The sequence below is a fragment of the Syngnathoides biaculeatus genome, chromosome 8 (genome assembly GCF_019802595.1).
Source record: "Syngnathoides biaculeatus isolate LvHL_M chromosome 8, ASM1980259v1, whole genome shotgun sequence".
Classification (NCBI taxonomy): domain Eukaryota; kingdom Metazoa; phylum Chordata; class Actinopteri; order Syngnathiformes; family Syngnathidae; genus Syngnathoides; species Syngnathoides biaculeatus.
The window spans coordinates 1,631,970-2,208,685 of NC_084647.1; the positions used below are offsets into that span (position 1 = coordinate 1,631,970).

The 576,716-nt window shown below is 41.3% G+C and overlaps 6 protein-coding genes and 3 long non-coding RNA genes across 15 annotated transcripts; 3 read left to right on the plus strand and 6 right to left on the minus strand.

The window, feature by feature from the left end:
* Window positions 1-22,209: 22,209 nt before the first annotated feature.
* On the plus strand, window positions 22,210-34,078 carry mrps22 (mitochondrial ribosomal protein S22). The gene is made up of 8 exons (XM_061828209.1): window positions 22,210-22,369; window positions 22,719-22,873; window positions 22,949-23,113; window positions 29,567-29,710; window positions 29,909-29,992; window positions 30,067-30,212; window positions 32,340-32,448; window positions 33,818-34,078. The coding sequence occupies exons 1-8, from the start codon at window positions 22,243-22,245 to the stop codon at window positions 33,908-33,910; spliced, it is 1,023 nt and encodes a 340-aa protein (XP_061684193.1). The 5' UTR covers window positions 22,210-22,242; the 3' UTR covers window positions 33,911-34,078.
* Window positions 34,079-37,156: 3,078 nt separating this feature from the next.
* rbp2a (retinol binding protein 2a, cellular) lies at window positions 37,157-39,994 on the minus strand. Its single transcript, XM_061827294.1, has 4 exons — window positions 39,878-39,994; window positions 37,841-38,019; window positions 37,610-37,711; window positions 37,157-37,291 (listed from the first exon to the last, which is right to left on the minus strand). The coding sequence occupies exons 1-4, from the start codon at window positions 39,948-39,950 to the stop codon at window positions 37,238-37,240; spliced, it is 408 nt and encodes a 135-aa protein (XP_061683278.1). The 5' UTR covers window positions 39,951-39,994; the 3' UTR covers window positions 37,157-37,237.
* A 150,765-nt stretch (window positions 39,995-190,759) lies between these two features.
* On the minus strand, window positions 190,760-201,407 carry LOC133504917 (uncharacterized). The gene is made up of 3 exons (XR_009796106.1): window positions 201,279-201,407; window positions 193,464-193,565; window positions 190,760-191,182 (listed from the first exon to the last, which is right to left on the minus strand). It is a non-coding gene; the product is annotated as an uncharacterized LOC133504917 (long non-coding RNA).
* Window positions 201,408-202,248: 841 nt separating this feature from the next.
* On the plus strand, window positions 202,249-378,610 carry LOC133504916 (calsyntenin-2-like). Of its 2 annotated transcripts, none has more exons than XM_061827657.1 (17): window positions 202,249-202,563; window positions 207,400-207,522; window positions 258,463-258,658; window positions 261,642-261,850; window positions 271,120-271,269; window positions 288,827-289,012; window positions 293,631-293,888; window positions 295,140-295,261; window positions 330,558-330,720; window positions 344,897-345,063; window positions 348,766-348,914; window positions 352,782-352,993; window positions 359,157-359,327; window positions 359,777-359,922; window positions 360,522-360,645; window positions 376,112-376,296; window positions 376,473-378,609. In XM_061827657.1, exons 1-17 carry the CDS (start codon window positions 202,401-202,403, stop codon window positions 376,662-376,664), a joined length of 2,916 nt encoding a protein of 971 aa, XP_061683641.1. In that variant the 5' UTR covers window positions 202,249-202,400; the 3' UTR covers window positions 376,665-378,609. The 2 variants fall into 2 exon arrangements, with proteins under 2 accessions (XP_061683641.1, XP_061683642.1); XM_061827658.1 differs by lacking the exon at window positions 202,249-202,563 and adding an exon at window positions 202,598-202,706 and having other exon boundaries at window positions 376,473-378,610.
* A 4,103-nt stretch (window positions 378,611-382,713) lies between these two features.
* On the minus strand, window positions 382,714-407,691 carry LOC133505132 (SPRY domain-containing SOCS box protein 4-like). Of its 2 annotated transcripts, XM_061828093.1 has the most exons (4): window positions 407,328-407,686; window positions 394,863-394,928; window positions 385,909-386,765; window positions 382,714-383,650 (listed from the first exon to the last, which is right to left on the minus strand). In XM_061828093.1, exons 3-4 carry the CDS (start codon window positions 386,615-386,617, stop codon window positions 383,523-383,525), a joined length of 837 nt encoding a protein of 278 aa, XP_061684077.1. In that variant the 5' UTR covers window positions 386,618-386,765; window positions 394,863-394,928; window positions 407,328-407,686; the 3' UTR covers window positions 382,714-383,522. The 2 variants fall into 2 exon arrangements, with proteins under 2 accessions (XP_061684077.1, XP_061684079.1); XM_061828095.1 differs by lacking the exon at window positions 394,863-394,928 and having other exon boundaries at window positions 407,328-407,691.
* Window positions 407,692-412,632: 4,941 nt separating this feature from the next.
* LOC133504795 (solute carrier family 25 member 36-A) lies at window positions 412,633-440,201 on the minus strand. Of its 3 annotated transcripts, XM_061827401.1 has the most exons (9): window positions 439,997-440,201; window positions 439,390-439,632; window positions 428,353-428,517; window positions 426,812-426,889; window positions 420,248-420,348; window positions 420,124-420,174; window positions 416,156-416,222; window positions 415,022-415,311; window positions 412,633-414,936 (listed from the first exon to the last, which is right to left on the minus strand). In XM_061827401.1, exons 3-9 carry the CDS (start codon window positions 428,382-428,384, stop codon window positions 414,743-414,745), a joined length of 813 nt encoding a protein of 270 aa, XP_061683385.1. In that variant the 5' UTR covers window positions 428,385-428,517; window positions 439,390-439,632; window positions 439,997-440,201; the 3' UTR covers window positions 412,633-414,742. The 3 variants fall into 3 exon arrangements, with proteins under 3 accessions (XP_061683385.1, XP_061683383.1, XP_061683384.1); XM_061827399.1 differs by lacking the exons at window positions 439,390-439,632; window positions 439,997-440,201 and adding an exon at window positions 438,112-438,618; XM_061827400.1 differs by lacking the exons at window positions 420,124-420,174; window positions 439,390-439,632; window positions 439,997-440,201 and adding an exon at window positions 438,112-438,615.
* A 23,642-nt stretch (window positions 440,202-463,843) lies between these two features.
* On the plus strand, window positions 463,844-493,741 carry pxylp1 (2-phosphoxylose phosphatase 1). Of its 3 annotated transcripts, none has more exons than XM_061827936.1 (6): window positions 463,844-464,115; window positions 477,803-477,949; window positions 482,761-482,949; window positions 483,480-483,606; window positions 490,416-490,555; window positions 492,161-493,741. In XM_061827936.1, exons 2-6 carry the CDS (start codon window positions 477,868-477,870, stop codon window positions 493,186-493,188), a joined length of 1,566 nt encoding a protein of 521 aa, XP_061683920.1. In that variant the 5' UTR covers window positions 463,844-464,115; window positions 477,803-477,867; the 3' UTR covers window positions 493,189-493,741. The 3 variants fall into 3 exon arrangements, with proteins under 3 accessions (XP_061683920.1, XP_061683919.1, XP_061683921.1); XM_061827935.1 differs by having other exon boundaries at window positions 463,845-464,107; XM_061827937.1 differs by lacking the exons at window positions 463,844-464,115; window positions 477,803-477,949 and adding an exon at window positions 477,995-481,688.
* A 44,573-nt stretch (window positions 493,742-538,314) lies between these two features.
* Window positions 538,315-541,039, minus strand: LOC133505100 (uncharacterized). The gene is made up of 2 exons (XR_009796148.1): window positions 540,647-541,039; window positions 538,315-538,994 (listed from the first exon to the last, which is right to left on the minus strand). It is a non-coding gene; the product is annotated as an uncharacterized LOC133505100 (long non-coding RNA).
* A 27,697-nt stretch (window positions 541,040-568,736) lies between these two features.
* Window positions 568,737-576,603, minus strand: LOC133505213 (uncharacterized). Its single transcript, XR_009796175.1, has 3 exons — window positions 576,409-576,603; window positions 569,722-570,033; window positions 568,737-569,423 (listed from the first exon to the last, which is right to left on the minus strand). It is a non-coding gene; the product is annotated as an uncharacterized LOC133505213 (long non-coding RNA).
* Between the last annotated feature and the right edge of the window lie 113 nt (window positions 576,604-576,716).

Sequence of the window (576,716 nt, forward strand, 5' to 3'; positions counted from 1 at the left end):
TCAATATCTATGACCTTTGGGGTGAAAACAGATTCAGAACCACATGGAGAATTCTTCCGAATGCAAAGAAGTCAAAGGACGGCACTTGGTGTCATATAAACTGATTACAGATGCAAAAACAAACAAGAAATGTTATACTAGAAATCCCAGAAAATGAAACTAACTTCATAAGGAATAACAATAATGAAATTAATGTTGAAAGAAAAAACAATGGCTACAAGTCACATTTTAAATTGTTAATTACTTCCATTTATTGCTTTACGGATATGACAATCAAATATTTGAAAGTGTAATGAATTTAAAGTAAATTGTGAGAAAGTGTGGAGCGGGGTATGTTTGAAAGCTTAATTAATAACAATATACACCTCAGCACTTGCTAGCAACACGTATTAAATTAAGTAGAGATGACATGTTTGTTTTGCTTGGGCATTCCTGACTACTGGAATCTACTTTGAGTCTTCAGCTTGCTGAATTTCCTGGCAGCTTGGCCTCACTGTTTTGCTCACTTATTTAAAAGGTACGTAAAGAAAAATTGTTTGATATTTCAGATCCACACACCCAGTGCTTTCTTATCAATGTGAGCTTCCATGGCATGTAGGTTGATAGAAACGTTTTGATGATGATAGTGATTCAAATTAAAAGTGCACAATTAGGATCCGTTGTACTTCAGCTGATGTTTGAGTGGTGCCCATTATATGTTGTGGTGATGCTGTTGCTGGGACTGTGCACAAAAACTCACCTTATAAAATGCAATTAAAGCAAAGCCTCATGGATCCCGCCGCGCCATTACCAGGGATACTAATCAGATTTCCACCTAGTAGAGTGCACAAAGGATTTCTGATCAAACACTGCAACTTGACCAAAGCGGCTGGCCATGTCCATTATCTAACATGTTTTCTATGCATGCAGGGTCAAGCACAGTGTAAAGCTCAGGGAGAAACACTATACCTGTCTTTAGGGAGCAAGCTGAGGGTAAATCCGCCAGTTGGATAAAAAGGCAAGAAATTGATCTCAAGAGGGTCAAAGTCAGGACTCAGCCCAGATTTACTCACATCAGGGGACAATTGCAACGTTACCCTGAAACATATTAAGATCTGCTTCAGACAGGAAGTTTGGAGGCTCTCAAGCGAACTGTTTCTGTGCCTGATGAAAGTTAAATAGCTTCAATCCTTCATCTAATTGTTGTCTGCAATATTTTTTAACATTTGCCTTCATTACTTTCTCCAATACACCGGTAGCTATACTTATATTTTAGTAGATATATTCAGTGTTGGTAGAGTGACTTTAAAACCGTCAATGAGGGGCAACAGTAATGCTTTCAGGCAGAGTGAAGCCAATCTCTCGCTCCTCTGTTTATTGACACATAACTGATCTTTGAGCCCAGCTTGTGCATGCCAAGATGTACGGTATTAGTCATGGTAAAGCTACGTGTGTGTGTCTACGTACGCGTGTGTGTGTGCTAGTGAATATAGAGGACATTTGTGTGTACGGTAAGTTAGCTGAAATATACTGTGTGAAGCCAAAACCACACAAATTCCCCATATGATAGTTTTAAGAGGTGTAAACAAACATGAACTTAACTGTTACCAAAGTTTAGCTTCATAAGAAAACATTTATTTTTCAACCCACACAACATCTGAAACATTTATCAGAATTCTACTGGGTACCTACTCTTGATGTGTGCTGTAGTCAAGGTAGTTGTAACAAATGGGTATTAGTCATGTTAATGAACAAAATAGCTTATAAGGCAAATTTCAAATATATATATTTACAATATGAGACCCATCTCCCTATACTGTATGTATGTTAATATTTCGGTGGTGCAAACATACAGGGAAAATAAAAAATGTACTGTATAAAACCTCCAAGGTTGAACGCAATCTGTTCTGGGATGCTGGCCAAGCTTTTAATTAATTTTCCCAAGTCCCTTTAGGGGCTCCGTACCGTAGTGAGCAAGTGGAGAAAGATATGATTTCTTTTTGCCATCATTATGACAGATATCACAAAAAAACACAAATGGATGCATGTATGTACATACACACATGCACACATTCAAGCAAATGTGCATCTACTTCATGTTTGGTCAAATCTATCCCAGAATTGTCTTTTTTTTTTAACAAAGATATTACTATTTTTTTTGTTACCAGACCATTTTTTGTAAATAAATAAAATAAATAAAATAAAATAAATAAAAATAAAATTTTGTAAATAACAATATTTGGACAAACTACTTTCCTTGACCAAAGCTTTCTGAATTAGTTCCATCAAATTGTTGTGTAATTATATGATGAGGCAAGTATGCATTCATATAGTATCAATCATAACAGGCTTCTGTGGGAAATCGCAGCTATAGTTTGGTTAGGGACGAAAATGAGTTTGACACAGTTTTGACAGGTATTTTTTTTTTTCATATTTATTGAGATGTCTCACGATGTTATCCCATTACCTCTGGATTTTTTTGCAACATTCAAGTGTATCCCCCCAAATTTATTGAATTCTGAATTTGAGAACTTCAGGGGCTTTCAACTTCCACTTCCACTGCAAGTACCTAGCTCGTCATCAGAATGTTTTCCTCAGGACTTCTTTTTCACTCTTGACTCTTGGCAACATATATGTAACTTTTAGCATTGAACAAAGTACAAACAGTCAAAGAAAGATAAAAGTGCACGGTAAATTATACTTTGAAGTACAGAAGTGGAATCGTAGTGTGCCTTTCTATTTGTTTGTTTAACTGATCTTTCTTTTTGTGTGTGAAAATGCTTGTTTAATTGAAGACTATAAATTGTCTTTAGTTGTGAATGCAAGAGCTAATAATGTTAATTTGTCTACATGTGATTGGCCGGCAACCAGTCCAGGCTATATCAAACCTCTGACCCAAAGTCAGCGGCGAATGGTTCCAGCTCACTCATGACCCTAATGAGGATAAGCAATATCGAGAATAGATTGATGGATCTGACAAGGTTTTTAACATTTCTAATGGCTTGTAATGCTGGACAAATGTGATCATCATCTACCAAAAAGTGCAGGGAGGTAATTGAAAATGTGTTAAAGTCACTTGGACACCACAGAGATTTTGCAACAACTCCATCCATGGAAAGAGAATTGAGAGAAAGAGGCAGGCAAATTATTGGGACGGAATAAAAGACAGAGACATAAAGTGTTGAGTGGTGAGAGTTCGGCTGATTCTATTTCACTTAATGTAACCATGGAGTGCTGGGAGCCCCAGTGCTGCCCGCTCTGGGCTCTTTAATGTAAATAGCCGTCACTGGCCCAATGCTCAGACACATGTGAATGCAACGTAGCCATGTTATATGACTCTGTCTAACCAAACAGTACTCACAGACACAAAAATGCTTGCTCCTGCTCATTTCCCATCACTGACTCAGAGGACGAATGAAGGGAGACAGACGGAGACAGAATAAGACAGAGATCGTGGCAGTGAAGGAGGAAGCATTTCTTTGGCATGAGGCAAAATACAATTACTTGTGAGTAATACTTTTCCAAGACAGAAAAAAAAATCAATTTATGGAAACAGACAAGGAAAGAGAGCTTTCCTGGAGTGAAAGGTTCATGATTATGGTTCTGCAAGGAGTTTAGTGGTCCCACAGGGGCCTCAAGCGTCACGACCTAATTGGCTGTTGGCCTGAGATTGAAGCGTTTAATTGGCAGTGGCACATTCCATCGTATGACCCACTCCAAATTACGTTCCCATTGATATGCCCCATCAAAGTATGAGTATAGATATGCTAAATTTGCCTGCACATTTAGTCACTGGACATCTATTCTCATGTACCTATTTAGGGATTTTCACTTTCGTAAATGTTCAACTAATCTTTGCCTGACTACACTACTGCTCAATCTCTTACAAACACCAATTAAAAGTATACATTTAACATTACGTTCCACTTCCACCACGTCAGTTCTTACCATACCATCTGTCATCGGCCTCATCAGAAGTGTCAAAGCATGACGTTTGCTTCTGGTAGCTTTTGCACTCTCAGCCTACGAGCAATAACAATAGCACACATCCTTCCATTGTGCTCCGATGCCATAGCATCAGAGGAACAGGGCCCCACACAACGTGGGCATACTGTATATGTGGGTGCCCATCCTGTCTGCAGGCATCATGCCTGGCCACGCGCGTCTACCTCCACTGCACCGGCGATTAGGGGAAGTGGACATTCACACATGCAAGCATAAGTAGGAATCCATTCAGTTCCATTATAAACAAACGCAAAGTGTGCCGTTTCCTTTTCATTTAATGGAGAATTTGTATCCGCTTTGACCTGAAGGCTAACAGCGAGAGGCCAGGAGCGAGTGTACAGAGTTGAAAGACAGGGCAGGTCCTGCGGGTACAGTGTGGCGGTAGGAGGTCAAAGACAGTACAAATTATCACGCTTGTTATATAGTGATTGATGTGGCTGAGAGGGGATTTTTTTTGTGCTCAGTGGAATTCATTAAAATTGTGGTTACGTGAAAAGATTTTCTTTTTGTAGGTTTTCTGTCCAGCCATTAAATGAAATGGACTACTTTCTGTACTAATCCAATTATTTAGTTGCCTTGCTTGCTACACAAAGACCTTTCCAACCCACCTCCCCCCCAAAAAATAAAAATAAATAAAAAAACAAATACCTCTACTGTCATTTGTGCCAAAGAACTGGCGGAACACCACCAGGAACTTTTGGAATGGAGGAAAGCCAACTGCAGAGGTGAGTTCATGTTCTCGAAAATATTGAAAGATGCGCATCTGGGGTCACTTTCTGTCAGCCTTGGCTTAACAAAAGGTTATTCTTTATTTGACATCGTGATAAGAAGCGGAAGAGGTTTAGTCAAACACTCGCCTGCAAATGGAAACAAATGGAACCCTATGGAAAATAAAGCCTTTCCACCGCACACTCCACTGACTACTTCAACCCACCAATGCAAACATCCCCATCACACAATGAAGTGCACATTACCACAACTGGATATTATTCATAACAATAACAGCAGTCCCTGTCTCTGCAGTGAAGTCAACTGAGCAAGAAATTTCCCAAACTTTGATGGGTCTTATCTGTAAAACATTTTGGATCTTTAAACTTGGACTTCTACAGCACTTTTCATTTTATATGCACACATCTGAAATGTTCAAATGCATCGTATAAAGATTCCATGTCACTCGATCAGCCACATTAACACGCCATTTAAAACAGATTTCTTCTTCCAGTTCACACACGCACCCGCACACAAACACGCACACACACAGAGTGTGGTTCTAGTGCTGTCTCCATCGTAATTTGAGACTGGAGAGGACTTTTCAAAGGAAAGCAGCTCAAAGCTAAGTGAGAGCAGCTGATGTTGCATCATACTTCAAACATTCTTCAATTTAACAATATGTCAAAGGCTATGGCGCGTTCCTTGGGGTGCAAGGACACATGCACAGGCACACACATACATACAGTCAAACACACATGAACACGCACACGTATACAATCTTAAAGATCTCGTTTAAGATTAGGAATAACCCTGCCACCTCTACAAATAAGTCCACTCTGTGAGTCACGCAGAGTGATTTCATTGAAGGATGGGCACAAAGCACAGTGAGATATTTAAATGAAAGCAGTGACTAAAAGGTGCACTTTCTGTATTGTTAACCAATTCTGTTATTACAGGGATATGTTTTTAAGCAGCAGGGGGTGAGATTCTCACCAGTGGTGGACATTGCAGATGTTTCTGGGACCTTCTGAAGCCATCTGTTGCAGTGTTTTCCCACCACATGAAGAGGCAAGGCCAATATCAGTCTCGACTGCCCCACTGTGTCACGTGATCCACTTCATGTGACCATGGAAGGCCTGTACAATGACCGTCATTTCAGCGGTCATCTCAACCGGGTCGGCCCACGCGGGCCCGGGCCACTGATCTGAAGCGGGATGGAGAGAGGAGGCAACTGTCAGCAACTTCAAACACACAAAACCTCCCACTCGCAAAGCACTGTGCGGGCCCACGGATAGAGAGCATCGCTCAACAGACTGGGGTCAGCCACACAACTGGACACCCATACAACCAGCACATTCTTCAACACATACACACTTGGATCAACCTGCGAAATGATTAAGTCTATGGTATTTCTGAGATTATCAGTTGCTGACCCATTTACAATAATGACTGTGGCCCTATATTGCTAAGTGGTTTTAGAAGCTCAGTTAGCCTTAGTTTTTTACCATTTATAAGTGGCCAGGGGGTTAAAGCCTATTTGTCAAGCTTAACTTTATTTAAGAAAGTAGTTTTAAACGGGCGATGCCAATTTTGTCTGAAGTTTATAAGCACAAATATCCCATTAATTTTAGGATTTTTCCAGGGCGGACTAAATATACGATCTAAAATCGAAATTTGTTTTAAAAACAAGAACTAATGCATTGTGCTCTAATGAAAACTTAAATTAAAAAAGAGAGAATATTACATGGAGGTCCTGGGTTTGATCCCGGACGCGCCTGTGTGGAGTTTGCATGTTCTCCCTGTACCTGTGTGGGTTTTGTCCCAAAAACATGCAACATTAATTGGCCACTCGAAATTGCACCGAGGTGTGATTGTGAGTGCAGCTGTTTGTCTCGATGTGCCCTGCGATTGGCTGGCAACGTTCCTTTGCAAGTTTTGCAGCCAATGAAAACCTCTTGACATTATTGTGGATCCATTTTTTACCACTTTTTTTTTGCAAAAGAGAGTTAATTTAAATTGGTTTCCTTCTGCTGAAAAGTTTTTTAAGTATAGTCCGCAAATGCAAATGGTCATGACCTTTACAGAAATTCATGCTAGCCTGCTTCACGCATTCCAAATACAGTTTTATTGATTTAAGATGTATTTGAAGATTTTGGAAGATAGTTATACTTAATTATTCCAGGCACTTTATACCATGCACAAGGACCACTGACAAAAACTTGTTAAATTAAAAAAGCATCAGAAAAACACCTCCAGACATGTTTTCTGTCATTATGGCTAAATATCATAACAGCTGAACAGTGACACTGGCGTTCCATTATTTTCCAGTTCATCGCAGGTTTGAGTCCTGATAGTTTTCATGTTGTTTCTGAACATCCTCGCCAATTTCCTTTCAGCCGATGTTGACAGCTTCCAGGCCTTTCTGTGGTCAAAATATTTGAGCCAGTATGGACAATTTTGAACATGTGTGGATTAGACAAAATTCAAGCAAAAGTTCCAATTTGTGCACTCACGGTTCTTGTTTGTGAAAACACCGAAGAGGTAACCTACTTTGTAGGTTTATTGCACACCTCAAGAAGAACATTTGGAATTGAAACTCCAAAACTGTAATGACATTCATACGCATAATAGGTATTTTGTAAACTTCTATATACAACTGTGGCTGTAAGAGAATTGACTCAATTTCATTTAAAAAATTATGGTTGAGTACATGGTAGTCTATGTTCTCTGGATCATATTATATTATATATAATTTAGCATAAAAGTAGCTGCATTTGATTAGTTTTGTTTTCAGCACATTGTCATGTATAAAAGGTAAAATGAGGCGAGGTGAGGGTGAGGGGGACAGGGGTGGTGATATTTCTTAATTTTGTGCACTTTTTCCTCCACAATTTCCAACAGTTTCCAGGTTTCTTAATATCATGTCTGTCACATGCTCTTTTTTCCAAATTATATCAAAAATCAATAGTGATCTGACACTTTTGTTTATTTGGTGTATAAATCTAGGTGAAGTTAAAATCTTTTAGAGCCCAAATCCATGTCCTATAAGTGTTAGTTATCAGTACCGGTAATCATCAGCAGTGTAAAGTGAATTAATAAATTGGTTATGAATGAGATCATCATGGAGAAATACAGGGTGTCTACATTTCTATTATGTTGAATTTTAATTAAGATTAAATGCTCAAATTGTATTTTGCTGCGAAGAGTTATGTTTGAAGCAGGGAACAAAATGACATCATTACGGTACTTACAACCCGAGTGAGGAAAATGGATGGATGGATGGATGGATGGACGGATGGATGGATGAATATAACTTGACAAGCTCTTCACCTGTCATAATTTTAATACAATGTATACATTTATACTGAAAATTGTATGACTTTATTCTTGTAAAATGTCCTTTTAATGATAATCAAAGAAGTGGAAATGGAATTGTAACATGGGAACGCTTCTGGCAACTTAGTACCCCATGAACATCACAATGAATATATAAATTTAGTGCATTAACTTTAGAATAACATAAATATAAAATTGATATTATTTACAAGTAGGTATACATTTGAACAACTTGGAAGTCAACCAGCGCTACTGAGCAGTTTGTGTTGGACTGAAGTTTCCATTTCAGATAAATACGATAATATTATTAAAAGAACGTTCCCTTTTTACAATGAAAAATCATAATTTTATATTTTATGTACAATTAATATTTTTAGATTGTTTAATTCAGATGTGCCCTACAATTGGCTTGCAACCAGTTCAGGGTGTAGCCTTCCTCCTGCCCGATGACAGCCAGAATAGGCTCCAGCACTCCCGCGACCCTTGTGGGGATAAGCGGCTAAGAAAATTGATTGATGGATGTTTAATTCAGCATGTAAGTATATGTTATTTTGTACTTTGAATATGCTTTCATTTTAGAAGACAATCTTAAAAAAACAACATCATCTTCTATAAAATATAAATGGCAAAATGTTGATATCTACAAAAAGTGCAAGCATGCAAATGCCAGGAATACATTGGTCATGTTAGCATCTCCCGTGTATTCTCAGAGTTTCCCTTTCAGCATCAGCACCGGTGCAACCTCCCTCTTGTGGGTAATTCTGTCGTGACTGCCATGACAGTTATAAATCACCTTTTTTCCCGCCTGTTCCCTTTTGCTATGAAGAGCCGTCGGTTGGAAGCCAGGGTCCTGTGGCTAAACTTAGAGGCCGACTCACTCACCAAACTAATTAAGAGCCACAATCTGTGTGTTTGTATGTGTGTGTGTGTGTTTGTGTGGGCATGCCTGAGCACATCTGATATCTGATCCCACTGCATTTCCTCTAGTGGGACAAGGTTTCTGTTCTAAAACGCACTCCCCACTTTTTTTTCTTTTTTTTTTTTTACCTTGCGGGGGTTTGTGCAGATATTAAATATGCGATATAAAGAAGGCTTCCTTATCCCACCATATAATTATGCATGATCTATCAAAACAACGCTAGCATCCCCCAGTGGAGCACGGGTGACCTTTAACCTTAGAGAAAGCAAAGCATTAGCTTCCTTATCAGTGCCACGCTCCTCCTGTCACTTCATCCCTTGGTCAACGCAATCTTAAATTATAAAAATAACAAAGTGAGAGTTCGGGAGGGTTGGGGGGGGGCAAAGGCAAGATGACAGCTTCTCACGTTGCATCCAAACCTGTGAACACAGCCAGCCGCAAGTTATTTGTAAACAAATAAATAAATAATAAACTATAATTTGCGAGTTCTGATTTTGAAACTAGTTTATCCATCAAATAGTTGTATGTATATTTCCTAATAATATGATGAGGGAATCCAACATTTATATGGTTTTAAAGTCATAGTGGTCCTCTGAAGGAAATCATAACTACAATGTGGCCCATGGGAAAATATAAGTTTGACACCACTAATAATACAGGGTTTATCTATTTGAAATTTATCTTATTTGACTGCATTTGAGCCCTTTTTTGTGATTCTGTCCTTTTTGAATGAATGTGTCTAAATTTGCACTGTGGTAATTAAGATTGACAGCAAAGCCTGTGTATCAATTATGCATTATTTGTCTTTCAATTCCGAAATTCATGTTTTACATGGTTCCTACATATTTCACATGAGCCTGCCCTCTTTCTGGCCGGGAACCTGAATTTGCCATTCAATATTATGATGAAAATGTCTCTGTGTTGCTCAGACTCACTCCAATTATGAATTGGTTTCGGAGGGATCTTTTTGAGGCCAGATGTAAAGTAATGTCACTGTGCCCCCTGGTCCACCCAAACTATCGTCCCCTCTCTCCCCCTCACTGCTCCTATCATTGTGCCTCCTTTAGCCTTCAGTCTGCTCTCTCCTCATCCTCATTCTTTCTCCTCCTTTATGGGGGAGGTGGGAGAAGCAGGAGTATAAGACTGGCCTTGAGTGCTCACTCCCAAGCCACAACTTCTGATTCGCAGGTGCGCCAGCACACACACACACACACACACACACACATTCAACTTACAACCCGCGGTAAAATGCAAAACAATGTGTGACAAAAGGAAGACCATCTTGCTACATTACATTTCATCGAATGAGATAAACTCAAAGTTGCGTACCACACTTCCTCAATGTGATCACGTCTCCACCGATGAGCAACTTTTACTGAGTGCTCTCCAACATGTTAGTGAACTAAATGATCTCTGAACTAAATGATCTCTGACATCTGACATCTTCTTTACTGTGAGCTGAGCCTACACCAAGTGACTTGGAGCGAGAAGCCTGCAGTGCTGACCAAACCATCGCAGGGCACGTCTTGACAAATAAACTAAAACTAATTGGCCGATCCAGTCAATGAAGTCATTGATCTGCTCTGCAAAAGAAATTTTGCGTCACGTACAGTATATTCAAATCCAAAAGCTGGTTTATTTTTAACCCTAGTCGCATGTTTTTTAACATCCATCCATCAATTTTCTGAGCCGCTTATCCTCGTGAGTGCTGGAGCCAACCCAGCTGTCATCGGGCAGGAGGCAGGGTACACTCCAAAATGGTTATCATAGGGCACATGGAAACAGACAACCATTCATTATCACATTCATACCCAAAGACAATTTTGAATTTTTAATTAACATGACATGAGAGAACTTGAAATGGGGGAGGAAGCAGAAGAAAAAAATATAAAGATGCTTGCAACCAGTTCAACCTGAGTACCCAACTTTGGAAGGTAGGAGTCAAGATTCAAACCTCAGAACTGTGAGGCAATTGTTCTAAAAATGGATGCACTGTTCTACTTAAATTGAGTTAAAGACCCTGTGAAACAAAAATGAGTTTTTAAAAAAAAATCATTTCTGACAATAAATACTGAAAAATAAGCAAAAACTGAGAACAATATTCATGAATTGATGAGATAGTGTTAAACTGTTTTTGAATAAATCAAAAAAAAAAAATAATGCACTTTTGACATTACTCACACTTTACAATTGCACACAATATTTGCTCACTCCCTAGTGGTAGAAAGGGCGGCACGGTGAAGCAGCTGGAAAACGTTGGCGTCACATTTCTGAGGTCCCGGGTTCCATCGCAGACCTGCCTGTGTGGAGTTTGCATGTTCTCCCCGTGCCTGTATGGGTTTTCTCCGTGCACTCCGGTCCCAAAAACATGCAGCATTAATTGGACAATCTAAATTGTCCCTAGGTGTGATTGTGAGTGCAGCTGTTTGTCTCCATGTGCCCTGCGATTGGCTGGCAACCAGTTCACGGTGTACCCTGCCTCCTGCCCGATGACAGCTGGGTACAAGTACTGGGTACTTGTGAAGATAAGCGGCTCAGAAAATGGTTGGATGGAGAGTGGTAGTAAGCAAATTGTGTAGCTGTTTGGCAGTCTTATAGAAGTCTGGCTGCCATTCTGCTCTCATGGTTCAAACACATCCAGACGCAGGACGTACACTCACCTTCTACACTACGACGCCCTAATAACGCAATTCAGCATCTGGCATGAGTATCCCCCTCCCCCACTTCATCTTGTAAAACTTTGTGAATTACTTGAGTTAATTATAATTAGTTGATTCAATTCTAACACTAAAGTGCCCAGTTAGCTAGCTCGCGTCAACCACACGCCAGACATGTATCTTCCCTGGATGCTGCAATTTACACAAGAGATTGATGCCCTTATTGGAATTTCTCTGGTTTACTCTTTGTATTTTGTGTTATTAAAATGCAAAAGCATTGGGGGGGGACATGTACATATTTGAATGTCTGTCATGTAGTGAGAGCTGCAAGCTGAGTGTTGTATGCTGCTGTGTTTAATAAACAGTTGACTTTCCCTGTCACAGTTAGGTGTCTCTGTTATGCGGGGCTACACATCAACAAAACACATAGTATCCAACAGTGTCACCGTGAGAGGCCTGTTAGCTCACGAGCTAGCTAGTGCCTGGCACCTCATGAACACACTACATTCCAGTGGGGAGACAATAGCTTGATTTTTTATGACATTGAGGCAGTGTTTTTAAAAATTATTATTATTATTACAAGAGATTTTTATTTCACTTCAGAGTGACTGGAATTTTCCAGAACTGTACTTTGAGGATTTGCTCAGACTTTTTATTTATTTAGCAGTAGGCCTGTATTTGTTGGTTGGAGTATGCAATGGCTGGGTTGCATGTGACGTCACGCTTGTTTATCTGGGTACTTGACCGCCATTATTGCAGACAAGCAGTCAGCTGTCCATCGTCATCATCCCAGAGTTTTGTTGCGTCTATGGATGTGGAAATTGCGGAAAAAGACATTGGGAAGCGATTTTGCCATGTTCCAAAGATTAGATTGCATGAAGGAGAAGACACAATGGAGTTATCGAAAAAACGGCAACAAAAGTGGCTTGCAAATATACAATGTGCAGATAAGAAAGAAGCTCGAGTACACAGAGCAAATGGTTATTTGAAAGTCTGTTCTGATCAGTTTGTAAGCAGTAAGCATGTGTATTTCTCGTGTCCGGATATTCTATTTAAGGGAAGTCTTTCAGATCCTTCGAAAGTACGTCATTGTGGAGAGTATACGGATCGATATCTTCACAGAGTTTGATCTTCTGTACATATCTAGATTTGGTAACATCATCGAGTGAATTACAGTAGGCAGAAAACACTGCTCGCCGCTTACACGTGGGTCTGTGGATGTTGCCATGGTAATGTCGTCTGCAACACCTAGCTTGTCTGTAGAAATGGCAGTGATTATCACGTGATTGCAACCCAAGCATAGTATCGACGCTACTGCAATGTAATCAACGGTGTTTATGTTTGGGTTACATGATTTGGGCTGAGTGGCTAAAGGAGTGTAAAATTTGAACACTTCAGAGATTATGAATTGGGATTCATCTCTTTTTGGCAGGCATTAATAAAGAAAAGTTTAAAATGAGTTCCACTTCAATTTGGCAATGCCTAAAATGTGTCCATCCAATTTGTTCCCCCCAACCCCCACCACACACACAAGACACCTTTCCGTTTCACCCTGCTCTGAACCTGTTCTCTGTCTAACATGAAGAAAGCTAAATAAACAAAGAAGGTGAGTCAGTGCCCCGCTACCACCACTGCCGTTCACTCGGCTGCCTGCCCACCTAGCAACCCTCTTCAGACCCCCATCCAGTCCCTCCTCAACACTCAGGTTTCACCTCTCCACTTCCTGCTGCTTCCAGTAACACGGACACACGCCTTACTTCTGGGTTGCTTGCAGCGTGTGACTGTTTGCAGAAAGAAAGCGAGCAAACGTAAAAAAAGAGAGCAAATCATAGACCAAAATATTCACTTTGGATACAAAAATGTAGTTTTTGAATAGTTCATATATATCCACTCATACTAGCGGTGAAAAGCTTTAGTTCAAATGAATGCAGGTGATTGCAGCACCTGCATATATTCACTTTCTTTAACAGTGTACTAGCTCATGGGCGTGGCTTATTCTGGATAAGTGTAATCATGAACAAAACCATTTTTTTTATTTGCACACTCGTAATATTTTCACCTCATTAATTTATTAAAAAATAACTACTAAGAATTGTTTTTGTCATACACAGAACAATGCATTGACTGTACTGTATATAGCCAACTTTGAAAACATTGCTCTAAAATCTCTCCATTAATGATTTTTCATCAAGACAAATGATGGCAAAGCGTTACTGCAGGAGCAAGCTGGAGCTTTGTTGAATGTTATTTATTTACAGCAATTTACAAAGTGTTTCAAATTTAGAAACGCGTTGCAAGGATTCGAATATTGTGATATGCTACCACTATATCTTAAATATGAAGATAGTGTAATCTAGAGCTAGTTTATTTTGTTTGTTGCTGATTAATGTTTATGTGTGTTAACTATCAGACTCAGAATCAGAATCAGCTTTCTTGGCTGACTGTGTAAAAACACACAAGGAAATTTTCTCGGACAGTCAGCGCTGCCCTGGTACGACATACAGAATAAAGAACAACAAAGCAACAAGAGCAAGAGACAAATGACTGTTTATAGGAACTATTCCTTATGCAGGAAGACGTGCAAGATGTAAAATAAATACATAGAAGTGTGTTTACAATGTCAATTGTGCAAAGGGAGCAGTTTCAAGTGACGAATCGTACGGTCTACAAAATATAAATAATAAATATATACATTTATTACTAATACTGATTGGACCAGCAGGATGTGAGTCAGGGTCCTAACATGGCACGAGGCAGAAAAATAGTAGGTTCGCTGATCAAGAATTTAGTAACTTAATTGCCAGAGGGGAAAAAAAACTGTTGGAATGCCTGCTACTTTTGACTTTCATTTATCTGTAGCGTTTTCCCGACGGGAGGAGCTGGAAGAGCTGATGGCCAGGATGTGGAGGGTCTGAAAGGATTCTGCTTGCTCTGGACCTAGTTCGTGTTGCGTGCAAGTCCTTAATAGTGGGTAGCGTGGTGCCGACAACCCATTCAGTTGAAGAGTGAAAATATCTCAATTAATAATAAACGTGTTGAATCTAAATTACATACTTGGAGAGGATTATGGTTCATCTTATTTGTATTCACTTCATGAAAATTACAAGTGCAAATACCGCAGTTATAACCGGTATAACTGCTCATTCGGACTACGTATGAAAAATACTGTTTCTTTCTGCTCAATATGGTGCAAAGATCTCTTCATATATTTGATCATGATTAATGTATGTGCACATCGTCCATAAACTCAATCATAATTGTACTACTACTACAAAAATAATAAATAAATAACTTTTTGTCACATTATCCTCAGGCTACATTGTTATAGACTACATCAGCTTTGCCTTGTAATGAGGGAGAATAATTTTTTTTCCCCCTTCCAGAAATTGTTTCTCAATTAAAAGGTACTACAGGATATTTCTCGTTTTTGTACCTCTCAAGTGAATCTGAGAAATATTTTTAAACCTGCAGTACAGTGTATATTAAAGTTGTTTACATTTACATACCTGTGTTGCAAATACAGACACATCTAAATAGATTTGAATACATTTGAATACATTTATCCACATTTCTGTAGATGTAAATAACAGGTTTATTTGTGTAATTTAGGTATGTCACGGTATGGTCTGTCAGGTATGTTATTTATTGGTCCAATGCCTCAAAATGTCCCACTATAAATCTGAAGACAATACATCACATACGTAGTCATCTGCATGCTTGTAATACACATATATATATATATATATATATATATATATATATATATATATATAGGTTTGTCATCTCAATAAATTAGAATTAATATATTGTAATACAGTGAGCTGCAGCTGTATTTAAGTAATTGAACGTTAGCTAGTATATTATTTTTAAAATTTCAGATCCACCCCTATCTTGACCACTGTAGCACTGAAATTGTTAAATCACACAAAGAAACCACATTATGTACCTTAAATTAAAAGTAAAAGCCAAACAATGATGATGACAGTTTTGTTGCGATTGCATTGCATCAAAGCATCATTTGCACATTCACTTATGTCCCTGTCATGAACGGGGCTCGAGGGTGGACCCAAATGCACGACTCCAGAGACAAGCAGACAGTACAGAGGAAACCTTTATTCGTCCCAAGGTCAGGGATCAGGCAGACAGTCCAAACAAGCAGAAGTAATAGTACGGCAGGCTTACGAGGGTGGTCAGTGGACAGGCGTGGGTCGGTATACGGAGAGCAGAAGTCAGGCAAACGGGAGTGCGGGAACGAGGCATCAAGGATGACGATATGGTGAAGGACAAGTCGTCCCTTGGGTCCTATATATACTGGGAGGCATCAGCTGGGACAAGGTGCAGGTGTGCGCTGACTAATTGACTGGCCACGCCCAGCCTGTGCAGGAAGCCAGGAGCATGACAGTACCCCCCCCCCCCCCCAATGGCCGTCCGGGGACGGCCGAGGAGCATCAGGATGGGCTGCGTGAAAGTCCCTGATGAGGGAGTGGTCGACGACGAAATGGGAGGGGATTCAGGAGCGCTCCTCCAGTCCATATCCCTCCCGGTCCACCAGGTACTGGACCCCCCTTCCCCTGCGGCGGGAAGACAGCAGCCGGCGCACAGTATACACCGGCCCACCATCCACCATGTGGTGGGGGGGCTTGGCCGGAGGAGCCAGCGGCGAAGGGCGATTCCGGAGAAGTCTGCTGACGTGGAACGTAGGGTGCACCCTCATCGACCTGGGCAGTTTCAGTGAGAAGGCGATCGGGTTAATGATCTTGGTAATTGGGAACGGGCCAACGAACCTTTGTTCGACCACTGAACGCGTTTTTGCCATACCTGGGTGGCAGACCGTTTTGTTGGTATGGGCCCAGTTGACGACGTCTCCCCGTAGAGATGGAACGACGAAAAGGCGGCCTGACGGACAATCTGCGTCAACCTCCACCATAAACTGGCGATCTGGGTCCGGAACAATGAGGACAGGCGCGGCGGTGAAACTTGCCATAAGCCTGTTGAAGGCCTCCTGGCAGGTCCTGGACCACACAAAGACGTTGTGTGGTGAGGTGAGCGCGTGCAGAGGAGCGGCCACAGAGGTGAAGTTCCTTATGAACTTCCTGTAGAAATTAGCGAATCCTAGGAACCTCTGTATGTCCTTCCTGCTGGCGGGGATAGGCCAACGCAGCACTGCGTCGACCTTCCCAGGATCCATACGTATCTCCCCCTCTGCCAGGACGAAACCCAGGAAGGACACGGACGCTCGGTGGAACTCACATTTGTCCATATTTACGAACAGCTGGTGCTGCAACAGACGCCGGAGCACCTCCCTGACCTGTTGGATGTGAGAATTCAGGTCTGATAAAAAGATTAGAATATCATCGAGATACACAAATACGTTCTTGTTCAGAAATTCCCTAAGAGTGTCATTAATGAAGTTTTGAAAGACGGCCGGGGTATTTGTCAGTCCAAAAGGCATCACAAGATACTCATAGTGCCCTGTGGGGGTGTTGAACGCCGTCTTCCACTCGTCTCCTTCCTGAATCCGCACTAGATGGTAAGCGCTGCGCAAGTCCAGCTTAGTGAAGATCCGGGCGCCCTGAAGGGGTTCGAATGCTGTCGCGATCAGCGGCAAGGGGTACCGGTTCTTGACTGTGATGTCGTTCAGTCCTCGGTAGTTGACGCAGGGTCGCAGCGTGGAGTCCTTCTTCTTGACAAAAAAAAAAATCTGCACCGGCTGGTGAGGATGAGGGGCGAATGAGTCCGGCTGCCAGCGAGTCCTCGATGTAGTCCCTCATGGCTTGATGCTCTGGTCCTGTTAACGAGAACAGTTTCCCTCTGGGAGGAGAGGTGCCTGGCAGGAGTTCAATCGCGGCATATGACCGATGTGGCGGCAGAGACTTTGCCTTAGATTCAGAGTAGACCTCCCGGAGGTAATGGTAGCAGGAGGGCACCGCGGTCAGCTCCGGGGCGGTACTAGGTTCTGTTAGTCGAACCGGCGCGACTTGAATTCCCTTGTTTTCCTGGACAGCGAAACAGCAACTGCGACAGTCCTCTCCCCAAGTCTTGATCTGACCCGTGGCCCAATCTATGTGCGGGTTACGTTCTTTGAGCCACGGGCTGCCCAGGATGATGTCGCTACTACATGTGTTGAAGACATGAAAGCTAATACGCTCTGAGTGAGCGTCCGGAAAGCTTATACGTAGCGTCTGAGTGCGATGTGTAACCCAACAAAGGAACTTGCCGTTGGCGGCATAGGTGTTACGAAGCCGCTGCGTGGGGAAAGTTGCTGCCCCCAGCTCCTCGTCCACACGGGGATTTATCAGGTTTGCGTCCGACCCGGAATCTATGAAAGCAGTCACAGTGCATGAGCGGGCGTCCGTTCCCAAGGTGAGGTGAAGAAGTGACCTCCCTGACTCCGCCGCGGTATACCGCACACTCACCGGAGTAGAGATCCTGATGTCAGGGTGCTTTGGTCGAATCGAGCAGCGGGCGATCAAGTGTCCCAGACGCCCGCAATAAAAACAGCGACCCTCCCGTCGCCGGCGCAGACGCTCCTCCGCTGGCCCGTCGAGACCCTCCACCTGAATGGGTTCAGCCATGTAGGGCGGTGTGGATGACTGGGCGGCGGCTGGACTGGACCCCTCCCTCTCTCCCTCAGTCATCGCAGCTAGTTGACCCTGCATTACAAGTCGCTGGTCAACCTTGAGGGCCAATGCGATGAGTGCGTCCAGCGAAGGAGGGAGATCCACAGCGATGAGGAGACCCCGGATTTGGGAGGCAAGCCCCTGGAAAAAGGCGTCGTGCAGGGCATCCTCATTCCATCGACTCTCGGCGGCGCAGATCCGGAACTCGATCACGTAGTCCAAGACGCGACGACGGCCCTGGCGAAGCGTCAAGAGGGAGGCCGCCGCTTTACGCTCCGGCGCCGCATACTGGAACACCTGGGTGAGTGCGCAGATGAATGACGTCCAAGAACGACAAGTTACTGAGTTACGACTCCATTCAACCGTGGCCCATGCCTCCGCCCTTCCTGTCATGTGGGAAATGACAAACTCGATCCTGGAGCGGTCTGTGGGAAAGGCGGACACCTACAGTTCAAAATGGAGATCGTACTGAGCGAGGAAAGGCTTGACGTTCCCCGGGTTGCCTGAGAATCGTTCCGGTCGGGAGAGCAGGGTAACACTGCTCCAGGGGAGCTCTGTGGCGACCGGTGCGGGCGGAACCGGTGGTACCGGTGGAGTGGCCACCGTTGGCGTGGCAACCACGCTACCCTGGGAGGCTAGCCACGGCTCCAGACGGGTGCAGATCTCTTGGAGCCTCTTGTTGGTTACCTGGAGAGCAGCCTCCTGCTCCACCAGGCGTCTGCCCTGGACTTGCAGGGAGCGACGGATAGCCTCTGAGTCGGCTGGGTCCATGTTTTGGCCAGATCGTTCTGTCATGAACGGGGCTCGAGGGTGGACCCAAATGCACGACTCCAGAGACAAGCAGACAGTACAGAGGAAACCTTTATTCGTCCCAAGGTCAGGGATCATAAAACGCAAACTTAGACAAATCCCCCTGCATTGGTTTGACAAATAGTACACTTTTTAATCAAATGTACATTTGTTGATTGTACCTTTCTTAATACACATGTATGTATAGTACCATTTAAACATTTTTTTTTATGCGCTGTATATACTGACACACTGAAAATGACAAACAATACATACCGTGAAAACAATTCTTTAAGTAGTATTTGATTCAATAAAAATAATTTATAGTGTACCCTGGAAGTTTAACTTGAAAAATTTTATGTCATGTCGTGTCTTTGAATGTTTGAACAAATGTTACTAGTGTTAGCCAAGACGTTAGCTGTCGCTAACCTAGCTTAGAAAAAAGCACAACTGTGACGTTCAGTGCACATACATATTTGCATACATCTATAAAAGTTTCACTCAAGGTACAACTTTTTACTGTTCTTATCTAACAAAGTCTTATGGTGTCTTTTTGGTTTATCATCTGGAATCATCTGTAAGTACTGTTAAGTTAGCTATACATTTTAGATTACAGTAAAGTTAATGAACAAAACAAAATGTAAATCACAAAGTCATCAAATCACAAATTTTCAAACGTTGAATACTTAAATGAAAATGACTTTTTAAAAATCACTTTTTCAGTGCATGTACTGTATACACTGAAGCCACATACATACGGCACCTATAAGACTGAAAAAGTTAGATACTAAGTCTGTTGCCCTCCCAGATTCTGTTTTCTTTATATATTATTCTATAAATTAAAATGTTAATTGGATAGATAGATAGATAGATAGATAGATAGATAGATAGATAGATAGATAGATAGAAGATAGATAGATAGATAGATAGATAGATAGATAGATAGATAGATAGATAGATAGATAGATAGATAGATAGATAGATAGATAGATAGATAGATAGATAGATAGATAGATAGATAGATAGATAGACACAGTTAGTTACTTGTCTTCTTTCGTTAGCAGTGTGACAGCTGCATAGATCTGGCAGCGTAGTACGTAACTCAATCAGCACATCATTCCACTGGTGTCTGTGCTTCTGGACTTAACTGCCACCAACTATTCACCTCATTTCACACTTACTTAAATCACACCGCCATTTTTGCCGCTAGAAAAGTGTCATGATAAATAAAAAAAAAAACAGTATTTGATTTCTGATTGAGTCATGAGGAGTCTCTCCTTCCATGCCGATAGAATGTTAATCATTTATTTTATATAGAATGTAAATAATTTCGTTTATAATTTCTCCACGGCACAATCGTATGCTGCTGTAAGAGTGGGGTGATACTCATACTTAATTTGTGTGTAAAACATTATTTATTCATAGCCATTGTATATTTAATTTTTTCAGCTATCTATCCAGCCAGTGACTTGTGGTGCCTGGCAGATGTTTCAATAAACTTGTGTGTCCACCTGGAGCCGTTCATGCAATAGAATAAGTAAGGGAACATCATCATGGACGGATAAAAATTGAGTATTTCATCTTCAAATATGCAGGCCAAGATTTGACACTAGTCAATTTGTGAGGAAATTGAGAGGAAACCATAAAAATTCCAGTGATATTAGGATTGTTTTTCAAAAGGGATACCGTGGCTTCATAAATGTTGACAAACACTGTAAGACATGACATTGAAAATTCCAATAAATTATCTTTATGCTATTCCGTGTTATCATACTGCCATCTTGTGGACAGAGCAAACTCTTTTGAGGGCAATAACTTGATCTGTTCTTCGGTATACTGTATCTGGCACCGTGGTTCGAGGACTTTAAGGCAATGGGTACTCTTGGATTCAATGAGTTACATGTATTAATAATTTATGTATACACTACTGTTCAAAAGTTTTGATGATACCAATTTTTACATTTGTAAGAAATGGAAGTTGGGGGGGGGGGCGGCACAGTGGAGCAGCTTGGAAAGTGTGGCCTCACAGTTCTCAGGTCCAGGGTACGATCCTGGCCCTGCCTGTGTGGAGTTTGCATGTTCTCCCCATGACTGCGTGGGTTTTCTCAGCAACTCTGGTTTCCTCCCACATCCCAAAAACGAGCAACATGAATTGGACACTCTAAATTGCCCCTAGGTGTGATTGTGAGTGTGGCTGTTCGTCTCGATGTGCCCTGCGATTGGCTGACAACCAGTTCAGGGTGTACCCAGCCTCCTGCCCTTTGACAGCTGGGATCGGCTACAGCACTCCCGCGACCCCCGTGGGGATAAGCCGCTAAGAAAATGGATGGATGGATGGATGGATGGATGAAATTCAAGCAGCGCACTGTAATTGTACTGTGAAATAAAAATGCACCGTATGATAAACAATTTGATTTACAAAAATGTGTTTGACTCAGCAAAGTAGCTACCTAAGGCAGATACAGTATACCACTAATCTTAGTTTAGACAATTTCTTTAGTTATTCATTGTTATTCGTTGGACTTAACTGCTTGAGTTTCAGTTTTGCATGTTAAAATGGATATGTGTATTCTACAACTTTCAAATGTCAATGAATTAAGAAAAAAAGAAAATATTGGGATAGCCCTATTCCAAAAACCTGGACCAGTCTACATGATGAAAGTGATTTCACTTGTGCACTTTAATGTACGTTTTGCCAAAAAAATATTTTTGCACATTACTGCATCTGTTTTTCTCCAACCAACAAAGAAAAAGTAAAACTGACTCTTTTCATTTGGATTTTCAGTATTTTATTTTATGCCTGGATGCTATTGTGTATCCCACTGTGGTTATCACTTGTGTTGTGGGTGTACCCCAGTACACACTCGTATTGTAATTTTTATTATTTTATCTCGTTACAATCTATTAAGGGGGACTTCAACAACAAATGATTTAGAATCATGATCACAAATTACGGTTCTCCTTTGCCGGTAACACTGCAGTGTTGTTATTGTAATGTTATTAGACGGAGGCTCTCAAAATAGCATTTTTCTTTGGTAGATGCAGCTGTGTGACAACTTTGATGTACACGTCATTTAATTCCTATATTTCCATACTTTACATGTTTTCATTTTCCCACCATGACCTTCCTATGCCAAAAGGTGGCAGTAATGTAACAACAATCCTTTGTTTGAGTGAAAGAAGAAGAAGAAGAAGAAGAAAGTACTATTAAACGAAGAAGAAAAAAATGGCGGTCCTCGGTACAACACGGTGTTTGTTTCGAGGCTGTTCTTGGCAGCGAAATGTTAAGAGAAATAGAAACTTGCTTGAGAAATGTACCTCCAGGATTTTTTGCAGTGATACACAAGACAGTGGTACGTATACTGCAATACGAACCATAAAATATAATAGCGGTAATAATGCAATTATCAAGCTGACCTTGTAGCTCGTTCCAAATGCAAAATAGGACTCTTTCAACAAATTATCGTTTACCATCAACAGCTTTCGCATTATTTTCTCCTGTTAAGGAATACGCTGACATATTTTACAGCCTTAGTTTTGCTTTTCCTTTGTAGCAAATAAAATTAAGGGAACAGTCCTGCTTTCATTGTTGTCCAGACGGATATACAATATTCAATCATATCAATGTATCTCAGCAATGTGGAATTAGTTAGCTTGAATAGTAAGCCGGTGTCATAATAACTAGTGCATATTTTCTCTCAGTGCAAAACCATGCAAAGCCCCAGTTCACAGATCGACTTGTGCAAAACATCCTCACCAGTATAACGGGCCTGGACCTGGAGAAGGTGTTTCAACCCCTCAAACAGGAACTCAAGCCACCAACGTATAAACTCATGACCGATGAGCAGTTGGAGCAGGTGCGGTTGGTTGGTTAGTTTTCTGCAGTCTCACATGTGATTTGTTTCTACTTAGTTGTGGTTGTGTGCTTCCAGGCAGTGCAACTAGCCACAGAGAAAGCTAAGCAGCTGCTGCAAATGCCACCTGTTTTACCTGAGAGGAAGCCCATTAGTGACATACTGTCTGTGGACAAGATTCTGGATGGAATGGAAACGGCAAAATACGTCTTTACAGACATCACTTATGAAATTCCACACAGAGTATGTACACTGTCCTTCATTAGTGAAACAAAAAGCTGAGGAATATTTAAAATGAACCTTACCAGAGCCAATAGTGGTTTAGAATTGCACTGAAAGCCGCTCAGTATTAGAAACAGTCCTCAGAATAATGTAAAACACAAATGTACTTACTTAATATGCAGCTACTATTTGAATCAGTCACCCATGACCCTAGAGACCCTACAGAAATGTTTATGCTTCATATTATCTGTATAAAAGATAAGCTTTACACCAGGGTTCACAAACCTTTTTGCCCCAAGATCTACTTTTCAAGCAGCCAACCTCCCATGTATTTTTTTGGGGGGGCTGTTGGGTTCATGACCATGTTTCTGGTTTGGAAGCGCAGAGAAATACCAGCAAGCTAAAATTCTTGGCCCCTGGGACAGCTCAGCACCAATGTATGTTGCATTATCTTGCATCCCCGCATGAGCCATACTTGCACAACACAGTAAGTTTCTTTCGGCTTGTCCCGTTAGGGGTCGCCACAGCGTGACATCTCAGATGAATGCTCATATTTGTTTGGCACAGTTTTTAATCAATGTCACTTTTTTTGTCATTGCTTGAGTTTACTCAAATGACTTTCACTAAAGTGAATCAGGCAAGGGTTCATAGTCCGGATGGTAGCGGCTGATAGCCAGCCTCAAGCACACTTCCGAATGATCACAGTGGAATGGTACTTGGACTTCATGAGTTCCATGTGGCAAAAGGCTGACTCACATAAATAAGTGGAGCCAAGTAATGAAGTCAAGGATGTTGCACATTTCCTCATGTTGAGGTACTTTTCCTCTGTGAGTCTTCTTCTTCTTTTCCTTTCGGCTTGTCCCGTTAGGGGTCGCCACAGCGTGTCATCTTTTGCCATCTTAGCCTATCTCCTGCATCTTCCTCTCTAACCCCAACTGCCCTCATGTCTTCCCTCACCACATCCATAAACCTTCTCTTTGGTCTTCCTCTCGCTCTTTTGCCTGGGAGCGCCATCCTCAGCATCCTTCTACCAATATACTCACTCTCTCGCCTCTGAACATGTCCAAACCATTGAAGTCTGCTCTCTCGAATCTCGTCTCCAAAACATCCAGTTTTGGCCGTCCCTCGAATGAGCTCATTTCTAATCCTATCCAACCTGGTCACTCCGAGCGAGAACCTCAACATCTTCATTTCTGCCACCTCCAGTTCAGATTCCTGTTGTTTCTTCAGTGCCACTGTCTCTAATCCGTACATCATGGCCGGCCTCACCACTGTTTTGTAAACTTTGCCCTTCATCCTAGCAGACACTCTTCTGTCACATAACACACCAGACACCTTTCGCCAGCTGTTCCAACCTGCTTGGACCCGTTTCTTCACTTCCTGACCACACTCTCCATTGCTCTGTATTGTTGACCCCAAGTATTTGAAGTCGTCCACCCTCGCTATCTCTTCTCCCTGTAGCCTCACTCTTCCCCCTCTACTTTTCTCATTCACGCACATATATTCTGTTTTACTTCGGCTAATCTTCATTCCTCTCCTTTCCAGTGCATGTCTCCATCTTTCCAATTGTTCCTCTGCATGCTCCCTGCTTTCACTGCATATGACAATATCATCTGCGAACATCATGGTCCAAGGGGATTCCAGTCTAACCTCATCTGTCAGCCTATCCATTACCACTGCAAACAGGAAGGGGCTCAGAGCTGATCCCTGATGCAGTCCCACCTCCACCTTAAATTCCTCTGTCACACCTAAGGCACACCTCACCATTGTTCTGCTGCCATCATACATGTCCTGTACTATTTTAACATACTTCTCTGCCACACCAGACTTACGCATGCAGTACCACAGTTCCTCTCTTGGTACTCTGTCATAGGCTTTCTCTAGATCCACAAAGACACAATGTAGCTCCTTCTGACCTTCTCTGTACTTTTCCACGAGCATCCTCAAGGCAAATAATGCATCTGTGGTACTCTTTCTAGGCATGAAACCATACTGTTGCTCGCAGATACTTACTTCTGACCTGAGTCTAGCCTCCACTACTCTTTCCCATAACTTCATTGTGTGGCTCATCAACTTTATTCCTCTATAGTTCCCACAGCTCTGAACATCCCCTTTGTTTTTAAAAATGGGAACTAGAACACTTTTCCTCCATTCTTCAGGCATCTTTTCGCCCGCTAGTATTCTGTTGAATAAGTTGGTCAAAAACTCCACAGCCATCTCTCCAAATTGCTTCCATACCTCTACCGGTATGTCATCAGGACCAACTGCCTTCCCATTTTTCATCCTTTGTAATGCCTTTCTGACTTCCCCCTTAGTAATCATTTCCACTTCCTGGTCCTTCACTCTTGCCTCTTCAACTCTTCCTTCTCTCTCATTTTCTTCATTCATCAACTTCTCAAAGTATTCTTTCCATCTATTTAGCACACTACCGGCACCAGTCAACACATTTCCATCTCTATCCTTAATCAGCCTAACCTGCTGCACATCCTTCCCATCTCTATCCCTCTTTCTGGCCAACCTGTAGAGATCCTTTTCTCCTTCTTTCGCGTCCAACCTGGTGTACATGTCTTCATATGCCTCTTGTTTAGCCTTTGCCACCTCTACCTTTGCCCTACGTCGCATCTCGATGTACTCCTTTCGCCTCTCCTCAGTCCTCTCAGTATCCCACTTCTTCTTCGCTAATCTCTTTCCTTGTATGACTCCCTGTATTATGGGGTTCCACCACCAAGTCTCCTTCTCCCCTTTCCTACCAGATGACACACCAAGTACTCTCCTGCCTGTCTCTCTGATCATCTTGGCTGTCGTCGTCCAGTCTTCCAGGAGCTTCGGTTGTCCATCGAGAGCCTGTCTCACCTCTTTCCGGAAGGCCGCACAACATTCTTCCTTTCTCAGCTTCCACCACATGGTTCTCTGGTCTACCTTTGTCTTCTTAATCTTCCTACCCACCACCAGAATCATCCTACATACTACCATACTATGCTGTCGAGCTACACTCTCCCCTACCACTACTTTACAGTCAGTAACCTCCTTCAGATTACATCGTCTGCACAAAATATAATCTACCTGCGTGGTTCTACCGCCGCTCTTGTAGGTCACTATATGTTCCTCCCTCTTTTGGAAATAAGTGTTCACTACAGCCATCTCCATCCTTTTTGCAAAGTCCACCACCATCTGCCCTTCAAAGTTCCTTTCCTGGATGCCGTACTTACCCATCACTTCTTCATCGCCCCTGTTTCCTTTACCAATATGTCCATTACAATCTGCACCAATCACAACTCTCTCGCTGTCTGGGATGCTCAGAACTACTTCATCTAGTTCCTTCCAGAATTTCTATTTCAACTCTTGGTCACATCCTACCTGTGGTGCATAGCCGCTAACCACATTATACATAACACCCTCAATTTCAAATTTTAGTCTCATCACTCAATCTGATACTCTTTTCACCTCCAAGACATTCTTAGCCAGCTCTTCCTTTAAAATAACCCCTACTCCATTTCTCTTCCCATCTACTCCGTGGTAGAATAATTTAAACCCTGCTCCCAAACTTCTAGCCTTACTACCTTTCCACCTGCTCTCTTGGATGCACAGAATATCAACCTTTCTCCTAATCATCATGTCAACCAACTCCTGAGCTTTTCCTGTCATAGTCCCAACATTCAAAGTCCCTACACTCAGCTGTAGGCTCTGTGCATTCCTTTTTTTCTTCTGACACTGGATCCGGTTTCCTCCTCTTGTTTGTCTTCGACCCACAGTAGCTGAATTTCCACCGACGCCCTGCAGGTTAGCAGTGCCGGGGGCGGGCGTTGTTAACCCGGGCCACGACCGATCCGGTATGGGATTCTTTAGATGAACGCTCATATTTGTTTGGCACAGTTTTTACGCCGGATGCCCTTCCTGACGCAACCCTCTGCATTTATCCGGGCTTGGGACCGGCCTACAGATTGCACTGGTTTGTGCCCCCATAGGGCTGCATTTACTTTTGCTCTGTGAGTGAGCTCTTCTACTTACTTTTCCTCTGTGAGTGAGCTCTTCTACTTACTTTTCCTCTGTGAGTGAGCTCTTCTAAATCTTTTTTCGAATTTGCCTTGACTAGTTCATCTAACATCAGTGTGCAGCAATAACTCAAAAGAGTACTCACTGTCAGCATTACCCAGATGTGATTTTTGCCCATAATGCTTGTTCTTGCAGTGGTATTTAAGGGAAGATTTTGTATAAATAATAACTAATTGGAATGGGAGCACACATTAAAATGTAGTAGATGAGGGTTCAGTGTTTCTTTTAATGCCAAAATTATACACAGATTTCACTTAGAAACATCTCTTAATTGGAAAAGTATTATCGAAATTCTTCTCTCATGCAGACATTCCAGTGAGCCTGGCTGGGCAACTGACAGCCAATCAGTGTTTGCCATGCCTGCAGTGCTTCCTATTCTGACCCCCACCTTTGCTCGTGGATACGTTTCACTGGACAGAGATCGTCCACTATCTGGAATTTTGTGGCCAATTTTTGTGAAAAATAATTCCAAACAAACAAAACAAAAATAAAATAGGGGGCGTGACACTGACGAAGCAGCACAACAATCACAAAATATGGACCTCGGAGATTTGTACTTCAAATTGGAGAGTTTATTGTACATGGAAATTTTGGACAGAAGGGCCTCCTCTATGGAAGTCATGGCAATAAACCCATTCAAGCGGTCAACCATTGCAGGTGCGCCATCCAAGATGATGGACATCAATTTGCACCCACAGGGAACAGAGGTTTTTTTTTTTCCCAATAGTTTTTGAAAGACTGAAATGCTGTATGTCCTCTCCTCGTGTTTGTTCTTTCATGGGCAGGACTGTTAACAGTTCCTCTTTTGCGATCAATAAGCACCATCCGAATAAAAAATGGATCACTGTGCTGTGGCTCTCACATCTGTAGACTCACCCAGCTGTAGTGAGAAGCACTCAGTCTGCCATGTCCTTCCAAAGTTGCTTGGTTGAATTTTCTGCCATGGTTTCAATGTACCATGTAACGGTAGTTTTTGATAGCTGGAGAGCTCTGATGGAAGACGACACATCTGCTTTGTTTTTAAAGTGTTGGAAGAACCACTCAGCTTCTTCAATTAATGCCTCTTTCACCATCTCTGTCTTGGAAAGATTTCTTGTTCTCAATGATTGTCTCACCCAAAACGAAGCTCCAGTGGCTGACTCTGCTTCTGAAGTTACCTGTTGGAAAAATAACTGCTATCCTGACAACTGGGATTTTAGTTCATTCAGTCAGTGTTGACATTTTTATGAACAGTTTGAAAATGCTGCTCCACATTTCCCTTTTTCAGTATAGCGATTGCAGACTGGCAGATGGGGCAATTGCACTTTGAAAATGACAGACGGGGAAAAAAATCCTCCTCCCTTTCCTATGCAAGTGATACGTTTCAGTCTTTTTGCTTGGTCCAGCTCCCCCAATCATTTTTGTACCCTTAAATTGAAGTTTTTGGGGCCGATCACAGAGTTTAAAAAAAAACAGAATAACCCATCACCAATCCAATCACTTGGAGCATTGAGTCTATTTAAATGATCTGTTCATTTACTGTAATACTTGTGTACTAAACTCACTAAAATATATATATTTACAATAAATAATGTATATTAGTTCATCTATGTCAGTAAGGCATAGTGACACACAGAACAAATTAGTGGTCTTCTATTAGGTGGGAGTAAGTACATTCAGCAATTAATGTATCTACTTTTTGTGACATTTTTGTTTGTTGGTTAGTTGTGAGATTTTTCAATTGTAAAGTATCTGGCTTTGCTCCAAAAAGGGTGGAATTTGCTGCTCTGGTCAGATCATGTGTTCAACTGAATGGCTACATGTTTACACAGAACTACTAGCACTAGCTTGCTGGGCTACGTAATGTTTTGTTGCCTGCTTACAAGCCGTAATGTATTATAAGCATGTGAACATACTTAACGCAAGCCTTACATGAATCTCCTCCCCTGTCCTGAGCATTGGTGAGTACTGAAAAGTTTTTACCCTCCCATTTTCTTCTTATAATACAGTCTGCGCGATGCACTCGTGTTATCATCCCCATGATAAGGATCTGGTCGCATTTGAGTTGCCAAAAAATGAGATGTGGTGGTATCGGAAGACAAAATTTTATTGCAGTCGTGTGACATCGTGCAATCATGAAAGATTAAATTTGTCTAAACGTCTTGTCTCTCCCATGCCGCTGACCTGTTTTTTTTTAACTTTAATAACGTTATTGGTTGTCTGATATTTACAGTTGTACAACAAAAGACACGCAAGAAGGCTAAAAATAAACTAGCTTTTGCATTGAAATATGCATGGCACGACAGTAAATGTCTTTTGCAGAGCCAATCAATAACTTCATTGATGATCGGCAAATTATGACAAAGCTGATCAGCTGATTATTTTCTTGATCACCTCGTTTTAATTTAGTAGGTTCATTCTGCATCTTTGTTTTTCCCTCAGGAAAGGTTCATTGTTGTCAGGGAGACCAATGGTACTCTCAGAAAAGCCACCTGGGAGGAAAGAGACCGGCTCATTCAAGTGTACTTCCCAAAGGAGGGGCGCAAACTCACTCCACCTCTTATCTTCAATGAGGAGAACCTAAAAGTAAGTAATTACTTGTAATATCATACCATAACTGTGATTGCTTTAAATCCTCCTTAGACTCTTGATTACTGCAACAACAACAAGTAACGAACTATGAATTTATGAAGCTGAATGTGTTTTATTCACCTGGGGTTCATGACAATTTAAAACTCTAACCCAGTCCTTTGATTTTGTCTTCTGCTTGCTCCTCTCTATTAGATGGTATTCTCTGAGGACCGACACAAAGATGTCTTGGACCTGTGTCTGGTCCAATTTGAACCTGATTCATCACAGTACATCAATGTGAGCTCCGCAATTTTAAGTCTGTTTTAATATAAAATCTTGCTGTGGTTTAAGTCCTTATACATTTGTGTAAGGTGCATGCTGCCACATATGAGGATCTGGAGAAACATGGTAAATATGACCTTCTTCGTTCTACCCGGCACTTTGGAGGCATGGTCTGGTACCTGGTTAACGTTCGCAGGATTGATGGCCTCATTGTGGACATGCTGAAAAAGGACTTGTGAGTTTGAGCACCCCTCCATCATATATCTCTCTGTCTGTCTGTCTGTCTCTCTCTCTGTCTCTCTCTCTGTCTCTCTCTCTCTCTCTGTCTCTGTCTCTCTCTCTGTCTCTCTCTCTGTCTCTCTCTCTGTCTCTCTCTTCTCTCTCTCTCTCTCTCTCTCTCTCTCTCTCTCTCTCTCTCACTCTCACTCTCACTCTCACACACACACACACACACACACACAGGAGAGGACCTTGTATTTTCTTTTTAAAATATATTTAATTATAACAAGAATAATAGAGCCCTTTGGTAACTAGGCCGATTCCAGCCATGGATAAATGTGTGTTGCACCACTGCGACCCTGGTGAGGATAAGCGGAATGTCTGAATGTGAAGGAATGAAAAAAGATAAAGATGCTTGTGTCAACAAGTTGTGTACAAAACTACTAGTAAAATGCTACATGGTAACACTGCTATAATTTTCACTCAAAAATATTTCTCAGCTTGCTGGCTGACAGATGAGTTTAGACTGGAATCCCCTTGAACTATTTTGTTTGCAGATGACAGCGATTGTAATAAAAGGAGTGTGCAGGTGGAGGAATAATTAGAAAGATGGAGGCATGCACTGGAAAGGAACAAAGATTAACTGAAGTAAGACAGTCTATATGTTTATTAATGAGAGCAGTGAGTAGGAAGAGCGAGACTACATGGGCAAGAGATAACAAGAGTGGACTTTAACATGTACACAATTTAAATATTTGAGGTCAACAGTCCAGAGCAATGATGAATGTGGTAAGGAAGTGTAGAAATAAGTGAAGGCAGTTTGGAAAGGGTGGAGGAAGATGTCGGGTGTGTTATGTGACAGAAGTGTCTGCTAGGACAAAGGGCAAAATTTATCAAACAGTGGTGAGGCCGGCCATGATGTACGGATAAGAGACGGTGGCACTGAAGAGACAACAGGAAGCAGAGCTGGAGGTGGCAGAAATAAAGTAGATAAAATAAATTAAGTTTTTTCTAGGCGTGACCAGTTTGGAAAAAAAATAGGAATGAGCTTCTCAGATGGACAGCCAAGGTTAGAGGCTTTGGAGACAAAGTTAGAGAGAGCAGACTTTGATGGTTTGGATGCATCCAGAAGGGGATGTATATTGGTAAAAGGGTGATGAGGATGGGGCTGCCTGACAAGAGAGCAAATGGTAGGTGGATGGATGTAGTGAGCGAAGACATGAGGGGAGTTGGTGTTAGAAAGAAGGATGCAGGAGATAGGCTCACATGGAAACCCCTAACAAAACAAGCCGGAAGGAAAAAAAGAATTATAATGAGTGCGTAAATATAAAAAAATGTGATGATAATAAATTAAATATAATGCAAAAAAACAAATCTTTTTATTGTCAAAGTCTTTAGCCTCTTGCTAAGGTAATAGGTTATTTGGTTCAAGTATTTTTTGTGAGTGTGTGTCTTGGCATAAAGCTAATGTGAGAAATTATAAATGCAAACAGCTATCACCTCTATTTTTTTTCCTCTAAAACAAATTCTATCACATTCTTACCTTTTGTACGATCTCACTTTGAACCCAAAAACAAGTATCTAAGTAGCATTTTAGGAAAAGAGCAAAGAAGACATAGGAGTGGTCACCAACCACCCATGTGGGCCACGGGTTGTGGTGCTCGGTTGCAAAGTTTGGTTAGAATTTTTATTTTTTGCGATGTGGAAGTCTCTTGAAATGCATGGTTTTCATTGTGTAAATGTTTCCATTGGATGTTTGCCAGCTAGTGTATCTCTGTAGGCTTGACGCAGTGAGCAGTGACTCTCGTGAGTTTTCTCTGCATTCATCATTGTTTGCAACAACATGGTGAATGTAAATTATTGATATATTCATTCCTCAGACTGGTTCAAGGATCTATGTAAATCTAGTTCGCACACAAGTAACCATCCATTGACAGGGTGGCGTGAAGGTTTGCAGATGGACACAAGTAACTTTTACTTTAAAATATTCCCATTCCAAACTGCTTTTCTACATTCCATTAGCTAGACACAGTTATTAAAATTTTGCTGCCACTAGGTTGTCATTTCTGTTGTTGACAGGGAATGAATCAAAGCCCATGTACAGTCATCTATAATGTAACAGAAATGCATCTTTGTGATTCAGAGTGCAGGATGCAGTAAGCCTTGTGTCCCTCTTCCACATGGTCCACCCTCACAGTGAGTCAGCCCAGGAAGCTTTCAGCCTGAAGGCTACAGACACTGACCTTCTCAAGGTGAAACCATCGCCACCATCAGTATTCATAATGGTCATATGTTGTGCCCCTTTCCATGGGGAGATTTTATTTATATATATATATATATATATATATATATATATATTTGTTTATTCTACTCTTTTTTTTTTTTTTTTTTTTTTTTTTTTTTTTTTTTCCCTCCTTTCCCCTGGGAAAATAATTTAAGAAACCTTGTGGCCTTGTTTGCCTTTTTTTTTTTTTTTTTTTGTATGAATTTAAATTTTTCCATATCATCCAATTTGGATTATCTCATTTTTTTTAAACAACTTAAACATTTTGAAATGTCCTGTTTTAAAGCATTTGCACTACAAACCAAAGTTAATTTAGCCTATTGGCTCAATACATCCTGATTTGAGGTCAGCAGCATCCCAATTTCCTGAAAGCAGACCATAAGTTGTTATCCTTGGTCTCACCGAACTCCTCCCACACCCGAGTTTATCTCTCGTTGACTGCCAAAGATGTATTCTGCTTGGCCCGCCACATGAGCTGCCTCCAGAGTCCCACCGGGCAAAAACGTTCGATAGGTCTCCGTCTTTAGTATGAAGATGTCGCCACAGCGGGATGTCTATACAACAGGCACCGACACCGCCTTATGGCTACAGCTCGGTCGGACCGCTCGACATTAGAGATGCGGACTCAATGTCCCCCACATCCTTTGGGACATGGTTGAAGTTCTCCCGAAGGAGAGAGTTGAAACTCCTGACAAGGGACTCTCCCAGATGTTCCCAGCAGACCCTCACTATACATTTGCCTCTTCTGGGTCAGATCATCATCTTACTTCATAATTGGAGCCAAGATTCCACTAGGTTTCCAGCAGTGTTTCCAAGACAGACAGCCACAAGTCTGATGGCATGACCTCAAAGTTGATCTTGGTACTGCGGCCGAGGGTGTCCTGGTGCCACAGGCACATATAGACACCCTGATACCTGTATATGGTGTTTATTATGGACAGTTCGTGAAGTCCAATAACAAAATACTGCTCAGGTTGTAGGTTCTGAGGTGGTGAGCTTTCAAATTGGTAAAGGTTGAAACGTTTTGCTAATGAAAAGCAAGCCAAAATACCTGTCCAGAAATGCTGAAAGTCTCAGTGAGAGTTAAAGAAATCGATGAAATAAATGTTGTGCCATAAAATATATTATTGTACCATTTTTTTTTTAAAAATTCCATTAGACCATAAAAATAAAACAAAGCCTGATTTTTGTTGGTTGATTTTGATTTTTTTTTTTTTTAATTTTATTCAACATTCGGTTTGAAGTTATTTTAGTAATTGTGTTTTTCTTTCATTAACAAATGGCTGCAAATGTTTGCATGTTTCTGAGTAAGTAAATAAACACTCCTGTCTCAACAGATCTATGCCCTGAAGGAATCCCAGAGGTCAGGCTACATTGAGTTGGCCTTGCAGGCATATGAACAGAGCATGCCAAACAGTGCTGCTGTCTGATCGACAGAGAGATAACTTCAAGCTCATGGGGATGCTACATAGCATGTCATTTGAAGGCTTTGCAGTCGCCATAGAGTAATATAAGAAAGATTGCATGCCAATTATGTTTGAAGTTTGTCTCCTACCTACCTGAGTTTCTACATACTGTAATAAAAATGTCTGTGTATCGCTGGGTATGAGGAATATCTCTTGGCCTTCCACCTCTTAACATGTATTAATTTGCTTTTGTTACACAAATGTTTGTTCAATACATTACTTTTTACTGTATTTGACATCTCTGTGTGTCTGTGAGGATGGAATAAGGATGTGCATGGAAATCCAATATTGCAGTACATCATTTTCCCTACTTAATATCTAGTGGCACTGGAACGGACTAATGCAATAAAAGTCCTGAACCTACAATAAAACAACCTTTAGCCAGAAACGTGATACCTTTATTGGGCTGGTTTGAGAAAAGAAGAAAATCTTTGCAAGTATAATAACTGAGCATATATACATATACTAATGCCACTAACTTTCTATTTTTGGCTCTAATTGTGAAAATCCATACTTCATCTCTCTTTCTTTTTTTTAATTTTTCATTTTATTTTGTTAAACTTCATGATGGTGGCACGGTTGTCAGCTGGTAAAGTGTTGGCCTTACAGTTCTGAAGAGCCGGGTTTGATCCCGGCCCCGCCTGTGTGGAGTTTGCATGTTCTCCCTGTGCCTCCATGGGTTTTCTCACACATCCCAAAAACATGCAACAATAATTGGACACTCTAAATTGCCCCTAGATGAGATTGTGAGTGTGGCTGTTTGTCTCAATGTGCCCTGCGATTGGCTGGCAACCAGTTCAGGGTGTACTCAGCCTCCTGCCCTTTGACAGCTGGTGTAGGCGCCAGCAGTCCCTGTGACACCCTATGAGGATAAGCAGCAAAGAAAATGGATGGATGGATAAACGTCATGGTTACAATTACAATGTTCACCCCTGGTGTCTCTTCCTTACACCATTTAAATTCAAACATCTGCGATTAACAAAGACAGTTAATCAGACAGACGATACTTGGAATATTTTTTGCCAATGATGCATTTTTCAAATAAAACACGTTATTCATGAAAAATATAATTATTCAAGCTTTGTGACAATTGTTCAGGGGGCAATTAAATGGATCAGTCCTCTTTCAGAATATCTTTGTAGCGTAGATACATGCTGTTCTTAATTTTTAACTTTAAAACCATGAACTGTAAAACCATGTAATGTTCGCTACAAAATAACTACAAAGACACATAGTTATGTCAAAAAAAAGTTAAATCTAGTGATCTGTGCAGTGTTAAGCTTGCATTTTTCTTTTTCTTTTGCTAGGTAAATGTAATAATCAACCATTCATGCAATAAGTCACAAGGTTATTGCCCAACAGTTATTAAGAACCTATTACCCCCCCCCCCCCCAAAAAAAGTGGCAAGTTTATTATGTTGCGAGCATCTACAATGTAACACTGAAGGGTGAAGAAGTAACATGAGGGCAGCTAGTCATGAATTATATAAATGAGAACGTGAAGGAGTGCATAACAATGGAAGGCGATGACCTTGTTGAGGGCGATGCATCTGCGGTTTGAAGGAAAAACACTCAGAGGAAGACCAAAGAAGAGATTTTTAAGATCAGTACTTCAGGATTTGCTTCATTTCCAAGAGGAGGCAAAGGATGCTCAAACAAGAGTTTGACCTTGAGAACAAAGACGAGGACGGCAGACCCTGCAGTTTTGTGGTGAAAGGAGTAGAAAACTGTCATTTGAGTGAAATATCAATTATTTCCCTTAGGTGGCCGAAATGTTAGAGACTGTATGATGCTGTGCCGTTCTCCACAGTAAATAATAATATTAAAAAAGCAAAACAGCTGGGTGTTTTTTGAGTGACCAAGCCACAGTCGACTTTAATCAAACATGTCTGAAAAAAACTAAAAATGGCTATCCACAGACACTGTCCATCCAATGGACTAACCTTAAGAGGATCTGTGAGAAGGAAGGAAGAAAATGCCCCAAAACAGGAGTACCGAGCGCTTGGAGACGGAACCAAAAAGACCCGAGGCTGCGATTGATGCCAAAGGTGCTTCCACAAAATATGAAGGCAAGGGTGTGAGTGCTTATGGAACCTGTTTTGTTTACATTTGCAATACATTTACACAGCTGTTTGAAAATGATTTTACTTTGTTGTTATGGGATATTTTATGTTGCTTTAATATATATATATATAAATCTGAACGTGTGTATGCCATATATCTAATTGGCTACACTTTACCATTGTGAGGTTCTGACCGTTAATATTTTTGTCATGATGCTGGTGGTCCAGCCCTGGCTGCGCGGGTGCCCGATTGGGAAGCACACACCTGCGCCTCATGCTGGCTGATTGGCCCCGGTGTATATAGGACCAAGGGGACGACTGGTGCGGCGCCAGATCATTGCGGTTCCAGCACTCCTGTATCTCTGATCGTATTCCCGTGTGTACCGCCCTCCACCTGTCCTCTGTCCAACCCTGTAAGCCTGACTCCTTTGATACTCCTGCCTGCTTTGATCGATCTCCGGTGTACCGACTCCTGCCTGTACGCTGACCTGCTCTCTACGCCCGATGTCCTGACTACCGCTGCTGCACCTGACTGCCTGCCCGATCCCCGACCGTGGAACAATAAACGTTTTTCCCGAATTACCTCTGCGTCTCCTGTGTACTCCTGCATTTGGGTCCTATTCCGTCCCGATGGGTCGTGACAATTTTCTGTATTTTTCTAATACATTCACCAAGATATACTTTTTAGATTGCGTTGCTTTGGATCCATTGCACTTATTTTGTAATTTGGAGCGAACAGGGAAGCTTATTTAGTTATACACGTCCATAAATAGCCGAGTTGTAGCCCGTTTTATAGGCTCTTTGCAATCTGAACTCAAGTAAACATTCAGACCTTAAACGTCTAATGAATTGTCTTCCTTCCTGAATTGATGATGTAAAAACTGAGCCCAGTTGTTTCTTTATTTGCTCCTATCTGTTAAACCAAAATATGAATTTCCCACGGCCTCCCAAAGTACCCATATTATCCCCTTCCTGAAACAAGGTAAATAATACAATATGTTTGTAAATCTGAGCCTAGGAATACTTCTAAGTAATGTTTATCATTTGAGTGTTGGCTTTTTATGCTTTGATAAACTCTACATAAAGGAAATGGAATATCCCAATGATGATTATGTTTTGATAACAAAGGCTTTTGAGGAACACTTCACTGTAAAATCAATTTATTCCTTTCATGCATTATAAATACACTGCATCGTACAACATATGACAACTTGAGGTTTGAGCTCATCTTACTGGGCCTTCTTAAATACTTGGTGGCAGACTTTGTTCAGCACATGAATCTCCTGAAAGAAAGGACACAACCTTTAGACCAACAATATAATGTGTTGAAACACATCTTTTCTCTTATGCAACCAGTCAGCTCTCTTATCGCAAAATTTTGATAATGTACTGTAACAACTTTTTATTGTTATTGCGTCAGACACAGACCAGTGCAATCTAAATTAGTGTTAGGAACGATTCCATATCGTGTTCTGAAAGCAAAATATGTTTTGTCTTTTTCTTGTTTTTTTTTTTTTTTAATGATAATGGCTTTGGCTGTGATAACATTTTTATTTTGGTTTTCTCTACATTGCTAATTTATGACTTTTCTCCTCACATACCAGATGGAGCAGATCTCCCTCGATCCAATGTTTCCAACCCCGGTTTTCCTTTTCTCCCTTCTGAACACACACTAGTTTGTCCCCGTCCCAGGTGACCAGCGTCTGAGGGGTTGAACAAAGAACAAATATAAGCGTCCGTTTATGTCAACTGGTTTTACTTAGGTCATACTCACAAGCTTGTATGATGTTCAAAATTTTTTAAAATGTTTAAAAATCAGACAGCTGTCCTACCATGACTTTTCGGTTGTCAAGTCCCTTTGTCTGCTCCTCAAACTCCACCCCTACAGTAAAGTTGACCTCGTAGTTCCTGAAGGTGCTCAAGGTCTTTGTTTCAAACTTGTCTCCGTTCTGCACAAAGACTTTAGTCTGGTGCAGATGGGAAGCAACCTTTCTTGTGGCAAAGTCGATGTCTGGATGCACCAGTGAAGAAATAGCGAATGTCAGTTTGTTTTCTTCTTTTCGGGCTACGAGTAGATGGATGGATGGATGGTAAAATGTAATCTTTTTCTTTGAAAGCTTAACTGAAATGCCAAATCTCCCCTAAAGTGCTAAACTATTTACCCATACAAATATGTTTGGCCTCATTTTCCTAGGGATGATCTTTATCAGATTTGGAAAAGGGTGGACATTTTTCCATTTAATTACTAGAAACATTCCATTGGAAATTTGGCTATTTAAAGTGGACACTTTCTATGGGAATTTGTGATTATTAATGGAAAAATAACTGTGGGGGAAATATAATAAATCATCTTTTCTTATTTGATTAAGCAGGCATGCAAGCAAACTACATACCCGAATTATACTGAAGTTGGGATGTTGCGTAAAATGTAGATAAAAACAGAATACAATAATTTGCAAATCATTTCCCACCTCTATTCAATTGAATATACACACAAAAACAATATGCAAATGAAAAACAAATATTTTAGTCTTTATTGTTTTTGCAAATAGTCACTAGTTGGGAATTTGATGCCTGCAACACATGCAAAAAAAAAAATAGCTGGGGCAGGGGCATGTTTACCACTGTGTTCCCCCCATACCACCACAGATGCTGGTTTATGAACTTTGTGCTGACAACAAACTGGGTGGTCCTTTTGCTCTTTTGCGGAGGACATGATATCTGTGATAATAATAATAATTTTTTTAAAAAAAACTTGCAAGTGTGGTCTTGTGAGCCCACATTACCCTCTTCCACTTTACGTGTGTCAATCTCAGATGAGCCCGGGCCCAGAGAACCCCCCCTGCAGCACTTCTAGATCTTGTTGACATACGGCTTTCGCTTTACATGGTAGAGTTTTTACTTGCTGTTTGAGATGAAGGGAAGAAATATGTGAACTGAAGTTGGTTTTCTGATGTGTTTGCGTGTCCATTTGGACACATTCACACAATGATCCCATTTTTATTGCAGTGCCATCTGAGTGATCAAATGTCTCGGGCATCCAATATCTTGCTGTTTACGTGCAGATTTCTCTGTGAATCCTTTGGTGATATTATGAACCATAGATGATGAAATCCCTAAATGCATTGCACTTGTGTGTTGAGGTACACTGTTCTTAAAGTGTCAGATTATTTATTCTCGAAGTTGTTCACAAAGGGGTAAACCTCACCCCATCCTTGTTTGTGAACAATTGAGCCTTTCTGCAATGCTCCTTTTATACTCAATAATGACATTTGGCTATTTCTAATGAACCAGTTCCCCTGTAGACTGTTCCAAGCAGGTATTTTTTGATCATACCTCAGCTTTACCAGTCTTTTGTTGGCCCTGTCCCAGCTTTTTTTCTTTTTTAATTGTGTAGGCATTGAATTCAAAGTGAGAGAATATTTGCAAAAAAACGTGCAGTTTGAACATCCAATGACTTGTCTTTGTAGTGTATTCAATTGAATGTGGGTGTAAAAATTATTTGCAAATCATTTCATTATGTTTTTTTCTAAAGAAATTTTACTCCACATTCCAACTTCATTCAGGTTTGTAATCCTGTACTTGGTGCTTGTATAAGTGAGTATTGTGTGTTTGTGACAGTTCATAAAGAGTTATGCCTTGGAGAAGGCATCACACTAAAATGTGAATAGACTTTTTGAGGCGATATCCCACCAATGGAGTTAAGAATTTGCAATCATAACATTTTTCTTAGCCTGATTCTATAAATGTTGACCCAGAATAGATTTCCAAGGAATGAGAAGTCAGCAGATCAAAAATACGTTATCTGGTCTGAACCTCCTGATCTTGATTATTCAGAAAAAGGAAAAGGCACTTTAAGATAAACTTACCGAGGGCTTTCATGACCTCCTCAAAGTTTTCATTGCTCACCATCTCCCAGCGTCCATTATAGTCTGCAGGCATGTCGAGTGTGTGTGTGTGTGTGTGTGTGTGGACGTAATGGTGAGTTGATTGTCACACAAAGAAAGAATCATCAGGCCCAAACCTTTTTATAGACACAGTTTGTCTGTACATCTGTGTGTGTGTGCGTGTAGACCAAAGGACAGATTCTGCCTGATAATTACCTTGACTCATTATCATTGCGATATAAAGGTCAGAAACTCAGCGAAAGCTGTAACGCCAGTTAAGAGCGATGATTGCATGTACTTCATACTCCATTTAAATAAATTTGTGTGTGCGTGTACTTAGTGGTGAACTGCCCCTCCAAGTGACCTTGCAGGAGAACCTATTTATTCATATTAAAGTTCCTGATAAAATGAAATATGATTTCCCTGGTGTGGTGCAGACTAAGTGCATTTGTGGAGAAGTTCTTTTTTTTTTTTTAATTAGCACTACATATATATTTACCGACAAAAAAAAAGGTACAGCCTGTAATTATTTTTCAGTGATAGCGACTTGATTTTCTGCTGAGACAGGTAGTGTTCTGTATCTGTTGTCAGATACAATGGGATAACTGATCTGCGGTTGGTTACACTTTCACACAGTGATAATGACAGAATAAAAATATAAAAATGACCTCATTTCCTCTAGGAAATGACAAAGGTCATCTGGATACAATCTGCGGAGAATGACCACCAAAATTGTAGCGCAGATCAGTATTGTTTGACTTTTACGACACAATACTTTATCTTCTTGACCTCAATGACTCTCCGATTGGTTTCGGGAGCAGGAGGCAGTTACTGGTGAGGCGTTCTAATTAATTAGCTGAAAATATAGACTTGATGGGCAGTAGGCAAAACTAAGCGGTATTCTATATCCTATTCTCTGTGACCTAAACACATTTGAAAAAAATACATATTTACACAATAAATATGTAGAGAAAATGGATGGATTGGTGACTCACTATAGCATCAAGATGTCATCTGGTCTTCATCCTCACGAATGAGTAAATGCAAATTGACCCACGCAACGAAATTGCTGCTTTAGTATAATTTTGGCATTGGATAAAGAAAGTGATCAACTATATAATATTTAATTCAGAAAAAGACCCAAATACAATACCAATTGTAATAGTGGGCAGGGTCAGTTCTAGTAATACACACTTGAAGAGCAGGCAGAAATATTAAGGGAGCATCACGAAACTGTGTGGTTTTTTTTGTGTTCCATTTTATTTATTATTTATTATTCATGAGGCTACTAACTTGCCCATTGCTACACAGCAACTTTTTCTACTTTATGTGTAAAACAATAGCAACACAAAGGTAGTAGTTATCTCTAACAAGGAACTTAAAATGTGTGTACTTGTGTGTCACTGCTCAACTCTTATTGCAGTAGATATAGTGAAGAAAACATGTATTAGAAGAACCTGCTATATTGCACGTTCTCCCACTTAAAAATCATGCAGGGGTCTGAAGTTTTCATCATAGGTGCATGTCTACTGTGAGAGAGATAATCTAAAAAGAAAAATCCAGAAATCACAATGTATGATTTTTTTAACAATTGGCAAATAAGTATTTGAACACCTGTCCATCAGCTACAATTCTGACCCTCAAAGACCTGTTAGTCTGCCTTTAAAAGTCCACCTCCACTCCATGTATTATCCTAAATCAGATGCACCTGTGTGAGGTCGTCAGCTGCGTAAAGACACCTGTCCACCCCATACAATCAGTAAAACTCAAACTTGTAACATGGCCAAGACCAAAGAGCTGTCCAAAGACACCAGAGACAAAATCGCACAACTCCACATGACCGGAAAGGGCTACGGAGAAATTGCCAAGCAACTTGGTGAAAAAAGATCCATTGTTGGAGCAATCATTAGAAATTGGAAGAAGTCAAACATGACAGTCAATCTCAATCGGAGTGGAGCCCCATGCAAGATATCACCTCGTGGGGTCTTAAGTGATCCTTAGAAAGGTGAGGAATCAGCCCAGGACTACAAGACTTGGTCAATGACCTGAAAAGAGCTGGGACCACCATTTCCAAGGTGACTCTTGGTAATACACTAAGACGTCATGGTTTGAAATCATGCATGGCACAGAAGGTTCCCCTGCTTATACCAGCACATGTCAAGGCCCGTCTTAAGTTTGCTAATGACCATTTGGACGATACAGAAAAGTCATGGGAGAAAGTTTTGTGGTCAGATGATACCAAAATGGAACTTTTTGGTCAGAATTCCACTAACCATGTTTGGAGGAAGACAAATGATGACTTCCATCCCAAGAACACCATCCCTACTGTGAAACATGGGGTGGTAGCATTACGCTTTGGGGGTGTTTTTCTGCACATGGGACAGGACAACTTCACTGTATTAAGGAGAGGATGACCGCGGCCATATATTGTGAGATTTTGGGGAACAACCTCTTTCCCTCAGTCAGAGCATTGAAGATGGGTCGTGGCTGGGTGATTCAACATTGACAATGACCCAAAGCTCACAGCCAGGGACACCAAGGAGTGGCTCTGCGTGGGTTTTCTCAGGGCACGTCCCAAAAAACATGCAACATCAATTCGACATTCTAAATTGCCCCTAAGTGTGATTGTGACTGCGACTGTTTGTCTCTATGTGCCCTCCGATAGATACTTTTCATTGATGTCACGCCCACCACCTGTTTTTTGTTTACAACGCCATTTTGGACAGCAAGATCGTGTCTACATATCATGGCTACAATCGATAAGTGTATCCTGTGAAGTTTTGGCTACGGTTATTGTTTGATCTTTTATCTTGAAAGTCCTTTGACAAATGTGCACTGTAACCAGAGACGGTTGAGGCACTTGTGCTGGAGTGAGGAATAAAGAAAGAACCCACATGTGAAACTCTATAGCAAGTATCATCTCGATATTATTCTCGTATATAGCAACTGTGATTGTAATTGTGTCGACGTCAGCGGGGAGCGACGAGACAGGACGATAAGGAAGTGAGCTAGAGAGGTTGGCGGGGTACGGGGGGGACGCGAAATAAATATATATATTATATATAAATAAATATCACCCACGTTAAAAAGTACAGTTGGACTCTCGTTTACGTTGTTCAATTACACGACAACAAGATCATAACATGATGTCAGAGTGACGGTAGTATAACTACAGATCCAATGAGGGCGCATGGGGAGTCCAGGGGGGGCGAACAAAGACGACGACGAATTGACCACGATGAAGGCATACGTTCGGTGTTCCAAGCCTGAGGATGGACTGGGACTCATCCAATTTACCAGATGTGTGGCGAAGATTCAAGCAATACGCTGAACTCATGTTCACAGGACCGCTTAACAACAGAGCTGAAGAGGAAAATGCAGTTCCTCTTCATGTGGATTGGAAATAAAGGATGGGATGTCGGCAATACATGGACACTGACCGGAGACAAAGATAAGTTCCTAAAAACTTATTCTGAAAAATTCTCTGATTACCTCACTCCGAAAGCAAACCCCATATTTGCTAGGTATAAGTTTCACAAGAAGATGCAAGGTAACTGTGAGTCATTTGAGCACTTTTTGACAGAACTCAAGTTGTTGGTTAAAAACTATAACAGCGATGAGATGGTCAGAGACCGCATACGTTTCGCTACCAACTCACCGAGTGTGCGTGAAAAGTTCCTCAGCCAGGGGCTGGAGCACACGCTCGAAAAAAGCTCCCGCGAGTTAGCAAAAGTGCAGCTAAAGGCTATGGCTAGCGACAGCCACAAGGTTCATGTTATCCACCACAACCCTCGAAAGCAAAGTTTCACTGCGGGTGCTAGTAGGCATACTGACAGACCAAAGACGTCCATAAAGATATGTAATAAGTGTGGAGGATACTACAGTAAATTAGCTGAATGACCAGCAAAAGGTAAACAATGCCTGAAGTGTCAGACCCCTTTTTCTGTCCGTTCTTGCAACCATAAGCCACACAATGAAATACCACGATCAAAAGGCCGTAAGACGCTTATAAGCAAGCCAATATTCACAAAAAGATCACTAAAAAACGCGATGTGTATTGTAGTTTTGCTGTCCAGTGTTTGTCGTAAACAAAAGTCATGTGACTCATGACATCACATGAAACGTATCTATTGGCTGGCAACCAGTTCAGGGGGTACCCCGCCTCCTCCCTGTTGACAGCTGGGATTGGCTCCGGCACTCCCCGAGACCCTTGTGAGGATACGCGGCTAAGAAAATGGATGGATGGATAATAAATAAATGAACATGAAACAAACAAACAATACATAAGGTGTCCAAAGTTAACAGATTCTATTTATCGGGCACTTGTGAAAATTCTTTCAAATTAAAAATCTGAGTGGATTTTTACTCCTTGATTTCATTTTTTTTAAAATGCATGTTTAGTTCTGTGGGTGTGTTTTTCTAAGAGAGGTCAAAGTATACAAAAAGGCAATAATATAAATAAATCCACTTTACAGAGGAAATTTTTGTGAAAAGCATTCAATCAAAGCGATGTTAACCAAGCAATATTCAAATGCAGCAAACGCAGCACTTCCTGTTTACGCAGTTGTTTTGAAAAGGAATGCGTGTTGAGTGAAAATGAAATGGATGAAAACATAAACAGAACATAGTTTTTTTTTGTTTTTTGTTTTTTTCCACACCAAATTGGTGTGCAAAAATACAGTTAGAGGTGTTTATTCGCCTCGGCTCACGTCAACAAACTCATGAGATTGTTTCACATTTGACCACACGGGGGCAATGCTGCCCCGTACGACACACTCCATGATTTTTTTTTTTTTATCATGGGAGGCCATTGACGCATGTTGCCCAGTGAACAATGTTCAAGTGACACAGATCAATCTGCCAACTCCGAGCCAACATGGTGGAAATCTGTTCAGTGGGGTGTCTTGTGTTGTGTCAGGTTGAGTGGCGTCACCTTCTAATAGTAACTTCTCCTGTCAGGCCAAAACAAAGCTGAAGAAAATATATCCTGGGTTTCATCAAATCTAAAATTATCTAATGTTGAATATTTTCGATTATAGACACCTCTAGATATTGACAGAATGGTACAAGCTTGCACATGCATGCACGGACGCTTGCATATTTAGGACAGGACATAGAAAACTCCAAAATGTCTTCAATTGCAATTAGGGTATTTTTAATAATGCATGTAAGCAGTTTCATATTTAACTGTGCCAAACGGGCTCCGAGTGGTACATTTTGAACCTCATAATCTCTGCTGGGAGCGCAAGCACACACTCAAGCACACACATGCATGCATGTGTATTCATGTGTTCAAAATCAATTTAATCATCCAACAGAGATGAAATACACCTTTGATATCCTACACGATAGGATTGAATTGACTTCATTAGCACATTGTGGATTACTACATTGTTTGCACTCCCTTTCCTGCGATTGGCAGGCGACCAGTTCCGGGCGTACCCCCTGCCTCTCGCCCCAATGTAGCTGGGATAGGCCTCAGCACGGAAAATGGATGGATGGATGGATTTCTTTTCTACTCCACCAGTGGTGTTTTCGTCGCCTCTGTCTCCTTGTTTCCAAGCATCAAAAGGTTTTCCCAAGTCACCGCTCTCCAATCTGACAAATGAATGAGAGCTCTGCTCGAAGGCATACTCGCGGACTCTCAGCAGTGCCTCAATAGAAATTTGTCATTTGCTTCCATCCCACTCATGGACGCTACTGGTGCACTACTTGATTTTGCGGTGTACTTTGATGTTCCAGCGAGAATACAAAGAGCTCCAGTGTTCCCACACAATTTAATGGCCTTGCCTTCTATCTTCCTTATGGAAGCTGTTTTTGGGGAAGGAAAATGCACAGCTGTAATATAATATGCATCTTTGCTTTGATGGAAAGTAGAGCTAGCACAAAAGGACAGATTATTACTGCCACTTTTGAGCAAGCTTTATTTCAGGCCGAAAATCACAGTTGAACTAAAGCTTTGCAACAACTTCTGTGCTGCTTTTTGTTCGTGTTACGATGTAATCCAAGCAGTGGAAATAGATGAAATTGGGTAAAGTTTGCAATTACTTTTTTCATGAAAATTTTGTTCAGGTTACATTTGTTAATGGTTACTGACAAGCGATACTGAAGTCAATATCGGCATTAAGGAGGATCAAGAATTGGGAACCAAAGAGCTATGATCAAGGTTGTAAAAATCATCAGTGTCGGGTGGAAACCAGAGTTTTCAAAATTTGCTCAATTTGATGTATTTTCACAAATTGATACCACTGATCAGTCCCCACATGGATCTCTTATTATTATTATTTTCACTAATTATTGACCAATGAAAATTATTGAAATCTGCTTGCCTTCTCGCCAATGTTAATGACTCAACTAATGTATATGTATTTTTTGGTTTTCCTGAAAAGTGATGGTTTTGGAGATGCCAAGATTCTGCCTGACAGCAGTGAAATATTTCTTTTACGCATTTTCCCACTTGTCTGTATCAAAAAAAAAAATAAAAATGAGAGCAGCACTATTTCATCATCATGGTGGTGGTGGTGGCCTTTAACATGTAGTTTGTTTTTGTTAACTTACACTGCTTTGTGTTTCCTACATGCCAGTAAATGTACTTAAAATGAACTACTCAATATAAAATAAAACTAATGGATAATAGACAGAGGACATATAGTGCTATAACTCAGCTGATACTCTTTTGTGATGACAGGTTGACAGGTTTGGAAGTCAAATATCCATGGCTGGCAGTGAATGAGTGATGAATAAAAGTGACTTTACTTTTGAGTTGGATTTGCTTCAGAGGGGTGACATTGCATACATCACGGTCCATTGTTCAGCACACTTACACCAGGGTACCATCACAATAGCGCGGTACCATTTGCTTGTCAAAGGTACAGCTAAATTTGGTCCTGTTTGATGATTGGTTGAGGGGGAATTGCCCACCTTTGTGGCATAAATGTCAGAATGTAGTGTAAATGGTTTTTGTCATCCCTGCAGTTGAAATGCAAGTTTTCATCACGCTACCCTGACCAGAACCATTTTGAGTCCCACTATGGATAAAATGTTACAATTTGTGACAAGTTGTCAGAGAATTACTAGTTTGTTTGCTAAGTACTGTTGAGGTGCTTTTGAGCAAGGGATCGTCTCCACCGCCTCAACAGTGCAGACACATTCTATGTGTGACCCTTTTACTCTGAACCTCTCCTTGTGTGCCTGTATGTGTGTGATTTGGTTCAATGTGAGGTGTGTACACAAAGTATGCATAAGCGTGGGGGTTGACTTTTCCCTTGAGGAACACCAATGAGTATAACAAATACAAAATAGAACAATTAAGAAAGAAACACTCCCAAGCGGGATAGGCTGATTTACAAATTACGGTTGTCTTCGGGGTACTTCTACTATTACCTAGGTTAAGGCGTTCCATTTATATGTAGTTATCTTCCAAATTAATTAGCTAGTGCCTCAGTGATAATGTTACCTATATGTCTGAATTTCTACCACATCCATTTTGGTTATTTACTTGTTGAAATGTAATTACGCCCCACTGGCATTTGGTCTTCCTTCAACGCATTTTTCCCCATGTAGCATCTTCTTTTTGACCAGCATTAGACACATTCAAACTACAGTGTTTGTAAAAAGGAGACATCCTGTACTGCCCTGCAAAAAGAAACTCATTCAATCAAACCACATTTTCTAAATTGCTCTACCATGGTCAAATGACAGGGTTTGTTTAATAGACGGAAAACGCTTTGGCTCCTGACCCCTGGTTGTGCTAACGTTACTGTTGTAACAGCATGATGTACATTGTTTGGGTTATAGCTTAGAATATTCTGTATGTTCCATCTATCTTGTCGTGAATTTCCATGTGCTCTTGCTTGTGGTTGTTTGTCAGTTCCGCATGTTGAATGCCTCGGCTTGCCTGACCATCATTTCTCTCCTTTGATCAAACATTTGCCAGCCTTCGTCTGAGCCCGCTCTTTCCTCACCACTTAGAAGCACCACAAATCAATCCCATGTTCCACCCCTGGAAGTGCCGTCTTGTTCCCTAAGGATAAATATTGGATAAATATCTCAACCTACACCATTGCATGTAATCTGTCCACACCTGCTCCATCCCTAGAAAGCAAAAGCATGCTCATAATCATGTTGAGAAGGCGCGGCACAAGCACTGTGAAATCTCGTGTGTCCCCCTTGCCTCTTCCATGCGTAACTTTTTGGGGAAGTTTAAGATGGCATGTTCAGTGAGAGGCAATGCTAAATATTTCATGTTTTCTTCTCGGTTTTTCTATTCGGTCGCAACGAGGCCTCGTTTTCCGCACAAACCGCGGGACTGATTGCAAGAACCCGGGAAGAGTTTCTCTATTTTTTCCTTCTCGGCTCTGAAATTGGCCTGGATAGTGATGCATTATGCATGGGGTTTCCTATGTGGAGCAGGAAAGGGCTGTGGGTCCTAAGGGATCAGCCGAGGAAAGGGTTCCCAGATTCACATTCTGCCATGTGCACGGGCCCATGCATGTCAAACAATAAAAGGTGGAAAAGAAAGATTGCTTGACTGTACTGCTTTTACTGTCATGTTTCGGTGTTAGTGGGCTACTGAATGGATGCTATTTTGGGGGGTAACCTAAAAGGTGAAATGCGGAAAATGTGCTGACGTTTTTTTTTCTCTGTCTTCAGATTCATTGCTTGATAAATACACTGTGTACACTGACCGCCTCCTGTTTTATGTTGTACATTTCAATTAAATTGAATGCAAGAGGTGGAACAACATTTCTGATAAAGAACAGTTGGACTTCATAAAAATAGAAGTATGGGGCCAACTGTCTGCATAATCTCTCGAGCAATGTGATCCCCCCCAGCCCTGAAATTGTTATATGACTGTTGTTTACTATTGACCGAAGTGCAATTTTAGCTTCAACAATAAATGAACAGAAGCTTCAGATTTCCTCTTCAAATCACATTTTTGCCTGGCTCATGGACTCACTCCATGGACAGATGGGAGTTGGACACACTCTCACACACACACACACACCACACACACACACACACACACACCACACACACACACCACACACACACACACACACACACACACGCACGCACACACACACACACACACACACACACACAGTTTTGTTTGGTTGAAATAAACTCTGGACTGGTAGCGGTTTGTTTGAACAATATCATCCTAAACCTGGCCCAAATCAGCTCTCATTGGTTGGTATGGACCATTGGTATGGAGATTCAAATAGCAGTGGTTTAAGTGGCACTTAAACTTTACAGACAATTTCCGCAAAGTAGGGACTGAAGGTGGGACAGCTGCCGGTGTTTTGTTGCGTTTTATGCCACTGTTGTTGTTCTTCATCAGCTGTGTTTTTTTGTGCTAAAAGTTGCAACTCTGGACTTTTGCTTCATTCTTCATGATGCCTGACCTTTGTGCGTGTTCCACGTCGAGATCTCATATCTGTTTTTTGAGAGACCAATGCGCCCAGATTGAAAGCACATCCATATCAAAATAATAATACAATTTAAAACCAGCTCAATTTGTGGTCCAGATCTTTTTTAGAACAACATAAAATCAGAAACCAAAAAATAAATCAAAATTTGGATATACCACTGTGAACAAAAACTCGTTTTGGTTTGATGTCAAGTAACAGGTTAGTGGGGAATACCATTGACTAACCATGTATTTCATTTAGCATGGGTTGTAGATCGTCACTCGTATTTTGTTCAGACATTCGACAGCAGCACATTTTCCTTTCATACAACAGGATCTTTAGATTTGCTCAACAAGTCCCTTAAACTGGACTTGGCTATTTGCCGGGTTCTAGGTCTTCTTTCTCTTTGTTGCACTTAAGATCAGAAAATTAGATTTGTGTCACTTGAACATTGCAATGTAAAGCCTTTGTCGACACAAAAACCTCTCGTTTAATTATTATTATTATTATTATTATTATTGCGCTATTTAACTCGAAAGACCCCATACTGCTGCGAAATCTAGGACAACTGGGATATGTTGGATCAAAAGTAACTTTTATTTTTGTGACTGTTGGGAAGATTCCCATGCGTAAACAAAATAAATAAGATGATAGAAGATGATGGAAGTCAACACAAAATAAGATGGATATGATGTAGGAAGAGAAGACAGAAGCATTGGGAGGGACAGCCGAAGAAAAAGCTAGACTGTTCTTGCGTAGCCCTCATAAGGCATGCGAACATCAGCACCACTGATGTCAGGCGTGGGAGTTGAATGAGAAAACTCCGGTCCTGGTTCACATCTAATTTTTCTTACTTATTTGGCCTTTCCGCTTGTGAAGTTTTCAATCTCAGAGGCCTTTAGGGGGTCCAGATGATCTCTTTCGTTTGGAAGAAAATGAGCTGAGCAGAAAGCTACATTACCTCAGCCTTATGTGAGCTCATTTTTCCCACACCACCATTAGCTCGCTAAAGCCATTTGGAGATGCACAGTGAAGTGTCTCCATGTTCATCAGAGAGCGCCTGGCATTCCCTCACTCAATTACCATCCAAATGGTCTCTGGGTGGTTACTCGCTCCCCGGGATTGTTTCTCTGCACCACCATGGCTATACACCAAATATTTTGATTATAGTTTTGTGTTTGGCAGTGCCCACATGCCCTTTTCGATGCCTTTACATCAATATATTTAGTTCAGCACAAAGAAATGAAAAAAAAAAACATATTGTCTTCCAACAATACATTGTCGTTGTGCTAACATCTTTTAACACTGTGACACATAAATACTATTCAATTCTGCATCTGCTGCTATTTGACCAACTCAAGCGCTGATTTAATTAGTTATTTGGGTACTATTTTATGGTTAAACACATGATCAAGGTAATTAAACGGTTTGGATAAATTGGTGACTGTTAAAAATAATCAATCATTTTCATAGCAAAAAACAAACAAAACACGTTTTGACCTGATGACTACCTTTTTTTCATGTCCTGAAATTGTGATTATGCTCTTCAAAATCAGAAAACAACTAAAATGATGGTTTTTGGATAAGTTGTATATAGTGAAGTCTGTAGTCAGCTAAATTCTCATTCCTATGTGATTCCTTTGTCTGGCTGCCCATGTTAGGCAATTGTAAAAAACAATCCTGCTAACATTAAGGCAAGCAGAAAATACCGTGCACATGGCTTTGTCTTGCTTTGACTAGTTTCATATTGATTTCCATTAAACTTAGCCAATATCTACAGTATCTACTCTCCTTCTTGTTGTTCTTTTAAAGAGAGTCCAAACACTATTCAGTCGATTGCCCAGTATTTTAGTCTTTTAAGGCTGCTTCTAACCTTTCTCTTCTGGCTGTCCCTGGTCCAGGCAGCACTGTCTCGGCTAACATTTATTGCCAGTTATGGACTCTATGAATAATTGATCCTGAATCTATTTAAGAACCTGACTAGGACAAATGGTACAGGGCAGCACGAGCCAATATCTCTCCCTCCACTGCACAAATGAAGGTCTTCTATACCAGCACAACTGGAGTCACTTTTCTTACCCTTTATACTCTCTAGTATGCCAATCTTTCCATTCCTTTCCAATCCTCTGATCATACCCAAAGTCATTCCATTTGCCTAATATTAGTTAAGAAGTTCAACCATGACAGAGTGCATCTCAAGTATTTTAGAGGTGTTGCCACTGCATGTCAACATATTTGCTACTTTATATCACTTGCAGAACAAACAAGCTGCTTCTATGTGGGCCCATTATGGACTGGTACGATAGTGCCAAAAGCAGGAGTGATGATTTGGATATAACACTACACTTCCAACAGCGCTGTGTATTTTTAGTATGTTGCGCAAAGCCAGCAGTACGATAGGTAGTGTTACCTGCCACCAACTCTATGTCTGTGGTGGTGAGCCAATTTATTTGGTGCGTGTTTGTGGAACAGATTGCAAACATGCACGCCAAGGTTCTGATGATTGTCTTCACACTCATTCAAATGAACCGCACTACTTCAGAGTGGGAACAAACGTCAAAGTCTCGGATGTCATATTGAATAGAAAAAAGGGAACCAAACATTACCATGAGGAATAAAACCGTATGATTTCTCCCTTATTAGGAACTAATACTAATAATATGTTTATCAAAATATTATTGTACACAGTGGTGCTTTAGGATACACGTGACCCGAGTGCAGTATGATGGCAGTCGTCTCAACTCAACTCAATTAACAAGCAACAACTTAACAGATTCTTTCTCATTGCTACTCCCATTTGAAGTTTACTGCCAAATTTGAATTGTATTTAAAACAACCACATAGCTTTCCCTGAGGGAAGCTAGCAAGCAAAGCAAAATTATATGAATTGTCTTACGAACAGCATCAGTGTCACAATGTTATAACACTTTAAGCAACACATGTCGACGATAATACAATAACACTTGCAGGTAAATATTGTATATTCTGCATGATGAACAATAACAGCAAGGTCTTGTGAGGTCTCCTCCATCTCCATGTATACGTATGTCTGTGTTACACTGGCCTATGTTGGCCATGGGGCACACACCAGAAGGAGCAGCTCAGTGTATAAATTGTCATTAATATTATTTTTTTACATTATTAAAGGTTGTTTGTAAAAAACAATCTATTGTAAACTATTATGGTAATTAAAACACATAACCTTTTGTATTGTTTTTGGAAGGCAAGAATGGATAGTGGCATTTGGATTCATTTCATTGGGAAAAGATTATTTGTGTTATGATGATGATGTTATGAGTGTGGTTATGGAATAAATTCAACTTGTATCTCAGGTCACCACTCTAAAGCTTTGAAGTTGGAAAGCAGTCAATCGTGTACCAATAGTTAACTGAGATATAATCCAGCCTGTGTACGGGGAGGATAAGCAATAAAATTAATGGCTGAATGGCTCATGACATCGTTGAAAAAAAAAAATCATCAGAATTTCTACTCTATAATAATCTTTCAGTTTTGTATCGTAGATTTGGTAAGGGGTGGCACAGTGGTTAAACTGGTAAAGCATTGGCCTAACAGTTCTGAGGACCCTGATCCTGGCCCCGCCTGTGTGGAGTTTGCATGTTCTCCCCCGTGCCTGTGTGGATTTTCTCTAGGCACTCAGGTTTCATCCCATATCCCAAAAAGATGCATTAATTGGACACTCTAAATTGCCCCTAGTAGTGATTGTGAGTGTGGCTGTTTGTCTTGATGTTCCCTGCGATTGGCTGGCAACCAGTTTAGGGTGTCGCCCGCCTCCTGCCCGTTGACAGCTGTGATAGGCTCAAACGCTCCCCTCGACCCTCGTGATGATAAGGGGCTAGAAAATGGATGGATGGATAAATTTGTTATTTCAAGCCAAAAATATTGCACTTTTTTCATTAGATGATGAAAAACATTATTTCAAGCCTGTCATCAGAGTGCATGTAAAATACTGTTTGCATACTTAAAAGAATACACCACTATGATGTGAAGCGTCCACTTCATAATCAAGGCCTGTGATTAGATATAATACGGTAGCCTTGTCTGTCGATACCGCATGTGTGTAAAATGCAAATGAATTCCCTCAGATCTTCTGTTACTCTGGGCCAAACTCAAAGGTGATTGCAGTACGTTGTTATCCTGAATATATAAGATGACAAAATATCAGAAACACATCTTTGCACTTCCTCATGTTTAGTGCCCCAACACAAACTTTGGACCGACACCGCAATCATTTGTTTTGTGTTTGCTGAGGCTCTGCAGTAAAATTACCCTGATGAAGGAGTCAGCGGGGAGAGTTATAACAATGTCGCAATCATTTCATTTACATAATCAAGTTGTATTCAGTCACACATATAGCACATAACAGGGACAACATATGAAAAAGCTGGCCTCAATGTAATGAGTAATAAGTCTCTTCATGGGGGGATTCTAGGATAAGAGCTAGGCAAGATTAATTTCACTGTTTTGTGTTTTTTAACATTCTCACATATATGAAAGCGAAAGAGACAGTTTTTGTGAGTATGTCACTAAACCATCCAAAATCAGATAAGATTCATTTAAATATCAACCCACATCAAAAGAGAAATTAATTGGATTTATAAAACAAATGAATGTATCCATCTATCAATTTTCTGAGCTGCTTATCCTCACGAGGGTTGCGGGACTGCTGTAGCCAACCCCAACTGTCGTTGGGCAGGAGGCGGGGTACACCTTGAGCTGGTTGCCAACCAATCGCAGGACACACAAAGACAACCATTCGCACTCACAATTGCACCTAGGGGCAATTTAGAGTCTCCAATTAATGCATGTTTTTGGGAAATGGGAGAATAGCAGTGTGTCTGGAACACGCAGGGACGGGGAGAACATGCAGACTGTAACCAGGCGGCGCTGAGATTTCACCCTGGTCCTCAGAACTGTGACGCCAATGCTTTAACCAGTTGCTGCACCATGCCGCCCACACCAATGCATCGTAATCCTATTGATTTCTGGGGGGAAACAACTAATTTTGATTCAGCAACATCTCGACATATGGTACACATTAACAGTAGGCATTTTTTTTCCTGTAGTAAACTGTAGTAAAAATACCCAAAATGGACCTTGGACCTCTTTATTGGACTTTTTTATGAAGTAGAATGCACAACATGCAAAGCACATGACCATAAACTGACATTTGCGAATAATTTGGAGGCTAATATATGAAGTCCCGTCTTTGCTCCTCCCTCTTTCTCTGTCCAAATAGACTTTTGAATGTTGATGGCCTTCTAGTCAGTTGACATGTCAATAACACCTTGACTTAGATTTGAGCACATATGCACAGGAAACAGGTATTACCTTCTTGCAATTCAAAAAAAGGAGAGTGCTGCTTGCGCTGACCGCCTGAAAGGTTTCCTGGCTAACAAACACAAAAAACTAAAAATATTTTAGCTATCTCCTTACCTTACAACATAAGCACTGAGAGCTGATTAAATGAAGCAAAACGAGGAATGGTATTGATCGTTGTATTATGAGGGTCTGCTTGGAATGGCTAGCAGAATCCCCTGTCAGAAGGAATTTCGACTTGCGGCTCTGACAGAACTTTGCTCATGACCCCGGGGAGGTGGGGGACATTGAGTCAGAGTGGACAATGGTCCACGCCACCAGTGTTGAGGCACCCAACCAGCGCTGAGGCCATAAGGTGGCTGGTGTCTGTTGGTGGTGGCAATCCCCGAGCACGTTGGTGGACACCAATGGTGAGGAATGCTGTCAGGGTGAAGAAGTCCTATTGGGCCTATCTGGACTGTGATACAAATGAAGCAGTCGATGGGTACCGGTGGGCCAAATGGAATGCAGCTGTGATGGTCACTAAAGAAAAAAACTTGGGCATGAGAGGAGTTCAGTGAGGCTATGTAGAAAGACTTCCAGAGGGCTTTGAGGAAATTATGATCTAGTGTCTAAGGAGCAAAGCAATGCACCATCAACACTGTGTATAGTGAGGATGGGGTACTGATGACCTCAACTCGGGACGTTGTGAGTCGGTGGGAATACTTCAAAGATCTCAATTCCACAGACATGCCTTCTCATGGGGAAGCAGTGTCGGGGTTCTTTGAGGCGGGCTCTTTTATCTCTGGGGTTGAGGTCACTGAGGTGGTTAAAAAGCTCCCCGATGGCAGAGCCCCGGAGGTGGATGAGATTTGCCCGGAATTCCCAAAGGCTCTGGATGTTATGGGGCTGTCGTGGTTGACGCACCCCAAACCAGATTGTGATGGAGGTACACAGTACTGATTAGATAACCGCTGTGTAGAACTGTCTCAGCAGCTCTTGCGACTGGCCGTGGTTCCTCAGAAGCTGCAAGAAGTCCATCCTTTGCTGGGCTTTTTTGAGGATTGAGTTGATGTTTACCTCCCACTTCAGGTCCTCTGAGACTGTAATTCCCAAGAATTTGAAGGTCTCGACGGTTGGACAGCGTCAGGGGCAGCTGTGGTCGGCACCACACGACCCACTATTGAGGACTTGCACAAAACGCGAACAGAGCAGGCAGGATCCTTTTGGATCCTCCACATCCTTATATATATATATATATATATATATATATACAATGAAGAAAATTAGTATTTGAACACCCCGCTATATTACAAGTTCTCCCACTTAGAAATCATGGAGAGGTCTGAAATTTTCATTGAAGGTGCATGTCCACTGTGAGAGAGATCATCTAAAAAGAAAAATCAAGAAATCACAATGTATGATTTCTTTAAACGATTTAATTGTGTGATACAGCTGCAAATAAATATCTGAACACCTGTCTATCACCTAGAATTCGGACTCTCAAAGATACAGAGCAATGGAGAGTGTGATAAAGAAGTGAAGAAATGGGTCCAAGTGGGATGGAACAGTTAGCGGAAGGTGTCTGGTGTCCTATGCGACAGAAGAGTCTCCGCTAGGATGAAGGACAAAGTTTATAAAACTGTGATGAGGCCGACCAAAATGTACGGATTAGAGACAGTGGCACTGAAGAAACAACAAGAAGCAGAAATGGAGGTAGGAGAAATGAAGATGCTGAGGTTCTTCCTTGGTGTGAACGGGTTGGATAGGATTAAAAATGAGCTCATTACAGGGACAGCCAAAGTTGGAAATTTGGGAGACAAGGTTAGAGAGAGCAGACTTAGATGGTTTGGACATGTTCAGAGGCAAGAAAGTGAGTATATTTGTAGAAGGGTGCTGAGGATGGAGCCGCCAGGCAAAAGAGCGAGAGGAAAACCAAAGAAAAGGTGGATGGATGTTGTGAGGGAGGATATGAGGACAGTGGGTGTAAGAGATGAAGATGCATGAGATAGGCTTAGATGGAAAAAGATGACACGCTGTGGCGACCTCTCACGGGACAAGCCGAAAGGAAAAGAAGAAGAAGAAAAATGACCTGTTAGTCCGACTTTAAAAGTCCACCTCCACTCCATGGATTATCCTGAATCAGAGGCACCTGTGTGAGGTCATCAGCTGCATAAAGTCACCTGTCCACCCCCATACAATCAGTACTCAAACTTGTAACATGGCCAAGATCAAAGAGCTGTCCAAAGACACGCTACACTCTTGGCAGGGTCCTCGAGGGTGCATGAGAGTTTGCCCAACCAGTCTACATGTGTTTGGTGGAAGTGGACAAAGGGTTTACCCGTGTCCCTCAGAAAGCCCTGTGGGGTGCTTTTTGAGAGCGTAGGGTGCCAAACCCCAAGACATGAGCTCTTCAGTCCCCATATGACCAGTGTCAGAGTTTGGTCTGCATTGCCAGCAGTAAGTCGGACACGTTTCCAGGGTGGGTTGGACTCCACCAAGGCTACCCTTTGTCACCGATTCTGTTCATAAGTTTTTTGGACAGAATTTCTAGGCACAGTTGAGGTATAGAGGGGGTTCGGTATGATGAACTGAGTATTGCATGTCTGCTTTTTTGCAGATGATGTGGTTCTGTTGGCTTCATCAAACTGTGATCTCCAATGCTCACTGGAGTGGTTCACAGCCCAGTGTGAAGCAGCTGGGATAGAGTCAGCACATCCAAATCTGAGACCATGGGCCTCAGTTGGAAAAGTGTAGTGTTCCCTCTCCATGTCTGCAATGATATCCTGCCCCAAGTGAAGGTGTTCAAGAATCTTGGGGTCTTGTTCATGAATGATTGAAGAATGGAACAAGAGATCGACCAGTGGATCGGTAGAGTGTCAGCAGTTATGCAGACTTTATATTGGTTCATTGTGGTTAAGAAGGAGCAAAGCCGAAAGGCTAAGCTGTGAATTTATCAGTTGATCTACGGTCCTACCTTCACATATGGTCATAAGCTGTGGGTCATAACCGGAAAACAAGATCCTGGCTTGAAATGGCCGAAATGAGTTGCCTACGCAGGGTCTCTGGGCTCTTCCTTAGAGTTAGGGTGAGACACTCGGTCATCCAGTAGGAGCTTAGAGTAGACCTGCCGCTCCTCCATATTGAGAGGAGCCAAATGAGGTGGCTGGGGCATCTGATTCAGATGTCTCCTTAGTGAGGTGTTCCAGGCATGTCACACCAGGAAGAGACCCCAGGGACAGCCTAGAACATATTGAAGATATATCTCTTGGTGTGCCAGGGAAGAAGAGCTGGACAAAATGGCTGGGAAGAGGGAAGTCTGGGCATACTTGCTAAAGGAACTGCCACCACAACCTGACCTCGGATAAGCAGTGGAAAATGAATTGATGAATGTATAGTAATGATAATAGTGTGTTGGTATTGAGTGGTAAAAGTCAAGAAATGTTGCATATACCCTGATCTAAGACAGGTACCGTCATCCGTCTATTTCTGGAATGCTTCTACTCACTAGGGTCATTGGGGTGCTGTAGCCTGTCCCAGCTGTCTTCCAGAGAGAGACGGGGTACACCCTGAACTGGTCACCACCCAATCACTGGGCACAAATCAACAGACAACCATTCACACTCACATTCACACTAACGGTCAATTTTAGGTTCTTCAATCAACCTAACACATTTAGGGGATGTGGGAGTAAAACGGAGTACCCAGAGAAAACCAACATAGGCAGAGGGAAAACATGCAAACCCCCTCACAGATGGGGCGAGAATTTGAAGGGACAACTATGCATGAGAATTGGATATCACTAGATGGAAGAGAATAACTCTTTGCAGTTTGCACACTTTTGCCCCAGTCGAGGAGAGATGGAAGCGACTGGGTTGAATATAAGGCATTTTTGAGGCAAAGGGGGGTTGTAATTTTGTTGGTGAATTTATAGTAAAAAAAAGAGAGAGAGAGAGAGAGAGAGAGAGAGAAGAAAGTGAAACTCACAAATATGGTACACAAATGATGAGAATTTCTTTGATGTGTAAGTTCTATCTCTGCTCTGCACTGAACATTTTGGAGGATAAATATGGCCTCTGTGTAGTCTAACCACACAACTGAGCAGATGCAGCAAATGTTTATTAAACTAATAACCCACAGAACTCCTGTTTGTTTGTACCATACAACCTATACTCTGTTCTTCTCTCAGCACAGTCTGTTTGCGCATGCATGGGCAGTAGTATTTAACGTTGGACCAAATCAACCAGTCCAAGACCATTTTAATTCCAAACTCTGCCCAGATTCAATTTGTTGAGAACATCATCCAATCAAAGTGATAAATGAATTTGGTTGTGCGTATTTCTTTGTTTCATCCAACCAAGGAATGCTGTGTCAGTAAAGGCATAGAAAGGTGTGAAAACCATGCCACACAAACATTGAGCTTGCACTGCACAAAATAATCAAATTAGCAGTTTTCCACATAAAGCACTTTTACACCACTTAAAGAACATTATCTGAAGGCTTTTTTTCTTATGTTTTATTATCATTCCCTTGTGATTGTTGTCATAACATGCTCATAACTGTTATGTTACAACATACATGTATGTACATTCATAGAGCATCAAACATTTGAAGGCTGCCTTGTAAGATGTGGTCATTTATGACCATACATAGGGTTAGGACTTGTGATTAGGAAAAACAGGGTCCTGATCCAAAAACATGGTGGTATTGCATACTAGTCTGTTTTATACTCGTATACTGGTATGGTGTTATTGATGATTGTGTAAACAGATGTACATGTGTAAATGCAATCAAAGAACTATACAAGGATAGCAAAGAGAGGAGAGTGGGACTGCCCGAGCCAACCTACTTGGAGTGTGGTGAGCGAGGCTATAGCAAGTAACATGAAAAGATGTACTTAAAAATCTATCCCTCCTCTTTATAAAGTTTAACTTAGAGCATTGGCGTACCAATTCTGAGAACTGGGGTTCGAATCCCAGCCCCGCCCGTATTGGAGTTAGCAGGTGTTCTCGCTATGCCTCCGTGGGTTTTCTCCAGGCACTCTGGTATCCTCCCACATCCCAAAAACATGCATTAATTGCCCCCAAGTGTAATTATGAGTGTAACTGTTTGTTTGTTTCTGCGTGCCCTGTGATTGGTTAACAAGTAATACAGGCTGTAGCCCGGCTGCCTCCTTGCCAAAGATAGCTGGAATAGGCTCCAGCACTCCCCACGACCCACATGAAGTCAGATAATGAATGGATGGCTTAGGCCAGGGACATACACAATGATTTTTCATTTCTCTAAAGATTATTTATCTGTGAAAGACCCCATTTAAAAGTTTTGGTCATTTTCTGTGTGGTGTGCTCTAACAATACTAACAGAGAACATGTAAAGAGTATGTTGAAATTGTGGGAGAGCTCATAAAACCAAAGAAGAAAAAACACTTTCTGCTTTGGCACAATTTTTTTCCTGAAGTTTTACGGAGTTGAGAGCCTTGTAAAATGGCTTTTTTTTTTCCCAAAAAACACAAACAAAAAAAAACAAAAACACTAGCTTTGGAAAATCCTTCTTGCCTTCTGAGAACTCATTTTTCCACACAAAAATGACATCGAGTGTGACGTGCTTGATTTTGTTGACTGTCTTTTCCTCCTGTTGAGTCAGGGTGCTTGTTGATCGGCTATATTCTGCTTTATGTCAGAATTTGATGCGTCATGACTCGGGAGAAGTCGGCTTTGCGCACACAGAGTTTTGGTTGTAAATATTTGACTGCGTTCATTATTCAACCTTGTCGCCCCCGACCTGCAACAAATCCACTCTTAATACACATAAGACCTAAGGTCAATTTTATGGGATTATCTTTAAAACCTGTACAATCCAACAGGAATGTTTTGATGTGGTTGTTTTATCATGTGTTTTATCTCGTTGTCCATCTCTTATATTCAACCTCATCAGATATGATTGTGATTCCATAAGCTGTAGCTGGTAAGCATATATGCACCATTATCATTTAATGTCAGCTTTTCTGACCTTAATATATATACATTTTTGTGTCATACATTTCTTTACATCTTCATCACTCATGACTACACTTCCTCTCACTCCTGATTTCTTGTTTCCTCTATCACATGCTGACAGGCTCAGCTCCTGAAATGTCAGCATTTCTACTCTTTCTTCAGTCTAACCCATCATGCTAAAAAAAAAAAAAAAAAAAACATTTTTGGCCTTTCCATGCATGACTGTTTGTACAATTCTTTTCTTCAGTGGATAAACAATTTCTACACTTCCCTGTTGAAATGTCAGCTTTCAAAAAATTTCAAAACCTTTTTCTCCATTAGCGTGACCTACAATCTGTACAACTCAATTGATTTGTTTTCATCTATTTGAGAGGGTTGGTAAAAATAAACAGCTGAAATAATGTAGTTGCGCAACTGTGCACACCCTATTGCTGCGTACATTCAAATTCATGTTAGATGGGAGTCACAATATAATGTCTATCATTGATTTGAATTGGTTTATTTTTTTTCTTTTAGGCTTTTCCTGACATCTATTTTGCTTGTTTCTGCCATAAGCCTAAAAGTTTGTACAAACATTCCACCTTTTCTAAGCTCCCAATTTCATCTGAAGAAAAACCTTTCTAAAGCCTGATGCTGCAATCGTAATTCTTCTTTCTGCATTCTTGTGCCCTTTCATTGATCAGCGGTGTTGTGTTTGAAATCATGGCCCAAACATTTAACATTAGTTTAATGGGACCAAATAATGCTTTCCCATTTGCTTATGGGAGATTTTGTTATGAACCGACACTTGCAGCACCATCCTCAACTGTAGACTGCCACACTTGTCTTTTACATTTGACCTGGTCTTCTAGCTCACACTGTTGACAGCATCTGAACCAAATAGGTTTATCTTACTGTCATCAGACCACAGGACAAATAGTAGTCAATCTCCTGAAAAAAAAAACACAAAAGTAAAAGAGTGTTGTTTCATTGAGCAATGAAAGAGTACTAATTATGTGGGAATGCAAAGAAAATTGCACAACTTATATAGTTAACTGATTTCATGCTTCCCTGCCCCCCTTAGTTATTGCCATGACCCACAAATCCATACGGTGCCACTTGGAAGAAAATGGATGGATGGATGGATGGATGGATTGTAAATTCAGGCCAATTTGTGGAAATATGCATCCTGCAGTACAGAACCAAGTCATGTTTGAGTTAAGACTGTCAACTGTAAAACAAATCTAATGTAATAAACCTGCTGTGCAAAAGTTCTTGCTCAGTAAATTTCCAAATTTGGGCCGACTTCCACCACAAATGACGCATGTATAGATGGCGGTCCCTTTGTCCAGTTCCAGCACTAGCTGCCTCTGGAATGTTCTTTATCTTTGTCTGACTAATCAGGATTTAGTCATACTGGAACACTCACCATTGTTGAAACAATTTACCTCTGTTGACAGCTTTATTACGGCTTTTCGCTCATTTGCATAAGGAAATCAGCTCACTGGTTCAGAACTTGTTCACTTTTAAGATGGCAGCAACTAATTGGAAAGGGGGATGCAATAAACAATGCTGTTTGAGCTTGAATTCTCAACTTTTTTTCCCACTTTGTGGGACTAATAAAGTGAACTTGGGAGAGATGAACTAGTTTTGCTTGATTGGAAGCTTATAAAACATATGAAGGAGGTTAATTGCCTTGGCCTAGCTGGTAACAGCAAAAATGTTGTCTGAATGAAGTATATTAAGGCTGCTCCAGAAAGAGAATGACAGACAGCTGCTGCGTTCGTTCTTTCTACACTGATCTGGACCAGAATGAATAGGCAGATCAAGTGAAAAGAATGTATTTGTCCATATTCATGACAGTTTGTGCTCATCATTACTTCCCACTGCATGCTCATTGATAAACACTGTTCTGCAGGTCACTCACTGTTATTTCATTTTAAATAGATGGACAGACAGACAGACACGCTTGCACAGACGCAGGCATATTCATACACATTGTGGCTATGCTCGCCCTGTGAGACACCTGCTGGATAACAAATGGAAATTTTAATGAAGTGTGCAGAGTGGAAGATGTACCGTTACCCTTCCTGGAGGGACAGAATGCCACTTTAGTCACATTGCTCCAAAATGGTGCAGTGATTTCTTTAGAAATGGAAACGAATATTCCCGTAAACTTCCCTGGTATTAACCTCTGCTCTCCTTGTGTCTACAGATATCATGCCGAGAAAATGGTTGAATAAAACCACATTTGACCTCATTTCCTCCGGCTCAGCTTCAGTTTTCCCTTTTTTTCCCCTTGTTTACTTTGCATTTTCTACCGCAGTTTATCTATGCTCTTTAATAAAAGGACAATCTTTAGGGTTTTCCATGCAAACTGTTGCAATATTTGTTCAAGATTTTAACAGCAGGCTAAAATTATAGTGAAAAGTACCACAATATGTGCATTGTGCAATTTCACAGCTCTGAATCTAAACCAGGAATACATTGTAGAGTAATCTTATTTTTAGTTGTAGTTTTTCTCCCCCAACCATTGTTTGAAAAAGAAAAGAAAATAAAAGAAAATAAAAGAAAAAACTAGCAATTAATGGTGGTTTTCAGGACTTCAGGACATTTTGTCACCCAAGACTGCTGAAGATAAGATACGATATCTTTCTTGTCGTTGTACAGGAACAATGAATAGATGCAGAAATATTTTGAAAGAATAAATGCACAGCATCCTGAAAAACAGGTTGGCGGCTAAAGATAATTTTTCACTGCGCTGTACCTACATGGTTGAACACAACTTTTTCTTGCCCATACATGGCAATGGTTTATTTCCCACTTCAGAGGACTGGGTCATCCGTCGCTGCAAACTGTTCAAAAGCGTGAATATGCATGAAATACGTCTTTTTTTGTTGCTTGCTCCTGTTTATCTAACAAGCAACAACAAATTATCCCAAGAAATTTATCTTGACTGTAAGCTCTAAATTGGTGCTCTAAAAATAGATCAAAATTGCATTCGATTGAAGAAAAGCGACCTCGCATGACTACTAGCCTCAGAAGGCAGCAGACAGGATACTGGAGAAAAAGTGTAAAGATTAAAACATCAATTTAACCTTTGGTTTGGTGTGTTGTTGGAAACAAATGTGAACATGATATTTTCAGAATTTCTGATCCATATTCAAACTAATATTCCTGGCTATAGAGCTGCATAGTGGTTTTTTTTTTTCATTTTGAAATGTTAATGTCTAGAAAGTCACAATTAGTGTGGTTAAATTAAAATGGTGGCCACAATAAGGATAATCATTATATTTCAAGAGAACATTGATGGCAGTAACTCGACACAAACTGTACTGTAAAATAAACAAGAAAGCAGCACTCACAGAACTGGAGAGGGCAAGGCGGGTTAAGGTGAGCATTTGTGTTTGTTTTATTTTTTTTTTAATCAATATCTATGTTCAAATGTTAATAGAGTATTGTACTTGTAAGAATTCAAGACTTTTGCCTTTTTGCCAGCTTCCACCAGTGAATTTTCCATCTTTCATGGAAGTATCAGTGGTGTAACATTTTCAGTAAATAGAAGATACGGATCATTTTAAGTTTACCTTAATGTTACTAATTAGCTTAGTGCTCAATGAAAAATCCAAGATGAGTTAGTTAATATTACCATTGGGATTTGCCTTCAAATAACAAATATTCACACAAACTCTGTAGTAATGCATACAGGCAGGTAATACAGTGGTATTGATTCTTCCTAATTATTGAAAAAAGTCTAATACAGATCCATAATGACATTTTTCTACTCCTTTACTGATGTGACGTCAGCCCAAAGTTTTAAATTCAGATTTAAGATAAAACTTTATCCCTCATGGTTTTTTAGGATTTCCACTTCAAAATTCTCTTTTTTGCACTTTACAGTGTTTATATTTAAAATTTTTGTCTTCATTTTAAATTGAATAAAAAATATGTTTTTTTTGTTTGTTTTCCTCTGTTGTTAAATGCTTTTAATCAAGTGAAGGACATTGCGCATGAAATGCACTTATAAAATGAAATATGATTTGCTTTACTCACTCCCTTTAAGTCTACAGAAGCACATGTAGCTGTCTGCATGAGTTGGACCAGTGACGTGCGGTGAGGTTCATGACTGGTGAGGCACACGATGAATCTATGAAGCTCAACTCAACCCTGCCGCATGCAGACTCCACTGTGCACTTTTTGCGGCTTTTCTGGTGTAATGAGGACGAAAAGAGGAAACACTAGTGTCCCTTGTGTAAAGCCACAGACCAATCAGACCCTGCCTGAATAGATACATGCGTGGTCTCTTGAAGTATCATGGTAGCCATGACTCAGCGTGACTCCCATAGTTGCACTCCATATGCATTTGAACAGTCTCTGGTTTCCTCCCACATCCCAAAAGCATGCAGCAATAATTGGACACTCTAAATTTCCCCTAGTGTGATTGTGAGTAAGAAAATGGATGGATGGATGGATGGATGGATGGATGGATGGATGGATGGATGGATGGATGGATGGATGGATGGATGGATGGATGGATGGATGGATGGATGGATGGATGGAATTGTGAGTGCAACTGTTGTCTGTCTCCATATGCCCTGTGATTACCTGGCAACCAGTTTCAATGTGTAGCCTGTCTCCTGCCCAATTACAGCTGGGATAGGCTCCAGCACTCCCATGACCCTTGTGAGGATAAGCGGCTCAGAAAATTGATGGATGGATGTTTATCACTGCTCTTAGTGGGAATTTGACACTTTTAATTAAATATTTTATTTTATGTAGCATAATATTAATATTGCTTGAAGACAGCATTAAAGTCAATATCAGGTGCTACATGCAACACAAGTACACATGCAATGCCAGTAACTAAGGACAACCATTAGTGCATTCATTCGAAATATCTGCCAACAACTGCTGTTGTTCTTGTTAGAAGTGGTTACCACCAATTGTTGATGCCCATCCTTACATTCAAGCATTCATTTTTTCTTCATGTGCAGGCCTCTCACAATAAAATCCCTCCATTAGAGCATGCAAGAAATGTCAGGAGTGAGAAATGAAGCGCTTAATTCAACATTTTTTACGTTTCCTGTTCAAATATCTTGGTGTCGAGAATGATTTAACTAGCTCATGATATATTCTTTCTTGCTCTGAACGATATATTGTTCCAGATGTGTCGGAGGTCCTCAAAATGAATCTTTTTTTTATTCATCCAGCTGGAATGAATCCAGCTGATTCGCTTTCAGCATCGGCCCTTCTGCTACACGGTAGTTATAATGACACGCTATCACCTTCTTCTCTGGTAATGTAAATGACAATTTATTTTAATGTACTTCTTATTGAACCTTTTAACTCCTTTTTTATTTAACATAATTGACTTTGTACTTCTCAAAGACACTATATATCTCGTTAAACCAGTAATTTGTTCTACTGCTGGATAGAAGGAGGGCTAGCCCAAAAGCACAGGCTTGAACCGATAGGCCAAAAGTTCTCAAAAAACCCCAAATTTTTGCTCACATTACGTTTCTTAGAATATTGCCAATGTTTGAGAATATTACCGGGCCCAGTAATTTTACACTCTTCTTACAGATTGTTATTTTACATTAAAGGAAAACTTTCATGAGGTCTCATATCCAACTGCTAATTTCTGGACACAAGTCTCATTTATCTATTTATACTCTACTTTGTTAGATGATGAAAAAATGAGTTGGCTGCCACCTCAGCCATCATTCTGTCAGAGGTTGTTGCTACCCAAATCATGTACTAGTTAAGATGCACCCTTCAAGACACATTTCTGTTATTTTCCCTAAACTTCTACAAATCACCAGTTGTTGTTGCTACAATGATGTGTCCCAGATCTTGGTTCTTTTTTAAAGAGGTAATGTTTTCTTTCTATTGTACAGTGAGCCTCCCTCCGAGAACATAAACTGTATTCCTCATTTTGCCTCACACTTTGAAAACTGCTGATCAATAGTTTTCCATTCTGACACTCTGTTCTTCATGGTTATGATCTGGGCATTTTTTTTGTTGGCCAAATCACGGTTCAGCAATACGGTCCCAAATCTACGGTGGCTGTAAAGTGCAAAACACAACAACCACCGTACAAATCAGATCAGCTTGCTACCAAGAGTCAAATTTTCTATACATGTTTTTCTTCCCTGAAGCCACAGTCACATCCCAGGATTGCATTATTGAGTTCATCAGTTTGGTTTAGAGAGGATGAGGCATTGTTTATTTACACTTACTAGCCACCTAAAATCAGAACCACACCATCTCACCATAAATACCATATCTTGTACAAAAAAATTCCTCAATGCAACTATGCACAGAAATAAATATGGTAATACATGTGTCACAAAATATGCAATAATCAGTGTTAAAAATATTGGTGTGTGACAATGATTACTGATGGATGGTCTTCGCACAACCATTCAAGCTGTCTCTTTGGCCCTAATAACAAAATCTTTATTAGTCTGATCCAGGATATCGACATTTAAATGAAGAGTAATCACAAGAAAGTGTAACCTTACTGCCATTTTCTCATTTTTTTAACAGAAGAAAGGAAAGAGGTAAAAACCTCAAAGAAACAATAAACAAGTTGTTATCAAGTCATGTACAATTGTGCCCAAATAGGGAGAGAGAACGGAGGAAAGACAATGCAGATAATGTTCCACATGAAGAGAGCACGAAATGTCAGCTTCTCATGCTACTTGAGCAAAGTCTTTCAAAAACAAGGCAAGTCTTGAAGCTCGTAATTGAGAAATGCAGGTAACACATTTCAGTATGTTTCTGTGGATGAAAGGACTTATGTGAGTGCAAATTAAATATTCTCTTGGATAGTCATATTTTCATGCACAGAGATCTCTAATCATAGTATTTTGTTTTCCCCTTGAGCAAGACATTAATGAACGGTCACAACATTTAGTCTGATTTCCAAGTCAAATGGAATTCAATTTTGAGATATTTGTGTTGCACAGTTCCGTGGTGCTCTATACATTTGTAGAAAGAGACGATTTTGAACAGAGTAGATGTTCTGTTTCTGTATTATGTATACTGTGTGGTATTCGCCTCTCTTGCGAGTTAGCACTAAGTGGGGGTGTCTTCACGTTAATGTGTTGGTCAAACACCACTTGAGGCCAAACTCAGAGGAGCTACTGTGTGAATTTTCCTCCTTTACTTCAATTGTTACTTTCTTCTTCTTCTCTGTTCTTTTCCATGTATGTGTGTCTGGGCGTACGCATGTACAGGTCCTGTACTTTTGGTAGGAGGCTCTAAACAGAATTCATTAATTGACTTGATTTCTACTCACTTTTCTCTGAAGACCATGATTTCTGATGTGTGCACTGAACAAACAAGCGTCCCATAACGGCTGTCGTCTAATTTTGACTTAATATCCTCCTGCGTGTGTCTGCAGCATTGGATATAAGGGAGTGAAGTAATTTCCCATTCTGGTCAAAGCCGGATGGATAGCTGATTCTCTTGGATGAGCTGCAGAAACTCATTGCCATAGCATCAATCTGTATCATGAAGAAACGCAACCCAGTGTTGCATCCGACTTTGTGAGGAAGAGTCATACGTTGAGTTGAGGAAGTCATCCTCGCCCTACCATCCTGGTGATGAGCATCTGCAGTCATGTTGTGCTCGAAACCACAATATCCATGACTAAGACTTAGGAACACTTTAATTGAAGGTATTTGTCGTTTCACCAATTCCTTCTGCTTATTATCACACTATTGACTCACACATATAGACAAAACCAAGAACTTCAAAATGTGGTGTCGAGACTGGTTTCTAGTGTTACAGTGTGGTCACTGGGCCCTCTCTGTATCTCTGACTGCCACGGTCAAGGTGATCCACCTCATAATACAAGTAACATATTGGAGGACCAATATGTCATCTCGGCCATGCATCATAAACATTATACTCGGGAGTATTGATCCATCGCTGACAAAAATACAGTTACCTTATTCTTCTGGAAGTACCTACAATATAAAGGAGGTATTCTCACTGGTTCAGAATAAGTGGGGTTGTCTGCACATCCAAATTATAGCCAAACACTACTTGACATCAGAATCATATAACAGGACCAATAAACTCAACAAGGCATATATGTGAGTTTTCCTCTTTTAGTTCAGTTGTGAGCATACAATTCCCCCAACCTCTTGTACATTTGTTGTGTAGGTGTTTTTTTTGTAAATGAGACACACAGGCTAATGGGTTTTTTTTCTGCAAACATGGTATGGTCCAGTGACTGATTCAGAAACTGGAGCTCCAGCCACCACAGTGACTGTCGCTCCCCCTGTACATATGAAGTGAGCCACAACTGGTATGCAGGACGCTTGTTTCACTAACCAAGCACAACAACACCCGATTGTTGACCACACCCACCAAGCCATTAACAGGGAGATTCCACACCTTAAATTTAAAACTGAGGAAGTCTTTTGGATAAAAAGTGATCCCTCTTCATTAAACAAGAATTCTCCAGTTGCCTTGATTCAACCTTTGTACATTACCATGACTCGTATGAGTGAATACGGACCTGTATAACATTTACACAGAGGTACACTCAAACAAGGATAATTAATAAATGATCGCAAAAATGAATGAAAAACACCAAGATTATAAAAATTAACACAGTTTAAAATTAAGACTTTTGGCACTCGTCTAGTATCCGTACGAGTTTGTCATTGTGGTAAAAAGGTGAAATAATCAGAAATATTAGTCTTTGTGATTAATAGGCTATGGTTTTAATGTATAAATGTATGAATATAGAAAGTTTGAACTTTGCTTATGCTTGCAGTTGTAAAATCGTGGTTGATTTGAGCACACAGAGCACGACCATCTGGCACTTCGGCCACAAACTAGTTTTGTACTCCAGGCTTCTCTATCACTTCCCTGTAGTGTATTGGATTCAGAGGACAATGGGTTTTTCTTTGGTTTCAGTTCATGTGCCTCCATACATGGAATTTGATCACAGAAGTAAATCCTTTACATCATCACACAAGACCCTGCAATCAAGTAAAAAAAAAAATTTCCATCAGGATATCCAGCCCACTGCTGCATCACTGTGGATTCTGTTATTTGCTACAACTTTACATCTCTCAGTGAACTCTATATTGCCAACCATCTGATGTTAGACCTACTGCTGGTCATTTCTGCAATCCCGCCATCACGGCGTCCTTTTCCACCCTCCCCTTGAGAAGCATGGCATCTGGATTTCAATACACTTTCATTCAGCTCCACCTTCGCAGGCTCAAACGGCTGTGACTGGCTGCCAATGGCTTTGAATCTGTCAACAGATGCTGCGCTCATTTGACCGCGTGTGTGTGTGTGGTGAACATCCCAGAGAGTGTGGCCTTTTCAAGATATCGTAGCAGCTTCAATCAAAAAACCTGCTTTGAATTTCATGGACTGGAGCTGCATCAATCATGAGTGGTTTATTCTGAGCATGTGTTAGTGTTGACTCGGCTGGCAGTGAATGCGGCGTCCATTTCCTCAGGTTCATGGACTTGATGAAACGATTTGAGGGACACTTGAAGGAGTGACCAAAAGGGGAATATTCTGGTGATTGCTGGTTTTAATTTGCAGATGCCCACTATTCTTTTCTTTTGACAGATATTGGCTATTTTGTCGAAAATATGAAACTTTAAACCTCTAATCTGCCTTAAATCTTCCAATGGTTGTCAAGAGTTGTTGTTGTTCTACATGTGGTGGATGTACGTGCAGTCAGAGAGGTAGGCTAAAAAGAGCCTCACTTGGACCACAAAGATTTAACTTAGAAGTGGCTTTAATACAGAGGACAAAATTCATCAAATAAACCTGTCTATGAGCATGGAAAAGCAATTATTTGTTTCAATAGTAGATATTTATATGCACCATGCACATATAAAAAAAATGGTTTCATTTTTTTTAAATATAATTAAACAGATTAGTTAAGGTAGGGTGGAATGGTGGAACAGCGTTGGCCTCACAGTTCTGAGGACCTGGGTTCGATCCCGGCCCTGCCTGTGTGGAGTTTGCATCTTCTCCCCGTGCCTGCAAGGGTTTTCTCCGGGAACTCTGGTTTCCTCCCACATACCAAAAACATGCAACATTAACTGGACACTCTAAATTGCCCCTAGGTGTGATTGTGAGTCCGGCTCTCTGTCTCTATGTGCCCTGCGATTGTCTGGCAACCAGTTCAGGGTGTACCCTGCCTCCTGCCCGATGACAGCTGGGATAGGCTCCAGCACTCCCCACGATCCTTGTGAGGATAAGCGATGAAGAAAATGGATAGATGGATGGATGGATGGATGGATGGATGGATGGATGGATGGATGGATGGATGGATGGATGGATGGATGGATGGATGGATGGATGGATGGTTAAGGTAGCTGGCTTACGGCCATGCCCACCACTTGGGAATACCAGGAGTTTTAAGCTTTCCCCAGCTAGAATGCAGAGGGTTTTCCTCAGGAAGGGCATCCGGAGTAAAACTGTGCCAAACAAATGTGTGTTCATCTGAGATGCGGCAACCACTAACCGGACAAGTCGTAATGAAAAGAAGAAGAAGTTAATGTAGTTGCTATCTACTACTAGTAGTAACAATAGTAATAAGTAATAAGATAATAAGAGGCCGATAATTGGAGACTCTAAATTGAGCTGAGATGTGATGTGAGGTTAGTGTTAGGTGATGGTGATGTGTGATGTAAGTCCAAATGGTTGTTTGTCTCTATGTGGCCTGCGATTGCCGGGCAACCTGTTCCGGGTGCCACAGCTGTAGAGCGTTGAACTCACAGTTCAGAGGACCGGGGTTCAAATCTCGCCCCTGCCTGTGTGGATTTTCTCCGGGCACTCTGGTTTCCTCCCACATCCCAAAATCGAGCATTATTTGGAGACTCTAAATTGCCCCTATGGTGTGATTGTGAGTGTGACTGTTGTTTGTCACTATCTGTCCTGCGATTGGCTGGATTGGTGTACCCTGCCTCCTGCCCGTTGACAGCTGGGATAGGGTTCACCATTCCCGCAACGCTCGTGTGGATAAGTGGCTCAGAAAATGGATGTATATATATATATATATATATATATATATATATATAACCACAGACAGGTAAGCTTAACGTAATTTGGGTGGTTGACGCATTCTAACTGCTTTAACTGCTAGAAGACTGCATCCTTATGACGCTTATAAGGAATAGTTCCCTCTTTGTTCTTGTTAGTGTGTTTGTTCTTCTTCTCTGTGCTCAACATGGATGTCGTACCATAGCGACCTCAAAATTATTGTATATTAAAACCAAGATGACAACAAACAAATAAAACTTGGTACATTCAGAAACTTACATTTTAAATCTTTATTTTGTTGTAATTGTTTGTGCTGGGTCAGAAAAAGTTGTCAAGTTTCAGACTGTGATTTGTATTGTTGAATAGAGTAAAAGAGAACAAACAGATCCACATAAATATTCACTAATTTAACAATATTTAATTTTTTTTACATCGAATGTCTATAATTGTTTTCCCCTGTACAGCATGGATTCAAGGTTTCACATTTTGAATAGTTCAAACTTTTTTTCAGTATCCAATTAATTTTACAACAAATAGAGAAATCAATAAATGTTAATAAACTTAACAATGTACCTAATGTTCATCATTTCTCATTTAAACTGCCTAAAAGTAGTGAAACCCAGGTGCCCTTGTCATTCTAGATAAGAAAAACTACTTGAGATCCCCAAATTTCTGTGTTTTGGGACATCAAATGAACAGTAAAGTATATAAAAAATTAAATCGGTATGTGGCATCTGAAGGGCTTAAGATGCAATTTGAAGATAAGACTCACTCATCCTTTGTGCTTTTTTTTCTTAACTATCCTTAAGTGTTCAATTTCATGTGTGCGTTTTATGGTCTCATGTGCTCCTTTACGCTGTTTCAACTGAGCATCTAACAACTCTCATGTCAGCTATGTTAAAATAAACAGCAACATCACCCACTAATACACACACAAATAAAAGATGAGGTGGATGACAAACATTTAATGCAGGTGGCTGGAATTTGACTTTAGTTATTTGCTGTAGACCATCGGGACATTGTAAGAAAATATATTTGCTGAAAATAGAGGATAGACTCATCAAATATAAACAGAGGGAGATGCATTACCTGCCAAATCTGCTAAGAATCCTAATCAAAGAAATATACATGAAAAATGTTATCAAGTATGCTCCATCTAAATGGAATCATCATGCACTCATAAAATGTATACACCAAAATATTAGATGATGAAAATGTTGCATGTTTGAACTTAGCAAGTAATATATACTGTAGTTATACAGTTAGTTTGTTTTAATTATCCGTTGACATGGTTAAGTGGTTTTATATTGCTTTTACACATTATTATTAAAATTTGGAGCTAAAGACACGTTTTAAAGACATTAAAAAGACTAGATGTTAGATACCGAAACAATACAAGGTGCTAGCTTTGCTTTGTCTGTTGTATCCATGCTTATATAGTGAGTGTACATTAATAATAACATCCAAAATATTACCTTCTAATATTTACGTTTATAATATTTATTGCACATTAAACAATGCCCAAAGTTGTGTAATTTTCCAAAACTTGAGCTTCATTGCACACACCATGAGTAACCCCTCAGAGTTACAGATCACGCAGAAACATTTGAATCCTGTCACAACACAGGCAGTCTGTGAACACCACAACCTGTGTACACTGCTCCTTTATTTCGTTATTTACTCATATATGAAGAAAATGAGAGAGAAGGAAGAGTAGAAGAGGCAAGTGTGAAGGACCAGGAAGTGGCAATGATCAGTAAGGGGGAAGTCAGAAAGGCACTACAAAGGATGAAAAATGGAAGGGCAGTTGGTCCTGATAATATACCTGTGGAGGTATGGAAGCAATTTAGAGAGGTGGCTGTGGAGTTTTTGACCGACTTATTCAATAGAATACTAGCGGGTGAGAAGATGCCTGAAGAATGGAGAAAAAGTGTGCTAGTGCCAATTTTTAAGCACAAAAGCTGTGGGAACTATAGAGAAATAAAGTTGATGAGCCACACAATGAAGTTATGGGAAAGAGTAGTGGAGATGTACCGTTGGTGTGACAGAATAATTTAAGGTGGAGGTGGGACTGCATCAGGGATCAGCTCTGAGCCCCTCCCTCTTTGCTGTGGTAATGGATAGGGTGACAGATGAGGTTAGACTGGAATCGCCTTGGACCATGACGTTCGCAGATGATATTGTGATATGCAGTGAAAGCAGGGAGCAGGTGGAGGAACAATTAGAAAGATGTAGACATGCACTGGAAAGGAGAGCAATGAAGATTAGCCGTAGTCAAACAGAAAATATGTGCATGAATGAGAGGCGTGGAGGGGAAACAGGGAGGCTCCAGGGAGAAGAGATTGCGAGGATGGACAACTTCAAATATTTAGGGTCAACAGTCCAGAGCAATTAGTATGGTAAGGAAGTGAAGAAACGGGTCCAAGTAGGTTGCAACAGCTGGTGGAAGGTGTCTGGTGTTCTATGTGACAGAAGAGCATCTGCTAGCATGAAGGGCAAAATTTATAAAACAGTGGTGAGGCCCGCTATGATGTACGGATTAGAGACGGTGGCACTGAAGAAACAGCAGGAAGCAGAACTGGAGGTAGCAGAAATGAAGATGTTGAAGTTTTCGCTTGGAGTGAGCAGGTTGGATAGGATTAGAAATGAGCTCATTAGAGGGACAGCCAAAGTTGGATGTTTTGGAGACAAGGTTTGAGAGAGCAGACTTTGATGGTTTGGACATGTCCAGAGGCGAGAGAGTGACTATATTGGTAGAAGGGTGCTGGGGATGGAGCTGCCGGGAAGAAGAGTGAGAAGAAGACCTAAGAGAAGGTTTATGGATGTTGTGTGGGATGACATGAGGGAACTTGGGGTGAGAGAGGAGGATTCAGGAGATAGGCTAAGATGGAAAAAGATGACACGCTGTGGTGACCCATAAACTTACATAACTAACACAAAACAACATATGCAGACATTACAGATCAGAGTAAGGGGGGTGTCGAAGATTTTTGTACCCCCCGTTATTCTACAGTAGTTAGACAAGAAGTGACTTTTACTGTGTGTGTGCGTGTGCATGTTATGGTGTTGTTATGGTCAATGAAACCCATGTTTGCTTCAAATCTCGAGGGCGTAGGAAGTATAAGGGACTGTTTGAATGCATCTGCTGAGGCCACTGTAACAGTCAGCTCACCTCAAAATCATGAGGTCACATTGTGAGACATCTCACATTTTTTTTCATTTCCACATGTACAAACAGACAAAATTCCCCAGCACCCTGCGGAATGATTAGCCCATGGGACAACTAAGCAATATAGGTGTGTCAACTTATTCATTTGATGGAATGATGAGTTGATAAATGGATACTGGGTCAGATATAAGGAACACACTGTTCAGAATTCACCAGATATAATCTTTCCGAGGTGGATTCTCAGAAAATGCTGCATTGTTAGTGCATGCCAATATTATCAATCCTTCTATCCTTTCTTAGCCGCTTATCCTCATGAGGGTCATGGGAGTGCTGGAGGCTATCCCAGCTGTCAACGGGCAGGAGGCGGAGTACACCCTGAACTGGTTGCCAGCCAATCGCAAAGCACATGGAGACAGACAACAGCCACACTCACAATCACACCTAAGGGCAATTTAGAGTTTCCAATTAATGCTGCATGTTTTTGTGATGTAGGAGGAAACCGGAGTGCCCAGAGAAAAACCACACAGGAACAGGGAGAAAATTCAGACTCCAGACAGGCAGGTCAGGGATTGAACCTGGATTCTTAGAACTGTGAGGCCAACGCTGTCCACCTGAGACACCGTGCCGCCTGCCAATATTATGCGTATCTTAAATCAAACCACTAATCAAATATACAGTAAATTAATGTATACAGCTGCTTATCTTCACAAAGATCACAGGAGTCCTGGAGCCTAATCCAGCTAACTTTGAGCAAAACCCAGACAACACCCTGAACTGGTTGCCACTCGGTCGCAGACCACATATCGACACCATTATTGAGCAGGATTTGATCCCATGCTGCCCATGCCAAAGTTAGGCGTGTCTCCCCATACACCATCACGGACCTTATATACATCATCTATTTTTTCATCCTTTGCTGTTTAGATAAACAAAACCTGGTTTAAACTGATTGGGACTGTGAGTCCTTTTGTGCCACATTGCATGTCTTTTACTCTTCCAGGAATCTGGATATACCAAAACCAGCATCCATCCATCCTTGATACCTTTCCATCTCACGAGAATGGAAAGTGAGCTGGAACCTATTCCAGCTGACTGGGTGAGAGGTAGCACACACCCATGGAGGCATACAAACATTCACACTTACAGTCACGCAACCAAGTTCATTTTAAAACAACTTGAAACAATTCTGCTCTTGAAACAAATAGATAAAGTACACAAGCTCTTATACTCATTTAATCAAAAAGCGAATTCGTCCACATGAAATATCTTTTAAAAACTTACACAATAACTCTTGAAAATATTTTGAATATTTTCTATGTCCCCCGCCCACTCCCACCCTCTTGTTCATTGAGTGAGGAAGTCCATAAACCCGTTTTTAAGCTATATTGCTGTCTTGAAAAGACAAAGTTTGTATGCTTCTGACTGCGTGGGAACCCTTTTATGAAGTGTCTTTTGCATCCAGCATCACTGTGTCCCTGTGCAAAAACAAATAATTTGACTTGACTGCTGACCTCAAGCCAATCAAAGACCTTTAGAGATAGTCAATCTGACATCACAAATATTCTCTCAAATGAATGGAGAAAATTAAAATCATCCATCCATCCATCCATCCATTTCCTGAGCTGCTTATCCTCACACCGGTCACAGGAGCACTGGACCCGACTGAGAAATTAAATTGTACATTCCAAATGTTGATGCAGATGATTAGATATGAATCCCCGGAATAGACCATCTTGTACAGTCTTACTGGTATTGTGAGAGTAAAATTGACATTGCATAACTACATGGAAAATATATATTTATCTATATAATGTATGATGTATGTTCATGGCTTCAGATAATTGGGTTTTAGACGTCTGAATGATTTAAACAGCACCAAAGTGGCACCAGGCACACTTTCTCTGGAAGAGCTTGGGGGCAAACACCAGGTGGATAATGTCTCTGGCTCTCTCTCCTTTTTTGCATCCGACCTCTCACTCCAGCCTGGGCCAGCTGTCAGTGGGAGTATCCTGAGTCACTGCACTTTGTCACACACACTAACTCGGCTGCAGTGTTGGAGAGGAGCTGATAGAGAGATGTGGATGCAGTAACAATGGAGTGATTAGTACATGTGTCGACTGCCGGAAAAGGCTGAGGCATTGGAGTGGCTGCAAAAAGCGATATGGGAGGAAAGATGGAACAAATAGAAATGGTGACTGGTGATCTCTGGAAAACAAAGAGCTCTCCAATGAGGGTTAAATGAGGGGAAGAGGAAGGTGCTACTGATGGAAGATGAGGTTTAATAGGTCTCTAGATTTCAGAAGAACATGCTGACAGCAGGCCAGGCATGCTGTGATTCAAAATTTGCATCACCAGTGAAACGTGTCAACATTGCAAATATCCATCCATCCACCCATCCATCCATCCATCTTCTACTGCTTATCAGAGATCGACTCACGGGCAGTAGCTTTGGCACGGATGCTCAGACTTGACTCGCCTCAGCCACTTCATCCAGCTATTCCAGGGGAATCCCAAGGTGTTCCCAAGCCAACTAAGAGACGTATTCTCTCCAGCATGTCATGGGTCATTCCCTGGTTTTCCTTTCAGTAAGAGGTGCCCGGAAGACCTCACCAGGGAGGCATACGTTAGGCATTCGAATCAGATGCCCCAGCCACCTCATCTGGTTCCTCTTAATGTGGAGGAGCAGCAGCTGTACTCTGAGCTCTTCCCGGTTGACCGAGCTTCACATCCTCCTAGGGAGGGCCCTGGCACCATGCGGAGGAAACTCATTTCTGCCTCTTGTATGTATTTTATTACTTCGGTCATGACCCACAGCCCATGACCATAGGTCAGGGTAGGAACATAAAATGACTCTGCTTCATCATGGGAAGGTGTGTTGGTGAAATTGAGGAGGTCTTTGAAGTATTCTCCCCACTGATTCACAACATGCTGAGTCAAATTCAGCAGCACCCCATTCTCACCACACAGTGTTGATGGTGCACTGCATCCCCCTCCTTGAGACACCAGATGGTGGACCAGAATTTCTTTGAAGCTGTCTGGAAGTCTTTCTCTATGGCCTCACTGAACTCTTCGCATGTCTGAAACATAGCTTCAGTGACCTCCAAAGCTGCATTCTGCTTAGCCAACTGGTAGCCATCAGCTGCCTTGTGAGTCCCACAGGCCAAAAAGCGGTGATAGGACTGCTTCTTCACCTTGACAACATCTCTCACTGTTGGTGTCCACCAACGTAATTAGGGATTTCCGCCATGACAGGCACTGACTACCTTATGGCCACAGGTTCGGTCAGCCGCCTCAGCAATGGCAGCGTGGAACATCGTCTACTCAGACCCAATGCCCCCTGCCTTCTGTGGAACATGAGAAAACTTCAGTCAGAGATAGGAGTTGAAACTCCTTCTGACAGGTAATTCTCAGCAGAGCCTCACAATAGGTTTGGCCCTGCCAGGTCAGACCGGTATCTTCCCCCACACTCGGAACCAACTCATTCCCAAATGATGATCAGTTGACCAACTCTCTCCGCCCATCTCTTCCCCTGAATGTCCAAAACATGCGGCTGCAAGTCTGATGACACGACCACAGAGCCACTCATCGAACTGTGACTGAGGGTGTTCTGATGCCAAGTGCACATGTGGACACACTTAGGCTTGAACATGGTGTTCGTTTTAAACAGTCCGTGGTGCGCATGGAAGTCCAATAAAAGAACACCGCTCGGGTTCTGATCGGAGAGCTGTTCCTCTCTATCATTTCCTTCCAGGCCTTACTGTCCTTGCCCATATGTTGTTGTCTGTGAATAGAGACTAACGTCCCCTTTGTTCAAACGAGCAAAATGCGACAAGGCAGTTGTATTGCGTTTAAGACAATTTAATCTCACACACATCAACACAACATGAACATGACAAAATAGCTAACACAAAAGAGAAGTTCAAGAACAGAGTAGTTGAGCCAAAAGGGCAAATAGTCACCAACATTGAGCAAATGTTCCCAAACAACTAAATGTTTGTCCCAGCGGGTATTCCAAGTTAGAGAAAATTCCAGGTGGTCCAAAAATGAAAGGTAGCAGGCGTCCGTGCAGTTAGTGTTCTAAGCAGCATACTTTCCCAGAGCAGCGATGAGGTCGTAAGAATAAGCCTCATTGTCCGTCTTTCTCGTCCTTATATAGGCACTCCTTGAAACATTTCAGACTTCCGCGTCACAAAGAATTTGCAAGGACCCAAGAGCATTAGAGGAAACCGTGCAACAAAGATATGCATCATAAGGACTTAAAAGCATAAAATGAGAATAAAGAGAGCAAAGAATAAAAATACACATACACATAATAATGTGCATTGTAGTCCCCGAGCAGTATGATGGATTTTCCATGTGGAACTGCTCTCTAGCACCCCCTCGAAGGACTCCCAAAAAGTTGGATACTCTAAACTGCTGTTTGGTGCATAGGGACAAACAACAATAGATACCTGTCCCCCCACCCAAAGGCAGAGGGAGGCTACCCTCTCATCCACTGGAGTGAACCCCAACTTACAGGTGCTGAGGCAAGGGGCAATAAGTATACACACAACTGCTTGCCGCCTCTCACCGTCTGCAACTCCAGATTGAAACAGAGTCCAAACCCTTTCAAGAGGACTTGTACCAGAGCCCAAGCCGTGTTTGGAGGCGTGTCCTACTGTCAGAAAGCCGCAATTTTAAACACACATCCATACACACAGGCATGCACACCCACTCACACTCACACAAATGCAGACACACTCACACATTCTTTGGTTGATTGTATTCAAAAGCCTGACCATGCATGGACTAAGACTGCAAATTAGCTCAAGATAGACATCTTCTATGCATCACATTTTCATATTTTTAGAGGCAACAAGAAGCAGTGGAGATAAATACAGAACATTAAAACAAAAAGGTATGTCTTTATGAATAAGGCTACCAGGGTCTGCTTGGTTTTATGTTGTGGTAAGACCCCCATTTCCCTGGCAGAGATGTCGCTGAGACTACCAGAAGACCAAAAAATTGCTTGCGTTCCCATCAGAAAGATGTAAATACATCTATAATAAATATTATGTGTGATGGCAACACAGTGGTGACTGGTTAGTATCTGCCTCACAGTTCTGAGGACCTTGATTCAAATGCCTGTGTGGAGTTTACATGTTCTGCCGTGCTTGTGTAGGTTTTCTCCAGGAACTCCGTCTTCCTCCCACATCTCATAAACATGCATGGGAGGTTGATTGAAGTCTCTAAATTGCCAAGTATGTGTGAATGTGAATGTGAACGGCTGCTTGTTTATTGGTGACCAGTTAAGGATCTACCCCGCCTCTTGCCCCGAGTCATCTAGGACAGGCTCCAGCATGGCCTCAACCCTAGTGATAATAAGCAGTACAGAAAATAGACAGATGGGTTTTCTTATGCGTGGCCATCACGTTCTTGGGGGATTTTTTTTTTTTCCAATCCCTCAACTTTGCAGCACCACCTTTTCATTTTGGAGGTAGTTGGTCTAGCTGATTATCTAACTAGAGATTCTGGTACTGTTAGCGCAAGAGATAATGGTAGGTGATAGATAGCCACAACAGGCTGGGAAAATACACGTGGTGGCAATTTGATTGGTTCAGCATAGACAGTAGTAGGCGAAAACAGGCTGACAAAGTACAATATGCCCATGAGTCACAACACTACACCCTCCACCCCCGGTTCCATTGGACAACACAGCTGTTGGCCAACGGCTCTAGACCTAGACCCCCCCACCCCCACCCCCATTTCTGTTTCATTTGAGTTTTCATCTTGTGGCAGGGCTGGCCCACTTGCCCACTGGCACACTGGCTCACTGATTCACCAAGGATGTCCCTGGTCTCCCTGTACTCCATTACACTCTTGCTTTGTGCTAAATACACACTTTCGGTGGAGAAACACGACAATGCAGGCATTCTGTATCAAATCTGATTGTCCTGCTTTTTCCTGTAGTAAATCCAGCACCCCAGTCCCTTCATAATGCTACCAATATTTTACAAAATAAGCTATCACACATGGTAAAAAGCTTCCCGAAAGCATTCAGATGTATGCAAAAAAAGTGAGTGAAAAAATATTTTGATGAGGAAAGAAGCTGTTACCGTGTGTGTTGTGATATTTATTGGGGAAAAATGTTGATGCCAGCAGGAATTTTTTTTACACATCGACATCTGATTCTACAAATATGATGCGCTGCAGCGGGCATTAAAAAATAAGCCTTTAGAGCTTTTATTATTATTATTATTATTATTATTATCATTATTATTAGGGCCAAGATCCTGCTATTATAACGTCACTCATAGTAATAGTGCAATGGTGAGTTAGATATTCAGTTACTTTCAATTTCCATCTATGACAGTCATCAAAGTATGTCTTTAAGATAAAGTAATTGGTGTGTGCTGCCAGTATGGTTGAGCACCACTAAATGGTAGGTACACTGTTGTTTTTTTCTGATGGAGGTACTCATAAGCACATTATCCTCATTAAATTACTTTTATTTCTACTGGATAAAAACAATAATGTAAATAAAAACACGCTCTCCTTCAAAGTGTTACTGTTAGCTGGAAATGTGTACGTGCCCTACGTGCTACCTAAGTTACTGTATTTTCCACATTTAAAGTATGCTACATTTTCCGGGAAAATTTTAATTACAGTCAAATCTCAGGAAAACTCCTTGTGCGTCATTTACAGCCAGCTCCATTATTCAATAGATCACACCTCTTTTGGGTTTGCGCACTTATTCTTTCGTTACACACGGTGGGTGTGTCAGAAGTCTGTGGATGGCAGAATGTGTGTGGATGAAAAGTCAAGGTGTGTAAAAAACCAAATGCAAACAAGAGAATATAACACAGAATGAACATTTCTTAAGAATGTGGGAGGAAACTACAGATGTTTAAAACTCCACACTTGGAGGACCAACTTCTCTGTGTTATTTCTAACAGCATACAGTACAGTATATAATAGTTTGATTTAGGAATCAAATTCGCATGGACCTACTTTTTCCATTTATCTCATTTGTTAACAGATATTCTGGAGTGCATAAAAATGTATGTCACTGCACAAATTTACGTATGTACAGTGAAAAAAATACGTATTTCAACGCCCTGCTATATTGCAAGTTTTCCCACTTAGAATTCATGGAGGGGTCTGAAATTTTCATCATAGGTGCATGTCCACTATGAGAGAGATAATCTAAAAATAAAAATCCAGAAATCACAATGTATGATTTTATGATTGATATTTTATGATTTTTATGTATGATGTACGATTTATTTGTGTGATACAGCTGCAAATAAGTATTTAAACATCTGAGAAAACCAATGTAAATATTTTGTACAGTAGCCTTTCTTTGAACATTACAGAGGTCAAACGTTTCCTCTAGTTGTTCACCAGGTTTGCACACACCGCAGGAGGGATTTTGGCCCACTCCAAAAAGATCTGCTCTAGATCAGACAGGTTTCTTGGCTGTCGCTAAGAAACATGGAGTTTCAGCTCCCTCCAAAGATTTTCTATTGGGTTTAGGTGTGGAGACTGGCTAGGCCATGCCAGAACCTTGATGTGCTTCTTACGGAGTCACTCCTTGGTTATCCTGGCTGTGTGCTTCGGGTCATTGTCATGCTGAAAGACACAACCACGACCCATCTTCAGTGCTCTGACTGAGGAAAAGAGGTTGTTCCCCAAAATCTCACAATACATGGCCACAGTCATCCTCTCCTTAATGGAGTGGAGTCGTCCTGTCCCATGTGCAGAAAAACAGCCCCAAAGCATGATGCTACCACCCCCACTGGAACAGTGAGGTAAAACCAATTTCCAATTTGAGTTTGCCATAAAACAAAAGCAGTATCAGGCACGAAATTAACATCTAGCTCCAATAGATAACATAACATGTGGAAAATTGGGAAGAAAAAAATTAAGATACACTGATGTGACAGAATATTTTGTTGAAAATTCTGTTCTTGCAATTGTAATCTGGTGATTTTTCTCCAGGTTCTCACTGCAGTCTCTTTTCAGTTGTTGTTTTTTCAGGTTTCTCCTTTCTGTATCCTTTTCATGCTCGATAGGGTTTAAAGGAGGACTTTGTTCAAATTTCACATGTACAAAAAAACCCTCCAATGTGAAGTAATATTATTATTACATATATTTTGGACCTTAATTGAAAAATAATTGAAAATAAAGAACATTTTTGAAATCCAGGCAAAATCTGGACATGTGCCAGCTTCCACAGCCAAACCCAGAAGAAACATCCTTGACCCCGCCCCTGACGTCATCGGTGCTTAGCATTACAGACCATTTGTTCTAAGGGGAGAAAAAAATGCTCCTCCCTGTGCTAAGCCAAGCAAAGATGCTGACTTGTTGTGCAGCAAAACTGAGAAAGCGCACCCAAATTTCTTCTTCCTTAACCTCCCGTGCCGTCAACCTGACAGGATAAAGCTATGGCTGTCACAGTTGTGGCTCGTTCATCAGCTGGGAAATTTGCATGCATCTAATCATTACTGGTCATTAGCTGCTTAGTTATAGCCTCTGGTGCTGGTACTGTGTAAGCAACAACATACTCCATGAAGAGGCACATTGGGGCAGCTGTACAATCCTGGACCTCTCTGTTTGGAGTTTGCATGTCCTCCACGTGTCAAAATGCCAGATAGTGCACATTCTCTGTTCGGTGAAATCTATCCCCGAGCAATGGGGGGGTCAGAACAGTAAGCACTGCAGGTGTGGCAAACGCTGATTGGCTGTCAGTTTTGGCATTGCACTAAAAGAAATAGAGGCTACTTTTGTCACATATAAGAGGAAATAGTGCAAATGCATTTCAAAGCACAATTTAATGCAATCTTAGGTTGTTTGGAACACATCAATACAAAGACTTTTCACACATTCAACTGCTTTTGGTTGTATTGTAAACATGCTCCTATATTTGTGGTTATGTGTGGTATGGATAAAGAAATACTGATTTACATACAAATCTAACCAGTTATCATTCCTTTTCCCTTCAGATAAGATTATAAAACATCTTCCCTCTACCAGAACAATTCTTAACCCACAGAGATATTCTGGGAGAAAAGTAGTTTTGAGATAGACTACTCAGGAAAGTTGAAAAATGTAATTTATTATTAATCCTTCTGGGTGGGGGAGGGAATTGCTGACATTCTCACACGCATGCCAATACAAGCCCACGCACACATTTAATGTTGATGCCGTTATTTATTAATTGGATTGCATACTTCAGAAAGCAATGACATGGTCGAAACATAGAGAACGTTTTAAAGGCTCACTCTATGATATAACTTGATGCTAGATATACAATATACTATTTTATGTAAATTATAATGTCAAGCCGAAAGAAAAAAAAGAATGACAGCTGTATTTAATTAATGTATAAGTACTCCTGTCCCTCACCTCCGTGAACCGTCACCTTATCTTGGTGGAGGGGTTTGTGTGTCCCCATGATCCTAGGAGCTAAGTTGTCTGGGGCTTCATGCCCTTGGTAGGGTCACCCACGGCAAATAGGTCCTAGATGAGGGACCAGACAAAGTACGACTCCATAACCCCAATGACTAATACCAATTTTGGATCTCAGTTTCCCTTGCCTGGATGCGGGTCACTAAGGCCCCCCTCTGGAGCCAGGCCTGGAGGTGGGGCTCAAAAGCGAGTGCCTGGTGGCCGGGCCTGAACCCTTGGGGCTCGGCCACTCACAGCCCGAAAGGGTAACAGGGGTCCCGCTTCCAATGGGCTCACCACCTGTGAGAAGGGCTTTCGGGGTTGGATGCAATGTGAGCTGGGCAGTGGGTGAAGGTGGGGACCTTGGCGATCCAATCCCCGGCTACCGAAACTAGCTCTAGGGACATGGAATGTCACCTCTCTGGTAGGGATGGAGCCCGAACTGGTGTGTGAGGTCAAGAAATTCTGACTAGGTATAGTCGGACTCGTCTTTATACGATGCTGGACTCTGGTACCAGTCCTCTTGAGAGGGGTTGGACTCTTTCCATTCTGGAGTTTCCCATGGTGAGAGACACAGAGCAGGTGTGGGTATACTTATTCCCCCCCAGCTTGGCGCCTGTACGTTGGGGTTTACTAAAGTGGATGAGAGGGTCGCTTCCCTGTGCCTTCGGATAGGGGATGGGTCTTGACTGTTGTTTGTTCCTATGCACCAAACAGCACCTAACAGTAGCCACACTTTTTGGGAGAGCATTCCCTCTGGGGACTCCATCATTCCGCTGGGGGACTACAGTGAACACATGAGCAATGACAGTGAGACCTGAAAGGGCATGATTGGGAAGAACAACCCTCTGGATCAGAACCTGAGTCGTGTTTTGCTACTGGACTCCTGTGCTGATCACGGATTGTCCATCACGAACACCATGGTCAGGCATAAGGGTGTCCGCGTGTGCAATTGGCACCAGGACAACCTAGGTCACAGTTCCATGATCGAATTTGTAGTCCTATCATCGGACTTGCGACCACATGTCTTGGACACTCAGGTGAAGAGAGGGGCAAAGCTGTCAACACCCGGTGTTGAGTTAGCTCAGATGGTGGAGGAAGATACCGGCCCGGCGTGGCAGACGCAAGTGTATTGTGAAGGTCTGTTGGGAAAAGTGGGCAGATTCCCGTGTCAGAAGAAATTTCAACTCCCACGTCCGAAAGAACTTTGCATGCGGGGGACAATTGAGTCCAAGTGGACGATGTTTCATGCCTGCATTGCTCAGGCGGCTGACCGGCCTGTCGTGGCGGCAACCCTCGAACACGCCGGGGGACACCAACAGTGAGGGATCCCATTCATCTGAAGAAGGAGTCCTATCGGACATATTTGGCCTGTCGGACTCCCGCTGTATGTATCAGCTGGCCAAGTGAAATGCAGCTTTGGTGGTCGCCGAGAGAAAAACTCGGGGATGGTAGGAGTTAAGTGAGGTCATGGAGAACGACTTCAAGACGGCTTTGAGGAAATTCTGGTCCACCGTCCAGCATCTCAGGAGGGAGAAGCGGTCCACTGTCAACACTGTGTATAGTGAGGATGGGGCGTTGGTGACCTCAACTCGGGACGTTGTGAGTCGTTGGGAAGAATATTTCTAAGACCACCTCAATTCCACCAACACGCCTTCCCATGAGGAGGCAGAGTCTGGGTTCTCTGAGGCGGGCTCTTCTATCACTGGGGTTGAGGTGACATGCCTCTGCCACACATTGGGGCCACTCCCTTTGGAAGGGGAGACTGGGTAGTAGTCCCCTTTTTAAGAAAGGGGGACTGGAGGGTGTGTTCCAACTATAGGGGGATCAAACTCCCCAGCCTCGCTGGTAAGGTCTATTCAGGGGTGCTGGAGAAGAGGGTCCATCATAAAGTCAAAACTCAGATTCAGGAGGAGCAACGTGGCCGTCCTGACTGTGGAACAGTGGACCAGCTTTACTCCCTTGCCCGAGTCCTAGTGGATGCATGGGAGTTCACCCAATCAGTCTACATGTGTTTTGTGGACTTGGAGAAGACATTTGACCTTGTCCGTTGGGGAGTCCTGTGGGGGCTTCTTCAGGAATATGGGGTACTGAATCCCCTGATAATGGCTGTTCGGTCACTGTACGACCGCTGTCAGAGTTTTGTCCGCATTGCCTGTAAAAAGTTGAACACGCTTCCGATGAGAGTTGAACTCTGCCAAGGCTGCCCTTTGTCGCAGATTTAGTTCATAATGTTTATGGAGAGAATTTCTAGGCACAGCCAAGGCATAGAGGGGGTTCGGTTTGGTAGCCTCAGCATCACATCTCTGCTCCTTGCACATGATGTGGTTCTTTTGGCTTCATCAATCTGTGATCTCCGATGCTCAATGTTCACAGCAAAGTGTGAAGTGGCTGCAATGAAACGCAGACCTCCAAATCTGAGATCTTATACTGAACACCACTGAAGTTGAAGGAAATCATCCTGGACTTCCGGAAGTGCGGCATTGACCCGCTCCCACTGTTCATCAATAGGGAGTGTGTGGAAAGGGTCTACTCTTTCAAATTTCTGTGAGTCCACATCACGGACATACTCACTTGGACTGTAAATACCACTGCGGTGGTGAAAAAGCCCCAGCAGCGACTCCACTTCCTGAGAGTGCTCAGGAAGAACAACTTGGAAGCTAAGCTGCTGCAGGCCTTCTACAGAACCACTGTGGGGAGCACTGTGATGCAGTATGGGATGCTGGATGCAGCGCAAACGACAGGAAAGCTCTGCAAAGAGTGGTCAAGAGTTCCCAGAAGATCACTGGCTGCTCTCTACCCTCCCCAGAGGACATTGCCAACTCCCGCTATCACAGCAGAGCCACTAATATTGTAAAGGACTCACATCCTGGTCATTACCTGTTTAACCCGTTGCCCTCTGGCAGGTGGTACAGGTGCAACAAAACACGGACAACCAGATTCAAGGACAACATTTTCCCCAGAGACATCAACTCCTTGAACTCAAACCATTGAAATAACAGTACTTTAATGGAATACTATGCAACGGCACTTTTGTGCATTTATGTATTTATTTATTTTACCAGTAAGTGTGCCTTGATGTTTTATCTATTGTTTTTTACCTAAGATGTTCTTTGATTTTTATTCTATTTTATTGCACCTTGCGCCTTGTGGAAAAGCACTCATCATTTTGTTGCATGGACAGCATAATGACATTAAATGCTTTGGATTTGATGGTCCTCGAGTGAGGGAAGAATGAACAGGAGATTGACATTACACCGATTTTATCGGCCTGATAATTGGCATTTTTTTGCGGATCGTCCAGTTGGTTTTAAAGTCATAATTTGCCGATCCATTAATTGTGTCATTGATCAGCTCCGAGAAAGACATTTACTCTGTGTTGCCGTCCGGCACAGTATATCTGAATCAAAATGGTAGCTTATGTTTATATAGTTTTTCTTCATGTCTTTTGAAGTACTACTGAATATATTTGACAGCCAATAAAGTTATTAAAAAAATTAAACGGCCGCACAATCGGAGAGACAATGCAGCTCAGACGAAATGACAATGTGCTCATTCACGATAGCACTAAATTATATTACTGCAATAAAATCTTGTACTCCTACACCACCGCATCCTGTTTTTTTATGTTTAGTGAACTTTATCTTGTCAACTCAAATGTGACTGACTAAAATCATTACCATGGGGAAGAAAACATGAATGGATCATGTCGAATGTATTATAAGATGAAAACGGGGAAAAAATATTGGTCTATTTGTGGTCACCGGTGGTCAAGACAGGAGTGGGCTTCGTGAAGGCTTGCTTCACGTACTTTATATACGATAAGGCTCGCAAGGAAGCAAGAAAACATCACGTAGTCTAGCAGGCTAGTGTTAGTGCTTGTAATTGTGTTTAAGCATGCTGCCGTTCTGTTGAACATGTGTTCTGACCAGAGTAGTGATGTCCAACCTTTTTGGAGCCCAGGCACATACTTTAGAATTGAAAAATCTGACGGCACACCAACAAACAAAAATGTCAAAAAAACTACATACATTACTTGCTATACATACTGACATCTAAAAAAAAATACCATTCATTTGTTTTGTCTGTCACTATGCCAAACAAAGATACATGCATCAATTTTCTGAACCGCATATCCTCATGAGGGTCGCAGGAGTGCTGGAGCCTATCCCAGCTGCCAATGGGCAGGAGGCAGGGTACACCGTGAACTGGTTGCCAGGCAATCGCGGGGCACATGGAGACAGACAACAGTCGCACTCACAACCACACCTAGGGGTAGAGTATCCAATTAATACATGTTTTGGAGATGTGGGAGGAAACCGGATTGCCTGGAGCAAACCCACGCAGACACGGGGAGAACATGCAAACAAACTCCACACAGACGGGTGCGGGATTGAACCAGGGTCCTCATAACTTTGAGGCCAATGCTCGACAGTTTATATATATATTTAAATAGACTCCAGCTTATGGTCAGATCTGTGATCTTTAGCTTTTTTTTTTTAACTCACTGCTTCCCAGCATGCATTGTAACCTTCATGGCTCTACAATGTTTAAGGATTCCGGTGTAAATAATTAAACACATGCATGATAATATTATTTTACAAGGAAGAGAACGATTCCCCCCACCCCCAAAATATAATCTTTTACAACAATACAGCACCACTGCAGAAAAGCCCAATTGTTATATTACATACATGTGAAGGTCACACTATGTTTTCATGGAAGAATACTCAGGGTAGAGGATAAGAAAAAGAGCCGGTTGCTGCTTTTGCACAGTGTCACCTGATTCAAGCAAGCTATCCAACAGCAAAGAGGCGACTGCTCAGTACTTGGAATGATTTCCGACTGGCCAATGGGCATGATATATGACGTGGTGCAAGCCTCCAGAACAGTTGCCAGTAAGTGCTGCAGAGGGTTAATGCCTACCCCAAACTGTTTGGATGCTGCCCCTGTGTTGGCTGCATGGAGCCAACTACATCCCCAGATTGCTCACCACTGACAGAAAAAAACAAGTCCAAAGAACTTATTTTATCAGAAAATATATATTGGTTGAATATGAGTAATACGTGATAAACTGATGTGGCTCTCAAGGAGAAGAATAATTGCTGTAAAACAGTTCAATACACTTTCATCACATGGATTCAATATGGGGCGGAACGGTGAATGACTGATTCGCAGTTCTGAGGACTGGGTTCAAATCCCGGCCCCACCTGTGTGGAGTTTGCATGTTCTCCCCGTGTCTGTGTGGGTTTTCTCTGGGCACTCCAGTTTCCTCCCAAATCCCAGAAACGTGCTTTCATTGGAGATTCTAAATTCCCTGAGGCGTGATTGTGAGTGTGACTGGTTGTTTGTTTTTGTGTGCCCTGCAATTGGCTGGCAACCAGTTCAGGGTGTACCCTGCCGCCTGCCTGAAGATAGATGGGATTAGCTCCAGCACTTCTGTGACACTTGTGAGGGTAAGCAGCTCAAATAATGGATAGATGGAGGACATTCAATATGCAACACAGACTAACTACATTTGAAGGACTTTTTTTCCGAGCTAAACAATGATGCGTTCTCAAGAATGAAGCATGACATTTTCAGAGTTACTCCAAACTTTTGAAAGGTATAAAGTAGTCAAAAAAAGTTGTGGAGTAAATCATTATTAATAGTTACAGTAAAAACGCAATAGTAAGTATCGCCAGTACAGCCGTGCTACTACGTATGGATGATGGATGTGTTTGTCCTGAGGAAGATGCAATAAACAATAAAGTGCACGACAATGGCAGCACCGAGTTCTTGTTGTTGCCTGTAAATTCACGTGTGATCGTGTGGGATTGTGAATATGCGCGAGCGGATGGGAGGAGGGTGATAGATAAGGAGGGAGGGCTTAGCAAAGAGAGGGGGAGCAAAAAATGCACCTTTCTCCTCCCTGTGACGTGTGCACCAGCCCAGTCCCGGGCAACTGCCGGCTTCTTGTCCCGTTTCAGCAGAACCTCTCCACTTGCTCCATTTCCACCGACTGCGCTCAGTTCACCCCGGATCCGTCATTTACAACGCGCTGCCGGTCAGCCTTTCTTCCCGCCTTGCGCTCCTCCTCCGAGGGAGTGAAAAGAGTACGGAAAGAGGAAGAAGGACCGAACGAGCCCGATATTCATCAGAGGAACCGAGAAGATGCTGACGGCAGCTGCTGTGTTGGCTGTGGTCGCTCTCGGTTTGAGCGCGGCTCACTCCAAAGGTAGGAAATATTATTTAGTACTAGTACCGCATGTGAAGGACATCCTCCTGTACTGCGTGGTGGGCTGCTAACTCGGTGGAGCCACTTTTGACACAGTGATCTCCTTCTGATGCAGATATCTAACGTAATTGCTGATGCCTTGTGTTTGCTCATCACTGTTTTAGTTCACTTCACTGCTCCTCTCAATTTCTTGATAATATAGAAGGTGTACTCAATTTGTAGTTCACCTTCTCTGTGGAATACATACGATTCAATGCACACCTTTTATTTCATTGTTATTGTTATTATTGTTACATCAAACAAGTTGTTTGATAAAACAAGATCAAATATATAGTTCAGTTGAACACCACTGCAAAACTACAACCTCAAATTCTACGGTTAAATTCAACACAATCACATTCAAAGTCAAGCATTGTTATACTCGTGACTTTTTTTTCTTATTTTGCTAAAATTCTTGAATTAAACTTCATTACAATGTGCAAGTGTAGCAAACAAAGTGTCTGTTGATACTACATTAAGCTTTATAGCAATTAAGTGTATCATTTTTATTTAATAGTATCAGAACAGGAGTGACATCATCATTTCTCAATCATAGCTATTTCTTGGACTGATCTCGAATGTTATATTATTTTTGTGGGCTTGCATTTGATGTGTGGCGGAGCATGAATCTGTCAGTCAAATTTGTAGAGAGATAATTTTAGGTATTGTGGTATTTTTAGTGTTTGAAATAACATTTAAAATATATGCTATTACAATGTACATGAGAGGCCATTTTTTCTTAGCAACAAGTGAAGGCTGAAAAAAAAAGTTTTAAAGGATTTATGATCATTTCTGAATTTTTTGTTGAATCACAAGTGTTACAGCAAGAAAGCACAACTAAAAACACAAAAGCTCTGATTGTGTTAAATATTTGTAGTCACAGAAAACCCATTGCCCCCACTATAAAGATTTAGCCATTTCAGCTTTTTCCCCCCTGTATCAATACAGAATGCCTTTAGTTGAGATCTTATAAAGTTAGTATACGTTTTATGTACATTATAAATAAAGGATTGATGAGATTTATCATTTTACTTTCAATTCACAGCAGTAATAAACCATTAGAAATTCAAAACATGTAACGAGTACTCAAAGCCACAGATATCTGATAATGACACCCAGATGTCATAAATATGTGCCATACTGTTGGCACTCTCGCTTCATCGCTGAGCTAATTTTAGGTCTACCAGTGTCCCCGATGCCGGATGTCTGCTCAATTCTCTCATGAGCTTGGCACGGTGCTGTGGGTAAATGTGGCAACAGGTTCTTGCTAATCAACTCCCTGCAGACTGAGCTTGGCTTTGGCACATAAGAATAACAAGGTGACACCTGTCAGTTTAGTCTGGCTGTCCTGAGAAACTACGAGTGTGTAAAGATGTCAACCTTGGCGCCATGTGACATAGGTAAGAACCTCCCTGTTGGTGCTGGGGGAGCTGCAATGAAAACACATGCAGGCCTTGATCTGGCCTCCAGGTCAAGCTTTGGCCCACATCGATCCTACAAGCAACTTTAGAGAAAAATGCGTGCACCATATTCTGAATTCCTATATGCTTTCATATATCAGGACTGCAGGACATTGCCTGTGAGAAGGAAACTTCCCTATAACTAAAGGGCATATCTTACATTGTGACATTAATATTAGAAGAGAGAACATCATAAACAATGAGGAAAAATGTGTTCATATTTCCTGTGTAAAGCTGAAATTATTTTACCACAATTATTGTTTTTTCTTCCATTTTATTAACAAAGTACTTTGACATGACTCTCGCTTTGAGGTGAGAAGTAATAAAACTACAAAGTTCACTTTTATAATTCCATCCATCCATTTTCTGAGCTGCTTGTCCTCACAAGGGTCACTGGAGTGCTGGAGCCAATCCCAGCTATCTTCGGGCAGGAAGCGTGGTACACCGATCTGGTTGCCAGCCACAGCACACAAAGACAAACAGCCATCTGCGCTCACAGTCACACCTACGGGCAATTTAGAGTCTTCAGTTCAACCAACGAGGCATGTTTTGGGGATGTGTGAGGAAACCTGAGTAACTGGAGAAGAAAACACCCAGGCACAGGGAGAACATGCAAACTCCCCTTAAGCGGGACAGGGATTTGAACTTCAGTCCTCAGAACTGTGAGGCAGATGTTCTAACCAGTCACCACCATGCAGCCCACTTTGATAATTGTAAAAAAAAAAAAAAAAAAATCAAGCACAGCATAGTTTTAAAATATTCTCCTGCCCTGTGGAGTTGACATTGAGTATTATTAGTCCCAGTACTTGTAACAAGAGATGGATTCAACATTTTGTGAAGACTGACTCATGTTGCTTTCTCCGTTTGAGGTTGCAGAAAAAGCCAGTAGCAGGCTGCAAAAGGCTACAAACCTCCAACCTCTTACAGTTTGTTAAATTAAAGCCCAAATAGCTCTTTCATGTTAAATGTGGTGAAGGATCTGTCTTTGTGGCGCTAGTATGCAATGGTGTTTTCCAGATAACTGAAGAGTCGCTGCTCCTGTCATTTTCGTTTGGTTCCAGCAAAGCGTGGACATGCAGCCTCCTTAAACCGCTGTCACCCTCGAGTCATCCTTTTATAGCAGGTCCATGTGTCTAAATGTGTGTCCCTCCACTTAGTACGTGCTTCGACGTTGTCAGCAATCAGGGCTTAAAGAGCGAACATCCTGTGGTGTGCATGCGAGTGTGTTTAGGTGTGTTTGGCCACGCACATGCAGGAGAGTGACAGATTGCAGCCAGCATGTTGACAGCCACCAAGTATGCAGGGAGGATGTTGGTATAAACTAAAATATTGGCCTGCAGATACATTCTGTGGCTCAAACGCTTTCACCAGAACCGACCGTGTCCCCGCTCAACAGGCAGAATCATCAGGCAGCCAAGCAGAAAAAGCTGACGAATTTCTGTCAGGGCTGCCTGGAGCCACGCTTCTGTGTAATTCCCAGCAATATAAACTCTGAATTTAGATAGCTCATTTATCGACAGTATATTTTAATTCAGCTTCCCACTGCTTCTCTTTGTTGATGGAACATTTTTGCTGCTTCATTATGGCTAGATAGAAATAAGGCACTTTTCTACTGTCAGTCTACACATAAGAAAAAACAAGCAGGTTTTAACAAGCTTCACATAGCAACTACAGAGTGGTTTACAGTGATATTACATTTAATTGACATGGGTCCCATAATTCAGAATGTGAATATCAGGTGTGCATTGTGTGCATTTGAGTTTGTTTAAAGAATCATTTATGAAAAAGAGGGTAGCCAAAGCACATTCATCTTTGCTTATTGGTGAGAGAACGTGCATTGCAGGGTAATGCTATAAATCCTCCCAGAAGACTTTGACACAAGATGTGGGCCAAATCCGAGCTGCAGTCAGGCAGGCACCACTCAGTAATATCAAGCAAGCAGACCGGCATCTTTCGCCACCATGTGATCCTAGTCACAACCAGGTGGTGATCAGGTGATATCTGAGGGTGTCCTGGTGCCATGTTCAAGTGTGGACATCCTTATGCTTGAACATGGTGTTCATTATTGACAATCCCTGATGAGTACAGAAATCCAATAACAACACCACTCAGGTTCTAATCAGGGGGGAGCTGTTACACCCATGTACGCCCTCACTCACTGGCTAAATCTCATCATAGAATATATGGTGTGAGAAAAAACATAAGTGCAACAAAATAATCAATTATGTAGATACATACATAGCTGGTCCCCCTTCCTCAAAACACCAAATCTTGATTCTTGATTCCTTTGCCCTGGGAGTGCGGCAGCTAACAAACGTAAACCAGTTTTGTAAGTGTAAAAGTAAACTTTTGACTTCTCTAGTATTTGTTGTTGAGGTTGCCGTTGTTGTTTTAATATTATTATTGTAGTTTTCATTTGGGCGGCGGGGTGGCAAGACTACCTAGAACGTTGGCCTCCCACTTTTAGTCCTGAGGACTGGGGCTCAAATCCCGACGCTGTCTGTGTGGAGTTTGCATGTTCTCGCTGTGCCTGCATGGGTTTTCTCGGGGCATTCTGGTTTTCTTCCACATACCCAAAAACATGCATTAATTGGACACTCTAAATTACCCCTAGGTGTTATTGTGAGTGCGGCTGTTTGTCTGTTCATGGGCTGCGATTGGCTGGCAACCAGTTCAGGTTGGACCCTGACTCCTGCCTATAGGTAGCTGGATAGGCTCCAGCAGGCTTGCGACCCTTGTCAGGAGGGTTAGTCAAAGTCAAAGAAAATGGATGGATTGATAGTTTTCATTTGCTTTTATTTTTTTGTTATTCGTTAATGTACTTGTTATTTTATCTATTTTGTTCAAAGTTTAGACTGATTTTCATCGTGAAAGGACCCATGTGTGGAGTGAGGATCTTTAATTGTTGGCCCTGTGTTTGTGGTTCTGCCGTCTTTGGTTGTGGGACTTTCTTTACTCCTTCCTGATCTCATGGGGAATGTCAGTGGGTGTTGATAGTGTGATGCTGGATTTTCCCATGTTCTGTGGATGCTGGGGCAGTAATTTTGTTGCGGCTTTTTTAGATAATTTTTCTGACTTTATTTTGTCAGCGGTTCTGATGAAGTTATTTCTTGATTGAACAGCCCTGGAGGTAATGAGGCTCTGGTGTTATTTGCGCATATTAACTAAAAGTTGTGGTTTGCCACAATTAATTAATGATATAATGAGGTCTGGGGGTGGGGGAAATTCCTTTTTCACACATGGTCATGTAACTGAATAGTTTTTTCTTCTTAATAAATTAAATCACCATTTCACAATAGAGAAATACATTCACTGGATTTATTGTTTGATATTTACATTTGTTTGATGATCTAAAACATCAAAATGGGGAAATAATTTGAAAAGGGGACCAGTACTTTTTAACAACACTACAAATACTATAAATATTGTACCGCAAGAAGAAAAAAATGCAACGATGTGCACAAATACAGGCATGTTACCAGAGATTTGGGGGCCCATGGGGGGGGGGGGGGATGGGCACCACCACTTCAGTGCCACAAATTGAAAATGCTGTACTACTTTATTTCATTCTTAAAGGCATAATCATTTCACTACAAAAACCTCACTTAAGAACATTATAAGTAATAACATAATTTAGAAAGACGGCAGTTAAGGCAAATGAGTTTTCTGAATGTTATCTCACTGTTTATAGCAATTATTGCCTGCAGATAAAAGGTGTTTATGAATCTTGTGGCCAGTGTCTTAATGGATCCAAATGAAGTGGGGGACTTTTGATTGAGGACCATAAACTTTTCAAATGTAATTAAGAAAACATTGAAACAAGTTTGTTGAACATCTCTGAATTGAGGCAGAATGAAAATAGGCAATTAAACAAATGATGAACCTCCCTCCAGAATCTGATATTTGCGTGTTTGGAAACCTTTCACTGTTAAAGCAAAATACCATTAAAAAATCTTGAGTCTTCCAAAACCGTGCTCTTCTCATCTACACCCACGACGAGTCTTTGCCCATTTTTTTCTTGGTGACACACCTTTCATCCCAAACCCTATTTTTCTCTTCCACCACATACACGGATTGAAGGCAATCTACTGAAATCATACATCTATTCATTTTCTGAGTCACTGATCCTCACAAGGTATCACATGTGTTCTGGATCCTAATCCAAGCTATTTTGGGCAAGATGCAGAGTAAACCCAGAAGTGGTCACCACTCTATCGCAGGGCACATAGAAACAAAAAAACATTATTTCACATTCACGTTAATGAGCAATTTAGAGTCTTCAATAAATCTGCCAGGCATGATTTTGGGTTGGGGGAGGAAATCAAAGTACCTGTGGAAAACCCACACAGGGATGGGGAGAACACGCTGACTCCACACCAGCGCAGCTGGGATTTGAACCTCGGTCCTCAGAGCTGTGAGGTGAACGCTCTACAGCTCCTCCACTGTGCCCTGTAAAATACCTTGAAATTACATTTTATAACCAATTCAATCAATTTTGAATTGAGTAGGTCGATGAAGTTGTGGTCACCACGTGTCTCACAGTCAAAAAATGCTGGCTTTACGTCTCAGCTCAGAGCCTCCTAAAGGGAATTTGCATGCATTAATTTGGTTTTATGGTTAGCTGGGCTTCCTCCCTTATTCTAAAACCACTCATTTTCAGTTAATTGAATAGCATCATTACTTTGTCACTGGAAAGGAATTAGAATTCCTAAAAGGTCATAGAAAAACAACAAGAGAAAGTACATACTCTAGTTTTCCGAGCCTGCTTGATGTTAGTTCATGGTACACCACAGACATTTACGTTTTTCTTCTCACCACTGCATTTTTTTTTTTTTTTTTTGCCATCTTCACCTTCCTTTGTCATTTTAAATGTCAAAGCAATGTGCTTTATACCAATGTAACAATGTGTGCAAGCACATTGTTCAGTACCTAAGAATCCACGGTCCACCGCAATGTAAGTGCGTGTCTCCTCATCATATTTTCCTTTTGTCCGTTCTTAGCAGCAGATATTCAGATATATTCAGTTTGCCTCACGAATTGTAAATGAGGTAGGAAGCAAGACGGCATTTAATGCTATTGGACCTTTGTGGATTTTAAAAAGTAAAAAAAAAAAAGGTTGAAATGCATCACAATCAACAAATTGATTGCATGTGTTTAATTAAGCAAATCCTTCTGTCACTTCACTAAAAAATGTAATGCATTTGTGCCAACATTTTACAAATATTTGAGGATCAGTATTTCCATCACGGAGGCCATCATGACATGCATTTTGATTTACAACATATTTTATTTACAAATGTCATTGATACAAACACAAAAAACCCACAAACACCTTGTGCACAGATAACGTCTAGAAACCTGAAGAGAAGACGCTTTGTAACTGGACATATTTTCAAATCAGAAAGGTAATATCATACATGATATCCTTGCTTTGAAGAGGGGCATGGAAAATAATTGGGAAAGGTTTCCCGTACAAGAGGCCACACTGGGATTTGTAGCTCAATTCCAGAGGGACGAGATAGGCAGAATTCTCTGTCTTCATTTAATTGCTGCCATTTAAAGTCCATGTGTCATCCCTGTAAACATTGTAAAATAGATATTGTAATGAAAAATACATATAACATTATTCACTTCAATGTCTATACAAAAAAATAAATGTGAGCGGAGAACACGTCATCCATGCGCAAAGTTGCAGAAGTGTCATTCTACGATATCCAAGTGGTCGCCATATTGGCTGCTTCCTCCGTCCGTGACGTCACCCAGACATTCGCAAATGAAAACACGCGGTGCCCCCAACTATGGGAGACAAATGTGCCCCTTCTGACACAGAAGCTCTTTTCGAAAAGGGGAACACCACACAACCGAGTGAAGTTACTGGGGCAATATTACACTATTGTTTCGAGCCCTCGGGCCAATATTTCACTACTGTTTCGAGCCATATTCAGATGATATGCGATCACGGCCAAATCGCATCCCCGTCTGAGCCACTTCCGCGACGGAGATGTGAGCCATGAGCCGGCCGGTGTGGCTTATGACGGAGGCGAGCCGTCCTGCTTTAGGGGTGTGTTCACAGACGCCGCAGTACTGAGCAACGCAGTCGAGGCGGGGCGCTTTATGCGTTGTTGGTATAAACTAAAATATTGGCCTGCAGATACATTCTGTGGCTCAATTTATCTCGGCTGGGTTCTTCAGAGCCCTCCCCGTCCCCAAAGCCCGACGCGCAGCCTTTGCAGAAGCAGTGACCGCCTCAGCTGGTGTTGCTAATTTTCTGCACTGTGGTTGCATATAATGGAGCCGCCGTGCTGCTTATAGGGGTATGTTCAGAGCCGCCGCAGTACTTGTTGAACACCATCGAGCCAGGGCGCATTACTGCCTACCTGTTATTTGGAACCCACGAGGCTCTCGTCCTCTGCACTCTTGCAATCCATTTTTCACAACGAACCGGGTCTCTTGCCAATTTATGAAGGCTAAATCCATTCTCCCGAGTGTTCAAGCAATGTCCAGCAATGCAATGAGCCGGCATTTTGGCTAACACGAAGGAACAACGAGTTACCTTCATGGAAGTAAAACTAATGGAAACAAACGAGTTCACTAGGGGGCGCCTCTGTCCTGTACGTCACTTCCTGCTTCTTCTTGAAAACAAATCCCTGAGAGGATTTTCATGGCGGCAGTTACAAAAAGCTGTATATATCAAAATCATGTTTTGTGGTGGAAAAAAATGCTTGGCCCATATTAGCTGACGTTTTTTCATTAACATACTAAAAATCATCCATTTCATAACAGGAGCCCTTTAAACTGAGTACTCAGGTTACTTACGCTGCTGTATTTTGTCAATACAAATTTTAGCATAATTTTTGTCCATCATACAATATATCTGCTTTTCCCACTTTTTGTATCTACAAACCCAATTCGAATGAAGTTGTCAAATATAGATAAATATAATTATTTGTAAATTATGTCTAACCTCCTGTAAATTTAATTGAAAGAGTCTTCAAAGACAAGATATTGAATGTTTAATTTTATTGTTTTTAGCAAATATTCCTTACCTTAGAATTTTATGACTGCAACACATAAAGATGGGCCAGTGTCATGTTTACCACAGCGTTGCATCACCTTTTCTTTAAGCACCATTCACTAAATATTAGGGAATTGAAGAAACTAATTTTGGGATTTTTGTGGAATTCGCTCCCATTTTTTCTTTATGTAGAGGTTTGGCTATTCAACTGTCCGGGTTCTCCGTTGTCATATTTTAAAATGTGTCACACATTTTCTATGGAAGACAGGTCTGGACTGCAGTTACTCTTTTACTATGAAGCCATGCTGTTTAAACACATGAAGAATGTGGTTTAGCATTGTCTTGCTGAAAATGCAGAGGTGTCCATAAAAAATGTTGCTTGGATGGTAGCATTTTTCTCCAAAGCTTGAATGTACCCTTCAGCATTAGTGATGCCTTTACACATGTATAAGTTAGCCATGCCATTGGCACTAACACACCCATTGCATCACAGATGCTGGCTTTTGAACTTTGCATCCATAACAATCCAGATAGTTGTCTTCCTCTTTGGCCCAGAGGACACAATGTCCATAATTTCCCAAAACAATTTGAAATGTGGACTTGTCGGACCACAGATCATTTTTCTATTGTGCACCAGTTCATCTTAGGTGAGCTCAAGCCCAGAGAACCCAACAGCATTTCCAGCTGTTTTTGCTAATTGGCTTTTGCTTTTCATAGTAGATTTTTAAAACCAAGTGACATCCCTATAAATATTCTAAAATAGATATTTTCATGAAAAATACAGATAACATTATTCACTTCAATGTCTATACGAAAAAATAAATATGAGCGGAGAGTGCGTCATTCATGTGCAAAGTTGCGGAAGTCTCATTCGACATCGAAATGGGAGCCATATTGCATATACGTAGTGGCACCTGCTATGGGAGAGGAACAACAGAGATTTTCAGATTTTTCCGACACCCCTTCTGACATGGAAGCTTTTTTTCGAAGAAGAGAACATCTCACAATCGAGTGAAGTGAGCGGGGAAATATTACCCTACTCTTTTGAGCCATATATGGATGATATGCGGATTACTTCTAACAACAGACTACCCACCAATATGACAGTATGTAGCTTACTCAGCCCCGAGTGATGACAACGGCGTGGCCTGGGCACGACGAACCACTGCAGCCCAGCTCCGACCGATCATGGCTTCAGCTGGGGTGGGTCACCGTGACGACGAGCCGGGCCGGTTTATGACGTTGTCGCTGCTCGTGGCTGAGTGTGGCATCATGAGCGGTCTTGTTTATTGTTGGTGGCGTTTTTCATTCATCGGTGTTGTTCACGATGGCGCGCTCAGCCCCGAGCGACGACATCGCCGTAAAATGGACCGGCTCGCCGCCTCGATGAGCCACCCCAGCCGAAGCGGTGATCAGCTTGTTGGGGCTGGATTGTGGTGGCTCTTTGCGCCCGATGAACAACACCGACAGATGAACAAAGCTGCCAACGGTGGCAGCAACGACAATGGCACACTCAGCCGCACTCAGCCGCACTCAGCCGCGAGCGACGACAATGGCGTAAAGCAGCCTGGCTCGGCGCTTAGTCCGCCGGACACGGCTTTGGCGCCGCCGCGCACATCAACACATTTAGCACCCCTTACTTACATACGCAGATCTTTTGTTACACTCTGACAAGATTACCCCCCCCCCCACTATTATTTTAGCTCTTACAGTGTACCAGTCATTTGGAACCCACGAAGCTCTCGTCCTTTGCACCTGTGCAATCCATTTTTACGTACTTTCCAGCAGGTAAAACTAGTATATCTACACGAGGCCATCTGAACGCGCTCCTCCTGATAACATCCCTTCCTGCTTCTTCTCCAAAACAAATCCCTCGAGAGGATTGTCGTGACGGGAGTTACAAAAAGCCACATACGTCAAAATCATGTTTTGTGGTGAAAAAACGGATAGATCTAGTCCAGCTGCCTTTATTGTTTTTTACTTGAAAACATACTAAAAAACAAGTATTTCATTTCAGTGGAGCTTTCAGTTGCCCTTACAGATGTAGCGCCGAGCTGCAGTTACTAATATTGGTTTTCTGAAGTGTTCCTAAACCCATGTGGTGATAACCTTTACACATTGATTTTGGTTTTCAATACCGTGGCACCTGAGGGATCCAGGGTCGCAGCCATTCAATGTTGGTTTTCAGCCTTGCGACAGACATGGTGTGATTTCTCTAGATTCCCTGAACCTATTGATGATATTATGGACAGTGAATGATGAAATCCCTAAATTCCTTGACATTGTGCATTGAGGAACATTTTCCTTAAACTGTTGGACTATTTTCTCACGCACTTCTTCACCAAGAGATAAACCTCACCCCATCTTTGCTTGTGAATGACAGCAATTCAGGAAACCTCCTTTTATAGGCCATCATAGCACCCACCTGTTCCAAATTAGCCTGTTCACCTGTGGGATGTTCTCATTAGGTATTTAATGACCATTCCTCAGCTTTCTCACTCTTTTTTGCCACCTGTCCCAGTTTTTTAAAAATGTGACGCAGCCATAACATTCAAAATAATTATCATTATTTGATAAAAACAATAACATTTATCAGTTTGAACATGAAATATTTTATCTTTTTGGTTCAATTGTTTTTTGCCAACAGTTCCAGCTTTTTTGGAAGGTGTTGCAGCCATAAAATTCAAAATGAATATTAATTTGTGAAAAACCGTAATGTTTAACAGTTTGAACATGAAATAACTTATCTTTTTGTGTATTCAATTCAATGTAGGTTGAACAGGATTTGCAAATCATCGTATTGGGTTCCCTCAGTATTCATGGGGCTATGTTCCTCACCCCCCCCATAAATCCCCCAAAATCTGCAAATAATGGACACAGTATTAAAATGCATATGTATGATATGTACCGTTTTTTCATGACCAAAAGATGCACTTAAAAGTCTTAAATTTTCTCCAGAATGGACAATGCGCCATATGTGTGCACCAAGTTCCAAAATCTGTAAGTATTTTTATTAACTACTTCATTAATGCACGCCCAACATGCTGGTTACATAGATAGCTTGCATGGAAAAATAGTGTATGTGCTAGCGTGAATGGATTCTCCCACAGGGTGGGTCTCATGAGACAGTGAGGAACAATTGGAATTACAGATGAAGTTCACGCCCCCCTCCACACACACACACAGACACACTGACAGTGTAGGCAAGTCATTAGTCAACATGTTGTTCACACTCACACTGTCACATCAAAACTAAAATTACCACACCACAGCAAACAGAATAACATAACTAGAAAATTAAAAAATAAATAAATAAAACATTAACTGGAGAAAGAATTGGCAAAAACCATACATTTTAAATGCTATTTATATTATTGATAGCGCTGCAAACTGTGCTGGGAATACTCCCAGGGTTCGAATCTTCAAAGCATCATATGGAAGGTTTCATGCATGCTGAAACACATGCTAGCATGCATGCTAACAATATGATGTACACATGTTAGGTTGTGCTTCATCGGGGTTGTCACACATCAACATTTTGGAACTTGGTGTGCACACAAGGTGCACATTTTAAGATGTCCCATCTATTTAGGAGAAAATTGAAGACTTTTAAGTACAACATATCGTCGTGAAAATATGGTACATTATGGGAGAGGGGGAAACTTTGAGAGCAAAATCCAATAATATGTGGGGCTGTGAACGGTGAACAGCGAATGGGCAAGGGCATAGTGTATTCTGTTTTATTTTTTTTCACACAATGTCCCGACTTCATTGGAATTGGGTTCGCACATCTTTATTATTACTAGCACTTTATGTTGTGGTACATCTGAGAGATCAGGTGTCTTTTCAAGGGATTAGTTATTTGATATGTGTGGTATGCAATCACTTCCCTACTGTATGTATTCAAATATCGTTCTGAAGCATTCACCGTCAGGTTTCTACTAATTTGAGACTTTTCTTTACACAATAGCGAAACCTGGTTGCAAGAATTTCACATGAGCTGCTAATAGTGAGTGATATATATTGGCATTTGATTGAAAGAAGATTCATGGTTTAAAATTGGCATTATTAGTGAAATAAGAATAATTAGCAAGTCTGCCCAACGGTTAGGAGATGGAATTCTGTGGTTGCTCCTGCTTCCTCCCACACTCTAAAAACATGCATGTTAGGTTAATTTAAGACTAGAATTCCCATCGGTGTTAACATGAATGAAAAGGGTTTATGTTTGCAGGGATTCACTGGTAACCACTCCAGTGTCCACCCCACGTCTTTTCAGAAAATTGTAGACAATTAATTATGACCCTATAGAAAACAGCAACAACTACGGATGCACTGAGTATTTTTATTGCTGTATAGATGGTGGATTAATGTGGCCTTGATCACAATAGTGAACATCAGCCACATGCAAAAACACTTCAGTTGTGCCATACATTTTCATGGCCCAAAAATATTTTTCTGAAGCATACATATACAGAAAACTAACATATTTGTGGGTTTGGTGAAAATGAACTTTGCCTTTATCCACTTTGAAATCATGGTCAAATATTAAATGAATCCACTCAGCAGTATCTCTAATGCATCATTATAGGATCTATGCATTAATTATGCATTATTCTGATGGCACGGTGATGTGAATTACTGGAACCCTTTACAACTTTATAAGGGCTGGAATATTGTCCCATGTATTTTTAAAATTTATTAGTTTTATTTTTTTTAGTTTTAATTTTTGCAAAAAAAAAAAAAAATATATATATATATATATATATATATACAACTGCATGCAGCTGACGAACAGCATTAAATGTTATTATAAAGATTGTGCATATTGTCTTTTCAGTCTTAAGGCCAACATCATACACATTTCCCCTGTGCAACTCCATGGTTTTTATTTGCAATCAAAACACACAAAATAAACAAACACATTATGGTTGTGTATTTACTAATGTCTTGCAAGGATGGTGATTATCCAGAGGAACAAGCGGCCAGCACAAACATATTATTAATGCGTTCATTGTTTCCTTCTTATTGCACATTGTCATATAGCGTGAGTGTACATACACATGCAAGCACTCATACACAAACACATGCACACACATGCATACAAACACACACACAATGCAAACGCGTCACCCTATTGTGATTATACCTTGGTGCTAAATGCTCACATTTTGTACATCTGTTTCATTATGTGTACTCAGTTTCAACTAATTCATCAATGTTCACGTGATAGATAAATGTTGTCGGCACATATGTCAGCCACTGACAAGCTCAAGTAGGCCTGGCAGAGCTAGTGTACTTAAACAGGTCATCAAAAGCATTTCTACAATGACACATCCTCACACATGTTTTCCATACACCATCAAAGAACATAAATCATCCATACAAGGTTGCTCAGCAGTTAAACTCACTCCCGCATGACTCCACTTATACATAAAATAATAATGTTATTTAGTCAAAATGGTTTTGTATCTTATCAGTATCTGTGACACTGTGGCATCCTGCCAGTAAACAGATACTTTATTAGCTGGTGAAAGCTAATTTAAATATTTAAATAATAAATAATACTTGTGGCTATGACACAGAACATAAAAAAAACAATAAAAACAATAACCACGCTACAGTGGGATCGTACGCATGTGAATAATGGCGAAACGGAAATATGGGGCGCTGTCCTTGGTGCTGAAATGAGCCAGAAAACAGCAATTGAGCAATTTATTGTCCAATTCTAAAATGACTTTTAAGCTTTAGTGCCATTGCTTGTGCCATAGTGTGTGTGATCATGTCCGTGTTATAGCGTGCAAAATGATTGGAGGGGTGGAGATGAGTGAGGAAACACTTGGGAATTGACAGGCTGTCACAGATACTGTATGATCAGCGCCAGCAGTGATTGATGAATGACAGATGGGTGTGCATAAATGGTCTGGGCCTTGCAGGGATTCAATGATATAATGTATTCATCTCCAACAAAATGAAAACTGATGGCTTTTTTTTTTCAAGATGATGGGGTGCGCTCCCTACATTAATGCAGAAAGGGATCAGAAGGTTGGTGAGTTAATATGACAATGACAAGATCTTTTTTTTTAACCACTATCAATTCATCTTTAATGCAGCTTTTTTTGTTCAGGGTCACTGGGAAGGTAAGAGGGGAAAAATGTCAGACTACACTGTAGACTTGTCGTCAGTCAATCACGGGGAACATGTCTACACATACAGATAAAAGTAGTATAGTGTGTGTGTTGGCTTTGGACTGGCTGACAAAATAATTTTATTACAATTCCTCTTTACATAAGAAGACGAGGGAAACTGTGTGAAAAGGCTTTTGTCGAAATGCATGTGAAGATTTATATATTGTCACTGAGCCTCTATAACATCTACCTAAATAATCTTTGGACATGTATTCAAGCGAGATTAGAAACTGTGTATGCATGCGTGTGCTTCCTGATGGATATGAACTTTGTATGAAGTCTAGGTTCTTTCAGTTTAAAAAGTATACGTTAAAGTTATTTGGTGTGTGCAGGGTGAAGAGACCAAGAGAAAGGTACGTTTACTGTACATGTGTAAATCCTCAAATTATAGCTAGCTTTTGTTTAAGAACACATGGCCCCGCTCATTTGAAAGAGTGATTTGGTGTAGCTGTTGGTCTTTTAAACTCTCTTATCCTGGTGATGTTTGTTGCTCATCCTGTGTTGTATGTCTTGTCTTCACCCTGTCTTCCCACTGTAACGTGTGCTGCCTCCCCCCATGTTAACGTGCAAGAAGATCTGGGTCACTGTGTACCTGCTCCTCCCGCTACTTTGCACCCATTCACTCCACTCATTCACTCTTTGTTCTATCATACCCTCATTGATGTGTTTTCCTTTTCTGTCATGTCAATGATAAGATCACTAATGTAATCTCGTCTGTCATCTTTGGTGATCACCCCCATGCACTCTCCCGCTTGGTTTCTTGGTAAAGCATTAGCAAGGAGCCAATTACAGACAGGAAGACTTACCCAGGTCTTACCAGCATTCCTCACTTCCCTTAGGATGTCTCTATCTTCATCTTTCACTCTCACTTTCAGACTTTCCCAGAGAATTCACTGATATTCTCCATTTTGAAATGCTTGGACTGAGAATACTTAAGAGCTTTTAATATTCTTAAACTGACTTTTGTCTTCTTCCTTCCTTCAAAGGATACTCTTTGGATTTGATTTGAATGGAGGTTTTGATCAAGGCTAAATATATGTGACCGAGCAACATGGATATTCTCATGTCAGACAATGCTCCACAATCACACATTCTAACAAATGCTTACAGTTTACATAATTAATCATAACAAAATGGAAACTCATGCATTTGGCAGGAACAGCTGAGAACATTTTCATGTAAATGTATGGTTTTATGATTCCCTCAACCATCAACAATTCTGTATTAACGTTGGCTTGAAGCAAATAATGTGATAATTAACGTATGAGAGAAACACTCAAAAATGGATAGTCACAAAGACACACGCGCAAACTAGAAATTAATAGACTTTGCTCGCCTTTGCATCATAAACAATACACAACACCATGGTTGAACCAGTGATGTGATTAGCTTGAAAATGTATGTTTGAACGAGTTTGTGGTCCTTTGGGCTTATCCATGCCTGCGTGTGACCGTTTGGGCTAGCTATCCCTGTCATGCTCCTGACTTCCAGCCCGGGCTGAGCGTGGCCAACCAACCAGTAGACACACACCTGCGCCTCATGAACGTTAATGACAGTACATTTAGGACATGGGGGACGACTACTCCTCTGCTAGATCGTTGCCTTTGATGCCTTGTTCCCGCACTCCCATTTGCCTGACGTCTACCTTCCGTGTACCGACCCACGCCTGTCCCCTGATGACCCTCGTAAGCCTGCCGTTACTATTACCTCTGCTTGTTTGGACTGTCTGCCTGATCTCGGACGTTGGACTGAATAAAGGCTTCCTCTGTACTGCCTACTTGTCTCTGGAGTCGCGCATTTGGGCCCGCCCTCGAGCCCCATTTGTGACAGAACGATCTGGTCACAACATGGACCCAGCCTACTCAGAAGCTATCCGCCGCTCACTGCAAGTCCAGGGCAGACGCCTGGTTGAGCAGGAGGCTGCTCTCCAGGTAAGCAATCAGAGGCTCCATGAGATCTGCGCCCGGCTGGAGCCGTGGCTAGCCTCCCAGGCTAGCGCGGCTGTCACGCTGGCGGTGGCCACTCCGCCTGTACTATCGGTTGCACCAGCACCGCCCGCCACAGAGCTCCCCCGTGCCTCTATAACCCCGCTCTCCCGACCGGAACGATTCTCAGGCGACTCAGGGAACGTCAAGCCTTTCCTCGCCACATTGGCCATATGTCTGTGCCATTGAGCTCCTCCCAGGCACCTCAACACCTGGAGAATTGTTTTTCTTAACAGGACCGGAGCACCAGGCCATGAGGAGATACTTGGTAGAGTCGCTGGCCGCTGGCCGCATCCGTCCGTCGTCCTCACTAGTCAGTGCAGGGTTATTCTTCGTCAAGAAGAAGGATACTATGCTGCTACCCTGCATCGACTACCGAGGACTTAATGAGGTCACAGTCAAGAACAGGTATCCTCTGCCTCTGATCGCCACGGCATTCGAACTTCTTCAAGGAGCCCGGATCTTCACCAAGTTGGAGCTGCGCAGTGCCTACAATCTGCTGCGGATCTGGGAGGGGGATGGAACATGGCATTCAACACTCCCACAGGACACTATGAATATCTGGTGATGCCGTTCAGGAGAAAGAATGCCCCGGCCGTACTTTGGGTGTTTCTGAACAAGAATGTTTTTGTGTATTTGGATGACATTCTGATTTTCTCGTCGGATCTGACCTCCCACATCCGACAGGTCAGAGCGGTGCTCCAGCGTCTGTTACAGCTGTTTGACAGACTCAAGGCCAGTTTCACTGCTGTAGCTGTCCTCATCTTGCCGGATCCGGAGCACCAATTCGTGGTTGAGGTCGACGCATCGGACTCAGGGATCGGACCCATCCTGTTACAAAGGAGTCCCAAGGATGGAAGGATCCACCCGTGCGCCTTCTTGTCAAAGAAGCTGTCCCCGGCTGAATGAAACTACGACATCGGGGACCACGAGCTGTTGGCAGTCAAGACGGTGACGGAGGAGTGGCGGCACTGGCTGGAGGGTTCGCAGGTCCTGTTCGTGGTCCTCATCGACCACAAGAACCTCGAGTACCTGAGGACCGCGAAGTGGCTGAACGCTGGTCAAGCCAGGTGGGCCTTATTCTTCACCCGCTTCCGTTTTACCTTGTCTTTCCGCCCAGGCTCTAAGAATGTCAAGCCGGACGCCCTCTCACGGATCTACGAGGGGGAGCGCGTGGAACTGCCAGCTGCCTCTGTCCTACCAGAGGCATGCTTCGTCTCCGGCTTCACCTGGGTGGTCAAGACGCGGGTGAAGGAGGCTCTGAGGGAGATGCCGCCTCCCGCTGGTTGTCCGTCTGATCGCCTCTTCATCGCACCGTCGCTGTGGGGAGACGTCATCAACTGGGCCCACACCAACAGGACGGTCTGCCACCCGAGCATGGGAAAAATTCGGTTATCGAACAACGATTCTGGTGGCCCAACCTTAGCAAGTGCTGTCAGCCCTGGCGGTGCTACAATGATGCAAACGAACCTGGGAGATAGCTCAGAGGATGCTGCTGCGCATGGGCAGCCCCTACAAGTCCGCAGCGGACCGCAAGAGGAGAGTTGCACCAGAGCTCAAGGTAGGACAGCGAGTGTGGCTCTCCACCAAGGATCTGCCGCTGCGGAGGGAATCTCGCAAACTCGCTCCCAGGTTTGTTGTCATATCACTCAAGTTACCCAGGTCGATGAGGGTTCACCCGACATTCCACATCAGCTGACTGCGCTCGACTTGTCCTTCTCCACTGGTTCCTCCGGCCAAGCTCACCCCCTCGCATGGTGAATGGCGGCCCGGTGTATACTGTGTGCCGGCTGCTGTCCTCCTGCCGCAGATGAAGGGGGCCCACTACCTAGTGGACTGGGAGGGATATGGACCGGAGGAGCGTTCCTGGATCCCCTCCCGTTTTATCGTGGACCCCTCCTTCATCAGTGACTTTCACGCGGCCCATCCTGATGCTCCTGGGAGCCGGCCGTTGGGGGGGGCGGATGGATGGGTGGGGTGGGGTAGTGGGGGACTTTCATGCTCCTGGCTTCCAGCCTCGGCTGGGCGTGGCCAGCCAATCAGTAGACACACCTGCGCCTCATGAACGTTAATTACACTCAGTACATTTAGGACCCGGGGGAAGACTAGTCCTCTGCTAGATCGTTGCCTTTGATGCCTCGTTCCCGCACTCCCATCTACCTTCCATGTACCGACCCACGACTGTCCCCTGACGACCCTCGTAAGCCTGCCGTTACTATTACCTTTGCTTGTTTGGCGTTTCTGCCTGATCTCCGACCTTGGACTGAAAAAAGGTTTTCTCTGTACTGCCTGCATGTCTCTGGAGTCGTGCATTTGGGTCCACCCTTGAGCCCTGTTCGTGACAACCCCGAGGAAATCCCCCACCCCCACCCCCGAGTTCTCATTACAGTGAGTGTGCCGAGCCCAACATCTGTCTCAGAGAGTGTTGGGGCCCCACACCCACACCCTGAGAGGAAAAGTTTATTTTTGCTGCATAATAAGTCACATAGCTGCAGCCTTCCCTTCCACGCAATTAAATCCAATTCAAAATGTACTTTTCTTTTCACCTGCATCTATCTATATAAAGACCATCGCTGACAATTTTGATGTAATGTGTTTACCCATACTCCTTGGACTGCTAACAATCGTACTCAAACAGATGCATACACTGCTAGACATCCATCCATCCATTTTCTTAGCCACGAGGGTCGTGGGAAGTGCTGGTGCCTATCCTAGCTGTCAACGGGCAGTAGGCGGGGTACACCCTGAACTGGTTGTCAGCCAATCGCAGGGCACATTGAGACAAACAGCTGCACTCACAATCACAGCTCGGGGCAATTTAGAGTGTCCAATTAATGTTCCATGTTTTTGGGATGTGGGAGGAAACCGGAGTGCCCGGAGGAAACCCACGCAGGCACAGGGAGAACATGCAAGCTCCACACAGGTAGGATCCGTCATCATAGACCTTACAGTCAAATATTTTAAAGTGATTTTACAATAATTAAAAACAATGTCCACTGCATCATGGGATCTTGTATGATGTCCCACAGAAAGTGTGTATAATATTATATTATATTAAATATTTTACATGCAGCAGAATTGTGAAGCCATGTGCTCCCACCATGCACTGCGTCATAAAACATTGAGCTGTTCCTGTAATAAAGACGTATATCCTGAATGTTCTTGAATGATAATGATTAAGATAACATTAATCACATTTGTCTATGTTACCAGTAGTCTGTTGAATGTGTGTCTCTTTTAACACTCATGTATGTCATGATTTTTTTTTTTTATGATACCTTGACTGTCGGTTGTGTGTAACGAGTGACATCCAGGCCAGTTCTACTGTACGTTGCCGTACTTCTTCTTCAAGCCAAAAGAACTCCTCTTTACTTGTGAAACGCATCAGCCCCTCAATGAATATAAACCCTGCCAACAATATTTCCGGTGATTGTGTCGGGGATGTGTCCCTTTGAGTGACACATATCTGAACACAAACGTCGCTGCAACACCTCGACAGACAATGTCACACTACTCGCAGGCATATAGTCTTTATTCTCTCCAAAGAGCTAATAATAATCCTACCAAAGTGAGAAGTTGAGAGAGGATCTGAACCTGCAGTACAGTTTATCCATATGTCTGTCACCCTAGTGAGGATAAACAGTGTGGAAAACAGGGGATGTATGGATGTCTTAGAATGCCCCCAGGTGGACAAGGTCCACACACGAGCATGAGCAGCACAATGTGCCGTGGACGAGAATGCGTTATACAAAAGTATTTTCATTCTTTTTATTCTATTGTGCCATTACAGTATTTTTGACATCATATAATATTATACAGTGATATTTATCGTTGATATTAAAAACACACAAATGGCATTTCTATTCATTTCAATAGGGAAAGATGATTTAATATACACGTTTTTTGAGTAACGTGTGGTCACAGAACAAATTAAACTCGTATATCATGGCACTACTGTCGAATAAAAGAGAACAGCCAAAGATGATTGAAAGAAATTAAAGGGAGAGCAGCACAAATTGCATGGATGTGTTAATTTAATGTGTATATACATTTTGATAACAAGAAGGCAGTGCATGTGGGAAATGGAAAACTTTCTTTTTCCTTTTCCCAAAAAGATCTTTTTATGTTTCTTATTTTATCAAGCAAGCGGAGACACCTACAACATCATTATAGTTCATAAATTTCTTTATATTTATGGAAGCTTTCAAAAAGCAACATAGTGAGAAGATTCACTGTGTCATACTTTATGGTTGTGGGTAAGATACTTTGATGGTGCTATAGAACCTTTTATTGCTTAATGAAATGATTACCGTGTTTGTTGCACTGATGTGTCTCATGGCCTGGCTGTTGAAAGTACGTAGTACTACATAGAGACGGAGACGGCTCTGTAGTTGGTACATGGAGGCGTGTAGCTTTTTCTTGTGTACCCTCTGAATGGATACAAATAACACTTAAATGCAAAATGTATTTTTTTTTATTCCATGTTTCATGGAAGTTGCTGTTTTAATTTTTATTGCAATCCTATTTACTGTACCATGTGAATGGAATATTTTGATCGGAATAACTGCTGTGTCAAGAGAAATGCCAAAACGTGTGGTTTTCAGTAATTTTGTGCAAAAAAATATTGCATTACCATTACCACTGCAATCACAATAAAAACATTCTGTATGTGCTCAAACCTTTGCACAGCCTGAAAATGAGGAGGTCTTTAATGTAATCATTGCACAGCCATTTAAATGAGTAATTGTGGACTTATGTTTGTTTTCTCTTCTCACATTTGACTCTTCATTTGTTTAAAAGACTAATGAGATGGCATTAATGGGAAAATAACCGCAATGCTAATGATGATCAATGAAGCATATTCTTCTTTTCTCAATGTAATTAGGAGTCAACGTGCAGTTCTGTTTTGAATGAACGAAGTGAACTATTTCAAAAGTCAACTCCCTAATCCTTTTTCAACATCACACAGTTTGCTTGAAGACACAAAGCTGCCACTTCATCGGCCTCCCACTGCACATCAAGTCTGCACCATTTAAATATCAATGACCTCTCTCTCTCTTTTTTTTTGTGGCATCCTGTAGTTCCCAAACTCATAGATTTGATCTTGCTGTTATTTGACATTTTCCCACTGCGATTTTGAAGTACTCTAAACAGTTGGAATGGTTATTATTATGGTTATTATTCAATTTTATTTATTGTTCAGTGTCCAAAGTGGGCTTTTGTGTAAGAAAGTGGTCTTTAGTTGTGTTGTGTGTCACCCTATCTAAATAAGGAAAATCTCTCTCTCTTGTCGTTGTCTGATGTTGTCACACGTCTAAGCACAGAGACAGAAATATCTCACTTCAATTAGTTCTGTGTGAAAAGCACAGGATGATAAATTCGGGCTTGATTAATTGTTCTCTGATGAAGCAGTGTTGTAGAAACTGTGTGAAAGGGGCTATTGATGCTCTTCATGGCACTGCTATTTTTCACTTGATACACTTTTTGCACCCCCAATGTCAGATGCCTTAGCTTTATGTGTGGACACCGTAGCGTAGTATTTGTTAAGATGCTCAACAGTGTGGCAAAACTCTTCTCCCCGGATGAGGTTGGGATTTTACTGTGGCATTGGTTCTTTTCTCCATGCAACCTATTTTGGTATTTGTATTTACGAATTGACATCCTAATCATACATTTCTCTATGCTTCCAGCACATTGGGTATCGGCTTTTACACAGATGGTGGAGAACGAAAAAAACATGGGAATCTGAGATTATTTCAAGAGGGCATAAGAGGCGATGGTTGAGAATTGTTGAGGCGATGACTGACAGGTTGAAATTGAAGGAAAGAGAAAAAAAGCAAAGTGTGAGAGAAAGCCTCTGCAAATTGAAGAGCGATTTGGCTGAATTACATTTAAAGATGCTATCTGTTGAATTTTCATATAAATAACCACTTTGAATTATGTGCCCCCAGTGTGAATAAACAGGAGATTCTTTCTCTGCGTCTCCTGTCAACTAACATTTGCTCGTTGATGGAATTTTATGGTGTGCACAAAAGTAAAGTAACCTCATTATTACAAGTACCCACTCCAAAGTTTTGAAAATGTTTGGACAAAAATTTTTGTACAAACAAGTAAGTGCTCATTAGCTCATTTTATCATAATTTGTCCTTCTGAGTCTGTAAGTCACAAAATTGTATATCAACAGACACTAAAACATCCAAGTGGAAAAATCCCGAGGCAATATTTCAATCAAAAGTCACACAAAACTGCAAAAAGTAACTCCACCACTGTGCTTGACATCATGTGAGATCTCCCGAGACTTCATCTCAGTGAGCTTGCATGCATTATGATTATTCCTGAGAAATTAAACTCAATCCACCCTTACTTTATGATACTTACAAGGAGAGAAGAATCTCAAGAAACCAATACTACTCATACAAAAATGTGGTATTAAAAAAAAAAATACTTGTGAAAACTGCTTTGGTTTTGCAAGGTTGGCATTCCCAATGGGAGTCCCTACTCTTTTTTTTTCCCCCAAGTACCACTCCCTACTACTGTTGTAAATGAAACTTCGGTAGCAACTGCAGTGTGTCTTGTATTCCCCCGAGTCTCTGAGGCTGCATGATGTAACATAGAGGTAACGTTGTGTCAAGTAAAAAAATAAAAAATGCAAAGTTCAGTGATGTTAACAAGAAACCATAAAAATTAATTCTAAAGCAAAAGTTTAACACTAGACTTAGAGATCAAATGTTCATACTTCTCACAACTGACTTTTTTGTCTTGTTCAGTTGTTGTGGGTCTAAGTCTTTCCATACAAGCGACGTAAAATTAAATTCTTTATTAGGGCAATACAATTAATACGACCACATCCACAAAGGCATTTAGTTACAGTTGTGTGCTTTCTTTTTTAGTTCACTGGAGAACTGCAGACAATTCAGATACAGGTCATGAAACGTCAAGATTAGGAGAAAAAAAGACAATTTGAACTGGGGTCATTTGTTATTTTACAGGATCAGCTAACAAAGTGCCATTTTCCATTCTTTTTCATTCTGGGTGTATGGACAGGAAAATGATCGTAAAATCACATGGATGACTGAATTTGGCTTGGTGGAACTTATGTGAGACATTTTGCGTTGTAAGTGTCTATCCCAACTGCCCCAGAGTTCAACATCGATAGGTTGTGTATAGTAGTAACAGTTACTCTTCTTCTTTTTTTAAACTTCTAATTCAATATTATTGAAAAGCAATGTATTTCATACTAATGACTTTTTTGCATGCTCTAATTCAGTAATTTTTGTACTTTCCAAGTGCCACAATGATGCTGATGTGCTTTCCCTCTAAAATAGCAATATGGAAAAGTTGCACAAAAATATAAAATACTTTAGGAATGTACAGCAATGAGAAAGTCAAAAAGTTGACTTTATTATAATTTCAATTCAACCACGCCTATATTAATCTATATAAATACAAGCAGTGATAGAGAATTCGTAAATAATTGACACACCCTCTAAAAAGGTTTCCTCAACACTTATAGATCCCACAAAATGGTGGCAAAGGACTTTAAACCGAAAGGATCATAAAAATATGCACACTGGTATTCAATTGGTTTGCATTGATTTACACTATTTGCTGTTTTTATGTCAGGCCAAGTCAAAGCAATTTTTTTTGTATAGCGCATTTCATACACAAGGTAACTCAGACAGAATCGTCAGCAAAGCATCAATACCATTCATCTAGAATTTAATTGTAAAAATGAGCCAGTCTTAAATAAATGACTCCATTCAAGTATTGACTTAGAAACAAACCACCTTCATATGAGCCTCATCTATTGTATTACTTCACATCCAACTCAAAATAACATGCTAGTAATAATATGCACACTCAGGTGTGAACAAGGGGGTGGACTCAGGTGGGCATAGTCCCCATTCAGTTTTATGTGGCTGTCCTCAGTTTTCAAGGGTCAATAAGTTGGATCAGGATAGTAGATAGAAGACTACACTGGCAGAGCACAGTAGTTGTACTGGAAGTGAAGCTAAAACGTGCAGTACTTTGAGTTTCACTTTGGACATTCAATGGCTGCCAACAAATAGAGCAAACAGATGAAAGAAACAACAATAAATTAAACCTATCAGCAACAGAAAGATGTCGCCAAAGTAATGCTTTAATTGCTTTGGCCTGAGCACAAAAATAACAAATAGGATAGATGTTCACAGGATAACAAAGGATACATTAAAAAAAAAATCTATGATAGGTAAATTTGAAAAATATCGAACTGCAATTATGTCTTCACTGCATGGGCTGTTTTGTTTATCTCATTTTGTCCTAAATACAAATGAACATCAGTTACGATTTGTCTTTTTTCAGCGACAAGTCAAATAGTAAGAAAAAAAAATAAACATATGAGTGCCAGAGAATCTTTTTTTTCCTGTGTACCCTACATTTTACATTATTTTTACATTTTAAAAATGTTATTCATTGGAATGTAATTGTTCCCCTGTTATTGTCTGACAAGGCCAGGATATTAGCTGCCTCTCACCCAAAGTCTGCTGGGATAGATTCCATTTCACCAGTGACTCCGAACACAGTAGATGGTTGCAAATGGATGGAAAATTAATGTGCCACTAAGTTATGTTTTGCGGTTACATATTCCTATCAAACCAAAACACACCATAGTCACGCTCTTACTTCCGTTTCTGTGCATGGGTTATCACTTGGCAACAACTTTTGAGCCTGGGCAGTGCCACTTCAGGCAATGACTGCCAGAGACAACGGGTAAGCGTGGAATTGGAATGCAGCCCTTCATGTGTTTGTGGGTGGCTGGATAGCCTGAAATTAGTCAATTGTTTACACTTTACATTTCACATTCTGGGACCTCTAAATGCTTCCCCATGACAATATCGCTCCTAATTGGATTATATTCAGTTTAACATCAGCCCATCTTCCCGTCGTGGTTGGTGTGCATCACACAAATCTTAATACACCACACATATATCCAAATTTTGTTTGTGTGCATGAGGGCAATTGATGTCTATAACATGTTAAACTTTGAATCCCTGTATGAGTGAAATAGGTATTGACCTGCTAAATGGAAGGCATGATGCACCCATCGGTGTGGTGATGTCACAGAATAATCACAGATATGTTTAACCGCATCTGCCTGAAGAAGAGGCCGATATAATCAATTCACAACTTTCTTCTTGTCACTTGTTCTGGCATCGATCTAGCAAGCTAAAGTGAGGACGCTGGCCTGAAAAAGATGTGAAACTGAATAGGACCTTCGGGAGGCACTTTTAAGACAGCCTGCTAAATATTGTTTCTCCTTAACTAGCACATTCACAAGTCACACAGGGGCCAGGCCTGTTGACATGAAACACTTTGCTTACTGAATACTATCTTGCCAAATGACAGTGATGACTACAACCAAAGAATCAATACTGTTCCCTTTGGGCTGAGTATCTCTAAAAGCATTTTATATCCTGGTCTACTGGTGCATCTATTCATCTTTCAATAGCCGACTGCCCCCATGTATCCCGCTGCATCTAGGATGAGTCTTAAGTGATTTTACACTTCCTCTAGCCGCCTTTCAAGAAAATAAAAAAACAAAAATTCAAACCACCTTTTGTTTCCAGCCGTATGTTTTTCCATTCTTTTCCTTTAATTGGACAGTTCCTTTTAGATATAGTGTAGGTGAGAACTGGCAAGAGAGCAAGTGGGACTGTATTCATTTAAGCAAAAGTAAAGGTAAAAGTTTTTATTAAATCGCAGAGTTATTCATAAAGTATCTATCTGTCTATCTATCTATCTATCTATCTATCTATCTATCTATCTATCTATCTATCTATCTATCTATCTATCTATCCCTTCCTCCCTCAATCCACACTTCAGACACGGGAATGTCCTACTTCAGTTCTTTCTGAAAGGAACAGGTCAATAAAAGGCTGCTAAACTGCAATGCCTCTGATGTAGTATTTTGCTGGGAACAGTGTAAATGGGGCTGAAAAGGAAGACGTTTCTATATCTAGGTTGGAAATAACCCAAACAGTTAGTTTGTGCAGTTTTCCCAAGGTCTTTCTCAGTTTCTTGTGAATGGCTAGTTTTGGAGCCAAATACTCAGAGTACTAGAGAAGGTTATTTGTCTTTTTCCTTGACACTTTGACTTTCAAAATTTATATAGGTGTATGTATGAATATACATTTTAGTAAAAGTACTGCACGGTGTTTGAAATGCCAAGGTGGCTGAGAATCTGTCTGGAATAACAAGGCCATTACTCTTTTTTTAAAAAAATAATTACGTATTTTAATAATTTAAAAAATGTATCTCTGTCCATATTTCACACACAAAATGTAAAAAAATATTGAAGAGTAATATGACAATGATAGCCACAACTCGGACCTGAAAAATGTTGTACATTATTCATCAGCTTTTCAGTTGTGAACAAAAAAGGCAAGAGGAGAGTCTTTCTCTGCGCTCTGGTGGACTTTGGTATTTGTCCAACTTGTCAGAATTTGGCGTTGATGAAGGGGTTATTAGTAGTGGCAGAAAGGATGAGAAGCAGCAGATTAAGGGGGACATGAAGGATTTTCTCAGCAGCTGATACAAGGCTTCCAGTGAGCGACAAAATAATCCCGCAACAAGTGAAAAATTCATGAAATCCTTGATGGAGAAAATCCCATGTTTACTTAGACATACAGTACAATTTGACCACCATTTTGAGGGATATTGTTCATGGTCATACCCTATTTCTAATTTATGTTCCTGTAGCTCAGTGGGTTTTAGCTCACTGAGAAATTCCTTTGCTGGCCAACAAAACATATTTATAAATTATGATCAGGTCTTATGGCTATATGCAAAGAAATATAATGAAAATACATCAAAAGAACAATAACAGAATAATGAAATGGTGTATCATCCATCCATTTTCCAAAGTGTCAATCCAAGCTACAACTCGGACTGATCACCTGTCCATTGCAATGCCATCGTGACGGCACATTGCCTAGCAAATGTCTTATCAAAGAATAGATGATGGGCTGGGTCTGTCTTATAATCTGGTTTATTTTGCGTTCATAAACCTGTTTACCTTTTGAAATGTAATGTATGTGAAGGCACTGTAGAAATAGTGATGCCAAAGTCTCATGAGGGAGAAGAACAAACAATGTGTCACGTCCCATCGGGAACGAGAGTAGGACCCAAATGCAGGAACTCGGAAGACGCAAGGTAGTTCAAGAAGAGAAACGTTTATTGTATGCAGGGGTCGGGGATCGAGCAGGCAGTCCGGTGCAGCAGCGGTAGTTGTGACGTCGGGCGAAGACAACAGATGAGCGGACAGGCAGGAGTCGGTACACGGGGAAACAATCAACGCAGGCAGAAGTACAAGGAGTCAGGCTTACGGGGTTGGTCGGAGAACGGACGAAGGTCGGCACACACAGGATCAATCAGGAGTACGAGAGTGCTGGTACGGGACATAAAGCTCAACGAACTGGCGGAGGACCAGTCGTCACCGGGTCCTATATATACGGGGGATGATCAGCCCGCATGAGGCACAGGTGTGTGCCTCCCAATTAGCGCAGCCGCACGGGCACCCGCACAGCTCGTGCTGAAGCGGCAGGATCATGACACAATGTTCTGCTAAATCAGAATCCAAGTGCTTCAGCTTTCTTGACCAATGTTGCAGGATAGGGAAAGGGATATTTAAATTCGGCCTGCAAATGTAGCAGGTTGTATCAAGAGGCATAACAGAGGGAGAAGTATGAATAAAGTTTAACACCACTGCCCTTGGTCCTGTGTGTTGAAAGTATTTGTGGCATGCAGCATTAAGAGTTTTCAAGGCGACTGCATTTGGCGTGTTAAAATCCTGCAAATTCATACCTTCTTGTAAAATAAACGCTGGCATCATGAAAAAAAAAATATCAAAAGACAACAGACTAAAAAAGTTTGTGTGTTGGGGGGAGAAATGCTAAGTGGGTGGTGGTGTGTTGGCGTTCAAAAAACAGGCTCTTTGGAGAACTACAAATAAAACCCCTGACGTTAGCTTGCTGTTGCTGATGGTGGGAAGCGTAAGGGGGAAGGGAAGCATAGGAATTTCATTTGAATATTTGAGAAACAGTAAAGGATTTGAAGTCAGAGGTCAAAGTGGATATTGAATGTGTAATCTCATATTTTAACATTCAAATATTACCAGTGCTGCATTATTGTCACAAATCCATGCACTTGTCACTATGTAGAGCTGAAGACTTATATGGGAAATGCTTGAAAATTTTTGACTGGTACGGTCTGAGGTACGGCATGGAAAAAAATATAATATACAAAGTGAAAAGCCCAAGTAGTAAATAACAACACTCACTTCAACTTCTTTTGAAGTTCATCGAGTGTATACTGTATTCTCTTCCTTCCCTGTACAGCCCAGTTGTAGCTATTCTTTAGAGGTCCAACAGAACTGGGTTACGCTGACTTGGGGGAGCATATAATGAGCTCATCCGTTTCCTGTCATGTGTGGTGTGAAAAGGTTTGTAGTTAACACATTCTGTGTAGATGTTGGTTAAAGTTTTATGGCTTGTCGTTTAGCTGAGAAGAAATAAATTGAGACATCGTGCATCCTCTAGTTTTGTTTGTATAGCGACAGCTGACGCGCATGTTTTTGCATGGGAAAACATAAGCACGGATGTCATAAATCATACCAACAAGCATACTGTCATTATAAATACATTGCTGCTGTGTTAGATAAATGAATGTAAAACATTGTGGGTGTGGATGACGTCGTCAGAAATAGCAGCGGCATCACGCTTGGATGTCAGCTGCTTGGTCTTGCCTTCTTTTACAAATCCATGAAAAGTTAGAACTAATATTCTTTTTTAAAGATTAAACACTTGCCTGAACACAGAAACACAGAAACACAGAGAGAGTGTGCAATGGCAAAAGGGGATTTATCCTCATTGATTGCAGGCTAAAAAGAGACTTTTTTCCTTGTGAGGCAGCTACGTCAGATTAAAGATGAGCTCAAGCAATTTGACAGGATTACACATTTGTTATGATGATATTAGGACACAACCTGAAACAAGTTCATTACTTGTGCTTATATCTCTGAGGATGAACAGCGCAGACATGCTAAATCAAATCCATGAAACACGTGGTGAACCTCCTCCTTTTTTTCTTCTCACAGTCGCATAAAGATTTTCAAATGAAAATTGGGAACACAAAGATCAAGGTCGATGTGTGGTCTACATTATAAATGGGGCTTGCCAAGTGAAAGCAGGTGACTCCCACATGAACCATCTTGAAATTACACTTCCTGCATCTTCTCACTCTTGGATTAAATGTTTTATTGTTTGAGTACTTTAAAAATAATAATCAGGTGACAAAAAAGGGGCTCTCTGAACTGCATCGCTGCTAGAAAGAAAATCTTTATTTCATCACAGTGTGGCATTCTAAGCAGCCCAAAATTCTTCCGTCGTCCTTGCTTCTTCCTCCCATTTGTAAGATGCGTTGGGCCACATCAGAGAACTCACAGGAGGCTGTATAAGGATTTTATTTGTTGTTGTCAGTGAATACAATGCACCATGAATGCCAGTTCTGCTCAGAACAAGACAATGTTGTTGAGCTGAGCTGTTAAGAAATATGCATGCATGAGTGGCTCTATATCATTGTGATTATTGGCAGGCAGCCTGATGTCTCCTATGTCCGCCGTTTCTGCTACAGAGACTAATCCAGTCTATTCTGTGCCCTGCTGCCTGAAAGGGCTAAAGTCAGGAAGAACTTTTCCATTGCCCTGACAATGCTATCTATATTTAAGGCTCTTCTTGCCCACACACAGCTGTAAACAACAGCTCAATAGCTACAAATGATACAACCCATAAGCCTCTTGGTGAGTACAGGGACTTTCCAGGCAGCATTCAACCAAAGCTTCCCAGCAGACTAAAGCCATCAGCATCTGGACTGGTGCAATGTTTACAGAGTCTATTACATTGATAAGCATCATTACACAGAATTCATAATGGCATCTCTCATCTCCAACTGCAACTATTTGGGGCCATTATGACTTCTGCCTCCGCTGACTCCTTATTCTCTTGTGCTTTTATGCATTTCACACATATATCCCCAATGACATTGCCCAAAAGTGCTATGTTGATCCGATGTGTTGTACAAAGCATATTTTTCAGAGTTAAACAAAGCTCTCCCAAAACTATATAAAAACAATGTTTATGTTACAGTTGATTTGAGGAATGTCAAGCACATTGCCGAGTTTTGCTTTGGTTGCTATTGAATGAGACCATTGACATTTTTTTTTGTGTGCATGAAGTTTACAGTATACGTTCTCCCTCTACTTGTGGGTACTCTAAATTCCTCTCATGGTTCAAACACATGGACACAAAAGTATGAATGCCTTTTTGTCTCTTTGTGTTAACCTTCCAATGTCAACTGACCGGTGATTAATCCAGGGTATGGCCTGCCTCCTTTTTGCGGATAAATCTCCATGATGTCTCATGGAGACTAGCCAGGCCGTGAGTTCATTGGAGACTTCTGAGCAACTCCTCTGTATGTTCACTATAGAGAAACAAACTTAAAGTAGTGTGTACTGTATAGTATGGTAGTAAGTAGTATGTTGCTTAACTGCGAGGAATCGTCCAATCATCAAACATTTCTGTGAATATCTAAAGGTGGGCAATATGTTGTATATCACCTTTGAAAAGGAGTGAATGTTGCTTTAACAAGGTTCATTTATGAAGTATTCATACTTTCTCAAAACACCTGATCGGGTGCATGGACGGCATATGGGAAAGGAGGAAGTGCATAAAAGTCCTCATTCACCAAATCAGCGCACTTGATTCAGTCATGTCACTCAGGGGTAAGGAAAATAAACTCACTCTGAAACTAGTGGAGCCGAGTAACCTTTTCAGGAGTTGAGCAACTTAGCTAGTGGGTGAATTGATACTATGGACCTAAATGGAATGCATACACATTTTTTTTTTTTGTTGACCAACACGAAAATGACACAGTCCTCCAATGTACACGCTTGCTTCCAAAGCGATGCCAGTTTAAAAGTGAAATGAAGAGAATGGACAGTGCTGTTACAAGCAAAAACGGTATTTACTGTTAACTAATTATGGATAACATTTAAAAAGAAAACTGTGCACTCTCAAAGTCTTCCAGACTGTTGGTGAGGAGAATTGAGTGGTGAAAATATTGTTTTTCACTCTCCCGTAAATTATCACCCATTGCTTTACTTATTTGAACTGTGTACTTTATTAGCAATAAAAGCAGCTAAACTTGTCACCAGAAATAATAAATTAATGAAAAATTATGTGGTCATGACATCACATCTGATCGTTTTAAAAAAACATACATGTGAGTGTTCTCACGATTGTAAAGCGTGTGCTCCCCCCCCCCACACACACACATTTTACTCTTCATAGGAATCACCGAACCATGTTGCAAGAACTACAGCTCTTTCTGCAGTATTTTCACTGAATTTCTATGCCAATATATGCTACAATGATGAACTTGTCTATTTGGTTTAAAATATTTAATCAGGGTTATATTTCATTGTCTAAATTTGTGGGCAGTTGCTTTCATTGTTTTCATCAAAGGTTTAACTAAATTATTACTGTGCAAACATAATTGGGCATATTCTCCTCAAAATAGCCTGGACATAACTAAAATAAAAAATAGAATAACCAAGTTAATAAATGTTAAGTCTCAAAATATCATTATTGTTAGATAAAATTAAAAGAAATCAAGATATTATTAACTACTTTGATCACCCACCATTATCTGGGTCCCAGCGTCGCGGTGGCTGATTAGTGTTGGTAGTCTCAGTGACATCTCCGCCAGTGAGATTGGGTCTTAGGTCACCTCCACCCCTGGCTCCCAGTCTGGATTAATGGATGATGATGATTATCAATAAAACAAAACATGGCCAAAATGCAAGGAGTAAGAAGCCTCTACAGAGATTGAGTCTATCGTATTCTCTTTTGTGAGCAGACCTATTGAATATTTTGTACTGACAAAATTACATTTTATGGCTCTTTTAATTAAATGCGACAGTATGCAATTGCCATGTGATTAGCAGTCCAGCAAAAATCCACTGTGATCGACAGTGTGAAAAAGGCTGTTGACTCATACCAGATGCTACATCAGAACAATCAAGTGCACCAATTTCAATTTTAATGTCTGTCTGCCTTTTGAGTAATAACTGAACATTACATTATTGACAGCATGGTAATGAAAAAGCAGAAATTCTTAATTGTTCTTTTAAGATTTTTTTGTGGGTGTGAGCAAGAGTCAGAGTGCCATTTGCTTCAAGCTATAGCACTTGCACATCCAGCGTTTTTCATGAATATTGCTCCCCTTAGAGCAACTTTACACTTGCTAATGTGACTGTTTGAGGAAAGCGTATATTTTTGCATGGAGAAAATGCTGACTCATAACACTTATATAAATATATATTCATCCATTTTCTTTGCCACTTATCCTCACGAGAGTCAACTGCTGGAGCCTATCCCAGCTGTCAACGGGCAGGAGGCAGGGTACACCCTGAACTGGTTGCCAGCCAATCGCAGGGCACATAGAGACAAAGAGCCACACTCACAATCATACCTCGGGGCAATTTAGACTGTCCAATTAATGTTTAATGTTTTTGGGATGTGGGGGGGGAACTGGAACGCCCAGAGAAAACCTACAGAGGCATGGGGAAAACATGCAAACTCCACACAGGCAGGGCCGAGATGGAACCCAGGTCCTCAGAACTGTGAGGCCAACACTTTACCAGCTGAGCCACCGTGCCGCCTATTTATATATACACACACAATATATATACACAATATATATGTACTGTATATATTTATTGTGTAGGTGCAATATTTAATATAGTGGCCTATATAAATACTTTACACTGATGTTACTCTAACTAATAACGGTTTAAATATCTTGAGTTCCATGGTTTTACTTTTGCTATGTGCATCCCTTGAGATACATATATTATTGGTTTAAAGTTGAATTTTTTATGACGTTGAGAACATTCTAAAAATATGGTGAGCGTGTGCAATCAAAGTAGAAAAAAATAAAACAACAGAGGTTGGGTACACACTGAATATTGCATCAGTCAGTTATCATTTTGAGTAATTCCAAAGCCAGCCCTGTGAACCACTACATTATAAATTAACCCAGACAATTAATCAATTAACCCAAGCAGGAGGAAACAAACGGTCTCCAAGAATCCATCAAGAAGATGGCCCTCAGGCATGAGGTACAAAATGAATGCCTCAGGAAACAAGCCAAGTCAGGAGAAGGTGCCGGATGGGCTGTCATGGAAAGACAAGCCCCTGTATGGCATGTCCCATCAACAATTTGGTCGCTGGCAGTGAGAAAACATACCAGTCACTGGAAAAAGCTGGTCTAAAAGACAGTATGGAGGCACTCATCTTGGTAGCACAATAAAATGCCCTAAGCACAAGCTAAATAGAGACCAGTGCGTAGCACATAAGACCAAACCCTAGATGCGAGTTGTGCAAAGAAGCCTCATAGAAAGTCCAGCACATCTCAGCAGAGTGGATGATGCTGGCAGGCAAGGCATACATTGAGCGGGATAACCAGATAGCAGGAATAGTGTACCGGAAAGTCCGTACAAAATATGGACAGGAAATTACAGAATCACAATGGCAGACATCACTAAAGGAGGTTGGGAAGAATCAGACCAATATCCTGAGAACTTAAGAAAATGTAGATGTAGAAGGCAATCGTGGTGCCAGTAGTGATGGGGGTACTGGCAGGCAATCACCCCGAAGCTGGGAGGATAGCTTCACCAGATACCAGGAACAACATCTGTCCAGAAGTGTGGAATATTCGAAACAGTTGAGCTTTTATCTATATATATATATATGTTGTTCCATTATAGTGAAATGAAGGTAAAGGGCATCAAAATATTCACACAAAATCCAAGCCAAACAATACCCTTCTCAAGCTCGTCCTGGTTTCTGGCATGAGCAGTACGTGGGGCGGCACAGGGTGGCATTGCATTAAATATATGACCTGTTAATCATTACCCTTTACATAGATAATTTGTGCCCATATATAGAGCTAGACTCTGTGAGAGATATATGGTGTTCGAGAATGAATACAAATCTAAAGGCTCTTGCTGAATCATGTCACAATTATTTTGAATGATTCCTAATAAAAAAAACTGGGGGTCTTGCACCGGTCACCTTTGAAGCTATTCCTGTCACTGACTCCGGCCTGCTCGAGAGGTGTAGCACTGTTCACGCATCCCTTTTACTCTCCTTCCATTGCTGCATGTGTTTTTTTGTGTGGTGTGCCATAGAGATCCTCAGCAGAATGTGAGTGGCGTTTCCCCTTGGGTGATTGTAATGAGTATAATAAAAATGGATCACAAAATGGATGCCATCAACCACATACAGCAGGCTATTCAGGTTTTTGGTGGAAATGGAGGTGTGAGTTCATCCTTAATTTTGATATCAGAGGAATATTATAATATGTGTAATATTGTGAGTTTGTGTGGCCTAGCTTTACACTACATCATAACCTGGGGTGTTATTTTGTGATGTTGATGATATTTTTGAATGCTGGAGATAAAAAACATCTATGACTTATTTTGCCGTTCAACACGAACGCTTTTCTTTTATTACATAAACATGTTAAAGTAACAAGTCTGAAATTCTACATAACCTGATGGATTTTTTTCAGTGCAAAAAAATCTCAAGGTGCGATATTATGTTTGAAATGTGCAGGTGTACATAAGGAAGTGTGTGGCATTTTCGGCAGGGCTTTCATAATTGCAGTGTGTCATCAACGTTTTATTGTGTCCTGCCTTGTTTACTTGCAGCATTGCTGACTACTAACATCCAGAGTTCCAATGTTATTCCACTTGGGGTGTTGATAATGGGCTATTACTTCAACAAAGCTACTGACAATGGACAAGTAGGCACACCAAGATTTTCCTCGAAGCACTTGCACACACCTGAGATGCTATCAAAGTCCTCACAGGATGGGCTGTGATTAGCATGGTTACTATGATTGCTATCATCTCGGCCCATCACAGTCGTTATCAGCAGAGCATTTCCCAGTGCGCTCCTTTCAGCTAAGTGATGTTTCCCCTAATGTGAGCTGGGGGGAACATTGCAGGGAGGCATCTTCCATAAATACCTTGTTATCGCTGAGTCCTTCTCTGATTTTCTCACCATTCAATCACACTCATTCATTTATCCATCCCTCAATAAGCTGCATCAGGTTCTACATCTCATCCGGTGAACCAATAAGAGCACAGGTTGTATACATTTTTACCTCATGAGGTGTTTTTTTGTTTTTATTTTGGAACTTTTATCCTGATGCAGCATCTCTCTCTGCCTCACAGTAAATGATTCTGGGTTTGAAATGTTTGCCTTTATATGTGACGTATGCTCGTCCCATGCTCAAGTGATTCAGGTTTCCCTCCTAAATTCTGAAATGGGGCATACTAGGGCAATCTAAGACTCTTAAATTGATCATCAGTGTGAGTTAGTGTTTGTCGACCTGTCAATATCATGATTCACTGGTGTTCAGTGCAGTCCCTAACTCTTGCCCAAATACAGCTCAAATAGGTTGCATCTCATCTGTGACGTGATAAAATGGACAGATGGGTGAACTTATTCAGGCCTGAGTTTGACTTTTGATCATTTGATGCTGTGTCCCATCTTTCACCCAAAATAAGATGGAATAGGTTAAATTTTTCCTACCACCCATATGCCAATTGATACATTAATCGGGTAGATTTGTGACTTTTTCAAAAATGTTATTACTGTGTTAAAATTTAATTGGAAATATTAATTTTCAAGTAAAGGTTGCATGGTTGAGCAGCTCTTGAGTGATGGGCTCACAGCTCTCAAGACTGGGGTTAAAATCCTTGCCCCGCCAGTGTGTGTTGTTTACATGTTATTCCCGTGCCTGTGTGGGTTTTTGCTGGGCACTACAGTTTCCTCCCACATCCCAAAAAACATAAATTGGACACTCTAAATTGTCCATAAGTGTGATTGTGAGTGTGACTGTTGTCTTTCTCCATGTGCCCTGCAATTGGCTGGCAACCATTTCAGTGTGCCTGCCTCCTGCCCGATGACAGCTGGGACAGGCTCCACCACTCCCGTGACCCTTGTGTTATAAGCGGCCCAGAAAATAGATAGATGAATTTTCAAATAATGTATTCATTCAATTTCTTTTTAGGTAGTTGAGCTACAGCCTATTGTGGCTGACTTAGATCAAGAAGTGAAGTAACTCCTGGACTGGTCAGCAATCTGTCACATGCAGTAATAGTCACATTTGCACCTAAGGGCAATTTAGAAAAATCCATTAACCTGCATTAACATGCATGTTTTTAAAATAAGGAAGGAAATTGAAATACCACTACTAACCTGTGTGAACATAGCGACATGCAAATGCCAAACGGGAAGGTCTGAGCTGCCTCAAAACTTAGACCTGTGATGTAAAGTTGCTAACCACTTAGCTGTCATACTGCCCCTAGTTCTAAGTATTTGCAATGTTTTTTTTAATTTTTTTTTTTTTTTGAGAGTTATTGCATTGGAGAAATCGTGTCAGCCATAATTTTCAATCTGACATTTCTGTCATGACACTTAAAGCTTTGTTGATGATGCACTCGGTGGATTATGGAACATTGCATCACTTTAGCCCAAAAACTCATCTTCTACACCTGACCGTCTCAACTCTGGTCACCAGGTCTGGATCCTGGCTTTGAAATGACCTGTTGTAGTTGATATTAGACGGCATGGTAGCGCAGCTATTGAGCATTTGCCTCGCAGTTCTGAGGACCGGGGTTTAAATCCCGGCCCTGCCTGTATGGAGTTTGCATATTCTCCCCATGCCTGCATGGATTTTCTCCGGGCACTCCGGTTTCCTCCCACATCCCAAACACATGCATTTATTGGAGACTTTAAATTGCCCCTAGGTGTGATTGTGACTGTGACTGTTTTCTGGCTCCATGTGCCCTGTGATTGGCTGGCAGCCAGTTCAAGGTGTACCTAATCTCCTGCTCGATGACAGCTGGGATTGGCTCCAGCACCCCTGCAACACTTGTGAGGATACAGTAAGTGGTTCAGGAAATGGATAGATGGATGCATCATTGATCTTAAAGTAATTATTATAATGCTTTCCAACTTTTCTTTTCGTTCAATGTTTTGTATTTGGGTTCTTCATGACACTGACCTTGTGTCAGCCAAAAACAGCAATGCATCCTGTAGTATGACTATAATTAATTCAACAACGCTGGGTCAACTTCAATTTGTTCGTTCTTCTCAAAAACATTTCTCAGTGAAATCAATTATACTTGCAAAAGTTGGTACACTGAATTTAACTCGAACTCCAAACTGCACTACTATTGGGGAGCCCAAACTGGTGTCACTACATTTGGTCTATTTTTCAACACAAGAATAAATATATCCTTGTTTGTCACTGACTATGGGCAGTATGCATCCAACAGCTCATACACAAAAAACTCTCCTACAAGCACTCACACAACACATGGTACACATACATACAGTATGCATTTAATTTTTGTTTTTTACAAAATTGTAAAATTGAAATAATTATTTCCCAGTGTCTATAGTGTAATGAAGGGTACACTCTCGATTGAGCTATGACTGTAGAGCTCTACACATGCACATATGCACGGCTTCACACAACATCACCCATAGAATAATATTGCCATGGATATCATGTCAAGACGCCGGGTCATCTGTGTGTAGGGAAAGGAGGCAAGGGAAGCACCTTCAGGTCTCTCTATTGCAATATCCTGGGTTTCCAGAGTCATGTCATGCTGCTCAGGAACTCCTGTGGGGTATCTTTTGGGAGTATGGGGTGCCGAACCCCTTGATAGGGGCTGTTCGATCCCTTTATGGCCAATATCAGAGTTTGGTCTCCATTACATTCGACTCGTTTTTGTATTTTTTTATAATTTCTTTGTAAATATTGTCACTGCAACTTAGGAGACCAGCTATAAAAAAAAGAACAATACAATCCACTGATCATGCCTGTATATTTAGGTAAGCATTAAACAGATTGTCAGAAAAGCGTGTTACAATCTAGTTTTAGTCTTGGAGGGTGAATGCTCAATGATACGTTTGCATTTTTCTGAATTGGTATTCAGTGTCTTAGAGCTTTCATTCACACTCAGTGTTAACCAAAGTCCGTTGTCAATTTCCACATAGAGTTGATGAGGCTTTGAAAGGGAAACATTTAAATAAAGTGTACTTGTCATGGGAATGTAAATTCCACTTTTAAGTAAGTATTACTTAAAAAATTGTGATCCAAAACAAATATTAAGATTTGGTGTCGACGTCCTATAATTATTCATTCATTCATTCATTCATTCATTCATTCATTCATTCATTCCCCTTACAGCTTATCCATACCAAGGTTGTGGCCATACTAGTCTATTCTAGCTATTTTCAGGTGAGAGGCAAGGTATACCTAGAACTGGTCACCAGCCAATCGTAGGGCACATATAAACAAACTAGCATTCACACTCACATTCACACTTATGTCAATTTAGGGTCTTCATTTAACCTACCACCCGTGTTTTTGAGATGTGGGAGGAAACTGGAGTGCAAGGAGAAAGCCTACACAGACACAGGGAGAACATGCAAACTCCACACCTGGTCCTCAGAACTGTGAGGCTTATGTACTAAGATGGCCACCATGCGGTCCTCCTTTGATTATTGGTGGGTAAATTAAAAGCAACTGTAACCTAGATTAAACAAAATACTTTGTTGGCATATCTTGATTTCATTCGCAACTAACCCTCAATGCACAACCTACCAATACCTACAGGAGATTCTTCCATGAGTGGAATAAAAAATGACCAGTAAAATCAATGTGTTTTTAGTATTAACTGTTTGTTTTTTATTTTCATTTTTGACACATCTATTTTATATTTCATTTACATTTTCGGACTTAATCATTCAGGTCAATTAGATGTAAAAACATGTCTGTGTGGCACATGCCCCCAAAACCTCCACCTGCCTGGGAGTATTAGAAACTATACATTGTGATTGTGTTTAGATAATTTTATCTAATTAAGTATATTTTGAACTACTTTCTAGCATTCAGATTACAGCATTCTCAGTTATTTTGAAAGAGCAATGAAACAGTTTAGTTTCTGTAATAATTTTGTCAAAAATACTTCCACTTGCAGTATGTGAACGTGTGTTTCCATTGCAACCTGTAGTGACATTTCATCACGTTTCTATCATTGTCACTCATTGATGATGTGATACAAACGCTAGAAGGAAACGTGTGAAAGAACGTGTGAATGTTTCATTTCAACATGTGAGAATTTGAGATGTCGCAGATGAAATCTGGTTCTTGTCATCATGTCACTTTATGCGATTTTAGCACTGAACTCTACGTCTCTCTCTCACATACATACAGTTACAAGGCTGTCCTAGCCCCTGTCCAACCTTTCTTGCCCCGAGTTCTTATCAGGAAATCATTTCTCAGTATCTCAGCAATAAATCATACCCATTTGTACTCCAATTCTGCTCCAAAAGATGAAGCAAGGATGAGATGTATATACCCCATACGGAGAAACAGGCAGATGGCCAAAGAGAAAATGGTCTTTTAATTAAGATTACAATCGACAGGCAGTCTTTCGAGATGAAACTTTGCTTGTCTCATTTGGGGATTCATTTGATCCCAATTTTTCTCATTCAGCCTGGGGTCCTGTTTGTCTTTGCAACCCTCAATCACTGATTTTCAGCTTTCTTAGGAAAATGTATGTAAAAATGAAGGAACGAAAGAAACAAGTATAAATTATGTTTAAAGGTCAAGTGTCATGACATGGATGATTTTTAGTATATTAATAAAAAAGTTTTTTTTACCACAAAACATGATTTTGACGTATATGGCTTTTTGAAACCCCCGCCATGAAAATCCTCTCAAGGGATTTTTTTTCCAGAAGAAGCAGGAGCGCCCTCCAGTGGACTAGTTTGTTTCTATTATTTTTACTTACGGGGAGCTAGCTCATTGTTCCCTCATTTTAGCCAAAATGCCGGCTTGTTGCATTGCTGGATATTGCTCGAACACTGGAGAGGGTGGATTTACCCTCAATAACCTTCGTCTGAAAAATGGATTGTACGGGTACAAAGGACGAGAGCTTTGTGGGTTCCAAATGACAGGTAGGTGTGTACACAGCTACTAAAAAAAATTACTAGTTTGGGGCGGACCACGTAATCGGTCTCTCATAACGTAACAAAAGATCTGCGTACGTATGACAGGCATACTATATGTGTCGATGTGCGCTTCAGACGACTTCTGCGTCGAGCTCACCGGCGATGGCTGCTAGGTCGAGGCGTCAGCGAAGGTTCGGTTCGCAGACGGCAGCGGCTATGAGCAATGCTCCCGACAATGGTGCATTCAGCCACGCGCGACGACAACGCCGTAAAGCAGCCTGGCTCGGCTCCGTGATAAGCCACCTTGGCCGAGGCGCAGCGTCTGCCAGTTACGGCGTCGGCAAAGGCTGCCACGTGGGGCTTGCGGTAGCTCTGAACAACGCTGCCGACAATGGCGCACTCAACCGCGTGCGACGACAATGTAAAACAGCCCAGCTCGGCTCTGTGATAAGCCGCCTTTGCGCCGAAAAAGTGCCACCCCGGCCAGGGCGCAGCATCCACTGGTCACGGCTTCAGAGAAGGCTGCCACATAGGGGTCGCGGACGGCAGCGGTTCTGAACAACATTGCCGACAATGGCGCACACAGCCGCGTGCGACGTCAACGCTGAAAAGCGCCCCAGTTGTCTTGTGTTGTTTATCGTAGACGGCGGCGGCTATAAACAATGCCATAAAGCAGCCTGGAACAGCGCCATAATAAGCCATCTTGGCCTTCCCGGTCTTGTCGGCCGGGCTGGCTCGTCGCGGCGCCGGGTCGCGATGGCTCATCTCCGCCGTGGAAGTGGATCGGACGGGGAGGCAGTTTGGCCGTGATTGCATACCATCAAAATATGGTTCAAAACAATAGGGTAATATTGCCCCGGTAACTTTACTCAGTTGTGAGATGTTTTCTCTCTTCGAAAAGAGCTTCCATGTCAGAAGGGACATGTTTGTCTATCACAGTAGGGGCCACAACATGTTTTCAATGGCGAATGTCCGGGGAGATGTCACAGACAGGAGATGCAGCCAATATGGCGACCACTTGGATGACAACTTTGTGCATGGATGATCCGCTCTCCGTTCATATTTATTTTTTCGTATAGACATTGAAGTGAATAATTTTATGTATTTTTCATTACAATATCTATTTTAGAATGTTCATAGCGATGACACTTGACCTTTAGATTAGGGTAAACAAAAATATAAATTCAACACTTGCTTTTGTTCCCATTTGTGGTGAGCTCGACTCCAAGATGTAAAAGTTTAAATTAAATCCGTGGTGGTGATCCATCCCATCTCCCCGGTGTGGCATATTGAGATGCTTGATTATAGTGCAGGTGTGCCATCAGCTAGCCAAAATTAAAGGTCACTCTCAATTGAGTAAGTAAGGCATCAATTGCTTGAAAGTTAACCATCATCTCTCCTATTGGCTAGCGACTATTCCAGGGTGTACTCCCCCTCTTGCTTGAAGTCAGTTGCAGATATTCTCGGCGCCTCCCACATCCTCAAAATATCCATGGTAGGTTACCTGAAAACTCTCACTGTCCAATGGTGTGAATATGAGTGAGAAATGTTGGTTGTTTCTATGTGCCCTTTGATTGGCTGATGACTAGTTCAGGGTGCATCCTGCCTCCTGCCTGGAGATTGCTTTGATAGGATTCAGCATGCCAGCGACCAGCGTGTGGATAAGTAGTCAAGAAAATGGATGGATGGATGACATACCATCCAATATATGGCATAGTATTGACAACTTGCAGAAGCCCCATTGCTCCAGTTGGATCAAATGTTAATCAATTAATTCAGGAAGCTTGGAACCTCAATTATACTTTACTGTACTTTCAGTTGTTAGCTGGACTGCATAATTCAGAGAGGTCTACAGAATACTTTGTTTACCTGATATCGTCATACGTCACGGGAAACATAATTGAAACAACTCCAAGTATTATTTCTACACCACAGCAAACTGCACCTGTGACAATAAACACTGACAAATAAAATTATAAAGATAACTAGAGAGATGTGTTTTAAAAAAATAGAACCTTATAGACTTGAAAGAGCAGTATTATCACTGTAGAGAAAGAAAGAGTATCAATTTCAATACATAAGTGTCATGCTCCTGGCATCCTCCCCAGGCTGGGTGTGGTCAGCCAATTAGTCGGCACACACCTGCACCCTGGTTTGGCTGAGTACACCCGGTACTTATAGGACAACTAATCCGCCGCCAGATCGTTGAGCTTCATATCCCGTTCCAGCACTCTCGTATCCCTGATCGACAACCTGTGTGTACCGACCTTTGCCTGTTCTCCGACTCACCCCGTAAGCCTGACTCCCTTGACACTTCTGCCTGCTTTGAACGTTCTCCTGTATACCTGACCTGCCGTGTACCGACCCTCGCCTATTCTCGAACCATCCACGTAAGCCGGCCTCTTCTGCTACTGCTGCTCTTACGGACTGACTTGCTGATCATAGACCTCGGACCGAATAAAGGCTTTTGTACTCTACCTGCTTGCCTCTGGAGTCGTGCATTTGGGTCCGCCCTCGAGCCTCGTCGTGACAGAACGATCTGGCCAAAACATTGACCCAGCCGACTCTGAGGCCATCCGCCGCTCGCTGCAAGTCCAGGGCAGACGCCTGGTCAAGCAGGGGGCTGCTCTCCAGGTAACTAATCAACGTATCCATGAGATCTGTGCCCAGCTGGAACCGTGGCTAGCATCCAAAGCTCGCGCGGCTGCTACGCCGACGATGGTCATTCTGCCTGTCGCTCCGAGTCCACCCGTTCCGCCTGTTACGGAGCCCTCCGTGCCGGCATAACTCCGCTCTCCCAACAAGAACGTTTCTTCGGCAACTCAGGCAACATCAAGCCCTTCCTGGCGCAGTGCAATCTCCATTTTGAACTGCAGGCTTCCGCTTTCCCCATGGACCGGTCCCGAATCGCCTTTGTCATTTCGCACATGACGGGGAGGGCGGAGGCGTGGGCCACGGCAGAGTGGAGTCGCAACTCGGAGATCTGCTGTTGATGGACGACGTTCGTTTGCACGCTGACCCAAGTATTCCAGTACACGGCTCCGGAGCACAAGGCGGCGGCCTCTCTCATGACAATTCGCCAAGGCCGTCGCCGCATGTCAGACTACGCCATTGGCTTCTGGATCCGGGCCGCCGAGAGCCGGTAGAACGAGGAGGCCCTCCATGACGCCTTCTACCAGGGACTTTCCCCACAGATCCGTGGCCACCTCGTTGCCGCCTTCACTGGACGCCCTCATCGCACTGGGCCTCAAGGTGGATCAGCGCATGACCGTGCAGGGGCAGATGGACAGCATGATTGAGGAGGAGACGGAGAGGGGCAGCCCGGTCGCTTCCTGGCCGCCCACGTTGCCTTCTACGTCGGAACCCATGCAAGTGGAGGGGCTCTGCAGCCCAGCGGAGGAACGCTTACGTAGGTGACGAGAAGGCCACTGTTTCTATTGTGGTCATCTTGGACACTTATTCGCTGAAGCGCACCGACCTAGGGATCTCGACGCCAGTGAGTGTGCAGTATGCTGTCGCTAAGGCTTTTGCCCCTTACCGTAGGGACAGACTCTCTCCCGCGCTTAGTGACCGCGTTCATTGACTCCGGTTCAGATGCTAACCTTATAAATCCTTGGGTGGTCGAAACGTTGCGTGCTGCGACCTTCCCCACACAGCGTCCTCGTATTGCTAACGCCGCCAACGGCAAGTTCCTCTGCCGGGTTACACACCGCACACAAACCTTACGTATGGACTTTCCGGACACGGAGCACATTAGTTTTCACGTTTTTAACTCTAGCAGCAGTGATATAATCCTACGGAGCCCGTGGCTCAAGAGACACAACCCCCACATTGACTGGGTCACAGGTCGGATAATGGCATGGAGTGAGGACTGTCACAAGCAGTGTCTCGCCGCTGAACTTCGTACCGCCTCCGAATTAGCCACGGTACCCTCTTGCTACCATGATTTAAAGGAGGTTTTTTCTGAGTCCAAGGCAAAATTTCTGCCGCCGCATCAGCCTTATGACTGTTATCGAACTCCTCCCGGGTACCTCAGCCCCCCAGAGGGAAACTGTTCTCTTTGACAGGACCGGAGCACCAGGCAATGAGGGAGTACGTCGAGAAGTCCCTGGCAACCGGACTCATTCGCTCGTTGTCCTCGCCGGACGGTGCAGGGTTTTTTTTTTTTCATTAAGAAGAATGATTCACCTTTGCGACCCTGCATCGACTACCAAGGATTGAATGACATCACGGTCAAGAACAGGTACCCCTTGCCCCTGATCGCTACGGCTTTTGAACTCCTCCAAGGAGCCTGGATCTTCACCAAACTGGACTTGCGCAGCGCGTATCATCTGATGTGGATTCGGGAGGGCGACGAATGGAAGACGGCTTTCAACACTACCTTCGGACTGACCAATGCCCCGGCCGTCTTTCCAAACTTCATTAATGACGTGCTTCGGGAGTTCCTGAATAAAACTGTATTCGTATACCTTGATGACATTCTTATCTTTTCAGCAGACCTGACCTCTCACATCCAACAGGTCAGAGAGGTGCTCCGGCGTGTGTTGCAGCACCAGCTGTTCGTAAATATGGACAAGTATGAGTTCCACAGAGCATCCGTGTCCTTCCTGGGCTTTGTCCTGGCAGAAGGAGAGATACGTATGGACCCCGGGAAGGTTGACGCGGTGCTGCGGTGGCCTACCCCCGCCAGCAGGAAGGACGTACAGAGGTTCTTAGGATTCGCTAATTTCTACAGGAAGTTCATAAGGAACTTCAGCTCTGTGGCCGCTCCTCTGCATGCGCTCACCTCGCCAAACACAGTCTTCGCGTGGTCCAGGACCTTCCAGGAGGCCTTCAGCAGGCTTAAGGCAAGTTTTACCGCCGCGCCCATTGTCATTGTTCCGGACCCAGATAACCAGTTTATGGTGGAGGTTGACGCATCTAATTCGGGAATCAGAGCCATCTTGTCTCAGAGGAGTCCCAAGGACGGAAGGATCCACCCATGCGCGTTCCTGTCTAGGAAGCTGACCCCGGCAGAGAGGAACTACGACATGGGAGATCGGGAACTGCTAGCGGTCAAGACTGCGTTGGAGGAGTGGCGGCACTGGCTGGAGGGCTCGCAAGTGCCGTTCGTGGTCTTCACTGACCACAAGAACCTAGAGTACCTGAAGTCCGCGAAGCGGTTGAACGCCCGCCAGGCCAGGTGGGCCCTGTTCTTCACCCGCTTCCGCTTTAGTCTGTCCTTCTGCCCAGGCTCCAAGAACGGCAAGCCGAGGGCACTCTCACGAGGGAGGGAACACGGAATCAGAGGCCGCTCCTATCCTGCCAGTGGCGTGCTTCGTGTCCGGCTTCACCTGGGCGGTCGAGTCGCGGGTGAAGGAGGCCTTGGGAGAGACTCCGCCACCCACGGATTGTCCGTTGGACTGCCTTTTCATCGTTCAGTCTCTGCTTGGAGACGTTGTCAACTGGGCCCACACTAACAAGACGGTCTGCCACCCGGGTATGGCAAAAACGCGTTCGGTGGTTGAACAGAGGTTCTGGTGGCCCAACCTCAGCAAGGACGTGAAAGACTTCGTCAATGCCTGTCCGGTATGTGCGGCCAATAAGTCGTCCCGTTTACGACCGGTAGGAGAGTTGCGGCCTCTGTCCATCCCTTTCCGCCCGTGGTCACACATCGCGTTGAACTTCGTCACCGGCCTGCCGCTCTCTCAGGGTAACACTGTTGTGCTGTCTGTGGTGGACCGATTCTCCAAGATGGTTCAGTTCGTGCCACTTACGAAGATCCCGTCAGCCAAGCAGACAGCCCAGCTGGTATTGGACGAGGTCGTCCGCCATCACGGGTTCCCCCGGGACATCATCTCGGACAGAGGCCCGCAATTCAGCGCCCGCTTCCGGAAGGAATTCTGCACCCTCATCGGGGATTCGGCCAGTCTAACTTTGGGCCATCATCCCGAGTCTAACGGCCAAACAGAGAGGGTAAATCAGGAATTAGAGACCGGGATTCGATGCTTGGGGTCCAGGGACCAGAGCACGTGGAGCCAGCACCTCAAATGGGTAGAGTACGCCCACAACTCTCTGCCCTCAGCTTCAACAGGTATGGCTCCCATCCACGTTGTGCACGGCTATCCCCCCTTTCTGTTTCCCCCCTTGGCCACAGACTCCGCGGTGCCGTCGGCCCTGGCAGTGGTGCGGCGCTGCAAACGGACCTGGGAGGCGGCCCTGAGGACGCTGCTGCGCATGGGCAACATCTACAAGTCATCAGCAGACCGCAAGAGGAGAGCTGTACCAGAACTCAGGGTGGGGCAGCGGATGTGGCTCTCCACTAACGATCTTCCGCTGCGGATGGAATCCTGCAAACTTGCTCCCAGGTTCGTTGGTCCGTTCCCGATCACCACAATCATTAACCCGGTCGCTGTATCACTTAGACGACCCAGGTCGATGAGGGTGCACCCTACATTCCACGTTGGCAGACTACGCCCGGATCGTCCTTCGCCGCGTTCACATTTTGAAAGTATTGCCTTGTGTCTCTTGTCTGATGTTACACTGCTTAGTGCACAGATATGTTTGTGTATATTAGGTGCTGAAGCTGAATCTCAAAATTTTAATATTTTGCAAAAATGAAAATCAAAAAGTGTCTTCCGGCTGCGCGTATGGAAGTCACATTTAAAATAATAGAATAGAAAAACACCCTGTTGTTTACACTCTACCTTTCAATCGTTGTCCTTCAGCAGGTGATAGAGGCAGCCTGCTAAATGACAAATGAAAGATTACTTTTACTCCACTGGATTTCCACATTCTTTCTGTTATTATTGAGGTGACCTATTGTTTTCTCATTCATTCTTTCTGTTTTCCTTTGTCTTTAATGACTTGGGTAGAGGCTGCAGACAGTAGTGGCAGCCTCACCGACAATATGGGGGTAAAAAATATTGTGTCTTGAGATATGTGTTTTCTGGCCTCATTCGTAATTCAAAACACGTAAAAATATAAAAATATCTTGATCCAGTTGAAATGAATGATGTGTTCATTTAATTAAAAAAAATATAGTAATTTTTAAAACAGAGATTAATGACAATTGAATAGAATGTAAATAATTACTTTGTAAAATGTTCTCTTTTTGTGGACACTGTGCTCTTCCGTTTGTTTTCCACACCTTGCCCACCTGTGGTGCTGGATGATACAGACTGAGAGACACATTCAAACCAGAGTTTCATAACTGCTTCGGTAAACGGCAGTGAAATGAATCATTTTTTACAAAGGATAAGGAATATATAATTCTGTTCAAATATCACGGCCCCGCCTGTGTGGAGTTTGGATATCCTCCTCGTGATATCTTGCATGGGGCTCCACTCCGATTGAGATGCACCGTCATGTTTAGCTCCTTCTATTTTCTAATGATGCTCCAACAGTGGACCTTTTTTCACCAAGCTGCTTGGCAATTTCTCCCTAGCTCTTTTTAGCCATGTGGAGTTGTACAATTTTGTCTCTGGTGTCTTTGGACATGTTACAAGTTTGAGTCTTACTGATTGTACGGGGTCGACCGGTGTCTTTATGTAGCTAACGACCTCACATAGGTGCATCTGATTCAGGATAATACATGGAGTCGAGGTGGACTTTTAAAGGCGGACTAACAAGTCAGAGTTCTCGCTGCTAGACAGGTGTTGAAATACCTATTTGCAGCTGTATCACACAAATAAATCACTAAAAAGTCATACATCGAGATTTCTGGAATTTTCTTCTTAGATTATCTCTCTCAGTGGACATGCACCTGCGATGAAAATTTCAGACCCCTCCATGATTTCTAAGTGGGAGAACTATATAGCAGGGTGTTCAAATACTTATTTTCTTCACTGTATATGCCAAAGTGCTGCTTGATCCAAAGTTGAGTTCACTGCTCGTATGCAACACTGCACTGTTCTCTTAAAGTGGTGCTCTTCAGTCAATGCAAAAGAAAATCTACTAAACCCAGGCTCATATCTTGCAAAATCTGAAGTCAGACCACGAGGCAAAGAATACTATGAAACTATTTACAACAACATCATTCTTTCCTTGCCAAAATGTAATATTGGAAGTCTGCAGATCCATAAATGCTGGGATTAATTTGATTTTGTTTAGGAAAAATACACAATTGTATATCACAACAGTGTTTGAGAGCAGCTTTGTAGGTGCTCGTGATGGCAGCATTATCTTTATTTTTGTGCACTTTATAAACCAAGGTGACCTGAACATATATATATATATATATATATATATATATATATATATATATATATATATATATATATATATATATATATTTCCAGTAAAGGGTGTATAACTGTAGCAGTCAGCACCTGCACTTATTTCATCCTTGCGATTAACAAGGCTTGTTAACATCAAAGGAATCTCCATTTCAATCTGAAATTGTCCAGAACTCACACAAAAGAGGATGAGCACTACCTCCAATCTTTATCGGAGACAAGGAGTAATGATTAGTGGCTCCAGAGAAATATCTATAAATCCATAGCTGTATATAGAGCTCGTGCACCTACGTCATAAAATCCCGTGACATTACCATATTGCCATTTTAAAAAGTATTGTTGAAAGTTAATTCCATTGAGACGAAACGAAATACGTATTATAGCAAAAAATCCAGAGTTTTGTCTGATTCCGTTAAAGTTTTAGAAGGTGATAGTCAACAAAGGTACATGGAAAAATTAGAGACACTTGGCATAGAGGACCCATATTTAATGACGAAGTTGATGTTTTTGGCGATAAGAAATTGGACTGTTAATTCGCTTCTGCTTCTCTTGGACAACTGGATATACACATGTATCTGGTGAACAAGTCGTTGAGATTTACACAGAAGAGTTTGAAAGCGTATAAAAGTCTGGAACAGACAAATACTTTGTTGCTAGATCTGTTCTCAATCAGGAATAAATCCCACATAGTGAGATTATTTTAAATCCGATTCTGAGATTTTTTCAATCCAAATACCAAGATTTAAATAAATGACCCCTGGTTTTACACAAACTCGCATTCAATAACTGATTGCAAAAAAAAAGAGGACTTGGAGTCGGCTCCTCCTCGTATCCATGCCACACCTTAACTTCTGTCAAACTCTCTGCGACAGACGGTTTATTTTCTTTTTTTGAATACGCATTGCTCTCAAATGAGTCAATTTGGGATTATAAATACTTCTTGATGATTTGAGATTGAGAAGAAAAATTCCTACCTGAAATGAAATGATCGCTACACAGGTGTGTGTATTTGGTTGAGCACCATCCATCACGTTTAATTGCCAAAATCCATCGATCTTTTTTGGTCTTTTCAGATTATATTCAATACAAATACCAATATTTAAATATTTGACCCCTGGTTTTACACAAACTCACATTCATTAACTATAATTGGAAAAAAAAGAGGACAGGGAGACGGCTCCTCCGTACACGGAAGCGTATCACTGCAACACTTAATCCTCTCTGCGATAGACGGTTTATTTTCTTTTTTTAAAAACGCATTGTTCTCAAATTAGTCAATATGGCATTATGAATACTTCTTAGTAATTTTAAATTAAGAATAATTCCTACCTGAAATGAAGTGATCCCTACACAGGTGTGTCTATGTGGTTGGGCACCATCAATCACGTTTAATTGCCGAAATCCACTGATCTTTTCTGGTCTTTTCAGCTGTTGTGCAACCAACAGCTCAACAGGTCTCGGGTATTGTGAATATTCTGCTCCCGTTCAATGTATCCCACAATGTCAGGATTAGGATTAGGGTGACGACAATGCCGTAAAGCAGGCCGGCTCAACTCCGTGATCAGCCACCTCGGCGCCGAAAATGAGCCACCCCGGCCGAGGTGTCGCGTCCGCCGGTCATGGCTTCGGCGAAGGCTGCGCTTCGGGCTCGCGGACGGCGGCGGCTCTGAGCAATGCTGCCGACAATGCTGCACTCAGCCGCATGCGACGACAACGCCGTAAAGCACCCCGGCTCGGCTCTTTGATAAGTCACCTCGGTGCTGAAAATGAGCCACCTCGGCCGAGGGGCCACGTCCGCCGGTCACGGCTTCGGCGAAGGCTGTGCGTCGGGCTTGCGGACGGTGGCGGCTCTGAACAACCGACAATTGCCGACAATGCCGCACTCAGCCGCGTGTTACGATAACACCGTAAAGCCCCCCGTCTCGGCAGTGTTGTTCATCGCGGACAGCGAAGGTTATGAACAACACTGTAAAGCAGCCCGGCTCGGTGCCACGATAAGCACCTCGGCGTCAAAAATGTACCAACTCGGACGGCTGCAACGAGCTGCCCCGGCCGCCAGCCTTGTCAGTCGGGTTGGCTTGTCGCCGCCGGCCTTGTCTGCCGGGGTGGCTCGTCATGGCGCCGGGCCGCGATGGCTCATCTCCGCAGCGGCGGTGGATCAGATGGGGAGGTGGTTCGGCCGTGATCGCATATCACCTGAATATGGCTCGAAACAATAGGGTGTGATGTTCTCTTCTTCGAAAAGAGCTTCCGTGTTTCCCATAGTAGGGTCCACCGTGTGTTTTCAATGGCGAATGTCCGGGGTGACGTCACAGACAGGGGATGCAGCCAATATGGCGACCACTTGGATGTCGTCGAATGACACTCCAGCAACTTTGTGCATGGACGACGCGCTCACTGCTCATATTTATTTTTTCTTGTAGACATTGAAGTGAATAATGTTATATGTATTTTTCTTTATAATATCTATTTTAGAATGTTTATAGGGATGACACTTGACCTTTAAGTAAGTGATACCTATAGGTTCTTATTTCAAATTTTCTGATAATTGTTTTATCATGTCAGCCATATTCATAGAGTAATAACTTAATTAATGAATCACTTAAAACTAATGAATTAATAACTTAAAATTCGGTCATCATTTTTGGTTTAAATGGTTAAATAGTTCTATGACAGATACAGTTTTAGGTGTTTCTTCTTCACTGTAGCATCTGTGAATGGCAAAATGATAATGGCACCGGGCATCTGCTCATCATCCTCCATGAACTAAGAAGTTGCCTCTTAACTAACAGAACGACAAACAAACACAGATGTGACACACTACCCTTTGTCAACATTTTGTCCTTGGTAGGTGTCCGAAAATAAGTTCTGCACTACATTTAGTATTCATCCTTCGCTTTGTAGTATTCTGACTCATTCTCTTTGTGATTTCCCAATTGTACTTACAGAAAACAGACAAACCTCAGAAGACAGGTACAAATGGACAGACTGATACTTTAGATGAGTCGTGTTTCATCCACTGCGATGCTTTCTAAAGAATAATTCTCCAAATGAAACCCAATTTTGTATCTAATTGTTGTCAATTAAATAGTCACTGCATTTGTCTTGTGTGCATGCGCTAATGAAAACGTTTTTACTGAATCTGTGGCATCACATTTAATATTAAGATGAGCTTCAAAGTGTGTTATCCATGTGTGAATCTGGCTCTTCAGCAATGACTTTGACAGGGACACAGAAAAGCCTCTTTTCCTGGAGCCTCAGTCACTCATGGATTCGTCAAAAACTTTTTGTGTGAAGACACAAGTTCATACAGCTTCTCTATTTACAGGGCAGGAAATGGGTAAATGTGATCCCTTTTTTTGATAAGAGAATAAGTAAATCAGCTTATTTTCCCCATTGTGAATCGACTCTGTGATGGAAAAGAGGCAGGTGATAAAAGGAAACTGCAGAAATTCATTTGACTTTACCTACTTCACCATTTCCCGCTCTCCTTCTCTTGCGATACTTACTATAGCTGTTGAAGGATTATCCTGACGTCTCCCTCTCCCCATCTCACCGCATTCAGTTTCTCTCTGCTTTAGGTGGGGTCGAAAATGATCCCCGACAACTAAAACTCCTGGAAAGGAGAAAAAGGCCGTGCCAAATCTTCTGCCAGCCTGCCAAGCTGTGGGGGGTAGATAGAGGTGTTGTGTTTGTACACATGACCTGATGTTTTCCGTTTGCTGATACAATTGGCTATGTCAAGAATTAACATACAGGGAAAATTCAACGTTTCACCTTAGAGCAAATATAATGGGTCTTTTGACATTGACATACTACAAGCCAGAATAGAATACAAATACCTGAACTTTCGTTGTTGCGTAACAATGACATAGGTTAACAGTTCTGGGTTTAGCAGCACATCCAGAGAAATATGGAGTTGAAGCAAACGAGAAATACTGCATATTCCATAAACCAGGAAAAAATTCATACAACAAAAGTACAGAGATTACAGAATGATAATGATGACTGAAGAATGAAGATTTTTTTTTGCTGTTGACAGTATTTGCCAATGTTTCTTTCCGAATAAATAAAGAATGTCAAATTATAATTTTTTATGGACTTTGGTCCTTAGCAGTAGGGTTGCCCATCGAGAATTGAGAATCAATTGGAACCCAGACTACCGTTCCCGTTCTCCCGGAATTGTTCAAAATTTTTGCACTTTTCGATGCCTCTTTTGCCAGCTCTGAAGAAGAAGCATCAAAAAACAAAATTAAATTAAAATTACGCGCAAAAATGTGCTTCTGCCGTGGGCAGCACGGTAACGCAGCTGTAAAGCGTTGGCCTCACAGCTCTGAGGTCCAGGGGTCAATCCCGACCATCCCAGTGTGGAGTTTGCATGTTCTCCCTGTTCCTGCGTGAATTTCCTCCCGCATTCCAAAAACATGCAACATTAATTGGACACCCTAAATTGCCCCTAGGTGTGAGTGCAGATGTTGTCTGTCTCTATGTCCCATGGGATTGGCTGGGAACCAGTTCAGAGTGTACCCGGCCTCCTGACCGTTGATAGCTGGATGGATGGATGGATGGATGGATGGATGGATGGATGGATGGATGGATGGATGGATGGATGGATGATGGATGGATGGATGGATGGATAGATGTGCTTCTGTGGTGGACAACAGTGTGTCTTAACTTTGTTCAAATGAATGACCAGTCTCCTCACTGCAACACTTGGAATCAGATTATATTGTGCAAAAGAGGCTTTCATGATTTGTTGTGTCTGACGCGTTCCGAGCCTCAGCCCATATCACATAATGGTTCAGTGAGGTCAACTCTCAGTTAGGTGGGTGAGTGAAACAATAAAACACATCTATGCCAACATTGAGACAGATAACAATCCCCTCAATAATTATTCTTGAATTAGTGATGAACCTACGTAAGTCCCGACCGAGTACGACAATCACTACTTTATAGTGTCCTCAAACATCCTTCGTTCAGTCTTGGTGTCTCGGTGCACGTCGAAGGCTTTTAGGACTTGCTAGTCCGATTTAGCTTAGTTCGGGAGCCGCTGAACAGAGACACGTTTGTGCAGTCAGATCATCGCACAATATCGCTTAACACAGATCAAGTGTATCAATCATTCACACGTAGCTATGTTATGCAAGCGAAGAACTGCTAATTCATTTATATGAGACATGTATTGAAAATCAAATATAGGGCATACCTTCGCGCAAACATATCTGTTCCGGTTGATGGATTCAGTTATTTCATGCAGTCTTCCACAAAGTTTGATCCATCGAAGACATTTTTCGGACTCGGTCTTCTGTTCCGGTTGATTTTAGAGGGATTCAGTTGATGATGCGGTCTTCCACAAAGTTTGATCCATCTAAGAGATTTTTCGTACTGGGTCTTCGGTTTTGGAAAGGCTACGAATTGAACTCCACCAACTATAGCCTTTCAGGATACCCGTCATCACTATTACAAAGTCTGTGACTACACCTCTTAACCATATCTATTGTTAAAGAACCAAATACGCTATAAAACGCTAACAAAAGTTATACTGGACCATGCAACGTTGTCTGAGGGAACGGCGGGTGCAAAAGGGGGGCGTGGTTTATGCAGATCTCTGGCCTCTGATTGGTCAGTGACGCGGATGACGCAATTTCTACGGAGGGGTCAATTCACCAGGGAGGCCCCCAGGAGGCAGCCAAACCAGATGTTCCTGCCACCTCATTTGGATAATAATGAACCCTAAATCAAATGCTCATTTCAGTGTATGTAGTGGGTTGTTAAGAAAATAGATGTTCATAATTTAGACACTATTTATTTAAACCATGCAAACGTTTTTGACCCCATCATCCTAAAAAAAAATCTGAATCAAGAATTGTTTGGAACAGGAATCAAAATAAGGATCCAGAATTAGGACCGGACTCGCTCAAAGATGCCCAAGCCTGTTGAGCGGACAAATTTACTGATATTTTTTTGGACTGGATTAGCCCTAGAAAGGACAGACAGCAATATTGGATGTATTATGCAGCCCCAATTTTTTTATTATATGTATGTGCACAGTAATTATATTCTTTCATCTTTTTAATGAATAACTATAAACACATAGCTTTCTATACCAGAGAGTGCTCACCATGATAAATAAACTTTGAACAAGTTTTCATATACAACCAACCTTTTGATAAAATGGTGAAATGACCTCAAATCCATCTTTCTGATGTGAACTCCAGACATTGTTATTCTGTCACTGTGCTGACAAAATTGTAGCAATTTGGGAAAGTGCTTTTTCGAATGTATGCCATCATATACAAGATTTGCCGCTTTCGGTATTTTGTGGCACAGAATGATCCCATTGAGGAACGCTTTTTCTCTACCAAATATTTGTCATACTGTTGCAGACAAGTATTAATCCATAGCGCTGTTTCAGGTCATTGCTAAAAGTGCCTTTGTCTGTTTGAATAAACGCATTCCACCTCATATGCAAATGACTACCAATGTCAATAAATCTAACCAACTTCATAAAACAAAACAAGCAGAACAGCATCGTGATTGAATTTATATATATAAACATCGTATTATCTATACAGTATTCAATGGCGAAACACCGTACACAGTACTTAACACTGAAACGGTCATCCACAAAGCAAAACGCAAACTGGCAAATTATTTCATCATTTATGTGTGTGTGTTTCTTTCGGCTTGTCCCTTTCGGGGTCGCCACAGCGTATCATCTCAGATGAACGCATATATATGTTTGGCATTTATAAAAAGCAAAATAAAATTTACACACACCTCTTTTGAATTATTGCAATTTATGATGATGACAATGATGATTATTATTATAATCATTTTAATAGTATTTATTTGTATTCTGTATTAATGAGAATGCTAAAATACTACTAAATTATGAATAAAGTTTTTGGACAGCTGTTGGACAATTAAACATATGAAATATGGCAACGTGATGGTGGCAGAGTGAACGAGTGTTTAGCACATCCGCATCCAGCCTCGTCAATGGGGAGTTTGCATGCTCTTCCCCTGCCGATACAAGACAGCTGGGATAGGCTCTAGCACAGAAGGCTGGCAGTGTGATTTCTCCAAGTGGATCACCAATGAAATTATCCGCCAATGCACTTTGTAAAAAAAAAACTTTTCACACTGCTCTTAGCGCAGGACATCGTTGACAGACGCACCCATTGTGTATGGACTGCCACAGTGCAGTGCTGTGCTGCAGAGGCTGGGGGGACACGAGCTGCCAAGTCAGACCACTGTTACTGCACCTCAATGCGTCCAACAGGAAAGATGGTGGTGGAGCAATTTCGGAGTGACAACAGCGAGAGATTATGGTGGAGTTCCACAGTCAAGACATCAAAGAAATGAAAAAAATTGAAAAAAATTGACCAATCAATTATTCATCCAGTGTCACTCGCTCTAGAGCTCTGGCACACAAGATGTATCATCATGTTATAAAAAAGACAGCAATGGAGGGAGACCTGCACTATTTTTGATGTACCAGGTTGTTTGCATTATAAGCAAATCTTGGGAATTCTGTTGTAATAGTGACAAATTCATATTGGTAATCTGCAACCTACTTTACGTTCAAAGTAGCAGCAAAGGCACTCTGGCACGAGCAGCCAGCACCAAAAATGGGCAAGCTGACACAATAACACAGTCGTGTCTGGGCCATCCTGCAGCCTGCCCTGCTATGGGTTCCATGATCAGCAAGTGCGCTATGGAAGCTCCTTGACCCATGCACCATCAGTGTGGCAAACAAGTGGAGCCTCACCCAGCTGGCAAGAGGTCGGGTGCACTGGACTGGTCACCTGCAGGGATTTCGACAGAATATCAACATTCACGGTCACATGCACACCTGCAGGCAATTTCAAGTCTTCCATTTATTGATACTTATATTTTAGAATGTGAGAAAAAGGAGTAAGTGGAGAAAACCCAAAATCAATAGCAAGACATGCAAAAGCCACCTAAAATGGCAAGGCAAGATTCCAAACTTGAACCAATAGAACTGTGAGACAGATATGTTACAACCAGTTAATCAATGTGCCACCCCCTGCCCCCCTCCAAAAAAAGAGATTTGCTGCGGCATTCCTGTGTGGCATGTATGTTTTCATTGGGCATTCTGTCTTTATGCCATATTTCAAAAACATAAATCTTAGCTAAATTGAAGACTACAAATTTCCCATACATGGAAATTCTTCTTTTTCTTTTCCTTTCGGCTTGTCCCGTTAGGGGTCACCGCAGCGTGTAATTTTTTGCCATCTTAGCCTATCTTCTCCATCTTCCTCTCTAACCCCAACTGCCCTCATGTCTTCCCTCACTACATCCATGAACCTTCTCTTTGGTCTTCCTCTCGGTCTTTTGCCTGGCAGCTCCATCCTCAGCACCCGTCCACCAATATACTCACTTTCTCGCCTCTGAACATGTCCAAACCATCTAAGTCTGCTCTCTCGAATCTTGTCTCCAAAACATCCAACTTTGGCTGTCCCTCTAATGAGCTCATTTCTAATCCTATCCAACCTGCTCACTCCAAGCGAGAACCTCAACATCTTCATTTCTGCCACCTCCAGTTCTGCTTTGTGTTGTTTCTTCAGTGCCACCGTCTCTAATCCGTACATCATGGCCGGCCTCACCACTGTTTTGTAAACTTTGCCCTTCATCCTAGCAGAGACTCTTCTGTCACATAACAAACCAGACGCCTTTCGCCAGCTGTTCCAACCCGCTTGGACCCGTTTCTTCACTTCCTTACCACACTCACCATTGTTCTGGGTTGTTGACCCTAAATATTTGAAGTCCTCCACCCTCGCTATCTCTTCTTCCTGGAGCTTCACTCTTCCTGCTCCACCCCTCTCATTCACGCACTTATATTCTGTTTTACTACAGTTAATCTTCATTCCTGTCCTTTCCAGTGCATGTCTCCATCTTTCTAATTGTTCCTCTGCATGCTCCCTGCTTTCACTGCATATCACAATGTCATCTGCGAACATCATGGTCCAAGGAGATTCCAGTCTAACCTCATCTGTCAGCCTATCCATTACCACTGCAAACAGGAAGGGGCTCAGAGCTGATCCCTGATGCAGTCCTACCTCCACCTTAAATTCTTCTGTCACACCCAAGGCACACCTCACCATTGTTCTACTGCCATCATACATGTCCTGTACTATTTTAACATACTTCTCTGCCATACCAGACCTACGCATGGAGTACCACAGTTCCTCTCTTGATACTCTGTCATAGGCTTTCTCTAGATCCACAAAGACACAATGTAGCTCCTTCTGACCTTCTCTGTATTTTTCCACTAGCATCCTCAAGCCAAATAATGCATCTGTGGTACTCTTTCTAGGCATGAAACCATACTGATGCTCGCAGATACTTACTTCTGTCCTGAGTCCAGCGTCCTCTACTCTTTCCCATAACTTCATTGTGTGGCTCATCAACTTTATTTCTCTATAATTCCCACCGCTCTGACCATCTCTTTTGTTCTTAAAAATGGGAACTAGAACACTTTTCCTCCATTCTTCAGGCATCTTTTCACCCACTAGTATTCTGTTGAATCAGTTGGTCAAAAACTCCACAGCCATCTCTCCAAATTGGTTCCATACCTCTTAATGGTAGAGGTATGGAACCAATTTGGAGAGATGGCTGTGGTACTTCCTGGTCCTTCACTTTTGCCTCTTCAACTCTTCCTTCTCTCTCATTTTCTTCATTCATCAACTTCTCAAAGTGATCTTTCCATCTATTTAGCACATTAATGGCACCAGTCAACACATTTCCATCTCTATCCTTAATCACCCTTACCTGCTGCACATCCTTCCCATCTCTATCCTTCTGTCTGGCCAACCTGTAGAGATAATTTTCTCCTTCTTCTTGTTGTTTAGCCTTTGCCACCTCTACCTTTGCCCTACGTCGCATCTCGATGTACTCCTTTCGCCTCTCCTCAGTCCTCTCAGTGTCCCAGTTCTTCTTCGCTAATCTCTTTCCTTGTATGACTCCCTGTATTTTATTTATTTATTTATTTCCAAAACCATGTCTACTTCTCTCCTTTCCTAACAAAAGACACACCAAGTACTCTCCTGCCTGTCTCTCTGATCACCTTGGCTGTCGTCGTCCAGTCTTCCGGGAGTTTCTGCTGTCCATTGAGAGCCTGTCTGACCTCTTTCCGAAAAGGCCGCACAACATTCCTCCTTTCTCAGCTTCCACCATATGGTTCTCTGCTCTACCTTTGTCTTCTTAATCTTCCTACCATCCTACACACCACCATCCGATGCTGTCGAGCTACACTCTCCTCTACCACTACTTTACAGTCAGTAATCTCCTTCAGATTACATTGTCTGCACAAAATATAATCCACCTGCGTGCTTCTACCTCCGCTCTTGTAGGTCACTATATGTTCCTCCCTCTTCTGGAAATAAGTATTCACTACAGCCATCTCCATCCTTTTTGCAAAGTCCACCACCATCTGTCCCTCAAAGTTCCTTTTCTGGATGCCGTACTTACCCATCACTTCTTCATCACCGCTGTTTCCTCCGACAGCATGTCCATTGAATTCTGCACCAATCACAACTCTCTCGCTGTCTGGGATGCTCAGAACTACTTCATCTTCCTTCCACAATTTCTCTTTCAACTCTAGGTCACATCCTACCTGCATTGCCGCTAACCACATTATACATAACACCCTCAATTTAAAATTTTAGTCTCATCACTTGATCTGATACTCTTTTCACCTCCAAGACATTCTTAACTAGCTCTTCCTTTAAAATAACCCTTACTCCATTTCTCTTCCCATCTCCTCCGTGGTAGAATAATTTTAAACCCTGCTCCTAAACTTCTAGCCTTACTACCTTTCCACCTGCTCTCTTGGATGCACAGAATATCAACCTTTCTCCTAATCATCATGTCAACCAACTCCTGAGCTTTTCCTGTCATAGTCCCAACATTCAAAGTCCCTACACTCAGTTGTAGGCTCTGTGCATTCCTCTTTTTCTTCTGACGATGGATCCGTTTTCCTCCTCTTCTTTGCCTTCGACCTACAGTAGCTGAATTTCGGCGGGCGTTGTTAACCAGGGCCACAACCGATCCGGTATGGGATTCTTTCGATTAACGCTCATATTTGTTTGGCACAGTTTTCACGCCGGATGCCCTTCCTGATGCAACCCTCTGCATTTATCCGGGCTTGGGACCGGCCTACAGATTGCACTGGTTTGTGCCCCCAACGGGCTGAATTTTCCCATACATGGAAATGTTAATGATAATTGATTGTGAATGTTTTTTTTTTTTTTTGCCCCATGATTGGCTGGAGTCCAGTCTAGGGTGTCTGCCGCTTCTTGCCCAAATTTAACTGAGATAAGTTCCAGTTCAATCTTGAGTCTACTACAAGAGGTATGGATGAATATATGAATAGAATATAAAATAGACGGGAATCCTGTAAAGGTAATTTTTTAAAATCACATTTCACGAAGCTGGTACTTTGAACCCAATCTATAACATACTGTAGTCATTCTTTAAATCATTTTACTCACTGCTGGAATTGAGTATGTCATGTGATGTTAGTTCTCATCATTTATTTTTCTGGTTCTTACAATTACTTAGCGATTGTCTGTCATCTATTGATACCTATTCTAGTTTTTTTTTTTTTTTTTTTTTTTTTTTAGAGCGAGCTTTTCTGTTTCATAAACAATCCTGGCCACAATACGAACCACTTTCATGTCAGACTGTGAATGGCTTTTACCTCCATTATGGAAGTATTTCATCCATCCATGTTCTATGCTGCTTATTTAAGTTGCAGAAGTGCTAGTATCTAATCCATCTGATTTTGGGCAGGTACAACCTGGACTGGGCAATTACAGAGCACATGTTCACAAACTATTCACACTCATATTCCCACCTATGGGCTAGTTAGTCTTTATCATGAATATTTGTGGAATGTGGAAAGAAAGAAGAAGTCGACAGACAAAACACTGACCTCTGATTCTAAACCTTATCCTCATTACTCTGAGACAGACATGCTAACCACAAGTAAACAAACACAAATAAAGTCTTTTTCCTGGTTAATCTAACAAGCTCTTTTAAAAAACTAAGTCGTGAATGGGAAAACACTGCTAATGAGAGATATCTTTAAATGTTCTCGTGTTGTAAAAGATTACATGGTTAAATGTAAAAACATTTTAGTTTGTTTATGAGGTCAATCCTTATGAGCAGCTTTGGGCTACAGGACTCAGCCTGACAATATTCTTTTCAAGTGGAGAGCTCACATCAGGAGGAGAAGTGACACTGTGTGACACATGAAGACAACCTTTAAATAAGGATTGACTGCTTATCTTCTTAAATACGGATAGTGTCCGATCTACAACACGTCTAGATGATGCCAACAAGCTAAAAATTCCACAAGCTGTAAAGAGAAGACAGGCATTTTTTTTATATACTACTCTCTCAATTTTGGGCATTATCATGTTGTCTGGCATCCTACCAACACTCCAAATAGTCACACATCCTATTTGCATCAGCCACAGAATGTGTAACACTTGTGCATATGCATCAGAGCTCTCCACAGTATTGAGGTTGCAGAGAAAGTGAATCTGTGAGTACAGCCTGTTGGGAAAATAACGTGAATACATTTGCTGGATGTCCTCAAGGTCAAAGTGAGCACATACTGTACATATGCCATGGAAAAACGTTATCATGAAAACGTGAGGGTCTTTTTTGTATTAATGCTTGGCGTTACCTTTCCTTGCCTACGATGGATGGAATTTTGTCACTCTCCTGGGTTAAGTAGTTCAAATACTGCAGCCCTGAAAGACCTGAGAACAGATTTTACAACGTGCTTATATCTCCTGGCCTCTTAAATTCTTATTTCCAGCCCACTTTAAACCTTTACCCAAGTTAGAGGCTCTCCCCTCATGCATTGCAACATTATCAAAGGAAACGACCTATGGTTTGTTCAGCATGATAAAACTTTTTAATTGGTCGCACCAAGTGTTGGTTTGGTAAAGACGGTTACAGTGGTTACAATCACTAGTTTCAAGCACGAGTGACAAATGAAATGTAACCTTTGACTGGCCTTGAGCAAGGCATCACTTTAAAAAAAACAACTCTAAACGCCAGAATAAATCAAGGGAGAATATTATAGGTATATATTTTTTTAAATCTGGTATTTAACAAGTATTTACAATACTTTTGGCAATCCTAGTTTAAACAGGAAGTGTATGTATGTACTGTATGTATATATGTATGTATCTATATATGTATTGTATATACATGTCGATGACAGTATACACAATCCTATGGAGAATATTTTAGTATTTTAAACATTTAAACACTGTTACAGTTATTAGAACCTTTACAGATTAAGTGCTCCTTTTGGTTCAGTCTCTCAACTAAGCCTGCTCCTGACCCAAAAGGTTAGAAACTCCAGTTTGAAGTGAATTTTAATTTGAGGTGATGATCACATCATCGTGTAATCCCCTCTTTGAGGTTACTTCTGTTTTCACCTCTGGTTGGCAAACTGCCATTGGGATTTTATTAGGTGGTGTGAGATGAGTTTCACAGATGAACCATAGAAACAACCTCTTTATTCATGCTGCATGTATCATTTATGCTGTACATATTTCCTAGTGTATTTTGTGTGTGCATATGTTTTTTGAGTTTCGATTGAGAAAAAAAATTGAACATTTGGAAATGTTACTTTTGGTGGTAGCATTTTGATAAATGTGACTATTAGATGTATTGAGTTTTCCATTTTGAAGATGTGAAATTTCACAGTGAGGTGTACTCAAATACTTGTTTGACAAAAACTCAGCATGCCTCAAATCAGCATGCACATTTTTAAATTTGTTGGTATTGTTTTTTTATTTCTTGTCACAGCGGCTGTAGTGTCACAGCATCTCCGTGTTGCACTATCAAGTCTCTGCTGCGGTTGCTCAGAGAAGCCTGAATTCATGGGGGGAAAAATGGGAATCATCAATTATGCAAATATCGTTAAAGGATGCTGTATATATTTCCTAGTGTATTTTGTGTGTGCATATGTTTTTGAGTTTCTATTGAGAAAGAAAATTGAACATTTGGAAATGTTATATTTGCTGGTAGCATTTTGATAAATGTGACTATGAGATGTATTGAGTTTTCGATTTTGAAGATGTGAAATTTCACAGTGAGGTGTACTCAAATACTTGTTTGACAAAAACTCAGCATGCCTCAAATCAGCATGCGCATTTTTAAAATTGTTGGTATCGTTTTTTTTTTCTTGTCACAGCGGCTGTAGTGTCACAGCATGTCCGTGTTCGAGTCTCTGCTGCGGTTGCTAAGAGAAGCCTGAATTCATGGGGGGGAAATGGAAATCATCAATTATGCAAACATCGTTAAAGTATAAAAATGTAACCTGTAAAACTATCCATACTACACATGATGCACGGGACAAGCAGTAGAATCTTGACAGATTGATCGTCATCCAAATAGTTGTGCAATTATGTGTGTTATACATTATATTCCACAAAATTACTGCTGCCAATCGATGAATCATGTAGATGCAAACCCCTCTTTTTATATTATTCCTCTTTATTTATTTTCTTGACAGGCTAATTTCAAGGGTTAATATTGAAATATTGTATTTTGTGGGTTTTTTTTCTAAAGAGCGGCTTGATTGATACTGTGCTTATCCAACACGAAATTAATAGTGCAATTGGTTGTTACCTAAAGTAAGTTGAACAATGGTAGAAATGGGACCTGAATAGTGGCAGGTATAGTGACATGAAAATGCGGGAATATTTACAGATATAAACTTCAGGATACAGTGAATCAGCATGTTTACTGGTGATTAAGTGGCAAGTTATGAGAAACTGATAAGCGGGATTTGTCCTTAGTAAGACCAAATTTCGGGCAAGAAAACACAGGTAAATGTCAAAAGCATTCCCACTGCAAATTAGAATGAGCTGGTGTGTGCTTCCATGGTTGAAAATTGTATTAATGATTCCAGCGTAGCCCTTTACTCGAGAACTTTATGAACTGACAAAAATATACATGTAAAAACTGAACGGTTACTTTCTCTGTCATCACCTCAGGCCATGTAGAAACCAGCATGGAGGAGAGGGATGCAGTTTCTAAATATGTGGCTATGTGGCAAGGATTCATTGCTTAAAAAAGTCAAATTGCAGATCCATTACCGTGCATAAGTTCAATTTTAGTAACAGCTATCCCATTTAGTGTGGTGCAATGACTTTTCTAGTGAATAAGCACTTAAACATTTTTATGACCCACATCATAAATTGATGGGTATCAGCTAACATTAGCTGATATTAATGTACTTCCTTACCTTCATAGATAATTGTCCAAACAAGTAGTAGAAGTGGTCAACATGTGCTGATTGTGGCACATATTCAGTCAGCACAACTGATAGATTAGTTCATAAAGTATATATCTCACTTCTGAATGTAAAAAAAAAAAAGAAAAAAAAAGTTTCTGCAATCTTTGTTCACCTCCTCTTGAGATATCACATCACATCTGCAAATGTTTACATTTGGCAGTAAAACACACCTTTCGTGCAATATGTTCCAATACCTTGAAATCAGATGAACAATGGGTGGATTCAAACACAAGGTGCTAATTTTTAAATTGCGTGTCAGATCCAGATGTAAGTATCTGGAAAATAAGGCTGAAATGTTGTTTTTATATTCATTTTGTTTTGAAATGCATGTTTAGATCATGGATATCAAACTCACTCGGACGGTGTCAAAACTCAAAGTGCACATTTTTAACATGAATAGAAATCAAAACAGATGAAATACAATAATAATCCCAAATAAATGTAAACATTGATGTTGCTGTGTAGTGGACGACTGGTCTACCTCACATATGAGGACTGAGGTTCAAATCCCAGCCCCGCCTGAGAGGAGCTTGCATGCCTTCTCTGTTCCTGCGTTTGATTTTTCTTAGTGCTCCGGTTTCCTTCCACATCCCAAAGCAATGTGTAGTAGGTTGATTGAAGACTATATTTGTTTATATGTCCCCTGCGATTGGCTGGCGACCAGTTCAAGGTTTACCCCGCCTGTTGCCTGAAGGTAGCTGGGATAGGCTCCCAAATCCCTGAGACCGTAGTTAGGATAAACGGTAAAAATATGGAGGGATGGATGGATGTTGCACAGCAAAAATTCTGTTAAAATGCTAAAAACACCAAGTCTGTGCTCAGACGTGCTTGAAGCAATTTTCATATGAGTCCGATAAGATGACATCATCAACAAGCGTTATTGTGATTGTCTGCTTGAATCCCATGATATACAGTTGGCTAAAAATGTACAGTATATCATTACTGTATACACCAAAAATAGCCTACTGTATGCTGGAATCCCATGTAGCCCTACCCCACCACGCATTTATGAAAATGTTCTCTGGGGCAGATAAAAGTGGACACCGAGCTTGATCTTGCCCGGTGGATGGGAGTTTGACACAAATACAATTTGGTCAAGAAAAAACAAAAGAATTGGCCTCAGGATTTCTTTTAGATAGGCCAGTGTACATTGCCTACCCAAAGCTATACCCTCCGCTTTACAGATATTTAGACTGTGAGCTTTCCCAACATGGCTATGATACTGTTATCTCACTGAATTGTAACATCGCCTGGACAGGAAAACCATGACTGCGACAATACAAGCAAAGAATAGGGAAACCATAGCTGGAATAATATAGCTGATAAGGAAAGTAAATGTATCCTGAGTCATAAGAGACCTACTCATCCAACCCTCACATAAATTGCACATAAATATTCATGTTTCTTTCATAGGAGGGGAAAATTAATGAAGGATATACCAGAATTGTTGTTTCATCCTAGTTATTGTATTCATTTTTGTCATTGGTTTTGTGGTGCTACTTGTTTACAGTCATGTAAATATGAGGGGATATTTCCTTGCCGAAGTGATAAAGATGGATTGCTCTGTGAATGGCCTGCCTCATGTTCACTTTGGAACTGTAGACTCAATTAATGGATGAATAGGGTGCATTTATAAATCTTTATGTGTTTTTGACATGTTTACTATGTCACATGTTCCCAGAAACTATTAATTCAAATATATAAACTGGAGACAAACAGATAAAACTCATAAAAGAAGAAGCTGTTTAGATATGGCTTGAGTCAGCTTTAAAAAAAAATGACAGAGGAACCCAATGCCGCCAGGAAGATGGCGATCACGCAACCTGTGCAGCCATACATGAATGCAGCTTTTGCAAGTTGAGCACAGAGAAGGCGTTGTTCACGGTGTAGTGCACAAATAAAATGTCAGCCGTTAGTATAAGTGCAGCTAGAAAAATACCTACTTTTCTTTAGTGATCAATGAAGAATTAAGGGGCCAAAACAGATCATACACTTAAAAAAGTCCCATTACCCACTGGTGTTATGATGCTTGTGGTAAAATTAGAACATCTTTTTCTGTATCAAACTCCATGGGACTGAAATTACAGCAAGTAGATAAGCAACACAATTAGTTTGAACCCCAGGGGTAAAACATATGGTTTTATGGCACTAATCAGTCCGTGACCCTTTTCATGTGTCTTTCCCTTGTAGAAGTCACTTTTTATTACACTGCACTGCATCAACATTACTGGATTTGCCTCGAAGGATTTTGTCCCCAGGGATAAACAGAACAACTCCAGACCTAAGACTCCCATATTTTGTCAAACCAACTTTTACAAATATTGTAGATGTACTATGGTCTCTACGGTGTCGCAGTAAACGTGAAATGTGAATTAAAGTCATCCACATATTCCAGTGCCCAAATGTCTTTCGGCCAAGAGGCCTGAAATTAGGTCATTTAAATTTCTCAGGTTCATCTACGTCACCAGCAAAGATCTCCCCCTTCCCTTTATGCTTCCAAGCCAGCACTGTAAACATAGCAAACACATTTGCTCCCATAAGTGGGTCGTCTACTTAGAGGTAACCAATCTTGGGGAAAGAGGGTGGTCTTAGACAAATATGGACAAATCAGACACAAAACTGAATCCGACTTTTTTTTAGGAAATTGATCCTTTGATCCATGTTAGAGACTCACTCAATTGAGGTCTAAATCGCCAAAATATGGGACCTTTAAGACGCCTTTTCCATTAAAGGTCAAACTTATCCAGTGGCAGCTGTTGTACTTCATAGAAGCTAGGACAGCAATTGACTTGTCAAAAAAATAAATGAAAACTCGGTGAATCAATAAAAAAAAATAATGATTAGAGATTAATTGTTCAAAACAAGAAAGACAGCAAAAGCATACAACACATCATATTTCTATTACTCATATAAAATGAATAATTACAGAACAATTACAGTGTATGATTTGCTTAAATTTGGACATATTTTTGTTATTTGTAAAAGTATGCTGATATTTATGGTTGAATGGTTAAAACTGTTGTATCACGGAAAGTTGTGTAAGCTTCTCATCAACAACAAAAGGTTTTTGTTCTTGGTCTTTGTATTTTGTTATTTCAACCAGAAAACAATGAGTGAACAAAAACAATTACACTTCACAAGTGGACTTTCCTCAGCGCATATGTTGGATGGGAGTAACACAGCTTCAATTGTCAGACAGAAATGCTCACAGGCTCAGATTTATTATGCATCTCTTGCCCTCTTAGTTTTATCCTCATTCTGTCCAAAGTGCTCATCAAGTCTCCACAATTCCTAATCATTTTCTAAATTCAAATAGTGTTTGCATGAGGCGGACTGTGAAAAAATGCCTCTGAATTGCAGCTATACGCGTTCATTGCTGCTGTTCTTTGTTCCACGTGAGAGCTATTGATCATAGGGTCTTCGAGGGTAGTGGAGGGCAAGACAAGACCTGAATAGATCAGTGTTTTCCTGGAATAGATTTTAAAGTATACTTTATGTGATTAGTAGTGGGACAGGAGGGTTGAAATCCATGGAGAGGAAACAAACCCTTCCCGGATTTACAAGCAACTTCATAGAAGGTGCAGAAAAAACACAGGTGAATATTGGAGCAAGCTGAATGGCTCAACGTAGGGTTTACTGCCTGGGGCTAAATATTTTGAGCAAAAGCGATGAAGCCAGGCTAGGCCACTGGACATTATGGAGGCTATCATAGCCTTGAATTCTCATGAAAACGATGAGAATTATAAGCAGACAAGAGCAAGTCAGTGAATGCACCCATTCTGATTTGAGATTACAAAACACTTACAGTGATCAACTTCACTTCACACGGACACCGGCCCATAATCAAAATTTTCATCACATGGATGTTACCGAGAGCGGTTTTCCTCATTGGCTATTGCCGTAACATCGGCATTTGTCAAAAATTACCACCACACATCTAAACAATTAAAGCTGAAAAAGCAGCTAGCATTGTTCTGTACCATTCACGAGTGCTGCATTCATTTGCTCAAGGTGCGTTGAATGGTACTGCTCAATCACCCCAGTTTCAGTGTTTTTAAAATCCAATTTAAAAAACAATGCTGTTTTTTTTTTTTTTTTATAACTATCAACCTATTTGTGATGAAGACACACAATTCGGGTCAAAATACTGTTTATACAGATCTCCAGCAAAAACAAGGCAAAAATACAATGAAGAACATAGAATGAGCATAATCACCAGCCAAGTCCTACTCTGACAGACTGACAAGAATAAAAAACTAGGGAGAACATCAGTTCAATAGCTCATGACATCCAGTAAGAAAAAGTTAAAGTTATGTTAAAACAGAGCATATGTGAAAAAACAAGAGAACCGAAAAGTGATCCATTTATATAATTAATCACAAAACACTGCTGGCTAATAAATAAAATGCACAGACTGTAGAACTAGTTTATGTGAAAAAACAAGAGAACCGAAAAATGATCCATTTATATAATTAATCACAAAACACTGCTGGCTAATAAATAAAATGCACAGACTGTAGAACTAGTTTATGTGAAAAAACAAGAGAACCGAAAAATGATCCATTTATATAATTAATCACAAAACACTGCTGGCTAATAAATAAAATGCACAGACTGTAGAACTAGTTTGTAAAAATCTCAACCCGCTGGTCATTTTACCTTTAATACGTGTAACACCGGCACTCTGGACTATGTGGATTTCTCTTGGTACACTTGGTTTGTTCTTTTAGTAAAACACTACATCATTACTTGTGGCAAGTGGCAACATTGTCATTTTGTGCCAACTTCATTAAGACAATACTGTCCCTGAAAAATGCTGGTGAAAAGTCTATTGGTGCTTTAATTAATACAAGTGTGAACAATTAGTGCAGCTGCTGCTGGAGGAATGTTAAGATCCCACCCACACATCACAGGATAGGCCATCTGAGCGGGTACACCGCAGATGTGTACTGTATATGTAGATTCAACATGCTCATTTCGAGCTCCGTGCCCACAGGGACGCCAAGCTTGCGAGGTCAAAGTCAGCACCGCATTCCATGTGTGTGAACACCAAGAAAACCAAAGGACCAAGTGTGCTCGCACTTTGTGCTTCATATGGTTGCATAAAACACCGTGCAATTTTTATTCCTAACAATGACAATGAAAAAAAGGACATGAAAAGACAAGGTAATTTTATCAGACTCCCATCTGCCGAAATTTAGCTGAAAGTCGTACTACAGTTTTCTTGGTAGGCATGTCATAGACAGAGCTAGGGGCTCTTCCGGGGTGACCACAGGCAAGGTGGCAATGCCAATGGCCACCATGATGAAATCAAGCCCTTGAGGTTGTACAAATCAGAATTTTAGATATGAAAAAGCAAGCAACAAAACATCTGCGCTTGAACCATCATCGTTCAATGTGCCATCATAATGTGCAAAATGTGAAATCCAGCAAGCATAAAATGATATATTCATGGTGGGTGATGTGCTTTTTCTTTAGCTTTTACGGCACTGATACCAAAAGAAACAACTTGGACACAAGGTATTACAAAGAAGAAGAACATGAGAAAACTCAGAAGAGTAAAAGAGAAAATACAGAACAACTTGTGAAGAATATAATCACTTGTTTACCTGGAGATACAGTACCATATGTTAAAGTGGAATGTAGAGTGAGGAAAATAAGTATTTGATCACCCTGCTATATTGCAAGTTCTCCCACTTGGAAATCATGGAGGGTTCTGAAATTGTCATCGTACGTGGATGGCCACTGTGAGAGAGATAATCTAAAAAGAAAAATCCAGAAATCACAATGTATGATTTTTTTTTAACGATTTATGTGTGTGATACCGCTGGAAATAAGTATTTGAACACTTGTGAAAACCAATCTTAATATTCGGTACAGTAGACTTTGTTTGCAATTAGAGAGGTCAAACGTTTCCTGTAGTTATTCACCAGGTTTGAACACACTGCAGGAGGGATTTTGGCCCACTCCTCCACACAGATCTTCTCTAGATCAGACAGGTTTCTGGCCTGTCGCTGAGAAACACAGAGTTTCAGATCCCTCCAAAGATTTTCTATTGGGTTTAGGCCTGGAGACTGGCTAGGCCACGCCAGAACCTTGATATGCTTCTTACGGAACCACTCCTTGGTTTTCCTGGCTGTGTGCTTCAGCTCATTGTCATGTTGAAAGACCCAGCCCTAACCCATTTTCAATGCTCTGACTGATGGAAAGAGTTTGTTCCCCCAAATCTCCCAATACATGGCCGCGGTCATCCTCACCTTAATACAGTGCAATCGTAAGTGCCATGTGCAACAAAACACCCCCAAGGCATGATGCTACCACCCCCATGCTTCACAGTAGGGATGGTGTTCTATGGAAGGAACTCATCATTCGTCTTCCTCCAAACACGGTTAGTGGAGTTATAACCAAAAAGTTCCATTTTGGTCTCATCTGACCGCAAAACCTTCTCCCATGACTCCTCTGTATCATCCAAATAGTCATTGGCTAACTTAAGACAGGCCTTGACATGCGCTGGTTTAACCAGGGTAACCTTCCGTGCCATGGATGACTTCAAACCATGACGTCTTAGTGTATTACCATCTTGGAGCCTACTATCACTATCACCACCTTTCTCAGGATCATTGAAACCCCACAAGGTGATATCTTGCATGGGGCTCCACTCCGATTGAGATTCACCATCATGTTTGGCTTCTTCCATTTTCTAATGATTGCTCCGGCAGTGGAGATTTTTTCACCAAGCTGCTTGGCAATTTCTCCATAGCCCTTTCCAGCCATTTGGAGTTGTACAATTTTGTCTCTGCTGTCCTTGGACAGCTCTTTGGTCTTGGCCATGTGACCCCTCCGTGATTTCTAAGTGGGAGAACTTACAATAAAGCAGGGTATTCAAATACTTATTTTCTTCACTGTAGCTTTACTGTGACTTACATGAATACAATACATTTTAATGAACAGTGATAACATATTTTTCCACTTTAACAATGTTAAAATATTGTTCTGAAGATTCCTGTGATAAATATTGTATTTCCGTGACCGTTTGAACCTGGAACAGCTTATCCTGACATCTATTTTCTAAACTGTTATTTCCTCATTACAGTCACAGGTGAGCTGGCGTTTATCCCAACTGACTTTGGGTGAGCGTCGTGGTACACCCTGGGCTGGTCACTACCCAATCACAGACAGATTCTTCATTCATACGTTTATCCTAAAAGGGAATGTTGTAGTCTATGGACCACATTTTCTAAATGAACCAATATTGTCCTTGAATCAATTTTGTCAAACTGAAAATCGCTTTATGAATAGAATTGTTTCTAAAATGAATCATGAACCCCCACAATATATCTTAATCTTTAATCTTTTCCATCCTTGTTCTTGAGTGGAGTTTTAAACTTTGAAAACATGAAGTTCCTCATATTCTCTGTTCTCATTTTCTTTTCTCTGTGAACTATGTTTTAGCCTTTGTGTCAATTGTGTCATGAATTCACTACTCTTTTTTGCTATTCCTACATCCCAACATTCCATCTAGTGTTACCAATGCAGAGAGGAGTCTTGTTGAATTATTTAGCACCTTTGGAAATGGTGCTGGAAAAAAACCAAGTCAAAATCAGGCCGGCACATGCACATTTACTCGCACAGAAAAAATTAATAGATTGACACATACTGGCTCCAGATGTATGAATGACACAGGATGCGAATTTTTGCCAGAAAAAAATATTCTTGAACTATAACCCAGGAAGAGGAGAGATAGATCTGTCAGGCGGGCTGAACCCTCTACCCCCCATTCTATAATGACCATCCACAGTCCTGTCCTCGTGCTGATGGATGACCACTCTCTCAACCCACTCACTCTTACTCAGCTCTATGTACTCAACACACATGTGGTTTCCACACACATACACAACTACTTCCCTATAAATCAGGACAGCACATATAGGGCCCTTGGTTACCTCCTTGAGTGTATATTTTCATGCGTGTGATATTTAGGTTGAGGAATCAGAATACATTATTATTAATAGCTTCTTTCTCTGAGTTTTTACCAGGAGTTTCTATGTGTATTATGGTTGCACCCATTAGTGCGATAAGAATCATTTTGCATCGCCAAGAGTCATTTATACCTTGTATAGCTTTAATATTTATGGGCACAGGTTGTACAAGTCAGAAGAGCCTGTATGAAGTATGCAGGGAAAAAATAAAAAATATGGATGTCTTGGGGTGGCACACTGGCACAAGAAGTGAGCACATCTGTCCCACCTTTCTGAGGGTCTGGGTCTTTTTGCCTTTGCCTCATCTGTGTGGAGATTGCATGCTAACCTCATGCCTGCGTGGGTTTACTCTGGACACTCCGATTTCCTTCCACATCTCAAAAAACATGCATGGGAGGTTAAGTAGGAAGTCTAAACTGTCGTCAAGTGTGAATGTGAGTGCATGTTGGTTATTTTTTATTTGCCCTGCATTTGGCTGGTGACCATTTGTGGGTATATCCCGGCTCTTGTCCAGAGTCAGCTGTTATATGCTCCAGCACAACCACACCCTCAGTGAGGAGAAGCTGTATGGGAAATTAATGGATGGATGGATGGATTTCACCAATTCTCAGCAGCAGCAAATCTTTGCAACCACCTTTGGTAAAGCCAAAGTAGTTGCAGCAATACTCAGGAATAACAAAGTTGTGGATAGATAACACCAGTAATGAGAGAAAACTAGGCATGCTAAAGAATAAAGAAAGCCGAAAACTGAGTGTTCTATTATTTATTGTACTCCAGAGCTCACTGGATTGAAAGACAATCTATTTAAAATGATTTGAATCCACATAGACCTCTACAAAAACATCACAAGTGTAAAACCAAGTTTGTTTTTGAAAGCTCAACTCAAAGAAAATGGTCAGAATCCATTTATACAACTCTAATTTGTCTTTACCTTTAATCAGTGTCCAGACATTCCTCAAAGAACATGACATAGAAAAGACACGCTGACACCCTATCGTAGCATCATCATACTTTTTTTCTTCTTTGCCTGTTAGAGCCACCATCACCAAGAGACAGATCTCCTTTGTGCTCAAATTTTAAGCACATATGAGATGTACAGTAGTGTTCAAAATAATAGCTATCCAAAGTAACTACACAGTAATCCACATTTTCTGTTTTTTTTTTTTTTTTATTGATACATGTCAAACAAGTTACCAATTGGTGTTGTAGATTCTCAGAAACACAAACAACAAGATCCAGCATTCATGATATACACACTCTAAAGGCTGTGCAATAGGGATATGGACATGTCCAGAGGCAAGAGAGTGAGTATATTGGTAGAAGGGTACTGAGGATGGAGCTGCTTGGCAAAAGAGCGAGAGGAAGAACAAAGAAAAGGTTGATGGATGTTGTGAGGGAAGATATGAGGACAGTGGTTGTTAGAGAGGAAGATGCACAAGATAGGCTCGGATGGAAAAAGGTGACATGCTGTGGCGACCCCTAACGGGACAAGCCAAAAGGAAAAGAAGAATAGGGCAATTTGTTGAAAGGAGTGTGTTAAAAAAAATAGTCTGCCGTTGACTTTACAAACTCAAAAGTGTTTTGTACAAACGTTTTTGATTCTAGGGTTTAACCAATCTTTTGAATCATTAAACTAATTTTTACTTGAATGACCACCATTTTTATAACTGCTTGACATCTGTGTGGCATGGCACCTACCAACTTGTGGCTCCTTTCAGCTGTTACTCCACTCCAAGATTCCTTAGCGACATCCCATAATTGATTTACGTACATTTCTTGGTTTTACTTCAGAAACAGCATTTTCTTATGTCAGCCCACAAGTTCTCGATTGGATTAAGGTCTGAGGACTGCGTTGGCCACTCCATGACATTTATTTTGTTGGTTTGGAACCAAGACGCCATGTTTACTAAAGTGTTTGTGTCATTGTCTTATTTAAACATCCATTTACTGGGCCTGTCCTCTTGAGCATAAGGCAACATGACCTCTTCAAGTATTTTGACATATTGAAACTAGTCCATGATCCCTGGTATGGAATAAAAAAGGGCCAACACGAAAATGGAAAATTATTATAGGAAATTTAACAAGTCTTATGTTAGTACCCAAATACGAGCTGCATCACTCGCGTTGAAGCTGCTTGGCCCAAGTTAGCCAAGACGAGCGCGCTAACAACCTTACCTAATCCCTTACATCCACCAATCCTATGAATCGTCATATCCATTATATTTTCACACAGCTAGTATGTGATTTGTGTACCTTATGTGCTGACTGTGTTTACTTGATAGCTTTTATCTGACTTTAACTTTAACATAGATTAGGTAGTATGTGAATTGTGTATCTGATGTGGTGAGTTTGTTCATTTTATTGCTTGTTTTCCCTATCTGCAGCCCAAAGGAGGGCACAATTCCTGTGCGTCCTGTAGGCCGGTCCCAAGCCTGGATAAATGCAGAGGGTTGCGGCAGGAAGGGCATCCGATGTAAACCTGTGCCAAACAAATATGAGTGTTCATCAAACAACTTCCATAGCAGAAAGGTTTGGCCCGGGGTAACTATGCCCGCCCCCAGCACTGTTAATCTGCATGGCGTAGGTAGAAATTCAGATAATGTAGGTCAAAGACAAAAAAAGAGGAGGAAAGCGACTTCGTCGGCCGAAGAATAAGAGGCATGCACAGTCCCTATAACTGTGTGTAGAGACTTTGAATGTTGGGACTATGACAGGAAAAGCTCAGGAGTTAGTTGACATGATGATTAGGAGAAAGGTTGATGTATTGTGCATCCAAGAGAGCAAGTGGAAATGGAGTAAGGCTAGAAGCTTAGGAGCAGGGTTTAAATTATTTTTACCATGGAATAGATGGGAAGAGAAATGGAGTAGGGGCTATTTTAAAGGAAGAGCTGGCTAAGAATGTCCTAGAGATGAAAAGAGTATCAGATCGAGTGATGAGGCTGACATTTGAAATTGAGGGTATTGTGTATAATGTGATTACCGGCTATGCCCCACATGTAGGATGTGACCTTAAGTTGAAAGAGACATTTTGGAAGGAACTAAACAAAGTAGACCCGAGCATCCCAGAGAGAGAGCGAGAGAGAGAGAGAGAGAGAGAGAGAGAGAGTTGTGATTGGTGCAGATTTCAATGGACATGTTGGCGAACGAAACAGGGTGATGAAGAAGTGATGAGTAAGTACAGCATACAAAGGAACTTCTATGGTCAGATGGTGGTGGACTTTGCAAAATAAATGGAATTGGCAGTGGTGAACACTTATTTCCAGAAGAGAAAGGAACATAGAGTGACCTACAAGAGTGGAGGTAGGAGCACGCAGGTGGCTCAACAGCATAGGATGGTGGTGTCTACGATGATTCTGGTAGCAGGTAGGAAGATTAAGAAGACAAAGGTAGAGCAGAGAATCAGGTGGTAGAAGTTGAGGAAGGAAGAATGTTGAGTGGCCTTTTGGAAAGAGGTGAGACACAGGCTCGAGATGAACAGGAAGAGCTTCCGGAAGACTGGAATACTACTGCCAAGGTACTCAGAGAAGCAGGCAGGAGAGTACTTGGGGTGCCATCTGGTAGGAAAGGGGAGAAGGAGACTTGGTGGTGGAACCCCAAAACACAGGAAATCATCTGAGGAAAGAGATTAGTGAAGAAGAAGTGAAACATGGAAAGGACTGAGGAGAGCCGGAAGGAATATATTGAGGTGTGACATTGGGAAAAGGTAAGGCTAAACAAGAGGAATATGACAACATGTACACCTGGTTGGATACGAAAGAGGGAGAAAAGGATCTCTACAGGTTGGCCAGACAGAGGGATAGAGATGGGAAGGATGTGCAGCAAGTAAAGGTGATTAAGGATAGCGATGGAAATATGTTGACTGGTGCCAGTAGTGTGCTAAGTAGATACAAAGAGCACTTTGAGAAGTTAATGAATGAAGAGAATGGGAGAGAAGGTAGAGTAGAAGAGGCATGAATGACCAGGAAGTGGCAAAGGGCGAAGTTAGAAAGACATTGAACAGAATGAATAATGGAAAGACAGCGGAGGTATGGAAGCAATTTGTAGAGGTGGCTGTGGAGTTTTTGACCAACTTATTCAATAGAATATTAGCAGGAAAGAAGATGCCAGAAGAATGGTGGAAAAATGTGCTAGTCCCCATTTTTAAGAACAAAGACAATGTTCAGAGCTGTGGACATTATAGAGGAATAAAGATGATGAGCCACACAATGAAGTTATGGGAAAGACTATGGAGGCTAGACTCAGGACAGAAGTAAGTATCAGCAAGCAACAGTATGGTTTCATGCCTAGAAGGAGTACAACAGATGTATTATTTGCCTTAAGGATGCTCGTAGAAAAGTACAGAGAAGGTCAGAAGGAGCTACATTGTGTCTTTGTAGACCTAGAGAAAGCTTATGACAGAGTACCAAGAGCAGACTTGGATGGTTTAGACATGTTCAGAGGCGAGAGTGAGTATATTGGTAGAAGGGTGCTGAGGATGGAGCTACCAGACAAAAGACCAAGAAGAAGTCTAAAGATTAGGTTAATGGATGTTGTGAGGGAGGACATGAGGACAGTGGGTGTTAGAGAAGAAGATGCACGAGATGGTCTTAGATGGAAAAAAGATGACACGTTGTGGCGACCCCTAACGGGACACTGGTTTAACTTAAACTTTGTTTGCATAAAATGTTTGTGCATAGTGCAGTTTATCCCCTACATTACATGTCCTTGGCTAAGCCTTCAAAAGAAGCATTTGACTCATCTCCAATATGAAAAAAAAACATAGTAGCTATCTTTGGTACATCGCTGTGGAACTCATCAATGATGACTGGGTCCAGTTCCGATGCCTCCTGCATTGCATCATGAACATCCCATCTTGCTCCCACAGGATATCATCCTCTGTGCCATCCATGGCATTTGTGAGTTTGGGTTGCGCAATCTCTCGCCCTCCTTTCGGCTCCAGTCTGTAGCAGTTTTCACTATGGCATCATGTGGCTATCAAAACAACGTTAGCTCAAACTATGCAGAAACGAGTATAATTGGCACGTTTTAAAAAAGCAAGCATTTCAATTGTATGTACTTTTGCATTTTTTTTTTTTAATGTGCCCATGACGGTTGTACTATGTAGTTTGAGCTCACGTTGTTTTGATATTCACCTGAAGTCATTGCCCTATCCTTGTTTCAGACTGCGGTGCTACTTCCGGGTTGGCAGCGTCATTGGCACAAGTGATGACACATTTCTTTTTCATTCTTTTCTATTAACTTTATGAAAATATTTTTGGAAAAAATTGTGCAATATTTTTGAGTAATTACGGTACTACTTATAGTAAAGCAGCATGGTGGCGCAGTTGCAGAATATTGGCCTCACGGTTCTGAGGACCAGGGTGTCTGCCTCCATGTGCCCTGCAATTGGCTGGCAACCAGTTCAGTGTGTACCCTGCCTCCTGCCCGATGATAGCTGGGATAGGCTCCAGCACTCCCTCAACTCTCATGAGGATAAGCGGCTAAGATAATGGATGGTTGGATATTTAAAGTATCAGTCGTTTTAATTAATTCTTTATGGAATTGATTCACATTTTTCAATTAAGTGGATTATACTGGAGGAGAGTTTCAAGAGTGCAGCTTTACAAACTTTTTGATGCAGGTTTTATATCTTCATAATTGTCAGGTTATGTGTTGACCAGAGGCTTCCCTAATATAAATGCACAACATGGCCATACTCCATTTGCAAACTGACGAATGCCTCACTATTGACTCCTGACAGATTGAAGCAAAATGTGTGTGTGTGTGCATGCATTTGGTGAGCCTTTCCTACGTCATCTGATTAACTCTCTGGAGCTCAGTGATGCAAACCACAATCAATAATTGGCCTCCAAAACCATCCTTCATGTACTCGGCTATGTCTGAGACATAGCCTTTCTTTCTTATATCCCCCAATTTTTATTTTGCAATCTAATTTCACAAGGCAGGCGGGCATTGTTAGAAGCTACATTGTCAGTCAGCTGAAAGGGAGTTCATTGGAAAACGTTCATTTATTTATTTTATTATTTGATCATATGGTGTGTTGTATTAATATACATTTCAGTGTCTCCTCTTCACACTCTTTTTTTTTTTCTCTCTCTGTACCCAGCTATTACTGATAAGTCGATTTCACGAGCCACTGGTGGAGGGAGAGTACAGTGGAATGTGTTGTGTGCAAGTCTGAATAGCAATAGGTATATTCCTTTGGAGAAACAATAATTACATATATTGGCACAAAAAGTGTTTGTATTATTGTAATTTGATCTGAAAAAAAGTCTTCTGGTCTTACTGTGAATTAATCCAATAAAAAAAAAAAAAAATGAGCAAATGGTTGTTTCGTGAATTGTTGTGTCACCCAAATCTTCTGTGGGTGCTTTGTATTAACATTAACTAATATAAATGAGCTATTTTTTGCCATGGTTTACAGTAGTATTTTAAAAAATAGCCATCCAATGTGACTAAACAGTGATCCACATTTTCAGTATATTTTTTTATTGATGCATGTCAAACAAGTTTCCAGTAGGTACAGTAGATTCTCAGAAAACCAACAAGACCCAGGATTCATACATACACAATTAAGGCTGTGCAATTTGGCTATTTGTTACAAGGGATGTGTTCAAATAAATAGTAGTGTGTTACTCAATCAGTGAGGTAATCAATTTTGTGAAATACAGGTGGGAATCAGGTTGCCCCACTTTAAGGATGAAGCCGGAACCTGTTGAACATGCATTTCTCTTTGAAAGCCTGAGGAAAATGTGTCGCTCAACACATTGTTCGGAAGAACAGCATACTTTGATTAAAAGTTTGATTGGAGAGGGGAAACCTTACATAGTTCAGCCAAAATGATCTCTAATGCCTAAAAATGGAGAGCAAAACCAGAGACACGTGCCAGAAAATGTAAGATAACCATCACATTGGGTTGCAGAATAATCAAAATGGCAAAGGCTCATCCAATAATAAGCTCCAGGAGGATCAAAGACAATCTGGAGTTACCTATAAGTACCGTGACAGGGAGAAGACACTTGTGTGAAACTAATCTATTTACAAGAATCGCCCACACACAAAGTCCCTGTTAAAAAAAAAAGGAATGTGCAGAAGAGGGTAAAATTTGCCAAGAACACTTCGCCCGGCCTCAGGAGAAATGTAAGAAAGAACATTTTGCAGACTGATGAGAGTAAAATTGTTCTTTTTGGGTCCAGGGGCCACAGAAGCCACTTCAAGTGGTCATGTTGCCATATGGTCAAGAGGACAGGCCCGGTAAATGGATGTTTCAATAAGATAATCACCCAAACACCCTTGTAAACATGCAAAGTCTTGGTTCCAAACCAACAAATTAAATACAGTGGCCAACCAAATCCTCAGACCTTAATCCAATCGAGAACTTGTGGGGTGACATAAAAAAAATGCTGTTGCTGAAGCAAAACCAAGAAATGTAAATTAATTGTGGAATGTCATTGAGGAATCTTGGAGTGGACTAACAGCTGAAAGGTGCCACAAGATGGTTGATTCCATGCCACACAGATGTGAAGCACTTGTAAAAAATTGTGGTCATGCAACTAAATATTAGTTTGGTGAATCAAAGGATTGGTAAATACTACAAACAAAAAGTTTGTATAAAATAGTTTTGAGTTTGTAAAGCCAAAGGCAGACTGATGTTTTTTGTTTTTTTTTAACACACCGCTTTCAACAATTGTACAGCTTTAAGAGTGTTAATATCAGGAATGCTGCATGGGTGTTGTTGCTTCCTGAGAATTTACTACACCTACTGGTAACTTGTTTAACATGTAGCAATAAAAAATATACTGAAATCGTGGATTAATCTAGTTATTTAAATTGGACTGCTACTATTTTGAACACTAGTGTGTTGTGTTGATCTGTGTAAACACAGGAAGGACTCCCATGATTAAATCTGGAAAAAACAACAACAATTTTCTTACGTACTTTTGAAAACTGAGTAAGAACAGCACCCTGCAATTGCATGGAGACCAGATCATGGTCATAAGGTAACATAATGTGACATAACGTAAGGTGACATAATGTAACGTGGCGTAACTTGACATGACGTGATGTAATGTGACAAAACGCAATATAGCGTAATATAACATAACGTAACGTGACATGACATGACATAACTTAATATGATGTGACATAATGTGACATATGGTGACGTAATCTGATGTGACATAATGCGACTTGACATAAGGTAACGGAAAGTAAGAACACACCAATATACCTGCCGTTAGATATATGGTACTTACGCATCTTTCGTAATAAAAGTACAAAATATTTTAATCAGACTGCAAGTTATTCATTGATTGTCTCTCAGGTTTTATGTACATCGACGGCAGCATGAGTTAATGCAGCCATATGATGGACACTAGACAGTGCAAACTGTAGTTCGGTCCCAAAGATGGGGAAATACACTGGATTGTATCGAATATGAGCATTCATCTAAAGAATTCCATACCATTGTGGCCCAGGGTAATAACATCCGCTCATAGTACTGTTAACAGGGTGCTGTTGGAAATTCGGTACTGTGGGTCAAAGACAAAGGAGATGTGGAAAGTGGATTCTTCAGGAGAAAGAGAAGAGGAAAGCACAGAGCCTAGAATTCAATGTGAGTACTTTGAATGTTGACAAGAAAATCTCAGGAGTTTGTTGACATGATGATTAGGAGAAAAATTGATAAATTGTGTATCCTAAAGACCTGGTGGAAAGCCAGTCAAGCTAGAAGTTTAAGGGGCAAGGTTTACATTATTTTTCCATGGTGTACAGTAGATGGGAAGAGAAAAGGAGGGGGGGAATTTGTTCAGAATGTCTTGGAGGTGAAAAGAGTATCAAATCGAGTAATGAGAATAAAACTTGAAATTGATGCTGTTACGTATAATGTAATTAGCGGCTATTCCCCCAGAGATAGGGTGTGGCCTAGAGGTGAAAGAAAAATTCTGGACATACCTATACGAAGTAGTTCACAGCATACTTGATAGAGAGAGACCTTGTGGAGATTTTCATGGACATGTTGGTGAAGGAAACAGGGTTGATGAAGAAGCAAAGGGTAAGGACGGCATCCAATAAAGGAACTTGGTGGGACAGATGGTGGTACATTTTGCAAAAAGGATGGGAATGGCTGAAGTGAACTTTAAGAAAAGATATGAACATAGGGTGACCTAAAGGAGCACAGAGAGAAGCATGCAGGTGGATTACATTTTGTAGAGATGATGTAATCTGAAGGTCACTGACTGCAAGGAAGTGGTAGGGGAGAGTTGTGCTAGATAGCATAGAATGGTCATATGTAGGATGACTTTATTGGTGGGGAAGAAGATTAAGAAGACAATGGTAGACTAGAGAACCATGTGGTGGAAGCTGAGAAAGGAAGCATGTAGTGCAGCTTTACGGGAAGAGGTGAGACAGGCTCTTTGTGGAGAGGAGGATCCTTCAGACTATTTGACCACTATGGCCAAAGCGATAAGGGAGAGAGGCAGGAGAGAATCTCCTGGCAGGAAAGGAGAGAATGAGACTTGGTGGTGGAACCAGAAAGTACAGAAAATCACACAAGGAAAGAGCTAAGACATAATGGTAGATAAGTAGTAAGTAGCTAAGATGTAGTAGGACACTGAGAGGACTGAGGAGAGGAAAAAGAAATACATTGAGATGTGACGTAGGGCAAATGTAGAGATGGCAAAAACCAAATAAGAGATGTATACAGGTCGGTCAGACAGAAGGATAGAGATGGGAAGGATGTGCAGCAGATAAGGATGATTAAGGATAGAGATGGAAATGTTTTGACTGGTGCCAGTAGTATGCTGAATAGATGGAAAGAATACTTTGAACAGGTGATAAATGAAGAAAATGACTGAAAATTAAGAGTGAAGGAGTCAAGTGTGCTGGACCAAAAGTGGCAATGATAAGTAAGGGGGAAGTTAGAATGGCATTAAAGAGTGTGAAAAATAGCAAGGCAGATGATCTTGATGTCATTGCTGTGGAGGTATGGAAACATCACTGAAAGGTGCTTGTGGATTTTGTGACCACTTTTTTCAAAAGGAATACTACTGGGTGAGATGATGTCTGAGGAATGGAAAAAAAGTGTGCTGGTACCAAAATTTAAGAACAAGGGTGATCCACTATTGAGGAAGCTATGGGAAAGTATAGTGGAGGCTGGACTCTGGGCAGAAGTGAGTATTGGCAAGCAATAGTAAGGTTTCATGCCTAAGAAGAGTACCACTGAGGATGTTGTTGGAAAAGTACAGAGGTCAGAAGGCGCGACCATGTATCTTTGTGTAACCAGAGAAAGTGTATGATCAGAGACTAAATGTGGAACTGCATGCAAGTATGTCATACAGTCGTTTGGTGTACTGTGGGTGTGACAAGAGTTTAAGATGGAGGTGAGACTGCATCAGGGATCAGCCCTGAGCTCTTTTCTGTTTGCAGTGGTAATGGCTAGTCTGACAGATGAATTCGACTGGAGTCCATATGGACCATGATGTTTGTAGATGACATTGTGAATAGCAGTGAAAGACGGAAGCAGGTGGAGGAACAATTCGAAAGATGGTGACATGCACTGGAAAGGAATAGATTAGCCAAAGTCAAACGGAATATACGTACATGAATAAGGTGAGTGGAGGCAGAGGAGTGAGAGTCTCCAGGGAGAATAGATAACGAGGGTAGATGACTTTAAATACTAGGGGTCATCTGTCCAAAGCAATGGTGAGTGTGGTCAGGAAATGAAGAAATGGGACCAAGCAGGTTGGAACAGCTGGTGGTAGGTGTCAGGTGTATTTTGTGACGAAAGAGTCTCTGCTAGGGTGAAGGGCAAAGTTTACAAAACAGTGATGATGCCAGCCATGATGTACAGATTACAAAAAGGGGCACTAAAAAGATAATATGAAGCAGGGCTGAAGTTGTGGAAATGAAGATGTTGAGGTTTGCTTTAGGCATGATCAGGTTAGAAAAAAATGAAATTAGCTCATAAAAAAAATAGATATTTTGAAGACAAAGTTAGAAAGAGGAGACTAAAAGAGTTTGGACACGTTCTGAAAAGAGTGAATTAATTGGTAGAAGGATAATGAGGATGGACCTGCTAGGAAAGAGAGCAAGAGGAAGGTGGATGGATGTAGTGAGGGAAGATATGAGGGCAGTTGGTGTTTGAGACGAGGATACAGGAGATTGGCTCACATGGAAAAGGACACGCTGTGGCATCTCCTAAAGGGACAAGCCAAAAGAAAAATAAGAAGACATTACAGCATGAGGGAAAACCTGAAGAACACAAAGAATAGATTTGAATTCTGTGATGTAGATGAATGAGAATATTCACAGGCAATGTAAATCAATTAAATTTTTTTTACCTTTTGTCAGTGCTCTGTGGTTTGAATTGATGTAAAGAAAAAAAGGTCTATTTAAAAAAACACTTTGGAAGTTGGGGGTTTGAATCCTGGCTCTGGCCTTCTTATGGGGAGTTAGCTTGTTCTCGCCATGCTTGGACACATTTTCTCTTGGTACGACGCCTTGCTTCCAAATTACAAATGCATCCATGTTAGGATTGTTGAAAACTAATTTGTTCGAAGGTGTGAAGCTGTGTTAAAGGTTTTTGTTTATAGGCTGTGGGATGGGCTCCAACTCACACTTGAACCTAATGAGGATAAGCCATTGGTAAAGAAAATGGATGGATGGCAGAGAGGATTTTGTCCAGTTTGTGTCTTTGTTTCTAGATAATGTCACAACACAGCAAAATGTCATGTCGTGTTCACGTTATCTTTAATGAATTACCAAGTGTCAGATTCCACTTATCCGCAGGACTAATCAGGAGAAATGTCCTAACTGACTCTTCAGTTAAAGGGTTAAGCTACCCATTTACCCCAGCTGACTCTAACGCCGTGCGTGCAGGAGGACGGGAGCTTCTTAAGTCGGTGTCGAGATAAATTCGCCTAGGTGTACTAACTGCCTTTAGTTTTGCAGAGCCAATCCGGTCTGCCCCCACTTATCAGACTTGTCGAGTAACCTTTCAGAGTAACAAGGTGACAAAGTATTCGCTCCGCTTTTACAGCAGCTTCATCTCTTATGAATCGATTGCACTTGTTATTGACCTAGTAAATTTAACAATCCTTGTTAGGATCGTACGGATTTGTTTTATCTTAAGACGGAGATTATCAATAAGTGACTGATTAAAATAGAATTTTACGACTAAATAATGTTAATGTCGTTGACGCTTGATCTTTAATGAAGTAGAATTGAAATAATGAGATAACTCAATATGAGAATGACAAAGATAGATGAAGATGTAAATTTTAAGAATTTAATAAAATGATAAAAATTGTTTAGATAACCTTCATTACTCGACAGTCATTACCGCCAGACGCGGGGTATGGTTGCGATGTTAAGGCAAAAGTCGATGTTAATTGAACATAAATCAATAAAAGTAAAAATTGTTAAAATGATAAAACTGATGGTAAGCAGGATGAGATAAATGATAAAAATAGTAAAAAGCAATACAAATGGAGTGAGATTCAAAGCGTCTCAGAGCATCAGAAATTAGGGAAAATAGACATTTTTGAGTGAGCCTGTTAGGGATGATCAAGTCCTATATAGCTCGAAGCCTAATTTAGTAATAACGGTTTTCGGGATTAAGGATAAATTGTCAAGCCAACTTGTCCATCATAGGTAACCATGTAATATCGCTGGTATTATCCTGCCATTACCTTATTATAGTAGTTTTACTTGCGCCCAATCTTAAAAGGAGTCGTCAAAAATTAAGCATTCCAAGTTGCCAGATACTTTCTCCCCGCCAGCTTGCCACACGACTATTACACCTATAGAAAGACCTTGTCTCTTTGTCAGCGAAAACCGAACAAAAAGCCCGAACTTCCGTATCCAAGGTTTTTATAGCTTTTTGGTGGAACATTCTGGAAAATGTTGGCTGAATCCACGCCTAGTGGGAAGGGCCCACTTGGTTCATCCTATCAGGCCACTTTCGCCATTCCTGGCTTGACTTGTCACGCCCTCCTTAGCTTCACTCAATTTTGTCATTTTCCCTTTAGTCAATAAATGCATCTTTAAAAATGTAACCACAAACTCGCGTTCGGTTTCACCCTAGTTTTGAGCAGAAGCATAAATGTATCAACATTCTTGTGAATACAATTCTCTCATGCATTCTCAGGCTTATTTTAGTTGCCTTGTCTGGGAGAGACAGCCGTACACATGTTATATTCTTTTCACAAAGCCATTTCAAAGCATCATATTTTCTCCTAAAAGTTTAATGGAAAAATAGTTGAAATCAATTTCTGCTTGCAGACATCCTGTGTGGTGATTCGAGTGTGACGGGCTTCCTGTTCAGTAACTCGACGCTGCAAACGTCTTGAAAAAGTGTTGGGTGTGACCCAGCAGCTGCATCCTGTTGCTGTCTTTATGTCAAAAATAGGATGTGAATACAAAGACATGACAATAATTGGGTTCTTAAGGTCGCTAACCCCGATATATGTATATAATACAAAGATGTGAAAAATAATCAGGTTTATATAAGGTTATTTGGTATACATATGCAATGCAATGAGATGCTTAGTGGGTAGGCTCCATTTATCAGAGAGATCTTTGCCGTGCTGGTGACGCAATCAAGTATAATTTTGTTTCGCGACATCTGGTGTTCAATTTGAGAGTTGGTGCTAGGGCTCAGCTCAACAAAATCAACCCAAGCCATACAAGCCAATTGTTATCAATTCGCTCCATTGCTATTCGTGGTATGGCCACCTACTTGACACAAGCTAAACACAACCATAGCGGAAGCAGCTTATCCCATCATGCCTGCACACCCTGCAGTAGAAATACTAGCCTGATAATTGTTTGTCAATCAGAGGACTAATGTGACAAACCAAAATGGATGGGGGGATGGAAGCATGGCTTCACCTGTGAGGCCAAAGTACAAATGTCTGCATGTTGTTGAGACACACAGAATCAAGTATATACTGAGAGGTAGCCATGAAACAATTTGAGGAGGCAACTCTTAATTCAACTCTGTAAAGTGTTCTCTAAATTTCACATTTGTTCATACACTTTCAGTCAATATGTGATTAACAGGTGTCAATGTTTAACTCCCCAATAATCTTCATTGGTTGCTGGCTTTAATAGGCTGTCAGGAAAACAATAATTGTGTAGACAGGGACTAATCTCACTCTAAATTCAATCTCCTTGCCACCCAAATCGAACTGAGACACACTAATGACAATTTATAGCACTTAATGGGAGATAATGGTAGTCTCTGTTTATTTTTTTTTTTATCTGTGGTTGTATATACCCTCGTGAGAGTTTATAGCATCTCTGAAGTATGTATTTGTTTTTGACTGGCAGTAAATCTGTTTGCGTAACACTATTCTTTGTAGCTGTATTGTCAAAATTACCTTTTCTCACATTAATACTTTAACTGCTGTTTGACATAGGAGGAATATGATACACAGTAATTACAGTAATTGAAGGTGTAATTTTGCCTATGGGGAGGGAATGTACGCCATGGAAGGTTTGATGAATTTTGGGGAAAACAAATCTTGCCTTTCGCACAACGGGAAATTGTTTTGGTGATCGAGGTTCACATGAAAAGTGTTTAGGACACCCACCCACTGAACAGAGATGTTGGCGTTTGCATGTTCTCCTCGTGCATTTTTTTTTTCTTTTCTGGGTGTTCTGCGTTTTTCCCATATCTCAAAAACACTCGTGACTGAATATTCTTAATTTGATGTCAAAATTAAGTGTGAATGTTTTTTTTTTTTTTTGTCTCTGTGTGGCCTGTGATTGGCTGATGACTAGGTTCCAGACAGCTATCCGGCTGGAATAAACTTGAGCTCACCACCATTCTAATAGGGATAAGCAGTCTGGTAAATACATGCCTGTGTAAGTATGGATGTACAGTAGAGATGGCTGGCTGGCTGGCTGGCTGGCTGGATGGCTGGCTGGATGGATGGATGGATGGATGGAAGTTCACATCAAAACTAATGAGAGGAGTGTGAGGTTTTTGGACTGTCTGTATGCATGTGTACCCACATCAAATAGGTTACATTTACAGAGCATGTTTCTAGTTTCCAATTTACACAATGATAATGGTGTATGCTACCACTGATTGAAGCAAACAGTCAAAAATCGATGAAACAGTATAAAAGGTGACTGGGGTCAATATTAAGCAGCAGCCAGATTGGCCATTGGTAACACTAAGAGTCAATGGGGACATTGGGCATTGTGATTCTTTAAGCAGTCAAAATTGAGTTGAGCAGGTCAGTTGGAGTGAACCCCCCCCCCCTCCCTCCCACTCACACACATCACACCAAACATCACATGCAATTTATATGCATGTTTTAGATTTCACAGCATACACTGTAGGTAATGCTCATCCGATTATTTTGCTGAGTCAACAGCTTCATCATCATTAGGCTGCCGCAGTAATAAGACAAAGTGATAGAGGCAGAAAGGGATTTGGGGGTTGGCGTGGGTGGAGAGAGAAACGTGACGAGTTTCTGCAGATGAGACATCAAAGGGGATTATCTCCACTATTCCCACCTACCTAATGGACTCTTTCACCAGGTCTAATGAAAGACATTGCTATTTTTTAATTAACACTTGACAATATGAGGCAGGTAAAATATATAGGAGTGTAAAATTAAGTAACTGTCGGGATTGAATTTGCCTTCATTTCTACTCAACAATTTTTGCCGTTGTCTCTAAAAATGTAAACACTGGGAGAGAGGATTATTCACCCTATCGGAGAAGAGTGAGAGTGAAAGAGAAATGTAGGCGCGGGGGTGTTGAGCATACCTCGAATACCATATCTATCAATGTTGCTTTTACCACTGATTCTTATCTTGTGTCATTTGGAAGCTCCATTTTGTAGTCTTTGGCAACAACCTCTCTGTCTCCGCTTCTCCTTAACACCATTCCAACTTTTTTCATGCAAGAAGGAACAGGCAGCATCATGATAATATTTAGACAGGCCACCAGAAAGCTGATTGGCTGTGTGCTTGACAATAATTGGATTTCAATTGATTAGTTTCATCTTAATTGGCTTATGGGCTGCAACTCGATGAAAGTATGAAGGCTCAGAGTACCAGCAATGCATTGAATTCCCTTGTGGGCAACTTTATGATTAAGTAGTTGTAGACTTCAGAAGAGCTATTTAACTGTGTTTAATTTGTATGAGACTGATTAGAAACATAGTGATGTTGGTTTGTTAGTTTTGAGGTGGAGGCCTAAGACCAAGTTGTGAAGAAGGGATGTGTATTTACTTCACTGAAATAACTTAACTTCCATTGGGGTGGAAATAATTGACTCATATCTTATGTGGCCGTGACCAACCAATACTGTATTAAATTTTCAATTTGCCACTAATTATTATCCAGTAACTGCATTTCCAGGAAAATGATGGACTAGGCACTACTCATTTAAAGAAATGTTAAGGTTGCACTTTTTTGCAATTCTCTGAGTGTCTTTTTTTTGCGATCTGAAGGTGTTTATATCATTCAGAACAGTCTAACTGGACTATAACAATGTGCAGCTTTGAAAATATTTTATAGGTACAATTGAAGGCAGTAATTTGCAATTGGATGAGATAATCAAATCATATAATCATTGAAAAACAATTACACTGAACAACATTATAAATGCAACACTTGTTTTTGTGCCCATTTTTTGTGAGCTTCAATCAAAGCTCTAAAACCTTTTCTACAGACACAAAAAGGCCATTTCCGTCAAATATCATTCACATATCTGTCTAGATCTGTTTTAGTGAGCTTTTTTTTTTTTTTTTTTTTTTTTTTTTCTTCGAATGAATCCATCCCATCTCACAGGTGTGGCACATCAAGATGTAAATTCGACAGCTTGATTATTGCACAGGCAGCACGGTAGCGTGAAAGGTTAGAATTACTCACAGGTCTAGCACCGGAGTTCAAATCCCATTCTCCCCATGCCTGCAAGGGTTTTTTTCCAGGCACTCTTCCCACATCCCAAAAACATGCATTAATTGGAGACTCTAAATTGCCCTTAGGTATGATGCGTTTGTTTGTCTCTGTGTACCCTGTGATTGGCTGGCAACCAGTCCAGGGTGCACAACGCCTCCTTGCCGAAAATCGGTGGGATAGGCTCCAGTCCTCCTGCGACCCTTATGATGATAAACGGCTTAGATAATGGATGGATGGATGATTACATATGGGTGTATTACGCTGGCCAAAATAAAAGGATACTCTGAAATGTGCAGTTTTGCTCTATTATGGGGGTCTGCAGACCCAGAAAACCAGTCAGTATCTAGTGTGACCACCATTTGCCTCATACTGTGGAACACGTCTTCTTTGCATGGAGTTGATCAGATTGTTGATTGTGGACTGTGGAGGATACTCTTTCTTAAAAACCATATCATGCAGCCAAACTTTGAGAATGAATGTTCTGTCTTGTTCTGTCTTTTGTCCACCTGCCCTCCACAGCAGGATATGCACAACAACTTTGTATTACCACAATGACGACAGAGTGTAAATACTGAGATGAATATGGACTCATTTTCTTCTTGAGATGGGCAGCTCAAAAGAAGTATGCAGTTATATGATTTCAGACTAGATGGATGCATCTATACAATCAAAACATTAGTTTTATCTTAATGTGTCCCCTTTAAAAATGTCACTTATATACACTTACATACCCCAGTTCAGTGTGTCATTCATGCTTGTTATTTAGAAAAGCATGTATTGTATTCTTTTTTCCACTGAGTTGTTGGCATTGTGATGTAGGGAGTCAACCTCAAAAAGTCAAGTAAAGATGGATGGTGCTGCTTGTTCTGCAGGTGGTCTGATAGATATACAGTAGATCTAATCGCTTGACGGTCATTTCAGGCATCACACTGAGACCAATGAGAGATATATAGAGGGAAAAGAACCATGGTTACTGTGTAGCAGGACGTATGCTGCAAAAAGGTAGAAACTACTACTATGACACAAGCTGGTCTGTTTCATTGAGAATGTGTTTTTGTGACTTGTCTGTTGGTTTTTCAGTCTATGAGCTTGGTTCAACTGGAGATTTTGTTCAAACCCTGTGACAAAGGCTTTTGGCAGTGAACAAATACAGATAAGAGTAAGGAGAGCAATTCAAACACAAAATCCAAATATACTTGTTAGTGGCCTGCTTGGTGAGCAGTACCCTAATTGATGCTCAGCAATGCAGCTTATATTATCATTCCTCAAACTTGTTCTTCATTGACTATACTCATTTTATAATGATTTATATTGTGTGGGGTCCAATGCATGCTTCTTTGAACGTGAAAAAAGTCACCCTTGCCTTACAGTTCATCCTTAGCGCCTAGCTTGGAAATGGGCTGGTCAAATCTAGACGTTTGGAACCTATCTCAAATGAAGCCACTTTTTGTGTCACATCCAAAGTAGGATGTATTTCTTATCTATACGTCCATCCATTTTCTACACTCCTTATTAGATTTAGATTTTTTTTTTTATTTCTAAAACTACAATGTGCTCATTCTACCATTTACTCTTATGTTAAGAAAGTGAAACATTTGAGGAAAAAAATCAATCAACACTTTCTTACATAATTCTATAGCCGCTTAAGTCTATCACTGGTCACAAGCATTTTCAAGGTCATTGATTAATCCGTAAAAACTTATCAAGTTTCCACTATAATCATTTCTCAATATGCCAAAGGTCAAAATTAAAGGCGAAACCATACATTGTTCTTGTTATTCCCACATTCTTGGATCACTAAAATATGTTGTATCATGCTTCCTATCTACTCATACCCATCTTCCATCTCCCTTTCTCTCCTCCAATAGATTAGTGTCTCCTTTATGAAGTACAGCTTGACCTTAACCCTCACTCATTTTCTTCCTCACACCTTTACAACTCCCCTCATCACCATTTGATGTAAATGCAAATGATTCATTATCCTCCCAGAATACTGTATCAGCAGTCTGTGGCTGAGAAGGGAAAAAAGTGACACTTTATGATGTGGTTCTCCTTTATGACTAGTCAAGTATTTCACAGCGAGCCTTATAAACATCACTCGAACATCATATACTGTACTTTACATACATGCAGCAAGCTTTTGCTCTACATCAATCTTTTATGTGCATGCTTTTTTCTGTCCGGCTGTAGGTCAAGTAGATAGGAGGATCTCTGTCTCTTTCACGCCAGAACCGTTTTATTGTGTTGCAGTGAACTTTTTAAGGTGCTGCTGCAGTTTCTTAGTATTTTGATGGATATTTATTGAGAATCAAACTTCGTCAGTTGAACAGAACAAGGTTTATAGAAGAGTGTAACAAAAAAAGGAGAGTGTGAAAAGATAACTACATATCAGAAAAGAAGACAAAGCACTAGCTGTAAAAAAGATGAGTAAGGTAAATTATTATATACATATAACAATAAATCATTAGATATGAGTGTTGTATGGGAGAGTAGTGCTACACCATGTGAGGGAAAAAAAATCAAACATACGAGACTTTCATTTTACAGTTGTCTGGGTATCATAGATCCAAATCGTTGATTGTGGATTATCTCAAACTACAAGAGTTTTTGTCATTACCAACAAAATGTGTTTAGCCCAACCTGCTAAATAGGCCAACTGAACCAATGTCGTGGCTAAACTCCCATTGTCTGATCAAGGCATTAGTAAAGCTTTACGTCAGCAGTTACTGATTTTTTACAAATAATAACAAAACCATGATTCTCATCACTCTTATGTATCTCAGTATGTGTCTTTTCTATGCCAATTTTAATTTCCTCTACCTTTGTGGACACCAAACATTCAGTTCAGTGTGTTATCAGTCAAATCTGCTAAGTGCTGCCACTTCTGGGCCACACTTGGACAGAAATTGGCTGGATGTGTGGAATCGCCACTGATGAAAAGAGATAAATTACCAATCAAGAAAACACGTTTCTTTTTTTCTGTCCTTTAAAATGACCTGCAGATAACATAATATTTACTGTATATGCCAGTCAAAATGTCAGGATCTCTCTATCTTTTTTACATCATCTCATCAACATCATCAAACCATCATGTTTATATTTTATATAGGTTTTCAGCACTTGATTGTCTTGTCAAAACTGGCGTAAATGTATTCAAATCGAAAACTGTGTGTATATAAAGGCTAATGGATAACATCTTTTTCGAGTCTGGAGGTACATTCACATAGCCATTGATCAGCCCCGATGCTTATCTTCTTATTTACCTCCTTCATCACCTCTAAGGTAAATATTAGGTGTCCTATTTGACTACGTAGTTTGCCAGCTGGTGCTAAGGAGTACAAACACACCTTTCAGAATATCAAATACTTATACAGCAGAGCAGCAAATGGGGAATAGATAACATGCAAAATAACCTGCATTTCTCATCATGTAATATAATTGAAACTCAATTTTAAGTTTCAGAGGGTTTATTGTAAAATGAAAAAAAATGTAGATGAGATGTGAAGATATCGTATTTAATGGAAGACTGATTTGAAAACAACATGACTGTTGATGAACTGCTCTCAGTGGTTTGGAACTTAAGTAGTTAGAGCCTAGTCAGGCTCCAACAGTTCCTTTCCAGCAAATAGATAATTATTCTAGATCATTGTGATAATCTTACAGAAAGTGATGCTAAATATGTCTCTTCACCTCACTGGCTGTATGTTTCATGGTGACTTGGGAATTAACTGAGAAATGATTAAACCACCCACCGTTAACACTCATTGTTTGATTTGACTCGTGATCAAAATTTCCCTGCACCACGGGGGTTTGTATAATGCAAGGAAGATACACAGTTCACACTGCCTGCAGAATATGAAGTGGAGGGCAAATACAATTCAGGCGGCAAATGAACGTAAAAGTGTGAGGATGAAATATAGGCCGGAAGATGTGGTGGAGGGGTGGAACTCTCTAGTTTAATGCATCTCATTAATAAGGAACAAGAGGCTTTGTAAGATTAAACTGGGAATGGGTGAAAGAAACGAGATGGAAAGGAGAAAGAGAAATGTGTGGAAAGTGTTAGCAAGTAATCAGGCTTCAATTACACAATTTCTTTTATTTATTCACACTGAGGGGTATCAACATACACAATAATGAAATGTCTGCCATTGTTTAACATTGGCACAGAACTTGAGAATTCTATCATTAAAGCATGGAAATAAAGTTAATATATGTAAACATACAATGAATGCCCTATAAATCTTTTCTGCAGCTTTGTGGGAAATGCATATAAGTAAAGTCAGTTTAGATTGTTTATAGATTTCATGACTTTGAACCCCCATCCCCATTTGTTTTTCTATGCCATCAAACACACCTGGCATCAAAAATAGGTACGTTGCAATGTATAGGGGAAAATGTAAACTAAATTGTTCTTTGTTTCAGACAAGTCACTATCCTTTTATTATTATTATTATTATTATTATTTGTGACTAATCATATACAAAGCGCCAAACTGAAAAGAAAGAGTATGTTTGGATTTCCAAAAAGAGGCAGTTTGGACAGGCCAGCATAGATCTATCAATCCCAAATAGAGACATAGAGGTAGCTTACAATGCCAGAATTGGCCAATTACGTCGATTTCTGTCAATTTTGGCTCAAATGCTATGTGGCAGCACGGTGACGCAGCTGTAGAGCATTGGTCTCACAGTTCTGAGGACTGTGGTTCAAATCCTGGCCCCACTTGTGTGGAGTTTGCATGTTCTACCCGTGCCTGCGTGGGTTTTCTCCAGGTATTTCAGTTTCCTCCCACATCCCAAAAATATGCATTAATTGGAGATTCTAAATTGCCCCAAAGTGTGATTGCAAGTGCGACTATTGTCTGTCTCCATGTGCCCAGTGATTGGCTGGAAACCAGTTCAGGGTATACCCTGACTCCTGCCTGGTGACAGCTGATACTGGTTGTAGAACTCCCGTGACCCTCATGAGGATAAGCGGCTCAGAAAATGGATGGATGGATGCCATGTTTTTCTTATCTCTGATTCTACCTGAATGGGTACAAATTCTTGTAAATACAACCCAACTAGAGTAGAACAAATAAAATCAGAAATTAAGTTTTATCTAAAAATGTGAAAGGACACATGAAGAAAGTGAACACCTAAAATCTTTCAATAATCAAACAGCAATTCAGCCCATTTTTTGTGCAAATGAATATCAGTGAACACGCCTAAGTAAAAGTGAAGTGATGACCTACTAAAAGGTCTCATTGCCAAGGTGTGAGTCAGCCACATGATGGGTAAGAGCAGAGCACTGTCTCAAACCCAACCAACCAACTATTTTTTTGCAAAACATAATAATGGCATTAGTTACAGGTGCATATATAAGCTTCTGAACATTCCAGTGAGCATGGTTGGTGCCATAATGCAAAAATTCTGGTGTAGGAGCGAAAATGATAATCAGAAGAGCTGTCCAAGAACCAACAAGAATGTGTGGAGAGCTTCAAAAAGACCTGGAATTAGCAAGTACAGTTGTCGCCAAGGACATCTGTGAATAATGTACTTTGTCTCAATGGGCTCTATGCACGCTCACCATGCAAGACGTTGCTGAAAAGAAAGGAAAAAAAAAACATCTCAAACTTTGTTTGAAGTTGGCTGAACAACATTTGGAGAATGTAGTCTAGTCGGTTGAGAGCAAAATTGAACTACGTATTTGACATTGATACAAACCTCCTTTCCGGGGAAAATGTCCCTGCACATCACTCTAAAAACACCATACCAACACTGGAGTTTGGAGGTGGAAGTATGACGGTGTTGGGGTTTTTTTCAGCAAATGATAAACTTAACATTTTTGAAGGAAGAATGAGTGGGCAAATGTATTGGGACATTCTTGACAAAAATCTGCTGCCATCTATGAATAAGATGCTAGAATGACAGTCAGTTACCTGACTGGAATCCAACTGAAACTCTATGGAAAGAACTGAAACACTAAGTCCATCAAAAAAGACCTCGGAATCTTCAAGATTTGAACACTGCTTGTGTGGAGGAATGGGCAAAATCAAACCATCGCAATGCATGCAATTAGTTTCACCATACAGATGGTGTCTTAAATCTCATTGCAAAGGAAGGCGTTGCAATTAGAGTATTAAATAAATATCTGTTGGCATGTTCTTGACTTGATACTCATCATTTCAGATTGTTATACACAAGAAAATTTGTGAATTTATTTCTTCTACTTTTTTGTATGTCTGAATTACTTGGGTTGTTCTTAACAGCTGGTAAATTCTTCATGTGAATAGCACCTTTGGAAATATTTTAATGAGAAAAATGGTGGGTGTCAGGGGCGTGGCTGGGCCACTGCCCTGTGCGTGCCTCCTCACCTGCGCCTCATTGGCTCTAATTGTGCCATGTATTTAAACCTTGTGTGTTTTGTTACTAGTTGCCAGTTTGATGTATGTGTGAGTATACGAGCTGATTGTAGTGTGTTTGCCTCGTTTCAACAGCCCAGTGTTCCTTTGCCACCACAGCCAAGTCTAGTTAGGTCTTGTTTTTCCCTAGTAGTTATCTGACTTTGTTTTCCTGTTTTTGGACTTTGCCTTTTGCCACATGCTTTTGTGCGTTTGCCTTTTTGTTGGACTGCCTTTCTGTGTATGACCTTTGCCTGGAATAAAACCACCCTCGAAATCATGTCACCGCCTTGGAATCCTGCATTTGGGTCAAACCCCTTGTCCCATGTTAGTGGCAGTGGTGTGTTAAATATTTTTTTCAGAAGCTGTAGCCTGCATTCAGTGAATTGCATTAAAAGGTGTATGCATAAAATGCCCTTAAGTGTGATGGTGAGTGGAAATCCTTGTTTGTCTCAATGTGCTGTGCGATTGGCTTGTAACCAGTTCAGGGTGTACCCCACCTCCTGCCTGATGATAGCTAAGATAACCATATATGTGGAAAATGGATGGGTGGATGGATGGAAAGCTGGTCCCACAACCAAAATGATCCTTTGTGTTACTTCCTATGTCACTGGGCACAAGAATGCCAAAACTCTACGTTACAAAACGCTGCCTCCTAGCTTCGCTGAAATAAGGTATGGTAAATGCCATTATGAACATTGAACGCTGCCTCTATTGCAATTTCACAAAAAGTGTGGCAAATTCTTTAATCAATCTTTAAGCACTGTTGGGGAATCACACAGGGTGCCACTTGCTCCAAGACTGCTTCTCCCTTTACTTGCTGCAATGTGATTTGTTGGAACAATTCAGAATTAATTAAAAAAAGGGTTTAATATCTCAGACGGCTGAAGGATATGACCTCCAAAATGTGCTATTATGCTCTGTGACAGAGCATGACTGACATCATCCTGTCATAACATGGCCAACAGACTGGATAATCTATGACGCATATATTCTGACATTGGTGGGTTTAGTATATACATTAATGCACATGTCAGAACGTATCCTTTTAGTGACACTGGAGCATGGCCAACAGTCTGGCATCTATTCTTTTGGTTTTCTCCTGTGCCACAATAGAATCACAATAGGAGCTCTGAAGTCATTGGACAATTCATTTCATTTAAAAATCCTGAAACAACAGCAATTAAATTTGCATTACCAGTACTGTCAGGATTTAAAACTATATGATATAACTTTTTGTGCCGCCTGTGCTCTAATTCTGCATTGCAACAAAAGAACAGCTGGCTTCAATATGACATGGGCAATGCATGTCATCCTCCTTTTATGTGATTTATACAACATTTTTACAATGTTTTAAAAGGTCATGTGTCATTTTCATCCTGTTATTTTCATGTGCAGGATATGAATAGGGCATTGATGAAATTTAAAAGATAAGATGCTGGTAAATACAGTAAGTTGTTTGAATGACTCAGCATTGTCATTGCTACTTGGATCATTGATTCAAACATAGACAGATAAGTACAGGAAAAACATCTCACTCAATTTAGGTGCAATATCATCCATAAGAAGTCAAAATCTCCAATACATTCTAGCTTCAGCTTCTTAAATGTTTTCCCTACAAACCCGGCAAAATCTTAATGAGGTTTATACGGCAGAGCTGAAGAACTGAGTAGAGTAGCAGACAGATGGAAATTTGACCTTTATTTCATCAAGTGTGTGTGTGTGTGTGGTTGAATTTGATATGAGCATTTGCCTGAATACATTTCTAAAAAAAAGCCAAGCTGCTAGCTTCTAACCAGGGACCTACAAGACGATATCAGTTTTTACAGATGACGAGTACTTTGCTGCAAGTGCCTGACTTTGATCATCGGTTTTAATAACCACTTCACATGGATATTTGAGTTGGAAAGCCGTCAATGGCAGTGAATATGTTGTAAAGGTGATTGATCACTACAGTGCAATCCCAGAATTGTCTTTGGGGACTCTTGCTACATCCTTCGAAACAGCCACTAAATTATATTATAAAATTAAATTATATTCTTTTTAGTCATGTCATGTCATTATCCAGCTACTTATCCTCACAAGGGCTTGTGGGAAAGCTGGAGCCTATCCCAACTAGACTCAGGCAAAAGGCAGACTACACCCTGAACTGGTCGCCAGTCAGTCACAGGGCACATAACATTATCACGAGGCGGGAATCGATCCCATGCTCCCTGCACCAAAGGGAGGCATGTGTACCACTACACCTCTTCAGTTATTTACATCAATTAAAGATTTTTTTTTGTTTCAGTTTTCTTCAAGTCAGCTAGAAATAATATGAGAGCCGAGAAGTCTGTATCTTAAGTGGACTTTTCCTGCGTCTATCCGCTCCTCAACCTGCTGTTGCACCAGCATGGTTATTTCTTTTGATGCTTAAGGGGCCTTTGAGCTGCAGCCAGCATCGATTATAGGTCTTGCGCTGTGTTGGTTGGTAATGATGTCAACTATTCATAGGGATATACCTCACCTGAGGTACTGATGGAGTAATGCAGAAGTCTGATCCAAAGCCACAGTCATGCTACTTGCTCCATGTGAACTCAGTCAGCGTGCTGCCAGGGACAAATTGCTAACAGTGCTGCGAGTAGAATGCGTCATGACATTTCATTACTCGCCATAATTGATAATGTTGCCCAAGGATTTCCCTTTGTATGTCCAAAGGTCATCAGTTTCACTCATCGTGCTCTTGTTGATTATACAGGAGACAAGTAAAAACTGGTGTGACTATTTTGATAGTTCCGCAGTTCTTGCCGTTTCCTATTTGTCAAAGTGCCAAAGTTGAAGTTGCAATTCCATCAGAAACTGAAGGATTAATGAAAGACACTTTAACAGAGCTAACAAGCTATTGTGTGTTAATACATCACTCCATATCGTACTGATTTAAAAATACCATACAGATACGGACCGTTATTTTCACTTTTGCCAAATCTTTTACAAAACCACCAAAAAAGAAAAGGTATTGTTTATTGAGCACGCAAGAATATTCAAAATAAATATAGTTCTAGATTTTCTACTCTACCTTTACTACTGTTGCTTACCTTATCCAATAAGACTGCAGTTTTTCCTTTTCGCACAATGTCTTTAATGGACAAACAATAGCTTGACTCGGTATGAAGATCTTTCACTGGTCATATAGCAATGTCCATCCATCCATTATCTGATGCCGCTTTTCCTCACACGGGTCACCGGAGTGCTGCAGCCTATCTCAGCTATGTTCGGGCTGGAGGTGGCATACATCCTAGACCGGTTACTAGCCAGTCAACCATTTCCAGTCACAACCACACCTAAGGGTAGTTTAGAGTCTCCAATGAATGCATATTTTTGGGATGTGAGAGAAAACCAGAGTGCCCGGAGAAAACCCACGCAGGCCCCGGGAGAACATCCAAACTCCACACAGCCAGAAGCAGGATTTAAACCCAGGTCCTCAGAATTGTAAGGCAGACACTCCAACCAGTGGCTCACAGTGCTCCCACACAGCATTGTTTGTCACAAATTTTCCTCACTATCCAAGCTAATGTCATGTGGTAGCCTGTTCTGTGCAAAGTTCTTCTAGCTGCATTACTTCAAGATTAAAGTCATTTGCCATAGTCAATATAATTTGTGATGATTGTCATAATAGCTTCTTTCCATTTCAGTTTGCTTTGGTCTTGACAACACATTTGAAGGGGATAAGATGAAAAAAAAACATTTTAAATTTTAAGTAATACGTATACTCTCTGCGTCCTGTCACTGGTGTCCCGGAGCCAGTCTAACATTCACAACCTCACAATTATAATTTTTTAAAAAGAGGTAGAACTTTTACACGAGTTTACAACATGCTAAAAGTGTGATTAAAACATATTCATCCTGCTAAATTTATTACGTAAAATGGCTTTATTCTGTGTTCTAATATGGGTGAATAATATCAAAATTGGTCTGGAGGCAAATGAATAGTGATATTTAAACTGAACAATAGTTCAGATTGACTGCACAAATAATGGAGGCTATTTGAATGAAATTGCTCTTCTTTGTGGTGCAAAATGGCACCGTAAATTGCCTATTGCCGTAATTGCCTTTGTTGACCTTCCATTACTTATGCAAAATAAATGGAGTCAAGCTAAGATGCATGCAACCCAAAGTGAAGCCATTTTTTTTCTTCACTGGTTTGGAGTTTAGAGGAGTTCAATAACGTTATGCAGCTGATTCCTAATTGTACCAATCCTCCTTGGCTAATTACCACGAGCAGTAAAAGCACATTTAACAAGACAAAAACATGGTGGGAAACCAAAGTAGTGGAGCCAAATAAATGACTGTACACTGTAAACACAAACAGCATTGAATGTACAGTATGTTCTACAGTTAATACAATGTGTAAACACTACGTAGCTTTAAACACTATCATTAGCTGAATAAAGTATTGTTTTTAAAAGACTGTGATTAGCCAATTAGAAGATTGTGCAAGGATTAAGTATTCTCTAATCGCTTTAAATGAATGAAATTGTTTTTTTTTCCCAAGCCAGTTATCAACTGCACAGTGCTGAAATAATGTCAAAGCACTGCAGAGATTGAGATGTCTATCCTTTGTTTCTTTTCCGTTTGTTTTGTTTATTAACGTCACTGATAAAAATGTCTACCTTAAAGCTTAACAAGACAAGAAGGTCAGAGGTATATTTTGCCTGCATTTGAATGACTGTTGATCCGGTTTTCCCAGAGCTTTTAAATGACAATGTTTTTCATTATATTTTAGGTGTTTTTTTCACTGTGGGCAAAACAAAAAGCAATGAATTAGGTGCCAGGGTGAATCTATTAAATTCTATGCATTTTCCCCCCCTGAATGCATCTTCATGGAAACAAACTTTTATTAGGATGAGTGCACACAGCCTGCTGTGATGCAGATATTTTTTTACGATGGTGGCTAAGGCTGTAGTTGAAGCAAAAATGTTTTTTTGGTCAAGGAGTTTCAAAAGACTGCAGGTGCAGGGTCCAGACAGAAAGGGAACAACTTCTTAAACAGGACTGTGAAGGGTGAACTCGAAGAGTAAGGCTGGGAACAGAAGATATAAAGGTCAGAACAGACAGTAAAAAGAATTTTCATTGTCACATTGGACACATCTAGTGAAATAGCGCACTGTTTCACTGGTGACATGGTGAGGTCGAAGACCGGTTTAACAGCAGATTGCTGCTTATAAATTGGTTAAAATACAGCTGTTGGTAATTTCCAACAAATGTTAGCCCAACCCAGAAATCACATATGTACACAGACTAAGGTAGCACAGCTTACAGTGCAGAGACAATAGACCTGAGTGTATGTAATATTCTCAGAGAAAATATCAAATGAAATGCCATTCAGACGGAAAACTTTCTGAACCAATGGGTCATCAGGCTTTGTGACAGACAGGACCTTTGTAAGTGCTAGAAAATAAATGGCATTTGAAAATGTCTTTACCACAGTAAGGATGACAGTGTCACTTATTGATGTGGGTAGGCGAGTGGTGCAGTCCATAATTATCTGTGCACATGGGTATAATATGTGGGTGAAGCAGCCTTGAGCTGGCTTAAGTGGATCATTTATTCTAAGCACATGCATTGCACGCTATGACATATGTGCCAGTTGGTTGCTCCATATTGGTCCACAATCCAAAAGGACATCATCTCTAGTGTTGAAGGTGCCCCAAAGCAGGTGGACGGCAAATCAGGACAAGGGTCCATTTCAGTGCCCTTTGCGGTTTGACATTTTGGGACCTAGGATGGCCAATCATTTTGCCTATACATGTATAGCCGAACATATTTTGCCAAGCTGATATCCATCCATCCATTTTAAGAGCTGTTTATCCTCACAAGCATCACAGGATTGCTGGAGCCTATCCCAGCTTTTATCGGGTAGGAGGCAGCGTACACCCTGAACTAGTTGGCAGCCAATCGCAGGGCACATACAAACAAACAACCATTCATTCTCAGAATCACATCTACGGGCAATTTCGAGTGCGAACAGGAGGTGCCACTTTTCGTGAGCCAGTTTGACAGCTCCATGTTCCTACTGCTGTAAATGTGCTCAGATCAGGGCAGGCTGTGTGAGAAGAAGGCCCATGGGTACATCTTGGCATCCTCCGTCAGAGTTTGGGACAAAAGGGATCCAACTCTTACTTTGGAAGCGTTCACCTGTTTGTAAGGGTCAGGTGAACGAGGATGGGGAAAATTAGAGGGTAGCAGAAAACTGAAAATGAACAAAGCATCTTCCAGATGTATAGCTCATCAGTCACCTGTGAGCCAATGGTTTTTACTGGCCATTTGGGGTAGTTGGCAATGCAGTGCTGTCTTCACAAACTATAAATATACATATTTCAATTATGCCTGCTCTTCATCTGATGACAGTTTAGCATTTCCAAGCTTTATTTGCTTGCACCTGGCCTTGAGAGGCGGAGTCTGTGCCTTGGATAAAAACTGCATTTTAATGTTGTGGAAAAGGTGGAAGAAAAGGCGGCGTCAGTCATCTTCAAAAGACACACAACAAACTCAACAAAGAGCACTGTTGATCTGGCACTGTGGTCGAGTCAGTTTAAGAGGCGGCAGCTGTTAATCAGTTGGATTAGGGTAGACTCCAACACGCCTGCATCCAACCCTGTAATCTCACAAGCACACAGGGGAATGGGTGGAGAACTGGGTCCAGAGGCAGCAGACCTGACAGGTTTCATGCCAATCGTTTCTCTGTAAATAAGATCACCTCAGAACTCCTCATGTTAAATCTGGCTCCTTCTTTAAACCACACAAAACTAATCAGCAAGAAGTGAGAGCAGAATAGGTCAGAACTGTATTTTACATTGAGTCAGTCCATTTGATCGTGTCTAAATATTTGTTTTTAAAAACAGACCTATTTTTTTTTTTTTACATTTGTAAGTCTAGCATTGTCTGTCAAAGTTTATATCTGTATAAATACTGGATGTGAGTAAAACCCAGAATCAATTCATGATTTTAAATGAATCTATCGTGACTGTCAAAATGTGTACCACTCATCTTGAATTCTCATTACTCCCAACACCTTGTCCTTATAAATGTACTGTAAGTGTATAGTGGGTGAAAAAAGCAGTAACTGAAAATGCCATATCAGAAATTGCACATACAATAATTACATATGACACACAGAGGGAACAATTGTGACTGTGAAATAATTTTGACAAAGAGGGGCCATTGCAGCTGGTGTGAATGGTCACAAAAAAATGTATTTATGACTTACACCTACACTTCTTTTGATTTGGGTGGATTTTTGTATGCTTTGTTTGTTTCAATGATGTTTTTGCATCCATCCTACACAACACCACTATATTTACCTCTCTTTGCTTCTCCCGTACATCTCGGGGGACTAGGAGCAGCAGGTCAACACAGTAATTGTGCAGTCAGCCTTTTCTCTCCCAAGGTTCAAAAGTCGTCATCTGAAAGTAACATCACCACATAAATTTGAATTTCATGTATTTTTTTTTTTCCTGTTTGAAGGGTTGCACTCTACCCAAGAAGGATAGAAAATAAGATAATAGAAAACACCCGACTTTTGTCAAGGCCAGGGGTCTGGAACGTATGGCTTGCGGGCCATACCTGGCTCTTTTGGTGGTTGCATATGGCTCATGGAGCCCTCATAACGACATGCTGTACGTGTGATTTCTGTCGTCCAGAGATGGTTTGTCCTAGTGGGGTTGCCGTAGTTTTTTTGTGGGAGACAACGCAAATGACGCAGTCTGTCCCAGTGGGGTTGCCGTAGTTTTTGCGTGGTAGTCGATGTCCACAGATGCAGAAGGGTCTAACGGCGATCGTGTTGGAACAACTAATTATGGAAACGTTTTGACAAAGGTCGCTCAAAGAAAAAAAATATGAGGAGTACTGAAGTTTTCAAGAAGAATAGACAGCGTTTGTGGAGAGGAATGGTTCGGATGTGTGTGAGAGTATACCAAAGCATTCACACTCGACGTTGCTAATAAACATTTTGCCAACTTCGCATAAAGACAACATAATCAAACAAATAAAAGACGTCTTTGTCAGGAAGAACTGTGCACCATTGTACTGGGATGATGGCAAATCAAATTTATTTACGTTCATGATGAACGGATGGAAGTCTCAACAACTGCGTGAAGCTTAATCTGACGATGTATGAACTCCATAGCCATCGCATTAATGGAAAGAAGTAATTTTGTCATCATTGGTGAGCAACAGCGTGACAATGTTATTTAAAATAATTCAGAGACTTATTGTCCTCTAAAAGTGTTGGTCTTACATAATTATGCAAATACACCCGTATCTAGATTTTAAAATACTGCCTGGCTCTTTTGAATTACATTTTAAAATATTTGGCCTTTATGGCTCTCTCAATCGAAAAGGCTTCCAACTCCTACACTATCATCTTGCTGGAGTGACAATGCTGCAAGGTTGTAGGGAGAAAAATCCCAAAACAAAGATGCCATTGTTCACTGAAGTACAAAAAATGCCAGGTTTTGACACATTAGGCAGGTCTTCCTTCCTCTCAGTGGTTTTTGATTGCCCGTGTACTCCACAACTATCATTCTACAGGCAAGCAAGGTCATGCTGTAGTTTCAAAGGTCTGCAATGACATCTTAAAAAAGAGTGTCTAAACCTGCTCTGCTGACCAGCTTCTCATTTAACCACCACCGTATTCTAATACTGACAAACACAGATACACATAAACAATGTTGAGTACCTGCAGGGCTACTCATCAGTTGTCAAGAAAAAGTAAATCCAAACAAGCAGTCACAGTTCCTTTATTTAAGATGCTCAGCTCTGCTGTTACCGTAAATTGGTAAAGTTAATGGTAAAGCCACTTCATGTCTCACATGTTCAAGTATAGTAACATTTTGTCCTTGCATTATTCACCTAATCCTCAGAGAACAGTGGGAAGCCACCAGTTTGCACCCACAGACTGAATCCTGATCTTGTGACCTTTGTCAATAAAGCAAACATGAAATTTAGATAAAAAATCAAGACAACTACATTAGACAGCGAGCATATAATGAAGAGTTGTATGCAATCATTTGTACGGCTTTCCATTGACAAGCAGCCCGAAGTTATCAACCTAGCTTACTCCAAATGCAGAAGTAATGCACACACGAAATCCATTTAGTGTTTTTGTGCCACTGTTCCTTCTACAATTAAGAAATAGCATGAATCTTTTCCAGCCCCAGAACCAAGTCGTCTTTTCTCACGACCAGTGCAGATGCCTTGTGGGAGCCCCCGGCCGACATTATGCCGAGCCGACAGTATCCCGCAAAGCTGGTGGACCCCTGCCATACAGCCCACCCACACCGCAGCCGGAACAATGAGACTTTCCAGTGTTTCCTAAAAGCACAATCAGTTGCACCTTGTATTTTCTTTTAAAAGAAGACTCTCCCCAAATTTCATATGTACAATAAACCCTCCAATGTGAAGTAATATTATTATTACATATATTTTGGACATTAATTGAAAAAAAAAAATAAATAAAGAACATTTTTGAAATCCAAGCAAAATCTGGATATGTGCCAGCTTTCAGAGCCAAACACGGAAGAAACATCCATTATTCCGCCCCTGACGTCGCCGGTGCTTAGCATTACAGACCATTCATTCTAGCTAAGCCAAGATGCTAACGTATTGTGCAACAAAACTGAGAAAACGCACCCAAATTTCTCCTTCTTTAACCTCCCATGGGGTTAACCTGACTGGATAAAGCTGTGGCTGTCACAGTTGAGGCTCATTCACCAGCAGGGGAAATATGCACGCATCAAATCATTACTGGTTATTAGCTGCTGAGTTATAGCCTCTTGTGCTAATACTGTATAAGCAACAACATAGTTTATGAGGCGGCACGATGGCGCAGCTGTTCAATCCCGGACTTCCGTGTGTGGAGTTTGCATGTTCTCCCAGTGTTTGCGTGTGTGTGTAAACTTGCCTCCTCCCCGTTGACAGCTGGGATAAGCTCCAGCATTCCTGCGACTATGGTGCAGCTAAGAACATGGATATATGGATATATAAGCACACAACCCTTCCCGGTTCCTATTTACTCCCGACACATCAACTTCCACCTGTGTGCATTCAGGCTCAAACGATTGAACATTGTACATTGTTATTTTTGTTTTGTTTGCTCAATGGCGGGAGTAGTAATAGCACGGAGCATCGACTCGCTGTTACACTCGCTTTGTTGGCTCCGAGCACACAACACTTCCTGGTTACTATTTACGGCAATCCGCGCGTGCACGACCCCCCTTTACCCCCGCCGCCGGTCGTTCGCGAGATGCTGACTGCTTGAAAAGTACAATTTGGGTGAAAAAAATGTCTGGCCACGCTTGCTGTTTAATCTCTACATCAAAATCAACTCCTCAGAAAAGCATCAAATCTCTTAAGTCTTCCTTTAAGCCATACCGAGAGATAGTTTAGAACAAAAAAAAAAATTAGGAATCTGTATGGGTAACACGTGACATGGCACAGTACAAATGACATTCACGCCATGTGACCAGAGATGCCAAGGAATGTGCTACATTTACTCAATTGCATTTACTCCATTAGCATTTTGAATAAATTGTACTTGTCAGAGTAGTTTTAATGAAGCATATTTTTTCATTTTTACTCAAGTATGTTAAGATCATACTTACAGTACAGTAATGCCACTCTCCATTTTTATTTATTACATTACATTATTACATAAGTGATCAATTTATATCCGCCCTGTGACTGATTGGCAACCACTTCGCTCGAAGCTTGCTGGGATAGGCTCCGGCTCTCCCATGATCCTTGTGAGGATAAGCGGTTTAGGTAACGGATGGATGGATGGAACAATTTCTAGATTTTCCTTTTCCAGTTCTGCATCCCATGCCATTGCTCCAATCCAACATAATAACCATGGTGATGTTTGACCCAAGTTGACCAATCAAATGAGTTACTTATTGGGCTTCACAGGGCATACAAAATGAGTTGTAACAGCCTCACTGACTCGTGTTTACATTACAGACTTTGAAAACCAAAAGCTTTACCAGCATAGTTTTGTAACTACCCAAATTTGGATATTGAATCCATTTCTAACTTGAGAAAACACCTTGCATTAAGTTGCAGATTTGCTCTTGTTTTAGCGATGCATATAGCAATAATACCACTATTCTATGGTCACAACTGTAAAACAAACATCTTCTCTGATACTTTCTTTTCTCTCTCTCTCTTTCTCTCTCTCTCTCTCTCTTTATAGTATAAGATAATTTGTTGGGAGCTGAATTTCCCTCCATTTGTTATTTTACAACAACTTAATTTTTTAAAGATTTTATTTTTTTTGTTGTTTTAGATTATTTGAGAATTATCTGGAATACTGTATATTAATTTACACATTATTTTTAATATTTATATTGTTATTTTCATGTTACTGTATTTGAGATTCATGTACTGATTTAAAAAATAAATCAGGAATAGTAAAACAGAATATACGTGCGTGAATGAGAGGGGCGGAGGAGGAAGAGTGAAGCTCCAAGGAGAAGAGATAGCGAAGGTGTACGACTTCAAATACTTGGAGTCAACAATACAGAGCAATGGAGAGTGTGGTAAGGAAGTGAAGAAACGGGTCCAAGCGGGGTGGAACAGTTGGCGGAAGGTGTCTGGTGTTCTATGTGACAGAGGAGTAGTAGTAAAACAGTGGTGATCATGGCCATCCCATGATGTATGGATTAGAGATGGTGGCCCTGAAGAAACAACAGGAAGCAGAATTTGAGGTAGCAGAAATGAAGATGTTGAGGTTCTCGCTTGGTGTGAACAGGTTGGATAGGATTAGAAATGAGCTCATTAGAGGGACAGCCAAAATTGGAGGTTTTGGAGACAAGGTGACCCAGAGCAGACTTTGATGGAGGATGGAGATGCCAGGCAAAAGAGCGAGAGGAAGATCAAAGAAAAGGCTAATGGATGTTGTGAGGGAGGACATGAAGACAGTGGGTGTTAGAGAGGAGGATGCATGAGATAGGCTTAGATGGAAAAAGATGATACGCTGTGGCAACCCCTAACAGGACAAGCCGAAAGAAAAAGAAGAAGGAATTACTTACTAGTTACTCACTACTTGAGTATTCCTTTTCACTGAGTATGTTCTGACTCTTAATCAAGTAATTATTTGGGGTGCTACTTTTTACTTTTGCTGGAGACATATTATTCTAAAGTAACCATACTCTTAATTGAGTACAGTGTTTGGCTCCTCTATCCACCTTTGTGTGTGACCTAAAACAACCGAGCTCTCTATGCAAATTCTGTGACTTTTCATGAACTGAAAAATACTTTGTGAACTGAAGTAATATTTGTTTTGAAATGTGTTAAAGAATAGGGACATTCGTGTGGTGAGGTTGCCCAATTTTCAATGGTGTCAGTTCAGACTATAGTGTATTTGATAAATGCAAAAGAAATCACACATCAGTGTGGTAGAATGTACGAACATTTTAGCACATTGGTTCAGAATGATTCAACTATTATTTTGGAGATCAATACAACAGCATCTCATTGATCAGTCTATCATCTATCAATTCACAGTCAAATGTCAATTCACAGACAGAAGTTCACGCATAATTGAAAATGTAACAAACTATGACCTGGACCTTGTGGAACTAAAAGTCGGCTAAGACCTTGAATGCAAGTATTGCTGGAGAAAGTGAAGGCAAAACTATGAATCTTTTAGAATTGTCAGTTGTCAGTAATGTTGTGTTGCCTCCTATATTTAAAATACTGAATTAGGTTTTTGTGCACTGTATTGTCTGTGCTTTTATGCTGGATCAGGCAGTGCCAAGGTGGGATTTTAGAAATTACACTCCATCTCATCCTGCACTTTCTACTTTGGCTTCAGACCTTTCCCACTCGGAAAAGAGAAACTCTCGTTCAGTTTAACCACTTTTTCTTTGATTATTCCCATACTCCGACAGTCAGGGCATCTTAAAACAACAGCATTTCTTCTTTAACTTTCTTCATTAATATCGAAAGTAAACATAAAGGAGCATGTTGAGCTCATCTTTGGTCTACATTGCCCAAACTGTGTTGCTGACTAAAGCAGTGGTGGTGGACGCTGTCATTATAAAACACATTGATGGCCTGCGTAAGTACTGTAACATTTGTAATTATGAGTGTATGTCTTTAAGAGCAGGGTAGGGGGCGTTTGTAAGGTAAACTAGGAAAAAGAGAGTGTGGCGGAGCAGCTGTCATTGTTAGAGAAAGTTCCGTGTGCTGCCTAAAGAAACCAGTGGTTTCTTCTTACATATGTGAATTGTGCCATTGGATGTAGCAACCAGTCATCCCTCACTCATTCAATCACATTGCAAAATGCTACAAACTGCATAGCTATATGGTAGACTTTCAATTTGCATTGGATTCAAATTTTTTTTTGCATGCAATGCAGAATATCTGCATAGAGACTGCATCAGCGGTGTACTATTGCACACGCGGACAGTTTAGAGGGAACATCTTTATTTTTTTCGGCACGCCATTCCGCGATCGGTGGAATTGTGTGCTAAAAGGCAGAAAAGTGTCCTAGTCCCCATTTTTAAGAAGAAAGGTAATGTTCAGAGCTGTGGAAGCAATAGAGGAATAAAGATGATGGGCCACACAATGAAGCTAAGGGAAAGAGTAGTGGAGGCTAGACTCAGGACAGAAGTAAGTATCTGCGAGCAACAGTATGGTTTCATGCCTAGAAAGAGTACCACAGATGCATTATTTGCTTTGAGGATCCTCGTGGAAAAGTACAGAGAAGGTCAGAAGGAGCTACATTGTGTCTTTGTAGACCTAGAGAAAGCCTATGACAGAGTGCCAAGAGAGGAACTGTGGTATTGCATGTGCAAGTCTGGTGTGGGGGAGAAATATGTTAGAATTGTACAGGACATGTATGAGGGCAGCAGAACAGCGGTGAGGTGTGCCGTTGGCGTGACAGAAAAAGAATTTAAGGTGGAGGTGGGACTGCATCAGGGATCCGCGCTGAGCCCCTTCCTGTTTGCGGTAGTAATGGATAGCCTGACGGATGAGGTTAGACTGGAATCCCCTTGGACTATGATGTTCACATATGATATTGTGATACGCAGTGAAAGCAGGGAGCAGGCAGAGGAACAATTAAAAAGATGGAGGCACGCACTGGAAAGGAGAGGAAAGAAGATTAGCTGAAGTAAAACAGAATATATGTGCATGAATGTGAGGGGCGGAGGACACACACCTCTGAGAAGATGGTACCCAATGGCACATTTATTGAGGCACATTGTGGGCTGGGTCAGAGATTAATCAACCGTCGTAGCACCTATGCCATACACAGAGCCTCCAGTCACATCCACAACTCACAATTGACCCCTCCGTACAGGACACTTAACCACGCCTCCTGAAGTTACGTCACGCCACGTGCGCTGACGTCAGACAAACAATTAGCAAAAATATCGGCGCAGCAAGAAAAGAATAGAGCGAAACTGTCTGATTTACCGTCTGATTTCTCACTCGCATTCTTAGCTAACAGTGAAATATCGTTGAAAAGCAGACAGCAGGGCTTCAAGTATTTCAGCGAGGGGTATTTCAATGGTATTTACATGCATATCGACGGAGAAACCATTGATATTAGCGTGGGATCTTTCCAGAGTCAGAGGAAGACCGAGAAGCCACATAATATAATATATTATAACCCAAAGATGAATTCGTCATTGACAGTTTCCTATTTTCGTGTTACATATCACACTTGTGTGCAGAATCTGTATATGTATCTGTATAGCCATTTGTGAACCGCCGTATGAAGGAAAAGAAGGCGAGGCTTGATTTACGAGTTGTTTCTCTCGTTTTCTTTATGTAACGTCACGCGCTCCCCTCAATAAGTATTCTTGAATTAGTGCCGAACCTACGTAAGTCACGAGCGAGTACGACATTCACTACTTTATAGTGTCCTCAAACATCCTTCCTTCAGTCTTGGTGTCTCGGTGCACGTCGAAGGCTATTAGGACTGCTAGTCCGGTTTAGCTTAGCTAATTAGCCGCGAACAAAGGGACACGTTTGTGCAGTCAGATCATCGCAAAATATCGCTCAATACAGATCAAGTGTGTCAATCATTCACACTTAGCTATGTTATGCAAGCGAAGAACTGCTAATTCATTTATATGAGACATGTATTGAAAATCAAATTTAGGGCTTACCTTTGTGCAAACATATCTGTTCCGGTTGATGGATTCTGTTGATCGTACGGTCTTCCACAAAGTTTGATCCATCAAAGACATTTTTCGTACTGGGTCTTCGGTTTTGCAAAGGGTACGAATTGAACTCCACCAACTTGCGTTTCAGGATGCCTGTCGTAACTATTTTAAAGTCCGTGACTACACCTCTTAACCATATCTATTGTTAAAGAACCCAAATACAAGAAAAAACGCCAACAGAAGCTATACTGGACCATGCAGCGTTGTCTGAGAAAACTGCGAGTCCCGAAAAGGGGCGTGGTTTATGCAGATCTCTGGCCTCTGATTGGTCAGTGACGCGGATTGCGCAATTTCTACGGAGGGGTCAATTGAATTGGTAACAAAATATTCATCCATCCATTTCCAAGGCTGCTTATGCTCACAAAGGTCACGTGAGTGCTGGAGCCCATCCAAGTCAAGTCTGGCGAAAGGCGGAGTACACACTGAACAGGATGTCAGTTTGTCGCATGGAACATATCGACACCATTACTTTAGCGGGAATCAATCCAATACTGCCCACAACTAAATCAAACGTGTGTATCACTACACCATCATTTACTCATGGTACATGAAACTATGGTAAACTCATTTACAACAACATTTACCTTTTTTCTGTCACTCAACCTGATTATTCGAGCAGATCCTTATTTAATAACTGTTTGGGCCAACCTATTTGGCTAAATTCAATTGAAAAACAAAAATGGTTCAGCGGCGTTTAACTCCACTCATTTGTGAGAAGGGAAACTTAAAGGAGAAGTCTGGTCATTTGAATTAACAATGTATCCAATAGGTCACGTCATATGAAAATTTGAGGTTAATCATTTAACATTGGTGTTTTGAGAAGATTTTTATCAGCAATTACGAATTTTCATGGGGACTGCCATTTTGGCGACGGTAACTCGTTAGTGTGGGGGAGGGCTGGAGGGGATGTTATCATTAGGCAAACACAGGTAACTGCTCAGGGCTTAAAATCTCCGGGGGCCCTCAAAATCTCAAACTAGTTAATACAATTTTCCGTTATTTAAAACAATATTGTTTTAAACGTAATTCTTGTTCCTAAAAACACATTCAAATCCTGAATCCATCATGATCGTTTCAAGTGCTCCCCTGTCTTTTCTCATGCAATGGGCTATTCCATCACCTTACTCTGCATGTACAGACTCGATTCTGGAAAAGTGTAGTGAAACAAACTTGTTGGTGGATTGTGTGAAAAATGATGCAGAGACTTCTTGTGGAGTAAAAGGAGCAGGTGAGAGGAAAACATTTTTTTTTTTAAAGAATCAAAACTACCTCACAGTGGTAGTGAATGTGCAGAACCAAAAACAGCAAGAGCCAGGTAGCGGAAACACTGCTGTCATTGTCAGCTAGGGAGGATGCCGGAGAGAGCAATTGGTGAGAGACACAAGTCACACTTTACATCACCACTGAAGCATGGATTGGTTTGTATAAAAAAAAAAATCTAATTAATTTGGAAAAAATCTGAAGGAACGTTGACATGGACGTTCACTTCAGGGTTAATCCAATTTACGCTTTGTTAAAATCAAACTAAGTTGTCTTGTAAAGAGGGATCACGTCGCTCTTTATATATATAAAAATTAGAAGAAAGAGATGACAAACCTTTTATGAGACACATAACAAAAGGTTGCTACATTTTACAAAAGACTGAGGCTTAAATTTGAAACACATATAAGGCACAACCAAGAATGGAATTTTACAGAATATTTATTGAAATCTATGATGGCTCTGTAGGGAAACAGCGAGGAAGAAAATAACATTAATACTGGTGAAAAAAGAAAAACATTGTGTGCTGTTGGAGTAAAAATGTGAATGTCAGCATTTAATGGGTTGAGTAAGAGCAAGAGAGAGAAAAGTTGGGATCATTTGTGAAACTATCATTTCTCCCAAATTTTTAGGCACTAATCACACACCATGCCGACAACTGCAGTGTCTACTCATAGACGTAAACCAGCTTGTCGGTGAGGTGGTTTGTTACAGTCGTCTCAGGAGGCGACGAGGTAGGTTTGTTGACAAAAAGGCGCTCAATTTTGACCCATAAAAATGTTCAAAATCCTATATTAATATAAAATACTCCCAACTTTGTACTTTACTCATAGGTTAAATGAACAAATAAATAAAATGACTGTTTAAACTTGAGACTTGGCAAATCAACTGCTTTTGGTTCAGTAGGATTTCAGGTTGCTTGCATTTTCAAATCAGAACTAAGCGTTCTCAAAGTCTTGCAACTGTACCAGACATCAAAGCATACATTTGGAATATTTATGCAGACTTTGTGAAATATCAAAACAGATATTTATCATTGGTTAGCAAACGATTGACAATTGTTCTCTATGTGCTCTCTGTTTGGCTGGAAACCAGCTCAGGGTATATCCCACCTCCTGCCCGATGATAGCACTCCTGTGAGTCTTGTGAGGATGAGCATCTCAGAAAATGGATGCACGGATAGCTTGTTTCTGTATTTGCATTGCATCATCACTCTGTCCCTTTTGGGTGCTGACACTTCAAAAAGAAAGGGACACTTTGATAACGGTAAACGAAGATTTTGAGGGGACCTGCTAATTTCTTTAGGGTCCAGTAGGCATCTTCTTGTGGTAGTCTCACAATAAAGACGCTTGGACGAAAGCCGTTTAGCAAGTCGAAGGCCAGTCACTGTGAGCATGTCTGCTACAGCACAATGTGAGTAATAAAGTGGTCAAAATTGGAAACTAGATTAGAAATTTCCTAATTTTCTTAGCAATTCCAGTAAAATCATCAAGACGCTTAACTTTTTATTTAATAATGCTCAAAAGGACTTTAAGCTCTTAATCAAGCTCAGAAAATAGGACAATTTCTCACATATGCAATTTTTAGTAGATGATAATCATTAATATTCAAAAACTTTGCAGTACAGAGATGTGTGTGTGTGTGTGTGTGTGTATGTGCGTATGTTTGTGTGTGTATAGGGGGGCATCACTAGTATTCACTTAGTGTCTTTAGAACGCATGTGTGCAAGTTTTTGTGTGAGAGTCAAAGAGAGTAAAAAGATAATTGATTATTCTTACAGTGTAACAGTTTCCCTTTTGTTTTGTTTTTTTTTTGTCTCTCTGTCTGGAAGGTCATGGTATACACTGTAAATCTCTGCTTCAGTTTTCAAGTCAATATGAAATGTTGTTTGACCGGAGTCCTTCCCTTATCAACAGATACAAACCAAAATGGCATCTTTAATTCCTGTGACTGGTGAATCGTTTTCACCAAAAGCCTGAAGAAATTTCGCTTGCTTCCATTTACAATATGTTATTTAATCTACTGGGGTTGCTTTAAGGCACCAATGAATGTTGTTTTTTTTTTCAAAAATTGGGTTAGGGTTGAGGTATGTTTTTTTCTTGGCCAAATCTATAAGCACATATCCTATTAGAGACTTCTGGAGCCTCAAGGCTGCAGCACTGCCAGGTTCAATCAAAATGTCAAAAAGACAAACATTCTTATTGAGGCGAGCCATTTACAAAGTGTTTGACTTTTAGCAAGGACAACAATTATTTTCTTTTACTTTCCTGTTGGATGTTTTAAATTGCCCTATTCCCTTATATTTCACCAATATCAACTATGCTTTGTTATTTTTTTTATTCTTGTATTTCTTTTGCTTTAATAAATGATAACATGTTTAGGTGCATAGCCTACACAATGTCATTTTAGGATTGCTGGTTACCCACTTTTGCTAGAACCAAGTTTAAGCATTGGGACATTGACGCTGCCTTCCGTGATTCATCAAAGAAACATCAATGCTGTCTTTGAAATCAATAATTGTCCGGGTGATTTGAAGACATGTCAATGGGTATTTAGTAAAAATTCAGTTTGGATCAGTCCTTGATGCATGGTTGTTATGTTAGGCATTCAAACGAGACAGCGATCTGTGAACCCATCCGAAGTGTCAAGTTGCAGCTGGAACTCAAGCAAGGCAAGAGACTGCAATACTTCCCCTTGGGAAAATTGAGGTTGAAGGATTGGCATTTTCATTTGGTAAACCCCATTCTCATCTTCCACAACCCGCGGTGGACTGAATTATTTGCAACAACAGAAGACCATGTTGGTGCACTCCAGGGGTACGTCCCATAGTGTCAATCCAATGATCCTGTTCTGCTCAAATACCTTAGATATTGTAGTTGTTGTCTGTGATGGAATGAGGGCAGTACCCAACTGAGACACTGCAGAGATTACTGGATGTGAACGAATCAGTACTGTTGAGGGAAAATATCGGCACACTGATGTCGATATACTGTAGATCTGAGCAAAAGCCATCATTAAACTGTGACAACTGCACTGTCGGCTGCTCCTGGCAAGGAACAATGTTGATACCGTGATGCTACTGGATTGATGTTATTGCAAATGTAAATTGGCTTTTTCACTTTCCTGCAAGCTTTGATATGTTTGTAATTTATGACTGGATGGGCTCTCAAAAAGCAGAACGTCAGTGCTGAGTAACTGGAAGTGCATTCCCACTCACAGAAATGTTGTTGACAAAATGTTCAGGTCAGCCTTAGGCAGCCATAAAATAATCATGGATAGTAGCACAAACGGTGGGGTCAAGAATAATTTAAAGATCAGCAGGGCCTCTGAGTCCGTCCTATGATGGAACATGAAGTCCCCAAAAGCCCCAGACGCCACATTAGGTGTCACGCATTGTGTTCAAAACCACATTGCTTTTGGTTATTATCAAGTACCACAAAATACTCCTTGAGGCTGCCTCCTGAACTGTTCTGTCTTAACGGCAGTTTTGGCAGGAAATAATAATTCCCCTAAAAATGACCAAAAGGACCAAATTAATTGATCCCTAAATGACAAGGCTTGGCTTTTGTAATAAAAAAAACAAAAAGTAGATTTTCACCACTTATCATTTGTAGCAAATCTATGCATATTCATCCTACGTGAACGCTGCGTACTAATGCGTTACCATCAATCAATGCTAGTAGCGCCTCGATCAGGGCAGTGTAATTAGCAATGCTTTTCAGGCGGAAATTTATAATATTTTTGCGGTAAAGTTAATGTTTTCCCCGGTTTGCTGGTTTCAGGAGTCTGAAGAAACATTAATACAAAATCCATGCAGAATTAATACAGGATGTAAGACAGACCTCACAGTACACTATAAATTATGATACACTTTTTAAAATGTTAACATCTTAATATCTTCATTTTTGAAATAATCTGAACAAAAATGTTGGGACGTGTGGGGAAAAATGATAGAAAATTGTCACACATATGCACATTGTATGATTTTCAACTCTTAACATCTTTAGTGCTTTTTTTTTTGTCCTGGCAGTATGAAAACTTGGGATTAGTGCTGGGCTAAGCCAAACCTGACCTTGAAATGATCCATTATTATTATTATTTTTTTTTAGAGGATTCTAGTAAACTAAAACACAATCTGTGTACTATCCATTTTGGGGTGGTGGAATGACAATTTAATGAACCTCCAGAACTTGTAGTTTAATTGTTATCATTTCCACAACAACATTAGAAAAAAGTAGGCTAGTAAAACATATAATACATCATACAATACAATTGTTTTTTTTTTTTTTGTTATTTCATTTTATCATCCTCTCCGTGTGGTCACTTTTTACACTGAAACACGTTTGTGTGGTTCAGCATGTCACTCAGTGCAAGGACAGTTTTTTTCAATTAGAGGTCTTAATTATACCCGAAGCATAGGATCCTTGTTTTCACATGGCCTTCGATATGGAGCTCTCCCGGCAGTGGAGTACTGTAGTAGTCATTGATCAAGCAAGACCTGTTGCTTTGAAACCTGCAGGGGATGTCTGAAAAGAGGAAAGAACATGCAAGAGGAAAAAAGAATGTGGGTGACTAAAACGCAAAGTCTTGAAAAAAAAAAAAAAAAGTAATTCTGGGAGAGTAAAAAAAAATAAATGAAAATTAATGAATGCTTGCTGAGCTGTTCAGTGTTTGTGCAAGCAAATGTTGCTCTTTGACATTCAAATTGAAGATATCTACACATTTATCAGCCAATGAAGCCTTGGCATTTATGTCAGTTCCTCCAGCAGTGCACCCCTCACGCTTCATACTTTTTCTCCCATAGTGAATAAACACAAGCCGTGGATTGAAACATCATACCATGGGGTAATCACCGAAAACACTGACGTCGTTCTGCTTGATCCACCTCTGTTAGCGCTGGACAAAGATGCCCCCACCCCATATGCAGGTAAGAACACATGAATGCACCAATGAGTCCAGTTGTAAATACTCAGCTGTTAATTAATAGCAATGTTACATTTGAAGCAGCCATACCAAATTCATGTGATATCTACTGTACGTGAGTCTTACATTCAAGTTATACAGTGGCTCACTGTTCAGACTGAATGCATCACAGTTTGTGTTTTGTATCATCTTAGCTCCTCCTATTGCAGCAATCATTAAATCCACTAAATCCTTATGAAGATTTTTCATATTTATTCTCTTTCCCAAATCATCCCTGGTGGGTGATGAGAAAAGCTAAAAAAAAAAAAAGATGACTGTGACTGGATTAGAGTATACCCACTTTGTGACACTTCCAGTTTGTCCAAAGGGTGCCAGCTCTTGAGGGAAAGTGTTAGTTCCTGCCAGACTGCTAATGTGGCCCTTGCATATGTTTGGAACAGGTTCAAGGCTTTCCAGCTGGGCACGATTGATGTGTGTGCTCAAGTGTGTATCCGTGTGTGCGCGTGCGCATGCGTGTGTGTGTGTATGTGGTTAGTACACAGGTTTATGATTCCTGAGGAGAAATCAACAGCTCTGTGTGAAGTTTTTTTTTTTGTGCAAAAATGCTGAATTCCAGTGTGTACCTTTCAAAATAAAAGGCTACAAGCTCAAAACAGGAAGTCAAATTAAAACGTGCAAATATACTGTACACAATTTGACAGTCCCAACGATTTTAACAATGCTATATTTCACTTTTAGCTGCTGTCATTGACTAAATATTAAGTCACTTGGGTTGGTTCCATGCACATCACCTTTTTCTTCATAGGCTTGATATTGTTATCGTATGCTGCTAAGATTATGGAAACACTGTCGGAACCATGTCCCGCCTATGTTCTTGTCTTCATGTTTTACTGACTCACAATTAGCTCTTCTCTTGAAGAAATAGCTGCCAGTGAATGCTAACCCCACAAAGGCATCAGGACGAGCGGTTAAAATCATTCTTGAGTACGTTCACTGCATAGTACATCGTTCCTTGCAAGAATGAATCACTCATCGAACTAGTTGACAATGAACTTCCGCACTTTATATTGTATGAGTACATCCCTCATTCGTGGCAAACAGTACATTCAGTTCACTTCCACTTCTTCATTTCATTCAGCCGACTTTCATTTCTTTACTACATTTGTAACGATTTCAGTTCTTTATTGCATTAGGTACCTTAGTACATTCAGTTCAAAGGTACATTCAGTTCAATTCAGTCCTTCATCTGCCAGCACAGTGCTGCTTCACACGCGCTGCTCATTGGTGATTCAAAATGTGTGACAACACTGGTGGATCACAAATTACATGATAGTGTAGTGCCGTAGAAAAGGAGTCGGAGGCGGAGTGTCGGCCACAGGAACAAAACTTGTTTTATTGTTCGACATCAAAACACTACTCGCATAACGGCAGGAAATCAGTGAACCTTGACTCCGGAAGAGCAACAACAAAAACTCGCACCCCAACTCGAGGTCCCGCGGGTGAATTATGTAAACACCACAATAGGATGGGTAGTGATGTGCCGCCCCCGCTTGGAAGCGACTGCTCATTTGTTATTCACTGAAGTTTCAGAAGTGAGTGACATAATTTACAGGACCAATCAGGCAAGATGGCGACCAAGATAGAAAATATTTTCTTGGCAGGGCAATGTCTTAAATTTCTATCCCTTATAATCCCTTTTTGACTCTAAATATTGTAGCGCCTCTCTAGTATAAAATACTTTGATGAGGTAGCCACCTGACTTCTTTCCTCACTCCAAAGTAGAAAATTAACTCAATGGTAATTACTCCAAATGTCTATTACAACTTTACTCTTTACTTGTGCATTTAATTCTCAATCAAAAAGTCTCTGAAATAATGTTTCCCTTATGAGTAAATGTTAACTAATGAAGATAACCCAGCTATCATATAAACTCTCAACTTCTGTCTTGCACATAGTCAAATAATACACCTGGTTATGTGACAAAAAGTGTAAACATTTAATAACAAAATAAAGGTTACAAAAGTAAATCTCTTTACTCAACAAACAGTCATTCAGTATATAAATTGAACAAAACAGGTACACACTACACACATGAGCTAGGCTAACCTAAGCTCAGGGCCCAAACAAAAATGAATCTAGCCGGCAAAGCAAACGAAATTCAGACCCCAATGTCACTGTGGTGCGTCCCCAAGCAGGAATGAAGAAAGGTGAAGGTGTTTTTTCCTCTGTCCAGCGTCCTCACAGTCCTCGTCCTTTTTTTTCTTCCTTGAAGTCCAAACACAGGCCTCCCTAGCCGCTTTAGCTCAACGCTAGCGCCCTTGTCTTCTCCCTTGTGGTTCAACACAGAGGCCTTGCTAGCTAGCGTTAGCTAGTTGCTAGCGCCCAAGCCAAGTCCCATGCATGCACATAGCCCCTGTGGTAGCGGCTAACTCCAACACGTTACGGTGTGATTTGAGTAGTCCACTCAAACAACACAATGTGGTGTTTACTTAATTCACCCGCGGGACCTCGAGTTGGGGTGCGGGGTTCCACACGGACTGTTTTTGTTGTTGCTGTTCGGGAGTGGGCGGTTCACAGAGTTCCTGCCGTTATGCGAGTAGTGTTTTGATGTCTGCCAATAAAAAAAAGTTTTGTTCCTATATCCGACAGTCCGGCTCCGACTCCTTTTCTCTGGCGCTACAACACTATCCCAGTTGAACTTTCAGTCCTTTTCAGTCCTTGTGGAACACGTTGATCAACTTTTGATAAATGTCCACCGTTCACATTATTTGTCCTTGGTTCTTTTTCTCAACCACTTCTCCCAGTCACACCGTCCAGCCTTTTCTCTCTCTCTCTCTCTAGAGAGAGAGAGAGAGTCTCTCTCTAGAGAGAGAGAGAGAGAGAGAGTCTCTCTCTAGAGAGAGAGAGAGAGAGAGAGAGTCTATCTCTCTCTCTCTCTCCTCTCTCTCTCTCTCAAAACCCACGTTACCACAATAAATCAACAAACAAAAGTATTTCCTTTTCACAAATGAATCAAACACATTTAAATACAAATCCCTCCAAAAGAAAATAAAGTCAGCACATACAGTTTAACAGATATTCCAGCACATTGTATAAAGAAAAACTATAACCCAATTGCTACTCTATTATACTGAACTTTTACCTGTACCAACTTTTAACCGGGTTACAATATGATACTATAAATTTGTGTTGGGTAACAATCTCAATGTAACTTTAGACTACAGTATTATAGCTGAAATTTATTTGGATCTTGATGATTTTTGGAGCACCCTTAGATGCTGAAATGACACAAGAGACCTGCTCAGCTAATATTTCAATGGCTGTAACAATTACAGCTGAAATGCTACCCATATGACAAAGTCTGCCCCTGACCCACCAGTGAAACCAAAAGAAATAAACCAAGCTGAGATGTCCTTACCAGATTTATAGAGTAACCTCATCGGTGCAATTAATGACCAAACCGATAACTTGGAGGGCATGATCACCAGAAATGCAATGAGAATTGAGGCCCTGAAGAAGTTTATTGATTTTGCCCATGCAAGGTTCAGTTAATAAAGAGTGACATGAACATATTTACCAATGAAAAGATTGACAAACAAAACACAGATTCAAAGGTGAAGCTGAATGAAGCTGAAAAGTACAGACCAAGGTGGACCCTCAGACTACATGATCTTCCTGAAGGAAATCTAGAAGATATCAAATTGAAGGTTGGCAAGATCTGTTGTGGTGTGGTACATACTATCAGCAAAAATTTACAAATGACATTGATATAGTTCACCACCTAGGAAGATACCAAGAGGCTTCAAAAAGGCCCAGGATGACTATCGATCCCTTTCAAACAGATCTACAAGAGACCTTCTATGGCAGATGGCCCCAGAAAAGTAAATATCTTCAAAGTAAGATTTGACTTCCGATGACAAAGAAACGCAAAATAACTCGGGGCCCCTAAATGAAGCTGCAAATGAAGATGAAAAGAAGGGACACTTTGCTGGCATGCGGGTCATCATCAAGAGAAAAGAGGTCCGTCCGGTACAACAAAATTTTGTAATTTTGTACTTTGTTGCTTGTTCTGTTACTTTTGGTCTCCAAAATCTTTGAACTGTTTGATCTGGACAAATTAATCAAACTTTTTGCATTCCACTGAACATTTCCATGTCTTTCAATGGGAGGATAACTAAGGTTAGATAAAGACAGTACAGAGTTCAGGACATACTGTGGCTTGCAATGATATGATGGGGGAAAAGAGTGCATATTTAAATTGGTCTTCCTTTTTGTAGTCCTTTGAAATCTTTACCTTTTTCCCGATTCTTTATTTTTATTTTCCACTTTAATAGCTAGTTCTATGAAACTAGATTTTGCTTTTGCCTACCATGAAAGGAGGTTGTTTAATGCTCATTCATGCACATTTTCTGTTTTGTAAGAGATTGGAATGGTGCCTAGTATTTCTACCATTAACCCACCAAGCATGTTTTGGGGATGAGGGAGGAAACCGGTGTACTGTACCCAGACAAAAGTCACACAGGCACAGTGAAAACATGCAAACTCCACACAGGCAAGACGAGATTTGAACCTAGGTCCGCAGAGCCCTTGGGAAGCTGTGCTAACCAGTCGTCCATCATGCTGCCATTCACACTATTTAACCCGTATATTTTTTGTCTGCAGTTCATGAAAGACCAAATAGTAATTGCTGTGTTCAATTATGGAAAATTATTTATAATTTGCCATTTATCTGTACAGAACTAAATCATCCTATTTTCTTTGAGCATCCAGTACAGGATATTGTTTGGCTTCATTAACTATGCACCTGCGTGCAAAAACAAAACAAAAATCTGATTTTATTAATCCCATTATACTATTGCCTAAAAGCAATATTCATACGTGTCGATATACAAATGAAAAAAAACTGTTTTGCATTTTTGAAGATAAAGTCAAACAGTATATCAGGTCCATTAGACAATCAATGGATATGAAAGCCCATGAAACTTTGGCGTTATGAGCTGTATATCATTTATTTCTGACGTGAGACTGATGGTTTGGCTGGATTTGAATTTCACCCCATGCCAATTGAACTAGATGCTTTGTATTCATAAAAAATGCTTAAAAATAATAAGAATAATGGAAAAACATGGAAAGACAGCATGGTGCCGCAGCTGTAAAGCGTTGGCCTCATAGTTCTGAGGACCCAGGTTCAATACTAGCCGCCTGTGTGGAGTTTGCATATTCTCCCCTTGCCTGCGTGGCTTTCCTCCGGGCACTCTGGTTTCCTCTCACATCCCAAAAAAATGCAACATTAATTGGACACTCTAAATTGCAACAAGGTGTGCCCTGTGATTAGCCAGCAACCAGTTCAGGGTGTACCCAGCCTCCTGCTCGTTGACAGCTGGGATAGACTCCAGGCAAGCTGGATCCTTATGAGGAGAAGCAGTTACAAAAATGGATGGATAATAATAATAATAATAATAATAATAATAATAAGAAGAAGAAGAAGAAGAAGAATACAGTCATAGTAAAAAGTACACGTTAATTCAATTCCGTAATATATGCTGTTTTCATGGAGTAAGACATGCTTCAGAGTTTCACTCAACGATAAACAGCAAAATTATCACAAAGTGTTCAACAGAAGAGTAATCAGCCATTTCAGTTTCTAATTTTTAATAATGCAGTGTTTTGTTTAAAACCTCCCCACTTCCACCGGAATGAAGCGATAATGGCAAACCTAAAACATTATTTTCTCTTGCTGTTGATCCAACACAAAGATTGCCTTCCTCCATTGGTTTTGTTACCCATTATAAGACAAAAAAATTAAAGGCCCTAAAAAAAAATCTGATTACAATGTCTATTGCTTCATCTGTGTGGCTCAGTGAGAAATTAGATTGTATTTTAGTACTTCATTAATAACTGAGTATGTGAACAATGGCAAAGGGAAGGGTTCTTCATCTTGAACTCATACTACTTGGGCCATTTGAATCAAGGCAGTCATTGACTTATCACTTATCTGAACGTTTTGATCATATAAGTTGCATCGCATTTCGTTGTACAGCTTTATGTCAGAACAAAACTGAACAGTAGATGCCTTAACACCGACAATAGAAGGTTTGAGAGTGTCAAAAGTGTTGCTTTCAAAATAATATATCTTTTCCAAGAACGTAAGGTAATGAATCAGTTTGTGAAATGATGTGTTCTAAAACACGAGGAGATGTCTTGTACTAGTGGCACGGCGGCGAACCCAAATACAGGACTACAAGACGAGGGCATGGTATTGAGCGTGGTTTTATTCCAAGTCAGGGTCAAGTGCAACAGTCTGATAAGGCAGAGGCACAAAAACGCTAGACAGATTTCTTTTTAAATACTGGTGGGAAGACTAAAGGCAAGGTCCAAACAACGTGAAATAAGGTCCGATGACTATAGAACAAACTAAGAAACTTGACAAGACATGGACAAACTAAAGGGGCCACAGACACGCTGTGAAATTGATAGCTCTACACTAGACTTACGCACAATAGTGGACAATCCAACATGCAGTAACTGCAACGCAACGAACTGGCCCATGCCAGTGACAAATTCCAAACCTAAAGGCCTAGTCCAATTACCTTCAAATGAACAGCAGCTGTGCGTCAGCTGTCAGAGGTGGTACCGCCCAAAGCAGTGGCCCGGCCACGCCCCTCACAGCAGTGGCAGTGGCCATGCCCAAGACAGGAGAACATGCAAACTCCACTCAGGCGGGTACGGGATCGAACCCTGGACCTCAGAACTTGGAGTCCAACGCTTTCCAGCTGATCCACCGTGCTGCCTATTATTATTATTATTATTATTATTATTATTATTATCCAGCCATCCATTTTCTTCGCCGTTTATCCTCACGAAGGTCGTGGGGAGTGCTGGAGCCTATCCCAACTGTCAATGGGCAGGAGGCAGGGTACACCCTGAACTGGTTGCCAGCCAATCATTGGGCACATAGAGACAAACAGCTGCACTCACAATCACACCTTGGGGCAATTTAGAGTGTCCAATTAATGTTTCATGTTTTTGGAATGTTTGAGGAAACCAGAGTACCCGTAGGAAACCCACGCAGGCACAGGGAGAACATGCAAACTCCACATAGGAGGGTCCGGGATTGAACCCGGGTCCTCAGAACTGTGAAGCCAACGCTTTACCAGCTGATCCACCGTGCCGCCTATTATTATTATTAGTAGTAGTAGTATTGCCACATCCCCAAAACATGAAGGAGTTCACGAGGAGTCCAAATTGCCCTGAGGTGTGATTGTGACTGACTTTTGTCTGTCTCCATGTGCCCTGCAATTTGCTGGCAACCAGTTTGGGGTGTACCCCACCGCAAAGATAATTGTGATAGGCTCAAGCACCCCTGCGACCCTTGTGATGATAAGTGGGTCGGAAAATGGATGGATGGATGGATGGTTGTTTGGATGTTTTGATTTCCATTCACTGTTCAAACTGTTGAGGAAAAGGCTCAGACTGCATGCATATGCTCTTGAAAGATTATTTGAGACACCCACATTTGCAGGAAATGCAAGGACATAAATTAGTTTTTGTTTACAATGTTGGATTGAACATTTTGTCAGTTCGACTTTTAAAAACAAAGGACATTAGAGCATCAGCATTTATTGCCCTTCAAGTTTTGTGGTCTGTTGTACATTTAACTTGTGAATGATTGTTGATCTGTTAGTTATTAGTGAGTTAATGGGCTTTATAAAATAGTGTCTTTTGAGTTTTAAATACAAAGGTGTGACTATTTTTAATCTCGCACCTGAAAAATATGGAATAATACAACACCAGAAAAACTAAACTATAACTAAGCATTTTCAAAAAAGAAGTACAAAAATGGTGAAGCCGTTCTAAAAAGTAATAACTGATTTTGAAACACAAAATTCTAAATAAAATTAAAACAACAACAAATTAAATACCAAACTATTATGATAGTTGTCCCGAGTATTTGTTTTGGGGACTTTTAATTGGTTTCTTTTGTTTGCCCTGTTAACCTAAATTCCACACTCTTACCTCGTTTTGGCTGCATTTGGTCTCTTCCCCCCCCCCCCCCCCCCCTGAATTCCAGGCAAACACACACACGTTGACCAAAGAATTCAATACAGGGATGCAAGTCTCAAAACAAATCTGATGACTTGAAAAGAAAATGGCGATTGCCAGTGAGGTCACAATTGAATCTTTCGAATCTTGTACCTAGAAGAGTCACGTTTGTTGATTGTTCCACCTCCTCGGAGCCCAGTGAAGACAAAATGGGCTTTAGGATAAAAGGCAAGAAGCTTGACCCAGTGGAAAGCGTTTCATCCTTTAGAGCGCTGATTGATCACGTTACAGTTAATTGCATTGTGGCAAATTGCTCCCTTTTGAGGTAAGGCCGTAAAAGTTTATTCTCTTTCCACATATATCACTGTCTATATTTCTCAGATCCCTATTCCTTGTCACTTTTATTCAATGCACTAGCAGATGATGACGAACACTCTTTATTCCTCTCACCAGTTTGTTTTTACCTCTTTATCCTTCTTTCGGCCGAGCTTCCTGTGCTCCCTCCTTGGCTTTTCATATCAATGAAGTATGACAGCTTCAATGAAGAAGAGCACAGCACTAAGTGTTAACCATATTTCTCACTTCGCTTGACTGTGTGCAACCATCAGTATCTAAAAAGAAATCAGGCAAGGGGGAAATGGCAGAGAAGTGCTCGCGGCATGAAATGGCACTGCTGGGCAACAGTAGATGTTTAACACGATTGTTCATCTGTAAAATAAGGTTCCATCCTGATAAAATTAACATAATGCTGACGAGCAAGGTTACGCTCCAAGTCTGACATACATATGGTATTAGTCCTCACTGCCAATAATGACAGTCCAATAATACAGCTTGTATATTAGTATATATTAATCCTTGTTAGTTAGGTAAAGAGGGAAAATATATTTATCATTAGAGTTAAAGAGATTGATTTGTGACTCATGCATTCAATTTTAGGCCTGAGAGACAAATGACTTTGGATGGATTCAAATATGCATTTAATTATCCATCCACCCATTATCAAAGCCAATTATCCTCACATAGGTGGCTGCAGCCTATCCCAGCTATCTTCAGGCACGAGGCAGCGTACAACTGGTTGCCACCCAAATGCAACATTTAATTTTTTTTCCTGCAATTACAGGCAGAGCAAGATGCCACCCTGGATCTTCAGATTATAATGGTTACATTCAGTTTTGTTTTTCAAGTCAATCTGATTTTAGTTTTTCATTTACATTTACGAAAGCAAATTTAATGTGTTTTCACATATGTTCTGGTGGGACTTCGTCAGGGTTCATACTCAGTCTGACCAAAAAAATTTAAGGGCTTTTTAGGGGCATTCTTAGGGGATGACACGAAAAATTTAGGGCTGACACGGAAAAAATTTAGGGCCGACACGAAAAATTTAAGCCATCGTGGGAAATCAAAAGTAAGGAAAAAAGACTCACCCAATGGTGCCATCAACCGTTCTTGGTTCATCAAATGTTCCAGTGCCTCTTTACCTGTGACAGTGATCACCTGTCGCCCCTTGTGGTAGTTCTCATTGATATGACCATTGTCAACGTCTTTACATAACAGTATACAGAAAAACAGATTCTAACTACAATTGCAACAATATACACAAATGTCTTCGACTGATGTCTGTCTCAGCACCCCTACTCTAGCTCCTTGAGCCTACCCAGTGCCTCCTCTATTTGTTTCTGCAGAGGTGCCAAAGTGGCTCTCTTGTCCTTTGCTCTGCCTCTGAGTGCATTGGCCTCAGTGATAAACCTCACATTCCTCTTTTCTTCTGCCTCTTCACACAGCCTGTCAGCCTTCTCAATAAGCGTTGATATGTCAGTCTCTATTCTGGCTTTTTTGGCTTTGAGGCAGTAGAGATGAAAAGTGGGCAGCGATGCCAAATGTAGCCAGGTACGAAGTCTTCCTTTCCCCACAGTGGTAGTTTTTAGCAATGTCACTGTCTGGGAACATGACGGCAAACACTTTTGAATTATTTTCACAAGATTTGTAACTGTAATGGCTGCAGATCACTTTTAAAGTCCACACGATCTCTGCCTTTAACGAGTCCGTCTTCGTGTATTGAACTACGTTCATAAAGCCTGACTTCTGGCTGGACAACTGTAGGTGTGCATTAGGGATCGCAACCGGCCACAAATAACCGATTATAACCGGGTTTCGTTTTTTTTTTAAACGAAGACAAAAATGTCAACTACAAGGGCAAGTTTTCGGACTTTCGAAATCGGTTAAAATTTCCAATTATTTCTTCCGGTTCCGTTGTTGAAGAACATTCAGTTAAATCAAAGAAACTTCAATCATGGCATCGAGGAAATGCTCCAAAGTATGGGAGTAAACTTGTTTTATTGGCAGACATCAAAACACTACTCGCATAACGGGGGGAACTGTGTGAACTCGTCACTCCGGAAGAGCAACAACAAAAACAGTCCGTGCGGAACCCCGCACCCCAACTCGAGGTCCCACGGGTGAATTATGTAAACACCACTATGGTACCAGTTTTTTGCTACAGCTGTTCGGTTAAAACCGGTTATGAAAGTAAGCGTTTTTTGCGACCCCTAGTGCGCATGCACTGCTAGTACCACTGCCTGAAGTTGATGCTTCACTATCTTGATATTTTAGAAACATACCAACGGAAAATGCGAGAGTCTTCGCCAAATCAGCGTGTCTCCTGTTTTTCCGGTGCGACTCCAGCGCTTTGACGCCCATATTTTCAAGCTGGTAACTCTGCTTGCACAGATGGCAATAAAACATGTGCCGATCTTTTGGATGTCGACGAACCCAGCTCCCAAACTCCTTACTTTCAACCCAAGCTTCTTGAAAAATGCACTTCCCCGTGATACAAGTTGGATCGATGAAAGAACTACGCTACGTCATAATGAAGACGAAGTGAAATGCCTACTCACGGAAACAAACAATGGAATATCGACAAGATGGCGACTAGTTGTCAACATGGTGACTTCCGTTGACAATTTCCAGCTGATTTGGATGCCAGACGGATCGCTATTTTTTTTTAAATAAAAGATTAATTTATTTTTTAGGGAGAATTTTGGCGGTAGAGGTCCTCCCTTTGATTTTTTTTTTTTTTTTTTTAAATTTAAGGCCTTTTTAGGGGCTTTACAGGTTTTCGCGGATTTTAATGACTTTTAGGAGCCCCTTAATGCACCTTCGAAAATTTAGGGGTTTTTTCGGGACTTTTAGGGCCGCGTGCGAACCCTGTTCGTTAAATACACATGAAACATTTTTTCGCATCAAATAGATAACTATTAGAACATAATGTGATAATATATATAACACTAATGCTAAATTCAATTACCACACTTGGGGGGTATCTTTAGTATTTCAAAACGTAACGTTAAGGCAACCAAAATATAAGAAAAAACCTTAGCAAACCTACGACCATAATTATTAAATACTGTAATTTCTTGAGTATAATGCGTCCTGAAGTATAATGCGCACCCCCAAATTTGACCTAAAAATCAGGAAAACCCTTCTAGCAATATGTACAACACGCACCACTAATTTGCTGCTATCCGTATGCTCAAAATATTTAGAATTAGCCATTTCTATTTTGCTAGGTTTGTATTTTTAATGTTTGTACTTGTATTGTTTATCAAAAGTCATCATTAATAAAAATCTTTGTGCATGTACTGATGCAGCGGTAATACAGTATAAATCTCGGGACAGGGCACAGAATAGGCTAGTCCTGGTCCCTGCAATTGTCAGAACAGAACTCCTAAACCAACTAAAATAAATGCGATGGCATGACATTTTATTAATAATGTTGATAACACATATTACAGTCATAAATTAATAAACTAAAGTATTTAACACAAACATTTTTTGCATTAAATATTTGTGGATAAAATGTTTGTGCATCGTGCTGTTGATCCAATATATTACACTTCCTTGGCTTAGACTTCAAAAGAAGCATCCAACTCATCTCCAATCTAAAAAATTTCCATTGTAACTATCTTTTGGTGCATCACTGTCAAACTCATCATTGATGACTTGGTCCAGTTCTGGTGCCTCCTGCATTCATGAACAGTAATCCCATCTTGCTCCCACAGCATGTCATCCTCTGTGCCATCCATGGCGTTTTTAAGGAAACGTTTTTGAATCGTAAGAGTCTTGGTTCCCTTTATGTCTCATTATTGTCAGCACCTTGAGGGGAAGGTCCACTGTGCTACCAACGCAGCCTCTTGCCCCCGTTCAGCTACAATCTGTCGCAGCTCTTTATTGCGTCAGGTCGGCATCAAAACGAGAGCTCAAACTACGTAGAAATGAGGGTAATGGGTACTTAAAAAAAAGTGAGCATTTCAATTGTGTGCGGTATCCCATTTTCTTTTTAAATGTGCCCATTACGATCATTCTACGTAGTTTTGTTAATTATCTATTAGCAGTTAGGTCATGTTGTTTTGCTTCCGGTTTGGCTGCGTCATCGGCCAGAGTGAGGTCACATTTCTTTGCACAACTTGCCCTTGTAGTTGACATTTTTTGTCTTCTTTTAAGTTAAAACAAACTCACGGGCTGTCGTCTCTGATCTTTGGTGCAGTAGTAACAAATATGTTACACTAATGATCATAAAATGCAACCCCCCCCCCCCGAGGAGGTCAGAGTTCAGGTTGGTGGCGCACATTACTGTAATTTATATAAATGTGTAACACAAGACATCAAATATGATATTGAAATGTATATGTATACTTTTTTCTCCCCACTCTATGTACCTGTATACGACTCTACAATGTGATTGTATTTTTTTTTTCATCCATACCTAAATGTAATGCACTTTCTTGACTTCTTGAAAATATTTTTTCAAAACAATGCGCATTATTTTTGAGAAATTACAGTACCTCTCTGAGAGTATCAGTGAGCTCAAGCTTTACTACAATGTATCCAGGTTTACTTTAGTGTACAATTTCAATACTTCTTTTGTAGATGTAAAATGGATATGTCTAAGATATTTTTACAATTTTGTTTCATACATGAAATGTGTTACTCTACTCTTTCATTGGTTACTTGAAACACTATAACATCCCCACATCTTTGTGGGATTCTATTTCATATGTTAATGACTGCTGCACTTGCATTATGTGGACTTTTGCCTGTTGTTTATTGGCAAGGAGTAACAACAAGTTGAGGGACTGTCTCTCTGAACAAAGAGGCATGGTTATCTTATAGTCTGACTTCGAGTTGGGTGGAATGTACCAGAAAGTTCCGCTCCTTACAAGATGAACCACAGATGTTGTATCTTGCAGAAACGTTGTGGGGATAAGTGGCTTAGCAAATGGATGGGCGGATGGGGGCATTCTATCTTTATAAAACTCTATCAATACATTTAGACCTCTTTCCATATTTCTCAAGTGGCTCTGTGTTCTCAAAGAGCTTGATGAACCTCTCCGGGTCCTTTCAGCTGATGTTTGTGTTTAATCACTAAGGACCTGATCCAGCTGTTATAACGTCAGTGATACATTGGGTGTATAGTATGTCGATTCCTCAAAAGAAATAATGTCAACTGTCATGTGTCTTTATATTCATTGTGAAATTGGATGCCAGCCAAAGAGACTTTACAGGATTCATGTAGGTGGATGTTTAAGAGCATCTGAACATGAGTGATAATGGGTAATTACAAAGGAATGACATCAATGTTGTGCGTCAAGGTAAAGGAGAGCTGAGGTACAGCTGTTACAATCCACTGTGTTGTCCACCGAGAAGCACTGTGTCCCCAGACTGTCCATCTGGACGATGTGATGAACATTGTTGTATAAACTTTCAACATAATTCGGGGTGTAGGACTGTAACACAAAGAATGTCGAGCATTCCTCTATTATGTGGATGCTGAATATGTGGATGTACTCTAACACTGATGTGTGTTGGCTCAGCCACGGCTCTGCAGGAGTTTTATTCACTGTGTTCAGAAATTGACCAGTTTTTGAAAGAGAAGGGCTGGCCTCTTCATGAACTGAGCGACCCTCTTTGGTTGGCTGACCTGGCTTTTTAGTTAATCTTACTCATCATCTGAATACACTGAACAACAACCTACAATGGAAAGAACAGCTAGTGCCACACCTGAATGTGCACATGAAAAAGCCTTCTGAGTGAAGCAATCTGCCTGGTTGAGACACAACTACGAAGCTTCAATGCTCCACACTTCCACATGCTGTCTGAAATCAAGTTGACTTTTCCCAAGACCGCCCATTCTGCTAAAAAGGAGAAATAGCTGAAGATAATTATCTCTTGTCTCTCCTCTCTTGTAACAAATTTCAGCCAGGCTTTCCAAGATTTTTCTGTCATTTAAATACAATTAAAAATGTTCTCAACCCTCTTCCTGGTGGATGCTGAAATGGAAGAGAGTTACATCAAGACTATACATACATGAGTATGATGTCAACTATAAAAATGTCACACAGAGACATTCAGAGAAGTTACTGAGTACAAGTGACATTTCTAAGGAGTAAGAGAGGTCAGAAGTGGTATCATAGTAGTGTCACTTGTGAGACCTTACTGCTGGTTCTTTATCACATGGGGGCAAAAACATACATTTTTGGCAAAGCTGGGGTCAGATAGTGATTTATATATACAGTGAAAAAATAAATATTTGAACACCCTGCTATATTGCAAGTTCTCCCTCTTAGAAATCATGGAGGGTTCTGAAATTTTAGGTACATGTCCACTGTGAGAGAAATAATCTGAAAAGAAAAATCTAGAAATCACAATGTGAGATTTAAGATGATTTATTTTTGCGATACAGCTGTAAATAAGTATTTGAACACCTGTCCATCAACAAGAATTCTGACCCTTCAAGACCTGTAGTCCACTTCCACTCCATGTATTATTCTGAATCAGATGCAACTGTGAGGTCGTGAACTGCATGAAGACACCTGTCCACCCCATACAATCAGTAACATGACCAAGACCAAAGAGCTGTCCAAAGACACCAGAGACAACTCCTCACGGCTGGAAAGGGCTCCGGAGAAATTGCCAACCAGCTTGGTGAAAAAAGGTCCACTGTTGGAGCAGTCGTTAGAAAATGGAAGAAGCTAAACATGACAGTCAATCTCAAGTGGAGTGGAGCCCCATGCAAGATATCACCTCGTGGGGTCTCAATGATCCTTAGAAAGGTGAGGAATCAGCCCAGGACTACACGACAGGACTTGGTCAATGAACTGAAAAGAGCTGGGCCCACCGTTTCTAAGGTGACTGTTGGTAATACAGTAAGACGTCATGGTTTTAAATCCTGCATGGCATGGAAGGTTCCCCTGCATAAAGCACCACATGTCAAGGCCCGTCTTAAGTGTGCCATTGACCATTTGGACCATACAGAGGAGTCATGGGAGAAGGTTTTGTGGTCAGATGAGACCAAAATTCAACTTTTTGGTTTGCTTTGGGGTGTTTATTTGCACATGGGACAGGACGCCTGCACTGTATTAAGGAGACGATGACCGTGACCATGTATTGTGAAATTTTGGAGAACACCTTCTTTCCCTGAGTCAGAGCATTGAAGGTGGGTAGTGGGTGGGTCTTTCAAAATGACAATAACCCAAAGCACACAGCCAGGAAAACCAAGGAGTGGCTCCGTAAGAAGCATATCAAGGTTCTGACGTGGCCTAGCCAGTCTCCAGACCTAAACACAATAGAAAATCTTTGGAGGGAGCTGAAACTCCATGTTTCTCAATGACAGCTCAGAAACCTCTCTGATCCTCCTGCAGTGTCTGCAAACCCTGCAAACCCTACAGGAAACGTTTGACTTCTGTAATTGCAAACAAAGCCTAATGTACCAAATATTAACATTGGTTTTCACAGGTGTTCAAATACTTATTTGCAGCTATATCACATAAATAAATCGTTAAAAAAAAGCATACTTTGTGATTTCTGGATTTTTCTTTTTAGATTATCTCTCTCACAGTGGACATACACCTATGAGGAAAATTTCAGACCCCTCCGTGATTTCTAAGTGGGAGAACTTGCAATATAGCAGGGTGTACAAATACTTATTTTCTTTACTGTATATACAGTATATATATAAACACACACACAAACACACACATATACTTTATATTCATCCGCTTATCCTCATTAGATCATTGGTATGCTGAAACCTATCCTATCTACTTGCAGACAGGAGTCGGGGTAGAAAATGAAACAAATATTTTACAATTCGCAAATAAGTGAATTTTTGAATTCCACACCACAAGTATGCAGTGGTTAACTAATAATACTGAATGTTGGTCACTGAAAGATCATTTTATTCAGTCCTGGCTCCTACACGGAATTCTCAGTCATCTGTGGCAATCGTGTGAGTACTCTGCTTCCTTCTCCCAAGTTGCTCCTCAATTTTATGCTCCAATGGATGACAATAATTTGAGCTTCCTGATATGGAGTTGTACTTCATTGGACTGTCACATGTTCCCTACCATCGGCAAGCTAATAAAATGACTGCGCCCATGGGAGCAAATTGGATTTAGGTGACCGATCTTGTCTAGTAATGTTCCAAGTGTATTACAAGATTTTGCAACATGACACCAACAAACTACACCAACAACATTAAAATAGAAGGCAGCTCTATTTCCTTTTCATTTTATCTCCTCAAATTTTGTCCTCATGTTGCACAATTTCACCCAACCAAATGTCTAATGTTTTATCATTTACAATTGCTATAACTATTGGACTAGAACTGTTTGCCCTCACTCAAAGCTCAGTTTCAAATGAGCAATTTATAATTCAGGATCGTTAAAGTGAGTCATTAAAGTGTCGTCTTGAGTCTCCCAAAACATTTGTATATGTCGCGCCTTTGTGTATGTAAAGGAATTTTTTTTTTTCTTTTCAGCATGCTCCGTGTCAGCACATCTTCACATCAATAGCAGCGAGTGTTATTCCCTTTAGTTGCAGATCAGACCTTCATTTTGTTCAGGAAGCATATTATTGCAATCCTCTTTTTTCCTCCATTTTACCTCAGCAATATTCTTCAGATGTCTGGTAGGAAACATTCTCTGGATGTTCTGCCATAGCATTTCATTTTAGTCAAGCTCAGGACTCTGAATGGGAAGGCAGTTTTCTTTGTTGAAGCCATTCAGTTGTTAATTTATTTTTGTTTTCGCTATTGTCTTGCCTCACTCATCTTTTATTAAGCTTCAGGTTTTACCTGGTCTTAAAGGGAGGCTCTCCCCAAAATTCATATGTACAATATACCCTCCAATGTGAAATAATATTATTCGCCATATTATTCATATTTATAATGTGGTATCTAGTATCTATGTTATGCTGACAAATTGATCATGATCCAAGTTCATTCTCGTACGCTCCATTTTGTGTTCGAACTTTTCAAACTCAAGACAACACTGGCGGTGGCATTCGGTCACAAAGAGAACACGAACACAAGTCTTTCGAAACAACCCTGTCTGGAACATCTTCAAAGTCCATGTTATGCCCCTCCGTCAGTGTTACGCCCCCTCTTCAACATGTCAAGTTCTGCCTGTGTGTATTCTGGCTCAAACGCTTGAGCGTTGTACATTATTTTTGTTTTGTTTGCTCAATGGCGGGAGTAGTAATAACACAGAGAATCGACTCACTGTTACACTCACTTTATTTGCTCTTAGCACACAACCCTTCCTGGCTCCTTGAAAAGACTGGCTGCTTGAAAAGTAGATGTTGGGGTAAAAAAGTCTGGCCACCCCTGCCGAATATTGTGTACATCTAAATCAACTCCTCAGAAAAGCATCAAACAAATTTTCGCAATCCATATAATGTGATTATTGTTCGTCGTCAGTGCCACGCCCCCTCTCCAATATGTCAAATTCCTCCCGTGTGTATTCTGGGTCAAACGCACAGGCTTGAACATTGTACATTATGCTATTTTTGTTTTGTTTGTTTGTAATTATCTTTCACCAAAATCGGGCACAAATTACTGTTCGGTAAAATGTATCCATGAGCAATGGGGGGGGGGGGGGGGTCGGAACAGGAAGCACTGCAGGTGTGGCAAACGCTGATTGGCTGTCAGTTTTCCAGCCGGGCTCATTGTTATGTCTGAGCGAGAGACATGCAAACTCCACACAGGGAGGACTGCGACTGAACCCAGGTCCTAAGAACTGTGAGCCCAACACTTTCCAGCTGCGACACCATGGCGCTAGTTTAAGACCAATCTTCACTATATAGCTATACTATAGCTATATAATATACTGCACATTCACAGATGAAGTAATACACCCACTGCACACGTCCGTTTCAACATTTATGAAAAGGGGTAGGAAGAAGTACAATTCATTTAATCCTACCTCATTTGTTGATATTCATTCATTATTGTGTTTAATGATCCTAATTTCTCTTAGTCTTTCAAAGTGATTGATGTTTGTTTGCTGACCCCGAGAAGTGATGAGGGCCTGAATAACTTAGATAGACCATGACGGCATGGTGGACCAACTTGTTAGAATTTTGGACTCACAGTTCTGGAGACTAGGATTCAAATTTCGGCCCCGCCTGTGTGGAGTTCTCCCCTGTGCCTGTGTGCTTTTCTCCGGGCACTCCGGTTTTCTCCCACATTCGAAAAACATGGGGACTCTAAATTGCCCTTAGGTGTGATTGTGAATGTGACTGTTGTCTGTCTTTATGTGCCCTGTGATTGGCTGGCAACCACTTCCAGATGTACCCCACCTCCTGCCCGTCGATAGATGGGATAGCCACCAGCACTCCCGTGACCCTCGTGAGGATAACCGGCTAGAAAAATACATGAATGAATGAATGAATGTACCATTACTAAAACACGAGCGCACCTACACGGGCAAAAACACGCACACACAGACACACGATTAAACGCACATGCACAGGGAATGTGATCAGAGAGCATTTTCGAAATTTCTTGGACTGAAACTCAAGGAAAATGGGAGATACGTGTGGAATACTGTACTTTTTAAGGTAATTTTTATTTTATATTCTTTCGGTTTGAAATGTTTTATTTCTTTGCATTTAAATAATTGAAATCATGAAATCACTGTCTTTGTGTCAGCTAGTCCTGACCCTAACCTCTGCAGTCTCCTCCCTGATAGGATCAGACTGAAGAGGCTAGGTGATAGATGCGATTGGAAGGGAAGGGTAGTTCTGATGAGCTTCTAAGCTGCCCTCAGTATGCAGTGGAGGGTCATTGCATATTCCTAAACAAACAAAGCAAATAAAAGTATCGGTACACTATCAGAAAACTATCACTAACCAAGTACAAAAAATGGGTACAAAATGAATCAATAAAAATGGATGAAAGACTTGCCAACACAGGCAATTTGACATGCGACTTTTGAAAATGGTCGGAGTTCGAATGAGAAATAATGAATTTAAAGGGCTGATAAGACAAGGCACACCCGGACAAGACACAAGTGAGTGGGGAGAGCTACGGTAATTTGTTGACACAAGGGGAGTGTAGCTGATGAGAACAGGTAAATACACTACAATAACAGGCAAACAGGGAAAACAGGAAAACAAACAAAAACTAAACTGCAGCATGGGAAACTGAAATTTTATGCATGTCAAACCAAATATCTAAATATTAACAAAGCAAATCATGAGTGTGTTTCATGTTCAATTAAAAATTAAATAAGATGTCTGTGGGAGAACAGGTGTTTTAAATTTTTTGAGCAGTCTGTTAAAATCAAGCAACAGCTATTTAAAAATAATCTTTGTTTGTAATAGTAATTGATAGTTAATAATTGATAGTCTAAAATAAACACAAGGAGATTTCATAAAAGAATAAGAATCGGCAACTGTCTGTGAATTAACTTGAATGTGATCAAATCAAAAGTCCGTCATACAATACGATCACAGACATAAATTTGACACAGTAAATTTATGTAATATAGAAATTAACTAATTAAAATTAAGCATGTTTTTTTTTCTCAGTATCTGTGTAGGCTCTTGGATTTCAAGCATCTGTATCATTACGTTCAATTAGACCCCAATAATTTCCACTGTGATGTCTGTAGCAAATATATCCATCATTAAATAGCTCCTGTAATTATCCATGAAGATAGAGAGCAGTCAGGATATATTAAAATGAAGACCAAATTAATCACATATATTATCTCAGCTTCATTCTTCTACTTGACCTTTATTACTCATTCCCAAGAACAGAAACTCCACTGCTTTATTCTCAGGTACCAATCTGATGTGTAGGGAAACAGTTAATTTGCAGTCCATTAAAAAAATGGAAAGTGTTTTATTCAAAGGTGATTAAGGTTATCTAACCTGTGAATGTGACAATAACTTACTGTATATGAGTATTATTTAATGGAACTGTTAACTTGCATTTTACATCCATCCATCCATCCATCATTTTCTTCCGCTTATCTGAAGGGGGCAGTAGCTTTAGCAGGGACGCCCAGATTCCCCTCTCCCCAGCCACTTCATCCAGCACTTGCAGAGGAATTCCAAGGTAACCAGTAAATTGAGAGCGCCACCATTTAGCATAGCTCCTTCTTTACCAGAATGGACCAATAAAGTGTCTGCATCATGAACAAGACTCAAAGATGCTTCAACTCCTCTATTTAGGGCAGCATCTCTTCCCCAACCTGCAGAGCGCACTCCACCCTTTTCTGACTGAGGAGCATTGTCTCAGATTCGGAGGTCCGGACAAAACAGACAATTATTTGACAGAAAATACTTTTGAGACATAAAAACGTAAAATGTTGACAAAGACAGATGAAAAGTGCAAAAACGTAGACAATCCCAGAGAGCAAATAATCAAGGCAACCACACAGTTAGGTGCCATCTTGGAAATTTAAAATGCAAATTAAAATGCTACCATGCAAAGCAAAACCCATATACTGTATCAACAACGCAGAGAAATGCCGTTGGCTATCCTTGGTCCAAGCTTATCTGAGATGCATTGATGCAAAGTGGAAATGTCTGCTGTGCTCTGACAAGTACACATTTCAATTTTGGGGGGTGGATATCATGGATAATGTATCCTCCAGGGCAAAGAAGGAAAGGACCGTTCGGATTGTTACCAGTGCAAAGTTCAAAAGCCATCATATGTGATGGTATGGGGGGGTGGGGGGGGGGCGTTATGGCCAGTCCCATGGGTAACCTGCATATCTTGGAAGGCACCATTGATGCTGAAAGGTAAATACAGTTTTTGGAACAAAATATGCTGCAATAGAAGCAACATCTTTTTCAGGGTTGTCCTTATTTTAGCAAGACAATTCCAAGCCACATTCTTCACATGTAATGGAGTGCAAGTACTAGACTGGCCTGCTAGCAGTCCAGACCTGTCTACCATTGAAAAACATGTATGTGACGCATTATGAAGTGCAAAATACGACAGCAGGGACTCAGGACTGTTGAGCAACTGAAATTATACATCAAGCAACAATGCTAAAGAATTCAACTTGCAAAATTTGAACAATTCATGTCAGTTTCCAAATGGGGCAAGGTTATTTAAAATGTGCTAAACATCCCCCTGTCCCAGCATTAATTTCAAAATGAGTGAATATTTGCAAAAAAAAAAGGTTCTCAGTTTTCATATTAAGTATTTGTCTTTGTCGTGTATTCAATTGAATACACTACATGGAAATTGAAAACGATTTGAAAATCCTCTTTTATGTTTGTACTTAGGTTTTACAGAATATCCTGTCATCACTGGAATTGTGGTTTGTATTTATCAGAATCAGAATCTTTATTTTTCCAAGTGCAGTTGTATCTCTACTTACCAAAGTCTCTTCTCTCGGAAGATTCAGGTTACGAAAAGCCCCCCGGATATTTTTTGTCTCTAGTTACGAAAGAAATTCAGTATAGAAAAAAAAAATGTTGCTGGATTCAATCGAACGTAAACATCGTGTACTCTATCTTGGTTTGAAAGTGGCGCGATAAAGCTGGTCTCCCATTGGCCAATCACTGGATTGGCTAGGAGGGATGTCAATCTTTAGCCATGACGTACATCCTGTCTCTTGGTATGTGTGGCACGATAGAGCAGCTCTCCCTATTGGCTAGCATGTAGCATCTTCCTGGCATCACATCCCTCCATTGGCTAGAAGTGAAAGTCAATATTTTATTTTGTTTGAGATTTCAATCTTTACCTGTGATGCATTTCCTGTATATTCGTTCCTGAATCCATCGTCATACGCTTGCGCACACCTGTGTCACGTCCCATCGGAAACAAGAGTCGGACCCAAATGCAGGAACTCGGAAGACGCAAGGTAGTTCAAGAAGAGACACGTTTATTGTATGCAGAGGTCGGGGATCGAGCAGGCAGTCCGGTGCAGCAGCGGTAGTTGTGACGTCGGGCGAAGAGAGCAGATGAGCGGACAGGCAGGAGTCTGTACACGGGAGAACAATCAACGCAGGCAGAAGTATCGAGGGAGTCAGGCTTACGGGGTTGGTCGGAGAACGGACGAAGGTCGGTACACACAGGTTCAATCAGGGATACGAGAGTGCTGGAACGGGACATAAAACTCAACGATCTGGCGGAGGACCAGTCGTCACCGGGTCCTATATATACAGGGGATGATCAGCCCGCATGAGGCGCAGGTGTGTGCCTCCAATTATCGCAGCCGCGCGGGCACCCGCACAGCTCGTGCTGAAGCGGCAGATCATGACAGTACCCCCCCCCAAAGGCACGGCTCCCAGACGTGCTAAACGAAAAACAGACAATAATAACACAGGCAGGGGTGGGCGGAAGGGGGTCCGGAGGAGGGCACGCCCCCCCCCTGAACCCCAGACTGGTGGCCATCCAGGCGAGGCGTCTGGGTGGACAGGTCAGGAGGACGACCCGGACGCCAAGCACCAGGGTCCCCACGGGGCGATTCGGGCGGACGACCTCTGTGAGGAACCCAACGGCGAAGCAAGAACCAGAACACGGCAGGCCACTGCTCCGAACAAGAACCTCCCACACCGTCGTTGCAAGACGACCAGGGATTGGTCGCCAACGAGGCCAGGTCATGAAGCGGCTGGGAGCCATCTGGAGCGACTAGGATGATGGAGAGAAGGACCAGAGCAATGACCACCACCATCCCGTAGTCTCTCCAGCTCCAGGGTGGCTCCACCGAACTCCCCAGCTCCTCCTGGACAGGAACGTGAGAAGGCGGCGGCGCCAGTACCGCCCCCTCTTGGACAGCAACGTGAGAAGGCGGCGACGCCATCACCGCCCCCTCCTGGACAGCAACGTGAGAAGGCGGCGACGCCATCGCCCCCTCCTGGACAGGAACGTGAGAAGGCGGAGCCAGTACCGCCCCCTCCTGGACAGCAACGTAAGAAGGCGGCGCCAGTACCGCCCCCTCCTGGACAGCAACGTGAGAAGGCGGCGCATGTACCACCCCCTCCTGGACAGCAATGTGAGAAGGCGGCGACCCCATCGTCATCGCCACCTCCTGGACAGCAACGGTAGAAGGCGGCGACCCCATCGTCATCGCCACCTCCTGGACAGCAACGAGAGAAGGCGGCAGCAGCATCACCAACTCCACCTCCTCCTGGACGGGAGCGTGAGGCGGCTGGGGAACTGTCGCCACCTCCTGGACAGGAACGTGAGAAGGCGGAGGCAGCATCACCAACTCCACCTCCACCTCCTCCTGGACGGGAGTGTGAGGGGGCTGGGGAACTGTCGCCACCTCCTGGACAGGAACATATGGGCGTGGCCGTCGCCGACAGAGCAGGAACGGGGAGCGACTGCGGGCCGGTCGCCGACAGAGCAGGAACGGGGAGCGACCGCGGGCCGGTCGCCGACAGAGCAGGAACGGGGAGCGACCGCGGGCCGGTCGCCGACAGAGCAGGAGTGTGGAGCGACCGCGGGCCGGTCGCCGACAGAGCAGGAGTGTGGAGCGACCGCGGGCCGGTCGCCGACAGAGCAGGAGTGTGGAGCGTCCGCGGGCCGGTCGCCGACAGAGCAGGAGTGTGGAGCGTCCGCGGGCCAGTCGCCACTGCCACTCCAGAGCACGGACGAGAAGCGGCTCTGGAGACGTCGCCACCTCCTGGACAGCAACGTGAGGCGGCATCGGGTCGGTCCCCACTGCCACGTGAGCTTGCAGTGCATCCATTGAAACAGCAACGTGGGCGTGGCGCGGTGGCAAATCCATTTCCAGGGCAACGTGAACCTGAGTAGGCGGGGAGTCAGTCGAAACTGACACGTGGGCGTGTCTCGGGAGCGGGTCAGTTCCAACTGCCGCGTGAGCTCTGCTCGGAACCGCCAAAACCTCGACGTGGGAATGGCGAGGAGGCGGGTCAGTCTCCACAGCTACGTGCACTTGGCGAGGTGGCGGGTCGGTTTCCACGGCAACGTGAACCTGAGTCAGCAGCGAGTCCGTCGCCGTTGCGACGTCAGCGTAGCTCGGCTGGTTCGCCAATCCTTCCCGGACCTGGGCCGTGACAGCCGCCAATTCGGCGCTCTGCCGCTCTATCTCCGCCCGCATCTCGCGGCGGAACGCCTCGTGATTTGGCGACTCCTCCTCCCTCTGGGCTGGAAGCTTCGCCACCAGCTGCGTTGCCGTTGCCGGCGAGGAGTGGGAGGACTGTGTCTTAGTTGCCGCGCAGCGGGAGGCACAAGGGAGCGCCCGGCCGGGGCGTCTCCTCTGACCGCCACGCGGAGGTCCCGGGTAGATGGCCAAGCGGGTTCCCTCATACGGATTGGTGTACTTGGACCTACAGGGCGAAGTCGCTCGGGTGCTGGAAACGCGGGGAGGTGAAACAAACTGACTGGGATGAAAAGCCGGGCAAAGAGATTCAAAATCAAAGTCATCGGAGTCGTACTCAGGCAGCCGGTCATACAAATCACGGTCCTCCTCATATTCCGAAAAGTCAGAGTCCAGAAGAATATGAGGAGCCGGACGGGTCGTGTTCGGGACGTATTCATACCTCGCTGGCGGAGCGTTAGACACGGAAGTGGAGGACGTCAAGGAGCCTACCCGGATTGGACAGGCTTGGTCCTCCGGCAGACGGTCTACCTTGCGTCGGTCCCGGCGACGCCGGGTCTTTCCTGCTGGGTCCTGTATTGGCCAGTTCGTTCTGTCACGTCCCATCGGAAACGAGAGTCGGACCCAAATGCAGGAACTCGGAAGACACGTTTATTGTATGCAGAGGTCGGGGATCGAGCAGGCAGTCCGGTGCAGCAGCGGTAGTTGTGACGTCGGGCGAAGAGAGCAGATGAGCGGACAGGCAGGAGTCGGTACACGGGAGAACAATCAACGGAGGCAGAAGTATCGAGGGAGTCAGGCTTACGGGGTTGGTCGGAGAACGGACGAAGGTCGGTACACACAGGTTCAATCAGGGATACGAGAGTGCTGGAACGGGACATAAAGCTCAACGATCTGGCAGAGGACCAGTCGTCACCTGGTCCTATATATACATGGGATGATCAGCCCGCATGAGGCGCAGGTGTGTGCCTCCCAATTAGCGCAGCCGCGCGGGCACCCGCACAGCTCGTGCTGAAGCGGAAGGATCATGACAACCTGTAGTGTATAAGGTCTTCACAAATTTGTTCATCTTTTTTCACCATGGGCCTCAGGAAATTGATGGCCAGTGCCAGTGAGTAGAAGGTGAGAGTTATGTTGTCATCAAAACAAAACAAGACATTGTCTAGAAATATGGAAAAGGCATGCGTGCATGTGTCCTCATGCTTCTGCTGCTCCACGGGATTTTGAGAGGATCAAAGTGGAGATTGAACCTGAAGTTGAGGAAATTGTTTCGCTGGGAAAGGCTGAGGAGGACATCGACGAGTTGGTTCACCATGAGGATCTTTCGACGGAGAAGCTAAAGGGTCCGGCTAGGTTTGCAGCTGAGAGGAGTAGGGAGCCACTATTCCGTCAGCAAGAATAAAAGACGTGTTGATGAAATTCCATGACATTTGGGAATTTATTCAAAAGAATCATCCGGAAAATGTGTTAACTATTTGGGCTGTCGCTCAATTCGATGACGCTTGCCTTTCACATTTCCGCATGATTATTAACAACCATCAAAAGCGAACATCCTTGAATTGGTACTTCACGAAACATAAGTTCATGTTAATATTTGTTTTGAAATTATAGTTTGTGGAATTTATTAATTATAGTGTAATTAAATTGTGTGGGTGCCTCCACCTCTGAAGACGCCACGATGCCTTTTTGCTCATCACACACTCAACGGAAAGGGAAATTAACATAATTTTTTATTATTCTTTATATTATGTACACTTCAAATGCTTATTTTTAAGGTAAATGAATATAATTTTATGTTATTCTTTACATTATGTACTCTTTGAATGATTATCTTTGGCAGGGGCAGGGGCCTTGAAATGGATGAGGCTATTTATGTGTAAACTGCGTTTCTCGTTACGAAAGTTTCAGGTGAAGAAACAACTTCCGGAACGGATTAATTCCGTAAGTAGAGGTACCGCCAAAGACACAAAAGGAATTTGTCTACAGTAGTTGGAGCCGCTTTAGTACGACAACAGTCAATTGAGAGTGAATATTTTTGAGACATAATACATTATCTTGTATTGTGAAAACAGTCTCAGAGCAATAAAAGGTTTTAAATAATTTGGGAATGATAGTATATGTTTTTTGGGCAATTGTGCAAAAAGATGCAGAGTCCTCTTACATTTAGGTCTTACGTTCTTATTTCTCATGTTGAAGGTACAGCAAAGGACTGTGATCAGTTTTAATTCAGTTAGGCTGATGATCGTGATAAACAGCTCAATATCCTTCACACATACACCTAACCCCATACAGCACTCCCCTTCCCACACACAAACACACCACAGTATTACCCAAACCAACACAAAAACACAATACGAAGTGACTCATCAGCACTCATTCATTCCTTGAGTTAATCACAGGAACTTGATCGATAAAACTTCCACTAATGATGACTCAGAGTCTGTGCATGTGTGTGCAGTATCTGTGCAAAGCTGCTCAAGGATAAGTGCAATCTATGCACCTGCATGATGGATGTTGTGAGTGTTCTTGCCATCAGCACTGCTTTAGAGGCAGTGAACTGTGGTCACTCTGAGCCTACCCTGTGACAGGCAGCCTGGGGCTCAGCCAGCTGCTGGCGGTGCGAGAAGCATCTCGATTAACAATGACACCAAAAGCACCAATACTGATGAAATGATGTCTTTCATAATGCTCAAGCAGTATTTATTCTTACTTTACTCGATGTGAGAACATTTAACTTGCAAGTACTGTTGTGTGTACAGCGAAATCTCAATATAACATAATTTAATACAGTGTAGGTCAAACTGGCAGCCCCCGGGCCATTTGCAGCCCCCAAGAGGAAATTTTGTGGCCCCCATGTTATTATGAAAGTTGAAATGTTAGTGTGGCCCCTTAAGTTTTATATGAATTGCCCTTTTACAGTGTTCTGTGCAGACCTGATGAACCTACTAATCACTGCGTTGGTGCATGGCTCTCGGGGCGTGACATCAACCAGGCTTGATGCAAGCAGAGAAACATTTTTCATTGAGTGAAAGTTACAGTAGGTTTGCCATTGTCATTTTTTATTAGTAGTTTTGCACATAACTTGTTTACAATAGCTTCCTTGTTTATCTTATTTTGTGTTAAAAAATAAATTAAAAAGACATTTTAAAAGGTTGGATATTTTTTACATTTCAACTTAAAATTGTGCGCACGTGCATGAGAGCCCAGCCTCAGCCAGACTCTGCCTCCAGCGGCCCCAAGGTAAATTGAGGTTGAAACTCCTGATGTAAGTGTTTGTTCATTACATTGCCCTTATTTATTTATTTAGAGCCGAACCGAACCAAAACAAAATAGTTAATGTGAAATGATCCAGTGTGTTTTATATTCCTCTAAGTTAACACCACAGCTATACTGTTCTCTTGCAGCAAAGGGCTGTATACACAATAGACAAAAGATAGAACCATCATCACATGTCTATCACATTGATGCCCCACATTAAACATGGCCGCCATGGGATGGCACACTAGGCTTTTGGAATTGGATATTATAGTATAGTATAGTATAGTATAGTATAGTCATATTGTTGTCTGTGACCTGGAATGTTATCAGTCCCATTCTCTGTTTGCATTGCGGCACAACGCTGGTAAACAGCAACCAATTGTGGAACTAACATATGATGTTAACAGCAGTTTAAAGATTGATCCTCATCTGATAACAAAATAGCAGTATCGTTAATCGGGAAGGCTGTAAATAATGTTGAATATTTGGATGGTTCTCCGGGCAGAATGACATGGAGTCATTAATAAATCCTAGAAAACAGCGCTCGGCATAGTGGTGTCCCATGTAATCAAGCATTTGGAATGGCACGTAACACGTCACATCCGCGCACGTAGATCATGTGCCTCTCAAAAATGGCGGCGCACCTGAAAATTCGTAATTATCGATAAAAATCTTCTCAAAACACTATTAAATGAGAGAGGATTTAACATCACATGATCAAGATAGAGTACATATTACATAACTTATTGGATACATTGTTACTCCAAACCACCGGAATTTTGCTTTATGTGACATAAAAATTATATTTGGACATATTGTTCAGTCCTGACAGTCCGTTTTAGCCAATATCCATTATATCCAGTTCCATTTTATAGATGTTCCATTGTTGCATGTATTTTCTTGTGTATAATGTCAATTTTCCCCCAAGAAATATTTAAAAAATAGTGAATATTATGGGCAGCACGGTGGCTCAGCTGGTAAAGCGTTGGCTTCACAGTTCTGAGGTCCTGGGTTCAATCCTGGACCCACCTGTGTCGAGTTTGCATGTTCTCCCCGTGCCTGTGTGGGTTTCCTCCGGGCACTCCGGTTTCCTCCCACATCCCAAAAACATGCAACATTAACTGGACACTCTAAATTGCCCCGAGGTGTGATTGTGAGTTTGGCTGTTTGTCTGAATGTGCCCTGCGATTGGATGGGAACTAGTTCAGGGTGTACCCCGCCTCCTGCCTGTTGACAGCCGGGATAGGCTCTAGCACTCCCCGCGACCCTTGTGAGGATAAGCTGTGAAGAAAATGGATGGATGGATATTATGCATAAAGTATAGGGGAAATGAAAAAAAAAAAACTTCATATTATATATATGTATGCCACTATCTAGTGGTTGTGAAAAACCTGCACATTTTCATCCCAATATGCCATCGCCACTTAGAGGTTATTAGAAAGGTGTAGTCTATACTTTCATTCCAATATCATTGGGCGCATATGCCCCGATGTGGTTCCATTGTACTCAAAAGTTTACATACCCAGGCAGAATGTGAAATGTTTTTTTTTTTAATTTTTCATTTTTTTTTAAGTATAACTAATAGCTAGACAACAGCCATCAATAATTTCTCTATGGTCATGTTTTGATAAGTGATCATGCTTTTCTCAAATGTCTGACAGTTTAATATGAATCCCATTAAAATGAATATAAATGTGTTTCATCTGGTCCTTCAGATTTTCTTTAATGAATTGTATCCAGTCCTGGGTTCGATCCCAGCGTGGATGGAGTTTGCATGTTCTCCCCGTGCCTGGATGGGTTTTCTCCAGGCACTCCGGTGTACCCTGCCTCCTGCCCGTTCACAGCTGGGATAGGCTCCAGGATTCCCCTGACCTTCGTGAGGATAAGGAGCAAAGAAAATTGATGGATGGAATTGTATAGATCTTAGAAATTCTGCCTGGGTGATCAAACATATGAGCACAACTGTGTGATTTTCCAATTAATAAATAAAAGTACGGGTGTGAAATTAAAAATAAGACAAAGTAAATATGAAGAAACTATTATGATGTGTTCAAATAAAGTGCTTAACTTTAGAATAATTCTTTTTAAAAAAAACTAACATAATACATACATTTTATGTTTTGATTTTATACGTAGAATCAAAATACAGTACTGTATTGTAAAAATGTATTATACATACATTATAAGACTTTTCCATAATTTTTACATTAACTTTGGGAGTACATATTATAAAATGGTATGCCTTATAGATGAGAAATTAAGGTACATATTGTATATATACATCATATCTCATTTGGGAAAGACCATACACGACTTTTTTTCCCCAAAAAAGAACAAAACACGTCTGCGGTGAGGTCACTTGTGGTAAACGAATTAACAAATTTTTAACTGAAACATACAGAAAAATATAAATTACACTGTGCACTGTGTGCCATTGTGGAAAGTACAGGTGGGTATCTTATTTCTGCTAAACATAACAATAGCTGATTCAACGACTGCTCGTTTGCACCGAGCTCTCAAATAAAACACAATTGCAACCAATGCAGCCCGATGGGGGCACAAACCAGTGCAATCTGTAGGTCGGTCCTAAGCCTGGATAAATGCAGAGGGTTGCATCAGGAAGGGCATCCGGCATAAAAACTGTGCCAAACAAATATAAGCGTGCATCTAAAGAATCCCATATCGGATCGGTTGTGGCCCGGGTTAACAACGCCCGCCCCCCGCACTACTAACCTGCAGGGCGCCGGTGGAAATTCAGCTACTGTGGGTCGAAGACAAAGAAGAGGAGGGAACTGGATCCGTCATCAGAAGAAAAAGAGGAATGCACAGAGCCTACAACTGAGTGTAGGAACTTTGAATGTTGGGACTATGACAGGAAAAGCTCTTCAGTTGGTTGACATGATGATTAGGAGAAAGGTTGATATACTGTGCATCCAAGAGAGCAGATGGAAAGGTAGTAAGGCTATAAGTTTAGAAGCAGTGTTTCAATTATTATACCTCGGAGTAGATGGGAAGAGAAATGGAGTGGGGGTTATTTTAAAGGAAGAGCTGGCAAAGAATGTCTTGGAGGTGAAAAGCGTATCAGATTGAGTGATGAGACTAAAATTTGAAATTGAGGGTGTTATATATATTGTGGTTAGCGGCTATGCCCCACAGGTAGGATGTGACCTAGAGTTGAAAGAGAAATTCTGGAACTTGATGAAGTAGTTCTGAGCATCCCAGACAGCGAGAGAGTTGTGATTGGTGCAGAATTCAATGGACATGCTGGCGAAGGAAACAGCGGCAATGAAGAAGTGATGGGTAAGTACGGCATCCAGGAAAGGAACTTTGAGGGACAGATGGTGGTGGACTTTGCAAAAAGGATGGAGATGGCTGTAGTGAACACTTATTTCCAGAAGAGGGAGAAACATATAGTGACCTACAAGAGCGGATGTAGAAGCACGCAGGTGGATTATATTTTGTGCAGACGATGTAATCTGAAGGAGATTACTGGCTGTAATGTAGTGGTAGAGGAGAGTGTAGCTCGACAGCATAGGATGGTGGTGTGTAGGATGACTCTGGTGGTGGGTAGGAAGATTAAGAAGACAAAGGTAGAGCAGAGAACCGTATGGTGGAAGTTTAGAAAGGAAGAATGTTGTGCGGCCTTTCGGAAAGAGGTGAGACAGGCTGGATTGACAGCAGAAGCTTCTGGAAGACTGGACTACGACAGCCAAGGTAATCAGAGAGACAGGCAAAAGAGTACTTGGTGTGTCTTCTGGTAGGAAAGAGGAGAAGGTGACTTGGTGGTGGAACCCCAAAATACAGGGAGTCATACAAGGAAAGAGATTAGCGAAGAAGTGGGACACTGAGAGAACTGAGGAGAGGGGAAAGGAGTACATCAAGATGTGACATAGGGCAAAGGTAAACATGCCAAAGGTTAAACAAGAGGCATATGAAGACATGTACACCAGGTTTGACATGAAAGAAGGAGAAAAGGATCTCTAAAGGTTGGCCAGACAGAGGGATAGAGATGGGAAGGATGTGCAGCAGGTAAGGGTGATTAAGGATAGAGATGGAAATGTGTTGACTGGTGCCAGTAGTGTGCTAAATAGATGGAAAGAATACTTTTGAGAAATTGATGAATGAAGAAAATGAGAGAGAAGGAAGAGTTGTTGAGGCAAGTGTGAAGGACCAGGAAGTGGCAATGATTAGTAAAGGGGAAGTCAGAAAGGCACTACGAAGCATGAAAAATGGAAAGGCAGTTGGTCCTGATGACATACCGGAAGAGGTATGGAAGCAATTTGGAGAGATGGCTGTGGAGTTTTTGACCAACTTATTCAACAGAATACTAGCGGGTGAAAAGATGCCTGAAGAATGGAGGAAAAGTGTTCTAGTTCCCATTTTTAAAAACAAAGGCGATGTTCAGAGCTGTGGGAATTATAGAGGAATAAAGTTGATCAGCCACTCAATGACGTTATGGGAAAGAGTAGTAGAGGCCTAGACTCAGGACAGAAGTAAGTATCTGCGAGCAACAGTATGGTTTCATGCCTAGAAAGAGTACCACAGATGCATTATTTGCCTTGAGGATGCTAGTGGAAAAGTACAGAAAAGGTCAGAAGGAGCTCCATTGTGTCTTTGTGGATCTAGAGAAAGCCTATGACAGGGTACCAAGAGAAGAACTGTGGTACTGCATGCGTAAGTCTGGTGTGGCAGAGAAGTATGTTAAAATAGTACAGGACATGTATGATGGCAGCAGAACAATGGTGAGGTGTGCCTTGGGTGTGACAGAAGAATTTAAGGTGGAGGTGGGACTGCATCAGGGATCACCTCTGAGCCCCTTCCTGTTTGCAGTGGTAATGGATAGGCTGACAGATGAGGTTAGACTGGAATCTCCTTGGACCATGATGTTCGCAGATGTTATTGTGATATGCAGTGAAAGCAGGGAGTATGCAGAGGAACAATTACAAACATGCACTGGAAAGGAGAGGAATGAAGATTAGCCGAAGTAAAGCAGAATATATGTGTGTGAATGAGAAAGGTGGAGAGGGAAGAGTTAGGCGACAGGGAGAAGAGAGAGCAAGGGTGGAGGGCTTCAAATATTTAGGGTCAACAATCCAGAGCAATGGTGATGGTGGTCAGGAAGTGAAGAAACGGGTCCAAGCAGGTTGGAAACATATCCCACAAAGACTTAATGCCCCTGGAGATTCAATCGCCTTATAAATTGCAGAGGCACCATTTCATCACCAAGCCACAATATATCTTGTAAACTAGTGTAGCAGAGAAGGGCAATATATCAAAGTGGTATAAAATAGATGGCTCAGACAGAAAGAATCAATCCCCTAATTGACTATCAATTTTTACAAGATGATTATGAGAAAAGTCATCTGTTGCATTTTAAGTGCTAGTTCATTACATTTGAAGAGAATCTACACACAGCATCACCTAACATTATCACACTATTGTCTCTGTCTAAATTGTTTTTCATTGGTTTGTTAGATTACTGTAAAATGACCTAGTATTTCTAGAATAATCATAACACTTACCGAACCTCCAAGATTTAAAAAAAAAATATCTTTCAAGTTTTCTGTTGTTAGGGTGATTGTAGGCCTTATTGGACTGTTCATCCCAAAGTCCTCAGATCGCTTGAAGCAGACATTTAGCAACTCAATTTGTCACCCCTCTGACTTCAATTCCAAGCATGCACTACCTTTTGTAATAGATTTATACCCTGTAGTCTGGCCTGACTACTTACTGGACTTTCATCTTAAATTGACAATATTTCAGTATTTTCAGATGAATATAAAATCTGAGAAAATCTGTTTATATGACTTGAAAACTTAATATTAATTCAAGCTTAAATAAAAATAAAAATTCTGCGGTTTTAGAGCTCACATTGCTGTTGAAAAACTGGGTCAAGGATTATTTGCTGGTTCTCTTGGTGGGAAATGTGTGTGCAGTGTAATACAATACTTTAATACCGTCATACTTTAAGGACTTTCCCCAAAACTCATATGTACAATAAACCCTCCAATGTGAAGTAATATTATTATTACATATATTTTGGATATTAATTAAAAAAATATTGAAAATAAAGAAAATTTTTGAAATCCTAGCAAAATCTGGATTTCACAGCCAGACGAAACGTCATTGACCCCGCTCCTGACGTCGGAGGTTCTTAGCATTACAGACCATTCGTGCTAGCTAAGCCAAGATGCCGACGTGTTGTGCATCAAACTGCAACAAAACTGAGAAAACGCACCCAAATTTGTCCTTCTTTAACGTCGCGTGAGGCCTGGATAAAGCTGTGGATGTCACAGTGGAGGCTCGTTCATCAGCCAGGGAAATTTGCACACATCTAACCATTACTGGTTATTACCCACTAAGCCACTGCCTCTGGTGTCGATACTGTATAAGCAACAAGATACTTTATGAGGCGGCACGGTGGCGCAGCTGTAAAGCGTTGGCTTCACAGATATGAGGACCCGAGTTCAATCCCGGTCCTTCGTGTGTGAAGTTTGCATGTTCTCCCCATGTCTGCGTGTGTGTAATTTGCCTCCTGCCTATTGACAACTGGGATAGGTTGCAGGACTCCCACGACCCGCATGCGTCTAAGCAGCTAAAAAAATGGATGGGTGGATATATATACACGTGTAATCACTTTAGAGAAGTCCCAAATTTTATTTTTTTTTGCATTTCAGATTCCAGATATAAATAAACGATGATATAGTCCTACGCCGTAATCAGAAAATAAACTCAAATTTTTGATAAACTTTGGACATAGCCCATAGGATTCATATAGCTCAGATAGCATTCAAATGTGTACTCACCGATTTTCCACTGGATGTACAAGTGGTCCTTTCATCAAACTGTCATGTATCATAAGTAAGTTACAACAATTGGAATGGGCTACGGAGAAATTTCTAAGCAGCTTGGTGAAAAAAGGTTCACTGTTGGAGCAATCATTAGAAAATGGAAGAAGCTACACATGATGATCAATCTCACTCCGAGTGGGTCCCCATGCAAGATATCACCTTGTGGGGTCTCAATGATCAGCTGGTAAAGCGTTGGCCTCACATTTCTGAGATCCCGGGTTCAATCCCGGACCCGCCTGTGTGGAGTTTGCATGTTCTCCCCGTGCCTGCGCGGATTTCCTCCGGGCACTCCAGTTTCCTCCCACATTCCAAAAACATGCAACATTAATTGGACACTCTAAGGTGCCCTTAGGTGTGATTGTGAGTGCGGCTGTTTGTCTCAATGTGCCCTGCTATTGGTTGGCAACCAGTTCAGGGTGTACCGCGCCTCCATCCCAAAGCTGGGATAAGCTCCAGATCTCCCCGCGACCGTTGTGAGGATAAGCGGCGACGAAAATGAATGGATGGATAATATAATATAATATGATATAATATAATATAATATAAAAATAGCTGCTGTGGGGATCCACATCTATAAATGGCACTGGCATTCCATATAATCAAGGTAGTTATGATGACTGCCATAAATCCAGTCTGAGTCCAGCAGTGGTGGTAATTTTGCAGACTAGTGGAGCCTTGTGGATTCAAGTGCGGATGGGGTGAACAACTCTTGATGTCTTTACAGTCCACTTAATTTGCCACCAATCAAAGTGGCTGTTCTCATTACCTTTAAATTTGCATTTCTGTGTGAAAGAGGATGATACGTAATAACAGCAAAAAATGTATGACTGGAAGCCTTGTCACAGCTCTTCACCTGTTTGGCAGCAGACAACGTGACTGGGTAACCTTATTAAACACAGAATGAGATGGTGATAACTTATAAACCCAAATTTCTATGAAATTGGGGCATTGTGTAAAACGTAAATTAAAACAGAAGACAATAAAAAAGAAGACAAGACAAAAATAATTGTAAACCTATTTTCAATTGAATACAAAAAGACAATATAATGTTTACATTTTATTACTCTTTTGCAACGCTTCACTCATTTTGAACGACTTTTATTTTTGAATTTGATGATGCGACATATTCCAAAAAAAATTTGGACGGGGGCATATTTACCACTGTGTTACATACCTTTACTTTTCTTGACAACATTGAAGCATTTGGGAACTGAAGACAGTAATTGTAGATGGAATTCTTTCCCACGCTTGCTTAATGTTAAAAATACTTACATTTTGGGTCTGGTGCCCCTCATTTCCCCCTCATTGATAATACACCACAGATTATCAGTGGGCCTTTGATCCAATGACCTTCATAACTTTGAACTTTGTTGCATATTCAATGAAAAATGGACTGAAAAGGCTTATAACTCATTCTATTCTTTTTTTCTTACTCAATGTCTGAACTTCAATGAAATTCGGGTTCATAAATATATCCACATCCGTCTGCCTATGCCCTAATATAATTTCCCAAGATCATATGAGACCAGCAGTCGAGTCTGTGCCGACAGTAACACAACGACTGAGGAGATGTAAGTTTAGAGTCCATGGGTGGCCAACAAGTCAGAGATCAAGAGCCATATTTTTTTTTTACTGTGTTACGGCAAAGAACCACATCATACTATTGAAAGAGCCAAAGAGCCACATCATACACATGAACATTATTCAATCCTCACACATACCTTTGCTTGGCCAGATTTATTGTAAATTTCACACACCACGATAAAAAAAAAAAAATCGACTCCTTCAGAGTACTAAGACCACAGGCCAGTAATTAAAAAAATAATAAAATTGTGTGCTCTTTCTCACACAGACATGCTGTCAGTTCAACCAAGTCGTGTCTTGTATGTCACAGCTCTCATCTCATCCAACACTAAAATACTCACATGATTGGAGGTCTGAGTGCAACTGTGAATTAGTAGCCAGTAACTAAGTTTCTTTAAGCTTGTCCCGTTAGGGGTCAACCATAGCGTGACATCTCAGATGAACGCTCATATTTGTTTGGCACAGTTTTTCTGTTGATGCCCTTCCTGACACAACCCCTCTTGGGGAGTAGAGGCCCCCGTGAGAGACGAGCTCACAGCCCCTGGTTTACCAAACCAATGCTCTAACCACTGAGCTAGGGGGCTATGCTAATGTTCGATATTCTCTCATCAGTGTGACGGACAATTGAAGGTCTGATACCATTTGTTAAGATTTTTGTTTTCAGGACATAAGATTTCAGGGACGTCACTGAGGCATTTTTTAAAACGAATTCCCCTTCATTGTATGCGTTAGCGGCCCCTGCAATGTTCGAAGTCAGCACAAGCTTAATTATTTATTTTTAAAAATGCATCTACTTTTCCGTCTTATTTTTCAAAGTGTTTAACTTGTGACTGCCAAGTTCAGTCACTTCTGGAAATTCCAGGTTGATGTTACTATGAAGTGAGCTGAAGATTTGAAGCTGTGAAATGCGCAGTAAACATCTGATACAAAAGGAAGAGTGGCTGACTGTTGTGCTAAACAAAAAAAAAAAAGTGAGATCTCTCGCTCTGGTAAAAATGTCCCGTGTTGATCCTCATATTTTCATTTAACTGTGCATTTTTGCCTACCATTTTGAGAGCAAAATTGACAAATTATTTTCTGAAAAGATCCTGATCCAACTGGGAAACCTTGAACTCTTTTCATTCAATATGCATGCCAGTTTTGCAAAAATACAATACTTTCCTGCTACGGCCATCTGACCATGGTCGGGAAAAGCAGGAGAGATGTCTTCTCCGGGGCTAAAGTCGTCTTCCTTAGGGTTAACTCTCTTCTCTTGTTGCACACCTGAGCTGGGCGGTGGAACAATAAAGCTACTCTCCCCGGGTCGCCGTCACGCTCTTTTTTCCTTCTAACGCTCCCGCTGCACACACTTGCGGAATCCCGTCTCACTGAGCCATCGACGGACATGACCACTCACACTGAGGTTGTTGAACACAATACCTTTAACAACCGTAATAAACTCAAGCAAAGCATGCCCACATTAAAAAAACAGAATTTCGATATGCTTTCATGCCTTCATGAGAGTCGCACAGGATAGCCACCCTTGGTTTAAGCGACCACCGAATTGTCACCCATCGGGCACATGTCTGCGCCAGAGTGCCCAGTTTTGCGCAGGCAGTCCGCCAAATTTGGCAAACACATCCAGTGAACTTTGCACGTCCGAGATAATCAGAATCTTTCTCTATGAAATGAAATACAACCTGTACTGTTGGATTTGCACTATTTTATTTAGTTTCTTACTTTGTGATAAATAACTGATCCTGGAGAACAAGTCAATGGAAATTAGGAGTTTGTGTGCTCCTCGCAGGCTTTTAATACTTCTCTCGATTTTTTTTTTTTTTTTTTTTTTTGAGACAGTCACATTCAACCTTGAGAGCTGATTATGGTTTGGATGCAAATTAATTTATTCCTGTACAAATGAACTCATGATACAAATTATATGCTAAGTGGCCCCTGTTTAACTTTATATTGATGAAAGAATGCCTTGGCTAGAGCACAGAATAATATTTTCTAATGAGCCTGATACTAATTGCCAAACCATTGATTATGTGTTTCAACAATCTTGCGAGGATTGTATTGGAACATTTAAAGATAAGAGATTTCTCCTCTTGGGCAGGTAAAATACCTGCTTTTACAGGGTTTAAGTTTGGAGATTGAATTGGTCAGTCTAAAAACCTTGCACCGCTTTCCTCTGATGCTTTTAGTTGTGTGTTTTGCATCTTTATCTTGATACAAACTTCTGAGTTCATTTTCCAGCTCCCATTATCTGTTGCATTCATTAATGTTAATGAGTTCACCTCAGAAGAAAAAATACAGTAAAAGCACCAGCAATGACACAACCTTCACTGAGTCTCACAGTAAAACTTGTATCTATGCAGATGCTTTCTTTCTCAAATCTTTAGCCCTGCCATCACTTTGGCCAAGGTCATTTTTATTTATTTATTTTTTCTCATTCAATAAAACATTCGCCCACAATTTTTGAAGTTCATCTCTGTACTTTTGGGGGAAATTCCAACCTAGCCTTTCTTTTTTTTTCTTTGTAATGAATATTTTTAAATTTCTGTTCTAATCTTGGTACATTTTTTAATGAAATTCTATGACAGTCCAAACTGTATATTGCACCACTCTGCCCTCTAAAAATCGATGCTAATGTAACTAATAGTTGGTTTGGGTGTTCTTTACAACTGTCAATACTTTTACATTCAGTATCTAAACTAAGTTGTGTTCAGATCCACATGTAAATACTAGGGATCACAAACGGTTACAATTAATCGGTTGTTTAAAACCGAAACCGTAATCGAACTTTCGAAATCGGTTAAAATTTCCAATAATTTCTTCTTGTTCCATTATTTTTTTCAATATCATTTCCACCATTTTCAAGAATGTTAACATTAAAACATTTTTACAAAAAAAAAAAGAACAAAAATTTAACTTACACGAGTGCGTTGTTGAAACCCACATTCAACAAGCTTATTTGTCAATATTGTATACAAACTACCCCATTACCGCGGAGTAAATTAACAATCGTTGGTGTAGCGCCGGAGAAAAGGAGTCGGAGGCGAAGTGTCGGACACAGGAACAAAACTTGACATCAAAACACTACTCGCATAACGGCGGGAACTCTGTGACATCAAAACACTACTCGCATAACGGCGGGAACTCTGTGAACTCGTCAGTTCGGAAGAGCAACAACAAAAACAATCCGTGCGGAACCCCGCACCCCAACTCGACGTCCCGCGGGTGAATTATGTAAACACCACAATGGTACCGATTTTAAAACCGGTTAATCGTTTTTTTGCAACAGATGTTCAGTTAAAACCGATTATGAAAGTAAGCGTTTTTTTGCGATCCCTAGTAAATACCAATACTAGGAAATGGAACTATTTACTTCTTGTTTGGTTTTTCACCAAAACCAACTTTTCAACTATTCAAATTCTGACAGATACTAAATCATTAAAATATCCCAAATTTTGAACCCCTTGCTGTAATATGAAGTTGCTAGACTGTTGTAATTTGAGGCATTCAATGCTTCAAGCTTATTTTGCACAGTTTGAAAAAAAATCTGTTTCATCCACACACATGAATGATAAAAGTATTCTTTCAGTCTCATGCCAAACTTCCCCAGGGACCATCAATGACAACATCTTGCTCTGAAGTTCCTCTGCGCTAAATCCCTTCTCTTTCCTCATGGTTAGAGAGGTCTATTGGGGATTAAAGAAGACTCTCGCTTTCTCTACTTTCATTCACTCGTCCTTCTCTGCTAACCCTGCTCTGATCTTCCATCATTAGCAATATCAAGACTGAATGCACACAATCGGAAGGCAGATTTTGCTTTTTCAAAGTTCTCAAAAGAGCCTGGGAGAATTGTGACTGCATTGAACAGCTGCAAACCTGGTGCTAAGGAGGAATCATTAGACTGATGAACACTGATCTTTGAAATACAATGTCTTTAAGAGGAAATTTCTTTCTAAAATCCATCCTTTTTCTGAGCCGGTTATCCTCATGAGGGTCACGAGAATGCTGGAGCCTATTCTAGCTGTCAACGGGCAGGAGGCAGGGTACACCCTGAACTGGTTTCCAGCCAATCCAAGGGCACATAGAGACAAATAGCCGCACTCACAATCACACCTAGGGGCAACTTAGAGTGTCCAATAAAATGTTGCATGTTATTAGGATGTGGGAGGAAAATGGAGTGCCCGGAGAAAACCCACGCAGGCACTTGGAGAACATGCAAACTCCACACAGGCAGGTCTGGAATTGAACAAATGACCTCAGAAGTGCGAGGCCACCGCTTTACCAGCTGACCCGCCGTGCTGCCATTTCTTACTAAAGTATGCAAATAAATTTGTTCCCACAGAGCAATGATTTTTTGAAATTTTATCAAGAATTTGGTGGTAGAAAGACTAAAGAGACTCGCCAATATTCCTGACCTCAACCTAATTGAACACAGGTGGTAAAATGTGGTGCAACACTACGACTCTAAATTTGGTGTCCTGTAAAAACCTACCATAAAAGCAATTGCTTAAAAATCCGTTGTACAGTGAGGTCACAAACAGTGAACCACAATATAGCAAATATTTTCAGTATGTCATGTTTCTTTCAAGTTCCATTTAGGACAACCACACATTCCACCAAAGAATACTAAACAAAAATGAAAACACAGTAAAGTACTTTGATTCATCATCCAAAAGCAGTCCCTTCTAAATCTATAACATTTCATATATAAGGGGGAAAACAGGATTACTAACACAATAATGTACTGGCGACAAGCATTGTTTCGGTGTTGTGGGGAACACTGGACAGGACAACGTATTTTGTTGGTACATTAGACCACTTTATTTAATTAAACCCTAATACGATTTTTCTTTACTTTTCATTTAATGCAGACAGCCACTGCAGCAGGAATTATTTGTGTTATTGTAACTCGCTTATGAAAATCAGTGAAGTTACCAAGAAAGAATTATGAATAGTTACTCGGTAGAACAAAAACATTCATTCAGCCATCCATTTTCTGACCCGCTTACCATCACAAGGGTCGCGGTAGTGCTGGAGCCTACTGCAGCTATCTTCGGTTAGTATCGGTTAGTAGGCGGGATACACGCTGAACTGGTTGCCAGCCAATCACAGGGCACATAAAAACAAACAAGCATTTGCATCACACTCATCCCTTCAGACAAATTAAAGTTTGTTTCTTGTAGCTGCTTGCCACAAACTGCAAAAAACAAGTAATTTCTCTGCCTATCTGTCCATCCATCCTTTTTCAACACAACGTCCTGCTTAGGGTTGTGGGCGCTGCAGCCTTTCCAATCTGACTTCGGGCAAAAGCCAGTCAGTTGCAGCGCACAAATAGACAAGGACAACCATTTGCACTTACATTCACACCATCACTGAGTGGGAACAGACCCCACTCTGCCCGCCATTCAGGCAAATGCACTAAACTCCATTATGCTCTGTCTCTACCCATTATATTTGTTGCCCTTGATGGCAACTAGCCAACTAAAGTTAGCGCACCCTTCACATTTTTAACATTTTCGCACTGTTATTTAATACACTACAGTGTTAATGATCATGTCAGTGCATCACCAAGTATACATCTGGAATAATCCTTGTACCGTCTCCATTCTAAATTATGCACACACAGTTCAGTGAATCTGGCCTTGTGTACATGAGACTTTTATCATATGTATTGTTCCATGTTAACTTTTATCCCATCCCTGCCTTCTTATGATATGTTCTTCACCATGACAATGGAGCTAAAGAACAACTGATATTTCAAAAGAGTTTGTTTATGCTCACGTAGCTCACAGTGAATACAATTACTACAAGGTTTATAGTTACAGAATATGCCTGTGTAGAGCTCTGGGGTTTATTCTGGAATGCTCAGGCAGCTTGTGAAGACAGACAAGCACACACATTTTCTCTGCACGAGTAGATACTGAAGGGCAAGATATTCTAATTGCCTGGCGTGATAATGTCCTCAGAGGAAAATGATTGAAAATGACAAAGAGTGACATTTGCTCAGCCTTTCCCGTATTAAACATCCCCATGATTATATTATCATTGGAAGATGGTTTTCCACCCTCTTAATAAAACAATAGCTTATAAGGCGATATGTAGCTGAGTATGAAATATTTCTAATTGTCTATTTATGTACTATAGTGTGGAATAATATCAATTATATCCAACAAGCATGCAGATTCCATACATTTTATTCAGTCTAGTCTCGAGCTTCTGGAGGCTGTTGCTTTATTAAAATCATAGAACAGGCAAACCACTCAAATGTCCCAATCTACAAACGTTACATAATCTTTGATTATAAATTATAATTGTAACATATTCATTCATCCATCATCTTTATTGCTTGTCATCATTGATGCCGTGGGTTAGGTGGAGCCTATCCCATCTCCACACGGTGGACATGGAAAAATCATTCACATGGACTTCTATTCTATTCACTTCTATGGAAGCCTTTAATTTTATTTTGTGTCTTTTTTCATATTAGGAGGGATGTACTGTACATTTTACCAAATTTTCTGGTTAAATTCCATTTGTCAGTAAGTCAGTAAGGGACAAAAGTCTGTCTCATAGCATTATGGGCTCCCATACCAATGCCAGGAATACGGAGCACATTAATTCTGCCTGAAGGAGTTGTAGCATTGCAATTCTCCTTGGCCAGCCTTGTTGGAATGGACCACTATTCAGGATTCCCCCGTGAAATGGTCAGTCACTTGTGTCGATAATTTTGGGCAAAATAAATGAAGGTTGGCCTTTCGTTTATTTTGCATGCAGCCTCTCAGTCACACAGTCCTGACCAAATGGGAGTTCGGTATTAATATGAGCATGTGCTTAGAGACAATGAGATTTAAGATGAAAAACATCCAGTTTGCGGTGTAGTGTTCTATTAAAAGGATGTATTTTACATGAATACATGTTCAAAATCACCTTTAATTTTCATGGAAACTCCAAATCAATAATATGTTTGTAGTAATTTAGCAGCATACTTATTTTCTTGAGATGAAATTAGGTCCATCTTTATATCACCGTGAGTGGACATGATATACAGAGTACAGTGATCATGTTGTGATTATGGCCATAATTGAGATGAGAGCACATAACAATATCACAGAGAATGATGTATCGTTTGATATAATCTTCATCTATTGGATTGAGTGGCTTGGGTCTTATGGCTCATGTTACACGGCTGCTGTTTCCAGAATAGCTGACTTTATCTTTTCTGCAGTTAATGTGCCATTCAAACAGAGCTTCAGTAAAGATAATGTAATTGCCTGTAAAAGTGCTCAAGGCAATTACTGTAGTTCACTGGCTGACATGCAACAGGTGAATGGTCCAGCATCAGGGTTGGATCAGTAAAATGAAGCAATAAACCTTGACCAAACCATAAAACTCAATCACTTGCAATCAATATTATTATTACATGTATTGTTACTCAGCAATCTAAATTATGTATAAGAATTTAAAATATAGAACCATATTTACATGCTACTTATTTACGATTGTGATAACAAATGTTGTGTCCTATTTGTTGTCTTCCCTGTACTGTTGTATCAGACGTAAATGACATTTTGATTTCCCTCTAGTGTAAGTGGATGTCCAACTGTGTTTCAGGAATTCCGAAGAACTATTCAATTTAATGAAAATTAATGAGACAGCACGATGTTCAAGTATTGAGAACATCTGCCCCAGAGTCAAAGTGCCTATCTGTCCATTGGTCATATGCCACACATACCCTGGAAAGTAATGTTTCTCTTAATAGTTGGACATTAGTTTTGCTGATTGGTTGGGGGACATTCTGTGGTTCTTTTACCTCTTATTGAGGCATGGAGTGTCCATTTTTAGACTCGCTTATGTTATTGTATAACACTTGATTTGCTCTCCTTTTATTATTTTGTAATGATAAGCCATTGTGAGAAAGGAACCAGATCACATCATCCACTGATATCAGTTTCCCTTTATAGATGCCTCGCTATAAATATGACATTATTATATTTGTCTTTGTGGGAAACATTTCCTAGACACAGAAATGACATTTTCTCTTTGGCTATTCGCTATCATACACATGCTTGACTTGCTGCAATCTCTGCACCTACTACACCATCTTTTTTCTTTTCCTCTTGACTTCTTCCCTGAAGATACAGTCTGCCAGCAGCAGTAGTAGAAATGTCACCTGAAGACATTGTTTTTCCACTGCCTGCGGCATCTGCTATGCACATATAGTGAGCTCATCCTTCCTTCTGGCTCACTGAGCCACCAGACGTGACAATGCCTTTGAGCCTTTCAAAAAGATCATAAATCTGGTTGTAATTTCTACAGAATAGACAACAGTAGGTAATGTTAAGGAGGTATTTAACCCCAGAAGTCCTTTCTGTAAAGTGCAAACATGCTTAGCATTTGCATTTCAGCACCAGTTGGATCATGGTGCCACACTTGGTTTAGGAATGTTCCCAGAAATATGCCTATGCAAGGGTTTCTCCCAAGATTGTAATTCATGTCCATGACAAATACCGTATTTTCCACACTATAAACTGCACTGCATTATAAGGTGTACCTTAAATGAATGGCCTATTTTAAAACTTCGTTTTTATATATGAAGCGCACTGCATTATAAGGCACATTACAAGGCATGTTATGCATCCATTAGATGGAGCTGCACTAAAGACTCAATATTGATCCACATATAGGGCAAACCGGATCATAAGGCGCACCGTCGACTTTTGAGAAAATTAAAGGCTTTTAGGTGTGCCTTATAGTGCGGAAAATAGAGTATTTTATTGTGATTCAGAATGTCAAATAATAGGCTTAATGATTCTGTGATGATTTCTTTACCTATTTTATATAAGCATTGCATTAACTACATAATCTTCTCAAAACAATACCTATTTGAAGACTTTCAATTGTCCAGAGGTGTTACTAGACTATGAGTGGAAATGGTTGTTTGCTTATATATGCCCACCTATATGTGCCCTGGGATTGGCTTCTGGGGAGAACAAGGGGTCTTGGGTTTGGGTCTCTCCCCAGATTTCTGGGTGTGTGGGTGGCCTTTGACCATGAGAAAGTGGTGTACAGTTTTCGGAGGCAATGTGGGACAGGGCTATCTTGCTGTGAGCGTCCCTTTTAAGTACATGAAAATGGTTTTGGTTATATTTCTTTCTTTGCTTGACTTACTGTTATCCATTTTGTTGTTCCTCTTGTACAATTGCTTATTCTAGGGTTTTTTTGTTGTTGTTTTTTTGGCCATAGATCTAATTAAGACCATCCAGGGTCAAAGACAGTGTTAGTGAGGTAAAAATCTGTTTCTTTGTGAAGCTTAACTGAGCAGAGAACATTTCGAGACATTAATGGGGGTCATAAACTCTGATAGGGATATTTGAAAACGTTGAATGAACTCTTGGTGGCCTTGCTCACACAAGGACACAAGCCTTCCTCTATGGTAATTTCCATTAACACAATTGAAAATTTTAACTATTCATGTTTGTCTGTGATTATTTGTGACTCATTTTGGAACGTTTCTTTCTTTTACTATTCAAACACCCCATAAACAAGTCAAGTCAAATGTATTAATATAGCCCTTAGTTGCAAAGCAGTCTCAAAGGGCTTCACAGATGCGCAGTTGACAAACATCAGCGACATCCTCGGGTCTAAAAACCCAAGTAGGCAAGAAAAAAAACAAAGGCAAAAAGCCTTTTGGGGAAAATAAGAGGAAACCTTTCCATGGCACAACAGTTGAAGGAATTCTCCTTCCTGGAAGGCCACGCTGCAATGGATGCCGAGTGGGCAACTTTATCACATACAGTGGTACAGTACAATGTTAGGCGGAAGAAGATCTGCAGAATGGCAGGAGCCCTTTTGTCGTTATGATTGTCCAATGATTCCCGTGGAAAACTCGTGTGCTGACAGAGATGATCAGAAATGCTAAGTAAAAGTATTCTAGTTCACTAAATTTGTCCGAGCATTATTTAGTATTTACAAAAACATACTGTCAATCTCTGTTCATATACTGTATGTATCCCATAAATGTAGAAACATTGATTGCTCTTTCATTTGACCTGAGTGGGCAAAATAAAAGTTATGTATCCACCCGCTGCCATTCATATAACAGGATTGGTCAAAGCTTCCTGGATTTATTAGCTTTATGTTCAAATAAACAGGCTTATATTTAACACTAAATATGCAGATTTGCAAGATAATCAAGATTGTTATATCGGGAGTTAAACTTTTGGCCCAGTTAAGGTTGGGAAACTGCATTAGACTACAAACACAAAGAATGAGAAACTGAAATTTGCTTACATTGCTTACAAACCTTCAATTTTCTTTGGTTATTGTTACTTACTTTGCATGCCTCTGAAAAAAACAGAATCTAGCTAACGTATCTTTCAAAAGATTAAAGGTGCCCCCAAAAAAATATATTCCTGTTTTTCATGTGAACGTTTTATTTAATCAAGAAGTTATGAAACTGTGAAACTAATAGTTTTAATAGTTAATTTGAGACTGAGTCCATTTTTGCTGCCTCAACCATGACTTTATTGACAAGCACAGTCCTTCCCCATAATTCATGATGCTGTATACACGCACAGGCCATTAAAGCGGTAAAGTGGTAAGATGCTCATGAAATTTGTGAGAAGAGTCTTTAATGTAATTAAGTGATGAGATGAGGAAAGGAAGGTGACAGTAGGGTCGGCAAGCATGGGTAAATTATTACACACACACATACCCACACGCATTGTAAACCTTGAAGAAAAACAGTGCATCTTTAATTAAAGATACATCTTTTAACACATTTACATGCAGGCTGTACATAAACAAACACCATGTGTGTCTTACTCAGTCAGAGCATACCAGTTTAATCAGTTATCTCCAGGACGGACTGCTACTCTGCGGTTTTCTGCTCTTTTTTTTAGCAGGCTAATTTCATGAAGAGCATAATCAAAGCATTTAGAATTTTCTCACATGCAGAGTTTACAAGGGTTGACAGTCTGTCTTTGTGCCGTAGCAGAGAGGGTTGACATCTCTGTCGAGTGATTGGATAACCGTGAATTCAGGTATGTTTGTGACTAAAATGAGACAGGAATATGGGGACTTTTGTGGATGACTAATAGCTGAGTTAATAACGGCTTGCGCTATCCAAATTAGAAAAAGTGAAGTCGTGACAACTGTGGAAGGCACTGACAGTAATGCCTCTGCAAATTGGACTGATTTGCTAAAAATGGCATTAAGATAGGGATAGTCAAGTATTGCTTGATGCATAATACATTTACTGACAGTAATCAAATTTTCTCCTCTGTCTCGCTGGTCTAACTTATTCCAGTGGTAGGAGGATGAAAGGAATAACAACCCTCATTCGGCCTGCCAAACTGGCACATTTTGAGTGTGTATCCGTGTCTCTGCTTTGGTCACTCTCCAGAATACAGAGATCAGATCTGGCTTGAGGCAGCGCCCATCTTGTACCTTCTCCCATATCCTAATTTCCTTTCCCCCACTTTCCTTTCCTCTCAATTTAAGGCCCAGTAAATAGCTGCAATTGCTGTGTAATCTATGCACTTATTTTCAAGAGTGACATTTCAGAAAAGAAAAGCATCTTATGCATGGGTGCGTATAGCGATGCTGGCAGCTCATCATTGATGGTCTGTCAGGTTTGATAATAACTTGGGGGCTCGAGGTGCAGTGGCCCCCAAGACTTTGTCACAGTCTTTACAATCCTGCAACAACCACTGCCAGTAAAGCACGGCTGCCGTCGGTGATAATGAGCTCAGTGTCCTCACAGACACTAGTGTGGACGGCTGTCAGATTCCCATGAGGTGTTGAGAACCACATGGCATCAACAGAACTTGAGCTTACTTCCTGAGCACACATTGCCAATAACTAATATCGAGGCATTTATTTCAATGTGATTAAGTGAAAATAATGATGCCTAAAGGGTAGACTTAACGTCACACAGACAGAGAATTAGCATATCAAAGAATGAAACAGATAGAGGACATTCCAACTGAAAAGTCAACTGAGTTATTAGCTAAGTTTTCATGTGCATTGGTGATAACCCAAATAACTGATTTGCTGCCAAACTACTGAATAAATAGCAGAGCACAATCCATAGCCATTAATATGCATCCATTAGTTTTGCACGGCCAGGCTTCAAAAAGACACATTTCCCCCCAAAAGTTTACTATTTTAAAGCCTCGTGTGACAGGGAGACATATGTAGATAATAGTTTCAACAAATCCATTAGCATTTGCAAGCTTTCTTTCTTTGCCAAGTGCCAACATCTGTTCTTCAGCTCAAGCTTTTTAGGCCATCACTTTAAAAAGCTCTCCATCTCTCCTGCCTCTAGCTCGGTGGCACTGCACTCATCAGGTGTGGAGTCAACTGATACGTGAGTCAGAGTAAACTAACTAGGCTTTTGCCCTTGAGATGTTTGTGTGTCCATGTACCTCATAAAGGAGGATAGTACTCTTGTTATCAGTGCAGCTCACCATGACCCCTTCTTCTCTGCGCTTCTTCTTAATTCAAATGAACTTTATATATAAAGCACTTCAAATACACTCACATCTCTCCACAGATAAGAATCATACTTGCAGAAATAGAAACAATTTTAGATAAAAAATTAAACAAAAAACCAGAAAAATAATAAAAACACAAGAACACTTGCTGATTCTGAAGCCAGGTTGAAAGCCAAAAAATAAAAATGGTTTTAAAGACATGTTTTAAAAATTGATAGTGAGGGTGCTTCTCTGATGTACAGAGGAAGGTCATTCCATAACATGGGCACAGTGACAGAAAAGGGACTATCCCCTCGGAGCTTCAACATCTAGATACCCCAAGAAGCAGCTGATCATCTGAGCTGGGGCACCAGGCAGGGACGTCGAGATGGAGTAGCTCAGTGACCTAAGGTGGGACAAGATCATTTCAAGCATAAAAGAATGTTAAAATGTATTCTAAACTGCACAAACAGATAGTGGAAGGGAACCAGGACCAGAGTTACATATTTCCTCTTGCTTACTTTAATTAGGAGATGAGCAGCAGCATTTCAAGCCAACTAGAGAAATTTAAGGGAGGACTGGCTAACTCAGAAATAAAGTATATTACAGTAATCCATCTGCCATGTAATAAAGGCATGGATTACTCTTTCAAAGTGCTCTTATACAAGAAAAGGTTTTAGCTTTGTCAGGTAGCTAATGTAAAAGAAGGCCCACGTTAACAAGTAAGGACTTTTACATGTCACTTGGACCAAACACTTTCACTTCAGTTTTCTTTTCATTAAAATTTGAAAAATTCCTTAGAGATATAGTATTAGTAGTTTTACTGAAAAAGCACCTTTCTTTTTCAGAGGGATATAAATATGGCTGTCATCAACATACTGTAAGAGTGAAAGGGAAACCCATGTTTTCTCAGGCAACAACCTAAAGTCAGAAAATGTAAAGATTATTGGCCCCAAAATTTAGCCCCGTGTCGGGCAGTTAAACAGAACGGGACTCGGAATTGCCGAGGCTCAGGGGCATATTTCTGTTTGTCAGATTGGAAATAAACCACTCCAGTGCACTACCGCTAATGGCCTCTGAGTACTGTAACCAGGTCACAAGGATACTATGATCCACTGTATCAGATGCTGCAGTTGGGTCCAGCAGGACAAGATAGATGGATAGTCCGTAGAGTTGTTTCTCATTTACATGTTTTAGCAATGCTGACTCTGTACTATCCAGCGAGGTCCTCGAGGACATCATGTTCATTCACTGATTTTACACAATATTTTCCAAGGTTTTATAAATAAAAGGAGGTTTGGAGATACAGCTATAATTTGCTAGCATATTGTAATCAAGGCCAGGTTCCTTAAGCAGTGGCTGCACAACGGCATGTTTCAAACTTGGCAGGACTACACCAGAGGACAGATTGCCTTTTATATTAGCCAACCCCGCCGGCACCTCCACACTTTAAAAAAGTGAGGAGGGACACAAAGACACAACCTGATATCTTAATCTGATTAACCACATCTAAAAACATCAAAGAAATTGGTTCAAATTAACTAAAAACAGATGAACATGGAACAGGGTCAGAGGCATTGGTGAAAATCATAGTAGTGGAAGCAGTAGCAACTTTATCAATAAAGCAATGTAGGAAACTATTGTAAATTTCAGTGAATGGCTCTGTACAAGCAGGCTGAGAGGGATTAAGGAGAAAGTCAATTGCTTTAAACATCAAACGTGGGTTGTGGTGATTTCACTGGATAGTGTTCAACAAACTTTCTCTTTACCTACATTACAGTGTTTAGACAGCATTGTCAGCATTTCTTTTTTTAGATTTTGTAGGAACTTGTCTTTCTTCCTCCTGTGTTCTTCAATGACAATCACATCACCCACTGTCTCAGTAGTGGGTGGACTAAATATTGGACCATGTTGGGGCTCACAGAAAAAGATTATCCTATTTAAAAAAAAAAAAAAAAAAAACTTCAAATGATCATCACTGCTGATATACAAGCAGTTCAGAGGTTTCCATTAGATATTTCGCATTAGCAATTCTATGCTAACCCAATATAAAAGTAGAGTGCTGACCCCTGATGTAGCTAAACTCTTACAAACTCTTATAATAATAATAAACAATAATATATATATATATATATATATATATATATATATATATATATATATATATATACTGAAAGCTGCATTTCTGTGTGTTATTCCATCTTTTGGGACACAGTGGAGCATCTGGTTAGAGCATCTGCTTCACAGTTCTAAGGACCTGGGTTCAAATACCTGACACCCCCCATTATATTACAATACATTATTCAAACATGAAAACATAATTTTCACAGTATTTTGCACCTGACAGTAATTTACTATTTCTTGTCTCTAGGGGAGATCTGTGCATTCAACATCCATGGGTTGGAGGCTCCTTTCGAGGCAGTAGTACTGAACGGTACATCTGGGGAGGGCCAACTGAGGGCTCGTGATCTGGTGGACTGCGAACTGCAGAAGGAATATACATTTATCATTCAGGCTCATGACTGCGGTTCAGGCCCAAGGGGCACAGCGGGAAAAAAGTCCCACAAGTGAGTAAAATCGTATTGGGTTATAATATGAAGTACAGTATTTATCTAGTACAAGACATCCAAAATGTTTTCTGTATTCTATTTTCCATGAGTTTTTAGACCACCACACAGTTATAGAGTTATAATAACAAAGTCAAAAATAAATATTGAAGCGATACTGTACCTCTCTCACTATATATTTTGATTAAGTTGAATTTATGTTTCTCTCGGTAACTAATTTAGGCAGTGAGTTCAGATGCTGCTCAGTGAAGATGTGAATGTGAGTGTTATTTGGCCATGTGAATAAATGGCAACAAGCCCACGATGTCATGACCCAGCGACGCGGGGGCGGACCCGAATGCAGGAGTTCCAGGCAACGCCATGATATCCAAAGTGGCTTTATTCCAGAAACAGCTCAAAACCAGGTGTAGCAGTTTGACAAGGCTGAGGCACAAAAACGCTAGACTAAAAGCAGGATCCAAAAACATGAAACGAAGTCCGATGACTATAGAACAAACTAAGAACTTGGCAAGACGTGGATAAACAAAAGAGCACAGAGTCGCTGTGACAAGGATAGCTCTACACGAGACTTACTCTCAATAGTAGAGAATCCAACTTGCAGGAAATGCAATACAACGAACTGGCAAATACCAGTGACAAAACTCCATCTTAAATGCCTAGTCAATTAGGGTGCCAAATGCGAAACAGCTGTGACAAGTGTCAGTAGTGGCACTGTCCAGAGCAGTGGCCTGGGCATGCCCCCCATGGCAGTGGCCAGGCCTTGCTCATGACACACGGCACAGAGATAACTGTGATAGGCTCAAGGTACACTAAACAGGGTACCCTGGTAAATGTTGGTCTTGACAAGATGGAATGATAATGATAAATGTATTTCTATTTATTTTTATATTTTCAATAGGATGGAAGGATGGAATGGCTGGTTACAGCGTTAGCCTCACAGTTCTGAGGACCGGGGTTCAAAACCCGGCCCCATCTGTGTGGAGTTTGCATGTTCTCTTTGTGCCTGCGTGGGTTTTCTCTGGGGACTCCCACATCCCAAAGACATGCATGAATTAGAGACTGTAAATTGCCCTTAGGTGTGATTGTGTGTGTGAATGCTTGTTTGTCCCTTTGAGCTGGAAACCAGTCCAGGTTAGAGCCCACCTCCTGTGGGAAGATAGATGGGATAGGCTCCACCACTGTAGCGATCCTTGTGGGGATTGGTGGTTCAGATAATGGACGGATTATTTTACAATATTATTGTAGGTCTGATATTGAAACAAAGGACAGGTTGTGTGAAAATATTTATATTGTATATAGGCCTACGTCAAATGCCAAAAGTTCATTAACATGAGAGAGGTGTGACGAAACCATATTGACATAAGGCATTGACAAAATACACTCTGAAACTTTACTTTCATAACTAAGAATCATGGAGGAAGACGAATGATGAGTTCCATCCCAAGAACACCATCCCGACTGTAAAGCCCAGGCGTGGTAGCTTCATGCTTTGGGGGTCTTTTTCTGCACATGGGACAACACGACTGCACTGTATTTAGGAGAGGATGACTGGGGCCATGTATTTTGAGATTTTGGGAACAGCCTCTTTCCCTCAGTCAGAGCATTGAAGATGGGTCGTGGCTGGGTCTTTCAACATGACAATGACCCGAAGCACACAGCCAGGAAAAACAAGGAGTGGCTCTGTAAGAAGCGTATCAAGTTTCTGGCATGACCTAGAAAATCTTTGGAGGGAGCTGAAACTCCTTGTTTCTCAGCGACAGCCCAGAAACCTGTTTGATCTAGAGAAGATCTGTGTGGAGGAGTGGGCATAAATCCCTCCTGCAGTGTGTGCAAACCTGGTGAACAACTACAGGAAACGTTTGACCTCTGTAATTGAAAACAAAGGCTACTGTACCAAATATTAACATTGGTTTTCTTAAGTGTTCAAATACTTTTTTGCAGCTGTATCAGACAAATAAATCGTTAAAAAGTCATACATTGTGATTTCTGGGTTTTTCTTTTTAGATTATCTGTCTCAAAAGTGGACATGCACCTTCGATGAAAGTTTCTGACCCCACCATGAATTCTAATCGGGGGAATTTGGAATATAGTAGGGTGTTCAAATACTTATTTTCTTCACTGTATACAGTTTATTATCCATCTCATATATTTCCTCATCCATTCAAGTTATGCACTTCCATTGTTGATGATCTATTTCAATTATTTTGGTATTTCCCTTGGGCAATAATACGATAATAATAAACAGCAGATGTGATTCATAAAGTGTTTAATAGGGACATCAAAAAGTGATTCATTGTAGTTTTGTTGCCCAGTGGAGTGACATTGCTACCCTCTTTTATAATCTCAATTATTATTCATTGGTATCTATACACTAAAACAGAATGGAAATGGCACTCAGCCATTCCAGTCACTGTAAATTTCTGAGTTGACCTGCATTATTGTCCCACATATTTTGTCGCTAGACTGTATTTAGGACTTGTTATAAGAGTTAATTTACTTTCATTGCTTCCATGATAATCCCACAAGGCACATAGTCAATGGATCTTTGTGTTACGTGAATCATCTTTCTTAAACTCCAAAGTAGATTATTCTTGGCTTCCACGCATCTGTTGCTCTTTTAAGAAGTTCAACAATGGATTTTCTAATTTGCTATTTTCTGCTGGCTCTGACTCCAAAAGGAAATGTTCTATTGAAGGATCTCTCTTGTTATTGGTTTTATTGTCATACTGTTATACATTGTAACCATGAAAGTAGCCATCAGAGCCCAACGCTTCCATTATTTGGCACAATTTTTTAGCACAATGCTAAAGTAAGGCCAAATACTACTTTGCACCACCAAAGATGAGACATTACAAAACCACCCGCCTTTTTGGCATGTGGTATTTTGCACAAAGGAAAACATACCGTATTGTATTTCTAAGGAGACAACTCATCTATGTACTGTATATGAGTCATTTCCATTTTCTACACCTGTTATGTGCAGGGCAGTGGTCCATATTCAAGTCAACGACGTTAATGAGTTTGCTCCAGTGTTCCGGGAGCCCAAGTACCAAGCTGCAGTGACAGAGGGCAAGATTTATGATAGCATCCTTCAAGTGGAAGCCACTGATCAGGACTGCTCACCTCAATACAGCCAGATCTGTAACTACCAGATCATCACAACTAACACCCCCTTTGCAATAGACCGCAATGGTAAGTAGTTGACAGAAATCTTTTGTTTTATTACATTGATATTCATTCGATGATGACAGAATGCATCTTATGTGTGTAAGACAATATTTTACAAGCACCTGACAATTGGAACTTCCCAATAGAGGGGAAATGCATGCTCCACCATAACATACAAACAATAGTTTTTTTTGACACCTCTGAAGGAACCTTCAGAAAGCAAGCGTCATAAGTGCTTGTTCAGACGAGTAACTTACTGTAACTACATTTTTAAGAGTTAGATGCCCCATAAATACTGTTCTCAATGAAACTGCAAAATATAAAGTACACACACACACACACACACACACACACACACACACACACACACACACACACACACACATATATATATATATATATACATACGTACGAGAGAGACCTGAGAACTCATACTCTACAAACAAACAAATCTAACACTAATTTATACATATTATTTATAATATATATATATATATATATATATATAATATATCATACTTATAATATGATAATATAATACTTCATATTCTAAAAATAGGACAGTGAACCAGGTAACCCAGAAGGACCACATAATCTCATAAGGGCAATTTATTGAACGGCCAATAAATCCTCATACAATCCTGTAGTTCATACCGTTAAAAAGAAAGCTTGGTGTATTTTATGAGGGCTTTCTATTTTCCAGTGGAATGGAGAAGAAACATTACAGTGCATCTCTGAGATGATTTATGAAATATGTGGTGAATTGCTAAACAGTAAGCACAACCTATTCTTTGAATGTATCATCCTTATTGTAGTATTTTTTTATTTGTTGATTATTTGTTGCATACTACTACTATGTGTTGCTATCTTGTGGTGTGTGATGGTGAAAATAAAATGCCCGAATGTTTGATTCAGGGGCCAAACTGAGCTTTTAGTGATGCTCTCCATTTCAAGAGGTCTTGCTCAGCCACTGACTGCTGAGGATAGACTCTAAGAGCTCTTGAACTCAAAAGCTTGAGAGAAAAAAAAGGGGAAAAAGGGTGGAGGCAGGGTGATAGCAGTAAGTGCCAAAGAAATCAGGACTGACCTTTAGTAGAGGATGAATATGAATAGGTCTGAAAAATGTCATGTGGTTCTTTTCTTTCTGTGTGTAGGTTCCAAAACAAAGCAAAGAATTGATTATTATGGTGCGTGGCGAAACATGGCTGATCCTTTGTTGGTCAATTCCTTATGGAAAAGAGCGGATAGGAACACAAAAGGCCAGAAGTTTAAAATGTCGAAAGGTGATTGGACAGATGTTCTCTGTCCCATCCCTTTGTGGCTTATCAGATCAATGAATGAATGTCAGATTTCACTGTGTGAATACTGCAATCAGCTCTGTAACTTGTCTTCTGGCTCTTAATCGCGTTCTCTTCCTTTCGGCTTGTCCCGTTAGGGGTCCCCACAGTGTGTCTTTTTCCATCTAAGCCTATTTCGTGTATCTTCCTCTTTAACACCCCCTGTCTTCATGTCCTCCCTCACAACATCCATCAACCCTTTCTTTGGTCCTCCTCTCGCTCCTTTGCCTGGCAGATCCATCCTCAGCACCCTTCTACCAATATACTCATTCTCTAGCTTCTGAACATGTCCAAACCATCTAAATCAGCTCTCTCTCACCTTGTCTCCAAAACATCCAACTTTGGCTGTCCCTCTAATGAGCTCATTTCTAATCCTACCCAACCTGTTCACTCCAAGCAAGAACCTCCGCATCTTCATTTCTGGATCCTCCAGTTCTGCTTCCTGTTGTTTCTTCAGTGCTCTAATCTGTACATTATGGGCAGCCTCACCATTCTTTTATAAATGTTTCCCTTCATCGTAGCGGAAACTCTTTTGTCACATAGGACACCAGACACCTTCTGTTCCACCCCGCTTGGACCGCCATACGCCTCTTGTTTAGCCTCCACCCCCTCTGCCTTTGCCCTACATTGCCTCTCCTTAGTCCTCTCCATGTCCCACTTCTTCTTCGCTAATCTCTTTCCTCGGGTGATTTCCTGTATTTTGGGGTTCCACCACCAAGTCTCCTTCTCCCCTTTCCTACCAGAAGGCACCCCAAGTACTCTCCTGCCTGCCTCTCTGAGTACCTTGGCAGTAGTATTCCTGTTTTCCGGGTGCTCTTCCTGTCTCCCTTCCATCTAGAGCCTGTATCACCTTTTTCCGAAAGACCACACAAGATTCTGCCTTTCTCAACTTTCACCACCTGATTCTCTGCTCTACATTTGTCTTCTTAATCTTCCTACCCACTACCAGAGTCATCCTACACACCACCATCCTATGCTGTTGAGCTAAACTCTCCCCCACCACTACCTTATCAGTAACCTTCAGATTACATCATCTGCACAAAATATAATCCACCTGGGTGCTTCTACCTCTGCTCTTGTAGGTCACTCTATGTTCCTGCCTCTTCTGGAAATAAGTGTTCACCTCTGCCAATTCCATCCTTTTTGCGAAGTCCACCACCATCTGACCCTCAAAGTTCCTTACCCATCACTTCTTCATCACCCCTGTTTCCTTCACCAGCATGTCCATTGAAATCTGCACCAATCATAACTCTCTCTCTTCGGGATGCTCAGGACTACTTCATCTAGTTCCTTCTAGAAGTCACATACTACCTGTAGGGCATAGCCACTAATCACATTATACACTATACACTCAATTTCAAATTTCAGCCTCATCACTTGAGCTGACACTCTTCACCTCTAAGACATTCTTAGCCAGGCTTCTGGCTCTCAATCCTCAAACACTAATTGATCCGTAACGTGAAGGCTCACACTATCCTCTTTCTGACATAATAATGTTGCCACTGCTTTCTTAGCACCCCTGAATGTTTTCGGTTTTAATCCCTGCCTGGTAGTACATCATATGGATGGATCTCCATTGGATGGGTTCTTGGATTTTACCATTATATTTGCATCTTTTTCTGTTCGAAGTTAAAAAAAAATTGAAAATGAGAGGTTGAAAACCTTCTTTGCTTATCCATGTAGATGATTAAAAAAGTGTGGCCTTGCCACAAAGGCATTTGCACCAAATAGAAGATAACTACTTGTATGACATGGATTATAATCTCTGTCAATAAAAAATCAGAATTGGTGCAAATTCATGTTAAGCAATGCCAAAGATGTTTGACGCAAGTCAGGTGATCAAGCATAATTGTGCTTTTTCGGCAATGCATTTGATTTTGAAAATTTTCAATTTAAGCCACAAATTCATATGCCACTGCATGATAATTGTTGACCTGAACAACGGAGAATGAAATTATCAGGGCTGTTTGTAGGCACCCAGAACGTTTTGACAACAACACCCCAATGCCAGACAATTAAAAAAAAAATACAATGCGGTTACCTGGAGAATGGTGAGTGACAAAGTTGGCATATCTGGTTATTGTATACAGCTGTCAGTTGTTTTACTATGAAGCAGTTGCCAAAATTTTAGCACAACCACCTCCCACCGGTGATACCAACACACAGCCTGTCTGACTTGATTCTGATTGACTCGTGATGTTCATCTATCAGGGAGGGCCATAGTTTTCTCCAGTTCCGTGTGGTACAAATGAAGTGAATTCATGCTCTGGGTGTACACAACTCCTATGATCAATCTCATGCTAGTAATCCAAGAGGAAAATTCACTTTGCGTGTTGTGTGAAAGGGGTCTGTCCAGGATGTGAAAGCACAAGCGGGGTGACACAAATGCAGGGAATATGGCAAGGAATGCGGGAATTCAATGGATTTTCAAAAAGGAAAACAAAATGTAGAGATGTAGGAACAAAAGTATATAATAACAAAGTCTGATAAACCAAATGTTACACAGACGAAGTGGCACGCAACCGAGGAGACAAGACATACTGTATGATAATGGTCAGAGACTGAAAGAAAGAAGAAAAAGTGAACTAAATACTAATGCACTGGCAAGACAATGAGTAACCCTTGGATTAAACACAAGCAGATGGAGAGAACAGATTGGTTGATACAAGAGGAGAAGGCATGACAAGAGCAGGTGGAGACAAACATAATGGACACACTGGAACACAAAACTGCAGATAATTCTAAAGACAAAAAGGAAAAGAAAAAAGACACAAACCAAACCAGAGTAAATCCAGAAGAATGAATAAAACAGATCATGACTCAAATACTGTATTACTGCTTTTTGCAATAGGCAATCAGTTTACAGTTACAGTTTTCTAAATTATCACGTGTTACCACATTGAATATAAAGCGCACTTCGGTTTACTTAAGTGAAATTTTACTTTTATTCCCAAATATAAGGAACATAATAAATTACATTAGAGATTAGTAAAGAAAGGCATAAAAAAAACTACAACACTTCTCGTTGCCTCATTGTACACTGTACTGTTGACAAAAGCTTCAAATACGCTTTGGAAATTTTGAAGAAACATTTTAAAATGCATTCAAGTTTACAAAGTAACTCCCACTCTTTAATATGAATAGGTAGATATGACATGTCCCTTTGTAACGTGTGCTTATGACAACGCAAAGCTAGCGGGGATAGAAAGTGTTTTTGGTAAACAAAAAACAAAATAAAAAGGACTCCTGCACATGGCATATTTCACACTTATCACAACGAGAAACTAGGAGCAACCTTCAACATTCAGACAATTGCTTTGTCTCATTTTTCAAATGTTCTGAATTGATAGCACATACTGGTGTTGACCCCCCCAAAAAAGCTGGTTCATTTATATGATACTTGTAATTTGTGTTACTTTTAGTGAAGTTACATCAGGGTTCATGGTAACTGCAGCAACACCCTTTATGATAACCCGTTTGATGCAAATGATTTTTTTTAGGTAGAGAGCAAATACACATTGAGAGAAGATGCTTTGTGTCACGATGAGATTGTGTCCCAAGACTTGCAGAAAAACTGACATCACAAAAATACCTCCTAAATATCACGATGAGGAGGAGTCCAAAAGGAGAGTATGATGTTTACCAAGTGTCAAGCTTGATGTACTTGCAGCCTGTTAGATATGATCTGTAGGAGTACACTAACTCTGTTAGGCTGACATAACCCAAAGGACAGAGATAACGTGGCAAGAATGTTAAAGTGACAAAACTATCTTTTGGACAATACCTGCATGACTCACGACACAAGCCTGTGCAATATCACACCGTGCCTTCGCATGTCTGTGCCTTGTACTAGAAATTACATCTACAGCAGGAGAATAAGAACATTTAATTTTTCATTACTGTTATCGCTGGCAATCTCAATACAATTTATCACCCCAGACGAGACTGGTACATTTGAAGAGCTAACACGCTACTAGTATAAATGATAGACAGAAATAAACATCTCTAAGTTTGTGTTGCCGTCTTTTAGCACAGAAGCCAAAATAATAATCATCAAATGTAATACTACAATATACAGTGTTTTAATGGTTGGATTTTGCTGGGTATAGAAAATAAAGTCATAGAATTGTACAGTAATAACTGTTGTAATTTATTTACAAATTACAGTTGAATCATTGATTTTTAATGTACATGGTTAAAATCATTTAGCCATGCGGTATTGACAGTATGGGCCTATCTCCAGTGAGCTAATAAAGTAGACTTGGGTGTGTGTGTGTTTGGTTTTGGTCATTGTAGCAGTGTTCTACAAGTGTTTAGCATGTGAACTTAGAAGAAGACTCTCCCCAAATTTCATATGTACAATAAAACCTCCAATGTGAAGTAGTATTATTATTACATATATTTTGGACATTAACTGAACATAGTATATTTTAAATCCAAGCAAAATCTGGATGTGTGCCAGCTTTCACAGCCAAACGCAGAAGAAACATCCTTGACTCAGCCCCTGACATCGCCGGTGCTTAGCATTACAGACCATCCGTTCTATCTTAGCCAAGATGCTGACGTGTTGTGGAACAAAACTTAGAAAACGCACCCAAATTTCTTCTTCTTTAACCTCCCATGGAGTGAACCTGACAGGATAAAGCTGTAGCTGTCACAGTTGAGGCTCGTTCACCAGCAGGGGAAATTTGCACACATCTAATCATTGCTGGTTATTAGGTGCTTAGTTATAGCCTCTCGTGCTGGTACTCTATAAGCAACAACTTATGAGGGTGCCCAGTGGCACAGCTGTTAAATCCCGGACTTCTGTGTGTGGAATTTGCATGTTCTCGCCATGTCTGCGTGTGTGTAAATTTGCCTCCTGCCCGTTGACAGATGGGATAGGCTCCAGCATTCCTGTGACTATCGTGCAGCTAAGAAAATGGATGGATGCATATATATGTGTAAATACACAACACTTCCCGGTTATTATTTACGGTGATGTGTGCATGCAAACCCACTCTGCCACTCCCTCACTAACCTGCTGTATATTCTCTACATCGAAACCAACTTTTCAGAAAAGCATCAAATTTCCGCATTCCATGTAATGGGACTGGTATTGTTCGTCGTCAACACCACGGTTCTCCCAACACGTCGACTTCCGCCTGTGAGCATTCTGGGTCAAACACTTGAACATTATACACTGTTAATTTTGTTTTGCTTGCTCAATGGCGGGAGTAGTATTAGTACGGAGCATCGACTCGCTGTTATACTCGCTTTGTTGGCTCTGAGCACACAACACTTCCTGGTTACTATTTACGGCGATCTGCACGTGCAAACCTGCCACCGGTCGTTCGCGAGACGCTGACTGCTTGAAAAGTACAATTTGGGGGGAAAAAAACTCTGGCCAATAATCTCTACACCAAAACCAACTCCTCAGTAATGCATCAAATCTCCGCGGTCCATATAATGGGACTGTTATTGTTCCTCATTAGTGCCATGCCCCCTCTATAACACTCAAGTGCTGGATGTGTGTATTCTGGCTCAAGCGCGCAGGCTTGGACATTGTACATCATGCTATTTTTGTTTTGTTTGTTTGTAATTATTTTTCACAAAAATCGGCCACAAAATGCCAGATAGTGGATGTTCTCTGTTCGGTGAAACAAATCCACAAGCAATGGGGTCAGAACAGGAAGCACTGCAGGCGTGGCAAACGCTGATTGGCTGTCAGTTTTCCAGCCGGTGTCATTGGAATGTCTGAACGAGAGAAGAATTTCAATAATACCTTTTCAATTTAGAGATGTTTTTTGGTGAAATCTCTGGATAACTCTGGCATTAAAACAAACACTGAACCCTCATCTATTAACTTTTAATGTGTGCTCCCATTCCCATTAGTTTGGACAATATCTTCCTTTAAGGGCTATTAAAAAAGGGAAGAGCAGGAAACAAACAGATGGATATGACCCTTGTTTAAAAGACAAACAGTTGGAATCATACCTTTTTGGGGGGGCATATTTCTGCTGTTTATGGATCCCTGCTGTATATTTTGCCACACATTGTAAGTATTGTTATATATTATTTTTTAAATGTTCACCCTGGTGGCACAGTGGACCAACTGGTTGGAGGAACTGGTTCGAGCATTGGCCTGACAGTTCTGAGGACCAGGGTTAAAATCCAGGCCCTGCCTGTATGGAGTTTGCATATTCTCCCTGTGCGTGTGGGTTTTCTCCGCCCATCCCGATTTTTTTCCACATCCCAAAAAGATTACATTGATTGCCCATAGGTGTAAATGTGGAATGGAACTGTTGTCTGTCTCCATGTGCCCTGGGATTGGTTGGCAACCAGTTCAGGGTGTACCCTGCCTCGTGTCCATTGACAGCTGGAATAGGCTCCAGCACTCCCGTGACCACTGCGAGGATAAGCAGTTCAGAAAATGGATGGATGGATGGAAACCCTAACAGTTTGTAATAAATAAATAAATAAATAGAATAATAAATTAATAAATAAATTAATGTTCCCTTTATTTTCTTTCTTCACAACTGTATAGGAATTTGACTAACCGGTCATTATTGTCGAAAACAAAAACATTCATACAGAAGACTGTTCCCTGGATGGTTTCGAAATTTAAATCTTATTTAATTTAAATAAGCACTGTCATCATTTCACTGTGCAAGAATTATGATACAGTCAATGTAGACACATTAGAACTGCAACATTAATACAGATCCTGGTCCTAAAACAATGTGGGAGTACTTTAGTCTAAACAGCCCAATATACTGATGGGGAACCAGGGTCGATGTGGGAGACGACAAGAATTGTTTTTACAATGTATCCAAACAAGCCAATTATTTTAAGACAAATAACTACACATAGGCGGCATAGTGGATCAGCTGGTAAAGCACAGTTCACAGTTCTGAGGTCAAGGGTTCAGTCCCCGACTCAGCTGGAAAGCGTTGGCCTCACAGTTCTGAGGGTTCAACCCCAGGCCTCCCTGTGTGGAGTCTCCATGTTCTCCCCGTGCCTGCGTGGGTTTTCTCCGGGCACTCCGGTTTCCTCCCATATCCCAAAAACATGCAACATTAATTGGACACTCAAAATTTCCCCTAGGTGTGATTGTGAGTGCAGATGTTTGTCCCAATGTGCCCTGCAATTGGCTGGCCACCAGTTCAAGGTGTACCCCGCCTCCTGCCCGTTGACAGCTGGGATAGACTCAGCACTCCCCGCGAGCCTTGTGAGGATAAGCGGCTAAGAAAATGGATTGATGGATGGATTGATAACTACTCGTTGTTGCTATGAATTATGATAAAAATTAGACTCCACAAAAAACTGATTTCCTCAATTAATAAATAGACAAATCATTACTTTCTTCTTAATTATTGCTGAGCTACCAAACCACCTTTAGCATCAGTGCTAAAAACTTTTTGTAGGGTAGACAGCTCAGTTGTATATAAGATTTAGATCATTTGCAAATTCTATTCGTATTGGAAAAATATGTAAATGAATCATTTTTTATCACTGTTTGCGTGTTTCCTCCTGACAATAAACTACTCTGGGGTGAGAAAACAAAAGCCATTGCCTAAATAGATTTATTCACACGTGCAGTGGACTTAAAATGTATTTTTAATTGACAAGTAATTATTTAGCTTAATACGTTCCAACATTTCAGCTACAATGGGTTTTGGGATTGCGGAAAAGTAACCATGCCCTTACCACCCCATTTTTGTTTTTACCTCAAAAGCTATGCACAACAAGCGTCTTCCATCTGGAAAATATCCTGTATGTCTGTCTCGCCCACCATTCACGTCTATTTCCAAAAGAGATCATGTTTGCTTTCCTCTTCACTTTGACATATTGTATGCCCTCATTCAAATGCTGTTTAAATATAGCACTGTGAATTCTAAATCAAATGTAGCCTGGAAATCTCTAGACTACCATGGTGTATTTCTTAATTAATTTGCCCAACCTTCTTGTGTCCAGGTAACATCCGAAATACAGAGAAACTGAGCTATGACCAAGAGCACCAGTATGAGATCCAGGTGACGGCCTGGGACTGCGGCCAGAAGAGAGCCTTGCACAGCATTCCTGTCCGAATTGACGTCAAGCCTGTCTGTAAACCCGGTTGGCAAGGTAAGCTGTTTTTACCGCTCGTTTGCATGTTTGTATACAATAAGCGTGGGCGTTTGTGCGTTCAGAATTGCAGATGTCTTTGTTTGTTTGACTGCAAGAGTGCTTTGCGTGGAAGAGGTTGTTTGTCTGTTTTCGAAGTATGGGAAGAAGGGTGGCACAAAAAGTAAGAGCTGCTTTGTGCAGTTTCTATCCTTTCAGAAACACAGATGTGATTATTTACATTATTGTGTGTGTCTGCATTGAGCTTGGTGAAGTAATCTTGGTTCATTTTTCTCAGCTTCTAATCCCTTTGCTGTCTTCTAACATCCTATTTTTCCCTGCCAGCCCCACAGAGCTTTTCTCTATATTTCTCTGCCTTCTTCCCTAAAGAATCGTCCTGTCAGGTTTCTCTTCTGTGATCAACAGCACTTTAGAAAGAGCAGCCTGGCACAGTCAAGATGGCGCTCAGCACATGACAAAGCTGTCATGACAGCTCCAACAAGAGTAATGAAAGGTGTCTGTTTTGAGTGCCACATCACTAAAAAGTACACAAAATAAGTGGAGGGGCAATGGAACAGAAGACTGTGCAATTGCAGCCATGTGCAATCTGTGTTCCTGTATCACTGAGTGACGGATGTCTTTGATTTCTTGGTGTTGAGGCATTTATGGTCGCACTGGATCTGATGTTTACCAGTGGAAAATGAGAGCCCTGGTACACACCAAGTGGCTCTGTAATTCACTTCTACAATCTGTCTTATCCAAACAAGTGGCAGCACATGATTTGACATCTGGAGTGATTCAACAAAACGATCAAGGGCTTCAAACGTGATAAAGATTCATTCATTTTGCATTTAAAAAAAATCTAGGAACATCTTTCTGGCACATTGTGACTCCTAATTATGTTAACACAAGTGAATTTCGCTTTGCATGAAAAGGAGCACAAGTCTATGCTGTTATTCCCATCCCCCCCCCCAAAAAAAAAAAAATCAGTTCACAGAATCAAATATTGATTTGCAACAAGAAGGAAATAATGAAGAAAATTGTAAAAGTCTCAGCGGCAACATCAAATTGGTCCATATTACAGTGAGAAGATTGGGCACTATGCTTTGATGAATGTATACACATTACAAAGACAAAAACAACTTGAAACAAATTTGGATCACAATATATACACAGCAAACATTTATTTGCCACAAACCTTCTCAATTCACATGTGAATGTGAGGGGCTCAATGTCAACACAAAATGTAATGTCTTCAAAAATGGATGCTAAAAAAACATAGCAGGGTGTCACATTCATAATGACCTCTCGGTGCTGTCAATATCTTTACTGGTACTTTTTTTTCCATTTTGGGATTTTCACATTCATGCAAACATAGATACAGTTTCTCTTGATGAAAGGGCATTTGTCCCTTTAAGCAACGGTTGGCAGGAGGGATAAATGGAGAGGGAGAAGTAAATGTCACCGCCACAGATCAGGGGATTTTTAATAGGCCTTGGGGCTGTTGTATTAGAGAAGTACCGCTAGCAGGATTCTGTCACAATGTCTGAGGCCCTCCTTTTCATTTTCATTTAATAACATGGAGAATGACGTTTCAATGTTAAATGTGAAATCACAATTGCAGACTGAGCCAAGCTGAGCTTTTTTAACATGGCGTGTAATGCTTTTGACCCTTCTTAACTTGAGTTAACCTTATCTCAAACTGTCATCATCTGTGTTTACATGATATTTAGCATTGTTTTAGGTTTTCCTGGATCCCATATTGTTATGCCTTGCTCGTTAGGTTTTCATTTACACCAGCTCTCGTCAGCCCAGTTCCGTGTGTCCACCCATCATCTTCCAACCACTCATGTCTTTTCAAGGTGTTCCTCATTGTCTCTGTTTAGTTTGATTGTATTTAGTTTACCTGCTCTCTTTCAGCTCTTGTTGCTTCATTGTGAATGTCAGTTAGCTTTCTGAAGTAATGTATTACTTTGAAACAATTGGCCCAAAATGATTCATTGCTTCGAAGCTTTTGACATACTAAAAAAGAGTTTCATCTCTTGGCTAAACATTCGTATTGCCTTTCAAAGGAATTGTTGCCGAAGCTTCTCTCATAGTTGTCATTTGTCTCTCCTTTACATGTGATCAATGACGAATTATTTGTCTATCATTGTCATTGTGTTCTTCTGTAATACTCCAAAGTGACTAATACTATAATGTGTACCTCATAACACAGTAGGTGCCTACAGATTAGGAGGTAAATGTGCATTTTTTAAATTGTTTTTAATTTAGCCAAATGTAGTTGTATAGCGCTTTACATACAGTCATCCACGGCATTAACCCACTTTTAAATTGGCTGACCTAATAGTTTTTTGAAAAGTACCTGGCTACGCAGTTCGACACTACTATGACGTTGGATGCCTTGTTCACAGTGATAAACATGATTTCTGGCATATTCTAACCAGGAGCCAAAATACTGCACTGCCACTTCTGCGCTTCATTTGATCGAATCAGTTTCGAGCAGACAAACTTAAGCGTAACATTTTTTTGTGTATATATATATATGACTTTTCTCCAGGTATTCTCTCTTTCTCCTGCTGTAGAAAAACAATGATGCAGCTCTGTTTGTGCTATTCAGGATATTGAATTTCAAAACATATCTCAAGCCAGCTGTGTCATGATCCTGGATTCCAGCCAGGGCTGGGCGTGGCCGTCTAATCGGAAGGGTCACACCTGCGCCTCATGACCTCCGATTAGACCCAGTACATATAGGACCCGGGGGACGACAGAGACTCTGCTAGATCGTTGCCTCTCATGCCTCGTTCCCGCACTACCGTACTCCTGACGTCTACCTCCCGTGTACCGACCAACGCCTGTCTCCCGACCTACCCCGTAAGCCTGCCGTTACTGATCTTGCTGCTTGTTTGGACTGACTCCCTGGTAACCGACATTGGAACGAATAAAGGCTTATTCCGCACTGCTTACCTCTCACCTGAGTCGTGCATTTGGGTCCACCCCCGAGTCTCGTCCGTGACAGAACGATCTAGCCAAGAACATGGACCCAGCTGCAACCGTGGCTAGCCTCCCAAGCTAGCGCGGCCGCTCCTGTGCCTCCCCGTGCCACCATCACTCTGCTCTCTCGACCAGAGCGGTTCTCAGGCGACTCCGGTAACGTCAAGCCCTTCCTGGCGCAGTGCGATCTCCACTTTGAGCTGCAAGCTTCCGCTTTTCCCACGGACCGCTCCCGGATCGCCTTCGTCATTTCCCACATGACAGGGAGGGCGGAGGCATGGGCCACCGCCGAGTGGAGCCGTAACTCGGAGACCTGCCGCTCATGGGCGAGCTTCGTCTGCGCGCTCACCCAGGTGTTCCAGTATGCGGCTCCGGAACGCCAGGCGGCGTCGTCACTCATGACAATTAGCCAGGGGCGTCGCCGCGTGTCCAACTACGCCATCGAGTTCCGGATTTGGGCTGCCGAGAGCTGTTGGAATGAGGAAGCTCTCCATGACGCGTTTTACGAGGGACTGTCCCCACAGATCCGTGGTCACCTCGTGGCCATGGATCTTCCGCCTTCGCTTAACTCCCTCATCGCATTGGCCCTCAAGGTGGACCAGCGCCTCACCGTACAGAGACAGATGGAGGGCCTGAGGGAGGAGGAGAGGGAGAGTCGCAGTCCGGTTGTTTCCGCTTCCCGGACACCCGCGTTGTCAGCTTCACCGGAAGCCATGCAAGTGGAGGGGCTTGGCAGCTCAGCGGAGGAGCGCTTACGTCGGCGACGAGAGGGACGCTGTTTTTACTGCGGGCGTTTGGGACACTTGATCGCCCGTTGCCCGACTCGACCAGGGCATTCTGACATCAGGATCGCTACTCCGGTGAGTGTGCGGTACACCGCGACGGGGTCAGGGAGGTCCCTTCTTCACCTCACCTTGGGAACGGACTCCCGTTCATGCTCTGTGACGGCTTTCATAGATTCTGGGTCGGAAGCAAACCTGATAAATCCCCGCGTGGTCGAGGAGCTGGTGGCGGCAACCTTCCCCACGCAACGGTTTCGTCACGCCTATGCCGCCAACGGCAAGTTCCTTTGTCGGGTTACACATCGTACTCAGACGCTACGTATGAGCTTTCCGGACGCTCACTCGGAGCGAATTAGCTTTCATGTCTTCGACGCACGTAGTAGCGACATCATCTTGGGCAGTCCGTGGCTCAAAGAACATAATCCGCACATAGATTGGACCACGGGTCAGATCAAGACTTGGGGTGAGGACTGTCTCAGTCGTTGTTTCGCTGTCCGGAGAGACAGGGGTATTCAAGTCGCGCCGGTTCGGCTAACAGAACCTGGTACCGCCCTGGACCTGACCGCAGTGCCCTCCTGCTATCATGACCTACGGGAGGTCTTCTCTGAATCTAAGGCAAAGTCTCTACCGCCACATCGGTCATACGACTGCGCAATTGATCTCCTGCCAGGCACCTTTCCTACCAGAGGGAAACTGTTCTCTTTAACAGGACCAGAGCATCAAGCCATGAGGGACTACATCGAGGACTCGCTGGCAGCCGGACTCATTCGCCCCTCATCTTCACCAGCCGGTGCGGGGTTTTTTTTTTGTCAAGAAGAAGGACTCCACGCTGCGACCCTGCATCGACTACCGAGGACTGAACGACATCACAGTCAAGAACAGGTACCCTTTGCCACTTATCTCTACAGCATTCGAACTCCTCCAGGGAGCCCGGATCTTCACCAAGCTCGACTTGCGCAGCGCTTACCATCTGGTGCGGATTCGGGAAGGGGATGAGTGGAAGACGGCGTTCAACACCCCCACAGGGCACTATGAGTATCTTGTGATGCCCTTTGGACTGACAAATGCTCCGGCCGTTTTTCAGAACTTCATTAACGACGTGCTCCGGGAGTTCCTGAACACATCTGTCTTTGTTTACCTGGATGACATTCTCATCTTTTCAGCAGACCTAGCCTCTCACATTCAACAAGTCCGAGAGGTGCTCCGGCGTCTGCAGCAGCACCAATTATACGTGAATATGGATAAGTGTGAGTTCCATCAGGCATCCGTGTCCTTCCTGGGCTTCGTCCTGGCTGAGGGAGAGATACGGATGGATCCCGGGAAGGTCGACGCGGTGCTGCAGTGGCCTACCCCCACCAACAGGAGGGACGTGCAGAGGTTCTTGGGATTTGCCAATTTCTATAGGAAATTCATAAGGAACTTCAGTTCCGTGGCCGCTCCTCTGCATTCGCTCACTTCGCCAAATACCACCTTCGACTGGTCCGGGACCTGCCAGGAGGCCTTCGGCAGGCTCAAGGCAAGTTTCACTACTGCGCCCGTTCTCATTATTCCGGATCCCGATAACCAGTTTGTGGTGGAGGTGGATGCATCGAATTCAGGAATCGGAGCAGTCTTGTCGCAGAGGAGTCCCAGGGATGGAAGGATTCACCCGTGTGCATTCCTGTCTAGAAAGTTGACCCCGGCAGAGAGGAACTACGACGTGGGAGATAAGGAACTGCTGGCGGTCAAGAGCGCGTTGGAGGAGTGGCGGCACTGGCTGGAGGGCTCGCAAGTACCGTTCGTTGTCTTCACGGACCATAAGAACCTTGAATACCTGAAGTCCGCGAAGAGGTTGAACGCCCGTCAGGCCAAGTGGGCTCTATTTTTCACCCGCTTCCACTTTAAGGTATTTTACCACCCAGGCTCCAAAAACGGCAAGCCGGATGCACTCTCGCGGATCCACGAGGGAGGGCGCACTGATTCAGACGCCGCTACTATCCTGCCAGCGGGGTGCTTCGTGTCCGGGTTCACCTGGTCGATCGAGTCGCGGGTGAAGGAGGCCCTGGAAGAGACACCGCCACCCGCGGATTGTCCGTCGGGCCGTCTTTTCGTCATCCCATCTCTGCGGGGAGACGTCATCAACTGGGCCCATACCAACAAGACGGTCTGCCACCCGGGTATGGCGAAGACACGGTCAGTGGTCGAACAAAGGTTCTGGTGGCCTAACCTCAGCAAGGATGTAAGGGAGTTCGTCAACGCCTGCCCGGTGTGTGCTGCCAATAAAACTTCCCGCCTACGGCCCGTTGGTGAGTTGCAACCCCTGTCCATCCCCTTTCGTCCGTGGTCACACATCGCGATGGACTTCGTTACCGGCCTGACGCCTTCACAAGGGAACACAGTGGTGCTGTCCATAGTGGACCGTTTCTCCAAGATGGTCCACTTCGTGCCACTCCCAAAGATCCCGTCGGCCAAGCAGACAGCCCAGTTGGTATTAGACGAGGTCGTCCGTTACCACGGTCTACCCCAGGACATCGTTTCGGACAGGGGTCCGCAATTCAGCGCCCGTTTCTGGAAGGACTTCTGCAACCTCATCGGCGCTTCAGCAAGTCGGACATCGGGTCATCACCCAGAGTCTAATGGTCAGACTGAGAGGATTAACCAGGAATTAGAGACCGGTCTTCGATGTCTGGTATCCAGGGACCAGAGCACGTGGAGCCAGCACATCAAGTGGGTGGAGTATGCCCACAATTCCCTACCCTCCGCTTCAACAGGTATGGCTCCACTCCATGTCGTGCATGGGTATCCTCCGTCCCTGTTTCCTCCACTGGTCACAGAATCCACAGTTCCGTCGGCCCTGGCCGTGGTGCGACGCTGCAAACGGACCTGGGAAGCAGCTCGGAGGACACTGCTGCGCATGAGCAGCGCCTACAAGGCCGCAGCAGACCGCAAGAGGAGGGCCGCACCAGAGCTCAGAGTGGGACAGCGAGTGTGGCTCTCCACCAAAGATCTCCCGCTGCGGACGGAATCCCGCAAATTGGCTCCCAGGTTCGTTGGCCCGTTCCCTGTTTCCAAGGTCGTTAACCCGGTCGCCGTCTCGTTGAAACTGCCCAGGTCGATGAGGGTGCACCCTACGTTCCACGTCAGCAGACTTCGCCCGAATCGCACGTCGTCGCTGGCTCCTCCGCTCGAGTCCCCCCCGCCCCCACACATGGTCGACGGTGGGTTGGTGTACACCGTGCGCCGGTTGCTGTCTTCCCGCCGCAGAGGGAGGGGGGTCCAGTACCTGGTGGACTGGGAGGGATATGGCCCGGAGGAGCGCTCTTGGATCCCCTCCCGCTTCGTCGTGGACCGCTCCCTCATCAGGGACTTTCACGCGGCTCACCCTGATGCGCCTGGGCCGTCCAGAGCCGGCCGTTGAGGGGGGGGTACTGTCATGATCCTGGATTCCAGCCAGGGCTGGGCGTGGCCGTCTAATCGGAAGGGTCACACCTGCGCCTCATGACCTCCGATTAGACCCAGTACATATAGGACCCGGGGGACGACAGAGACTCTGCTAGATCGTTGCCTCTCATGCCTCGTTCCCGCACTACCGTACTCCTGACGTCTACCTCCCGTGTACCGACCAACGCCTGTCTCCCGACCTACCCCGTAAGCCTGCCATTACTGAGCTTGCTGCTTGTTTGGACTGACTCCCTGGTAACCGACATTGGAACGAATAAAGGCTTATTCTGCACTGCTTACCTCTCACCTGAGTCGTGCATTTGGGTCCACCCCCGAGTCTCGTCCGTGACAAGCTGTACACTTATGCAGTGTAGTTTAGATGCAATACAAATATAGGTCAAATTTTAGCCCCACATACACTCCCCTCTGAAATTATAGAAACCGTATGTAAGTATGTTTATCTTTCTGTAGAGGGAAAACACCTAAAAATTAATTATTTTGTCGTCAATAATATTGTGAAATACAATGTGTGTCAAATCCAGATGTAAATCGCTATGGATAAAAGATGATCTGTTGATCTTTCCTCGACTCTAATACTTTTGGAGGGGAGTGTATGTGACATGGTGTAAAGTGCAGGAAAATAAGCTGTCAAAGAAGGCATACAGTATGTTTACGGACTTTGTAGTATTAGTGTTGTTATTATTCTTAGTATTATTGAAAAAATTCAGTTAATTTAAAATTTTATTAGTTTTTCTTTAACCAAATGTAATGTTTTCAGCACTGTTTTTTTGTCCACATCCGCTATGTTGACAGAGTCAGTCACGACAGAGTTCCATTCTGGCCCTTGCTATTGTCATTGAGCTTTTAGGAAAACGTTCATGAGGACCTCCCAGTGGAGAACAAACGCCCTGCGGCAGACATGCTAGGGGCGGATTTCTGAGTGTATCCCAACAAGCTCTGGATTCTCCTCTGGGTATCCCCAGAGGAGAAAACGTGCCAAGAAGTCAATTTAGTGTTTTACCATCATGAGCAGAATAGGGAAAAAGAAACAGAATTCCCAATATGAAACTCCTCAGTTTGCACCGAGTCAAGTGCCTCGTATACTTACACAGCCACGATTAAATATGTTTTTTTTTACACAGTCCTCTCAGAGAGCTGCAGGAAGTAACATGATTGCTTCATTTAACTGCTTTCTCATCCAACAGAGAAGGCATATTTAAGACTTTACGCTGATCTGATCAGTCTGATCAGCATTGGCCAATATTTAGCATTTAATGCCGGTTAATTGATCAGCTTTTTAATCATAATTTGCGGATCGGATCAAAAACATTTGCTCTGCATCGCCATCGTGTAAACGTTTTTCTAATCCAAAGCCAGTTTAATTTTAGCCTTGTTGCAAGTCTTCTGACCATAGTACTGTAAAAAATATAACACATCAATACATTTATTTAAAAAAAAACTGAATAAAAACAAACAAAACAAAACAAAAAACGTAGGCACTCCAAGACAGAGAATAGGTCTGAGACAGACAACGTGTAATGCCTGGATCAGATGATGACAAATTTGCTCTTTCGGGATCGGATCAAAGACATTTTCTCTGCATCGCCATCGTGTACAGTATATTCTAATCCAAAGCAGGTTTAATTTTAGCCTTGTTGCAAGTCTTCTGACCATAGTACTGTAAAAATCTAACACATCAATACCTTTATTTAAAAAAAAAAAAAACAGAATAAAAACAAACAAAAAAAAAAAAAACGGAGGCACTCCGAGACAGAGAATAGGTCTGAGACAGACAACGTGCAATGCCTGGATCAGATGATGACAAATTTGCTCTTTCATGATTGCACTGTCACACTACTGCAGTAATATCTTATATTCCGATACCACTGCATGATGTTTTTTCCAATCATCAGGCTTTATCTTGACAACATAAATGTGACTTGGTACACTCGTTACCATGGCAATTACAACAAGCGTGGCTCACGGCAACTGTATTATAAGAACAAAATGTGGAAAAACATGTTGTGGTCATGGGTGCTCAGGAGACGATGTTCTTTTAAGGATTTCTTCTTTGACCATTCATTTAGCCCTCATCTGAATCACTTTTCCTCACAAGGGTCATGAGAGTGCTAGAGCCTTTCCCAGCTATCTTCATTTTTGACTATCATCAGCCAATCGGAGGGCACGTAGAAACTACTGGATATTCACAATCACACCTAAGGGTCTCCAAGTAATGCAACCGGAGTTCCCGGAGATAACCTGCGCAAGCACAGGAACTACATCCAAACTCCGTACAGATGGGCTGGGGCCAAGATTTGAACTGTGGTCCTCAGAACTACAAGGCAGATTCTCGAACCAGTCATCTGACTGCACTGAAGTGTGTTCACTTACTTTTAATACACAGTAAATGCAGCTAATATGGTGACCACTTGGATGTCAATGTTGAGGATGGATGACGCACTCGCCGCTCATATTTATTTTTTTGTATAGACATTGAAGTGCGTACTGTTATATGTATTTTTCATTACATGATCAATAGGTAGGAATGTGAGTGCAAATGGTTGTTTGTTTATATGTACCCTGTGATTGGCTGGCAAACATTTCAGGGTGTACCTCTCATCCTGCCTGAAGATAGGCCCCAGTACTCCCGCGACTCTTGTGAGGATAATGCATGGATATTTTTCTGTATTCAGCTTTTTACAATAACGCCCATTAACTGGGGTCTTTTTTTAATTAATCCATCCATTTTCTGAGTTGCTTATCCTCACAAGGATCACAGGGGTGCTGAAGTCTGTCTCACGTGTCATCAGTAGGAGGCGGGGTACACAACTGGTTGCCAGCCAATTCCAGGGCACATAGTGACAAACAACGGTCGCACTCACAATCACAACTAGTGGAAATTTAAAGTCTCTAATTAATGAAGGTTTTTGGGATGTGGGAGGAAACGGGAGTACCCAGCAAAAAACCACACAGGCATGGGGAAAACATGCAAACTCCACACAGACAGAGCCGAGATTTGAACCCTGGTCTCCGGGACTGTGAGGCCAACTCTCTAACCAGTTGCTCCACTGCTTTTTTTAAAATCATCAAATATAATCATTGTGAAGAAAACAAAATGAAGAAATAGACAAGGCCAAATAAAATTGACATTATATATAACAATAAAAACTGAACAATGTGATTAATACAGAGAAGACATTTAAAACATTAGGGTTAGTGGTTCCTTCCCCTTAATTAGTAAATTTTTAGTTTTGTTTTTTATTTCTTGACAAAGGCTGTGGCAAATATGTTGAGAGCAACCAAAGACTTTTAAAATAAAAAAAATGATGTCTGTACAAAGAGTTTAGACTCGGGTTTCACTTTGGTATGGTAATCTATATCATTTTGCAAAAAAAAAAATTCTTCTACAGAAACCCTCCAACAGCAATAAATAATTCCCTGACTAAAATGTAACATCAAGCACATAAAACTATGACATGAATTCTCTCTCTCTCTGTCTCTCTGTCACGCATCCACAAAAGATTCGATCAAGTCCTCCACATTGAAAAGTAGTACATGCATTTGCCATCAGCACTGCATTACTGTTTTCATGTCTGCCTTGCTTCCTCGCACTCTCATCTTTGTTTCATATAAACAAAAACAATTTTTGGCCTTGCTTTGTGAATTTTCTGAAGTCCACTGTAGGCAAGCACCCAACTCGGTAGAAAGCAAAATATATTATATTCAACCCATGGTGAGGTTCACTGCACATAATGGATGTCATTGTATGGCAGCATGAAGAAGACTACACTGGCCTCTCATTCAAATATACTGGATATCATCTGATCAGTGCTTTTTATCTTTAAGAAATAATACAGATCAAGCTCAAGACTCAAATCAATAATAATTTTTAATTAAATATTGAACAGGTAACATTACTGTTACTGACTTTCTTTTGCCTTGCCCACAATATCAATGCTGACATGTTTTCTGTGGGATTTGTCATCTTGGCTTTGTCAAATGCTGGTGTGTTATGGCATCAAGAAGTCACCTGTGCTCAGTAGATAAGCCACTCCATGATCACAATAGCTCTAAACCTTCGGTCAGGAAGAATTATCACAAAAGGGACAATGTGGTATCGAAGTCAAGTAATTAATAGCTAGAAGGACATAATCATACATGTATTTCAGGGAAAAAATATCCTCTATAAGACACATCTAGCGACACAATGCCGCAGCACTAAGTCCTCACAGTTCTGAGGACACGGTTTCAAACCTGGCTTCGCCTGTGCGTAGTTTGCATGTTCTCCCCGTGCCTGCACGGGTTTCCTCCGGGCACTCCGGTTTCCCAAAAACATGAACATTAATTGGACACTCTAAATTGTCCCAAGGTGTGATTGTGAGTGTGGATGTTTGTCTCGATATGCCCTGTGATTGGCTGGCAACCATTTCACAATGTACCCCACTTCCTGCCTGTTGACAGCTGGGATAGGTTCCAGCACTCCCTGCAACGCTTGTGAGGATACGCGGCTAAGTAAATGGATGGATGGATAACTACACATTGTTGCTATGAATTATGATCAAAATTATACTCCACAATAAACAGTTTTCATAAATTAACAAAACCACAAATCATTACTTTCTTCTTTATTATTGCTAAGTATCAAGCCAACTTTAATATCAGTGCTAATAACCTTTCAGTACGTTTTTATAGAGCAGACAGCTCAGTTGTATCTAAGATTTACATCATTTGAAAATTCTCTGGGGTGAGGAAAACAAAAGCCATTGCCTAGATACATTTATTTAAACGCGGAGTGGACTTATGTTTACATTTAATTGACAAGTAATTATTTAGCTGCAATGGGTGTTGGGAACATGCAACATTAATTGGACACTCTATATCGCCCCTAGGTGTGATTGTAAGTGCGGCTGTTTGTCTACATGTGCCCTGCGATTGGCTGGCAACCAGTTCAGGGTGTACCCGGCCATCTGCCCATTGACACCTGGGATAGGCTCCATCACTCCCCGCAACCTTTGTGAGGATAAACGGCAAAGAAAATGGATGGATGGATATAAAAATAATAAAATACAATTTAAAACATGGAAATTAAAGGACAATCAAAAACAGCATACACTGCAAGAAATATCAGTACAAAGTGGAAATACTCTAAAAAGCATGAGAAAAAAGAGGTTTTTGAACTGGATTTAAAAACATTCACACTTGGGGTTGACGTCACCTCTATTGGTGACCTATTCCATTTGTGTGCAGCATAATAGCTAAATACTGCTTTACCATGTTTGCCTTGGACTCTGTGCTCCACTATTTGACCTGATTCAGTTGATCTCAGAGCTCTAATGGTTTTTTTTATTCCATTTCTTTCATGCATTCAGGACCTAAATCATTTAATGATTTGTAGACCAGTAGCAGAAGTTAAAAATCTATTCTAAAGCTGCCTGGAAGCCAGTGTAAAGACTTTGGAATTAGAGTTATATGTTCTGATCTCTTTGTTCTGGTCAGAATCTGAGCTGCAGCCCTTGAATGTTTTATTGGAGGGAAGTCCAGTCAGAAGACAATTACAATAATTAAGTCTACTTGAGATAAAAGCATGGATGTGCCTTTCCTAGTCTGCTTGACACTTGCAAGCCTTCATTCTAGATATGTTCAGCAGATGGTAAAAGATAGTTTTTGTGTTTAATTTGATAGAATTGTTGAAACTTAGGTCAGGACACCTTTGGAATTGGTCTTTATTTTTTAAAGATACTGAGTCCAAGTGTTTACTACCAGCAATGCTCTTCTTTATTGGCATAAACAATTATCTCAGTTTTACTGTGGTTTAGTTGAAGAAAATTTTGGCTCATCCAGTTATTTATCTGCTTTAAACAGTGACACATCACCTCAACTGAGCTAAAGTTAACTAAATTAACAAAAAATCACAGTGACTAGTGATGTGCTAGTCAATCATATCTTATACTAATTGGCCCAGCACGATGTGACAACAAAATTGAGCCAGAAAATTGGCAGCATGTTGCAGTGGAATTGTAAGTTAGCTGCTCAAAAATGGCAAGAGGGATAAAGCTGTTGGAATATCTGCTAATATCGGTTTGCATTGTTTGGTAGCACATAACTAATGGCCCCGTCACACCATGACGTTCTGGCCAGCGTCCTATAGCGTTTGAGGAAACGTTGGTAGTCGCCCATGGTCGCCGTGATAGCACTGTTGTTTCCACGCCAGTGAATGTCAATGATCCCTGGGAATCGGCGGAGAACGCCGGTCCGGAAAAAAAGTTTTGAACATGCACAAAAGTTCTCACCGAGACCAGCATTCATCAACGTTTAATTTTAAACGCTGCAGAACTTTCAAGAACATCCATGGAACGTTTTACTAAGGTTCGCCAAGCGTTGCACGCGTTTGCCTATCGTTAGTCAGTCGTAACTCGAGCTTTACTTGGTTGTTACTTAATCGTTTGCTTTGCAGTGAACGACTCACTGGCGACCTGTCAACACCCACTGAACAATCCCCTAGCCCACACAGCGTGTAACCAAAGTGAAACGAACATCGTTTGGTGTCCATTGAGCGTCATTCGAGCGTTTCCTGAACTTCATGCATGTGGATATATAAACCGATGCTTTGTAAAAGCAAGGTTCATTTAGTATTAAGCTACAGTAGAGAGCACCTGCTATGGAAGATCCAGAAAGCAACAGTTCATTTTCGCGGAAAAACTCCATCAGACTATCCTCAACAGCCCGGTCCAGGATCCTGCAATCCTTTCTCTGCTTCTTTTGTCTCTTTGTCGGACCGTCCTCACTGGGGTTTGCAAGGTGTTTAGGGTCCCCAGGTGGTGTCACATGGTGCGTGACTTCGCGGACGTGCTCTTCCTCCTGCTGTTGTTTTTCCTCCAAACACATTGCTCGTGATGAAAGAGGCTTAGCTTTCTTAGTAGCATCGCTAGTTGCTGAAGTCCGTGCCCTAACTTTTTTTTCTTCTCGGCAGCTGAAGTGACTATGAACTTTCCAACGTTTTAGTTCCGGTTCCACTGTAAAAATTTCACACCAGCAAAACGCTTTTCTGTCGTTATTCACCCATTGGTCACACGCTCAACACACTCGTCATACGTTGACAAATCGCTTGTCGCGCCCGTTTGCACATGCTAATGGTTTTTAGGGGTATCTTATTTGGTCGCTGTTACATGCTTTTCGTGCGTTAGACACACGTTAATCACACGCCACATTTGTCATCCGCGTTTGAGAACACTGAAAAATAGAATGATTGAAATGTTCGGAGGACGTTGACCAGAACGTCATGGTGTGACGGGGCCATAAGGGAAGGATCTGGAAGATCTGGTAGCCAGGATGTGGAGAGTCTGATAGGACGCTGCCTGCTCTTGTCCTAGTATGGGTGCCGTGCAAGTCCTTAAGGGTGGTGCTGACAATCCATTCAGCAATTTTGATTGTGCGTTGCAGTGGGGGTTTATACTTTTTTGTGGCAACCCTAAACCGGACTGTGATGGAAGTACATAGTACTGATTCAATAACCGCTGCACAGAATTGTCTCAGCAGCTCTTGTGTTACGCCGTGCTAGCTTAGAAGCCGAAAGAAGAACATCCTTAGCTGGTGTTTTTTTGAGGATGGAGCTTTTTTCCCACTTTGGGTCCTGTGACACTGTAATTCCTAGGAATCAGGTTGACACAAGACAGACAGCGTGAGAGGCAGCTGTGGTGAAGGATGGCTTCTGAAGTCCAAAAATCATCTCTACAGTCTTTAGTGTGTCCAGCTCAAGGTTGTGTTGGCCACACCATGGGTCAAGCTTCTCTACCTCCTGTTCCAACACAAACTCGTCACTGTTTTTTATGAGGCTGATGATTGCGTTGTCATCTGTGAACTTCAGGAGTTTGACAGATGGGTGCCATGAGGTAAAATTGTTTGTGAAGAGCAAGAATAGCTTGAAGAGGGAGAGGACACAACCGTGGGGTGCCCCAATGCTGATGCTACATGTGGATGAGGTGGTGTCTACCAGCCTCACCTGCTGTGTCCTCCCCGTCAAGAACTCGTAGATCCACTGGCGGATTGCAGGCAAGACACTGAACTAGAGAAGCTTGGAGAAAAGGAGTTCGGGGTTGATGGTGTTGAGTGCAGAGGTGAAGTCCATGAACAGGATCCTTTCATAGGTTCTCACACTGTTGAGGTGTTCAATGATGAAGTGCAGACCAATGTTGACTTCATCATCTGCAGACCTGTTAGGTAGAGGACCACAGATGTCAAGTAACAGCCCTGTAGTCATTTAGACCTATGATTTTTTGGGGACCGGTATGATCGTGGAACATTTGAAGCTGGTTGGTACTTCACAGAGTTCTAGAGACTTGCTGAAGATCTTTGTGAAGACTTGAGCAAGTGGCCCAGTGCTTTGTTAATCTTTAGTTTTTTGAAGATGCGTCTCACATCCTGTTCGTGGATGGTCAACGGAGGAGTCGGAGTTGCTAAAGTGGTCAGTGGTGCAGTTTGGTGGGTGTCTGGAGTGGAGTTTTCAAATCTGCAGGAAAAGCTGTTCAGGTGGTTGGCTAACCCACTATTGTCGTCTACTGGGGAGCATTGTGGCTTGTAAATAGTTAGTGATTGTACTGCGTGCCAGACTGATTTGAAGTCATTGGCACCAAACTGTTTTTCCAGCTTTTCTGCATAATCCCTCTTTGCAATGTTAATTTCTTTCGTCAGATGGTTTCTATTGCGGTTGTACAGGGTCCTATGCCCGGTACGATATGCGACTTCTTTGACTGGGCATAGTTGACTAGGTTTAGCTGTAAACCCCAGCTTGTTATTATTGAACATGCAAGAAATTGTTTTGGGTGCACACACCTCCTCACAAAAACTGACATACGACATAATAGCATCCATATATTTGTCTAAGATGCTTGCTCGATTTTCAGACACTTCAGTCTGTGGAGTCAAAACAGCTTTGAAGTTTTAATTTTTCCTCGTTTGTCCACTTTTCACTGATTTGTTGTTGAACATCGCCAGTGAGTTTAGCGTAATGATCAGAATGCATGCACTTTAAAGTGTTTGTAATGTCTAATTTCAAACAAATTATCTTACCTAGATGAAAATATATGTTGAACTGTACCATAAAAAGCATAACCTTTTGAAGTTTTTACCCCAAAATATAAGTGTTTATGAATTAAAGTCCACAAACTTTAACCTAGTTTCCCGTGTCTGAATAAAGAATCATTTCGGGGGTGGAGCCTCGTACGTCACTAAAAGTGGACCTGCTATTATGCGATTGGTACTGTCTGGTTATGGCATAAGTTTACCATGTGAATTTATATTTATGGTGAAGCAATACCAGCTACTGTTCTCAAATTAACATGGCAACATTTTAAATGGATTTCACTCATTAAAATTCTTATTTGTGAAATTATAACAACTTGGACTGTGGACTACATTAACATCTTCTCTTTGTTTTGGTGCGATAATAAACAAGCCTTGTACACGCAAATTTGTGACCCACATCATACTGCAGATAGTTCTTCATACAAGCACAGGCAGATCCATCGAGCTGTACAATGAACGGCCGGGTGGTCCCATACCTATTTACTAGATACATGGTGTTTGCATAATTTTAAAACAAGACTGGAAATTTCGTAAATACATTCAGGATATCGAAGCCTTCACTATTTATCAGTTTATGACTAACTAAACCAAACAAGAACTTCACAAATGCTTACCAGTCTTTGTTTCAAACACCAAGCACATCCTGCTCAATTCGTCTGACTGCTTGCTCAGCACTTTCTTCTGCATTTGAACGTGTACGCTGTCTAACTGGCTCAAATTGATAACCTTTAACGCCTTAATAAAGCTCGTATTCTTCACCGTCTTCGTGGGACTCTTGATAATAGTGTTCATCTCTCAAAATATCGGAAAATTCATCGTCGTTCTTATAATGTATTCCAATGCTCGCCATTGTTGAGACCAGCGATGACCTCACGTTCCTACTCGGCTGTTTCCACTTTGTTTTCGTCTTTTTTTTTGGCGAATACAGCAATGTGCGATAATTTTTTCGCGATAATTGAAAAATAAAAATGTTTCCTTCATAACGGAATTCAGATTCGAATTCTGCATTAAAAAAACTGTACAATGGTAACAAAAAGGATCACTGAGGACATTCCATACACTTTAAGTAACATACTTGTCCTTATTGTCTCTTGCTCTTGCTTGGTCTTTCCTCTGAAATTCATTTTTTAATTTTTCACCAGTGCTGTGTGATTAATTGGGAAAACATTCTCATCCAAAAGATGAAAATGAAGACGTAACAGAAGCAATAAATACTTAATACCTCACTTTCCACCAAGAAAAATGTACTCTATACTTTGCATCATGTTGTAACGCCATTTGTTTTTTTTTTTTTTTTCTAGGTTGGACGAAACGAGTTGACTATGAACCCGGAACAGGAACCAAACAATTGTTTCCGAAAATGCATCTGGAGACCTGTGGTGGGCCGCTATCATCTGCTAGGACCACAGTAGAGCTGCTGAACAGTCACATCGGAAAGGGATGTGACCGTGAGACCTACTCTGAGAAGTCCCTGCAGAAACTATGTGGTTAGTTCTATTGTCTGTTATTTTGCATAAACTAAAGTGTAGAATGGGGCTTCCATAGTGTGGCTTTGTTATGACCATTTTCCTCTTCAAACAGGGAAATTTCGTCAATTTTCCAGGCATTCTGTGCTAGTCTGAAAGTTGAATTATGTAACCTCATAGGTGGTTAACTTGAAAGGTCCCTATGTTCCTTAATTATGTAATTTGAATGCAGAGTGGAAAAGGGGTAAATGTAATTAACTTTCTTTCTCTGAAATGGAACTGATGCCAGCAACGACTCAAAGCACACTGTAGTTAATTGGGTCAACATGAACTGCTAAATGTGAGAAGAGAGGTGAAATTTTGATCAGCATTTTTGATTGAGGATTTAAGTGATTGGCTGGCAGGGCTACACAAAAAAAAACCTAACCAGTTTTAATGAAAAATTGCAGTGGTGCGGCATGTGGTCCAAGGAAGTACAGTGTCCTTGGAGAGAAAAAAAAAACTGACACAGGTAATTGGCACCCACTTTGTACCAGTTTAACAGAATTAGCTATGTCAAACTACTACAGTTAACAAAATAAGAATTTGAACACCCTGCCATATTGCAAGTTCTCCCACTTAGAAATCATGGAAGGGTCTGAATTTTTTTATCGTAGGTGAGATAATGTAAAAACAAAAATCCAGAAATCACAATGTATGATTTTTTAACGGTTTGTTTGTGTGATAGAGCTTTAAATAGGTATTTGAACACCTGAGAAAACCAATGTTAATATTTTACAGTAGCCTTTGTTTGCAATTGACCCCTCTGTACAGGGCACTTAACCACGCCTCCTGAAGTGACGTCACGCCACGTGCGCTGACGTCAGACAAACAATTGGGAAAATATCGGCGCACCAAGAAAGGAATAGAGCGAAACTGTCCGATATACCGGGTGATTTCTCACTCCCATTCTTAGCTAACAGTGAAATATCGTTGAAAAGCAGACAGCAGGGTTCAAGTATTTCAGCGAGGGGTATTTCAATGGTATTTACATGGATACTGACGGAGAAAGCATTGATATTAGCGCGAGATCTTTCCGGAGTCAGAGGAAGACCGAGAAGCCACATAATATAATATATTATAACCCAAAGACGAATTCGTCATTGACAGTTTCCTATTTTCGTGTTACATATCACACTTGTGTGCAGAATCTGTATATGTATCTGTATAGCCGTTTGTGAACCACCGTATGAAGGAAAAGAAGGCGAGGATTGATTTACGAGTTGTTTCTCTCGTTTTCTTGTGTAACGTCACACGCTCCCCTCAATAATTATTCTTGAATTAGTGCCGAACCTACGCAAGTCCCCACCGAGTACGACAATCACTACTTTAGTGTCCTCAAACATCCTTCCTTCAGTCTTGGTGTCTCGGTGCACGTCGAAGGCTTTTAGGACTGCTAGTCCGGTTTAGCTTAGATCGGGAGCCGCGAACAATGGGACACGTTTGTGCAGTCAGATCATCGCAAAATATCGCTCAACACAGATCAAGTGTGACAATCATTCACACGTAGCTATATTATGCAAGCGAATAACTGCTAATTCATTTATATGAGACATGTATTGAAAATGAAATATAGGGCTTACCTTCGTGCTAACAAACAAAGTCCGGTTTAGCTTCGCTTGGGAGCGCCGAACAGACACACGTTTGTGCAGTCAGATCATCGCAAAATATCGCTCAACACAGATCAAGTGTGTCAATCATTCCCACTTAGCTATGTTATGCAAGCGAAGAACTGCTAATTCATTTATATGAGACATGTATTGAAAATCAAATATAGGGCTTACCTTCGTGCAAACATATCTGCTCCGGTTGATGGATTCAGTTGATCATGCGGTCTTCCTCAAAGTTTTATCCATCAAAGACATTTTTCGTACTCTGTCTTCTGTTCCAGTTGATTTTAGATGGATTCAGTTGATGATGCGGTCTTACACAAAGTTTGATCCATCTAAGACATTTTTCGTACTGGGTCTTCGGTTTTGGAAAGGGTACGAATTGAACTCCACCAACAAGCCTTTCAGGATACCTGTCGTCACTATTATAAAGTCCGTGACTACACCTCTTAACCATATCTATTGTTAAAGAACCCAAATACGCGATAAAACGCCAACAGAAGCTATACTGGACCATCCAGCCAGCGTTGTCTGAGATTTGAGTCCGAGATTATGCAGATCTCTGGCCTCTGATTGGTCAGTGACGCGAGTTGCACAACATCCACGGAGGGGTCAATTACAGAGGTCAAACGTTTCCTGTAGTTGTTCACCAGGTTTGCACACACTGCAGGAGGGATTTTGGCCCACTCCTCCACACAGATCTTCTCTAGATCAGACAGGTTTCTGAGCTGTCGCTGAGAAACGCGGAATTTCAGCTCCCTCCAAAGATTTTCTGTTAGGTCTAGGACACGCCAGAACCTTGATATGCTTCTGACGGAGCCACTCGTTGGTTTTCCTGGCTTTGTGCTTCGGCTCATTGTTATGTTGAAAGACCCAGCCAAGACCTCTCTTCAATGCTCTGACTGAGGGAAAGAGGTTGTTCCCCCAAATCTCACAATACAGAACCGCAGTCATCCTCTCCTTAATACAGTGTATTCGTCCTGTCCCATGTGCAGAAAAACACCCCCAAAGCATTATGCTACCACACCCATGCTTCACAGTTTGGATGGTGTTCTTGGATTGGAACTTATCATTCGTTTTTCTCCAAACACAGTTAGTGGAATTATGATAAAAAAAAAGTTCTATTTTGGGCTCATCTGACCACAAATCTTTCTCCCATGACTCCTCTGTATGGCAAACTTAAGACGGACCTTGACATCTGCTGGTTTAAGCAGGGAACCTTCCGTGCCATGCATGATTTCAAACCATGACGTCTTCCTGTATTACCAACAGTTACCTTGGAAACGGTGTTCCCAGCTCTTTTCAGGTCATTGACCAAGTCCTCTCGCGTAGTCCTGGGCTGATTCCTCACTTTTCAAATGATCATTGAGACCCCATGAGGTGATATTTTGCATGGGGCTCCACTCTGATTGAGATAGATGTTTAGCTTCTTCCATTTTCTAATTATTGCTCCAACAGTGGACCTTTTTTCACCAAGCTGGTTGGCAATTTTTCCGTAGCCCTTTCCAGCAGTGTGGAGTTGTAGAATTTTGCCTCTGGTGTCTTTGGACAGCTCTTTGGTCTTGGCCATGTTACAAGTTTGAGTTTTACTGATTGTATAGGGTGGGGAAGGGGTCTTTATGCAGCTCACGACCTCACACAGGTGAATCTGATTCAGGATAATACATGGAGTTGTGGTGGACTTTAAAAGGCAGGTCTTTGAGGGTCAAAATTCTAGCTGATTGACAGGTGTTTAAATACTTATTTGCAGCTGTATCACACAAATAAATCGTTAAAAAATCATACATTGTGATTTCTGGATTTTTCTTTTCAGATTATCTCTCTCACAGTGGGCATGCACCTACGATGAAAATTTCAGGCCCCTCCATGATTTCTAAGAGGGAGAACTTATAGCAGCATGTTCAAATACTTATTTTCTTCACTGTACATGGACACGTGTATCAAGAATGTAGGATCAGAAGTCAACCCAAAAGTTGTCACTAAGCGGTAGGCACACATTATCATTATATTTGACGAACAGGTTTAAAAACTCTTGTTCTACTGCATACATAACCTTTTGTTTCACTTCCCTGGATGCCCAGAGCATACTTGGTTTACAAACATCACTGTTTAAATGATAAGATAGCAAGAAGCAAAAATTGTAATTGTCTTTTTAAAGCCTAATCAATTTTAAATTATGGCCACATCAGGGAAAAAGGCTGCAGCTGCGTCCTAGGAAAGTCAGTAATTTTTTATTTAATTGTGGGAGTCTAATTAATAGAGAATGTTGAAACTGTCTCATGTATAGCGTGAAGGAACATGTTGCAGGCAAGAGCAAACATCAAATACTGTGTCTTGTAAATGTTTTCTTATTAGCTGGAATTATCAGATCCCCATGGTAATTGTTTGGTCTGCATTTAGCAGACATGATGTAATCATACGCTTTTATCTGAACAGGAGCGGTGATCACATTGCCCAGAGAACTTGGCACAAATAATGTTTGTCAAGGTGACAGAAAACAGCTTTAAAGGATTCAACATATTGAGGTTATTGTGTCATGTGTGTCAGGGATGATAGAGTTGCTTTTAAAGGGAAGACGAGACTGGGTTATGATTCAAAAGAATGAAGTGATGATGAGTATTTACAAGGATTTATAAAGGTGAAGTCACAAAAGTAAACAATTTATGTGAGTGGTTGCTTCATCTCGTCCTTGCTCTGTGTCTTTTGTGTAACTTTACAGCGTGTCAACAGACTGTTCCTATCTCACATTGCAGTGGTTGACTCTCATATCTCTCCTTTTGAAAGTCAGTTTCATTCGCCATGAATCAATAGTCACATCCTCTATCAATCCCGGACCATTGATTATGTATTAAGATGTGCCATCTGCTTGACTCAGAAAAGTAATTATAACCAAGGTTGGACCAATAAACGACACATCTACTGTGATTGTGTATGACGCTCCTCTTCCATTCTTCTGTTAAATCTCTCTGTTCCAATGGCATTGACTCCAGGGGCCTCATCGGGCAGCACTGACCTTCTGCCCGCCCCCTCCGCAGCCACTAATTGGACAACTTCTCTGATGACAGACAACGGAAAGGACAGTGACTTGATTTTCAGGTTTGATGGTCACCAGGCAGCTAAAATCCCAGACTGGGTGGTCCCCCAGAGCTTGATGGACCAGTTCACGATAGCAACCTGGATGAAACACGGGCCCAGTCCCGGTCTCAGGGCTGAAAAGGAGACTCTTCTTTGTAATTCTGACAAGACAGGTGAGTGTAAACACTGTGACTCAGCATCATTTCTTGCCCACATTCACAAAAAGGCATTTCTAATGTTTGTTGTATTCATCACATTTTCATCATGAGCAAAACAATAATGGAGGCTCTTGCTATAAGATAAAAAAAAAGTTTTCAAATTTGATTGTCACATATGTTTTTTATAACATTTTTTTAATTTCATGACATATGCTTTAACTTATAGAAAATACAAATCTTATACGATGGGTAAAATCTTCCACTGTGATTTATCCAAATCACATTTAAATATCAGAACAGAAAATTGTTTTTCAGGCTGACAAAAATATAATAGCAGAGTATTTGTTTAACGCTCTGTGTATCAATTCCTTTTATTTGTGTGTGTGGAGGGGTGGGGGGGCATTAACAGCATCTGTAGGATTAATGAATAGTCTAAGCTTTCCTTTCTTGATACACGACAATTCCTAATCAAATTATAGAGGTTAACTATTCCTAAACAAATCAGTATTGCAATACTGTATACTATTATCAAAGCTTATGAGGTGGGGTAATTCTCCAGTAGCTTCTCTATATCTTCTAGTATCTGTGGTCTTTGCTTTGTAATTCTAGTCACTCCTTTGGTAACATCATGTCATCACATGAACACATCAACAGTCTTTTATGGCATTTTTATGATATTTATTATATCGTCAAAATAGTCAACTTAGCCAATACTAGACAGTTAGCAAGAATCATAACAAACATGCACCCCATTTTCGTACTAAGCAATGATATCTGTGGTTTGTTCAGCTTTCCTTTTCTTTTGCTGCTCATAGCACCGCTGTCTTTCTTTGGGCCCATGGCAAAAAGAATTCTGGACATTTATTTTTTTTAAATCTTGAGAAGCATTTGCAAATGTGCTTGCTTGACTTGAATTGGGCAATGACTTGTCTCGACACCACCACATGTGCATTTGGCATCGCTCAACTTGACTCGGCTTCCCGGTCAACATGGGTTCAGCTTTGCTTGGGCGCTTGGACTACAAGAATTCTGTTGAACACCAAGGCATTTTTTACGCTGATTTTTTTTTTTTTTTTTTTTTTTTTTTTTTTTTTTTTTTTTTTTGGTTGAAGTCAAATTTGTATGACCCACTGACACTGTATTTACAATGAAGTCACTAATCAAGCTGTTGACTGATTTTCTCTATGCAAGCATTTTCTGTCAAATATTTCAGTTTAGGTCTGTCCCACCAGTTTTGTCCAATCCTCTCGTTCTTCCCCCTTGCAGAGATGAATCGTCATCACTACTCCCTGTATGTCCACAATTGCCGCCTTGTGTTTCTGCTAAGGAGGGACTTTACTCAGGTGGATACTTTCCGACCTGCCGAGTTCCACTGGAAACTGGACCAGGTAGGAAGCATGCAGTGAAGTGGACTGAAGATAATTTGCAATCACACAAGTCTTCTACATATACCATTATGCCTATAAATTGTGTACATAACGTAGTCGTGACTCTCTACTGCTTGGATTGTTACTGGGAAATGTTCATTTGGTTTCTAAATGGCTTGAGCTTTGTCAATGTATCTTTCAATTACAGTGAACTGTGGGTTCATTTGTTTAGCTTTATTCAGACTGAATAGATGAAGAATGTTGGCGTACATGTGGGTTTGTTTTTTTGGGCAAAGGTGTGTAACATGAATAATCCTTTTTATTGCTTGGCTAGAATAGAAATTCTCTTCAAATTAAAAAAACATAACCTTCAATTATTTAAATAATTATCCTCAGAATTATGCAGTTTTATGGAATATTCAGTAATATTTCATGGAATACTTGAAGATTGAATTTTGACATTCTGACACAGCATTGCAAACACAACCTTGCAGGAAAATCCTTGCTCCAGGATTTTGTGTGTGTCTTTTGAGCGGACAGCAGCTGTCTGATGATCAAGGATGCTGTCTGAAAGTCAAAAAGGTCACCTCCACACCCCAAATAAGGATATCTGATTCGAGAGAGAGATGCACAGCTGATCTTATACATCCAGGTGCAGCACCCAGGGCTAATTTGATCTGACAGATCACTTCAAACATGTGCCTTTTGGCTGCACAGTGTGAGAAAAGTTAGCATTTCCATAATTTCATCCAAGGTTGTAATCAAGTAGTCATTTCAACAAAAAGAAAAATATTCTGTCAGGTGTCATTTAGTGAGAGAATAAAATCAATGCTGCTTTATAGATCTTATAATAATTCTAGTTTAATTTCAAGTTCTTTAGTTAAAGTTTAACTTAAGCAGTCTTTGGCACATGGTTCGAATCCGCTGTGCTTGCATGGGTTTTTCTCCAGGTAATCCAGTTTGCTCCTGTATTCCAAAGACATGCAACTTGGATTGATTGAAGACTAAGCTATCAGTTCAGGGTATAATGTGCCTTGAGCCAAAGATAGCAGGGATATGCTTCAGCACTCTCTTGACCCCTATGCGGATAATTGGCTTGGAAAATGGATGGATGGATAAAGACTAAACTGTCCCTCACCCAAAGTCAGTTGGAACAAATTCCAGCTGACCTGCTCCCTGACAAGGATGAAGTGTTCAAAATAGATGTGTGAACTTATATTGAGCAAAAAAGATTCATACCAAAGTGCAGGGGTCACCAACCTCTTAAAGACTGAGGGCTATTTCGTGAAGGGCTACATGACCTGTTTGCGGCAAACTTCAGTCAGAGTTCATTATACATAAAACATTTATGGTTTAATTTTTGATATTACATGACGTTGTTTTAAAAAAAATTAAAGTAATTTAAGCAAGTCAGATTCAAAATTTTACACAGAAATAATAATAATAATAACAAATTGTGATCTGTGCTATTTTTAGAACATGCCTCATGGTCCTCACAGGCAACCATGTGCCTGGGGGCACCGTGTTGGTGACCCCTGCCATAGTCTGCACGTCTGCTTCGGTACAATGAAAAACTGTTTTAATGTTTTTGGCCAGGCAGTGTTTGTTTACATCCATCCTTCTGTTTTTTAAATCTTTATACTGGTCTGGGTCACAAAAAAAAAAAAATGTCTATCCGAGCTGACTTTGGGTAAAAGAGAGGGTACAGGTACTTACTTCCATCCATCCATTTTCTGAGCCGCTTATCCTCACAAAGATCACAGGTGTGCTGCAGCCTATGCCAGCTATCTTCAGGTAGGAGGTAGGGTGCACCGTGAACTGGTTGCCAGCTAATCACAGTTACCATTTACCTGTACTCATTTGCTAAAACCAACACATTAAAACATAGACAACCAACAGCTCACACTAACGTGCAATGTGATCTTCAAGTAGTCTGACCTTGTGATTTTGGAAGAAAGCTGGAAAACCCAACTCACACAAGTACAGGGACAACAGGCAAAAACCACACCGCAAGGTCCAATCTTTGAATATCACTCTTGGTGATGCATTCACTTGGTCTTATACAGATAGGGATGAAAAGGGATATGAATTTGCACCAGAATTACTGTTATTATTGGTTTTATAATAAATATACACAAAAAGGTAATGAGTGGACACAGACTATTCTTCATTGTTTGCCCACAGGATGAGAATCCAAGTCAGCTTTATTGGCCAAGTATGTTACAGCACACAAGAAAATTGCTTGGCAAAAAGTTATGAAAGACTCGTCTTGACTTAGATTTGAACTCCACGACTTCACAAGTTGTAATGTTTACATTTGGATATTGAACTGTTTATTAAAGTGTGCTTTTTTTTTTTTTATTAACATCCATGCATGTCAGTTGTCTTTCGGCAAAATTTGCCATTTTGAACCCAAAGTAGACCATTTATCATTCACATATAGATCTGAGTTCTTCTGGGGTGATTGGAGTGGGGTGCTGTTGCCCTGGCTATTGTCACAGGCTCTTTTGTACTCATTGAACGCTGCCAGGTAGATCCATTCCACACATCCACAGTCTCAATGACTTCTCGTGATTGACATTTTACCCAAATATGACCGTATTTTAATCTTGGTATACTGTACATGGACATTAACATGTGTTTTTCGGAAGAACCAGTGGCGCAGGACTTAGACTGTAAATCACATTGAGCCTTTTAATTTTGATGAGTGTGTATCTTACCCTATACACAATTATGGACACACTCTCGATTTTACACGATATTGTCAAAAGTACCCGTGCAAACAAGTCCAGTCGTAAAATTTCCTACCTCATAAATATTCCAGTCAACTCTTCATTGTATTATGAGAACCAAGAAATGGAGTGACAGCAACTCATTTGTGAAGCGGTAGGTCACTTAAACTAATGGATCTGATTCAGCATATGCTGAGGTGCATAGTGTGAAGAAGTCACCAACTACCTGCAGAGGGAAACGCTGCAGAACTCCTAGCTTCATATAGTCTTCAGATTAGCTCAAGAGCAGTAGGCAGAGAGCTTGATGGAATCTGTTTCTGTGGCCAAGCAGCTGCATTCAGGTACAACGCAGAGCACTGGATACACTGCATGCCTCCACTCGATTCTGGACCATTTGAGACACATTCTATAGAGTCTCGAATCCCACTTCTCCATCTGGTAATCTGATGAGGAGGTTGGGTTTGGCATTTGCCAGGAAAACAGTACTCCTCTGACTCCATAGTGCCAACTGTAAAGTTGGGTGGTGGAGGGGGATTTTGCTGTGGGATTGCTTTTCAGGAGATCTAGTTCCAGTGTAAGGAACTCTGAATACTACATCAGATATTTTGCACAATTCCATGCTCCCAACATGTTGGGAACAGCTTGGAGCTGGCCACTTCCTCATCCAACATGACTGCATAGCACTACACAATTCAACGTCCATAAAGACATTGATGACACAGTATGGTGTGGGTGAACTTGATTGGCCTGCATGGAGTCCTGACCCAGACCCAATAAAACACCTTTTGGGATGAATTACAGCAGAGACTGATAGCCAGGCCTTCTCGGCCAACATCAGTGTTAGACCTCACACTTCTCAAAGAATGATTAAAAATGCCCATAAATATACATAAACTTTGTTGACAGCCTTCCTAGAAGTGTTGAAGCTTTTTTAGCTGTAAAGGGGGACTGATGTCATATTAAACCTTGGGGATTAGGAATGGGAAGTCACTTAAATTCATAAATGACTCAAGGCACAGAATACGTTTAACATGGTACATTGGGTGCTATATTTGCTATATTTCAGATGGATTTTCCTTGTAATAAAGATAAACCGTATGCGCCGACCCTTATTGGTCATATACTGCTCTGTTCTCGACTACCTTTAAAAATGTCTCCATGACTGACAGGGTTACCTCAATCGGTTTTGAAACAGGGGAGATAACCATTGTGTTTCATCCTCTTGATGCCCTACATAACCCTATCATACAAAATTCAAAAATTTATGAAGGTAAAAAAAAATTACATAAATGTATCCATCCATTTTGTTAGCCGCTTATCCTCATGAGGGTCACGGAGTGCTGGACCTAATGCTCCACTAGCCACTCAAAATTGCGAGGCATTAATCCCATTTTTTTGTTGACAAAATGACTATCTTTAGAGCAAATGTTGTCCCCATCCTATGGTCTGCCAAACACATTCACTTGCACTGCTGTTTTTGTTCAGTCGAGCATGTCTCGCTTTTGGTTTTGAAAGAAATAGTTTCACCTTTTGATGTTATCTTTCCAGTTTTTTAAAAAATCAATTCAGGACACTATTGGAGTTGGTGTTCCCTTCATCATAATAAGCAATCTTGCTAGAGGTGACGTACCAAAATGTTTGAAACCGGCTGTGATGCAACCCTCTAAAAAAATAATAATAATGCTACAGTTGGTAAAAAAAAAAAAATTTGAACCATTTCTAAACTTCCTTTTATTTGAAAAACACTGGAGAAAGTTGTACCTCGATAACTGCAGTGTTTCTTTTTTTTAACACACATGGCACCCACAAGGTAACGGTAAGGTTTAGGGAAACTTCACCCTGTGGAGTCCTAGCCAAAGCTAGCTGTAGCGGCTTGGAGAATTGCAGTACATTTTCAAAACTGTCCACATAGGTTGGGATTCAATAAATAGGGAAACTCCATGCATGACGGCCCCGGTGACGTCAGCGCAGTCTCCGCCCCTGCGAGTATGAAGAACCCTTAATACTGTTGAATAAGTTGGTCAAAAACTCCACAGCTACCTCTCCAAATTGCTTCCATACCTATGTCATTAGGACCAACTGGCTTTCCATTTTTCATCATCTTTAGTGCCTTTCTAACTTCCTTCCTTACTAATCTTTGCAACTTCCTGGTCCATCACACTTGCCTCTTCTACTCTTCATTTTCTTCATTCATCAACTTCTCAAAGTATTTGCAGGAACAGCTTCTATTACAGTATGTAAAATTCATGAGCAGATCCATAAGTAGCCATTTGGCTCGGAAACTGGTACCTGATTAGTTGAATGACATATCCCCACACCTACAACACAGAATACTTATAATTGCCTCAAATAATGAGATGCTGCTCATGGAGTCGCTCGCACATTTATACCTGATACCTAATGTCATGCTGACAAATTGATCCTGCTGCGATCCCAAAATTGCTGCATGTGCCGGATGTGGCACGCAGGCCAGGAGCTTGACATGTCTGGGTTCGAGCATTTGGACGCTGTGTGTGTCTTTGACTTGTTTGATTCTGAAGGTTACACAAACTAACCAACAAACAACTACAAAAAATGTCTGCATATAGAGTACTGTAAACGATTTTAAGATGAGTAATGCATAACACATGTTATGAAATGAAGACAAAAGACTGATGGAAATATAATTATATATATTTTACATAATATATATTTACACATTTAGTTGTTTTGTATATATTGTAGTTATAATTCTAAATTATTGTGAATTTAATTAATTTGTAACTGGGTCCTTGTGATAGCGTTGAGCCAGGTTATGGTTCTTGAATGCCTTCACAGCACACCACGGTTTTTTTAGTTTTATTTATTGGTGCTATATTGTATATTTTTATGACTTTATTTTCTATATCCTCTGATGTACAGCAGTTTAAGAAATTTGTGTTGATAAATATGCTTTATAAATCAATTGGATTGCACTGAATTTGATTGGTTGGCGTCATGATGGAGAGCTGTAGGGTGTTGGCCTCACACTTCTGAGGATTGGGGTTCAAATCTCGGCCCACCTATGTGGAGTTTGCATGTTTTCCCCGACCCTGCGTGGGTTTTCTCTGGGCACTCTGATTTCCTCGCACATTGCAAAAACATGCAACATTATTTGGACTCTAAATTGCCCTTAGGTGTGAGTCTGCATGTGGATGCTTGTTTGTCTTCCTGTACCCTGCGATTCGCTGGCAACCAAGTTCGGGGTGTACCCATCCTTGTGCCCAATGACAGCTGGGATAGGCTCCGGCTTTTCCGCAACACTCGTGAGGATATGTGGCTCAGAAAATGGATGGTTGGATCAATTGATCGATGGATCTGATTGTGTCAGCAGGCTGTGGTGGCCATTCCATAATTTTGCTGCTATATCCGCTGACTGGTCAATTCGGCTTTGAATCATTGTCATCTTGAAAAAGTCCAAGTGTGTCCCATTGTACAGACTCCGGTTAATAAATGCAAATTATCCTCCAATATGTTCCGATAACATGGTTCATATATCCTGTCATCATCTGCAAACATACAGTGAAGAAAATAAGTATTTGAACACCCTACTATATTGCAATTTCTTACACTTAGAACTCATGGAAGGTGCATGCCCACTGTGAGACAGATAATCTGAAAAGAAAAATCCAGAGATCACAATGTATGATTTTTTTTAATGATTTATTTGTGTGATACACCTGCAAATAAGTATTTGAACACCTATAAGCTAAAATTCTGACCCTCAAAGACCTCTTAGTCCACCTTTAAAAGTCCACCTCCATTCCATGTATTATCCTGTATCAGATGCACCTGTGTGAGGTCGTTAGCTGCATAAAGACACCTGTCCACTCCATACAATCAGTAAAACTCAAACTTGTAACATGCCTAAGACATAAGAGCTCTCTAAAGACACCACAAGCAACAGGTCTACTGTTGGAGCAATCATTAGAAAATAGAAGAAGCTAAACATGACGATCAATGTCAATCAGAGTGAAGCCCCATCCAAGATATCACCTCGCGGGGTCTCAATGATCCTTAGAAAGGTGAGGAGTCAGCCCAGCACTACACAACAGGACTTTGTCAATGACATGAAAAGAGCTGGAAACACGGTTTCCAAGGTGACTGTTGGTAATTCACTGAGACGTCATGGTTTGAAAGCATACATGGTACGGAAGGTTCCCCTGCTTAAACCAGCACATGTCAAGGCCCGTCTTAAGTTTGCCAGTGACCATTTGGATGATACAGAGCAGTCATGGGAGAAAGTTTTGTGGTCAGATGACACCAAAATTTAACTTTTTGGTCCTAATCCCACAAACCGTGTTTGGAGGAAGACGAATGATGAGTTACATCTCAAGAATACCATCCCTACTGTGAAGCATGGGGGCGGTAGCATCATGCTTTGGGGGTGTTTTTCTACACATGGGACAGGATGACTGCACTTTATTAAGGAGTGGATGAGTGCGGCCATGTATTGTGAGATTTTGGGGAACAACCTCTTTCCCTCAGTCAGAGCATTGAAGAGAGGTCTTGGCTGGGTCTTTCAACATAACAATGAGCCGAAGCACAAAGCCAGGAAAACCAAGGAGTGGTTCCGTAAGAAGCATATCAAGGTTCTGGCGTGGCCTAGCAAGTCTCCAGGCCTAAACCCAATAGAAAATCTTTGGAGGGAGCTAAAACTCCGCGTTTCTCAGCGACAGCCCAGAATCCTGTCTGATCTAGAGAAGATCTGTGTGGAAGAGTGGGCCAAAATCCTTCCTGCAGTGTGTGCAAAACCGGTGAATAACTACAGGAAACATTATACCTCTGTAATCGCAAACAAAGGCTACTGTACCAAATATTAACATTGGTTTTCTCAGGTGTTCAAATACTTATTTGAAGGTGTATCACACAAATGAATCGTTAAAAAATCATACATTGTGATATGTGGATTTTTCTTTTTAGATTGTCTCTCTCAAATGGACATGCACCTACGATGAAAATTTCAGAACCCTTCATGATTTCTAAGTGGGATAACTTGTAATATTGCAGGGTGTTCAAATACTTATTTTCTTCACTGTATATTGTATTTAATGGAAGAAATATGAACTTTTCCCATTCAAGCCAATAACTTTGGGACAATGAAATTCCAAATATGCCCAACACCATAATTTTATATAGCATTTAGTTTTAATTATTGTTTTGGAGTGTGCGATTGCTGGTGGCTGCATAATGACTTCAATGATTGAAAATCCTGGTCATACATATTAGTTTGACCTCCTAGAAATGGTTGTGTTGTCTCAGTTAACAGCTGTCGTTTGAGGCAGGATGGCAGTGTGTCTAAACACCCATTGTATTTACTGTGAGTCACTGCTTTTTACGCCTTACTTTCTTTCTTCTGGCCGAGTTTTATTGAGCTGCTTAAGAGCTTTGTTTTGGTATCGACTGTATACTTGGGACACAAAGTCTCGGTCTTTAAATGCATAATTTCATTCAAGCATCTTAAAGAAGAGGACTATCAATTTTAAAACTGTTCTAGAAAATTGCAAGCACTGTAGATGTGATTTTGTTTGCACGTTTATGTCACGTCCCATCGGAACGAGAGGTAGGACACAAATGCAGGAACTCGGAAGACGAAAGGTAGTTCAAGAAGAGACACGTTTATTGTATGCAGAGGTCGGGGATCGAGCAGGCAGTCCGGTGCAGCAGCGGTAGTTGTGACGTCGGGCGATGAGAACAGATGAGCGGACAGGCAGGAGTTGGTACACGGGGAAACAACGCAGGCAGAAGTGTCAAGGAGTCAGGCTTACAATGTTGGTCAGAGAACGGACGGAGGTCGGTACACACAGGTTCAGTCAGGAATCCGAGAGTGCTGGAACGGGACATAAAGCTCAACGAACTGGCGGCTGACCAGTTGTCACTGGGTCCTAAATATACGGGGGATGATCAGCCCGCATGAGGCACAGGTGTGTGCCTCCCAATTAGCGCACCCGCACAGCTTGTGCTGGAGCGGCAGGATCATGACAGTTTAGAAAATAAAGTCTTGGGGATGTGGACATGACAAAGGAAAACCATTGACTATTTCCTCAACTATAATAGAGAATGATCATTAAAAGAGTTGTGTCGGCAAATTTTAATAAATCAGTCAAAACGTTCACATGATTAATTATCTACCCTCCCCCCCTTTCAAAAAAGAAATGTCAATAGTGCACATTATGCACAGGTATGGGGGAAAATGAATAAAAATGTTTACACTTATTGTAGTTTCACTATTTTCACTGTATGCCATCGTCTAGAGGTTATGAAAACTGTACATTTTAATTCCAAAATGCAACCGCCACATAGACGTTATGAGAAAGGTGTACAATTTTGTTGTAATATGCATAGTATAAAGGTTGTCAGCTACACTTTTATTTCAATATGATCGGGGTATCTATAACTGTATATATACGTATATGTATGTACAGTTGTGCTTATAAATTTACATACTCTGGGAGAATTTGTGAAATATATATTTTTTATATAATCTGCCCATCTTTATCGTTATGATCTGTTTAATAATAATTATTAATTCATTAATTTCATAATAAATGCTTAACTGTTTAATTTCAATTCAATTCAAATAAAATTACATGTGTCTTTTGGCCTTTCATGCTTTCTGTGAATTGTGCCTACCTCACAAATTTTGCCCAAGTCATCAAACATGACCACAACTGTGTTTTCTATGTCATTACATAAAATTAGGGCTGCGAATTTCAAAATAAGAGCAAGTAAATAAAAAGGGAAATAGCACGTGTTCAAATAAAGTGCTTCATGTTTTGATCAAATTGGTAGAATCAAAATCATGCATTGTAAAAATGCATTTTACATCAGTAGGAGGGTTTTCCAGAATTTTGAAGTCAACTTCGTGGTGGCATATGATTCATGGGTGCGCATTATACATGATCCATTAAAGTAACACTTTACCTTCACATTTATCTTCATGACCATCACCTCTAGAGTTCTTAAAGGCTCCTTGTGCTCATCTCCCAGTATGTTTTACCTACAAAATGTCCTTAAGACAATTGTGTTTATGTTATCATCATAGGATTATAGGATTGTGCAACCATAGGATAGCACAATCACTTTAGGTATTGGGAATCTGATAGGCTTGTACATTAATAAAAATGATTTGAGTTTTTTTCACATAGTAAAAATTTAGAGCAAAAAGAAAACCAGCTACCTATACTTATTTGAGCTGGCTCTTCGGCAAAACACAGAAAGCACTGTCCCAGCATAACATCTTCTTAAACTGTTTATATTGCCTGATTTACAGCAGAAACGGAGATTTAGGGGCCTCATGAGTCTATTCATCACTCTCTTCAATCTTGCCCGCTATCTCTGGAGACAAATATCCTTCTGTGAGTGCTGAGCAATGTGCAATGGGTTTATCAGCTCTCTGCTGACAAACGCATCCTGCAGCAGGGCGATGAGAGCGTGAGACCGAACGGCAGAGGACTACAAAACAAAATATTGTTTGTGTCTGTGTGTGTACTGTACATGATTTCGAACAAGTATGGAAATATTGAATAAAAACAATTACTTAGAAACAACAAGATTATGAAAATGTTAAAGATGATAAATAATCCAAACAAACATATGTAATGAATTATCCATTTATGCATACGCGAACATTTGTATGTTTGAAAAAGAGTAGGAAGAAGTAATGTTGTTCGAGATCTCGCTATCTGTGATGAGACTGGCCTGACTCCAACACTCACAAAAACCAGGACAAAACCAAGACAAGCTGAGACTGAGATAAGAACAAGTTATTCAAAATGTTTTTTAAAAACTATGACAATGTTGAACAGTTAAAGAGTATTTATTCTTTAATTTTCATCTTTTTTCTTAAATATTGTACATTCAACAGGCAAAAATCCAGTGTCTGCAGCTTTCAACACACAAAATGCAAAAAGTTCAAATATTAATTTGTTTCCTCCAACTAGACTATTTCAAAAAGACTTATCAGATTGATTAGAAAAATGTCTGCTGGTACCAGGTTTTCTTTGGTGTCAGGTTAATGTGTTTAGCATTTTTTGTTCATATGTTGATGGTAGCATTTGTAAGAAGCCTTCGGGCCTGCGCATTTTCATACATAATCCTGCTTATGATAGAAAGAGTGAAAAAATAGCCAATTTAGTTTTTCATCACATTCATCTCTGAAAGAAGAAGTTATATTTTCCTGGAGTAACTTAGAGATAACATCTGTTATTAGATTTTCTTTCGAGACACCGGCAAAACTTCGCTGTCTGCGCCATTTCAATTAGTTCAAAACCACCAAATGTGCACACCGCAGAATGTTTTCCTTTCCATGTCGTTTTACCCATAAAGTCTTTGTGCTTGAGAAAGACAATTTTTCTAAACATTGAGTTGTCATGTCTTATGGAGGGCTCCCCTCAGTGTATTTGGTACCTCGCACAATTTTCTTGTTCTTTATGCTCAGTGACAACACCGCAAAGATGATGTCCTCCCAAGGCAAGTGGGAGAGTTAGTGAGTTTTCTGAAAATTGGGTCTAATTGAAACCAATTTTAAGACCTCAAGCTAAAATTGTTTCGGCAAATAAAGAGAATTGGACCAGGCCAAGGAAAATGTGTGAATGTGCCACAATAAATGCAGGTTGACATTTAGGCTGTCTGAATTGCAATGGCAACATTTTTTTCCCATCTAAAATCATGTAAATTGATTTTAAACAGTGCAGACTAAAACTGTTGTCATCAAACTTTTATGAACTGTACAGGCACTTTTAAAAACAGTTAAACTTCATAAAAGAAATGAAAGTTAAAATTTTGATCCCACTATGTATTGGTATGGCTAAAATAAATATTTGGCTTGTGTGTTTTACTTGCTTGCCCAAAAGTATTTGTAATTCCCTTCGTATTTATCAAGATTTTTTTTTTTGTAGTTTAACAAAACTCAATTAAAAAAATGGGCTAGTGAAGATTCACAGATCTCAGCATTGTCACTTTTTATTTCTAAGTCTTGTTCTCATACGCATGTTGGTATTAAAATGACTAAGTAGGTCTAAGTGTGCTTGAAAATCAATTGTTACCATTTATTTGTGAAGTTTATTCTCCAGTATGAGAAGAAAACCAAATGGAGGGTATTTGTTTCCTCGGCCATTGACAGTAATCGGCCCCTGCAATTGCCTTTTCAGGGGTCTCAGCTCATTGTCAGAATCTCGTGAGCGCAATTTGATTGCTGAGCATCTGGCATGTTCAAATTGCTGATGTGCTGCTATTTACTGGTGCTTTTAGAAGCCCTGTGGCCGTAAAGTGCGGAATGTTTAGGGAGCGCATTTACAGATGAAGTCATATTTTTGTTTTTCAAATTCAGAAAACAGATAATGTTAATTAATAAGGTGGGTAATGGGCCACAGTAGTCTCATTGTGATATGACTTAAGATCATGATCCTCTTTCAGTATTGCCAGTCTCTCAATTTATTACGTACGTTCAAACTATTCAACTGTGATTCAAAGGTTCTTGTCCAAAGCAAATGGTAAAATAACATCTCATATCTCATTCTGCTACATTGTGATTATACTTGGACTTGTTCCACTAGAATGAGACCTTTGCCATCTCTACGTCATATTGCATAGGACAATAATCCATCCTTCCGGAAAGACAAAGGCAATACGTACTGCAAGTATAAAGTAAGAAACAGTGTAGAGTATCTCAGGAAAGGCTGAAGAAAGGAAATGACAAAGGCAACGTGTCATTTACATACAAAGTGTCTCTGGGGTTGGGCTTTGTGGAGCGCAAACTATTACAATATTATAGAATATGAAGCACACACAGCTGTCTCAGATTTACCAGAAAATTAATATGCTTATGAAGCAATTTTCATATAAAAATAAGGCATAAGGCAAATGAGGGGAAACAAAAGTAACAGTAAAACAGGTCAAGGCACTCCTAAATAGCCCTTCAACAAATAGTAGCGCATTTAACAGAGTAATGAGTAGTCAGTCGGTGCCATCTGCGTTGCCGTGTCGGTGGTCTTGTTTGGAATTTCTCTGTATATATTTTTTTATGATTCCAGGGATACCTGCTGTAACAGAAATTATGTCAGAATACACATTTTATCTAAATTCAGCGTTGAGAAGGCAGGGTTACTTGAGGTCAGAACCAACACTCAGCCAATCAAGTTACGCTTTCTTAGTCCCATGACGTCACATGCTAAGAAAGCGTAACTGGATTGGCCGGGTGTTAACACTGAATTTAGAAGATGAATTTCAGACAGCGAATTATAGCCAGTTGAATCTCAGGAGACGGAAAATATTGCGTTTGAATATTAAAGGTTGATTTTTTTAAATAGTTAATTTGTTAACATTGAAAAGTTAAACTGAAATACAGCTATTGAAAATGTGATGAATTTGAAAAATCAATGTGATTTTTACAACATAACATTTTCAGTGGCTTTTTTAATTCAAATCCTGGTGGCACATATTTACTTCCATATGACAGGCACAGACACTTTGCAGCCTTGCCACCTGCTGGTATTGTTAAAACACAATTTTTCTTTTAACATTAAGTCCAAAAATAGGTGTGTTATACTGTAGAGAGCAAAGTTATACTATCCTGGGGTTTTAGTTCATTTGGATTGATTTGCTACAAACGTCAACGTCAAATCTCTGATTGAAATTGGGGAAATAAAGTAGACAGAGTTGGTGTTGTAGTATAGAAGAAAAAGATGTTCAGAATGATTGATCTGACTTTGTGTGTACGGTTTGACAGTTTGGCCTTTTCTGTCCCGGCATGCCTTGTGGCCCAATTTACAAACAAGATTCATTAAGGCACGCCTGGATCCGTTTGGTGTAGATATAGTACACTTGGAAAAAAGGAAAAGGAACAGATGGAATGAAATAAAGGACAGACCGCAAGTTTGGATAAATAAATACAATCATTTTTGATGAATAATATTCATTTTCCCCCAAAATTGTCAAAGGTCAATAGTGCTCATTATGCTAACTGTCAGTATAGGAGAAAATGAAAAAGACTTTCGCATTTTATTGATGCATGCAACACATCTAACAAATTCTGCGTAGGTAATCAAACATTAGTACAGCGTGTTTTCATTTAGTCAATAAAAGTAGGCCTATGAATTTCAAAATAAGATCAAGTAAAATAAAAAGTACAGTGTTCCAATGAAGTGCTTAACTTTAGAATACGTCTTTGAGAAAACTAACAAAATTACAGCTAATACTTCATGTTTTGATCAGATGGGTAGAAGCAAAAATCATGTAGTGTAAAAATGCATTAAACATGGGTGTCTCAGATTTTTAGGTCAACTTTTGGGGTGCGTATTATTTACGAATACACATTATACACAAGAAATGACAGTGATTTTGTCGGTATTGCTCATGTCGAGCTGAAACCTCCTTTGTCCAAATTTGGTGAAGTTTTTTTTTTTTTTATTCACAAATCAACACAATTGTTCAGCTGTGAGGCTATTTTTCTTTATAAATGATTGATTTGAATTATTATTGTATTTATTTTTGTAATTCTTTGCTCTCTCTGATGAAGCAATGTTAATGGCTCAAGAATCATACTGATTTTTTTTTTTTATTTTTAGTTTCCTGAAAAGTGATGGTTTTAGGAACGCGAGGATTCCGCCCGATAGCAGTGACTCTTGTTGATGTTCATTCCCTAGTGACATCATTGAAATACACTCTGACTGATACTGGCATATGTAATACCTGTACTACCCTGTGCAATTGACATGCCATGGAACAAGAGCATAGAAAGGAAAATAATCTTGCACATATTAACATGTGTAATCAAAAGGAACCAGTTCTGTGTTGCAAAACTCTTGGTATGATATTAGCTCCAGATGGAATTACCATCTCTTTATCATATTACACGGAGGCACTTCTCCATATCCTCTCTTATAGTCTGCTTCCCAAATTAAATTAGCCATTATTACAAACACCTTTTTAAACAAATTTCTATATGTTATCCTTCTCTTTCACAGTACTCCATACCTGTATTGTATAATGTTGAGATTCCTTTCCTCATCATCCTTCATTGCATCATCCACTTTCCTGAAAATCTGCATTATTGCTTATCGAGAATGTGCATTGGTCCGACTTGACTTGAGTTGGTAAATGCGCACCAACATTATGAAAGTAACATTTATGGTTTGGATGGTTGAGCAACAACTGTTCTGTTGTTACGAAAATCATTACTGTGATCATTTGCTTAGTAAGTATTTCGAAGTTTAGCCATGCTTAAATGAAGAAAACCTTTACAAAACTCAATGCATCCATTTTATTACCAAGACAACAATACATTTACCCAGATGCTAACATTTTTACAAACACTTCTTATATCCTTTAGCACATGTAATTAGTTAAACCTGAACATGTTCAATTAAAGGGGGTCACATTTAATGGGATGGTAAGATTCATTTTTTTTTATCAAATAACATTTCGGAAAAGAACTCTTCATAAGACCTCCGTATAAAAACAGTATTCTTTTACAAACTATTTTTACATCAACTGATCTCTGACGCACTTATAACTGCAGAGAAAATTTTGTGTTTTGTGTTTTTCGCATCACTGTGTTAACATTAAGTAAATTATACACAGTGCTTGGCCCATTTTAACAAGAGGAGTTAGAACTAGGTGGCACGGTGAAACAGATGGAAAGTGTTGGCCTCACAGTTATGAGGTCCCGGGTTCAATCCCGGACCTGGCTGTGTGGAGTTTAGCACGTTCTCCCCGTGCCTCCGTGGGTTTCTTTAGGGCACTCCGCTTTCCTCCCACATTCCAACCACATGCAACATTAATTGGACACTAAATTGCTCCTAAGTGTGATTGTGAGTGCGGCTGTTGTCTGTCTCCATGTGCCCTGCGATTGGCTTGCAACCAGTTCAGGTTGTACCCCACCTCCTGCCCGTTGACAGCTGGGATAGGCTGAACTCCTGCGACCCTTGTGAGGATTAGTGGCTAAGAAAATGAATGGATGGAGTTAGCACTAAGACTATCCATCCATCTGGGTCTTGTTAGTTTTCTGAGAATCTACTGCACTTACTGGTAACTGCACATGCCTTTTTTTTAACAGAGGGACTTTGCAGGCAATTCTTAGATGAGCTCCACACAGACGTCTTCTCACTGTCACAGTACTCACAGGTAACTCCAGACAGTATTTGATCAACCTGGAGCTGGTCATTGGCTGAGGTGGTTCTGGTTTTTCTGTGATCCATTTAAATGGTTGTCTTCCATTTTTAGGCATTACAGATCATTTTAGCTGAGCAGCCTATATTGTTTTGCACCTCTTTATTAGGTTTCCCCTGTCCAATCAAACTTTCAATCAAAGTACGCTGTTCTTCTGAATAATGTGTTGAACAACCAATTTTCCTCGGGCTTTCAAGGAGAAATGGATGTTCAACACGCACTGGCTTCATCCTTCAATAGGGGCCACCTAGTTCCTAGTTGTTTTTCACAAAATTGATGATAGAATGCCACGCTGCATTTTTTGGAACACATTCGTTTTAACAAATTGCTCTATGTCACAGCCTTAAGAGTGTGTATAATCATGAATGCTGGGTATTGTTTTTTTTTTCCTGAGACTCTAATGCACCTGGTGGTAACTTGCTTGACATGTAGCAATAAAAAATGTACTGAAATTGTGGATTAATCTGGTTAGTCACATTGGGCTGCTATTATTTTGAACACTACAGTACCTGTCCTGCAATTACAAGGCAACCAGTTCAGGATTTATCCCGGTTCTCGCACGAAGATAGTGAGCCATAACAAACATGCACTGTATTTTCGTACTGACCAGACTTAAATCTACCGTGGTTTGCTCAACTTTCCTTTTCCTTCGCTGCTGGTAGCACCACTGTCTTTCTCTGGCCCCATGGCAAAGAAAATACTAAAAAAGATAAATAAATAACAAAAAACATAGCACACAAGTGCATGCTCACGCTACGAGCACACACTGGCTTGAGACATGCGACATGACTGACAGCTTGACTCTAAGTGGACAGTGGCTCGTCTCGGCACCGCCCTGTTTGCATTCGGCTCGAGTCGGCTACTCGTTCAACATGAGTCTCGCTTTGGCCGGGTGTTTAGAGACCGAGAATTGAGTTAAAAACCGAGCCATTTTTCCACAGATTTTTTTGCTCAAACACCGACTTGCACAACAACGTTCAAACTCCAAGGTTCCACTGTAACATGGATTTCCTAGTGCTAAAACACGGGGAGATTTTGTATTTAGTGTTTGCACTTGAATTAGCACTAGAATCCCCCTCCTCCTACTGCAAAGTCACAAAAAATGGAATTTAGTTTATTCATTCATTCATTCATTCATGTATCTATCCAGGTATTGCAATTGAGAAGAGATTCAAATTTGCAATGTCAACCTGTGTTACTTTGTCAAATCAATGGTGCCAATTTACTGCAATAAAGTCAATTAAACCAACTGCCGGGTTTGCCCGGAAGAGCAAAAACGATCCCAGAGATGACCAAAAGCTTGCTGAACAACAGAAAACAATGCAACATAATCTGATGGATTCAAAGCATAACCTCATGTGTACACAAAAGAATCAGTAAATTCTGATGTTATCGTGAATAAAATTAATCAGTCTTTGTCATTGTTAATCTGAAACTAAGTGCATCATCTCTTTTTGACTGACTCCTCTTTCCTCTCTTAGTCGGTTTTTGTGTTTTTCTTTCACACACAGACTTGTCTTACTTTTTTGGGCAAATGATAGTTCTAAACTTCTATTTGAAATTTCCCTTTCCACCCAAATAGATTGTTTTAGAAGAAAAGCTAAGGTGCAGCTCTGGTTTTCCTTCCAAATAGCTGAAGCACTTCCTAGAGGGCTGCTGTCAAGTATTTTCAGTGAAGATCTATTGTGCACATCCCACCCTGACCTTAAGCATGGTCAGAGAATACAATAAGAAGAGTTGAATAGCAGGCTGTTAAATATGGTGTAGGAGTACCAAAGGTTCATCTATTGTCAGGGTTTAGGTAATCAAGAGCGGGCGTGTGATGGATGCTGTGTGTCAGTTGGCGAGTTGCACAATGTTTATCACAGTGCTTTGTCATTCTATCACACTGCTTAAGAGCTTTACTTTGGGTGTTGTAACTGTGGAATTGTGTTGTCCTTTTCGACAACCGTGAGTAAAACACATTCGACCTTTGTTAGTCTACGTATTCAACATTTTGGGGTGACGTAAATCGCAAATTGCGTTTTTTTTTTTTTTCAAAATGTGTGATTGGCTCGCTTCCCTCCAAAGCAACATCTGACCTCTTACCCAAGGTCTCCTGGGAATGGCTCCAGCTCACTTGCCACTAAAAAAGTGATTAAAAATTGATGAATGATGATGGATAGAACAGTGTACGATGTAAGATTATGAAGCTATAAAAAATGGATAATAAATTAAGAGAAGACGAATATGAGACTAGGAAATAATATAGACTGTAAACAGGGCTTCACATTAACTTTTTTGCTCATCTGCTCACTGTGAATAAGAGTTTCCAAAAGTTACTAGCCGCTCAAAATGTTCACTGGCCATAATTTTGTTGTTGGATAATATGTGCTAAACGCAACCAAAACAGGTCAAAGCCCTTGACTACATCCAGTAGTTTTCAAAATAAAAACAGTCCAGTGTGACTAACCAGATGAATCCACATTTTCAGTATATTTTTATGATGTCAATTGAGGTCCCAGTCGGTGCAGTATATTCTCAGAAAACCAATATGATATACTCACTCTTAAGGGTATACAGTTGGGCAATTTGCTGAAAGGCTTACGTTCAAAATCGTTGACTTTACAAGCTCAAAACTATTTTTTACAAACTTTTGTTTCTAGGGTTTAACGAATCCTTTGACTCACTAAACCAATATTTGAAGAGTTTGTTTTCAAAATGAGACATACTCATTTTTTTCAGATTTACGAAACTCGCGCCAAAATTATCCATTCGGAGCTGGATAATTTTGGCGCGAGTTTCGTAAATCTGTAAAAAATGCCTATGTCTCGTTTTGAAAACAAACTCTTCATTTAGTTTTATGACCACCATTTTTCTAAGTGCTTCACATTTGTGTGTCATGGAGTCAAACACCTTTGGAACATTTCAGATGTTATTCCACTCCAAGATTCCTCAAAGACATTCCATAACTCATTTAAGATTTCTTGGTTTTGCTTCAGAAACAGCATTTTTGATGTCACCCCACAAGTTCTTGATTGGATTAAGGTACATGGATTGGTCAGGCTACTCCAAGACATTTACTTTGTTAATTTGGAACTAGGGGCGGCACAGTGGATCACCTGGTAAAGCATTGGTGACCCTCGTGAGGATAAGCGGCGAAGAAATGGATGGATGGATGGATGGATGATTTTGGAACTAAGGCTTTGCATTTTTATTAGTGAGTTTGGGGTCATTGTCTTGTTGAAACACCTATTTTAAGGGAATGCCCTCTTCAGCATAAGGCAACATGACCTATTCAAGTATTCTGACATGCGAACCGATCCATGATCCCTGGTAAGCGATAAAATGGGCCCAACACCATAGTAGGAGAAACATGCCCATATGATGTTTGGACCACCATGCTTCATTGTGTACTGTGGCTTAAATTTGGAGTGTTGGTGTCATCTCAGAAACTGTGGCCCCTGGACTGAAAAAGAACTATTTTCCTCGCATCAGTCCAGAAAAGGTTCCTCAATTTCTCAGGTGATATGTTATTTGGCAAATTGTAGCCTCTTCTGCACATGCCTTTTTCTTTAAGAGAGGGACTTTGTGTGGGATTATTGTAAATGAATTAACTTCACACAAACGTCTTTTCACTGTCACAGTATTTACAGGTAATTCCAGACTGCCGGTGATCATCCTGAAGATGATCATTGGCTGAGTCTTTGCCATTCTTGTTATTCTGCGATCCATTTTGATGGTTGTGTTCCGTTTTCTGCCATGTCTCTCTGGTTTTACTCTCCATTTTAAGGATCAGCCTATAATTTTTTTTGGACCTCTTTATAAGATTTCCCCTCTCCAATCAAACTTTTAATCAAAGTACACTGTTCTTCTGAACAATGTGTTGAACGACCCATTTTCCCAAGGCCTTCAATGAGAAATGCATGTTTAACAAGTGCTGGCGTCATCCTGTTAGTAAGTTCAAAATGGGCGAAAATATGTGCTTGCAGGACCTGAATTTGAATATTTCATTGTTTAATTAGAATTTTTAACATTGCATTTACGAAATGATTCTGATTAGTATACTTTGAAATTGAACGTATTACTTTGGAGCTTAAGTCCAGTAAACTTAAAAGGCCACTGTCATGAAATGGATGATTTTTAGTATATTAATGGAAAAACGGCAGCCAATAAGTGCCCAAGCGTTTTTTCACCACAAAACATGATTTCAACGTATACAGCTTTTTGTAACTCCTGCCATGAAAATCCTCTCGAGGGATTTGTTTTCGAGAAGAAGCAGGAAGTGACGTAAAGGACAGAAGCGCCCCCAAGTGGACTCGTTTGTTTCCATCAGTTTTACCTTTGGGAAGATAGCTCGTTGTTACTTCGTGTTAGCCAAATTGCCAGCTCGTTGCATTGCTGCACATTGCTTGAACACTCGGGAGAATGGATTTACCCTTCATAAGTTTGCAAGGACCCGGTTTGTCGTGAAAAATGGATTGCACGGGTGCATAGGACGAGAGCTTTGTGGGTTCTAAATGACAGGTTGGTGTGTATACAGCTACTAAAAAAATAATAGTTTGGGGCAGACCACGTAATCGGTCTCTCATAACGTAACAAAAGATGCGCGTACGAAATATGTCGATATACGCTTCGGGCACGCGGCTCTGAAGAACGGGTCTGACAATGCCTCACTGAGCCGCGTGCCACGGCAATGCAGTAAAGCGCCCCGGCTCGATGGTGTTGTTCATCGCGTGCTGCGGGGACTATGAACAACCCCCTAAAGCAGCACGGCGCCGAAAATGAGCCACATCGGCTGAGGTGCCGCGTTTGCCGGTCACAGCTTCGGCAAAGGCTGCGCGTCGGGGTTGCAGATGGCGGCAGCTCTGAAGAAGACAGCCGACAATGCTTCACTCAGACACGTGCGACGACTATGCAGTAAAGCGCCCCGGCTCGACAGTGTTGTTCAACGCGTACTGCAGCGGCTATAAACAACCCCCTAAAGCAGCACGGCTCGGCTCCGTGATAAGCCACCTCGGCGCCGAAAATGAGCCACGCCAGCCGGCTGTGATGAGCCGCAATGGCTCATCTCTGCAGCGGAAGTCGATCGGATGCGGAGGTGGTGTGGTCGTGATCGCATATCATCTGAATATGGCTCGAAACAATAGTGTAATATTGCCCCGGTAACTTCACTCGGTTGTGTGGTGTTGTCCTTTTCGAAAAGAGCTTCCGTGTCAGAAGGGACGTGTTCGTCTCCCATAGTATGGTCCACCGCGTGTTTTCATTGGCGAATGTCCGGATGACGTCATGGACAGAAGATGTAGTCAATATGGCGAACACTTGGATGTCGTAGAAGGACGCTTCTGCAACTTTGCGCATGGATGACGCGCTCTTCACTCACATTTATTTTTTCCTATCGACATTGAAGTGAATAATGTTATATGTATTTTTCATTACAATATCTATTTTATGTAAGATTATGCAATGAAAATTCATCCATCCAGCCATCCATTATCTGAGCAACTTATCCCTAAAAGGGTCACAGGAATAGAAATATAAATTACATGTTTTCAAATTTTGCTTAATCATTTCGGATTCATTTTGACAAGTTCAATTTCAAATTAGCTGTGACAGACATCCAGGGGACATCAGGGAATAGTAATGATCGATGATACACAGAGCTCTTCTTCAGCCAATTAGTGCCTTTGTTTTTGAGTACATGATATTGGGACTCCCCAGAAAGTCAAAATCTTCCAAATAAAGTATTTTACTTTTTAGCACTTTTCCTTAGGCTTTGTGAAAAGGCATTGAACTCCGTTCTTTAGGCCTTAATGACCCCGAGGGCTAGAAACAGCACACACCACCTCTCGATACAAACAGCACTGTTTCAAATTAATTTATGGATTTTACACAAATTAATTCTAGTCCAGATTTTATATTTCTGTTGACCAATTTGCTACACCTGTTTTGGAATTTGTTTTCTTCCATCAAAAACAAATCTGTTGAAGTCAAATGTTAGAGGGCTGAAATTTGACCACATAATTTGGACAAAATAAACTTTAGAAACATGGCCCAATTTCCAAGTTGTGAGAAATGGGAGATAAACATTGACTTCACACTATTATCAGTTTCTACGACACAAAATCCCCTGTGTATGTAACTGTGTTTGCAAACTGGAGTTGTGTTGATGTGAATTAGCAATTCTGAGCTTGTGGGGAGGTCATTTGTCTGATGAGTCCTGTCACAGCTTTGAGCACCTCTATAATTGTTACAGTAATTAGTCACTTTTACAAGCCAGTAATTCATCGTCCCATTCAAGTATATCTCCCTGACACAAACACACAGACAGTGGAAAAAACTGAAATGGCTGCTGCGTTATCGCTCTCATTTAATAGTTTCTTCAATTTTCATAATTATATGCTTGCACAGTGACAATTTAGGTTCTTGAAAATAATTGGCCTGATAATGGTTTGCATGTTGAAACGGAGGATGTAGACCTTTTTTTTCCAAGCGTATAAAAAAACAATGGAAAGAGCTATCTTTAATTGAGAACAATGTGGAAGTCACACCAAGGGAATTACTGGTGAGGGGACAAAGCTTTCATGATCACAACTACTCAAACATTGACAAAAAGTGCATTATTAAGTACATGTTTCATTTTGCATTTCCATTAACGTTCTCATGCTTGGTTCTTGTCAACACCCCGCCTCCTTGCCTTTTTAAAGTCACCTTGTGCCGTTACCTTCTGCACATCAATCTCTATTAATCAGATTCAATTGCTCCACTCTCCCGTGAATTTCTCCATCCAAATTATTAGTTCTTATTTTCTTCATCTTCTCTCTTGCTATGTATGTGTGGGTATGTGTGCGTGGCTAGCCACGGCTGTTAAAATCTATTACACAGGTGACAAACTGGTGGCCCGGGTGCCAGTTGCCGCCAGCCTCATCATTTAATGTGGGCTGCAAATAAAATCAAAGTTGGGAATTGTATTCTCGTGTACTAACATTGAGATATTTGCTAATATTTTTGTAACTAAGGCCCTTTGAAAAGAAATGTAATAATTGGTGGGCATTTTTTTTAAAGCTTCTGATTTCAAAACTGGGGTGGCACGGTGACTCAGCTGGAAAGAGTTGGCCTCACAGTTCTGAGGGTTCAACCCCAGGCCTCCCTGTGTGGAGTTTGTAAGTTCTCCCTGTGCCTGCAAGGGTTTTCTCTGGCCACTCCGGTTTCCTCCAACATCCCAAAAACATGCAACATTAATTGGACACTCTAAATTGCCCCGAGGTGTGTTTGTGAGTCCAGCTGTTTGTCTCGAAGTGCCCTGCAATTGGCTGGCAACCAGTTCAGGGTGTAACTCGCCTCCTGACTGTTGACAGCTGGGATAGGCTCCAGCACTCCCCGTGACCCTTGTGAGGATGAGCAACTAAGAAAATGGATGGATATATTTCAAAACTGGTTATTCATCAATGTGTTTGGTTTACTGAAATTATATAAGGTAATCTTTCGTTTCTATGGGTTCACAGTTGTAGCGGGAAGGAATAATTTACACGCTTTAATACAATGTTAATTTATATTTTTGGCTTCAAATTTAGAAAGCATGCTCGGCTGACAAATTTGGAGCATGAATAAAAAGGGTTTGCTATTACCAATGATTAATTTAAATAAATATGCATTACATTTTGGCGGCATGGTGGATCATCTGGTAAACCTTTGGCCTCACAGTTATGAGTTTAATCCTGGACCCACCTGTGTGGAATTTGCGTGTTCTCCTGCGCCAGTGTGGGTTTCCTCCGGGCACTGCGGTTTCATTCCACATCCCAAAAACACGCAACATTAAAGGTCTACTGTCATCCCGACAAAACATTCTAAAATAGATATTGAAATAAAAAATACATATAAGATTATTCATTTCAATGTCTACACGAAAAAATAAATATGAGCAAAGAGCGCGTCATCGATGCGCAAAATTGTGTGGAGTCTCATTCGAAATACAAGTGGTCGCCATATTGGCTGCATTTACTGTCCGTGACGTCACCCAGTACCTTTGCCATTGAAAACACGCTGTGGCCCCCAGTGTAGGACCCACCCCTTCAGACATGGAAGCTCTTTTCGAAGAAAACATCTCACAACCGAGTTAAGTGTCCGGGGCAATATTACCCTATTGTTTCGAGCCATATTTAGATGACATGCGGATCATGGCCAAACCGTCTCCCCGCCCTATCATCCTCCGCACGGCGGTGATAAACTCCCACTTCCGCGGCGGACATGAGCGACCGTGGCGACGAACCATCCCGGCCAACAAGGCTGGCGGCAGGCTTGGCCTTGTGAACAAGGCCGGTAGCGATTCACAAGGCCCGCGGAGACCGTCCTTCAGCGGCTGCTGCATGGAAGCCTTCCGATGCGCACATAGACACATGTAGCAACCCTGATTAATGGATTACGCGCCCCCCAACTATTGTTTTTTTTTAGGAGCTGTATACACACCTATCTGTCATTTGGAACCCACGAAGCTCTCATCCTTTGCACCCGTGCAATCCATTTTTCTTGACAAACCGGGTCTCTTGCAAACTTTTGAAGGATAAATCCATCCTCCCGAGTGTTCAAGCATTGTCCAGCAATGCATCGAGCTGGCATTTTGGCTAACACGAAGGAACAACGAGCAAACTTCCCGGAGGTAAAACTAATAGAAACAAACGAGTCCACTTGAGGGCGGTCCTGCTGTGGACGCCACTTCCTGCTTCTTCTCAAAAACAAATCCCTCGAGAGGATTTTCATGGCGGGAGTTACAAAAAGCTGTATACGTCAAAATCATGTTTTGTGGTGAAAAACGCATGGGTCCATGTCGGCTGCCGTTTTTTCCATTAATATACTAAAAATCATGCATTTCATGACAGTGGCACTTTAAGTGGACACTCTAAATTTCCCCTAGGTGTGATTGTGAGTGCGGCTGTTTGTCTCTATGTGCACTGTGATTGACTGGCAACCAGTTCAGGGTGCACCCCGCCTCCTCCCAGTTGACAGCTGGGATAGGCTCGAGCACTCCCTGCGACCCTCGTGAGAATAAGCGGCAAAGAAAATGGATGGACTGATGGACACATTACATTTCTTATTTATTGATGGCTCTTTTTTTTCATTAGTCTCAACAAAATACAGTAAGAAAAATGTCATCCCTTGTAACTGGGATGAGAATCACAGTGCTCATCACAACATATCATAAAATCCCCAGAGGCAATCCAAACTCACCGACATGTATAGAAGACAACATAGGTGATGTGTGGAAATTTGTGCAGTGCAGCACAGAACCTGTTCCTACACTTTTCCCAGCAGTGTTCTGATTAATTTTATGAACTTGTAAAATTCCAATTATGGTCAAACTAATTGGCAGGGTGACATTCATTATCCAGAACAAAGACACTGAATGAGTTTTTCTTGGGGTCCTTTGCCAAAAGACAAATTAAGTTTCCAGATAAAAGCTGTGTGGCATCGACACAATCAGTTCAACCCTTTAAAAATCAACTGGCTCACCCTTTTTCTATGCCAAGGTAAGCATTGTTATCATCCGTAAACATTGTTATTAGCTCGTTAATCTAAATGGTAATTGAGACAAAATCCTAACACGAGTCTATTTCCAATCAATGGTACTTGTAGGTTTATCTTGCTAATATGTGTGCTCATGCAATGTTTGTGGAAGACTTTAGCTTTTTGTCTTTCAATGACTGGAATAGTAAATAGAAACTGTACACAATCTCGCTTTCCAGAATGTTGTTCATAATGTTTTGCTGATCATCAGGCAGGATTCATTTATGCTCTATAATCTACACACCTTAGCTTGCTCATATAGTATATTTGTTTTTCAGTGTTTCCTTGAGTCAATTTGTTGTCAGCAATACAACCTTGAAATGCATACTGAAGACTTTTCTGCCTGTTTCTGACTGAAATTGAGTTTTTCACAAATATGAATATGTCGTGCTGAATATAAAAGAGCCATTTTTTGGTCTAAAAGCTCGATGGAAACTAACTAATGGTCAGGTCCTCGTGAGATGTCAACTGGATTCACGGGCGCAGAGGGACCATTTGAGGATAAACAATACAATATAGCGTGCCTTGTAAATGATATTGATGTTTCTTTATCAAGTATTTTGTTGTCGTGATTTTTTACACCACAAAGCGGTTTAGACAATTGACTTTTCTTTCGTCATTTTTTTTTTCATCTGCACTCTAACCCCTATCCATCTCTGTCATCTCTGTGGCTACCACCTTTTTTTTTTTTTTCTTCTATCTCCCCTCTTCATCTCTCCTCTTAAGTTAGTGGGATGGGTGCAGGTCGACTTTGAACTCCAAAGGATATGAGGTAACCGCTCTCACAGTCAGGTTCTAATAGGGAGAGCATAGAGGATAGGTGAGCAGATAAACGAAAAAGAAGGTGGTCAGATAGCAATTCTGTTTTCTTCTCACCGCCAAGTGCCCCGAGAGATGATGAAAAATCTTTGATGTGCCAAGCTTTTGTTCTCTCCATCTCTCTTTCTCCCTTTGGTTTGTCCTCTGGTTGCTACAAGACATCTCTCTCCTTTGTGGCGGGACTGTTTATTTCGTTCACTCTTTCCAACCGTCAGTTTGTATCAGGCAGAGAGACGGAAGTAATGAGGGAATACATAAGTTTTTGCTCTCAAAAGGAACATGATCCAGAGATTCAGTACTGAACAACAAATTTTGCTTTGAATATTTTTTTGCTGACAAGTAATGCTGCTCGGTTGATGTTTGTGAGTGTAAACAACTGCTGCTGGGTAGTGTGTTATTAGAGCAAAAGCATCCTGGTGGAATCTTCTTTTGTGATTTGCTGACACGAAAGGCACACGTAAAGAAACACTCATAGTGATACATTGCTTTTGTTCATCTGATGTGGCTTTTTAGCAGACTACAATATAATCTACTGGTAAAAGACTAGCATATCACGGAGTTTCTAAGTTTGAACTTATTTTATGCCATCTAAATGCCTGCATGCAATTTTATGACATTTATATTTTTATCCCTCCCAAAATTCTGAGCTTTTGTTAGTCAACTGGACTACAGTACATGGCACTCTGACATATATTAAAACTCTTCTTGGTGCAAATATTTACAAGTGGGTAATATGTGGCTAAAAAAAACTGTGCTTTATGAAATGAGATCTTAAATTGTACTTAAACTACTGAACGCTAATGAAGGCCCCTTTTCCAATCAAAATCTACCAAATGCAATGCATTTGAGAAAATATATTATGAGGTAATGAAAACAAGGTTGGGCATTGTTGCCATAATTCCAAAAGCTCTGTTTGATACAAGCACAACACAATAACGATGCATTCTGGCTGACCGGTCTGATATGCTCTGACACAGCAAGAGATATTAGGCGACTACACTGCAAAATCAGATTTGCAACCCCAAGACCTTATTTCATCCTCACCCACTTTTTTTCCTCTTTTTTCGGCGATGATTCGTTTTTTTTCCCTATCACTGTTAATGCCAAGATAACATAGTGGAGCCACTTGCAGATTTCATCAAAAAAAACATTTGATCGCTTCGCTACATACGCAAGCAGATCCTACCATGACGACCGCAGCAACCTGCTCAAAAGACCGAAGGTTAACTCATCCACGAGCACTGAAGATCTACTACCCAGCTCTACCTACACCGACATTCAAGTTCTCTTCTCCAATGACAAGAAGCTATCACGTCTGGCTAGTGAGCTCGTCCACCTACGTCACAGAAATCACGTGACTGGCCATATTGCCGGTCAAACAAAGCATTATTCAAAGCTAAGTCTGTTGAGACGACACGAAAATATGTCTCATGGCACGACGCCCAGAGTTTTGTCCGATACCGTTAAACATTTAGAAGGTGATAATAAACAAAGGTACGTGGAAGAATAAGAGGCACTTGGCATAGAGGACCCATCCAGTATTTAATTCTGAAGTCGATGTTTTCACCGATAAGAAATTGGACTGTTAATATGCTTCTGCTTGTCTTGGACAACTGGATATACACATGTATCTGGTGAGTAAATTGTTGAGATTTACACAGAAAAGTTTGAAAGTGTATGAAAGTATGGACGCATACTAATACTTTGTTGCTGGATCTGTTCTCAATCGGGAATAAATCCGACAGTGACGGGTAGACGGCTCGTGAACGCGGAAGCGTATTTGGCCACACGTTAACCTTTGCCAAAATCCATTGATCTTTTCAGATGGTATTCAACACAAATATCAATATTTAAATAAATGACCTTTGCTTTTACATAAACTCGCATTCATTAACTATGATTGAAAAAAAAGGCCACGGGGTTGACGGCTCCTGAACACGTAAGCGTTCGGCCACATGTTAACCTTTGCCGGAATCCATCGATCTTATCGACTAGTATTCAATACAAATACCAATATTTAAATGAATGACCCCTTGTTTTACACAAACTGTCATTCATTAACTATGATTGGATAAAAAAGAGAGACGTACACGGAAGCGATTGTGGCCACATGTTAACCTCTCTGCTGCGACAGAAATACGCATTGTTCTTAAATGAGCCAATTTGGCCTTATGAATACTTCTTGGTAATTTGAGATTGAGAAGAATCATTCCTACCTGAAATGAAGCGATCGCTACACAGGCTTGTGTGTATTTTGGTCGGGGCCCATCCATTCCGTTGAAATGCCGAAGTCCATCGATCTTTTCTGGTCTTTTCAGCTTGTATTCCATAGAATGATCTCTTTGATTACCTGTCTCATCTGTTGTGACAACCAACAGCACAACAGGTCTCGGGAATTTGAAGAATCTGCTCTGGTTCAACGGCTCCTGCACTGCAGAGCAGTTAGATTTGACCGGCAATATGGCACCGTCGAAACTGTGACGTCATGTGCACAAACTCTATATTACATCAGGAGATTAACCATTTTAAAACCATTTTGGAGTTTACACACCACCAACTCAACGATCTGAAGGAAGACAATGCCGACCTTCATTCATCCAGGAAACCGATGACAACGGCGGTAAAAGTTCTCGAGAAAAAAACTAGAAAGTCAATGTGGATTGTACTGTTGATAATTAGGGGGGATAACGTTGTCTTTTGCGGCTCTTCCAAGAATACATCTGATAATCCAGAGGCCCAAGTAAAAAAATTTCTTGTCAGTAATGCTAAAAATCCCGAAGGAGACACTCATCAACATTCCCTTCCACTGAGTACACATGGTGCTGCAACCGTTTAGAGCATTGGCCTCAGAGTTCTGAGGACGAGGGTTCAAAACCTGTCCCCATCTGTGTAGAGTTTGCATGTTCTCCCCGTGCCAGTGTGGGTTTTTTTACGGTTTCCTCCCACATCCCAAAAACATGCATAAATTGGAGACTCTATATTGCCCTTAGTTGTGACTGTGAGTGCGAATCGTTGTTCATTTCTATGTGTCCTGTGATTGGCTGGCAACCAGTTCATGGTGGGCACTGCCTTCTACCTAATGGTAGGCTACACCCGGGTGAGGATAAGCAGAATGAATGAATGAATGAGTGAGTACACCGACTAGGAGGACCCTGAGCAGGGAATCAAAATTCAAACACTTCCAGCACAAAGTCTTCCTAAAGTCGACAGGGCAGGAGGTGAAGGGCACACAGTTTGGGATGAATGACACAAAATCAAAGAGGAATCCAAACTTGTACACTTTAATGAGAATTACCAGCAACAAGGAAAACATGCTTCACTAGTTATGGACAAACTATACGTAGACTGTCAACTGTTTTGCGATCCAAAGTGACCCCTTTGCTCCTCTGATAGATAAGTATTCCTCTCAATTTTACAATATAGTGTAGAAACTAGAAACACTTTTTTTTAGAATGATGAAAGACATAAAAGATAAAGGCCTAATTAGAAGCCATATGACCAGAGCCACAGTAAAACTACTGGTGCTACTGAAACCAAGGAAACATCCCACTCATCCAGCTAATTACCGACAGCTGTCTCTAATTAATACGGACATCAAAATCATTTCTAAGACTTCAGTCAGCAGTGTAGAAAAAAAATTTCCAGTCGATAATACATTGTGAACAGGTTATATTCAAAGACCAAGCTCCACCACCAATGTTAGGTGACTTATAAACATAATAAGTACGCCTCAGCGTAATAATCTAAAATCAATTGTCAGATCACTTAGATGTGGAAAAAAATTCTGACCAAGTTAATGTCTTTTCTGTTTGTGGTACTTCGGAAAGTTGGCTTCAGTACTTATTTTCACTGGATTGCAACATTATACAACTCACCCAAAGCAGCTGTTACCATGAATGGGGTCACGTCCCATAGTTTCACTATACAAATACGAAATAGACTAGGATTCCCAATCCCAAACCTGCTATTTGCATAATTTAGTGAATCACTGACAATAACGATACGGCAGAGCACCTGTTTTAATGGTATCTCCTGTGTCAGAACACAAAATTAATCTTTACGCATATCATATCCTTCTTTATTTAACCCAAGTCAATCAATTCAAACAATTTTTAACATCAGGACAGTTTCCCAAGTATCAGATAAATCTATCATTCATTCATTTTATTTCAGTTGCTTATGCTTGCGGGAGTCACGTGACTCCTGGAGCCTATCCCAACTATCATCGAGCAGGAGGCACGGAACACCCTGAACTGGTTGCCAGCCAAATACAGGGCACATAAAGACAGACAACAGTCGCACTCACAATCACACCAAAGGGCAATTTAGAGTCTCCGGGATTTTGGGATGTAGGAGGAAACTGGAGTGCTTGGAGAAAACCCATGCATGCATGGGGAGAACATGCAAACTCCACATAGTCAGGGATGGGAATTGAACCCCAGTCCTCAGAACTGTAGGCCAGCACTCTAACCAGTTGCTCAAGTGTGCATCCAGATGATGCTATCAATTGGTTAAAATCAAGTAGAAGTCCTATAACGACTAACCCAGGCTATCACCCAAGTCAAAATTCAAAATTTCATATTCCAAGAAGGAATATCAAATACTTGGGATTAATATTTTAGCAAAATTGTAGCTGAGTTGTAGCTGGAAAATTGTACCTGAGAATAAATGTAATGATTTAAAACGATGGAACAACATTCCTTACTTTTATGATGTAAAGCAACACTAAAAATGAAAATTCTACCACAAACTAATTATTTTCAATGACTCCATTCAAACCCAAATTTAAATAGTACCAAATGCTATGCTCTGCTATTTTAAAATTTTACTCCATAAACAACAAAGACAGAAGTCGCCTAGCTACCCTCCAGAGGAGGAGGACTTGGCGCACCCAATTTCAAACTCTATGTTTTAGCTTGCCAAATACATTACCTCCTGAAAGGAAGACTCTCCCCAAAATTCATATGTGTTGCTGTCGTTTAGCACAGAAGCCAAAATAATAATCATCAAATGTAATAATACAATATACGGTGTTTTGATGGTTGGATTTTTGAGTATAGAAAATAAAGTCATGGAATTGTACTGTAATAACTGTTGTAATTTATTTACAAATTACAGTTGAAGCATTTATTTTTAATGTACATGGTTAAAATCATGTAGCCATGCGGTATTGACAGTATGGGCCTATCTCCAGTGAGCTAATAAAGTAGACGTGTGTGTGTGTGTGGTGTGTGTGTGTGTGTGTGTGTGTGTGTGTGTGTGTGTGTGTGTTGGTTTTGGTCATTGTAGCAGTGTTCTACGAGTGTTTAGCATGTGAAATTAGAAGAAGACTCTCCCCAAATTTCTTATGTACAATAAACCCTCCAATGTGAAGTAGTATTATTATTGCATATATTTTAGACATTAACTGAAAATAAATAGTATTTTTTAAATCCAAGCAAAATCTGGATGTGTGCCAGCTTTCACAGCCAAACACGGAAGAAGCATCCTTGACTCAGCCCCTGACATCGCCGGTGCTTAGCATTACATTCGTTCTATCTTAGCCAAGATGCCGACGTGTTGTGCAACAAAACTGAGAAAATGCACCCAAATTTCTTCTTCTTTAACCTCCCATGGAGTTAACCTGATGGGATAAAGCTGTGGCTGTCACAGTTGAGGCTCGTTCACCAGCAGGGGAAATTTGCACACATCTAATCATGACTGGTTATTAGCTGCTTAGTTATAGCCTCTCGTGCTAAAACTGTATAAGCAACAACATATTTAATGAGGCAGCATGGTGGCGCAGCTGTTGAATCCCGGACTTCCGTGTGTGGACCTTGCAAGTTCTCCCCATGTCTGTTATGTGCGGAAACGTGCCTCCTGCCCATTGACAGCTAGGATAGACTCCAGCATTCCTGTGACTATCGTGCAGCCACGAAAATGGATATATGGATATATACGTGTAACCACACAACACTTCTCAGTTACTCTTTACGTGCAAATCCCATCCCCGGCACGAGAAGCTGGAAAAGCAAAAGCAAGAAGCTGGGTGCTTGACAAGTACAACTTGGGGATGAAAAAAAAAATTCTGGCCACGCCTGCTGTATATTCTCTACATCGAAACCAACTCCTCAGAAAAGCATCAAATCTCCGCCGTCCATATAATGGGACTATTATTGTCCGTCGTCAGCACTACGCCCCTCCCAACACGTCGACTGACTTCCGCGTGTGTATTCTGGCTCAAACGCTTGAACATTATTTTTGTTTTGTTTGCTCAATAGCGGGAGTAGTAATAGCACGGAACATCGACTCGTTTTATACTCCCTTTGTTGGCTCCAAGCACACAACACTCCCTGGCTACTATTTACGACGATCATGTGCATGCCACGCCCCCTCTATAACACGTCAACTTTTGGATGTGTGTATTCTGGCTCAAGCGCCCAGGTTTAAACATTGTACGTCATGTTACTTTTGTTTTGTTTGTTTGTAATTATTTTTTCACTAAAATCCTCCACAAAACATTCTGTGTTCGGTGAAACGTATCCACGAGCAATGGGGGGTCAGAACAGGAAGTACTGCAGGTGTGGCAAACGCTGATTGGCTATCAGTTTTCCAGCCCGGCTCATTGGAATGTCTGGGAAAAAGAGGAATTTCGATAATACTTTTCCAATTGAGAGATGCTTCTCAGTGATATTTGCGGATAACTCTGGCATTAAAAGAAACACTGAACCCTCATCTATTAACTTTTAATGTTTGTTACATTCCTAATAGTTTTGACAAAGTCGTCCTTTAAATGGGTATACCCAAATGATAAACATCAAACTTTGCTAGAACGAAAAGGGCAAGAGCACCAAATATTCAGACCTCCCATTTATCAGGAAAAGTCTCAAAGGCCACAATTGTTTTAAGAATCCGATTATTGCAGGAACTTCATCATCCTGGTGGAAAAAGTTAAAAAGTCAGTCAGCACCATATCATTACTTGCCAATTCTGGCACAATCCTGATTTGGAGATTCAAAAGTAAATAAATAATAAATGTCGGGCATTGGAGGACACTCGAGGGAGGTGTTCGGGCACTTGCTCCCTGGCCCACCAGATTTTTAATGCACTACATAGCCCACCAGATTTTTAATGCACTACATAGATTCGCACAACCTTTGGGGAGCTGGTTGGCCTGAGTGCAAGTGATGGTTGTGGGTCATCATTGCTTGGATGGATGGCTGGATAACTAAAAATAAAAATAAGCAGACGTTTATTTCAAACATTTTTGCTGCACAGCAAAACTGTTCGAGCAGAAAATCATACAGATGCCCCATTCTTCATGGCCATCCAGCTGAACAGGACAGGTTAACAAAAAAAGAAGATACTAACAGAACACTGCTCATTACTAAAAAAACACAATACTGTAGTATGGTGGTGACAGCATCATGCTTTGTGACTTTATTCTTTTGCTAGAAACTATGACCTAAGAACAAGTGGAGAGAATTCAGAACAGTTTGAAATAGTCATCAGTATAACCACAAAACCTAAGTTTCTGCTACAAAGATAACATGTCAGAAAAAGGCTACTGGAAGACCTGAACATTAGTTGGGGTAAATGAGAGCCACTATATTTGGCAATGAAATCCTGACTCACATTAAATAAGTTTGAATGTGATTGATTTACTCCAAACAAAGCTGCATCTGTTTCATTCATTTCAATTTCTCTTTTGTATCAGCTAGATATGTGTAGTCTTTAAAGCTTCTGATGCAATAAAGTGGTTAAAGTATAGCCCACAAATGTAGTGTCTTCCGTTGTAGTATCAGGGACCTAACTGGCAAAGTTTAACACCCGTGATTCACTGCCCATGGCTTTCTGCTTTGAAAGCAATTACCACTGCTAATTTAATAGTCTCTTTACACCTGTGTGAATGCACATTTTGGACACTGCACTGTTCCGCTGTGTTGAGTTCTGTCTTGAAGAGACAGACAAATAAACACCATCTCTACTGTTACACCTTTGATTCCCCAATTTACCAGGATGCTAGTGTTAAAGTGACTACAGAAACATAAGGTGTGACCCTGTGTTCAACCACCAAATTAAATTTAAAAAAAAAAATCTCAATGTATTGATCTTGATCCCTTCATGACCCTACATTGATTCCCGGGACTAACCCCAGATATTGATGTTCTGTGTCAAGCAGCCATGGCGAGTAACCACACCAAGTTCAATGTTGTGCCTCGCACGACCAAAAACAACTCCATTGATTAGAATTCACATCTGCTGTGCTAGCATGAACACAGAGTGAGGTCACCCGAGGCCAAGTGTTGAGTGGCTAACCCTCATTGAATGAGAACTGACAAGAGGAAAAGGTGAAACACAGCTCCGTAAGCGTTGCCACTACTGTGGCAATAATGAATTATTATGCAAAATATTAACAACAGGCATCAGGGTGCTTGTACAATCAAGTACATGGTCAAGCATGCTGATGAGTGGGACACTAAAGCCGTCCTCAGAAGAGGATCAAACGCTAATGTATTGCAATTAGCTTCATCTTTTCATCACATTACTCCAGGTGTGGGCCCGGTACAATTTCACTGGGCTATATGGCTCCAACTTATCTTAGCATTAGCATTTAAAATACCTCTTTGGAATTAAGTTCACACTTAATTCCATCCATCCTTGTACTCATTAGTGTTCCAGGTGCACTGTAGCCTATCCTGACTGATTTTGATTTTTGAAGATGCAGGTACACTCTAGATTGGTCACCATCCAAACGAAGCGCATATATACAGCAATTTAGAACCTTCAAATAACCAAATGTGCATGTTTGAGAATGTCGTAGGAAGTCATAAGTAAACTGCACACAAGAGAGGAGAGAGCTTAGATTCCGACTGTAAAACTCAGAACTTTATGCTCTCCATTAATTTTGGATACCGTTGCATTTACTTACTCTGTGGAAATCAATGTCTTCCTTCAGTAAGATGTTCATATAAGGTTGAAGACAATATTGAATGTGACTGACTTCCTAAATATTCACTTATCATATAATATCTTCTTTCTCTCTTGCTTTCTGGCAGATCTGCGACAAGGAATGGCATTACTATGTTATCAATGTCGAGTTTCCAGTGGTGACTCTCTATGTGGATGGAGTGACATATGACCCATACCTGGTGACTGATGACTGGCCCATTCACCCGTCACAGATCGACATGCAGCTCACAGTTGGTGCCTGCTGGCAAGGTGATCAGAATTTTTTCAGCATCATTCTAATCGTTCCATGGTTGTAAGGAGAATAGCACGTCCTTCAGTTCAAACCAGATCAAAAATCAACCAGCATCTTGCGAGTGCAACTGATCAGAGTTTTGAGCAGTGCTTCTAGAAACTTTGCGAGAATGGTCGGGCCATTGTTTTGTTTTGTTGACTTGGCTTCTTGCCCAGGATTGGTTGGCAATCAGTCCAAGCTGTACGTACCCCGCCGCTCACCCAAACCCAACTGGGATAAGCTTCAGCTCACCTGCAATGCTAATGAGGACAAACAGTATAGAAACTGCATTGATGGATAGATGGACGGATGGTTTGCCCTCAAACTGCCTGTAGCAGTTAAAAAAATCCATAATTACTCATTTGATAATGTGTATTTGTCACATCGGCTCAAAAGTTCAGTACTTTAAAGGAACTATAGAGGAGCCTTTAAAAAAACTAACCAACAAAACCACTAAATACGTACTGTACTTCTTATAAACAGTTTTTTTAAAAGCGCATATGAATCCTTTGGTATTTACCTCAATTTCTCCCTAAATTGGTCATACATTGTGATCTGATCTTTATTTAAATTGGAATAGATAAACACTTTCAACACTTAATACAAACAGCTTTCATGTTTTGACTGAAAACATGCAAATGTCACAATGCAAGGGAGAAGATGTATAGGAACCTCGGAATTTATTAACAAGTTGAGCCTGTTAAAATTGTGTTAAAATCATTTAGTATATCGGATTACTCCAATGCTATTACTCCATTCCACAGACAGGAATTTATGACATGTCCAGTGTGCACAAGGGGTGTGATGGCAGAAGGTTAAATAAGTTGTTGGCAAGTTCGCTGAATAAAAGTACAGTATTTAAAAAACATAAATGTTATATTTACTAAATATAGAAGTCACAATGAAGATCGTTAGAGGATGGGTTTTAATTACAAAGTACCGCTAAAGTATGGTGTGACCAGACCATTGTTGGAAAAATGAAATAAAAGTGTTGAAATGAATCACCGAATTGGACAAGAAAAAGCATTTGCTTGCTTTGGCTTCGGACATGGAAGGAAGAACCAACAAAATCAGTATGCGGATTCCTATAGACAATCTTGACAACGACAATAGTATAGACACATTACTGTATTTGGGAAACTGGATGTTGTATTCCTCAAAAAGAGAAAAGAAATTACACATCAAGTGTAGTGCAATTTTAAACAGTTAATAGAAGACATCTTCATTTCTTTTCAATTACATGATAAAGTTTCAGGAGAAACGGGATGAAATGTTGACATTACCTGATGCCATGTTAGTCTTTAATCTGTTAGAGACTGCCTGTCTCGAATGGAAAAAAATGACAGTTTGTACTGACCACATAGACCGAGTTAACGTTTGTTTCAATGAAGTCTGCAAAGAAACGATTTGGGGAGCAAACACTTCAGGCACATCAAATGCAAGATAGCTGGATTAGGACACAGCTTTTGTCACAGATAAGACATTAAAATCAAATAGAACATGGTCTTCAAGAAAAACAAACACATAAGATGAATTGAAGACAAAAGTCTGGATGAAGTTAACGCCACATTCTTGACACCTTACCACGTGCCTGAAGGCTCCATCACACCATGACGTTCTGGTCAACGTCCTCTGAATATTTCAATCATTCTATTTTTCAGCGTTCTGAAACGTGGATGACACATCTGGCGTGTGATTAACGCGTGTCTGACGCAAGACTTAACGTGTGTCTAACGCACAAAAAGCGTGTAACAGCGACCAAATAAGATACCCCTAAAAACCATTAGCGTGTGCAAACGCGTCGTTGGGGCGCGACGAGCGATTTGTCAACGTAAGACGAGCATGTTGAGCGTGTGACCAATGGGTGAATAACCACAGAAAAGCATTTTGCTGGCGTGGAATTTTTACAGTGGAACGGGCACTAAAACGTTGGAAAGTTCATATTCACTTCAGTTGTCGTCGTGAGTTAGAACAGTGAGCATCATGCCGCTGAGAAGAAAAAAAGTTAGGGCGCGGACTTCAGCAACCAGCGCTGATAGTAAGAAAGCTAAGCCTCTTTCATCACGAACAATGTGTTTGGAGGAAAAACAACAGCAGGAGGAAGAGCACGTCCACGAAGTCACACACCATGTGACACCCCCTGGGAACCCTAAACACCTTGCAAACCCTAGTGAGGATGGTCAAAGAGACAAAAGAAGCAGAGAAAGGATTGGAGGATCTTGGACTGGGCTGTTTCCGCTAAAACGAACTGCTGCTTTCTGGATCTTCCATAGTAGGTGGTCTCTACTGTAGCTTAATATTAAATGGACCTTGCTTACAAAGCATCGGTTTATATCCCCATAAGCATGGAAGTACGGGAAACGCTCGAATGACGCTAAGTGGACGCCAAACGACGTTCGTTTCACTTTAGTTACACACTGTGTGCACTAGGGGATTGTTCAGTGGTCGTTGACAGGTCGCCAGTGAGTCGTTCAATGCAAAGCAAACGATTAAGTAACAACCAAGTAAAGCTAGAGTTACGACTGACTAACGATAGCCAAACGCGTGCAACGCTCAGCGAACCTTAGTAAAACGTTCCACGGACATTCTTGAACATTCTGCAGCGTTTAAAATTAAACGTTGATGAACGCTGGTCTCGGTGAGAACTTTTGTGCACGTTCAAAACTTTTTTTCCGGACCGGCGTTCTCTGCCGATTCCCAGCGATCAATGACGTTCACTAGCGTTCAAACAACGGTCTTCTGGAGCTATCCTGGCGACCATGGGCGACTACCAACGTTTCCTCAAACGCTATAGAACACTGACCAGAACGTCATGGTGTGACGGGGCCATGACTGTGAGATTCTTCTTAGTGAATCCTTGGAGTTTGTTCGCTCCAGACACAATGGTGTGGACATAGGAGACAAATATGTACTTCCAGCAAGTGCTGAAGAAGTGGTCCTTTTGATGGCATAAGATGTGTTCCAAGATGATGACCACAAAATCCTGCTCAAGCTTCACAAAAATGTGACCATGCATTAGCAAATAGACTGTTAAAGGTCATTCAACATTTGGGATAAGATAAAGCTGCAATATTCTGCTACAGATAGTACTTGACTGAGACATATGTCAGAGATACAGCAAAGCTAAGCCAAAGCAAGCTATTCATTCGCCCTTAGCCTCGGAGTCAAACGAAAATGTGCCAGTGGACCTGCACGAGCTAGAGCCAAATCTTTGGTATCTACATACAGTATTACCAGCTAGTGACTGGCAGATTGCCCTGGATTGAGCCCCTGTGGCTCAAAACTGTCTGCAGAGTATTCATGATTAGTGCCCGCATCAACATATTTGTTCAAAATTCTAACCTTCCCTCTGTACTAATTGATCTGTCACCTGCAATAAAAGGTAGGATAATATATATCTGGTTGATATGCTTCTAGAAAGACTTTCACAGTAGATGAATATTTAGCAGCTCAGCTTTTGGGGGGTCAATATTTATGTTTTAAAATTGACTGGGGCACAGTGGAGACTGGTTAGAGCATCATGGTTAAGTCTCAGTGAGGTTCAAATCCTGACGTGAACTGTATTGTACTCCCTTTGCTGTAAGGTTTTTTTCTGGGAACTCTGGTTTCCTCCCACATCCCCCCAAAAATTGCATTATTTGGAGACTCTAAATTGCCCTTAGGTATGATTGTGATTACAAGCGGTTGGTTTATAGTTCCCCTGTGATTGGCTGGCAACCAGCTCAGAGTGTACTCAGCTTCCTGCCCAAAGATAGCTGGGATTGGCTCCAGCACTCCCTGAACTATTGTGATATATAATAGTTCTTAATTGAACACTTTGGACAAAATCCACCATTCCAAAATTAACTACTTCACCGTTGTATTTTTTTCAACGTTGCTTACCCTCAGATTACCAGCATTCCCCCATTCCCTCTCAAAAACACGGGGAAAGATGTCTTCCATTTAATGGTATTTTTTGGAATGAAGAAGTCAAAGAAAAACAGAAAAACAATCTGAGCTAGGAACCAGGCTGAGGTGGGAAACTGAGGATGTACAGTACCTCAAAGTGCAATCCTCAGCATGCAAACCATAAATATCTATCTTAGATATCTGTCTTTTTTTAAAGCCACGTTTCAAACTTCAACCTATGACTGTATACAGTATAATAGGAGGACAGTGGGGGTTGGGTGTTGCCAATTAATTTATCCCCACTGACATATGAAGGCTAATTACATTCTGTAGTTTTAGTCGGGTTTTCGCCTGGAACTTCCGAACGAAACAGAGCACTCTTGAACGAAAATGAACTGCCATTCCAAAACTGTTCACAGATGCAAAAATGACCACATTTCTAATAACTTTCATCAGGCTAAAAGTTCTGCAACACTGCAACCATCTTCTGTTAAGTTTCAATTGGTAGACAGATGGTTTCAAGTTCTCCTTTAAAATGCCTTGAGAAAATATAAATAATTTTTTTTTAGGAATACTTTGGTGCCCATTTGCAGCTTTATGCAAGTGATCATTTCATAATTGTAAGTATTCTGAGAGCTCCTTTGTGTAAAAGCTAGTTCACACTGGGCAATGCAGAACAATGCAATGCAGTGCAGAACAGAACGCGCAAAAGTTTTTTATTGTACCCACACAGGGTAGCTTTTAACAGCTCTGAAAATCTCATCACTTTGGTTGGACTCTAAGTAATTGACTCTTGAGTTTATAATTTCACATACTTTCGCCACACTGCACTTTGAATGTTAACCTGGTCTAAACAATAAAAACAAGAATACAGTTTTTATTTTGTTTGTGTGCTATTAGTTTAAATAGATTGTCTCTGTCTATTGTTGTGACTTAGATGCAAATTAGGTTACATTTTATGACTGATTCATGCAGATGAATCCTTTTCACCTTTTCTTGTAACTATATACATACACATTCAGTACTATCAGACTTGTCAGTGACTAAATGTGAAGCAATTGATTCATTGTGAAAGATTAAAATCAGTGTCGCAGTAAAATTGGCCTTAAGTGTGGCATTATGGTGCTTTAGCACCTCTTTGATATCCTAGCCAGGACAAAGACGTCTAATATTTTTCATTACGAAGGCAACCAATGAGTGTGGCACTTGATCTTTGGTACTGAATGAACAGTTCAATTATAAAAGGACATTTAAACTGTGTTTGACAAATGATTGAACCAATCTGAATGGAGTCATATAATTAAATTGTGCTTTTGAACAGATAGCTGACAGTAATTGCACCAGGGTACAATAAAGGGTACTTTTTCCACAACCTGCAGCTGATTTGATTGCCCAAATGAGGCCTCTCTGTGATTCTTTGTCTCAAATAAAAGGTTGAAGATGAGTTTTGTGCAAGCGCAGGTCATTCCTCTATTACTTTTATCTGCAGCAGTGATCCTACTCTCTTCATCCGCCCGTTGAAATTTGTTGATTGAAAACTGCAAGCCTGAAGGATTAAAAGAATGGAAAAGGGAGTGCAGAGCCTATTTCTGCTTTTCTTGTTTGGGGTTAAGCCTCACTAAGTAGTTGTAAAGCAAGACTTGAATCTTAACCAAAGCCATTAGCCAGTGCAAATTGCCTTTTCAAAGGACTCTGCTGATGGCCCGCTTTCTGAAAGGGATAAGATCAGCCACTGCGTAAGTCTTGAGGCTTCAGATCTTGGGCCAGCACCATCAAAAAAGTGAATCGCACGGCTCAAGCAATGAAAATGTATACTACATGGACAGATATTTTAAGACATCTGGCCATTACACATACAAAAAGGAGAAAAATACACAGATGAAGCTGTGCAGCCAAAGCTTTGTGCAACATTTTGGCATGAGTCTGTGGGTATTTGTTGCAGAAGGACATTTGAGGGCTTAGAGTTTGTCACGACCCATCGAAACGGAGGGTGGACACAAATGCAGGGGGACACGGGAGATGCAGATGTAAATCGGGAAAAACGTTTATTATTCAATGGTTGGGGATCGGGCAGCAGTCAGGTGCAGCAGCGGTAGTTGGGACGTCAGGCGAAGAGGGCAGGTGAGCGGGCAGGCAGGAGTCGGTACACGGGAGAACGATCAAAGCAGGCAGAAGTGTCAAAGGAGTCAGGCTTTTGGGGTCGGTCGGAGAACAGGCGAAGGTCGGCACACACGGGTTGACGATCAGGGATACTAGAGTGCTGGAACGGGACATGAACCTCAACGATCTGGCGGAGAACCAGTCGTCATCGTGGTCCTCTATATACACAGGGGATAATCAGCCCGCATGAGGCCCAGGTGTGTGCCTCCCAATTAGCGCGGCCACGTGGGCACCCGCACAGCCTGGGCTGGAGCGGCAAGATCATGACAGTATCCCCCCCCCCCTAAAGCACGGCTCCCAGACGTGCCTAAACGAAAGAAACACAGAGGCAATAATTAACACATCCAGGGGCGGGTGGAAGGGGGTCCGGATCGCCACCTCCTCCTGGACAGCAATGTGAGAAGGCGGCGGCCGCGCCACCTCCTCCTGGACGGCAACGTGGGAAGGCAGTGGCAGCGCAACCATCACCACATCTTCCTGGACGGCAAGGTGAGAAGGCGGCGACAGTGGCCTCACCACCTCCTCCTGGACAGCAACGTGAGAAGGCGGCGGCGTCGCCACCTCCTCCTGAACGGGAACGTGAGAAAGCAGCGGCGCAACCATCGCCACCTCCTCCTGGACGGGAATGTGAGAAGGCGGCGTCGGCGTCCTCGCCACCTCCTCCCGGACGGGAATGTATGGGCGTGCCAGTCGCCGTCAGAGCAGGAAAGGGGGGTGACTGCGGACCGGTCGCCGATGAAGCAGGAGCGTGGAGCGGCTGCGGAAACGTCGCCACCACATGGACAGCAAGGTGAAGCGTCGGCGGATCAGTCTCCACTGCCACTTGAGCTCTGCTCGGCAGCGGATAAGTGGCCACCGCCGCATGAGCATAAGTCAGTAACGAGTCCGTCGAAACTGCAACGTGGGCATGTCTCGGCAGCAAATCCATTGCGACAGCGAGATGAGCCTTGCTTGGTAGCGGATCCGTTGCCACTGCCGCGTGAGCAAAAGTCAGTGACGAGTCCGTCGCAATCATGACGTCAGCGTAGCTCGGCTCGTTCTATAATCCTTGGTGGACCTGGGCTGTGAGAGCCACCAATTCGGCGCTCTGCCTCTCTATCTCCGCCCACATTTCGCGGCAGAACACCTCGTGATTTGGCGGCTCCTCCTCCCTCTGGGCTGGAAGCTTCGCCACCAGCTGCGGGTCTGCTGGTTTCACCGTTGCCGGCGAGGAGTGGGAGGACGAGGACGGAGTCTTTGTTGCCGTCCAGCGGGAGGCACAAGGGAGCACCCGGCCTGGGCGTTCCCACAAACAGGTTGGTGTACTCGGACCTACCGAGCGAAGACACTCAGGTGCTGGAAACCTGGGGAGGTGAAGCGAACTGACTGGGATGAAAGATCGGGCAAAGAGATTCGTAATCAAAATAATCTGAGTCGTACTCAGGCAGCTGGTCATATAAATCAAGGTCCTCCTCATAGTCCGAAAAATCTGAGTCCAAAAGAATATGCGGTGCTGGACGGGTCGTGGTCGGACATAGCTCGCCGGCGCAGCGTATGACACGGAAGTGGAGGATGTCATGGAGCCTACCCGGATCAGACAGGCTTGGTCCTCCAGCCGTCGGTCCCGCCGACGCCGGGTCTTTCCCGCTTGGTCCTGTTTTGGCCAGATCATTCTGTCACGACCCATTGAAACGGAGGTAGGACCCAAATGCAGGACTCGTGAGACGCAAGGTAGTTCGGGGAAAAATGTTTATTGTTCCACAGTCGGGGATCAGGCAGGCAGTCAGGTGCAGCAGCAGTAGTTGGGACGCCGGGCATAGAGAGCAGATCAGCGGGCAGGCAGGAGTCGGTACACGGGAGAACGAGCAAAGCAGGCAGGAGTATCAAGGGAGTCAGGCTTACGGGGTCAGTCGGAGAACAGGCGAAGGTCGGTACACACGGGTAGACGGTCAGGGATACGGGAGTGCGGGAACGAGGCATGGGAATCAACGATCTGGCGGAGGACTAGTTGTCATCGGGGTCATATATATACAGGGGATAATCAGCCCGCATGAGGCACAGGTGTGTGCCTCCCAATTAGCGCGGCCGCGCGGGCACCCGCTCAGCCCGGGCTGGAGCGGCATGATGATGACAGAATTCACTGATGCTGGCTCGCAATCTCTGGAGGTTGAACAGTTTCTTTTTAATTATATTTTATATTACATTTTCTTATGAAACATAAAATGATACAAAAAGTTCACAAAATTGAAAATGGAATGGTATGATTTGAATGGTTTTAATGGGGTTGAACTCAAGGCAGGCAACTTCTTCTACAGCAGACTTATATGACCATGGTATTATGGATATTGCTTTGTGCATTGGGGTGTGTTAAAAATAGTCATCTTTGAAATTGTTCCCACAGGATTTATAGTAGGAGTGGAAATTGTAGAGTAATTCACCGTGATTATAGTTTGCCAGCATTGATGATAATATCACAAGGCAGGGATTACGTGACAATCATCATTGTAATGTGTAAACAAATTCCACAACAGTATTTCTTTTAAAAAATGTGAACAATAGGCTATTGTCGAAGGTGTTGTAATTCTTCACTCCATCAAAAAAATGAACAGAGCATTAACTTGCAGAACAGGAATCATGAATATCACTTGCTATAGTATCAATATCTGCCTGGTAGTTGTGTTTTGATTTATCGAGATGATATCCAGTATCCCTGTATTGATATTTAGGTCCACGCTTAGCCCGAATCATACAATTCTTCAAAAATCTCTTGCTGATATCAGATTGTAAGTTTAAGGAGGGACAACGATGTGAAGCCTAAATTATTATTATTATTCATTATATAATGGATTCAGAGGTGTGTCCCTTGACTTCCTTGGTACTTATGCCTTGTAATTCAGATAAGAAAGTGACGCGTGGAAAAAAAAAAAAAGAACACAAATAAAATGTCAGTTCAAAAACAAGCTTGTTTCCAACCAGCAGTGACATTTTAATTATATTCTTTGATGTAATTTCATGGCTCACAACCATTAACTGGCCAGTCAGCATTATTTAATATAAGCAGATTCTGTCATGACCACAGCAAGTAAATGTAATTGAGAATGATCACATTCCTGATATTTGTGCTGTGAAACATTGCGTTTACAGTCACAAGACTATATAGCCTTTCGGTAAAATGGTAATTAAATCTGTATCATCCCACCATTAGCAGTTGAGAGCATTAATCAGTTGTGCATGAATGTAAAAGTGAAATAATGGTCGGCAATAAATTATTTTTATCAACTGATGAAAATGAGTTTCATTTATCACTGAGCATGGCTCACTGACTTATGTTGACATACTGGCATCATGCATTACACTATACAGCAGCATTAGCATGAGTGAGTGTTCGCACCTTTGGTCCCTGAACCTTTTGAGCAGAAATTTACAATACAATGCAAGTCTGCCAGCTTAGAAATACCTGAATCTATAAAACATACATTTTCTACTGCTTATCCTGTCTAGGGTCACTGGAGAGGTGGTGCCTTTCCCATTCAGGCGTCAGGATACCTCGACTGGTTGCCACTCAATGACAGGGAACAAATAGACAAAGGACATTCCTACCAGTGGACTATTTTGTTTTAAATTACTGCAAAATTTGATCAAATGAATAAAATGGACCAACAAAATAAAAATGCATCATGTAAGGAGGAGGAGACAACAAAAGGATTGTTGTTGTTGGAGCCTTGGAGACTTTGTGCTTGTCCGTGAGCTACAGTTTCACCTTTGAGTGCGTTGAAGTATTTCAGGCTAAAGACATTTGGGATGAAGAGAAACTCCATGTATTCGAGGGTCTTTCTTTTTCCCCTTGCTGTTTACAGAACAAATCAGCCAAGAAATAACGCAGAAATTACTTCCATTGAAGGAGCTTTTTAACGTCACCATCTCAACGCTTCAAATTAGAACATTTTTCAATACGATGACCCGAAAGCGAGTTTCAGACACCCTCTGCATTGACGAGTCACTCGCTGTCATATCAAAATGCGCTTACGGCACTTCAGTGCACACATGATGAATGGAAAAGTTGACGGGAATCAGACTCATGCAAAGGCCTTTAGCCTGATGGTCTGACACAAGTGGAGTCCACGAAAGGACGTCAAGAAGTAGACGGTCACCAAACTAAACTCAAACTAAACTAAAATGTATTTGCATTTTTTTCTCAACACAGTCACATTTCCTGTATTTTTAGATGTTCATTTTTATCTTGTGCTGATGTGTTGATGCTAAAGTAACAGTTGTTTTATGATTTAAAATGATCATGACAATTAAGTTTCAGTTGGAAAACTGTTAGCTAGACTTATCTAATTGACACACCAGGTAAGGCAGAATAGCTCAAACAACGAGAGAATAACAAAAACCGGACCAACATTGGAAGCATATCCTACATTGCTGCTTCTATATTTACGGCAACATGTAGGATGATGATAGTAATTGCCGGTTTAAATAAATGTAACATTATCCTTCCTACAAAAAGACAGAAGTCGCGATTACATTTCTGGTTTTTCCGTGCCTTATGAGTGTCAGTTGCTACGCCTTTAAAAAAGATACAAATGATGTTGAGCAAACTCTTCAGTAAACATAAAGGTGATGCAGACCCGCCGTAGAGCGTTATCATCTCAAATAACTGACTCTGTAAAGTGGGATATTCACTTGTATCATTTCTGCTCCACAGCAGCTCATTAATTTTCACGATCCTTTTAATTTGTCTGTCGCCTATTTATATTGATAACATCTCTCAAGGAGGGACAGAGTGGATCGTTATCTTAAGGTAAGGTGGGAAAAGTATGAATTTTGTAACTGTGCTGAATTTGTTTTATAATATTGCTTACTAGATTGCTAACCTGCAGGGGTGCCATATGGGGAGGGGGAGAGTGGGGGTGATGACAATTCTAAGAGCCAGTATCTGACAGAGGTCTAACAAAATAGTATTGTATTTTCAATTTGCAGCATTGTCGTGGAAGAGCCCGAGTGATTTTTATCACATAGCCACAAATCCCTGGCAGCGCTCATGCCAATCACCACATGCAACAGTTAAATATGATTTTGGTACCTGGTAGCATACTTTAGAGCAGTCATCACGTGTGCCATTAAAATATATTAAATTTTATTAATGTGTCCAAAACATATTTTGTCAGTAACACAGTGATAAACAGAACACTTAATGCTCCTCCTTCAGATAACAGAAGGTGCGTAATTGTTGTCTGGATGAGCATTTTGGAATTTTTTTTTTATTTTGTAGTGGTATGTATTGAGATTTTTCAAAGAAAAAATATTTGCCTTGGCACAATAAAGGTCCATGGACAGAACCCAGACCAATAATTTTTTATGCTGGCTAGGAAATTTGTTATATTGTACTGAAGCCTATCGCTGCCCCCCCCCCCAAAAAAAAGGTTGCTATCACGTTACAACGTGATATGTTTCACGTTATAATGTGGATGTTTCATGTTATAACATGATATGTTTCATGTTATAATCTGGTTAATTACACATTATAATGTGAATCATTTCATGTTATAACATTATTCATTTCACATTATAACGTGAAACATTTCATGTTATAATGTGAAATAAATCACGTTATAACATGTGATTTATCACATTATAACATGAAACATACCACGGTAAAACCTAATGAGTTCAATGTTATAACCTGAAAAATTGGCGTCAACTTGTTGTGACCTCACATCCTTCCAAGGTGGCATACAGGAAGACACACCCAGAAGTGGACTCTCATTGAGTGTTGCACAAAACATGGATTTGGTGAGCTTTTTACTGAGTCGTGATGTACCCAAAGACACATGGAGCAAGAACATGTAGTAATGTAATGGAACACGTAGTAGAACCGGAGGTAATTGCCTTTTGGGGGCGGGGTGAAGAGGGGTGAAATTTATTTATTTATTTATTATGTACTATGTTATAACATGAAACAAATCTACATTATAACGTAGAGCATATCATGTTATAACATGAAAGTTTCACACTATAACATGAAATGAATTACATTGTAATGTGAAACTTTTCACTTTATAATGTGAAATGATTCAAATTATAATGTGTAATTAACCACATTATAATGTGAAAAATATCACGTTATAGCGTGATAGCGACCTTTTTTTTGGTGTGGCAGCAATACGTTTCCATAATATTGTACGTTTAATCATTAAAATATGATCACTGATGTTTGGATCCTAGAACCCTGGAGTTTTAAAATGTATATATATTTTTTAGAGAAAGGATAATAAGGATCAGTAAGCCAGTTTGTATTGTATAGTGACGTGTAGCTTTGATCTGTTTGCCCGGGGAGCTGAGGATCAGTAGTTAGAGCGGCTTCTCCAATGACTGATGGGTCACCGGTTCGAATTCTGGCGACAACTGTCCACATGTGGAAGTTTCCTCGGGCAAGACATGAACCTTAATTTGCTCCCAGAGGGCATGGCAGCAGCTGCCTCTTGTTATATTATCGTGGGTGAATGTGAGACTTTGCACAGCACTTTGGGCACTTTGGTGCCGGTGTAGATAAAGCGCAATAAAAGTACAGTCCATTTAATTGCACCGATTTTACATTTATCCACTTTTATTACTCAATTTTCCTCATATTTCTTCTATTTTTTGCTCAATACAGACATACTGAAAGTGGCCACAGATGATTGATTCACTTTCATTCATTCAGTATATTTATTTTACCTTGCATATTTTTATGTGGGAAACCTGCTCAATTTGGCGGCACCAGGAAAATAAGAGTATGAACGATTGTTTCCAGGGGTGCTCAGCTGTGTCGCCAGTCTCCACCTGGACAGAGTGAGCTTTTGATCTTACTGGTACATCATTTGATCAGTGATACATGAGCCTGTACTGTCACCTGGGAATTAGGGTTAACTGGGTCAAGCTGGACATTCTCTGAGAAAGTGCAGCAGAGAATGCAGAAATGAGGCTGAGGCTCCCATTAACTTCAATTGCAGTTGACCACAATTACTTCAATTAGTATCAATGTCATCAGTCGTTGAGTACTGCAATCAAGACGGAAAGTTGACTTTTTTTTCTACGACTTGACATTCTGTGTAAATCAGAGCAAATAAATGGTGATTTGGTGAATATCTTCTTTCTTGAATATTTAACTGTTAGCTTTCTAGGAATTCAGACTTCAGGTTCAACTCTCATATGAATAATCTCATTAATGTGGTAACTTGGAATCTGAGAGAAGCTATTTCTGGTGTAGGGAAAGAAGAATGAGGCATCTGTAGTGTTATCTAAAGTTCAATGACACCATTTGTAACCTTTTTGCACATTAGGCTTTCTGGCATAGAAACTGACAACCTCCATGGCTCTCATCTTTAAAATGTTTGACCTTCCTTTCTTAACCTAACAACTCTATGAAGCAATCTTAGAGAGTTTAAAGGACCGGCTTTAAAGGTCTACTGACACTAGGAAATCAATACTGTGCTCAAGCCCCTAAAATCCCAATTGGGAGTCTTCACATCAAGCTCAAGCATGGTACACTTCAGTGGCACACTTGAAAGAAGTGAAGTGAGCTCCAGTTCAGTTTCTCGTGCCAGTGATTAATGATAACCGTGACCTCGTGTAAGTCAGTTAAGTTGCAAGAATGCCGTGTCCTATCATGACGTGATGATGTACCATATGTGAATAAGGTCACAGTGCTTAAATATCATTATGTCTGGTTCAGGATGAGACAACTGGCACACTGTGAGTGTGTTTTATGTTAAAAAAAAAGTTTACGTATTACACAACAGAAAAACAAGTGGCATCTTTTGGGCACACTTTTAGCTACTCAACTCACGAATGCTCAGCATTAGTTCTAATGTAATGGCACTCGGATTTCCTCCCGCATCTACAAAACATGCATTAATTGTAAATTGCTCGTAGATGTGAATGGTTTGTATTTGTGAGCAATTGGCTGGCAACCCGTTCAGAGTGTACCTCGCCTCTCGCCTAGAGTCAGCTGGGATAGGCTTCAGGATGCACATCACCCTTTTGAGGATAAGCGTGCAACCTTTCAGAAGTTAAAATTAAGTACAATTAAAAGAAGTTTAATATTCGCTGTATTTTTGTGTGTGTCTGTGTGTCCATGTGTAGGTGGTGAGGTGGCCAAGCCAAGGTTTACTCAGTACTTCAGAGGCAGTTTATCTGGATTGACAATCCGACCAGGAAAGATTGAGAGTCAAAAAGTAATTTCCTGTCTACAGGCTTGCAAAGAAGGACTGGACATCAACTCCCTTGAAAGTTTGGATAAGAGCATCAAGGTACACACACAGGCAGTAACACAGCGGTAGGGTTGTGAATGAAAAAAAACTGTCTTTTCGAGATCTGGTTCTCAATTATTCGATTCATAGGAATTATTTGTTTGTTTACCGTGGATTCCATGGAGAAATGTGCTGGTCGACTCCACTGGCAACCACGCTGGCAAAGCAATTGGCTACTCAAGCAATGTGACCTGCAATGCAGATTAGTTCTCATAAATTCGTTGTAGCTCATCACCACGAGCTGAGCGAGCCGCCGCTGAGTTTGGTTGGGTCATTACATACATACATACATACATACATACAGTATAATGTTATCAGGATATAAAATTAACTGCAGTATTTAAGATTTTGTTCATATAATACAGCACTGTTGTTACACAGTAGTTCTATTTTTTCCCCAACATGGAGTCTCCAATGCAGATTAGTTGTCATAAATTCGTTGTAGCTCATCACCACGAGGCGAGCGAGCCGCCGCTGAGTTTGGTTGCGTCATTACATACATACATACATACATACATACATACAGTATAATGTTATCAGGATATAAAATTAACTGCAGTATTTAAGATTTTGTTCATTTAATACAGCACTGTTGTTACACACAGTACTTGTATTTTTTCTCCAACATCGGGTCAAGGTGTAAGCACTCAAAGTTTGGTTGTATTTCACACGAAAAGATGATACCAGGCTTCTTCCAACACTTGTAAAGCTTTCATTTCTTTAATTTGGGATAAAAAAATTTAACATGCAGAAACATCTTTTCTATTATCATATTACAAAATTATTTATATATATATATAGAAAATATGTATTTGAACACCCTGCTATATTGCAAGTTCCCCCACTTAGAAATCATTGAGGGGTCTGAAATTTTCATCGTAGGTGCATGTCCACTGTGAGAGAGATAATCTAAACAGAAAAGTCCAGAAATCACAATGTATGAGTTTTTAACGATTTATTTGTGTGATACAGCTGCAAATAAGTATTTGAACACCTGTCTATCAGCTAGAATTCTGACCCTCAAAGATCTGTTAGTCCACCTTTAAAAGTCCACCTCCACTCCATATATTATCCTAAATCAGATGCACCTGTGTGAGGTCATTAGCTCCATAAAAAACTGTCCACCCCTTATAATTATTAAGACTCAAACTTGTAACATGGCCAAGACCAAAGAGCTCTCCAAAGACACCAGGGACAAGATTGTACAACTCCACATGGCTGGAAAGGGCTAAGGAGAAATTGCCAAGCAGCTTGGTGAAAAAACGTCCACTGTTGGAGCAATCATTAGAAAATGGAAGAAGCTAAACATGACGGTCAATCTCAATCGGAGTGGAGCCCCATGATATCACCTCGTGGGGTCTCAATAATCCTTAGAAACATGAGGAATCAGCCCAGGACTACACGACAGGACTTGGTCAATGACCTGAAAAGAGCTGGAACCAATAACCCTGGTAATACAATAAGACGTCATGGTTTGAAATCATGCATGCCACGGAAGGTTCCCCTGCTTAAACCAGCACATGTCAAGCCCCATCTTAAGATTGCCAATGACCATTTGGATGATACTGAGGAGTCATGGGAGAAAGTTTTGTGGTCAGATGAGCCCAAAATGGAACTTTTTGGTCATAATTCCACTAACCGTGTTTGGACGAAGAGGAATGATGAGTTCCATCCCAAGAACACTATCCTTACTGTGAAGCATGAGGGTGGTAACATCATGCTTTAGGGGTGTTTTTCTACACATGGGACAGAACGACTACACTTTATTAAGGAGAGGATGACCGTGGCCATGTAGTGTGAGATTTTGGAGAACAACCTCTTGACCCGATCCACAGCCAGGAAAACCAAGAAGTGGCTCCATAAGAATCATAATAATGTTCTGGCGTGTCGCAGACCCAACAGAAAATCTATGGAGGGAGCTGAAACTCCGTGTTTCCCAGCAACAGCCCAGAAACCTTTCCGATCTAGAGAAGATCTGTGTGGAGCATAGGCCAAAATCCCTCCTGCAGTGTGTGCAAACCTGGCGAATAACTAGAGGAAACGTTTGACCTCGGTAATTGCAGACAAAAGCCTACTGCACCAAATATTAGCATTGGTTTTCTCAGGTGTTCAAATACTTTTTGCAGCTGTATCATACAAATAAATCATTAAAAAAAATCATACATTGTGATTTCTTGATTTTTCTTTTTAGATGATCTCTCTCACAGTGGACATGCACCTATGATGAAAATTTCAGACCCCTCCATGAAGTGGGAGAACTTGCAAAATAGCAGGCTGTTAAAATACTTATTTTCTTCACTGTATAAATATATATATATTAGCCATCATTTGGGTTATTTCATCCCCTCACCCGATGAGAATTGATATTAAAATCATTAAGGAATAGGATTAATAATTAGCTACAGAATGGACACAAACTCTTAAACACATTTGAAAATCTTGAATTTGGGCTTACTCGACGGGATTCTCGCTGCAAAGGGGGAACAGTTGCTTATCTTCTTCCACTTGAATGTGCAGCCAATTTGATGGTCATGTCTATATAGTGCCCACATTTTGCAATGTTGTACAGTTTAAATACTGTATATACAGGTTCTGCAACATAACCACAGGTGCACAGATTTTTTTTTCTTCACCTTTCCATGAGTCTCCTCTTCAACATTTTGTAAATCATGTGCTGCACATTCAGAGTGGGAGGGAAACAAAAGTTCTGTCACTGCTCATAAAATGTACCAAATGTAACCTGGGCTGTGAGAATGACGAAGAGTGGAGATTATATCAAGAGGTTCTTTACTTTCTTTCTTGGGTGCCATCTCCCATAATTCTGTGTGCTCCTTAAGGATGTCACCCAGGGTGCTCGTTGGAGGGCTGCCTCAGCACCATAAGAGGTCAATAACAGTAAAGGAAGTACTAGAGGAGTGAAAAGGAAATGCACCCACAGAAGTAGATATGAGGACCATGGCAAGCAAGAAATGTGTGAAGGGGAAATAGGGAATGGCAGAGTGTGAAGACCCCCGTGGTGCTGCTAAGAGCCCAAAATCAGCAGAGCAGCAAACCATCTTTCAAGAAAGATTGACCACAAATAACTATGTTTAAAGTGTGCATGCAGGAAAGCAAACATGACTATACATCCATTTGCTGGGTCAACATTCTTTACATTTTTTTTTCTTTGTTTATGACAAAAAAAAAAAACATATGGGTCACAATTTTTTGTTTTAGTCCATGACAAATGAAGACAATAATGTTTGGTCCCAGTATGTTAGAAATATACTGGTCAACTGGTCAACATCCTTGAATCAGCGTTCGTTCATTCTCTCAAGAAGTATTCACGTGGTCAATTTCATGTGAAGTGTGAATTTGGCATGATCCAAAAATTGCTGCTCATGAAGGATTGTGCATGAATGTGAAATAACGGCCCGAAATGAAATATATGACAAAGTCTCTTGAGACACATTGATTTAGTCTTTGCAAGTTACTGTAAATGTGTGCTGTATAGAATTGTGAAAATTTCAGAATTGTCACAGATCTCCTTCATTTATATCCTTCAGATGGATTTGAAGATCACAGCTTTGTTTTTAAGATCCAACGCTTCGGGTGAAATCAAAAGCGGAAACATTCTGCTCCAAAGTCACGAGAAAATCAAGAAAATGCCATAATTCAATTGTGCAATAGCACTAAACATCCTTTACTTGTGTGTCTTTTTAGTTTCACTTTAACCCAGCTCAATCCATTCTGGTGATGGAGGGAGATGATTTAGAAAACGTGAATGCTGCAGTGAGAAAGGTCTCCTACATAAACTCACGACAGTATCCAACTCCAGGGGTCCGACATTTTCGGATCTCTACTACTGTCCAGTATGTACAAAACATTATTTCCAATCTCTTTTCATCTGCCACGCATCCATCGTATCTGATATTTCTACCCAATGAAGTCTCCTTTTGTATCATCGTTCTCATTTTTTCATGTGCTGCGATGCCAACGCGTTTGCTGAGTGTTGAGTGTGAAGACAACACAATGACTGGCACAAGTCACACTTCCCACCTTGATCTCAAATCCCTCTTCACACATGCCTGTTTTTGAACAGAACTTACTAATGAGTGTAAATGCATCTGTGTGGGCTGTTGTGTGGTGTAAAAACTAGAGGTGAAGTCACAATTAGGAGGTAGGTGCAGGGCTGCTAAAGCTTAAAACATAATCGTTTTAGATTAATTGATTCCTTTTAGGCAGCATGATAATCAACTGGCTAGCATATCGGCCTCACAGTTCTGAGCATCTGGGTTCAAATCCGGCCTCGCCTGTGTGGTTACGTTTACCCTGTCCTCGAGTGGGTTTCTTCTAGGTACTCCGTTTTTCTGCCAGAGCCCCAAAACATGCACGGTAGGTTAAATGAAGATTTTAAATTGGCCATAGGCTTACATACGATACTGATTTTTTAAATAGTTGAACTACTTCACCTCAAGAATGGCCCTGAGTTGAACTTGACTTAACTCGTGTTATGTCTTACACAAAAAGTATTTTTGAAAAACTTTAAAACCTAATTTGCATATTGTTAACTTTTTCCGATTGTGATGGCAATCAATACTATTTTTGGTACTGTTTGTATGACGCTAGATAGGCGGTGAGAATAATCTGCCTGTAGTCATAATTTGCGGGGATATTTGTCGTATGTCGTGAGCCACTTTTATTTATAGTTTATATTGTGTAATGTTGCTGATACCACAGGCATTGTAGCTTCCGTGGTGTTGTTTTAGCAGTCCATCTAGTGCCCAAATGAAATTACATTTACCGTGAGAGCAACCCACCATGAACAGATGAGTAGTTGCCAGCTGCAACAGACAGTATCGCGCGACACAAATAAACAATTAAATAAGTAATATTTTCTCAAAATACGATTAACAGTACATTAGTTTTAGCTGATTCCTGATAATTGGAGAGCAAATTAACCAGGGCTAATTTCTTGAATAGTTATATATGTTTCTATCAGATTAATATGGACTGCTTCCAGGTTAATGTGTCAGCCGACGCAGCATCTTACTCCCTGCATCATTGTACCTCCCCCAGCCATATTATACAAAGACACACACATTTATACACAACTGCCATCAACAAAAGCACGAAGAGATTACATGATGTCCTGAAACCGGTTTTGGTTTGGAAAGAGCCTCAGACAAATGGCAGAGTTTAGAGACAATATTTACTTTCCTGTTGTTGGCAGCCAATTTAAGGGATTATTTTTTATAATTCAAGAAATGAAATAGCAAACTCTTTCCCTCACAGGCACAACAATGGTTAAAAATTGAGATACTTAAAGGCCACAGTCTTATAATTGGCTACCTCAGAGTCCAATCATTTATCTTTTTATACATATATGGTTGTACTTTCCAGAAGTTCTCTTTTTCTAGTGCTACCTATGTGTCTGACTGTGTTGTAAGATAAAATGAAAAAACTTAATTGAAATAAATATTCTAAAGTAACAAATGATTTTCCAGGGGTGCAATATATTTAATTCATAAATAAATAAATATCCCAGCAAGTTATACCACAAAATTAAGTAATCATTGCAGTCAGTAAATTTGTGTTTGAGATGTAGACCTTCAGCTTTTGTCCAAGACATTTAAGTAAAATATGGCATCTACTATCTGGGTATTACAGTACAGCATTTTATTTTCATTTCATTCCATCCATCCATTCATCCATTTTCTTAGCCACTTATCCTCACAAGTGTCGTGGGGAGTGCTGGAACATATCCCAGTTGTCAACGGGCAGGAGGTGGGGTACACCCTGAACTGGTTGCCAGCCAATCGCATGGCATATGGAGATAGATAACAGTCGCACTCTCAATCACACCTTGGAGTAATTTAGAGTCTCCAATTAATGTTGTATGTTTTTGGGATGTGGGAGGAAAGCAGATCAGAGTACCCGGAGAAAACCCATGCAGGCACGGGGAGAACATGCAAACTCCACACAGGTGGGTCAAAGATTGAACCCGGGATCTCAAAACTCTGAGGCTAACACTTTCCAGCTGCGGCACCCTGCTCTCTAATGTCGGTCTCGTATTGGAATTTGTTTTGAAAGTGGATGTACACTGCATAATACTAAATGTAATTCCTTGAGGTCAAATTCTATATTTTTGAGAAACCGTTGAAATGACATTCTACATTTGAGTGTTGAATGCTTTATTTCCAATCCATTGGGGTGGTTGTCTTTTGGAATTCTGTAGTTGACAAAAAATATATAACTATAGTCACCTAAGTCTGCACCCTATGTTTCATACAAAGGGATCGTCCATCAGCGAATATCTGTGCCGCTTATCCTAACTAGGGTCACAGGAGTGCTGGAATCTATCCTATCTGTCATCGGGCAGGAAGCAAGGTACACCCTGAACTGGTTGCCAGCCAATCGCAGGGCACATAGCAACAGATGACAGCCGCACTTACATCATACCTAGGGACAATTTAGAGTCTCCAATTAATGCATGTTTTTGGGTTGTGGGAAGAAACCATTGTACCTGGAGAAAACCCACACAAGCACGGGGGAGAACATGCAAACTCCAAACATTCGGGGCTGGGATTTGAACCCCGTTCCTCAGAACTGTGAGGCCATTGATCGATATCTAGTTGCCCTACCCAAACACACAGCTAATATGAATCCTCCACTTGAGCGCCAGAGAAAGTATTTATAAATAGAAAATGTTAACATTGCTGATTTTGGCCCAACTGTTATTCACAGTGGTCTGTGTTGCTAAAAGATCCTGCTGGAGTTGACAAGCTCCTGAACTGTTCAAGTTTGTGCTGACCTTGCACTTATACAATAGAAGGCGAGGTCCAATGCACTTAGGAAAAAAAATAGTAATATTAAATATGACATATTATGTAAACAAAAGATATACTGTACCGTACTGTACAGTTTACTGTATACATTGATTTCGTTGGTCTCAGAAAATGATAGAGGTAGGTTCCGGACACTAAAAATCTTAAATATGGTTTAGTCAGGTCATTTAAAACGTGCCAAAGTCCTATCATGGAAAGAACCATAACATATTAAGTTAAATATGGGTTCATTCAAAATGGAAAAGACAAAACAATTTTTTTTTCCTGTCATTACAATATTTCTCTTCCAAATATCAAATATTTTAAAAAGCCACAAAAGTATTTTGTTCTTTTCCGAAGTCTCAAGGTCTGAAATGTTCTGATGTGCAGATCTATTCTTAACCTGTGTGATATCAGACGCTTATGCACTCGTCAAATGGAAATAGCAATACTTTTGATTCTTTAGTCATTTGGGGTAATATACACGATATCATTAACAGAAATTACCAAGGCTATGTTCCCATTCAATACATATTCAATGTACATCCATGTACTGTTCGAAAAAAAGGCCTGGGTGGAAATAAAAACTCAGCATCGTGCTGCTCACATTGACATGAAAGAAAATCTGACACAATGAGCTGAAAATGTGGAATTGAACTAAAGCCCAAGATAGCCTAAGAGCCATTGAGAGCTAAGTCAGGGGGTTAAACAAAAGTATTGATGTCAGAATGGTATCGCAGAAACCAACTGTAATTTTACTTGGGTCAGAAAGAAAATTGGTGGCAACGAACATGAGTTAAAAAGATATCCTATAACATGACGGAAAATTTGCCTTAAATAATATTTTTGACCATTTACTTAGTTTTACAGACTTCCTCGCTCGTTGATCTTTTTCTCAACGTTTTTTTGAAGGTGTTTTGGTGAAGACACTTGCATCATCATCCCTGATATTGAGGCGGTAGTAATGGTGTTGCAGCCCAGCGAGCCCAGGATAACCATAACTGGATTGGAAAGACAGCGTCGGCCTGCTTCTGACTTTAGGCGGCCAGAAGGTGTTGCGCTATTTCAGCAGCTCCACATCATCAGGACGGTCACCAGAGGAGATGCTGTTGCCCCTAATACAGGTAACATCAAATGGCACATGCAGCACAGTTTTTGTGGACCACCTTCCTTCCACTAACAAGCTTGTGCTCAAATATCTAGAGTTATTTATACAGCATATCTTTCAGCCTAAATTGGTGACAGATGCTTTTCTTTTTTTCTTTTTTTTTGCGAAATGGGTGATGGAGAGATAATGTACAAAATTTGCTTTCACTCAGTAAGTAATAGATTGCAACCACATTACAGTATTTAGCTAAAGGAGGCAAAGAGATCAAATAGATCTTTAGATGGGAAGATAAATTTGAAGGATTTTAAGTACCCTTTGACTGGCTGGGCACACTTTTGTATTTCAGAAAATCAGAAACACTTTAACAGTTCAGAAAACATTTAACAAAAACTGAAACACTTTTATTCGGCATTGTGGCGTGACTGGCTAGAGCGTTAGCCTCACAGTTCTGAGGACCGGGGTTGAATCCTGGCCCCACATCCCAAAAACATGCATTTATTGGAGACTAAAAATTGCCCCGATATGAGAATGTAAGTGTGACTGCTTTTTTTTTTTTCGGTATGTGGGCTGCGATTGATCAGAGCGTGTGTGATGCGTGTATGTGTGTTGCTGTTAGGGCTACTTGTGTCCCTTGAAACTTTTATTTATTTATCTATTTTTTTAGTATTGGTATTTACTGTTTTGAAATATTAAAATGACTGTTAAAAAGCTAGTGTTGACCAAAGACTATGGGATCGTACTCGTCGCAGCTGAGAGTGAGAGCTGCAACTCTTCAGTAGTAAAATGCAGTTTAAGATAAAAGTCTTTTTTTTTTCAGAATGTATATCTCATAGCTCTTCTCAAGTCACTCCTGCAACAACACTTTACAGGGTTCACGCTTTGGGACACATTTTAGTCTACATGAGTTTATCCACTTCTAGTACTATACACTCGTTGACGTACGGATGTCAATGCAGCATGAGACCTGCACGGACCAGCCCCAAGACTCACTCATTTTACTTCAAAATGAGTATTTTAAATCCTCGTTTCCCTGACTAACTGTGGCAGGAGCAACCCGATTCGGTTTGGCCCAGAACTAATTAGAAATAGATAAGAGACACTGAGGTCTGAGCCCTCCATTGTGAATAATGCAGCGAAGGAAGCAGAGCTGAAAGGAGCATCGCTGGAGTGCTTTAGGAGTTTGTGGAGTTCTTTCTGATGCTGCAATAGAGCGGGCAGCTGGGGGAAGTGATTAGCTGGAAGCCAAAGAAAGGAACAGAGTTGGAACGAAAGAGAGTGAACCGGCGAGAATGTGTTGGGGACACACAAGATGAAGTTCCCTAATGAGCAGATTTTGTATTCTCATGAGGTTTAAAGGATTCAAGAAAAATCTTTTTAAGGCTAGGCAATACATTTCTTTTAGACCCATTTAATCATTCATTGTCCCCTTGATTGCTTTCCATGTCATTCATTTACTGCCGACTTGGCGATGCTTAATTTCCCTTTTCCATCTCAGAACATCTTTTCGAGGCTTAGTCTGATTCTTTTTCTCAAGGCCAGTCAAGGTCTTAAATTCATTTATTAACTCATAATAGTACTCAACATTTAGTCACTGTTCAAACTTCATACCCTTGCCTCAAAATCATTCATAGCAATGTGACTTCAACAGTCCCTCATCATGTCCTTCACCCTGGGAAGTTTAAGTTGAATTTACTATCAGTGTAGGACAACTTATTGCTGCTTTTCCACCACAAACTCCAGACTGACCTTTACTCCTAATTTTGGGGTGGTCGTTTGTGCGCATCAATGTAGTACAGTATCTCAAGAAAAATGAAAAACACATTGAACCCATCAATTACAATGAGGCATGTTGATACATTTCAAAGGAGTTAAGACATGAAAAGCACATTTCTTGGATTTACTTTGGTTAGCCATAGCAAGGATTGTATTTTTATTGCTGGCCATAGAGTGCAATGTTACAGTCACTCCGTGATGGTGAATCTGCAAGTGAGCAACCAGTAGTACTTTACACCACCTCCACCTGTATAGTATTAGGTTGCCACTCATGGAACACTTGCTGATTACTTGAAATAGTACCTGTATTTAACGATGGAAAATGATCATTAGCGAGTGAAGCATCTAGGGAGAAGTACTATGGAGTGCAAAATATTATGTGAACTGTATTTAGAAGGAAACATATGTGATGAATTTGGCATTGTTTTTTCTGTACAGATTGGTCATATAAATTGATCTGATCCTCATCAACAAAAGTCAACGAGAGTCAAATGCACTTTTCTTTAACTATAACTATATTATTAATACTATGTACTTAATACATAACATCAACATGGTGTGGAAAAAGTATGTTTATTGTCTATGACCGATGAAGATCAGGTGATATATAATGAGGAATTTATAAAGGAATCTACAAGCCCAATTTCCATGTAGTTGGGACATTGTTTTAAACAAATAAAAACAGAATACAATTATTTACAAATCACGATCAACCTATATCTATCTCAGTAGACTACAGTATTCAATGTTAAAACTGATCAACTTTATTGTTTTGGGCAAATATGCATTAACTTGGAATTTTATGGCTGCAACACGTTCCAAGAAAAGTGGCACAAGTGGCAATAAAGACAAAGAAAGTTGAAGAATGCTCATCAAGCACCTGTTTGGAACATTCCACAGGTGGAGAAGCTAATTGGGAATAGGTAGCTGCCATGACAGGGTATAAAAGGTGTTTCTCTGAATTGCCGAGTCATTTACAATCAAAGATGGGGTGAGCTTCATCTCTTTGTGAACAAGTGCATGAGAAAATAGTCGAACAGTTTAGGGACAATGTTCCTCAACGTACAATTGGAAGGTATTTAGGGATTTCATCATCTACATTCAATATCATCATAAGGTTCCAGAGAATCTGAAGAAATGCCTGTATGTATGCAACAAGACCGAAAACCAACCTTCAATGCTCGTGACCTTCCATCCCTCAGGTGCCACTGCCTCAAAAACCTAGATGAATAAGTATGGATAACACCACATGGGCTCAAGAGCACTTCAAAAAACCAATGTCAGTGAATACAGTTTGGAGCCACATCCATAATTGCAGATTAAAACTCTATTATGCAAAGCAAAAATCATTTATCAACAACACCCAGAAACGCTGCTGGCTTTTCTGGGCCCAAGCTCATCAAGGATGGACTAATGGAGAGTGAAAAATTGTTCTGCGGTCCAATGAGTCTAGATTTCAAATTGTTTTTCAAAATTGTGGATGCCGTGTCCGCCGGGCCAAAGAGGAAAAGAATAATTTTGAATGTCATGGATACAAAGTTCAAAAGCCACCATCGATGATGGTATGGGGCTCTGATTGTGTCAATGGTGTCTGCTTGGGTTTTCTTCAGGCACTCCAGTTTCTTCTCACATCCCAAAAATATGCATTAATTAGAGACTCTAAATTGCCCAGAGGTGTGATTCTGAGTCTGACTGGTTGTTTGTCTCTATGTGCGCTGCGATTGGCTAACAACCAATTCAGGGTGTACCCTGGCTCCTGCTCGATGATCCTCGCATGATCCTTGTGAGGTTAAGTGTCCAAGAAAATGGATGATTCCTTTTGAGGTTAAGCGGCCAAGAAAATGGATGGATGGATTGATTAATCACATTGCGTTACCTTGTGTATGAAATGCACTATACAAATAAATTTGCTTTACTTTGACTCAACCTAGTCACACAACTGATGCCGTCAAATTTCCTGTCATACCATGAGCTTTGGCATAATACTACTATAATTAGCGTACCCTGAGGTCAATACAGTGATAAATCCAAAACATTTAGCAAACATTTGTGTGCGCTTGACCAAGAAGAGCAAGCTGAAGTTTGCCATGGGAAAGCAAAAGTTGAATTGAAAATCGCTTCAGTTGACTTCAAGACCTCACAACAGTGCAAAAGACACACAGACTTTTTTAAGGCAAACTTTATGAGCTGCTTAGTTTGCATGCTCCTTTTCAAACCCTGCAGATATAAGTGCATAAATTATCCTAACTACTGCCTAAACTTTTTGCAGTCCTACCTTGATACAATCATGATAATGGAAAAGACGTGCAATTGTTCTGAGATTTTCACAAATTCAATCATATCCCAGAAATATTATTGTATATTCTAACCCAGTGGTGCCCAGACTTTTTTTCCCCAAGATCTACTTTTCAAGCAGCCAGTCTCTCACGAGCTACTGATGACATGGGGGGGGGGGGTGACGCTCCCAAACCGTTTTAAGGTTAATGTTATGTTGCGTCCTATATTTAAAATACAGAATTAGCTTTTTGTGCACTGTATTGTCTGTGCTTTCATCTTGGATCAAGCTGTGCCAAGGTGGAATTTTAAAATTACACACCATCTCATCCTGCACCTTCTGCTTTGGCTTCAGACCAGACCTTTCATGCTCGGTGTAAGGTAAATTAAGAAAAAGAGTGTGGCGGAGCAGGGGTCAATCTTAGAGAAAGTTTCGTGTGCTGCATAAAAGAAACCAGTGGTTTCTTTGTTTTATCTTTTACAATACATCCCTCACTCATTGAATCACATTGCAAAATGTTACAAACTGAATAGCTGTATGTTATACTTTTGTTTTGGATTGGATCTTCTACGAAGAGACTGCATCAGCGGTGCACAATTGCGCAGTTTAGAAGGAACATTGGCTGACGTCTTTTTTCTTTTTCTTTTTTTTTTTTGGCACGGCGTCCCTCGATTGACCACAACTGCCCAGTCAATCGTGATCGACGCATTGAGCACCCCTGTTCTAATCTGTTGTCTCCTATTTTGTGAATGCAAAATGGCTTCCAAGTCCTGGAACATCATAGTAGATTCATCCCATCCATCCATTATCCAAGCCGCTTATCCTCTCAAGGGTCACGGGAAGCTGGAGCCTATCCCAGCTCGCTCCAGGCAAAAGGTACACTACACCCTGAACTGGTCACCAGTCAGTCACAAGGCAGCCATCAACACCATCACTGAGCAGGAATCGATCCCACGCTGCCCATACCAAAGGCAGGCATGTGTATCACTACACCATCAGTGACCACTTACAGCAGATCCCTCTTGTGTATTTCAACAAAATAATAAACCTGTCACAAGGGATTGATAGTTGAAAAGAAGGCCCATTTGCAAAAGAACCAAAAATGCAACTCTTGAGACAGCAATATGCATTTTTTATTGGTTTTCATGTAAAACATACTAAGTAATTATCAATAGGAAGAAGTAAGCAAGTATGTGGAGGAAAATCCAATGTTGTATTGTATATCCAAAAATATAATTGGCATCTCCAGAAAAATATGCTGCCCATCATGAAATTTCATTTGACATATATGTACTACTGTATAATAATCTTTTTAAACCTCTTTTGGATATGGGCTGTTGACACGAAAACCCAAAGAACAAGTGAATCCTTTTCTCACTCAGCTTGTGACAGCGAGATCCATTGATGTCTCTTGTGATGTCATGCACAATATTCACGGAATGCGTGCAACGTAAGGTGTGTGTTTTATTTTTTTCCTTCAGAGGAATTCCGATTTGTTCAACCACGAGGGAATTCAATTTGAAAGTCAGCATTGACACCAAGTGTATCATCAATCTGTTTTGCTCACTCATCCCCAATTCTCTGTTTGATCTCTCTTGACCTAACTAAACAGACCCGTGTGCGCACACACATATACACACACACCCCCATGAGCTGCTGTATTAACGAGTCCCCTCAGACAGCAACGGCAGTCTAAGTACTTGCATCATGACCCAGCTCGCTTCCTCAGCGTCCCCTCCCAAGAGTGGGAAGCATCATTGTACATTTAACAGCTTCTTAAGTCACTGTGCATTGTGTGTGTGTTTGTGCACACGTGTGTGACAAGTAATTGCTCTTGACAACTGGAAGAAGGTGTACAGTGTACAGTATTTCTGCTTGTGTTCCTCAGAGTATGCTTGTGTGTGTGTGTGTGGTGTGTGTGTGTGGTGTGTGGTGTGTGTGTGTGTGTGTGGTGTGTGTGTGTGGGTGGGTGGTGGGTGGGTGGGTGGTGGGTGGGTGGGTGGTGTGTGTGTGTGGTGTGTGTGTGTGTGTGTGTGTGTGTGTGTTTGGTGTGTGTGTGTGGTGTGTGTGTGTGTTGTGTGTGTGTGTGTGTGTGTGTGTTGTGTGTGTGTGTGTGTGTGCGTGTGCGTAGACCAAAGACAAGGACTTCTGGAAGAGGTAATCCACAATTTGGACTACTGTGACATCCTGGTATTGGGGGAAGAGTTGAGGCCTGACCAGGAGTCACTCCAACTGCCACGCCGCATCCTGCTTGGAAAGCACCTCGATGCCACTAATTCCACATCTGGGATGTCCATATATGGTTAGTTATTATCATGTTTTTGCATTTAAGAAAAGATTTCCTGAACTGAACTTAAATGAGAGTCTGCTCATCTTCTTCATCTCAAAATTGTGAATTGTGTAGAAAAATGTCATTTGTTATAGTAGTTCCGTTCCAAAATTGAAAGTTGTACATTATACAGATTCATAAGTACATGGGAATATTTGTCGCAGAAGGCGTTACCTGATTTTTTATAGTAAAATTATGTTTGTTTGTAATATTCTGGGATGATTATTTGTGGGTTTTTGTTACCTCTGAAGCTGTACATAGAAAGTCTTTTTTTGTGTTTCGTATTATTTGCACAATATTTTAATTTATTGAGATGCACTTATGTGCTTTTTATGGATTAAATGTTGTTGAATTACAGTTAGTATTCAAACTCCCTGAGCTCTTTTACTTCCCTTCTGTTTATTTTCACATTTTCCATACAGGTGTGGACTCCATGGTTAACTACGAAGATGTGATCCGAGAGGTGCGTTATTACAACTGGCGACCGGAACACCTAACACAGAAAAGGTTCCGTCTCACATGCTCGGAGCTCAACGGACGCTACACCAGCAATGAGTTTAAGTTGGAGGTCAGTGTAACGGCAGCAAGCCTGATCATTAATGAGAGAGAGCCGTCAATATTCACTGCCCGCACATTGAAGTCATAAAAATAACATGAAGTTAGATATCAATGACACTTTCTGTTGAAATCTGAACGACTCTGCCATAAAGATACTAATTGGGTTCTGGGGTCTCGCCACTTCAATGGGCTATATACTTTATTGCATGGATATGAAACGCATTTTCTCCTCAGGCAACAACAATGTGAATGCTGGTCTCAGAGGGCTGGTTGTAAATGTAAAACTATATAAATGTACTGTATCTTCTGCTCATATTATTACATAATTGCTTCAGGCTTTATTATTGATTTTTTTTGTGGTGTGGGTTTTGTTTTGAAACCAGAAAGATATCAGATATTCAAGTGTTTACCATCGTTGTTTTGTTTTTTGTTTTTTTTAACTCTGAGCTTGGTAGCTAAGCCATTTTATTTTGCTGATATTTTTTGCTTGTATTACTAAAAACAGCTTGGTATTTTTTTCTCAGGTGATATGTATGTAAACCAGTACTTTTTTTTCTTAGACAATTGTTCTCTGACTGCAACCAAAACAGATAGATTCTCTTTTTCCAGGTGATTATCCTCCAGAGTTCAGAGGTTACAGAACATATCAGTCGGACTGTGGCCCCACCTCAGCACATGAAGATAGTCCACTATACATCTATGGTTGATGAACTGTACCCTGAGCACAGCTCAGGTAGGCATGTCATTGCTACTTTTCTCCAATCTATATTTCTCAATTTAAGCCGTGTTGACATTTGAGCTGTTTATTTTTGTTGATATAAGCAGTTGCTCTGTTCCTATACATCTTCATTCCTAATATCCCAATTACATATAATGGCTAGGGTCTGCTTGCCCTGCTTCATCTTATGTTAAGACAAATTGTATTTTTTTTTTTTTACATAATTTTAACCATTTTAAGTTTCATTGAGGTGCCACACCCTATCACAAACCAAAACAGGAATGGACAATATTTAAATCCTGGATACATCATTCATTATTTTTATTATTCATTCATACATAAAGATTCTGTACAGTAGTTGAAATAGTTTTTCACCCCAATTGTGCAGATAAAAATGAAATAAATCTTGTCACGAAGAGATGGAGACGAGACCCAAGAGCAGGCGGAGCCTGAGAGGTTGTGATGAGCAATTTATTAAAACAAAGGGAAATTTTGATCATCTTTAAGATGCACTGGTGGGTTGTTGAGGCGGTGACGAAGACAGGCAGCTGGTTTGGCTTTGTGGTGGCAGGAATTCAATTGGCAAGGAACACGGAGGGAACGCTCCGGGAAAAAGAGGGGCACAGAGTTCAGAAAGGAAACAAGGAATATGTTGCTTAGTAGAAGAGTGAGTAGTCGCTGTACCACTGAAAGAAGCTGCAAAACTCTTGAAATATATGTTTCCTGCTTTCAAACCTGTGTGTGCGTCCGTGGGTGTGTGCGTCAGCATGTGAGTGGCAAGGGCGAAAACCAACATTGAATCCCAGCGACATTTAACCCTTAGCACTGCAAAAGCCATCGTCATTGTGACAAGGATATTGCACACTTCCAAAAACCATTGTCACTTACCGAAACACACTTCATCGCTCCATCTGCAAATGTAAGTTAAAGTTCTACCATGCAAAGTAAAAGTCATAAATCAAGAACACCCAGAAGGCCACCGGCCACCTTCTCTGGGCCTGTGTTCATCTGAGATGGACTGACGCAAAGTGGAAAAGTGTGCTGAGGTCTGACAAGAGCACATTTCAAATTGTTTTTGGAAATCATGAACCTCGTGTCCTCTGGGCCAAAGAGGAAAAGGACCATCTGGATTGTTATGAGCGCTTAGTTCAAATGCCAGTGTGCTGGAAGCTGTGACTCTTTTCTGTGCACCTTCGACCAGCCACAGGGATCGATCCAGCGATGCCTCTGTCTTGCATTGAGAAACACTGGTTGAGAAGGTAAAATACGAGACATCTTAGTGGCTGATACCCGCTTTAAGGATTGGAGAGTGAGGTTTCTTTATGTAGATCCCCCAAAACCTCATTTGTCATAAGGGCTTGAAAATATTGTTTCTGCAGAATATCTCGCTAAATAAACTGTAAATAATTGTATTCTGTTTATATTTACATTCAGCACAATGTCCTAATGTCATTGGAATTGAGTTTTGTAAACATTCTTTGTTAAAAAAAATTAAAAAAAATAAAATACTACAAACTCCATTCCAAAAATATGTAGCTCTTTATTTTCCAAACCATTGAGCCAGGACAGTACAATTTTCCCATGAAGTTATTTTTCTTGCTATTTCTCCATCAGTAAATAGGTCCATTTGACTTTCTAGTTCTTTATCGGACAGTCGATCAGATTGCTCCACTCACGAAGTGGGAAATGGAGAGGCACATCCAAGTGCTCTTAAGTCAGGCAAGACATTGGTCTTATGCCACGACAAGGTTTAATTATTCATGTGTGTTTGAGAGGGTAGAGAATGAGCAAAAAGAAGGTCAGAGAAAGGGGAAAGTGGTCACTAGATATGAACTAGCAAACTTCTTTTCCTTTCGGCTTGTCCTGAATAGGGGTCACCACAGCGTGTCCTCTTTTTCCATCTAAGCCTATCTCCTGCATCTTCCTCTCTAACACCCACAGTCTTCATGTCCTCCCTCACAACATCCATCAACCTTTTCTTTGGTCTTCCTCTCATTCTTTCGCCTGGCAGCTCCATCCTCAGCACCCTTCTACCAGTATACTCACTGTCTCGCCTCAAGACATGTCCAAACCATCAAAGTCTGCTCTCTCGAATCTTGTCATTAAAACATCCAACTTTGGCTGTCCCTCTAATGAGCTAATTTTCAAATCCTAGCCAACCTGCTCACACCGAGCGAAATCCTCAACATCTTAATTTCTGCTATCTCAAGTTTCGCTTCCTGTTGTTTCTTCAGCGCCACCATCTGTAATCCGGAGACCATGGCCTCCCCACTGTTTTATAGACTTTGCCCTTCATCCTAGCGGAGACTCTTCTGTCACATAGAACACCAGACACCTTCCGCCAAGTGTTCCCCCCCACTTGGATCCATTCCTTCACTTCCTTGCCACACTCTCCATTGCTCTTTGGATATTTAGTTGATGTTAGTAGTTTCAACATTATCTATCTATCTATCTATCTATCTATCTATATCTATCTATCTATCTATCTATCTATCTATCTATCTATCTATCTATCTATCTATCTATCTATCTATCTATCTATCTATCTATCTATCTATCTATCTATCTATCTATCTATCTATCTATCTATCTATCTATCTATCTATCTATCTATCTATCTATCTATCTATGGAGCACTGTATGATGCAGGAAACTCAATTCACCTCACTTCCAAACAAGCAGCATTTTGGGATATAAACTATTGTTTAAAAAAGAGGTTTTACTGCTGAATACCACTCCTAGTTGAAGTTTACAGTATTGTCCAACTAAACATAAAATAAAGTAAAACTAAAGATTGTGCATGTTAAAAAGAATCATATACAGTAAAGCCTCGGTTCTCGAATGTCCCCATTTTCGAACAAATCAGTTTTTGAACCAAAATTTTGTGATTTTTTTGCTTCTGTTTTCTAGCAAAAATCGGTACTCGAAGGTCCTAGACAACACCCGGAAATAACATACTGCGCGCAGCCAGACCACCTGACCCACAATGCGCTTTGTTGTGAATTCCCACGCCCCCCAAAAAAAATGAAAATATCATCACGCGCGCAAGCAGTTGACTCACCCACGACGTATTTTGTTATTGTCAAGTCGAATGCCCCCCGAAAAAACAACGGAAATGACATATGCGCGCGGCGCAAACAACTGACCCACTCATGATGCGTTTTGTTATTGTCAGTTAAAAAAAAAACTGAAATGACAACACACGCGTGGTGCAACCAGCCCACTTTTGCTATTCTGCATAACGCAACCTCTGTACACAGACGTGTACCGGTAGTGACTGTTTTTCTTCTTATCGAGGACTATCGTATTAACCCCCAATCATGGCTCCAAAGAAGGCGTGTTGCTTGTTTAAAGTTATTCTGCATTTTTGTTTATAAAAACAGTTTCCAAGGCTGGGGGCCAAGTCGCTACAGATGCGGCAATGCACTCCCAGCCTAGCGTACTCTACTACTAAAGCATACATTTTAAGCAAAACATAAATATATTTCTTAAATTATTTCATTATATAAAGTACATTTTACATGTATTTCTACAATGCACTTTATTACCAGGAAAAGCTAAAAAAAATGCTTCAAAAAGTCAAATTTTTTAATCTTGGAACGCATTATTTATTTTTCCATTCATTGTTATGGGAAACATCAATTCGGTTTTCGAACAAATTATTTCTCGAACCATTTTCTGGAATGGATTGTGGTCGAGAACCAAGGCATAGCTGTATAAGTAGGGCCGTAAAAAGGATACAGTGGTACCTTGACTTGGGAAATTAAACCATTCCGGAAGTCATTTCATAGCGTGAATTTTTCGTAAGTCGAAGCATATTTTATAGGTACTGTCCATGTCCAAGCCCCTAAACCCCTCAGCCACCGCCAAAAATAAGCATTCAAAGTACATAATGGAAGGCAGGGGTGCCTAGACTTTTTTACCCCAAGATCTACTTTTCAAGCAGCCAGGCTCTCACGAGCTATTGATGGAGGGGGGGGTGATGATGTTCCCAAACCGTTTTAAGGTCAATGCTATGGTGCCTCCTATATTTAAAATACAGAATTAGCTTTTTGGGCATTGTATTGTCTTTGCTTTCATCCTGGATCAGGCTGTACCAAGGTGGAATTTTAAAATTACACAGCACCTCATCCTGTACTTTGTACTTTGGCTACAGACCAGACCTTTCCCACTCAGAAAAGAGAAAATCTCATCCAGTTTAATCAATTTTTCTTCAATTATTCACATACTCCGACAGTCATTGCATCTTAAAACAACAGCATTTCTTTTTTAACTTTCTCAATGAATATCAAAAGTAAACATAAGCAGCATGTCTAGCTCATCTTTGCTCTACGTTGCCCATCCTGTGTTGCTAACTAAAGCAGCGGTGGTGGACGCTGTCATTATAAAACACATTGATGGGCTGCGTAAGTACTGTAACGTTTGTAATTATGAGTGTACGTCTTTAAGAGTGGGGGCAGGTGTAAGGTAAACTAGGAAAAAGAGTGTGGCGGAGCAGCAGTTGATTTTAGAGAAAGTTCCGTGTGCTCCCTAAAAGAAACCAGTTGTTTCTTCTTCTCATTTTTTACAGTACGTATGTGAATTGTGCCATTGGATGTAACAACTAGTCATTCCTCACTCATTGAATCCCATTACAAAACACCGCAAACTGAATAGCTGTATGTTATACTTTCAATTAGCATTGTATTTTTTCATTTTTTGCGCACAATGCAGAATGTCTGCAAATAGACTGCTTTAGCGGTGAACAATTGCACACGCGTGCCATTTAGAGGGAACATTGGCTGACGTCTTTTTTTTTTTTCTTGGCACACCGTCCCGCGATCGACCAAGACTGCCTCGACGCATTGAGCACTCCTTATGTAAGGACTAATAAAAATTATGTTCATTTACCTTTGATATTGGGGGACTATGCAAAGAGAAGGTCACAGTATGTGTCAAGCAAAAGACATCGTGGGAGATGGAGGAGGAGGCAAACTTTGACAGCCAAGAGAAAACAGACGTAGGAACGTACGCACGCACACACCTTAAGTCCACTAAAGTTTCTTGGGGCCCATGGTGAAGAACAATGAAAAAAACACAGAGAAGTTGTACTTTTCCAATGTGCGTTAGCCTGTGACAGCATGTAACAGCGTTAGCGTGATTCGTTGACTGTCGATTATTTAAGGGAATCAAAAAGAATCATGCATAGGTAAGGATTTACCCTCCAAGCCAATGGGATGCCAGGAAGAGGCTACGACATTAGCCAATGGAAGTGTAGCTCTATCACGCCACACAAACCAAGAGTGACGTCCCTCCTAACCAGTGGGATGCCAGGAAGATGCTCTGGCGATAGTCAATGAGAGAGCAGCTCTTTCGCCCACACAAATAATGATGCAGGATCTTTACATTTGGTGGAATTTGGAGAATCCAGCACCAGTTTTTTTTTCCTTTTGTAACCTAATTTTTTTGTTACTAGAGACATTCGTAAGTACAGGTACTAGAAATACTAGATTATGATCAAAATATAAAGTTCCAGGAGGGGGGTTCCATATGGAAATATGTATTTGTTACGGAAGTGTGTGTGTGTGTGTGTGTGTGTGTGTGTGTGTGTGTGGTGTGTGCGCGTGTGTGTCTGTGTGTGTGTGCGCGTGTGTGCTGTGTGCGTGTGTGCGTGCGTGTGTGTGTGTGTGTGTGTGTGTGTGTGTGTGTGTGTGTGTGTGTGTGTGTGTGTGTGTGTGTGTGTGTGGTGTGTGTGTGTGTGTGTGTGTGTTGCCAACCTTCAAGAGGGCAGTGACAGCACAGTTACAATGTAGATAAATGAAGGCAGAGCCCGGTGATTAAGGCAGGCAAGCCAATCTTACAGTAAATGTCAGAAATTTCTGAAACAACTAACAGGCTCCTTGTTAAAGAAAGATACATTTACTGGGAGTCAGGCAGATTGACAAGAAACGGTGACTGACGAATACTTGTTGTCAAGTCCAGCTAGTGTTTTTAAAGATGAGGTTTCCAGCTCTTCTTGATCTTAGTGCTTGATTTCCCATTTGTGAATCATCCTTGACTTTGTTCTGTCTCAGTCTTTGCTCTGTTCTTTTGCAAAATATAACTCCTTAATATCAATTTTAAGACATTTAAAATAGCTCAAATTCCAAATACAGTATTCCAAAAAAATACCCGGGTTACGTGAAATCCATGTAGTAGTAGGTTGCCAGCTAATTGTAGGCCACTTTAAGGGAAAACAGCCGCACTCACAATCACACCTAGGGGCAATTTAGAGTGTCCAGTTAATGTTGCATGTTTTTGGGATGTGGGAGGAAACGGAGAAAACCAACGCAGGCATGGGGAGAACATGCAAACTCTAAACAGGAATGACTGAGATTGAACCCGGGTCCTGGGACCTGTGAGGTCAACGCTTTCCAGCTGATCCGCCGTGCCACCACACATTACATAATTACAAATTAATATATCTATCAAATGTATATTGCATGTTCTCCCTGTGCCTAGGTGGGTTTCCTCCTACATCCCAAAAGCATGCAACATTAATTGGACACTCTAAATTGCCCCTAGGTGTTATTGTAAGTGTAACTAGTTCATCTCTGTGCCCTGCGATCGGCTGGCAACCAGTTCAGGGTGTACCCCGCCTCCTGCCCATTGACAGCTGAGATAGGCTCCAGCATTCCCCGCAACCCTTGTGAGGATAAGCAGATAAGAAAATGGATGGATTTACAAGGTGTGTTTTGTTGAAATTGAATGTTTTTGATTGAAGTGATCTTCGCAGATGATATTGTGATATGCAGTGAAAGCAGGGAGCAGGTTGAGGAACAATTACAAAGATAGAGGAATGCACTAGAAAGGAGAGGAATGAAGATTAGCCGAAGTAAAACAGAATATATGTGCGTGAATGAGAGGAGTGGAGGGGGGAGAATGAGGCTACAGGAAGAAGAGATAGCGAAGGTGGACGACTTCAAATACGTGGGGTCAACAATCCAGAGCAATGGTGAGTGTGGTAAGGAAATGAAAGGGTCCAAGCAGGTTGGAACAGCTGGCGGGAGGAGTCTGGTGTGTTACGTGACAAAAGAGACTCTGCAAGGATGAAAGGCAAAGTTTATAAAACAGTGGTGAGGCCGGCCATGATGTGTGGATTATAGACTGTGGCACTGAAGTAACAACAGGAAGGAGAACTTGAGGTAGCAGAAATGAAGATGCTGAGGTTCTGGCTTGTTGTGAACAGGTTGGATAGGATTAGAAACTTTGATGGTTTGAAAATGTTCAGAGGCGAGAGAGTGAGTATATTGGTTGAATGCTGTTGAGGATGGAGCTGCCAGGCAAAAGAACGCGAGGAAGACCAAAGAAAAGGTTTATGGATGTTGTGAGGGAGGACATGGGGAAGTGGGTGTTAAAGAAGAAGAGGCACGAGATAGGCTTAGATGGAAAAAGATGACACTGTGGCGACCTCTAATGGGACTAGCCGAAAGGAAAAGAAGAAGAAGATCTAAGGACTGAACCTGAAGAAAGAAAACTATTAAAATAATGTTTATGTGTATTATTGGTCAAGGCTATTAAAATATCCATCTGGATAAGAAAACCTTCATTCATTCCAAACTGGGGAAATTTGCAAGTAGGTACAGTAATCACAGTAGTATCAGCAGTAGGATGCAAGATGCAGTCCAAGAGCAGCCGAACTTCATAAAAATGAGTAAGCATGGATTACATATTAGCTTGCTAACATCAGTCAACATGATTTATCTTATCAGCTTTCGATGGCCACCAACAGCAACAATCAGGCTGGAGCACAGACTGTACTTAATTGAACATAAGCTCTTTGGCTGGCAATTTCATGTGCAGTTTTCCCCTTGCCGCACAATCAGCACGAAGACCAAAGTTAGTAGATATAAGTCACTCAGTAAATCAACTAAGATTACTGATTCTTACATCATCACTGTAGTTGTGAAACTCTTCTTCATTTGTGTCTACATGACAGTATTATACTGCTTCAGGTGGCAGACATGCAAGACAGTCATTGGATATGTGTCACATAAAATGAACTTGTAAATAGAAAGCCCAGGAAAAAAAACAATATTGACATTAAACCGGAATGGCGCACTTGGACCTGCAGTGGAAATCCAGCCACGCTTAGTATATGCATGGAAAGATGTGTCCTACTTGCCCTAAAGAGAGGTTGCATGAAGCATGGAGGAATGGAAGTAATTAGTTTTAGGGTGGGATCCTTAAGCAATGGTGTGAAGTAAATAAGCATCTGAGGAGTGCTCTAGGAGCCTGACTCATTATTAACTCACACACAACAACAGTAGCATGAGGATAGAGGCCAGACTCATAGATGTTAGGCTCATTCAGAAAGATACAGATCACAGGATGGGAAATGAACATTTTAGATCAAGAGACCTCTGTGTGTTGTTGTTGTTGTGACCATGGTACTAAAGAGTGTTTATGCTCCACTTTTGTTGCTGTGGACTACAGAGCAACCTGATTTACATGTGGGGAGAATTAAAACTTGGAGCTATAATAAATAGCATGTTTCTACCGTATAAATACTTGGACATAATTTAAACCTGAAGGGCTCTGATACAAATATAATTCAATTTTCACATTCTTATGAGCATCAACATTCTCAACTTTACAGCAGGAGTCCAAGCTTTTACCACCAAACATTACAGAAGTCACTGACTATTACTAGTTCTTTACTCACCTCACTTTTGTGTTGGAAGCGTGGGTTCAACTCGCAGTAAGAGACGAGGTGAATGCAAGAGTGAATGGTTGTCTCTCCCTATATAACTGCCTTCTCATCTAAATGACCGGCGAGCAGCTGTGAGTTCACCTTTTGCCCAGAGTCTGTTGGGGTACTCTCCAGCTCCCCATGACCCTGAACAAAATAAGCAGAATAGAAAAATATTGGATGGATGTTTTTCTATAATTTAGAAAGCAGCCTAAATCACAGTTTTATGTGCTTTTCGTTCTATTAGAGGTCGCCACAGCGTGTCATCTTGTTCCATGTAACCCTATCTCTTGCATCCTCCTCTCGAACACCAACTGCTTTCATGTCTTCACTCACTACATCCATCCACCTTCCTCTGGCTTTCTTGCCTGGCAGCTCCATCTTCAACACCCTTCTACCAATATATTCACTCTCTTCTGGAAGGTGTCCAAATCATTGAAGTCTGCTCTCTCCAACTTTGCCTCCAAAACATCCAACTTTGGCTGTCACACAGATTAATGGTGCCGGTGGCAGACATTGTTAACCCGGGGCACTACAGATCCGGTATGGAATTCTTTGGATGAACACTCATATTTATTTGGCAAAGTTTTAACCCGGATGCCCATACTCAAGCAACACTCTCAATTTTTCCAAACTCTGTACCGGCCTACAGTTTGGATTGCCTTGTGCCCCTCATAGGGCTGCATTATATATGTGTGTATATATATATATATATATTATATATATATATATATATATATATATATATATATATATGAGACAACACAAATGGGATTTTTCGATTTATAAGGTGACCAATGTGCCTGGATCCTCTTGAATACATTCTGTGCCTGCGGACAAGCTTATTGTGTGTCTTTTTTCCTGTGACTTTAGTGAAGTGCCCTCTAGTAAAATCACTCCCAGAATAAGTATTTCTGCCCCCCGCCCCACCCCCACGTGACCCGAATGAGTATAAATACAAAATTGAAGGATGAATAAATGACTCTGGCATTAGTTGCGGTAATCTTCTTAACATTATGTTGTCCTGTTTGCCTGTTGTCAATGTCTGAGTTTTTTTTTTTATCTCTTCAAACATTATGGTCTTTATTCCTGAAAGAGCATTTATGCCTATTAAAGTCACAACTACTCTTGACTTTGATCACTCTCTTTTAACCAGCCTGTTTCCATACATTAATTTTCGGAGCTGCTTTTCCTCACAAGGGTCGTGGGAGTGCTGGAGCCTATCACTGCTATCATCGGGTAGGAGGTGGGGTACTCCTCTGAACTGGTCGCCAGCCAGTTGCAGGGCACACACAATCACACCTTGGGGCAATTTAGAGTGTCTAATTAATGTTGCATGTTTTTGGGGATGTGGGAGGAAACCCACGCAGGCATGGGGAGAATATGCAAACTCCACACAGGCGGGGCCGAGATTCGAACCCAGGTCCTAAGAACTGTGAGGCAAACGTTCTGACCAGATGTTTCACTGTGGCCCACTAGCCGAACTGTCTTTTCCAGCATCTTGGGGGACCCCAAACAACCCTAAACAGCACGAGTGAGGCACTGAAATTTTAAAGGTCTAATCCAGAGGAAATGTATTTTATTTGTCTATCATACAAATGTAGCTAAAATGTCATAAAAAAAAATATCTAAAAATTGTCAACACAACATAACTTAAATAAACTAGCCTCAAAGTCAGTCTCAAGATTTCGTTTGAAATGTCACTTAGATTCAGCAAGTTCCAGTCCTCTCTGGAATGTGACATCAAGTCAGGACAACATTTAGCCAGAGAGTGAAAAAGCTAGCAACGATAATGAGGAAGTGTGTTGCATACGGCTGTTCTGTGTCAAACGCTGACTGAGTCAACTTACATGAATGGGCGAAACATGAACAGATAGACAGGTTATGGACAAGGTTTGTGAAGACAAAGGCTAGAAGTTTTGGAGCAGGGTTTAAATTATTCTACCACGGAGTAGATGGGAAGAGAAATGGAGTCGGGGTTATTTTAAAGGAAGAGCTGGCTAAGAATGTCTTGGAGGTAAAAAGAGTATCAGAACGAGTGATGAGACTAAAATTTGAAATTGGGGTGTTATGTATAATGTGGTTAGCGGCTATGCCCCACAGGTAGGATGTGACCTAGAGTTGAAAGAGAAATTCTGGAAGGAACTAGATGAAGTAGTTCTGAGCATCCCAAACAGCGAGAGAGTTGTGATTGGTGCAGATTGTAATGGACATATTGGTAAAGGAAACGAGGCCGATGAAGAAGTGATGGGTAAGTACGGCATCCAGGAAAGGAACTTTGAGGGACAGATGGTGGTGGACTTTGCAAAATCGATGGAGATGGCTGGAGTGAACACTTATTTCCAGAAGAGGGAGGAACATATAGTGACCTACAAGAGCGGAGGTAGAAGCACGCAGGTGGATTATATTTTGTGTAGACGATGTAATCTGAAGGAGGTTACTGACTGTAAAGTAGTGGTAGGGGAGAGTGTAACTCGACAGCATAGGATGGTAGTATGTAGGATGATTCTGGTGGTGGGTAGGAAGATTAAGAAGACAAAGGTAGATCAGAGAACCATGTGGTGGAAGCTGAGAAAGGAAGAATGTCATGCGGCCTTTCGGAAAGAGGTGAGACAGGCTCTCGATGGACAGCAGAAGCTCCCGGAAAACTGGACTACGACAGCCAAGGTAATCAGAGAGACAGGCAGGAGAGTACTTGGTGTGTCTTCTGGTAGGAAAGGGGATAAGGAGACTTGGTGGTGTAACCCCAAAATACAGGGAGTCATACAAGGAAAGAGATTAGCGAAGAAGAAGTGGGACACTGAGAGGACTGAGGAGAGGGGAAAGGAGTACACCAAGATGCGACGTAGGGCAAAGGTAGAGGTGGCAAAGGCTAAATAAGAGGCATATGAAGACATGTACACCAGGTTGGATACGAAAGAAGGAGAAAAGGATCTCTACAGGTTGGCCAGACAGAGGGATAGAGATGGGAAGGATGTGCAGCAGGTAAGGGTGATTAAGGATAGAGATGGAAATGTGTTGGCTGGTGCCAGTAGTGTGCTAAATAGATGGAAAGAATACTTTGAGAAGTTGATGAATGAAGAAAATGAGAGCGAAGGAAGAGTTGAAGAGGCAAGTGTGAAAGACCAGGAAGTGGCAATGATTAGTAAAGGGGAAGTCAGAAAGGCACTACAAAGGATGAAAAATGGAAAGGCAGTTGGTCCTGATGACAGACCGATGGAGGTATGGAAGCATTTTGGAGGAATGGCTGTGGAGTTTTTGACCAACTTATTCAACAGAATACTAGCGGGCAAAAAGATGCCTGAAGAATGGAGGAAAAGTGTTCTATAGTTCCCATTTTTAAGAACAAAGGCGATGTTCAGAGCTGTGGGAATTATAGAGGAATAAAGTTGATGAACCACACAATGAAGTTATGGGAAAGAGTAGTGGAGGCTAGACTCAGGACAGAAGTAAGTATCTGCGAGCAACAGTATGGTTTCATACCCAGAAAGAGTACCACATATGCATTATTTGCCTTGAGGATGCTAGTGAAAAAGTACAGAGAAGGTCAGAAGGAGCTACATTGTGTCTTTGTGGATCTAGAGAAAGACTATGACAGAGTGCCAAGAGAGGAACTGTGGTATTGCATGTGCAAGTCTGGTGTGGGGGAGAAATATGTTAGAATTGTACAGGACATGTATGATGGCAGCAGAACAATGGTGAGGTGTGCCTTAGGTGTGACAGAAGAATTTAAGGTGGAGGTGGGACTGCATCAGCGATCAGGTCTGAGCCCCTCCCTGTTTGCAGTGGTAATGGATATTCAGACAGATGAGGTTAGACTGGAATCCCCTTGGACCATGATGTTCGCAGATGATATTGTGATATGCAATGAAAGCAGGGAGCATGCAGAGGAACAATTAGAAAGATGGAGACATGCACTGGAAAGGAGAGGAATGAAGATTAGCCGAAGTAAAACTGAATATATGTGCGTGAATGAGAGAGGTGGAGGGGGAAGAGTGAGGCTACAGGGTGAAGAGATATCGAGAGTGGAGGACTTCAAATATTTAGGGTCAACAATCCAGAGCAATGGTGAGTGTGGTAAGGAAGTGAACAAACGGGTCCAAGCAGGTTGGAATAGCTGGCGGAAGGTGTCTGGTGTGTTACGTGACAGAAGAGTCTCTGCTAGGATGAAGGGCAAAGTTTACAAAACAGTATTGAGGCCGGCCATGATGTACGGATTAGAGACCGTGGCACTGAAGAAACAACAGGAAGCAGAACTGGAGGTAGCAGAAATGAAGATGTTGAAGTTCTTCGGAGTGAGCAAGTTGGATTGGATTAGAAATGAACTCAGTAGAGGGACAACCAAAGTTGGATGTTTTGGAGACAAGGTTAGAGAGAGCAGATGCTTTGGGCATGTTCAGAAACGAGAGAGTGAGTATATTGGTAGAAGGGTGCTGAGGATGGAGCTGCCAGACAATAGAGCGAGAGGAAGACCAAAGAGAAGGTTTATGGATGTGGTGAGGGAATATATGAGGGCAGTTGGGGTTAGAGAGGAAGATGCAGGTCATAGGCTAAGATGGAAAAAGATGACACGCTGTGGCGACCCCTAACAGGACAAGCCGAAAGGAAAAGAAGAAGAAGTTGCTAGTACGACAACAACAACTAACGACTCACTGTTGTGTGCAAGCAGCATCAGACGTTTAAACATGTTTGAATTAGATTATTTCGTCAACAAGGTGTACGTACTGTAGATTTCTTGAGGCACCTACCAGTCTGTGTTTTGGGTGCAAAGTTCCACATCAACTCCATCAGGTCTCGTCTTGTGTTGCATTCGACACTCAGACCGTCACACCGGTTCGAACATATACGTTTGAATTACACCTGCATGGGATGTTTTTCGAACATGGGAAGAATAAGAAAATTCCTCCTCTTAAGTTCCTATCTCTTCCACAGAACATTCTGTAGATTATTGGTTGTTTGTTTGTCACTATGCCAAGTCGGGGCATACACCTCTCCTTGGTGTTATGGGTTGGATCCCTTATCTATGTTCTAGTCATTTAACTGTGGCAGTCTATATGTAATCGCTCACTGTGTTCCATGTCCTCGGAGTTCAGTAAACACTCATTGCTTCGGAAACCTGTGCGATCTCTTATTCACGCGCAAGAAGCCAGTAGCATTTACACATTCCATAAAAACTTCTTCATCACTGCTGTGTATCATCTCTCGATCCCAATTGCATTTATGATTGTCTGTGTAGGAAGCCATTGTTTACTGGGGTTGTCTCGGTGTGACGTCACGGAAGCAGCTTCAACAGAGCCTCGCTTTGAAACAAGACATTGGAGGCATTCAGATTACAAGGAAAATGTGCACTTTGGCGCTAATTTCTTCAATTTCTGTTGTGTTGAAAATTTTAAAAATATTTTTTATGAATTTTTTGCTACATTTGCATGATAGACAAATAAAATACATTTCCTCTGGGTTAGACCTTTAAATGACACCGCCACGGTTAAGCGAGCTCCTTAGCTCGCTGGCTAGCAGATGTAATTAACATCTATCCATTTTCTTAGCTGCTTATCTTCACAACGGTCCTGGGAGTGCTGGAGCCTATCCCAGCTGTCAACGGGCAGGAGGTGGGGTACACCCTGAACTACTTGCCAGCCAATCACAGCGCACATCGAGACAAACAGCCACACTCACAATCACACCTATGGGCAATTTAGAGTGTCCAATTGATGTTGCATGTTTTTGGGATGTAAGAGGAAACCTGAGTGGCCGGAGAAAACCCGCGCAGGCACGGGGACAACATGCAAACTCCACACAGGTGGGTCTGGGATCGAACCCGGGACCTCAGAACTGTGAGGCCAATGCTTGACAGTTGCTTCACCGTGCCGTCGTAATTAACAACATCCCTTAAATGTCTCTGTTGTGTGGATTTATGTGTGACTCGTAACAAGGCTGTGGAGTATTGACTGGAGTACGATGTTAGGGTGAAAAAAAATTGTTCAGCTATTTTTACAAAGTAACTGGCAATTCCAGCAGATAGCCACAGATGACGCCCCATTTTAGCCCGGTCTGAAAAAAGTCCAGCCAGCTGAGAGGTTGAAAAAGAGTTCAAGGTCCAGAGTTCTATCCTGGTCCCGCCTGTGTGGAGTTTGCATGTACTGTTTTCTCCGGGCACGCCGGTTTCCTCTTACATCCCAAAAACATGCAACATTAATTGGACACTCTAAATTGCCCCTAGGTGCGATTGTGAGTGCGACTTGTCCGTCTCCATGTGCCCTGTGATTGGCTGGCCACCAGTTCAGGGTGTACCCGCCTCCTGGCCATTGACAGCTGGGATTGGCTCCAGCATTCCCCGCAGCCCTTGTGAGATAAGCGGCTAAGAAAATGAATGGATGGATGTAGTGTACTGTACTACGTTACCACTAATATTTTCCATAGTTTCATTCAGTCATCCTTTCGCCGACCACTAGAGGGACCCTGCACAGCACTAGTTGTATTTGTACCACGCTGAGAATCACTGCACCAGTGACTCCACGTCTACTGTCTTCAAGTAAAATTTAGATGGGGACACAATCAAATGTTTTTATAATAAGGCCAAACTTGGTGCCTGAAGTCCAGTTGTTTGTTTTTTCAAATATCCCCTGCGATTGCGTGTTGTACTCTGGCTTTTGCGCAAAGTCTCCTGGAAAAAACATCATCTCACCGGTGACTCTAAATATGAAAGGCAATAGAAAACTGATGGAAAGATACATTCAGTACTCACTCTTTGATCGTCTTTCGCATTTTTAGGGGTGCCCAGTGCCGCCACTATGGTGATTGTGATGTGCATCACCACCCTGGTGGTGGTGGTGGTGTTAGGCATCTACCACATCCATCTAACCCACCAACAAGAAGTCAAGCTGTCTGAGACTATCAAAAAAGAAGATGGAACCTGCGACAACTCAGTCTTGTCCATCACTGTCAACCCGATGGAGGTAAATGAGGCTGAGAAAAAATGGATGATAATAAAGACTGGGGCATGTGGAATGGGAATGCCAGTGAGGGGATGGAAAAATGTCCACCGGCTCTGCTTTTTACATCGGGGTTCAAAATGGGAAAAAATATATCTTTTTTTGAACTATTGGGTTCTCATTTTCTATCTGATTTTCAGAATCTGCAGGATCCCCAGTTCGCAGAGGAGGAGGCCAGCGAGGAAGAGGATGAAGATGATGATGATGGGGAAGAGGATGACGACGTCACCAGTGCAGAGTCCGATGACAGCGAGCAAGAAGTAGACGTCCATCTGCCCAGGATGCAAGGAATCAAGCGCCTGAAATGGGATAAAACTACAATATCTTATTGAAACTCTCAATCATAAACGTATAAAAAATGATTCACATGTCTGTCATAAAACATCAAATATGATGGCTGACTCACGTGCTATCTGGTGGACATGCAATTTGTGGCATCGAAAAATGATATAATATCTCCCCCTACTGGAATAAAATACACTCAAACGCCGAGACGTGTAAAAAAAAATTGTCTAAAATCATCTTTCCCTCAATTTAAATAGCAACAGTGAATATTTATTTCACATTCAGTCACACAATTTAGTCGATTTTGATGGAATACATTCTGCAAAGTTTGACAACTTGCAAAAATGTACAGTATATTGTTATTCTGGTTTATATACAATATTTATCGTATCCATTTTAATCCCTGCCCTTGTGGCAAATTCAGGTGATTTTACTAAAAGAAGAAGTCAAGGGAACTCTAATATAAAAGTTTTTTTGTTTTTTTAAAGTGAGAAAAGGAACCGCGTGGTGACCACGTCACGTCAAATTCAACAAGGGATGAGAGTTTTGTGTTTTGGGGTTAGATCGAGAAATGCCCTTGTACATTTTTATACACTTTGTTGTAAATAAAGAGTTAGTACGTGATCCCCACCTACTACCGCTATCCTTAACACAGGCATACACACTTGACCCAGACTCTCCTCACCACCTGTACATAAATGTCATCTCGCTTCATTTTCCATGTACTGTATACACTTCTGAATCTTTACTCTGCAGAAATAGTTGGTGGTCCCTCAGTCCCTTTATATGTTTCAGCTCAGTGTTCGGTTGGGTTTGTGTTTTGTATGTTCGGATGTGTCACCGTCTCCTTGGTTACCGCGGCAATTTACAAAATCCACTAGGCAAGCTGTACATATTTTCAAAAAAGAAAGTAGCCTTTTGAGATTTAATATCCGCCATCACCGCTTCTCGACAAAAATAAGAATTTAACAAATGACAGCTTTTTGCAGTGCAATCATATGATTTCTCTGTCCCGCACGCCAGCACAAATCAGAACACGGCACCTCCAATGTCTGCTCGTCACCGGAAATAGGGACTGGGCTGGACCTGGACAGGTACGGGAACTTGAGTATATTGGGGTTCACTGGACTAACAAAACCATACTTCTGTTGTTTCTCATTTTTCTTCTAAGCGTGGGGGGAGGAGGGGGGGGTTGCTGTAAGAGGTAATAAATCCTACAAATATGCTATCCAACAGGTGCAGCAATAGTCAAATTAGTACTGACACAATGGCTAAGTTTTTTTTTTAATGTGTCATGAATCTCAACATATTTAAGAGTTCCTATTTGGGAAAGTGTATTCATATAGCCTGCTGGAATATTTGTTGTGTGTGATGAATGTTAAAGTTACTATCACAATGAGACTGATTGGCTACTTTCAACGTGGTAAGTACTGTATTCCAAAACCTCAAATCAAAAATGTGACTAGAGTGGCGTGACACATTTGATATAATTGAAAAAGTCTCACTTTGATGAGCGGTTTTCCCTATTTTTCTCTCTACAGCTTTAACTCACCTCCAAACTTCTATGACAAATAATGCATTCAGCAAATGCTTTTATAGCACAGAAACACATGGAGAAGATGATAATATTTTCAAACACTGTTTAATGAATGCCCCGAGCCACTAAAACTGAGTATGTGTATACTGTAGCACTATTATATGTTCATGTAAAATACCTGTTTAAAAGTTTATCACGTTGGTCTTGTGATGTCACCCCTTTCACTAACTTTGCTCATCTCCTGCAACCTTCTGGTGCGTTTTTCATCGAGTCCTAATGTTGACCTGACATTTGTTTTAGAAAAAGGAAGACAATGCAGTAAACATGGAAAAATTGTATATTGTGTAAAATGTATTAATTTCTTTGTTTTTTCATTTTTATTTATTTTTTTTACTTTTGTCTATTTTGCTTTGGAATGGTCAGTCACTGCAGCACTTTGTGTAAATTGACCAATAAAATTTTGTTTTTGGAATCCAACCATCGTTTGCAAATCATGTCTTTCAATTTGCCGTTAATTCTCATCCATCCGATTTTTTAAATATGACTTTTCGTCATAACTATCGTAGCTGAGCTGCTGCCTTTCCCGTCTAACTTTTAGGTGAGAGGTGGAAATTGGTTGCGAGTTACTGTACATTCACACCCATTCTAGAATTTTCCGATATTAACATTTGAATGTGGGAGGAAGAGGAAGAGAAGAAAACTCACCCAAGAACAGGAAGAACTAGCTGACTCTATTCGGGAAGGCCAAATTTGGGATTTGAACCCTCAATCTCCGAAAGATGTGTTAACCACAATTTTCACTGTTCCACTAACTGACATTACTATCTGAATTTCTCAATATTGTTTAAGTCTAGGATATGGCTTAGACAGAAAATCACTAAATCTCTAACCAGTTATAATAAAACACGAAGGAAAGTTTATACCTGGACAAAAAAAAAGGAAAAAAATCGAGAATTAAAATTGAGAGAAGCTGTTGTGTTTTTTGGTGTAACATTACCAAGAGAAACAGACAAAAATGAAAATGAATGAAATTTGTCAATTTAGATTTTTTGGGGAGGAGGAGGGGTTTCACTCAAGTATGTTAACAAATATTAATTTTATTGCCCCATAAATGACATTCATAGAAGGACCACATGTGGCACCCTGCGTTTATGTCATCCATACTTTTCTGTGTGTTATAAAGTGTAGATTTAATTCCCACAAGAAATTATTTTCAGGAAAATACATTTGAAAACACATTGGCAATTTAAACTTTGGTCCCATATGCACTCACATAGCTTTTACCCCACTGGTTGTATTTTAACTGGAATGAAAACCCCTAATTAAATCATACAGAATGACATTTATATTTGATAGATATATTAATTTGTAATTATATAATGTGTAGTTTGATTAAATGTGTAGCTCCATTTTTATCCATCCATTTTATGAGCCGCTAATCCTCATGAGGGTCACAGTAGTTCTGGAGTCTATCCCAGCTATCATCATATATATATCCATCCATCCATTTTCTTTGCTGGTTATCCTCACGAGGGTCACGGGGAGTTCTGGAGCCTATCCCAGCTGTCAACGAACAGGAGGCAGGGTACGCCCTGAACTGGTTGTCAGCCAATCGCAGGGCACATGGAGACAAACATCCGCACTCACAATCATTCTACGGTCAATTTAGAGTGTGAAATTAATGTTGCATTTTTTTGGGATGCGGGAGGAAACCAAATTCAAGGTAAAAGATTAGCGAAGAATAAGTGGGACACGGAGAGGGGAAAGGAGTACATCAAGATGCGTCGTAGGGCAAAGGTAGAGGTGGCGAAGGCATAACAACAGGTATATGGCGACATGTACTCCAGGTTGGATACGAAAGAAGGAGAAAAGGATCTCTACAGGTTGGCCAGACAGAGGGATAGAGATGGGAAGGATGTGCAGCGGATAAGGGTGATTAAGGATAGAGATGGATATGTGTTGACTGGTGCCAGTAGTGTGCTAAATAGATGGAAAGAATACTTTGAGAAGTTGATGAATGAAGAAAATGAGAGAGAAGGAAGAGTTGAAGACACAAGTGTGAAGGACCAAGAAGTGGCAATGATTACTAAGGGGGAAGTCAGAAAGGCACTACAAAGGATGAAAAATGGAAAGGCAGTCAGTCCTGATGACATACCGGTGGAGGTATGAAAGCAATTTGGAGAGATGGCTGTGGAGCTTTTGACCAACTTATTCAATAGAATACTAGCGGGAGAGAAGATACCAGAAGATTGGAGGAAATGTGTCCTCGTCCCCATTTTTAGGAACGAAGGCGATGTTCAGAACTGTGGAAACTACAGAGGAATAAAGATGATGAGCCAAACAATGAAGTTATGGGAAAGAGTAGTGGAGGCCAGACTCAGGACAGAAGTAAGTATCCATACACTTATATGTTTATATGGAATTTGACTGATTTAACTGTTAAACGAGAGATTAAGGCCGTTTCTGTCCAACTGCATTAATTATGGACGACCAAAAGGTGACAGCAGGACAACATCTGTATCCGTCAGTCGAGTTGGCCAAAAATGGAAGGAGAGTGTATTATGTTACTATGTGCGCTTTGATGTTTTATCCAAAACAATCCGTCGTGGACGTCAACGTTAGCCAATTGTTACTTCTCCTGACTGTTAGAATGTGATTATAGAGTTCTGCTTGTAGTCACACTAATCAGGACTCGACTATCTAATACACATGTAGAACAATTACCACGGGAGTTTGTAGCTGAGCAACATATTAGGCAACAGCACAATGTCGGACACTTCTGGTGGCAACGCCAAGGACAGCGAGTTGAACTTTCACCACAGAACATCCTTTACTGGCATGTCAGATTCACGACAAAACCAGAAGGGGGAAAAGGAGAAAAGGATTATTTCAAAAAGAACACTCTTATGATCATGTGCAATACTGCACATTTTGGTATTGACCTGATACCATTTCAATATAGGTCAAGTGTCTCTGATACCAGTACTTTTTAATAATTAAGGAGGATGCATTATCAAGTTGTTAAATCTCTTCTTAAGATTATTTTTTAATTATGATTAAACACTTGAAACTCAGGCCAAAGTTTACTAGTAAAGAAAAAAAAATTATTAAAAATTCCAATAAAACCTGAAAAACGTTTCCCTTAAAATTTCTAGTGAATATATTTATTGAAATAGCACTGGGACGGGGATTAAAATATCACATCTAGGTTGTAACATAATTTATACGTTTTGAGTTGGTTAAAGTAACAGATGGTCTGCTTCAATTTAAAAATCATTGCTGGGCTGAGGGATCCGAGCCCGCAGTGCACTCACTTGTTTCTTTTTTTTTTTTTTAAGGGGTTGGGGGGTAAACTGTGCGTGCAGTTTCCCGAGACAGAAGGCAAGTCTGGCGTCGCCGCTTTTATGAAACGGAAAGAATGAAACTCAAATCTGCTGTTTCACAATTTCCCAACTAGTATCAACCTTATCGTGATTTGGATCAATCTGCCACTACTACTTCAAGAAGTAGGCCTATTTGTATTCTGAAGTGAATCATGCAACTCAGAAATTCCAAAACTGGCATAAGATGAAACCAAATGTTTATTGCTGGCAGCTTGACCTAGGAAAGTTATAACATACTCAGTTGAAAGATGCAATGAACTCTTAAGTGAGTGATCCAGTGACAGTCTGTGTATTGTTGGCATGGCAACAAGTCCCAGAATGGTCATGATGACTAGTCCAAAATAAATTGCAGCACGTGGCTCCTGCAAGGACCTTGTGGTCTTCTTTCTTGGCCACCATTGCACTGCAATAGTATATGAACAATGAATGCGTTGTTCTAATTATCATATTTTCTGCACTATAAGGCGCACCTTCAATGACTGGGCTATTTAAAACCTTTTTTTCATATTAGGCACACCGCATTATAAACCGCATTGAATAGACGCTACAGTCGAGGCTGGGGTTACGTTATGCTTCCAATAGATGGACCGCGCTAAAGGTTCGATATTGATCCAATTGTAAGGTGTACCTGATTATAAGGCACACTGTCAGCTTTTGAGAAAATTAAAGGCTCTTGGGTGCACCTTATAGTGCAGAAAATATGGTAATTGGAAACTCTAAATTGCCCCTAGGTGTGATTGTGACTGTTGTCTGTCTTTATGTGCCCGCGATTGTTAGGCAACTAGTTCAGGGTGTACCCTGCCTCCTGCCTGTTGACTGCTGTAGGCTCCAGCACTTCCATGACCCTTGTGAGTATAAGCGGGTCAGAAAATAGATAAACGGCTGTGTTGTTGTCAGCACACAAGTGTGCTAACCAGTGCGATTTTGGAGGCTACAAATGGGTGATCGGTCAATCAGTCGATGTCTTTATGACCTATTGACTTCCTAAAAATGATAGTCAAAGTTAAAGTGCTATAAAACGGAAGATGGAAATAAAAGCAAAATCACTTTCACAATTAAGCTAAAAATTCATGTCAAAAAGTGCATTCCAACAAATATCTACTTACTCCAATAATTGGAATCGCATGATTGTGTCAAATGACATGATATTGAAAGAGCACACATTGTAAGGAGGTGTGAGTTTAGCCAAGTTTATTCTCATTCACGTTTAAAAGACAGGTTTTCCTAAAAAGTCTTCAGATCCCTGCGAGACATCCGGCCCTGCAGACAAATCTCAAAATGTGCAGGGGAAAAACACATCATAGTTTTACAATGCAGACTAGGGCTAAAACCCACAAATTTAACGTGATGATAGAAAAGCAGAATTTAAAACTCTGATAACACTTGGGGGGGAAAAAGTGTCAGGTGCTTTTTGTGTTTCTAATGTCTTAAAAGCAGGCACATTCGATGACAAAATTAAAGATTTTCAAATCAGTGACTAAAGAGCAAGCATGTCAGTCATTTTGAGCACATACAAATATGTCAACCAGCATGGATGCTTCTACAAAGTCTGTAGAGAAAAAAAAATGGCAATGTAAGGTTTAGACACATTTTCTCATACTATTAAATCAGAAAATCTATGCAAGCTGACATTTTTTGCCAAAATAAACACTCATAAAACTAAGGCCTTGAGGTATTTTACTCATTTGGATGAGTCTGTGAAGAGCAGAAGGCTGTTGTTGCTTAAAAAAATACTAATAATTTACACTGAAACTCTTATGTTTGGGAGAAGAAAATAATCCAGGGATTTAAAATTCTATCGTTCACATATTTGTTTAACTTGTGTCCTCATTGACATCATCAGCTGATACCTGGTGTTTTAATTCAGTCATAGTTACTTAGTAGTAATAGTTTTTTTTTTGTTTGTTTTTTTTTTTTTGGGGGGGGGGGTGGAGTAACAATAAATGTTGCGCGCCTCCCACAACTGTGTGAGGGTGTGTACATTATCACTGGTACTGGAGGTAGTTCTTGAGAGTCTGAGGCAGCGGGAGCGTGTCGATGTGATGGATGCGCTCCCTGCCCAGAGCCAGGCGGGCAACTCTTCTGCATAGGTGCATGAGGGGGAGGGGTTCCGCTGCAAAAGAGAAAAATGGTTAGGATCAATTAGGGAGTCCCAACTACCAATTGGGAAGAATTTGACCAACAACCGACAAACTGATTTCCTGGCCAGTAAAATCCCATTGTACAAGGGTTGTCAACGATCACGCATTCACACAATTTTTTTTTAGTTGCGTGATGAACACATGACCCTTAATTGGCTTTGTACTCTGACTGTTGTAAGCGCTTTCTGAAGAAGAAAATCTTGTTTAAATAAACTACATTCATTCATTCGACTCGTTTTTCAGAGTAGATTGGATATGCAGTATGCCTCCAAGTATTATGTTATCCGTCTGTGTTCCCACGATGTGTGAACTGTGGTGGCACTCATCTTAGGGGAGAATGAGTCCGCCTACCAAGTTGGTCCAAAATTTCTCTCTGCAAAGAACCAGATTTTAAACACAAAGAAAACCAAAGAACTTATATTGGACTTTGAGAAATGCTGAGCTGACCCATAGCCCATTTTCATCAATGGTAACTGTGTGGAAATAGTGCACATCTCTAAACCCTCTCCTGGACTAATAATACCACAGCCGTTAAGAAGTATTTTATGTTTAATGCTTGCGATTTTTCATAATTTCCCAATCTGATCAATGACGTCATTGATTGGCTCCGCAAGAGACATCTATTCCGCATCATTATTGGGTATGGTATATTTGAATCCAAAAGCTGGTTTATATTTAGCCTTGTCGCCCAGTTTTTGAAATAGTACTGTTACTAACTGACCTCCAATAAAGTTGTAAAAATAAAAAACTGTGGGGGACAGACAACATGTAATGCCCAGATCAGATAACGAGACAAATTTGGTCTTTAGCACTGTCAAACGACTGCAATAAAATCTTGTATTCCAATATCAGTGCATCAGTCTTTTACTATCACTGTTTTTTTTCTACTCAAACGCAACCAGTTATGCTCGTCACCATGGTGACGACAACAATAATAGATCATACAAATATACTGTGGTGGTGGGGTTATAAAATGAAACAGGTGGTGCTCATCAGCGGTGTTCGGGAAAGGACCTTCATTCAAGGATTGCTTGATTTGTGTTCACATACTTTTGATATGAGATGGCTCACAAGCAGGCATCAAAACATTCTGTAGCCTAGCAAGCTAGTTCTAGCACTAACAGTTGTAGTAATCACATTAGATTGGTGATGAAAAAAAAATACATGGGAAATAAGAGGATGACAGTCAAAAAGGGAGCAGAATGCACAAGTCAAAAGTCAAGTGGGGTTCACTCTTAAAAGAGGATTACGGGAACATCAGTTTGTGGAATGCTCCTTTTCTCTCATCAGTTTCTTTGAACTCAGCACGTTGTGATTAGCTGAGGTGTCGCAAAGCTTGTTCTAATGAAGACTTTCAATACAAAACCACAACAACAAACTGGGCTACAGGGACTCTGGAGAGCAGTTGGTTGAGTTTCCTGTTCTCACATGAGAAACCTCCTGCATACAGATCCTTATAATTTCTTATCGTTATGCTTATTGAGCTGTTATATAATAGCAAGCTAGCTAGCCAAAATGTTTCTTTATTTCCGGCTGTAGGAAAACTTTTTCCACCAAATCATATAAATCCCCCACTGTCTTTTCAAAGAGAACTCTGTAAATTACAAATGCCATGAGCAACAAAATTCAACATAACCCAGTTCATAATATTTTGCAATGTCAATAATTTGTTTGATCTGAGGAGTCTGAACAACAGTTCAATTTATAGTATTTGTGTGAATTAGACTGCATTTATCAAATGCTATATTACTGTATACTTTATTATATATACTGAACATGATTCAACATCTTCAGATACCATTTTTCTAAGATAAAAATGTGATAATCATTTCAAAACTTTTTTTTCGACCGTTAATGCGGCCTAAAATCTAAAATACTAACATTTAATTTCCTTATTTGTGCCACCCAAATCAGTCCACACGAGTGGCCAGCTGCAGCTTTCACTCAAGTAATGGTCTGGCCTAAATGACATTGCATTAAAGGAAGGAGTGTCCCACTTTCTACTATACTTGCACGGTAATAAAACTACATAAAACCAAGTCTGAAATAAACTGCAAGAAAAATATACCGGTGTTAAGAATCACAATAACACAATTAACAGTTTGCACAGTAATAAATTTGTACCTGTGAAAAACAAAGTTTGTAAATGACAATTTCCAAAAAATGCCATGGAAGCTGGCTTTAATGTACATGACTCATTTTTCTACCGGTGTGTCAAAGTTGAACTTACGATCTAGTCCATTGACGTAGCGGATAGTCACTTCACAGTGTCCCCACACAGCACTGACTATAGGATACAGTCTCTTGCCTTTGAGCCCTCGAAACGCTACTCCTAGGTACTGTCCATCTATCATAAAGCTCAGTGAGCCCTCATCCATATCAAGTATTACTCCCAGGGAGTCTGGGAGCACAAAGGACTCATCTGGCTCAAGGAAGTTGGGGTATGTGGGCGCAGTCAAAGAAACTGGTTGATTTTTTCCATCGTGGTAGAGTCTGTTTCGTCCCAGGTCCCAGCCCCAGGACTCTGCATCTGATCCCACTAAAGCAGTGTAGCCCACTGAGTGTAAAGGGGCTTCAACTGTGGCCACTCCTACAACAGCATGTGTCCCTCTTTGTCTTGCTGGCCAGTGAATCCGCCAAACATGGAGGCCCCTGGTGTAGCCCATTTTACCACGGATACAGTCTGTGCTCTGGGCTACTGGGTGTCTGTGGAACGTCAGCTTCTCATCTTCTTTAACAAAGACATTGAGAGACCGATCATTAGGGTTCCAGGCGTGGTGTAGCTGAGTCTCAGGACTGGCTGGGGGCATGTCCAGCAGTAAGTCCAGTCTGGGTGGTCGACAGAAATCTGGACCTCGCAGTTCCTGTCGTACTGGCCTGTATGAAGGCTCCTCAGGTACATCCACTGACTTAATGCTCAGTGCAATCTTCTGGCCCATAGTGTGGTGCTTTTAAGGGAGAAAGAATAGAGGAGGGGGAACAATGTACATGGGATCCTAATTAGTAAATGGAATGGCCTAACGTTAACTCATTGGCACTGGTGCAGTTGTACACATTGGCACTCTTTTATCCGGGAGAATGTGACTCCTGAAACAGACAGAACACAAATTTACACAGTGACCCGATTGCTTACAATTAATAAGAAAAAAAACATTTAACCATTATTTGCAGTCAAATATTGAATTATTTCCAGGTAAGATTTATTTCTTAATTCCATGTAAACATTAGAACTTAATATACCAATTCACACAATTAAAATACACAAAAATGAAATATGCATCATCTGATTTTATCAAATGATCTCATAAGAGTATCAAATTGCCACGGGTCCTATTTTTTTTTACTGCTACAGCACACCCTCAAAGACCCCAAATTAATTTACTTGAACTTACACAGGCATGTAATCATACAACATATTTCGTTGCACAGCCCGATAGAAGGCACAAGCCAATGCAAAGTTTAGGCCAATTCCGAGCCCTGATAAATGAAGATTGCAACCTTGCAAAACTGTTCGTACAAAGAATTCCTACCAGATTGGTTGTGGCCTTGATTCATAACATCCACTATCAGCATTAACCGACAATGCGATGGTGGAAATTCAGATACTCTGGTTCAAAGACGAAGGAGAAGTGGAAAGAGATCTTCAGCAGAAACAGAAGAAAGCACAGAACCTAGAACTGACTGTAGGGGGTATGACAGGAAAAACTCGAGAGTTGTTCCACATGATCATTTGGAGAAAGGTTAATATATTTGGTATCCAGGAGAGCCGGTGGAAAGGCAGTTATGCTATAAGCTTAGGGGCAGGGTACAAATCCATTTACCATTGTCTAAAAGAAAGAGCTACTGAGTAGGGGGCAATTCAAAAGGAAGAGAGGTAATGTCTTGGAGGTGCAGGGAGTATCAGATCAAGTGATGAGGCTGAAACTTGAAATTGAGACTGTTATGGATAATGTTTTTAGTGGCTATGGAGCAAAGGCAGAATGTGACCTCGAGGTGAAAGGAAAATCCTGGAAAGAGCGAGACAAAGTAGTTCAGACAGAGGGAGTCATGGTTAATGCAGATCGTAATGGACATGTTGAAGGAAAAGGGTGATGACGAAGTAATTGGTAATGTGTGGCATCCAGAAAAGGAACTTGGAGGTGCAGATAGTGGTACACTTTGTGAAAAGGATGGAAATGGGTGCAGTGAACACTTTCTTCCAGAAGAGGGAGGAACATAGGGTGACCAATAGTAAAAGTCCGCAGGTGGATTAAATCTTGAGCAGACAATGTAATCTGTAAGGTAGGTGGTAGGGGACTGTGGCTAGACACCAAAGGATGGGGGCGTGTAAGATGACTGTGGTGATGGGGAAGAAGATTAAGAAGAAAAAGGCAGAGGAGAGAACTATGTGGTGCAAAGGTGAGAAAGTGTGCAGCTTTTCGAGAAGTAGTGAGGTGTATATTCTGGTAGGAAAGGGGGGGGGGAGGAGAATTGGTAGTGGAACATCAAATTTCAGGAATTCAAACAAGCAAAGATGTTAGCCAAGTAGAAATGGGACAGAGAGGACCGAGGCAAGAATACATGAAGAAGTGATGTATTGTGAAACCATAGGTGGCAAAGGGCAGATAAGGAGAGAAAGATCTATACAGGTTGACCCGGCAGACTGATAAAGATGGTAAGGATGTGCAGTAGGTTAGAGTGATTTAGGATAGAAATGGAAAAGGGTCCATAGGTGCCAGTAGTGTACAGGATAGATGGAAAACATACTTTGAGGAATGAGTGAATTAATGAATAGCACTAGAAAGGAGGAAGACTAGAAGAAGCAAGGGTGGTGGAGCAGAAAGCATTAATGATTAGTAAAGAGGAAGTTAGAAAGTCACTATCGAAGATGAAAAATGAAAAGGGAAGGAGATACGTGTGGAGGTATGCAAGCATCTATGAGAGGTGGCTGCAGGGTTTTTGAACAGGTTATTCAACAGAATTCTAGCAAGTGAGAAGATGCATGAAGAATGGAGAAAAGGTTTGCTAGTGTATACTTTTAAGGACAACGGTGATGTACAGAGCTGGGAGAAATGTAAAAAAAAAAAAAAAATCGTTGAACCACACAACGAAGTAATGGGAAAGAGTGCAGCTTAGACTTGACAGGAGTGAGTATTTGTGAGGAACAGTATTGTTTCATCCCTGGAAAGAGTACCACAGAAGCATTAATTGCCTTAAAGGCCTCTTGAGACTCCCATGGCCAAAAACGTCCACATTGCATTACTTGACTTCCACATGGTAAAAATTGCTGCTGCATGTAGAATGCCATGGAGATACTCTCTTGTGATTGTTCCATTTTAGTTATGTGTTGAACTATTCCTCTTGGTTCTACATGCCACCGACCCCACTGCCTTCATGATATATTTTACAGCATAATTAAATGCATCATTTGGTCATATAGGTCCATTTGTTCCAGCAGACACTGTTCCATGGTCGCAATTGTTTTTGCTTTGTCCCTTGTTATTGAAAAGTAAAAACGACACCCGCAACTTGGAGAGGAACTGCCGCATATATTGCAAAGCAGTTTGATTTGAGGTGCACTCGAGTATGAAAGCAAACGGCGCATAGGATAGCCACAGTGACGTTAGCACAGTCACTGCCCGCAATAGCATAAAGAAGCCTTAAGGGTTTTGATTGAGTTGTACAGAGAAGGTCAGAAGGACCTTGTGTCTTTGTCGAACTAAAGAAAGCCTATGACTGTACCAAGAAAGGAACTGTGGTACTGCATGCGGAAGTCTGGTGTGGAAAAGAAGCATGTTAAAATAGTACAGGAAATATGAGGGCAACAGAACAGTGGGGAGGTTTGGTTTAGGTGTCAGAGAGGAATTAAAAGGAATCAGGGATCAGCCATAAACCTTCCTTTTTGCAGTGGCGATGGATAGGCTGACAGAGGGTGATGTTCTCAGATGACATCGTGATCTGTAGTGAAAGCAGGGAGCAGGCAGAGGAACAGAACAAAACAATGACCCAACACCGCCAACACACACACACACACACACACACACACACACACACACACACACACACAGACACACAAACACACAAGGACTTCCTTGTTGGGGGATAGGTTGGGGTAGAATGTGTTAGATTAGTGAAGTCAATCACCAGACCTTAACACAATAACACATGCATTTTACCATTTTACCACCTAAAGAGAATGCAAGGAGAACCTCCCAAAAACAAAACAACTGAAAGGATGCAGTAAAGGCTTGGGAAAGTATTTCAAATGAGAATGCAACTTGAACCAAACTTTGTTCATATTGAAAAATGGGAGCATTCAAACAAAACTGCTCTGTCCCGAGTTGTTTAACACATCTAGACGTAACGACCATGATATAAATGCTGAAATTCAGAACTTCTGTCTCATTTGGATCATCAATTTGAAACCAAAATTTCTTCAGTGCACAAAAAAAAAAAGACCTTACCGTTCCAATACATTTGGAGGGGACCATCATTTTTTTCCTGGCCAATAAGAAAATGCCGCAGGCCACTCAATGTACGTGCCGGCATCTTAAACCCGGCCAGTTTAAAAAAATGAAATGAAGACAAGGGAGAATGCCATTTCTTGCATATAAACTTTACAAAGAAAACTTGGCTGTCAATGTCATCCTGACTGCTGCTGAGGCTAATGAAGGAGCTAGCCAGCATGGCCTTACTGCCACAGTTTGTGAATATCTCATTATCCTGTAACTGATCACCCACTGCTTTGCTTATTTAAACACAGCTTCTAAACTTGTCACTCTGGAGTTTTAAAAAAAAAAAAAGAAAAAAAAAAGGTTCCGCTGTTATATACAGTATTGTCAAAATTGTCACTGTCATAGGGAACTACTAATTGTAGCGGAATACATTTCTAAAGTAAGCCTCCTAACCCTGAGTATGAGGAAGATGAACTAATATCACGACAACCGCTAAAGGAAAAATAGATAAAACTGGAAAACAGAAAAACCTCAGTCACTTAGCTAAATAAGTAAATGTTAGCAAGACAAAATTCATCATTAGGTACATTTCTTCCAGTAGTGTTGTTGTAGCCAAATTTGTATGATAGTGTGTGCTGTAGTGACAAACAAAAAAAAAAAGTCTGTTTGATTGGCATCTTAATTGTTTTTTGTTTTGCTTCAAAAGCTTAACAAAAATGCTATTACACAATCTGATTTGGCCAATGCTCCTGTGTTCGGGGTGAACACAACCAAGCTATTAATTGTTAAATATTGCCAGACAATATTGTTGTGCAACATTTTCAGTAGATGTACGTCTGAAGCACATTACAAAACAAGAGCCATTGTTCTGAATCAGTGTCAAGCAATAAATGTCCTGGGAAGTAAGGATAGATTTAGAGCGCTCTTAAACAGTCAAATCATAAAATAAAATAAAAAAAAAAAATTTGGGGGGTGGGGGAAATATCACCCACCCCTAGTTAAAACATCTTCTAAAAGTTCAGTGATGGAAATAATTCAATAGGTGAGGACTGAAAGAGAACACTGGCAAACATACATACAAGCAAAGCTCATTGCATAAGTCCAACAATATTTAATAGAGAAATAGGAAATGTGAGAAAATGTTGCACAACAGAAAGCATCAGAAACAAGAGGTTAGAAGACGCCTGTGAAACGACATCTTACCATGAAAGCATTTCACCGAGCAAAGTCCTTTACACAGGAATGTGAAGACACAATCACAGCTGCCAAGTGAAGGAGTGGGAATACAAGACCTCAGTCCAAAAGGAGGTCAGTAAACAGTCAACAGCACGATGATTGTGGGATACGACAGACAGCAAAGTCTGTGTGCGTGCATTGTGAGTGAGTAAGTTCCAGCTTATGACGCAAAGACAGAAAAACAGGCTGGCTTCCCAGTTAACAAGAAAACAGCTGCTGGAAGGAACCAGGCATAGAGAGGCTCAGAGGGTGGGGGAAAAGGAGGGCTTTGAGAGAGCACATTTTTAGTCCCAGGGAAGCTACTTCATCGTCACTTTGAAACTGTCTTCTGTAAATTGGCGGCAGATCAGCTGCATAATGTTAGTCAATTTATTCTCCTGTGCCTTTCAAGACAGAAATCAAATAAACAGGGCAATGTCATTTCCACATTTACACAGATGAGCTGGCTCAAGCTGATTTTATCAAGCTGAAATTAGATGTGAGGCAACAGTGGCAATTGTTTGGCTCTAAAAAATTTGATTATAAAAAAAAAATTCTTAATGGAATTGGAGATGGGCTAATTGATTCTCAAAAGATTGGATAGTGATAGCCCCAAAATATTTTTGTTTTAATTTTGATAGGGCAGAGGAAGTAAAAAGAAATTACTGAATAATGCATAGTTTATGAATAATGAATAATTTGAAGTTGGGAGGCCACTTACTGTATAGGTGCACTGTGGTTGCTTAGAATTAATCACATTCATACACTCAGCACAGAACCGCCACAATTTAAAGTTGTTCTAATTAGATCAAAGAATCTACAGAAACAACCAAAATGGATATATCTGCTTTTGCGTCTGAACTCTTCATTTATGCCACTCAATTTTCTCTGACAGTGATTGTGCAGCTGCTGACTGTTGTTAAACTTAGCTTCGTGCATGTGAGCGCCCGTATTTCAAAATATATATAAACACGGACAATAAGATGAAGGGGCCCTGTCCTTCACTCTCTCTGCTTGACATAGAGACGATGTGTTTCATGTGTGCTTCTGTGTTTTTTTTTTTCTTTTTTCTTTTTATGACTGGGCAATTGGGTGGCACAATGAAGCAAATGGTAAGAGCGTTGGCCTCAAGTTCTGCGAACCGGGGTTCAAAATCCCTGCCTCGGATGAGTCGAGTTTGCATGTTATCCCTGTGCCTACATGTTTTTTTTTCTCCCGGGCACTCCAGTTTCCTCTCACCTCCCAAAAAACATGCATTGATTGGGGACTCTAAATTGCCCTTATGAGTGCGACTGTTGTCTGTCTCCATGTCCCTGTGATTGGCTGGCCACCAGTTCAGGGTGTACCCCGCATCCTGCCCAAAAACAGCTGAGATAGGCTCTAGCACTCCCACGACCCTTGTGAGGATAAGTGGCTCAGAAAACGGATGAATGGATGGATGGACTTAGCACCTTTATGCACCCTCTTGTATTTTGCCGCAATTGCCCGCCTTAAAGTTTAAGTTTAATGCTTTGCATGAATGTATCCAATAGGTCATGTAATATCTACTCTATTTGGACAATGTGATGTTAAATCCTCTCTCATTTAATAGTGTTTTGAGAAGATTTTTTTAAATCGACAATTACAAATTTTTACGGGCACTGCCATTTTCGCACGTCACATGACTTACGTGCCCGGATGTGACGTGTAAGGTGCCGCACCAAAGGCTTGATTACCTTGTGCCCAGCGCTGATTTCTCGGATTTATCCCCATCTGATGAAGAAATAGCAGTGGTGATTGACCGGGAAGACTGAGGAATACTTCCATACAGATTTGAACCTGTGGCTGTAAATAATGTTGAATACATATTACATGACCTATGGGATATATTGTTCATGCAAAGCACTGCATTTCCCCCTTAAGTATTGGGATAGCACCAAAGCATAACACAGAGTACACCAAAGTGCTGTTGCGCCACTAGACTCCCCACTCATCCCATGCACGACGGTCCAGTACTAAGGGGGGTTGACAATGGTTTACAGTCCCTTAACTATCGTGATGCAGCACACAATGTGCAGTTTTCCTTAGTGAATCAGGACTCAGAACACAATGTGCATTCATACACTTTTTTTTTTAAACTGTAATATAAATGCAATGTGACATAATACAGGATGAGAGTTGGGTAAGTTCATTTGCTACACAAACGAGTTCAAAGTTCATTTCACCAACCCCCATCCCAATATGTTGTTGATATCCTCTTACCCCCAAAATACTGACATTACATTTCCCATTGTTGCCCCTCATGCAAATCCAAGCAAGTAGCCAGCTGAAGCTTTCAACCTTCAATCTAAAAAACGTGAGGAAAAACCTGTTGGAATGTTAATTTTTCAAATTTATCCATCTATTTTCCAAACCACTCATCCTCACAAAGTCACGGGAATGCTGGTGTGTGCTTCACACTGTACTTCGATACTGAAGACAAGGACTTTAGTGGTTTGAGTTAACAAGAGGAGGGAGAATAAAAACAATGACTTTTCTGTTTTGTTTGAGCTGTTGTTAAAGGTCAAGTGTCATGAAATGGATGATTTTTTTTTAGTATGTTATGAAAAAAAAAAAAAAAAAAGGCGGTATGGACCCATCCGTTTTTTCACCACAAAACATGATTTTGACGTATATGGCTTTTTGTAACTCCCGCCATGAAAATCCTTTTGCGGGATTTGTTTTCGAGAAGAAGCAGGAAGTGACATACGGGAAGGGAGAGCCCTCCTGCGGACTAGTTTGTTTCTATTAGTTTTACCTACAGGAAGGTAGCTCGTTGTTCCTTCTTGTTAGCCAGAATGCCGGCTTGTTGCATTGCTGGACATTGCTCGAACACTCGAGAGGATGGATTTACCCTTCATAAGTTTGCAAGAGACCCGGTTCGTCAAGAAAAATGGATTGCACAGGTGCAAAGGATGAGAGCTTCTGTGGATTCCAAATGTCAGGTAGGTGTGTATACAACTACTAAAAAAGAAAATAATAATAAAAGTTTGGGGCGGCCCATGTAATCAGTCTCTCATAACGTCCAAAAGATCCGCTTACTTATGACAGGGTGCTAAATGTGTCGATATGTGCGTCGGCTCACGGGCGAAGGCTGCCGCGTCGGCTCGTGGACGCCAGCGGCTATGAACAACGCTGCCGGCAATGGCGGACTCAGCCGCGTGCGACGACAATGCCGTAAAGCGGCCCGGAGCTGCACCGCGATGTCTCATCTCCACCGCGGAAGTGGATCGGGTGGGTAGGCGGTTTGGCCGTGATTGGTATATCATCTAAATATGGCTCGAAACAATAAGATAATATTGCCCCAGTAACTTCACTCAGTTGTGAGATGTTTTCTAAGAAAAGAGGTTCCGTGTCAGAAGGGGCGTGTTCGTCTCCTACAGTACAGCACAGCTACATTGCAATAATGGAGAAACAAAATGTCGTTCAAACTAACTTGTTAAAAATTATTCTGCTTCAATTTTTGCATGAAGAACTTGTATAACAATCTAATAACTGAGCTTCATTTGATTGATACCTTGACATTTGCCTGTAGAATTCTCTGGTATGGTTCAGAATTTCATTGTCAGGATTGTGAGTCACCCTGGAACAGAGAAGCCAAAGAACACTTGTATTATACTGCAACATTTAAAAGTTTGAATAATTACGACCTTTGTTCTTTTAAATAGACAGTATAAGTTATAGTTATAAGTTATATTAAAGTCAACAATATTTATCCGAACATTTTCTTTTTCTCAGACACAACCACAATATGGGGATGAGTTTGTCTTGGGCCCGGTAGAATCAGGGTGCTTTTGTAGCAATTCTGGCCTTCTTGACCAAAGTAGACAAACGCCAGACTATCTTACAGTATGTTTTTTTTAAATCCCCACTGACATCCCTACATACATTGTAAAATAGATATTGTAATGAAAAATACATATAACATTACACACTTCAATGTCAATACAAAAAAATAAATATCAGCGGAGAGCGCGTCATCCAGGTGCAAAGTTGCAGAAGTCTCATTCGACATCCAAGTGGTCACCGTATCGCCTGCAACGTCATCAGCAGACCTCACACTGGGACATTCACCATTGAAAACAAGTAGTTGCACCTACGCTAGCTTGGGTCCCGCCACCGGAGCTCGCTGAAAGAAGGATTACACCCCCCCCCCTCACAAAAAAAATATAATATATATATATTTTTTTAAATCTCTCATTTGGAACACACAAAATTCTCATCCTTTGCACCTGTGCAATCTATTTTTCACGACGCACCGGGTCTTTTGGAAACATATGAAGAAAAAAATCCATCCTCCCGCGTGTCTGAACAATATCCAACAATACAATCAGCCGGCATTTTATCTAACACGAAGAAACAAAGAGCTACCGTCCCGCAGGTAAAACTGGTATAAACACACAAACCTGCCTGAGTGGGCCTCTGCAAATAATGTCACTTCCTGCTTCTTCTCCAAAACAAATCCCTTGAGCGGATTTTCATGGCAGGAGTTACAAAAAGCCATATAAGTCAAAATCACGTGTGGTGAAAAAATGGATGGCTCCATTCTGGCTACCTTTTTTTTTTTTTTTTTTTTTTAAATTAAAAACCTCCTAAAAATCATGGGCAGAGTGGCTTTAAAGTTCCTCGATAAGATTATAATTTGGCCTGCAGAGTCTTAAGTGTAATTTATTTGCAATGACAGGTTCCAAGCTGACAATCATTAATATTAAATGTTCAAAATTTAAAATTAAAAATCTGTATGCGTATGTCACAGGGGGAAGCTACGACAGTCACAACTGTAGCCAATGAAGTAGGGACCTGACTGAGGAACAGGGAATCTATAAACAAAAACTAAATGTCCAACACGTCCTTTGGCCAGAAGTGGGAGCAAGTCATTGCTTTGCAAATCACAAGTTGGTCGGAAGTCTTTGCCCCTAAGCCTGAAGTCCTAAATCGAGTCAACCAAGTCCCAAATTGAGACAGGTAAGTCCCGAGTCAAAAGCTACGAGAAGAGATAGCGAGGGTGGATGACTTCAAATACTTGGGATCAACAATAGAGCAATGGCGAGTGTGGTAAAGAAGTGAAGAAATGGGTCCAAGCGGGATGGAACAGTTGGGGAAGGTGTCTGGTGTTCTATGCGACAGAAGAGTCTCCGCTAGGATGAAGGGCAAAGTTTATAAAACACTGGTGAGGCCGGCCATGATGTACGGATTAGAGACGGTGGCACTGAAGAAACAACAGGAAGCAGAACTGGAGGTAGCAGAAATGAAGATGCTGAGGTTCTCGCTTTGAGTGAACAGGTTGGATAGGATAAGAAACGAGCTCATTAGAGGGACAGCCAAAGTTGGATGTTTTGGAAACAAGGTTAGAGAGCGCAGACTTAGATGGTTTGGACATGTTCAGAGACGAGAGTGAGTATATTGGTAGAAGGGTGCTGAGGATGGAGCTGCCAGGCAAAAGAGCGAGAGGAAGACCAAAGAAAAGGTTGATGGATGTTGTGAGGGAGGACATGAGGACAGTGGGTATTAAAGAAGAAGATGCACGAGATAGGCTTAGATGGGAAAAAGATGACACGCTGTGGCGACCCTTAACGGGACAAGCCGAAAGGAAAAGAAGAAGAGAAGAAGAGAATGAATGATAATGGGAAAGAAATTGATGTAACCCAAATAGTTAATTTAATCACAGGAAGGGCATTAAATCACACTTTTGGAGGAAAATAAGCTATCATTGTCCTGTCATGGTGTTCAGCCTCAGCCAAAGCACTGAAAATTATCTGAGACCCGAGAGACAAGACTCAGGATTTATGTGTGAAGACAGGACATGACATCCCACATCTTACGGATGAAGACTGGGTGGCAGACCTTGGATTTCTTGTGGATGAGTGCGCACTGTTGAATGAACTATATGTCAAAGTGCAATGCAAGGGCCTTTTTGTACATCAAATGTACAGTGCAGTGAAGGCCGTATTACAAGAAAGTTGCAACTTCTCAAGCCAAGTGGAGAACAACATTCTCACCCACTTGCCAACACTAAAGGAAGCAACAAAATCATCTGATCACCTCCACAAGTACTAATCCATATTAGAAGCACTGCATGGAAAGTTTTCAATGTGATTTCAAAACAGTTGAAAGTGAAATGCACTTGGTTTTTTATCTTTTCTACTGCAATGTAAATCAGCAAGTGATGTGATGGAATTCATCGACCTGCAGTCTGACGCACTTCTGGCACGCTCAGATGATTCTAGTCTTCTTTGGATCAATTTATATATTTGTACAAAAATTCTTCAGTGATGAAGTTGAATAAATCTAAACACAGATCCTTTATCTCGAGATGAAAGTGGACTTGTGAAAATTCCTGAAAATACAAATGCGAGCACTAGGGGGGTGCCCTTAGAAATTTTTGAAAGAAATGGATGGCTGTGGTGCATTCTGGTGATATCTGTGAACAAAATTCAGAAAAAAAATTAAATTAAGTAAAATTTCTAAGTTCTGACCAAAAAAAAATTGGGCAGAAGTTCCCCAATGGAAAAGCCGAGATTTTTTTGCCCCCCATGCCCCTATCACTTGATAGCACAAAATCACATTTGTCATTCAAATATGACAGCTTATCTCAAGACAAATGAATTAAGTGAACTATTCAGTGAAGACATCTAAAATTGTCTTTCCCCACATTATAGTATAGATGTAGAATATACACGAAACTATATCCTAGAATTTCTACACCGTACAGCAAAACATGTTAAAGAAGTTAATCTGTAGTAATTACTATTAACGTTTAAGTCTCAAACTTGTTACGTCGCGTTGTACTGATACACTCGACCACATTGCTCACTATCTTATATATAGATCGAGTAACACTAATAGTATAATCAGTCGCCTTTAATATTTTGATATATACACACACACACACACACACACACACACACTGAAGTATGTCTTATGCCCATATTTAGTCATGACTACATAATTTCCTCACGTCCTCAGTGGAGCTTTGTTCTGGAGCCAGATGTGTCCTTGATCGCATCCCTGCACGTAGGCTAATCTTGATGAACTGCATACTGGACACTTTGTAATAATCCATTGCCAGCTAGAACCAGTTGAGACAGAAACCCTTTGGCTAAGTGGAAAGCCCTGATCTCACGCCACAGGTTTGATACGACCCATAGTCTGCCCTTCTGACAAGATAAAAGATGTGTACTTTCTCTGTATCTTCACACTTATGATCTGCTCTCTATAGCCATTGTCTGTAACTCATAAGTGCCCGGAATATTCTGTAAGTAATTTCTTTGTAACCAATCCCACCTAAATGGTTAAAAAGCCATAGAGTGTGTGGCCGTACCACTCTAAAAAGGGTGTAGCAGTGCCCTGTGTTCGGAGGTTGTGCCGACACAAAAAGGTTGTAAATCCGGGGTTGGCAGAAAACACCCATAAGTTTGAGGCCAGCCCAAAACTTCCTGGACCGCGAGGCTTTCTAGTTCTTTTCGGAGAATCCTAGAGACTGGAATTCCTCATTCAAAATCAAAGTATTGTTTCGTTAAAATAAAGGTGCTCGAGCATAAAATATATATACACACACACACACACACACCACACACACATATACACATATATACATATAAACAAATACATATATATACATACACAAGTGTGTGTGTGTGTGTGTGTGTGTGTGTGAGCGCGCGCAAGATCAGCGGAGGAAACACTGCTTGTACGTTTGCTATTCTCATTCTTGTTTTTATATATTTGCATTTTAAGGTTGAGTTCTTTGAGTTGTTGGTTGCGTGAGTGTGCAAGGAGGCCCACCCCCTGTGTTATTGTTGCTTTCAGGTGCCCACCCTGACTCTATTTTGGATCGAACCAGAGGTCCTGAAGACCCAGAGGAATCTTCCAAAAGGTCCAGCTTTTCCTCCTCATTGGCGTGTGACTCGTTCCCAAATCATGCAGGCACCCACATTAGCCAATGTTGACCCGGCTACTGGTAACTATGTTTTACAAATCTTTTTCTCCCACTGATGTGTGTTGCTGCAGAAACTTCCACCCATGCAATCTGGTGGTGGCAATTGGCTTCAAGCAGTGCAGAGAGGCGTTACGGGACTAATGTTAACAGTAGGTGACATCCGTTTTCTCCTTACACAATCATGACCGCTTTCACAGTTGAATACCCTGATGCAAAATTCGGGTTTTTCTTCTCTTCCCGATCTTCAGGCTCTTACACGAGAAAATTATTTGACCTTGTCTACAGCGTTAGATACTTTATTCCCGCTCCCTGAGTGCGTCATTCCACATTTGGTTGCTCCCAAAGCAGATGAGGAGGCCGCAGCTTTTCTTGACCGAGCCCTCACTGATTACGCTCTGAAAACAAGATACGCCCCTACAGCCTCCGCTTTGCATTTGCAAGTGTTCCGATCAGCCATTTTGAAGGGCGTTCAAGTCTGTGACGCAAGCCACAGAGGCCAATCTGGACTTTCCTGGTGCTGAGGTTGACTGGTGGTAAACATCATTTGAGGAGACATGCTAAAGAAAAAGAGTCTAAGGTAGACAAACAATAACTACAGAAACACAACTTGCCATGTTGCAGTTGCAAAATCTAAAAAGCAGGAAGAAGCCACTCTTGGTCTGATCTCATCTCCCTCTGGCGGTTCCATGTGCATGATGTATCAAGCAGGTTCATTCATGGGTCGAGGTGTGCCCCCGGTGGCCATAACGTATGATTCAATTGTGGACAGCCTGGTCATTGGGCCCATGAGTGCAGACAGCGACCTCAAGCAGGGTTCATACTCAGTCTGACCAAAAAAATTTAAGGGGCATTCTTAGGGGCTGACACGGAAAAAATTTTAGGGCCGACACGAAAAATTTAGGGCCATCGTGGGAAATCAAGAGTAAGGAAAAAAGACTCACCCAATGGTGCCATCAACCGTTCTTGGTTCATCCAATGTTCCAGTATCGCAGTACCTGTGACAGTGATCACCTGTCGCCCCTTGTGGTAGTTCTCATTGATATGACCATTCTCAACGTCTTCACATAATAGTATACAGAAAAACAGATTCTAACTACAATTGCAACTATATACACAAATGTCTTCTACTGATGTCTGTCTCAGCACCCCTACTGGAGCTCCTTGAGCCTACCCAGTGCCTCCTCTATTTGCTTCTGCAGAGGTGCCAAAGAGGCTCTCTTGTCCTTTGCTCTGCCTCTGAGTGGACTGGCCTTGGTGATAAACCTCAGCTTCCTCTTTTCTTCTGCCTGCTCACACAGCCTGTCAGCCTTCTCAATAAGCGTAGATATGTCAGTCTCGATTCTGGCTTTTTTGGCTTTGAGGCAGTAGAGATGAAAAGTGGGCAGCTATGCCAAATGTAGCCAGGTACAAAGTCTTCCTTTCCCCACAGTGGTAGTTTTTAGCAATGTCACTGTCTGGGAACATGACGGCAAACACTTTTGAATTATTTTCACAAGATTTGTAACTGTAATGGCTGCAGATCACTTTTGAAGTCCACACGATCTCTGCCTTTAACGAGTCCGTCTTTGTGTATTAAACTACGTTCATAAAGCCTGACTTCTGGCTGGACAACTGTAGGTCTGCATTACGGATCGCAACCGGTTACAAATAACCGGTTATAACCGGTTTTCGTTTTTTTAAAACCGAAACCGTAATCGGACTTCGAAATCGGTTAAAATTTCCAATCATTTCTTCCGGTTCCGGTACTCCACATTGCGCTATTTTTTCAACATCATTTCCACTTTTTTCAAGTTTCGCTGTTAGAGTAAAGTTGGACTCAAAAGAACATTCAGTTAAATCAAAGAAACCTCAAACATGGCATCGAGGAAACGCTCGATATACCTTCATGCCCGTTCTGAAAGTCCGAAAGAAGAATGTCAACATTAAAACATTTTTACAAAAAAAATAATTTAACTTACACGAGTGCATTGTTGAAAGCCACATTCAACAAGCTTGTTTGTCAATATTGTATACAAACTACCCCATTACCGCGGAGTAAATTAACGATCGATGGTGTAGCGCCGGAGAAAAGGAGTCGGAGGCGGAGTGTCGGACACAGGAACAAAACTTGTTTTATTGGCAGACATCAAAACACTACTCGCATAACGGGGGAACTCTGTGAACTCGTCACTCCGGAAGAGCAACAACAAAAAGTTTGTGCTGAACCCCGCACCCCAACTCGAGGTCCCGCGGGTGAATTATGCAAATACCACTATGGTACCGCTTTTAAAACCGGTTAATCGTTTTTTTTGCCACAACTGTTCGGTTAAAACCGGTTATGGAAGTAAGCTGTTTTTTGCGATCCTTAGTGCGCAAGCACTGTTAGTACCACTACATGAAGTTGATGCTTCACTATCTTGATATATTAGAAACATACCAACGTAAAATGAGAGAGTCTTCGCCAAATCAGCGTGTCTCCTGTTTTTCCGGTGCGACTCCACGGCTTTGACGCCCATCTTTTCAAGCTGGTAACTCTGCTTGCACAGATGGCAGTAAAACATGTGCCGATCTTTTGGATCTCGACGAACCAAGGTCCCAAACTCCTTACTTTCAACCCAAGCTTCTTGAAAAATGCACTTCCCCGTGATACAAGTTGGATCGATGATAGAACTACACTACGTCGTAACGAAGACGAAAAGAAATGCCTACTCACGGAAACAAACAATGGAATATCGACAAGATGACGACTAGTTGTCAACACGATGACTTCCGTTGACAACTTCTGGCCGATTTAGACGCCAGACAGATTGCTTTTTTTTTTTTTTTTTTACAGAAAAGATTAATTTATTTTTTAGGGAGAATTTTGGCGGTAGAGGTCCTCCCTTTGATATTTTTATAATTTAAGGCCTTTTTAGGGGGTTGACCAGTTTTCGGATTTTAAGGACTTTTAGGAGCCCCTAAATGCACCTTGGAAAATTTAGGGGTTTTTAGGGACTTTTAGGGCCGCGTGCGAACCCTGTCAAGCGTCTGGATGGAGCACGTGGCTACAATCGAGGAGGTTACAACCAACCTCAAGAGAGTCAAACCAACAGTCACAGACTTTTGCTTTCTTTTGTTTGCACCTAACTGTCCAATCTTTTGGGCGTCGATCTCTTCATCTCCACATGCCCTCTCATCAAATGCAGCTTTGATGGACTCATCCTGGAATTTCCAGATGGTAACACCTACTGCTGCTCTGCCTCCGGTGCCACCTCCCAGTTCCCTCTTGTTGAACAACGCCCTGTGGCATGCGCCACTGCCAACATCTACTGGGCAAGAGTGGATAATGACTCCAGTGGTTGGCTCGAAGCTGAACACTTTTGGACTCTCTGGTCACCTTGGGTTCGCAACCTCAGATCTTATGATATGGTAACTGATTGTATGCATTGCACTCTGTACTATGACAGATCAAGGGATGAGATGTATAGTGAGGCATTTCAGGAAATTGAAAACAACATTTGGAAATTGAACATTGGTGATTTGTTTGCAGGCAAACCAGGTGTCGCCTTTTCGGTGTTCCAGAATCTTGAAAAACTCAAATGGTACATTATGGCGGATCCCCCAGACCCTTCTATGCCTCGTCACCCACGTCTCCTTGATGGTCTCGCCTCAGCACACAGCAAAGGATCTTAGTCAGTTTGTCCTGGCTTCCACACAGGCCACTGATTGGCAAAATTCATTTCACTCTCTATTGCTCTATTCCCTGTCACTTGATGCTTATTAGATTCAGTCTAACACATTTTTACCCACTTCTGTTTTGGAGCACCAGCTTCTGGATAGGCACCATGGGCGTGAAACAACCGACAGTGATTTTACTCGTCAACTTCTTGATTCACTTACCACGTCGCTGTGGTCCATGATGACCACTGATGTTGGTCTCTGCAATGTATCACCTGTTGTGTTTCAGATGAAACCAGGACAAATATATGATCCCCAATACTCTGTAAAAGAGGCTGGGATGATTGGAATTTCGAAAACAATTGACAGCTTGCTCAAAGCAGGGGTGCTGTGTGAAATTCCTGGCTTTGATTTTAACACCCACATCTTGTCTGTTGAAAAGAAAAACACTGGAAATTTTCACATGGTCCATGACCTGCGAGCAATTATTGCGGCCGTGTTAACCCTGACTTTGCCCGTCCCGAACCCACACTCGCCACTGTCCCAAATTGCATCGGCCCACACTCATTTCACTTGCTCATGCTTTCTTTTGCTTCACGCTTCAATGAAGCAATCTTTTGCTTTCAATTGGAATGGTGTTTGCTAGTCCTACAATCGCCTGCCTCAAGGCTTTGTCCTTTCACCTGGACTCTTCAATGACTGTCTTCGTCAGTTGCTGTCTGCGCTTGAATTGCCTCATGGGGTTCACCTGGTGCAGTATGTGGATGACCTCCTGCTGGCGGCTCCATCTGAAACTTGACTCGAAGCCACTAGGTCTTTGCTTTCTCATTTGGCCTCTGTTGGGCTGAAGTGTTCCAAGTCCAAACTCCAGATTACAACTACTCTAGGCATCATGTTCCAAACATTGCTGAACTCACTCACCCACTCCGACGGATGGTCAATGAACAAGGCATGCGCAATCTAACACTCTTTGTTGGACCACGGAAGCAGACTTCCTTCATCTTCTTGAAACAACATCTTTCCACTGCAGCAGCTCTTGCAATTCCTGATTACAGTCGCACATTCTGTCTTGACTTGTCTGAAAAGATCAGCAATGTTTCTGATAGTCCAATGCTTTTTTTTAATACGCCGTCACACTGCCTCGCGATCGACGCAATGAGCACCCCTGGTGTAACTGAATTTCCTTTGAAATGGCTCATGATGTTGATGACTTTCAACGTAAATGCGCTCGCATTACGTGAAGCAGTTCTGAACATGCGCTTTCGTACACGCTCTGTGCATGCTCAGCACGGTTAACTTACATTTCCTGTTTCCAGGTGAACCAGTTATGAGCAGGCTTGTTTAGTTCACAACGTTTATGAAATAAACACGCAAATTAATGTCATGACTACACAAAATAAGTGACGTCTTGAGAGAATGCAAGCGGGGGGGGGGGGGTGTTACTGTTGCTAGTGCCTCAACATGGCTACCCTTGTTCAATGTTGTCAACTAACATCCGGATTCATTTTAGGCAATTTTTCCCTCGATTTTCTGGAGGAATTTTCATGAAATTTTAAAAATCCGGAATTCTGGGAAAATCCAGAGGACTTTCATCACTGTTTATCACCGATGACCACCTCTCAGCTGTTCTTTGCATAGCCAATAAAGAATGGGCAATGATTTCTGGTCAAAAAATGTTTTGTCTTAACCTGGATAGAACTGCTTTTTGAAAGTCTGGATATAATAAGATCAATGTGAGGTTGACATGTTTTATTCTTGCAATTGACCCCTCCGTGGATGTTGCACAATCTGCGTCACTGATTTATTCTTGCAATTGACCCCTCCGTGGATGTTGCACAATCTGCGTCACTGACCAATCAGAGGCCAGAGATCTGCATAATCTCGGACTCAAATTTCAGACAATGCTGGCTGGATGGTCCAGTATAGCTTCTGTTGGCGTTTTATCGCGTATTTGGGTTCTTTAACAATAGATAAGGTTAAGAGGTGTAGTCACGGATTTTATAATAGTGACGACAGGTATCCTGAAAGGCTAGTTGGTGGAGTTCAATTCGTACCCTTTCCAAAACCGAAGACCCAATACGAAAAATGTCTTTGATGGATCAAACTTTGTGTAAGACCGCATCATCAACTGAATCCATCTAAAAATCAACCAGAACAGAAGACAGAGTACGAAAAATGTCTTTGATGGATAAAACTTTGAGGAAGACCGCATGATCATCTGAATCCATCAACCGGAACAGATATGTTTGCACAAACCCTAAATTTGATTTTCAATACATGTCTCATATAAATGAATTAGCAGTTCGTCGCTTGCATAACATAGCTACGTGTGAATGATTGACACACTTGATCTGTGTTGAGCGATATTTTGCGATGATCTGACTGCACAAACGTGTCTCTGTTCGGTGGCTCCCGATCTAAGCTAAACCGGACTAGCAAGTCCTAAAAGCCTTTGACGTGCACCGAGACACCAAGACTGAAGGAAGGATGTTTGAGGACACTAAAGTAGTAGTGATTGTCGTACTCGGTCGGGACTTGCGTAGGTTCGGCACTAATTCAAGAATAATTATTGAGGGGAGCGCGTGACGTTACACAAAGAAAACGAGAGAAACAACTAGTAAATCAAGCCTCGCCTTCTTTTCCTTCATACGGTGGTTCACAAATGGCTATACAGATACATATACAGATTCTGCACACAAGTGTGATATGTAACACGAAAATAGGAAACTGGTTTCTCCGTCGATATGCATGTAAATACCATTGAAATACCGCTTGCTGAAATACTTGAAGCCCCGCTGTATGCTTTAAGGATATTTCACTGTTAGCTAAGAATGCGACTGAGAAATCAGCAGATAAATCGGACAGTTTCACTCTATTCCTTTCTTGCTGTGCCGATATTTTTCCTGTTTGTCTGACGTCACCGCACGTGGCGTGACGTCACTTCAGGAGGAGTGGTTAAGTGCCCTGTACGGAGGGGTCAATTACCCCAAGGTGTTTGAGATAATTCTTCATTCACTCTATTGGTACACCCTCTAGTCATACCCTTACATGGTTGTTTGGTGACATTTCCAAATGCCATTAGTTTTCTCTTGTTTAGCTGTTAATAGCCCGTTTTCACTATTTTTTTTTTTTTTTTTAGTTCTGAGGCAGATATATCTTTAATGTCCTGCACTTTATCACCAGAAATTAAAATGTCATCAGCAAACAACACAAATTTTATTCAATTGGGTCCTGCATGCCCACGACCCTCGCGAAGATAAGCGGTACAGAAAACGGATGGTGAATGGCACACAGTGCATAAATCATTAATCTATATAAAAATATTGGTCCCAACACTGACCCCTGAAGGACGCCACACATTTCAACACACTCGACTTCGCAAACTGTTGCCTTCTTAAGCATCTTCTATTACAGTTCACTGTATACCCCTAATGCCATATTGTTATATTTCATTGATCCATACATCATGTTTATGGTATCAAATGCTTTATGGAGATAAACCACTCTAAAGTGAGTTTCTTTGTGTCTGTCGCATCAGTGATTTATTTGATGAATTCTGTTAAAACTGTTGATTCAAATCAATATTTGCTGTCGGAGAGTAATTTATGTTTCGCTCTTAATTTAATCTGTCATTGAAGACTTTTTCCAAGAAGTTGGAGAATTAAATCAGAAGGGAAATTGGCCTGCAATTTGTGAAGTTGTTTGTCACCAGTTTTGTGGATTATGTTTTGCAGTTTTTGTTTTACTCGGAAATTGTCCAAATTGATAAATTAACAACGCAAGTAATTGGTTTGGAAATTCCTAGAATTACCTTTAACACAGTCTTCAAATTAATTTCAAATGGTTGTTTTACATGTTGTAAATAAAGATATTTTTAATAGATGTGAACATTTGATATTGTCCAGAGATATAGAAATAGTTTTGCTAAGTAATTGTTCCCTACCTTAAACCATTTTCAAATCATGTGCGACATAAGTAACAGATTTTTGCATACATTAATAACTGATAGCCCTTCGCAATAATTATTTAGTACAAAAGACGTTACGTGTGGATTTCTCAGACTAAAGACCCCTGACCAAAAAGACTCAATCAACTTCCCGTTCACTTAAAACAAAACACGCTCAACTGGAATGAGAATAGCCAGCTTGCTACTTTTCATACTCAAATAATGCATCCATACTCCAATATGGGAAATCGTAGCCACTTGTTTCGATATTGTGATTTTCTTGGGTTTTCAAAGAAGAACTTGAAATGGGGTTTGGAAATGGCTGCGCCCCAGCCGCTAGTAACTCTAATCAATCAATACGTTTCGGGAAAACAAGCTTTACACTCACACACCCCCACAAACACACACAAAATAAGCCTGTCGTTACGAGTCGTCGTGTAAAGCGGAGTTGTTAAACTTACCATAAGTAGACGATGCCCTCCAACACAAAGAAAGCAGCTTGGAGAAGTCGCAACAAAAACAGTTGAAAGATGAGTTGAAAACAAGTCCCAACACGCCTCATATAATAATTATAATGTCTGACAAACCAACAGAAAACGTGCTTGATAACATGACTGCGAAACAGATACACTAGCAGATTTCAGTTATCTCGCGGCTTTCTTTGTCTTCCGGGGTCCCCGTCTCGCAGGGAGACGTCCCGTGTATCGACGTTATTTCCACAGCCCAGGCGTCCGCGTGTCCTTCACTGCCGCTGATTGGCTGCACGTTGCGGACTGCAAAAAGGTGACTGCCGTAAAGTCAGATGGATTCATGATCATCTCGCGTTTGCTTCTCGCGAGGTTAGCCGCAATATGTGTTAATTTCTCGTACGTTTTTATTTTACCACCTCACTCATTTTCCGTTAACGCAAACGCAATGATTCACGTTTAGACATTTTGGATGGGACAGCTTCTTCTTCTTCTTCTTTTCCTTTCGGCTTGTCCCGTTAGGGGTCGCCACAGCGTGTCATCTTTTGCCATCTTAGCCTATCTCCTGCATCTTCCTCTCGAACCCCAACTGCCCTCATGTCTTCCCTCACCACATCCATAAACCTTCTCTTTGGTCTTCCTCTCGCTCTTTTGCCTGGGAGCGCCATCCTCAGCATCCTTCTACCAATATACTCACTCTCTCGCCTCTGAACATGTCCAAACCATCGAAGTCTGCTCTCTCTCATCCTGTCTCCAAAAGATCCAGCTTTGGCTGTCCCTCTAATGAGCTCATTTCTAATCCTATCCAACCTGGTCACTCCGAGCGAGAACCTCAACATCTTCATTTCTGCCACCTCCAGTTCAGCTTCCTGTCGTTTCTTCTCAGTGCCACCGTCTCTAATCCGTACATCATGGCCGGCCTCACCACTGTTTTGTAAACTTTGCCTTCATCCTAGCAGAGACTCTTCTGTCACATAACACACCAGACACCTTTCGCCAGCTGTTCCAACCTGCTTGGACCCGTTTCTTCACTTCCTGACCACACTCTCCATTGCTCTGTATTGTTGACCCCAAGTATTTGAAGTCGTCCACCCTCGCTATCTCTTCTCCCTGTAGCCTCACTCTTCCCCCTCCACTTTTCTCATTCACGCACATATATTCTGTTTTACTTCGGCTAATCTTCATTCCTCTCCTTTCCAGTGCATGTCTCCATCTTTCCAATTGTTCCTCTGCATGCTCCCTGCTTTCACTGCATATGACAATATCATCTGCGAACATCATGGTCCAAGGGGATTCCAGTCTAACCTCATCTGTCAGCCTATCCATTACCACTGCAAACAGGAAGGGGCTCAGAGCTGATCCCTGATGCAGTCCCACCTCCACCTTAAATTCCTCTGTCACACCTAAGGCACACCTCACCATTGTTCTGCTGCCATCATACATGTCCTGTACTATTTTAACATACTTCTCTGCCACACCAGACTTACGCATGCAGTACCACAGTTCCTCTCTTGGTACTCTGTCATAGGCTTTCTCTAGATCCACAAAGACACAATGTAGCTCCTTCTGACCTTCTCTGTACTTTTCCACGAGCATCCTCAAGGCAAATAATGCATCTGTGGTACTCTTTCTAGGCATGAAACCATACTGTTGCTCGCAGATACTTACTTCTGTCCTGAGTCTAGCCTCCACTACTCTTTCCCATAACTTCATTGTGTGGCTCATCAACTTTATTCCTCTATAGTTCCCACAGCTCTGAACATCCCCTTTGTTCTTAAAAATGGGAACTAGAACACTTTTCCTCCATTCTTCAGGCATCTTTTCGCCCGCTAGTATTCTGTTGAATAAGTTGGTCAAAAACTCCACAGCCATCTCTCCAAATTGCTTCCATACCTCTACCGGTATGTCATCAGGACCAACTGCCTTTCCATTTTTCATCCTTTGTAGTGCCTTTCTGACTTCCCCCTTAGTAATCATTTCCACTTCCTGGTCCTTCACTCTTGCCTCTTCAACTCTTCCTTCTCTCTCATTTTCTTCATTCATCAACTTCTCAAAGTATTCTTTCCATCTATTTAGTACACTACCGGCACCAGTCAACACATTTCCATCTCTATCCTTAATCACCCTTATCCGCTGCACATCCTTCCCATCTCTATCCCTCTGTCTGGCCAACCTGTAGAGATCCTTTTCTCCTTCTTTCGTGTCCAACCTGGTGTACATGTCTTCATATGCCTCTTGTTTAGCCTTTGCCACCTCTACCTTTGCCCTACGTCGCATCTCGATGTACTCCTTTTGCCTCTCCTCAGTCCTCTCAGTATCCCACTTCTTCTTCGCTAATCTCTTTCCTTGTATGACTCCCTGTATTTTGGGGTTCCACCACCAAGTCTCCTTCTCCCCTTTCCTACCAGATGACACACCAAGTACTCTCCTGCCTGTCTCTCTGATCACCTTGGCTGTCGTCGTCCAGTCTTCCGGGAGCTTCGGTTGTCCATCGAGAGCCTGTCTCACCTCTTTCCGGAAGGCCGCACGACATTCTTCCTTTCTCAGCTTCCACCACATGGTTCTCTGCTCTACCTTTGTCTTCTTAATCTTCCTACCCACCACCAGAATCATCCTACATACTACCATCCTATGCTGTCGAGCTACACTCTCCCCTACCACTACTTTACAGTCAGTAACCTCCTTCAGATTACATCGTCTGCACAAAATATAATCTACCTGCGTGGTTCTACCTCCGCTCTTGTAGGTCACTATATGTTCCTCCCTCTTCTGGAAATAAGTGTTCACTACAGCCATCTCCATCCTTTTTGCAAAGTCCACCACCATCTGCCCTTCAAAGTTCCTTTCCTGGATGCCGTACTTACCCATCACTTCTTCATCGCCCCTGTTTCCTTTACCAATATGTCCATTACAATCTGCACCAATCACAACTCTCTCGCTGTCTGGGATGCTCAGAACTACTTCATCTAGTTCCTTCCAGAATTTCTCTTTCAACTCTAGGTCACATCCTACCTGTGGTGCATAGCCGCTAACCACATTATACATAACACCCTCAATTTCAAATTTTAGTCTCATCACTCGATCTGATACTCTTTTTACCTCCAAGACATTCTTAGCCAGCTCTTCCTTTAAAATAACCCCTACTCCTTTCTTCTTCCCATCTACTCCGTGGTAGAATAATTTAAACCCTGCTCCCAAACTTCTAGCCTTACTACCTTTCCACCTGCTCTCTTGGATGCACAGAATATCAACCTTTCTCCTAATCATCATGTCAACCAACTCCTGTGCTTTTCCTGTCATAGTCCCAACATTCAAAGTCCCTACACTCAGTTGTAGGCTCTGTGCATTCCTCTTTTTCTTCTGACGCTGGATCCGGTTTCCTCCTCTTCTTTGTCTTCGACCCACAGTAGCTGAATTTCCACCGACGCCCTGTAGGTTAGCAGTGCCGGGGGCGGGCGTTGTTAACCGGGCCACGACCGATCCAGTATGGGATTCTTTAGATGAACGCTCATATTTGTTTGGCACAGTTTTTACGCCGGATGCCCTTCCTGACGCAACCCTCTGCATTTATCCGGGCTTGGGACCGGCCTACAGATTGCACTGGTTTGTGCCCCCATAGGGCTGCATTTTGGATGGGACAGCGACACACAGTTTTTGGTTTGTATGTGGACGTAAGCAACTTCCTGTTTGAGTGTAACCTAACAACGTGAATTTGACAGAGGCCGTCTGAGTCATGCCCCTTTACGTAAAAAAATCTTACGGCACATCCCCAACACCAAACAAAAACGTAAATTAATAATAATAATAATAATAGGCTCATTGCAATCTAGTGGAAGAGGATTTAACTTCCCTGCCCGTCAATTTGCATTCCTGGAATTAAAAAGTGAACAAAGACAGCACGTTGACAAAGACTGCACTATTTCTGAGTGGCTTTTTATTGTGGCCAGCCTAAGGCACGCGTCTGCAATAACCATGCTCTCTAATCAGCATCTTGATATGCTACACCTGTGAGGTGGGACGGATGATTTTAACCAAAGAAAAACGGTCACTAATAGATTTGTCAATGTTGGAGCAAATGGCCTTTTTTTGTATGTAGAAAGAAAGTTTTAGTGCTTTGAGTCCATCTTAAAAAAAAAAAAGGAGCAAAAACAAAAGTGTTGCATTTATATTTTTATTCTGTATAATTGGGCAAGAGGTGGCAAACACCCTGAACTGGTCGCCTGCTAGTTGCAAGTTTTGGACCAATTAAAGCAAATTGGACAATTTTTCTATGGCACACCGAATCATCTCTCACAGAATACTAATGGCTGCAGCACTTATTTGCTCCCCTGCCCATTATACTGTTCACAGTTTTGTTGTTCATTCTTTGATTAGCCGGATAAATACAACTCTTCAGAAAGTTTGTGAATCACTAAGTGTTTATCATATGAAGTTAAATCAGTGTTTGGCTAAGAGGAGACCAGAACCATAAGCCACAGGTGTCATAAACAAGGCTGAGGGTCCAGGTCCTTTCAACCACATCATCTTATGTGCCCTGCAGAAGCAAATCGTGTCTGTCAGCTTCCATGATTCTTTCTCGAATCTGCACGAACTTTTCAAATTGTCATATGTCAGAAATATTGTTGCAAGCATTTTTGGGGTAAAAAAAAAAAAAAAAAAACATTCTTGACTTCTGATTTCAAAATAGTTATCGATCAACTGAGTGGGCCTTGTCTGCAATTGCTGTCGACCCAAATTGGCCCTTTATGAATACGCTCCATGCTTGGCACCTTTCAAGTAAACATTGAAACAGACATGCTAACAGTTATATAAGATTTTTTGAATTTTTTTCTTTTTTTTTTAAAATGGGACTATCCTTAGTTATAGCGCCGTCTTTTTACAGTGTATTATTGAGACACAACCATGTCTTAAGGTTGTTATTGCATGAGTCCTGTTAGCAGAGTGCTTGTTTTGGAATGATTTTGAGAGTTTCGCCTGCCTCCCTCTGTAACATTGTAATGAAATACTATATATATATATATATATATTTTTTTTTGTTCCTGTTGGTGAATGAATGTTAATTGCCGCATGATTCAGAATCCAAGTCAACCTTTTAAACATTCTGAAATCAGAACTATTAGTACCACCTGCTGGTTACAAGCCTCATTACAAAACTATAACCCCATAAAGACATGGATACAATACATTTGTATTCTTTCCAGTTTATTGACTTGTTTGATAAAACAAGCTACGACAGAATGCATAGACAGAGCCACACTTAAAGGAAGGCTCAGCAACAACATGGAAAAAGGTCAGCAGGCAAAAGGCAACGATTTATTTAAAAGGGTAAAAACCTGCAGTTCCTTAACTGAGTGCATACATACTGTAACTCTGTCTCTTACGCTCACTCTATGACTGAATGACATCAGCTTGTCATTTGGGCAAACACGCACAACACATACATTCACAAGCACACAATGCAAACATAGGTGCAAAACAATAACCATTGGATGATGGGGGGACTGCGTGTACAGCAGGCAGACAATATTGTCAGAAAAGATGCATTCAGTATTGATATATTTGCAGCTCATTTGAAGATCACTGAAAGTAAAAGAACATTTTACTGGCTCTAAGCAATTAAAACATTTGTAACTTTTGATTTTCAGAAAGACAAATTGGATGAGCCAACCATCTTTTTAAGATTTGGTCAAATGAATTCAGCCAAACTACATTAAACATTAGGCTGTTTGACTGACCAACTTTAAATTTAATTAAAGTAGAGGCAGCACCAACTAGCTGTAAGAATGCTTACAATGACATTAATTTTACGCACTTTTCACAGCATCTGATAGTTTGCGGTCACATACCTGGGCAGTTTCTGTATCTGAAGCATATTCACTTTAAAGGTCATGCCAAACCTGCCCTTTCAACAAAGCCAGGCATTTGAAATGTAACCAGTTAAACCCCTGTCCATGTTCTCAGCAGCTTATAATCAAGTTCACGGGTGTGCTGGCACCATCTCAGCCGATTTCGGACGAGAAGCTGAGTATACCCTGAACTGGTCCTCGGCCAAAAGCAAAAATGGACAATTAGATTTACTGGTGGTTAGTTTTGTCAATTTGGTCTGAGAGCTATAGGAGGTGACATCGATTTTGTTGATAGCCTTGTATGTCTTACTCTTTCTTAACAGGTGATAAATATAGTTTGAAATTAAATATAACCAGTAATGTACTAAAGTGAAATGTAAAAAATGAAAAAACTAAAACGACTGCTCAGCGATGAGTGTATTCTTGTGCGTTTAAGACAATTATTACTTTCTAATTTATCTAAACGAACTGAACCTCAAAATTCCAGGGGAAGACAGAGGATTGCCCTGAACAAAGAACCTGGACTTTAAATTGAGATAAAGTGAATGTAAGGGAATCAAAACCTTGAGACACTATGAAGGTGGTAACAGGTTGGAAAAAGATTTTCCACAACTGGAGAGTAAATGCTCTCTCTACTCAAGATACACCAATGGTTTGCATTTGCCTTACGAGTCAAATGGAATTAAATTATTTAAGCAAATATATTTAATATTTCAAATATTACAATTTGTTAAAACTAGTTAATTTACAAACATTTATTAACAAACTAGGTCAGTGTTTTACATTCCAGAACTTATAAAGCAGGCAAGTAATGCATTATTATTGGAAATTCAAAGACAGGATCATGGTAGAAATTATTATTACTGTACTCAAATTCAAGCAGCTAGTCTCTGTGGTTTTGTATAGATGAGAGTTCCAAATGAAAGAAGATTAAAATCAGAAGGGCTAGGTGGTTGTAATACCCAAGTAATTTGTACTCATGACAAAAGGTTTTTTTTTTAAGTGACTGAATCTCCACAACACCTGTGTGCAACTACAATACCTCAAATTGTGGTGAGTTCTGTTAACCAGAGCTTCACATCCCTCTATTAGCATGTGCATTCTACTTTACATCTTGTTTTACACAAGGCACATTCTCCTTTGTTTACCATTTTACCCAAAATGCTACAAGCGTAAAATTGCTCATTTAGCTTCACTTCGGATTTGACAACACAAAGAATGGATCAGCGCTCCTGACCCAAAAAGATAAGTCAGTAGGCATTAATGCAACTACAATTTTCTGTATTTGTACTCTGGGAGTAGTATCAAGAGTATTGAATGAAGGAGGGCTTGTTTTGTCTTCCAACACCCCAAATTGGTGGGTATCATTCAATCTTTCTTGTGCATTTAGTGATAAAAGAAAACCTGCCACTTGAAATCATCACTCAGATAATGTTGACAAGCTGCCTCTGTCATCTGGTGAGCATTTGTTGTAGCTTGTCATCAGATTTTCCATCATTTTGTTTCTCCAACACTGAACAAGGGCTGGATTACAAGGACGAGTCATATAAAGGAGTGCTGACTTTAACCATTCAGGAAGTAAACCACCATCTCATAGGTGCACATCATGATGGCAGTGTTGGGGATCTGTCGTATCAAGTGGGTGGTGAGGCCGCGGTATAGGGCACGAAAGCCCTCCTCTCTGGGAACTGTTGTTAAAGTCTGGAAGAAGGAGCGATATTTGGTTCCCTCCTCACGTAGACGTGTGCGGATGACCTCTACATAGAATAGCACAATAGAGAGGTTACAGGAAGTCCACAAAAAAATAGCAAAGTTTAAAATTTTTATTTGAATCATGCTCACCATGTGGATAAGCAATGGTTGTGGCACATGTCTTGGAAGTGGCAGCAGCCAGCATCATCCCCACAAAGTCTGAGGCATCCTTGGACACCTCCTCGTGCTCGTCCATGTTTTGGGGGGCTTTGGCCTCCAAGAGACGCCGTTTGATGTTTTCATAAATCATAAAGTGAATCACAGTCTCTGAGATGCCGGCATAAGATGCTGACATACCCCTGTAGAAGCCACGTAGGCCATCTGACCGATACACCCGGCGCATGCATTCAAACGCATTCATCCTGCGCTCACCTCGATTTCTGGGAGAAAAAAAAAAAAAAAAAAGATTGGGGGGGGGGTGTCAAAGATCTCAGACTAACACTTGGGGGTTTAAACAAACAAAAAAACCCAAACCCACTCAGTAGGGTGCTTTCAGAGTTACATTTTCAAAGTTTCTAGTTTGTTGCAACCATTGTTGATTACTCCAAGTTATCTTACTAAATAAAAAAAAACCTCCCATCAATATGGACCATTGATTGCAATGTGCATCCAAAAAAAACATTTGCTGAAAGAAATTAGTCTTGCAAAAATTAGTATATCAACATCCATCCATCCGTCTTCTGAGCCGCTTATCCTCATGAGGGTCGCGGGAGTGCTGGAGCCAATCCCAGCTATCAACAGGGAGGAAGCAAGGTTCACCCTGAATTGGTTGTCAGCCAATCGTAGGGGCCATGGAGACAGACTCACTCTCAGACACACTCACAATCACACCTCAGGGCAATATAGAGTGTCCAATTAATGTTGCATGTTTTTGAGACGTGGGAGGAAACCAGAGTGGCTGGAGAAAACCCACGGAAGAACAGGGAGACGATCTAGCTAAGCAAAATTTTCAATTTCAAAATTCAAATTCCCAAGGTATTTAATAGCAGGTGAGTCTCTGTCAAAATTCAGAAAGTGATTATACACGGTGCCAAATTGATAAAAAGCTTTCTTCTCAAATGGGGTTTACTTATTCAGTGTATATGTTTAGTACATACTCTAAAGTTTATTTTCCTCCCTTTGAATTCTTTGACACGTGATTATGTATCTTTTTGTCAAAAATCCAACCTGATTTTTTTTTTTCCCACACCCGATGAAAAAGTGAGTCTAACTGTGACATTTTACCTGGCATCGAGCTGAAGACGAGTCTTGATAAGCCATATTGGATTGGTTGCAGTAATGGCTGTAAAACCTACAGAAAGGGGGGGAAAATATAATGTCTTAGAAGACTTTTAGACATCATCCTGATATGCAGGTAGTGACAAAATAAACTTTCAGAAAACAACTGATTATTAATTTGTAACATATATGAAGACTATTATTAGCAAAGCCATAAACGTGACAAAAATGCTGTCTTATATGGTTTCACAAACAGAAAAATAATTGTCTGTTAAAATCATCCTATTGCAATTGACTGTCGACCAGTCCAGGGTGTACCCCGCCTCTTGCCCAAAGTCAGCTGGGATAGCTTCCAGCTCACCTACAACTCTAATGAGGACAAGTGGTAGAGAAAATGAATGGGTGGAATTCACCCTATCACCAGTCACTTGTCAGGTCACACGTTTCACTTTGTCAATAGCTTTGCCACTGGAGTCACTGTGACTCATGCCGACCTTGGCTGCAAAGGTCTGAGTCATACTGTGCTAAAAATGGGAGTCGTGTACCTGTAAGATTCAACTTTCCACATACTGATGACATTCAGCCTGTAGCTCCAGCAGCATGAATGACCCACATTGTAATGCTCTGCATTCCCATCTGGATCACAGCTGCACAGGGGTAGATAACGTTTCCTTGAACTTGTGTGTGTGACATGAACAAATGTGAACTGTATTTGAAAAGGGAATGTATATGATGTGTTTTTTGAGGTGCTGTTTGGATTGCAACTTTAAGAAACAGGTCACGAAAACACTTCAAAGGGGGGTTTGGATTTTTACGTAAAGCTTACTCAAAACACGTATTCTCAGGCAAACACAACACAAACTAATTCTATGAAACTCATTTAGTGCAGAGGCTTAGCAATGGCAAATGTTAAATGTAGTAGCACCACACACACTTTTTTTTTTTTAACCAGACCTGCCAACCTTGATTTTTTTTTTTTTTAAGTGTAGTAATGTGCTAATATGGACTAATCCATCCAGACACAGTTAAGATATTTAATATGAGCACATGGCATTTTCTTAGTATTGTCTTTATACACGCTAATCATGTACTCTGCCTTAGTATTCCTGTTCAAAACATTACATCTCTATTACATAGGTGTGATTATAGACTTATAACAACCAGTGAATAACAAGTGATTTACACTGAATTAATTTCTAGCTTTTTAACATTTAACATTCATGTTGAAAATAAACTTGATACCGAAAACAATGTCATGATTCACTTCAAACTGTTTCCAACTTTAGTGTGACCTATTATCTGACAAATCCAACAAAAAAAAGCTGAACTCTTTTAAAGGGGGTGAGAGATGAGTTAACACGGTGGTATAAATATGCACGCGCTTAAAGTAATACTTTTTGTAGCATAAATTATTTTTGTGTGGGCCTCGATCAGTGTGGCACTGGCTTAAATGTCAGAATACAAATTTTTTTCTTGATAACTCTAGAACGACTTGAGACACTACATCTGGCATTTTAAGTGATTATATACTGTACCAGATATACAGCTGTTAAATCGATAAATGTGATTCAGAATTTTTCCTACAACCATCAGGACCTTATGATATTTAACCACTTGTATGACTGGATTCAGTTCTGGAGTCAGGTTGGGTGGTTCCAAAACAATATTTTTCTAGTGAAGCCTTTCATTAGTTACTTTACTTTTGTCATGCTGAATGTTTTTTTTTTTTTGGCATCACTCACTCCTTTTTGGAACTGTTTGAAATTCCATTCACCTTGACTACAGCTCTAATTCCAGGGATTAAAAAAGAAAACGCCCCAAAATATGATACACCCACTTCAGGGTTTCACTGTTATGGTGTATTATTTTTTTTTTTTTGATGAGCAAAGTTCTGTTTGCACTAAACTACATTCATCCATTATCAAAGCTGCTTATCCTCACAAGGGTCACAGGAGAGCCAGAGCCTATCCCAGGTAGCTTCAGGGGAAGGGCAGACTACACCCTGAACTGGTCGCCAGTCGGTCACAGGGCAGATATAAACACCATCACTGAGCAGGAATCGATCCCACGCTGCCCACACAAAAGTCAGGCGTGTGTACCACTACACCATCACTGACTGCACTAAACATTCCTTTTGGAATGATGATTTTAAAAAAAAGTTAAACCTTGGGAACATGTAAGAGAACTGACCACTTTTTTTCTCCTCTTTTCATCAATTTTGGAGCGATGTCCTATGCTAGGTAATGTCACAATTTTGCAATATTTCTACCACTTGATGATGACTGTCTTCACTGCGTTCCATGGTATATTTAATGCTTTGGAATTTTTTGTTGTATCCTTCTTTGACTGATACATTTTAAAGTGCCACTGTCAGGAAATGCATGATTTTTAGTATGTTATTAATGAAAAAACGGCAGCCGGTATGGACCCATCAGTTTTTTTCCACCACAAAACATAATTTCGAAGTATATGGCTTTTTGTAACTCCAGCCATGAAAATCCTCACGAGGGATTTGTTTTCGAGAAGAAGCAGGAAGTGACGTGCAGGGCAGTAGCGCACTCAAGCGGTCTCAGTTTATACTAGTTTTACCTGCTGGAAGGTAGCTCATTGTTCCTTCGTGTTAGCCAAAACGCCGGCTCGTTGTATTGCTAGATATTGCTTGAATACTTTGAGGATGGATTAATTCTTCATACTTTTCAAAAAGACCTGGTTCGTCGTGAAATACGGACTGCACAGGTTCAAAGGACGGGAGCTTCGTGGGTTCCAAATGACAGGTAGGTGTGTATAGAGCTACTAAAAAAAATAATAGTTGGGGGGGGCTAACATTCTCAGAATGTAACAAAAGATCCGCGTACCCAAGTCAGGGGTGCTAAATGTGTCAAAGTACCCGTCTTAGGGCAGGCACATTCCGGCGCCGAGCTGGCTCAACATGGCGCCAGGCCACGGTGGCTCATCTCCGCCGCGGTGAGGTCGATCGGACGGGGAGGCAGTTTGGCCATGGCGTCGTCGTCACTCGCGGGCGGGGTTGCTTCTATCACCACCGCGCGGAGGTGGATCGGCCGGGGGAGGCAGTTTGGCCGTGGTGTCATCGTCGCCCGTGGACGGGGTTGTTTTTATCACCACCACGCGGAGGAGGATCGGATGGGGAGGCGGTTTGGCCGCGTCATCGTCGTTCGCGGGCGGGGTTGTTCTCACCGCCACGCGGAGGTGGATCAAACGGGGAGGCGGTTTAGCTGCGGCATCGTTGTCACTCATGGGCTGGGTTGTTTTTATCACCGCCACGCGGTAGTGGATCAGGCGAGGATGTGGTTTGGCCGCATGCGGTTTGGTAGTGATCCACATATCATCTAAATATGGCTAAAAATGATAGGCTAATATTGCCCCGGTCACTTCACTCGGTTGTGAGATGTTCTCTTCTTCGGAAAGAGCTTCTGTGTCTGAAGGGGCATGTTCGTCTCCCATAGTAGGTTACACAGCCTGTTTTCAATGGCGAATGCCCCAGTGTGACGTCACGTACAAAAGATGCAGCCAATATGGCGACCACTTGGATGTAGGATGAGACTTCCGCAACTTTGCACATGGATCATGCGCTCTCTGCTCATATTTATTTTTTCGTAGAGACAAAGTGAATAATGTTATATGTATTTTTCATTACAATATCTATTTTAGAATGTTTATCAGGGATGGCACTTGACCTTTATCTATGAGATCCCTCTTTGCATTAAACCTTTACTCATCAAGTCTTTTTTGTTTATGTTTCGATGGGTGCCAATGCTATTATTGTACTAGAGAACTGCAAATGTGCACTTTGAAATTAGCGGTTTGATGAGATATTTACATAGTTTTGGGGGGCACGTCACACACCATTGCACTTTAATATAAAAAATGGATATGTGCTATTCAAGGTACAGGCTGGCAGGTTTGCTTTACTCAGGCATGATCCTAATCTTGACTAGCTTTCAGCCCTTACTCACATGGTTTCAGTACAGTTGGCATTTCTCCGCATTTCATTTTTGATGCGTATTCTGGAAATGGTCACTCAGATAAAGAATATAAAAAAGCATTAACAAGACAGAATGATTACACTTGCATACATACCTGCCATTCCAGCCGAGACCATGTGAACTTGTGTGGAGTCAGGTTCTAGTACATTGTTCAATTTCTCTTTGGCTGTGGAGTAAGCAGCGAAGTAGATGGCTCTAAAAAAACAAGACAAAAAAGAGTGAGTGCTTTTGACATCACTAGGAAGCACATTTAAATCGAATGATTGTCCTCAAATAATGTGCTTACCACAGCTGCATAATAAGTGACAAACAATGAAATTTACACTGGATATCTAAGTGCCTACATTTGGATTGATGCTCTGGTCTAAATTCACCTGTACATGATAAGCAGCTCAGATAATGGATGCACTGGATGACACATATATAATATTATCTCCATGTGCTCATGTTGGTGTGGAGGACGACTCTGTTGGTGGGTAGAAAAATTAAGAAGACAAATGTACAGCAGAGAACTAGGTGGTGGAAGCTGAGAAAGGGAGAATGCTGTGTGGCCTTCCAGAAAGAGGTGAGACAGGCTCTCAATGGACAGGAGGAGCTCCCGCAAGACAGGACTACTACAGACAAGGTTATCAGAGAGACAGGCACGAGAGTACTTTGTGTGTCTTCTGGTAGGAAAGGGGAAGAAGAGATACAAAATACAGGAAGTCAAACAAGGAAAGAGATAAACAAAGAAGTGGGACAGTGGGAGGACTGAGGAATACATTGAGATGCGACGTAGGGCAGAGGTAAAGGTGGCGAAGGCTAAACAAGAGGCATATGATGACTTGTAGACCAGGTTGGGCATGAAAGAAGGAGAAAAGGATGTCTACAGGTTGGCCAAACAGAGGGATAGAGATGGGAAGGATGTGCAGCAGCTAAGGGTGATTAAGGATAGAGATAGAAATGTGTTGATGGTGCCAGTAGTGTGCTGAATAAACAGAAAGAATACTTTGAGAAGTTGAAGAATGAACAAAATGAGAGAGAAGGAAGAGTAGAAGAGGCAAGTGTGAAGGACTGGAAAGTGGCAATTATTAGCAAGGGGGAAGTTAGAAAGGCACTAAACAGGATGAAAAATGGAAAGGCAGTTGGTTCTGATGACATACCGGTGGAGGTATGGAAGCAATTTGGAGAGATGGCTGTGGAGTTTTTGACCAACTTATTCAACAGAATACTAGTAGGAGAGGAGATGCCAGAAGAATGGAGGAAGTTTGCTAGTTCCCATTTTTAAGAACACAGGGGACATGCAGAGCTGTGGTAACGATAGAGGAATAAAGAGCCACACAATGAAGTTATGGGAAAGAGTAGTGGAGTGTAGACTCAGGTCAGAAGTGAGTATCTGCGAGCAACAGTATGGTTTCATGCCTAGAAAGAGTACCACAGATGCATTATTTGCCTTGACGATGCTAACTGAAAAGTAGAGAGAAGATCAGAAGGAGCTACATTGTGTCTTTGTGGATCTAGAGAAAGCCTATGACAGAGTATCAAGAGAGGAACTGTGGTACTGCATGCGGAAGTCTGGTTTGGCGGCGAAATATGTTAGAATAGTACAGGGCAGCAGAAAAGGGGTGAGGTGTGCCGTAGGCGTAACAGAAGAAAGGTGGGATTGCATCAGCTATCAGCTCTGAGCCCCATCCTGTTTGCTGTGGTAATGGATAGGCTGACAGATGAGGTTAGACTGGAATCCCCTTGATATTCTGATCTGCAGTGAAAGCAGGGAGCAGGTGGAGGGACAATTAGAAAGATAGAGGCATGCACTGCAAAGGAGAGGAATGAAGATTAGCCGAAGTAAAACATAATATGTCCGTGAATGCGAGGGTGGAAGGGGAAGAGTGAGGCTACAGGAAGAAGAGATAGAGAAGGTGGACGACTTCAAATACTTGGGGTCAACAATCCCGAGCAATGGTGAGTGTGATAAGGAAGTGAAGAAACGGGTCAAAGCATGTTGGGACAGCTGGCGGAAGGTGTCTCGTGTGTTATGTGATAGAAGAGTCTCTGCTAGGATGAAAGGCAAAGTTTATAAAACAGTGGTGAGGCCGGCCATGATGTACGGATTAGAGACGGAGACACTGAAGAAACAACAGGTAGCAGAATTGGAGGTGGTAGAAATGAAATGTTGAGGTTCTCGCTCGGAGTGAGCAGGTTGGATAGGATTAGAAATTAGCTCACTCGAGGGACAGCCAAAGTTCAATGTTTTGGAGACAAAGTTCGAGAGTGCAGAACTCAATGGTTTGGACATGTCCAGAGGCGAGAAAGTGAGTCCATTGGTAGAAGGGTGCTGAGGATAGAGCTGCCAGGCAAATGAGCAAGAGGAAGACCAAAGAAGAAGTTGATGAATGTTGTGAAGGAAGACATGAGGACAGTGGGTGTTAGAGAGGAAGATGCATGAGATAGGCTTAGATGGAAAAAGATTACACGCTGTGGAGACCCCTAATGGGACAAGCCAAAAGGAAAAGAAGATCTCCATTGCTCATCTGAAACAACCCTCACGTGCATCTGTTCAAAATCTACCTGAGCACCTACTGTACATATTGAATGGTGACAGCACAAAAACAAAGTGCCTCCTGTAACATTGAAATGTTACTAACTTTTAATGGTCACCCTCTTTTGTTTGTTGTCGTATGAGCCAGAAAGGAGAAGAACAAAGATAAGGAAAACTGAAGATGCTACGTGCAGTAGTAACTACAGGTGGGAGCCATTTATTTTGGATGTACTGCAATCTACATCTAAATGATTAGAGATTCCTGGGGCCAGTCGCCAAAGGCTCATTTTTCTTCTTTCCTTTTACTGTACACAGTGCTAACGTGGCACGACAAAGTGGTTGGGGACCACTGTCATAAAGTCCTTAAACTAGAGCTTGACCGTTTATACAGGCCGATTACACGAACACACAGATCAGACTTGCACATGCAGCACCACCTCCCCTGCTAACAATCACTTGGCAAAAAAAACAGCATCTTTTGAAACTCCATAGTGAGCTGTAATTTTGCAAAACAATATAACACTACAGTATAGTGCCCCGGGACAACAACATCCATGTGGAAACACACTATTGAGGTACATCAATGAAGGGATTGTCCCCCCCCCACCTAAATTGTGTAAATTGTATGTGTGAAATAAACATGTGCAACTGTGAATTCCCATGTTCACCGTTATCTAATACAGTATTACAAAAAAGGTTCAAGGTGCTTTTATTGTCAATTCTTCAATATGCGTAACACATACAGAGGGTTGAAATTACGGTACTCAACAGCCCATACTACAAAATACAACATAAAAAGCCAATTAAACTATGGTATAAGCAGTGTAAAAAGTATTAAGTCCAGAGTTAAGGTGGCCAGAGGACAGAAGAGTTAGAGGGCCAGAGACTTCCAATTCTTGAGAGTCTGGCGAACGGCCACTCCTGGCTCGAAGACTCCGCAGCCTCCTACCTTATGGCAGCAGACTGAAGAGGCCTTGTGATGTAGTTGGTCGGGATGCTCTCTATGGTTCCTTTGTAGAAATGGCACATGATGGGGGTTAGGGCTTTGTGTATTCTTAGCTTCTGTAGGAAGTTTACACCCTGGTGAGTTGTGATGTGTTTCTGGTCCAGGAGAGATCCTCGATGATGTGGACCCCCAGGAACATGGTGCTGCGCACTCCTTCCACCATAGCACTGTTGAGGTTCAGGGGAGCATGCAGGGAGTACGATCTCCTGATAGCCAAAAAAAAATCTCCTTTGTTTTTTACACATTTGGGGAAAGCATTTTGTCCATGGACCAAGCAGCCAGGTGACTCACTTCACTTCTGTAGTATGTCTTTTCCCTATTGCTGATGAGACCGACCACAGTAGTGTCGTCTCCACACTTGATGAAGAGGTTGGAGCTGTATGCCGGCGTTCAGTCATTGGTCAGCAAGGTGAAGAGGAGGGGACTCAACACACAATCTTGTTCAGAGTGATGGTGCTGGATGTATTGCTGCCGACCATGGACTGTGTTAGGTCTCAGTCGGAAAGTCCCAGAGCGAGTTCTACATCAAAATCTGGAGCCCCAGCTGGTCCAATTTGTAGATCAGTCATTGAGCGACGATGGTATTGAATGCTCAGCTGAACTCTATGAATAACAGTCTGACATCAGTCTTTAAAGTCCAGGTGTGTGAGGACAAAGTGGAGGGAAGTGGAGACTGCGTCATCGGTAGACCGGTTGGACTGATATGCAAACTGGAAGTGGTCCAAATAGGTGGGAGGGAGGACTTGATGTGGTGCATGACGAGCCGCTCGAAGCACTTCATCAGGATCGAAGTGAGCATTACAGGACGGAAGTCTGAACACAACCAGGTGTGTTATCTGGGCCCAATAAGTCTCAAGTCTTGTGAAACACAAATAGATAAGTAATAAGATAAAACAAGACAAGATTAAAAAAAGAAGAAAAAAAATATTTGCAGCTGTGAATGTGTGCAAAGGTGTCAGAGGTTTGGAGTTCTAAACCTAATAAAGTTATTCTAGGCAGGGTGTAAAGCTGCACAGCCGCATCACAGTTCTGAGGACTAGGGCTCAAATTTGGCCTTGCCTGTCTGTAGTTTGCATGTTGTCCCCCAGGCACAGTGGTTTCCTGCGACATTACAAAAAACCTTCATGGTAGGTAGAGTTGGGGCATCATTTGAATTTGAGGTATTCCAGGTCAGATTCCGGTGCCTTGTTTTGGTTCCAGTTCCAAACTATTCTCAATTCTGATTGTTTCAGGGGCCTGGGTCAAAATTGTTTGTTTTTGTTTGCGTTGTTAGCAGCCTCAATGTTGGAAGAAACATTTTTTTTCTTATTTCACTCACCGAATTGATTGAAAGTTGACTTCACTAAAGCTCCGCATGGTGCAGGCTGAGGGTCGGAGCTCCTCAGATGCAAATCGTGAAAGTCCCCTTAGCACAAGTGAATCTTATTCCAAGTGTTGCACTGAGGTGACTGGTCATTGATTCTAACTGCCGTATTTTCTGCACTATAAGGCGCACCTAAGAACCTTCAATTTTCTCAAAAGCTGACATGCGCCTTATAATCCAGTGCGCCTTATACATGGATCAATATTGAGGTTAGGGACCTTACAGGTCTTGCAACTATGGTAAGCAGCCGCCAACTCCATTTTCCCCTGTAGAAGAGGTATCACACTGCATGCTGGGATATATGACTGCGCGAAGCATGTTGTGTTGTTGTAGGTATGTGTAAAGACCCTAAAATGGCACCTATTAAGAGACACTTATGACGGAGAGTTTAAACTCAAGACGATCTGTCACGTAGTAGAACAAGGGAATAGAGCAGCAGTTTAAGTTAAACCAGCACATGTTAAGGCTCTTTTCAGGTCATTGACCAAGTCCTGTCGTGTAGTCCTGGGCTGATTCATCACCTTTGTAGGGGTCATTGAGACCCAACTAGGCGATATCTTGCATGCCGATTGAGATTGACTGTCATGTTTAGCTTCTTCCATTTTCTAACGATTGCACCAACAGTGGACATTTTTTCACCAAGCTCCTTGGAAATTTCTCTGTAGCCCTTTCCTGCCGTGTGGAATTGTACCATTTTGTCTCTGGTGTCTTTAGACAGCTCTTTGGTCTTGGCTATGTTACAAATTTGAGTCTTACTGATTGCATGGGGTGGACTGGTGTCTTTATGCAGCTAACAACCTCACACAGGTGCATCTGATTCAGGATAATACATGGAGTAGAGGTGGACTTTTAAAGTCGAACTAACAGGTCTCTGAAGGTCAGAATTCTAGCTGACAAACAGGTGTTCAAATACTTATTTGCAGCTGTGTCACACAAATAGATCATTGAAAAAAAAAATCATAAATTAGGATTTCTGGATTTTTCTTTTAGAATCTCTCTCTCACAGTGGACATGCACCTACAATGAAAATTTCAGACCCCTCCATGATTTCTAAATGAGAGAACTTGCAATACAGCAGGGTGTTCAAATATTTATTTTCTTCTCTGTACCTTTAAAACTACGTCATGGCATCAGAACACCACAACCCAATGAGCAGTCATTCGTTCATGTATGCCAATAAACACTCTACAAATGCTTAGCAATGGAAACTGCAGGCTCCAGTCATTAGACACCACTTTACTCCTATTATGAAGAGACTAATGATGACAAATGGGCATGGGTGTCACTGATGTCTCCTGAAGTTGCAAAACACTAACCAGAGGCACACATAGACACACACACTTTGGCGAAATGCAATACTAAGTGCCACTCTCATCATTTTCACGAGTTGCAAAGTCTTTTTCCTTTTCAAACTTTTTTTTGTCTACAATCTTCAAAAAGGATTGTTAGCTAAGATATGTTGGAACAAAGAGAGGTTGAGAGTGTTGCTTTCTGAAGTGTTTCAGTATGGATGGACAAAAAGACGCGCACACACAAATTATGGTTGTCACTTCACCTTTGCTTCCACCTTCCTTTCCCTGAGCCTGACTCACCGAAACGCAAGGATTTGTCAAAAAATATTCATTATTCAAGACTGATAAGATCATTGATAATTAGTGATCGATTGGAAGCATAGCCATTTTAATTGTAATGGAATCAAATCATGAGTTTGCCAGGGATTTCCAAATCCTGAAAATGTGAGGAAAAAGATGTTATGTTGTTCACAACTCACCTGGAAGGTGCCACACCCACCAGATTTGGTCCCAAGCCTCTGAAGAGTGAGCGGGGTCCTTCCTTCTCTAATATTAATCTGAAAATAACATGTAGATTGAAAAAAAAAGAGAAATGTGACTCTACTAAGATCACAATCATTCTGAACTTTATTACTGAGAAGCATTTCTTTTTCTACCTGTGGCAGCTAGTCAAATTTTGCTTAAAATTTGCAATGGGTGACGCACCAAAAATACAGCCTCATCAAACGATGTACAGTGAGTGGTACCACTACTTACCAAGTTGTTCTGAGTACTCTACTGATCAAGAAGTGTATGTAATGTTGGATGAATCATCACCATATTTTCTAGTACATGTACTTGAAAAAAAACAAAAACAAAAAATAAGCAATGTGTGATGTTTTTAAAAAAGGGTGATATTCTCCCTTGTTGGACTGAACAAGCCAGTCACACTTGCCAGAGCAAGCATCAACAGGAGTCAGACCTCCCTTAACAGTATAGAGCTCGTGCACGTCACGTCACCATTTTTATGGTGCCATATTGCCGATCAAACAAAGCTGCTCGACATTGTGGGAGAAATTGAACTGGAACAGAATATTCACAATGCCCGAGACCTGCTGTGCTGTTGGTTGTCACAATAAATGAGACAGATCTTCAGAGATCATTCTATAGAATACCAGCTGAAAAGATCGATGGATTCCGGCAATTAAACGTGATGGATGGTGACCAACCAAATACACACGCCTGTGTAGGGATCACTTCATTTCAGGTTGGAATTATTCTTCTCAATCTGAAATTACCAAGAAGTATTTATAATGCCAAATTGATTCATTTGAATAAATACATAAACCGTCTGTTGCAGAGAGGTTTGCGGAGATTAACGTGTGGGCGCAATACGCTTCCTTGTACGGAGGAGACGACTCCCTGTCCTAAATTTTTTTCCCCAATCATACTTCATGAATGCTAGTTTGTGTAAAAACGGGTTATTTATTTAAATATTGGTATTTGTATTGAAAAAATCTGAGTGGGTCCATCACTATGTGGGATTTATTTCAGATTGAGAACAAATCCAGCAACAAAGTATTTGTATGCGTCCAGACTTTTATATGCTTTCAACTTTTCTGTGTAAATCTCAACGAGTTACTCACCAGATACATGTGTGTATCCAGTTGTCCAAGACCAGCAGAAGCGAATGAACAGCACAATATCTTTTCGGCGAAAACATCGACTTCAGCATTAAATTTGGGTCCTCTATGCCAAGTGTCTATAATTTATCCACGTACCTTCATTTATTATCACCTTCTAAATGTTTAACGGTATCGGACAAAACTCTCGATGTCATGCTATAAGACATTTTTGTTTCGTCTCAACGGCATTAACTTTCAACAATGCTTTGTTAGACCAGCAATATGGCGATGTCATGTGATTTTATGGTGTAGGTGCACGAGCTCTATACATGAATGATGTGTATTACTGGCTAAACTTATTGATTAAACCATACAAAAAGGTGAAACATACAGCAGAAATATTATTAAGGACTCACCTGAGGCAGTGCAGGGGACCAGGTGGGGACATCCGGGCCACACTGGCCCCATTCACTGTACTCAGTTGAACTTCAGAAACATACAGACTGATGGATGATGACTGCAGACGTGTCTTCACTACTTCCAGTGGGCATGTCAATATGGCTCCAACCGTGCCTCCACATCTGGCAAAAATAAGAAACAAAAATCAAACAAAAAGAAAAAGGGTTTGGATCAGCAGGGTTCATACACTTCCAGATAATCAAAATTCCATTAATTTTCCATGACTCTCCAAGTGTTAAATACAAAATTCCATGACTAATATTGGATTGACTAATTGTGGCAGACAGCAATATTTCAGCGATATGTGTTTCACTTAAATAGTAAGTGCCAACGCTTACCAATGTAGTAGGTGCATCATAATGACTGTGAAATTTATGTTTAATAAAAATATAAACTATAATTACATGTTGAACATATATTTTCTTTTAAGGTTAATGTTATGTTGCCTATATTTAAAATACAGAATTAGCTATTAATGCACTGTATTGTCTGTCCTTTCATCCTTGATCAGGGTGTGCCAAGGTGGAATTTTAACATTATACACCATCTCATCCTACTTTCTGCTTTGGCTTCAGACCAGACCTCTTTTACTCAAAAAAAGAGAAAATCTCATTCAGTTGCACCACTTTTTCCTCTGTTATTCACATAACCCAACATTCATTAAAGTAAAGTTTCTTTCGGCTTGTCCCTTTCGGGGTCGCCACAGCGTGTCATCTCAGATGAACACACATATTTTTCTGGCACAAGTTTTACGCCGGATGCCCTTCCTGACGCAACCCTTCTCAGGGAGTGGAGACCTCGGTGGGATACAAACCCACAACCCCTGGTTTACCAAACCAATGCTCTAACCACCGAGCTACAGGGCCTCCTCGACATTCATTAAAGCAACAGCACTTTTTTTTTTTTTACTTTTACCATTATTATCGACCATAAACACAAGCAGCATGTCTAACTCTTTGGTCTACGCTGCCCTGACTGTGTGGGTGGGCGGTGTTTGTAATTATGAGTGTACCCCTTTAAGAGCCGAAGGTGGGCGTAGTCAGGTAAACTATAAGGAGACTGTGTGCTTCAGTGTTGGAAAAAAAAAAAAAAAAGTCTGTGGTTCACCGCTCCTAATGGTGTTCATGTGCGGTGAGAATGTCTATGTATTTCTACTCGTAACAAAATTTACATGCGTGATTTTTCGTGCGCGACTGTGCAGATTTGCGAGTGCGATCGCGCCAGTCAAGTCATAGTGACTGAAAATCCCATGACAATCCCTGACCCAAGCTAAATATTTTTTATTTACCGGACTTTCCAAGCCCTGGAAAAGGCAACGTTTCATGATATTCCAGAAAATCCCTGACACGTACGAACCCTGGATCAGGTAGTTACTAAATTGGATGTAGTCTCACTTTTCATTCATTAAAGTGGGCCTGTCATGAAATGGATGATTTTTTGTATATTATTAATGAAAAACCCACAGCCAATATGGTCCCATGTGTTTTTTCACCACAAAATATGATTTTGACGTATACAGCTTTTTGTAACTCCCGCCAATGAAAATTCTCTCAGGGATTTGTTTTTGAGAAGAAGCAGTAAGTGATGAAAAGGACAGTGGTGTCCCCTAGTGGACTCGTTTGTTTCCATTAGTTTTACCTCCGGGAAGGTAGCTTGTTGATCCTTCGTGTTAGCCACACTCAGGAGAATGGAATTACCCTTCATAAATTTGAAAGAGACCCTTTTCGTTGTGAAAAATGGATTGCACGGGTGCAATGACGAGAGCTTTGTGGGTTCCAAATAACAGGTAGGTGTGTATACAGCTACTAAAAAAAATAATAGTTTGGGGCGGACCACGCAATCGGTCTCTCTCATAACGTAACAAAAGATCCGTGTATGAAATGTGTTGATGTGCGCGTCGCCCAGCCAACAATGTCTCACTCAGCCTCGTCTCGATAGCGTTCATCGCGTACTCCGGCGGCTTTGAACATACCCCTAAAAGCAGCATGGCTCGCCTCCACCTCCTCCTTATATGCCACCACGCTGCAGAAAATCTGCCACACTGGCTGAGGCGCCGCGTTCGGCGGTCACAGCTTCTGTGAAGGCTGTGCGTCGGGCTTTGCGATGGGGCGGCTCTGAAGAACCCAGTGGAGAATGCGTTACTCAGTCGCGTGCGCACATAAAGCGCCCCGGCTTGACTGTGTTGCTCAGTACTGCGGCATCTGTGAGCACCCCCCTAAAGCAGCACCACTCGGCTCTGTCATAAGCCACACCGGCTGCGATGAGCCGCGATGGCTCATCTCCGCCACAGAAGTGGATCGGACAGGGATGCGGTTTGGCTGTGATCGCATATCATCCGAGTATGGCTCGAAACAATAGTGTATTGCCCCGGTAACTTCACTCGGTTGTGTGGTGTTGCCCTTTTCGAAAAGAGCTTCGGTGTCGGAAGGGGCAACGAAAAAATCCGAATATCTCTGTTGTTCGGCTTCCATAGTAGTAGGCACTGTGACAATGACGTCAAAGACAGAGGACGCGACTAATATAGCGACCCACTTGGATGTCGAGGGAAACTGAATTGCGCAACTTTGCGCATGGATGACACACGATCCGCTCACATTTATTTTTTTCGTATAGACATTTAAGTGAATACTGTGATATGTATTTTTCATTACAATATCTATTTTTGAATGTTTCTGGGGTTAAAGTCCCACTTTAAGATTATCAGAGGAATAGGACCTTTCTTTCGATACTGTATGATGTGAAATACATACTGTGACAACATGAGAGATTGCACAATCTTCCGAAGATGAAAAACATGGCAGCGCCTCTTGCTTAACTCGAAAAAGCAGCTATTACTAGAAAATAATTCTTTTCACAAGTCTGTTTCAACAGCAGATGGTAATTCAACTCTTTTTTTGTTTTCCTTAGCCAGCTTTGCTACCAGCTATAACTTGGAAGAGTGCCACTTGCAATCTGTGATGTCAAACCCCAACAAATCAGTCTGTCATTGAGGATTCCAAATTTTGTGTCGAGATGCCACTGAAGAGGAAAAAAAATATATTCTTCCACTTCAACTGAGGATTTACTGGACTCGACAGAAATACAGACGGGTGTCTTCCTTTCAATTAACAAAAAAATCTCGATTTCACTTGAGTTGGTATGGTGTTCTCAGATCTATAAGCTTCCCCTTTTTTTCCCTCCAGACATAATGTTGGTCATTATGGGCAAACAATTCCACTTTTGTTTCATCAAGCCACAGAACATGTCCCCAGAAGTTAAGATCTTTGTCATGGTGTCTTTTTTCAAACTGTAATGTGTATGTTTTTATGTAATGGCTTCATTCTCGATTAATGGTCTTTCAGCCCATGTTGGTGCAGGACTCATTTTCACTGTAGATAATGACGCTTGCTAACCACCTTCATCCAGCATCTCCACAAAGGCTCTCGCTTTTGGTCTGGGGTCGATTCATACATTTTGGACCAAAACACACTTGTCCCTGGGACACCGTTGCCTGTCTCCTTCTTGAGCGGTGTGATGGGTAGACATTTCACATAATGTTGATAGTTGCGTATAATTGTTTGAACAGATGAACATGGGACAGTCAAGCATCTGGAAATTGCACCCAAGGATGAGCCAGACTTGTGGAGCTTCAATATTGTTTCTCTGAGTTCCTGGTTGATTTTGTTTGTTTTTCCCATAATTTCTAACAAGGAAGAAGCAAACAAACAGTGTTTGAAATATGGCCTTAAATACATCCCCAGGTGTGCCGTCAATTAACTCACGTTGTCAATTAACTTATCAGGAGTTTACAAAGCGATGGCCTCATCATTTGGGCTTCCCCATGTTCTTTGCAGACATAGTACTTTTTTGTGTAGGTAAACTTTTGACCTCGAAGAAAATCATATGAAATTCTCGAAGAAATTCTCTAATTATTGTGGCATTTAACAAAATTAAATAATTTTGGTCATTTTGGCTGACCCAACACAGGAGAGATTTAGTTTTATTTGACTTCAAACAGTGAGACAAAAAAATATAGTATGTGGATATGCACAGTGTATGTAAGCTGCTGGCTTCAACTTTAAGTACTCGTTTTGTTTTGTTGTTGCTATGAATTGTCAAAAGGGTATTGTATTATGTTTAATTGTTACTACTTTTACTCAGATAAAAAACAGAATCAGGCAAGCCACCAGCATGAACCCTCAATCTTATCTTTCGGTTTTCCTGCTCTGGTTAATTGACCCCTCCGTACAGGGCACTTAACCACGCCTCCTGAAGTGACGTCACGCCACGTGCGCTCACGTAAGACAAACAGTAAAAATGGCAAATACAATACAATACATTCTTAACTAAGAGAGACGCCATGCTTCTGATTTCATTCAATCATTCACACGTAGCAATGTTATGCTAGCTGAGAACGTCTCATTCATTTATACGAGACGTGTATTAAAAATCAAATTTAGGGCATATCTTCGTGCAAACACCGTCTGGTTAAGCTTCGGCCGCGAGCCAGCAAGAAAGCGACACGTTTGTGCAGTCCGATCATCGCTAAATATCGCTCAACAAAGAATAAGTGTGTCAATCGTTCACACGTAGCAGTGTTAGGCCAGCGATGAACGTCTCATTCATTTATACGAGACGTGGATTAAAAATCTAATTTAGGGCATATCTTCGTGCAAACACCGTCTGGTTAAGCTTCTGGCCGCGAGCCAGCAAGAAATCAATACGTTTGTGCAGTCCGATCATCGCTAAATATCGCTCAACAAAGAATAAGTGTGTCAATCGTTCACACGCAGCAGTGTTATGCTAGCGAAGAACTTCGAATTCATTTATACGAGACATGTATTGAAAATCAAATATAGGGCATACCTTCGTGCAAACATATGTGTTCCGGTTGATATTAGATGGCTTTAGTTGATGATGTGGTCTTCCACAAAGTTTGATCCATCGAAGGCATTTTTCGTACTGGGTCTTCGGTTTTGGAAAGGGTACGAATCGAACTCCACCAACTAGCCTTTCAGGATACCTGTCGTCACTATTACAAAGTCCGTGACTTCACCTCTTAACCATATTTTTTGTTAAATAACCCAAATACGCGATAAAACGCTAACTAAACCTATACTGGACCATTCAATGTTGTAAGAGAAAATGGCGGGAGCAAAAACGGGCTTTGGTCTATGCAGATCTCTGGCCTCTGATTGGTCAGTGACGCGGATTGCGCAATATCCACGGAGGGGTCAATTCCACACATACTAAACAAATAAGTCGCCCAAAACTTTCCTTGCATATCACAATTTACCCCCACCCCACATCGTCTGGAGAAGACTCTCTAATGGTTAGCAAGTCAATTCTTGTGTACTTGAGTTCTGAGACGACCAAAAAACTCGCCTTTTACTCTTTTTGTGAGGGGTGGGGTGAGTGGTTCACTGGGGCCTCCTGTTTTTTCTTTTTTTTTTTGTTCCTGTTCGGTTTGGTGGAGGGGGTGGGAGTCCACCTCCTACTCTCAGAGGCTTGTAGTCAGTACTGGCAGGATGAGGGGTGGTCCTGGGGTTGATGGGGCGGGTCTGGGTGTGGTAGTCCGGCCTGATGGGCCAGACCTACAGGAGCAATGCCCCTTAATTACTCACTCAGCACGCACGCTAATCACATTTGAGGACATATTTATTTTGAAAAGTTCCTGGGCAACTGGGAAGGTGTGGGTGTCAGACCGGGCTTCAGCAGGTCTGTGCTGTTTACTGGTCCGTGCACCATGGTTCTCTGGATTTTAAATGCATCACACAAACGTATCCCCCTTTTTATTAATGCAGCACACACAACCATCCATGGGAGACAGTGGATTGTGGGGAGGGGTTAACTGTTAGGCAGAAGTGCCTGAAAGCCCTTGCATGGCGCTGCTCCTGATGCCAGGTCTCCCCAACCCCGTGTGGATGCCTGGTTGGCAATGGGGCTCCCCTTTCATGGCCTGCAGCTGCTCCCTAGGTTCCGTTACCATATAGTTCTGTTGTCCCTATCCGTGCACCTTTCCAGCAAGTAAGGGACATTCTCCCGTGCTCAGTCTGGGTAGGGACTAGCCGGATCGTGGGCCCCTACAGGTTGTGAGGAGGGTCTCCTGCTCACTTGGGGGTGGGTGGTGAGGGGTTGTCATTGGGGGGGCATTGGGTCCTTGCAGCCCAACTATGTGGCCAGTTGTCAGGGAGTGTCGGGGGGGGCCAGCGGCCAAGGGTGGGTCCCTTAGCGTGGGATCTGCCTGTCCACCAGGTTGGTCTCTGATGGAACCCTGGGGATGCTCCAGTCCTCGACTCATTGGGTGGGGTCGTCAGCCTCCGCAGTGCAGGCACAGGAATTGTAGGATATTTCTGTTAGTCTTTGTTCATGTAAAATAGTGTCAATTCACATACATGTGCTCGTAGGCACACACCCCTGCGACTCCCTCACACACAGAATCTCAAGAAACTTCAATTATAATACTAAGAAACCAGAGAGGAAACTTAAAAACTCCACAGTGACAAATTGTTCCGGCATAAAAAGGAAGCAGATTCTCCATTCAGCTGGCTCTAACAACTGAGCAGGACAAAAAATAAAACTGAAAAACATAGGAATAAAACACGTTAACATTCAGCCATTCGTTTTCTACACTGCTTGCCTTCATTAGGATAACAATTAAGGTGCTACGTATACCAGGTAACTTTGGGCCAAAGGCAGAGTACAACCTGGACTGGTTGCAAGCCAATCACAGAACACATTAACAATGTTTCCTTATGTTATCTGTGTCTTATTGGAATTCTAACAATCTGGAGCATGTAGACCAAGACACACGAGAGAATTGGAATGTTTTGCTTTTCCTAGGAAACAACAATAAGCTTCTGTTAAATGCCATTGTCAATCAAATGTATACTGTAATGGGTTTTGGAAAGTGCAAACAGCAGCAGAAGACATACTTTTTCTTTTCTTGTTCACAAGCTTGAGAATGGAATGAAACACAATATGCAATTTATTATGCAGGTATATTTTCATCCATCCATCCATTTTTTCACACCGCTTATCCTCACAAGGCTCATGGGAGTGCTGGAGAACTATCCAAGCTATCTTTGGGCAGGAGGCTGGGTTCAGCCCGAACTGGTTTCCAGCAATTGCAGGGCATATAGTTTTATTTATTCATTTGTATAGATAAGACAGTTATTCATTATTTTCTATTAAGTTAGTTTAGTTGGCACATAATTTATTTTCAGTTATTGATGTTAATTCTTGAAAGTTTTAATTATCATTTTCTTCAGGATTTTATTTATATGACTTTGACTGAATGGACACCAAACCATGTCTGAGGTTGCTGGATCAATTGAAAAACAATCCAAAATTGGGAAAAGCAAATATACAAAAAGAGATTGGAAAAGTTCAATGTCATTTGTTTGTTGTTTTTATTTTAAGGTCAAGTGTCATCCCTATAAACATCCTAAAATAGATATTGTAATGAAAAAAACATATAACATTATTCACTTCAATGTCTATACGAAAAAATAAATGTGAGCAGAAAGCACGTCATCCCTGCGCAAAGATACAGACGTCTCATTCTACGACATCCAAGTGGTCGCCACTTTGGCTGCATCCTCTGTCCGTGACGTCACCTGGACATTCGCCAATGAAAACACACGGTGTACCCTACTATGGGAGACGAACACGCCCCTTCTGACACGGAAGCTCTTTTCGAAAATGAGAACGCCACACAACCGAGTGAAGTCACTGGGGCAATATTACACTATTGTTTCGAGTCATATTCAGATATGCGATCACGGCCAAACTGCCTCCCCATCCGATCCACATCCGCGGCGGAGATGAGCCATCGCGGCTCATCGCAGCCGGCCGGTCTGGCTCATTTTCGGCGCCAAGGTGGCTTATCACGGAGCCGAGCCGTGCAGCTTTAGGGGGTTGTTCATAGCCGCCGCAGTACAACACCGTCGAGCCGGGGCACTTTACTTCATTGTTGTCGCACGCGGCTGAGTGAGGCATTTTCGGCTGCGTTCTTCAGAGCCGCCACCATCCGCAAGTCCGACACACAGCCTTCGCCGAAGCCGTGACCACCGAACGCGGCGCCTCAGCCGGTGTGGCTCATTTTCGGCGCCGTGGTGGCTTATAATGGAGCCGAGCCGTGCTGCCTTAGAAGGTTGTTTAAAGATGCCGCAGTACGCGATGAACAACACCGTCGAGCCGGGGCGCTTTACTGCACGCAAGAGGCTGAGTGAGGCATTGTCGGCTGCGTTCTTCAGAGGCGCCGTCATCCGCGAGCCTGAAGCGCAGCCTTCGCTGGCGAACCAACGCAGCAGCCCGACGCCGTCCAACGCGCACATTGACACATTTCGTACGTGGATCTTTTGTTACGTTATGAGAGACCGATTACGTGGTCCACCCCAAACTATTATTTTTTTTGGTAGCTGTATACACACCGACCTGTCATTTGGAACCCACGAAGCTCTCGTCCTCTGCACCCGTGCAATCAATTTTTTCACGACGAACTGGGTCTCTTGCAAACTCATGGAGGGCAAATCCATTCTCCCGAGTGTTCAAGCAATGTCCAGCAATGCAACGAGCCGGCATTTTGGCTAACACGAAGGAAAAACGAGCTACCTTCCCGGAGTTAAAACTAATGGAAACAAACGAGTAGACTTGAGGGCAAGTCTGTCCTTTGCACGTCACTTCCTGCTTCTTCTCAAAAACAAATCCCTCGAGAGGATTTTCATGGCGGGAGTTACAAAAAGCTCTATAACGTCAAAATAATGTTTTGTGGTGAAAAAAACGCATGGGCCCATATTGGCTGCGGTTTTTCCATTAATAACATACTAAAAATCATCCATTTCATGACAGTGGCACTTTAAGAGGGGGGAATTCTATTTTTGTGATAAAAAAAGATGGAAAAAAATGATGCTGGTCACACTGCCTAGACCTACTCTGTTCATTAAAAAATATGATACGAATACAATGCGAATTTAACAACAGACTACTAGGTAAGGTCGTACTATAGTGGAGAATAGCTATTGTGAGTCAGGGGATCATTCTCAACTCCAAAGCTGAGATAGGAGTTGTCTACAGTTTTGGGCATAAGTCATTAGTAGTGGTTATCCTGTACAGTCCTTGGAGAAAGTAGCAAGTTCATGTGGTTTACACGGGACTAAAGAGGTTGACCAAATAGAACAATAATAAACATGATAATCTTGACATTGAACAAAATACACATTGTTGCAGAATGCAGTTGTACAAATTTGAACGCATGTCCATAGCCGCATCGTTTTTAAGAATTAATACAAGAATTTGGTTCTTTCACTTTAAAATATTTGCGATGGATGCCGCCGTGTTGGTGTTACATCAGTCGCATTACGCAGCTTCCCCCCCCCCCCACTTAGTTTTTGTTGACAGCGCAAGACGCACTCAACAAAATCTGCTTCGCCGATTAGGTACTTATTATTTTGATCATTATTTCACAAATTTAAAAAGGTCTATGGAGCCCCCTTGCTCATATTGTCATGAATGTACTCCTACGTTTCATAAAAACATTGAAATGTCATTGAAACTGAAGGCATTGTCATGTGATACAAAAGCATGGCCGGGAGAAGTCCGTTGACATATGGTGAGCCACAGCAAAACAGCCGTCAAACCGTTTGGAGTGGGAAGGACTGGCAACGCTAGACGATGGCGAATAGCTAAACGCTAGCTTTTGTAAAATCCCACGAGAAGGCAGTCAGTCTACTCACCCTCCTGCAAACAGATGAACTAGGGTATCTCTTTGACTCATTGTGTCTCATATTCGGCAATGGGCAACCACGCGGGAGACAACTGGAGCCGGGGTAGTGAAGAGACGGGCCGACTAGAGCCCCACTCACAAATGATACTCAGTACGTCTGCGTGTTGTTGTGGAGGTCAGCCGGTCAGCGGTGGGGGTGAAACGATGGCATGCAATCGGTAACCTTGCTAGCTAGCTATCTAGTTAGCCTGCAACGCTAGCGGTCTCTTCCGGTGACAAAAACAGTATCAAAGCGACAAGCCTGACGATCGGTAAAATATATTATTGTGCGGCCAATGCATACAATGTTTATGGTTCGATCCAGCCCCTCACGGAGGACTGCAACTGATAGCCGCTGCCTAACTGTCTGAGAACCTTCAATGAAGTCCTACTGCTGATCGTTGAATGGGAAACAAGTAAGAGGGCGGAGATTGGTCTAAGCCTTCCATAGCCGCTCCCCGTCACTTTTTCTTCACATGATAGTGCTTTTATTTTGTAGGGCAAAGAACCTCTTGTTCATTATGGACAAATTGTTATTGTTAGGCGTGTGCATTTTGTAGGTAGGACACTCTGATCACTATCACTATGAAATGCATTTAATGACAATCAAATTCACTTGGTGGTCATGAACGTTTTGCACAGTCATTCAATGCTGACATCTTATCATAAGTGGTCAAACATTGGCAGACATACCAGTGCAATCATAAGTCTGGAGTGACCCCCACCCCCAATTGGTTTACTAAACCAACGTTCTGATTGAAATTGTTTCATTGTTCACATTTTATTATCATAATCCCAGTGAACAACTGGGTAGCACATCTGCCTCACAGTTCTAAGGACCTGGGTTCAAATTTGGCCTCACCTGTGTGGAGTTTGCATGTTCCCCCTGTTTTCTCCAGATACTCACTCCAGTTTCCTCCCACATTCACAAAATATTCACAGTAGGTTAATTGAAGACTCTAAATGGCCCATAGATATGAATGTGTGTGCAAATGGTGTGCCCTGCAATTGCTGGCAACCAGTTCAGGGCATACCCTAACTTCATCAAGGGTCACCTAGGATAGGCTCATGCAAGCCCGTGACCCTAGTGAAGATAGGCAGAACTGAAAATGGATGGAAATAATTTGAACATTTTGCTTATGTACTTGGAATCTAGGATAATTCCGCATTTGTGAAAACAGGTGAAAGACTAGGCACCCCTGGGAACTTTAAATGTCTACAATGTTTTGTATTCAGCACAGTATGTCACCTGAGAGTTCAGCTTCAAACTATCATGTCCTTCACATGAAGTTATGCCGATTAGTACTGCATACACAGGAGGTCCATGAACGTCTTTTCCAGGTTTGGTCACATGATGTTCCCCATATAGTGGCTTGCTGCCCACCCTGTCATTATGGGGCCTGCCAGTAGAACGAAGGAGTCCCCAGTGGGAAGAAGTCCTCTGATGTTTTCAGTGGCATTCCAGCAGAATTTTGTGTTTCGTCAATGGACGCTGAAACAGTGGATAGTTTCAATACAAAAATATTAATATCGATCCTGATGTTTCATATTTTTCATCTTATTAGCTTAACATGTCCACGCCGTCTGAGTTATAGCAATTGATCGAAGAACCTTAAGGAAATTCAACATTTTTTTAAACATTACACAATCAGCTCGCTGACAGAATTATGTTGCAAAAGTGAAGGTGTTAAATGTGAGCCGAAATTTTACACTCTCACAACCAGAACGCTAGGGCGGATCCAAATGCACGACTCGGTCGACAAGAAGGCAGTTAAAGGAAGATCTTTATTCGTTCCAAGGCTGAATACCAGAGAGTCAGTCAGAGCGAGCAGTAGTATCAGGAGCGTCAAGCTTACGGGGTTGGTCGGAGGACAGGCAGAGGGCGGTACACAGGGGTTCAGGATCAGGAATGCGGAGGTGCGGGAACGAGGCATGGATGGCAACGATCAAGCAAAGCCAGACCATCCGCTGGGTCCTATATGTACTGGGGTTAATTATCAGCGATGAGACGCAGGTGTGCGCCTCCTAATCAACGCAGGTGTGTCGGGGACCAGCAAAGACAGGGCTGGGACTGGCACGACCATGACAGTACCCCGCCTCTTTAAGGCGTGGATCCCAGACGTGCATAAACAAAAGAAACACACAAAAAAATATGTCCAGGGGCGGGTGGAAGGGGGTCCGAGTGATGGCACCCCCCCCCAACCCCAGTCGGTCTGGTGGCCGTCCAGGCCCCTAAAAGCGAGGCGTCCAGCTGGGCAGGTCAGGAGGTCAACCCCGCACACCAAGCACCAGGGTCCCCACGAGGTGATTCAGTTGGACATCCTTGAGGAGGAAGCCAACGGCAAAGCAGGAACCAGACGGAAGCATGCGACTATTCCGGACGAAGATCTCCCAGGACGTGGTTGCGAGCTGACCGGGGATCGGTCGCTGCCGAGGCTCGGTCGGGAAACAGCCATGGATCGGTCATCGCTGAGGCTAGGTCGTGAGGTGGGCAGGGGATCAGTTGCTGCCGAGGGCCATGCCACGACGGCTGAAGATCGGTGGCCATCGTGGCATGGCCCTCAGACGGCCATGGACCGGTCGCCATTGAAGCAGGAGAGGGAGGTGGCAGCCATCAAGACCGGGGCGTGAGGAGGTTGTATACCTGTCGCTGTCGAGACAGGGGCGTGGGACGGCCGCGGGCCGGTCGCCGTCGAAGCAGGACCATGGAGTGGCCACAGGCCGCACGCCGCCGGTACTGGAATGAAGGGGACCGTGATGTCGTCGTCGTCTTCTGGACAGGAACATGAGGATGCCGACGAGACATCGCCACCTCCTGGACAGGAACGTGAGGCGGCTGCGGAGCCATCGCCACTTCCTGGACAGGAACCTGAGGCGGCTGCGGAGCCATCGCCACCTCCTGGACAGGAACGTGAGGCGACTGCGGAGCAATCGCCACCTCCTGGACAGGAACGTGAGGCGACTGCGGAGCCATCGCCACCTCCTGGGCAGGAACATGGGATTTGGAGAGTGGCTCCTGAACGCTGCGTTGTTGCTCTTTTGGTGCTTGGCACACCTGAACTGGGGGCTTCCCCATGAATGAGAGTCGACTGCTTCAGGCAGAATCCTACTGGCTCAGAGTCAGGGATCCCGGAGGAGAACTGTCAGAAACTAGGAGGCATGAATAGATCATTCTTGGGAACAGCGTGGAGCGACGGGAATGATAAAGTCCTCCCCATCTTAACTGGAGGAAAATAGTTTGCATAATCTTTATCTGTATTCACTCCATCCTCTTCACTTAAGCCCTCTGCAATTCATTTCTGGGTTTTGTTTTTTGGGAAAACACACATTGGAGGCGGTCTGGCAGGCTTCTCTTCGATTGCCAATTCCACCCTTTCACTTTGCCGCTCGCCCGGATGTCTGTTGCCACCGTGATGTAGGTGTGACGCAGCAGCAAATCTGTTGCCACCAGCGACGTGAGCTCGGTTTGGAAAGGGGTCGATGGATACCATGGCATGAGAATGGGTCAGCAGTGTGTCTGTTGAAACCACAACATGGGCGTGGCGAGGCAGCGAATCTGGTTCCACTGCAACGTGAGCTTGGCTCGGTAGCGGATCAGTGGCTACCGCAGCGTGAGCTTTCAGTGAATCTGTTGAAACCGCGACGTGGGCATGGCTCGGTGGCGGATATGTTTCCACAGCAACGTGAAGTTTGCTTGGTAGCGGGTCCGTTGCTACTGCGGTGTGAGCGTGATTTGTCAGGAAGTCCGTCGCCACCACGACGTGGGCGTGGCTCGGGAGCGGGTCAGTTGCCACCGCAGCCTGAGCGTGAGTCAGCAGCGAGTCTGTTGCAAGCGCGACGTGGGCGTAGCTCGACCGGTTATCTAATCTCTGCCGAATCTGGGCCATGACGACTGCCAGTTCGGCACTCTGCCGCTCTATTTCCGCGCGCATTTCGCGATAGAAGACCTCGTGATTCTCGAGTTGCTGCGGACCCCTCCTCCCTCTGGGCTAGAAATGGAACTAAAGATAGGGAGAGGAAATTCACACTCAATATCATAATCGCAGTCAGGCAGCCGGTCATATAAATTTAGTCTTCCTCAAAGTCTGAAAAATCCCAGTCAAAGAAAATATAAGGTGGTGAGCGGGCCGTGGTCAGGACGTAATCATGACACACAGGCGGTGCGTGTGACAAGGAAGAAGAGGATGACATCATTGAGCCTACCCGGATAGGATATGCTTGGTCTTCCGGCAGGTAAACCATCTGGTCCAACGCCGAGTCTTTCCTGCTGGGTCCTGTAATAGCCAGATCGTTCTGTCACGACCCATCGGTGCGGGAGAGGACCCAAATGCAGGACTCAGTAGACAGGAAGGAAGTTAAAGGAAGATCTTTATTCGTTCCAAGGTTGAATGCCGGAGAGTTAGTCAGAGTGAGCAGTAGTATTAGGAGCGTTAACCTTACGAGGTTGGTCGGAGGACAGGCGGAGGTCGGTACACCGGGGTTCAGGATCAGGAATGCGGAAGTGCAGGAACGAGGCATGGATGGGAACGATCTGGCAAAGCCAGACCGTCCGCTGGGTCCTATATATACTGGGGTTAATTAACAGCGATGAGGTGCAGGTGTGCGCCCCCTAATCAATGGAGGAGTGTAGGGGCCCAGCACAGCAAGGGCTGGGACCGGCAGGACCATGACATTGTCCTTGTTTCATATATTTCGCTGCTTGCATGTGCTGTATGTTGTCTGCTTGCATTTAATTTTTTGAAAATAAAAGTGTGGGCGGTTGACCAAAATGCATTTCTAACAGCACATCTACTTAACACATCCATACATACATTTTCCGAACTGCTTATCCTCACTAGGGTTGCAGGTGTGCTGGCACCTATTCTATTTCAGCTGAATTTGGGCAAGAGTCTGGGTACACTCTGAATTGGTTGCCAGCCCACAAAAAACAGCCATTTGTATGGAACTTAGTCTTCAATTAATCTGTGATGCATCATCAGAGGCCAAATTTGAACCCAGGACCTCAGAACTACACAGCAGCTCTGCGAACCAGGCGGCCACTCTGCTGTTCTACTCAATAAATGAAATGAAAAATGAAATTCAGTGGAACATCTCAACTTCATTTGGTGAAATGGGAAAATCTCAAAAGCACCTTATGGTGGATATTGACTTAAGAATGCTTGTCTCCTTTGAAAAGCGTGATATTAATATGTGGTATTATCAATTATTGTGATAATTAAGACTAATTGGACATCACTTGGTAAGAAAGCACATAACAAATCTACAGTGCCACCAGAAAGTACCTCTTAACTTTTTCTACATTTTGCAGACATACTGTATTTTTAAGATGACTTGAGCTAATTTATTTTAAAATATGTACATAAAATATCCCATGAAACAAAGAAAATTGTATTTTCAGACACTTGTGGAGATTTATTGAAAATGTCAACATTATCAGTAGAGAAGCACTCACAGCTCAACATTTTGTTGAAATACCTTTGGCAGTAATCACTGTCTCAAAGTCTTCTTGAAGATGTCTCTATGATCTTGGCACACTTGTTTGAGGGGATTTTCTCCCATTCTTCTCTGCAGATCCTCTCAAGGTCAGGTAGGTTTGATTGGTAGAAAGATATTTTTCAGTGTTTCCAGAGATGTTTGAATGAATTGAAGTCCAGGCTGTGGCTGGGCCAGTCGAGGATATTCTCAGGCTACTATTGAAACCACCCCATTTGTATATTGACTGCGCGCTTGGGGTCATTGTCATGTTGGTGAATTGACGTCCTGGTCTGAGTGTCAGAGCACTCTGGAGCAAGTTCTTTTGAAAAAAAATTCCTATTCTGTAGATGGCATTTTATCCACAATGTGAACTAGTTTCCCAGCGCCTCCAGAAAAAAAAAAGCTTGCTACACAGGGATAGTGTTAGCCAGATGACGAGCACTGCTTGTTCTTCACCCGATACGACACTTGCAATTGAGACCAAAATGTTCTATTCTGGTTTCTTCAGACCAGAGAATTTAGGGTCTACAGGTCCAAGAATCCGATCATCATCATCGCCATCCCGATGCTGGACAGGAACGTGAGGCAGCTGCGGAACCATCGCCACCTCCCGGACAGGAACGTGAGGCGGGTGCGGCGCCATCGCCACCTCCTGGACAGGAACGTAAGGCGGCAGCGGAACCATCGCCACCTCCTGGACAGGAACGTGAGGCGGCTGCGGAACCATCGCCACCTCCTAGAAAGGAATGTGAGGCGGCTGCGGCGCCATCGCCCCCTCCTGGACAGGAACGTGAGGCGGCTGCGGCGCCATCGCCACCTCCTGGATAGGAACGTGGGATTTGGAGATTGGCTCCTGAAACCCCACAGACGGCAGAACGCTGCGTTGTTGCTCTTTTGGTGTTTGCCTAAGCACTCCTGAACTGGGTGCTTGTTCATGAATGAGAGTCAGCTCCTTCAGACGGAGTCCGACTGGCTCATAGGGATCCTGGAGGAGAACTGGCAGACACTAGAGGGCGTGAATAGGTCATTCTTGGGCACGGCACGGAGCGACGGGAATGATAAAGTCCTCCCCCTCTTAACTGGAGTAAAATAGTTCCCCTCATCTTTATCTGAATTCACTCTAGCCTCTGAACTTAAGCCCTCTACAATTCGCTTCTGGATCTTGTTCCTTGGGAACACGCACGTTGAAGGCGCTCTGGCAGGCTCATCCTCGATCGCCAATTCCACCCTTTTTCTACGATGGTCGTCCGGGCGCCTTTCACCACCGCGACGTAGATGTGACGCGGCAGTGAATCTGTTGCCACCCGTGACGTGAGCTCTGTTCGAAAAGGGGTCGATGGATACTGTGGCGTGAGAATGGATCAGCAGTGTGTCTGTCGAAGCCGCGACGTGAGCGTGGCGAGGCGGCGGATCGGTTTCCACTGCAACATGAGCTCGGCTCGGTAGGGGATCAGTGGCCATCGCAGTGTGCACTTGCAGTGAATCTGTTGCCTCAGCGACGTGGGAATGGCGCGGCATTTGATCCGTTGCCACAGCGACGTGAAGTTTGCTTGGTAGCATGTCCGTTGCCACTGCAGCGTGAACGTGAGTCAGCAGAGAGTCTGTTGAAACCGCAACGTGGGTGTGTCTCGGGAGTGGGTCAGTTGCAACCGCAGCGTGAGCATGAGTCAGCAGTGAGTCTGTTGCAACCGCGACATCGGCGTAGCTCGGCTAGTTATCTAATCCTCGCCGAACCTGGGCCGTGAGGACCGCCAGTTCGGCACTCTGCCGCTCTATTTCCGCCCACATTTTGGGATAGAAGACCTCGTGATTCTCGAGTCGCTGCACCTCGGGATTTGCGGACCCCTCCTCCCTCTGAGCTGGAAGTTTCACCACCAGCTCCGGATCTGCTGGTTTGGCCGTTGCCGGTGGGGAGTGGATGGACGAGGACGGTGCCTTTGTCGCTGCGCAGCAGGAGGCACAAGGGAGCACCCGGCCTGGGCGTCTCCTCTGGCCGCCACGCGGAGTACCCGGGTAAATGGCCAACCAGGTTCCCAAAAAAGGACTGGACGACTGGGCAAAGACACTCGGGAGCGGGAATCACGAGGAGGTGAAGAAAACTGACTGGGACTAAAGATCGGGAGAGGAAATTCATAATCAAAATCTGAATTGTAGTCAGGCAGCCAGTCATATAAATCAAGGTCTTCCTCAAAGTCCGAAAAATCAGAGTCCAAAAGAATATGAGGCGCTGAGCAGGTCGTGCTCGGGATGTATTCATGGTATGCAGGCGGTGCGTGTGACACGGAACAAGGGGACAACATCATGGAGCCTATCCGGATTGGACAGGCTTGGTCCTTCGGCAGTCGGTTTACCTTGCGTCGGTCCCGGCGACGCCAGGTCTTTTCTGCTGGGTCCTGGTTTGGTCAGATCGTTCTGTCACGACCCATCGATACGGAGGGAGACCCAAAAGCAGGACTCTGTAGATGCAAAGGGAGTTCGGGAAAAGTGTTTATTCGGTCCAAAGTCGGGGATCAGGCAGACAGTCAAGTGGGGCAGCAGTAATCAGGACGTCGGGCGTGGAGAGCACATCCACGGGCAAGCAGGGGTCGGTACATGGAAGATCGATAAGAGAAGGCAGGAGTATCAAAGACGTCAAGCTTACGGGGTCGGTTGGAGGACAGGCGGAGGTCGGTACACAAGGGTTGACGATCAAGGCATGAGTTGCGAGGATCTGGCGACGACCAGTTGTCCCCTGGTTCCTATAAATACCGGGGTGAATCAGCGAGGATGAGGTGCAGGTGTGCGCCTCCTAATCAGTGCTGGTATGCTGAGACCCACCCAGCCAGGGCAGGATTGGCAGGACCATGACAGCAAGAGAACACTGCAATTCTGCCTTAGTGAACATATGGTTCTTTTTCACCTCTCTGACCAAGTCCCTTTGTTCCTGATTACTTACCTTGGTTGGACAGCTAGATCAAGGAAGGGTTCCAGTGGTTCCAAACATCTTCCATCTTTGAATTATCAAGACCACATTCCTTTTTGGGACCTTCAATGCTGCTGGATTTCTTTTTTTATCCTTCCCCATATTTGTGTATTTTTTTTTTTAAAGAAAAGGTCAGGATGTAGTCTCCCTTTCCCAAAAAGTTAGCTGGGATAGTGTCCAGGACTCCTGCAACCCTTGTGAGGATAAGCAGATTGGAAAATGGATTGATGGAAATGGAATGAATTGTTCTCAGTGACAACACCGGCACTCAGATGTAGAAGTGCAGCAGCAGCTGCATCTTGCCTTGATCTCTCCCTTGGACCTCTCGCCTTAGTATTCTTCCTCCTCTGGAAAATTTCAATGCTAATGTAGCCTTTCTTTTCAGAGGACTTTTGGTGTGTTTGAAAACACTTGGTATGAAGTCAGGTGACAAGGGTCATCACTTTTCAACCCTATGAAATGAAAATAAACACACTTGGATTTGAAAACAATCTAAATGTGAATCAAATTATTTCAAAATATTCAAACGATCCATATGTAAACGGTTAAAAGTTGGTACAGGTAAATTTCAGTATAAAAGAGTAGCAATTAGGTTATATGTTTTCTTTATGCAATGTGGTGGAATATCTGTTAAACTGTGTGTGCTGACTGTATTTTCTTTTGGAGGGATTTGTATTTAAATGTGTTTGATTCATTTGTGAAAAAGAAATAATTTTGTTTGTTTTATTGTTGAAACCATTGTTTAAGAAGGACAGGAAGTGACGTGTTGAGGAGACTGGTAAAAACAGGGAGAGAAAATGAAAGGTGAGAAGGAGTGGAAGGGACCAGTGGTTGTTGGAGGGCAACAAAAGGAGAAAGAAAGTGAACGGTGGACATTTATCAAACGTTGATCGACGTGTTCGACAAGAACTGTTGAAAGTTCAACTGGCATAGTGGTGGAGTTAGCCGCTACCACAGGGGCCAAGTGCATGCATGGGACTTGGCTTGAGCACTAGCAACCAGCTAACGCTAGCTAGCGAATGTGTGTGTTGGACCAAGAAGGAGAGGACAAGGGCACTAGCGTCGAGCTAACGCGGCTAGCGAGGCTGTGTTTGGACTTCAAGGAAGGACAAGGGACGAGGACCGTGAAGACGCCGGACAGAGGAAAAACCACCTTCACCTTTCTTCACTCCTGCCTTGGGAAGCACTGCAGTGACACTGGGGTTTGAGTTTTGTTTGCTTGCCGGCTATATTCATATTTGCTGGGGCCCTCAGCATGTGTGCATTGTGTACCTGTTAACTTGACTTTGTTTGTTTGACTGTGTATATATATGTTTGATTTTTCCATCCTTTATTTTGTTATTAAATGTTCACACTTTTTGTTACATAACCACTTTTATTATTTGACTATCTGCAAGACAGTTAAAATAGTGGTGAGTTTATTTGATAGCTTGATTATTTAAATTAGGATAATATTAACTCATAAGGGGAAATATTATTTCAGAGACTTTTGATTGAGAATTAAATGCACAAGTAAAGAGTAAAATTGTAATAGACGTTTAGAGTAATTAACGTTGAGTTAATTTCTTAGTTTCGTACTTTGGAGTAAGAAAAGAACTCAGATGGCTACCTTGTCAAAGTATTTTATCCTAAAGAGGCGCTACACATACACTTACAGGTTCACAGATACAATAGCATAGTAATTGGAGCCATTTAATATTAATAGAAACAAATTGAACCCTCTGTCCAGAGGCTATATACAAGTCCAATTAAAATATACAATCTCCCTTGATCTGTTCTCGGGAATAAATCCCACATATTGATCGACCTACTCAGATTTATTCAATAACAATATTCAATATTTAAATAAATGACCCCTGGTTTTAAACAAACTCGTATTTGGGGACTGAACCCTATCCCAGCAGTTTAATGTTCTTTTTTTTAAATACGCATTGGACTCATTTGAGAACAATGCATATTTAAAAAAAAAAAAAAGTCTGTCGGGAGACGTTTACCAATGTTTAACGTGTGGCCGCGACATGTTTCCATGTGTTGAAGACTCCCCGTCATGTTTTTTTTTTTTTTTTTTTTTTTTTTTAACGCATTGTTCTCAAATGAGCCAACTTGGCATTATAAATATTTCTTGGGAATTTGAGATTGAGAAGAATAACTCCTACCTGACATGAAGTGATCGTTACACAGACGTGTGTATTTAGTTGGGCACCATCCATCACATTTAATTGTCGAAATCCATCGATCTTTTCTCGTCTTTTCAGCTGGTATTCGATAGAATGACCTCTTTCAATCCTGTAATTTCTCAAAAATAATGCGCAAATTTTTCCAAAAATATTTTCAAAAAGTCAATAGAGCGCATTATATTTAGGTATGGATAAAAAATAAAAAATACAATCACATTGTATAGTTGTATACAGGTACATAGAGTGGTTAAAAAAAAAGTTAAACATATACATCTAAATATGATATTCGATGCCTTATGTTACACATTTATATTTATTCCGATAATGTGCGCCCCCAACCTCAACTCTATGACCTCCTTGGGGAGCTTACATTTTACGATCGTTAGCGTAGCATGTTTGTTGCTACTGCACCAAAGATCAGAAACGACTGCCCGTGAGTTTGTATTAACTCAAACCAAGACAAAAAAATGTCGACAACAACGGCTAGTTGTGCAGCTGATTTTAAAAGAAATGTGTCATCATGTACTCAGGGATTTGTTTTATTCATTCAAATTCGGCAGGCTTAACTTTACTCTTCTCTCTGATGTGTCAAATTTGCATGCCTTTTTTTGGGACCTACTTACGCCACTTTAACAAAGCTGCTCTCCAGCCTTTCTCTATTAGTGAAACACAGCAAAGTTGTCTCTCAAACACTTAAAGATTTGATGTCAACAAACTATCAGCCATACATATTCTATGTACTGTACATTGTAATCATTGTAAAGAAACTGGTTCCCGAGTACAGATGAACAACATACTGTAGTAGTTTTGCATGAAGTAAATCTAGTGTTCATTTTTTTCTTTCTTCTAAGAAACAGACCATGTCAATGATCAACCTTTGTTTGACCAAAACTGGCTGCTGAGCGGCTTTACTGATGTAATATTTCCATCATATTCTATTTTTACCGTTTTGAGTTTGATTCTTTTTAGTTTTATTAACAGTGTAAAAATTAGGTGGCTCTGCAGTTAATTCAGTGATTTATTTTTGTTTGATTGTGTTGTTGTATGTAGACTGTGAAATTCCATGAGAGAAAACAAGTTAAAGATTACCTTTTTTTTTTGGCCATTCAGTTCATGTTGGCGGCTTGCAGCACACGTGAGCGTTAGCGTAGCATGTTTGTTGCTACTGCACCAAAGATCAGAAACGACTGCCCGTGAGTTTGTATTAACTTAAACCAAGACAAAAAAATGTCGACAACAACGGCTAGTTGTGCAGCTGATTTTAAAAGAAATGTGTCATCACTCGTACAAATGACGCTGCCAACCTGGATGTAGCGCTACAACAATAACAATAGCTCGCCTCAATGGCTTCAGGTGGGTCTCAAAATAACGTGAGCTCAAACTATGTTATACGAGTGTCATGTGTCAAAAAAACGGGAGCGTGCACACAATTGAAATGGTTGCTTTTTTTAAAAAACGTGCCCATTACCCTCGTATCTACGTAGTTTGAGCTCACTTTATTTTGGGACGTTAGGATTCAAAAAATGTTTCCCCAAAAAAGCCATGGATGGCACAGAAGATGACACGCCGTGGGAGCAAAATAGGATCACTGTTCGTGAATTCAGGAGGCATCAGAACTGGACCAATTCACCAAAGGTAGCTACGATGGATATTTTTCAGATTGGTGATGAGCCAGATGTTGCTTTTGAAGTCTTGGCCAAGAATGTGTAATGTAGAGGATAAACTGCTCTATGCATAAATGTTTTATGCACAAATATTTAAGGCAAAAATATGCAAAAAACTGTGTTAAATTGTTTATTTATTTAAGACTGTAATATGTGTTATCAAGAATATTAATAACATTTTATGCCATCATTGAGCATTTATTGTTGTTGGTTGAGGGATTCTGTTCTGATAATTACAGGGACCAGGACAAGCATGTCCTGTGGCCTGTCCTGAGATTATATTACGGGTACATCGGCACATGCACAATGATTATTATTAATGATTGTTGTACAGTTTTTTGAAAAACAATACAAGAACAAACCTAACAATATATAAATACAGATAATTCCCAATATCTTGAGCATATTGGTGGTGCGCACTGTACATTGGTAGAAGGGTTTTCCTGTTTTTTTTTAGGTCACCTTTTGGGGTGTGCATTATACTTCAGGACGCATTATTCTCGAGAAATTACGTTATCTGTTGTGACAACCCAACAGCGCAACAAGTCTCGGGCATTGTGAATATTCTTCTCCGGCTCAATGTCCCCCACACTGTTGAGCAGCTCTTTTTGACCGGCAATATGGCGCCGTGAAAATAGTGATGTCACGTGCACAAGCTCTATACTCAAATTTGCTTTCAAATAGTACCATGGCAAAATGTGGAAAACATGGAGTGTAAATTACTTACTATTTACTTTCTGGTGGTACTGTTATTAATCTTAAGACTCCACATCATGGAACCTTCAATTACATAATTCTTAACCTGTATTTTTTTTTCATCTTTAGACCAAATTGGACCCATGACACTTCCTTCAAATATGAATTACTAATGTTCTTATAATGGTCAATGATGGTGTAGTGGTTTTCTTGCCTTACTTTTGTCCATGCTGCGAGATATGAATGTGATTGTGGATAGTTCTCTCTGTATGTGTACCCTATAATTAAGTGAATTCTCACCAGTCTTATATGTGGACTGTCGTACATCGAAAGTCAGTTGGGACATCTTTTTGTCATTTAAATTTAATTTGCATGTAAAGAATGATTGTAATTCTATTCGTTTCAGTTCCACAATGCATGAAAAGTCGATGTATGTGAAGGGACTCTATATACTCGCGCATTGACGTCATCATCTATCCTCTGTGTAATTTGTCTTTATTCTCCAGGTCCACCCACATGCAGTTTTGTGATTGCGCTGTGGTTCTTTTCTAAGTCATAGGTGTCGCTACGCCCCGTATTGGCTAGGACGTCACAGAGTGGAGTTTCTTCAGCACATTTTGGTAATTTCTGAAAAACATTTTTACTTTCTTTTCCGTAGCAAGGAACAAAGCAACAACAATGGCGACCGTGGAACAGTGTCTGCTTGAACAAATGGACCTAAATGACCTGATGATACATTTAATTCTGCTGTTAAATCATTAAAGAAAGTGGTGGTGTATGTGGTATGTGAAACCAGTAGGAACGGTGAATATGTAATCACAGCATGTGACTGAAACAGACCAATCACAAAAGATGGCTCTATGGCTTTCTCCACAGCATGCTACTCAAAGGTGCTGTACAGGGCAATGCGGAGGCCACAAAATGCAATGCATTGTTGCACTACTGCGGGAGTATAAAATGGCCATTAGGAATTTAATTGGATTGTTCAATATTTCATTATAATTCATTTCACATCTTGACAAAGTCAGGTAAACCAACGACTTAGAGATGTATAGTACACTACCAGGTTGTAGATCATACAGGCACATTGTTACAGGAAGTTGTAGATCCATTTTTACCTTTGTATTACCCAGCTAGATGCAAAATGTCATGTTACCAAGCCCAGAAAACAGGTTCTTCTTCATGCTGCAGTGACGAGCATAATTACAGGTTAATGACCTAATGGTTTGAACCTGAACTTGCAAAACGTTTTTTTCCTTTAAAGCTTGTGTTGTCTGACAAAAGTTAAATACATGTATGTAATTTATGATTACATATATGATATAATTCTAAAAATACAATATGAAACGTGATTTGATCAACAGACAAAGCCTCAATATCGTAAAGTCCCAAATATAGAACTTCTAGATATGCAAAGAAACAATAACTAAATCATAACAAGATTTGCCTTCGTTAGGGCTCTTGAATAAAGATAGTTAATTTTCAGAAGTGAAAATATTTTCCTATAGTTTATCCTGAGCATCAAGATACAGTTAAGAAAATAAGTATTTGAACACCCTGCTATGTTGGTAGTTCTCCCACTTAGAAATCATGGAGGGGTCTGAAATTTTCATCGTAGGTGCATATCCACGGTGAGAGAGCTAATCTAAAGATAAAAATCCAGAAATCACAATGTATGATTTTTTAACAATTTATTTGTGTGATACAGTTGCAAATAAGTATTGGAACACCTGAGAAAACCAATGTTAATATTGGGTACAATAGCCTTTGTTTGCAATTACAGAGATCAAATGTTTCCTGTAGTTGTTCACCATGTTTGCACACACTGCAGGAGGGGTATTGGACCACTCCTGCACACACATCTTCTCTAGATTGGACAGGCTTCTGGGCTGTTGCTGATAAACAGAGTTTCAGCTCCCTCCTAAGATTCTCTTTTGGGTTTAGGTCTGGAGACTGGCTAGGCCACGCCAGAACTTTGATATGCTTCTTATGGACCCACTCCTTGGTTTTACTGGCTGTGTGCTTCGGGTCATGGGCTGAGGGTCATTGTCATGTTGAAAGACCCAACCATGACCCATCTTCAATGCTTTGACTGAGTGAAAGAGACTGTCCCCAAAATCTCACAATACATGAAATCATACATTGTGATTTCTGGATTTTTCTTTTAGATTATCTCTCTAACAGTGGACATGCACCTATGCTGAAAATTTCAGACCCCTCCATGATTTCTCAGTGGGAGAACTTGCAATATAGCAGGGTGTTCAAATACTTATTTTCTTCACTGCATACATTTGTTATCACATCACAGTGATGGTTAATAATGATCCTCAAATAATCAATCTTTAAAAATTGTCTGCTTGATAACAGCAACTTGCATTTTGTTTTGGCTTTGAATGTTTAGATCTTCTTGGGGCAGGGGCAGCACTACTACAGGACTGTGACTCAAACCAAAAATCCCAAACTTTTTGCCTTTTTTTCTTAAACTGAAAGATGTGATGTAGCAGGTTCTCAAATAACTATGATCCTACATAATTGCCTGATGGATTGTTTTTAGCTTGTTTAATGAAGTCAAAGAATGAAGAGTGTTCTATTTGCTGCTGTTGAAAGAAGATGTTTGAACTTCCCTAATTTTAAACACTCGGCCGCCAGTTAATTTCAGTATGTGTATAAATATGCATACAGAGGTTCCATGTACTCTTATAGGAATATAACGATGTATGCATGTAACTGAAAGAGGTGAACTGTAACACAACCTTGTCGACATAAAATAGTTTTTTCCAGATTGAGGATGAGAAACAAATCTTTCCACCACCTAATTTAAAAAGGACAGCAGCCAATTAAACATGCAGCATCATGTGCTGTAATTTCTTATCAAGTACTGCCTGGTGGCACAATACCAAAACGTGACAATTTTCTCTAGTTTGAAGCTAAATTGTACTTAATGGACTGTAAGTAGGGTGGCATGATCGGCAACTGGTTAGAGCGTCTGCCTTACAGTTCTAAGGACTGGGTTTTGCCTGTGTTGGAGTTCTTCTCATGCATGCATGGATTTTCTTCAGGTGCTCTGTTCCCCCCCCCCCCCCCCCCACCACCCCCACATCTCAAGGACATGCATGGTAGGTTAATTGAAGACTCTAAATTGCCCATGGGTGTGAATGGTTGTTTGTTTTTATGTGTCCTACGATTGGCTGGCAACCAGTTGAGGGTGTAACCCCCTCCTGCCTCATAATAGCTGGGATAAGCTCCAGCACTCCTGCGACCCTTGTGAGGATAAGCAGCTCAGAAAATGGATGGATGGATGTTTCTGGGATGTGGAAGAAAACCAGGGTGACTGGAGAAAACCCACGCACTCTCAGGGACACCATGTAAACTCCAATTAATTGGACACTTTAAAGTGGTTTGATTGTGAGTGTTGTCTGTCTCTATGTGGCCTACGATTGTCTGGAAACCAGTTCAGGGTGTACCGTGCACCCTGCCTGTTGACAGCTGGGATAGGCTCCAGGACCCCCCCGACCCTTGTGAGGATAAGCGGCAAAGAAGATAGATGGATGGATCCAGAATAACCATTCGATTTTGATGTTAAGCCTCCTAATGTGATTTTACATCGTATTTGCGAAGAGCCCCATTGTATGTTTGATTCCCCTTTGGCACATCCATTTGACACACCCACAGATGTCTGAGAGCTGAGAGGTGGCCCTTTTTATTCAAGTTTTGAAAACGGATTTTATATAGTGTACTCAGGGATTTGTTTTATTCATTCAAATTCGGCAGGCTTAACTTTACTCTTCTCTCTGATGTGTCAAATTTGCATGCCTTTTTTTGGCACCTACTTACGCCACTTTAACAAAGCTGCTCTCCAGCCTTTCTCTATTAGTGAAACACAGCAAAGTTGTCTCTCAAACACTTAAAGATTTGATGTCAACAAACTATCAGCCATACATATTCTATGTACTGTACATTGTAATCATTGTAAAGAAACTGGTTCCCGATTACAGATGAACAACATACTGTAGTAGTTTTGCATGAAGTAAATCTAGTGTTCATTTTTTTCTTTCTTCTAAGAAACAGACCATGTCAATGATCAACCTTTGTTTGACCAAAACTGGCTGCTGAGCAGCTTTACTGATGTAATATTTCCATCATATTCTATTTTACCGTTTTGAGTTTGATTCTTTTTAGTTTTATTAACAGTGTAAAAATTAGGTGGCTCTGCAGTTAATTCAGTGATTTATTTTTGTTTGATTGTGTTGTTGTATGTAGACTGTGAAATTCCATGAGAGAAAACAAGTTAAAGATTACCTTTTTTTTTTTGGCCATTCAGTTCATGTTGGCGGCTTGCAGCACACGTGACACGTGAGCGAGCAGTCATCGTGTCCCATTTTTTCACATGCCTTATCCTGACTGCACCAATCAGTCTTCCTTTGAGGTTCATCACAGACCTGAAATACTCAGAGAAATTCTATTCTTGAACTACAGTATCTCCATGTAAGTCCCTGCAAATATTCAACTAAACATCATTGATTGTATACATACGTTCATGGCTTGATGTGAAATCTCAAGCTAAGGTAGGTGACAAGACATCCATCGATACAGCCATCTATTTTCTGAGCTGCTTATCCTCAAAAGGGTCATGAAAGTGTTGGAACCCATCGCAGCTATTCCTGGGCAGGAGACGAGTAGACCCTGAATTGGTTGCCAGCTCATCGTAGGGCATATAGGGACAAACAAAAGTCACACTCACAATCACATCTCGGGGCAATTTAGAGTGTCCAATTAATGTTGCATGTTTTTGGAATGTGGGAGGAAACCAGAGTGCCCAGAGAAAACACATGCAGGCATGGGGAGAACATACAAACTCCACACAGGCAGGACTGGGATTTAAACCCTGGTCCTCAGAACTGTGAGGACAACTCTAACCAGTTCCTCCAACGTGCCGCCCGCAGACAAGACAATTGATCTAAATAAGAGCATGCACTATTTGTGTAATTAGACTGGAGCGTGACATTTTTGAAAGAGGTTAACCTTTGAAATCAATATAGTTCTGAATACAAATGATTGAACTTCATTTAAATTGATGTACTGTACAATGACATGAGACCAAAGACTCCAGCAAGAATGTATGGAAGCACAGTAAATCCCAAACTCAAAATCGATGAGAGGGTGAGATGTATTGTTAATTATTGTAGTTAGTTAATAAGCAGGATTGTGTTTTAACTACACAACAAATTCATAGAAAATGTGGAGTTTTCCCATGTACTGTACATACTATGCAATTATCAAAGAAACATTGGTGATGAATGAGACGGATAGAAATGGTGAAAATTCATGAATTAGTGCCTGAACAATGTGATTCAGGAGAAGGAGCCGTCCACAGCCACGACATTACCAGTTACATGCATCAAGTACGATGTTGCAAGTCAGATGAACATATTTAAGACTGGTAGAGGTCTCTGTGCTCAATTCAGTGCTTTTGTTTTTTTATCGTATTGGAAACCAGGTCTGAGGAAAAAAAAAAAGGTTTTTCAGATGACAGGACACACTGATATTAATTAAATGAAAGATGTCACATGCTAACAACGGCGAGTTATGCTACTCATTTGCAAATGGATGCTATTCCTAACAACCCTTCCTGTTTCAGTCAATCCCATGACTTCTATTCCAGGAAAAGATTTGAGTAAATGGTTGCACGTTCACAGTTCAGCTCATATGAATGCCATTCCTTCAGAAATTACTGCGTGAAAGGAGGCATCTGAAGACAATGACCTGCCAAAGGCCTCTAGCTTCTTGTGGGATGCCTGATTTAATCATCAACAATTACACACCTATATGCGCACAAACACAGACACGTACACAGGAATTATCTATGGGGAAGAAAAGCAGGGAAATTTATTCAGGGCACATAACCGAGGCTCTACAAAATTTTTAAAATTTTCATTTTTAGTGTTGCATGGAATTACGGTGGCTGTAAACTGCAAACATAAAAACTAAATAGTCATAACCTCTAGACACCCAGACAATATTATTCTTGTAACTTTTTTAAAGAGATGGGTGAGCCAGAACAGGAGCAACAATGGGGTCCAATCAAAAGCAAATTAATGTATTTCAAGGTTGAATTACAGTGGGAGTTTGTGAAAGGTTTTTTTTTTTTTTTTTTTTTTGAGCAGGGTCTCCACCATGGATTTTGGGGAACTTAGAAACAATATCCTTTTTGGCCCCACCACTTCAGTGTCACCAATTCGAAATACTATTTTCTGGAGCCCCAAATGCAGTGCCCCAGTTTGTGACATTTGGAGTTGTTCCTACAGTGCTGCAATTCCATATTATCTTATCCAGCATATAGTGTGAAACAAGAATCCTCTATAAATTAGGGCTGTTTTCCATCTAGATACAGCTAAAAATGCTGAATTTGTCACTGTCTATAACTGCACGATATTTGAGTGGATCCAAAAGCAGCCATAGATGGAGGAAGTAGATAGAAATAGCTTTTAGGAATATCTCAGAGGCAGGATATTCAAAGAGTGAGAAGGGATTTGGCACCCTGGCTGGATCAGACGACAAGGCAGGTGACATGGAAGGAGCACTGGACACAGAAAAACACAATGGAGTAAGCACAATCCTTGGGAGTTGAGCAACTTACAAGAGTAATCATGAGAGTTGGCAAGTGTACTACGTCAAAACTCTGGGGTTGGATATCCAAATCTAGCAGGCTCAAATGCAGGCAGTGATGATGATGGCTGATAGGGAACAGGTGCACAGGTGAGTGAGTGGTGGTACAAAGTGCCATTTGAGTTTAAAAAAAAAAAAAAAAAAAATGTACATGGCAAACTATGACAGAATTAATTCAATTCTATATGAAAGAAAACAGTATAATACATGCCTGATGTACTCCTCTAGTGGATTATTTAGCGTAGAATGTGTGCGTAGCTATTGAATGTTGATGACGCTAAGGCAAGGTGAAACCAGACATGGAATTGGGAAAAAAAAAAAAAACATACATTGTAATGTACACAGTTTGCAACAGCACATACATGTATAAAAGCAAACTGCTGTATAACTTGTCAAATGCAGTTGCAGATGAGCGTTCTGCTGGATGGCTGACATTGATTAGCGGATGCCATGTAATTGATTCAAACACTGTTTGTCACGATGCGGGGCTCAAGGGTGGACCCAAATGCACGACTCCAGAGACAGCAGACAGTACAGAGGAAACCTTTATTCGGTCCGAGGTCTGAGATCAGGTAGACAGTCCAAACAATCTGAAGTACCAGTACGGATGGGCTTACGAGGGTGGTCAGTGGACAGGCGTGGGTCAGTGCACGGAGATCAGAAGTCAGGAAAGCAGGAGTGCGGGAACGAGGCATCAAGAGCAACGATCTAGCAGAGTATTTGTCATCCCCCGGGTCCTATATGTACTGGGTCTAATCAGTGTTCATGAGGCGCAGGTGTGCACCTTCTGATTAGCTGGCCACGCCCAGCCCGGGCTGGAATCCAGGAGCATGACACTGTTACCATGCAGTTGTCTGCACAGGATGGTTTGTGTCAGGGTTTTCAATTAAAACTCCGGTCCAACTCAGTTCATCCATAAGCAGCAACTACATAAATTTAAAATGATGGTACAGATTGGCCACACACATTGTCATCCATGCTTCTTTCCCCGCAAATCCCTAAAACATAATTTACACTGCGGAGATTTCAAACTCAGATATCTTTTTTAAATCCATATCCTTCTATTATAATCTTTTGTTTTTTATTATAGTGGTACACTGCTGACTTTGGTGGGGCCACCATGGAATTGATTTCCCCTCAGTGATGGTGTTGACATGTGCCCTGAGACTGACTGGCAACCAGTTTGGGGTGTCGTTTGGCTTTCGCCCGAAGTTAGCGCCAGGACTCCGGTGACCCTTGTGAGGATGAGCAGCTTGGAAAATGAATAGAAAAAAGAACTGAGTCACGTATTGTTTTATTTTTCATCATACTAAAACTTAATTCAGAGGTTTTTTTTTTTTGCATTAATTCTAGTGGTGATTGTCTGGAAATGATGACCAACAACAGGAGGCATGATTAGCAGTGTGACAATTTATGACTGGTCAGATAAACTGAAAGCACTGAAGAAAATAATTTCAAATAAAACAATTTGCATAATGTTTAATTTGGATAATGTAACATCAAAGCGTGCTAGTCACTAGGCCTATTTAATTGGGTTTCGGTCACCCTAAAAATTTCTCAAGCTCTCCATAAATATTAGATAATATGTGTTGATGGTAAAGGTTCATAGTCCAAGCCCCACTAAAACAGATCTCCCCCCACCCCTAAACAAATATTGCTCTGGACAAAATCCAGCCCCACATTCCCACAATTGTGGTTTGGGGCAAAATGTGTTTTGATCACCACATCCTTCATTGTGTGTGCTTTAAGCTGTTTATTGACACGCTTGTTGGGAGTTTTCTGTAAAACCAAGAGCACAACAAAAATAGTTAGTCACGATGGATATTAAATTAAAGACATCATTCTAGAAATTGCCATCTTATGGTTTTAGTCAGTGGAAAATAATAAATCCTAGCTAATATTAGCTTTAGATCACAGGAGTGATTTACCTTAAAATAATTAATATTCACAAACGCCATAATAGCACATATAGATGTGTGCAGCAGGAGCAGTGGACACAGTCATGGCTTTACATAAAAAGAAACAAATGCTTTTTCCCCCTGACTATCTGACATGAAATCTGACTAACATTTTTGGTCAATTAGGATTACCAACATTATTTGAATTTGCAAAATGCCATAATAGTGAGTGATTTTTTTTTTTTTTAAGAAACAATAATATATAACAGATGATACAGTCACCCCAGACATGCCAATATTTTTAGCCATGGCTGTATTTTGTATAGTTTTTTTAATTATATTTTTAAAACATATTATTTTATATATCAATTTTCTGAGCCACTTATCCTCACAAGAGTCCTGGGAGTGCTGGAGCCTATCCCAGCTGTCAACGGGCAGGAGGCGGGGTACACCCTGTACTGGTTGCCAGCCAATCACAGGGATCATAGAGACAAACAGCTGCATTCGCAACCACACCTCAGGGAAATTTAGATTGTTCTAACAATGTTGCATGTTATTGGGATCTGGGAGGAAACCGGAGTGCCCGGAGGAAACCCACGCAGGCACAGCAAGAACATGCAAACTTCACACAGGCTTTTCTTTTATTCCCTCAATCTACACACAGAACCCCATTTTGAAAAAAATTGCAGATATATTTAAAATAAAAAACTGAAATAGCACACAACCATAAGTATTCACACCCTCTGCTCAAAAGCACCCTTTTAACCCAATACAGTCATGATTATTTTTGGGAATGATACATGTTTTTCACCCATGGGATTGGCGATCCTCACTAGTTTTGTCAAGTTGGATGGTGAACACTGGTGTACTGCCATTTTCAGGTCCCTCCACAGATGTTTAATTGGATTTAGGTCTGGGTTCTGGCTTCACCATTCAAGAACAGTCGCAGAGTTGTTTTGAAGCCCCTCCTTCGTTATTCTAGCCTTGTTTCTATATCATTGTCTTGTTTGGTGGTGAACCTTCGCCCCAATCTAATGTCGAGAGTACTCTGGAGAAGGTTTTCATCCAGGGTATTTCTGTAGTTGGCTGCATTCAGTTTTCCTCCGATTGCAACCAGTTGTCCATTCTCTCAGCTCTAAAACACCCCCACAGCATGATGTTGTCACCAAAATGCTTCACTGTTAAAGACTGCATTGGACAGGTGATGAACAGTGCCTGGTTTTCTCCAGACATACTGCTTAAAATCAAGGGAAAATCATACTTTCATGCTTTCATCAAACCAGAGAAACGTCATTTTTTTTTTTTTTTTAGCAAACTCCACGTGGGCTTTCATGTGTCTTCCACTCGGTTATGTAACTCTGGAGCAGTAATTCCCAAACAGTGTGCCGGGGTGCATTAGTGTGCTGTGAGCGCTCTTCAGGTGTGCCGTGGGAAGTTATCCAATATTATGTAATTGCTAAAAAAACATTTATTCCAAGAAATAATGTATCTTTATCTATCTATTTATGCCAGTGAGGCACAATGACAGACAGAACAAAAAAATCCTCTTCCATTAGATGGAAGGAAGTACCTACAGTAATTAATTGATCCATTTTTGGTGACATTTACTGTTGTTGGTGTGCCGTGGAATTTTTCAATCGTAAAATATGTGCCTTGGCTCTATAAAGATTGGAAATCAGCGGTCTGAAGGGTTGCAGTGATAGTTGTCTTTTTGGAAGGCATCTCATGACTGCATCTCTGGAGCTCAGCCACAGTGATCTTTGGGTGCTTCTTTAGCTCTCTCATCAAGAGTCTTCTTCCTTGATCGCTGAGTTTAGCCGGACAGCCAGCTCTAGGAAGGGTTCTAGTTGTCTCTTCCATTTAAGGATTATGGAGGCCACACACAATGTATGCAAATTCAGTGCAGACAAAGGAGGGAGTAGGCTGTTGATCCAGGTCACAGCTCCATTCTGTATTCAGAATGTCGTATGGATCCATTTATCTCAATGGTCTGAAACTCAATTCACCTCGAGGTCCGCCGTGGGCATATTCTAGTTGAGACTGGGCTGCAGCCTCGGCACACGTGCACACAATTTAAATGAGAAACTTTAAACAACAGTTATTTATTTATTTTAGCACAAAATAAGATAAGCAAGGATGCTTGTGTATAACCGTTGTGTGCAAAACTATTCATGAAACTCTCCATGGCAACACCACCGTAACTTTCACTCAATGACAAATGTTTCTCTACTTGCATTAAGCCTGGTCACTGTCACACCCCCGAGAGCCACAACCCCGCTGCGATTGGGAGGTTTGTCATCGCCGCACATAACACTGTAAAAGTGCAATTCATATAAAACTTCATGGCCCCACTATCAATTACCTTTTATAGTCAGGTGGGGGCCACAAAATATCATCTTGGGGGCCGCAAATGGCCTGCGGGCCGACAGTTTGAGACCACTGATTTATACTGTAGATTTTTAGCAGGTATTGGTCTGTAGCTTCGTGGTCTATTTTTCCTTTATAAAATCACTTATAGTTCAATGTTTTTCAGTCATGAAAAATACACAGTAACTGTACAGTCTGCTTAGTAAGCCATTGTTTACGTTTGGCAGCCTGAACCCAATGCAAAGTGATCTCATAGGCAACATAACACAGTAGACCCAACTGTCCTCTGTTAGCTTTGGTGCCTTACTGGAAAACTTCATGTTGTCAACAGAGTCTATGGATGATGTGAACTCTTGTGCTTTTGTGTTAACATTGATGATGTAACTTACAGTACAACTGGTGGTCACCGTTTACACCTCACTAACCACAAATGATTGCTAGCCAGTTAACTGGCTCACCTGCTGTCACCTCACAAACACACACCTCCCCTCTGTCATTACAAATCAAATCCTTAACTTTAACTAAATACAGTGCAAAATATAGGCTCCCAGAAGAAAACTAAACTGGTCTAATATAAAAGCTATAGCCATCGCCAAACTAGAATTTATTGCTCAAAGGTCACCCTTTTGAGCCAAAAGGTCTGAATATCTGTGTTAATTCCTTGCAGGTAAAAGTGAAGAAACAAACATTTCGAGTTTGTGAAGAACCCCTGCACCTTCTGAATTTGCATTTGAAACATTACTCGGCCAACATTAAAATCATAACAACGAAGCCCTTTTGCATCATGTGACTTTATAATGACGCTGTGTAAAGTACTTCATTGTGAACAGGAAACGTGTTTTGTTTGATGAGCTTCGTTTTCACACGGGGGCGGAGGCCAGGAAATGATCACGTGAACGACATTGCTTGCAATGCGCCACAAGATGGGAGTGTGAGATAGGACATTGTTGGTTGTGCTTACTTAGTAACGCTTAATCACAGAAAGCAGGGGGGGGGGGGGGGTGACGACAACCGGACATTGTCCGTACAAAATAAAGTCTTTCTTTTTTGTTTTTGTTAGATGCTCTCATCTTTTGCATCAATTCTTCTCCCAGCCTAAGTGATTTGATTTCTACTACAGCTACTCAGAGCGGAGAGCAGATAATTAAATACGGAATATAAATTAGCTTCTCTTTAACCTATCAAGGGTGAAATGTTATTTCCTAGGGTTGTCAAAGTTCTAAATCTGAAAATGTGATGCATTAGTCAATAATAAGGATTCTGGGAAATTTTGAGGACTGGTATTATCATCAAAGTGATTAATATTATTTGTAGTTTTGACAATAATACCTATTTCAGGCTATGATTGATGAGTCACGAGTCCTTTAAAGTTGAACTGAATTCACTCATAAAAATAATCAAATTTAACTTCTCATCTTCAATCCAGATCGATATTTCAAATTCTTGAAAGTTGGAATAACTCATGCTATTAGTACAGATTCAAATTGTGTACAGTATGATAATAATAATAATAATAACAATAATAGCATGGCGGCACGGTGGATCAGCTGGTAAACCTTTGGCCTCACAGTTCTGAGGACCTGGGTTCAATCCCGGGGCTGCCTATGTGGAGTTTGCATTTTCTCTGTGTGCCTGTGTGGGTTTTCTACGGGCACTCCGGTTTCCTCCCACTTCCCAAAAACATGCAACATTAACTGGACACTCTAAATTGCCCCAAGGTGTGATTGTGAGTGCGGCTTTTTGTCTCGATGTGCCCTGTGATTGGCTGGCAACCATTTCACTCCGCCTCCTGCCCGTTGACAGCTGGGATAGGCTCCAGCACTCCCCGCGACCCTCGTGATGATAAGTAGCAAAGAAAATGGATGGATGGATAATAATAGTACGTACATGAACTGTTGGAGCAGGGTCGCTATTTCTTTTGAAAATTTAAGTCGGAAGTGTTGCGACTTGTCAACGGTGACTTCACACTCATTGTCTCCGTGGTCTCGGTCGTCGGAGAAACCGAGACAGAGAAACAACGTGGAATACTGGTTCCGTATGGCAAAGACGTTTCTGACTGCAGGTAAAATGGTAATGCATTTATTCTATGCAATGAACTAGTGTTCATCCCCTGACTGAGCACATTGTTTATGTGGAATTTAAAAACGATTGCCCCCCCCCCCTCCCGCAACTTAACTGGAGTTTTGGACGTGAATGCGACCGGCTTCAATACATAAAAGTTAAAAATCCATAGGAGACATACTTATGTTACTTCTTACAGCTAACTGTGGGGGTTGTTTGTGTTAAACTATAACGTTTGGTACTAGCCAGCGTTTCGTTCGTTGACCGTAACTGTTAACGAGACACGTCACTGACGATGAATGCAATCCTACTTGCATCGGGAGGGATGTTCATGCACACGGTGTTACTTGGCTCAAAAGATAATTTTTACCTCTGTTATTAAAATGCGAGGACCACCTTATTTTCGTAACTGCTGATCGATAGTTTTACAATATTAGTGTGCAGAGACAACACTGATCTTGCTACAAAACGAAACGTTGAAACAGTTGAGTGGTGGGTTGAACAGAAAATTGAAATTCCAACAGGGGGTGTCGCACATAGAATTTCCCTATCAATGGATCCGTTAAGTGATTTAATTCTTCTTTTCACCTTACAGGCGCAATATTTCATAAATACTGGTCTTTTAATATTTGGGAAGAAAATCTAAGTGGAAAAGATGCAGTTTCCCAATGAAAAACATCGAATTTACATGTAAGGATCTCAGCCCATCGACACTCGCGGCCTCCATCTGTCAGAATTTCAAGGATCAATATAGTACACTATGGTCTGCTTTAGCATGTCAATCACTGCTTTACGTACATGGAAGGCCGCTGGGGAGTTGGATATAGTTTACAAGGTCGAATCAAATGGAAACAGAAATATGACAAATGATGCTCTCTCTCTCTCTCTCTCTCTCTCTCTCCTCTCTCTCTCTCTCTCGCTCTCTCTATCAATCACATTGAAGTTTACATACAGTGTGCAAAAACACGTTTCATTTCAAGACAAATCAGACTAAACATTCCCTTTTTCCGATCAGTCTGGCTCACCAAAAGTATTTAATTCATTTAAATGCTACAATAATTAGTAAAGCTATAATAATAATGAGGCGACATGGTGGATCAGCTGGTAAAGCGTTGGCCTCACACTTCTGATGACCCAGGTTCGATCCTGGCCCTGGCTGTGTGGAGTTTGCATGTCCTCCCCATGTCTGCGTGTTTTTTTTCCGGGCACTCCCGTTTCCTCCCACATTCCCAAAACACAAAACATTGATTGGACACTCTAAATTGCCCCAAGGTGTGATTGTGAGTGCGGCTGTTTGTCTCTATCTGCCCCGCGATTGGCTGGCAACCAGTTCAAGGTGTACCCTGCCTCCTGCTGTTAAGAGACAACTTGTGAGTAAATTGACGGCACACCTCGGACACTCTATTTCCTTGTTTGAAATCGTGGGACTATCAAAAGAAATCAGACAGGAACTCATTGAAATAATTGTGGAACCCCACACATCTTATTCATCTGATGAATTTCAGATGCTTGAAGGTGCCATGTTCACCTGTTCAAACAATTATACACAAGTATAAATATCATGAGAATGTCCAGCCATCACATCACTCAGGAAGGAGACAGACTCTGTGTTCCAGAGATGAACGTGTTGTGGTCCGGAATGTGTGACTCAACCCCAGAACCAAAGCTAAAGACCTTGTGAAGATCCCGAATGAAGCTGGTAAGAAAGTGTCATTATCCACAGTGAAATAAGTCCATGAGCTAAAAAGGCCACTTATCGAAAATGAAGCCATTACTCCTAAAGAAACAAAGAACAAGACAGATTCCAGTCTCCAAAAAGGCTGTCAGTGGAAATTCAGCTACTTGGGTCGAAGACAAAGAAGAGGAGGAAATCAGATTTGTCGGCAGAAGAAGAGAAATTCACAGAGCCTACAACGAATGAATGTTTAGACTATCACAGGAAAAGCTCAGGAGTTGGTTGACATGATGATGAGGAGAAAGGTTGATATATTGTGGATCCAAGAGAGGTAGTAAGGCTAGAAGTTTAGGAGCAGGGTTTAAATTATTTTACCATGGAGTAGGGGTTATTTTAAAGGAAGAGCTGGCTAAGAATGTCTTGGAGGTGAAAATAATTTGAAATTGAGGGTGTTCTGTTTAATGTGATTAGCCGCTTTGCACCACAGATAGGATGTGACCTAAAGATGAAAGAGAAACTCTGGAAGGAAGTACATGAAGTAATTCTGAGCATCCCAGACACAGAGAGAGTTATGATTGCTGCATATTGTAATGTAATGTTGGTGAAGGAAAATAGGGGCGAAATGATGGGTAAGTATGGTATCCAGGCAAGGAACTTTGAAGGACAGATGGTGGTGGACTTTGCAAAAAGGATGGAGATGGCTGTAGTGAACCCTTTTTTTCCAGAAGAGGCAGGAACATAGGGTGACCTACAAGAGTGGAGGTAGAAGCACGCAAGTGGATTATATTTTGTGCAGACGATGTAATTTGAAGGAGGTTATTGACTGTAAGGTAGTGATAGGGGAGAGTGTAGCTCGACAGCATAGGATGGTGGTGTGTAGGGTCACACTGGTTGTGGGTTGGAAGATTAAGAAGACAAAGGTAGAGCAGAGAACCATGTAGTTGAAGCTGAGAAAGGAAGAATGCTGTGTGCCCTTTCGGAAAGAAGACAGGCTCTCGATGGACAGGAGGAGCTCCTAATAGACTGGACTACAACAGTCAAGCCAAGAGTATTTGGGGTGTCTTCTGGTAGGAAAGGGGAGAAGGAGACTTGGTGGTGGAACCCCAAAATAGAGGAAGTCATACAAGGAAAGAGATGAGCGAAGAAGAAGTGGGACACTGAGAGGACTGAGGAGAGGCGAAATGAATCCATTGAGATGCGAAGTAGGGCAAAGGTAGAGGTGGCGAAGGCTAAACAACAGGCATATGATGACCTGTACACCAGGTTGGACACGAAAGAAGGAGAAAAGGATCTCTACAGGTTGGCCAGACAGAGGGATAGAGATGGGAAGGATGTGCAGCAGGTAAGGGTGATTAAGAATGGAGATGGAAATGTGTTGACTGGTGCCAGTAGTGTGCTAAATAGATGGAAATAATACTTTGAGAAGTTGATGAATGAAGAAAATTAGGAAGAAGGAAGAGTAGAAGAGGCAAGTGTGAAGGACCAGGACATGGCAATGATTAGCAAGGGGGAAGTTGGAAAGGCAGTACAAGGGATGAAACAGAAAGGCAGTTGGTCACAAAAATCAAAACTTGAAATAGGTATTGTTGTCAAAACTACAAATAATATGAATTCCTTTGATGATAATACCAGTCCTCAAAATTTCCCAGAATCCTTATTATTGAATAATGAATCACATTTTCAGATTTAGAATTTTGACAACACTAGGAAATAACATTTCACCTTTGATAGGTTAAAGAGAAGCTAATGTCTATAATGTATTTAATTCTTTGCTCTCCGCTCTGAGTAGCTCTTGTAGAAATCAAATCTCTGGCTGGGAGAAGAATTGATGCAAAAGATAAAGGATCTAACAGAAAAAAAAAGACTTTATTATGTCCGGGTGATATCCTGTTGTCTTCCCCCCCCCCCCCCTGTGCTTTCTGTGATTAAGCTTTAAGCGCAACCAACAAAGTCTTATCTCACGCTCCCATCTTGTGGCGCATTGCAAGCAATGCCGTACACGTGATCATTTCCTGGCTTCCGCTCCCGTGTGAAAACGAAGCCCATCAAATAAAACACGTTTCCTGTTCACAATGAATTACTTTACACAGCATCATGGGAAAGTCACATGATGCAAAAAAGCTTCATTGTTATGATTTTCATGATGGCCTAGTAGTGTTTCAAATGCAAATTCAGAAGGTACAGGGGTTCTTCAGTATACTCTGCTTTTCCTTTTGGCTTGTCCCATTAGGGGTCACCACAGCGTGTCATCTTAGATGAACGCATGTTTGTTTGGCACAGTTTTAAGTCAGATGCCCTTCCTGACGCAACCCCTCTGCATTTAGCCGGGAAAGAATCTTACAGCACCTAGTATTCCCAGTATACAACAATTGGAAAAATAAATTGACCTTGCTGCTTCAATTCCTTCATGTGTGTGTGTGCTGGTGGTTTGTTTTTTTGTTTCTGTTTGTCAGCAGTTCTGACAGTGGTTCTAAGTACAGATACATAATCCATAATGTATAAATGTGAAAAAAAGGTGAACCTTTGCAACAAAAATTTCTGGAAAAATAAAAAAAAAAAAATCAAACATTCTGATATCCATCTATTATATGAATTAAAAAACAGTTTTCTGCTTAAACTCATACCACATAATAATGTTATTAAATCCTAGGGTTCAATTACTTCATCACTGTCCTGTGACTTTATGTTATTCTAGATTTAAAAAATGTAAAATTTAATTACAATATATATATAATTGTTTAACTGTTGAAACTGCAGGTTTATTCTTGGGCTTTAGATGAAGATCAGACATTTTATGACCAACTCATTCATAAATGTAAGAAATTCCCAAGGGTTCACATTCCTTTTGCTCCCACTGTACATCCCTAGTTAGTTTCTATCTTTGGCAAAGGAGTAATTAGAAATAGTGATTTGATGCTCATGCCTTACCCGTATAAGGGAATTTAAATTTTTTTCATTGAAATTTTATTTCAATGCATAACTTTGTTGAGAAATCCAAGCCTAGTGGTAATGCATTGCCTTTTTCATGAAGGAGTACTTTTAGATCTGGTAATTCCTTCCATAAAGGAAAATAACTGTATTAAACTCCCTTGCCATGTTGGACAGATATGGGATGCATCCTCCAGGTTCACGCTTTTGTGCAGTCAGTGAAGGGGTTAGTCTGAAGCTAGCCATTATATGGTGGTTGTGTGAGACCTGTGCTATCTTTAGACCGACTAATGGCAGGGTTTTTTGAGTGTAGGGCTACGTTTTTCCTCCTGTGGCTGCATCACTTCCAACTTTGTGTTTCCTTGCTTTGGCTATTCTGCTAGTTACAGAATGCATATCTGACTGTTAGGCCTGGAGGAAAATGGAACAGGCCTCTACAATCCAGTGAACTAATCAAGTGTAAAATTCAAAAGGGTAAAACAAAGCGTAAAAACTAGTAAATGTTTTCTTCTTGATGTTGACGAATGTCGAATATGAATGGGGATGTGTCAATTTTAATGAGTTACCTGCCATTTAAGGCAAGTCACCTCGAATGCAGATCTAAGTTTAACTTTAACTGCTTTTAGGTTGTAGCATACAGAGAACCACTGTTCAGATAAAAATAAAGAAAACAATAATTTGCATTCCATCCATCCATTCATTTTCTTCCGCTTATCCTGAAGTCAGGTTTCGGGACATTGACTTGAGTTGGGACGCCAAGACTAAGTACACTAATGATAAATCTACATTTGTGACGTTTTTGTATGTTGATAAAAATGGAAGAACCATGTCTGTCAATCTCCTTCGGCCTATGGCTCCAAGCAAGATCTCACCTCGTGGCATATCAATGATCCTAAGAAATGTGAGGAATCACCCAAGAACTACATAGGAGGAGCTGGTCAATCACCCGAACAGAGCTGGCACTACTGTTTCCAAGGTTACTGTGGGTAAAACACGAAGACGTCATGGTTTAATATCTTGGATGGCACAGAATGTTCCCCTGCTTAAATCACCACACGTCCAGCCCCATCTTAAGTTTCCCCTTGAGTATTTGGATGATCCAGAGGAGTCTTGGGAAAAGATTTTGTGGTCAGATGAGACCAAAATAGAACATTTTGTTCTTAAGTCCACTTGCTGTTTGGAGGAGGAATAATGAGGAATACCATCCCAAAGACATCATCCCTGCTGTGAAGCACAGGGTGGAGGGATCATGGTCTGGGGCAGGGGTGCTCAACGCGAGGCAATGTTGGTCGATCATGGGACAACGTGCCAAAAAAAAAAGACAGACAAATTGAAAGTATAACATACAGCTATTCAGTTTGTGGCATTTTGCAATGTGACTCACTGAGTGAGGGATGACTGGTTGCTACATCCTATGGCACAATTCACATCCATCTATCCATTTTCTTTGCCGCTTATGCTAACGAGGGTCACGTGGAGTGCGGGAGCCTATCCCAGCTGTCGATGGGCAGGAGGCGGCATACACCCTGAACTAGTCCAATTGCAGGGCACATAGAGACAAACAACCGATCTCACTCACAATCACACTTAGGGGCAATTTAGAATGTCCAATTAATGTTGCATATTTTGGGGATGTGGGAGGAAACCGGAGTGCCCCGAGAAATCCCACACAGGCACGGGAAGAACATGCAAATTCCACACAGGCGAGAACGGGATTGAACCCAGGTCCTCAGAACTGTGAGGCCAATGCTTTACCAGCTGCGCGACCGTGCCGCCACAATTCACATACGTATTGTAAAAAAAAATGAAAAGAAAAAGCCACTGTTTTTTTTTTAGGCAGCACACGGAACTTTCTCTAACAACGACTGCTGCTCCGCAACACACTCTTTTTCCTAGTTTACCTTACACCGTCCCCCTCCGCTCTTAAAGATATACACTCATAATTACAAATGTTACAGTACTTACGCAGCCCAGAGTTTTATAATGACAGCGCCCACCACTGGTGCTTTAGTTAGCAACAGAGTCTGGGCTGTGTAGAGCAAAGATGAGCTAGATATGTTGCTTAGGTTTACTCTTGATAATAATGGAAAAAGTTAAATAAGAAATGCTGTTGTTTTAAGATGCAATGACTGTTGGACTATGTGAATAATCGAAGAAAAAGTGGAGAAAGTAGATGACATTTTCTCTTTTTTGTGTGGGAAAGGTCTGGTCTGAAGCCAAAGTAGAAAGGGCAGGACGAGATGGTGTGTAATTTTAAAATTCCACCTTAGCACAGCCTGATCCAGGATGAAAGCACAAACAATTCAGTGCACAAAAAGCCAATTATGAATTGTAAATATAGGAGGCAACATTACATTAACCTTAAAACTGTTTGGGATCATCTACCCCCCCCCCCCATTGGTAGTTCGCGAGAGGCTGGCTCCTTCAAAAGTCGATCTTGGGGTAAAAAAGTCTGGAAGTCTGTGCACCCTTGCTTTGGTGGTGTTTTTCTGCACATGGGACAGAACGACTGCACTGTATTAAGGAGAGGATGACTGGGTCCATGTATTGCGAGATTTTGGGAAATAACCTCCTTCCCTCAGTTAGAGGATTCAAGATGGGTCGTGTATGTGTCTTCCAACATGACAATGACCCGATGCATACAGCCAGAACAAGCAAGGAAGCATATTAAGGTTCTGGAGTGGCTTAGCCATTCTCCAGTCCTAAACCCAATCAAACATCTTTGGAGGGAACCCAAACTCTGTGTTTCTCAGCGACAGCCCAAAAACCAAGCTGATCCAGAGAAAATCTGTGATCAGGAATGGGCCAAATTTTCTGCTGCATTGTTTGCAAACCTGGTGAAAAACCTTTGACATCGGTAATTGCAAACAAAGGCTACTATACCAAATAACCACATTGATTTTCACAGGTGTTCATAAACTTATTTACAACAAACAAATAAATGAAAAAATTCCACTCTGGAGTTGCCCATGGTGCGAGGCGCCAAGCAAGTGTGGGTATACTTATTGCCCTCCCCCCGTCTCGGCGCCTTTACGTTGGGTTCACCCCGGTGGACGAGAGGGTAGCCTCCCTACGCCTTCGGGTTGGGGGACAGGTCCTAACTGTGTTTTGTGCCTATGCACCAAACAGCATTTCAGAATATCCCAAGGTACAAGCGGCCAAAATGAGTTTCCTCCGCAGAGTGTCTGGGCTCTCTCCCTTAGCGATAGGGTGAGAAGCTCAGTTATCCGAGAGTGACTCAGAATAGAGCCACAGCTCCTCTTTGAGAGGAGCCAGATGAGCTGGCTTAGATATCTGTTTGGGATACCTCTTAGAGTCACTCACATTTGAAAAATGTACGGTTGTGGTCCAACACTCATGCCCACAGATATAAAGATGTGGGTGTGATTAGGGATGGAATCTCAAGACCTTAAAATAACTTACTGAGTTATTATACCAGAGTATGTAGTTAATACCTAATACCATAATCATAATTTATTGACACTGCACAGACAAAGACAGGCATGTTTTAAAGAGGTCAATAGACATTAAATTTCAAAACTAAATATTCATATAAGCTAATTATTTTATTTCATCATGATGTATTATAATCTAGCGTAATTTATGGCGGTATCTATAATCAATCAATTGATGAAAGCTAACAGTAGATGATCGATATCTTCCTAAAGCATGTAGAGGGCAAGAGTTTACAACGACAAGATAACGCGTTACCATGGGTGAAAATGACTGTTTTGCATTTAGATTAACAGTGAAGACAATAAGAATTTGAACACCCTGCTATATTGCAAGTTCTCTCACTTAGAAATCATCGAGGGGACTGAAATTTTCATCGTAGGTGCATGTCCACTGTGAGAGAGATCATCTAAAAAGAAAAATCAAGAAATCACAATGTATGATTTCTTTAAACGATTTAATTGTGTGATACAGCTGCAAATAATTATTTGAACACCTGTCTATCAGCTAGACTTCCGACCCTTTAAAGACCTAGTCTGCTTTTAAAAGTTCACCTCCACTCCATGTATTATCCTGAATCAGATGCACCTGTGTGAGGTTGTTAGCTGCATAAAGACACCTGTCCACCCCATGCAATCAGTAAGATTCAAATTTGTAACATCGCCAAGACCAAAGAGCTGTCTAAAGACACCAGAGACAAAATTGTACAATTCCACACGGCAGGAAAGGGCTACAGAGAAATTTCCAAGGAGCTTGGTGAAAAAATGTCCACTGTTGGTGCAATCGTTAGAAAATGGAAGAAGCTAAACATGACGGTCAATCTCAATCGGCATGCAAGATATCGCCTAGTTGGGTCTCAATGACCCCTAGAAAGGTGATGAATCAGCCCAGGACAACACGACAGGACTTGGTCAATGACCTGAAAAGAGCCTTAACATGTGCTGGTTTAACTTAAACCAGCACATGTTAAGGCCCATCTTAAGTTTTCCAATGACCATTTGGATGATACAGAGAAGTCACGGGGGAATGTTTTGTGGTCAGATGAGACTAAAGTTTAACTTTTTGGTCATAATTCCAATAACCGTGTTTGGAGGAAGACGAATGATGAGTTCCATCCCAAGATCACCATCCCGACTGTGAAGCATGGGGATGGTAGCATCATTCTTTGGGGGTGTTTTACTGCACATGGGACAGGACGACTGCACTGTATTAAGGAGAGGATGACCACGGCCATGTATTGTGAGATTTTTGGGAATAAGCTCTTTCCCTCAGTCAGAGCATTGAAAGTGGTTCGTGGCTGAACACACAGCCAGGAAAACCAAAGAATAAGAAGCATGTCAAGATTCTGGCTTGGTATAGCCAGTCTCCAGACCTAAACCCAGTAGAAAATCTTTGGAGGGAGCTGAAACTCCATGTTTCTCAGTGACAGCCCAGAAACCTGTCTGATCTAGAAAAGATATGTGTGGAGGAGTGGGCCAAAATCCCTCCTGCAGTGTGTGCAAACCTGTTGAAAAACTAACTATAGGAAATGTTTGACCTCTGTAATTGCAAACAAAGGCAACTGTACCAAATATTAACATTGGTTTTCTAGGTGTTCAAATACTTATTTCCAGCTGTATCACATAAATAAATCGTTGAAAAAAAATCATACATTGTGATTTCTGGATTTTTCTTTTTAGATAGTCTCTCAGTGGTTATGTACATATGATAAAAATTTCAGACCCCTCCATGATTTCCAAGTGGGAGAACTTGCAATATAGCAGAGTGTTCAAATACTTAGTTTTTTCAAAGTAACTGCACTAGCAAACATCTAAACTACATCTAAACTGATTTCTGGATTTTTCTTTTTAGATCATCTCTCTCACAGTGGACATGCATCTACAATGAAAATTTCAGACCCCTCCATGATTTCTAATTGGGGGAATTTGCAATATAGCAGGGTGTTAAAATACTTTGTTTTCTTTACTGTATGGTCTAAAATTAAAACTTTAGATCAAGTTAAAGTAAATCACAATTTCATCCGTATTATAGTTAGATACTGAAACACTACCTGTGTTATATTCCAGAAATGTTTTCAGTGTAACTGAATTTCCTTTGACATGGCTCATGATGTTGATGACTTTCGATGTAAATGCGCTCGCAGTACGTGAAGAAGCTCCGAACATGTGCTTTTGGCATAACGTCCGAACATGTTCAGTCCGGTTAACTTGCATTTCCAGTTTCCGGGTGAATACTGATTGTTTAGGATCAGGCTTGTTTACATTGAGATGCGTCGTTACATTGAGATGTGTCGTAGGACAAAGGTAGAGGTGGCGAAGGCTAAACAAGAGGCATATGACGACATGCTCGTACACCAGTTTGGACACGAAAGAAGGAGAAAAGGATCTCTACAGGTTGGCCAGACAGAGGGATAGAGATGGGAAGGATGTACAGCAAGTAAAGGTGATTAAGGATTCCGATGGAAATATGTTGACTGGTGTCAGTAGTGTGCTAAGTAGATGGAAAGAGTACTTTGAGAAGTTAATGAATGAAGAGAATGGGAGAGAAGGTAGAGTAGAAGATGCAAGCGTGTGAATGACCAGGAAGTGGCAATGATTAGTAAGGGGGAAGTTAGAAAGGCACTGAACTGAATGAAAAATGGAAAGACAGTTGGTCCAGATGACATACCAGTGGAGGTATGGAAGCAATTTGGTGAGGTGGGTGGGGAGTTTTTGACCAACTTATTCAAAAGAATACTAGTAGGAGAGAAGATGCCAGAAGAATGGAGGAAAAGTGTGCTCATCTCCATTTTTAAGAACAAAGGGGATATTCCAAACTGTGGAAACTACAGAGGAATAAAGATGATGAGCCACACAATAAAGTTATGGGAAAGAGTAGTGGAGGCTAGACTCAGGACAGAAGTAAGTATCTGTGAACAACAGTATGGTTTCATGCCTAGAAGGAGTACCACAGATGCATTATTTGCCTTGAGGATGCTCATGGAAAAGTACAGAGAAGGTCAGAAGGAGCTACATTGTGTCTTTTGTAGACCTAGAGAAAGCCTATGAGAGAGTACCAAGAGAGGAACTGTGGTACTGCATGCGCAAGTCTGGTGTGGTGGAGAAATATGTTAGAATAGTACAGGACATGTACGAGGGCAGCAGAACAGCGGTGATATGTGCTGTGGGTGTGTCAGAAGAATTTAAGGTGGAGGTGGGACTGCATCAGAGATCCATGCTGAGCCCCTTCCTTTTTGTGGTTGTAATGGATAGATAATCAAAAGCCTTTAATGTCATTGTATTTTGTGCATACAACAAAATGATGAATGCCACAAAGTGCAAGGTGCAATAAAATAGAATAAAAATTGAACATCTTAGGTGAAAAACAATAGATAAAACATCAAGGCACAGTTATAGCTAAAATAAATAAATCCACAAAAGTGCCATTGCACAGTATTCCATTACAGTACTGGTATTTCAGTGGTTTGAGTTCAAGGAGTTGATGGCTCTGGGGAAAAAGCTGTCCTTGAATCTGGTTGTCCGTGTCTTGTGGGACCTGTACTGCCTGCCAGAGGGCAGCAGGTTAAACAGGTGATGATCAGGATGTGAAGAGTCCTTTACAATATGAGTGGCTTTGCTTTGATAGCGGGAGTTGGCAATGTCCTCTAGGGAGGGTAGAGAGCAGCCAGTGATCTTCTTGGCACTGTTGACCACTCTTTCCAAAGTTTTCCTGTCCACTGTTGTGCATCCAGCATACCACACTCTGATGCAGCATGTGAGGATGCTCTCCACAGTGATTTTGTAGAAGGCCTGCAGCAGCTTAGCTTCCAAGTTGTTCTTCCTGAGCACTCAGGAAGTGGAGTCGCTGCTGGGCCTTTTTCACCACCGCAGTGGTATTTCCAGTCCAAGTGAGTTTGTCCGTGATGTAGACATTCCCAGAAATTTGAAGGAGTGGACCCTCTCCACACACTCCCCACGACTGGGTCGATGCTGCACTTCCAGGATGATTTCCTTCCTCTTTGTGGTGTTCACTGTAAGGTTGTTTGCATAACACTACTTTGACAATTTACCAATCTCGACTCTGTAGGCAGACTCATCTCTTTCTGAGATGAGCCCGATCACGGTGGTGTCATCAGCAAACTTAATAATGGAGTTGCTGGGATGGGCTGGTATGCAGTCAAATGTGTACAGAGAGTATTGCAGAGGGCTCAGTACACAGCCTTGGGGGGACCCGGTACTGAGAGTGATTGAAGAAGAGAGGTGTGGGCCAAGTCTGACAGACTGTGGACGGTTTGTGAGGAAGGCTTCAATCCAGCAATAGATGGAAGGAGATGGTCCAAGGAGGGAGAGTTTGTTAACCAAAATACCTGGGATGATGATATTAAAGGCTGAACTTAAGTCTATGAAAAGCATCCTGACGTAGTTCCCTTGGCGTTCCGGGTGGCTCAGTGCAGTGTGGAGAGGTATTGTGATAGCAGCATCGGTGGTCCGGTTTCCTCTGTAGGCAAACTCATAGGAGTCGAGGTTGGGGATGAGGTTTTGCCCCAAGTATAGGAGTTTAAGTATCTCGGTGTCCTGTGAGAGAAGAATGGAACAGGAGATTGGTGTATTGTCTGCAGTGATGTATACTTTGTATCGGGCCATTGTGTTCAAGAAGGATCTAAGCCAAAAAGCAAAGCTCGCAATTTATCGGTGGCTTGGGCATCTGCTTAATGTGCCTCCTGGACGCTTCCCTGGTGAGGTGCCTGGGCACATCCCACAGGGAGGAGACCCTGGGGATGACCCAGGATAACCTGGAGAGACCGTCTACCAGCTGGCCTGGGAATGCCTCGGGATCCCCCCAGATGAGCTTGTTGAAACGTTTGTGGAGAGGAAACTCTGGGCTTCCTTATTAAAGCTAAGGCCCCATGAAGTAACCTTGGATAAGTGGAAGAAAAGAGATGGATACACATTTAAAGAAGCTAGTTGTTTAAAAAAAAAAAAAAAAAAATCATCATTCCTCGGTGCAAAAAAAATGGTCAGCCTCGAAGCTAAGCAGATTCATTTCTGGCTCTTGCATTGCTTGGTCAGCTGTTTTTTTTTTTTTTTTTTTATGGATCACTCATGGCTCAAAGTCCTTTGAAAACAATATTAGCAGTTAATGTAAAAATAGTTGTTTGATTTTGTGAAGATTGAAAGGCTTTTAGTGTGGCAAGGGGTCAGCAGGAGCGTACACTTTTATGTGCCTATCGTGTTCTAGCATTTTAATCAATGGCAGCAGCTAGCATTTTTCAAGTGTTTCAAATTAGCGATTGAATACCCTTTTGGGGTTAGGGTAATACTGTTGCACAACATTACACAATAACAATATGAGGTATGATGCCAACCTAAATGATGTGGCGTTTGATAACTAACAAGATTTTTTTTTAATTTCCTGAAGTCATTTCCCAGATGTGAGGATTCTGCCTGACGTTGACGATAACTATACATCACTGATTCCTTTAATTATTGTTCATTCAAATGAGTCTCTTTTTGTGTTGCCTCATAAGATTAATTTTGGATTCTGAATTTTTATTGTGTTATTACTGAATGTTACATCTGGCTTAAAGCCTTGGCCTCAAAGAACATGCTCTTGATCCGCTACAAAGATGGCTTTGGACTCATTCATTTGTATGTATGACAGACTGCAGGTAGTGACTGGAGGCTGCATGGCTGACGGACAGGGACTTGGACCGATCACATGACACGATGTTGGCTCGTAACTGCTTCTTCCTCCTGGTGGTGGTGAGTGGAGCAGCACTGGCCATCATCAGTTTCACCCTCCAGTTCTGTAAGTCCGCTTTTGATCGACTCATCTCTTGCTAACTAATCTGGTTATGTAACTGATTTAATTCCCCATCAAACTAGTGTAATCTCAATAGAATCGACTAATGGTGGCGAGGGGTTGTCTGATACAGCCGATTGTGCATTAACTTGAAGAAATATTTGCATTTATTTCTTTTTATTTATTTTTGAGTCCATATGCACCCAAATTACCTTAGTAAGTAATTCCCCAGTCCAAACCTTTCTGTTTTTTTTCTCGTGACCTAAACCATTCAGTTTACAAAAAAGTTATTGCAAATAAATGAATAAATAAATAAAAACTTGAACATTTTTGAAAGTTTTAGATTTAATCCAATCAAAAAATCCAAAACCCGCCAGTGTGCTTGGTCACAGTGACATTGTTGCCGAACAGTAATTATCATAGGTTAGTCTCTTTCATCACCTACAATTAATTCTATCCTTCCTTGTTTCAAATCAGTTGCCATAGTCAAACGGCTTGACAAAAAACGTTAGTCCCAAAAATAGCATGTTCCAGACTCTAATGACTTTTTTTATATTCCTTAGAGTTACCTTTGTTGCCTTGCCCCTCTCTCACGCTCTGCTTTCTGCTCTCCTTTTTTATAGCACACTAGACAGCAGATATAACCGTCATCACATGGTTGTTATGTCAATGTCCACATTTAATATGGCCGCCGCATAGGCTTCTCTTTTGGATTTGGATTCAGTCATATTGTATTTTTGTGTGCCGGGATTTCCGTCATTCCCATTCTGTCTGCATCAATGACGTTCCGCCATGGTCAACGGGCTCTGACTTCTTGTCATGGCAAAAAGTATGGTAAACATACACACATTGTTATGGAAAACGATGCGATAAATATATAATAATTAATTGTGAAGGTTAAGCTGAAACACACTTACTGGCGAAAAGTTACTTCTTTGCGACCGCCTGCACAATTTTGACAGCCAACAGCGCAACAAAAAAGCTATAACGTATTCCAATTAAATTTGATGTTATTATGTTTCACAATTTACAACTGTAAGGATGTCAAAGGATGTCAACTTTCACGAAAATAGTACCAAAAGCAATGTTTTGCAATGACCGGAAGTTGAAGCCAAATTACCACGTAAAAGGGGCCTGTGCACAGTCCAGTTGTTATTCTGCGTCATTGGTTTGCGTTTAGCCACAGTGCCACTAAACGACAACAGCTAATTCTGGAACTAACAGACTTTCCACGGCAGTTTAAGTGAGAAATGAAAACTATTTTTGGACACTTTGTTCAGTCCTGACAGTCCATTTTATTCAATATCCATTATTGGTTCCACTGTATTTTTCTGGTATTCTATCATGTTCATTTTACAAAATATGAAATTGGATTGACCACAAATTGCTAATTTAATCATACTACCCCATAGATTCCATGATGATAAATGATCAATTGTCTGAGAAAAGTACCTTTCTTATTTTGAAAGCCACACATCCTTGTATTGCTTTCTTGTTGGAGACCACATTCATTCCAAAACACGAGTCACCCATTGAGGTGCTAAAAATACCCAGAACTGTCAGAGGAACTCTGGGTACTCTCAAACACTTGCAGAAGCTGTGGTGGCTCAATCACATCTCCTGTGGAATGCCTCTTTGTACACAATAGTAGGTTTTCCGCATTGAGTCATTGTTCAGCATATAATTTACAGAAGGTATTGTATTCACTAGAATCCCTGCCAGGCAAAGTGAAATTCAGTGAAATTGATATTGAGACTGTCACCACTGCACTAAAAGTGAGATATGGTGAGTACTAAGCAGACAATGTAATGACAATCAGTATGATGAAATAGAGAGTTTGATGTAATTTGTGAAGATGAATTCATGTTGTATGATATTCCTGAAAAAAGTATGATAGATGACATGTAATTTTTATAAACATTACAGTTGTTGTATGTCCAACTTTGACAACAACCAGCTCTGTGATGCAGAACAAAATTTCCCAGTGAGATCAAGTGTATTATTATTTGACTTTTCTCCGATTTTATGAGCCTGAACCTGAATTAGCCGCTGATAGGAATTTTATAATAATAATGCATCTGTGGTACTCTTTCAAGGCATGAAACCTGAAAACACACTATTGCTCAAAGACACAGTGAAGAAAATAAGTATTTGAAGACCCTGCTATATTGCATGTTCTCCCACTTAGAAATCCTGGAGGGGTCTGAAATGTTCATCGTAGGTGAATGTCCATTGTGAGGGAGATAATCTAAAAATAAAAATCCAGAAATCATAGTGTATGATTTATTTTTTTTCCAATGATTTATTTGTGTGATAAAGCTGCAAATAAGTATTTGAACACCTGAGAAAACCAATGTTAATATTTGATACAGTAACCTTTGTTTGCAATTACAGAAGTCAAACGTTTCCTGGAGTTGTTCACCAGGCTACAAGATCTCAAGAACCAATGCATTGTTTGAGAAATCTTTTTCTGACACCATAAGCAAGGATGCAATCTTGTCTTTGTGGGTTTTTATTACAAAAAGAAATGAAAGGCTTTGCAAAGAGAGGAAAAGGTGCTGGTCTTGTGAGTTGTCAACACTTACTAAAAATCAGACTAAAAGCCCTTTGGTCATACAAAAGTGAGTGAGACAGAAAGAGACAAAACAAGAGTGATCTATGTCCAGCTGTATACACATGGAGCCGGTAGAAACAACATCACATGAGAAACAGCCTGACCGGGAGAACTAAAACCCACAACAGGTTAAACTTGTTAAAGTGGAAGTTAGAACTAATAGATCTAACATTCGGCACATATATAAAACATAAGTCTGCCAACACAGAATCATGTGAAGATCCAAAGAAATTCAAGAAAAAATGAGAAAAAAAGTGAAACCCATCATTCTGTAAAAGGGTACAAAGCCATTTGCAAGGCTTTGGGGCTCCAGTGAATCACTGTCAACCATTGTCCAGAAATGGAGAAAACTGGGAACAGTGGCAAACTTACTCAGGAGTGAACGACCAACTAAAATTACTTCAAGAGTGCGACGACGACTGTTCCAGGAGGTCACAAAAGGATGTTGAATTACATTTAAAGTCCTGTATTCAAAATCAACTAATCTGTAAACCATTTATTTTAAACAGTAAATTCAGAAAAAGATATTACATGATCTTTTTTGTGGAACAGTTTAGAAACGTGGGCAAGTCTAAACTTTTTTTTTTAGGGCAGGGTGTCAATTCCCGACAGTTTTTCATAGTGTTGGCTTTATTTATTTTTACCATTTTAGTGGTACCATATATTGTTTAGTTGTACTGAAATACTGTTTGTGTATGTCTTAACACAGAGTCATTCTTTGTGTTTGTGATACTTACTAGATGGAAATTTTCAAAATTTACCTACAAAATGAGTTTCTTGTGTTCTATTTGGTGTGGCGGTATGGTTTTCTGAGGTTTTATTTGTGTGTGTGTGTGTGTGTTGCACTTGACTTCATGTGGAAATTATTTGCATCCATTCATAATGTTGTCAGGCCTTTACAAAAGCCCCTTTATGTGCCTGAACATAGCTGTTTCCAAAAGTTTGTTTAGCTCAGGCAGACGTCTGTCAATTGGTAACCAGGGGTAATAGTGTATGGGGGATAGAATGCAGCGCCAGACTGCCTGTGGCACTGAATGGATTTCAGTGTTTGTAACTGGGCCTCAAGTCTCTGTGCAGTTGACAAAATGGTCTCCGCTGTTGCAGCAAGCTTTCTCTTCTCCCTCGTCATGGGTGAGTACGGAGAAAACATGCAGATGATTTGTATTTTCTTAAATTACCCACAGGTAGGCTAGCTATGCTGCTTACTGTTTAATCCAAAATAAAATTCCAAATAAACCTTTTATTATTATTGTCATTTATTTGAAACTGCCCTGCTTCAAATTGTTTAACAGGGCAGTGCTGAATCTCTCAAGTGAGTAATGTTTCTTATTGGATGCTTGTTCTCCTCAGTCAAACTTTTGTCAATACCAAAAGAATAATTCAAGACAGATTGTGTGTGCTTTTTTTGTTTTCACGGACCTCTTAATCATTGTGTCTTGGCTTGAAATGATTATATCGAATCTTTGCAAGTTTCTGTTGGCATCGTGCAGCAACACAACTCTATCGGTAAAGAATGTTTTCTTTTTGCATCTATAGTGAAGCTGTCCTGCTGACACCACGTTTTCATTATGTCTGCATTTTAAAAAGTCGTACAAGCATATTTATTTTTTTATTAGACTGGTTCTTATGCAGTTGGGAAATTTTCTTTACACTGCTGTAAATTATACTGAAAGTATTTATATCACAGCAAAAAAGACTGCAGAGAGGCAATAAAGAGAGTAGCAAGAGTTATTGCTATTGTTATTTGCTATGACATTACATACGAGGCAGAATATTAGTTGAATGACTGACATTTCACAATATTTGTATAAAGTTCCATTGCCTCATTTTTTTGACATGTTTTTTTTTCTGTGATGTATTGATTCAACATTAGTCTTGCTAAAGAGGCATAGTTCAGATTCTTTCTCTTCAGTGTTCGGTCCTTTTGAATGCGTCTTCCAATTTATACAGTGCCTCTGGGACCTATTGGATTTTCTCCCGGGATCATAAGTCACTAGTGTCCAGTCGACTTGGCGGTTGCAATTGAGGGTCTTAATTCTGTTAACTATTTTTTGTAACACATGCATTTGTTTTGCTTTTGTTTTACTTATTTTGGATCACGAAAAAATATTTTTTGAGATTTAGAATGTCTTCATTTTCTTCATTTTTCTTAATCGTCTCAATTTGCTATGTTCATTCTGCCTTTTGTGTGCCATTTTTGCAGTCAATATAATCCCTACCACTCCTATTGTGGAAATTAGACCTCTCCGGACGACAGACGGAGCTGCTCGGCTGATTCAGGGCAAAAGCAGAAAGCGGGTGTCCCCAGTGCCTCCCACCCAGAAACCCAACCCCATATCTGAAGCCTTTGGCTACTGCAACACCCCCAGCCACAATGAGCATGCTTGGGAAGGTGCCCACTGACACTGACACTGACAGTCTGACAATAAATTCGGTAGTGGCCAATGAAAGGAGGGACTTTCACCATTCACCTCTACCTGACCTCTCTGCATTCCACTTTTTAGCTTTAAATGGGATATGATGCTGAATACTGTCATGCTCATTTCAAATTTCAAATCAAATTTGATTTCTCATATCATTACACCCAAAATACATTGTTTATTTTGTACAGCCACAGTTGTACTCTGCTGCTCCTCTGGTGGCATGGTTTTCTGGAAGGTATCCATAACATGATCTTTCAGCGGTGTATAGTTTGACCTACCTGCTTTGTGGGTAAATAAGTGATACTTAATCTGTAAATCTACATTTACGGTAATATTTTCATTTGGTTTATTGATTATTGGTAAAATAGGTTTGTAGAACAGTAATCTATCACATCTCGTCAGATAATAAAGCTACAACCCAAAAACATTTCAATATTTTCTACAAACTTGAAGTGACCTTATTAAAATGTACTGTGTGATGTTGATTGTTTACTTGCAGGTCACAGTCCAGCAGACTATAGGCTGCTGTCTGTCCAGGTGATGATTCGCCATGGAGATCGTTATCCACTGTACTCTATACCCAAGACCAAACGGCCAGCCATTAACTGCACCTTGTCTATTAGTCGGTAGGCACTCACACATGTATCATATTGATTGGCTTGCATACAATAGTGTGTATTTACTTCGTGTATTTTTCAACTTAATTACTCCAAAAATATATTTATGGTACAATAAAGGTATCTTTGTTCATCTATTTATGCCAATAAGGGATAGTGACAAATTAATGGTCTTTTATTAGATGGCAGTAAGTACGTAAACAAAATTATTATATCTACTTTTAGTGACATTTTGTTTGTTGGTGTGCCTTTTTTTAATTGTAAAATATCTGCCTTGGCTCAATAAAGGTTGGAAGTCACTGCTCTGGTAAGATCATGTATTCTTATCAGTCAAGTCAAATCAACATTACAACATGACAGAAATAATTGGTGCTGACTTACTGCAATTAAATTATCATTGAAGTACTTAACTCACACTGAAACTTTAGCGCATTATTCGACAGATCGGCCGAATGTTTACATACAACCACTTGCATGACACTAGCTTGCTAGGCAACATAAGGTTTTGCTGCCTGATTTCGAGCGATATCAACCAATCCTGAGGTACTGTCCCCAGTGTCCATGCATGTCAACCAGGACAGCCCCGCAACTCCGGGCAACTCCGGGTGAATCCCATCCACTCCTGGGGCCTTCCACCGAGGACCAAGAACATTGGTGACCTCAAGCCCAGATATAGGAGAGCCTGCCTCAGAGACTCCAGACTCTGCTTCCTCACGGGAAGGCATGTAGGTAGAATTCAAGTGGTCTTCAAACTAACCCCCCACCAACTCACAACATCCCGAGTTGAAGTCAACAGTGCACCATCCCGAATATACATAGTCTTTATGGTACACTACTTCCGACTCCTGAGACGTTGGATGTTGGACCACAATTTCTTCAAAGCCATCAGGAAGTCTCTCAGCATGGCCTCACCGAACTCCTTCCATACCTGCGTTTTTGCTTCAGTGATCACCAAAGCTGCATTCCTCATGGTCAGCCAGTACAGATGAGCTGCCTCAGGAGTCCCACAAAGGCCCGATAGGACTCCTTCTTCAGCTTGACAGCATCCCTCACCCTTGGTTTCTACGAATGACTTCAGGGATTTCTGTCACGACAGGGACTGACTACCTTACGACCACAGCTCTGGTTGACCGCCTGTGTATTAGAGACACAGAACATGATGCACTCTGACTCGATGTCCCCTGTCTCTCCCGGAACATGAGCAAAGTTCTGTTGGAGTAAAAACTCCTTCTGACAGTGGATTCCGCATGAATCTCCCAGCAGATCCTCACAATACGTTTTGGGCCTGCTAGGTCTTTCCCCACCATCGGAGCCAACACACTACCGGGTGTGGTGAGTCGGTCATCGAACTGTGACCAAATGTGTCATGGTGCCAAATGCACATGTGGACACCCTTATGCTCGAACATGGACAATCCATGATGAGCACAGAAATCCAGAAACAGAACACTGTTCAGGTTCTGATCAGGGAGGTGGGAGGGTATGGAGGGGTCTTCCCAATCATTCCCTTCCACATCTCACTGTCATTGCCCATGTGAGCATTGTAGTCCCTCAGCAAGAGCGTTCTCCTGCACCTCCTCCAAGGGCTCCAACATGGATGGGTACTCTGAAATCCTGTTTGGTGCATAGGCATAAACAACAGTCAGGACCTGTCCCCCTCCCGAAGACGGAGGAAGGGTACCCTCTCGTCCACTGGAATGAACACCAACATACTGGTGTGGAGCTGTGTAGCAATAAGTATACCCACACCTGCCCAGCTCCTCTTACCTTGCATAACTCCAGAGTGGAAACCCTTTTCGAGAAGACTTGTACCAGAGCCCAAGCAGTGTATGAACGGGAGCCCGACTATATCTAGTTGGAACTTCTCAACCACGCATACCAGCTCGGGCTCCTTCCGTACCAGAGATGTGACATTCCAGGTCCCTAGAGCTAGCTTCTGTTGCCAGGGATAGGATTGCCAAGGTCTCTGCCTTTGCCACCACCAAGTTCACACTCCACCAGACCCCCATGGCCTTTAGTGAGCCCATGAACAGAGGGACTCATGTTACCCTTTTGGGTTTCGCCTTACTAAGCCCCATGGGTACAGGCCCAGCCTCGAGGTGCTTCCCTTCGAGCTCCACCTCCAGGCCTGGCTCCAAAGGGGGGGCCCTGGTGTCCTGTATCCAGGCAAGGTAAACTTAAACATTAAAGAAGTCATTCTGCTTCTCCTTCCATTTTATTTGCTTGCAGATATGCTTTGCTCTCTGCAAAACTGCACAGCTCTTCTCCACCTCCTTCACAGTGGCTTTTGGCTTTGCTTTTCTATCTGGCTTGACTTCTTCCACCGTTTTTGTAGCTGAAAAGCTGCCACTGCAATTGCTCGATTTCTCTCTCCCTTCTTCTTGCTTTTGTCTCTCAGACATCACATTCCTCTACTCCTTGTACACGATGTCTCCAAGGCAATTGAAATCAGTTTCTATGTCGCAAAGTAGTAATTGCTCTCTGGTGACGATGATGTCCTTCTTCTCTCTTGGCTGCTTATTGTGGGTGATCCTGGATGTGTTTTCGGTGACACCTTCATAGTGAATGCTCTCCACTATTGACTCCCACACATTAAGTATCTTACTAAATAATCAACTAAATAATCTTTGATTGGCAACAGTCAGCCATATATACAGCTAAATTGTCATGTAACCTCACAACTGCTGGCACTTCCTTCAGTTCCAGCTAAATTGTCCCAACCCCCAAAAGTTATGATTTATTAAATTAATGCATCCATCTGCTATCCTGAGAAATGTCTCCAAGCCATTCAAATGAAATACATTATGGTCAGACAATTTGCCAATGCAAAGCATTATAATAATAACTTCAAAAGTTCTTCTGAAAAAAGATGTCATCAGTGTATACTTTGGTGCAGATTGTGAGCATGGCTGTTCTTTTTGGGAGGTCGTGGGGGGATGGTTTGGTCTTAAGCCATTAGCCCATGATCACTATGGAAACAGGCGTGTGTGTGTGCTGCCACAGATGCCCCCTCTCTTTTCTTAATCTGCGTTGAGCTGTAATTCCCACAGATTTGTTGAATTGAATTGTAATCTCCAATCATTTCCCCTATCAGATCAGCAGCTGCTCCTCTTGCTCCTCTTAGTCCTCTGTTTTTATGCGTCTCTGTGGACTGTTTTTGCATACCTGTGAGCATGCAAGTCTTTATGTGTAAATGCAAATGTAGTGCCAAAGCAAAACCTTGAATGTTTTTATGGAATTTATGTTACTGCCAGCCTGTAGGAGGTTTGGTGTCGAGCAGTGGGTGTTAGAGACACCTGGTGGTGAATGGAAAAAAACTAACTTCATATGGGTTTCATAGAGGTTGTAGTTTTACAATTTGAAATTGCTGAAACTATTTTTTAGTTGCGATTGTTTTATCTTTTGACATTTGATTTTTAACAAATGTTTAGAGGCCAAATGCCATTACAATAAAATTTGTCGACAGTTTTCTGCAGAACGTAGGTCAAAATTAGTCTGTGACCTGGTTTACATTTGATACAATGAAGAAAATAAGTATTTGAACACCCTGCTATTTTGCAAGTTCTCCCACTTAGAAAAAATGGTGGGGTCTGAAATTTTCATTGTAGGTGCATGTCCACTGTGAGAGAAATCATCTAAAAAGAAAAATCCAGAAATCACAATGTATGTTTTTTTTCATTCATTTATTTGTGTGATACAGCTGCAAATATGTATTTGAACACCTGAGAAAACCAATGTTAATATTTGGTACAGTAGCCTTTGTTTGCAATTACAGAGGTCAAACGCTTTGTGTAGTTGTTCACCAGGTTTGCACACACTGCAGGGGGGATTTTGGCCCACTCCTCCACACAGATCTTCTCTAGATCAGACAGGTTTCTGGACTGTCGCTGAGAAACACAGAGTTTCAGCTCCCTCTAAAGATTTTCTATTGGGTTTAGGTCTGGAGACTGGCTAGCCCATGCCAGAACCTTGATATGGCTTGATGAGCCACTCCTTGGTTTTCCTGGCTGTGTGCTTCGGGTCATTGTCATGTTGAAAGACCCAGCCACGACCCATCTTCAATGCTCTGACTGAGGGAAAGAGGTTGTTCCCCAAAATCTCACAATACATGGCTGCGGTCATCCTCTCCTTAATACAGTGCAGTCGTCCTTTCCCATATGCAGAAAAACACCCCCAAAGCATGATGCTACCATCCCCGTGCTTCACAATAGGGATGGTGTTCTTGGGATGGAACTCATCATTTGTCTTCCTCCAAACATAGGTAGTGCTGCTTGGCAATTTCTCCGTAGCCCTTTCCAGGTTTGTGGAGTTGTACAATTTTGTCTCTGGTGTCTTTGGACAGCTCTTTGGTCTTGGCTATGTTACAAGTTTAAGTCTTACTGATTATATGTGGTGGACAGGTGTCTTTGTGTAGCTAACGACCTCACACAGATACATCTGATTCAGGATAATACATGGCATGGAGGTGGACTTTTAAAGTCGGACTTACAGGTCTTTGAGGGTCAGAATTCTAGCTGATTGACAGGTGTTCAAATAGTTATTTGCAGCTGTACCACACAAATAAATCGTTAAAAAAATCATACAAGATGAAGGAGATAGGCTTAGTTGGAAAAAGATGACATGCTGTGGTGACCCCTGACGGGACAAGCCGAAAGGAAAAGCAGAAGATAATTTTGCTGATTTCTACTGATATTTAATGTGATTGATTGTATTTTTCCCCCCACTAAAATAAGCAAATGTTGTCAACCACAGCAAACAGAGTGCAAGTATTGTTGAGGTTCTTACTGATGATTTCAGAAGTGTTGCTGTCTAGCCCTGACTAACTCTTTGCTAAAATTACAAAGACACTGTCATACACAGTCAATTTGGAATTTAGTTTTTCTCCACTTACATTCTGCTTTCCTACAGTTTGATGTAGAGCTCTTTGCCGTCGTTGTGTTCGTCCATGGCGTTCTAGGTCACATCAAGTTTGTCTTAGTTTTAAGAGTTTTAGGAGCGACAGCATTCATGACATTTAAGAGTTGTCTATAAATTATTAAAACAATGCCTTTGGGTCACCTTTACCTAAAAAATGATATTCAAAAGATCTAAAATCACCCAGTATAATTTCTTCACACTGAAAAATTATGACTTAAAAATAACACCACCACCTTTTTTCCCGTATTCAACACTTGTTTGTGAAATAAAAATTTTATGGTGTTGCCTCATTTAAAATGGTATCTCTATGAGTCACATTTCATTTAATAACAAAAAGTTCGGATCATGGTTTGTAATGATATCATTAATCAACATTGATTTTATTACCCAGTAAACTGATATTGAAAGGAGCTGGTCTCCCAGAGAAAACTGGAGACAATGGTTTGATAGATTCACATTTAATCCTAAATTTGTAATCCTGTTTTTTTCTGACACATTTCTTTGACCTACTTTCTGTACCAGGGATGAAAAATGCCTGATCTCCATACCTGCTGATTTTTTTTATGTAAAAGACCCCTCAGTTATCAGTCACATTCAAAGATAAGATTCTTCATGGTGGAGGAGAGGACCTTTGCGTCATAATGGATGGTGGTTTTTGGCGAGAGGAGATAGGAAGAAGAAACTGGCATGGTTTGAGCTGTACTCCAATATTGACAATAGCCTTCACCCTATCCTAAAGTGAGCTTTGTGTTGGGCTTGGCTCCAATGGGGCATGGAGGGGTGTGGGAGATTTCAAGTCCTGGCTCATTTCATTTGTTATTTGGTCGTGTTTTGTGTTTTACAATAATCCCCAACTACATTTATATTAGGCGGCATGCAACTGTAGAGCTTTGGCCTCACGGTTTTGTGGACCGGGGTTCAAATCCCGGTCCCGCCTGTGTGGAATTTGTATATTCTCCCGAGCTTGCATAGGTTTTCTCCAGGCACTCCGCTTTACTCCCGCATTGCAAATACACACATTCATTGGAGGCTCTAAATTACCCCTAGGTGTAATTTTAAGTGCGACTGTAGTTTGTCTCCATGTGCCCTGCAATTGGCTGGCAACCAGGTGCATCCTGCCTCCTGGCCAATGATGGCTGGGACTAGCTCCAGCACTCTTGTGACCCCTCGTGAGGGTAAGCAGCTTAGAAAATGGATGGATGGATATATTTATATTATTCAGTTGAACTGCAAACACTGTTGCAAAAATGTGTGCAACAGATGAATACCGCGCCGCTAACAGGTGACATTACTTTGAATGAATAAGACCAGCTTTCAAAATATTCTTTTCAAAGTGAACTTTTCTTCCATATTTAAATTGCGGAAGATTAGGGATGCAGTAAGAGCAAATCTCATGTTACGTCTCATTTTAATCAGAAATCACTTGGCATGGTGTACAAAAAAAACAACCAAAATACCTTGAAAAAGCCCATTTTGGGCATTTTAAAACCAAATTATCATGCAAACCTGATCAAAGGACATCAAGGATTTTCAAAAATATGATGGCATGGGACCTTTCAAGAAGCGTGATTCATTTTAAAAAAAGTCTTTTCAATAAAGTAGAAAATATATGAATTAGACATCCTTAAAAATGTAATTTAGAATTTGAAACCATTAAACCTTAGCAAAATGAAAACGTTTTCATCACCACTATTTTCATAATGTGACGAGTTGCTTATTTCTAAGAAATGAAAATGCATAGTTCACCAAATGTTGTAAGGGTTAGGGTTCCAATATTATTGACACCTTAAGAAAGACACCAGTATATCAATATGTATTTTATGTACATATTAGTTGGTAGTACTGGAGAACTGATTCAATAAAAAACTGAGCAGCATTCCATTTCTTTATTATATTCCCTAGGACTCCCTCACACCCTCTGCTCGGATCCTTCATAAATCACATGGGCCAGGGAGGCCGTGGGCACTGGGAGTCCCCTTTGGCCTCTGTCCCCCGTCTGCCTAACCACAATACTTGTGAAATGGGAGAGCTCACACAAACTGGTAGGCATAACAGTATTTTCTCTTTGATTCCAGGAAGTTGTAAAATTCACTCAAGAATAGGTTGACGCTTGGAAATTCGGTTTTCAGTCCTACAATAATTTCTGGGTTGTGAAATGACATCTAAGTATGTTATAAAGAAACCTCCGAATTTGCAAATGTTCAGTTTAATTCCTGGAACGTTCCATGTACGTATTTCCGTAATTCCTTTGGGAACTTTGCAACTTTAAAGTCTTACAGAATTTTGTAGTGCTAATTTTGGATTACCAACATTTTGTTATTAAAAATTGCACCTTTCATTATGTCTAGTTAAAAGGAGGAACCAAACCCAGGATGTCATAACTTTATATTTTACACTTTCCCGAGAGTGTGAATTTGCGAGAATCTAACGCTCTAACCACTCATAAACCATACAGACAACAGGCTACACACATACTGTCTGACAGGCGGAATCCTTGAATCTAAAAAAATCACTACTTTTAAGAAAACAAAAATAACACAAGACCACATTAAAATCAGGTTTAATTGCTAATTTATCACACTGTCAATAATCAATATGGCGCTGACTCACTGGCATTTACAGCTAGCAATTGGTTGCTTGCTCTCTGCACAGCGAAGACATCGTTCAAATTGGTATCTAGGTTGCATTGCTATCATGTCCTGTTGCCCATCAATTCAACATCATCGAAATCATGTTTAATCGCTAATTTACACCCCTGTAAATGCTAATGTATTCCCCTTTTATTTGGATGGAATTCAGATACTACATTCAATCTCACCGGCATTAGTAGCTAGCAGCTAGTTACCGCTGAGCCTGTGGGGTGGCTCCTGACAGATGGTCCCTTACCGCTCACTCCCAACAGCTCACTGAGTCATTGAGCCATGGGTGGTGCAATAAGTAATACGTTGAGCAGTTTATAGCTGATAATTAATCTTTACACACTTTATACCAAAGCGATAAATTTTTACCAAAACAGGCTTACGCAAACCTACCTACTGCTGACCTTTCCAATTCCGTTTATGCACAAATAACGTCCGCATTCGGTAACAGGTAAACGCACTTTCTACTTTCTCAGGTAAATGGGGAAGGGAACACATTAAAACCATTTGTAGGAAATTCAAATATTTACAGATGTCACTACAGAGCAAGATGGCAATAGATGGTTTTTAGGTTTCATTAATGTTTATATCGATCAAAAATTTGTAGGAATAAATGACGATACATGTCTGTAAATGTTGTTCCAAGACATTAGCCATAAATAAAATAAAAATGTTCTAAGTTTGCCTTTAAATAATCATATCATTAATCCTAGTTTGGCTCATTATTTAGCATGGCAGGGTGTCAACTAGCCAATGTTTAGCATTGGTCACATGGCATTCCGCTTATCGCACATTTATTTGTTCGTCGTTGTTGACTAATTTTGGTGTTTAATTCTTAGCCCATGAATGCAATATTGATCAGACTGTGTTTTAAGGAGTGGAGGCACATGCATTATATTTTTGCTTTTAAAATGTTGAGTTTGGTTCCCCATAAAGGTTGGTTTTGGAAAATGTGATTAATTGATGATGTATTTCACATAATCGTTCAATATGCACATTTCACCTCAGGTGTGGTACAGCACCTACGTAATGGGAAACTCCTCCGCCAGGCCTATCAGCCCCACGATCTTGTCCCCTCCGACTGGTCACCTCGACAGGTATGGGTGGAGAGCACAGGGAAAAGCCGGACTCTTCAGAGCGGACTGGCTTTTCTCTATGGCTTCCTCCCAGAATTCAATTGGAAAAAGCTGACTGTACGTCATCAGTGGAGTACATTGTTTTGTGGCTCTTCCTGTGATTGCCCTGCCAGGAACCGATACTTAGAGGAGGAGCAGAGAAGGCAGTATCGTCTCAGAGTGGCTGATGCAGAGCTAGAAAGAACTTACACTGACATGGCACGCACGTTAGGTATTCCAACACGCAACCTACGGGCCGCAAACCCAATAGACTCTTTGCTGTGCCACTTGTGCCACGGCCTTTCTTTACCATGCCTGTCCAGGGAAGATGGTAGCACAGGTGAGTGTCTAAAAATGGCACAGTTTGGTGTGATCCGTCGACAACAGCTAGATGACGAAATAGATCGGAGAAGAGAGGGACTGTACCGTAAATATGCAATCCTGGCAATGTACCCCTACCTCAACCGAACCGCCACCAAAATGGAACGAGTGGCCAAGGCCTCCACAGGTAGTCGTCCCCCAAGAGCAGGAGGCGAAGAAGTCTTTACACTCTCCTCAGCTCATGATGTAACCATGGCGCCTTTGCTGAGTGCCCTGGGACTGGAGGAGGCCAGGTTCCCACCTTTTGCAGCTAGACTGGTATTTGAATTGTGGAAAAGCCCCTCATTGTATCAGGGACAGCAGGAGCAGAAGTCTGGCAAAGGTGAAAGATCAAAAGGAAGAAATGGAGGATGTTTTATCAGGGTATTGTACAATGGAGAAGATGTGACATACCACACCACTTTCTGTAGTTCCCTTGACCTCCGCGCCAGTCAGCCACTCTGCCCCCTGAAGAAGTTCCTTTCTTTTGTCAGAAGAGACATGTTCAACGTTGTCAATGCTACCTCCTACCAGGAGGCCTGTTACAGGCATACTGATTAACAAAGGGTAAAACATTATGAATAAGATGGTGGTTATATAACATACTTATTTGGGTTCTGGTTTTGTTCTCTCACATGTCATCAAGGGTATAGTGAAGTTTTCTGGTGTTGTGGTTTAACATCGTTATAATTCCACTTATTTAAAAAAAAAAGTTAACATTCCATAGAGCAAACCCAGTGGTAAACACACCTGTCGCTACAGTTGATCAAATCATTTTAAAACTGTTTGTTTTTATTATTAAATTGAACTGAAACCTATACACATTTTTAGCGATGGCATTGTTATGAAACTGCAGTTCACATAGGAATAATGAGGCCGGGTTCCTGTGTTACTTTAGCAATAAAAGTCCTCTGAATTCTGTCATATATCAACATATAGTATTTGGAAAAAGAACTACAGGGTCAAGGAAATGGACAGAGCACTGAGACACTTTATTTTTGCATTCCAGACATGGAATCACAAAGAAAACTGTAATTTTAAAACATTTCTACACACTTGGAAAGGGAAAATAAAGATGGATCTTGTATGCTGGATTAAAAATTCCTGCAATTTATTGTGTGTGGTTGTGTTTTTGGGCTTTTATTTTTTCCCCGTAAGAATTAGTTATAAGGTTAAATTAGGTAATTTTCAAAACTAAATTCAAATTGTGCTTTTAGCCATACACGAGAAAAATGAAATACCAATGGTGCATTACAATGTTAACGATGTCATTTACTAAACCCTGCAATCATAGTCTAATAGCCTCTTACTGTATAAAGATTTAAATAAATACAGCCACTCCTAATTGAACTGTACATGTATAGTACAATATCATTCAAATATTTGTACACTGTCTCATGCTATTTAACGACAAACTGTGGACAAACAGTTTACTTGTAGTGTATATCGAGTGAAATAAACCCATTGCTGTTTGTTTGCGCTCCCCTTGTTCAATATTATAGTAACCCAGTAGATGGCACTTGAGTTCCATATTATTCCATGTTCTACTACACTTCTGCTACCATCAGTTCTCTCTTTTTTTCAACATTGTTGCACGACACAAAAACACAAGATCCTTCTAATAGGCTAAATGGAAGAACCCGAGTTTTTTTGTTGACAGTATTTTAATTGTACAGTTATTTTTGTAGCTAATTGGCATTTGTTGCTTTCAGAATCATCTATGTCAGAAGAGTATTAATTCAGTGGATATCAGAACAACCCACTTGGCAATTTTGTTTGAAAAATAACAGCATTGAATCAATATTACTTGCTGGAAGTACAATGTCTATTTTAATGTTTGGGTTTTTGTTCAACCAAAATTACACCAGACTAAAAATGGCTATTGGTATAACACCAATTGGACTGATAAAGATAAAAACGGCAATTATTAAAAGGCAAATAGATGTTCTCCCAGACCATTTCCAATACTATTTTCTGATGTCAGGGTAGTTCATGTTAGTTCTCTGACTAACGAGACATTTTCCTCTGTTCTCCTGTTCCACCATGACTTGGTCATTGTTTGATGTTGTCGCTGTGTCCTCACTGCACTGAGACAGATCAAGGTTAATCCATTGGGTGTGTCTGCCTTTTGCTCTTCTGTTTGTTTGGTCCCAAAACCATGTAAACAGGTGTCAGCTTGGCAGCAAAACCTACAAATACAAATGTTCAAACACATCCAGCAGCACTGGAGGGATTGGGAAAAGTTCCCTGTAAAAATCTGTTTTGAAAAAGAATAGTAATGGTTGATTTTGATTGACACTGCCAAAGTACTATTCAACAGTACTGGTGTGGTTGTCGTTGAAATGTCTGACATCCACCACACATGACCTCGAAGCTTGGAATATGCCTGCCTGCGCCCTGATGAAATTCAACAAAATTGAATTAGAGCAGCAAGGTTGACCTGCTGCACCAGAACTTCCAAGTGGTCTGAGCAAGCATATGTTCACTTTTTTTTGGGACCAAATTGTCACCCCACCTGGCACATTTCCAAGTCCACACTCTCATCACTGCATCAGTACACCCAGCCTGGTGTACAATGGTTTGTTGAATTGGCACACACACAGAATTCCTTGCACTTGTATGAAAATTAGAATATTCTGTCATTGCGCTCTGTCATAGTTGTGCCATATACAAAAATGGAGCCATACATGTCACTGGAAGGGATAGATGAACAAAGATACTTCATTTATAGTCAGTGGTGGAAAGATGACAGGGCGTCATGACCCCATCCACCAGTTTTGAAGCATTGACTGACCAGGTAATAAAATGTTACTTAAAGTTGTATGGTATTTGGACAGGCACTGAATAGTGAAACAAAATTAACATTCCTTCATCAATGGATCGGATTTCCAATTTAGATATACTGTAAACTAAATGGGCATCACGGTGCCGCGACTGGTTAGAGCGTTAGCCTCACGGTTCTGAGGACTGGGAATCAAACCCCAGTCCTCCCCATGTGCATCTTGCCTGTTCTCCCCATGCCTGTGTGGGTTTTCTCTGGGCACTCCGGTTTCCTTGCACATTCCCCAAAAAAAAACATTTTTTTTTCTGACTAAATAGCCCGTATGTATGAATGTGAGTGATGGCCCAATGATAGCTGGGATTGGCTCCATCACTCTTGCGACCCTCGTGAGGATAGGATGCTTAGAAAATCTGTCATCAGCGCCTCCTTTTCCATGCACCACCATCTTGGGGATATTGACGTGCTACCATTCATGCTTTGTGCAGTGCAGCACTAAGGCCAGCACCACTAAAGTTTGCAGTAAATCATTTTCAAACAAATTACTGGTAAGTGAAAGAGATTAATTATCTGCAAGACACCTGATGATCTCTCTCTTTGCCATATTGTACATGCTGGTTGAGAATCACTGGGTTCAAAAGCTTAAAGGCAACTACCAATTTTGGAGGAAAGGAGCCAGTCATTGAAAAGAGACGCAAGCATTATTTTGCTTTCGTTTAATGAACTTTAAGTGATCTCTGCTTTCAATCTTCCACTATAATTCACAATTGATAAGCAACGTCAGATGGTCTTGTTTTGTTTCATGTTTTATTGTATCTTCCAGTATGCCACTGAGACGAAGTAATTCCAATCTAGTCTTGAAATGCACCTCCCTATAATAGCAACATTTTTATTCTGAGATTTGGACATGCTGTATCTGTACATTCTTGCAGTATACATGAGGACATTGTTAAAACTATTTTTTAAAGGTGTTTGGAAGTACAGTATTCGTTCCCTAGATATAGACCCTCTTGGTATAAAATTATATCATTCTGACTATGAGCATGCACACAAGTTTCAACTAAGCAAGCAAGATTTCCAACTATAAATACAGGCAAGCCAGGTAGAGTAATATTCTTGGCACGTAAGGAGCATTTTTAGAGGGGTGACGTGGCACAAGAGTATGTGTATGTAAAGCTGGGGGTCAGCTAATTGGGGTCCACAATGTGTGCGTGTCCTGTCAGTCAGCGTCTAGACTGTGCTGCCGTTGTGTTTTCTCAGATGTTGGGCTTTATTAAGTCCTTCACTGGAGGAAACAACCGGGTCAACATGAATGTGTGTGTGTGTGTGTGTGTGTGTGTGAGCGTGTGTGTGTGCAATGGTGTTGCATCTGCACTCACCAGTGACAATATTAGGTACAGCTTCATCTGCTATCCATCCATCCATTTTCTTAGCCGCTTATCCTCATGGGGGTACCAGGGAGTGCTGGAGCCTATCCCAGGTGTCAACGAGCAGGAAGCGGGGTACACCCTGAACTGGTTTCCAGCCAATCGCAAGACACATAGAGACAAACAGCCACACTCACAATCACACCTAGGGGCAATTTTAGAGTGTCCCATTAATGTTGCATGTTTCTGGGATGTGGGAGGAAACCGAAGTGCCCGGAGAAAACCCACGCATGCATGGAAAGAACATGTAAACTTCACACGAGCGGGTCCAGGATTGCACCCGGGACCTCTGAACTGTGAGGCGAAAGCTTTCCACCTGATCCACCGTGCTGATGCTTCATCTTCTATTTAAATCCAATACAAGGGAAGTATTAAAAAGTTTATATTCATCCAGATATTTGCAAGTTACCAGTACTGTAGAGCTGCACCCCATCATAGGTGGATATCTTATTTATCCCCATGAGAGGCGCAAGACATTAGGAAGGATGTGATGCACTGTCCTACTGTAGGCTATGCACATGTTACATATTATACACACAGATATACATAACAGTTGTATACAAATTGAAATCCCTTTAAGTGAAACTCACAAACAGAACCTTTTATTTTTCATCCTAAAGACTTTTTATCCACTTGTTGAGCTTGATTTTTATGTGCAAGTTGACTTTCTAGATTGATGTGTGACTTTATTGTAGATGCCTAAAATAATCATTCTTGAGTCTCTCTGGCCTTACGTGGTGTGCCAAAGGATTCATACCACTTGTATATCCAGCTCCACTAATTAGGTTTTGGACATTGCTGTGTCATTACTCAATCTCATGCTCAGTCAGTCGTTGATCACAAGTCATGCTTTCATCTGTTTTTGATTAGTAAAGTATTTGTCTTTCTGAGTTGGAGTTTATGAAACAGCTCATCAAGTGTAAATGTGTCAGGACCCTTCTCATCATTCCACAACGAGAGCAAGACAGACAGATAAATTGAGTCTATGCACATGCCTAAGGCAATGGGGTGATAGAGATGCATTTAAATCTATAGAAACCAGAAGTGAGATTCAATGAATGAGAAGAGGGATAAAATCATGTGGAAAATGGGTCAGGGCTGACTACACTCCCACAAGAGTGAAATCGTTAATTCTGCTCGAGAATACAAAAGGTGAGGGGAAAAGGAAAGAAATGTAAACATTTGCAGAAGGAAGAAGCAATGAGGTCAGAGGGAAATCACAGCAGTAAACTGCAGTTGAAATTTCCACTACAATTTTTTGTCAACACCCCAAAATTTGGCCTGCGACACAAAGCATAAAATCATCCAAGGGAGTGCTCATAAGTTGAAAATGTATTAATTGGCACTCCTTTAAATGAAGTTACCACTATACTTACCTGTTTGAGATTTTTCTGGCTCTTGTTTTTTTTTCATTGTTATTATCAGAAAGGGATTATGTGTGCAATATTTTCAGATGTATGTCATCACCTGTAGCTTTAAAATCACACAACGGTTGTAAGATCACTGAAATTACTTCCATGAGACTGAGAGGTATGTATGAAGTGTAAAAAAAGCTGTCAAATCTGATCTCAAATCCCAAATGTGGCTCAGATTGTTGCTGTGAAGGCCACACACGTCATTTTTTATGGTATACTGCTGCCTGATGAAAGGACACTGAGAGTTTGTTCTACATCAAAGAGAGTAGAAAGAAGACTGAGAAAGACTGAAGTGACAACTTCTCCATGGCTGCTTGACTTGAACTGGTGAAAGGGTTAAGCTCATTTGACACGACGCAACAATGAGTAATGACTCCAAACCCAGTGCCTCGACATGTCGTTGCTGTATGTCTTGTACAACTTTTTTTCACAGGGCTTTGGCCTTATTTCCTCTGCATCCTCAAGTCTTGTTTGCCTTCATTGCATATGGAAGTCTGTTGCCTCCATACTGTGTATGCCCAAGTAAACACGTATCAGGAATAGAAGCTTATCCATCATGGGTGTGTTTTCCTGGAGGCGCTGCTGTGCTGTGGTATCAGGTGGAACGGTTCCACTTCCTGTCTTTGTGGACAGGTTCCTGGCCCAAAAGGGACAATCTTTATATTGGTCCCGCGTGGACTGAGCATAAACCTCAAGAGTTTCAGTACAGCATTGATTGGCGCCATTAATTAGTTTGTCTGTATGGTAATGCTTGCTATGGCCAAACACTGTCTGCACCAATACGTTTGGACAGACCTACATCTAAGACCCCTCAGTCCCACTTGAATATAAACTTGTCATTTTAACAAAACATATGATTTGCTACCTATGTGTCAAAACCTATAAGTGTAGTGTCAGACGGATTTAGTAAACTGTGGTGTGTGTAAAAAAACAAACAAACAGTGGTTGTCAGTGTCCCCCACTCCTTCCCACACACCCAGCCTCAGACACATACACATAAACACAGATACGCACAGGATGTATGCTCTGCGGTAAATTGCACAGATTTTAAATTGAATCTCTCTTGTCCACAGTGGGGGTGACCTTCCCTTTCAGGGCTGACGAGTGCACGAGAAAGTCATTTGTGATTTCATCCTTACTGAACCAGACAGTGACAGGCAGGGAGAGAAAAACAAAGAGACAGAAAGACTGAAAGACCTTTAGCATCTTCCAAATATATTTATTTTCCCTTGCATGTTTTAAGGATGCAAAATATTGTTTTCTCGATGAGTGTTGCGAGAATGTAATACTTTACAGGTGTCTGAATTGCATGCTCCGTTGCAAAACAATATAGTGCAGAACTACAAATACCCCATTTTTGAGTAATTTTACTGCTCCTGGATACATAAAAGTGCTTCTTCAGATCAGAATCATCTTTATTTGTCAAGTATTGTGTATCATAAAAACACAAAGAATTTGTCTCTGGTAGTTGGAGCTGCACTAGTATGACAGACAACCAACAGCCATATGAAAAAAAAAAAACACTTTACTGCCATAAAAAAATAAAGACAATACAGAGATTCACCAAGCAATGATAAGTTGCTAATAATATGGTAATGGCTATTCTGTACATCCATCCACTTTCTACCGCTTATCCCAATCAGGTCGTGGGGCAGTAGCTTTTGCAGGGATACTCAGGCTTCCCTTTCCCCAGCCACTTCTTCCAAGCTCTTCCTTGGATATCCCAAGGCATTCCCAGGCCAGCCGAGAGACGTAATCTCTCCAGCATGTCCTGAGTCATCCCCAGGGTCTCTTTCCAGTGCGACATGGCTGGAACATCTCACCAGAAAGCCATCTGGGAGGCATCCGGATCAGATCCCCCAGCCACCTCATCTGGGTCCTCTCAATGCGGAGGAACAGCTGGAACTCTGAACAACTCCCGGATGACCAAACTTCTCATCCTATCTCTAAGGGAGAGCCTGGACACCCTGCGTAGGAAACTCTTTTTGGCCGCTTGTTTCTGGGATCTTGTGCTTTCGCTCTTGACCCACAGCGGATGACCATAGGGGAGGGTACTAATATAGATTGACCAGTAAATTGAGAGCTTTGCCTTTTGTTTTAGGTCCTTCTATACCACAACAGACCATTACATATTCCACATCACTGCAGATGCTGCACCAATCCCCCTGTCGATCTCCCGCTCAATTTTTCCTTCATTTGTAAACAAGAATCCAAGATACTTGAACTCTTCTACTTGGGGCAGGATCTCATTAACGACCAGGAGACGGCATGCCACCCTCTTCTGACTGAGGACCATGGTCTCCAATTTGGAGGTGCTGATTCTCATTACAGCATGTTCACATTCGGTTGTGTACCCCTCCAGTGGAGTTGGAGATCATGGCTTGACGAAGCCAACAGAACCCCATTATCTGCAAAAAGCAGAGATGCAATGCTGAAATCACTAAACCAGACCCCCCAAAAGCCTACGAGTAGAGTACAACTCTCTTCATAAATGAGTCTGACTTATTGCCGACAATGCGGACCCAACTCTGATGCCGGTCGTACAGGGACCGACTAGCCCGTATCATGGGAATCGAAGGTAGGCTGAGGAGTGTGATCCCCCCGTAGTTGGAACACACCCTCCAGTCCCACTTCTTACATAGGGGGACGAACATCCAGTCTGCCAATCCAGAGGCACTGTGCCCAATGTCAATGCTATGTTGCAGAACCGTGTCAACCAGGACAGACCCACAACATCCAGAGCCTTTAGAAATTCTGGGTGAATCTCATCCACCTTCAGGGCCTTGACGCCAAGGAGCTTTGTAACCACCCCGGTGACCTCAACCCCAGAGAAAGGAGAGTTTCCCGTGTCGAGGTCTGCAGCACTCTATTCTCACTATACACAGTGTTGACAGTGCACTGCATCCCCCTCCTGAGAAGCTGGACGGTGGACTAGAATTTCCTCAAAGCCATCTTGAAGTGGTTCTTCAGCTTGACAGCATCCCTCACTGTTGCTGTCCACCAATGCATTCAAGGATTGCTGCCATGACAGGCACGACCACCTTACATTTCCGGTGTTCCGCCTCATCAATGGAGGTAGAAGATTGTCAAATCTGACTCACTGACCCTCTCTTCACCTCTAGTGGCCAAGACATCTGGCTGCAACTGAGATGACACGACCACAAAGTCGATCAGAACTGCGACCAAAGTGTCCTGGTGCCAAGTGCACATGTGGACACCCTTATGTCTGAACATGGTACGGTACGTTTTTTTTCTTTTCTTTTTTTATTTGAGGTGGGGGACAAAAATGTGCAAATGAATATGTTGATTATGTTCAGTTCCAGGTTCTGTTGGTTACACCCAAACTCTGGCTGCTTTATTTCCTGTTGATATTAAGACTCAGCATCGTCCTTGATAAGGCTATTGTGTGGTCTGTCGTCTGTAAACTTCACGAGTTTGACAGCCTGGTGCATTGAGGTGCAGTTATTCCTGCAGAAGAGAAGCAGAGTGAGCACACATCCTTGGGGCACCCCACTGCTGCTGGGACGTGGATTAGATGGTGTTCCCCAGCCTCACCTGGGGTGCTCTGCCCCATTAGTAAACTGCAAAAATACTGGCAGATGGGGTTGAGACACTAAGCTGAAGAGGTTTAATGAAGAGAGATAGGGGATAATGGTGGTGAATGCAGAGCTGAAGTCTCTGAACAGGATCTTTGTGCAGGTCTTTGTTCTGCTTAGGTGTTTTTGGATAAAGTGCACTCCCATGTTAACTCCACAGACCTTTTTTCTTGGTAGACAAACTGGCTGGAGTCGAGCAAGGGACCTGTGATGGTCTTGAGGTGGTCCACCACAAGGCGTTCAAAGGACTTCATGACCACAGATGTCAGGCGACAAGCCATTACTCATTCAGACCTGAGTTTTTCTCGGAGACTGGGATGATGGTGGAGTGTTTGAAACCAACATGATGATACCACACAAAGTTCCAGAAATCTAGTGAAGATCTGTGTGAAGACTTGAGCGAGCTGGTCAGCGCAGACTTTGAGGCAGGATGGGGACACGTCTGGACCTACTGCAATATTGACCTTTTGTTGTTTGAAGATACATCTCACATCCTGTTCATGGATGGTCAACGCAGAGGGTGATTCAGAGGTGCTATGGTGGCCGGTGGTCTGGCTGGGTGGGTGTGGGGTGTGAAAGTATCCTTTTCCAATCTGTAGTTAAAAGGTGTTTAAGTTGTCAGCTAGTCCTTTATTCTTCTCTGCTTGGGGTGAGGTTGGGGGGGGTGTAGTTGGTTAGCTATTGTAATCAATGCCACACTGATTTGGAATGGTTAGTGGTAAACATTTTTTTGTAGCTTTCCTGCATAATTTCTCTTTGTGATGTTAATTTATTTCTAGAGCAATGATACAGAGTTCTATCCCAACTTCAATCAGTGTCCTTGTTAGCCTGGCAAAATTGTTTGCGTTTGGCATTTAGTTCAGCAATCTGTCATCCAAAACCATTGTTACATGCATAAATAGGGCCTGATTTATCAAGATCCCAAATAGCAGGCACTCGATGGTCTATTAACTAACAGTTTGTGGTGACGGTGCTAAAATCTGTTGGCACTCATTTTAATAGATGCACTTTTTGTCTGCAAAGGCAACAGGTGTAAATGTGGCGGAGAATGCCAAATTTTAATGAGGGTTTTGTGCTTTAGGTAGTAGTGATGGAAAATTGGGGAGAACACTGCATGCACAAAAGGAGTTACTCTGATAATTTTGATGATGCCAGAAAGGAGATAAAAGCTGTATTTTGTTCGATTGAACTTGCTCTGAAAGTGTGAACTGGACAAACTCTTTGTGCTGATTCTATGTAACATTGCATTTGAAGGTTGGAACAGCAGACCTGAAAAATTGCTTTGCCTGCACCAATCCTCACAGTGCACTGAAACCCAGACAAAAAAGAAATGCAGATTTGAAAGGAGGCTTTTCATAGGTGATATGGCATGATGGAGGAGTTAATTGGAGACTTGGGCTCAGGCATGCCTGCTTAGAGTGAGAGAGAGATAAGTGAAGAAAAATGCAAAGTGAATTTTGAGATTGGATGTAATTTGAGTGCTGGTTGCTCCTTGAATCATATTTTTTTCAATCTTTGTACTGTATCAGGATTTGGGAGTCCGAGTTCTCTACTAGCAAGGATCCCATGAGATGTCTGACTGGCTACAAAAGTACACCATGCAGGTTGGTTAGTGGACTCAAAGAAAGCTCGTTCACTGTCTCTCTGTCTTTCTGTGTGTGTGTTCATGGAGTTGTGTGGAGGTATGACAAACCATTCACTTTTATGCATGTAAGAAAGAAAATCCTGAATCATCAAGAGTCTAAAGATAACATTCCCTTACCTGGTGAAAAGGGATTTTTGTTCCCTTATTTTATTTTGAGAATAGATTTTGTTGCTTAAACGTTTGAAAATCATTTGAGACTGGGATCCCTGCAAGGCTCGTAGGAACATTCACGCTAACATGTCAGAAGAAACACCCAACAAGTTGCTTCGATACAACAGATGGCTTTCCCGGGAAACTCAACAGTAGCACTCGAATAAACGATCACTGCTGCCACTTTGGTGGAGTAAGATGGATGACTACTGCATGAACATCACCACAAAGGCCTAAAAGAAGATAACGCAACAGCAGAGTGGGATAGAGGGTTTTCATTTGAGATCTAGAACATTCAACCTCATTTACTGTAAATGAGCGAACAAAATTAAACCACACATAATAATATTAATCATATAATAATTTAGTGCATGCTCAATATTTTCAACTAACTGAACTTGATCACAAGTTAATATGCTCATTGTTTGGAAGATTACCTTTTAAATCTAGTTGGTTACAATTAAAAGTTACCCTATTGAAAAAATACAGTAACAGTACTGTCACTATTCCAACTACTTTCTCAAACAAACATCACTAATTACATTTGATTGCATTTTGATTACTTTCTTAATTTGGAATGAATGCATCACCAGGACCCTTGGATGGTTCTTTCATGTAAAATGGATTGAAACCATAGCTCATTGTTTAGGAATTCACCACAGACTGTATTTGTTCTTTACACAACTACCTATCTGATAACAAAATATGATTTAATGTAAATAGAGGGGTGAAGCGCTTACTTATATATGACATGCTTGAGAAGACTGCAGAAATCTGAGCTTTTGCGACTATTTTTCAAATGTAGCTACAATTGTCCAATCATCAATCCATTTTCCATGCCGCTTATTCTCACTAGGTTTGCAGATGTGTTGGAACTTATCCCAGATATCTCGAGGCAAGAGGTGGGGTGCATCCTGAACTGGTCACCAATCAGGCGCAGGGCCCATACAGTACAAACAAATAATCATTTGCACTCGCATCCTCACCTATGGGCAATTTTGAGTCTGGAATGAACCTATCATGCATGTTTTTGGGATGTGTGAGGAAACCGGCGTACCCGGCGAAAACACACACAGGCACGGGGAGAACATGCAAATTCCACTCAGGTGAGGCCGGATTTGAACCCGGTTCCTCAGAACTGTGAGGCAGATTTGTTAACCATCCACGGTGCCGATAGCTAAAATTGTAAGCTTGGAAATTTAAAAAAACAACTGTAATTCAACTAAATGTTTTCACCCTATAAAGTAGTCGGTAATAATATAATTACATGTAATTGGTTATTCCCCAAATTTTGGACTTTTTAATGATAATGTAGATTACTGCCTCTGGCACACATACCAGTGATACCTTTTTGGTAAGTACAAACCTCACTTCGAATGAAAGCTGAGATGTTGTGTATGATGTAAATGAAATCATAATACAATGATTTACAAATCATTTTCAACCTAAATTCAATTGAAAAAATAAAAACATAAAAAACAGTCTTTTTAATATTCGAAAAGGGCTTTGTGGGGATGCACCTTTTATACACAATTATTGCACTCACCTGTTTCCTGTTAATGTGTTGACTTGTGGAATACATATGCATGACCTTATCCCATCTTTATTATAATGTGGCAGGAATCAAAGTTGAAAATAAGAGAATATTTCCATTAGAAACAGTAATGTTCATCACATTGAAAATCTGGTTTTTGTAGCATATTCAATTGAGAATATTTTAAAACAAACTTGCAAAGTAAGGGAAACTAAAGATAGCATTCTATTTTTTTTAAATTTACATCAGAGGTTTCAAACTCATTTTTATCACGGGCCACATTGTAGTTCTGGTTTCCTTCAGAGGGCTGTAATGATGGCGAAACCATAAAACCCTTAATCGCCTCATCATAATTACATATGAAATGTATGAACTGCTCTTGAATCAGAAATCATGGTTGATGGGTTTTCAACTATTTTACATGGTTGGGAACAAAAGTGTTTACAGTATCTCAACGTTATCAATAATGATATGACTATGAGATTTTGGTTGAGATTTTAATACGAATCATGGAAGTCTTTACGAGCCACATAAAATCATCTGGCTTGCCAGATCCGGCCCCTAGGCCTTAAGTTTGACACAGGTGATTTCCATTCTACAGAGTCTGAGCAGCACAGTGACCGACTGGTTCAAGCATCTACCTTACTCTTCTGATAACCGGGGTTCAAATTTTGGCCCTTGCTGTTTGGATATTGCATGTTCTCTCTGTGCCTGCGTTGGTTTTCTCGGGGCACTCCGGTTTCTCCCCACATCCCCAAAACATGCATGGTTGGTGAATTGAAGACTCTAAAGCACCCTCAGGTGTAATTGTGACTGCGAATGGTTGTTTGCCCCCTGCGATTGGCTGATAACCATTTCAGGGTGTACCCTCCCTCCTGCCTGATGATAGCTGGGATAGGCTCCAGCTCTCCTACGACACTTGTGAGGATAAGTAGTTTAATATAATGGACGGATGTACAGAGTGTCCCAACTTTCTTGGTTTGTAAACCTCAAATATTCTGCTGGACAAGTGAAACCAACTTTTGTAACGCAGCCACCCCCCAAAAAAGTAAAAATCCTCCGTGCAAAACGTGTTCCACTTCCACAATCCGTGCTGGTTGAAGCTTGTGTTTTCCTTTCCGTAACATCTAATCTAGTACAGTAGTTCAAAAACTTTTTACACCAATCGGACCTACAACTTAAAAATAAAAATGACCTCTCCAAGTATAACTGTAATGGCCAACATTAAAATATAAAAATATAGAGTCCATGGATTTAGTCCTAAAAAATAACTACTGTACTTAAGTTGATCATGGCTGAACTGTATATAAAAAAATATAATGTAGAGAAAAAATAAAAAAAAATACTGTACTACTTAGTACAAGTTTAAATTAGCTTTGTCAAAACTAATAGCTTGATTTGAGTATTTTTGAGTGTACTTCATGTTTTAAATTAAATTTTTTTCATCGCATTTACGTCAGTGATTCTTTTCCGTACCCCTAGAGATAGTACGCATTCCATGAGTGGTACTTGTGAGAATCACTGAACTAGACCAAACGTATTGTGTTCAAATCAACGGATGTTCACTTGTTCCCAAGCCACAAACAGTTCGTCATATTATGTAGTCTTATTATCATGTGCCTACACATTGCAACGTAAATGAGTTTATCCTGTCATGATGCTCTTTGTTGGGGGTCAGTAGAGGAAACGAGGGCAGATATGGACAGCACATTGTTGGTAAAAAGAACAAAGGAAAATGGCAAATGGCAGAATTAAGTAACAAAAAAAAATGTAATGCAATGCAGCAAAGCTTGTTTGCCCACCTAAAAAAAGTTTCAATAGTGTTTTGCTGCAACCCTTTAGAAATCCTGTGGGTATACGATCAATGTCTTCATTCTACCATCAGCCTGCTGTTTCAGTAAAAATCTATAATGCTGTTTTGAATCATTACAAATCCATTACTGTTGTTTTTCCCAAGCGGTGTAAAAGAAGTGGCAAGGCTGTTTGAACAATGAGAGAAAATCAATGACCAGACCAAACAAAACACATCCTGTAGCGCCCTCAGCATAGGTCAAGTCAAGCCATGCAATATTATGATTAGTGGGATTCAATTGTTCCTGCGTCGTCGGGTCTTCAGTAAACTTCACACTTTATCCCGAGAGGAAGCTGAGAATGAATGTGTAGCAATTTTTCAAGAGGAAATGAAGCCATCATCTCCAGTAAATACAATACACATTTTTTTTTATTGAGTAGTGAGGATAAATGTTACAGAAATGGATGAATAGATGGCTGAGTCATTCCCCTTTATTCCCTACCACAATCATCCATGTCCCCATAAGTTTTTATACCTCTAACAACATTAAAAGTTAAAAAACGACATACAACCCTCCAGCATGAAGCATACACATAGATTAGGAATGCAGTGTATCCTGTGTGGTGTGTGCTCAAACAACTTTTGAAATAAAAAAACATGATTAAAAAAATTCAATCAAGAATCCAGAAGTTGAGAAGAAGCTTTTTGGCGTCTGGGTGGCATGGTGGAGCAGCTGTAAAGCATTGGTCTCACAGTTCTGAGGACCCGGGTTCAATACCAGCCTTCCCTGTGTGGAGTTTGCATGTTCTCCCCGTGCCTGCATATGGGTTTTTCTCCGGGCACTCCGGTTTCCTCCCTTATCTCAAAAGCTTTCATTAATTGGAGACTTTAAACTCCCTCTAAGTGTGAGTGCGACTGTTGTCTGTCCCCATGTTCCTTGCAATTGGCTGGCAACCAGTTCAGGGTGTACCCTGGGATAACCTCCAGCACTCTCACGACCCTCGTGAGGATAAGCGACTCAGAAAATGGATGGATGGATGTTTTGTATCTGCTGACCTTCCTCAGTTGTTCACCTCACAATCTGTTTTTCTTTTGGCTTCTTCTTGGGTTTTTGTTTATTTATTCTCATGTACATACCCTTTTCACGGAGGTACTGATAATCCCAAGAGAAAAATAGTTTAGAGAATTCTAAACTTTTCACCAAAAGTGGAACTTGTGCCTATCCTCACTATCTTTGGGCAGCAATCAAGGTACACCCTCAACTGGTTGCAAACCATTCTCAGACATGTCACATTACACTACAAAATTAAATGTCCATATCCATTTCCCAAGCTGCATAGCCTTACAAAGGTCATGGGAGGCTAGCAAACGAGGGTAACTTTGGGCGAAAGGTGGACTACACCCTCAACTGCTTGCAGTCGCAGGGCATATATAGAGACAGACAATCATTCAGACTCACATTGTGGGAACTGCACTAAGGTTGAATGTACCACTTACAACACCATCAGTGACTTTGCACAAAAGGGAAGTTAGTAGACTCAATATCAAACCAAACTGCACATTTTTATAGGGAAAGTGTTGTATATAACATGACAATTATAGTTCAGAAAACAGGAACCATACAGAAGCACTTCTCATTCAAAACAGCAACACAAGAGGACATTGGTTTGGAGAAATTCAAGTTCAAGAATAAACACACAAGGGCAGACTTGAAAACAACCGTATGAGTCATGGATGAGTCAGTGAAACATTTTAGTTTAAGTGGACAGCATTCTCAGAGAAAGGGAGGATCCTTGGGAATGCTTGAGAAACAGGAAAGCTGACATCTTTGTTTAACAGATGCTGTGGCTCTCGGAGAAACCAAAATTGTTGCATTTGTTCAGAAGGAAGACTTTCACACCCAACTGACTCCCTTTTTTTTTTTTTTACAGACATTCACACACTGGAAGCTTTTAGAAAAAGCATGGATATCTATGAACATATATCAACGAATATCTGGATGACTATAAATGTTTTAATACTTCCCTTGTATTGGATTTAAATAGAAGATGAAGCATCGCCACGGTGGATCAGGTGGAAAGCGTTGGCCTCCCATTTCTGAGGTCCTGGGTTCAATCCTGGACCCGCCTGTGTGGAGTTTGCAAGTTCTCCCATTGCCTGCGTGGGTTTTCTCCAGGCACTCTGGTTTCCTCCCACATTCCAAAAAACATGCAATATTAATTGGACACTCTAAATTGCCCCGAGGTATGATTGTGAGTGCGATTGTTTGTCTCTGTGCCCTGCGATTGGCTGGCAACCAGTTCAGGGTGCACCTTGCCTCCTGCCCGTTGACAGCTGGGAAAGGCTCCAGTATCCTGCGACGATCGTGAGGATAAGCGGCTAAGAAAATGGATGGATTATCATCTATCTCACTGACATATAATGCTGGAGCAGTTATTAATGCAAGGAAAGCCACACTTAAGTCCTTTGGCTTAACAGTTTAAAGCTGTGAACGTAAAGGACTATGTATACATTAGGGACAAAAATGATTAGGAACACGAGCAACACAAAATAAACTAAGTAATATAAGAACTGACTTGGCGGACATGAAGACTCACGGTAATGTGTGCTTTCCTCTCACAGGAATGGATATAAGCTGTATTTTAGTAAATACTGCATGACTGTAAAGGTGCCGTGTCTTCCAAATGGCGTGTGCCCATGTGAGTACGATCTCTAATCCCATTTCCTATTATCAGGAGCACTTGCTTAATTGTGCAGGAACACAAGCAGGAAGAAAAGGCTTCATAAATTTAGAACACAGAGGTTACACACATGCCTGCAAACACATTTCTAATGGTTGAACAATCTTTGGCTCGAATGGCTAAGTACCTTAAAAATCACATGACACAGCATCATGGGGTTCAGTGATGTGGGGCAATATAACCAAGCCCCGGTACACATTTTTTTTTTACTTTTTTTTTTTTGGTACATACCCAACACATAAAAAAAAAACAAAAACGAGCATTCAAAAGTTTTGGTTTTTGTGTGTGGTGTGCTCTAAGAATCTCAACACAACAGACCACAGTAAAAGATTCTATTGCACCGCTAATCTCAAACTCTCACATTATTACATGTAATCTCCCAAAATCGAAGAAGAAGAATAAGAAATACTTCTGGATATGCGCCAAAGTTTTTTCCCCCAAGTGTTCACAGAGGGTGCCGTAGCCAAGAGCATGATGTTCTCCAAAAATGACATGCTTAGAATAATACTTCTTGCTGCTTAAGGAACTCACTTTTATCCATAAAAATAAAAATACATTTTTCTTTTCATTTACCTTTTCTTTCTTGAGTGCTTCTTTGATTGACTGCATTGTTCAACATCACTGTTCTTGGCATTTTGACTCAGGATAACTCTAAGCTCCAAACACACATGAAGAGATTTGGTTGTAAATATTCAACACTTTCATTATTTAAGATTGCCGGCTGTGACCTGTTTCGGATCCTAAAATTGGTATGAATTCACTTTTAACACACAACAGACCTCAGGACAATTTTATAAGACAATCTAGTTAGACATATGATTGTCTGGCATTGGACGTGCTTGGTGGGTAAGGGGTAAATTGATGTGTACTGGGCCTAATTCAAACGTTTAACAGGGGCGTGGAAGTAGGGGTTTGACAAAGAGCAACCAGCACATGTTCATTCGACAAGCAGGGAGTGTCAAATTCAATCTTCAATGTTATAAAGTTGACTTGTCCATCAGTGAAGGGGTTCAAACCCTAGTGGTAAGTGGAAATCCAACTATTCCTATACAAGCAATCAAATGTCAATTTTCCAGAATATGTCCCCTTTTAAAACTTCCATTTGGGTTCTGGATGTCACGGTCCGAGCTATTGAAGGTGAGGAACGGAAGGCATAGACGTGGAGAACCCAAGTGCAGGAAAGCAGGGATGCAAGGCAGGAGTCCAGGAATCTCAAAAAATATTTAATTTGAAAAATGCTACACTGACCGGTCCAATAGGCGGCACGGTGGATCAAATGGTAAAGCATTGGCCTCACAGTTCTGAGGTCCCGGGTTCAATCCCAGACCCGCCTGTGTGGAGTTTGCATGTTCTCCCCGTGCCTGCGTGGGTTTCCTCCGGGCACTAGAGTTTCCTCCCACATTCCAAAAAACATGCGATTTTAATTGGACTCTCTAAATTGCCCCTAGGTGTGATTGTGAGTGTGGCTGTTTGTCTCCATGTGCCCTGCAATTGGCTGGCGACCAGTTCAGGGTGTACCCTGCCTCTATCCCGTTGACAGCTGGGATAGGCTCCAACACTCCCCACGACCCTCGTGAGGATAAGTGGTGAAGAAAATGGATGGATGACCGGTCCAATTACCCAGTGATTTCCAACCTTTATAGAGCCAAGGCACATATTTTACAATTGAAAAATCCCACGGCACACCAACATAAGTAAATTTCACCAAAAATAGGTTGATTTATTACTGTATGTATTTCCTGCTATCCAATAGAAGAGTTTTTTTTTTGTTCTGTCTGTCATTGTGCCTAACTGGCATAAGTAAATGAATAAAGATACATTATTTCTTTAATTCTTTTTCTTTTTAATTACATGAAAATGGATAACTTCCCACGGCACACCTGAAGATTGCTCACGGCACACTGGGAATCACACAATCATAACCAAATAATCAAAATAAAGAAAACCTTAAATAAACCTTAACTAGAAACAAGAGAAGATGTGGCACAGACAACGAGGAACACCTGGACAATACAAGAGTGGCTGGAGGGAGCTGGTCAATACAAGGGAAGAGGGTAACAGGAACAAGTAGATACAACTAACAAAATGACCACACATTAGATGGAATACAAAACAAAACCAATGAAATCGTACAATAGACGATGACACTGGAGGGCTTTGAAAAATTGTTGGTCCACTATCCTGTGTCTCAGGTGGCGAAGGCAGTGGACGATCAACACTGTGCATCGAAGGGATGGAGCAACTGGGACCTCGGCTCAGGACATTGTCAGTGGGAAGAATACTTCAAAGACCACCTCGATTCCACCATCACCCCTTCTGACAGGGCTTCCAATCTCTTGGGTTGAAGTCAACGTAGTTCTTTTTTTTTTTTTTTTTTTTAATTAGAGCATGAATGCCAATTAAACTAAAGAAATAAAAACACAACTAAAATATGAATGTGCAAATTCAGATATTGCTGATCATTATAACTTAATCTGACACATGAATAAAATATGTATAAAATAAAATATTCCCATAAGAATAAATTAAGGAAAATTCAGATCCATGAAATGGACCATCATATATTGTTTGTACTTGTTAAACAGCACAATCACAGTCACATATTACAAAAACAGGAACACAGTTTCAGTGGATATAATAAGTACAGCTTAGGCACATCTCCGTGTTCAAATGCCAAATTTTTGTGTTGTCAAAGTATTTTGAATAAGATAAATCATTTCATAACTTTTCCCACCATTAATGTGACCTAGAATTTGTACAACTCAACTTATTTCTCTTTTTGAGAGAGGAGGTGAACATAAGCAACTGAAAAAAACGTTAATGTGGTTGACATAGACTTGTTTGACTTTCTTCCTTCTTGTCCAGATCGCCATTGAAAATGCAATATTCAATTGTAACTGGTCATTTAACTTGTTCTACAAGCTCAAATAAAAATAAATAACATCAAATCTGGCTCCACAAGGATGCGGTCCTTTTTATAACCAGCGTGAGGCTGTGTTCAGAAGTAACAGATCACATTCAAAATCGTGTTCAATAGGAGGCCACACACACCTTCCACTGTTTCAATTTTGAAGTGGAAAAAAACCCACCCGATCAAAGAAACAACATTTGCTTTATGGCCCCGTCACACCATGACTTTCTGGCCAGCGTCCTATAGCGTTTGAGGAAACGTTGGTAGTCGCCCATGGTCGCCGGGATAGCTCCAGAGTAGCGTTGTTTCCACGCCAGTGAACGTCAATGATTGCTGGGAATCGGCGGAGAATGCCGGTCCAGAAAAAAAGTTTTGAACATTCACAAAAGTTCTCACCAAGACCAGCGTTCATCAACATTTAATTTTAAACGCTGCAGAACGTTCAAGAACATCCGTGGAACATTTTACTAAGGTTCGCCGAGCGTTGCACACGTTTGCCTATCGTTAGTCAGTCGGAACTCTAGCTTTACTTGGTTGTTACTTAATCGTTAGCTTTGCAGTGAACGACTCACTGGCAACCTGTCAATGCCCACTGAACAATCACCTAGCGCACACAGAGTGTAACAAAAGTGAAACGAATGTCGTTTGGTGTCCATTGAGCGTCATTCGAGCGTTTCCCGAACTTCTATGCATGTGGATAAAAAAAAAAACGATGCTTTGTAAAAGCAAGGTTCATTTAGTATTAAGCTACAGTAGAGAGCACCTACTATGGAAGATCCAGAAAGCAGCAGTTTGTTTTCGCGGAAAAACTCCACCAGACTATCCTCAACAGCCCGGTCCAGGATCCTGCAATCCTTTCTCTGCTTCTTTTGTCTCTTTGTCGGACCGTCCTCACGTTTGCACACGCTAATGGTTTTTAGGGGTATCGTATTTGGTCGCTGTTACACGCTTTTCGTGCATTAGACACGCTTTTCGTGCGTTAGACACAGGTTAAACATGCGCCACATGTGTCATCCGTGTTTGAGAACGCTGAAAAATAGAACGATTGAAACGTTCAGAGGTCGTTGACCAGAACGTCATGGTGTGATGGAGCCTTTAGCCACTAAAATGACTGAATGAAGCTCTTAACTGACCAGACATATTAATCAAGTTTCTGTCAAAACAAAATAGTCCTAATGTTGCCATATGCCAAGCCAAAACAATCGTAAAAACACCCACAACTTACTGCAACAACCCTTTCACAAGTTTGAAATGAGCTGAACTATTCATTCATTTGCACAGTGACCAAACTATCCTACATGTAAAAACTATTGTTTCTTGTAGTGTATAATGTCAACACAAGTTGCCTACAGCAGTCACAACTCACTTTGACTGGCCTGCAACGCCCAATAGGAAACGTTGTGTGTGAACATGTGACTTTGCTCTGCTGTTTGATGGTGATTTTGAGTCATCATGTGGTAATCACGGTGGATTGGATCAGACTCGCCCAAAACGGAAGTCGAAAATGAAAAGTCTAAAAATACATTGCACAGGCAATTATTGATTCATGAAAGTAGTGAGAGTCATTTAGACTAATGTAAGAGAGTAAAAGTACTGTTCCTTAACATCTATCCAATGACATATATATATATATATATATATATATATATATATATATATATATATATATATATATATATATATATATATATAATGTGTGACGAGTAAATATAACAGAGTAAGTATAGTACGTTCATTCCCATCTCTGTTTCTTTCTCCTTTTTGCAGATGATATGGTTCTGTTGGCACCATCAACCTGTGATCTTCAACTCTCGTTGGAGAGGCTCGTCGCATAGTGTGAAGCGCTTGGGACAAGAATCAAAACTGGCAAATCTGAGTCCCTGGTCGTCAGATGCTAAAGTGTGGACTGCTCTCTTTTTGAGTCAAGGATGAGATCCTACCTCAAATTGAGGAGTTCACATGTGTTGGTGTCTTGTTCACGGATGAGGGACAAATGGAGCGAGATATGGAAAGGTGGATATATGCAGTGCCTGCAGTAATGCAGACTCTGTATCAAACAGTTGTGGTAAAGAAGGAGCTGAGCTTAAAAGCAAAGCACTCCATTTACTAATCGATCAATGCTCCTGGTCTCACCTCTGGTCAGGAGTTGTGGGATCAAAAGAACAAGATTGTGGACACAAGTGGACCAAATGAGTTTCCTCCACAGGATGTCTGGGCTCTCACTTAGAGATAGGATGTGAAGCTTGGCCATCAGAGAGGGACTCAGAGTAGAATCCCTATTCCTCCGCATTGAGAGGAGCCAATTGAGGTAGATGCCCCCCTGTACACACCCCTGGTGAGGTATTCCAGACACGTATATTCGGGGCGGAGTCACGGGGACGACCCAGGAAAAGCATGTCTCCTGGATGGCCTGAGAATGCCTCAGATTCCCCCTAGAAGTTTTGGATGTGATTTGGGAGAAGGGAGTCTGGGTTTCCCTGCTTAAGATGCTACCCCCGTGATCTTCCCCCAGATAAAATCAGGACAATGCATGGGAGGATGGATGGATAAAACCTCCAGTATATAGCCATGCATTTTTTTCTTTTTGGGGCCTGCCATTTTTTTCATAATGTTTGTTGCGCCTCAATGGTGTTTTTTTTTTCTTCAGATGAGTCCTAACCATTCAATGGGCTACTGTAATTAACTTCATTTTTAATCATTTGATCACCAGTCCATCTCTACTCCAATGCCATCCCTTCATAATTTTACCATTACTTTTTCTTTCCTTTATGTATCCCTCTGATGTCCTCATAGTGTTCTGCATTCCTCTCTACAGACTTGTCTCACTCCCATCCCTAACTGGAATTGATTGAGTCATCACAGCTACATTCCCCGCTTTCACCTTGTTGGATGCAGCCCCTAGTGAGATCTCCAGCGCTAGTCTTGAAAGAGACACGCTAGGGTTACATGTCAGCTCCTCAAATATTTTATTTTTCGCTGGCTTACTTTCGCTTATCTGCTCATTCCAGGCTGCAGCAGGCACTTGAAGCATTGTCCTCCCATCACCTCATCCATGGATTTTCTTTGATGACGACATTAAACATACAAACCGGAGGTGAAGACTCAATTTAGGAGAGTGTACGTGCATATCATTGTGCTTTTAAACAGTTCTCTTCTCTTGAGTAGAGTAGTGGTCTTTTGACCTGTACCAAAGTGATGGAGTTAATTTTAATTTTCTTTTTACCCCTTACACCAGCAGTACACTTTCCACTTAACACAATTTTTGCAGCTTAAACAGACAGCAATACTGATAGAATGTTATTTCACCTCCACTTGACATTCCATTCCCCAAAGCAATGCCGGTAGGGCCTCTACAACTTGAGGAATACATTATACTTACCTTATATGTGCAAACAATAGAGGCAGGGGAAAAACACAATACAATCACAAATACTTTCAAAAATGTATTCCAGCTAAGAACGATGTCCGGAGTTGTATTCACATTGTATGTTTTTTTTTTTTCACGTGTTATTGTATCGTGCGCTATTTTTATGTCCCCGTTGATCTGTAATGTATGTTCAATGTTTTATGCACCACACGATACTACAGAACAAAAAAGAGGCCACTGTTCTCTTCTATTTTATTTTTTTGTAAATTTTGTGCACCGGAAATTACAAGCATATACGTACTTTTCATATATTATTTATCGTAGATTTCTCCTAAAGCTCCATGTCATATTCATGGTAATTTATGATCTTCTGAGTAATGTGATAATGTCCAGGCTTCTCTTTATCTGGAGATAAACCTGAAAAACAACCATTGTGCATCTTATGCTGCGCTTGCACCTGATGATTTTCACATTCAAAGACTAAAACATGAAGGTCAGAAGGAAATTGAGACTTTATTTCATTTAATTTAAAATTAATTTAATTAAAGAGTTTTGCTGGAGTCACGTGCAGTCCCATCATATTTATCATTTCGAGTACGGTATTAATCTCAGCTGTTTCGAAACACTCTTTCAGTCTTTGATGTGACACAACGAACCAACAGATGAGCTCTAACAAACTGGAAAAAGGAAACTTTGAAAAGGTGACGGACTGTCCTGAACAACATGGACTGTTCAGAAAGATAAGCGGATGGTACTGTTGTCGGCAAGAATAGTCCAGCCTGTTTGATTGCTTGGTTGTAAACTCTTCACTCTATTACGACAGAGTAGAAAAGGAAAAGCGATGGACTGACATCGCAGAGATCCTACAGATAATAAAAAGTTCTGGGGTGTTAAAGGAAGGAATTCTTTAAATCCAGCACCATCATTTGCTTGATCAAAAATGTGAAAAGCAAACAAAACAATGTGTTCGATAACATGGACGATATAATTCAGACATGCCATATGCAAAGCTAAAATAATTATTATATATGTTACATGGGCATTGTCATCAATGCTGGACAGATTTTAAAATATAATTTGTTCAATCATATGCTGTTTCTTAATGTCGATCGCCTCACCGAGTAATGCATGGATTAAATAACTTGGAATAAAATAAAGATGATTTTAAAGTCCCTGTCCACATAAACAGAGCTTTGGCCACATTCTTCGGCATCTTGACTCCTTGATGACATTATTTTTTTTTCTGCAAAAACTGCTGCACACACTTTTTTTGGTAAGTTTCTACCAAGAAAGTGATGGATAAAAAAATCGATTTTAGAAAAAAAATGCTTGAGCAGTTGTGAGGTGATTATTTTTTCAAGTCTTTCCAAATCTGATACTTTTCTGATGTGAAAGCAGCATTGGTGTGGTACAGAAGACCCTATGAGATTGAACACAATTGATTCATGGCCACTGATCCACACTTCATTTGTTGCATTTTTAAACAAGTTTCCCATAGGAAATTTAAGTAATCTGTTCAACACAATCCATCCAGATTGCCTCCATCGTAAAACATTAATTGTCCACACTATGCTTTAATGCAGGTTTTCACAACGATCATTTAATGTAAAATATTCAATGATACCCACTGTTAATATCAAGATGGAAAAAAAAAATTGTGCACTAACAGTTAACTATGATGACATGTTAAGTGGATGTTTGCAGAAAGCTTATTGAATTAATATATTTTAATATTGTGTGGAATTTGTATGTTCTCCCCATCCCTTTGTGGGTTTCCTGCCCCATCCCCAAAATATGTATGGTGAGTTGATTGAAGACTCAAAATTGTAGTTGTGAATATGAGTGTGAGTGGTTATATGCCCTACAACTGACTGGCGACCAGTTAAAGAGTGTACCCTAGCTCTTGGCCAAAACTACAGCTGGAATAGGTTTTGGCATGCCTGCAACCCTTGAACCTGCATCTTCAGAACTGTGAGGCAGATGTGCTAACAAGTTGTCCACTGTTCCTCCTGCTTCAAGGTCATATTTGGAAAAATGTCACGTTGGAGACTAGAGCAGAATGGCACATAAACAGCGAGAGCCAAGGAAGTGGGGAGGAAGTTATTTGAAAACCAAAAAAAACAACAACAAAAAATCCAAACATTGGCTATTTTTCAAATGTAGATAAAATTGTAATCATAGAAATTTTCAAAACCAACTGGAATTTTATTATGATAGATATTGTTTTGGTGGAACAGTGGAGTGTTAGCCTCACAGTTTTGAAGTCCTCCCTGAGTGGAGTTTGCATGTTCTCCCTGTGCCTGTATGGGTTCTCTCCGGGCACTCCATTTTCCTCTCAGATCCCAAAAAACATGCAACATTAATTGGACACCCTAAATTGTCCCTCGGTGTGATTGTGAGTGAGGTTGTTTGTCTCGATGTGCCCTGCGATTGGCTGGCAACCAGTTCAGGGTGTACCCTCCCTCCTGCCCGTTGACAGCTGGCATAGGCTCCAGCACTCCTGCGACCCTAGTGAGGATAAGCGGCTAAGAAAATGGATGAAGATATTGTCTTCCAGTAATGTAATGGATTACAACTACATACATATTGTAATAAAATTACACTATCTCGCTACCTATAATTGGTTATCCCCATATTGGAATTTAGAGCTTCTACACTATGACAGTGCTTTTATGAAAGACATATAAAAAATAAATCAGTCACACCAAGACACATTAGTTGGACATTAGAAATGTACTCATTTCACAAGCATTGGGATCCCTACAAGACTTAAGATGCGGATAATCCTGCTCCTTAAAACATTCAACAATACCATCATCTATTCAGTCTCAACACCTTGCTTTTCTCCTTAAAGACTCAATCACTCATTTTCACATCCACAGGTTCCAAGATGTGTGTCTACATTGTATGTGTGTGTAGCATATGTAGTGATGTTGAACATTAAGTGCCTCAGTTGACTCCCCCAAACTCATGACGGCAGGGAGTGAATGAGTTGGGAGGGTTGGTTTGGTTCTCCAACAGACTCCCGTTTATTTAGCTCCAAATTCCACTACTCCTCCCCAAATAAGAGAACCAATGACCTTGCCTGCCTCATCCTGCCTCACATCTGACAAAAATTTGTACGTATTATTGAGTATATTTCATTGCTGCTGTATGGAGGTGCGAACGTGGCTGTAATGACAGAATTGCTCCAGTTTGTCAGTGCTGCTTGTCTTCATATTTGTCTTTACAGCCTTCCATTATCATCATCCTCATCCTCCTCCTCCTCCTCCTCCGCATCATCATCATCGTACCCTTGCTGAAGTGCTCTACCAATGTCAGTATGTTGGAGCCATTAAACTTGTCGAAAGATAGCATTTCTTACACAGCCTCCTCACCATGAGTATTACACTGAAAGAAGTAATAATGCATCATTTTCAGGATGGTCTGTCCTGTCTCACACGAAATGGGAGTTTATTTACCTTTCACTTTTCATTAGGCAACAGAGTGCGTGCGGGCTTGCTGCACGGTGGCCATTTCAGATCATTGACTAGCCACAGTCCACAGAGGCCTGTAATGAGTCAACTATAGTTTCTGTCAATAATGCCCACATGTATGTCTTTGTTTGCTTCTGTTTACCCTTTTCTCTAATTGATATTGAGTGCTGACTCGCCTTTGGCTGGCCTCGTGTTGAGCTCTTTGTCACTCAAAATTAGCTGTTTTTAACAGGCTGTAATGTGTATTCTGGAACCAGTTGTTATAGTGTGTTCAGTGTCGCTATGTAGGATTTAGTTTCTCTCCCTTGACACTTGGCTATGGTTGATTTAAAAAAATGATTTTGGCTTCGTTTGATTTCTTCTGGGAAACCCAGAAACATATTTCAGTCTGAGTGGGTTTTGGAGCCAAGGTTTTGTGTTTCTCATCTGAAATGATCCAACACCATAAAATCCCTCTGTTCAAGCTTATTTATTTTATGTGCACCAATGTGTATGCTTGAAGCAGACGTTTGATTCAGTTCGGCCATGGGCTGTTATTGTGGGAACATTTCAGTGCGGGAGTGTGCATGTTTCTCTCCGCTACTTCTGGTTTTTCTCACTCGTTACCCTGTCATAACAAACACTCTGGTGCTGTATGTCAGCTTACATGGGCATTGCCAGAAAATACACACTATAAGTTTTTTTTTCTCTCACTTCATTAAGCTACAGAAGAGAAAGGAGAGGCAGAAGGAAGCAGCAGGTTATGGACAAAGTGAGACAGCATTGGGTGTTTCACGGTCATCTGTTTGAAGTTGTCTCTAGTTGTGAAATAAAACTGCACAGGGAGCTGCCGCAGTCATTCAAAAAGTAAAGCCTGCGAAATGAGAGCAGGTTACATATTGGGATATTAATTCTGATTTATTTTTTAATTCAGAAATATTGTTTTTTTATGTCACCACAAAAGGGTGATGGCAAAGAATAAAAAATGTGATGATAATCTCAGAACCCTCAATTGATTTATTTTATTTATTACAGGAAAGTGACTCCATCAATCAAGCCATGTTGCAAAGTCCCCTTTGGAATGTTCAGTTTGTATTCGAGAAGTGTAAGCAAAGCAGAGTATTCCAAACCATGTTTAGTGACAATACTTAAAGTAGCTCTGACATAATAATCAACAAAAACAATTTTAGGAGCCCTGTCTGTAGACATATTTTATTTTCCCGCAATGATTGTGCTACATAACTTACTACCAATAAGCATCATTCAGACATTAAAAAGAAGAATCCAGGAGAAACAGTGCATTAGCAGATATTTTTGTTAGAATATAAATATTTATATAAAGTGTGTACTTTGAAATATGAGTTTACTCTTTCTGTGACCATGCTTGTTACTCAAATTATTTGATTATATCAAATCATTGTTCTTCGTTGAAACGAATGGAAATGCCATCAATCCCTTCCTTCTTCTTTTCCCAAAAATTGTACGTTTGTTCAATAAAGAAAATACACTACAATATCATACTTTATGAAACATGCACTAGTAATAAATAACAATAGTAATAATAGTAGTAATTAAATTGAATGTCAAGAATTTAAATGTTTGTGCATATTGAATCATAACACAGTCAAGCAGGCATAAAAGAAGACTTCCACAACTACTATTAAGTGACTCAGTAACTGCGGTAATCTTGGTCATTTTTCCCAGGGGCTAAATGATATATTTCTGTGGGTATTGGTATATTGGTTGTCTACTTGTGTTGCTGCACTCTTTATATTAAAATATCCATTATTTAATGCTTTATAACAACACTATATGCTTGATATTTTTTAGTTTTGGTGTTTACCATTAAGTGTGAGCAATAAAATAGATGACGAAATTATGTTTGTGGTGGTATTAATAATCTAATTCTCTTTAATTTCTGTTTAGTTGGATGGCGAATTTCAACTTGGATTGGGATTAATATCTTGAATCCTGTTTTTTCAAGAGTTCTTCACTATTTAAAAAATTCCTACTTGCTGTGGAATTAGTTGAGTTCACTGCCATCATTAAGCGTTGTATCTTACATTTTGTGCATTTGAAAAAATTGGTCAAATGATGGCTTGTATCACGAAAAACTCTGGTAACTCATATCTCAAGGCACCACTGCACAGTAAATAGAAATGATTATGTCTTAGTCGCGTTATATGTAAATGATCATTATTAATAACTATAATAGTGTTCACTATTTGTCACATTTGTGAAAGTATCAACTTAATTCTGAAGTTATCGTATCAAAAGAATGCTCCGAATCCCTGAGTCATTACAGTATATGACAAATATTACTGTGGAAGCTGTCTTATTTCCTGTCAGATAGCTGATTTTGGTTTTCTAGCAATTTGACAAGAGCCTTGGTCGGCAGAGGTTGATGAGGCTGCAGCCTCAAGGTCTGGATGCCGATACAAATACCTTACCTGCTTCACCCCTGGGCTTTGCCAGCCTGACAGAACCAGTGAGAAATAACTTATCCCCCCTCATACAGCTCACAGCGAGATAGATTTAGCAATTTCAATCTGGTCTTGGTCTTGGCAGCTCCAGTGATAGATGTGTCATACTTCATCACTGTCAGTCAGAGTGGCTCTGATGGATGACGAACTAAATTATACTGATTAAATGAACTGTTGAGTCATATGGACTAAGTAGTGCTTTCCTATTGATCTGGGCCAGAAATGGTGTGCTGCTAAAAAAAAAAAAAAAAAAAAAAAAGGATGCTCGACATGGGTTTAATTTTTAATTAGATTTTAAAACTATAGGCAACATTGACAAGCATACTTTCTACAGTAGCTTAGAAGACAGGTGTAAAACTTGAGGTTTGTGAGCTGACCCTCTACGTAATTCAATGAGGCCATCTCATTGATATTATCCATCCATCCATCCATCCATTTTCTCAGTTGCTTATCCTCATGAGGGCCGTGGGAGTATTGGAGAGAATCCTAGCTGTCACCGAGCAGGAGGCAGAGTACACCCTGATCTGGTTACCAGCCAATAGCAGGGCACATGGAGACAGACAACAGTCACATTCACAATCACAATTTAGAGTCTCCATTTAATGCATGTTTTTGGGATGTGAAACCCCGGCCCTCAGAACTCTAAGGGCAAAGTTCTCCAGCTGCGGCATCGTCCAACCCATTATCTTTTATCCATTTTCTTAGCCGCTTATCCTCACGATGGTCGTAGGAGTGCTTGAGCCTATCCCAGCTGTCAATGGGCAGGAGGCAGGGTACACCCTGAACTGGTTGCCAGCCAATCTCAGGGCACATAGAGACAAACAGCCACACTCACAATCACACCTAGGGGCAATTTAGTGTACAATTAATTTGGGCGACATCAAGCTGTATGCCAAAAACGAGCGTGACATTGACTCCCTGATCCACATCACAAGAATGTATAGCAATCACATTGGAATGTCATTTGGACAAAATAGTGGGTTAAATATATCTAGACGAGGGAGAGTGATCACAACAGAAGGGATAAAACTACCTGAGGGCGCATAACAAATGTGCAGGACAGCTGCAAATACCTTAATCAGGCAAATGGCAAATATGAGGAGGCAGCTCAAATGATAGACACAGCCAAATACTTAAAAAGGGTAATGCTGATCCTGAATGGCAAAGAATAAGATCCAGACCATTAACACCTATGCCCCACCAGTAATCAGATACCCCGCTGGCATAATACCCTGCCCATTGGAAGAGATGTAAGCCACTGACATCAAGACAGGAAAAGCTCCATACAATGCAGGGTGTGTTCACACACTTGCATAGAGGTGGGTCGAGGACAACCAAGCTCAGTAAGCACGATCAAGTAGAAAACCACAGTTCTCCAAGAATACATCAATGGTTCCTTGGGACCAACGACTAAAACAATGGCTCAAGCAACCGAAGCCCATAAGGAGAAGAAGCCAGGTGGACAGTCATAGAAAGACATGGTAAGTATCATTGTCAAATTGACGAAGTGGCAAACATACAGAAAACATGCTAGGGGCTAGCAAAGGATGTACTAAATCCTTATGATTGATGTTGTTGATCAGTGAAATGAAATGATCCTGCTACATGGAGGCACTAATCACAGGATATAGGCTGGTGTTTATCGCAACAGACAGGACACGGAATGCAAACTTTTCAAAGAAGCCCTAGAGACAGTGCAGGAAATCAATATGGCAGACATCACCCAAGGTGGTTGAAAATAACCAAGCCAAAATTCTGTGGAAGTTCCAGATGCAGACCGACAAACTACTGGTGGCAAACCAGCCTGATATAGTAGTGGCAGACAAAATATCAGAAGACATCAGCTGTGGTAGGTGTAGCGTTAATGAGCGATAACATCATCCGGAAAAATAAAAACCTGGAGAAATTCCAAGGACTGAAGGAAGAACTCGAGAAAATGGGGATGGTGAAGCCAAAAGTGGTGCCCATAGTGATCAAGGCATTGGGGACAAAATCTCCCATGATGAGAGCCTCTCTGTACAGAAGAGCCCTGGGAACTGGGAAATACTGAGAACAGCTGAGATCCAGCGCAGAACCCTCAGGTTCCCAGGCCTCTGGTAGAGAACCCAAGCTTGATATATCCGTCTGCTTGTGCATATGGGTGTGCGTGTGTGTGTGGGTTTGTGCGTTTGTGCGCAGTCAACAACCTTCGCAACATGGCTGCCACGTAGGCCAGTCATGCCAGGCTGTCTTAATTAGTGATACTATCTATGCCCGAGATGCCCAGTAGAAGACTGAATTTCTTGTGGAAAACTAGATTTTAAACATCACGAGCGCTTAAATTGAATTGGCGCAAAAAGCACCAAATGCAGAAGTTGAAATTATACTCTCACACATTAAAGGGCTACTGTCATGAAATGGATGATTTTTAGTATTTATTGATGAAAAAACAGCAGCCAATATGGGCCCATGCATTTTTTTCACCACAAAAAATGATTTTGACGTATACAGCTTTTTTAACTCCCGCCATGAAATTTCCCCCGCCTCTCGAAGGATTTGTTTTTGAGAAGAAGCAGGAAGTGATGTAAAGAACAGAAGCGCCCCCAAGTGGACTAGTTTGTTTCCATTAGTTGTACCTCTGGGAAGGTAGCTCGTTGTTCCTTCGTGTTAGCCAAAATGCCGGCTCGTTGCATTGCTGGACATTGCTTGAACATTCAGGAGAATGGATTTACCCTTCATAAGTTTGCTTTGGTTCGTCGTGAAAAATGGATTGCACGGGTGCAGAGGATGAGAGCTTCGTGGGTTCCAAATAACAGGTAGGTGTGTATACAGCTACTAAAAAAAATAATAGTTTGCGGCGGACTACGTAATCGGTCTCCCATAATTTAACAAAAGATCCGCGTATGAAATATGTCGGTCTGCGTGTCGTACAGCGTCGAGCTGCTGCGTCGCTTCGCCAGCGAAGGCTGCGCTTTGGGCTTGCGGACGGCGGTGGCTCTGAAGAACGCAGCCGACAATGCCTCGATCAGCTGCGTGTGCACAGTAAACTGCCCCAGCTCGACGGTGTTGTTCATCCTGTTCTGGGGCGTCTATGAACAAGCCCCTAAAGCAGCATAGCTCGGCTCTGCCTCACTCAGCCGCGTGCGATGACAACGCAGTAAAGCGCCCGGCTCGACGGTATTGTTCGTCGCGTACTGCGGCGGCTATGAACAACCCCCTAAAGCAGCACAGCTCAGCTTCGTCATAAGCCACCTCAGTGCCGAAAATGAGCCACACCGGCCGGCTGCGATGAGCCGCAATGGCTCATCTCCGCCGCGGAAGTGGATCGGACGGGGATGCGGTTTGGCTGTGATGGCATATCATCTGAATATGGCTCGAAACAATAGTGTAATATTGTCCCGGTAACTTCACTCGGTTGTGTGGTGTTGTCCTTTTCGAAAAGAGCTTCCGTGTCAGAAGGGGCGTGTTCGTCTCCTATCGTATGGTGGACCGCTTGTTTTCATTGGCGAATGTCCGGGTGACGTCACGGCTAGAGGATGCAGCCAATATGGCGACCACTTGGATGTCGGAGAATGACACTTCTGCAACATTGCGCATGAATGACATGCTCTCCGCTCACATTTTTTTTTTTTGTATAGACATTGAAGTGAATCATGTTATATGCATTTTTCATTACAATATCTATTTTAGAATGTTTATAGGATGACACTTGGTCCTTAAATATTTGATAAACAAGCAATAATTGATAAATAAGAGTAGCACGTGACATTTCGAGAATAGTAACAAAGTAAAAGTATTGTTACTCATTAAGAGCAAAAGTGGAGGAAGTGTGTTTTCTGGTCCTGTCAACTCCTCTGATTGTCCAAATCAGGCCCCGACCACACAGGCGGAACGTCTGGCCAATGTGCTCGCATGTTTTGCCATCGTATATTCAGAAATTACATCTGCGCGTGGATGAATGTGTGGAATGGATCTTACAGCCAACAGTGAAGGACCATGAAACAGCCTATGACGTCGGTGAAGGTGACCTCCTCCAGCCCCTCCCCCAGAAAAACTCATCAGATTTATATGACTCATGTAAATGGCATTTTCTGGAAGACAACATTATTTAGGGAGGCTGGAGATCAGTTTTAGGGGGGCTTTGACTAGGAACCTTTGCCATTTTCACATATTACCAAATATTTTGCAAGGGGCGGTGGTTGAGAAGTTTTTAGTGGGGCTGAAGCAATTTTTTTTTGCTAATTGAACAAAAGACAAAATTGTCATGTTGAGAATTTGTGAGGTCACAGTTTACCGATCTTAGACAAGAAGGCCTGGATCAATTCTTAGTTCTTGTTCATCAACGTGGTGCTTGATAGTGCTGAAGTCAGTTCTTGAATGTCAGGACTCTTTGCTGGTCACTCACATTCTTACACTGTGACATAATCATGCTGGAAGAGAAAAGAACTTTCTCCAAACTGTTACAGCTGAGTTGGTAATAAATTGTCCAAAATGTCTGAGTTGGTAATAAATTGTCCAAAATGTCTGAGTTGGTAATAAATTGTCCAAAATGTCTTAGTGTGTTCAAGAATTACAATTTTTGTACAATAAGGGCTTAGCACAACCCACGATTGATCGATTAAATCATTAAGAGCTGTGTCCCACGACTTTTGATGATAAAGTGCAGCTCAAAAGTGTAGTCTAAGACATTGTATATGTGAGTGCTTCTCTGTATCTGAGTTCACTCATCCTAACCTGTTGTTTTTCCTCCTGTCTGCAGCTGCACTACAAGATATGTGATACAAAAAGTCATCCATCACCTCTTGCCTCCAAGTCCTCCAACCTAAGCCCCTCTTTCCACTGGTTATGATTGGAACAAAGTGGAGGATTCATGGGGAGCAACTGGAAAGATCAGAAAAGCATAACACACACACCCATGCACATGCACGCACACACACGCACACACACACACACACACAAGAAAGTATTTTTTTTCAAGGACTCCTTTTTACTTGAGGTACATTATTGTCAAGCAAGAATACTCTTACTTGAGTACAATATTTGGTTACTCTAACTACCTCAAGAACATACTCTAGTAGTTATTGCTACACTTAATCAGCCATTGTAATATTTGTTGCAGTGGTCTTTTGTATCCATGTGTTGAGATGCTGCGAGTCTAGGCACTGGTTTTGGCCCCAGCGGAACCGAGAAGCACATGCAACATGAACGAAAACAGTTGCACCTCTTGTATTATTTAGGAAATACACTTCCAATTATCGAATTAGTTCACAAATGTATTAAGTGACGTAGCGACATTCAAGATAATGTCACAAAACAGTAACTTCAAATTCAGAAATGGCCAATAAAAACAGAAAAATATTGTATTTATCATTTTCCTACAGGATATATTTGGGATCACCCTTTGAAGTTGGTTATAGTGAAAAATGAAGTAAAACAGATACTGTAATGATTGCAGACAATTATTTTTCAGACCGAGAGTGTTTAAATAGGAGGATGCTAACCATGTGGCACAGCATGAAGGAGGCATCAGGTGCACATGGAGATGAGTTTGGCTCTAATTAGAGGCCAGAACAAATAAGCAAAGAAATGAGGAAAACCGAATTTCCATCCATCCATTCATTTTCCAAGATGCTTATCCTCACAAGGGTAACGGGAGTGCGGGAACCTATCCCAGCCAACCACAGAAAAAGTTGGACTACACCCTGAACAATTACATTTTAATCTTAAATTTGTACATGAACATACTTGAGAGGTGTAAATACAAGCAAATGGTGAGGAACTTTTGATTCTTTTAATCAGAGCGTGAACAGAAAAAAATAAAAATAAAACAAAACGCAATGTGTACAATATGATATTATCGCGTGTGTGTCTGATTACAGTGTGAGCGAGATTAGCACGTAATCAAGGTGATGCATGTTTACAGTTACTTGTGATAAAATAGGGCTAATGTGGACTCATATAAACAGCAAAAAATACCACAAAACAATCTTTCAATACATGAAAGAGGTCGTTTTTGTTCATCTAAATGTAAACGCAACTTGTGCACCGTTACCTTCAATGGTAACGACGACCTTGGTTTCCACGTAGGCACAATGATTAGCCGGGCTGGCTTACTACCCCCGCCATCGAAACCCAATAGAAGACGTTGTTTCTTCATTGTGTCAATTAATTGGTGAACTAGACTTAAATGTCACTAACGCTTAAATTGAATTGGAGCAAACAACACCAAATTTGGAAGTCGAAGTAGTATTAGATATGTCGCATTAAGTAATTCCTAAATAAGTAACAATTGACAAATAAAAGTAGCGAGTGGGATCATAATGATGAAAAAGGATTGCTTCACAAATACTCGAGTAAGAGTAAAATGCATGCAGCTTTGAAACAGCAAGTACAATGTATCCAAAACACTACTCCTGAGTAAACGTAACATAGTAAATGTTGCACGTTTCTAGCCACCTCGGGTCATAACTGAAAACCTCAAATCTCATAGATCATTTAAAAAAAATCCTCCATCAGAAACAGCACCTCTGTCTTTCTGTCTCTTGTCCCTGCACCGTATGGTGGGAAAAGAGGTGATTGGAAGTGACTGCACAGGGTAAGAGTGGTTTCCTCTGACACGAGACAAGGAGTAACTCGTGTGTTTGTGCTTGCATGTGTGATCCAAGTGACTAGATTACATGTGGCTGCCAGGGTGTCGAGGTGGGCTTGTGTCAGTGGCCCCGGCAGCCACTGCTAACCATGGCGCAGAGGTGGAAGACCGAAAAGAAAAAACTGACAGTCGGGTCTTTGTATCGTCTGGAGTGAATGAATGATTGCAGGTCAAGAGGTCTGCACTCAGGAGAGGACTACAGGATTTATCCTCTCATTTGAACTTTTATTTTCATAATGGGTGACGAATAATTTATACTTCAGATCATTTGAATGGAACCTGAGTCACACACATAAAACATTGGAATTATAATGGAAACCATGCATGTGTTGTTTTGTCTCGCCTTTTTGGGTAGGGAGAGCTGGTCTCTTTATTTCCTCACTAGAAGAAATACCACACGTCTGGTATTTCACCATGTGTGAAGACTGAATGGTCCTGGCAGAGGATGGATAGTATTTTAGATCGGTAATGTTGTCAAAACGACTTCATAAAGGAAAGTCAGATATTGATCTGAGCAGCAGAGAGCCGTCCTGCACTCACTCCATTAAGCGTGGGATGAATCAATTCTCTGTCATGCTCCTCCAATTAATAACTCTCGGTAAAGGATACATCCTACATCACTTTTGTGGGTTCAATAGAGAACAGCCATTGAACGCATGCCTGTCTTGATAATTTTCTCCTTTATGGTCTGTGTACAATGCGATTGGCTAGCAACCAGTTCAGGGTGTGTTCCACTCCTGTCCAAAGCTACCATAGGTGGGAAAGGCTCTAGCATGCCCGCAACCTGTGTCAGTGTGAGCGGTACAGAAAATGGACGGAAGGATAAGACTGTGTACAAGGTATGAGCAATAAACTTTACCATTTTGAATAATCAAGTGGTTTGATTAGTTTATCTGTCTGATGTGTAACTTTGTATTGATGGATATTTACCAACTCTATCAGGTTATCGTTGTAAATAAAATGAGCAGGAATTGGCTAATACGCGTCACTTTCTCACAAATTCGCACTTAAACATGGCAGCCTCTATAAGAGAGTAGACACAATGTTTTTTTTTTTTTTTTTTTTTAGGATATATAGGTCACAGTTTAAAGCAAATATTACAAGTATATTCCAAACATAGGAAAACATTTTGAGAACTTGGGTTTGGGTCTCCTTAAAGGACCCTCACTGAATTACTAACTGTCAAATTCAATGATGTTCAGATATTGTGTAAAACCTGAATAAAAACATAATTAAATAGTTTTAAATAGTACCTGTGTTCAATTGAATATCACCAAAAGGACAAGACTGTATATTTAAAGTGCCACTGACAGACACACACACACACAAAAAAAAAACAAACAGGAAAATTAGTATGTTGTTTACCCAAAAAAAAATCAGCTGGAGTGGAATCATCCGTTTGTTCACAGCACGTCAGAATGTTGCGGTAGATAGATTTTTTTCATCTCGCGCTGTGAAAAATCTGTGGACTGTGTGGGGTTGAAGAAGAACCAGGAAGTGACTTTTTTTGCAGTTGCGGAGTCGAGTGTTTATACGTATTGTACTGGCCAGAAATTACATGTTTTTTATGAGTTTTTGCCAAAATGCCGGCTTGTTGTTGTGCTGGATTTTGCTCAAATACTCGGGACGGATGGATTCATTCTTCAGATGTTTCTAAAAGATCTGATTCGTCGTGAAAAAAGGGTTCCGCAGGTGCAAAGGACGAGACCTTTGTGGATTCCAAATGACAGCTAAGTGTGTATAGACCTAGTTAAAAAAATAACAGTAGGGGAGGGGGAACTACTTTTTCTCTCAGTTTATCGTATATGTTACGTGTGAATTTAGAATAAATCCCCTTGGTCAAACCAGCAACATATAACAAAGCACTTGTAATGCGTTTAAGACAATATAATAAAACACACACACAAAAAAAAAACAAACAAAAAAGAAGTACAAAGACAGTTAAGTAGCGTGTAACATGAGCTAACTAGCCAAACAACGTATCGTCACCAAAGTTGAACGAATGTTCCAAATAGGCAAATGCTATTTCCAGCAAATGTTTGAAGTAGCTGAATGTTCTGGAAATGTCCAAAAGACGCAAGGCAGAAAACAGTATGGCATTTGTGTACTTGTGTACTTGTCAAAAGCAGCAGTGGTAGTAAGAAGCTCCCATCGACAGTCATCCGGACGTATATTCCAGACGTCCGCGTCCGACGACGTAATGGAGTCCCTCTCTCAGAACGCAACAAAAGATCTGTGTCATAATAACTTAATAAAGTACGTAAGTAATCAAGTACGTAAGAAAGGAAAACAAAGAGAAGAATGAAGAATGAATAAGTAAAATAACAATATAGACACACATAACACATAGCTCTAGATTAATTTCGGCATGGGTCCTCCTGAGTATGCTCCATACACTAGACTTGTAAAAGGGTCAGGAAAATGAACACTTATGGGTCAGTCATTTTGAATATTTCATCAAGTCCCTCGTCCTCCTCGTCTGTGTCTGTCTGGGAGACTATTGTTAGTGGAGAAGTGATCAGTATATCGTCTAAATATGGCTCGATACGATATGGTAAAATGGCCCTGGTCGCTTCACCCGCTTCTGAGATGTTTTCGTCCTCAAAAAGAGCTTCAGTCTTACAAGGGGCATCAGAAAAATCAGAAAATCTCACACATGACGTCACGGACAAATATGGCTGCCACTGTCATGTGGATTGTATCGAGTCAGACTGACGCAATTTTGGGCTTTTATTAACCGCTCCCACCTCACTTTTCACGACCATTATTATCATTAGAGTGATTAATATTATTTATAGTTTTGACAACAATACCTATTGTAAGATTTTATTTTCATGTCAGTGACACTTTCATGTCCAAACTGAATTTTTTTTTTTCAAATATTTTGTCATTTTGTATTTGATGCCTTCAGCATGTTCCAAAAAAAAAAGGTGGGACTGGGCAGTTGAGGAGTACTAAAAAAACAAAAACACCTGTTGCACAGATGAACAGGTTCATTGGAAACAGCTGAGTTCATTATTTTGAAAAAGCCTCATCCACGAAAGGATGCGGTGAGGTTCACCACTTTATGAACAAACTGCATAACCAAACAGTCCAGCAGTATAAGAACAATTTAGAGATTTCATCAGAATTCAGAGAATGTGGAGACATTTTCAGATGTGGGTAGTAACATGTTACATTTACTCTAATACATTTACGCAAGTAATATTTTTGATAAATTGTACTTGTCAGAGTAGTCTGAATGCACCATACATGACTGCATACAAAGCAATCGCAGGCCAATCAGACTCACTGCCAGAGATGACACGTTTTGGGAAAAATAACCCAGCTGTGTGAGTGTTTATTTAACAGACTCCGAAAAACAACAGCTTAATGATGAAGTGTTGCATTGTGTCCGCACAAATGATATTTTGGTCCACTTCTAACTTGAATAAACACCTTGCGGTAAGTTGCAGATCTTTCCATTATTGTTTTCCCATTGCAAGAGAGAAAAAAAATGGAACGGCAACAACATCACCAATCAACCAAGCATGTTAAATTTACCAAATGACAATTCTTTCAAACAGTATTTTAATTAGAGGTTTTGCAATAACATCACTCCATTTTGTCAAAAACGTTTGAGATAATCAATAGAAATGTGTAAAAAAAAGTGTAATTCAATGAATTTTCTTCAATAAACGGGTATACATACAGTATGAATTCAACAATGACAATTTAACAATTCAGATTGTTTATTTTCCATCCGGCTATGACATACGCAAAAAGAATAGTGCTACTTCCAGTGACGTCGATTTCAGAATATGAATCAGAGCAAAACTTTGATCTGACACTATGCACAAGTCAAGGTTTTAAAGGAGCTGCTTGTGACCCCAAAGTGCAATCGGGAGCTCAGGGGGGCACTGTCTACGTGTTATGCGGACTGTGGGGTGAACCCCCAATTGCAGAATGTGTGGAAACACACCCTGATTGTGTTTTTTGCACTTTTTCCAACTCTCTCATTACTTCTCTGGCTCACACTCTTTGGCGGCATGCCACAACACATTCGACTACATTTCATGGGAATATTGACAGCAGAATTAAATGTTTAATACCAATGGTTTGAAATGTTGTCACAACTCATCAGTAAATGATTTTATCCAAACTGAAAAAAATATTGTATTTGCACTGAAGTTATATTTAAAATCAGCCCAATAAAATTATAATATTTAGTCTGTTTTTCTGTTAACGCTTTATTGCGTTGTCGTCACTCGCGGCTGAGTACGCTACATGCTGTCAGGGAGTCTGTTGTTAATTAGAAGTGATCTGCATATCATGTAAATATTTCTCAAAACGACAGGATAATATTGCCCCAGTCACTTCACTAAATTGTGAGATGTTCTCTTCTTCGAAAAAAGGTTCCGTGTCAGTAGGGGCGTTGGAAAAATCCAAAAATCTCTGTCGTTCATCTCCCATAGCAGGTGGCACAGTGTCTTCTCAATGGCAACTGTACAAGTGTGACAGCTGTAAATGACGTAGCAAGCAATATGGCTACCACTTGGATGTCGAGTGAGACTTCCGCAACTTTGCACATGAATGACACGCTCTCCGCTCATATTTATTTTTTCGCATAGACATTGAAGGGAATAATGTCATACGTAATTTTCACAACAATATCTATTTTACAATGTATATAGGGATGTCAGTCGAACTTTAAGGTTATAGTCAGGCTACCCTTATTTTCATAACTTCCACGTTAACTAAAAAATCAATATGATTAGATACTTCTGTACACAACCTTGGGAATAGACTGGAGGGAACAAAGAAGTAAAATTAGAGAGGTGGGGGGAGGGGAGGAAAGGATAACTGCTTTCCTGTTCTCAGCAATGGTTCATAATTACCTGGTGAATGAAGTGTGTATGTGTGTATGTCTGTGTGTTTGCAAGAGGGTACCTTTGGGGTGGTCCTGTAGCCTTTGTGTGGATGAAATGCTGATGCAGTGTGGAGACAGCTGGGCAGAGTGGAACTTGGGTCATTAAGGTTCTACTGGCAAGAGCAAAAAAAACCCCATCCACACACACTGATTTCCCCCACCACTCAATGAGCCTTTTACTTTAGAAAACAGAGGTTAAAAAAAATGAAAGAATGAAAACTTTGCTGGTGACAGGCTTTCCATGGGGTCTTGGAATAGAAAGATGAGGGTAAGGGAAGAAAATGCGAGGGAGAAACAGTGAGGGGGGGGGGGTGTCATGAGAGACAGATAGCAACAGAAGTGTGTATTTGGACAAGCAACAGGTTTTGAGTGGGTCCAAAACAAAGTAGGGGATTATGGGAGATCAGAGGAGACCCTCTGCCGTGACACCCGCTGTCCAGTCCTACTCCTCCAACCCTCTCAATATCTACCCTGTCAGCATGTACCTCCAGTTCACACCGGGGTTCCTGCTAAAACTATGGGCCTTTTGTGTTACGGATGTGCAAAACAACCTTGGTGTACGGTCAGGAGGAATGTGTTCGTTGGAGAATTTTGGCAAAGCTCTTAAGGTACACGACCTTGGTTAATGTTTACTCGTTATTTGTCACCAACATCTGTTATTACACACATTTCATAAATTATTTAGTATGTGCCAAACAAGTTTCCAACTTCAAATACTCAAAGGAATGAGACCTTTACAAATGAAATTAAAGCATGTGTTGTAGAATGTGATAATACCATGCATTCATCTTGTCTCGCTTATCTGGGGTAGGATTGCCCAGACAGCAGCCTAAGCGGAAAAGGCCACACTTCCCGCTCCCCAGTCATTACCTCCAGCTCTTCCATTTCTTGCTGGCTGGAGTCATTTTCTCTCTAATCTGTCCTGGGTCAGTCTCATTCTTCCCAACTCTACTGCACTAAGAAATTCTGTCTATAAAGGTTATGAACCATAGCGATGACACGTGGAAACTTTGGTGGAGCCCACCCCTCACCAGAAACAAACGGGATTTGCTGCTGGCAATGCAGGCCACTGACGCTGGTTGAACAGGGACCCGCAGGTCCATATCAGTGGTTCAGGTACCCCATTCTAATCCCCAAGCGACATGTCAAATGCCTTCTCCCTCACGGACCTTGCCGAGGGTTTAGAGCTGGTCCATTGTTCCACAGCTGGGATGAAAGCTATAATGCTGCTCCTGAATCTGAGGTTTGACAAACCATCCCCTCAAAAACCCCCAAATAGAAATTCCCAAGTTGGCTGAGGACTGTGAATGCATCCTTATTTCTAAAACCCTGATCTACGATTTCAAACACCCAGTCTATGATAACCACATGATACTGCAGTGGTGCGCATACCAAGACAGACCCAAAACATCCATAGCCTTTGGGATATGTGTCAAACTCATCCCCACAGCTGGCTCTTCAGATCATTTTAGGTGGACCATGAAAGCTTGCCCCCCTTTTTCAAAACTAGACATAAAAATGAAAATAACCAAATGCACGGACAATTTTGTAATATAATAGGGCAGCCACACTACCAATCCATTAACAAACCACATTGTAGTTCAGCTTTCGGCTACCCATTTTGTTAGCACATCTGCCTCACAATTCTGAGGACCCAGGTTCTAGCCTGGTTTCAACTGTGTGTCACGAACCATCGGAACGAGAGGTAGGACCCAAATGCAGGAACTCGGAAGACGCAAGGTAGTTCAAGAAGAGACACGTTTATTGTATGCAGAGTTCGGGGATCGAGCAGGCAGTCCGGTGCACGGGGAAACAATGCAGGCAGAAGTGTCAAGGAGTCAGGCTTACAAGGTTGGTCAGAGAACGGACGGAGGTCGGTACACACAGGTTCAGTCAGGAATACGAGAGTGCTGGAACGGGACATAAAGCTCATCGAACTGGTGGAGGACCAGTCGTCACCGGGTCCTATCTATACAGGGGATGATCAGCCCGCATGAGGAGCAGGTGTGCGCCTCCCAATCAGCGCAGCCGCGCGGGCACCTGCACAGCTCATGCTGAAGCGGTGGGATCATGACACTGTGTGGAGTTTGCATGTTCTCCGCGTGCCTGTTGGGGGTTTTCTGTGTGTGCTCCAATTTCCTTACACATCCAAAAGAACATATTTGGCAGGTTTTTTGAAGACTCTAAATTGCCCGTAGTTGTGAATGGGCCCTGTAATTGGCTGGTGAACAGTTCAGGGAGTACCACGCCTCTCATGTAAATTTATCTGGGATAGGCTCCAGTATGTCAGCAACCCTAATGAGGAGAAGAGGTATAGAGAATGGATGGCTGGCTGGATGGATGGATTCTATAAATGGGACTTGAAGTGCATGTTTTTTTCCCATTTGTTTTGTCTTTTAAAAGTTCCGTTTTGGTTCAATGACACCAGTGTCAATGTCAGAGCGCACATTTATTGCAGGCTTTGTAAATATTTATTTACTTTTCTCTTTTTCAAATTTATTGTGTGTCAAACTAATGTTCAAGGTGGTAAGAATCTTAATGAAGGGAAAACAAAGTTGTGAGTCATTCAACTATATCACGTTGAAAAAAAAATCTTGCTCACTGAATCATAGCGATAAACTGACTAAAATAATTGCAACCAATGAATGCATTTTTTTGTTTGTTTTTTATACATGCCAAGATGATTGTTTGGAACTTCATCACTGGAGTCATTATGGAATCATTTAGTAAAGCCGCACCATTGCAGTGTGCCACGGTGACTGCAGCCTTCCAAACTAATTTTCTCCACGCTGATTTGTTTCCGTTTGTATGCTGCAGTATTGTGTGGGGCAGAAAGTAGAGGAAGATAGTGCGGGGGTGAAAAAGTAAAGCGAGAGAAAGATGAATGAGTGAGTGTGAAACAAAGTATGTGTGAGAGAAACAGAAGCCTTTGGTAGAGCGATTAGTGCGGTGGTATCCATCATTGGAACTGCACTGCACTGGTCGATTGGCAAAGAAACCAAGGAACACTTTTATCATGGATTCACATATACACACAAAAACACACACACTCAGTGTACACAATTCCACCCAACAACCCCCCCCCCAACACAAACGGATTTAGGGACACACACATGCTTTTTTTCTCAACTTTGTTGCCTAATGTCTGTTAACTTTTTCATAGGTTTCATTATTGCTAACTTATATGCTCTTACAAGAATACTGCCATGTCTGGCTTGCTTGCTGAAAGGCTAAATGGAGAAACGCTCCTCATCATGTCCATTATTTATATCCATATGCATATTGTATCACCATATTGCATCACCTAGAGAGTGCATTTTTGTAAAAGTTTGTGTCTATACAGGGGGGAGGCAGAGAATATTCTATGATGCTTCTGGGGGTGAAACCATTGTTCATTTGGGCATAGCACATAGCGTTTGAATTATGCATACATTATAGGATAAGTGGCTTAGAAAATGGATGGATGACAGCCATAAAATAATAGAATAATATATTCTCTTATACATTGTGACTCAGGAAGTAGACGAATTATCGAATACACATTCAATATTTCAGTTTCTTGGAATTAAGCCAACAAGCATACTAAATAAAAACATCTCAACCGTCTGTATTACTGTGATTCAGACAGTATCTATTTAGCTCAGAAATACAATGGGCTCTATCTTTGTAGTTGGCACATCTGTGGTGGAGCGTAAAAACAGCCGTATCTTGATTTATTGTGGAAGAACAAGGAGTTTTACTAATTTGACAGGCTGGTCTGGGATAAATTGAGGATTGTAGCGCAGTGAAGGTGTCTACTTCGACATATATCTATCAGTGTGAAAATTTGGTGGCGGAACGGCTTTTTTATGAATTCGTTCAGGGCGCAGGCAAACAAATTCTGAGCATCACTGACTTGTGGTGAATATCAGATGTATTCTGTGCACAAATGTATCAACAGCAAGCATAAAACCCTTTGAATAATTTTAGAAATGAATTCATTGAACACATTATTATTCCTACCATCATTTTTCTTCATCTGTCCATTTTCTGAGCCGCTTATCCTCACAAGGACCGCGGGAATGCTGGAGCCTATCCCAGCTATCTTCAGGCAGGAGGTGGGGCACACTCTGAACTGGTTGCCAGGGAATTTGAGGGGAAATAAAGACAAACAAGCATTCATTCACATTCACACCTACAGGCAATTTCGAATCTTGAATTCATGTATGTTTTTGGGATCCTGGAGGAAACCGGAGTGGCCAGCCACGGGAGAACATGCAAACTCCACACAGGCCTGGTCCTCAGAACAGTGAGAGGCTAATGCTCTAACTAGTCCTGCACCATGTTGCCATCAATATTATGTATCCTAAACTATCCAACTGGGCAACACATGGTTGGAGCACATGAAAAATCAGGGGTATGGATAGGTCCATAGACATACTGTATTAAAGTTACCAGCAGCACTTTATCTACTTTATGGGGGCACCCACTTACATTGTCTGTTGCCACATTAGCCAAGGGCAGTGTCAACACTTCACTCATGCGTCGTTTGTTTCATCCTATTTCACGGAAATCTCTCCATCAAGACTATTATGGCTGCACATTTAAAGAGAATGAAAGGTGCTGCTTTCATTATCAGTGAAAAAGGTGGCCTGTACACACACGAACAATGGCACAATCCACACATTCTTGGATCCGCAGGGATGCGCCGGTCTACAAAATTAACAGCCCCTAGCGCAGAGTTGCGCTGCCTGCCATGCCAGATTTTTATAAATAGGGCCCTCTGAATTTTTTTTCCATTGAAATATTAGGTAAACAGACAAACTGCAACACAGCCTTATAATCACAATTGTGCATTAAAAAAAGAAATCAGACATCATGAATTACCAATATATTGAAATCCTGCAACATACATTAATTATTACAGTATCTTGCAACAGATATATTCTGTGATCATTGTAGTCGGTAGAAAAGAGCTTCACAAACTCTTCTAAGTACAAGACTTGGCGCATCTTGACACGACAGATGAAACTCGGAGCTTGCTCAGTCTGTCATTATGTATGTATGTGCATGCATCCATTTATATATGATTTGTGTGTGTGAGGGAGAGACAGCTACGTATGGGAGCAATTAGAAACGGTGTGTGTGTTCATCTTACAAGTCTGGTGAAAAAGCAAGTATGAGGCCAGATTGAACTCATTACAGTCATCCGTTGGTTGCTCCTTCTTAAAATCCCTTCTCTTCCTCTCATTCAGGACCCTAGTCTTTGTCACAAATTGCAATTTATGGTTACAATGCAAGTGTTTGAATTACACAATAAAAAAAAGTAAAAAAATAGATAAGACTATGAATGAAAGCGCCGGTAATGGGAAACACAGAGGCTTCCGTGTTTCCAAGTAAAGAAACCGAGAACGGACAAAAAAGTTTCTTCTTTCTTGCTGTTGGTGGTGGTGTCTGAAAAGGATTTATTTCCCATCAGAGGCCAAGGTTGGCAGAAGAAAGACGACAGTGGCTCAGTGGTGCTGCGGGGCACAGTGCCAAGCATAAATCACCCACCTGGAAGAGCAACAAAGACTGGCATCAGTTGTGGCGCTGAGCTTACCGGCCTCTGTGCTGTCTGTGGGAAAGGGGGGGGGGGGGGGGGCGAGTAGTGATAATGGAAAATAAATCAGATTTAACTTCTCAGACTGTAACAGCACTAACATCCAATACTACGAAAAGTCTCCACAGAGGAAAGTAAAGCCAAATGTGATGAAAGCCAGCGAAAGAGAGAAATCAAAAAGGACACAAAGAAAATAAGTAAAGGACAAAGGAAAAAAAAAATGTAATCTTCAAAGTTCCCTCTTGGCGGGGAACATTGGATGAAGTTGCAATGCACATCTTGCACAATCATCTCCAACATACTGGGTGAATGGTCATAAGAGTGATTTTAAAAGCACATTTATTTAATCAGACTTCCAATTAAATAATCAGCAAACCTCAACATTCAGTAGCAGTGACCACAGCAAATGTTCCCAATATGTGGCAGGAATGGTTTTACTGTAGCAAAAAAAGTGGACCGAAATGCTGACAAGGCATTTGACAAGTACTGTACTGGATAATATCAATTTCAACACATATCCTCCCTGGCCACAAGTGTCAGATCTCAGTTTAATTTTGAAACGAGTAAATTAACCAAATATTTATTATTGTGATCGTGAACTACGCTGCGTCATGCTGGGACTGCGAAGGTGTGATGCAACACACCTGCAACTACAAATGCAATTTTTACATTTATTGATTGTGTAGCTTAACCTTATTTAGTGACAAGGGAGGATATTCTCTGACAATGACAGAGTTTAAGTCTTTTATTTTCATTGTGTGTTTCCTGCAACACTTATATAAAGGAAGGGAAATATAAAGGTCCAACATACTCAGCAAGATCCTTCCACATTTTCTAACTTTAATATAAACAACAGCCTCTAAATACTGTACAGTTGTTTTCATGCAGCCACTATTTCCCACTATTTTAGGAGCCTGGTGAAATGCAATCAAATCACCGATAATGCAGATGAAAAAAAAAGCTAACCGAGTTAGAGTCAGAATTTACCCATGAAATCCATGTCTTTGCCATGATCTACAACCCCAATTCCAATGAAGTTGGGATGTTGTGTTGAACAAATGAAAACAGAAAAGGATTTGCAAATCATGTTCAACCTCTGTTTCATTGAATACATTGCAAAGCTGGTAAAGCATTCGCCTCACAGTTCTGAGGTCTCGGGTTCAATCCGGGACCCGCCTCTGTGGAGTTTGCACGTTCTTCTCGTGCCTGCATGATTGTCTCCGGGGACTCGGGTTTCTTCTCACATCCCAAAAACATGCACCGTTAATTGGACATTCTAAATTGCCCCTAGGTGTGATTGTGAGTGACTGGCTGGAAACCAGTTCAGGGTGTACCCTGCCTCCTGCCCGTTGACAGCCGGGATAGGCTCCAGCAATCCCCATGACCCATGTGAGGATAGGCGGCTAAGAAAATGGATGGATGGACGTTACAAAGACAATATGAAGTATTTAATGTTGAAACTGATTAATTTTTTTTTGTTCTTAGTATATATGCAGCTATTTTCTGAGGCACTTATCCTCATAAGGGTTGGGGGTAGGGGGATGAAAAAAAGTATCGATGAACAAGGATACAAAAATGGACATTAAATTATTGATATGATACACACCTTAGAGCATGTGACCTCTGACCGACTGGTGATCAGTTGACGGCTGGGATAGGCTCCAGCGCTCCTGCAACCCTTGTGAGGATAGGTGGCTTGGAAAGTGGATTGATGGATAGAAATCCTTAGAGTGTCATTTAACAAATATTATATGCACCATGAACCCATGAATGCGCCCTTTCTTGTTCTTTGTATCTCTCTGACTCACACCCACACAGACACACGCACACACGCGCACGCGCGCCTAAACAAACACAGGGACGCACTCATTTCAAACTTCATCAGTATTCAAGGAGGGTGGCTCAGTGTCAACGGTGCTTTGACATCAAAGAGAGAAAAAAGAACGGGGTAAATCAGAATCAAGGTAGAAAAGCGCCAAAAAGAGAAGAAGAAGGAAGCAACAATGAAGGATGGAAATGATGTGATTTTTAAAAGTGAACAGCGGAAGCTTTGATATTGATGCGTGTGAGACAGAGTGACGGGTATAAAGTGGGGGGTGGGAGGAAAGGCCGGGGAGGGGCTAAAAACATGACATTGGGATATTTCACAGAATGCAAACTTCCACCTCTGGGCCTGGCTCTGACAAGCTCAGACTGCTTATCACTTCCGCTGTCAGCCAGAAACTAACGTCTGCAGAATGTTCTGGGTTGGAGGGGAGGTAGGGGTGGGGGTTGGGGGTGGATGCGGATCAGAGCAACAACAGAATAAAAGATTGGGGTTTCAATAGGTGGATTCACTATAATCTGATGGTCAAACGTCAGAGGGTTTACCTCAATTAACAGAGTGAGAAATGCCACATTGGGGACGAAGAGGTTGTTGGGCTTTTAGCGATTGTGCATAACAGCTGCATACGTGTGTGCGTCTGTGTGAGTGTGTAAGTGCAAGTGCGCATGTGTGTGTTTGTTTTCTAAAAATGACAGACACTGAATATCTAACAGAGAGACACTGACTTCCTCGGAGCCAGACACACTGTCTAACCCAAATGATGCCACCTGTCCGTGTGTTTGCGTGTGTGTGTGCGCAGAGGCGCTGGTGTGCGTCAGTTCTGGTGATGTCAGTCTATGTCAAAGTGCGGGAAAGGGCAGTGTCCATTTTCGCATTGCTAATTTTTCCCAACTTACTTCAGGGGTCCCCAACATGGTGCCTGTGGGCACTGAGTAGCCGTTGAGAACCACATGAAGCCTTAGAAATGTTCACCACAAATGTCAGAAAATGATTTCCTTGAAATGTTGTTAAAATGATCATTCAAACACATACACAATGGAAGAGATTTATAAAAATCAAGTCCCACATAATGACATTTATTTGGTTCCTCGTTATCGAGAGAAATCATTAATATGATTGTGCCTTCACATAAATAATTATTAATTGTACCATATGATAAAAAAATTACTTTTAAAGTGTGTATACGACTGGTCGTCATTAATCAGTCCTCCAGAAGTTGCTCTCGGTTTGAAAAAGTTGGGATTTATAGTACATGAGGTCTTTATTATCAGGGGATAGACTCCTGTAACTGTTTACTCCTGTGCCTCATACTGTAGATAATTAAAAATTAGTTGTTGCCATAGTTGAAATTAATTAGGGTGGTCTGTCTCAAAACACATCAGATGTGAGTGTGTACTGTAGTTTTTTCCTGGCATGTAACTACCAACAGTTTACAGTATTTGATGCTGCCCTGTCAATTTATCCCTTTAAACCACCCACTGATCAACTGTCATTGCTGTCACATAAATTCACGTGTCATATTGCTTATACACTCTTTGCAGCTGACAGCAAGCATCAAAGTGGTTCCTTTTATCACATTCTGACAAAATGCGTCTCCTGCAGCAATCAATTTTACACTTACATATTGTGTGTGCGTGTTATCGTAGTACAGTAGTTTGCAGAAGTGTGCACCTGTCCGTGATCAAAAGCTGTTAAACCTAACTTCGTCAAAAGAGGGCACTACCACCCCTTTGTGTACATATCACACACACGCACTCACACGCACCCACACATGTTCATTGACATTTCTCCTGAATTGTCACTGAATTTCCTTATGGTTTATTTCATTGCAAACTGAAATCTTGGCAGTAGCTTTAAACAAGCACATTTGACGGGTGGAAACTATGACACGAGAGGTTTTGTGCACACATTTAAACAGGCGCTGCAGTTCATTCTGTTGATATTAGCATTTGGTTATCTCACTCTATTTGCACAGGTGGCGATAAGGGACACTCTTGACATGTTTAGTGTAGTTTAGGGGCTATAAATAGCGATGCATCAGCTGGTGAGCGCTTGAGATCGTAGTGGGACAGAGACACAAACTGTTTTCACCGTTACCGCTGGGACATACTGTACATGTGCATGTTGCAGTGCGAGAGTGACATTGAGATATTCATGTAGTGCCTGCTAAGCATTGACATCTGTCACCCCTTGATTTTAAGACGAGTACTACTGATAGGATGTATTCATCCGTGCATGTGCTTTCGTCCATACATCTGCCATCATGTTTACAACTGTGACTAAATTACAGGGCCAAAATTACCTGTCCCATGGTGGGGTATGAGACCACCAAACATTTTGAATGTGTCAATGTGTGTCTGTGTTCAAGTGTTATCATGAAGTCCATTCTTCTTTCTGTTTCTATCCATGCATTGTGGCTGTGAGGATCCTTCTAACTTCCATTCATGTGCTCTCTCTGCAGTGCCACAGTTTCAAATACCCCGTCGCCCTGCTCCTTCAAAGCCTTTGAAGTTATTTAAGCACAATTTCTACTAAGCTGAACTGCAGACAAAACATAGAAAACACGAAATTTTAGGGCCTCTGTAAATGTGTGTTTGGTTCTGTGCATACTTGAGGGTTCATTTTGTCGTGCTTTATGTGAACTTCATCAGCAGTGTATCCAGTTTCACGTGTGTTTACATTTAAGTGTGTACACAGAGTAGCCAACAAAGCAGGTTTGTGCATGACCCTGCTGTATGTTCGCTGAATGCAAGTAAAATAGAGTTCCCTGTTCTATTTTGAGATAGTATCTGTATAGTTTGGTGTGCTTGCGTGTGTTTACAAATGACATATGTCTAAGTGTATCTCTGTGAGTAATTTTGAAGCTCATACATTAATGCAAGCCTTGAGGGCACAAATGATAGCAACCAATGTTGTGTCCTGCTTCCTGGAAGCAAGCAAACTAGCCCAAAAAGTTTTTGTTCAGAGTAAAACCTTTAGTAAATGCACTTTTTTTAAAATGTTTTTTTTTCTCTAATTTGATTTGCAACCAAACAAAAAACAAAAAAGGAAATCCCTAAATGAACTGCTAGATGATTGCATTAAATTGACCATTATCATGCATTGATGACAATTTTAGCACCCACTACTAGAATGATCAGAATATACAAATACATTGTTAGCAGCACTGGCCTGCAAGAAAATCCAAGCAGGTTCACATTACATGTTTGAAACTATTATGTGTGGCTGAAGAGCTCAGAAAATAGACATTTTAACTTAATTTCTACTTCTGAGCGATGCTTTGTTCATCAAAGCTGAGCAAAGTAGTACTTTCTCAAGGGTTTTAAGTGTTATATTATATTTGGCAAAAAAGAGCAGCAAGTATCATAATGCTGAGCGATAAGAGACACAATAATGCGAGTGTTTGAGGCAAAAGAGGGAAAAATATTAAGTCGCAGCAAAGCCATTTGGGCCAAGAGAGACTGAACCCTACAAGTAGGAGAAGTAAAACATGAATAGAATAAGAGTCTTTTGGCAAAATATGTTTTTCTGACACCTAAAGTAAGAAAGCAATGTTGTCTTTGTGGGTTTTTCTGAGAAAAAGAAAGAAAGGTCTTTTGCAAAGAGAAGAAAAGGCGCAATCTCACGAGTTGTCATCCCTTACTGATATCCAGATTAAACGTACCTTCGTTATACGTATTAAAGCGAGAGAGACAGTGAAAGACAAAACAAAACAATTATTGATGTCCAGCTGTACCAAGTTTTACACACATGGAGCCAGTAAAAAAACATGAAAAAACATCCAAAGAAAAGTGTTACAAACAGCATGACTGGGACAGCTTAAAAGCCATAACAGAACAAAGCATGTGAAAATTGAAGGTAAAACTAATATTTGATATATATGAATTAGATAAAATTTCCAAAACAACAGGAAGCTGTTGGATACCTGTGACAAGCGTCAAGGTGTTGAATGAGTACACAATAACTGCCCTCTGACCCCGCTCGACCCACAAACCAGACACAAATGAGAAACACAAGTAGTTGTATGTGCCTCAGAAATTGTATAATAGTGCTCACTTTTGTAGTCTTGGAGTTTAACAGCCATTTTTCACTCTCTGGTGTCACCTCAGCACTTACAGCAAACACACGCTCGTACACACGCGTTCAGAGTGCTGTGAGAAAAAAGGAAGTGCTGGTTTACCACACAACATTACACTGCGCACAATTTGGTTGTGTGCAGGGTGTGATGATGGGTTGTGACCTACTGTGAGGCAGACACGCAGTTGGCCTGCAGCAGTTGTTGCCGTGAGACCGAAATGCAGCTCCCTGCTGTGCACAGGCACATATGGAAGTACGCATAGATAGACACATGCGTACGCATGTACACTTGCACACACACACATTGCATAGGGAAGCAAAATCATTACACTCATGTATAGTACATTGTTTTTGAAGAACAAGGAATTAAAAGTAAATGCTTTAAATGGCTAATTTTCAGTAAACTGAAATAAAAACATTCAAGGGAGAATTATGTTCATTTGTACAATCTGTGAAGAACAGGAAACCACGATACACACAATGTTCAACACCATCCCCATGCAGCATCAAACTGGTTTATTCCAAGCTTCATTTCAATGACCTGTTGATATTTTGTCAATTTGAACAGGAATAAGGAATTTTTTGATCTGCTCACTGGGCTTTTCTGAGGTTAGGAATTGGCCAACCTGAACCACTATTACAGTACATACATATAAAGCAACATTGTCTGTTCAGAAATCTAAGTAAATATCTGTGATTTGATATGTTAATAAAGAAACAATGTTGTTTGCATTTTTTTGGTCATTTTTTTTGGAAAAGATTACATTAAGGAACCTCAGACATGGCAGGAGGAGGTATTTTTTGATTCTGACCACAATATGGATTAACGTGTGCACAAAATGCTTATTGGTGGCCACAAAATTCTGATCGGTTGCCAAAAATAAAATAAAAAAGTGAACATGTCAAATCTTGGGGGAGTGGGGGGTGTCTGTATACATGTAAGAATGGCTTTGAAATACCAGTTTTGGTCAAAGTGTATCTACATTCTGTCAGAGTTTGAAAAAATGACTGAATCATAAATCCGTTCACAGATCTATTCCCTATGTCACCTTCCCCTCGTTCGGGCCAAAGGTGAGGTGGAGCCGATCATCTGTCAGTCACATAGCTCATATAGATGGACAACCATTCACCCTCACGCCTATGGACAATTTAGAGTTTTCAATTAACCTGAGAAGCATGTCAATTTCCATCATGTAGAGTAGAGCATTGTATACAATATGTGAGCTATTGGAGGTTTTCAAAATAATTAATAAGCACGCCGAGTCTGCTGAGCTAGGCTGCAGTTCGACCGCAATATTAATGAGGATATGAGATGTAGAAAATAAATCGCTGGATAAACATACTATATGTGTACAACATACAGTACAGTGATGGTTGTAAAAAGATCGATTTATATTTGTGGTGCTAAAGCTGTCTCATAATGTTAATTTGTGTGTGTGTGTTTTTTTTTAATCATTTAGAAAAGTGCCAAAGTGGGGTTTTGTACCCCTTAATGTGAGCATTCTGCTTAGGAACCGCAGATGATGTAGAAGAATGAGAGGACTCACACAGAGATTCATGTTCAGACCTAGGTTACGGCTGTCAAAAACTCATACTTTATGCCCATACATCTAATCTATCTGGCGAGACGAGACAGGTCATTGGGTTTCTTTTTCCTCTCTTCTCCCTTAAACTCCTTCCTGCTAAATATGCAGATACAGCAGTGCATATGACTGCTTGCAAATTTGTTGCAAGAATTGGGTCAGTGGCTACATCGCAGGAGTTTAAAGGGAGGCTGAGTTCTGGCAGCAGAGACAAACTATCTGCAGCTCAACTGAGATCCTCAATCGGGTAGGAATGGTGATGGTTTTATTCAGCTTGTACAAAATTCAAGGAATTAAACATGAAATAAACACAAATAATTCTAGGGATGATATATCTTGGTGCGCAAAACATGTAAACCTTCATGGGATTGTACTCTCCCTTTAACAGTTTTAAAACATGTTTATTTTAATAATAATAACAGGAGGAGTATCATAAAGACAACTGTAGATCTGGTTCATCCTTGGGTCCAATTTCTGAATGTCTGAAGGTGCCACATTCATCTGTTCAAACAATTATACACAAATAAAAAGACTATGGGAAATCACTTATATATATGAAAATTCACTTCACTCAAAATTTGTTCAAACTCTGTGTCATCTATGCATCTCTCTACAGTACACTATAATGAAAGTGGTATGAACAGTACCTTTTCCGCTGATTGTCACTGTTGAGCCAGTTGTTCTTCCTCTTCCTGCCTGACTAAATCATTTGATTGCCTAATTATGACATTCTGGGAGGTACTGTTCCACTCCAGTCCAGTAAGTTGAAGTAACTGTACTGCGGATACTGTTGGATTTGGTCGGTCAGCCCCACTTGGTCAAAATTAAAACATAAATGAAAAGTTGGAATAAATTATTTCCTTCTTATCTTATTTGTGGAACACTTATGTGTGGTCATCTGCTAACAATCACTAACAATTAACAAACAAAGTACTTAACCACTAAATAGAATAGCTATAAAAATGGACACAACAACTGAAACTTTCCTCTCTCGTTCTTTTTGGTTTGCCCTGAAAGACTTTGGTACAAGTCACACAGTATCAGAGTGACTCAAAGGTGAGATCGGAATACAAGCTTTATTTCCAAGACATACAGCAACTGAACTCAATTTAACATCAATATGAGTTCTTCACTGTATTCTTATGGTTGTTAAATAAAGCTCCAGAAAGAGGGCTTTACTTTTGTCTGAAACTCATCATTGATCTTAAAAGACAAATTTCTTTCACTGCACTCTTAATATATGTGAAATAACCAGCTCTTTGGATAACTAGGATTAAAAAGGAAACTTGATTTGCAATAAATGAAATCTTAGAATTTTATCTCAATGATAAAATCCAATTCTCAACTGTGTGTTTGATCTTTTTCTTAGACTTGGACTTATTCAGTTAATTAAAAGTTTACTACTTGCTAAGAATATAAATCTTTTCTAAACAAATGCACAAGGGTTCCCAAAATTATTCTCCACAAACTTATGTACCATGTTTGTATTATTATACAGGTAATGAGAAATCTGTGCACATTGCACAACACAGGGTGCAGATAATAATCCTTAAATTCCATACGCATGAAATGGGCTTAACACTGGCCTCACAGTTCTGTGGAGTGGGGTTCAAGTCTCGGCTCTGCTTGAGTGGGCTTTCACCGGGAACCCCTTTTTTTTGCCATGTACGGTAGGTCGTTTGAACACTCTAAACTGGGTGTTAATGTGAGTGCAAATATTTTGTTCATAGATGACAAGCTGACAGAACCAAATAACACTTAAAAATTTATTTTTAAGACTGGATATTGTGAGAGTTAATTGAAAAGGGCTTGTAGCTGGGTGTCATGTTTCAACCTGGTAAAACATGTATTCACTAGGGATCGCAAAAAAACGCTTACTTTCATAATCGGTTTTAACCGAACACCTGTAGCAAAAAAACGATTAACCGGTTTTAAAATCGGTACCATTGTGGTTTTTACATAATTCACCCGCGGAGTTCCCGCCGTTATGCGAGTAGTGTTTTGATGTCTGCCAATAAAACAAGTTTTGTTCCTGTGTCTGACACTCCGCCTCCGACTCCTTTTCTCCGGCGCTACACCATCGATCGTTAATTTACTCCGCGGTAATGGGGTAGTTTGTATACAATATTGACAAACAAGCTTGTTGAATGTGGCTTTCAACAACGCACTCATGTAAGTTAAATTTTTGTTCTTTTTTTTGTAAAAATGTTTTAATGTTAACATTCTTGAAAAAAGTGGAAATGATATTGAAAAAATAGCTCAATGTGGAATACCGGAACCGGAAGAAATTATTGGAAATTTTAACCGATTTTGAAAGTCTGATTAAGGTTTCGGTTTTAAACAATGGAAAACCGGTTATAACCGATTAATTGTAACCGTTTGCGATCCCTAGTATTCACCTCTTCAACAACTACACATAGCTGACTCTATCAAAATCACCACAAACACCAAACCCAACACACTCATTTAGCAAATTAGGATGGAGTTCGTCTATACTGTAAGTCAAGGCTGTCAAACTCATTTTTGCCACAGGCTACATTGTACTTACTGTTTCCCTCAGAGGGCCGCTATGAATATGAAATCATAAAATTGTTTCATCGCATATTTGTACGTGAAATTTATTACCTAGTTTTGGAATCTAAAATCAAGGCTTATGGGTTTTTCACCTGTTATGTTTTGTAACACAACAATGCTTACAAAGGACAACATTATCATTTGAGATATCACGATTTGAAATGTACAGTACAGATTTGAACAAGAATCATGGAATTTGACACCCAATGATTTGCCTTCGCGGGCCACGTAAAATCATGCGGCGGGCCGGATATCACCCTCGGGCCTTTAGTTTGACATCTGTGCTGTAAGTAAAATGCATGCCGGGTGAGAATGATGTGTGTTATTGAATGTTTTTAGGTATTTATCATGTTAATACATGAATAATGATTGCTAACTGCTGTAGTGTAGAGATTCAGCGTCAGAACCACAGTAGCACTCTGTCCTTCTAAATTGACACATTTGACTTAAGTAATTCTAGTTTATTAAAAATGGATCAGTAGGAACTGCGACCATTTCAGGTAGAAAGTGTGCAGATGCATTTCAGCCCATTTAATTGCTTTCGAAAAGGATTCAAACAGCACGGCTACTAAAATATTGCCAGTGTAACACAGCCGTCTGACACCGTTTTATGCTATTTTAAACAATGCCATTATACTTTAAATATTTAGCCTGGTTGGCTCATGACAGAGTTGAATGTTGTAATAGAAGATAGAGTTTGACGTGAAACACACACACACATGAAACAGAATTTTCAATTGTAAGTTTTCCCCATCCAAGTACATTCATAAACAGCGGGCATTGGTGCTGTGCCAACTTTCTCATTCGTCAACAGGGTGGAGGGGGTCTGGCCTGAGATAGAGATTTGGCTGCTGAGTTAGGACCCGCCACTGAAATGCACCACCAACCGCTCTTAAGTACAAACCTGCAGCCTGCTATGCATTCAACTTAAACAAACGCTGGAGTTATTGATTATAAAATATTGTTGTCACATGTTGGTACCTGTACCTGCTTTCTCCTTGAATATATATTTGAGAAAAGTTCGACAACAAACATAGTTGAGGATGACGATAGATTCATGTCCAACTGTCTTGTGTCAACCGTCGAGACCTTCAAGTTCTTGGGGATTACAGTCTCAGAGGACCTGAAGTGGGAGACGAACATCACTGCAATGGACAGTCAAAACAGCTGAACGGATTATCGGCACGACTCTACCCACTAGTGAGGACTTACATGGAACGCGAACTAGGTCCAAAGCAGGCAGGATCCTTTCTGATCCTCCACATCCTCTTCCAGCTCCTTCTGTCGGGAAAGCGCTTCAGATCAAAGAAAGTCAAAACTAGCAAGCATTCAAACAGTTGTTTTTCCTCTTGCAATTAAGTCCTTCTTGATCAGCGAACCTACTGTTTTTCTGCCTTATGCCATGTTTGGACACTCACTCACATCCTGCTGGTCCAATCAGTATTAGTATTTGTAATATATTTTGTAGACTACCACATAATTTGTCACTTTAAACTGGTCTCTTTGAACAAATGTCATTGCACTACTCTATAATGATACCGCGAACGGGTAAAGGTACCCTGTACAAGCTTAACACAATGTGGGACGTTGACACACTTATCTCTTGCCTGTTCTAAATGAGGAAGATGTTGCACGACATTTATAAGGAATGGTTCCTATAGACAGAAATGTCTTGTTCTATGTTCTTGTTGCTCTGTTATTCTTTGTTCTGAATGTCATACCAGGGCAGCACCTACCGCTGGAGAAAAAAATCCTTGTGTGTGTTTGTACATACTTGGCCAATAAAGCTGATTCTGATTCTGAGTCTGAAGCCTCCCACATCCCTAAAATATGCATTGCAGATCAATTGAGTACAAGTATAAATTCAATACAAATACAATACAAATTCCATGTGATCTGTGATTGGCTGGCAACCAGTTTAGGGTGTGCTCAACCTCTCGTCCAAAAATAGGTGAGATAGGCTCCCTGCATGCCAGCGATCCTAGTGAGGATAAACAGCACAGAAAATGGATGGATGGATGAATGGATGGATGCATGGAATGTTTTCTTGCATACTTGCTGTGATATTACAACCATACTGCCAGGAGTTTCCATTAGGAGTTCAATTTGAAAACAATTACATGTGACTTGCAGCAGACAATATATCTGCAGTAGTACCTAGGAAAATGGTATTCACAAGAGACTTGTAAAAACTGAAACATATATATGATATTTTTCCCAATTAAACATGAATAGGTATGAGTGATGTGTATTTTTGACAATATTTTCAAAAACATTCTTGTATCCATATTTTAGGATTTTCCAAATTCTTTCCATAAAACTGTACCTTCAACTTGTTTCAGTGGGCACAGCTTTCAGCATAGGATGAAATGGTCTGTCAGCTTTGCGTGAATGACAAAAAATACTTTTCTTTGAAAAAACAGAACACACACTATGTTTAAAATACCATTAAAAAAATCATATCTAATTAGAATGGCTTGACAAGTCATGTAATTCAAGTCAGTCGTATCCAATCTTAAATATATAATATATATCAATCATGTCAATCCTTCCACTTTTAAACTCGAGTCAAGGCAGATGTTCTTTTTAAACAGCCCGCTCTCTGTGATTGGTCTTTTTTTTTTTTTTAAACAAAAGTCACAGACACAAAAAGTGACACAAGACAAGGAAAAAGCAGAACACGCTTACAGCATTAATAATTTATTTCTTTTTTAATTTACTGTGATGTATCACACATACTATTGTTCGTATTTTATTCGAATTTTCAAAAATTCTAAAGGTCTTTGAGCCGTGACAATGTAATCAATAAAAGTATCTGATGGTGGATATTAATCATAAATTAATTTACCGATATAGCACATGATCATCCTTCTGAAAAATAAAAAAATGACAGTAATCGATTTTAACAAAACAAGCATCCTCAAATGTTAAGAGAAAAAAAAAAAGAAAAAAGTTATGCATATTTAACATTTAGGAATCTTTCCCAAATTTGTTTCCTAAATTCATCAGTCATACTTATCTATCATTTAATGCTCTTTTCATCGGCCTGACTTCAGCAAGAATCATATTCTATCCTATATCAACTAAGGTGAAACTTTCTCAAACTTGGGTTTCTGCCACATTACCCATAATACGGAAGAAAACAAGGTGACGTCAAATCAACGGCAATTTTCTTTTACAGTGTGTATTTGGCTTGAGATCTAGATTTTGATGCTTTATTCAGATTTTATTTGCATGTTAGAAAAAACAGAGATTTTGCTCATGGCACTGTGGTTAGGGCTGTTGAAGCAAAGACGTTTGTGTGGCTGCATTTCCCTTGGGTTCTCCAGCTCCCCAAAAAAAGTAAAAGTTCTCTTAACACTGCTAATTTGCAATTACAAAATACACATGTAGAATGTCAGCTGTTATTGACAGCTTGAGCCATTGCTTGGAGAAATATTCAGTAAAATATCCATGTGTGTGTCATCTCATTAGGTCGAACAGAACATATTGTATGTTTTGTTAGAAAATGAAATCTGGCATGAGCGCAATTAGACAACTAACAATGCTGCTGTCAAGGAGAAAGAGCCCTCATTCTGCCTTGGAGGTGTTACCAGACCAAGAAGTCCCCTTCGTCATAGCCTGCCCCCAGCAAATCTTAACAGCTCCTTCCGTTGCCTAACACCGGCTAGCTCAGTCTTAGTCACATGAATTATGGATCAGTTAAATATTCCTGGATCTTTTTTAAGAGTGCAGCAGTTCTGGATTACGTCTGGTTCTACAGAACCAGCCCAAGGACAACCATATGGCCCAGTTGGACCTGAGCCAAATTATACAGGACAATTTCAAGTTGGACACATCCTAGAAAAATGCAGCTCGCAATATATATTGAACAAAATCTGAATGAGCATGGGCAGTTGCCAGTATAAACAAAGAGCTTAGGTCACTGAACTCGTCATCATCCCCAAACCCCCTCCAAAGTCACACACACACACACACACACACACACACACACACACACACACACAACACACACACACACAACACACACACACACCACACACACACTTGCACTCGCACACACACACAACACACACACACACACACACACACACACACACGCACATACATACAGACGCATAGTGCTCACTCATTAGCTTTTTGTGTTGAATTAGTTCATTGGCACCTTGAGATACAAGTGACCCGGCTTATGAGTTTTTCAACATACGAGCCATCTTTCATTTGGATGATTTTTTGTCAAGACCCATCGGAACGGAGGTAGGACCCAAATGCAGGAGTCGGGACACGCAGGTGTAATTTGGGAAAAATGTTTATTATTCCAAGGTTGGGGATCAGGCAGGCAGTCAGGTGCAGCAGCGGTAGTCGGGAAGTCGGGCGTAGAGAGTAAGTCAGTGGGCAGGTAGGAGTCAGTACATGGGAGAATGATCAAAGCAGGCAGGAGTATCAAGGGAGTTACGGGGTCGGTCAGAGAACGGGCGGTGGTCGGTACACACGGGTTGTCGATCAGAGATACGGGAGTGCAGGAACGGGGCATGAGTTGCGACGACCAGTCGTCCCCATGGTCCTATATACACCGGGGCCAATCAGCCAGCATGAGGAGCAGGTGTGTGGCTCCCAATCAGCGCGAACGCGCGGGCACCCCCAAAACCAGGGCTGGACCGGCCGGACCATGGCATTTTTTGTTTTGATTTTCTTGTAAAAATTGGAGATACAAGCACTGTAAAGTCCATAAAGTCAGTAAAGTTATTCATAACAAGCAGAAGTTTGACAATTCTTTAGAAAAAGAGGCTGAAAGCTGTTTATTGACACTCCCATCTGATTTATGTTGAACTAAACATACAACAAAGAGAATATCATGTTGTACATTTAAAACATTGTAGATCCCCAGCACTCCTGCGAACCTTGTGATGATAAGTGGCGCAAAAAATGGATGGATGGGTGGATATACTAATCGTCCAGCCCTGCCCTTCTTTTTCATCACTTGTCATTGTCATGTCAGATTTTGCTTCATGTTTTTGTCGAATGTTACCTGATTCCTTCAAAATTTTTACGTTTCTCATACCACAGGAGACTCTTGTTTTACTGTCGTGTTATTTAGGGTATGAGACGATATCTGTCGTATATGCATTCACAAAATTCTGTCTATCTTTGTAATGCACTCTTCTATAGAATACTATAATTAAGAGAGGCTTAAAGGCAGTTACAAAGCTGGAATGTGCTGGGGTTCTGTGATCTTATAATTCAGTGTGTATGTGTGAGCATCTGTTACTATATGCATGTGTGTTTATGTGAGGGAAACAGAGCTAGAAAGGAACCTGCACGGTATTCCCAAAACACTGCTGAATGTGTTTGGTGAAATGAAACATTCCTTTTGTACGTAACGCCTCTGCGAATGTCTATCATCGCAGTGTGTGTCTTCTTTCTGGGTTACTGAGTGAGTGTGTGAGTGAGTGAGTGTGTGTGAGAGAGAGAGAGAGAGAGCGAGAGAGTGCTGTCTGGGAACATTAGCAGGGAGTCTGTTGTCTGTATCTCAATGAGGGGATTAGAGATCAAACCATTTTACAGGCTTTGATAGGTGACTGGCCAGATCTCACCACAGCTGCCAGAGAGAGAAAGGAAACTTTGTCTCTATGTTGTCTCTCTCTTCATCCCTTTGTTTCAGTAACTTGTCCTTCATAATTTTTGAAAAGATGCAATTCCCATTGTTTCAGCTATTTGAATAGTCCATCGTCCATTTTCCAAGCCCATACCTGTCAACTTCTTGGAGCGCCAACCTGTATAAAGTACCAAAAAAAAAAAAATCTTTATAGAGAGCAAATAATCCTTATAACATACTGAAGCAAATTATATGTCAAAATAATGGAGGGAAAAAACACAAAGATTTTTATTGTAGATCTCCATAATGATAATATCTGAAATTAATGTCTAATTATCAAAGTCTATTTAGTGGCATTACTGTGTTCAGAATTGTATTCATGTGTAACTTTCTTCACCACCTTTAAATGCTGAATCCGCATGATTTGTGATATACGATCGTATACGTAAGATTCAGAACAAAATCCATATGAACTACGGCTAAACCGTACGAGTTGACAGGTATGCAAGCCGCTTATCCTTACAAGGGTTGCGGGTGTGCCGGAGCCTATCCCACCAAACAAGTTACTACGTATAATAATAATATGCCTGAATGCAGGCAGCACAGTAGACGACTCATTAGCACATCTGCCTCACGGTTCTAAGGACCAGGGTTTAAACCCTGGCCCTACCTGTGGGGAATTTACATGTTCTCCCCATGCCTGGGTGGGTTTTCTCTCGGTACTTTGTTTCCCCTCACATCCCAAAAACATGCATGCTCGGTTGATTAAAGACTCAGAATTGCCCATAGGTGTGAATGTGAGGGCGAATGCTCGTTTGTTTTGCCCTGCGATTGGCTGGTGACCAGTTCAGGGTGTACCGCGCCTCTCGCCTGAAGATAGCTGGGATCACCTCCAGCACTCCCACGATCCTAGTGGTGTGGAAAATGGATGGATAGATGGACAGTATTCCATTACCAGCTGCCACCCACCAGAATGTTTGGATATGAATTTTGAGTCTAGAGTTAAGATTAGTGTCGTGGGTGTGTTGGAGCCTATCCAGGTTAAATTTGGGAGCGAAGCAGAGCAGATCCTGGAATGGTCGGTAATCAATTGCAGGGCAGTAATTGTGGTAAATTTCATGTATCATTTAATATACTATTTGAGCCAGAGTACGTCACTTTAAATGTCATTAATTTTCAAGTGTAACTGATTTTATAGACCATCCAGATTTATTCCTTAGCAATGGAGCAATAATGTGTATACAATTATTATTATTAATAATATTATTATCATGCATGCATATACAGTTTCAGTGAATATTTTGGGTTACAATTTCTTTTTCTTTTAATCAATGAGAAGGTGTGTCCAAACATTTGAATACATTACTGCATGTACGTATAATAGTGTAGAATCAATGAAAAGCTGTCTGCCAGGAGACAAGGAGAGAGCATGAGAGAGAAGGAAAGAAGGACGTTCCTGTCAGTCGATAAAAAAGACAGAAACGGGAAGAAGAGAGGTAACTGGGGCTCATTTTGCCTCTTAATAAATCTGTCAGAGCGAGACAGAGAAAGAATACAGCAGAGAGAATGATGGCGGGAGGGAGATATTTAGGACAGGAACAAGGAGTGAGCTCCAACTACAGAGGTTTTCATCTGTTGGTTTAAAGATCAGAACCAAATAATTGCTCTCACTTATCCCACGCCATATATATCAAGTTGTTGGAAAGCATCCCTTTGTCAATTTATTAACAATATTTTAATACCAAACACCGATGCTGCTTTTCGACTGCAAATCCCTATCTCGGCTTGCCGTGGTTAGGCTTGGTTGGTTTTCTATTTCAAAAATAAATGACAATAAACAAAAAACAACAATGAATGAATGCATACGCTAGAACAAGACATGTTTGCAAATGGCATCTTATGGCTCTCCCTATCAGTGTGTCTTTTGATTTTGTCTTTGTTTTTTTTGGGGCATTTTGCTCATGTATGCTTTGGCACTATACTGCTACACCCTCCAGGAATGTTTGGACCTTGGATACCGACGCATAGCAATAGCCTCAAGCGACTTTCCAGACGAGCTAGCAAGATCGCCGGACTCGCTGTGGATTGTTACTGGGCCACTGAAGCGACACAGGCGGAAGAAAGAGAGGAAACAGAAGTGGGGGCAGTTGCTCCAGTCCCCTGCTCAGGCTAAAGAACAACCCACACAAACCACCTCTTCCAAGCCTGTGCCTCACCAACTCCAGATCCGTCGCCAACAAAATGCATGATCTGGAATTACAACTTGCGGAGAATCAGTGTGTTCATGACTGCTGCATCCTCCTTATAACAGAGACCTGGATCCACTCAATCATTCCCGATTCTAGTGTGCAGCTTTCAGGCCACAACTTGCACCGCTGAGATTGGACTGAAAACTCCAGCAAAAGCAGAGGTGGGGTGTACTTGTGCAATGACTGGTGAAACAAAAGTGTGGTTATTGAGAGACACTGTTCACCCGACACGAAATACATTTCTGTTAAATGCCAGCCCTTTTACGCCCCAAGGGAGTTCATTGTAGCCATCATCACGGCTGTTTGCATTCCAACTCATGCTAACGGTAAAGCTACACTCTCTCTATTGCTGAACGTCAACAAGAGGTGAAAACATTTTAGACCACATGTACACCAACATTAAGCATGACTACAGACACATTGGTGAGTCAGACCATATCTCCTTGCTGCTTATTCCTTCATACACCCCCCTCAGATGCAGATCCAGCCCCACAACAAAGACTGTAATTACCTGGCCACAGTCTACACTCAGTAAACTTCAGGACTGCTTCCAACACACAGATTGGGACCTATTTGAACACGAGGACCTGGACAGATACACAGGGGCTGTATTAGACTGCATCAAGTTCTGTATGGAAACTGTGTGTGAAGAAAAGCATCTGGGTGTTTCCAAACCAGAAACCCTGGATAACCAGTCAGGTCCACTCACTCCTCAGGGCCTGCAACACTGCCTTCAAGTCATGTGATCGAGCTCTTTACAGCATCTCTCAAGCTGAACTGAAAAAAGGTACCAAAAAACACCAAAAAGGAGTCAAACAGGAAGATGGAGTCCCATCTTGCCAGCAACAGACCATGAGAGGTGTGGAAGGGTCAGCAGAGCTTCACAAACTTCAGAGGCTTTGATTTGAGACCAGGAGACAAATGTGAGTCTTTGGCAGAGGAGCTCAACAGCTTCTTTGGTTGGTTTGAATCACCCCAGCAAACTCAGCTGCTCTAGCACTCTCCCCACCAGTCTTTTGGAACTCTCCACTCTCTACAAGAGCACAATATGAGGTGTGTGCTCCTGGCTGTGAATCCCAGGAAGGCTGCTGGCCCAGACGGAGTACCAGGCAAGTTCCTCCGAGCATGTGTCCACCAGCTGTCCAGCATCTTCTGCACGATATTCAACCTCTCAATAGCCCAAGTGCTCATCTCCACTTGCTTGAAATCTTCAACACTAATTTCCATTCTCAACAAAAAAACCTTTCACCAGCCTTAACGACTACCACCGTGTTGCCCTCGCACCGACCATCATGAAGTGTTTTGAGAGGCTGGTACTCATGCACATAAAAGACTGTCTCCCCATCTTTGACTCCTGCCAGTTCACATAACAGACAAATTGATCAAGGGAGGAGGCCATCGCCATAGCTCTGTATGCTGTGTTAAGCCACTTGGAACAACTGCAGAGCTACACTAGGATGCTATTTGTAGATTACAGCCCAGCCTTCAAGACAATCATATTGGATATTCTGATGACTAAATTAGACATCCTGGGCATTCCTCCTCTGACATGCTCTTGGATCAAAGACTTTTTGACCAACATACCATAGACTGTGAGATTCGGCTCCCACCTTTCACCCAGTTCACTACAGGGCTGCGCGCTGAGCTCCCTCCTATACTGTCTCTACATCTTTGACTGCAGGTCAGTCTATCACAGCAACATCCCCGACAAGGTTGTTGATGACACATTAGTGGTCCGGCAGATCTTGAAGGGAGATGTGGCAGCCTACGTAGAGGAGTTCCAGAAGCTCACAACCTGGTTCTGGCACTGAACAGGAAAAAAAAAAAAGAGATTGTTATGGACTTTAGAAGGAACAGAACTGGACCTGCTCCACTCTTCAATAAGAGCGTGTGTGTGGAGAGATTCTGTGCATTCAGGTTCCCAGGAGTTCTGATCTCTGAATACCTCTCCTGGGCAGACAACATCCCAGCGATCATCAAAAAGGTTCAACAGTGTCTCTAATTCCTGAGAGTCCTGAGGATGAACAACCAGGATGCAAAATTGCAGCTCCCCTTTTACCGCTCATCCATCGAGAGCCTGCTGATGTACTGTGTCGCAATCTGGCACAGAGCTGCACTGAGGCAGACAAAGCAAGTCTTCAGAGGACAATAAAAGCAGCACAAAAGATTGTTGGCTGCCCTCCCCCTCCGTGGCAGACATTTACTCCTTTCAGTGCCTCAGGATAGTTTAGAACCTTATTGAAGACACTACACACCCTGGTTCTCAACTGTTTGAGCTCCTGCCATCTGGAAAGCTTTGTACAGATGTGCAAAAGCAAGGACCAAAAGACTGAGGAACAGTTTTTTTTTTTCTGAGAGCCATCACAATCCTGAACTCTCATTTTTCTGCTTACTGTAAATGCATGCTGGTTTCAAAATCTTATGCAAAACATTTTATGCATTCTGTTTTACCAAACTATTTATTTTTACTCATTTTTTCATTTATTTTTACCTTCCTTTTATGTATGCACTGATAAAAAGAAGTTCTACTATTTCATTGTACAGTTATATAATGACAATTCCATCCATCCATCCATTTTCTTCGCTGCTCATCCTCATGAGGGTTGCGGGAGTGCTGGTGCTAATCCCAGCTATCATCAGGCAGGAGAGGGGGATGCACCCTGAACTGTTTGCCAACCAATCACAGGGCACATGGAGACAGACAACAGTCACACTCACAATTACACCTCGGGGCAATTTAGAGTCTCCAGTTAATGCATGTTTTTGGGATATGAGAGGAAACTGGCGGACCCAGAGAAAACCGAATGCAGGTATAGGGAGGACATGCGAACCCAACACAGGGGGGGGGGGGTTGTGCTTGGATTTGAACCCCGATCCTCAGAACAGTGAAGCCAACACCCTATAACTGTTCCACTGTTCCACAATACATCCATCCATCCATCCATCAATCCATTTTACAAGGCGCTAATCCTCGCAAGGTTCACGGGAGAGTGGGAGCCTATCCCAGCTAGCTTCAGATCACACCCTGAACTGGTCGGCAGTCAGTTGCAGGGCAGATATCGACACCATCCCTGAGCGGGAATTGATCCCACGATCCCACAGCTCGATTGCTTTTAACTTGAAAGGTGCGTCTGTATTTCTTCTTGCATTTTCCATAATGAGGGTCTGTTCATGCCAATTTTATTCATGCACAAAGCGCAAAGTTACATTAAAATTGCATCTTCTTCGAAACATATATTCCACCTGTCTCAACCTTACCTTTTCTACTCAAGCGACCTTGGCAGCCGTTAGAAAAAAATGCATAAATTAGCTGCATCATTGCATAAGCCGTAGGTTTGAATGCGTTTGGCAAAGGTTGCGGCTTATAGACCGGGAATTACAGTATGTTTTAAGACTCTTAAATCCCTAACCACACGCTTTCTAAACTTTTTTCACGTGCTACATGTTCAAGAATGGAGTCACCCAGCATATTGAAGTTGTGTTTACTTTATTTCTGTAAACAACAAGGAATAAACATTTGGCTCACAGCACATAAATAGCATAACAACAGGACTCTAACAAATGTACTAAACAAAACTCTTTGAAACAATATTTCAAATAAGTGAGTCTACTCTAATTCTAATTCTGGTGTTCAAGAACATAGAGAAATCACATATGAAAAGTTAAACATAAAAAATAATAGAGTTGGATTAAACATAAAATTCAATCAAACACTCCTCCAGATCTTTCGCTCGAAGCAAAAGGAAGTTGCACAGTCTTTTCCTGTTCCATGGCTTTTTTTTTTTAGTGCGGGCTATATCATGTTCAATTAACATGTCAATACTAACATGTCAATAATATTAGGAATGCTATACAGGTTAACCAGCAATGCATCTCAAACGCAACAATACCCCCCCTCTCCCATGTATCTTACCTGTAAACAGCACAGAATACACATTTAGCTCACAGCACATAAATAGCATCAGCTAACAGCTCTCACACGCTATAGAGCTCATGCACCTTCGTCATTGAACTCACGTGACTGGTCATATGGTCGGACAAACAAAGCATTGTTCAATGCTAAGTCCATTGAGACGAAACAGAAATATGTCTCATAGCACGACGCCCAGAGTTTTGTCCGATACTGTTAAACATTTAAAATGTGATATTAAACGAAGGTACGTGTAAAAATTAGAGACACTTGGCACAGAGGACCCATATTTATTGCAGAAGTCAATGTTTTCGCTGATCAGAAATTGGACTGTTAATTTGCTTCCGCTTGTTTTGGACAACTGGATATACACATGTATCTGGTGAGTAAGTCGTCAAGATTTACACAGAAGAGTTTGAAAGCGTATAACAGGCTGGACGCATACATATACTTCGTTGCTGGATCTGTTCTCAACGGGTTGATGGCTTGTTACATACAGAAGCGTATTCGGCCACAGGTTAACCTTTGCCGAAATCCATTGATCTTTTCAGCTGGTATTCAATACAAATACCAATATTTAAATAAATGACGCCTGGTTTTACACAAACTCACATTCATTAACTATGATTGAAAAAAAAAAGACGACGGGTTGACAGCTCGTGAACTCGGAAACGTATTTGGCTACATGTTAACCTTGGCCGAAATCCATTGATCTTTTCAGCTAGTATTCAATACAAATACCAATATTTACAAAAATGACCCCAGGTTTTACACAAACGCTCATTCATGAACTATAATTAAAAAAAAAAGAGGACAGAGTCGTCTCCATGGAACATACACGGAAGCAATTGCGGCCACACGTCAACCTCTCTGCTGCGACAGACGGTTTATTTTTTTTATGCATTGTTCTCAAATGGGCCAACTTGGCATTATAAATACTTCTTGGTAATTTGAGATTGAGAAGAACAATATTTATAATTTTAATATTTTGGTTGGGAACCATCCATCATGTTTAATTGCCGAAATCCATCGATATTATCTGGTCTTTTCAGGTGGTATTCCTCCTTGAATATCTGTCTCATATGTTGAGACAACAGGTCTCAGACAAGCTGGTGAATTGCTGTTACTATTAGAACGAACACACTTAAATGAAGCAAATATGTTATACATGTCCAGAGTCAAACAAAAGTTGAATTTGAGGGTTGAAGTATTTAAAAAAAATGTTGTGTGTGTTGTGTATTGGGTGTGCCAAAAATAATAATGTTTATAACTTTACATTATTAATGTCTTAGCCATTCCACTCCAAACACTATGTGCCACACAGACATTAACATTTGTCACATTTGTCTTGGCACTCAAAGTTCCAACCTTCAGATTTAAAAAAGTACACCACTCTATTCTAGATTGAAATCAAGGACAAAAACCTGTTTGATGCCAAAACATTTGAGAAATAAATATATAAACGTTTTCTTCCACTTTATCCAGTCCCGGGCATAAGCATTTTCCTACAAAAAAAGAAAAGTTTTCTAGTTTTCAGAAATAATACATTAAATTTGAACGATAAATCTGTGGTAAAAAAAATATTAAAAGCAACTGCTTTAGCGTGCTTGGTGCAGGTTTTTTTTTGCTAGTGAAAAACATAGCTATGGGTTGTTGGTGGTGCTTTTTTTCATTCAGGGTGAGAATATTCTTATAAGGAGACATGCCACCTTCAATTATGTTTGAAAACTGAAGCCACAACGCTTTGTAGGTGGTGCACTGAAAAGCCGGGCCCCTGATACTTAGGGGGGCTGAGCTACCCTCAGTAGATCTAAGCAACCTGTTTTGATTGAAGATTTTTATTGCTTTTCAAAAGTCTGCAGCCTTTGTCAACATGTGCAATGGCTACATCTATGACAATAGTATGTAATAGTTGGGGATAAAATGGAAAATGGAATGAAAAAAACCCATCTCAAATATATTCTTTATTTTTTTTAACACAAACAAGATAAAAAGGGATGCTGGAGTAAACAAGTTTTGTGCAAAACTATTTATAAAAATCTCCATGATAACGCTGCTGTAACTTTCACTCATTAAAAAAAAAACATTTCTCTGCTGCTTGCATCAAGCCTGGTCGATGTCACGCCCCGGAGAGCCATAGAACCCACCCTAATTTTTAGGTTGGTCAGCTCCGCACACCACACGATAAAAGTGCCATTCATATAAAACTCGATGGTCATATTTAGGTGGAGGCCACAAAATGTTGTCTCACGGGCTGCAAATCACCCACGGGCTACAGCTTTGAGACCACTACTCAAGCTCGACATTATTTGAAGTGTTACAAATTGTTCAGGATTCTGTTAGTCTTATCTCACTGTCTCATCTCCATCTGCTCTACAGCCATCGAGGCTTGTGATGTTCGAGTCCATCATTTCTCTTCTTTCTTCTCTCCTTCAACTCCTTACAGTAAACACATGCACATGCACCGAATCAAAAAACATGATGAATAGGTTGGGTGAAAACCTTCTGTCAGCAATGAAGAGATCCCTTTCACCTGCGTAAATAGTGAATAAAAAGGAGGCGGGAAACTCACCAGCACATGTCTGACAGGCCAGGATAGTAGACTTGACCTTAATTTACATTCACATTATCGTCTATCATTGGAGTGCAATGAAGTCTTAAATTGCCACCTCTTCTTTTAGGCAGATTCAGTTATTGTTTGCTTTTAACCACCACCATTTGATTATTTTTCCAGCGATGAGAATGACAGTGAGGAAATATGCTGTAAAATTGACTTTTAACACATCTATCTAACACATCCTCTATACAAAATAATTTTTTTCTTTGTAGCTCCACATTGACTTTGTATACTACTCAATTTCCCCATATTAGTTGAGTTAAACATCACATTCTTCATACGAGTAAATTTAACAGAGGAAGTGAGTGAGATCTGATTGTATGGAAAATGTTTTTTTTTTTAATTAAGTCTTTGCCTTAAGGGAGCAGTAGTCATCCTCCAGTTATTGTGGTTTGAGTCACAGATATCCCCAAATTTAGCCTGAAGTACTTGGGTCAAGTGTCACTGATGGTGTTGGGGTACACAGCCAAACTTTGGCACAGGCAGTGGGGGATCAATTCCCGTTCAGTGATGGTGTCGATATGTGCCCTGCAACTGACTGACGACCAAGATGTAGTCTGCATTTTGCCCGAAGTCAGCTAGGATAGGCTCCAGCACTCCTGCGACCGTTGTATGGATAAGTGGCTTGTCAATGGATGGATGGGTAGTTTTAGTCAATGTCTTGCAATATTTTCAAAAATTCTGAAAACCAGTTAGTGCAGTAGAAGGTAAATGCTAAAATGTTTGCATTATTTTGGAGCATCAAGAGACCTAAAGATTAAAACAAAAACACAAATTTTTGTGAAAGGCTCTGCAAAGGCCTACCCCTATGTGCTGTAGATGTGTAGATAGATTCTAAATTCTAGTCTCCTTTTTTTTTAAATTTTGTTTTAAGTTACCTACTTGCTATATATCTTGGAGTAATACCTATTATTAATAGCTGGTAGACATGCAAGCACACTCAAAAATTCAAAGTAGACATTGAAGACCAGGATTTTCTTGCTGTGAGGCAGACGTGCTAAACACCAAGAGAAACATACTTGATGCAAGTTGAAACAAAAGTTTGCTTTTGGAAAGTAAGTACTGAACAAAATATCCCTCAAACAAATGGGCCAAAAGAAGCAACTGCCAGAGATGTTGCTTTGAGTGGACAAACAGATTAAAACCTCCCTGCAGTGAGCATAAGCCAGCTCATGTAAAGAACAAAAGGTATTTTGGATGAATCACAATGCAATACAGTACAATACAACAGAGACCCAGAGCTCTTATCAGGTCCCAGAACGGGCTCTAATTTGATATACAGTACAGTTGCTATTACTCGACTCACGGCTCTCAAAAACGTAATGGAGTCCAGTGAGAAGTTGAACACCAAAACAAAACACTTTTACACACAGAATTGCAAATCAATTCAAACGTTCATATGGTGATCGGGGAACAGGCTCATCCATACAAATCTGGCCTGGAGTGGGATGGGGCAAAACTGTATGTAGATACAAAAACGAGTGAGTAGATGACTCTGGTTACCGGAGAGACAATGAATCACTTCCTAAATGGCTCTCTTGTGCCCTTGAGCAAAACTTGCTGCCAAATAAAGGACGTTCGTCATCTTCTGCAAATTCCATACATTTTATTTTTTTTAACATCCATACTGATGATCGATTGTGATATTTTTCAGCATGTCCTTAGCAACAATAAACAATGGATCTTGATTGGCCGCCGTAATTCAAATCCAACACAAGGCCTCAGTGAAAGATGACAGGATTTCATCCTTAAATCTCCAAAAGCCATTTACTTGGAACAAGTTTAAGTGCTCATTAAGAATATCTGAAATAACTTTTTATTGTTCTATTTCTTTTATTTTTGATGAGAGCTTGCTGATCACCCAATCATCACAAGAGGCCAAAAGCATGACACCTGTCTCCCTCACATTGGTCACTCTAATCATATTTTGCATATAATACATCATAATGAGGTGGAACGGTGGATCAGTTGGTAAAGCGTTGGCCTCACAGTTCTGAGGACTTGGGTTTGATCCCGGCCCCGCCTGTGTGGTTTTCCTCTGGGCACTCCGGTTTCCTCCCACATCCCAAAAACATGCAACGTTAATTGGACACTCTAAATTGCCTGTAGGTGTGATTGTGAGTGTGGCTGTTTGTCTCTATAGGCCCTGTGATTGGCTGGCAACGAGTTCAGGGTGTCCTGCCCGTTGACAGCCGGGATAGGCTCCAGCACTCCCCGCGACCCTCGTGAGGATAAGCGGCAAAGAAGATGAATGGATACATCATAATTTCTTTCAGCTATCATTCCCTCTAAGCCCCAGCTACACTGCATGTTGTTACATTGCTAACTTACAGCAGACGTGCACTGTATACTGCATGCTGCACTAATAGCTTTAGTGGGTCAGAGTACTCTGGTTTGCCTGGCACACGACATGTTAATATCATGTTACGCGATGACCCCAATGGTGCTTTCTTGATATTAGTCGTGTAATTGGCACGTCACTACCAACCATCCATCTGCTTATCCCCCTACACCTCTCCAGGGTGTTTCTGGGATATCCTCCCAATGACCTCTGTGGCATCTCTGATCTGCTTAGCATTGCCACCTGATGACTGCACTTGGCAAAATAACAATCAGGTTACCTGGAGGACATCCAAATGGCAGTGTGTGTGTTCTAATCAACGATAAACATGCAGACACACGGGTGTGTATATAGAAGGATGTTTGCTTGGTCAAACAGACATCACAATGGCAGTCAATTGTTTTGAGCACACGTAGTGTACTTGATGGTGGGTTATAGCCTTAAAACAAGTAAATGATTTTGCCATTTTCATGTCTATGAAGTGCAGATGGTTGAATAGCTTCTTCATCTAGGTTGAAGGAGTTTGACATTCTCCTTTGTCTCCAAGGTATAGCTGTCATATTTAGTTTCGGTTCCCAATGGAGAGGAATGGCAACAGAGCAGAAAGAGAGCCTCGAATTTCAGAAGGCCAAGCTGTCTGCTGTAGATGGGAGGGTAGCTGAGGCAGATAGTGTTACATAGCTCTCATGGGAGACAAAGGTGATATTACCACAGGGGTGGCAAGTCATGTATTGTCATGGAGATATAGACTGCAATTTAGGATTTGAGAGAGAATCCAAAATTAATTAATTGTTGACAAACTATGCTTTGGAATTATGTCTGATAAGATTTGCCACCCCCCAAATTTGGGCTTCTCTAGCACTTTTCATGTGGCAATCTGTTCCCATGCTCTCTGTCTTCCTCCCAACCTCGTCCTTCTAAAAGCGAGAGTGTTTGTATAGAACTGAAGTGGCTTCTCTATGATTTGAATGAATAGCCTCATTCTTTCCCACCTTTGACGTTGTGACACAAGATAGCATGAGGAGAGAAAGAAGGACACGAGGAAGTGGGGAGGTTGTGGAGAGGAGGAATGGTGCTCGACAGGGTGGAAAGTGTTGAGGAATGTTTGCTTTCAGAGGGGATGAGAGCTGCTTTTAAAATGATTAAAAGCATAAAAAATGCCGGGGCTCCAAAAAAGAGAAAACTCGTTGGATGGGAGAGAAACACACTTATTAGTGGTAGTTATAACACTATTGTAATACTTAAAATACTTACAATTATTTTATAATAATGATCCAGCATTCAGAGGATAATAATATCCATCCATCCATCCATCTTCGGATGTGGGAGGAAACCGGAGTGACCGGAGAAAACCCGTGCAGGCACGGGGAGAAGATGCAAACTCCACACAGGTCGGGCCAGGATCAAACCCTGGACCTCAGAACTGTGAGGCCAATGCTTTACAGCTGATCCACCATGCCACCATGAAAATAATAATAATAATGATACTACTACTACTACTACTACTACTACTACTACTGCTACTACTAGTACTACTAATAATAATCATCATCATCATCATTATTATTATTATTATTAATGTTATTCATGTTAGAAGACCATAATAACAGTATAGACACAGGAAGAATGGAAAGTGATATTACACAAAAAAATAAATAAATAAGATGGACTTGTCTGGTCTTGATCTCTCCTTTAACAATTGTTTCCACCAAGGGGGTTCGGCAGCATCTGGAGTTTTAAAAAAAATCTCCAGGCCTAATCAGACACACTTTATATTCTTTAATTCTTTTCTACGCCGTCTCTCATTGCTTTGATTTACTGTGCCACTGGGTCACTTCCTACTAATTGGGGTCAATGCAGAACTGAATTGGGTTGATATGGGCTCATTTATATGTCTATTTTAGTTGACAGGCAGGGGAATAGGATTTGTGCTCGACTAATCCTACGTTTTATGCATTGCTAATACAGTGAGAAGTGTCAGGTTAAAGTCCTTTCAGATTCACTCTGTCGCCGTGTTTCTCATCTGTTACGTATGAGAGATTTCTATTATTAGTAGTACTGTATTATCCTTCACAATAGACTTTCTTCCTCTACTGTTTTTCTTGACCCTGAGCCTCATTACAATTTAATAATCACTAGTTTCTCTCTGCTTGTTCACAGACAAAAGGCACTCATCAGATTTTCTAAATGTTTCAAAGCCATATGTTCTTTTTGGAGCCAAAAATAAGTTTTACAGGAATCTTTTTTCTCTCGACACGCTATTGACGGTTTTCCATTCGCTAAAGCAAGAGACAATATAAGGTGATATTTGTGGTACCTAGCCAGCAAAAGTGTACTAATCAGGTCCCATATGGTTGGCATAAAGTACTTCTGACTGCTTATTGTTGCAGCAGATGGGCATGACATCACCCTACTCTGCTGTCGTGTCTGTCCATGAGCGTTGAAACTCACAGTTCTGATGACTGGGCATTCAAACCCCAGCCCCGCTTGTCTGGAGTTTGCATGTTCTCCCCGTATCTGCATGGCTTTTCTCCGGGCACTCTGATTTCCACCCGCATTCCAAAAAAATAAACTAATTGGAGAGTCTAAATTGCCCTTAGGTGTGACTGTAAGTGTGACTGTTCTATGTCTCCTGGTATCCTGCGATTGGCTGGTATGCACTTCAGGGTGTAATCCTCCTCCTACCCATTGACAGCTAGGATAGACTCCAGCACTTCCGTGACCCTTGTGAGCATAAGCAGCTCAGAAAATGAATGGAAGGTGAGAACACAACTCTACAGGAAATACATTAGAGTCATTGGGTTATCAAGGAGGAATAAAATCCAACCATTTTTATAGCTAACTGGACACAATTTAAGGGAAAAAAACCCAAAACATTTATTCTTACCTCTGTTGAAGCACAACAAACCCCTGACAATATTTGAAACTCGTCCCGCTCAAACAGAGGCATACTTCAAGATTCCTCCCATTTTCACCACAGTAAAATACATACAAGTCACAGACACCATTTTGAGAGCCAGATGGCTGTTGCCCACCTGCACAAAGTCTGTTTATAAATTAGTGTGTGGGCGAGTGTGTGGGTGGGATCAATCAATCGATGCTAAAGGATATTCAATGTCACAGTGTTAGCTCTTCTATGAGCCAGGGGAAAATGGATGAATGTTAAAGAGCATCTAAATTCTACAATATGTGTAAAGTATACTAATTGCTCAATTGACTCTGTGTCTCACATTTTGGTTGGATTTGTGTCAGAGAATACAGCAGCTGTTCTGTTTGCATGTTGAATTTAGACAGGCTTATCTGTATTAGGGATGAATGTAATGTGTGGGTTTCAATATGTTGTGGAAACTGACCACACAAACTACTTTGCTCAACACGTGACCAATGTTTTTTATCTATCCATCCATCATGTACCGCTTTTCCGGGTCAGGTCGGGGGGGAAGTAGCTTCAGCAGGGATACCCAGACTTCCCTTTCCCCAGCCACTTCTTCCAACTCTTCCGGAGGGATCCCAAGGCGTTCCCAAGCCAGCCGAAAGACAGTCTCTCCAGTGTGTCCTTGGTCGTCCTCAATGTTTTCTAGGGCTTAATTATTTTTGACATCTTGCCGAATCTAAAAGTAGGACAAAATAGGCAAACTGAGGTACTAAAACGCTTGTTAAAACTAGAATTTTCTCCTGAAAATGTATTTATTACTTGGATACCAACAGCTCTCACATAATATGATCTAAAGCTATAGGTATAGCTGTATTATAGTACTAATAGCTAATAATATTTGACAAAGCTGGGTATCGAGAATCATCTTTTTTCCTTCCTATACTAATAAAAAGACACTGTGTGTGCTATTTTTAATCAACATCAATCTCATGTTCCACCAGACCGTTTACAAAGTATAATCAACATTTTATTACCATTCCATAATCATCATCTTCATCTTCATTGCACTTTAATTTCCTCACACTTTTAGTTCTCTGCAATGGAAGCGCCTGCCAGCTTGACCACTTAAGAGGGAAAATGACTCATCATTCTCTATTACCAGGGATTGTGTGTGTGTGCGCGTATGGGGAAGGATGTGTGTCTTGTGTCCAGCTCCTTAACTTGTAGACCAATGACTTCCAGATGTTCATCCATCTCTTTAGGTAGTCCGCACTGAACGGTGAACTCTCTCTTGTCTGCGAGGGATGGGCAGCCATCATTCATTCTTATTGGCCTCCAAGTGATGACTGTGACCACACACACATACACGCACGCACACACGCACACACACACACACACAGACACACACACACACACACACAGACACACACACACACACACACACACACACACACACACACACACAGAAAGTTCAGCAAACAAGAGCCACATGTGAAAGTTGGCATTAACCCATAAACCATTATAAACTTGTAAGTTATATATGTGAGCAATTCCATACTTGAGCACACAAACACGAACACTGATGCACAGGATATTTTAACCACACCGCCCACTTCCCAGGCACACATGGATGGATGGAGTTTTACTTTGTCACATGGAGAACAAGTCTGTCTTCTTGACGCTATTTTTTTTCCTTTGCTACCTTAGCAATAAACCTCTTTTATGCGATAATAAGTGAGTGCCAGTGGAGACCAATTCATCAAATTCCTTTTTTAGTGGGCCTCAGTGGAGGGAAGGAGCTAAAATCCCCTTGTAGGAGTTATCAGTCCTGTTTTAAATAAAGGCCCAACTTGAATGTTAAGTTACAATGATGTATACATACAACATTAGTTGATTGTATTTATTCTTTTAGTTTTCATCATTCAGCAGGTGTATATATTGAGTAGGCTCGATTGCTAAATTTAGACGCCTAAGAATGAGTTGATGATGAAAGAATACAAAGCCACAAAAGAGAAAATGAGAAGTGATAAATAAGAGAGTGCAGAACATGGAACAAGATTATTAATATTAAAATAATGTGGCTAACAGCCTCTCTGTTTGCTCCTCTGTCAGAAACCACAATGACAGGACTGGAACACACTGATATATTGGCAGGCAATCATCAGGAGTTGGAAGGTGCTAACGGGACTTTTTGGTTCGTGTGTGTGTGTGTACGTGTGCGTGTGTGTGAAGTTATTTTTCATGCAAAAAATGCTACATTCCGGAGCACACTCTTCAGAATAAAAGGCTACAAGCTTAAAATATGAAGTCAAGGTAAAACCTGCACCAATAAACTATTTCTCGTGACAAAACATTCCGGTTTCAGGTTCAATCCCGGCCCTCCCTGTATGGAGTTTGCATGATCTCCCCGTGCCTGCGTAGGTTTTTGCCGTACACTCGGGTTTCCTCCCACATCCCAAAAACATGCAACATTAATTGGACACCCTATATTGCCCCTACGTGTGATTGTGAATGTGAGTGTGGCTGTTTTTCTCAAAATGTGTCCTGCGATTGGCTGGCAACCAGTTCAGGGTGTACCCTGCCTCCTGCCCATTCACAGCTGGGATAGGCTCCAGCACTCCCTCGACCCTTGTGAGGATAAGCGGCTAAGAAAATGGATGGATGGATGGATGGATGGATGGATGGATAGAAAAAGCCAACTGGGTTACTGCCACAGACATCGCCTTTTAGTTCATAAGCAGGATATTGATGCTGGTTACAAAGAACGCTGTGTCAAATGTTCAGTTCAGTCAATGGTGCAGGCTATTAAGAAAATGGATGTGCATGAATTGGACTCCCTTTATTTAAAGCATGCATACTTTTTTGACCCATTCCCTTAAAAGAACCGGAATTGAGAATGATTTGGAAACAGAATCGACATAAGGATCTGGAATGGGAACAGGAATCATTCAAATTCAAACGATGCCCAACTCGAACTGGACACTGTATTCAAATTGTAAACTAAACAAAAAAACACAAATACATCACAATAATAATAATAAAAAAACATTATTGAATACTTTCCAGCCAAAATGAGTCAAAAATTAGTATTATAGCATGTAGGCCGGTCCCAAGCCCGGATAAATGCAGAGGGTTGCGTCAGGAAGGGCATCCGTCGTAAAAACTGTGCCAAACAAATATGAGCGTTCATCGAAAGAATCCCATACCGGATTGGTCGTGGCCCAAGTTAACAACGCCCGCCCCCGGCACTGCTAACCTGCAGGGCGTCGGTGGAAATTCAGCTACTGTGGGTCGAAGACAAAGAAGAGGAGGAAACCGGATCCATCATCAGAAGAAAAAGAGGAATGCACAGAACCTACAACTGAGTGTAGGGACTTTGAATGTTGGGACTATGACAGGAAAAGCTCAGGAGTTGGTTGACATGATGATAAGGAGAAAGGTTGATATTCTGTGCATCCAAGAGAGCAGGTGGAAAGGTAGTAAGGCTAGAAATTTGGGAGCAGGGTTTAAATTATTCTACCACGGAGTAGATGGGAAGAGAAATGGAGTAGGGGTTATTTTAAAGGAAGAGCTGGCTAATAATGTCTTGGAGGTGAAAAGAGTATCAGATCGAGTGATGAGACTAAAATTTGAAATTGAGGGTGTTATGTATAATGTGGTTAGCGGCTATGCCCCACAGGTAGGATGTGACCTAGAGTTGAAAGAGAAATTCTGGAAGGAACTTGATGAAGTAGTTCTGAGCATCCCAGACAGCGAGAGAGTTGTGATTGGTGCAGAATTCAATGGACATGCTGGAGGAGGAAACAGCGGTGATGAAGAAGTGATGGGTAAGGACGGCATCCAGAAAAGGAACTTTGAGGGACAGATGGTGGTGGACTTTGCAAAAACGATGGAGATGGCTGTAGTGAATACTTATTTCCAGAAGAGGGAGGAACATATAGTGACCTACAAGAGCGGAGGTAGAAGCACGCAGGTGGATTATATTTTGTGCAGACAATGTAATCTGAAGGAGATTACTGACTGTAAAGCAGTGGTAGAGGAGAGTGTAGCTCGCCAGCATAGGATGGTGGTGTGTAGGATGGTAGGAAGATTAAGAAGACAAAGGTAGAGCAGAGAACCATGTGGTGGAAGCTGAGAAAGGAAGAATGTTGTGCGGCCTTCCGGAAAGAGGTGAGACGGGCTCTCGATGGACAACCGAAGCTCCCGGAAGACTGGACGACGCCAGCCAAGGTGATCAGAGAGACAGGCAGGAGAGTACTTGGTGTGTCATCTGGTAGGAAAGGGGAGAAGGAGACTTGGTGGTGGAACCCCAAAATACAGGGAGTCATACAAGGAAAGAGATTAGCGAAGAAGAAGTGGGATACTGAGAGGACTGAGGAGAGGCGAAATGAGTACATCGAGATGCGACGTAGGGCAAAGGTAGAGGTGGCAAAGGCTAAACAAGAGGCATATGAAGACATGTACACCAGGTTTGACATGAAAGAAGGAGAAAAGGATCTCTAAAGGTTGGCCAGACAGAGGGATAGAGATGGGAAGGATGTGCAGCAGGTAAGGGTGATTAAGGATAGAGATGGAAATGTGTTGACTGGTGCCAGTAGTGTGCTAAATAGATGGAAAGAATACTTTGAGAAGTTGATGAATGAAGAAAATGAGAGAGAAGGAAGAGTTCAAGCGGCAAGAGTGAGGAACCAGGAAGTGGAAATGATTACTAAGGGGTAGTCAGAAAGGCAATACAAAGGATGAAAAATGGAAAGGCAGTTGGTCCTGATGACATACCGGTAGAGGTATGGAAGCAACTTGGAGAGATGGCTGTGACCAACTTATTCAACAGAATACTAGCGGACGAAAATATGCCTGAAGAATGGAGGAAAAGTGTTCTAGTTCCCATTTTTAAGAACAAAGGGGATGTTCAGAGCTGTGGGAACTATAGAGGAATAAAGTTGATGAGCCACACAATGAAGTTATGGGAAGTATCTGCGAGCAACAGAGTGGTTTCATGCCTAGAAAGAGTACCACAGATGCATTATTTGGCTTGAGGATGCTAGTGGAAAAGTACAGAGAAGGTCATAAGGAGCTACATTGTGTCTTTGTGGATCTTGAGAAAGCCTACGACCAAGAGAGGAACTGTGGTACTGCATGCGTAAGTCTGGTGTGGCAGAGAAGGATGTTAAAATAGTACAGGACATGTATGATGGCAGCAGAACAATGGTGAGGTGTGACAGAGGAATTTAAGGTGGAGGTGGGACTGCATCAGGGATCAGCTCTGAGCCCCTTCCTGTTTGCAGTGGTAATGGATAGGCTGACAGATGAGGTTAGACTGGAATCCCCTTGGACCATGATGTTCGCAGATGATGTTGTGATATGCAGTGAATGCAGGGAGCATGCAGAGGAACAATTAGAAAGATGGAGACATGCACTGGAAAGGAGAGGAATGAAGATTAGCCGAAGTAAAACAGAATATATGTGTGTGGATGAGAAAGGTGGAGGGGGAAGAGTGAGGCTACAGGGAGAAGAGATACCGATGGTGGAGGACTTCAAATATTTAGGGTCAACAATCCAGAGAAATGGTGAGTGTGGTAAGGAAGTGAAGAAACGGGTCCAAGCAGGTTGGAACAGCTGGCGAAAGGTGTCTGGTGTGTTATGTGACAGAAGAGTCTCTGCTAGGATAAAGGGCAAAGTTTACAAAACAGTGGTGAGGCCGGCCATGATGTACGGATTAGAGACAGTGGCACTGAAGAAACAACAGGAAGCAGAAATGGAGGTGGCAGAAATGAAGATGTTGAGGTTCTCGCTCGGAGTCACCAAGTTGGATAGGATTAGAAATGAGCTCATTAGAGGGACAGCCAAAGTTGGATCTTTTGGAGACAGGGTGAGAGAGAGCAGACTTCGATGGTTTGGACATGTTCAGAGGTGAGAGAGTGAGTATATTGGTAGAAGGATGCTGAGGATGGAGCTCCCAGGCAAAAGAGTGAGAGGAAGAACAAAGAGAAGCTTTATGGATGTGGTGAGGCAAGACATGAGGGCAGTTGGGGTTAGAGAGGAAGATGCAGGAGATAGGCTAAGATGGCAAAAGATGACACGCTGTGGCGACCCCTAACGGGACAAGCCGAAAGGAAAAGAAGAAGAAGGCCTGTGTGTGCGTGTGTGTTTGTGTGTGTGTGTGTGTGCTCCTGCGAGCCTGCGTGTGTCTGTGAGCGTCGCACAGTGACAGATGCTGGGTGCATGGCCCCAACCAAATGATGAAGACGATAGCTAATTGCTCAATCACAGGCAATGTAATCTGCCCAATACCATTTTCAGTGTTCCCCAGTGTGCAAGCACCCGACCACCCTACATCCATTTCCCAACCTAAGTGAAGCATCTGTACGACTGAATTAAGTTACAGAAACAGATATTGTGTGGTTAAAAGATATTTTATAGCTAAATACATGTACTGCGTATGTAAATCAGAAATGTTAAAGCTCCTGATTATAATTGTTGCTTTCGGAAGAGTTAAATTTAAGATTTGCATAAATGTATGCAAATGTGCCATCCAATTCTATTTTTCACTTCTTGAAAGGAAGAAGTCCTTGAATTCAATAGACAATTTCAAATCTTATCTGACAAGTGTAATGTCATGAAATGCATTTTATGACACTTTTCAAAGTCGTCTGTAGTCAGATGCTACAATAGCTTTTAATTCAAACCTGTTGAGGTCACGTTAATTGTTTTTTGATGGACAGCCAGCTCCCCTATTCATGAGGAAAACAAAAAAGTTCCAGTGGTAAAGTCTTCTTCGCTTTACGCTGGTCATATTGCACAACAAAAAACACTTTAATCTTCTGTTGGACATGCTTTTGTTTGATGATTATTTCAAAAAAACAATTTCCATTAGAAAATGTAATAACATTAAAAAAAAAAAAAAACAGTGATGGAGCCAGTTTTCCTTGATCATAAAAAATGGAGCATAGTATGTGCCCACAAAAACTGAATGAATGAAACTTGATCTGAATGTTATACGTTCTGAATGTGAATGAGTGGATGGATTTTTTTTTAAACACCTGCTTAAATGTAAAAGTGGGAAACTCCTTAAATACTATATCTCTTGAGTACAGTCCCCTCCAAAAGTAATGAAACAGAAAGGTTAATTCAAGCATTTTTTGTTGTAGCCTTAGACACTTGTTTTTCAGGACAAAAAATGAATATCAGACAAAGGTTCAGAATTTCATGGTGTTTATGTAGATGTGTTAAACTCAGGACAGAGCACCTTTTGTTTGAAGCGACACACTTTTCAAGTGAGCAAAATTTTTTTAACATACATGATTAGATTAACTTGAAGTTAAGAACATTTAATATTCAGTGGCGCTACTATTACTTGCAATAAACTGCACCCCCTTGTTCAATTCATGCTTGTTTTGGGGGATTTCTCCCTTCAGTCTCCTCTTCAGGAGGTAAAATACATGTTCTATTGGATTATGGTACAGTGAATGACTTATCTGGACTAAGACGTTCTACTTTTTCACGAAGTCATTTGTTTTGTTGTCAGTTTGTTTAGCTCATTGTGTTGTTCTATGGTGAAGCTTCTCCTGATTAGTTTGGATGCATTTTTCTACAAATTACCAAAGAAAGTGGAACTATAGACTTCAAAATCCATTCTGTTGCTACTATCATAGTTAGCTCATCAATAAAGACCTTTGACCCTGTTCGAGAAGCAGCGACGCAAGCCAAAGCTATGACATTACCTCCACTATGTTTCACAGATGAGCTTGTGTGATGTCTCGAGACTTTTGTTGGAGGACGCTATTTCTTCCGTGTGTTTGTTTCATTTTGTGTAGTGAGGATGTTGGTTATCCAAATACAGGCTGGAGACTAACAGTTTCTTTGAAGCTTTTACTGACAGAATTTTCTGGGCACAAATAAGTTACAGTCAATGGCTGTAGCAGCTTACAAGTGCGAAGATACATAGGACTTACAGCATTCTCATACTATCAGAAGGGTCCGCATCACAAAAGTATGAAGGGAAAATAAAGAGCATCACAAAGAACATCAC

Excerpts from the sequence above, each read along its gene's own strand:
- LOC133504916 (XM_061827657.1), top strand. The coding sequence starts at position 202,401 with ATGATCGTTTCAAGTGCTCCCCTGTCTTTTCTCATGCAATGGGCTATT. Across the intron at positions 258,659-261,641 it reads GCGGGAAAAAAGTCCCACAA|GGCAGTGGTCCATATTCAAG; the intron begins GTGAGTAAAATC and ends TGTTATGTGCAG. Across the intron at positions 345,064-348,765 it reads GTTTGGATAAGAGCATCAAG|TTTCACTTTAACCCAGCTCA; the intron begins GTACACACACAG and ends GTGTCTTTTTAG.
- mrps22 (XM_061828209.1), top strand. The coding sequence starts at position 22,243 with ATGGCGGTCCTCGGTACAACACGGTGTTTGTTTCGAGGCTGTTCTTGG. Across the intron at positions 22,874-22,948 it reads CCGATGAGCAGTTGGAGCAG|GCAGTGCAACTAGCCACAGA; the intron begins GTGCGGTTGGTT and ends GTGTGCTTCCAG. Across the intron at positions 29,993-30,066 it reads ATTCATCACAGTACATCAAT|GTGCATGCTGCCACATATGA; the intron begins GTGAGCTCCGCA and ends CATTTGTGTAAG.
- rbp2a (XM_061827294.1), bottom strand. The coding sequence starts at position 39,950 with ATGCCTGCAGACTATAATGGACGCTGGGAGATGGTGAGCAATGAAAAC. Across the intron at positions 38,020-39,877 it reads GGAGGTCATGAAAGCCCTCG|ACATCGACTTTGCCACAAGA; the intron begins GTAAGTTTATCT and ends TGGTGCATCCAG. Across the intron at positions 37,712-37,840 it reads TTGACAACCGAAAAGTCATG|ACGCTGGTCACCTGGGACGG; the intron begins GTAGGACAGCTG and ends TCAACCCCTCAG.
- LOC133505132 (XM_061828095.1), bottom strand. The coding sequence starts at position 386,617 with ATGGGCCAGAAGATTGCACTGAGCATTAAGTCAGTGGATGTACCTGAG. Across the intron at positions 383,651-385,908 it reads CTACGTCAATGGACTAGATC|CGGAACCCCTCCCCCTCATG; the intron begins GTAAGTTCAACT and ends TCTCTTTTGCAG.
- pxylp1 (XM_061827937.1), top strand. The coding sequence starts at position 481,592 with ATGGATTTCAGTGTTTGTAACTGGGCCTCAAGTCTCTGTGCAGTTGAC. Across the intron at positions 482,950-483,479 it reads CAATGAGCATGCTTGGGAAG|GTCACAGTCCAGCAGACTAT; the intron begins GTGCCCACTGAC and ends GTTTACTTGCAG. Across the intron at positions 490,556-492,160 it reads GGGAGAGCTCACACAAACTG|GTGTGGTACAGCACCTACGT; the intron begins GTAGGCATAACA and ends ATTTCACCTCAG.
- LOC133504795 (XM_061827399.1), bottom strand. The coding sequence starts at position 438,152 with ATGAGTCAAAGAGATACCCTAGTTCATCTGTTTGCAGGAGG. Across the intron at positions 420,175-420,247 it reads GGTCTCGGCTGGAATGGCAG|AATACGCATCAAAAATGAAA; the intron begins GTATGTATGCAA and ends GACCATTTCCAG. Across the intron at positions 414,937-415,021 it reads AACCATTGCTTATCCACATG|AGGTCATCCGCACACGTCTA; the intron begins GTGAGCATGATT and ends TATTCTATGTAG.